The following is a 576,716-nucleotide window of genomic DNA, read 5'->3' as shown; positions in this document are numbered from 1 at the left end:
ATGAAGCCAACAGCATACATATGAATGAGGAAGGCTTGTACCCTGGCTTGGAGTTCATTTAGGAAACTGTTTACTATCTGAAAAGGGTGATAAGGAAACATTCAAGGACAGTGTAATGAAATCATACAAATCTGAAATTTGTCCTGGTGGGCTTGAATATGATTGCAGATAGGTATTGGCCCAGAAAATCTGGGCATTTTGGGACATCTCCTCCTCCTTGGATGAGCCCAAGTCAACAGACCAAACTGTCCACCGCCTTTCTCTGAAGCAAAGAGAAGCAGAGAAAGTAGGAGAAACTGCCAAATCAGCAACGTGGCAGCTTTTAGAATCATCCAATGAAGCAGAACGGCTGGCCCCATTGTCTGGAGGACAATGTGCTTCGGGAGGATGAGAAGGCAGGTTTTACTTTCCTTCTCTACTAGAGCTAAATTCATGTCAATGCATGAACCACAGTTTCTATGTGGCACAATGTGAGCATGAGCCTTCCTTGATAAATTGCCCTAGAAACAAAGCCTGAGCAGCAGAAGAAATGGCAATGCTGTGAAAAGGCTGATCCCAGCCCTCCAGAAGTCAGTGAAAGGCTCTGGGATTTCCAGGCTGTGGATCCACCTCCGTGTGAGCAGGCCTTCATTAAATTATCCAAGAACCTTGGCAGCTGCCTCATTAGCGCTGTTAAGAGAAAAGTTCATGGCTTTTACATTTTCTGTTGTTTTAGTTTTTGTCTGAGCTACACTAAATTTCAAGTATTAGCCATTTTCACTTCAGGCAGGAGTTTCAATATTTCTGCAAATGGAGGAGTGTACCTGAGCCAGCTGCTGGGAAAACAAAAGCTTGTGTTTAACAGCAACTGCAAAAAATCCAAAACCCGAAAGGTAAGAAAAAATTATAGTAAATGTCAATTGAGAGGTTAATATTTTGAAAGATATGAGTATATAGAAACAGGATTTGGCATGACACCTGTCCTATAGACAGCTGCCATGCCTACTCAGCTGCAGTAGACATAGCAAATACCTGGGTCGCTCATTGGTTGTCTTATGTTGGAGAAAAGATATCAACATTAGATTGCTGTTGCAAATCAGAAAATACTAGTCTAACATAAGTACAATCATTTTAATCTAGTTGTAACCTGCAGAGCCACATCCATGTGTGAGGTGACGAGAGTGGCTGTGCAGCTGCATGGTCACTGCCCACTCGTATCACATGGAGCACGTATTGCAGCAAGCAGGCACAACAGGGCTGGGGTGGAGGCCGTGGTCTTATTAAGCCCTTTCAAGACTGAAGTTATAGATAATTTTCTTGTAATTAGAAACAGAATCTGTCCTGTACCCAGACTGTATATTGCAATTGATTCAAATAGTTTATGAAGACACCTGCCGTCTCAACAATAAAGGCCTTCCAATATTTCTTTCTGGATAAACAATCGTGATGAAATATTTAAAATGGTACAAAGTCACATTTTTCAGAAATTGCATGCATTTATTATTTCCATTTTTGTTACAAGTCTAAGTAAATATTGTATTAGACCGTAAGTGCACACCTCAGGACTTGATATTTTAATTTTCATTGGGAAATGCAAAATCATTATTTTTACAACTGACCAGAGAGATACAGTACAATTATTACCTTTCAGGGAATGTCTTTGTAATGTTGATTTCCTTACTGAAATCACTGTAGCTATTTGTTTTGGGGCATTTTCAGACTTTTAATTGAAGCAGGTTAGCTTTGTGTGGTATAAAGCACTTGTTCTATAAACAGTATTTGCAGAAAACGCATAGCACGATGCGTGAAAATTTTGGAGGACTTTCAATTTTTGAACTAGGTTGACCATGTGAACTGCATGTGCAACTATTGACTATTTGTACTTTGTACGCTATATACTTTAAGAAACGTTAATTAAACTATTTTCTCCATCTATTGCAGTTTGCACTTTCAAATTTTGTGTGCACATGCAATCCAGTTGAACAGTTCGCAATAAAAGAATAAGTCAAGATGGCATATACATGCAGCATGGCATATGTTTTAAAATAACTTAAGGCTCTTAAAGAGTGGTTTTTTTCATTAAACAGTCATCCTTCCTGCTTTTGGACTCATTCACTGAGTGGTTAATGCTTTAGTGCCTCTCTACGTAGAAATATAGTACTGGCTACAGATATATTAACAAATATTGCTCTGTTGTGCCATAATTTTCCAGGTCATCAGGAGAATTTTCCTATCCTGTGGATGATGGAACACTACTACTACTGCTACTGCATCAGCGTGGAATGCCAGCTGGCATAGACTCTGCAAGTTACCTCTGGAGATAGAGGCAACTGAGGGCAATTCAGACTCCTGCTCTCACTCACCCTCTGAATAACATGCTTTGAATAACCTGAGATTCATGAAATAAAAGACCAATCCAGAAAGGTAAAAGGTGTGTATGTCAGGTCTCCATCACCAAAAGATATTGTGCAACCCAAACACATTGTGTCTTGGTGGTAAATGTGTCAACCAATGGAGCAAACAATAAAGATCAATAAAGGTCAAAGATGAACCAATCCTGAAGATCAAAGAAAAAAATCCTGAAAACATCTAAAGTGAAATCCAAGTCTTCATTCACTTTGAAAAGTCTGCTTAAGGTTTGAATACAGCCACTGGGACTGAGTTTGGGACTAGAAAGTGGCCATACCTTGACATTTTTGATCAGGTACTCAAGTACAGGAGGCCAATGGTGTGGATCGTCTTTCTGAAATATGAGGCTATTAACCTAGGGCAGGAATTATGTCTTTTGCCATGGCTGGTGGTGCCGGCAAGCAAGTACTTTCAAATCAAAAGCTGCATCTGAGTGAAAGCAGTGACCGCCAGAAAGAGCTGGGACAGATCTGACTGCATGTGTGCCTGGGACTTCAGAGATGCCTTCTCTGGAGCTTTTAGTCCAACCAGCTGCTTGCTCGAGTACGGCTACTTGAAAGCAATTCACATGAATTTGGTTTGAGAAGCACGCATTATCCCTGGTGCTAGGCAGAATAACACGTTCCTTACAGTCCTCTAGGACATGGATCCAAGTAGAAATTGGCTCGACATCCCCTCAGATCACATAATGAATTATGTTTTGAAACTGTATTTAAAAACAAGCAAAACTACTCTGAGGGTGGGAGTACTTACAGACTCATACTTTAATATATTAATTACATTCATTTGTCATCACTTGAACCTAAATACCCTTGGACTTCATTAAAGTTGCCAGAATCCCATTCCCCTCCCACAGCTGAATGTGCAGAAGTAATCTGTTTAAAGGAAAATGAAGTGAGAGGCTTTTGGAGTCCCACAAGATCCCAGGGCAACAAAGGTGAAGAGGGGGAGAGACTGCAGTAGGACTTTGATGCATGAAATTTCTGCAAGGCTGCAGAAATAGGAGCAGTAGAGTTAAGTTTAGATGCACTGTTAGTGCCTTTAGGAGAGGAGTGGCAGTCAGTGCCGTGAGACCATCAGCGCTAAACTGCCAGGCACCATGCATGGGACAACAGGTTCTTGCAAAGCTAAAACTGTTGCACAGAGCACACACACAAGATTCCTTGTCAGCTTTTATTCAAATCGTTTACCAGCAGACACACTGTCTATGTCTATTCTTTCTCTGATCCCAGTATTTTCCACTTTTAGCCCCGCAAAAGTGTCTGATACGGGGCTAACTTGCTGTGTGTGCAGAACTGGGGAAGCTACACTGCCACTTCCCTTTAGAGTGTGGAGAAATGCCCAGCAAAACCAGCAGGAGATGAAATGCAGGCAAACTACTGCTTTGCTGCTTAGTAAGTAAACCATCTGGTGTAAACCCTTTCCACAGCTTTATTAGGAAGCTCTCTGCCCATGTTTGCGTAAAAGGGTTTGGGGTGCAAACAAAGGGTCTGGCTGTGTGAGTGTGCATCTGTGTTTCCCTCCTCGCCCCTACCCCTGGCATACTGCTGGGAGGACCCTGCATGGGCTGCTTTGGGTGAGAGGCTGTCTCACTCCCAGTGACATCACCCTCCTCTCGCAGGCCACCTTGCTCTTCACCACCCCCAGAAATGTTCCCAGGGCAGATCCCTTCTCACGCCTCCATGGCTGCAGCCTGGAAAACTCATGTTCTTCCCTAAGTCCAACAGTGTGATACCCACCAAATTTTCTTAGCAATATTTATGGCTTTAGCATTGGCCTCAGGCACACAGATGGAGCTGGAAGGGCGCACCTCCTGCACTCCTGTGTGTTTTCTGTAGGACTGCAGCAAGGCTTTGCAGAAGGAATAGCTCTGATAAGTACCTTTGCATATTGCTGCCTCTTGCACACATTTGAACGTGCTGTATGTACATGAGCCTCAGGCTTACAGAGAAGCACCTTTCCAGCTCTTTCGTCGCTGTCCCTCTTTGTTCAGTCAAGTATCCAACAAAGAGTGTCCCATAAATAGGTCTGTTCACCATCACGTTGCTCAGGTCATATTTTACATATGTCATATTCATATTGCATATGTATCATCTTAATTGTTTCATAATGTTGTAAAAATTGGCCAGTATAATCAGCAATGCTGGATTGCATTAAGCAAAGTCTTTTTGAAATGTACTGAAATATTAGTTCCATATGATAAAATCCATAAAATACAATCTAGATGCCAATGAGATTAGGAAAATGGGCTCTTTTCCACTTACCTAAATACTGGAAAGATGCACAAGTTATTAGCTTCATATCAAACTAATGATCCCTTGAGGCTTTGGTGAAGGATTTAGGAAGTAGGTAAGAATGAATAAGTAGTATATAAAGAGACACAGTCTCACATCCCACCCTCACACTCTCCTGATTACACAAACACACACTCTGAAGAGCACTGAAACTTCTGAGGTCGAGGCACAAAAAGACCCCATGAAACTCACTGGGTGCATTAACGCTGTGGCTGTTCATCACAGCCCATGTGAAGTCTGCTCTGGCATCCCCAGCCCAGAGTGCTCCCAGATTCAGGAGATGCTCAGCTACACAGTTTTTCTGTATAATTCTGAAATTTCAAATATTCACCGAGGAGAGGGGTTGGAGGCAATGTGTAGGGGAACAGTGGCAAGAAAAGAATACCTTATTCCTAATGCATCTGGTCCTGATGAGATGAAACGCACCTGGCCAAAATAGGCCTAAAAGGCATGGGTATTGTTTAGTGCTGTCATTGCTCCTGATCCTCCCACGGGGCCAGGGGAAGAACAGGTTCATGCCTCCCATGCATATGGACCAAGAAGCAGATCTGGCTGGAAGGATTAAAAAGCATATGAGATACAGTGGCAAAAAGTGCCCTGCTCATTGACATGTTCCTGCACCTCCCAGGGTGGCAAAATGAACCCTACCACCAGAATTCTTCATTTCCTTCCATCCTGGGCAAGCACTCCTCTAGCCATTACATAAGTACACAACAAGATAAATAATTGAGGACTTTCTTTATGAATTATGATTGCTGAGTATTTCAGCTCTGGAACCCAAGGATCTTTCTGTGTCTCCCCTCTGAGAAAGCCAAAACTGATATTTCTTTAAAAGTTGTCTAAGCTGGCTTGGCCAGCAACAGAATTCCACAATTAGTTTTGTTGAAAAAGTGAGATATTAATAGGCTTGGGATTATAAATATAGACTTGTACAAGCAGCTTCCTCCTAGTGGAAGAGTGAGACTGAGAAAATTCAGCTGGTGAACAAAAGTTTTAAAAAGGAAGGCAGGGGAAAAGTTTGACTACTTGCAACAGAGATTTTTTGAGAAACATGTAAATTTCAGAAAACATTTTTAAAAAAATGAAGATTTTTCACTTCATTCAAAATAGATGATGCAGAAGAGAAATCTATTCCAGCCCCATCCCTCCAAGCTGCCCTGGCTCTCCCACAATGACAGGAGTAAAAAGCTATTTTTGTCCTCAGTCTGCAGAAATGAGTCAGTGCATTCAAGGAATAGCTCTGATGAGGAAGCCTGGTCCAGTTTTACATGGTTACGTCTTAGAGCAGAATTGATCGTTATTCAAATTACGTCTTAGAGCAGAATTGATCGTTATTCAAAAGTCACTATTATTCCAGTATTGAATAACTGAGATCATAGGTTCACCTTGAAGGAAAATTCAGTTAGGAGAAACTAAATGCCACTTTTTTCATTCTGGGCCATTTAGAGCAAATTGTCCAGTGCAAACGTTGCATCTTCAAGGGGTTCTCAGGTTCTAGAATACACTCAGGACCAACATCGATATTGACTCTTACACTGATATTTAAAAAGTATAAATACACATCAAATAGATTTCAAGTCCCTCCATTTTAGCGAAAATAATTTCTTTTTAGATGAAAAATATAATTAGTGTTGCTAGCCCAGCTGGGTTCTCAAAATAGAATATGAGCTGCATATAGATAATTCCATGAAAACACTACTTGAAATTCAAATACTTATCTAATCTTTAGGTCTGGCAACCTACACTACATTACTGATTGTTGGTACCAGTGAAGCATAGTATAGCTTTTACTTCCAAAGGAAATTAAGCCAAGAAAAAGAGTGCCATTTAGTTCAGAGGAAAGATGTTCATACATTTTTATACTTTAAATGACTCCATTTGAGAGCTTGGAAAATTAAAAGGGCACTTAGCCAAAAATAGCTCAATGTAATTCTACTGAATGCAGGCTAAATAAGGATCAGCCTTATCTAACTTCTCAGAGGTACATTAACCAGAGACACTGTATAAAGTTCCAAAACTATCATATGCCTAAAAGGGATTAGGGGATAACTAAAGTGAAGAAAACCAATTTATTCATAATGTGAAACAACAGGTCATAGAAACTAGCGCAAGATAGTTCCAAGAGAGAGAGCAAGAGCAAAACAAAAGTGGAGTCCATTTGTTTAAAGAAGGATGAAATAGCTTTATGTTGAATCACCGGACAAAATGCTCTGGTCTAAGCTGAAACTTTTTCCAGGTGTATAATTTATGTAGGGAAAGGAAATTCTAATAATCTGCTTTTAGTAAGGAAAAAAAAGGGAACTCTGATCTATTCCCTCACAACTAATAACCCGCCAAGAGGGGGAGCCAAACATCACAAACATTTGGCTGGAGAACTCAGCTGGGACGGGAGCCCACCAGGTCGTCCTCCTGCCTGCCCATTTCACTCTCACACCGGTGCCTCTGAATTGTCCTCTCTGCTCTTGCCTGCCATCTCAGCCCTGTAAGAGCAACTCGTTTGCCATCACTTGCCACAGGCTTCATAACTTAACTGATTCTTTATTAGTGGTTCCTCTTCTGGACAGAAGACAGCAAGGTATTTTGCTGAGCTGTGTAAAATTCAGCTTTGCATGTATGAGATTTTCCATGAAAAATAGCAGTTTCCATAATGCTTTCATGTCTACTGATTTAAGGTTCAATTTCCACCTGGAGGAAATGGTTACTTTGATATTGACAATGACAACATGCTACTGTTCTTATATTTTGTTTGTGAAAGCCATTTTTGCCCCAAAAGGAACAAGATTTCACTTGCTTGGGCTTTTAGACTGACCCATCCCTACACAAGAAAATGATCTGGTTTAACTGATAAAGAAATAATTAGGGAGCCATTTGCTGAGTTCCAACAAAATAGGAAAGCAAGGGAAGTGTGATAAGCATCACATTTCCTAATGCATAAACAGCACATTACTAAGTTTTACTTTGTGAAAGGTCAGATATCAAAACATAAAAGGATACTCTCTTGGCAAAAATGTTTATTTTATAGACAAAAAAGGGTCAAAATGAAGATTCAGAAACACTTTCACAAGGCATTACTGTACAGAATATGACTCCCAAGTATTGATGATGATTTATGTAGAAACAGTACGGAGTCACTAGGGTTATCTTTTCAACCATGTCTGCAGTATTTTTCCTCATCCCTGTAGCACTCTGTGTTCACAAAATGCTCATTAAGTATCCAATATGCCAGTTCTGTAAACTCAAAAAATTTGAAAACAGTTTATAAATTTTTCTTATACAATACATAGGTTGACAATCAAGAAAATAATTTATGCAATTTCTAATGATCAGAAATATAGCAAGAGTTGCACATGCAGCAGTGATTTTATTTAGAAAAAAACCTGCAAATTTTAAAAGCAGAAGAACCTTTAGTATTTAGTTGGATCTATGTGTGCATGTCTGAGAATTTCAAAGTATCATTTCAGAAAGCAGCAAAACCCTGGATACACAAAGGTGTATCTCTTATTAAGATGCTTTTATTTAAAGACCTTAAGACTAGAGAAAACCATCACATGCCTAGGTCAGTGGTAGTAATTCCTTATCATCCCTTTTTAAAAATGTCACTTTTTTCCTATGGTTGAGTGTGTTTCATCACATCTCCACTTGGCAGTTACAAACCATGTAGGTTCTTTGTTTAATCATGCCATGGTCACATTTGATTTTCTAGCTACAGCTCGTACGCAATGATTTACCTGATCCCTATTTATTTTTCACTCTATCAGTGAATATCATTGGACATCATTTAACAATAGCAGGCAACATGAAGTACAAACTATAAAGAGGAAGGAGTTTTTCTCCTTGGAATGCATGCGAGATCTTAATTTCTGAACAGAATAGGAGATTTGCCACTGATTTCAGTGAGGCAGGATTTAAATCAAACGTTTATACATAAGCAAACGAAAACAAGGCTGGGCTGCAGAGGAGAGCTCTATGAGTGAGGCTGGGCACACATTTGCTGGAATCAAATGGTTACAGCATTTGCCAACCATAGCAAATGCCATAACTGTGTGTTCCTTGTTATCCAAAGCCTTGGTGTTCTTTGTTAGCAGGGTGCAACTGAGTTACAGCAGTGAAGAAATAACTTAAGTTTTTGGTGACTCCCAAGTCCAGAAGACCAGTGAAGTCTGAACTGCAACCCTTTCAGACTATGGTGCTGTGATACACCCAAAAGGCTTGGAAGAACTTGGGGTTTTGATGCCAATGATGATACAAGCAGGCTTTGCTTGCTACGAAGTCATCTGAACACAAGATAGGTAGAGGCGATTGGGTTCTCATGGTTCTTCAACATATGACTAGAAATGTTCATAGGGCTGACAACCCCCCCCCAACTTTTTAGATAGTGGAATGTATTAGGAGTAAGTTACTTCCCCTGGAACAGTGACAACCAGTAATACTGAATCTGCAGTGACCCAAGATTTTTCCTGAGCCAAATCTACCTGTTCTTGGATCAGACAGGCAAACTGTGTAACCTTACAGACACTGCAATGTCCTCAATGTGTTCTACTAGATCATGAAACCTAAGGGCTCCAGTAATTTTCATTTTCATAAAAATGAAATTGAAATAATATTCTTCCAGAAATGTTTTCTGATTCTTTTCTAGTCTTCTCTAGGTCTAGGGACCTAAACTGGGTTGGGTGAATAATGTCCATTTGGCCTAGAGAATGGCAATTAAGGAGAAGAGGAAAGGACCAAAAATCATGCAGCCAGTCCCTGCCAAACCAAAGTGAAGCACACAGCAGGGAGGAGGACAGCAGTTGGCAAAGCTAATTGAAAAGAAAAAGCAGTCATCTGAGATTAACTTTAAATGCTTCCCTTGACTTCACTTGACTTCAAAAAGAAAGATTGACTTCTTTTTGAAATTGCAAAACCTGTTTTTAAAATCCTTTTAAACTTTTTTTAAAGGTGACATTTCAAATAGGAAATATTGTTCTGAAACCAAATGTTTCATTTCACAAATATTGCAACCAAATAAAACATTGCAATGTTCTCAGACCCACTCATCTCTTTTTTTTTATCCAACAGGAGCCACTCACAAAATTCAACCCAAATTCACAAATAGCTGAGTACCTTCATAATTTACTTTTCATCAAAAAATTGCTTCATTTTAACCCCAAATATTCTAGTGCCATGTAACAGGGAAGAAGGGGCCAATTGTTCTTCCCCCCTGCTCCACAGAGTGAAAGTGATTGCCAGCAAATAACCTGCTTTTGCTGTTCCAGGGCCTGTGAAAGAGAAGTCTTTTCTCACTCTGTATAAATAGGCTTTAACCCCTCCTGGGAGGCTGGACTTTGCAGGGGTTCATTAGTTTATTAGTTGTGACCATACTTCTGGCTGATTAGAATTTGGATGCAACTCTCTATCACCACTCACCACTCACTAGATACATCATTTACAGCGCAGATGAAAGACAAGCCAAGAATATTCCTTCCTGGCACTCTTGAATTTACACAGGGTTTTCTGTTAGGGGGAATAAAATTCCCTCCTCCTTTGGTGTCAGATCTCATATGGAGCAGCTGCCTTGGCAGAAACCCTCAGCCTCCCAGGCGACAGCAGGAGAGCGGTTGGAGACTCCAGGCAGGGAAGAGGAGGGAACTTCAACCACGGCCATGTAGGATCAGTGTCACGGGATAGAGAAGACCTACTAGGCCATCAAATCCAGCCCTTCATGAGGGCAAGATAGAGTCGCTTGCAGAGTGGACTCTAGAAGGTCTTCTTTGAGGTCTGCCTACCTCTGTAGCCCTCTTCTCCACACTGTCAGAGGAACAGCTGGATGAACAGAGGCCAAATTTGGGGGTAATCTGTAGGGAGAGTAAGTCAGTTCAATGCATGCTGTCTGGCTTTCTTCAACATATGTATTGAGCTAGCTCAGACTCCCTTTTGGTTTTCTTGTGTCGGTACAGGCTGTGGCCAAACATAACTTCCTCCAGCTCCAGGTGCCATGGGGGAAGATGTTGCCCTGCCAAGGTGCCCCTCATTGCTCACAAGCTGGTGGGTGCTGCCCCCCACATCTCTGCCAGTGGACAGGTTGGTTTGAAACCTGGGGCAAAAGCAATACTCCAGCGAGCTCTGTGCGAGGCAACCTGCCTGCTTTTCCCAGGTATGGGCATAAATGTTCTCCCTCAAGCTGTTCCCCTTCCCAAGAGCAGTGAGGAACAGCTGAGCAGCAGCAGCAGAGCCTCCAGTGAGCACCTGTCTACTGAGAGGACATCTGTCCATGACCAAAGAGATGCATGGACAGGTGTGATCCAGCAGGGAGCTGAGGGGGGCTGGTTTCTCTCCTCTTCCTCCCGATCAGCCTTGCTCCGCTCGATTCCTCCACTACTGAGTGACGTGGTCACTGTGCAGTGCCCAAAATCCCTCTCTGGTGCCACCACAGGCCTGCACAGCACCCTGTCACTTCTCAGGTCCCACCCTGCAGCTCTAAGCTGGAAAGAAAAGAGCCCTATTCTGCATTCCTGGCTGCACACACCTGTATTCCCCTCTGGGCTTCATGTACCTGTGATTAAGCCACAGGTATTATACCCAGCCCTATTATTACTTAAAATACTTACAATAGTACTCAAACATGTTAGGGCCACCGTGTGTCCTTTGTGAGTTTTGTCTAGTCGTCCTCCCTGGGCCCCACATAGCTGTCAGCTCTGGAAAGCTTTTAGGGACAAGCCAAAGCTGCATCAAGAAGTCAATATTCTTTAGGAAATTGTTCATTTCTGCAGAGATCCTGTGTACTCCTTGTGCTTGTGCCTGGAGCAGGAGTGGTACCAGCTGGGCACAGAGATGTTCCAGCCCCACTGGCTTGGCTGCCAGCATCTGATGAGAGACCAAGGGTCCAGTTGCAGTGATAAGTGGAAGTAACTGATGGGAAAAGGAGGTAAATGTGCAGAAACAGCTCCTTGCTATGCATGTCTCCATTTGAAATATCAAGTTGGATTTCAGTCTCTAATTAATTTTTTTTTCTGTGTCTTCAGTTTGAAATTGTCCTTATGGAGGAGTATGTGATAGTTCTTAAAACATACCCCAGATCAGAAATAGCTACGTCAGCTATGCAACCTGGTTCTCAGATCTCATTATATTAAATAAGTACTCCAAGAACGTAAAGCAACATGCTCAGACAACTGGCCTATCTGATAACCTGTGCAAGGGGAAGGGCTATCTTCTGCACTCAGCTGAGGGAAAGGGGAGGGGGAGGATGGAGAAAGAAAAGCCCACTCCATGCCAGTGGGAAAGGCTCTGCTTCACAGACTTGTTCTTATGTTACTTGTGTGGCAGGATAGCTTGTACTGCTGCTGAAGTAAAGAGGTTTTTGACAGGCAGAATGCAAGCTATGCCTGTGAAAGTGTGGTATCATGTATCTGTTCAGCACCGCAGCTAACGCCCACTGTGACAAAGACAGGGATCAAACCCTTGGCATTCAGGTGAGCTGAGGTGTCCCCTTCCCTTTTAAACTGGCAAAGAGATCAGGTACCAGCACAGAGATACAACAAAAGTTACCTCTTCCAGTCTTCAGTCACATCATGATGTACGGCTTTGGCATCTGATGGAGCTAGAGCTGGGGCACTTCTCTGCCTCCACTTTAGCACTGAGCTATCCATCATCAGGACTGCCCAGGGATTTTTATGGTATAGCTGAAAATCTTCAGTGTCAGAAGGACAATGGGGAAGGGAAAGCGGTAAACTGGATGTGATGAAAGTAATCACAAGGGATGAAGGTCTCTAAAAGCCAGTTGTCTCACTATTGAAGAGGTTGCACTGCACGGGGACATTTTCAGTAGAGTCAGTCTGAAAACTAGAGTCTTACCACTTTTGAAATGGAAAAATCCACCTTATATAGGTCTCTTGGTCTTCCTTGCCCTTGAGTTTCCACGGCTGTACGCATTCATAGTATCTGTCTCACAGCCAGTCACGCACAGACTCATGGCAATGCTTAGGAACGACTCTGACCGTGAAGGAGGTGCTTGGCACTGCAGAAGTCTGGATGCCAACCTGCAGGAGATTGACTTGCTGTTCTGGTGTCTCCATAGCTGCAAACCCTGTAAAAATACATGTCAGAGGGGGGAAGGCGAAAGCAACAGATCAAAATTCAGTACAAGACAGTTGCTGGTGGTCCCTGTGGTCCCTGCCGACATGAGGCTGAAAATGGCTTTCAGCAGGGGGTTTATTTTCTTAATGCTAGGAGGGCTACAGCTGAAAGCCACTACATTTAATGTTAACATTGAGGCTAGAGACTCCATATTGTAGTGATTAGTAGCAGGAACTTCAGAGACGGTAGCGTGCAAGCCAGAGGGAACATGCAGATTGGGTGTAAGGAGACTGCAAGGATCGCAGGTCAGCTCAAGTAATGGAATTTGTTTTTTATAAATGCATTTCCTCTCTGGTTAGTTTCTGAAATACAAACAAAATCTCACAGGATTTAGGCTCTTTCTTTCCTTGGGTTTTGGCTCACCAAAGTCTTTTGCCCTCCTTGACTGGTCTAAATCGGATTATATACAATACATAATCCAAAGTGGGAAGCAATGTCAACCACATTGATGTTTTGGTTTTGCTTGTTTAAAAATTGCATTTCCATTCTCAAGGTTCAGTTTACAGTCATCTCTCACGCAAGTTCCCCCTTGTCTCCAGGCAACTGTGTCTAAGTGAGGATGACACTTGAGAAAGCTTGTGGGACTGGTCCTCTAGTTGCTTAGGTTTCTTGAGGAAAGAAGGCAAAATCCTAAATATTTAGCAGAAAAATATTTTTTTTCTTGTAAAAGAAAAATAGACCAAAAGAAACATATCAGTCAAAGTAAATTTCAGTACTGATGTTTTATGCCAGAGCCAAACCCCAAGGAATCTGTGCAGAGAGAAGAGAAACAGACTAAAGACAGACACAGGACCAGACTCAGATATCCTTCTTTAGTCTATTAGTTCATATTTTGAATTAAAATTGTAGTTATTGAAAATTTTTTATAAGGCAGGCAACAATGGTAAGAGGACCAGGCATGATACCATGCCTATAAATTTCCCTAGAAATAGATTCAAATTTTGAAAATACGTCAGTTTCTAAAATTCTATAATGGATGGAACATATAATACAGACTTAGTTGAGACATTTTGGGGGTAGTAGTGATTGCCATTGCTCCATGTATCCCAACAGGGTATTTTTTCCAGTATTTTGTGGCTTCATGTAAGAAAGGAAAATTTGCCTCTAAATTGGAAATACATGGGTTTGATGGATGGACTGTGAGATCATAGAATCATAGAATCATTTAGGTTGGAAAAGACCTTTAAGATGATTGAGTCCAACCGTAAATGTAACACTGCCAAGTCCACCACTAAACCATGTCCCTAAGTGCCACATCTACACGTCTTTTAAACACCTAAAGGGATGGTGACTCAACCACGCATAAAGAATTGGCTGGATGGCCTTTTCCAAAGAGTTACAGTCAACGGCTCAATGTCCAAATGGAGATCGGTTACAAGTGTTGTCCCTCAGGGGTCTGTATTGGGACCAGTACTGTTTAATATCTTCATCAATGACATAGACAGTGGGATTGAGTGCACCCACATCAAGCTTGCAGATGGCACCAAGCTGAGTGGTGCAGTTGATACGCTTGAGGGACAGGAAGCCATCCAGAGGCACCCTGGCAGGCTTAAGAAGTAGGACCATGTGAATCTCATGAGGTTCAACAAGGCCAAGTGCACGGTCCTGTACCTGGGCTGAGACAATCCCCAGTATCATAGAGACTGGGGGATGAATAGATTGAGAGCAGCTCTGCAGGGACGGACTTGGGGTGTCCTAGTTTCAGCTGGGATAGAGTCAATTGTCTTCCTAGTAGCTGGTACAGTGCTATGTTTTGGGTTCAGTGTGAGAAAAATGTTGATAACACTGATGTTTTCAGTTGTTGCTAAGTAATGTTTAGTCTAAAGTCGAGGATTTTTCAGCTTCTCATGCCCAGCCAGCAAGAAGGCTGGAGGGGCACAAGAAGTTGGGAGGGGACACAGCCAGGGCAGCTGACCCAAACTGGCCAGAGGGGTATTCCATACTATGTGACGTCACATCTAGTATATAAACTAGGGGGAGTGGGGGTGGGGGGATCGCCACTTAGGGATTAAATGGGCATCGATCGACGGGTGGTGAGCAATGCATCATTTGTATATTCCAATCCTTTTATTATTACTGTTGTCATTTTATTAGTGTTATCATTATCATTATTAGTTTCTTCTTTTCTGTTCTATTAAACCGTTCTTATCTCAACCCATAAGTTTTACTTCTTTTCACAATTTTCTCCCCCATCCCATTGGGTGTGTGGGGGGAAGTGAGTGAGCGGCTGTGTGGTGCTTAGTTGCTGGCTGGGGTTAAACCACGACATGGGGGTACTGGTGGATGAAAAACTAGACACGAGCCAGCAATGTGCACTCACAGCCCAGAAAGCCAATCATACCCTGGGCTGCATCAAAAGAAGCATGGCCAGCAGGTCAAGGGAGGTGATTCTGCCCCTCTACTCAGCTCTGGTGAGACCCCACCTGGAGTACTGCATCCAGCTCTGGGGTCCCCAGCATAAGAAAGACATGGACCTGTTGGAGTGGGTCCAGAGGAGGGCCACAAAAAAGATCAGAGGGATGGAACACCTCTCCTATGAATAAAGGCTGAGAGAGTTGGAGTTGTGTGGCCTGGAAAAGAGAAGGCTCTGGGGATACCTTATTGCTGCCTTTCAATATATAAAGGGGCTTTAGAAGAAAGACTGAGAAAGACTTTTTACCAAGATCTGTATTGACAGGACAAGGGACAATGGTTTAAAATTAAAAAAAGGTAGATTTAAATTGGATATAAGGAAGACTTTTTTTACAATGAAGCTGGTGAGACACTGCAACAGGTTGCCCAGAGAAATTGTGGATGTCCCATCATTGGAAGAGTTCAAGGTCAGGTTGGATGGGGCTTTGAGCAACCTGATCTAGTGAAAGATGTCCCTGCCCACCGTTCTATGAGTCTATGAATCTATGATTCTATATTTCAGTAGGATGATGAGCCAAAATTGCTCAGCTGCTGCGTAGCCCTGGAGATGCCTGACATTCATACATGCCCTACTTGGAAAACCTCAGGTTCTCTAGGTGTCAAAACTTCCATTCCTATGAGTGCCCAGGGCTGCCCCGTTTGCCAGATCTGAGCAGATCATATGTAAATACCACCCCCAGGTTCCTTGGATGGTTCAAGCCACTTGACTGTCTCCTAATGCTCATTGACTGCGACAAAATCCTCAGAAAGGAGGACTCCCACTTCAAGCAGAGGAAAAGGAGCAGCAACTCTGTGAGACACCAGCCCTCAGAAAACCACCTGGGCTGCGGAAGAGCCACAGTGGGTAAGATCGAGGCATATCCAAGAGGCGTGGGAGCTGGAGAGGGACATGTACATCTGAGCTTCAGGAGCATGTCCTCAGATCCAGCGGCGAATGACATAATGGAGCAAGAGAAGAAACGTGACTCTGTGGCAGTGCTCTACCGCTTAGGGCTGTGTGCCTCGGTAGTGGTGTGGCATGGCCCACCTCCCTGTTTATTGACAGGAGAAAGGGACCCCTGCCAGCTCCGAAACAGAAGTTGCAACACCTTCTCACAGGAGACCCAGGATGGCAGCTAACTCCTCCTTACAGGCACACGAACAGGGCCAGATTTGTAACATGCCTCTACCCTTCATGTTTCCTCTTGGGCAACTCCTGGCAGTTATTTGCTGAGTGAGTAGATTTTAAAGCTGTTCCCTAAGCAGTGATCCTGGATCATACTGTGCAGCAGCCAGCTGTACACAGAGCCTAGAGGTGTAAGAGGGGCTGCATTTCATGCTGTGAATCAAGGGTATGAACCATCTTGTTGTAGAAAGAAGTCAGCAGCAGTATTAGTTTCTCCACAGATTGATGGAGTCTTTAAACAAGTGATCCTCTAAACTCATCAACACCACCAGCTAAGGTATTAGACTTAACACACTGATCCTTAGACTTAACAGTGCGGTAGGCTTTTTTGTTTTGACAAATGATATGCTTGAAAATTACTGTGTTTGAATTTAAGATGTTAGTGCGTAAGTGATCTGGTGGACAATTAACTGTCCCACCACACCTGATCTCTACAGATACAAGTTTAAACAGATTTGACCTTCCTTTTTAAATGCTTTGCCTAAAGTTATAAACTGCCTAAACCATCCTGTGCTTACCCCATTATCAGCTGTAGGGATTCTGTTTCAACATATAAACACCATAGGCTGTGTATGTTCATGTGAGTTCCTTGCAGGCATTGCTGGGAGATTAGTCACTCTAATGGACAATTGTTTTATAAGCCCAAATGTCAAATGTTGGTCTTGGATTTTTCTAACAAATTCAGAAAATCACAAATCTTTGTCAAATTACGGTTTGTACTGAATCTGAAGTGGTTTAATCAAGATGCCTTCATGGACTCAGCCACAAGCCACTTCAGGCCCCAGTTCTGGAGCTGGAGTTGTGGTTGTGGTCAGCAGGAGCTGGAGTCCCATTGGTATCAATTAAGCTGAAGTTGCCACAGGCAGGCATGTGCTCAGAGAAAGCGGGAGAGGAGAAAACTAGCTGAGCAGAGCTCTGATGCTCTCAGGGATTCCCCAACTACCTCAAATGGGACAGAAAGCAACCAAAAATACCCCCTCTCTCCCCTTTATCAAATGGAGGTCAGATGGACAATCTCCTTTAAGGTAATGTGCACAGCTAACTCAAGAAGAAGTGACTTTCTAAAACTAGCCACAGCAGGAATTCAATGAGGACCATCATGTATGGTAAAGCTTTATGAACACTTTTTAGTGACCAGGCTTGGACTTGTGCACTCTCACCCCAGCTCCTGAAAATGCAATACTCTGTGCAGAAATACCAAAAGCCCTTATGGCTTCAAAGGAGGTGGTATTTTCTACAAATGCCTAAGTTCTGAAATCAGGGGTGGTATAAGAATCTCGGTCCTTGCTTAGAGGAAATGCATAACATCAAAATGACAGAAAAATAATTTTAAAAGTGAATCACTGAAGCCTGCACACCAGAAAACCAAGCAAAACAAACTTCTTCTTTTTTTTTTTTCCAATCAGGCCAGTTTCATAACTGTTTGAGTTATATGCCTTGGCAAAGCTGCAACTCTGTTTACCCATGAGTATGCAGCTCCTGAGTTCAGCTGCAACCTTCCAGCTGAGGACATATCCCTTGGCCAGACGCATGACCGTGCTGGTGCCGAGGATGCCAGGATCCGGATCCCTGGTTACTGGAGGAGGTGAGTCAGCCGGAGCTGCTGCAGCCAACTGTGCAAGGGCTCCCCAAGACGAGGAGGTGCATTGAGCCCAGCCTCATGCAGAAACAAAATGTTGGAGACTGGTTCTCATCTCTCACTTGTGAATCACTTCTGGATTTCACCATGCCATAAGGCCTCTGAGGGACATGCTAGATCTCATGGGACTCTCTGCCATAAGAAAATTTGGGACATCGCTCCCATGAACAAGAAGGCTCTGGCAATAGTTAAAAAAGATCTATTCTCACTAAAGGCCAGACATGTTTGTAAAGATGAGGGGAACAGGAAGGGACCTGAAACTACTGTTTGAGCTTTCTTCATGCACCATAGTGGAAAAAGAAAATACAAAGGCAATCTATCCCCCTTCAAGGACATTTTAACAACTCCCCAGTGTAAGCACAGCTACCAGCTCTTTGCTAGTTTGCTGAGAACTTACTGCAAGTGCCCTTTCTAAGTTTGTCAGGGTTTTGTTAATGTTTACTGTGTTATCACAGTGCTCTCCATGACTTATACAGCTGTCATCTTACATTCTGCTGGCTTTTCAAGGTTTTTGTGATCTTTCTCCACTCTTAATACAGCAGTGACATATTATATGCAAATGACACTGCCATGTGTTCTGTGTATCTTTACTGTATACAACCCAGCCAACAGATGTTTTAAACCACAGTATACAATGTATATTCAATTCATGCAAAAGAACCCTGCAATCATCCTTTGTTTTGATTCAGAAGTTGCTAGTGTTTGAATTGTGTAATCACTGTTTTGGAAAGATCTCCCAGCTACTAAATAGCTGGTATTACTGTGGGCAAGTAGGAAATGCCTAGATTACCTTCTTAGAATAGATGGCTAACAGTGACAGCATTAAAATAAAGCAAGATCAATGGCACTGTAGACCAAGTATCTTGCAGTTGACATGATTAACTGTTCATGTAAGTAACCCATATTTGCATCCCACTTCCAAAATAATGACTAAGGTTTTTTTGCCCTGTAGTTATTCAAGACATAAGGAGACAAGAAAAGGCAAAGAGACCCTTCTTGGAAAGAAAGAAGGGAATCTAGCCAATGAGAAAGGAAAAACAACCTGAATCAAGCAGACACTTTGCCTGCTTCAAAGAAAGAAACAGAAAAGTTACAAACAGTGTCTGTAATGGAGAACTTGTGATCACTTTGGACTTGTGGATGCTATGAGCTTGAAAAAGCTGACCCTGCATGACCACTGAAGCACACCAGTGGTCCCTGCTCCCAAATGTCTGTCCAGCGGGTGCTGTAATTCCTGCAGAGGAGACTCCATACTCCTGCTTTGCTCCATATAGGTGTGTGTATATCCCATGTAGAGTGGGATATGCCTGTCAGAGGATAAACTCTGTCTGGGTTGCTGGCTGCTGAACTGTCCTGCACTCCCCAGGTTAGCCCTTTGCTAAAACCATCATGATTCAGTAGTTTAGAATCCCTGAAAGTGAGTAGAGAGAGGCATCCCTGAACAAAGTGTCCTGAATCATCCTGTAAAGGATTCATTGACTGTACATGTGGTTTGGGCATTAACTTCAGTGCTTAAGTTAGTAACAAGCACAGATTTGATGTCAGAAAGAAGAGGGCTCTCAGTCCTCCCTCCAGCCTCTTCATCAGCCCCCATGGGCTGGAGCATCCCCACTGGGTCTGTGCCAGGCACAGGCAAGTGTCTCCACTGTGGCGTGTTGCTGGGGCAGGGGCTGGGCTCCAGCTGTTGGTCAGGGACTGGAGAAGGAGGAGGAGGAGGACCTGCATCCACCTCATAATGCAGAACTTGCATGTGAGGAGGAACGGCTTCAGCCTCTCCACCTGCACCATGGCTGCATGGCACAAGAAAGGATTCCTTAGAAAAAGGTGTATGCAATAGTGTAGCCAAGGTTACTCAATATGTATGAGCGCAGGGCAGATTAACACTTCAGAAGCAACCTTAATTCTACTGTTTCCTAACTTTCAGATTCTTGACATTCCAGTTTTGATACTGCTCTTCTAAACTGTTTTACCTGCATTAACAGATACAGCAAAGACACAGCTTTTATCCACATGGATGTACATGATTCATTTGATAGAAGAATCAGTCTCAGGGCAGCATGAATTCTGGTCTAGCTGAATTAATAGCTGTTTTGCCTTGGGTTGCTTTAACCTGGGAACTTACTCTATAAGAGTTTGATATCCTATAAACATTTGTTCATAATTGTCTTTGAAAATGCATTTCTTTACTTCTGACTGCGTTCAGTTTTATTGCTGTAGGAAAAAAAAAGCTCAACACTTAGCACCAGTCAAACAGAATTCATTTTCCAGTAACTCAGAACGTTCTCTTTGAAGGTGAGCTTGCTTTGCCAAATCTTTGAAGTTTGCTATATGTACCAATCCTGCTGCCAAATGCGGTGATGTGATTACAGACACGCAGCTTTGGCAAATTTTCACTAAGACTTTGTCTTGATCAGAGATGTCTAAAGCTCGCCAGAAGCATGTAGAAACACGTAGACTGTTAATAGGTTGAGCTCCTAATAGGTGGACTGGGAATTATTTGAGAATACATATTTCCAAAGGAAGAAAAAGGATTCTTTTCATTTAGCCTTAAGTAGAAGAAGGCAACCCTGACAGAGCATGCTGATCCAGCATAACTAGATTCTCACATCTCTTCCTAAAGCTGGTTCTTCAGCATCGTCCTGTTGATGTAACAGCTTAAGCTGTGAAAACTAATTGTCCATGAGTCTGACTTATTTTGAGATAGAATTTGCTAATTAACCAACATTTACCTGAATAAAATCTGGCTAGTTGATTGCCTTGAAGCTGCTCCAAGGCAAAGGATAGGTGGACTGTCCTAGGACTGAGGACCCCTGGTGAAAAAGAAGCAACCTTCTCTAGCACTGGCCAAGTCTGCCCAGTTGAGCCATCAGTGTGTCTCTGAGCCTCCGTGCCAAGGGGTCCTGGTGTCTGCTGGTAAACTCCTGCCTGTGCCAGGCCATAAATAGATGACACCTGAGTTTGGGGGAATACCAGTCTGAAAACAGTGGCTGCAGTCTGCCCTGCCTCAATGTCCCTACCTGTAAATGAGACTGATGACACTTCTCAGGAGGCAGGGTGCTCAGTGTCCTCAATGATGGTATGATCTGCTGAGATATTTACACATGTGGTTAATTCTTTCATACCAGATCACACTTTAATACCAATGTCGATGAAAAGAAAAAGCTGTTAACTAGCAATTTCAATTAATCTGCATGGGGTGAAAGGGACTACATTTTGTTATTACTGTGCAGATGCCACGTGAAAGGAAGAAAACTGCTAGACTTTGTGCACAAGGCAAGTGGTAAATTCTGGCCTTGTATTTCTAGTGGCATCTCCTGTCCAGCACAAATATTTCTCTTCTCAGGCTGGCTTATCCACCTCCTCTCTTAATTCCCTGAGGGGAGAACAGCAAAATTTCTGCCACAAGGATTGTACCTCTCCTTGGCAGTCAAACCAGAGAAGAAAGCAACGTTTCTTCTGCCAATCTCCCCTCCTGCCTGGCAGGAAAATGAGGATGGATCCTGCCACCTGAGAGGTCCTGCAAGTGTGAGCACCAGCCTTGAGCAGCAAGTCACCCAAAGTGGCCAGCACACGTGCCAGATGGATGAGGCACAGCTTGAGTCATGGGCCTCGAGCTGAGGATTATTGCTCCAAAATAGGCATATGTCAGCAGTGTTCAAGAAACCCAGGCTCCGTTGTGACCTGCTTACCTTGGAGCTGACAGTCCTGATGTGCTGGATTATGGGAATTGCTGCTTATGACAGCTGGAGCCTGGCAGGAATGAAAACTCAGCAGGAATTGCAGGTGCCTGTGCAGAGCTGGGCCAGCTCACAGCAGCCCTGCAGAGCCACCAGCGGCAGCAAGGGCTGGCTCTGGTAGGAATCATCAATAATGCAATACATTTTGGAGTCTCTCTCTCCAGATCCTAAGAGGATAAAGAAAAAGCAGGTGACCCAGTGTGGACACAGGAAAATATTACTTTTACTGTGGTGGCTGGTTGTTTATTTCCAGCTAATGGCCATACAAATTTTTATATTTTCTCCAGTGCTACACTTCAAAAAGCTTGGACAGTTCTTAGGCCAGGTATGAGAAGTCAGGGCTGTTTCAGTCTTAGGTGGTGATCTCCAACAACAGCACAGTCCTGGGCTTGCCCTTCTTATTTGCTGGACATCTGAAGTCAGTGTGAGGTGCCTACTAAAGTCTTTTTTGGGGATGCAATTCATCTCTTTGAGTTCTGCCTTAAGTCCCATTCTCTGTGTCTATCCTTTTAAGGAGAGTGCTAAAAAGTGAATGGGCTTTGCTGCAAAATCCAGCCCAGACATTAATCCAGCCCAGAGTTTCTAGCTGGTGAGCTCCACATGAACAGTCCTTCTGGCACAGGCATCAGTCCCTCGTGTTGCCTCCCAGTGAAGCATCAGGAGATGCTGCACAGGCCATGGAGACCTTGCAGGGAATGCAAGGAGCTGTTTCTTAAGGCTGTCTGAACTGAGGGACTGAGGGACGAACACACCTCCTGACCCAGCAGGGTCCAGATGTGCCACCTGACTAGTTGTGCCACTGCCCCATTCTGCCTGTGCACCTGATTTTGTTTCTGCATCCTGAAGCTGAGGCACATCCAGTCTCGGACTGATACAGGGGTGGGACAGAGACAGGATCTACCTGGTCCACCAGTTAGACATGGCCTAATTTATCTTGGGGAACAGAAGTCAGGTGTGATACATACCGTTTTCGAGGATAAGCATCACTGTTAAGGAGAAGCTTTACATTTAAAGCAACAACAAGGTGTTTGATTAGATAGTGTTAATGGCTGAAAGCTGACACCCGCCGTTGATCGCTCTTTGCCTCTGGGAGCACAAGTGTGCACAAGAGGCAGGACCCTGAGCCTGTCAGCTCCCCAGTCCTCTGAAACGCAGAGATTTTCACTGGCCTGATCCTCACCCATTGCCACCCACGTGCTTCAGCAGCCCCCAAGTGACTCTTGGTACGTAAGCTTCTCCCCAGGCTCAGGTTTACCAATAAGACCATCTATGCTGAGAAGTTCATCTGCCATAAGGCTGCAAGAAAAAGCAGCACCAGAAGCAGAAACTGAATTTTTATCTTGCTGCTCTTCTCCTTCTCCTTTTGGGTGATTTTGGGGGACTTTTTATGTCTTCAAGAAAATAAGAGTGAATCAAAAAACTAGGTTCCACTCTTGACAGCTAACATTTCTTTTCTCTCAGAATTGTCCTTTCAAAAGCCGTCTAAATTACTCTCAAGCCAGTTTTCCCAGACATACTTTAGAGCTAAAAGGACAGAGAACAGTTCTTCCATTGCAAGCCTTATTTAGTCATTTGCATGTGAATTTTTAAATTGTTTTCCTTTCTTTTTCTATAGCATTAGTAAGAAATAGTTCACAGCGCTTGCTGTGGTGAAGGCAGACCGGCAATAGTTTGACACAGAACCCAAGACCATTTTTAACCATCTGACACTGTTTTAACCAGCTGACACTCAGCTGTTCAAAATGTGCAGCAGGATCCAGCGTAGTGTAGCAATGAACTCTGAAGTTTTGGGTCATACTGGGAAAATTCATCAAAGCAGATTATTTCAATACCAATTCTTCATATCAGACTGGGAGGGAAGACAGGATGGGAAGATAGATGAGAAAAGCAGAGGCCATGATCCAACCTAGGTTAGCTTGCCCCAGTCCATCCTGTTTCCCAAAATACCATCTGAAAAGTGGGAGGTAGCTGAAGACTTCCACGCTTCAGACATTACTCCTCTCCTTCTCCTCCCCGACTGATTCCTTTCATGGTGAGAGCAGGTCCAGGAGGGCACGGAACGTCGGAGGCAATCTTCAGCAGGGTCCCTGGGACATTTCAGGGGTACCTAAGGTACCTTACCTAAGGGTAAGAGGGCAGATCAGAGCCTGCACTCCCACAGCACACATTGTAACCCATCCTCCATGCTGGACTGGTATTTGGCTTTGGGGCCAATAAAACCCAATATCCTTAATCTAAGAATGAGGTAGAGGAATGAAGCTGATGCCTGAACAGCAACACAACACAAACTGGTTTCCAGCAGACATTTCCAAACTAATTTTCAGTCAGCTGAGCCTCAAAAAATGCTGCGTTTGTCTTTCTGTACATCCAGTCATTTGAAATATTATAATAGGAGACACTTTTGGATTACAGCTCCTTTTGGAAGCAAATCAAACCTCTTTGCTATTTAAAAATAAATGCTGAATTGTTTCAAAGACATAATAATATTATGTCCAGTGGAGATGTACTACACCTTTCAAGATGCCTAGTTTGTACTGACAACTGTTCAAATATATTTATGTTGTCCCATCAAAAACTCAGTAGTTTCGACTTTCAAGAAGATGTTTTTTAAACATCTTGGGTAAATGGAGAATTTGACTTTCTGCCCGGGACACCCTGAGAGCGACTCCTTACAAAAAAAGGAGAGAAAAAAAGCAACTAATAGGATAATAAATCCCAACATTTTTCTCTAAACAAGAGTTGTTTTAGTTAAACTAGCATTCACTTCATTTATAACAGTGCCCTACGTTTCTTTAGGCTATTGTATTTAATAAAAAACTCTGGCCTCATCCATCACTATGCACACTTTACAGATTTCACTTTAAACATCGCTGACTAAAACTTCCATTTATCAAGCCTGTTTTGCCTAGCAGTTGCAGGCTAATTTATTTTCACTTTGAAAGATTTGGTATCTTTTCATTGCAGTGAACACAGTGTTTGTCAGAGATTCACACTGCGGGGAACCAGCCCCGGTGAAATCAGCGTGTCCAACCACCACACGTGAACACAAATTGCCATCTCTGAGGAGCCACCAAAGGTGAAGGAGAGACCCTGGGTGGGCACTGGGCTGGAGGACAGATGATGCTCTGTGCTGTACCATGCTGCAGCAGCTGGGGGCAGAGGCAGGGTATGGCTCTCAGGGGAGACGGGAATGCACAGGGAGACAATTTGAGGGGATTCTCAAATCTGGCATACAAGGGTTGTAAGGAAGAAAAGCAAGCACAGGTAAGTATCAGAGGTTTGTAGTACATTTTGAACGTTGCCAGTCCCATGCAAAAAAAGAAATTCTAAAAGTATAAGCCAGACTTAGCTAACCAGGCCAGCAAAGAGTAAGGAGATGTCTTGCTAAACTCAGAGATCTTTTGGACTCCTTCTAGCCTGAAAGATGCTCTGCTTCTCCCATATGCATATGTGGGGTCATCCTCCACTTTCGTCTCTACAATGTGGTTTCTACAGCAGCAGACAACATAAACTCCAGTGAGAAAACACATGAAAGGGAGAAACTTCAGAAAACGTCCCTTAGGTTTGTTCCACCAAAAGCAGGACACAGACCAGAAAGAAATCCCTGCTTTTGGCAGCCCAGCAAGAAGAGCTCTGTGCTCCCTTCTCCCCACCACTCTGAGGAGAGAGCAAATTATGACCAAAACCACAGCTATACAGGGGTAGATGTAAGAGCAGGAACGGGGACTAGGCTGTACTACTGCAACAGAAAAAGGGGTTAGCTTGCTTTTCCCTAGTATACTGAAGAGGCTGTGATGTACATGTTCAGCCCTTACCAATCCAACCAGCAGCATCTTGTTGTGTAGCCTTTGCAAGTCCTCTACTGCAGGCTGAAAAAGTTTAGTAATTTCATTTGACCCAGCACTGTAAAGAAAGGCTACATTTTGCATAAAGACAGAATTGACCAGTTTATAATTCTGCATCACCCTAAAATTATTACTTTTCATAGGGTTTTCCCACACACACATTTGAATCAGGTTGACCAAACCATTTAAAACATCTTCTGAAAAACACAGGATGGTTGCATATGAGAGGAAACCAGCTCAGCATTAATCAGGCTCTGCAGCTCTGCTCCGTGGTTGGATTGCTGCATGTGATGGAGAGGAGGGGGGTTGCCAGAAATCCTTTGTTAAAAACAGTAATTCTTAGCAACACCAGCAGCCACTTATCAGGTTTCAAATGCACCACATTCCTCCAGAAGCTTGTTTTTCTTTTATTTTCTTTCATAAATTTCCAAGCTGACACTTGCAGGCACACTGAATGTCAAAAGGTAGTTATGAATATCCTATAAGTCTTAAGAAAAACCTGGCCAGTCTTGTAGTGCTGGTGTTTTCTTCTGGCTGTTGGAGTGGGGATTCCCCTGTACTACCCCTGGCTCTGACAGTGCCCCCACCAAGGCCTCAGGCACGTCACTTAACCTTGCTGTTCATCCATTTGTACAGCAGCGACTCTAACACAAGTGTAGCCCTCAGACCTGCCCTGCAGATCAGTGGCATAGGGTTTGGAACTCACATCAGAGGTATAAGGTACTCTGTGCAGGTCAGGTATTACTGGGTGCCCTTCTTCACCACTGTTGATTCAATAAAGCCAGGACAGCAGAGAACCCGGACCCAAATACCAGCTATTTTTGCAGAGCTCTAATTTTGCCTGTGTTTCATGCAGGTCTGAGGACAGAGACATCTTTTCTGAGCCAGCATAAGAGAGGTGAAGAGAATCATAGAATAGTTTGAGTTGGAAGGGATCTTTAAAGGTCATCTAGTCCAACCCCCCTCCCTTGCAATGAGCAGGTATGTCTTCAACTAGCTCAGGTTGCTCAGAGCTCCATCCAAACTGACCTGGAATGTTTCCAGAGATGGGGCATCTCCCACCTCTCTGGGCAACCTATTCCAGTGTTTCACCACCCTCATCATAAAAAATTTCTTCCTTATACCTAGTCTGAATCTACCCTCTTTTAATTTAAAACCATTACCCCCTGTCCTATCACATGAGGCCCTGCTAAAAAGTTTGTCCCATCTTTCTTATAAACCCCCTTTAAGCACTAAAAGGCTGCAATAATGTCTCCCTGGAGCCTTCTCTTCTCCAGGCTGAACAACCCCAACTCAGCCTTTCCTCATAGGAGAGATGTTCCATCCCTCTGATCGTTTTTGCGGCCCTCCTCTGGACCCACTCCAACAGGTCCATGTCTTTCTTATGCTGGGGACTACAGAGCTGGATGCAGGACTCCAGGTGGGGTCTCACCAGAGCTGAGTAGAGGAGCAGAATCACCTCCCTTGACCTGCTGGCCATGCTTCTTTTGATGCAGCCCAGGGTATGATTGGCTTTCTGGGCTGCAAGTGCATGTTGCTGGCTCATGTCTAGTTTTTCATCCACCAGCACCCCCAAGTCCTTCCCTGCAGGGCTGCTCTCAATCTATTCATCCCCCAGTCTCTATGATACTGGGGATTGTCTTGGCACAGGTACAGAACCGTGCACTTGGCCTTGTTGAACCTCATGAGATTTACATGGTCCTACTTCTTAAGCCTGCCAAGGTGCCTCTTGATGGCATCCCATCCCTCAAGTGTATCAACTGCACCACTCAGCTTGGTGTCCTCTGCAAGCTTGATGTGGGTGCACTCAATCCCACTATGTCATTGATGAAGATATTAAACAGTACTGGTCCCAATACAGACCCCTGAGGGACATATCTTGTCACTGATCTCCATCTGGACATTGAGCCATTGACCACTACCCTCTGGATGCAACCATCCAACCAATTCCTCATCCACTGAAGAGTCCATCCATGAAATCTATATTTCTCCAATTTAGAGGCAAAGATGTTGTGGGGGACCGTGTCAAAGGCCTTACAGAAATCCAGATAAACAACATCTGTAGCTCTTCCCTTGTCCAGTGATGTAGTCACTCCATCATAGAAGGCCACTAGGTTGGTCAGGCAAGACTTCCCCTTGGTGAAGCCATGCTGGCTGTCTCAAATGACCTCCCTGGCCTCCATGTGCCTTAGCGTAGCTTTTAGGAGGATCTGTTCCATGATCTTCCCAGGCACAGAGGTGAGGCTGACACACTGGTAGTTCCCAGGGTCCTCCTTTTGGTCCTTTTTAAGAATGGGTGCAATGTTTTCCTTTTTCCATTCTCCAGGGACTTCACCTGACGGCCATGACTTTTCAAATATCATGGAGAGTGGCTTGGTAACTGAGACAATTGCCTCAAGACTCTGGGATGCATATTGTCAGGTCCCACACACTTAGGTATGTTCAGGCTCCTTGGGTGGTCTCAAACCTGATCTTCTCTTACAGTGGGAGGGACTTTGCTCCCAAAGTCCCTGCCTTGAGGTCCATCCACTCGAGAGGTGTAGGAAGAGAGATTGCCAATGAAGACTGTTACGTTTGCCAGTCATGTTCATCACAGGGGGTACACTTTCTTTGACCTTCGTTTTCTCGCTGACATACATATAGAAGACCTTATTAATCTTTGCGTCCCTTGCCAAGTTTAGCTCCAGCTGCGCCTTGGCTTTCCTGACACCATCCCTACACAATCGTGCAGCATCCCTATACTCTTTCCAGGATACCTGTCCCTGCTTCCACTGCCTGTGCATTTCCTTCTTGCCCTTTAGTTTGACCAGCAGGTCTTGACTCATCCATGCTGGTCTCTTGCCTTCCTCTCCCGATTTCTTACACCTGGGGATTGAGAGCTCTTGCGCTCAGTGGAAAGTGTCCTTAAAGATCTGCCAGCTCTGTTCTGCTCCTCTGTCCCTGAGGGCAGTTTCCCAGGGGGTCCTACTGACTAACTGCTTGAACAGCTGGAAGTTTGATTTCCTAAAATTCATGGCCCTGACTTTACTCTTCACCTGATCCATATCACTCAGGACTGTGAACTGCACCAGTGCATGATCACTGCAGCCCAGTCTGCCTCCAATCTTGACATCATCGATTAGCTCACTTGCATTGATGACCAACAGGTCCAGGTATCGCATCCCCTCTGGTAGGGCTGTCTATTACCTGGTTTAAGAAGTTATCCTCAATGCACTCCAGGTGTCTTCTGGATTGCCTACAGCTTGCCATGCTACTTTTCCAGCAGATGTTGGGGTGGTTGAAGTCCCCCAGCAGGACGAGACCCTGCGAGCATGATGCCTGCTGTAGCTGGAGTAAGAAGGCTTTGCCAATAGGCTCCTATTGATCAGGAGGCCTGTAGTACACACCAACCACAAGGTTCCCTTTGTTGTCTTGGTCTCTGATTCTTACCCGTAAACTTTCAACTTCTTCGTGGCTATTCTTCAGAGACAGCTCTTCACACTCTATCCATTTCTTGATGTAGAGGGTGACACCTCTGCCCCTCCTTTGTCTGTCCCTTCTGAACAGCCTGTAACCATCAGTAGCCACACTCCAGTCAGGGGATTCATCCCACCAAGTTTCAGTAACAGCAACTAGGTTGTAGCTTTCTAGCAGCATGGTGGCTTCCAGCTCCTCCTGTTTGTTGCCCATGCTGTGTGCATTGGTGTAGAGGCACTTCAGCTGGGCTGTTGAACATGTCACCACAAGAGGGGCAATGTGGAGGAAGGTCAGTCTCTTTGTTCCAGTGCTTTTGGGGTTTAGGCATTTTTCCAAGGCTCATGGCTGCTTTTTGATGTAGGGAGGGAGCAGTTAAACAAACAGGCCAACAAATGTCTGTCTTCAGAGGATGTCACCCAGTACGGTTATTTTTCCCACCTAGTATTTTTACTTGGAAGTTTTCTCCATGGAGGAAGGAAGGCACACAGTAATTGCTGGATTTGAACAATCCAGCATTTTGTTATGCAGGTTGTTATGCAGCCTCTGATTAGCAGATTCTCATAGACAGATACACAGGACTGCAATTAGTGAGCATGGAAAAAAAACCCCAACAACAACTCTATTCCAAGGAAAAGAGTCTTTTCCCCTTCTCAGTCAGCAACTGGGATATGCACAGAAATATGAAGCCTGATGTTTCTATCACAGGAGTAAATCCAGTATTAAGCAGTTGATGTTATGCCAAGTATCTGTATCGATGTGTAATCTTTCATTTTTTTCAAATCCCACTAATTTTGTGGCCTTGTGGCAATGAGATCTAAAGGTTAAGGATGCACAGAATTAAAAAGCAAAGATTTAGCTGGCTTGCTTTTCAATATAATGTGGTAGTGCACAACTATTGATTTAACTTTTGGCAAGTTTCCCAGAGAACCCCTTTCTGTTTTGCTCAGTGACAAAAAAGGTAAATAGGGGTACCTGACTTTATTTTTTTCCCTCATCATCATCTACCTCTCTAGCAGGTCCCATTTTATTCTCTCTCTCTTTTTAATAACCAGATAGCCACAAACCTTTAAAATCTCTCTATTTTTTCTGTCTTCATTATTACTTTTGACTACATCAGCCACCTGGCAGAAGAAGGGGTTACCAGAAGTGAATGTGAAATCCTACACTCTTGGTTCAGTTATGTTCTAATACTTCAGCATTATTTACTATTACTTTCCTTCTGCATCCTAATGTTTTGTTTGGACTCTCCACCTGCCTGCTAAGCAGAGGTGTTCACTGAACTGTCCACAATTGTGCTAGGATTTTTTTTTTGAGTGGTTGCACTTGATTTAGGACCTTGTCATGGGTCTGAAAGTTTTAAGGTATTTGCCTCCAGTGTGTGTTGTTCTGCCTCTGTCTGCCTTGAGTTTTCATCTCCCAGTGAATTGACCAATGACTGAGCATTGCAGGTTCTCCCCAAATATCAGCCAACCTATATACAACAACTGTCAGTTGCCAAGTTTACCCTTTCACGTTTCCCCTTTTTCCAGGGCATTAATGAATCTGATAAATTGTATCAGCCCAGTTTGGCAAAGTGCTTAAATATATGCTTGTTTGCTCTGTTCAGAGGGATGCTTGAGTGCATGTCTGGCTCTGGGCCAATTCATACAATGGGACTTAAGCACATGCTTAAAGTTAAGCATGTGCTTAAGTGTTCTGCTGAACAGAAATGGGGTGGGCCTCCATAGCACAGACCCTTTTTGTTGTCCATCTTCCCAACATGTTAAAAACTTGTTCTTGTCTTTGTTTCACTGCTTCATATGCACTTCCACAGCAGTATCTGTGTTTTAATAGTAAAATTGCTAAATTTCCATAACAACAGCTTGTACCTGAAGTTTTCAACAATCTTCTCAAAGGACAGATCCTCTAATCTTTACTTTTTTCCTAATCATTTATTTCTAATCTTTATTTTCTCAGTGAGCCCAGAGAAATACAAAGCATTCAGAGGTGAGCCCACATGAAGCCACAAGAGACAAACCCAAACAACTGAGAACAGAAAAGTTTGTTATTCAAACTATTCATATTTTAAACGTTTTTAAAAGAGTGTTTTTCATTCCAGTTTCTAATGAATGAATTGTAAAATTTATATTGGTGTTTAAACTCCAGAAAGCAGTGCACATTTTTGGGAGAACTCCTGAGCATGCCAAGGCATCCCCAGATCTGCTACAGCAGACTCAGCTGATACCCCACAGCCCTTTCTAAGGTAAAATAACCAAGGAGATAGAAAAATTACCTCTTCAAGAGGGCTCTTTCTGTGTGTCTTTAGATTTCATAAAGCCCCACAATAGCCTAACTCCATTTTCTGTTTAATTCTTTGCCAACCAATGCACTTACTTATTGTTGAGAAGCTCAGGGATTTTTATTACCTTCTCACAGCATATCTGTGAGATTGCGGAGTTATTTCTTAAAAGACACCAGTGTAAAGGCAATGCTGTTGACTTCCTTCTCTCAAGAACACCCGACTCTGTGGTTCCTGTGCACACAAATGCTCCTAGTTAAGCTGGTAACAGCAGGCTCATCAGTGCCTAAGGTCAATAGCTCATGTAAGTCTTCTCTGCTAGATTGGTTTTGTCTGGTTTTCACCCTGTGATAGAATGACAGCAATGAAATAAAATGCTTGCGTGCTTTTAGCTAAATCCAAAAGGCAATGCTTACATGAGCCTTTTGGTCAAGGCTGGGAGGACTCTAGCTGGACCTGTTTATCATGCGTGTGACTTGGGTAGTTACACAATCATGACTGCGACACAGAAATGGCGATATTTTGGATATTGATTTTGTATGGGGGAATTCCTCCCGAAAACCAAAGAGTCATATTGAGGGGAGCTGCTCAGAAAAGAGAGATTTCTACATCTGGCAATATTGGATTTCATGTCTGTAAAGCAAAAATGATATTATGCACATAACAAAACATAAACACATTGTAAAATGCATTCAGCCCAGATTCCAAACACATTGAACACTGCATGATTTAATGATGGATAAACTCAGAAAAATATCCCAGTGGGGGGAACTACAGACTCCAAAATGACAGCTGCTATCATTCCAAAACAAGTAATTGTTTATAAATGAATATTTTTCATGATAAATTATTGAATTACATGAAAATCAGATGACTGCCTGCTGCCAAATTTGTTTTCAGTTTCACAAGACAGAATGGAATGTGCTGCAGACGGTGAGTGAAATTAAAAGCTGCTGGTCTTTTCCCACAAAGGGCTGATATTTTCCCTTAGACATTCCCAGTATCTCATAAACCTGCAAAATAGTGGTCCTGGGGAACGGCTATCTAGCTAGATATCCAAAATATTTTAGATATATAGGATTTCAGGGAATCTCTGCCTAATTTGAGCCAGTTGTAGTGTAAGTTGCCATTTCATATTCATCTTATGTTGATTTCTAGTTCAAACCCACAGAGCCCTAGTATCTGTGAGAACCACTAGCTCTTGCAGGGACACTCTCAAGATATTTTTAACTATTGCATTTCTCCTTTTTATTCTCTCTTGTTTGCCTTTGAATCATTTGAAAATACAGTTTTCTTTATATGTTTTGGTCTTGTTTGAGTTGGCAAGTCCTTCCCATGTTTTGAACAGGGGTGAAAATAACCTGAAGTGGCTGTTTCAGCTGAACCACATCTTGAAGTCCTTGCTGGAGTGAAGCTTCAACCACAGCTAGGCTGAGTTTTCTGGAAGAAAGACAGTCAAGACCGCAGAGTCCAGCTGATCTTCAACAGCATTTTCAATCTATAAAGTCCTTCCGTCAGTCAGCTGGTCCATGCACAGAGACTAGTTAACATTGATGGCACAAGATCTCTGATGGGAGCAAAATGCCATGCGTAATCTATCTTGTCCCAGAGAGCCACTGGGGCAGCTGAGCTAGGTCCTGTAATTGCAGCCTTGGCATCAGATCTGAATTTTAAAAGGCAGCACAACCGTATCACATTTCTTTACACAGCCTCACATAGCTTCCTGACTGATGCAGCATCTGGATCTTCATTGCATCCTGCTGTCAGGTAAGCCAAGTGACAATAAAGTCATGGGCACATCCTTGCTTCCCCAGCAGAGAAATGTAACTGGTCCCCATCCCAAAGTGGGCAATTGCAGGGGCAAGGCTATAACAACATGAAAGGATACAATCATAATTCCCCTGTTAAAACCTTTTAGTTGCTCTCAGACTGTGGCTCAGAGACCACCTAAACTGGAAATTGTACCTTTACTGTCAAAAATCCTTGATTAACTTTTCTGCCTCTTACTCTTCTAGCAATTGTTGAACCCGTTGGTACTTCTGGCCACTGTAGCATCTTATGGAAACAAGCTCCTTGCTTTAATTACATATTGTGTAAAGGAAAGGATGCTGTTTTCTTTAAACCTGGAAGCAGATGTCTGTGATTACACATATATATGTGTGTGATTTTATATATATACATATACATATACACATATACTCTCACAGTTTGTGTATCATATGTCTTTTAAAGTTAGCTTGTTTGTCTGTGGCATTTGCCAGAAAAATAACTGCCAAATTTAATCAAATTAAGGCAGCTTTAAGAAGAAAAGCTTCTTTGTTGTTTCCCCCATCTGACCTTTGCCTTCATGTCCTTCTGTACACTAAACTCTAGATTTACTTCCCCCTGCTGTATTTGAAAACAGTCTAAATCACTGTGGTTGCTACCACAGACAGCGTGATGAGGAACGCAAAACCAGATCAGGTAGTAATGAGAAATTAATGTAATAGCCACAAGCTTATTACAAGGAGATCAAAAATCCCCATCTGACATCTGACTGGCTGCCAATGCAAAAATCAAATGCATCAGAGGCTTTCAAATATACATGAGTGTGGATGCAGACTCCCTCTGGCTTTGAAGACCAAAAGCTGAGGTCTTTTGGCCACTTCTCTCCCCCTCCTTTTTCCCGTTTTTCTTCTTTTCTCCCCATTTTTTTCTACATTAAATTGCACTGAAGATTACTTTCTAGAGCATGTTCATGCTGTAAGTGAATTCTGATGTTATTATGTCAGACCCCGGTGATACAAATCTCTTCACAATTCAAGCATTCACCGCTTTAATAGTTTTTCCTTGGCAAAAGTTTGTATGTGATGACCTTACCTGTCAATTGCTTCTGGATATGGCATTCGGCTTCTTTTGATGTTTTTTTCTCAGAGCCATTTGGACAGATCACCTTGTGATGAGCTTCAGATTTAGGCAAACCCACTGGCTTTTACTGATGAAGGCAGCAGGCCCCAAGCAAACAGATTCCTGCCAGACTGTGCAGCATAGGGCTGGATAAAGAGGGCTTAGTTTCTCCATCCGGAAGGGAAGTGAAGCACAGAAGTGGAGTGAGGCTTTTAGTCATTCTGATCCATAGATAAGAGCCTCAAAAAGAAACAAAACCCATCTTCAGATCCAGAGATAATCAGTCCCAAGGATAACGTTAAAGCAAGTGATGACTAGAAGAAAGTCCTGTTATTAAACTGCAGTGGGCCAAGGGCTGAAGGAGTCGTACATTTGGCGGTCACGTTTTCACCTTTCCACGACTACACATGGTTCACTCAAACCAGGTTGTGGAATGTTAATTTGTGCCTCATCAATACTAATGGACCAGGAATTATGACATGTTTTATGTTATCATTCATTTAAAACAGATAGTTTAGATTTCAGCCACAAGCTAAAGTTTATATATATTATATTTATTACAAACAACAGTGAACACTTAAGAGCTATTATTTTAAATCTAAATGACATTGTGTTTAGTATCCATTTCCTCTGGCTCTGAAATGTGCAGCCTGTGGAATCTGTCATCTTTCCCTGGAGTTCTCCTGGATGTGAAGTGACAACTGCTCACAAGTTACCAGAAACAGGAGAAAATGCGGAGCCCCGCTCCAATGAGCTGTTTTACATTATGAGAATTTACAATGAGCATCTGACAGAAGAAAAGCAATGTAGCTTGAGAGGGGAATATCATGCAGTAAATCGTTGGCTATTATCAACGTTGACGAAATGGGCTGGGGAGGATGGTATTTAAACAGAAAACACAGGAGGAAACACATTGAATCAGTGAGTGAGCCCCTCATGTAACAAAACTGAATGGTGCTTCTGAAAATCCTGCCAATGTCCATTTTATAGACAATATTGCATCTGGAGACACAGCCTGTGCAAGGAGCAGTAGATGGCTGTGGCAGCAGAGGGAAGGAGCTGTGGTTCCTCCCCTGCTCCCATCAGCGTCCATGGCTAATCTCCAGGTAAGCCCGTACGGCAAGCAAGTGCTGCTGCTTCCCCAGCCTCTCCTGCACTGTGGCTGAGCGCGTGCAAGTGCGGAGGAGACCAAACCATCGCGTCCCCATGTGCAGGCAGGGAACCGTGTTTGCAGCCCTGGCACAGCCGCACCAGCTGGGGCCACCATCGGCCTCCACAAGGGAAGGCATGAAATGGGCCATTATGTCCCTGTCCCGTCCTCTCACTGTTATCTGCCTTTCCAATAACAGAAGACCTGGCTAAAAGCTTCCAGCTTACCCATTCCTCTTGCCCCCTTGCCAAAACCCAGCCAGGCTGCCCTCCACAGCCAATACTCTCTCCTCAAGGGCCATGGGTGCTAACAGGAGAGGCACAGGTTACCTACCTCCACCACGCAAATGCCTTACCAGTGAAACCAAAACCTGCCATTCTGAATTATTCTTGGTTTAATGACTTTTTTGAAGGAAGGCAGTAGCAGGTCGTCCCCACCCGTGTGGCAGAGCTGTTGTGCTAGGCAAGTCGGAGCAGTCCTTGCCCCCTCAGTGTTCACAACATGAAGAAGTGTAAATGAACTGCAATGCAATAGGTCTCAGTACACCGCTTCAAATGGAAATAAAGCAAGCAATTTAGAGAGTTTTCAGGTGCTTCATATTTTCATTTTCGTCTTTGTACACAAATAAAAAGGCTTAAACTATTATTCAGTCCCCACTCAGAGTATAATTTTGACATTCGGAAATCTGATTTTGTGATCAGAAACACATGTAGAATAGCATTTAGAAGTCAGCAAAGACTCCAAGCATGATTTTATTGGGAGCTTGGGTATGCCCTTCAGAGTAATTGGGATGTGGAATGTGGAAGTAGTTTTTACAGGAAAATAGGGATAAGGCCTCCTGTAGCCAGCCTCAGGCAACGGAGCAAGTAAAATATCAAGAAGAATTCACATTCAACTTGATAATAAGGTTTCCGAGCATGTTAATTAAATGAAGTCTCACGTCCCCAGCCCTGTTGTTTTAAACATTTTAAAGCATTAAGATTGCACAATAGAAACTTAATTTCCCCTCCCTCCAGATGCCTATATTCATTTGATTTTCCTAGCTGTTAGCTTTAAACTTTCTATGAACATGAAAACCTACCCTTTCATTCTTCCCTAATACTCATTTTGGGTACTAATTGGCAACAGTGGTTTTTAAAAATAAATTCTTCAAATGGGACAGCTTCGCTGTTTATCCTCTGCTGAGGCGCCGTATTCCACAGCCCGACTTTGAAGGAAAACAATGGGAAAATGGCATCCATTTGGTCCTGAGGGTCTGAGCCTTCCTGGCTAGCGTGGAGGAGATTTAGGGAATGAGGTACAACTAGAGGAAACCTCATAAATCACATTCCATCTTTCTGCTCTTTAAAGCACTGGTTTAACTGGGAGTAAGTTGCTAAAATCCCTTTGGGGGTGCAAGAGTGCGCATCTTCTTCCAGCAATGGAGCCCTGCGCAGCGACTCAGGTGTGGGCTGAGGGACGGTGACTGGCCAAGGGCAATTGGGTATACAGGGTGCAGGTATGCGTATCTGCTGGCAAAAAGCCCCCATACAAATGGAAGAACTGGAGCTGTGCTGTGGTTGTGTATCTACTGAGACAAAGCTCTGCAGCTGGTGGGGAAGACACCAAGTTCCCCTGTGCTCAGCCCATTTACTCAGGCATTTCTCCAAGACGTGGACAGGGAGAATATCTTGAAGATCAACGTCTGCAGGTTCAGGACTCATTTCAAAGCCAGCAGCTGAAAAGTCCCACTACCAGTTTACGGCCAGGAAAACCTTTTACACATTGAACAGTTTTGGAGACAAAGAAAAACCTTTCACTGGCAACCCCCACATCTTTGTTAAGTTAAAAAATATGATTTGAAGACTATAAGCATATATACTCTTCTCTCTTGACTAGTCCAGAGTGCCTTGGTTCTCTCACAGGAACAAGACCATGCTAGTAATGGACAGGCCAGGATCCCCATACTGGGTTTGGTTACAATAGAATTAATTTTCTTCATAATAGCTTGTATGGGGCTGGTTTGGATTTGTGATGAAAACAGTGGTGATAACACAGGTATGTTTTAGTTATTGCTGAGAAGTGCTTGCACAGCATCAAGGTGTTTCTTGTTTCTCACACTCCCCTGCCAGAGAGTAGGCTGGGGGTCCACAAGAAGCTGGGAGGGGACACAGCTGGGACAGCTGACCCCAGCTGACCAAAGGGACATCCCATACCATATGACACCATGCTTAGCAATAAAACTGGGAGGGTGGTGGTTGGCAGGGGCTGCTGTTGCTTGGGGACTGGCTGGGCATCCGTCAGTGGTGAAAAATTGCTTTCTTTTGCATCACTTGTTTTTCTCAGGTTTGGCGTTTGGGTTTTTCCCCCCTCTCTCTCTATGGGTTTTCTTCCTCCATTTTTTTTTATTATTAAACTGTCTTTATCTCAACCCATGAGTTTTCTCACTTTTACCCTTCTCCCCCCCATCCCACTGTGGGGGGGAGTGAGCAAGCAGCTGTGTGGTGCTTAGCTGCCTACCAGGGTTAAACCACAACAATCCCCAAATTTAAACTATATTAATAAAAGAAGCCAGAAACTTGACTATGAGCCATGCTGTTTAGTTATCTGCAGTCTTCAGTTGTTACCATTCTTCATAGTGCAGTTTTGGCCTATGCTACCCTGTTTCAGTGAAAAAGCATATTTCTGTACAGATGTGAGCCACCCACATGGGCTGACCTCAGAAGCAGAACCAGGTCCCCAAGCCATGCTACTTGTTTCTGTAGTTTTAGCTACAGATTCAGTCCCAGATTCATTCCCATTCCAGAGTGGTGGGATCCCAAAAACTTCATTGTCACCTCCAGTCCATGAATGCTTCTGGAGCTCACTTTTCCCTTAGCTCTCCAAGGAGCTGAGAAAAGAAACACTCAATAACTGAGATCAACGGTCCCTCTCTTCTAATTCTGTACTTTGTGCAGACAGCCTGGCCAAAGTTGCCCTCTAAGTGTTACACATGGCCTAACATGAACCAAACTCTACTCTGAACTGTCTGTCTGTCCATAACTCTTGATGGCTCTTGTGCAGGCTCAGGGTCTGAAGTGCCTGTGGTCTGGCACTAATTTGTTGTGGGACAAAAGTATTTTAGAGCATTAGCGCCATATCACTCTTCCAGACTGGTAATCTTAATTATAAGAGCCCTGTTTGCTTCATTTCTGAGCCAGCCCATACTGGAAGAACTACAGCACAGTTTTCATGGGGGAAGTTCTAGGAGCTTTTCAGGCATGCTTCAGATGAGATGCAGACATGTGTTATTCTGAATGCTAATATGGATAAGGTAGTTACACGGGACCCCCTGTTCTTTTCCCACTGAAGCCAAGGCTAAAATATTCTGTAATATGTAAGGATGCAGGTTTGATTTATACTTTATTCAGAAAGGCTGTGAAAGCAAGGCAGTGAAGTGATCTGTCTCATTTAAGAATCTGGGTAGCAAAACCCAGCCTCAGTCCCCCGGGTTTCAAATTTTTTCAATCCCCTCCTCAAACAGGCTTAGACTTTAATGGCCAGTCTGAAAGTGGTATGGGCTCACATGAATTTTTCCCAGTCTACGTAAACTCTTCAAAGAGAGCTCAGCAGCAAGAGAACACACTTGCAGCATTCAAAAGGGTACTGAGTTCAGGTGTAAGGCATGGAAAATCAGATTTCTGAGAGACTTGCTGGTACAATAAATTATAATGGGAAAATACAGTTAATGATAGTGTTGTCATTAGAGGGATTAGGGAGTTTCTCACACAGTACACAGTACTACAGGCATAACCTTATTAGCATTTTTAAACCCATAAATCTGCTTGGTCTCAGTGAAAGGAAGGAGGAAATTTCTTCCACTGTGGTGGTAATGTTTCATTAAATGGATTAGGAAAGCCAAAGCCCATCAACAGTTGGATCTGGTGAGGGATGTAATGGGCAGCAAGAAGGGTATCTACAGGCATATCAACAGCAAAAGGAAGACTAGGGAAAAGGTGGGCTCAGTGCTGAATGAGGTAGGGGACCTTGTGACAATGAACATGGAGAAAGCTGGGGTGTTCAATGCTTTCTTCACCTAGTCTTTACAGGTGAGACCACTCTTCAAGAATCCCAGGTTCCTGAGACCAGTAGGAAAGTCTGGAGCAAGGAAGACTTGCCCTCGGTGAAGGACAATCAAGTTAAGCAACACTTTAAGAAACTGAACATACACAGGGCTATGGGATCTGATGGGATGCATCTGTGTCTGGTGAGAGAGCTGGCTGACGTCTTTGCAAGGCCATTCTCAATTACCTTTGAAAGGTCACGGCATACAGGAGAAGTTCCTGCAGAGTGGAAGAGACTGAATGTCGCTCCTATATTGAAGAAGGGCAAGAAAGAGGATCTGGGGAATCACAGGCCAGTCATCCTCACCTCAGTCACTGGGAGGGTGATGGAGCAACTTATCCTGGAAACCATGTCCAAACATATGAAGGAAGAAGGTGACTTGGAGTCATCAACACAGATTTACAAAGAGGAAACCCTGCCTGACTGACCCAATAGCCTTTTATGAGTAGATGACTGGCTCAGTGGATAAAAGGAGAGCAACAGTTGTTGTTTGTCAACACTGTCTCCTGTAACATCCTTATAGACAAACAGATGAAGTACGAGCCTCATAAATGGTGGTGATTGAAAACTGGCTGAACTGTCGAGCTCAAAGGGTTGTGGTCAGCAGCATGAAGTCCAGCTGGAGGCCAGTCACTAGTGGTGTACCCCGGGATGGATACTGGGTCCCACGCTGTTAAATATTTTCATTAATGACCTGGGTGATGGGGCAGAGCGCACCTACAGAAAATTTTCAGATGATACAAAACTGGGAGGTGTGGCTGGTAAACCAGAGGGTTGTGCTGACATCTAGAGTCATCTGGATAGGCTTGAGAATTGGGCCAACAAGCATCTCACTGAGTTCAAGAAGGAGAAATGCAAAGTCCTGTACCCAGGATGGAATAACCCCCATGCACCAGGACACACTGGGGGTCGACCCACTGGAAAATATCTTTGCAGACAAGCCCCTGAGGGTCTGGATGGCCACCAAGTTGACCATGAGCTAGCAGTGGACCTTTGTGACAAAAAAAGGACAACAGCCTCCTGGGTGGCATTAGGAAGCATGTTGCCAACAGGCTGAGGAAGTTGATCCTTCCCTTCTGCTCAGTACTGGTGAGACACATCTAGGTGGCGTGCCCAGGTCTGGGGCTCCCCAGTATAAGAGAGACATGGACATATGGGAGCAAGGTCACTAAGGTGTTTCAGGAACTGAACCATTTGTCATACAACGTGAGGCTGAGAGAGCTGGGACTTTACCCTTGGGAATAGAAGGCTTGAGGGGAATCTCAACAAAGTGGCAGGACACAACAGAGCTTTTCTGTATTGCTTAAGTTTTCTCATCTGGCAGAGCATTGTATCATTTAGAACAAGCCCTATATCGTGGCTAGACTTTCTCTACTGAAGGGATACTGATTTCTGACAAGGAGTACTTTGATTGTAGGGGAGTCCATGTGTATCTTCCCTATAAGTGCTTCTTGATATATATTTTGAGACACAAAGCCTAAGAATACAGCACAGAATATGATAATGCAGAAGATGATAGAAAAAAGCTGTTGATTACCATTTGTATTTTTAGTCTCCTCATTTCAGGAGAATGCCAAAAGCAAACTTCAGCAGTCATATCCAACTGTGTTATTCCTCATGACAGTATAAAATAGTGAGGCAATTTCACAAACTAGATTAAAAATCATAGTTTATATTGCTGCATAAAATTAGTAAAATTGTATAGAAATCTGTATTGTGGATTATAAGTTAATGTAAAAACTCCAAGTCTTTTTTTTTTTTCACTTTGTCTGTTTAAGCTACTGGGCAAGTTGTTGCATGAATAAATATATTTTCTTCCTCTGAAACTGTGTAATGTTAAATGCTGTGTTGTTGGTATAAAATATAAGTTGATCAGACAGACAAAGATTGTTATTCTGACAACAACATACGCAAGGGTGTAGCTGTGCATTGAATTTCAGTGTGTAATATGGTATAATGGTAATATGGTAATATGTAACGGGCACAAACTGAAATACAGGAAATTCCATTTAAACATAAGACAAGAACCTATTTACTGTAAGGGTGGTTGAACACTGGCGCAGGTTGCCCAGAGAGTTTATGGAGTCTCTAACCCTGAAGATACTCAAAATCAAGGTGGACACAGCCCTAAGTAACCTGCTATATCGACCCTGCTTTGAGCACAGAGTTGGACTAGATAATCTCCAGAGGCTCCTTTCAACGTCAGCTATTTTGTGATTCCATGAAATGTTGTGGTTAGACTACAGCAACGTCTGAAGGAGGGAGAGGCTGCCTGCAAATCTTTGTGCTCCAGCCACCCAGAGCCAACTGTGTGTCATGACCCAGACTGCTTCCTTGGAACTGAGGAACCTCAAAGAGTTTCTGAACTGTTACGGCTGGAAGTGTCCAGCTGAGACCCAGGCACACATGCTGCCTTCTTTTCTGCAGAAAGGGACACAGGACACAGTGCAAAGATGAACCATGGCTTGACCCAGTGGGTGATCACCTGGAGTAATGAAAGGACCAGATCACTGGGGACATCATAGCAGAGTGCAGGTGCACCTACAGAGTCTTATCACATCCCTACAGCTCTGAAGGTCCCTTCTGGACTGCTACAATCACCTGTGTGCCATTCAGCATAGCCTTATTAGACTTGGGGTGAGAACTGAAGATCAGAGCGAGAACTGTGCAGTTCCCATTCCTGGAGACTTTCAACTGCCTCAGACTGGATAAAGCCTTGAGGAACCTGGTCTGACCTCAGTGTTGACCCTGCTTTGAGAAAAAAGTTGGTCTAGAGACCTCCTGAGGTCCCCTCCATCCTGAGTTACCCTGTAGTCCTATGAATGGGTCCCTCTCATGTTTCCCTGGGATGCTGGAGGAATTGCAGAGCTGCCCAGATTAGCATGGCTGTGTCCCCAGCTGATACCCTGAGAAATCAGCAGTACGTTCAAGCACCACGACACTGGCACTCACCTCTCAGGTTTTCCTCTGGGCTTTGGGGCATGCTGGCAGTGGCAGGGACAGTTACCCTGTGGGCAGCAAGACTGAAGGTGCAAGCACTAAACATTTCTTGCTTTTTAGGGGCACTGTTCCTATCAAACTGCTAATTACTCACTAGATTTGTGTTGCTTACCAAAGGGTGGGGGTGGGTGTAAGCCCCCATGCCAGGTCTGAGCACGGTGCTGCCCAGCAGGGTCCATCTCGAGGAACGTTTCACCAAAGTGGTTGTCTCCTGATGGCTTGTCTGGGCCTGTGAAGTGAGTCCTGCTGACCTGCTATTACTCATAAAGACCTCCCTGTGATTATTTTTTGCCTGGGAAAGTGACTTCCATTGTCTCAGCTTATTTATTTATTTATTTCTTCCAAATGAGTGTTTCACTTTCAGTTCTGGTCAGAAGTCAGAAAGAAAGCATTTTACCTTTTCCCACCAAAAATCTTGGGCTGCATTCCCTGGTGGAGGACAGTAGATGCCTTTCTAAAGATTTAAGCCATTTTAAATTAGTCAAATTAAAGTTATTATGTGAATCCTTCTCAGTCCACAGCCTGCTTCGTTCTTTTACACAGGCAGAGTGTCATGTGTTCAGAACAAGCCTCAGTAAAAGGTTTTATCAATATTATCATCATCCTTCCTCCTAGGACTTCACCAAGAGCCAGGGCTTATGTGGTTTTTCCTCATTCAGAATTCCTCCTTAAACCCTCAAGAGTTTTGTGTGAACAAAATCAAGTCCCAAAGATTCTTAAAAAAGTAGTTTCATTTCCACATGCTTGTGTGTGTGTGTAATCAGATCTTTTAAATTGGTTTGAGATACCAGACAAAATGTTCCTCACTAATAACTGGTCTTACACAGCAGAGGTTTCTTTTGAAGTACCAAGCATGGATACATGATCCTATTTAATGACAGCACTTTAAATTACAGGCTGGTTAATTCTATGTGAATTCTTCTCATCTGTTTCATATTTCTTGTACACATTACTGTAAAACAAGCTGTACCCATTTCTGTCAGTGAAACCACTGTCCTAATCTACCATTTTTCTTAGAATCTGATAATAATGGTTAACTTTACCTCAAGAGAAAAACCTACAGGCAAACATGTCACACATAGCACAGTTTGACTAAGAACAGATACATGCCACTGGTCATAAAGGGTAAACACTTAAGACATTTAACCCAGCTGAGCGGTACTAAATGGAAGGCAGTGGTCATCTGGCTTTTGAATCACCTAATTGACATGTCAGAAAATAAGCATTTTATTGACAGAAGGTGATTGCAGAGAAAAGTCATTTTTCATTTAAATAGCCAGATACTTCCCTTGCTCCTTCCCTTTGTATTTGCAGTGCGGGGGAACATTTTCTTGAGAAAGCAAAACCACAGTGCCCAGACCATTTGTTATATTATTTTTGCCCACGCAGCTACCTTCTGATAGTGATTTTCTTGACTGCAATCATCTGCAGAGGATTCCAGCATGGAATAGTTTCCAAATTATGTTTGCTCTCAACATTTCTAACTTTGGACGCCTTTTGAACTATGCTGGTATTCAACTATCCCTGCAGAAGCCACTCAGATCTCATGCAATGCAGTGGTAATTCTTGTGCAGAGAAATCACCTGGTCTTATCGCAGCTTAAACCAGGAGTAATTCCACTGGAGTTGCCCTCCCAGGTTCTCTTCGGTACCAATTGCTGCTGGGTGATGGGGAGAAGAGGGGTTCAACGCAGTAACTCTGTGATTCTTATGAAACCCCTGTCCCAAAAGCAGTTTCAGGAATATTCCAGTCTGAGGCTGTGAGTTTTGATTTGGGCTGTATGCACCACAGTTTCCTTCCTCAGCTCTCCTCAGCCATACCAATACCCTCCTATCGGGATAGAAGGTAGAAGAAAAAAATACCCAAGAGCTGCTATCAGCCCTGCCAGGGTCTCCTGCAAGGACCAGCTGCCAACGGCGGGGGGGTCATGTGCCAACACTGCAGCATCACAGATTCTCCCCAATGCCAAAAAGCCACTTGATCTTTAGACAGATTACCCTGAGGACTGGGAAGGATGAGTGCAAAGGGGGAAAAGCCATCACCATGTGTTGCACCACATCATCCTGGGCACTTAGCCCCATATCTGCTCAAAGAGACCATTAGGCAGGAGAATCTGGTCCGTGGGTCCACTGCTGAAAGGCAGGTGACCCTGTTGCTGTCTGCCATGGCACTGCCTCCCCCATCACCAGGGTCTAGGGCAGCATTGTATCTTACCAGGTCACCAGGCTTGCCAGATGTGGTCCCTGTTGCTTGCCCCACCACCACCGGCTTCCCTGCCAGATGTCCATGCCACATGGGAATCCTCCACCTGTGGTGGTGACAAGCATCCCTTGGAGGAGAGCTAGATCCAGGGTGAGCCAGACAAAGTTTTTTTGTGTCTCAGGAACCTTTGATGTGCATGGAGTGGCAACTACCATGGAAGAGGGCTGAAGGTGAGGACAGGGCGTGAGGGTGGTCTCAGAGAGGCACATCTTGCTTTTGCCTGGGTGGAAGGTAGCTGGGGACGCTGGGGCCGGGCAGCCCTCGGCAATCCAGGGAGCAGAGGCTGCCCAGCTGCAGTCCCCTGTGCAGCTCCTCTTCGCCGCAACAGCACAGCTCGAGCTGTTTATAAGCCCCTGTTTTTATGAGGTCGAAGGCACAGAGATTTAAGTTAATACCGCCTGGGAGAGCAGTGTTCAGTGCAGTCAGACTGGAGAGTCGCTCTCTGTGGAGATAAAGCACTGCTCCCTTGTACTCTGAGCCAAATTTTGCAGGTCTTGATCTGCATAGGGTCTTCCCTGAGCAGTACTGTTAAGAGTCTCTGCTGATAAGGAAAGGTAAACTGTATTTCATCCTTCAAATCTAGTCATGATGACCCAACACACCACCTCTACTTTTGGAAGAAGCAACAAAGATCAGCTAAAATGCTTTGCCACACCGTACAACAAGCCCTTTCATTCATGCTCTGCCCAGATTGGGTTTGTGGCATTCATAACCTTTCTTGCCCTTGAAGCTGCTAAGAGATCAAATCAACTTTGTTTTATTTTACTTTTACACCCAAGGAAGAGAAAAGAATTGAAGTCTACTCATGTTTATAAAGCCCTAACTCATCCTTCAACTCTATAGGAAAATATTCCTATAGATGAAATGTGAGATTTTTACATGTCTGGTATTGGACCACTGGTCCCGCATGCTTTGTTTAAAAGATGAACAGGAGTTGTTAGAGCCATCATCATTATCCCTGCTCCTTGCAAAGTCTGTTTTATAATGCGCTGACTCAGAAAGGCACTTAAATATGTGCTCAGTGGGAATCAAGTGAGACAGTAGCCATGCTGGCTTCAGCACAGCAACTTATTTTTAGGATTAGGGTATTGAGCATGAGTTTTATTTTCAGAAGAAACACCCAATAATAGAAATGGCTGTCATTTTTCTATTGCCTTCAAATTCATCTAGCAAAAGCAGAAACGTGATGAGTATCTGAGCCAATTTCTATTTTAAGAAGCACTTAAGGAGGTTTTTCGCCTAGACAAAATATGAGGTTCAAGTCAGCAATAAAGGAGTATGGACAGACAAACAAACAATCATTGCCAAGGTAAAATTTTACCATATTAATTAGAGGAAAAGCCCTTTAAACCATCATCCTACTATTCCTTACTAATATTCATTGTTATGAATACAACACAGTTCTGCTAGGTGATTTACTCAGCAAATATCTAGATGATCACCCTGCCCTGGAGAGCTTTGACTCTACACGCTCTCAAGGTTTCCTCTGGAAAAGATATATTTTCTGAACTGGACAGGGAGTTAGACCATTCATCCTCTTTCCACCCAACCATAATTCTTCTCCAAAGTATGTTATAGCCACTCATAAGGAGAAACTTAAGCAACAGGTATGTTGGACTGTCACCATAGCTATCTGTGTCCTGGAACAGGATCTCTCCTCAGGGCACTTCCTATGCAAATAGACATCTGAGCGAGCCCAGGGGGCTATAACGAGAGCTCTCAGAACAAAGATAAGTTGATTATGTGTTCCAGATTTGAAACCCCCCAATGACATCACGCCCCCACTTCCCGAGATCATTTGGTGTAACATCTGTGTGTAATGCTAGTGCGGTCTTGATAGTCACTGGAGCAAAATCTCAAGTAACATCTGTGGCCTCATTAAGAACCAGGCCTGTTTGCCTTCCTTTAAAAACTACTTTTGGCTTGTGTCACCCGCTGATTTGTGACTTGTGTCTGTACTTGCTCCATTCCCAGTGTTTTCAGCAAGTTGAAAAGTTTTCACCATCACCCAGCCCTGTAGATTCCTGCCCCATCTCTCATCTTTTCTGACCTGAGCAAAACTAGAAAGAAATGCTTACTGTCCCAAACCCAAAAGTGTGTGATTTCTGCAGTTGTTCTAGAATATCCCTGCTTGCATTTCAGTGCCTTATGTAGCGGGGAAAAACAGCCTTGGCAGTGTTTTCCTGGAACTAATTATACCAAATTCTCAGAGGCATCTGGGGATCTAATTCCCATTGATTTCCCCCGATGTCTAAAGCTCTTTGTGAATGTAGGTCTCTCAATCTAAGGATGAACATCTATTCTCATATTACTAGTCCTGGGAGAGATGGCCAACAGGAACCATAGGTTCTGCTTGCTTATGAACTGGCAAGCGTCAAGGCATCTAATTCGGTTTCACTCATTACTTTCAAATAAATCACACTTTTCTCAAAGCTGGCTCCATTCAAAGAGGTCTTGTGTCCAAACACCCAAATGGCTCATCCTTACCTTGTCTCCTATAAAATATTTCCACTGTATTTCCAGGAGACAGAGCTAGATGATTATGAGTCCATGTCATGGACTGTCCCCTCTCTTTCCACCTTTGCCTTCCCCACTACAGGCAACACACATCTCCAGCTCTCTCCCTGATGTTATGTCCTACACACCAGCCAAACACAGAATACGAAAACCCAAGCTTGTTAATAATTTTCCTGTATCTTCCCTCTCCCTCTCTTTCCCTTTTCCATCTGAGGACTGTTGGAGCTCCCAGTGTGGCCCATGCTTGGGGGCCTGGGATAGAAATAAATGCTGCTTGGGGAACTCCAGGGTGCCCAGCACCAGCCCCCTGGGTCCCACCAGAACAAAAGACATCTTAAATATCTATGCCTATGAAGGCTTCTGAAATGCCAGGGTTAAGCTTAGAAACTTCTCAAAACATGAATTCAGTGTACAGCTAGGAAGAGGTTTGTATCTGATACTACATGGCATAGCAGGATAGTATATTTGTGCATGTCATATAGACACAGATTTGGGCACAAATTCCTTATCTGAAGTATAATCATGTAGGGAGAGGAAAATATCTTTTATTAGAAGAATTGAAATTATCTAAAAGCAGGCATGTTTTCACCTACCCTCATGTTCAGACACTTCTGTTATCAGTTAACCACTGTTTCTGGAAGTTTATTTGAATCTCTCAGAGTATTTAAAACTACACCACACACACCACTGTACAGGGTCATGGGCAGCTCTTCCCCAAACTCCCTGGAAGGCAGATGGGGACATTAGTCTTCCCAAAAATGGGGTACAGGACTCAGGTGAGAGATGGAGCAGCAGTGGAGATGAGTTCTCCCTGTACCTCTGGTGTCAGCCAGAGGGAAACCAAGGCAGTGGACGGGGAAGGGAGGAGATATCCGTACTGCAGCATACAGTCAAGCAAAAACCCTCTGTCTCTTTCTTCCTTTCCACTCTCCGCCAGGGAAATCTGAGCCTGTATTGCAGGCTTGGCATGAAACCTGGGCCTGATTTTCAGTCTGTTAATAAGTAACACAGCCCTCTTGATACCTCACTGAAATCAAACAAGATGGTCATTTAGACAAGTTAGAATTGACCTATGGTGCAAGCAGGGAAAGCCTTTTAAAAACTATACATTTTGTGTTGTACATCCATATATATAGCTCACTGTCCAGCACTCCCAAATATGATCACCCTTGAAAAGAAAGGAAGCTCTGCAAAATACTGTCTGTATACACAACATAAGGAAAAAAAAGGGGTATTCTCTTAAACAGATAGTCTACCTCCACTGTAGCTGATCGTATGAAATCTGGAAACCAAGTGGAAGGCATGGTAGAAGTCTATTGGTAGATGTAGTCTTGTTAGTGAAAAAAATCCACCAAAGATAGAAAGCAACGTCAGAGGTAAATTCAAATTATTTGGAAATAAGCTATTTCAAATCCCATTGTGAGGAACAACTCCAGAAATGCTGCATTATTGCTGTTCCAACTTGGGTAATCACAATAAGCATTGTCAGTATATCAACAGCAAACAACTCCCCGTTTTCTTATTGCTCAGTATTAGTCCAGAGAGTCTGAGTAACATTATTGGAGGGGTTGGTATACATGGAAGGGGAAGAACTGGTCCAGCACGGAGCTTGTACTGGGTCCCCCCACAAGTAACACAACAGTGGGCGTTTGTGTGGCAGGCACCTGGCAGCTGACCCCAACTCCCTGAAACCAGGGCATCTGAGAATGGGTCAGTTCGGGGTTTGGTTTTGTAAAACAAGCCCAACACATTATTTTGACTCTCAACATGCCTGCCCTAAACTGACAACATCAGGCTTCGTAATCAGCTTTGTTAGCTGGATGGGAGAAGCACAGATTGGGATGGGGGACAGGGCTGGATTGGAAGCCAAATTAAGCAAAACAAGAAGGAGCTTCGTAATTTCTGGGAAAAATCCCATTAGACAATTTTTCCCACTTTTTGTGGAGCTAGTGCAGAATTCTCACTTCGTGTAATGAGTTATGAACTATACTAGTTTGGTGAGTGTGCTGGCACAGAGCTGCAGAATCAGCTAGTTTTTCACTTTTGAAGTGACTACTGATTAATTTCTAAAAATGTCCACTTGGAGCATGTAATAAGCACGTAGAAAGGAGTTCTTCTTTCCAGGCCCATGGAAATGTTTACTCTCCCTCTTCTGCCTAAAATAAAAATTATGGGGCAAGTTCCTGGCTGGTGAAGCTCAGTGTGACTCCTTTTAATTTCTTGGCATTTTTCCACCTTCTGCCAGCTGAGAACCAGGGCACCCTCAGCTTTTCAGGGAAGCCACCAGCGCAAGGAGGAGAAAGAGCATGGTTCCCGACTATCAACTGCAAACATATCTGCACTGCTCTTCTTAAAAAGCAAGCTGCCTTAAAAAGATTAAAAACAGGCTGTTACTTACAGCCTCAGCCTGCAAATAGGAGCATGTGACCACAAGAGTCCACACAGGAAAACTCAATTCTGAAATCTGGGCCTGATAATGCAATTAGTAAATACATAAATCTACAGTATACGGTTGGTCAAATTATCATTCCAGCAAAAAAGATATCAGAATTATAAAATTCCTCTCAAACTTCCAGTAACTACATATTCCTATATACACATGGATCTACTTGTGTAGAGTTTAGACAAATAAATACCTAGCATTTATAGTAATTAAACCCCAAACAGTTTAGACCTACACATTTCCAGGGAATAACAGACTCCCTATTAAAATAATATATTTCCTTACCTGTGGGACAGATGGAAACTAAAATTCTATGGCTATGCAATATACAGAGATATACACACATGCACGGGTGTGTTTGTCACACATCATCTTCTTAAGACATATTGTTTCATATATTGTATAAAGTTATGCACTAATTACACATGAAAGGAACATAATGCTGCAAAGCCAATGAGTTAAAGGTTAAGAAATGCTAGAATAAAGGACACCACTGTAAAAAAAATCACCCAGCACATAAATTTCAGTATTTCAGATATTCGTTACAGTTGGGGAAAAAAAAAAAAAAAAAAAATTCCTATCACTGGACTTCCCTGCCGGCTGGGAGTTCTGGCTTTTCATCAGCTTTTGCCAAAGGTTTCACTTGCCAGTGGGAGAGCATGCAAAAGCAAAAGCCAAAGGTCTAGAGAAAATAGGTGCTCTAGTGTGTAGGAGAGACTTCACCATCATCATCCTTCCTGTCTCTTGAGTCTGGGTCTGCTCCAGCCCTTGCTTCCCAACCACCCACCAGAATGAATTCTGTTCAGCTGCTCTTTCCCACTCTTCAACACCTTTATGTTCCTTGCTGCCTGTTTTGCAGCCTCTCCTGCACCCACTGGGGCATTACCTGGGAGGCACTGGGAACACGAGAGAGATGCTCTCTGCTTTCCATGCTGTGACTGGGTTAACAGCAAGCACCAGGACCTGAGGAAGAAGTTTCAGGAAAAGCCTTACTCAGTCCCTCCCTGCTTGAGCTGAGTTGTGCTCAGAGCAGGCAGAATATTTGGGATAAGAGCTGCCAAACTTTAGGCAAACCCTACTAAAATGTGGCAAACAGAACTTTTTCAGGAGCTCACAGCTTCATCGAATTTGACTACGTTTTCATGAGAACAGGAAAAGGCATCTTCTGAGGCCTTAAGTAATTTTAGACACAAGGGCCAAATACAATGGTGCTAGAATTCATCCAGGAAAGGGTTATAAAGCTCCTCTTGGTTTTAACATGAGCAAAGGCTGCTCTTTTTCTTTCTTACTTTCTTATTGATAAAAAAGTCCAGATCACTTAATCTAAATATTTTCCTAGCTAATTCAATGTGGCATGAGAATTTCAGCCCAAACATTTAGGTTCAGTTAAGTTATAAGTGTGTGGAAGATGAACTTATATGGGAAACCTCTAAGTGGAAATCACACTCACCAACCCTCCTAGAAAAACCTGTAAAATGTCCCCCACTACCACCTGAGAGAAAGAGACCGAGGAATGATTTAAGAAGAAATTTGTGATCAACTCTATGATATTTAGAAATAATAACAATAACAGTAACTGATAATAACTGACAATAACTGATAATGCCTCGAGAATGTAGGAAGGGCCCTAGTCTCTGCATCTGGTAATGCTTGTGCAAGTGCTCTTGAGTGACTTCTTGTGCTGCATCTATCAGCCTTCAGCCAAGACCTGGGTCACTAGTTTCTCCTTCCCACGTGGGGACTCAGCAGTCCTCCTCATCCAGCAGCACGACCCCATGCTCAGTGTGCCCCACATGGTCCCTACCTCTTCACGCCACCCACCTAACCCACCTCCCCTCTCTTGACCAGGGGAGAGTTGCTGTCAATTAGAAGGCAAAAAGAGCTGAGAATGAAAAAGATCCTCTTTTCTCCGTCACAGCATCTCAGTGCAGCAATGGCAAATGTGGAGAGAAAAGTCTCCTCTCACCAAAGCTGCAAATATTATGGGGCTCCCAGAGGATGCTACGGGTGTAAAGAGATTAAACCTTGCCCTTTGGGCATGGCCAGGCTATGTGATCTAGGTATGGTGCACCTTAACAAAAAAGAAAGCAGAAGAAAGAAGTATTTGAATTTTTCAGTCCAGGGGAACTTACCACAGTGCTCTCTGACTTTGTACCTCAGGTATTCTTGCAACCCCAAGGAGGTGCCCGTGGGAAGGGGGCATTTATTTGGGTGACAACAACTCTGAGAGGCATCACCAAGGTCTTTAGGAAAGAGTTTGGTTTGGATATTCAGCTGACGGACTTTGCTGTAGTGATGCACACGGAAGTCAGTGGGACAGTATCTGATTTACTGCAGCAAGGAGACAAGATCTTGCCTCAGGGGTTATAGGCTAATAGTGGTGATGGGGTGAGCTTCCATCTTACATCGTAAAAAGGAGGATCAAGAGAAGAGGAGCCATTACACTCCCTGAGTATGACCAAGCAAAGTCAGCTTCCAGCAGCAGCAGCAGGGTGAGAGACGCGTGATGGGAAAACAGCAGGGGCCGGTCATCGTGGAGGAGCCACCTCGGTGGAGATCCCAGCCTGAACAGTGCAATTGAAAAAGGCAAGAGGGGCTGGATCAGAAACAACAGCTGAAAACTGCAGGGTTTAACTACTGGTTTCTGCAGGAAGGGGGAAGAGGATGGCTGTGGTTATGGTTTGATGGTCTCGTAACAGCCTGCCACTTTCTCAAATAACATGGAGTGTGCTCCGTCAAGCAGGAGCCACCAAGCACCTGCTTACCCTGCGCCCTGCATCAGGAGGCTTGGCCAAACATAAACACGCAGGTGAAGAGGTTGAGATGATGAAAGACAATAGACCATTACCAGGGACTTAATGGTGTTGTAAAGGAGATAAATGTCTTTGAAGTAGCACCCTTAAAACATGTGACCTTTGGGCTGACCTTTCCTTTCAGATTATGGTATGCAGATTGTTTTATACTGGCCAGTGCAAACAAAGCAAGCAAAGCCAGCATCTCAGCCCCTGTGCTAGGAAAGTACTTGGACATCATATCCATCTAGATAGCCTGTTGTTTACTTTAGCTTACCAAAAGTAAAACTCTGCCACAATTACTGCCTTTCAAGACACATCTCTCACATTCCACATAAAGCAAGTTTATTATTTCCACCTGAATTCTATTAATAAGACCAAAACCTGAAGACCAAGAGCCAAATCCAAATCATCCCTCCAGTGAGCACAGAAAAGCACTGTTACGATTGTATGTAGCTCAAGCGGGACTGTCTGGAGGAGATAGGCACTACTAAATATTTTATTCACCAGCAAAGGACATGACTCAGATGGACCTGAAGGGATCACCACTGGAAACAGCACAGCACAGATGCTGGAAGCACAGTGTGTGAAGCAGTGATTGAGGCTATGAGAAGATAAGCAGAGCTTATCCATTTCTCTTTTTCCAGCTGGGAGTATGTTGGCATGAGTTAGCTCTTTTTTCTACGTACCATCACAGCACTGATTTATGCTATTTAGATGGCAAGCTCTTCTAGTCACTGGCAGTCTTTCTGTTCTGTGTTTGCATGGTGCTTGGTATAACGGTGCTCCAACCCACAACTGGAGCCAAACACATAATAAATAAGGGTAAGAAGAAAACTGCAAACGTTATTTGAAAGGTTGAATGCGCACAGTCTTTGCTCCTTTATACCACTTTGAGAAAAAAGAGAAAACTGGAGTTTTTCTGAAACCAGACGCAGGGAGCTATCTTAGGTCTGCAGAGGTGAAGATGGGTACTGCTGAGCAAAGAAAGGAGAACAACTACTGTCAAGCGAGGCTCCTCACCCCTTTTAGCACTCACATAAAACAACCGAGTCGGCCTTAAAGAAATAGGTCTGAAGGTCCAAGCCAGCCTAGAGCTGTCTACCTGGGCAGATGGGGCATCGCATGTGCAAGCAACTGTCGGGGCTTAGAGAAACAGGGCTGCTCTGTGCTGCCCCACGCACAGCTTGGGGGGCAATGCTGGGGACAGTGCCGGGGCAGGGGATGGAAAGGGGGTGCACGGTGGGCTGGGTGCGTGGTAGTGCACCTACGGCAGCCACAGAGCAGGCACCAACGGCACCTCTTGTAAACATCAGAAGTGTTGTGGAGGAGAACGGAGCTCGCAGCCCTGGGCAGCAAAGTCTGATCTGCTGCTATGCCTCTTGCCCTAGTTGTTGTCACATGTCCCACACGCAGGTCCCGGCTCCTCCGATCCCGCTCCTGGAGCTATGCGATGAGGCATGAACTCCTGCACCTATTTGCAGCCACATGAATGCAAAACTCGAGAACGCGCCCTGTGAGTAAGTGCCAGCCAAGCCAAGGAGCTTCCTGAAATAATACTCTGCATTGCTGTCCCACCTTCATGGCTGGGGCTGAGGACGTGTTGCAGCCCGCTCTGTCCAGCTGGCCTGGGGTCATGTAGGGCCCCGGGGCAGGGTAGCTCCCCAGGGGAGACTGAGGGTGTCTCTGTGTCTTTGCTGACTTTTATTCAGCCCTGATTTTGTGGTGACCCAACAGGCTGCAGAAGACCCTCAGCACCAGGGCAATTCTGGTTACCCCCTTTAGAAAAGCTCCTGTGTTTCCAGTTGTGTGAAGCAAAGCAAAGGTGATGGGTAGGGCCCCCACCTGGGTCCAACCTCAAATCCTTTTGGAGGGAGTAGAAAAGCAACTGTTTAATTACAAGTGGACTTTAGTGTTAAATTGGATGCTGATCTAAGTAAAGGAAATCTATCAGCTTTCTAAGAAACAAATGCAGATGCTACATGGATTTTTATGTCCCAAGGACTCAATCCGTAATAATTATGTGATTGGCATGGGGTTTTCCTAATCTAGATTTTATTTTCTCTAGCCTTGCCATTTAAATGTCTCCGAGCTGCAAATAGTCAGAGGTTAGGGGAGTGCTTGGAAGATGGCACCATGTCTTCTTCCCCATATTTATGCTGTTCCCTAAACAGATGCTTTGGGATATTGAGTTAGACAGATCTTTGACTTAGTGAGCTTGGCTGCCCTGGGGTACTTATAATACATCCTAAGTCTGAATGTCATGGATTTCAAATGTGTTTGGGTGGGATTTTGGTTTGGTTTGTGCTTTAACTAGCTTCAAACTTCAGTATGCAGCAAAGCCAGTGGTATTTGCCCATAATGCAGACTCCACCATCAGACAGAGCTTGTTGCTGTTTTTAACTTTCCCTATTGCCAGAAAGCTTGCTCTGTTTGTGCCATAGCTGGAATCAGAGGCAGGGTGAGGATGGGGGTGAGTGGGGTGCAGACAGGCATCCTTCAAGGAGGGCACCTGGGCTGGGGGATTTGCTCCTCCAGAACCCAAACAGAGCTCGGCACTGGCATGTTTTTGACTCCGTGCCACAAGCATTTGCTCTCCACAGCACTTTCTTAAATTGGCTAGATGGTATTTATCCCCTCCTTGGGAGAGACGGCTGAGACTGCAGGCAGTTTGATTTATGCCAGTTGTTCAATTTGTGACAACTGCTGTCAACAGTTGTTCATTTTAATTACTGTTCTTGGGCCCAGATGTCTCAAAGATGAGCTCAGTGCCACATAAATACAATAAATACAGATAATATTAGCAAGTCAGCTTCTTTTCTAGGGGAGGAGTGTGGAGCAACCGACTGCCCTTTCCTCCCAACATGTCCCCGCTGCCTGCCCGTCTTTGGCACAGCACTGGAGGGAGCGGCAGAAAGGGGAGGTGGATTACCTTTCCTTCCTCTTTGCTGGTGCACTGCTCATCACCCCTGCTTCCACACTAAAAATCACATCTTGACTTGTTCATAGTGTAGGTACGTATCACTTTGCCCAGACCACCCCAGCGCAAGCCCTCTGGCCTCCATGGCAGAGGTGCACTTGGTCCTCCAGGCTTTTGGTACAAATGGGAGGCAAGGCAGAGACAGCAGAGCTCTCTGCCCATCTCTCTTCTCCCCAATATTACTAGAGATCATTGTACCAAAAGGGAAACTACAATCCTAAGAACTTCTTAGCAGAATCACCTTCTCAAAGCCGCCATTCCCTAACTAAATATACAGCTTGCTATATGGAGAGGTTATTTCACAACAGCTTTAGTGCCTCCCTTGACCCCAGCTGGAGGAATATCACATGGGCTTGGAGAAGTGGCCTTGAGGTAATTATTAGTCCCAGGTCATGCCTCCCCCTGTCACCTGTGCTGGATGCCCCATCACTCCTAAGGGCAGTTCAGTGCTTTTTGGGAAAGGTCACAGGAATGGGGACTTTGGCAAAACTCAGGAGGGATAAGTACAACCCTACATCCCACCCCAGCTGTGAAAAGGCTCATCCCCCCTCTGCTTCCTCCAGGGTAATGGATGCTATTCACTATAATTTGTGTAAAACTGTATCAAAAGCCACAACTGGGATTCCAGTGCCTGGACATAATTAATAAGCAATATGGGTAATTTAATGTCTTTCTTCTAATTATCAGCTCAAAGTAGGAATCCTACCAAGAGCGTTAAGCCATGTAGGCAACATTAAATCCTCAGCAAATTATGAGCAAGGTTGTTTACCTTGTGAAACCTGTCGTGTGTTAATAGAGGGTCCTGTTTGTTCCTTGGCGTTTTCTTAATTTTCTGCCATTGACTTACGCTATTGAATTTTCCAGCGTAATTGCAGAAAGCGCTCCAGACAGCTCCTTCCTCTGGCTCTTTCCTCCTGCCTCCCCTTGCACGAGGAGGCACACGCTGTCCTCAGCCTGGCAGGAAGGGCTTTTCCCACGCATGGCTGCCAGCAGGGTCAGGGTCAGGCCTGGGCAGCCACGGCCAGCCTCCCGGGCAGCCTTTTGTGCACACAAAAGCTGCCGCATGGCTCATGCAGCACGGGGCAAATGCAAGCATGAAGAAGTCTGCGAACATCTGAAGAAATGTGGTTGCACCGGGAGCCCGAGCCCGTATTGACTCTGGGCACTTTTTGGCAAGGTTGGTGATGCTTCCCATCGTAGGTGGCTGGGGCTGGGCTGGGAGAGGGCCCGCTGCTCCCCGTGGGGGATAACCACCCCACACCCCTTCCCCGAGCCCTCCAGCCTCGCGCGCCACTGGCGCGCACATTCAGCGGATAAAACCTGGAATGCGACACCCTGGGGTCCGGGGCCAGCTGGAGGTGGGAGGACAGAGCCGGGAGCGCGTTACGATGCTTGTAATCGCGCTGGACACATACGGTTATATTTAAGTGCTGGATGTCTGCTGGCTGAGGAGGCTGAGGCAAGACTGGACTTGATTAGACGTAATGACAAAAATGGACCAACTGTTGCTGAGAAAGCCTCTGTAGCAAAGTATTAGCTCTTTGTTATTGAGATATTACTGTCTGAGGCTTCACTGCTTTCAACTCCCCATCGTTATCTTTACAGACTTCCACTGCACTTTAAATAGGTTTCCCAGTTCAGCTTTTTGCCCTCGGCCATAAATTTAACATATTAAATATTTTCATCTGCTGTAGAACGCACCACGCTGTGGAACTTGTTACTTTATGGAAAATAAATACAGCTTGAAAACAGGACACACTTCTGAAAATATTTTTTTTTAAAGTATAGCCCTTTTCACCCTAAAAATGTCAAAAATAGGCATTTTTGTTTTCCAGTGTCTGAGTTAATGTATATTTTTTGTGTCTTTGATTATACAATGAGTGCTGACTGTACCCCTCCATATCTAAACCTAATGGATAAAAAAATAACATGTTTAAATCAATATTCAAATATAGTTTTAATTTACTTATTTGCCACTAAAAGATAAAATAACTGTAATTATTTTTCAGGCTTCATTTAATATAATGGTTTTTTACATGGTTACATTTATCTGCCTGTGTTCATACGCAAATAATACATTAATGTCTTTTCTGTTGTGATTAAATACACTTTTATATTATCTCTAATATGCTAGAGTTATTTCTATTTGCTGAAAGGTAACAGAAAAAAGTGGATTTCTGTGCAGAATTTTATACAGAACTAAATAACCCTATGTTATACAGATTGCTATAATGTGTAATTTAGTTCTTTGATCAAATTAATGGAGCTTTTACTTAATTTAGAGTCTTGCCTTTACTGGCGACTGTAGTAGCTTTTAATCTTTATGCATTAGCTAAAAACCTGCTGAGGACTCTGAACCTCCACAGCTGAGCTTCCTTAGATTTATGGAGGCAGAGGTAGAACAGGCAAGAAGGAACATGCCTGTACCTAATGGCTAGGGGACTTCACTGAGGGATTTTACATGAAACAGTACCTGGATAAAAACCAGTGATAGAAACATAGAATCACAGAATAATTTAGCTTTGAAGATACCTCTGGAGGTCATCTAGTCCAACCCCCGCTCAAAGCAGGGCGAACTTCAAAGTGAAATCCAACCTCAAGTTGGATCAGGTAGTGCAGGGTCATAACCAGCTGAGGTATGAGTATCTCCACGGACGGAGATGCTCTGGGGTGTAGACACCAGGGCAGCCCTCGCCCAGCGGAGTACCCTACAAAAGTCACGCTTTTTGCTCAGTTTCCTACCAGCCCTGTGATTCCTGGCTGTGCAATTCTGCAGTTTCTACAGGGACCTACAGGCCAGAGAGAGATGAGGGTACTTGCCTGAAATGTGGGAATGTGGTTTAAAATTCCCTCAGGCAGAGGAAGCCTCAAACCCTTCCTTGAATGGTGGTCCATCTGCTGTGGCCAGAAATGCCGCCGACCACAGGCTTTCTTGTATTATTGATTCAAGTCCTGTGTCTGTTGCTAAAAGCATACGGATGCCGCTTCATCCCCTTCCAGCAGCTGTACCCCCTCAGGGAGCGCCCCAGCCCCAGCCCTGTCCCTGTCCCTGCATGGGGGCCAGTGCTGCTTCTCCCCGTGGGCTTTTCGCATTGCTTTGCCAGTGGGTCTCTCAGAGGGCTTGGTCCGGTGCGGGCAAGGCAAAAGGCACTCACTCAGAGGGGGCTAGTCCCCTCTATTTCTGAGTCAAAAGGGTGGCCCCCCTGGTTTTAATCACTGAGGAAGAGGGCTCAGCCAGCAGCGGGCATGCTTTGGGACAAAAGGGCTTTAGCTGCTGGGTTTGGGGATGGACTCCCCTGCTCGCGGTGCCCGCTGGGGAGAGTGCTACCCTCTGAGCAGCGGAGACAGCAGGGCCCTGCCGTGGCCCTCGGGCAGTGCTGGGGGACACCAGTGGTGTGGGCCCAGGGGGACCAGACGTCTCCTTACAATCCCCCCATCACCATCTACTCAGAGCAGGTCCCACGCCGGGGGTAAAGACCAACCAGTGGCTTCCACCCCTGCTCCAGCAACAGAGCTGGAGCAGCACTGCCAGCTCCTCAGCCCAGTCGACTTGAGCGGAAGCAGGTCTTTAATTAGAGGAGATGAAGCCGGAGTGAGTTTGGTCCTCCCAGCCATACTCCCAATACGCAACACTTACTGGGCCACCAGGGTAATCCCATTAACTTCAGGGAGTCTCCCCACATTTGTATGGGACTGATCCTGCTGTAAGCTCTGCTCCCATCATTGCTATACGGAGTTCAGCTTTCAGCATCTGGTGGGCCCAAATTGCTCCCGTCACCCTTGCTGCTAAGGCTAAAACAGCCTTAGGGCCACTGAACAGCCTCATAAGGTGGCCAAGGAGCCTCCATCCCTCTTGTCATGGCTGTGAGTGGAAGGTGCTGAACCCTGCACCAGGCGCACGCAAAAGATCATTATCCTTTGAAATGTTATTACACTGTAAAACATTATTTAACCGCAAGCTCTTAAAAAGGCTAGCACATTATATCACCTTTACTTTTACATGTTGCTTTGCTTAATTTACTACTTGTTTTAGAGAGCAAGTCTTTAAAAAAAAAATCACAGAAATAGCTTCCAAATGGCCCATGAAAAGATGTATCTGTTGCAATGGCACTCTTAAAATGCCCATTAATACCTTTCACTTGTCACTCAGGATCTCAGGGTCACACTTTTGGTATGAATACTGTTTAGAAACGAGTGGGATTACTGCTTACGCATTTTAAAAAAGAATTAGAGGACAGTCAATAGAGAAAACAGGTTCACTAAGATACTTGCAGAATGGGCAGAAAGCAAAATACTTATAGTGCACAAGCTTGAACACCACATAATTCTGCGCCTTACCCAGATCCCTGACGCTGGCAGTGGTGTTTGCTGGACTGACCTTCCCTCTACAGACCCCACAGCAGCCAAGTCTGGAGCACCAATGCAAGTCTTTTTTCCCCTACATTTTTCCCACATTTTCCACAAGGAGTGGTGGGACAACTGTCCCCACAATGACTCATACATGCCCAGCTGATATGGATCTTCCCAACTTCTGTAGCTCGTCTACACCACCTACCTCTGCAAGACGTAAAAGTCAGGTCTTGGCTTGGCCAGCGTGACACCTTTCCCTGCAGCTTGGGTTTTGTCCCATGGCATTTAATTAGTGCTTGAGCACAGAGCTCTGCAAAGGCACATCTGGGGCCAGGCCCATGTCCTCCTCTTGTGCAGCCACCCACTTTGGTTATCAGCACTATTATGATGGTGGTGGAGAACAAGACTCCAGGTAGGGAGAGACAAAGCAAGTGGTTCCCACAGCTGCCCCTAAGGTCAACAAGCATGACTGAACTTGCAGTGTGCTCCCTCCAAGGAGAGGGTCCCGCAGGGGTAATGTTTTGTAAGTGTTTTACAGGTATTAGGTACTAATATAGAGTTATACACCATATTATATATTATAATATATAATTATAATTTGATATGTTATTTATGTGTAAATATGCATTTATATAAATGTATGCCTGTATGCATATAAAGTATAATTGTTAAATAGCTAGTATTGTGTAGGTATGTAATATTACACATATTATTGTGGAGGTGACAGGGACTGAGCCAGGTCTCTCTGAACCTGACCCATATTCTTCTCATCATGCCTCAGCCCAGCAGGCCATGATCCTGCTGTTAGGAGTTGATCTACAGGGTTCACTCAGAAGAGAAAGCAGAGCCTTGCCAGGAAGGAACACCCTCCTGGGGCATGGAGCAGTGCCCTTCAGTTCCGCAGGATCATAGGCTAAAAGCCAGGCATTTTGTGCCTGGCTGCAGGGTAATGTTGCTGTGGGATACTTCAGAAAGTGCTTCGGTTGATCAGAGATGGGCAGATGTTCTTCTTGCCTCCTTGGGCATCATGGAACCTCCTGCTTTTTTTTTTACACCCTCTTGTGTGAAGATGTTGGGATTCTCCATAGGGAAGAAATTAGTGAAAGAGTGAGGGTTTTTCTGTGTATAACTTGTTTTATTTATGCTTTGACTTCAAACAGTGGTGGCTGAATTGGCATTGAGGCGGTCCCCATCTTGGGAGTTGGGGCCGGCAAGTCAGTGCTCAGTCCCAGGAGAGCTTGGCCTCAAGGTCTGTGCTGGACCAGGTAGGGACGAAGGGAGAGAGCAAACCACCCCAGCGCCCTCGTCCCACAGAGAAAGCCCACAACGTCCCTTCAAAGCTTGTGCAGTGGTCACACATGCACACAAATAGTGTGCACAATAGCACCATCTGGTGACTTTGGCCATCAGATTGTATTTCCATGGCACCATATTACCCCGGGGACAACTTCCTCTCCAGTGCCTGGACTGCTGTTCTCCGTGCTCTTTTCAGCCATAGAATCATAGAATCATTTAGGTTGGAAAAGACCTTCAAGATCATCGAGTCCAACCATCAACCATGCCCACTAAACCATGTCCTGAAGTACCCCGTCCACTCGCTTTTTTAATACCTCCAGGGATGATGATGCAACCACTTCCCTGGGCAGCCTATTCCAATGTTTGACAACCCTCTCAGTAAAAAAAATTTATCCTAATATCTAACCTAAATCTCCCTTGCCTCAACTTGAGGCCATTTCCTCTTGTCCTATCTCCAGCCACCTGACAGAAGAGACCAGCACCCACGATCACACCCTGATCATGCTCCACTGCTTCTTCCACTGCCACTAGCACAATATTTCCAGAGAAAATCTCCCACTCAAGATTAGGCTCTGTGGGAAGCCAATGACATTACCACCCTTCTTGGCTGGCACATATAAAAGGCTTGAAACAAGCACCAAGAAAGCAGAAACACAGCCCAGCATTACCATGAAGCACAGGTGCCCAAAGCATGTCCTGTTTCCTCTGCCTCACCTTTCTTTTCCTTGCTGCATGAGAAAACAAGCAGTGATAAGAAAGCACTTTTTCATACTTCAGAGAGGATTCCCAGGCTCTTGGTCAGTTTGAGTCAGCCCTGAGGTAAAGCATAAACACGTCAGCCCAGAAAACCTCCCTTGCTCCACACATTTCACTGTAACCAAAGAAGAGATTATATCTATGGATTCCTCTTCTCCAGCAGCTCAGACAGAGATGCTTGCTCACGGCACTCCCCACGACACCTGTTCCTCCTCAGCTCTCTGCCCGTGCCTGCACATCACACCACAGCCATCTCGGTGACGCTGGTGCCCCATGTGCTCCTTCCACCGCGCCCTGCAAACACCTCCTGACTTTTTGCCCTGAGACAACCAGCATGTGGCCACAGAGCTACTGGAGTCCCTAGCAAGATGCACCTTTCCCTGAGCAGTTCAAAGGCAGGTCAGCTCCATACTTTATGCAGCCTTGTGAGCTTTGGCCAGCTCTCTGTGCAGTTGGTCTGTGCCGTAGCAGCAAATTCATGGGCACCCCCACAGCAGTGTGTTCACTCTGTACCGACCTTGCAAACTCGTCTTACAAGGATGTATAATATTACAAAGTCATCATTATGATTAAATACATTACTGAGTACTTGCTAGGCTATTCTGAAACACCATCAGGCACAATTGAAATTGTGCTGTTTCCTTTGTAGATGAACAAAGCACGTTTTGAGATCTGTCTTCTCTGCTGTTTCTATCATTTATTTACTTAGAGTCTGATTCCCAGAGCAGAAGGATTTGCAGGGAATCAGCCAGCAATTAATACCAAGCTGCAGAGTTTCCCATCTGATTATATATACTGGATGCGGTCAAAGAGCAGGGGCATTATTCATGACCAGTTTGTTGCCTCTGGTTTTGGGATGCACTGATCCCCTGAAGACCTAACTCACTGCACGCGCAGTGCAGATCAGTGCCACCGATTCAGGGCTACTCTGGCCTCTTGCTGGGAGAAATCCTCAGATGGAAATCTGTGACTTCTTCCCACAGCTTTGATTTTGTCCCATGCTGAACCATCCCTGGACAAGTGGGCTACATCAGTTCTGGCCAACTAAGCAAGGCAGAGCTCCAGAACCAGCACATGGTGGTCCGTATCGGTCATTGTCAGCACAAGGCCAGCTGGGCCCCTCACCCTGCCCCAGGACTGGTAACTTTCCCCTCCTCTGACTGTGCTGTGAACAAGGGTAGCATTCACACAGTTTAATGTGAAAAGGGTATTTTTAAATTATGATGATTTTCATTTTGTGAACTTTAATTTTGAAGCAGTAAGAGCTTCACTGGACTTCATATAGGTGAGTGTCCAAATGCCTCCTCATTGCGTATTTTATTAAATAATTATTGACTGTAAGTGCCTCTAATCTAAGATGCAAGATGAAGTGTACATCCTTTCTGGCTATAGTAGAAGCAAGACTCAACTGCAGAAAAAATTCCCTGGGTGTCTGTTTTTCTCAACTTACGTTTTACAACTCATGAAACAAGCTTCACATTCATTGTTCATTAGTAGGTAAGGCAATCATTTTATAGTCTGTTGTGTTCAAATGCATTTATTTTCTTGTATAATATTTTATAATGAGATCACTTGTTTATTGTATTTTGCCTGTAAAATGAATGTTGCTTTGCAACATTTAAATGACCCATGCAGAATCGTACATAGCACCAGTAGTGTCAAACACCCTGTGCAAATTGCACTCCAGCAATGATTAATAAGGGCAATTATCTGACACCTCCATTTTGTGTAACATATTGAAAGACCCAGCAAAATCAACAGAAAGACTCATTTTGACTTCAGCCATGCTGCAGTTCTCTATACGGATCCTACTGCTGTGAGATCATGTGCCTCGCAGTGTTTTAATACCCCTATGCCCAAGTACTTTCTTGAGTTTGGTGGTGCTTTTATCTCCATCTCACTGACAATACTTGGACACATGACAGGGTTAAGGGCTAAGAGCTGAGACCCATAAAAACCCTTGTTTGATGCCAATATATCAAGCACAGCCCACCTAACTTTCAGGTTTTCTCTTCTTGAGGTGGAATGCAGAACCAGAAGCAGGTGCCCAGCCCAGTCCTCCGCAACATGTTGGGGAGGAAGGGCACTTCAGGGAAAGACCCCAAACCATCAGCACTTTCCACTGCAGTTGGCCAGTGGGGAAAACTGGATATAAAGCCCTCTCTTTAACCCCATTCTTCTCCCCACATAGGCATCGTACCTAGCTGCACCTTACTGGCACCCTCTCCTGCAGCAAGGACTTCTGAGTGGGCCAAGAAGGAAAACCTGGCTGTGAAATATTATCATAAGCATGATTTAGCCCCCCTGTATTTCCTAAGTGTGTGCTTTGTTTCAAAGTCTAAGGAAAAGCCAGCTTTTCACTCAGAAAAAAGCCTGAGAAAGTGCTCTTGTGATGGTGGTCAATAGACAGATCAATGATAAGATCTTTCCCCCAAATGCCTGCTGGCTTGGAGCTGCTCTCTGCCTGCAAGGATCGAACCCCAGCAGTTTCCAGAGAGGAAAGAGAAGCAACATCAGCCCCTCCTGCTGACACTGTTCCACTTGGCAAGGAGTTATTAAAGATCATTTGGACCACAGGGAGAGAGCGAGCAAGAGCACTCTCAACCTCTGAACTCAATCACTCACCCAGAGGGGGACTCCGGGGGTCTCATTCTTGCTCCAAGGTCTATTTGTATAGTTCCTGAAATGACTATTTAACATACAACAATTAACTGGCCATCAGAGCACCACTGCAATCCTTCTCTGGCCAAGCTCCTGCAGAGCACTACATCAGGCACAGGCAGAGCTGGCTTAATGCCCCCAGGGCCACATAGCTGGAACAACACCCAGTTTAGGACAGGTGCTGAGCTGTTGTAGGCTGCCAAAATGGAGGAGCCTCAACAGGTAGGTGCAGAGTTTCAGGTGCCTCAGGGTTAGGCAGCTGCCAAACAGAGGGGTCACAGTTTTGGACTTAGGCCAAGAGGTCCTTACACAGCGTTAACAATGCTCTGAGCTCCTTGGCACCAGGACTTCAAGCCCACGGCAGTGACTTAGGGAGGCAATGGAGCTCTCCTGACACAGTCAAGCACTGTACTGGCCACCAGTGCATGAGTGGTTCCATGGAGCCACAACAGTGCTGCTGTCTTCTCCCAAGCCTCTGCCTCACCTTGGTTTCTCAAGTGAAGCCTAGTCCCTCAACCTCAGGTCCCTCACCATTTCCATGCCCTGTTTGAAGAAGGCTGCAGAGCAATGACATGTCTGGAGGAAGCCCTAAGCAAGGTCCTCTGGCCTCATTCCCTACCTCTCCCCACATCTGGGGGATCTCTGTAAGCAGACTGCCCGTCCCACTCTTACTGCCTGAGTCCACCGTGGCAGCCAGGGAGGGATGTCCCACCTCTTCCAGCCCACGCTGAAGCTCAAGTCCAGGGGCCTCACTAGAAGAGGTCAGTGACCATACGGGTGCCTTTGGTAGCAATAGATGGACTCCCTACCCCAGATGGCAAATTTCACTGCATGGTGTCATTACCATAGTGTTGGTGCTATGGAAATCAAGACACAAAGTGTGCCTGCTAGGGCTGCCCAGTCACCAGCACCAGAGTTGCTAACGCATTGGTCTATGGAGGCTAATTCATGACATGATTCAAACAAGAGCTGAATACTTTATTAAATCTTGTCTGTCAATATAATGACTAAGGGTGTTTGTTCCTCTGCTGAAAAGTGGGTCTAATAAATGGAGCTTAAATGCATATTGTCTGCTATATTTTGGTCTGTCAGTTTTGATAGGTGTAGTGGGTTGACCTTGGCTGGACACCAAGTGCCCACCAAACCCTTCTATCACTCCCCCACCTCAGCTGGACAGGGGAGAGAAAATATAATGAAAGGCTCAAGAGTTGAGATAAGGACAGGGAGAGATCACTCACTGATTACTATGACGGGCAAAACAGACTTGACTTGGGGAGAATTAACTTAATTTATTACCAGTCGACCAGAGTAGGGTAATGAGAAATAAAACCAAAATCTTAAAACACCTTCCCCCCACCCCTTCCTTCTTCCCAGGCACAGCTTCACTCCCGAATTCTCTTCCTATCCGCCCCAGCAGCGCAGGGGGATGGGGAATGGGATTGCGGTCAGTTCATCACACATTATCTCTGCCACTCCTTCCTCATCAGGGGCAGGACTCCTCACACTCTTTCCCTGCTCCAGCATGGGGTCCCTCCTATGGGAGACAGTCCTTCATGAACTTCTCCAACATGGGTCCTTCCCACTGGCTGCAGTTCTTCACAAACTGCTCCAGCGTGGGTCCTTTCCACGGTGTGCAGTCCTTCAGGCACAGACTGCTCCAGCGTGGGTCCCCCACAGGGTCACAAGTCCTGCCAGAAAACCTGCTCCGTGGGCTCCTCTCTCCACAGATGCACAGGTCCTGCCAGGAGCCTGCTCCAGCGTGGGCTTCCCACAGGGTCACAGCCTCCTTTGGGCACCCACCTGCTCCAGCATGGGGTCCTCCATGGGCTGCAGGTGGATATCTGCTCCACCGTGGACCTCCCTGGGCTGCAGGGGGACAGCCTGCCTCACCATGGTCTTCACCACAGGCTGCAGGGGATTCTCTGCTCCGGCGCCTGGAGCACCTCCTCCCCCTCCTTCTTCACTGACCTTGGGGTCTGCAGGGTTGTTTCTCTCACATGTTCTCACTCCTCTCTCTGGCTGCAGTTTCTGTGCCCCAGCAACTTTTTTCCCTTCTTAAATCTGTTATCCCAGAGGCACTACCAGTGTCGCTGATGGGCTTGGCCTTCGCCACTGGCGGGTCTGTCTTGGAGCCGGCTGGTATTGGCTCTGTCAGACATAGAGGAAGCTTCTAGCAGCTTCTCACAGAAGCCTGTAACCCCCTGCTACTAAAACCTTGCCACACAAACTCAATACAATAGGACATTTCAGCAGTGATGGGGGATGACAGGGGGTGACATCAGTGGGTTCTAGTGCCCCAGACAGGCTAGAGCCCATCCCTGTGCCCACCAGGGCTCACTTTGACAAGTTCCCAGTCCTCAGCACACCATTATCCTCCTCTCCAGCCTCTCTTCTCCCTGATGCTTCCTTTCCTTCACAACCAGCCCCTGCCTTTCTGTCCTGCCCTTGGGCAGCAGAGACTCAACTGCTAAACACGAGTCAGTGAAACCCCTGTTCCAGGTCCTCTCATCATCTTGTCACCCCTTGTTTGTTATCTGCTTCACCTCCTGCAGGCCCTTAACATGGGGCTCACAGGGCTGCTGTGTTCCTGGCTTGGAGGAAATACAGTTTTTTGGAGGTTTTTTTGCTAAAGCATATTTGGTGGCATGGCTGTTTTGGAGGAAAGGGTGCAGAAGAGTCCATATTTGGCTGTGTGCTCTCTAGTCAGTTTTGTAAGTCTGAGAGAAGGAATATCTAAAAGGGACAGCAGAAACCAGGCATGAGAAGTAGAAGAAGATTCCAGGACAGCAGCAGAACAATTTTGAGGAGTGCTGGAAGGAAATGCAAGATGTAGATACCAAGATGACAGCTTTTTGGTGCAAGCAAGATGCTCCCCATTGTGGAATCACTGATGAATGTGTACAAGTGGTTCAACATGAGACACACGACTCCAGAAGCATATTCGCCTTCATACATTCCTTTGACCCTTTTCAAGAATTTTGAAAGCCAAGAATTGTCTCCCTCCCATCCCTGTGTGCCAGGAGAGCTGTGGCTCAGCTAAAAGCCCAGATGGAGGCTCAGCAGTCGAATCCTGTCTTGTCCTTTGATTTTGCTCTTAAACAAATGGATAAGCACAAGCTTGTTTCATGACGGGAAGCAGCTTCCAGCTCATTTGTTCTTGCATGCAGGACTGATGTGGGTAAGATGCTCCAGCCTAACTGCACCTTCTCCTTACCATGGCATACAGAACTGCTGTTCCCAGCACAACCGGTCCAGCCAGAGTCTAAGCAGGACCAAAAAGAAAGAGCTGTTGGCAGGACATTCCTGGTGGGGTTCTCAGTTTATGTAAATGCACACCTCCTCTAGAGCCAAAACAGGCAGATACATAGGCCTTGAAGGTGGGCAACAAGGCCCACCTCTTCCTTGGGATTTTGGCAGGGAGGATATGCTGCAGGTGCTGGGATGGTGGCATGCAGCAGGCAGGGCTTTGAGGGCAGCCTGACATCTCTGTGGCCTGGACCAGAGCAAGGGGTTGCCTCCTGCTGTTCAGCTTTTATTCTGGGAGGGGAGCTGATGGGTGTGTTCCTGCTGGTACACTGGGGCTGCATTTTTGGCATATGCCAAGGGCCTTGTGTAGCTCTGCTTTCTTTTCTTCTTTTGTTGTTTTTTTGTTTTGTTTTGGTTGCGGGGGGTGTCAGGGGGAGGGTTCTGTTCCCTTCCCTTCCTTTTCCTTCCCTTCCCTTCCCTTTTTCTCTTTTTCATGTATCTAAGCATAGAAAAAATTTTAGTCTTTCAAAAGAACTTGAAAACCGAAGCAGGGAAATGATGGAAAGGCAAAATTCCAAATTAAAATCAGGGTAATAATGAAGACTTGATTGAGTGAGAAACTGTGACTGAGTAAGGGATTTTATACATGAGTTACACCTGAGTTTTACCTCTGTAACAGTGGAAGTTTGTCTCAGGGAAGGGGGAAGCGTGGTTTCCCCAGCGAGGAGGCAGCAGCAGCATGGCTGGTGGAGATTCCCCACCAGCTGCAGTTGCAGCAGGGGCACAGCCACCTCTCCTGGCACTGGGTGTCCCCAGGGCCCAGCCCGTCCCCCCAGCAGCACTTCTGGGAGACCAGTGAGGCCGAGAGGTGCCTTCCCCAGGAGCAGGAATACCGGACACCCACCCACCCACCCCCAGGAGGGGAGCAAAGGAGCAGAGGAGAAAGGCTTGTCCATGAGAAGATCGAAACGGGTCACTTTTCCTTATGTGTCTGCTCCTGCAGGAGTATCTAGTGAAAAATACTGGGTTACACTAAGCACTCACCTTTTCTGTAACTAATAACAACAGAAAAAGCAGCTTCTTGGGGTTTTCTTATAAACCAAAGTGAGTTCTTTTATACTGCACAGTTTTGACAAGTCAGGAAAACATAGCTTTTATCTAATGAACACCCACTGCCCCCCTCGCCCCTCGCCCTGTACATACTTTCTGAATCCCAGACAACTCACAGATATCTGTACAAAGATGAAGGTAAAATAGTCATTACCTACATGGCTAGGGGGCATCTGATGTAAAGTGCATTCCCTGCCTTTTGGCTTATGGTTTGTAAAGGAGTGCAGAACACTTTCATCTCCCCTTTCAGCCCATCTGTGGCTTCATCTGACAGGACAAAATGTGGCACAACAGAGCCAGACAATAAACTATTGTACGGTGGAACAGGAAGCAACAGGCAATGTTTAGAGGAATTAAATTATTTTTGGATCTGATATTGATAATCAGTTTAGGTGAGGGGTATCCAGTGCAAATTTATCCAACATTTTTAAAAGACTGGGAGCACTCAAGAAACAGATAAGTTAAAGCGCAGTATAAATTAACCATTCATGAACTCCAAGACTTCCTTGCCTGCATACAAAGCACATGAGAGCAGACCTTGTTGCCTGTCATCCTGGACTTTTTTTAATTAACAGTTGTGAGCCATTCTTGTGCAGTATGTCTGATACTAGGGAGAGAGCTTTATGCGTTTTGCAGAGGAACAGAGAACATTAACATGAAATTCCTGGAAATACAGAAAAGTCCTGGATATCATTCCATCTTCAAATATCTGCATTTCATCCAAATGATAATGTGAAACCTTCACATGATATTCATCTATTAAAAACTGAGGCACTGGAGTTGGGCTGATGTACAGCTATTTAAAACAGCTGCTAGAGCAATGCTTATTTAATTAAGCTAAGCTTTGTGACATCCTAGATGTCTGTGGACTGGTTCCCATCCAAAGCCATGCCACTTTTCGAGAGTGGCCACTGTAGTGATCCAAACAAATATGGACCAGAGCTCCCATCACCTGTTCTAGGCAAAAAACGCTGGAATAACAGCGGTGTCGGTCAGTGCAGCTCTCTGCTCTCATAGTGTATGTTTACTTAGCAAATACCTGGGTCTGCAACCCTCTCTGCAGTTCTGCTTGGCAGGACCCCTCCTCTGCAAGGCTGTGCCGGGCACTGTCACCGGCCAGGCAGCCAGAGGGGAAACAGCGTTGATGCTTCCTTTCCAAGAGGGCAGGGGAGAAGAAAGAAAGCAGGCTCCCCCGTTATCTGGTAGAAGCAATAAAGTGCTTTCTACAGCTGTCAGGATGACCCAGGGAGATCTACCAGACAGCATCAGCTCGACCCTGTTTTCTGTCCCAAAGCCAAACAGTTGACACGTCAAAACCTTGCTGCCAATGCCTGCATCAGCCCAGGTCTCTGTGGGGGTTGATCCTGCAAGGTACTGAGCACCCCTGAGCAGAAGCCTAGAAACCTTTTTGTCCTGACAGCAAAATGCATTAGAAAGTATTATTTGCAGTCACTAGGGCACAAAATGAACTGTCATTTCCATTGCCTCTGTTTTCACTGTCGCTCTGTGGTGTTTGCATTTCATGTGTGTATATTTTCTATCGGGGGGGTGCTTGTCTGAGGTGCCCTGTCATCCACTCAAGGCAAAGCATTAACCTGGAACTATGTAACCAGACTTTAGCTGAGCGAGGGGCAGCTCCAGCATCTATTCCTCACATGGCTCCAAACGCTATCGCAAATAAGGGGAATATTTGTTTGTGTGTGTTGTTTTCAGTTGGCCTGCCCCTAAGATATTATCAGTACATGTATGTGGAGGAATTGTCAGAACTGAGCTTGTGGTGTTGGGGAACCTGAGAAATGAGGGGAGATCAAGAAGAAGTCTTAACAGATGCAGCCTGAAAACCAAGAGTGTTTTTTTAAAAGAATGCAGAGAAAAAAATCAATTATTTTCTGAGGATCTGTTGTGCCATGTCTGGAGACATCCAAGTGTAAAACAAAGAGTTTTAGTTCTACTTCAAGTGAAAATCTTGACTCAAACTTTAACATGGAGCTGCTACCAACATCTTCATTTTATAACATGTAAAGCATACATGCAACCACAGAGCTATTAATTTCCATGCACAGAAACTTTTGAAGGCACAACACCAGCTGCTTAAATATGTCTATAATTATTCACGCATTAACACCTACTGAATTAGCAGCATTAGCACCTACTGAATCATCTTGTATGCATTTAAATAAATTAAGGCTGGGATTCGGTGGCACTAGCCCAGGAGGCTGTTGTTGCTGGGGTTACAGATGCAGGGCTGCTTGACCTGCCAGGCCTGCAAAGCAGGTGAAAGATATTGGAAGTGCCTTTTTAAAAAAGGCTGCCCTCTAATTAGTGGCAGTGGTGTAACCCCTCAGACAACAGTGGCTGGCACTGGAATTTATTCCATCTGATTCCTTGTTTTTGTTTCAATAGAGGAAGATTCTTGTTGTGTGGTTTTTTTTTTTTTCTCCTGCACTCTTCTTACTAAGCCCCATTAGGAAACTCACATTTCTCCATCTGTCTCAGAGCTTATTTTATGTGGAAATATTTCAAAACTCACGCAGCTCTTGTTCAGCCCCATGCAATTGAAAGAAGTTCAAAGTTGGGCAGGGCACCAAGTCAGCAGACATTAATAACATTACCTTGCAACCATTCAAAACCTGTCATTTGTTAAGTCTGTCCCTCTCTCATTCCAGCAGGCATAAATCATGTGTATAAATGAGCTCCTACCCACAAAGGAGAGCTGATTTTAACATCTAAGGCTGCGCTGTCACCTTCAGGAATTCTTTTTTTTTTTTTTTACTGGTTTTATTTTTTAGTCCAAAACCAGAAGGGAGGCAATTCAATGCAAATACAACCCAGGAACGTTTGGGGAAAAGGAGATAAGCAATTTCTGCATGAAAACCTCAGCCCTCCCCAGCCCTTCCCACTTAGATCCCACATACACATCCAGTACGGCAGAAGCATCCTCCACATCCCACCATCAGCACCTGCATCAGCCAGGTGGGAAGAGGGGCTGCCCAAGGGAGGGCAACCAGAGAGGTTGTGGAGTCTCCATCCTTGGAGATACTCAAAGCCTGATGGGGCACAGGCCTCAGAAACCTGCTGCAGCTGACCTTGCTTGAGCAGAGGTTGGACCAGACAATCTCCAGAGATGCCTGCCAGCCTCAGTTATTTTGTCATACTGTGACTCTGTGACTGTGCCTCCCAGCTACCCTCAGCCACTGTATTCCTGCTGTGTGCCTCCCACCTCTAATGCAACATTTCGTCTCTAGTCCAAACCATCCTGCTGTGGCCAGAAAGTGTCCTCTACTGTACTGTGAGGCAACAGCCCTGAGAGTGCATTGCTCCCCGGGCAGGAGTGCCTGCTGTCCTGCAGGTCATGGGAAGAGAGGAGGCATCCTTCCCTTTTTATGCATTTGTGTATACACCAACTCCTTGCTCACCCCTGGTGCCCACAACTAGAGCCTGGAGACCAGGCACCGGGATGACCTGGTGCCCAGGGCTGTGCCCAGCTACAACCCTGCAGCACCACTGTTTTCCCACACAGCCTCTGACCTGCACATATGGCTACAGATGATTATGGCAAGTGCTGTCCTAACCACAGGCTTCCTGACACAAGAAATCATAGTGATTGGGAAACTGTAGCTTTCTGGGACAAACCATTGCAAAGCAGCTCTTTAGAGCCTGCTCAAGTCTTTCGTATACCGGTAGGTCTGAATCACCATGGCTGGTCACTTGAAAGCCACTTCAAAATGCCCTTTTTGTTCATACTCTCAGCCATGAATTTAGGGATTTGAATTTGATCTAATCTGCAAAAACATCTAAGGATGATTTTTGCTTCAGCAAGCATTGTGGAGTCTCCCTCCATAAAGATATTCTTTTTCATATCATTGGAGCAAGGCAAGCTGACTCCTCAGGGCTCTACGTTATAAATAATTTAAGAAAATGCTAAAACCCATCCTATTTATCACAGTAAAGTCCAGGTACTATATGACCACTGTGACCTCCAGCGTCCTTCTCAGAGCCATAACGCACCCTCTGGAGTCCTCGCTTCAGTCTGTTTCTGCTGACAAGTTTCAAACCAGTTACGAGTTTCATTCAGTTACAAGTTGTTTGGGGTCCTTTCTTTTAGTGGAAAATCTCCTGTGGAATATAACAACCAGGTTATCAAGAACCTCAGCAAAGCCTTTGCAGACTAAAATGATGCACCAGGGCAGCTTCTCAAAGGGGGGGTAATGCTTTGTAAATGCTGTCTTCAGCAATTTCCTATCTAAGGCTTGTCCCTTTGCCTTTTTGGGAAACTTCCAGACACTGCTCTCATTTTTTTGCAAAGCCTCCAGCTCATATTTTATGCCCTCTTTTAATTCATTCTCTGATGTTTCCAGCTGCTTCAACTCTTAATTCCAACTGCAAAGTCCACAGGTTTTGTTTTAGACCTTGCCTGTAATTTCTTCAGGTCTTTTCCTAACTCCAGTCAAGCCATTTTGATATCTCCATCATTTGGTTCTTCTCAGTTCAATGAGACCATCGGCTCACAACCCCTTTGCCAGGATTGCTTTTCTGCCTGACTCCGGGGTTATGCTTCCAACCCAGGCAGCAATGGGAGTTCTCCTGCTCGTTTCTGTTAAGAAAAGTAGATGTCAGAATCAGGGATTTAACTGATGTGATCCCGCTCAGTTACAAAAATAAAAAGAGAAAACATGTTCTACAAACACATTTGGACTGAAAGTAGCAGGATATGATTTCTTAGCTATTTCTATCCCCCATTCCCAGGCTGTACTCTACTCCAGTCTCTCAAAGGATCACATTACAAACGTTTCCCTCTGGCTGTCTTTAGCTGAATGCTGCCCTTTTTGCCTACTTTTCTGGTGATCTGGCTTAATTTTTCATGTCATGGTTCTACCACAAGTAACACCCGGCCACTGGTTACCTGCCCCCAGTGAAACTTCTCTGCCTGCACAGCTTCACTCCCACCAGACCTGCCCGCTGCCCACTGTTTCATCAATGGATTTTTTTTGGTTTGCTTGTTATATACCTACAATGTGCTTCACCATTTCTTCGAAGTAATGTATAGGATGATTCATGTTGTTTTGTGTTATGAATAAGCCTAGGAAGTGTCCCTGGGTGAGCAGTACCTTTGCCATCAAACAGCTGTACCCAACACGTCCTCTTTCCTACCACATCAAAAAGGGACAACTGGAGGATAGTCTTACCCAAAGGTAGCAGAGGTCTCACTGCCTTTTCTCAGCCATCCTGGCAGAGCTTCCACCCCCACTTCCTTTCTGAAGTTCTTGGGTCCCTGAAATGGAAATAATCTGTGGCCAGAAGTAACACGGATGAGGGATGGAGATACAGAGGAGAGGAGGTATGAGGATGAACTCACTGATCACCGTTTGTGGTGTCCATGCCAGCTTTCAAGGAAATCTTGTACGCAGGCCTTTGCAGTCACAGGCAGTGTTTGGACAGTCTGGGTCCAGCCAGTCCTGGGGCATGGCCGGGGGAAGAGCAATGAGGATGATGCTCACTTCTTAGGGGCAGACTGTCAGGTGATGGGATAACATGGGCACCTTCCACAACAAGCCACTTCTGCTCGGCCACCCTGTGCCCACCACGCTCAAGGGTCACCTAATGCTGCTTCTCCTCCTGACCTGCAGCACAGCTTGGGCTTGCTTGGGTTTACCTTGGGCAGCCACACCAGCTCCCAGCTCTTCACCCAGGCCATGTGCACACAATTCTGGAGTCTCAAATCAGGCACTGTCCTCCTCATCCTCCTACTGCCTCCCATCAAGGTGGGACCCCAAACCCATGTCCTATACTTGTCCCCATCACTACCCCTAAAAGGTAGGAGCACATATTCTCACGCCATCCTCACCCCTCACCTCCTGACTACTACACATTTTGCTTTAGCTTCTGAACTCAACCCATCCTTCTCCTCAGCCTGATATATAAATACCTGCAAAGGTCGATGCAGCAGCACCAGCTTTGGACTCTGTCAAGGCACCAGCTTTCACTGGAGATAAAAGACACCTGCCCCACAGCATCTGTAAAGCCCATATCAGAGCTAGCAGCATCCATTGCCCCTAGATTTAGATATGCTGCTTTGAAGTGCTTTGAGGTTAGTTAGGGACCCTCTGCTTCCCAGCAACCCATTTGCAAGTCTTTCAAAGATAAATAAATTCCCATAGCCAGATGTACATAGTTTTTACAATATCTGCATTTTTGCTTTACCCTATGCCCTGTTCCTACTATCCCAAAAGATTAAAAGTTGACTGCTACTGTCCTGGGAAACCAGAAGCTGACTGCAGACCAGTTAGAACCCAGTTTTTCTTTTCTTCTGAGCCATCAGCAACAAAGCATTGAGTTTTACATGGCTGCAAGAGTACCAGAAAAACAGTATCAGATGCATACAGATCTTAAACACCCCTCTTCCACCCACACAGGCACACACGTACACACCCAGAGAAGAGACCAGGAGGAACAATAAAAAGCTCTGTAGAAATATTTATTTTAAAATAGAAGCTATAGCTCAGCTTCACACTGACTTACGGACAGTTGCCTGTGTTGCTTCTCTGCAGGGGCCTGTGAAACTTTGCCTGTAGTGGCCAAGCAGGCTGATAAAACCCTGGCGGTTCCTGCAGGGTTGGAAGGACTCAGCACAGTGCTTCTCGCAGCCAGCCAGCACCACCATATTGACATTGGCAGGGCTGCATGGGTCCGTCAGAGGGAAACTGGTGACATCATGCAGCCTTCATCCTTCCACGGTGACCCACATCAAAGGCAATTTAATCACTGCCCAGAGGAACGGACATTCTGTAACACACAATGAATCACGTTTTGAAGTCCTTGGAGGTCAGACACAGCTCCTGGCAAATGCACAGGAGGAAGATGATGCAGATGACAACCCTTTACAGCAGATCCCAGAGAGGCCGTAACTCTGAACTAGCCCCCTCAAAGGTTTAGCCCTCGCATACCGTAATGGCTGGCTAACGTGGGGTTATCAGTAGCTCTGCAGGGACACTGATACACAACATCATGGTTATCCTAACTGTTAGAACAGCTCAATAAAGAAAATCTTCTTGTAAATATTCTTGGTCAGAAATTATTAGGACAGTTAAATCAGTTGAAGCTCCAAGTTGTCTGATTTAGCTGAGCACAGCTTAGTACCACAATGATGCTCTAGGCTGCCTTTCCAGTCCTATGAACCCATCTCTGCTGGGCAAAAGCATGATCCTTTAGCCATGCTTTCCACCAGCAGCCAGCTCCACTTGCTCTCCTTGCTTTAGCAGTACTTCTGTACCAGCAAGGGAATGATGGAGGACCATTACTTGCCCAGCCCCATCACACTGCAAAGATGAGACCTTGGAGGTTGTATGCTGCAATCAGTGCATATCTACACTGTTATCAGCATCTTGTATCAAGCCCACTTGGCAAGGCAAGAAGATTTGGCCTACTAGCTTTAAAAGAAGTAAGGAAACCGAAGACTTTGGGCAGATACAGCCCCAAAAGTTCATGACTTTTTCATGGTTTTGTTTACAAAGAACATGTGTCTGGAAGGTTATCTAGTACTCATCAAGTTAAAGGTTGCTCTAGAAGAACTGTGTAATGTCTATCTCAAGGTTAACTTGACGTTATACAGCCATTTAAATGTTGTTCATTGTTGACCACTTTTACATATATCAATTTTTACTTAAATGTTTACACACACGCTCATATATACATATACAGATAACGTATTCTTTATGGTTGGGTAGCAAAAATCTATAAATTAAAAAGTTATCAGACTCCCTTATATTTCTAGATCTGTAAAATATTAATTAAAAAATTGCAAAATGTCCAAAATACGCAGGGGAATATAGTATCCCTAAAGTTCAGTCTTATTACTCACTGCTACCTAGGCCTGTTCAGAAAACCAGGACTCTATTTCATGCGAAACATGAAGGTTATCATATTTCATTTCTCTGTAGAATGAAATGAAAATACAACATTCTCCATGAAAGTTTTCATGCAAAAACAGACTCACAAGACATCTGGTGGCCCCACAGGGTGACCTGGACTCTCTAGTTTGTCTGAGGGACTTGAATCTCAGCCTCTGACATCCCAGGCTCTCTCCAAGGAAAGGTGAAATTCCTTCTGGATGTGAGAAACTTACTCAGCAGCTTCATTTAGGTACTGCTGTGTTTTAGCAAAATGACCCACAATGATATTTTTTGATGAATCTGTGATTCTGTGAAGCATTTCACATTAAAAGCCTTGTTCAGCTGCACAGCAAATGCTTTATTCTGGTTAGTTGTTTAGATGAACTCATTGGAGTCGTGCCTTTTCTGTTCATGGGTACCACCTCCACCTCCACTTTAGTACATCTCTGGGAGGAAAGATCATAAACACAGGAGAGACGCAATGGGAGTTTCTGGATGTCTGAAATCAATTGAACGTGTGTGGGAACCTCGTAGGATCCAAGCGGATCGGCCTGCCAGTGCAGCTACCCCTCCAAAGTCCAACCTCTGCAAGGCCAAGGAGGTGGTTCATTGGCCATGTTACTGCCACCGTGGGCCTCCAGGCCCCACCAGCTGAAGGCACTCTGGATTCTCAGCATCTGACAAAATGTTAACTTGCAGGTACTTCAATATATTGAACATAGTAAAGAGCAGGACATTTGTGAACAGCTGCTTGGGGGACAGAGGTGAGTGGAGTCCTTTGTTTTTTCTTTTATGAGTATATTGCAGCTGCTGGCAGGTCTCTGTTCACAGTTGACAAGGAGCAGAGGAAAACAGAGGTTGTTGCTTACAGAAGGGAGGAGGCCTGTGTCTGCATCTGCAAGGGATTGGGAATCCAGAGATTATTCACCGCAGCTGCAAGCTTCATCATGGGCAACTTCAGCAGGAAGAGTTTTCCTACTTGCCAAAAAGATCATCTCAGAGTGTTTAGTTGTCCCTAGCTGTACTGAGCAAAGCAGAAATGTCATGATTTCTTTGATCAACAGTTCAAAGGAGTACTTGAAATGCTGAGGTTGTCTGCAGACTCATTTTCAGCTGAACCTAAAGAAGGTAAGGGCAGAGCTTGTTCAGAACTGATAGTTACCATGTGGTGATCTGCTCTCCTAACAAGCTTCCAGACAGAAAAGTGAGGATTTTCTCTAAAAACCTGCCAAGTAACAGGTCCCCTAAGTCAAGTGAGAGAGCTGCCATTTGCATAAACCTCTTTGGAAGTCCTTCTGTGTGTGAAGAGGGATTTTTCTGGTCTGAATCTGACCAAATCAGAGCATTGCAACTGCTCAGCAGACCCAGTCAAATTCCTCTGGCCATCACAAAGGCAAAGCTGTTGGTTTGAGAGGAGCTAGGGACAGATTTCCCATTGACATCACTTTCCCGGCTGTGACAGGAAACCACAATGTCTTTATTGTTCAGGTGTTTAATGCAGTCAGAGCAGCCAGTAATAAAAAATAATGACATTGTGTATGTATCGCAGACCAAAATCCAATGATATGCAATTCTGTGCAGTCCTCAGGCTCCCTCCATTCGCTGCTGTCAAAGTCGTGCACCTCTGCTGTGCAATTCTAAAATTTTTTTCTACGAAATGTAATTGCCTGTGGCTTTTCCTGAAGATGGTGAGAAGATTTCTCCTATTTACTGCAGGGTTCACCTCTCTAAGGACCTCCACAGAAAATGAACATTGCGAAACAAGAATCCAGGATTATGCTGCCTCCAGGGATTCCAAATCACACCTACCTGCTGCCTTCACTGAAGCACCTTCTCAGAGCTCATGTCTTTTACTACCACTGCTAGTGGGAATCCTCCCAACCTTTCTTCTTTGCTGTGGGATTTAGCCAGCTTTTTTAGAAAGGCAGGTTTGCAAACAGTTGTACTTCTGAGGGCGCGCCTGCACTCCTGGTTAGACCTAGACCCAGTCCTAAGGCCTGCAGACAATACTATCCATATTGCAAGACTGGGTCTACTGTGGGACTGGCCCAACAGTACATCTATCACTAACCACCCTGGCTGTGCCCTAGGCAATGATCAGCACTGTGCCAGGAAGCCCTCTGCAGTCCTGGAAAACCACCCCAGCTCCTCTTTCGGAGATATACTGAATAGGATGTATGTTCACTTTTTGACACAGTAAGTAGGATTTAATTGCCTCAGCATTGGTGTTTAGGGCTATTTGAGATGCGCCAGCCAGTCTCACCTGGTCCTGAGCAGCTGGAGAGCACAGTCTCCCACAAACCCTCTCCCCATCAACCACCAGCGATGTCCTCATGTGTCAGGACCTCTGAAATGGCACTAGACACCTGCAGTTGGGAAACTGCGCTGAGCTGGTTGGTGCCTTCACTAGGAAACTCCTAAGGCAGGGTTAGATCACACTTCTAAATGCTTAAATAGAGAGTCATGGTTTAAGGCTGAGCTACTCATTTTCTAAAATGGTTTGGAAGTGATTTTGTTGTCTGGCTTAATTTGTAAATACAGACAGTAGTGAGTGCATCAGCTTATGTATGTGAATGTATATTTTGTTCTCCATATGTGTGTCTGTCAGTGAGTGTGTGCATACCAGTCCCAGCACACAGATGACACTCAATAAGCACCAAAAGCAGATGGAGATAGTGCAGGTCTGGCTTGGCTCTAGATCTAGATCTAAATTCCTTCAAAGTCAGGAGGTGTTGGGATCTGAGGTTTTGCAGCAGATGGAGCCCTGCAAACCTCAGCTTCACCTGCTCCCTTCTGCTGCCTCCCACAGTAGGGTGGCAGAGGAAAGCAGGCAAAGCTGACTTTGCCAATTGGGCACAACCATGCATGAGGGGAAAATTCCTCCCTGGTCCCCGCAGGGGAGTTCGTGTGTATGCTGGTGCAAGAGGTCTACTTGCCTCGATCTTTGCTTGCCCAGCTCCAAGTGTAATTAATTGACATAAAATTATCCAGCCATTTTTCAAATCCTGACCCATTGTGTGAATCAGTGACCTCCTGTAGTACCAAATTCCATAGGTTGACTACATACTGTGTGAAGTAATATTTCTATCCATTTACTAGCCATTAATTTCTGGCCTTTGGGAAATCTAAAATATGTATGATCATATGAAGGATCTTGAGCCATTCATAGTTATGTGTTGTGCGAAACACATTTGCTCGTTTAACTAACTCCCAAGCTCATTTGGCCCTGACTTGAGCACCAAGCAAGACAAATCAGCCCAGAAAGCAAGAGGAATAGCAAGAAGCAAGCTGCCAGCTGTTAGATGAGTAAATGGGGAGCTACAGAGATTCCCAGAGCCAAGTTCTTATCTTATTTATGCTAGCATAAATCTAAAGTAACTGCACTGAATTATTCTGGATTTACCCTTCTGTAAAAGAGATCAGAATCTGACACTTGCTTTGGAAACTTCCTTCCTCTGATTTCCATTCTTCCTAGGAACAGAATGAGACACCATTGTGCCATAGCCTTTTCAAATATTTCTTCACAGAAAAGGATCAAATAAGCAACAGTTCTGGGGAAAAAAATCCCTTGCAAAACTTCCAATACTCAAAAGAAATCTCACAGTTTTACAAATCCAGAGGTTGCAATGCCAAGAGAACTAGCCAGAATTAAAGTTTTAAGTGTCGTTTGTCTCTTTGGTCCCTACAATTATCTGCTGTAAAGTCCAGTTGTGGGTCTCAGTCGATCCTAGCTGTGGAGCTGAATTTGATCAGTGTGAAACGCAAAGAGAGGGCGGGAACAGAGATGTTGCAGATGACAGGAAAAGAGTTGCAAGCAGCGTCGAATATGCACTATAAATTCAAGTGCTCACTTGTTCTTTGCTTTTTTCCCTCTTCTCATTGTCCCTTTCAATCGTACCACAAGGCTGCTGCAAGAGAGAAGCAGAACACAAATGTTGCAAAAGAAGTATCGAGCAGGCTGTAACTCTGAGTTATGTAATAACATGTTGTTACAAACCAGACTGTCCTGAAAAGAATATTACTGCTTCCCTCATTTCTAGTAAAGCCCCAGCTTCATTTTTCTAACACATACTATTTTATTGCCAGGGCGTTTTATGCAAGACGTGCCTGATTTGCAAAAGTAGTTCTGAAAAGTTTCTTGAATGGTTACCTTGCAAAACATTCTGGGACATTTAATTGAAATGGCATCACCCTGTTTTAAAACATTGTAGTGTTAAATAAACTTGACCTGTAGCACCAAAGCGCTCATTTTTCTCCAGCTACGTCATACCCTTGAAATGCATATGTACGTATATAACACCCTGACTTCTCCAGTTGAAAGACAAATGCAAGCCCCCATTTAAAAATAATGATGCTCCCACCTTTCCTCTTGTCACAGAGACTGATGGAGGAAGAGGGTCTAAGAAAGAAGTGGCTTGGTCTTAATTACCAATGGAAAATGAGATTGAACAAGACGGATATTTAAGCATACATTCGTGCTGTGAGTCCAGCTCCCACTTCTGCAGTTACAGAGCTCTGCCTGCAGCCCCTGGCTGGCAGTCAGCTCTGCCTGCGTGTGTGCACTGGGGAGAGGGAGGGCAGGAGTGGGGCAGGGGGGTCACGCCGGGGACGTGGGGGTCAGAGCATCCCTGTGCCGCAGGTCCATGGGCAGCAAGGGGAGAAGGCTCCCTGCAAGACGCGGGGCGAGCCAGGAGCGCTCACCATTGCGCAGCTAACGTGTGCATGGCCTCCACCTCACCCTGCCCCTAACTGGGGCTGCGGAGGTCTCCAGCTGCCTGCCAGGAGCTGTGTTATAGCCCTCGCAAACTCGGTAGGGCAGAGTCCCTCGTCCCTTCCCCCTCTGCAGACCCTGCTGGCCATCCTTCCTTGGGTGCGCTTTTTGGGGGTCAGAATTAAAGAAGAGGAAGGCACCGCTCAGCGCAGTTACCCAAATTGCATAACTGTGCTGTGAGGACCAATAAAACTATTAGCTGCTGGCATCAAGCCAAGAATCGCTTAATGACAGACTGGTGTCTCTCCAGGAATGTAAAATGTTTTACTAAATAAACATTAAAAGCAGGAAACATTCAACTTCTGTGACTAGGTGAAACTCCAGTGTGATTCTATCCCAAGGAGGGATAGCCAGGAGGTGAGCGAGAAAATTTTGTTTCACTGATAAAAAAACTATTTGGTACCAGGAGGAGCTGGTGAGATGTGTTTTATAGTGTCTTACAACACATGATGAATGAAGCTCAATGCTTTCATGGGATCAACACACTGACTATACGGAAAGGAAAGGAAGGCAGCGGTCTGTGCAGGCAGAAGGCTCTGTCATGCAGGATGATACTCAGAAATCATCTCACCAAATTTTGTACCCTTTTCCAGCTATACAAGCAGAATTGAGAATGCATGAAAGTAGAAAGTTTGCTAAAAGCCTGTTAAGCTGTTCTTTTCTTTTTTTCCTTTTTTTTTTTTTTTTTTTTATCTGGGGATCACTGCAGTGTGCTTGCACATGGGAAACATGATGAAAAAAATATACAAGTTAACATTCCCTTCCCCCAGCACATAAAATGTCCAATACCGGATGGCCCATATCAAGGTCCTCCCAGTGCTAATGTGTGAGATCTCCATTTGGGGACAGAAATTACTGTTCTTTAAGCCAGCTGTGTATTCTGGACCCCAAAGAATGTCCATGCCAAAGGCAAAGCACTGTGGCATCACTGTGCTCTAATTTGAGGTTTTCCAGTGAAAGAGACCTGAAAATTGGAAATATGGACATTTAAATTCCCACAGTTCACAAGGAGGCAACTTACTCCCACATAGCTGAGACACAGAAGGAATCCATCTCTTGGAATTCAGGAGGAAAAGAGAAAGCATGGTTAGATGGCTACTTTCTACAGGTTATGCCATTGGAAGGATTATGGTCTACAGCAGGTGGAATGCATGATAGATATTAATAAAAGTAAGGGGAGATTTAAATGGTGGGCAGCTAAAGAGAAAAAAACATGGCAAGAAACTTCAAAGACTATCAGTGGCAAGACACTTGTAAAAAAACCTGTGGCTCTTCTAATTCATGCAGAGCCAAAGTCATTGCAGGGAAGTTAAATATATATATTCTACCAGCTACAGCATTGCTTAGCGATAAAAGAACCCAAAGTGTATTGTGACAGCCAGTGTAAGCTGAAAGAGGATGGGATTTCTCACAGAAACTGAAGTCTGTGGTGGCAATACCAGGTGCAGTCTCAGTGCTGGCCCAGGGAGACCCAGCTCCAGGAGTCCCACCAGGTGCTTCATACCCTGCACAGCTCTGCCTCTGGAGAGCCTGTGGAGCAGAGTTTCTCTTGCCCTGCAGCCTGGGAGACAAGTGTCCGTTTGACAGCTGGTGCCCCAAATGAATGCACCCTCTTCCATCCAGGTCCACCCCAGAGAAGGGACCTCTTTGGTGAGTTCAGAGCCCCAAACTCTTAGATTCTCAGCCCAGATCTGAAACTACTCCTGCAGCCTTGACAAACTTTCTCATGTATCTGGTTTCCATTCTCTGTAGAATAAAAGTCTTCTAAATAATCTTTTCACACCAGATAGGGTCTTGGTCTTCCCATGCAAACCTGAAATTAGAGACTGCACAGAAATTGGTCTGAGGTTGAAGCAGGTGGATGTGGTCTCACCAGCAGGCTGTGTATGAAAGCCACCTGCAGCACACTTCCATCCAGCACCCAAAGCCAGCACAAGAGCCTGTCTGAGGAGTGGACTCAAGACACAAGAAAGCAGAAGGAGCTACTCTGCTAGGGGGGGAATGCAGCCTGCCATCCCCAAAGGCAGCTTGCTGCTGCCAGGGGCAAGGGGAGGAGCTGTTGCTTGAGCAGAGATTGAGAGGCAGTGGCTTGGGGGACTTGGGGGGCTATTTGCAAGGGGACAGGAGGAAAAAGATTCAGAGGGGGAGCAGCGCAGAGTCTAGATCAAGTCCTGTAGCCACTGAGATGGGACCATCCAGAACTACAAGGTGCAGATCACTTTGGTGCACTCTGGGCTAGAGGCAGGGGTTAGCTGAATGCTGACATTCGGTACTTGAAATTTTACTCCCCCATTTGCTTTCTGTTGGCTTTTACACAGGACATTCATCTGCACAGAGATGTACCAGTTGGCTTGACTACAGCTACATGTATGCGGGAAGAAAACGGTTTCGAGCCAGATACTCAGCTGCAGTAAATCAAGCAGCTGTGGACTCAGGCCAACAGAGACCATGCGTGAGATCTCCCAGTTTCTCCTCTCAAACTGTTATATTAAACTAAAGATTCGGTAGCTCCCTATCTTTGCCTTGTTTTTGCACTTTGACATTTTGTCCGACTTCACGTGCCAGGGTAAATACAAGAAAGATGATCACACCAGGATTGCATCCAAATTGTCAGTGACTCACCCACTCGGACAACTACCTCTGTAAGGAAATATGGGGATAGTTTTCACCTCTCACTGTTTTAGGAAAGCAGAAGCATAATCCATGTGGTCTTGCATAGATATCGTCCCTGGAAGATCTTTATCATTCTACACCCCAGGGTGTGGGATCTAAGAGCCAGCCCTGCAGGTACAAGGGGGTCTGGGCAGCCCTGCCCAGGGGCCATTTCTCTTGAAGCTCAGTGGTGAAGAGGTGCTGCTACCCCACAGAGCACGGCCCGCATGGGACCGCCTGATGCTAGGATGGGAAAGCCAAGACCCAGCACTCCCCCTCTTTCTGGGGCTTCTGCAGGACACCACCGCTCTCTGTGTCACCTCAAGACACCTGAAGGCTGATGTCACTTGTTCAATGAACTCAATGGGCTCTGTAAGGTGTTGGTAGGAGATGTGTTGCCTCTGCCCTTTCCACGAGCGCACCGGAGTGGAAGAGGCTGTTATACAGCTTGTTCCAGCAACACAAAAGGATCCCCTGGCACCACAAGCACTTTCCACTCATCAGGCAAGCCAAATAGCAAGGTGCTTTGCGTAAGTAGACACAAGCATCGAGTAGCCTTTGCAACATTGGCAGTCTCATACCTGGAAATCAGAGAGGAGCCATGAGTGCTCCAGCACACCATGAGCTGGGGCCGACCATGGCCACCCCGTGAGGGCACCCCTGTCACCTGCTGTGCCCAGGAGGGCACCCCGCACCCCAGCCCATTCCTCTGGGGCTGGTTAAACTGGGTTTGATGCTCTTTTGAGAAATTGTCAGGTGCATTGCATGAAAAACACCACCTCTATCAGGCCCCTTGGCTCAGATTCCTTCTGGACCCCTCCTTCAGTGAGGAAAGGGTTGTAGATGAAAAAGAAAAAGATTCTGGGTTTTTTTTCCCAACAGCTTACAAATGGTACAGAAGCATGTATTGTCCTGGACTTCCTAACTCCATAGAGATAATTCCTGCATACAGCCTGTCTAACAAATAGATGAGCAATGGCTGTGGCATCCGAAGGTGACTGGTGGCTTGCTGCTCCGCAGCACTCGAGGGAGTCTCTTTGGTTTTCACATCTGGGCCAAGCTGTTACATTTGTGTGACCTTTACAAATCAGGGGAACTTTCTGTGAAATACACAGGCAGCCAAATATTTAGGTCTGCAGAGTTACTGTGGGCCATTATTTACTTATCACAAACACATGGCTCAGGAGAGACAGAGCTGTCCAAAGTTTGGCTTGCATGTCAACTCTTGACATTCATGTACTTTGTCTACCATTAAAGAGCAATACTATTTTTCTCCAAGAGCTTAGTCAGAGCCCATTTTTGTTAGGAATAGATATCCAGCTTGGTCATCCTAAGGTATTGACCAGGGCTTTTATACAGAATCTACATGCCCTAATTCCAGATAGACCTCTCCCTACGAAAGCAGCTCTGATCCCTGTCACACCACTGAGCACTATTCCGCCATAAGGGTTACAGAAATCAAAGCTTGTGTTTCCTCACTGGGTCAGTAAGAGCACATTTTCTCTGTGCACCACACTTAATTCCCCACCTGGTGCAGGTGACATGACCCCCCCCCCCACAGTGGGCCACAGGAAGACTTGCCACTGATTGAGCCTCGCACAGACCTTCAGACAAGACTTGTCTGCTGGCCCTCACCACAACCATATGTTTCACCTCCTGGGAACCCTCCTCCAGGTGAAAGGTTTCATTCTTGGTGCTAAAAGGTTAAAATGGTTTAAGATCTCTTAAATTCATTAACCCCGAGGAACAAATCCAACGCTGGTTGATTTTTGGGACACTTGATTTTAAGGGAGTTTGACACACAACATGTTCTGAGCATCAGAGCTGCTAAAAACCATTTTTTAAAGTGTATTTCTAGCTGGGGACTCAGAAGTGGAAGACCCTAAAATTGCTTTTGTGCCTGGCCTCAGTTGCTCATGGTTGTGCATAGCTGCAAGCACTCAGAGTTAACCCTTTGCTGTGTAGTAGCCTTTGGACAGCTTCCAGCAGCCATTTTATTCCCAGGGTCACTTCACTGCCATGTGAGGGTAGATGCATACACCACGCTTTCCAACCAGGGTTGCTCTTCCTCAGCTGCTTTCCTCGCTTTCAAGCAGATGCTGTTTGCAGAGCTCAGACCCACTTCATTGATCCAGCACATAAGCCATCATCTTCACATGGAGCATCCGCCATCTCAGAGAAGTGACACGCTTGCCTCCTTCCAACTTCTCCCCACCCTGAATGGGCAGCAGAGAGATCCTCTGTAGGGTCAGGGGACCGGGGAGGGCCAGGAAAGGGACATGGCAATGAGCTCTTTGAACTCCCTCCCCCGGAGCAAGAGCTTCTCACGGTGACTGCACACACTGGAGAGCCATGACCACCTCCAGCAGCTACCCCAGGGCCCCCGCGGAGACCCCACGGGCATGGCCCAGGGGCACGACTGAGCCAAAACCTGAAGCAGAGTGTTCATTACACTTAATGACAAATGCTGTGCCTTTTCTGTTCACTCGGCATTTATGAGCAGCTCTGTCCCTCACACACCTCTGAGCACCATCACTGCTTTTGCATTTTCATTTGATCACAAATATCCATAACTGGGGATGTGCCGCCGAGCCACTGCTGCTCGCCTAAGTGACATGATATCCTCCCACATCCCAGACAAATGACAGTAAATCCAAAGCATGAGAACTTTGCAATTTGCTTTCTACCTGCTCTTTTTTATATCTTTTTAGATTTTATGTTTGATATTGTTAATAAAATTAACATTTTAAAATCTAATGTTTTTGTTGCCTGTGGAACCCAGACTTTGCCATACTTGTGCACAAAGGGGACAGGAATGTAACTGCATTGAATCTGTTGCAAATTGCAACATGCGATGACAGAAAACGTGTTGCAATTTCCACACTCTCCATGCAGGACAATGACTGTCTTTGTTTTGCTGTTTTCAGTCCTTATTGCAGTGTGAAAAACCTTTTAGAAATATTCAGTATAATTACAGTATTTGCTGCATCAAGATACATCACAAGCTATCTGCAAGAGGGAAACACCGAGCTGCTCCAGAGGTCTCTGCCACAGGAGCCACCTATGCCTGCCCTCAGGTCACGTACATATTTCTCCGCTTCCCACAGCCTTCTAGGAGGAATCTCTTTGAATCTGTAAAAACAAGGGATGGGTCGCACCGTGCAAGTTGTGTCAGGTTCGGTCAAGCAGGAGCCATCAGTGTGCTCAGAAAAAGCCAGCGTGGCCGAGGATGGTGCTTGGGTTTATTGCTCAGCCATGCCAGGAAGGTGTGCTCAGCGCGGGAAGGCGCAGTCCCTGCACCCAGGGCCACCATCACTTCCCGGGGAGCCCCACGGTGCACCAGGGACCACCAGCACATTTGCCTGCACCTGGTTACTGCGGTGCTGAGATGGCTGGGTCAGAGAGCATCCCCGCTGCCCCAGCAGCTCCTGCTGCAGAGGGGAACAGTCACTGATTTTGCAAAAAAAACAAAAAACCAAAACCACGCTGGGGTGAGGAGGGTTGCTAAGTGGCTGAGTTTTTAATGAAATGAAAATGCTCACTTTGTTTATAAAAAATCAATTCAAGTCTTTAGGGCTTTGTCTTTTCTTATTTTGCTTGGCACTTGGTATTGAAAAAATGGAGAAGGCAGACATGAAAAGTCACAGAAAGTGGTATTTTACATCCATCCTGGCAAAAGCTTCTTTAATACCAACAGTGAAAATTTTTCAGTGATGTTTTTCCCACATAAAAATCCCTTTTATTCTTCTCAGAAATCTGTCTTTTCCAGAAGGAGGGAAAAGCATCATAAAAATTGTAGCCATTTTTATGTAAAAATGAGAAAGCAAAAAAAGGCACTGGGGAAAACAGGTTTTTTGCACACCAGAGACAGCCTCCACCTTTGCTATCAGCATTTTACCAGGTTAGTCTGGGAGGCGCAGATTGAACTAGCAGGATTTTCAAGGGTACAGTGCTCATGTAGAAAATGCAATTTTTGTAGCTATGAGAGTGACAAGAGATTTGGGATCTGGGAGGAGGAAGGGGTGACTAACATGGAAAAAGCCAACTGGGAGAGGGAGAGGCAGGAGGAACAAGCAGATGCCATCGCCTCCAAGGGGGCTGAGGGACTGTGCCCTGAGAAACCGCAACATCCAGACTGGTAAGTGGCTGCACAAGGTCTTGAAAGTAAAACTAAGCGCAAAAGGAACAGAGGCTGCAAAAGAAAAAGCAGAGGGAAGGGTGTGAGAGGGGTGCGTTGTTAGCCTGAGCAAAGGAGAGGGATGGTTATTTACTAGCTGTACTTGGCTGGGACGGAGTGGAGCGATGTCAGAGCCTTGATGGGTGCAAGGGAGCAGAGCGGGTGATCAGCAGGCAGGGAACAGCAGTGTTGAAAAGGATGGATCACTCCAGGGCAATGGTTTATACTTGCTTCATTATTTAAAAGTAGGCCGAGACAGGTAATTACTCATGAGTCTGACCACGAGGTATTTAGCAGTTGAACCACAGAAGAAACTGCACGCACAGCCTACCTCTGCCTGGCAGGAGGCATAAGTTGATGATTAATACAGCTTAAGTGACTTACAGCTCACATCTCCATGGGCCTGTTTTCCTTGAGGAATAGGTCTGCTGCACACAGCTCGGTCCCCATCAGCTTAGGGATGCTGCGAAATGATGCCCGCACCTTGTGAGGCCATACGGGAGCCAGGCAGAAGTGCAGCCCCTCCACCCAAAGACACCCATCGCTCCCATCCGGCTGCTCACTGCAGTGTCCCAGCGAGGCTGAGCAAGATGTGGGCTGAGGGTGGGTGCTGGACCCTAAGGGATCCCTGGAGCCCATGAGTCGGGCTGGTGCCTGGAAGAAGTGCTGCGCCCTGAGGGGCTTCATTTCCCCCAGGGACAGGAAAGGAGAAGGCATGGCCATGCCAGCCCAAAGTCACAGCCGTGCAAAGTGGTCCGGCCTGTTTGCATGCGTTGGCTTCTCAACATGTACTTGGGGGTGCAGAGCTCAGCAATAGCTCTTTTTCAGTTGTACTTTGCCTGTTGTGACAACAGGAGGCTTAATTTTGAACAGCACTATGAAACCAGTGAGATAGATGTAAGTATTAGCTGATACTCAATACCAGGAATGACCTGTCTTTTATGTCCTCTCACTGTTCTGGTTGAAGCCTACCAGAATGCAGGACACGTGTTTTCCAACTCAATAGCAGGTATCCAGCTGGAGAAATGTGTTTCTCTGAATTATGGCCATATGCTATATATCCCACTTCAACATATCATATCATGTTCCATCTGCACAGAATTTGACACTGCATAAAACAATCTGCTTTGAATTTGAATGCATATACTTCCTCGCACAAAACAAGCCCCTCTTGCTAGGCTATGAGTCTAAATGCCCTGGAGTTTCTGGTGAAGCTTGTGCCACGAGCAGAAAAGACCAGAACCAAAGTTGTAGGGAGGAGAAGGCATTGCCACTGGGCTATGCCATCTGAAACAAATTCCACCTTCCCACCAAGGAGCCTGTCCTGGTGGTTGCTGAGAGTGGACAGAGCAGAACCTGGAGCAAGAAATATTAGCAGACATGCTAGGACTGCCAAGCTGTACAAATCGTGATATGTAGGAGTACATCATTCAGGCTTTCTCTAAGATGGTCTAGCCCTTTCACACCTCTGACAGTGCAATACTTAAAAGGCAGCTAGAGAGTAGGTGTCTCAGCAATTTCTAATGCTATAGCACTCAGAAGTATAGAAAAATTCAGAAAATTTTCATGTATGTTGAAGACAACTTCTCCTCACACAGACTAACTGCTATGACAAGTCAATCAGGCAACACAGAGTGGTTTTTGTTGTTTTTCAAGAAAATGTGAATGCTTTCAAATTGTTTGCCACACTTCTAATGGCACTAGGGTGATCCCATCTGCCTCACCCCCTCAGGCATTCATCCTCTCCTAAGGAGGCCCATTCCCCCTTAGTGAAGTCAGGAATACTCAGAAGTCCTTAAATGAGGAACACTTCTTCTTTATTTCCTCTTTCTCTCTCAAAACCTTTCAGCCAGTCTTGCTGTACCTGCTTTACATTTGATGGCTCTGCTACCTGTTTCGTCAGTGATGAATTTGCATTGCCTCCCAGCAGACCAGCCTTTGGCAGAGGTACATCCCAGGTTAAAAAGGTTTTTAGACTGTAGTCTAAAAGAACAAAAAGAAAGAGCTACTGAATGCTAGAGAAGGGTCAGTACAACTTCAGCCCTGTTAATGAAAAGAGTCTGCTCATAGGGTATTGACAAAAATGGACAGGAGTATGTTTTACAGAATTCCAGTTCTGGATGATGGCAGTCATTTATTTCACTCTAAAATAACAGAACAAAGCAACTAACATTCGAGAACCTGTGGCATACTAGATGCTGATCTTCCTCACTAGTGAAAGACGTACGTGAAGGGGTTGATTAGCATGCACGCTGAATTCAGTTCATGGCTGTGCCGTGGGCCTGCAGACACATCCAAGAACCACTTTCCCTTAGGTCTGCAGGGTTTCTGGTTAGAGACAGGCCAGAGCTTTCCATTGCTTTTATCTGGCTGATCACAGTAAGGTCCAAATCTCCTCTCCAGAGATCCTCATCCGAACCAATATGAATAGTAAATGACAAACAGAACAGCAATGCCAGATTAAAATTTTTGAGGGCACAAAACCCAGACTCTAAAAAGTATTTGGGAGTCAGCTGCAGGACACAGCAGTGCTGGGTGCAGAGTATCTGCTGCGAAGTGGAGATAACTGGTTTTAGGCAGATTGAGGTTTGGGACTTTTTTGGCCAGCATCAGCATCAACAGCAGATCGTGCCTGGTGAATTCACAGAAGCCCATCAAAACAGCACATTGTTGTCATGCCACGAGCCATTGTCTGGTTTATGATGGCAACAAGAGACTCTCATCCAGCGCAGGACTCCACCGGAGTGGGAGCGAACAAAGGGTCTCTCTCATTCTGAAGCATTCAGCTGGCTGTATTAAACAGAATGCCTTATATAAAGTTATGGGAGACATTTATTCCACTCTGCTCAGTACTAATGACATCCCAGCAGGAGTACTGTCCAGTTTAGGTGCCACAACACGCATCGCAATAAATCCCCCTTTTCCCATTTATGAGCAAAATTCAGGCCTGTATTTCTCAAGGGAGTTAATTGCAGATGAGTGCATAACAGTTTTTAGGAGTACCATGGCATCCAATTCTCCTCGGTCTCAGGCAGTTTATGATGAAAAGACCTCAGGCGGTGTGGCACTGCAGAGAGTGCTCCATGCACTGAGCCCCTGGGAGCTCCACTCCTTCCCCTTCTGAAGGCGAGGGACTGAGCAAGTCCCATCCTGGTAGACATATTTGAAAATATTTCTCAGAGCATAGAGAGAAAGAAGACAAAGAGAGCCTGGTCTGTGGACCACGAGCTGCCCAGTCTTACATACGTATCTGTCATGCCCAGATATATTTAGAACCCAGGCCCTGTTAGTCAGTCTGTGGTCAGCAGACCGCCAATGGTCCAGGAGGCATCAGAAAATGATCTGCAAGAGCATGATCCCTAAAACCGGACACAGAACTTTACCTGAGCCCTCATCAGTCCAAAGCACTATGGAGTATTTCTGACATCTAGTATCGCAGTTATTATATTCTGGAATATCCTGGGCAACAGCATCATTTGTTACCTCATATTCAGAATTCATTCCACTACAAAGCCCAGATCCTTTCTTGCAGAACCATTATCTAGCCAGATTTGCATCTTATGCTTGATGCATAATTCATGCATCAGGTGATGATTACACTTCCTTAAGTGTAATATTTTGCACTTGTTGCTATTACATTTCACTGTACTTATGTCAAACTGCCCCTTTAATGTAGCAAGATAATTTGGAAACCCACTTTCTTAGGTGCTTGAGTTACATTTCACTCTTATCAAAGAAGAATATTAGACTAGTTGGATATGATTTGTTCTGGATAAATTCATGTTGGATGTTTTTATCGTATTATCATTGTGCAGGTGCTATTATATGAAGCACTTGAATTTTTTGCAGTATTTCTCAAAGTATTTGAGATATCTGAGACAGGTTGGCTGATCTGTAATTCCTGGGACCTCTTAATTCTTCTGTGTATTCTTAAATACACTTGTTAGTTTTTCAGACATGACTACAGTTAGTTCTTTAATCATACCAGAGCAAACGTCCCCAGGACTTCCTGCTCTGAGTACATGCACTTTATTCAAATGTTCCTTCACTTCTTTTCTGTGGCCTGTGGCCTGCATTTCAATTCCCTTGCTAGTTCTAAGTGTGTTCGGCCTCATATCAGGTGTCCCCTACTTGCAAAGAAAGTGTTTCACACTTGAGCCCGCTCTGCCCTTTGTCCTTTGTTCACCACCCCTGAGAAGTGATAATCCTTTTCCTTCTTTTCTTCTCATTTCTTTTTCTGGTCCCTTTTGCATTCTTTATACTTCAGCCCTTCTCTTTTACTTTTCCTAGTACAATGTCTTTGCTCACTTTTTGTATGATGGGTTTTTGTTGTCAGATAACCAAGCGGCTCATGACGCAGCCCCCCCCTGATTTCTTCCAATGCTGTCCTTGCCAGCAGGATAGCTTCCTACGGGACCTTTAAATAAGGACTTCTTCCGAACTGCCTGTTTCCTTAAGCTCCCTTCTCCTTTCGGCTCCTCCCTGCAGAACCTTCCCTATCGAATCGCCAACATGAGGAAATCTGCCTTACAGGAGTCATTTGGTCTTGCTCCCCTCCTCTCAAGCCTCCTTTTCCACAGACACATGAGCTCCAATTGCCTTCTAGCAAGTTTCTCTTTATTAGTCATATCTATCATAGTTTATCTGGCCATGTCTCCTGTAACAGCCTCCACTCTTTGAAACAAAAAGTTGTCCCCACACATTCCAAAACTTTGAGGAACTGTCTGTGCTGTGCTGTTGGGTTTGGTTTTTTTTTTTTTTTCTTACAGCAGGTATCTGGTTAGATAAAGTCCTCGATTACCGCTACCTCATATCCTCAGGACACTCCCAGTAGTTGCTCTAAAAGCATGAGATCGACCTCCTCCTCCTCATTAAGTAATCTTTAGTAGTGCTTTAGAGTTCCTCTCTATTTTATCTCCAACAGCTCTGTCTCTCCCCTCTTTCTGGCCTTCTACACATTCCTAATATACCAGATAATACTATTCCCTTTTTTCCTGCCTGTCCTTCCTACACAAATTATACTCTCTCTGCTAGTATTGAAGCACTGCAATTTATTCCACTGAGCCTGTGTGATGCTGATTAAACTGTAGCCTTTGTTGTGTCCCAAGACTTCTAGTTCTTCCTGTTTATTCTCCATACTCTTAGCATTAGTGAAAAGACATCTCAGATGTTTGGCAGTTTGCCCTTCCATTATCCCTTTTGTTCTTCTATGGCCCTCCTGCAATTTCCCACTTCCACTGTAGAAATGAGTTGTCAACCAGACCTCCAGTTTTCTGATTCACCTGAGGTCTTCCCTGCCCACCCCGTTGAAAACTGGTGAGCTAGGAGTCTTCTCACTCATTCTTCTCTAGTAATAAAACTCTCACATTCTGAAAAGCAATGTTTTTTCACCGATTAAACAATGCTCCATAGGATGGAAATTCTCCTAAGGGTCTTCCTAAAAAATGGTGCAGAAAGTTATTAGTAGGAAAGTGGTCTTATGGGATAAAAGTCCCCAGTCCAATTTCAGACTTCTCAGTTCCAGAGAGAGGGTTGATGGCGTTCATAGTTTAAACCGACGCTAGTTTTGTCAAAATGCTAGCACATGGGTAAATATAGGGTCCCATACTCTGCGTCAGGCTGATGTTGTGCAAAGTTATCTCCAGTTAAAAGCTTGGGAGAACCCTTTCTAATTCCCAGCAGTACAATACACTAAATAGTAATGTATATTAACTAAGACAGTGGTACTTTTCAAGGCTGCAGTCATCAAGGAATAGGCAGATGATGAGCGTAGCAGGGATAGCATGTTGACTCTCCTCCCTCACAATCATGAACAGCTGGAACATCCTCAGTTTACAACAGGTCTGACACTGCAAAGAAACAAGAACAAATATTTGGAAATCTAATCGTATAATATAGCTGAACGCTGACAAGAGGACCCTGCTCTAGGGGGTCTGGCTGCTATGTGAGAGAACAAATTACATGCTATTGAAATCTGCTGTCCTGCTGCCCAGCCTCTGAATGACTGACAAGGGTGAAGTTCAGTCACTCGACTTTCTCTACAATTCAGATGTGCCTCTGAAGCAAAGATTAAGAGGTTATGAAGGAAGATGTTTCATACAATGTGATCAACTCTGTCCCTCAGCTAACATTTGAGGTTAAACATTGAGGTGTTTAAAAGAAACATGCTTATTTTATACATTTCAGTAAACAGACCAACCTCTCATCTAGGTGGAGATAACGCAGAGGAAGATTGGACCTATTCTTCATGGGGGGGTTCCAGCATTTCCCCACAAAAAGAACATTTTCAAAAATACACCCCTCCCATAAATCAATGTAAGAGGGAGTCTGTGGTCCAAAAAGGAGCAGTACTTACAAAGCAAGGGCTTAAGCCCCGCGCTATTTTTTTCATTCACGTCCTCAGAATTTAACTGTTCTGATGCATATCTATACTTGAAAAATGAGCCAGTGGTCTTCCTGTGTTTGAGCAAGACAGCCAATGCAATGGATGAATCGCATAACATCTACTGATACGTATCACACCACCAGCCAGACCGACTTCAGCTGTCTTCTGTCCGCTAGTGTCTATTCCCACTACTTCATAGATTCTGCTCCCTCTTCTGGCCAGCAACATAATAAAAGAAATCATTTCCCCCTTTTAAATATGATTTTGAGCATGGGGAGTTGAGAAATGGAAAAGAAAATTCATATTACTTTGGCAGGACAAAGAGATCTGAGCTGTGCATCTGCTGAATTTCCATATTTGGATTTCTCTGTAACAAAGGCTTGCAGTATTTGTGGTAAAAGCTGAAAAAATAATTACTGGTATTTTTGTTCAGTTTACCGGTTAGCTCTTGTGGGGAGGGTGGGAGAGAGGAAGGGAGGTGCAAGGAAGGAAAGACCACCGATCAGCTTTGCTGTATCTTTTCACTTCTCCTTCTCGGCACCATACTGCTCCTTCTCAGTTTTGTGCAAAAGAATATTGCAGCCCTAAAAAAGGAAATGAGCAGAGATCCCATCTTTAGGAATAGCAGACTTGCCAAAATGGGCTCAGATAATGTTATATTAGCTATAGCATCCAGAGCGCGTGCTCAGAAAGGCCAGTGTTTCCTCTCTTTCAGTAAGTAAAACCCAAAAGGTTTGACTGCTACAGCAGATTCTCACTATTTTTGCCTTTTTTCAGGTCCTCTCACTTCCCTTGGAGGTTAACAAGCACAGACCAGACCTTTGGGACAAAGGGCTTTCAAACCTTTTTCCAAACCATTAGAGATGTCACCAAAAATTCAGCTAACGTAGGAGAAGGTACAAACTGGTCTACACTGTACATCCAAGACAGCAAAATCTTCTCTGTTGCCTCTTTGAGGACTTCCTTTGAGGAGAGATTTCTTAGGCCTCCCACAGCTGAACTTTGTCTGATGAAGCTCCCCAAAGCCATGTCTGAGGCAGAGCAGAAAGGACAGCTCAGTGACAGTACAGCTTGCTACCAAGTGTGCAACAGAAGCCATACTGGTTTTTACAGGGAAAGGAAATTGCATTGAAAATCTCCGTGTATGGTTTTAGCCAAAGCATTGTCTCTACACGGGATAAATCATTTGCTCGACAGCAAAATAAAGAGATGATTCATTCAGCTTTCGCTATCTGTGAATTTTGTAAAATTTCCGATTTTTACATCATGTTCATTTCCAGTTGACAGCGTCTTACGTATCTCGATTATTTTTCCTCAGAGAGTATATTGCAGCCTGCAATTTGCCCATTGCTTTCCTCCATAAACAGAGCGGGAGCTTGATCCATAGCAGAAGACTGAACCGGTGTGGTCGGGAGCAGCAAGCGAAATTCAGACCAGTCAGAGCTGCAAACAGTGAACCTGGCTTTAAAACTAACGCTCTTTTTAAAGCTGCGATTTCTGAATCTACAATTAGTCATGAACTTGAAACACTATCAAGTAGTAAAAAGAAATATTCCTCCGGCAGTTGTACCAACTCTAAGGCTGGACTCTTCTACAGGTCTCTCAGCTGCTGCTATTCAAACACTCGGGCCCGATTCTGCAATCCTTTGTTCAAGCACCAGTCCGAGGGTGTGAAAGTTGGCCAGAGAAAAACGTGTATGATCAGATCTCATGATACGGTAAAAAAATTCCACTTTCCATGAAAAGAACCTTGTTTTCAAACACATTCCACAAGGTGAGCAGCTCTTTCAGCCCTTCTGCATGTAAGATGGGGCGCTTTTTTATTTTTTCCGAGAGTGGGGCTCACAGCCCCCACGCTGCCTGCACCACCTTCTCCGGGTGGGAGAAGGAGGGGAATCCTTCTCTTACTGAAACAGCTACTCATTGAATAGTTCTTCATTACCTAAGAGATAGCCAGGAAATATTTAATAAATATATTACCCATTGCATCAATATAAATATAATTTATAAAACATTCATTGTATTTCGCTCATCATCATCATACAGTGTATATAAATGTGCCCAGTACAGATGAGATTTACAAAGGTTTGCCTGAATTTTTCCCCTTAAATGCATTCTCCCACTTACAGTAATCATCGCGTAAAATGCATAAAAACATAAGGCAGCTTTATGCCACCGGCATATACCAAGGACGAAACTAAAGATCTTGCGAGAGTACAAAAAGTCTTCAGATAGGAGGAATGGCTGTAGGTACGTCTTGAAGTGGCACTTGCTCCAACTCAACTCTGCAGCATTTTAGAACTGGAGCCAATGTTTACTTGAGAACTCAGAATTACTTAACCAAATAATAGAACATATAAAAGCAAGCTGACTTTTTGGAAAAAAAAACGTTTAATAATACAGTAATAGTTGTAGTATTGTCCAGTAAAGGTGTATTGTAAAAATGTTCTGAATATTAATTTACCTCAGATAACTTTAGAGTTGTAAATACTTGCATTATAGTGAGGTAGACAGTAAAAAAAAAAAAAGTTCTTTTCTCCATTATTAGCACAGAATTTAAATCTTGTAATAATATCTTAAGGAAACGATAATGTTAAGTAAGGATGAAATATTTGATTAATGCTTAATTCTGTACAACTCAAATATAAACTTTTAAAAATATTAGAAATTATAACATTTCGAGTGCATATAATGTTTTGTACATTAAAAAAAGAAATGCATGTTGTTCATCTCCATTTTGCACTTTTCAGTCTGTTTAAATAAACAAATATTTACAACTTTTATATGAACAACAGTGCATCCAAAGCAAAATGTGCATTTTAAATTATTGCTCCTGGTCGAGTCTTTTTATTAGCATTTTATATTATTATTCTCTTCTCTTTTTTTTTTTTTTTTAATTTTTTTTCCACCAGTCTGTAGCTCCGCGAAACCAGATAAGCCAACAAGTCTAGAAATCAGTGGGGAAAAGCCTGAAACTACGAACATAACAGTTACATTAAGAAAGGGCTAGGCATGCTTCGAAGTGCATTTTCCCCAGGTGAAGCCGCAGCTGAGACCAAAGGCGGGAAAGAAACAGAAATCTTACACAAAACGCCTTTTCCAGCACAACATTTGCGTATAATACTGCTGCAGGTTGCGAGGGCTGCCGAGCTAGAGCTACCTACAGATCTGGCAATGGCATCCTTGCACCGTTCGTGAAATCCGAAGGAGTTTCCTTTCCAATCCACCCAGGTTGTGCTTTCTGTAACACTTCGCTTTTCACAGTTTTTCGTTGCTGTCTTAAAATAAAACCTAACTGGTAATTACAATCTCGAGCAATTTTTTTTTTTTTTAGTGTCCTTTTCTCTTTCATTTCTTCCTTTGGGGGGGGAGGGCGTAGGCTATTTCTGGCTGGTAAACTTGCAGGAATGTGAAAGAGAGAGGGCAGAAACGAAACAGCCCTCTGGAGAGCAACTTCAGAGAGAGGGTCACTCTGCTCCCCCTCCCTCCCCCGGCTCTTTCTGTACTTGGTGAATTGCCTTCACCTCTGGCGGGGGGGAGGACAGATCGCCCGATAAACCCCGGGGGGCGGGAAGGGAAGCGGGGCAGGGACGCGGCGGGGGCCTGGCCGCCCGCCCCGCCCGCTCCCGCCGTCCCCGCGCGGCAGCGGCGGGCAGGCGCTGCCCGAGCCCCCGCCGCCGCCGGCAGCCGCCGCCCCGCGCCGCCCGCCGGTGCCCGTCGCCCCAGCCGCGCTGCGGGCGGGCGCGGGCCGCCGCCGCCGCTCGCCGCTCGCCGCCGCATCTCCGCCGGACGCAGCCCCGGCTGGCGCCGAGGGGCGTCCCGCCCGCTACCTGCAGCCGCAGGACTCCACCACCATGTCCTCGTACTGCTTGTACACCACGTTGTTGCCCGCGTCGATGTAGAGGATGCTGATGGGAGTCAGTTTGGTGGGGACGCAGCAGCTGGGCGGCGTGGAGCCGGGGTCCATGGAGTTCATGAGGGTCTGGATGATGGCGTGGTTCGTGGGCTCCAGGTGGGAGCGCAGGGGGAAGTCGCAGACCCCCTCGCAGTGGTGGGCCTCGTACTCCAGCGGGGCGATAATCCAGTCGTCCCAGCCCAGCTCCTTGAAGTTGACGTGCAGCGGCTTCTTGCTGCAGCGCAGGCGGGACTTCTTGCCGTGCCGCTTGCCGTGCCGGCTGGCGAAGGCGGTGCGCCGCTGGCGCCGAGGCGGCGGGCGGCGGGCGGCGGGCGGCGGCGGCGGCGGCGCGCCCAGCTCGGCGCGCAGCTCCCCGAGGAGGCTCCGCCGCCGGGCGCGGGTGAAGACCACCAGCAGCGCCCGCTCCTGCGGCGGCCGCGTCCGGCGCCCGAAGCCCAGGCCCCGCAGGTCCAGCCAGCGCGGCGGCCCGCGGCCCGCCGAGGCCCGCAGCTCCAGGCACAGCCGCTTCCAGGGCCGCTGCTCCCGCAGGCCCTGCCGCACGTCGAAGACCTCCCAGCCGGCGGCCGGGGCCGCCCGCAGGTCCAGGGCGCGGGCGTCCAGCGGCCGCGGCGAGAGGCAGGGGAAGAGCTGCATGTGCAGCGGGGCGGCGGGCGGCGGGCGGCCGCGGGGGGCCCGGCGGAAGAGCCGCAGCTCGGCCCCCACCAGCTCCTCCGTCTCGGAGAGGGTCGACACATCAAACACATACTGCTGCCGCCTCAAGGGAGCGGGCGAGAGATCGTCTGCGAGATAAAAAATAATTACAGTCAGTTGCGCTCGGGGGCATCTGCCGAGAGGTCTCCGAGGCGGCGAAGGGCGGGCAGGGCCGCCGGCTGCCCGGCCAGGGCCGCGCCTGCCCGCCTCGCCCCCGTCCCCCAGCCGGGCCCGCCCCCGGACCGGAACCAGGGGCTCCGCCGGCAGCCGGGACCGAGCCGGGCCCGGGGGAGGGCGGGGGGAAGGAGGAGGAGGAGGAGGAGGAGGAGGAGAAGGAGGAGGAGGAGGAGGAGAAGGAGAAGGAGAAGGAGAAGGAGAAGGAGAAGGAGGAGAAGGAGCAGAAGGAAGAAAAAAGCAAAGAGAAAGAGGAGAAGAGAGAAGCAAAGCGAAGAGAAGAGAAAAAAGAAGAGGAGGAGGAAGAAGAGGAGGTATAGAAGGACCCTCACCAGACAGGAGGAGACAGCTCTCCCGCACCAGAGGCAGCCCCTGCTCCACGCACATCCTCTGCCCGTCAGCCCCACCAGCAATGTGGGACTGGCAGTGTTTCTGTGTTCATATACGTTACGCACGCATATATATATACATACATATTCTCCTTCAAGAGAAAAACCTGGACTTCTTTTTTGACACATTGGTGTACAAAGTGCAGTGCAGAAAGCAAACCAGATTCCCCCGAGCTGCTTTCCAATAAAATGTTTACAACCCAGCAAATACAAAAATTCCCAAAGCCCCTGGGTTTCCCCAGAAGCTAGTAAAGCTTGTGTAGATTTCAATAGTAAAAGTGTCACTGGAGCCTCTGTTCAGCAGCCCCTTGCCGCTTTTCCAAGCTCAGCCTGCTCCAGAGGTAGAAACGGAGACTAAAGAAACGCACAGCCCCCTGTTATTTATTGATATCAAAGGTCATTGCGATTCCTAGTCAGTGCATTTCACGACCTCGGCTCTACCTGACAGCTCCGGGGCAACCTCCTTGGGGGGCAGGAGGGACAAGGGGATGATTTATGCCAACCAAGACCTTCAGACGCGCCACGGCAAAGTAAAAATCAGTGCGGATTACCATGCAGTTAATCAGTGCAGATTAGCATACTCGAAAGTCGCCCTGCGCTGCTGTGTGTTCCCCCAGACGCCAACAGGGAGATGGAGCGTGGACTGAGAGTCCACTCCAGCCCACGGCGGAGCCTGCCCGCCGGCCGAGCTCATCCCTCTCGGGAGGGTGGCGGGGGGAGTCTGCAAAAAACACATACACAGCCCCAAAAATGTCGTCACAGCCCCAGGTGACGACAACAGCTGCTCTCGATCTGCTGGAAAGAAAAGTGAAATCCAGCGGGAGCTGCCTACGGGCGCTGGACGGTATCTGCAGCACTGCAAGGATGGAGCAGGGTTTGGCCCATGGGTCGCTTGTGGGTTTGGGGGTGTTTTTCCGTCCTTCACACGCTCGTGGCCGGGGGCTGAGGTGGCGGGACGAGGGTCTAGCAGCTCAGGAGAGTTCAAGGGCCATTGTCCCCTTCTTCAAGGGAGTCCCGGGCAGGACTGGGGGCTCCAGACAGAAGGGGATGTGCATCCCTCGGGCAAGAACGCGCGGGTCCCCTTCCTCCTTCTCCTCCTCCTCGCCTTTGGCTTTCCCTGCGCCCAAGGATCTGTCAGATGCCCGGGGATCCGGCACGGCGCAGATGGGTCTCCTGGCCCCGCCGAGCTGCCTCCCACCTTCCTCCAACGGTTCCAGCGACCGTCGAGAAAACCAGATCAACGCCTTCCCCTGCCCCTACCTCGGGGCTTTAGGGTGTGGGCAGAGCCGGGCCTGGGCACAGCTCCGCTTTTAACCCATCCCTCTGCCTGGGGGGGGGGGGGGGGGGATGTCAGGCTTGGTTTCAAAGGGAGATGCTCGCCCTGTTTGGTACTCCCTGTCGCGAAAGGGTGGAGGTGGGGGGAGCTCTGCCTCCAGCCCGCTGTCCCTCCGGAGCAGACACCCCCCCCCCCCCCCCGTTCTACTCCAGGCCAGTGCCCCCGCCCTGGGGTCTCCCGGAGCCCTACCGGGGTGCAGGAGCAGGGTACCACTGCCCGACCGCCCGGGCTTTAGGGGAAAGAGAGGGCAGCCCTTTCCCGGGGGATGGGGAGACACAGAGGTGACAGCGCGCTCCCCCTCCCCCGGGAACCCCCACGCAGGCAGGTGGCTGCGGCGCGGGGAAAAGGCCCCTTCGGGAGTGACATCCAGGCGTGCGGGTTAGACGGGAGGGAAGGGGGGAGAGGCTGAATTCCCCGCAGCCCCCCTCTGCTGAAAGCGGTTTATAAAGGGGCTGCAGACCCCTGTCATGTGGCGGGGCGGGGGGAAGCCAGCTCCGGTCCTGCGGGTGGGTCTCAGAGGCTTGCTCAGGGGGTGCGCCTACAACGCGCTCCCCAGCAGCTTCCTTTGAAGGTCCAGCTTGGCGGAGGTTGAACGCGTTGCACGGCCGCTCCGGCTGGCTCGGTGGCATGGCACGGTGGGGACACGGCCGAGTGGCAGAGAAATGTGTCCCCGGGCAAGCGGGTCTCCGAGCCGGGTTTAGGCAGCACCGACCCCGCGCTGGAAAACTCCCACTGGTTCCTGCAGCTGCCGGCTCCCGCTCCGCTCCCCGAAAGGGGCAGGGCTGCCGGTTGTTTCAAATAAGCAGCTTTGAATCCGATCAGATAAACGCTATTTATTCTCTCTTGTAACCTAATAATTCCAGATGAATACATAATCCTAAACCAGTATTGGCTCGCTCCCAGCGCAGTCGAGAGGGTGGGAAAAGGAGCCGAGGGCGGGGAGGGAAAGCGGTACCTCCGGAGCCTCCACAAACCGGGGAGAGACGGGTCTGGTTTGGGGACCCTTTGTTCCAGCGAAGCTGCCGCCTTCCCAGCACACAAAGAGCGGCAGCGGCGACGGCGTGGGGACACGCTGGCTGTCCCTCTCCCTCCGTGTGAGGAGCAGACACGGATCGGGGATTGTCCCCTTCAGTTTTTCCTTTAAACCCGAGCAGCGGCTGGGGTGAAATCCGGGGTTTCTAACAGCTAGGTCGAGATCTTGCCTTTTTCTCAGGCCAGTTGAGACTGTCATTACCGTTACTCCCGTTACCGAAATATTTGGGAAGAGCAGCAAAGTCATCTCACATCCAGCCGGGCTGGGGAAAGCCACATTGCAGAAAATGCACCGGAGAGGTGTGTTTATATTTGTAACGTTAATTTAGATGAATGTTAGTTACGCGGTAAGTATTAGTTTTATTTCGACTCTCCGTTGTTTATTTTTTCGGGCGAAGATAAAATATTGGGAGCGGGGAGGAGGGGGAGAAGAAGGGGGTAGACCTAGCTGGAATTTAAGCGTGTGCCAGCGGTGGGGGACGGCAGCAGCCCTGCTCCGCTCTGCTCTACCCAAAGCGCCCGGGCAGCCGGCGTGCCCCCTGCTCCCTCCCGCGGGCCGGGCCGGGCCGGGCCGGGCCGGGGGGGCTGCGCCGGGCCCCCGCCCGCCTCCTCCCCCGCTTTGCGGTGGCGGCGGTTTTATCATCTCCGAGGTTAAATGAATGACCGGGTTGGGACGTTTCCTTAAACTCCCTGTGTGAAGCCTCTCCCGCTTCCCGGGCTCGCTTTCTCGCCGGCAGCCTGGGCTTTGAGGCGAGCCGGGGGTTAACGAAGGCTACACAAAGTTTCCCTTTTCATGGCAGATCAGGTACTGGGCTCCCGGCCAATTCATCAGGGCTCAGATCTTAACTTTACATCACTGCAAATTATACCCAAACCACATTCAAGAAGAATTTTCCCATTCCCAAATTCTCTTTCAAGCCATATTTAAACTCGCAAACCAAAAGCACATTTGCAGTTTAAAGACCCTTTGCAGGCGCTCGCTCAACAATAATCTGGAAATTAAAACATATATCCCCCGTAATTGCGAGGGGCTGCCCACACGTTGTCTGCAGAGTCGCAAGGCTGACAGGTATTTCTTTCGGAGCATTACCCGAGCTGTGGAAACAAGGGGCTGACTCTCCATGTGTGGTATTTCTCCGGGTTTCAATTCCGCGTCTCCCAGCGCCTGCCTCGCCGTGGTTTTTTATTACACCGGGTGATTAGATTTAAATGTTTCGTTCGCTTTGCGATCGAGTAACCGGGAAAGACCACACCTTCCTCGGACGAGTTCCCAATCCTGCCAAAACCCCAGCGAGCTGATGGAGGGCTGTTTCCATTTTGGGTTTTTTTTGTTGTTTTTTTTTTTTGTTTTTTTTTTTTTTTACCCCGGAGTGGGGAGGCACCTGGCTGCGATATACCTTTGATCACCTCTTTACCGTACCTGCGCCGGGAAGGCTGCCTGCCCTCGCCCCACTCCCCGGCTCGCCGCTGCCACCGCCGCCTCCCCGGTTCCCACGAGCGACGCCCGGCCCTCGGGCGCAGAGGGACCGCCGCGACACCCGCGGGGCATCCCGCGGGGCTCCGGGCCCTTCGTCTGTCGTCATCGCCCCAAGAGATGCGCCGGGGCAGAGAGGGGCTTCCTTGGGGGGTTTCTACCTGCTGTAACAGACATTAACCGAGCGCCCTTCCCTTCCCCGTTTGCGGCGGTTTCGCTACCCGAAATACTTCGATCGAGGAGAAATCATTCTTCCCAAATTATCCGTGTTGAGAAAATCGGAATGCTTATTCCCAGCGCTTGGAGCTAAGAAATGGAGCGAGTGGACTCTTTGGAGGATATTTCTGAGCGATATATGTGGCAGCGCCGGGACACAGCAGCACAACATACAGATCTGGCCACAACTAGCACGGACTGAAACGTCCCCTTTCGCTCATAAACCAGACTTCAGGCACGGAAGGACGCCCAACCTCAGTTCCAGCCTGCCCCGAAATCGCAGGGAAAGGAGCATTTCTCCGATCGGCTGCTTTTTTTCTATAGGACTACGGAGCGAGGAGGAAAATGAGGGCGAGGCGCCCCGCTGCCGTGCCCAGCGCCGGGCTGGCTCCGGGCTGCGCCGGGTTTTCTTCCCGCGGGCCGCACGGTTCCCGGTTGGGGCCAGCCCAGGCTGCAGCACGGCATCGCCCCGCGGGCGGCGGAAACTAAGCAGCTCCGAAGCGGAGAGCTCGGTCCTACCGTCCTCAAAAAAAAAGGAAAAAAAAAAGAAAAAAAAAAAAAGAAAAAATTTAAACGCGGCCTCTTAGCAAGCCCCGCGGGGGGGGGGGCTTCTGGATTGCAAAATTAAAACTAAAAAATCAGAATCGGGTCCGAAAGGAGCCACCGGAATGGCTTGCTAGGCTTTAATTACTCCTTCCCGTTAGCAGAGCGGCTCCGCGGCCGCGCACCTCGCCGCCGGGCTACCTGCGCCGCGGAGCGGCCGCGGGGGCTGCGTCTCGCAGCGCTTGCGGGCTTTGCTTCCCGCAGACCGCCCTCCCCGTCCCGCCGCGCTGCTGTGCGCAAACCCCCGCGCCTTCGCAAAAGAAAACACGCAAACAAACTGTATAAATAGAAAAGAAACCCCCTCCGAAACCCCCGATTGTCAACGGGGAGAGACGAGCGGTGCGGCCGCGGCTTCCGAGGAGGGGACGTGCCGCTGGCCGCTCCGCCCGCGGCCCGGGCCCGCGCTCCGCTCCGCTCCCTCCCGCAGCCCCCGCAGTGCGGCGGGGGACGGCACCCACCAAACCCCTAAATATTCCCCAGGCGCAGGCAGCGCGGAGCCGCAGCCCGCTCCCCGCCCGCCCCCGCGCTGCCGGCTCCGAGGGAGCCGAGTGCCCGCCGCCGGGCCGAGCCGGGCCGGGCCGTGCCGGGCCGGGCCGTGCCGGGCCGCTCGCTCCTTCCCCGGGCGTACGGCGGGGATGAGAAGCGGCTGCTCGCTGCCGCGCTCCGGCCGTCTGGTCTGCATTAGTGTTTTTATAAGGGGCTCAAACAAATCGAATACAAGGTCACCAAATAATTAACAGTTGTGAATTCCCTCCTTCCCCATTAAAATACTTCCCTGCTTATATTTCATTTTCCTCCTGCCAACGACAACACTGCCTGGGCAAAGGCGCTGCACAGATTACACTATATTGCAGCTCTCGGTCCACCCAGAAACCCGCTGTTTTGCATAAACATGTTGCACTAGATGAACTTCGGGTGGGATTTACGCTCTTCTCTTCTGCCACATGCACAGCCGGGCCGTTTCCAGTTTCTGCACACGGGATCCCCCTTTCGTCCTGCCCCCTCTCCTCACCCCCTTCCCGACCCTAATGGCAAGAGCAAAATAACGATGGTCGGACCCCTGCCCATCTGAATCAGCTGCCTCTCAACTGGAACACGAAACTGCAAAAAGAAAACGGGAAGGGAAAAAGGAGGCGATCTCGACCCATTTCGATTTCCCCGTCCCTTAGGCGCGGAGCTCAACATTTCGTATGCGGGAGCCCGGCCGCGGTACCGCGGCTGCGGGCAGCTCTGCGGACACAAAAGGGAAAGGGGAGGCGAACCCACGGCAGCCGGCCCTTGTGGCATTCCCTTCCCACCGGAGATCCCTTTGAAAATCGCGCTCCCTCGCACCCCGGCTATTTCTTTTTTGTTTTCGGTCTGTTCCGAGCCGTGCAGCGTTTCTGGCTAGCTGTGGATTTGCTTGTTTATAGCTCCCTTCTCTAGCTCTCTCCCGCTCTCTCTTTTTTTTTTTTTTTTTTTTCCCCCTGCCTAGTGGAGTCCTTGCAGCTCCTAATTGTCCTGCCTTACTGTGGAGCTCCAATGCTGGGGGTCCTGAGGCCAGCGAGAGCACCATCTGCGTTTTAATGAGTTACTTCATGTGCCAACAGTAATTTTCCTACATTCAGCTAGGTCCTGTCTGATCTTGCGACCGTAACAAGGGGGAGCGAGTGGGGGGCGGGAGGGGGTGGAGAAGGGGGAGTCGCAAACCCTTTCCCCCCTTTCTGCGCTCTTTTTCTACAGATGGGGGGAAAAAATTATATATATATATATATATATATATATATATATAACGCAGTAGTGTGGCTTTCCTCCCTCTCGAGCTAGCCTGAAAGCGATCTTATTAGCTTCAAGCGGGAAGGGAAGAAAGAAGAGGGGAAGGTGAGCGGTTGTCGGTGTCGGCACCGAAGGGCTCTGCCCCTCTCAGCTGCGGAGGGCGGTGGGACGGGCTGGCTTCGGGGCTGCTGCCGCCGGGGGCTGCTGCAGGCAGGAGCCGACAGCCGAGCTGCCTTTCCCGCCGGACGTTCTCACGGACACGCAGGCAGAGCAGCCCACGCCGTGCGGGAACGGTATTTCTCGGCAGGACTAGAAGCTGCTTCGCGCTCCTCTCTGGGCTGCTGTGTCGTCCCCCCCCCCGAAATCCTGCCCTGAAGGATGCCGTGCGGGCAGGAGGAGGGACGGCCACCGCCGTGTCCCCCGGAGCTGCCGCTTAGGTAAAGAGCAGCCATTCTAATTGGGTCAATTTGGGCAGCTATATTGTCTGCAAATGAATTGACAGAAACTTCCACACACACACCCCCCTTCCCCGCTTTCCCTGAGCAAAGACTGTTCATCATCAGCACAACTCCAGCTCGCCAATTAACTGGGCTAGGAGCCCACGGGGAGGTGGGCAGTAAAATAGCTACCACTTCAGAGGAACGGAAGCTCTCTTGAAGTTTTTTGGTGATGTGCCATTGGCTGGTCCGCTTCATTATGGGAGACTAGACAATATTTGATATGTTATGACATGAACACTCAATTAGATCACTGAGTTGAAATACTCCAATCAGTGGCTTGATGCTAAGCAACCCTCAGAAGGTCCAGCAGAAGGTCACAGCCTGTGACACATCAAATCAAAATCAATGGGGAAAAGTGAGGCTTTTCCTTAATCAAACCAGGACTTCTGTTAGCAAATCACTTCCCCCGGAGTAGAATCTCCCATGCAGCGAGATGAGCTAAATTTGTTAAATTAACTGTCTTTCTTCTGGTTATCAAGAATAAGATGATCTTGAGCGCGGCTCTATTTCCCTGCGGCTCGCAGAATTAGCACCCCGTTTCCTCTCCGGCGGGGAAACCGGGCCAGCTCGTTTCTGAGGGCTGAGCTTTCGAAACCGTATTTCTAGAAAGCGAGTCCTCTTCCCCCTTCCCCCCCCTTTAACAGCGACGAAGAAAACAATCCCCATAAGGCGAAGGCGGAAAGCAAAACCCCGTGTCCCCTTTCCCCTCGGAAACGGCTGGGCGCTCCCGACCGCGGGGGGCACCCACTGTGGGCGCTTCCACGCACCCTCCCGAGCCCAGCGGGGCGCGACTGGCACCGGGGCGGGAGGGGAAGAGCCCCGCCGAGCTCCCTCCGCGGGGGAGGACCCCCCCCGAGCCGGGGGTGCCGATGGGGCAAGGGGCTGAGCCGTGGGGACCGGGGCGGGGAGGAGACGTTGCCGGCCCCGGGAGACGGCGGAGGGGGTTGGTCTTGGTTCGGTTTGGTTTGGGAAGCGAGCGGCTCCGGTAGCTCCAGGCAGCCGTGCGGTTTTCCCGGCGCTGCGTTTTGCCCTAAAACGGCGGGGAAGCGGGGAGGTCGGCGTGCTTCCCCGGCTCCCGGCAGCTGCCGGACGCCGCTGCCAGCCGCCGGCAGGTACACGGGCAGGGTCCCGCGGGGGTGGGACTGGGGGGGCGGACGGAAGGGAGGGTCTTCAAATCGGGGAGGTGGCGGGGGGAGAAGGAAAGAATGCACTACCTTCATTAAGAACCTGTTAATTAGTCTGTTCTTAATGGCTCACAAACCGGGGTAATGGGGGGGGGGGGAAGGAGGGGGGCGGGAGCGTCTTGAGGGAAGGGAAATTTCCCTCTAGGTCGCCGAGAAACCTCCTCCCGCTGCCCGGGTGCGAGCGATTAAACAACGCGAGAAAGCAAAGCAGGGCCCTGGCCGGGGCTGCAGGTCGCGGAGGGGTCCCGGCAGCCCCGCGGCACCGGCGCTGCGCGGGGAGAGCGGGGGCAAGGCCTGGGGCCCGGCTGGCCCCCGGCTTCGCCGCCCGCCCCGTCCTCTCCCCTCCTCCGCGCTCCCCGCCACGGAGCAGCCGAGGGCCCGGGGGAGCGGCCCCCGGCGCCGCTCCCGGCCCGGGGATGGGTGAGGACCAGCCCCGCGCACTTCAGGCTTAAAGGACGTAGGACGCGGCCCCGAAGCGGACGGCGAGTCCGGGTCGCCCCTCGCCGAGCCCCGGGGCCGGGAGTTACCTGGGCTTCGGGGTGCCTCCGCGCAAGCGGAGCCGGCTGCGACCCAGCCCCGGCGCTTTCAAGCGGGGCTGGTGCTCTTGCAGGTAACCCCGATAAAGCGACCCTAGGCGAGAGCAGCCTTAGGCAGCAAATGTTTGCCCTCGGTCAGTTTGAACTTTCTATTTGCCTTACAGCCGCAGCGATAAGAGCGATCCTTTCTCCGGCAGACGGAAAGAAACCAGAAGAGCGATTTTTTTTTTTTTTTTTTTTTTTTTTTTTTGTCAAGGTTGCCTTTACACCCAAAGTGCGCCTGCAAAGCTCGGGCGTGTTTCCCACCACCCCGTGACGATTCGGGGACGAACACGCGTATTTCTCGCACGCAGCATTTACGGCAGCGGCGGTCCGGGTTTAGCGCCGCGGGGCAGTTTGCTTTAAAATAAAACAACGCGATTCACAATTTACCGCAAGATCCACTTTTCTGCAACGCCGGGGGAGGGGGCAAACGCCGGTGACCGATGCAGCACGCTCCCCGCCTCCCCAGCGCCAGGCTCCGCGGGACGGCGGCCTCTCACCGGGGACCGCCATGGGAAGGGGCGCCCGCAGCCCCGGGGGGACGGTGAGGGGCGTGGGGGAGCGTGGGGGGGGGGGGGGGGGGGGGGCCAGAACTTACCTCGTCCCCTGTCTACAAAACTAGTGATGGTGTTGGCGGATTTGGACGACTGAAAAAAGCTGGCGTTGATGCCCAGTTTCTCCGCGATGGAGTACGTCCTGAACAGAGACAGCATGTACTCGTGCGGTTCCGCCCGTGGCAGCGCCCGGCCCACGGCGTGTCCCCCTTGCCGTGGGCGGTTCTCCCGAGGGGACCGCGGCACCCTGCGGCCCCGTCCGCCCCTGGAGGAGGCGGCGAGCTCTGAGGAGGCGGGGAGGGAAGCCGGGAGGCAGCAAGGTAAATCCCAGAGGAGGCTGGCGAGCAAGGCGGCGGAGAGCAGGGCCCGGCGTGCATTCATAGCGAGAGGCGGCGGCGGTGGGGAGGAAGAGGAGGGCGGCCCGACGTGCGGCTCCGGCGGCCCACGGAGCGGCGCGGGGACTGCGCGGCGGCGTGGCGCGGAGCGGGGACTGCACCCGGGCGGGCTCGGCCCGGAGCAGCCCGCCCCGCCCCGTGGGTACCGCCCCGCCGCGGACCGCCCCGTGGGGGCACCCAGCCCGCCCCCGCGGGGCGGTCCGCGGCAGGGCGGGACACCCCGCGGTCGGGTGCTTGGGGGTCCCTTTGCTCCCTCCTCGCTGTGGACTACACGCGGGAAGCGGACGCGAGGGCCGGGGAGAGATGCTGTGCGTCTCGCTGCCACCCGTCGGGTACCGCTTCTCATCAAATGACCAACGCTGTGGTGTGTTCAGGTGCCTTTGGGTGCTGCAGTTTCGGGTCTTGGGTGCTGGAGGTTCGGGTGTGGGCAGACTTGTGCGACGCTAATGATCTCGCTCCAGGCTCTCTGTATTCCCACGGCTATGTGCACGAGAGCTTGGCACAAAGCAGGGGTCTCTCAGGAAGGAGAATTTGGTGGAAAGTGGGAGTCTCACCTTGGGATGAGCCGGGGCCCACCTAGTGGGCAGCCTCGAGGCAGGCCCTGCCACCTGTCAGAGAGGGAAGGGAAAGCGCAGGCATGAAGACCCAGACACAGTTCTCCTTCTCTCAAAATCCGCACAGCCACCAAGAGGGGACCAGCCTGAGAGGAGCACGGTGCCAGGCTGGGGCCTGGGAAAATGCAGCGCAGGGCAGCCTGGGGCAGGCAGGATAGCCTTCTCAAAGCAGGGCACAGATCCTCCTTGCGCTCGTCATGCAGAAGACAGCAGTGGAGCAGAAGCAGGAGGATTCACCCACCCCTTTTCATCCAGTTTTTCAGTGGTGCATCCTCCAGTATAAGGCTTGTGTCAGGTCTCCAGATGGTTTCATCCCACGACCCACCTAGGGTTCACAGCCATAGACAAAGCATGGTAACAACCTTGTGCTACCCTACCTGTCCTGTTCCATCCTTGCTTCTTCCTGACCTCCTTCTCATCCTCCTGCCTGAACCATGGCACTGCTGCTGCTGCTGGCAGCCAGAAGACACCCTCCTCCGCTTCCCCATGCTGCTTTCCTTTACCCTATGCTGAGCTTCCCTCCTCTCCTCTCCTGATCTCCCATTCTCCACTTGTTCCTACCTCTCCTATCTGCCCCATCTCTGCCACTGGTGGATTTTCCTCTCATTCCACCAAACGATGCTGCAGCCTGAGGGTTGTGCAAGTTTAGCAGTGAAAGCTCAGTCCATAGCAAATAAAGGGAATCTGGCTTTCACCCCGCATTGAATCTGACATCTCTGACCATGCTCCTCCATCAGCAGCTGTTCTTCATGGGCCATGCAGTCGTAGCCTGGACTTTCTTCTCTTTTTCTTCCCCCTTCTCATTTTCCACCAAGAGAGGGCAAGTCATGCCTGGGGTTTTGGCACCGATCCCAGGGCAACACACGCATCAGTGGGATGAGGCAGACCCAGCCAGGGCATATGGAGCAGGCATCTAGCCTGGTAGGTCCCAGTTTGCCTGTAGGGAGCTCACTCCCACCGTGCTCCGCAGCTCTTGGGGAGAGATGCTAGGGGAGATGAGGATAGTGAGGAGGACATTCAAAGCAAGTGAGGGACTCAGTTTCCAAGTGATGCCAGCTGGATCTGCACTAGGGAAGAAGATAACTCCAAGGCAAGGGCTCATGAGCTGCCCTGCAACCCTCCGTACAAGGCTCAGCGAGCTCCCTGGTGTGGTTTTGGCCCATGCCAGCGCCCAGGCCTGTTACAAGTTATGGCTTGTGCCAGGGGCTGTCCCTCGATGGCCATTTGGATGTGACCATGTGGATGTGGGACACATCGTATAGCTTGGATTAGAGAACGGGGCCCATCATTGCCTTGGCTTCTTTTTAGTAGGATAGATGTACTGTGAGGTGCTGGCAGATGAACTGTGAAGGAACAGGGCTACAAAAGAGTATTGGTGACAGTGCAGAAATGAGGCAAGTGTTCTGCACAACCAATTCCCACATCTCCCCATCCCATTTTTTCAGTCCCTTTTATTTATTGTGCTTTCACTCCTCCTGCCTATCCCCTGGCTTCACAGCTGCCCTCCTGACCATTCCCCTCCCTTTTCATCAGCTGCTTTCTGCTCTGGGACTTTCCCCCACCTCCCATCCCTTCAGCTTCACTTTTCTGATGCCTCACTTTTGTTACTTCTGCTACCCTTTGCCGCTCCCATCCTTTCTGCTCTGTACTTAGCATTTTGGCTATTTTTTCTTGCCATGACCCAGTTCCTTCCGGAGCCTTATCATTGCTTTTTTGTTTCCTTCTGCCCCTTTTGTGCCCCCTTCACTTATTCCATGCTTCTGCCTGCTATCTACAATCAGCTGCCCAGCTCCAGTTTCTTCTCCGCCAACTTCTGCCCAACGCTAGTCCCCCAGGCTCTTTCTTTTCTCTCCTGCTGCATTTCATTGTCCTATTTTCCTTTTCTGATATTGTTTCCACTTCCCACATCCCCTCCTTGCGGTCCCCAGCACTGCTGCTGCATGGCTGCCCTTTCCCACTCCCACCCCGCTGGTTTCCAGGGTCCCCTCGCTGCTCCCGGAGTGTCTGTTCCCTTCCTGCCTTTGTCTCTCGGTCTGTCTCTCCTCTTCCCTCTTTGTTCTCGGCTTTTTCCTCCCTTGGCCTCCTCCTCTCCCAAGGGAAGGTGGTTTCATACTAATGCAAAGCTGCAAGGGTCGAGTGGTCTCGAGAGCAACTTCCATCAGCCCGATTTAATTTCTACCTGCTGCTTTTGCACATTTTAACGCATTCTCTAAAATTCACTCGGACGGCTGCTTTCCACCCTCGCTTCTTTATCGGGGGCCTGACTAGAAGCCCTCTGCAGCCAACGGGGGTCTTTTTCCCGGCTCCGGTGACCTTTCAGGCAGTGCAGAGGCTGGGGGAGGCACGCGCCCTGTTGTTATCACCCCGAGACAGAGATGCTTACCACATGATAGCATACACAGGTGGTAGTAACAGCTATAACGTAGGCAGTGTTGTTCTCCTGCCTGTTTCTCACAGCGTTAGGCCCAGTTGCTCAGGGTGTCCCCTTGCCATTTCGGAAGACAATGCCATTGTTCAATACAGCTAATTGCCAGGACAGTCACTTAAGGGAACGACAGAGCACAGGGAACTGAGAAGATGTAGCAGTCATGGTGCCTTATGCAGCTACACAGTCAGATCACTGCGAGGGACTTCAATATATCAAACCATCTTAAGAAGTTTTGGTTTTGTTTGGCATTGAGAAAACCGTGTGGAACTGGACCTGGGAAGCGCAGGCAGGGGCGGGCACCTCGCAGGACAGCGCGAGAATGAATCAGCGCCTGTGAAACACGTGGGATCCCAGCTTCGGAGCTCGACAAAGGGCGTAATAATGGCAGCAACAATAAAAAGAGTAAAATAATAGCAGCCACCAGAAAAAGAAGAATAGCATTTTTAAAAATTATTTCCTTTCCGGTTTTCTTAACAATAAAAGTTGGCCAGATTTCAGGTTATAATTGCATTAGAAATACTTTGTAACAATTTTTTTAATTTCAAATATGTTTCTCCAAACTAAAGCAATTTGGAGACTGCAAAACTGCAGTTTTAAAACCAGTTTAATTAATTTCCTTGCACTAGCACACACAGTTTTCACATCTTTCAAGTTTTTTCCTTTCTGTGAATTTGTCATTCTGGAGAAAAGAAAAATTATCAGAGGCAAATTTGAAAGCCAGGAGACAGCCAAAATAAAATGTAATTTTTTTCCCCTGGAATTTTAATGGAAATTTCTCTTGTTATAACCATCAAATGAGCAGCAATGTTAAGGAGTAGTGTCAGAGGTTAAAATTCATCCCTGCACAAGTGGTCAAGCCAAGGCCTAAGCATCACTCATTTCACCTCTGGTTTGTGGCCTTTCGGAAGACTTACTGTGGTGCATAAGTGGCATTAGTACAGAGCTGATCAGCTTGTAGACAGTCCTTCTTAAGAACCTTTATTTTTTTACAGCTAGGTTGTGGCTTGTTTTACCATGAATGATCCATTGTAGGGTTTTTATTTCTGCGAACCAAAATCATTCTCTATTAGAATGATTAGAAAATATATTCACTCAAAGTATGGGCTTCTGCCCCCTTTACCACAAAAAGCTCCAAAAAGGCTGTGGTCACACCACGTAATCAGGGGGTATGGATTCCTACTGGCAGAGCAGTTAGCACAACGTTTTCTGAAATGCCCGTGTAGTCCGTATGTGCTGGTTTTCAGCAAAACACCAGCCTCGGCTTTGAAAATAGGACTTGTCTTTCAAGGGCCCCAGATCTGAGGCAGTGAACTCCCATCCCTTTTAGCTTCAACATTTTTAGCACCTCTGCTTCCTTGCTGCAGGGCTCCTGAAAAGGTTGGGTTTCAGTGCTCCATAGTAGCAGGAATATTGGTTTTCAGAAGGTAGATTTTGACCCAGAACTTGCTTCCCCTTCCCGTGATGGGCTTTCCCTCGTGGGTAACATGCCAGCTCCCCTCCCTCCCAGCTGGGCTGCCCTGCTCTCGGCTGAGAGCATCCTCGGGAAGGGAGCACCAAGCTCCCTTCTCTGCTGCCTGCATCCTGGACCATCACATTAGCCAAATATATATATTTTTTGCTTAATACAGAAAACCATCACTTTTTTCTCAGCTTATTTGTTTCAGCCTGCCTGCTCTCCAAACTGTTAACATAAACGTCAAAACTCTAAGCGGAACAAGAATTTTAACTGTCAAAACTACGGCATGTGAACTAACAGGAGGAGAAGGAGTGTACTCAAATAAGTAGGGTTGCCTTAGGAGAGTCTGAACCAGCTCCCGCATTGTGGTCCTCTTTCGCTTTCCAAGCATCCCGCAAGGGATCCATGCCTCTCCCAGTGCGCCACGGCCCGCCGGGCTCTTCCAGGCTAGTCCCCGCGCCCCGGCTCTGCGGCGGCTTGTGCAGCCCCACAGCGTGGGGACGGGCTTTCCCATTTCTCTTTCTTTTGCTCCTGCTTTTGGTGGTTAGTCTTTTCACAAGAAAAGTCGGGAGAAGTAGCAGGGCTAACCCTACACACCACTGTTGCTTTTTACAGTGTTTTATTTTGCCACGAACCAGTGGCAATGTTGCTTCTCTGCAAGCTCTCTGCATTTTTGTCACTGTCTTAGATTAGAACCATATTGTCTCTCACTCACAGTTAAAAACTTAATATATGGGCATGAAGAGTGAAGCCACTCCTGCATTCTTGGTGCGTCAAAACACATCCTGACATCGGGGAAACAAACTGCAACATATAGAGCAGGAGAAAGGGGAGAGGTTTGCAAGAGCGGTTTGCTTTTGTTCGCTCTGGCGTAGAAAATTAAAATGATGTAGGAAATTGTCTTTCCTGTTTAGGATAGATTTGGTTTTGAAAAATTACTGCTAACTTTGTAAACATTAAAATAGAAGCAATAAAGATGTGAAATCTCACACAGGGGATCTACAATGTTTGTATAATTATAAGCATATGGTTACTTTACATGAGGTCTCTGTTATACTTTTATTTACTAGTGCTTGGGGAAAACAGAGGTTCTCAAATTCAGTGTTTATTTACATGTATAGGGAATGTCACAGTCCCCATTAACCTGTCATAATCTGTATTTCTGTCTCGGAGCTCCAGCTATATAAACCGAACCTCCAGTTATACTATAATTTCTAATTTGTTCAGCTACATTGCTAACTCAGACAATTTCTGTCTTTTCTAAATAATGTATATCCTGCTGCCGGTGGCAGGATGGGAACCACTTACCACCTCAGCGCCTGCTCATTTCAGCTCTTGGGGGGCTAAAAGCGAAAGGCTGTTGCTTCGATGCAGTTTTCTCTCTTCTGAGGAGTTTGGTGGCACTTTAATTTATTGTTTTCTTTTTAGTCTGACTTTCCACTAGGCTGTGAACCCAGCCCCGGAGGATACTCGGCATTTCTTCTTCAGTGCAGAGTATCCACAATTCCTAATTTTGTAGGACACAAAAGGACCTCAGCCCCAGCAGGATCCAGACCTCCATTTGTGGGCTGAATTATACTATTTGTTGTCTTTAATACTTAGTGGCCATATGTCTAGGGCTGCTCTTTGCTTCAATGCAGTGAGTGCAGGAGCTTATATATGCGTAGAAACTTCTGATCTTAGAAAACTTGTGGAATAATTTGCAGATATTTCTTGCACTTTTACATTTTCTATATAAGGATACTTACAGTTTTGGTAAGCTAGATTTAACTGTAGGTTTTGGTTTTTTTGGGGGGTGAGTACCTCAGCTTTGGCTTCACTCAGGCTGGTGCTGTGAAACGATGCTCACTGTCACGAATGATCACAACCACACGTTCTGCCTGGAGAGGAATAGAGACATACAGCAAATTCCTTTTTAGAAAAGATGAAGGAGTCTGTACAAAGTGCTGCATCATCACAGTTTGGGCTAACAGCACAAAGGAATTTATTTGCATCCTTTTATTTTACAATTCCTTTCTCACTCCTCTCATTTCCCTCGCTTCCCTCTCATCACTTCAGCACTGCATGGGCACTTTGAGCACGGCAGCCAGGTTTTCTCGCAGGCCCTGAAATGACTTTAAGGCATCTCAGTTACTGTCCTATTACCAGTGTCGGGATGCAGGTGAGCAGTTTACCTGAGACCCTGAAGATGTAGGTACCAATCTTATTCATACTCACACTACCTCAGGAGTTTCACTCCATCTCTCCTTGCTGCTGTTTCTGTCTCATTCCTTGTTTCAGCTGCAAACTCTTCAGGACAGGGGCTGCTTCCCACCATACCACTGCTATTTAATTTTTTTCTTGGTAGGGAAAATTTAATTTTTCCTTGTGTTTATTCAGGTCAAAGCACTCCGCCAGTGCTAGCTCTGCTGAGCCCACCGGGTGTTGTTTACTGTCTTCCTGGGCAAGGACCTGCAGCCGTTTCCCTAAAGAAACCCCTTTAGGAGCAGCGTAGGAGTCTCACCGCATGCAGACCCAAACCAGGGGGTGCCAACCGAGCAGCCTCTGGCAAAGGAAACCAGCTCCTGGGAAATACAAAATTCATGTTGACCCTTGTCAATGCTTTGGTGTCGGAAGGAGCCGTGCTGCAGCAGTCCCCAGGCTGGGGATATTCCCTCATCTGTGGAGGTTATGCCTGAAGACAGTGGCAGGGGAAGGGGAGGCACAGACTGAACCGTGTGATGGTGACAGCCGTCATGTTAATTCCACTTTTTTTCCCCTATTCTGTTTTTTGTTGGGTTTACTGTGGAGGGAGTGAAATGCATAGAGGGGAAGAGGCGGGTATCAAAGAAGAGGAGGAAAAGGCAGGCTGTCAGTGGTTTTATATCGAAAAGTTGGCTGTAGGCTGGGTCTTCTCTATTAAATAGAAGGGCACCCTCAGCGTGAATTCAACTCCATCTCAGAAAACATCCCCACATGCTGCAAGTGTTCCTTTCCCTTTGCATTTCCATTTTTGCATTTTAAAAACTCTGTAATTTTAAAAAGCCACTTTTCCTATCCGTGGTACAGAGTGAGAGACAGGCGCAGCAAGGGCAAGCTGCTGACTTTCCCCGGGGAAACAAAGTATTTCTCTAAGTGAGCAGTGCTAGGGCATACAGCGCTTCCCTGGCACCGGAGCCAGCCCTGGTGTCCACACCCTTTCTCGGTCCCAAATTAACTCAGTTATTTTGCTGAGTAAAAGATGATTAAACAAGCAGTAAGATGTTATCATTAGAGGCTTCCTATTAAACTACGACTATAAATACTGGCACAGGGAGGATAAAGCTTCCTCAAGCTAAGCATGTCAGCAGCTAATGTTTCCTTAAACATTGTCCACAAAATGCATTGGCTGACCAAAATGTTTATCAGTGCTACCTCTTAGGAAACCAAACTGGTTTATTTTCAGTTCCTCTGACTGCTTTATATTTAGTGCAGTAATGTGGTTACCTTTTACATAAAACTGCATCTTTAAACAGATTCCCCAAATGATTTTCAACACCACAAAGGCAAAAGACCAATACAAAAGAATGCCGAGGCTGAAAAAGAAGCATTCACCAGCCAGAGCACAGCAAAAACCTCTCACCCGTAGCACATTTTGATTCCTTTGCAGCTTAATCATAATTCTGGATTCCCTTATTTGAAACGCTAGTTCTGGGATTAATTAAATCAGCTGGTCCAATCCTTGAGCTATTGATGTGCACACTTACTCTTTCTTAATGTAGAGTGGGATTTTTTTCTATACACAGGAGCAGTGGTAGCAAGCCGGAGGAATGCCAGCGTGCCATAGCGAACAAAGAGCTCTAAAGCAGAAGTGAATGTTGGAGCATTGCTCCTCCCCACTGATGCCAACGCTGCCCTGGCACAGGGAATCATGCTCCTGCCCCTCCTGCCACCACACGTGCACGGCTGCTGGTGTGGGCAAATGCCAGCAAGGCAGGAGGGAACCAGGAGCGATGGCAGACTAAAAATATTAGCGCATTTAAAAGCAGAAAATGTGGGCATTGCCTTTATCCTGGGTATTTTATCTATGCCAACTGAGCAGCAAAAAAGTCCTTTAGGAAAGCCAAGCTGAAACTGTGCAAACAGTGTAGATAACAACCCTCCACGCTCGCTGCGGATGAAACAAAATAAATTTGCAATACTTCGGGAGGTGCTGGTTTGCTGCTGAATTTCCAAAGTCCGGAGAGATTTATTCATTTTGGGCCTGAGCCCAAAGCCATCGCAGGCAAGGGGAGTCTTGGCTGGGGCGGAGGGTCAACCTTTTTATGGCAGGGCTGGTCTACGGTGATCAGAAAAGAGCTGCTTCCGTTCAGCCGGCGTCTCCTTCGCATGGGGAAACGCGCAAATGTTGCTCTCACTGTCGTTAATGGGAATTATGGTTGCAGTTTAACTTCCTCACATGCCAAGGTATCCCACAGGTAACAGCCCGGGTGTGTGTATACAAATTAGTTCTTAAAGTTGCACGCATTTCCCCTCTTTATAAAAGAAGACCAGGCACTCTATAACTGCTGAGAACAGGCTGTCTGAAAGGTGTTTTATTAACTAAAGTTGGGGAAGAAAATGAAACTGAAAAGAATACGACTACATATTAAACTACATGAAGTGGTCATGACAACTGGGGATCTCGGTATCATAAAATTTTAACAGCTGGATGCAATCAATGGGGATTTTCCATTTTTCTTTTTTTTGTTAAGCTTAAGAAAGAGAGAGAGGAAGAAAAAAAAAAAGAAAAGCTTCATTTTACTCGAGCAAGCTCTTTATCCAGCTCAGCTTTCTTTGCTTAATATCAGAAGTTGTCTTTACTTCTCTATAAATCTCAGCACTGCCTGTGCTCAGCTGACGCTGTCCCTTTCCCGGGGCAGGGATTCCACAACAGGAGGTGTTCAATATCCCCAACAGCAGCACGACAAGGAATGGAAACCAGAGAAATGCACTTTATAAGGAGATTTCCCCAGCATGTATAAAATTTTCAGAACTTAAGAGTAATTAATTAACATCAAATTTTGCCTCAAAATTCATCAAGACTCATTTGTGCCTGAAACCCCACAGTAGTTCTTCAGCAAAAGGACTAAGTTCCAGTGTAAGTCAATAGAAACACTTTACCGTTTGGCTGGGCATCTTCCATTTCATCACATGTAATCACAGCCCCAGCTTTCCCTTATATACATTTCTCCTGCTCTAGCATTGCTTCCTTCTTGGTGATGTCAGCATTTGCTTTGAGGTGGCTGAAGGAATATTTCACAGACTGAGCTTTATCAGAGCTATAGAAAAGGAGAGCCTTGGCCAAAAATAATGTAATGGGCTTCTTACCAAAAAAATTAATGCATGTTTAGAAAACAAGTCCAGAATTGTATATAACTTACTGGAATCATGTTCCTTGATAGCTCCATCGAGGACTGCCTTATTCATTCAGGGAGCAATGGGATATTTTTCAGCACAAGTAAGTTTGATGGCGCTCAGTCTGACTCGTATGGCTTTGCTCAGGCAGCCTTACAAACAAGCATGTTTCCTCAGTTTGTTGTTATTTCTGTGTCTGTTAAAATGCAAACCAACTCCAAACTTCTGACTTCACCTTCCAATGGTTACACGTGAATGTTTGTTTATTAAAATAACTTCATTTTTCATTTACCAATGCCTCATGAAGCCTACAACAGCATCCACACAGCTGAAGAAAATCTGCTGCTCTCGCTGCATTTTCAGCCCATCCAAACCCCACTTGTCTCCGAAGTCACAGATTTTCCAGAGCAGAGGTTGGGCTCTGGATAAACTCCTAAGCCGCAGTTTAGAGAACTGCTGATGGCCTTTGCCTCTCCCGAGGGATTCGACGCTGCGTGCTCATGCTGGGGCTCAGAGCAAGGCAGTATGGAGCACTGAAGCTGCAAAAAGAGCAGATGTCAGTCTGGGGAGTTTTCACCTTCAGTCTCCCAATTCCTTCAATGGGTTGCCCTAAACCTTGTTTTCCATGTTTCTCCCACAAAAGTCATTTGGAAACACCCGTAGGCAGGCCAAAATAAACATCAGCAGATGGTGACTGGAAAATGTCATGGGCTGCCCTTTGCCCAGGTGCTTGGGAAGGGAGCGGAGCGCACCACAGGGAGACCTGGCAGTGCCCATAGCAGTGAGCTGTGAAGAAATCAACTGGTGGGCGACGAAATGCTGGCTGGACTTGGTGACTGCTGAGAGCTGGGATGGGGATCTGGTCTCTGAATTTGGGGGAATGTGTCCGGACTGTGACGGACTCCTGAATTGTGTGCTTGTTTCAATACCAAGTATCTGTGAATTAAAGTGAGCCATTGCTAAATGATATTGTGAAGCTGCTGCAAATGTCTTGGGCAGGGATGGGAGCTCAGAGCCACCAGCAGAGAATAAAATGATCAGAGGGAAGATCCAAGAAATGTGCTTGTCTATAGAAGACCAGTTCATAGGTGGACCGGACCACAGCGTTTGAACTACATGATGTATTTTAGAGGCTAGTAGGAGGCACTGGGCAGCGAGAAGGCTTTGTCTCCTATTCCAAGAGAAACTGCTACCTCAGAGGGTCCTCGGGAAAATCACCGACCCTTGCCATCCATCACCCAAAACGAACTAACAGAACCCAAGTGAAAAACCCGGGCAGCCTGCGAATAAACCCTCCGGGGGGATATGCTTGATTGAGAATGAGGATCACACTCGCACCTGATGTAAATCACCAGAGAGTCCCAGACATCAGTGGGGTGGACACGGAGTGCGCTGTGTGGGAACTGGCCCATAGGCTCCGAGCAGATTTTTTCCCTTAAGGCCAAGGCCCACCCCGCCGTGCACCGAGGGGTGCGCAGGCTGCGGGGAGCGGGGGGGGGCACGGTGTAAGGGCTCTCCTCTCCCGTTTCCTGACCTCTTCCTCTCACCTCCCGCTTACGGGAGAGCCCGGTGTGCTCCGACCCCTGCCGGGAAAGCGGCCAGAGGAGGCCAGGGCCGGCGCCTTCTTCCCCCGCCGCCGCCCGCTCCGGGGCAGCGTCGCTCCTTCCCCGCGCCCGGGGCCGGCCGCGGCGGGGGGAGGGCGGCCGGGCCCGGCCCGGGGCGACGGCGCCACCTGGCGGCCAGAGCCAGCCGCGCCGGGGCGCCGCTGCCGCCGGGTCCCGGTGCCGGTGCCGGTGCCGGGGCGGCGCGGGGCGGGGGGGACACACGGGCCCCGGAGGAGCCCCCGCCCTGCGCTGTGTGCGTTTTCCTTGTGGCGAGTCCGCTTCTGGCATACGGGCGCAGGCGCACACGCCCGCGTTATTCCGAGTGTCTCCTGAATGCCCCCGTGACCGTCACGCAGGTCTTTTCGAGGAGGGTTCGCTTAATTTTGTCCGCATTTCCTGGGGTGGGGCTGTACCGGTGCGGTGCCCCGACTTCACGGAAACGTCTGACCTCATTTCTGTGTGCATTTGTCCTGTATGCTCATTTCTGTGCCCGAAGATGCAGCCCGCAGACAGATTTTTTTCCGTATGATGCTCGCCTTGCGCGCTGCAAGCGTCAAACAGGGATGACAGCAGAGACACGAAGAAGCTACAGGGAGCATCCGAGGCGAGGAAACAAGAAGGTAAAGGTTGAAACAGCAGGCACCCAACCTGGAAATCACACAAGCCGTTCACAGCGCAGGGGAATGATTCTTTCACAGTAATGAAGAGGAGAGATGGAGGGCTATGAAAAATTGAAAGTTATTTTCCTACACCTAGCATAAGTCCTGACCTAGTGAAAAGTTTGGGGAAAAGCAGCTCGGTGTATGCTGGTCCATGGCCATTGTCAGCCTGATGGGTGCAACAGCTGCCCAAGGGACTCCTGTGCTCTTTGCTGCAGGTGCCCTTGCAGAGAATGCAAACTTTCTGAGGATTCGTGCTTTTTTGCATGTCCTCAAAGGACAGTTTATACACCCTGTGAGAACTTTGCCTGAGATTACAGGTTCACAAAGGTACGCTGCAAAATGATAAAGCCAGCATAAGCCTCAGGAGCAGTTCTGTAATGCATACGGACCTGAAACCCATGAGCACATATTCTCATGAGGCTGTGCTGGAGACAAAACCCTGACCTGTGTGTCAATCACCGGTGCCAGAAACACCACTTGTGTTTCCAGATTACTCTCTGCTGGTGGTGTAAAGTGCTAAACTCTAAATTGTGGCAGATGGAGTCATGGTATATTCAGTTTTGTCACCCCTGCTAGGTAGCGATGACTTTCAGCAAACTGCCAAGAGGCTGACACCTCAAACAGGCACAGTAATGGCTAACGGAGCTGGCTGTCTGCAGAAACCATGAGATATATAGGCTTAGCATCCTAATGGTCTGTGAGGTGACATGTATGGCTCTGCACCTCCGCTCATGCGGCCAGGACTCGGGTGCAGAAGTGAGGTTCCTCTGTGGCACCCGAGCCCTGCAGGTCCCTGTTTTCCACTCCTTGGAAAGATTTCTTCTTGATGTAGAATGGCCTTTTAACGATTTTTCTTTTCTAACATCCATGTACATTTTGTCCTTTCAACTTACTGACAAATGTAGCAGCCTGCTTTCCATTTTCACAATGTGTTTTGCCTATGAACTTAATCTTCTCATCAGATGTTGAGAGCTGCAGAGGCACTTGGAAAGCTCTCGGCTCACATGCGCTGCCCCAGACCACACCTTCTCCTTGAGGAATTCCCAGGCTTTCAACTTGAGACTGTGATCTCTGTAAACCCTTGTCTGTGATGTCTGAATATTTGTAATGCTTCTCATTGTTCGGGATTTAGCACCGTCCAAGTGCACGGGGTGGCTTGCCATTCACCGGCAGAAATGTGTCCGGCTTCCTCCAGCAAATCTTCCTCACCTCCCCAAGCTCTCCTGCGCACCCCAGCAGGCTGTCAAGGAGGGCCGGGGGCAGAAAATCACGGCCCCCTCAGCAGTCAATAGAAAAATTTCCACTGGCTTTTGCTAAGTCCCTGCTGTGCCTTCCATGTGGATGTCTCGCCCTGCTGTCCCCTGCAGCACTTGGGCAGCGTCCCAGCTTGGCCCCTGACAAGGACTTCTGCTTCTCCCTGTTGTAAGCTGCATCCTCGCGTGGCAGATGCTGCTGCGGCCAGACGGCGAGCGCGAACCTCGCTCGGTGCCGGTGTCCTGCTGTGTCAGCCACCGGCCACCTCCGTTAGATCCAAATTGCTGCATGGCTGTGGACCCCAAAGGCATTTGTGGGTGGGAGCAGAAAGGCACCGCTCTTAAACATACTCACTCTGGGCATGTGAAAGATCGAGTCTTCAAATTGTGCCTGGACTACGTGGTGCTTTGTAAGCTTTGGCGCAAGAAAAGGGAGAGCCTGGGAGTTCCAGTGAAAGAAAAAAGCCCACGGTACATAAATAAGATTTAAGACTAATGGAGCTGTAAGAACAATAATTGCAGAGCTACATGCTGGTAAATTTTTATCACACAATAATACATATGGCACCAGCAAAGAGAGTCTCTGATTTCTTTGCTTAAACATATAAAGTACCACACATTTATAAAAGCAACCATTCCTATTCTGTTATGCTGTTCGGAATATGTTTGAAAAGCACATTAAAGTGTGGGGAAGTGTCCAAAAAAGTTGGATCGGTCTGGTTTATGACTGACAGGAAAGGCCAAGCAATTATCTGAACTCCTGATGGGACAATTTTGTTCAGATGTATTTTGGGGTCAGGAGGCAAGGATTTCATCAGAGAGAGTTCTTCAGCTTATGAAACGTACAATGTGTCCAAAACAAGGTCTGAAGTTGATTAGACTTAAGTATTCAAAAGGAAATGATTTACATGACAGCCCTGGATGTATCGTCCTCTCAGTAAGATCTGACCCAGCAAGGCTGAGATAACTTACTTATGAAATAGGACTTGCGGACCCAGCTAGGCGATTTTTTTTTTTTTTTTCATTATAATGCTTTGCAGGGAATTAGTATATAAATCTTCATGAACCAGGTGAAAATATAGGAACAGTTCCTCAGCTGGTGTAAATCAGCATAACTCCACCAACTGTGCTGGTTTACATCAGCGCAAAACCAGGGCCATGGTTTCAAGATGGGCTGAAAGGCTTTGCTGCATTTGGATGCTATTTATCAGGTGCTTTGAAAGAGTTTTTTTGGGGCATTTTTACTCCATTTCTAAGTAACTACCATGGACAAATGACAGGTTCATGGATTTTAGTGGAGCTCCTGTAAAACGATGCCAGTGTGATTGTGTTCAGCATCCAGGCTGTCCAGGCAGTAGCGGGGTCTTTCCCTCCAATGCAGCACATGCCACACACCTGCACAGCTTTGTCACGGCCAGTGGGCCCATAGGGTCTGCTCAGGAACATGCCAAAGCCAAAAAAGTCGGCTCCTTTGTCACATGGGGTTTTGCCACGTTGAGCACATTGGGGGCACCGGCAGTTCGCACTGGTAGGCAACAAGAGGATGGGGGTTTTGTCTGGTGCAGCATTTTCCTCTTCTTTATCATCTGGAAGCCATATAGTCTGAGTGCCTTCATAGGGAAAGATCACATAGAAGGTATTAAAAAAACCTAGTTTTCCTGCATTTTCTCTTCTGCCTTCTTTTTCCTGGGTTGGTTTTTTTGTTTTTTTTTTTGGTATTGCAGTAGACAAAGCAGCCTATTTGCAAGTGTTTTATCCTTGGTGTGTTTAAACACTGTTGTTTATTTCTACACCTTTTGCATTTTTGTCTTCAAATTCTGTCATGCACGCAGAGTTTGCTGTGAAAGATGGAGAGTGGATATTTTAAAATTCAAACAGGTTCACTTTTGCAAGCATTCTTCTTACAGGTGAGATCCCTTTCTCACACCTTCTTAGAGGGCTTTGCAAAGGTCCCTCATGCTTTTAGCAAGACAGGCTTGATGTCTCCAGAAGATTTATTATGAGTCACAACCTAATCGAGGAACCAAGAAAGATTCATTTTTCATGCAACTTGTACAGCATCATCACCTGAGAGACTCAGCACTAGTAAATCTTGCTGGCATACTGTGAAGGGTGATCCCAAATTTTCAGAGACTCCCCAAATGCAAACTGAAGGGATACACTGCTTTATGTCTCTTTCCAAGCCAAAAAGAAATATGTTTGGGAAATAAGCCCTTTAGATGGTAATTTAATTTGGGGCAGATGTGCCCAACAGCTATGACATCATCCTAAAGCAGGTCTTTTCTCCTTCTTCGGTCCCCCCCCGCCCCAGCTTTACAGGAAAGATACGGAATGTGAAGGGATTTATCAGGTGTCTTATCATAAATGTGCTTTATATCCTGAAGTGCGTCTGTGAGCTGGTTCTCATAGGTAAAACCAGCTGTTAGCTCCGAATCAGGACAAATAAACAGAAAAAAAAAAGATTGTGCACAGGAAAGAAAGAATTTCCAGCAATCATGTATGTTGTGGGAAACAAGAATAAAATCAAATATACATCTCATTTGTCTTTAGGCATGTGATTTCTTTTGCTGTGTGAGCCATAGGTGAATTTGCTTTCATCCGAAAGTGAATTCAGCTCTGGATTTAGCAGCAAGCAGTTGCTGCTCACAGTGAACCTGGAGAGACCATCTTTGGCTGGTAAAACAGGCTCCATCCATTTAATCATTGGCAGCTCTGCCAAGGCAGCGAACGCAGATGTAAAGTAATGCTGCCTGTTGTGGTGGTTTCAGCTCTCTGAACACTCCTTCTCAAAACCTCCACCCTCCACCAAATTAATTTAACATCAGTTAGCAATTACCATCATGCCTGAGGGATGCATTGATGGCAGAAGTTAGGTGCCAGTGACCTGGGAAGTGCCCAATGAATGTAGGTACCTCCTGGGAGGAGACAACCCCGGAGACTAAATCATAGCCTAGGATCTAGGTGGATTTTCGAGTCTGAAGTCCCAATTTAGTTAAGTTTCAGGTGGCCTAGACCTTGCCCCTATTTCATACCAGAAGAGTTATATTAGAAGGAAGAAACGTCAGCCTTCAAGATGTAGCAGGCATAAAGGGATTTTGTAGCATGCTTTTGTAGGTGTAGCATGCAAGGGATTTTGTCTTCATTTTCCATAGGTGTATTGGGAAGTGTGGAAATCCCATAGTCTTTTCTCAGAAGCTTTTTTACTTTTTTTTTTTTTTTTTTTTTTTTTGTGAAGGTCTTTAGGTTTTCACAGAGCAGTAATGTCCAGCCTTTTGACAAAAATGCAGAGATCTTTTGGCATGGGGCAGCTTGTAAGGGGGAATGTGTAAGACGCCCCATCACTTCAGCCAGTGCTTATGCCCCACCATGCTGAACATGCTCCCATCACATGAGGGAAAACCCCTGTGCTTTCACCACCCAAACCCCATGGTTTGTTAGATAAGGGGGAAAAGTGCCTGCTCTGAGGAGAAAGGCTGCCAGGACAAGGAGTATTGCTCATCACTGCATGGTGCTTGCTGGGAGAACAAGATGGCCCATGCTACTGCTAAGAGGGCCAGGGGAAGCTCTTCATGACCATAAAAGCATAAATATCTGCTTAAATGAACAAAGAAGAAGGAAAAATGCTAAATGGAAAAAAAAAAGCTAACGGCGCTACTCGCTTTTTTTGCTCTTTAAATATCTGCAGCCAGCAATGCTCACAGTGAGCGCCAGGAATATGAAAAGGTTGATGAAGGGCGAGCGCCAGCAATATGAAAAGGTTGATGAAGGGCGAGCGCCAGCAGTCTCAGCCTTTTCACACTTGTTGCTGCTGAATCATACATAACTCCACATAACTCCACGTAGCCCTGTTTGGGGCTGTGCCAGTCATTGCCAAGATAGTGACATCTTCGGGCCAGCATAGACTTTCGGAGCATGGAAAGCTGCATTGACCTTTCTGAGGGAACTGGGGGGGCAGGATTTATCCAAACATGACAGAAATATGTGTATCTGGGAAAAAAAAAAAAAAAGAGTGATCAGGATAAAATTTTTACTGCAGCCATTTAGGTCTTGGCTTTGTGAAAACTGTTTCAAGCCACTGCCTTTCCTTAGGCGGGTCAGCGGGCCAAATCCAATGATAAATACAAAACTCTGAGATCATTATTCCCTTCTTGGATTTTAACTGATGAAAAGCTCCATTCTGTTTGGCTGGGCTGCAGTCCAAAGCCCAGTGACCACCCTGCTGCAGCAAAATGCTGAATTAGGGTATTCTCGAAAACCTAAAACATCACTTACGGTTTTCCTGATAGGAAACAGATAAAAGTCCAATGTGTCTCTATCTTTAATCATTCACACCCTCGCAATCGTCTTCCTCTAGGCTTGATAAAACCCTCTTGCAGTTGAAGGGTGTCGCAGCCGGGGCGTTTGGTGCCAGCGGAGATTTTTGTGCTGGGATTTCACTCCTTGAAGGCAGGGGAAGGCTGGCTGCTGGCCAGGCAGCGCGTGGGCATGGCTGCCCGCAGCCCAGCAGCGGGCTGAGGTTGTGCCACTGGCCGAGCAGTTACTAGGCCACCCATCTCTCTGCTTTTTGAAGGTGTCCACCAAAATCTGGGTTGAGAGCGTCGTCTCCACTGGTGTTAGCAATGTCGACTGGATCTTGGTTAAAGTAATGCTTTGCTTCTGCAGGTTTTAATCTGGGGCATGAGTTCAGTGCATTTTCTAAACAGCCTTAAACGCTGATTTCCAGCAGTCCTGTATGTTCAAGCTGGAATATTTTAATGTTAAATTCCACCTTACTTCTGATTTTAAGTGAGGATGAGCATTTCAGGACAAAAAGAAACCCAAGCCCCTTAAACCTATCCACCTCCACTGCAGTAGGTGAAACTTGCTTTCCACAAGAATTCCCAAGCATATTATGGCAAATTTCCCCAACCTTTCTGCAGCTGTGCTGGCAGAGGGCCAGCAGGCTAAAGGCAGTATCAAATTGAATGTAAAGGTGCAATATACATAGCCCAGAGCTACCAGCACAAAAGGCTCTGCCCCGGATCCCGTGGCTGCAGAGGCCACTGTGGCACCCAGTGCACACCCAGCCCCAGACAACGAAAATGCGTATTAAAAATTATTTGTCTTTTCCCTTATGATGAATAACAAAGTCCTGTCACTCCTGGAGCATCTTCTTCAAGCTTGTGCCTGAGGAGCACAGTCAGCCTTCTCCTGTGCTCTCCCAGGAGGATGTTTCTCCCCCCTCTGGTGGATCCTCCACCGAAGGAGGTTTCCCCAAGCTTTCCTTCCCTGTGGCAGTCGCCTTTCTTGGTCTGGGTAAAACAATGTCTCTCCATTTTCTGAACTCCCTGTGAGGGCTGCATGGAAACGTTAATCTTGTCTTGAATCAAAGAGAATGATTTTTACCTTGAAATGGCAACAGTATGACACGCCTCGGCCTTTCCGGGGCTGTGGGTGCTGCTGCTCTTGCTGCTGGCTACCGGTGGTGTTGGATTTTGGTTTGGAGGGAGCTGTGGATGAACACGGGTGCAGATGCAGGACGAGGGAAGGACCCTCAGGACAGGCTGCTGCCTGAGTGGGATGCTGCCTTGATCTCCTCCTTCCCTTCTCAGCTTTTTCCTTGGGTGCTTGGTAATAGCATTACAGACTCATGATCATTGCAGACTCCAGCATTTATCAGCAGTTAGAAACGCTGTATTTAACAATGCGTTTTTTTACAGTTTTAAAATAGCAATTGCCAAAAACTTCTCTGACCCCAATTGATGCTTTGCAACTGGTTGGGCAGGAGTCCTCCTCCTCACAGCCTGGCACGGCGTGGCCAAGGCAAATCTGATTCGGAAGAACAAGGATGTTTCCTCTCTCTTGGCGACAGGCAGGGAGCAGCTATACGTACATTGACTAGAGTGGGGCATTTCAATGTGTCCCCCATGACATTCTTATAAAGCCAGCTAAGGAAATACAGGCCAGATGAAATCATTAGTCTGTGGGTGCACAAGTGGTTGAAAAACATGCTGAACTTATCACGGTTCACCATCAAACTGAAAATTCATTTTTAATGGGGTCACCCAGGGTCTGTCCGGGGCCTGTTTCTGTTTGATATTTTCATTAGTAACTCGGATAATGGAATAAAGTATGCTTATAAAATTGGCCCATCACACTAAGCCAGGAGGATTGCGAGCATATTGGGGCCCAGGATTAAAATTCAAAACAGCTATGAAAAATTGGAGAGGTTTTCCAGAATCAACAAATGGAACCAAGGAGAGACACGTGCGAAGTGCAAGGAGGTCAAAAGGACTTGTATTGAAACAGAGGGTGATTGACCAGCTGGCAGAAGAGACCTGGGAGTAAGTACAGACTGGGTGACCACAGTGACACCCATGAGTGTACCCACAGTGATGGGAAAGCCAAGGGCTGGGTGGTAACTTCATGGTGCTGGGAACTTCTCAGCTCAAGTGTTGTGTCCAGCACTGGGCACCACCTTTTAAGAAAGATGTAAATGAAATAGAAAGCCCTGAGAGACCAACAGGGGTATTAAGAGGTTTATAAAACCTGACCTGTGAGAAGAGGTTGAAAGAGCTTGGGGTTGTTTGGTCTAGGGAAGAGAAGATGGATGGGTCTGGAGAGAGCAGGTAACAGCTTCAAAGATTACTGTAAAGGGGATGAAAACCTGTTGCCTTGATGTCCACTGAGAGTGGGACAAGGAGTAATAGGTTTAACTGGAAACAAGGGAGATTTAGATTAGATATTAGGCCAAACTTCCCAACTATAATCAAAGATAAGCTCAGGAGCAAGGTGGGGGACTGCAGTCATTAGAGGTTTTTAAGAACAGATTAGATGAACATCTGTCAGAGACAGTCAATTACAGCTCCTCTCACCTCAGCACCAAGGAATAAGCCACATGGCCCTACCTCACTGGGATTGCTTTATCTTTCCCTGCAGTAATTTGCTGGAGTTTTGCAGGAGCTGAGGGAGCTGTGTCAATAGCTCTTGGTCTGCCGCTCGGGAAGCAGAGCAGCTCCAGCAGGAGGAAAACCCACACATCTACCTGGGACATGAGTAACGTAAGCACGTGGTGGTTGGTACTTACACAGGCATTAGCCACAGCTGCATGTCTTTGCTTATAGAGCAAGACGTTGCAGAGCTCCACTTCGACTCAAACTGTCTTTGAGCTTCCTCGCTCAGTGGGATTCTTCCTTAACACATCTCCTAAGGCACCAGAAGGCAGAGATGGAGTTCTTCTCTCAAGCCTCATTTCTGATGTTTAAGCAGGTTTGGTACTTGGAGGCGGCTCTCACGGGAACCGTCTAACACCACAGTACCGAGGTTATAAATTGAGTCAATCTCCACGACACAGTTCCTAATTAAAGTGCTAATAAGTAAAACATCAAAGCTGCAAACGACAAAGGCAACCATACTGCTTTGTACAACAAACCAATTGTACACCAGTAACTCATTGTATTCCTATTTCCCTACCTTTTTGCAGTGTGATACAGCCTGTGATAAAACGTGCTTTAAAAAGCAGATGGTTAAACAAGATGTGCAATCTACTTACTATTATAGCTTCTGCTCCAAACTGTGAATCAGTGCCTCTTCACTGCGACAGTCCAGGATTATTTGAGCATATAGGTTTGTGTTCTAGGAAACAGTAAAAATTGTCTACTCAATGATAAATAATTGCTTCTTCTTTAGAAGCACTTGTTATCACCTCCTCGTGCTGAATATTTTTAGTACTAGCAAAGTATCTTCTTTTCCAGCTCCCTTGAGACATCTGCTCTCCATATGGCGGACTTGAGTCTGCTTCCACAGCCTGCTTCTGGGAAGGAGACTCCTGATATGACAAATTGGAATTATTTCCAGGTCTTCAAACACTTCACTGTTCCTGACTTATGTAATTGAGCCTAACAAATTCTGCCAACTGTACATGTTTTAATCCCTCTTGCCTACCTAATTTTTGTCATATTGCTTCTGCTGTCAGCAAGCTGCCCTTTAAACATCGATGTGAGATTGTCGGCGACAGCGAGCCACTTAGGAGCCAGCGCTGGTGCTAAGCCCACGTAGGGTACATCGACCCACCGAGCCGCCCTGCTTCTTGAACAAAAGCTGCTGGAAGCAGCACGGTCACCCCATCCCGGCCGTGACGGTGGGGCTGCTGGCACGGGAGCACAGCCCCTTTCAGCATCCATGCCAGCTCCTTAGCACCATGATTCATGCAAGAAAAATGGGGCTATCCCATCGCTATGGGCCACACTGTTTGCTTTCTGTGGTTTCTAAACCTCATTCTGTGGAGCAAAGACTCCTTCTGCAATCACACAGAAAGGGGACAGCATTTTTTTTTTTCTTTGGTTTGGCAGCAAATGCCAGAGGATGGATCAAGAGCTAAAAAATAATCATTCACATTTGTGTGTTGTGTGTATATCTATAGTTACCCTCTTATTCCCTATTGTAGCCTGTGGTGTATGTGTACTCTCTGACCTCACACTATAAAACACATGCACTATTCAAATATATTTCCTCATGCCTTACTATAGGAACTGTCAGTTTGAATTTTTCTAGAAGCTGTTACAGTAGAAAGAGACACAAAGCTCTGTCAAGTAGTTCATTCCGCACAACAACATGATATTGTAAGTAACAGCAGAGGAAAACCACACAGCTGATATTTTAAGGGCAAGACCTTCGCAGAGAATCAGTGGACAGCACTGAATATTGATACCTCTGACTCATAATGTTTGCATATTTCAATAACACTCAAAGCACCCGTTCTTCTTCCATGCTTACAGAAACCAGGGAAGTGCCACACCAACCGATGGGAAGAAAGCTGTGTGTGCGGGGAGGAGCAGCACTGATGCCCTGCTGAGCTGCAGAGAAGGGAGGACCACTCTGTATCAGCGGACCGCTCGTCACACTGACCCTCTTAGGTTATACTGAATGGCCTGCGATTTCATCTTGAAAATCTAATGCTTTAAACTATCCACATGGTATTTTTTCCAAGATCTATAGCTAGAACTCCAAGGATATAATATGCGGCCATGAGAAATACATCTAGCCATACTATCTTTTCTATGGTACATATGAAATCCTTCTTAATTAGAACTAAGAGAAGTCAATTGTTTTGGCAGCTGAGTGCCACAAAGTACCCGGAGAAAAGAAAAGTACTTCAGATCTCTACTGAAAATACTGGGGACAAAGTAAAAGCAGAGTAACCCAGGTGAAAAATAAAACCTGAGGAAAAAAACCTGATGTTTTTCTTAAATTTTTGGTTAGTGAGAAAATAACCTACCTGTCTTTTTATCCTTTAAGTAAGATAGATGAAACAAAGATTTTATTTCTTGCAAATTAAAATAATATGTGGACTTGCTCTTTTGAGATAGCTCAGAAATCTGTGTTTTATGGAGATGCAAATAGACTTTGCATACAAAGCAGCAGATAGGGCGCATTCAGCAAGCTTGTTGTCACTTAGCTTCTGCATGTAAGACCGTTTCTGCAGCTAAAGAATATTAAATGTTTTAGTAATTCATTGCATCATTAATTAAGGACCTAAAGGGCAAAGATGTGTCAAACCCAGTACGCTGCTTTGTCTCAACTTTTCCTACATCCAAGGTTACAGCAGGACAGTTCAGTGGCATGTTCCCAAACACTGAGCCACTGCCAACATTTTCTTAATGGGATTAAATTGTGCCTTGTTACTGTACAAAGACACATTTTAAGTATGCTTGGCCATTTATTTGATGTATGATTCTCTTTGGCTGAGTTATTATCCTGGATCTGTGAATAGTAAAGTCTTTATTTCATTACTTGCTGTAATTCTTCTCCTAAAATTTATCTAATTAGTGATAGAGATATTAATAGACTGGAGAAGCAAGATGGGTTATTTAGAAGTTTTTCCCTTCTGTTAGTATCTCTATCAATAATTGAATAAATGCTAGGAGAAGTACAGCATCTTAATGTATGTACAATTAAAAAAAAATATTGAATTGATAAACAACTGCCCAGAGGGACTATCCTGAGATGACACCCTGCCTTGCAGAACTAGAAGTAGGGGTTTACAGAGGGCGGCAATATTAGCCACAGCTAAAACAAGGCACAGGCTGGTCAGGGACAGGGCTCGGAGGCTGGGATGGGGATGGAGATGGGGAGGGGACTTCTGCCAAACTGGGCCTCTGGCATCTTTCTGCTGCAGGCAGCAGAGCAGCAGGGATCATCACTCCAAACGAAGTCATCCTTGGGCCACAATACAGGCAGTAGCCACAGTCACAGCAGATTCAATATGCTGAAAATATTTCTGGTTGCTGCAAATTCTAAATTAAATTGTAACCAAATGGCAGTTTTCCCTCCCTTGAAGCTGGCCAGACAAACATCTACAGCACGCTCAGGTTTATGAGGCTGCTCTCCTCCCAGCTCACCCCTCTGCCACGAAAGCAGCAGCTCAGCCTCCCAGCCTGGCGCAGCACAGGCTGGTTTCCCCTGCGCTCCTGAGCAGCCGGGCACCACAGCCCCGCGCCTTCTACCAGCACAGCAGAAACACATACTCTGCTGCAAAGATTGTTGCAAGGTCTCGGATGAAACAGTTTGTTGACTGCTGCTTTTGAGCCCTTGTAACAACAGTTTGCAGGCAGAGGGGACTGTTCCCTGCTCCACCACTCCGCTGCAGTAGCTCTGCGGTGGTACCTGGGCAGAAACACCCAGCCTGACGCGGGAGAGAGCGAGTCCCTGCGACGGGGGCAGTGGGGACTTCAGTCAGGCTAAGAAAATCACGCGAGTTGCAGAGGTGGGGAGTAAAGTCGAAAGCTGTAATTAGATGTATTATACGTAGATGTCATCTCCAGGCGGGTGACACGCATGCAGGACCCCAGCCAGCAGCGCTGGAGGCCTCCGCGGGCCTGCGGCGTGGCTTGCTAGATAGCAGCAGCGTGCTAAAGCCTTACAATAGCCACAATCTGTATTAACGCGGAACAAGTTCTTACTGCAGAGTTGTTAACCATTATAAAACGTGTTCTACAATAATTTTTGAGAACTCAACACTCACTACGAACATATCACGACCGGGACTCTACACTGCTTGGTTCCTGCAATTGTTCAGCAGTTGAAGTCCTTCACTCGCTTAAACATTGATTTATTAAAGACTTGATTCTGATCTTACTTCACAGCTATATAATTCCACTGCTATGACGTTATCCCAACTAACTTTAAAATACAATGCATAAATGTGGAAAAATTAGGAGGATTGCCAAAAGGCACACCGGCAGAAAATTCATATATTTGGTTTTGGTGCTGAAGACCATAAGCCTGATTCTCCCCTCTTGAAGACTGGTAGAAACCCGGACGAGTATATTGCAGTTACGCTGGTAAATAGGAGACGATAATGAAGACAATGACTTATATCACACATCAATGTTTTCTGTCTTTCGTTTTATTCTAAAAACCTTTCGGTTTCTGTGTATAATCACCAATGGTGAGCACTGGTGACTAACTGTGCTATATAAAGAAGCAAGGTCACTCAGCTCTGTCCCACAAAGGATCCGAGACAACACTACCAAGGTCTGCACCGCTAACAAGGGCTGCACCACTTCCAGCGCAAAAGCCACCATTGGTAGAAGTAAAACAAATTTATGGCAAAAATTAAAACATTTATATTTTAACATCTCCAGACTTTATTAGGTGTTCTTTATACAGTCATCTGGTATGTTTAAAGAGTGAGCAATCATATAAAAGGAAATATGGTCATAACTGATTGAAGTAATAAAACCCTGAAACTAAATAACATCTCATAACTCATTACACAGCATATATTAGATTTCATTACATCAGTATATGACTTAGTAGTAAATTCTCCTGTTGGTCATAAACCTCTAAAGTGTTGTCATCCTGAAAAATGAAATTAAAAAAGAGAAGAAGACAATGCCAGGACGCTCCGGCACTGCTCGTACTGTTACAGCACAGCCCCACCTGGCGTCGGGGTGAGCTGGCCTTGATGGGCGATGCTGGGCATGGCCAACGCGTTTCTCCCTGCTGCTGCCATCGTGTCCAGGACGAAACAGCCCCTTGACACTGGGGACTGGCATTGCCAGGGGTTCATTCTTGTGTAGCCGACCTGTTGCTGAGCTCGTTATCCCCGTGTGCCGACGAAGCCGCATCCGTCTCCGGCAGTGGGCAGCTCCCACGGGGGGCAACGGGCGAGCGCACCCTCCCGATCGGCACCCCGCTCCGCTGCTGCTCTGCGCCGGGGGTCAGCAACCCCGCTGGGCTCGCGCCGGTAAAGCAGCGATGTGCCGGGAACAGAAGCCAGAGCCGTGGGCCGGGTGCCCGTGTTCGCTCTGCTGAGCGTTAGCTGCTGGGACTGTCACTCAGTGCCTCGGGCAGGGCACACGGAGGGGTCGCTGCCCACCCGTCCCCTCGCCCTCTGCCAGAGGCCGTGCCACCGCGGCGGCACAGCCCTGCTTCTAATTGTCACCCGCCGCCATTCACAGCCTGGCGTACTGCTGCCGGACGGCGGATGCGAGCCGGTAGCTCTGCCACGCGCCCTGGGCTGTGGGGAGCCAGCCCAGCTGCCTCGCCACCCGGGGAGGGGGCAAGCGGCACGGTGAGGGTGGCGAGGCTGGATCCCAGCAGCGCCATGGGCTGGGGCTGTTGGAAGAGGTGTCGGAGAGCCAGCTCACCAACCCACGTTACCCCGCGGGAACACCAGCACAAGAGCTTTCCAAAATCCCTCCTGTTTCTGAGGCTGAAGCATCTCGCAACGGCTTGGGCTGCTGAGTCCCGAAGGCTCTTCAGGGCACTGGTGCCTTTCAGTGTCCTTCAAAGGGCTGAGCGGAGGGTCACTGGTGGCCTGAGTGCACCCACCCCCAGGGAGGAGAGGAGCTGGGGCTCATTCCTGACACAAGCTCACCAGGTTTCCTGTGCCCCACACCCACAGCTCCTCCTGTGCTCTGAAGAGAAAATGCTTCACAGAAACTGCACAAACCCACATTTTTGAGCTGGGGATGGACTCTGGTTAAGTGCTTGATCTGCCCCACTACAGCATCAGGGACCTGCTCCCCGTCTTCTTGCAGCCCCCAAAGTCCTGAACACTCACCGTGCTGCAGCACAGCACCGACACCTCATCTGAGGCTCCTTCCTCCAGCTGCAGAGCCCAGGTAGGAGCAGAGGACCAGCCCTGGGGCCGGGTAAGTTGTCTCCCCCCAGAGCCAGCAAGGCTCCAGCTTTTCCCCAGGTCCCCCTTCCTGTTTGAGTGTCAGGGCTGGCATCTCCTGCCTCAGGACCAGAAGGGCTTCCACTAGCGAGGTGGGAGGCAGGTCCCTCACCCCAGGCTGGAAGATGCTGCCAACATGATGTCTGAGCAGCCCTAGGATCACCCCACAGCAAGCTCTTTGCTGGGGGCTCATCCCCTCCATGCAGCACGCCAGAGCTCAGGCATCAGGTAGGCTCTGAGACACGTCCATGCCACTGGCCTGGCAAAGCCAGGCATAAGCAGAGGTTGTCGTGGCTCTGGGTGTCAGCTATGAACAGCGGATCTTCTGCTCAATTCCCCAAAAGTCTTTTATGTTTTTTTCTTTGAGAAGCAACCTCCCCTCCTCCATTTGACAGTTTATAATTACCCAGAGCAACCAATCGGCAACTGTGCCGTTTGCAACATCTGGGAGATCTTAAGGCAGATCCCAGTCCAAGCTGCACTGATGTAATTGTTTTGCTGGGTGAAGGATGATAACTCTCCCCACGTGTGTTTATACTCCTTCAAAATAATCCAATGGTTTTTTTGAAGCTCACTTATGTCAACACGCGCTTTATTGTGCCTTATGTGTTTTTAAAGTGCTGGGTGGAAGCAACGGGAGGAGAAGTCCCCTTTCAAAGCATACCTCCTCATGTTCTTTTTGAAGCAGCTTGTTGAATCACTATAAAGTATCAAGGCTTTAATGGCTGTTTTGGAGGCATCCAACCACACCACTGGGCTCGATATACATATGAAAAGCTAAGTATAAAAATTCATGAAAGAGATCCCCAAAGCTCCAGGGGTGGAGGTGGCTACACCCCTCCTTTCCATGAGAAAGAGCAAGAACCTGCGATCAGATAAGAACAAGGCTGTGCAAAGCCAGGCACTCCGTACCCCAAGCTCTGCACCAAGAACCAGCTCTGGGGAACAGCTGCAAACCTACAAGTTGTCCAGCAGAAGATGCTGCTCCCAGCAGAAGTTGTCCTCAAGACCTGGGCAACAGATGGGCTGGGTAACAATGCTCTTTGGGGTAAGCCAGGTGAACTTGGGCTACCATGTGCAAACATTAAACTACAGATCTAAACATCTAATCTGTCATAATTACATCACCAGTCTTATAATGGGAATAGCAGCCTCTCCACAAGACAGCTGTACTTCTGAAAGGAAATATGCTTTGTTACTTTTTCCCTGGAATTTCTTTTATTCTGGGTTTTGTTTTTTTGTTTGTTTGTTTTTTGTTTTTTTTTTTAAGAAAAAGAAAGCATCTCTGGCTGCTGCTAGTGCAGACCCAGGTCCCCGTGCTACAGCCTAAGTGCTCCTAGGTAGGGATGACTGCCTCCATAAAGCTCTGAAATGCTGATCTCACCCCTCCTCTGGTACGTCGGCTTTTGCAACGCGCAGAGCAGAGCTGAGCCAAACCTCACCTGGCAGCAGAATACATTTTGCTTTTTATCAGAGCCACCTCCACACTGCCGTGACAGTCTCGTGAGCTCCAGCAGGCAGGCTGGGCGCCGAGCATCGCTGGAGGCCTGCTTATACACTGATGGAAAATTAAAGGAGTTTTCTTCCGTCGTCTTCAGGGTGAGAGACTGCAGCTGAGAAACATTTAGGATTTGGAGAATTTTTAGTTAATTGAAGTAAACCAAACATATCTAGCTGTTTTTATGACTATTTCATAACAGTATCTTTTTAAGCTAATACTCCACCAGGGAACACAACTTGCAGACAAAAAAACCCTCCGAAGTGCCTTGAAGAGATCTGAGCTTTGGACTCTGAACTTTGCTGCTTATAAACAATCATTTCAATCTGCTGGGCCGCAGCGGGAGTATGAGGCTTCATAAAAGGGCTTAGGTGTTGTAATACTGAGCGCAGCAGCATTTAACTCCATGTCTCGCTATCCAGCCTCCCCATACAACCCAGAAGATTTAGACACAAAGAACCAGATCCGCACAGGCCCGCAGGGAACCGCTTTAGGAACCGCTGAGGAGAACACAGCCCAGCTGTGCTGAGGTACCTCTTTCTGATCGGGTTTCAAGCCCCAGATCCCTTCTCAGCGCAGGAACTGAAGCAGCACACTCTCATAAAACAGCAACAGCAATTCCAGCACTTGCTTAGGGTTTGCAAGAGAAAGATCCAGTGCTCCTCTTTCGCTGCAGAGATGCAAGCACGCCAAACCCAGACCTGCCCTGTAGCTGTCAGGGCATCCTCTTGAAGCGGTTCTGATTTTCACAGAAAGAAACAGATGAGGTTGAGCCAAAGGAGATGGGCACTTGTGGCATCCAGGCACTCTGGAGGCAGGACAAGGACTGCTTGGGCTCCACTCATGATCCTGCTCAATGGATGATGTTTAAATATTCTTTAGGGAAAACTTGAGTCTCAAGTTAGTGCCATGAACTTGGGGTTCCCAAAGTTAGGACACAGAGGCATCACCCTCTGCAGTGGCCTGCAAAGCACCTGGGCCTTTGCCAACCCCCCCCCCACCTCTCTTTCCTCACTGTCCTACTCAGTGGTTCCATTTCCCAAAACGTGTTCAACCACATGTTTTAATTTCTCCCCCTTCCCAGTGGCCATCTTTGGTCTGCACATAAATGCCCCAACCTCACCTCACCCTCTCCACATACCCTCAAAGGAAGCAAAGGGGACTGAGGTCAACTTATTTTCCCTGCACTTCTTCCAAATCTCTGCACATGGTTTCCTGACCTTGGGTCTACTCCAATCCCTCTCCCACCCTGTGTGCCTCGCTCAAGCCCTTGGCTTATCTCCTTGCTCCAGGTGCCAGGGCTGGCTCAGGGTTTGGGTACTGCAGGAGAGAGCTGAGCAGGGCAGAAGCCATGAGTGAAGACAATCAACTGGTGAGCAGTGATTGCAGGCAAGTGCCTCTAGGCAGGTGGAGTCAGGCATCGCCCTTATTTTGAAGCCACTTGTAAACCAGCCTAGAAAACAGCTCTAACCAATCTACTCAAGTCAGTCTCTCCTGGTGCAGTCAATTACACCTTTCAAAGCAGAACAGAGTCAGCCAAAGGGACTAACAGCCCCACTTGCACTCCAGAACAGATGTTAGAGAACTAAAGCATTTGCAGAGAAGGGAACTGTGAATCCACACCTTTTTGTGAAGAAGAAGGAATTGAGTCCACAGCCTGCCGGCATAAGCTAGCATTAAATCACCAGTGAGCAAAAGGCATTGAGGGCTCCATCTCCAGACAGGCCATAAGAATACCCACCTTGCCAGGGAAGCAGAATTGCACATGATTTCTGGCACCCTGGGGTGCCAGGTGAGCCTGTCACCTAGTCCCAGAACCACCAGAACTGAGGTGCTAGGCAAGCCAGGAACTGTTTGCCACTGAAGGATTTACAAAACTGCACCAAAGGAAGCTTGCAGCTCCGCATAGCCTGCAGAGGGGTTTGAGGAAACGGTTTTGGGATCAGGCCCAGTTCTTCAAGGGTACTTAGCTGCTAACCCAAACTGTTTACAGTGGAGACAGCCGCCTACAGATTTTTCAAGATCTTAGCCCTTTGGGCCTTAGACCAACTAGAAAAGGCTAAAAGAAGTGAAGTCACTCAAGGCATTCAGGTCAGCTGCGTACCAGGTGGGACACCAAGTTCCAGCCCTAGTCTCACCCTGGAGCAGCGGTGGCTCAGGTTGCCTTTGCCTGTTCTGCACCGCAAGGGCAGCCCTTACCCCGGCCAAAGTTCCAGTCCATGAAGACCAGCCGCAAGGGTGCAGCAGCACTGTGGGGAAATCCTGAAGGTAATCTTTGACCTTTGCTATCTAGAGAAAACGCTTCAAGTAGGAGCATGTTTACCATATTAATGCTAAAACAGTTCCATTACAATGACAAGCATGATGTTTCATCAAAATTCTTACAAGATTTATATCTGCTGTAGCTCTCCTTTGGATGAAAGTTGGATGTAAAACAAGCATGTGTTTCTTGTTACAGTGCTGCAAAAAATCCATTGTTTCTGGGTTGACCGATTAAAAATTTAAAGAAATCGGTCTGCCATAACAAACATGATCTTCAGCAATCAAAACATATTCTTATATTCCACTATGTATTTAATAAAAGAACTTCAAGTGAAGCACAGGTTCGCTTAAAAGTGATGAAAATTAATTCAAGCTAAAACTGTCATCAAACTGCAGGACTAGCAATACCAACTCAGACTCTCTCAATTTGAGATGCATAATTTCGATGTGCCAAAGATGTTGTGAACTCATACTACAAAAAGACCTCAGTAATTTATGGAATCTGTATAGAATTTATATCAACAAATCTACATTAATGAAGATGAAGGTTTCAAAGTCAAGAAATGCAAGATGCACCCTTGCCTTGTGCATTATGCTATGACCTTAAATTGCAGGTTCGCATTTTTGCCAGTAGGAACCACTCTCTCATTCAGGAATTCTTTTCAATCCTCTTCAGTGCACAGCTCAACCTTGCTTTCTGCACTCCATATAGGCCACAAATGTATCAGCTTCTTTGTAAGTATTTCTGCATTTACCATCAGAGGAATAAGGACTGTGTGGTCTTTTTCAAATCTGTGAAAATCCCTGAGAGATTTGCTCCTGGTATCACCACTTGTAGTATCCGTTGTGTGCATGGATGAATACCGAGACTTTCACCTAATATTTTCAGGACAGATCTACTGAACCTAGACATGGATGTGATTAGTCTGCACTTCTGCAGACATAGCCCCAAGCAGTATATAGTAAGCATTTAGCAAAATACTTAGTGAGTTTCTCTGAACCAAGTGTCTTGCTCAGTGTTACAGAAGAACCTCGTGACGGCAGCAGTAAGAAAACCCAGTTCTCCAATCCAGAGTGCTCTTTCCTTCATCATCAGAATATCTTTTCACCTCTGGCAATTTGACCCCCTTTACTATTATCAAGCTTTTCCTTAAAATGATCCTTTTGCAGAGAGCAACCTCATGGCTACACAGTCCTGGATCATTCACAGAGGAGCACACAGCCTGCACAAGGAATATGGCAGGATCCCAGAGAGCTGCGCAGGTGGGATGGAAGCTTTACAAAGAAATTACAGATCTCAAAATCCCTATTTTTTGCAAGTCCATTCCTTCCCATCCATTTTTAAGGATAAACACAAGGATTAAAAAAAATGGGAATCACACTGACCCTCCAACTTGTCACCAGCAGGATTCAGATCTTTCATACAGGAAAACTCCTGTTTCTTCTAGCTACAGATTAATGCTATAGTACCTCAGTGTGCACAGAGGGGAACACCAGAGGATGAAATACAAAATGTCTTCCAAGTTACTCATATATTAGCCAGGAGCACAACCATCCAAGCCTCACATCACATATTCTAGGTAAGAGTTTACGGTCTCTAACACAAAGCTTCTACAGCTCCTGGTTCCCAGGCAACAGATATCCCTCTTACACCCACCTCCTTCCTCTCTGTTTCTCACTATTTTTAGATTCTCCTAAACGTCTCTAGGAACACACACCCATCTCTGCAAAAACCAACAAATACATTTTCCTTACTAATATCATTCTAAGATACAACTAAACTGTATTCACTGAACTTTTTCAAAATACTTCAACAGGAGACTACCGCATATTACAGGAACTTAAAGTTAAAAATTATCAATCCAAGTCAGAAGCATCTGAAAACACATCTAAATGAAAGCTGTCAACCAACCTCAGCCTCAGTGAGTAGGCAAGCTCTTAACATGGCTTCCTTTTCTCTCCTCCCCTTGAACTGCTATAAAGGTCACTTGGAAAGACTCATCTATCAACTTCTACTACTCACCTATGACTCTTAAAATGTTAAATTTGAGTGTAAGGAGGTCAGTGATTTCAGGTGTGTTAGGTCAATTGGAGCATGGCTGCTTTGCACTCACCTCAAAAGTCAGCCTATTTTTAAGTGCCTGACACCAACAAAACCCTTTTCTCTAAACCAAGTAATTTCTGAGAGACTTTTGAACCACATTAATCTTAATCCAAACCTATGCTCAAGTAAGCAGATGCTGTCTTTCTACAAAATCCTAGCTTTTGTAGAAGTTTGATCAGCTATGTCTTTGAAGTGCTACTTCCATTAGATAATTAAGTCTTCTAATATTATTCTAACAGATAATGAAATAGTTCTAATTCCATTAAAAAAATTAAGTATTCTAATAATTCCATGAATAGAAGCATGAAACATCAGGCCCTATTTGTCTCTTGGAAGAAAACTAGAAAGTTCTCAAAAATATTTGAAATTATGTATGCTTCAATCACAAGATTTTACTATAGGAGATGAAAGAAACCTCAAATTCTTAGTATGATCTCCCCACAGACTTTTAAGGAATATAAGTGATGCAGATATTTTTGCAGCATTTTGTTTTACCACATCAGGCTGTGAAGTGTTAAAATAAAATATTTCACCCAGGGATAACTGTATCCATCCTACAGATGTAAGCAACTGAAACAAGCAGATGAAAGTTAACAACAGAGTGATGAGCAAAGCTAAAAGATGTTTTCAATTCTAACTTCTTATCCAGTATTGTATTTATCTGGTCATACCAACTCAAAGCTACAGACACGGTTTGCTCCATACTTATGTAATTCTGTTTTTTTTCTAAACTGCTCTAGCTTTTAGTCAATGGATTCTTGCATTTGGCAGAGAAGCATGCATAAAAAGAAAAAAACAAACCTTGGGACTATCACACAAGATTGTGTACTTCACACAGAGGTCTATATCATAGGCTTTGAATTTTGCATGTAATACCAAAAACTGTCTCAAATTAACACTACCATTAAACTATGGAAGACTAAACTCAAAGTCTTCAACCAGCAAGGGGTATTTTCCAGATACAACTGCCTTCCTTCTGTTTTTAAGCAGAGTCTGAGTTCCATGTGTATATCTCATGTCATTAACCCTGATAGTTTAAAATACTTGATACCAATCACTGTTAACAGCAGCATGCTTTAGGCCATGAAAAAAATATATGGGAAATTAATTATGCTGTTCAAAGTACATCAGCATACCACTCTTACCCTTTAAAAGGATAAAAAGTCTCAAGAAGCTGAAGTGAGACAGTCATTATGGTTTATATGAAAATAGTCTTTTAAGGATTAACAATGTATATGGTATAAAAAGCTAGTGAAACATCTCCTGATTTTGTGATTAAGAAAACATCTGTATTTTCATTACTGTAATATGTACGTGCTTAGATGCACAGAATATTACATTCTGCTGTCTCATGATGTCATTGTAACATCAACCACTGGCCCAGTATTATTGTTTCCAGAGAGAAGTGATGAAGGAAATAAGCAACCCCATTTTAATTTCACAGGGCAACTAGCACCAACAGCCTTGCATGTTTCTTACCTAACCCTAACAACTGCAGAAAACAGCTGTACTCTGAAAAGAGTAAGAATCAAAAAGCTGGAATGAAGACTGCATACCACCAAGCTAATATGTAATGTATATGCTCATAGGAAAGTTCTGAACATTAGCTTGTTAACATTTACAAAGAACTCTTCCAAGTAGATTTTATACTTTGACATGTTTATTTTAGTTGGATGAACAGATTCAATGAACAAACTGAAACAGTATTCCTCAGCCTCACATTTGCCTCCCTGTAGACTTCTGTAACCAAATGTTTAAAAATATCAGAAATATGTGGCTATTTGCATGAAGTAGTTCAATAGTTATTTCTTGTTCCATGCTTCTCTTTCAAGTCTTTCACGGATTACTTCTTTTAAGTACGGTTCAAGATAATGCTTATCCTGAAAAAGAAGAGAATATATTTAAACTTATAGGGAGGTCCAGAAACATCTCAAGCCATTCCTACAGATTACTTGTCTCTCATTCCGCTTCAGATTTGACTAAAACCCAACCTAACAAGAAAAAAAATAAAAAATAAATCAAACATGACTTACTCTAAAAAGGTAAACTTTGTATCTGCCAAGTCTGCAACGACAAGTTCTTTACTGCAGCAACCACTAATTCTTAATGCCTCGCCAACATTAACAAACAAAGTGATACTTCCAGCTATACCTTTAGAAAAAATGTTCTTCTGGCAGATACCCAAATGTACAAGATCCACTTTAATTAGTTCAAAGTCCAACTGTAATACTCTGGAGAATCTCATTTTGAGCTTAACTTCTAAACAGCACTGTAAACTTGGATTCGATGGAACACCTTGACTGTGTTTAACACTTACAAACCAAACTGCTGCTTAAGGAACCATGCAACCAATTATTCAGTGTAGCGATTACCTAAATATGACCAATACGACCACAAGAAACAGCCTCTGCCTGTACAGAGAAACATAATACCCTTATACTATCCTATAGTCAAAAGTTTAGTGATAAGATTCCTCTCTGCCTGGTAATTTGGCAGAAGCCGAGATGGACAGTAATGCAAAGTCTGTGAATCAATCAGCTACAAAAAAAAAAAACCCAAAAATTTAGTTACATCTGAAAAGGAAGTTGTAGTTTGCTTTTCAAGTTACACGATGACACTTATTTTAATGCAAGATTTCCCTTTAAATTGTTCTTCCTTGGCATCTTCATGAATAAGAGCTTTGGCTCAAGATTTTCTATAAAATTAAAGAAATTCATCAGAAAAGAAAGAGACCTTTTATAAGAATTTCCAAGCTAGTTACAGTGTATTTCTTTATCTGATAGCTTAGAAGAAATATTTTGTCTGAATACAAACAACATGCTATGGCTCTGAGCTGTGGTTTAAGCTTTTGTCACCTCGAGAAAAATTTTGTAATTTCCACTGAAAAATGGAGATTTTTAAACAGCGATCAAAAGCCATGTTTTCCACAGGTATCCTACGAGATACACACTCATTTACTCATTTTAAAGAACATGTAAGTATGTATCTCTTCAGAGACTGAAAATCCCAAAGACCAGTCATACAGTCCCATTTAAGAACTCCACCTTGGAAACACTCTGTACATACCTCTTCATACTTCACCCACTGGTCTTTTGGAAGGATCTGATGTTTCAGGCTTAAGTCAAGTGCTCGCTTTATGCGAAATATTCTTTCATTGTAAAGATGTTCTGGAAGTCTCTTCAGTGCTTCTTTTACATCATCATCTTCATATAACGTATCATCTCTCATTAATCCTGTACCAAGAAGATTTTACAATATCACTAAAAGTTAAGTAAGATTTAGGATTGACACAGGTGTTTCTACATAACATGGGCAAAATGCTTCCAATGCAAAATTATGAAGAAAACCCAAACCAATCCAGAAGAGAACCACTAACTGCTCACAGAGAACAAACTCTAAACACTGGCTTTCACATACTCTATTACTTGTTTTTACTCCTTTTCTTAAGGAGGAATACGGAAAATGGGTATTTAATTCAATGTGTTTCGTAAGCATATATATATACGGAACAATAACTATTCTGGATCTGAGGGGTGGACTTACACTCACCTAGTTTTCTATCTGTATTTAAGATGATTGATGATTGTCTAGTTAAAGGGTTTAAGAGCTCTGCATCCATTAGAGTCAGTCAACCACAGATGTGACTACTTCAGTACTGAAGAATTATCCTCTAAACTCCACTATACATAATGACTAGATAGATCTCCATTGACTATATTAAGCCAATTAAGCCATGGAAACCTGAAGCTAGATGTTTGTGTATGAGTTGCTTCCCTCCCACATTGCCCCAAATCAGAAGTTAAATCAGGGAGAAGTACCTAGTCTTCTCATAGACAAGAACACCGCTACACTATTTGTGGGACAAAAGATTCCTGAAACGCAACCAACCCTGCTTTAAGTTTCAGTATTAACAACACAGGACAAAACGTTACTTCCGTAACATTCCCAGATTAATGAAGATTACAAGAGGATACCAACTGACTTGTAGATATAGATTTTGATCTCATGTGACTGAGCTGGCAGTAGTCTCCCAATAAAACAGAAATTTCTTTTGAGCCACATATTCTTGAATTCAGTTTTGCAATTTATTTCAAAGGCACAGGGAGCACGGCTGCTAGTTTAATCACTAGATTAAATTCAGTGTTTCTCCTTAGTTTTAAGTCGCGTTCCCAGAAAAGCGGCAAAAAGTATTAACGCCTTCAAGAATTTCAGCAGACAGATATAAAAAGAATGGCTAAGCACTGCACCCCTGGAGGAAAGACCTACATTTATTCCTCTACAATTGTCTCACAATTTTTTTCTAACTTACCCAGGGCAGGTATGTTAACTTCCTTTAAATGATTTGCTCATATTGTGGTCAGCAGTAAACTACAGCCTCTGAATATTCAGATTCCCTTGTCATTCAAGAACAGTTCTGCCATCTAAATAGTTAAAACAAATTTGGTAACAACTCTGAACAAATTGAAGACAATACCATCAAGGCAACCTCCTCTACCTAAGGAAACACTATTTTTACACCTACTTCACCATTGTGCAGGCCTGAGACACACCAAGTGAAGTTACGGTGATACGAAGGGCAGAACTAACTACATCCTTTTCTGCACTTTGGATACCTTGCATAAACATCACAGACAGACTGACTGCTATCAGTGGGAACCTCTCCAGCTTCAAGGGCAGCCTTTGGGTTAGAAGATACTGGCCACCGAAAGTGACTTGGTGGGAAAAGATAAATAATCAAGCTTTCAAGACTGCTTTGTGAAAGTTTTTTCAATTGCTCCAGCTCAACCTTAGCTGTCATAACTTATTTCACTGAAAACAAGAGCAAACAGAGAAACAAGAGCAAACAGAGAAATAACAGAAAAGTCACTGATTCATTACTAGGTAGCAATCATGATGACTGAGGCCACTGCTAACTTTTTTCCCACAGAAGCAGTAGCTAATTTTGATCAAAAAAAACTTAGGCCAAACTGCACATACATACATCTGCTGTGAACCATAACTAGCTTGAGGACTGTTACATTTGCAAAGTTTTTAAAACTCAGCGAAACACTTACCGAGTTTGTTGAATCCAGCTGCATTATAATACCACTTGCGAATCCTGTCTAACAGGCGACCTCCTCCTGCAACTGAATGTGACCATTATCAGTTGCAGAGCAAGATAAAATTCAACATTTACACACTACTATGACAGTACACAAATATTTGCTGGCCTCCTTCACACACAGTAGTGCAACACTACATCAAGTTTGAACTTGGCCTCTCTGTTTTTCAGTATCCATTAACTGACACTGAACAGGTAGAATGACCGCTTGTTATGTACAATAATTTGACCTCTGTTTCACTAAATTTGAATATTAGACTGCTTTAAGACTTTGAACAATGCTAACAGTTCATTGTCAAAGACAGCAGCAACACTTTTAAGGCTCCATAACTCTTACTTGAACTAAAAACATAATGTTCTATACAAAGCAAACCCATTGTGCTTTTCAAACCATTTATCTAAGTTCCACAGCTCTCACTATGGGTTAATGCGATTTCAAGGCCAGCATATTATTTTGTTGTTAACCTTCTGCTCTCCTCTCCAGTTACTTAAATACTATTCCAGAGATTCCTTTTTTCAAAGAGCTGCCAAAGGCAACTGGAAAGTCAACATGGAAACCTCAAAAAAAAAATCATTGATTTTAAAAAGAAAAAATAAAGCACATCACTTGTAGAATTTTCATCTTAAATGTGATTTTGGATAGCAAAGGTGTTTTTACATGTAATCAAGCACAATGCAATACCAAATACCATTGAAGCAATTCAACAAGGGGTCTAGAAACCCAGAAACAGCATGACAGGGGCAAGGCAGCCAGGGCAAGCTATCCTTCATGACTTTAAGTGAGTTGTCTTACTAAGTCACTCCATAAACCCAGCACTACGTGCGATACCAGTATGCCATTAGCACACTACCTCATCGGGCCTTATTCCTTCGGACTTTAGGACTTGAGAACAAGCAACGTCAAACCAGCTAAGCCTGGAGTCAGTATCCGGGCAGGACAGCGATCCCCGAGTTCCCTCCGCAGCAGCCCAAGGGCTCCTCCGCTGCTCCCGAGCACCCTCTGCTCCCAGAAAACCTCAGCATCGGAGCCAGGCTCCCTCCGCTGAGGCCCAGACCGAGGGGCCGCCGCTCGGGAGCGACGGCGAGAAGACCCGCCCGCCAGGGCCGTACCAGCGGTACACGAGCTGCGGGCGCTGCCCCCGTCAAGGGCACAGGGCTCACACCACCCACCGGCTCCCCATCTCCCCGTCACGGCCCGGCCCGGCCCGGCCCGGCCCGGCCCGGCCCGCCTCGCCTCCCGGCGCGGGACAGGGCGAGCCCAGCGTCTCAAGCGCGACGGGCGCGGCCCCGCACGACCACCCCCGGCCGCCCACCGCCGCCTCACCGGACGCCCTCGCCGCCATCTTGACCTCCGAGCCGCGCGCTGCCTTCTGGGTAACCCGCCCGTCCCCGGGGGGCGGGGGCGGGTCCGCCAATGCCGCCTCAGCCCTGGCGCATGCGCCCCGGCGGGGCGGGGGCAAGAGGCGGCGCGGCCCGGTACCGGTAGCGCCCGACCCCCCCCCCACCCCCGCGGCTTTATCCCGGTGGGGGGGCGAGCATCTATCCCCAAGGACGGAGACTGCCCCATCGGCCTCCGCCGTGACGGCCTGTCCCTGCTTCGGCGTCCCGCGAGGCCGCCTTCTGGCGCGGGAGCTCTGCCGTAAGCGCCGCGGGGCGCCGGGCTGCTCTGAGGCACCTGCCCGCCAGCGACAAAGAGGAGGCCGAGGCGGGCACGGTCAAGCCCGTGACTGACGGTGGGTTTAAATAACGCTCACGGTGTTGGAGAATCGGTAATTAAGCCAAGATTAATCAACGCTTGCTCAGAACGAGGAACGTAATGTGGTCTCGTCCCAGCGCGCGTGCACCGCAGTGCCTCTGCAAACCGGCCGCGACTCAAACCCCCATATATTTTGCGACCGTAGTCCGAGCCGTCGCCTCTGCTGGCGCTGCCCCTGTTCTCACCCGCATGGCCACGGCTGCAGCTCAGAGCCTGGAGGGGTGATGTAAACAAGCACTGGCTTCAGTGCAAGGTAATCCAGCTGCCAATCAAAGCAGCCGAACTGGTGTAACTGGGTGCTGTGAACTCTTTAGACCAACAACTGCTAACTGAGGGGTAAAGGTGAGTATTAGCTAAAAGTAAGTTTATGTTTGTAAACGCAGTAAGCAAAGCACCGCATCAGTCACGAAAAGAAGCAGAAGCCTTTCTCTGCTCAGGTATGGCAGCTGCCAGGGGAGTGGCTCTGTCCTCTGAGGCACGGATCACTGCCTCTCCCCAGCAACGCCTTCAGAAACGGACCACTGCATTTTTAAAGAAATAAAATAAATATGTGGAATTATTCTGGAAATATTGCTACAGTAGACAAATTCAGTCAGAATAGCATCCAGCTGAATGCGATAGGCAAGCAAACAGCACAGCTCACACAGTGTGTCAACAGACCACAAAGGGTCTTTGTCACATTGTAGCCAGCAAGCCTCGATTAACCAACATGCTCAGTCAAAGGCTGCTAACCCTTATCAAGAACAGCAGACTACATACAATAAGTTTGGTAATTCTAGGCCAAACATTGCTTTTCAAGATTTTTTTCCATCTTAAAGCCAAAAAGCATTTGGCACAATCCTCAAAAAGTTCTATCCTCTCTCCTCTTTCCTTTTAGCACTCCCATAAAATCTTTTGCTTCCTTTCTTCATGGTATTTCTGGGAAGCTATTTTGGCATAAGCTCATGCCTTTAGCATTTCAAAGAAACTGGTTTAGCTCTGGCAGCAATCATTTTTACATTTAAAAATACTAAAGGAATTAAAAGCTGAGTTTGAGACATTCAAAATATACACATTCTATAATAATTTATATTAGAATGGTTTATCACATGGTAATATAGATCATGATAAGGACAGCGGAGTAAATCTGCAAAAGCAGTCTTTGGCATTATGAACCCACATACTTTCTATTAATTTTTACTACAAACATTAATTTTTACTAGCTGATTTGAAGATTATATTTGTTATTAGCATTTTAATACAGTCAAAATCTAAGTAAGCATACTGAATTAGATGTTTTTATTTAAAAGGAGGGAATGGGGAAAGTGTTTAGCCACCACTTTAGATGAAATTTGTTATGCATCTCCACCAAGAAGTCTACTTAATAGAAGATTTCAAGTGATCCTCCCAGGCCAATGGAGTGGGAAACATGAGAACAAAAGACAAAAGAGAGCATCTTAGATATATATTGCAGACAATGAATGTGGCTTTTTACTGTGTTTCAAGCAAATATGCCCCAGTAAATCATTTTGCACCCTGCTTGTTCTGACAACACTCCTTTTCTTGAGTGTTGTAATTCAAATTCCAAATTTTTATTTTGGATAGAAGACCCAAGTTGTAATCCAGAGATCACTACTATTCTCATTCTTTATATGTCTCTTTAACCTTACTTTGTTTCCCACCTATTACGGGAATTTAACCTTTTGAATTTTATTCTGCTATCTGCATACAAATTGGTATTTTAAGCTCCAACACTGAGCTTTTAAAACATTGAGGCTTTTTCATTAAATAAGCTTAAATCCAAATGAAAACATCTGGATTTCAGTTTTCTGAACTGTTTTAACAGAAAGAATGGAAACTTCTAAACAATAAACTATCAGACAGTTTGCATTTGGGTTTAATCAGTTTCTTCTCTTTGCCCAAATACACCGTGAAGCATTTGATAATTCTGTATTAATGCAATTTGTTTAGTGATAGGATTAAGTACTTTTAATACTCCCGCAATTCCTATCAGTTGTTATAACTGAGCAAGATAACTCGTCAACTAAGTATACACTACAGCCTCTTTTTGTGTAGTTACTTGTATGCTAAAGCCATACAAATCTCATTGGGGTGGGGAAAAACTGCTTCCGCCCTCAACAAGGGGAAGAGAAAAGTGACTTAAAATAAGCTCCTTCTAGATTTCAGGGATGGGTATTGTTTTATTTTCTTTCTGTAATTTGCCTAGATTCAGTTTGCTGATTTTCTTTGATATTTCAAACCAAGTTTCACTGCACAGCTTTTAGGATATTAACGTCAGCAGGCAGCTTCACAAAGAAACACCTTTGTAACCTGTTGAAAAATGCCTTTTTGTATGAGGAGCTTCACATATGTAACGGTGTACTACTTTCTACCATACAAGGAAAAGAAGAACACTATGAGCTCTTAAGATAAAAGCAGGTAAACACATCACTTCACTACTGCATTACCTTGTTATTCTAACTTTTGGGAGGGAGGGTGAGAGGAGAAGACAGGGGGCAAGACAGGGAATAAGTCACTAGCCAGTTTTTCCATCTCCCAAAACTCTGAAATTATTGAAAGCAAAAAAAAAAAAAAAAAAAAAAAAAAAAAAAGAAGAATCCACTTTAATTTACTTTTCTGTTAGTGTGCTGCATCATTCACTCTGAATTAAGTTAGCAATTAATTACATGGATTGCATATATTCACTCAATCCTTCTGAAATATATTTTTAAGTCACCATAAAGACTATTACTGTGAGCCTTTAAATCCTACAAATGTTTCATAAGCAACAACTTCTTAAACCAGTAATTAAGAATTTAAGAGACCATAAAGGCGAGTAGTTTTATAAAATATGTTTATTTCATAACTTCATTCTATTCCTTTTTACATGTGTTACTAATTAAAGTGTTTTTAAGAATTTTTCAAAGTCCTGTATAGAAGCTTTGGCAATCTCTGTACAAAACACCTCATCGGGCAAGGATACTAGCTGGTCCAGAGAGATGTAGCTGGGTTGCGCTGGGTCATACTGGGCTCTTCCCAAGAATGTAAGAAACATATGTCTCTCTTTGATTCGTAATAGCTTTGAGTTGAAAACCTAAGAAAGAAACAGAAGAATCTTTTAGGTTGTCTAAATTTCAGACTCTGATGAATCTATAACAAGAGCATTTTTTTGATGCTAACTGAAGATCTAGGAAGAAAACAAATAATTTGCATATTTTCTTCTCATTTATGTCAAACACCAGGTAGGTTACATTTATATACAAATTATCTAAATTCTAAATAAATGCTTCAATACAATATGCCAACGTACACATACAAGGGAAATCAGGGAGTGATACAACTCTCAAGCATGTTAGTTTTTTGTTTGTATAACTATATTACTTTTGTGTAATCACAGCCAAGAAAGCAGAGAGGAGACATTCAGGAACAGGGAGCAAGAATACCTAAGCATTTTCCCTATACTGTCAGAAGCATTTATTTATACAGCTAGATTCAGATGAGCATTGTTATATGGAAGAAATGACCAAGTGACCACGGGGTGCAATACAAACGAGTGAATTGCATAGTGGCAACGGAAAAGGTGAGTGGCTGCGCCTCCAGTCATAACACAGCCAAAAGGCACAGTGCAGTGGTTTAAAACAACCACTTGTCTTCTGCTGTAGAGCCATGCCTACCTTTGAAGATACTTGTCACAAAAAGAGTTCTAGACAAAGGCAAGAACAGTGGTAAGAGAAACATGAAATAAATCAGTGGAACATCTAAAAAGAGGGAGAAGTGGGGAAGATAAGAGATGCACACACAGTTAAGTCTTAAAAGCAGAGATCTAACTCTGCATTTCTGAGCAGTACAACTGAAGAGAGATGCTGCTTTAGAGAAGATGATGGTGAAAACATGAATGTTAGAACAATGAAAGCGAGCAGAGTTTTTACTAAAAAGGAGAGACTGCACTACTGAAGGAAGGATTTCATGAGGATGGAAACTAATTTGAACTAGGACAGAAAGCAAAACTACTGTTCCTCCTCTGCCTTCCTTGAATTTTAAGAGGGAGTCAGAAAACGGGAAAAAACCTTAACCACCAGTTATGGAGCTAGCTGACAGAAAGGATGGTTACAACAGCACCTGTAATATCAGAGATGATTTGACAAAAAAGTCCTGTATACCTCTTATTTTCAGCATTACTGTCATTCAGGATAGAAGCAAGAACAGATGGAGACAAGTATGCATTTGTGAATGCACAAGTTAATGGCCAGAATATATACAGAGAGAGTTGTATAATGGCCAGAATATATACAGAGAGAGTTGTATTAGCCATATCCTAGAACTCACAGTTTTTGAGGATAGAAGGGAAGAACAGGGAAGAGAGAGGGTGACTGCGCCAAGAACAAAGAATAGAAGAAACTCTCCACTTACCCTTCCAAACAAAGGGAAGGGACATAATGAGGTGAACCACCATGAAGCCAACAATAAGACAACTGAGAAGGAAGTGAGCAAGACTTGTGGTCACTTACAGGTCAAGGAGGGCAAAAGTGACACATGGATTGGAGTTACAGCAAGCATCCTTGTTAAATAAAGCTATATTAAATAACAAGATAAGTAATCAAAATCCTGGGGAGTAGTTTTATTTGCCCATATAATTTTGGCTTTTTAGCCAGTTAGGTTAGACAATTAGATACCCTACTACACTTGCTTTAGAAAGAAAATTACTGCAGTTCAGAAGCTGTAATTTGTGCTTTCTTTTTTACCTTTTAAGAAGCTAGTGTGACTGCATGTCGGCATTGGATGAAGTGACTAATGCTTTCAACTTTTAATTTGTGAGGAAATAACATTAATGAGGAGATAGAAAAAACCAAAAATAATCATCAAGAAACTAATCTATTTTCACTGTGATTTTTTAGCTATTGCTGCAGCAATAGGAAGATCAATGAGAATCCGATTGCCTAATGGGCAGAACTTCTTTTACCTTTAAACTACTTCTTTTACCTTTCAGATCCTAGAATCCATAAAATTTATTCTTTAACTAGACAAATCTGAAAGAAATGCTTATATATATATATATATATATATATGCTACCTAATGAACAGATCTTCTGCATGATCCATCTTCCCTTGTGTCTTACTAGGTAAGATTTCAGGACAAGGAATCCCTAAGCCAGGAGTAATGTCTCTTGCATGGTTCCAGAAGAGATGAGCATGACTACTTCTGTTTAAAACTTAAAAATTCACAAGACTGGGGGTGGTGGTGTCACATGTGCCAGAGGGAGAAGAAAGGCACTTCCACACTGGAATTCTCAATGGTTGGTGAATTGCTAATAAAAATTATCCCAATTAGAGTAAAAGCCACAGACAAGTTGAAGTATTCACATGTGTCCTGCATATGGTGAGGCTTCACCTTCAGCACCAAACTAGAGAAGCAGCTGTGCAAAGAGCACCTACGCTTTATTCCCAGATTAACAGCTCACCTGAGGAAAGCGAGTAAGCATGTGGTGGGGAATGCCCATTATGTTATGCAAGTAGTCAAATGTCTGTTTGAGTCTCTTTTTACTTGCAGTTAAAATCTTGGGGATTTTAAACACAATCTCTTGAATTTCATTACGTTGAAAACCAAGTTCAAGCTGACAGACCTGAAAAAGAGCACAATTTTATCTTCAAAAGTCAGCTATAGCAAACTTGGCTTATCTTAACATGCCACTGAAATAACATAATGCAAAATTCTTCTACCTTTTGTCACACAGCAACAAGAATGCAACCCACAATAATATCTGCCACTCCAGTTCTTCTCAAGTCAGACAGTGCAAATTATTTATCATTCTGGATTAAAGTGTAATTTGTTTATAGAGTATCCCTGAAGTAAAGATGACTTCTGTGAGTGCTATGTATTTTTCAGCTTGTCTGAGATATGAACAAAAAAGCTGTGTCTCAGTATACATGGCAGTTACAAGCATAAAAATTCTCCCCTAAGAGTCTTTCATCAGTTTCAATACCAAGCTGTCAAAAGAGAATGACTTTCTAGTTGTGGAGCTGTTGAGCTCTGTAAAACACAGCAATCAAATAGCTAGTGACTACTTTTGTTAATGTGTTATTTCTTCTGCTAATGTATCCAAGTTATATTTTTACATTAGGGAGTATAATTTTAGTCCTGAAGTCTGTTGAACCTGAAAGAGATGTGTACAACATGCGGTGTATTCAATTTATTTTACAGTTGGTTAATGTCTAAAGAAAGATGTCTTTTTTCGGAGACTGCCTTGACTTCAATTATGGTTTCCGAAAAGGAAAACAAAACACATTTTTTCAATAAAATCATGAGCACTCCTCCCAAAGTGCAGAATGGCAAGCAGTTCATTGAGTTGTTGAGAAAGGAATTCAGCATACAAGAGTTCTGGTAACTCAGCCATTTCTTCTATCCTCCAGTGACATTTACAAGCAGCTTGTTTTCAGTCATGAAGTGGGTGTGCTTGCCAGTCAACATAACCAGACTTTCAAATCCAACTCAGGTATGTCTTCAGTTGGCAAAAAGGTGGTGCTTTTTGTTTTTCCAGTTTGATGTGCCAAGACTGCAGCTCTTTTACAAAACTGCCTGGCCTGGCAAATACAAAGGGAAGGGTTTAGGATCTGGGTTTTGAAGCTACCTTAGGACTTCCAGACCCTTACAGGGAATTGTTTCTAGAGGTGACTATAATCAGGTCTTTCAACTCCTGGTTCTTCCTTATCTGCTTTATAAGTATTTGCAAGACAGCATTCAAGTATGAAGAGATGTGTTTGCAGTCTTCCATGGATCTGAGTTGGCAGGGGTAACTTACTGCATTAAGATACACAATTGAGAGTAAGACCTGACGTTGAATCAGTGGAGATGTATAGATTGCCCTGCTGTAGAGGTAATTGTGCAAGAATCTTGAGCTGTTCTTTTCTACTCTGTGAAATGGAACAGCTCTCTCTTGACACGAACAGTGAGCTCAAGTGTAAGTTGCTTTGACTGCACTCAGTTTGACAGCAAACATTTAACATTCAGTAACTCTCTAAAGCACATATGCTAATATCCTTACTGTGTAAGCCCCAGCAATAGTCAACATACTCTGTATGATTCCCACAACAGGCAGTGGTAATGCAAGCTTTCCAGTTTTACCCTGTCAATGAACCTGTAATTGTGCGTGATGAAACCTTCAGAGGATGGAACAAGCCGTCCTTCAGCTCATTTAGTCCATGACTGGTGTCTTTTGACAACCAGTATCAGCTGCTGCAGTTGTTTCTGAATAACAGCCCACTCAGATCGCTTCTGAACTGCTGGTACATGGTTTCACTTCCTGAGTACTGCCTGCCCACCACCAGCTTAGGACATTCAGGTCTGAACCCAGATTCTGAATCTGAGACATCCAACCTCCTGAAAGCCTGGAGCTTCTAAGTATTAGTAGATTCCAATAGTGAGGACCTAAAAATCCTTCCTCTCCCTCTAGAACATGTTAAAAATAAGGATGCTACACTATACACTTTTCAGTAGATAGACAAGATAGTCACATAGAACTGAGGATCTTAAAAATACATTCATTATAATATACTGAATCCCTAGCCTGTGGAAACAATGTTCATTAAAAAGAAAGCACTATTAATTGGAACAGTCTGTTACTTTCCAGTCTCCTCCCTTACCACACACACATTTCAGACTGCAAGATTCCCAGTATTTAATAGTTTCAGAGCAGTGAGTCTGTCTGAAAATTATATATTTTAATTCATAGTTATGCGTTATAGGATAATGGGATTTCTCAAATTGTTATACTACATCATGCTGTTTGGCCTAGATGGCTTTACAGCGCAATAATTAAACCAATACATAGTTACATTTTCAAAAGGGAAAGGAGTCCCTGTGGGTTTGAAGTTATTTACCCAACAGTTGTTAATAACGACCATCTGTTATCAGACAATAGGTGTCAAATGCACATTTTGGCAGACTAGCTACCTGCCAAGAGGAAAATAATCAACTGCACATTTCTTGCTCCTAAATCCTCATAAGCAATCCAAGTTAGCAAAAAAACATAATAATTAAGGAAAAAGAAAAAAAAAAAAAGAGGGAGCAGGCCCTATTTTTCACTCGTTGTAAAGAAATGGGTAACAATTTGTGTCAACAGATAGCAACTTTTGGCAGGAAGGGACCCAGATGAAGCTTCTAACCTACATCAGAGTAGAAGACAGAATAAGAAACTGCTCCACGTATGCTGTAAGCTTGCAAGCTATAGAGGAACAGAAATTGTTTGGAAAAGAAATTGTTTAACAAAATTCTCAGCTATTTTATATCTCCACTAAAATTATTTCATTAAATTCTTTCTGTGCAGGACTCTCCTCCAGGAATCTTATCTTCTGACAACTCTTAAACTATGTGGATACACAATATGCTTTTAATATCTACTAATAAGCTCACCTGAAGATTTTCTTTTACAGGCTCCAATTTGCCAGTCAGTAGCCTTGGAAGACGAATTACCAGATCCTTTGTCTACAATTAGGCAAAACACACAAAGGAAAGATTATTACTGAAAGCTTGTTTGTGAATCCATCTGTGAAAGAAAGAGATCTCATATAAACTTTTTTTTTCAGTTGGAAGAGGGATGCTCTTTTACTTGCATTGCATTTTATCTCTACCCCAAATATGAGTTTGCATGAAGCAGCAGTATATTAAGATGCAAAAAGTTACTCAAATTGTTCCTCTGGAAAACAAAAAAATAACATAGCTGTTGTAAAACAGACAGGAAAAGGGAGTAAAAGCATACCCCGAAAGCAGAAAGCATGGTCAAGTGCTCAATCTCTCTCAGTGCTCATGTTGTTTCTTCCCACCTTTTTAAAAAAAATAAACAAAACACTACCTGATAGAAGCTATAAAAGGATTTTTCAGCTGCAGTGGAATCTGTCTACCTCAGGATCTGGTTAGACCCTAGTATGATGGCAATACAAGAAATTACTCCACATCCCCTAAGACATGTGATTACTTGTAATCCACCGTGAGTACAAGGCAGTGACTAAACCCTTTTCCAGAGAGATCTCTTACCTCAAGCGTGGAAAGGCCAGCAACAGGCACTGTGACAGCTCTGACTGTTCAGCTAACAGAAGCCAATACAAGAACACCAGATTCCACTTGGAACTTGACATTTATTGTAATCCCCAGCTACTGCAGGAAACAACTAACACTGCCCACTTATTCCAAGGAAGTCCAGCTACTACCTCTGAAGATCCCGAAGCATGGTGCTAAATACCTGCTAAGCACATAATGTGGTAAGCACTCACAAGTGAACCCAGGGGTTACTCTCCATGAGCTGAGTGTATGATTTGGCATTTAGTTTGATACGATATTCGCAGATTAAGACTATTTTTCACTGATGAGTTAAGTATGTTACAGTATCTTGACGAGGTGAAGAGAGCCAATTAATTCTCTAGAAGTTAAAAAAGCTGCTTCCTGTTTCAGCAATGGATTCAGTCCTCTGACCCACTTCAGATAATAAAACTGGACACACACATGCTTGTTTGACAATAACCTGCAGTGGATCATCTTCAAGAACTGTACTTCAGGACCTTTGAACGTTAGGTATCCATATTACTTCTATAGACAGTTAAAATCATGTTATCCTCCTGTAACCCTCTGTGTATTACCATCGGCAATGTCACTAATGTTTGTGGATAACCTCCAAACACTTCAAGTATTCATGTTCCAAGGCCTTACAGCTGTCACTAGCAAAGTACCTAAAGACTTCAGTGTATAGTCTTTACCTTTTTTACACTGAGACCAAGTTCATTTTTGAAGAAACCCAGTCTGTTATCCAGTCTTTCCACTGAAAACAACAGCAAATATGGAGCTCTTGAGACCATCTGAGCAATTTCTGCCTTACCAAATTTTTTTGATTTTAGGTAAGCCACTCTAGAAAGAGAACAAAAACAAAATAAAATCCAGTGATGAAAATTTTATTGCCTCCATTTATTCAGTACTTGCTTAAATTCCTCAGTGATATCTTATAAACGGACAGATGTTCTAGCATTAACATGCAACCCTGCCAAAAATAATTAGGGGGAAATCTGCAGTTATCGTAAAAGCAAAATACCATCCCTTCCAATTAATTAGAAGTAAAATAAACCTCAGAGCAGAATGTCAATACTGAAGACGGATTTTAATTCCTTCCAGCTGTACTTAAGCAGATAACTATGTTAACCTACGTTTAACTACCAGCCTGTCTCCTAGATTGCAAACACATTAATAGATCATCATAGGGTATGGACAAGAAGATATATACAGCCTTTTGCTATTTTAATGAATTCCATTTCTACTGCTGAAAGAACAGAGTACTATACCTCATACATCCGTGTTTTGCCAATAGCATTGGAGTAGAAATATCATACAACAATGCTATCTGTAGAGACATTGTCCAAAAAGACATTTCTAAATCAGCTGAAGTTACTTTTGTTACAATAGGTCTCTACTTTTAGTCACTGGTCCAAGGATTTAGTTACAAAACATCTGGTTGTCAGAAAGGAGAAGGAGCTGACTAAAGTTTTTATGTTTAACAGAGCTTGCTTGCTTTCTTTCCAACTCAAAACTTTTTCCAAACTTTGTTGAATTTAGTGAAAGTTAAATCCTATTTCAAGCACTACTTGCAGTAGATTATTGCCACAGCTCCCAGAAAACGGAATGGGGTGGGGGGGAATACAGCACACAAAATAAAGAGAGACATGATTAACCCACGTGCCACCATTTACAAAAAAACTAAACTACAATTTGAAGAGGTTTCCTTTGGTTATAGATGAGCATATACAGAAGTATTTACTGTCAGATGAACTTAGAGCATACAAGAACTGACTTTATCTGGCAGTAATTAAGATACTAAATAGATTGCAGAATATTCTGCAGAAGCACATATTCAGCAAAAGATGGGCTGTGTGTTAAATCATGTCTTGTGGAGAGAAAAAAATAAAAATACCTTTCGCTCACTACAACCTCCCTCTCTTTCCACAAACCTTCAAAAATTAAGTCATCACAAGCCAAAAACATCTAGATGGAAGATCCAAGAACAAGCTCTAGAGGACCAATTCCTAACCGAGCAGGCACCCCAACACAGAAGGTAGCAGCCCACGCTCCAGACAATGCTGATGGAACTAGCTGCAGGAGGCTTAGAGACAAGGAGAGGTTAGGAGGAACAGAAATGCAGAACACAACAATAAACAATTGGCCCTTCAAAAATTATCCCATTATGTTTTGAATGCTGCATCTTGGCTACACTATACTTCTTCCATTCAATTTTTCAAGGGCACAACTGCCAAGCATCCTAGAAACATAGCTAAATGAGCAAATTAAAAATAAAACCTTTTGGTTGTCCTGACTCCCCTCCACTTGTGTTCTGTTAAAAAGTCATTAAGATTCACACCTGAAGCATTTCTTCGCATCCTGGAAAGGCAAGAAGCTTAAAAGAGGGATGGCAAGATGGTAATAACCTGACTCCAGAAACTGGTATATTAAAGAAGCAAAATCATCCAACCTGACCAAAGTTTGAGATAAATTTCTGAGTGGTGGCACCAAGGTTAGCTCTCGTTCTACTAGAGGGGTCAGCAGTTCTATGTAGCATGTTAACAGTTTTAAGTCATCATTAACAATACCATAAAACAAAGCATCTGGTGCAGCTGCAGTACAGACACTGATTTGCAACTGTCAGAATTGTTATGAATTATGGAATGTTTTGACTTTTACAGTGTTTATCTGAAGTCAAATGCCAAATCTATTGAAATTTGTGTTTTGTTTCCTGGCAACGTGGAATCCATAGCAATAAAACATTCCAGAGTGATGTAACCAATACCATGTCCATCTGCACCGAAGTGTTTATGCAAAGGTGATACTCAGCTTTCAAAAGACAGCTATCTGAGACACATTCACTTCACGGCCTGCCATACACCCTCTGCAGCACACTTACTTTAAAGCTTGCGGGAAAGCATTCATCAGTGCCAGATAAACTCACTGAAAAATCAAGCTGCAGAAAAGAAGAAATTGGATTGCCTTGTTCAGTCCCTACTTCACTAACGAGGCAGTGCCACAGGACAGTCACTGAAAAGCAAATCTGACTTCACAGGAGAGTTAGAAAGTTTATCATAGCAAAAAATACTCTCTTCAGAAGAGTATAAGCAACTCCGACATCCAGAGTCAAACTACTGCTGAAAAATGACACAGGTTCTTTTTGGATACTGGTTCTGAAAGGCTACTTACTGAAGAGGAAGATGGAAAAACAGAGGAGAAAGAAGAAAAGTCAGGTCTATGTTAGACATGAGTCTACTAATGTGCCTGTTTCCAAAAAGCCGTATCTTCAGATTTCTGTCTTGGACAGCTACTACGTGCAAAGGCCAAGCAGGCAGACTCTTTTCTGGAATTTTTAAATACGAAGATGTTTTGAGTTCATTACAAAGTGCGCACGCACACACATGAGTTGTTCTGTAAAAGAACTGTTGCATTAATGCAAGCCTGTCAAGTAATTTTAAGAATAAAAGTCCATTTTATGGACTGAGGAACAGTGTAGGGCCGTACAAGTGTGAACACACACAAAAAGTTCATTGTAGTCTTGTGCTCAGTTTGAGCTGGACAACGGGGCAGGGTGTGTCTGTGTGTGTGTGGAATCACCAGAACCTTCTGCTGCTATTAGATGTAAACACAGCAGAGATCTGGTCTCCTCCTTTTTCTGCAGAATTCACAAGGTATGAGTAGACATATCATCTAGAAGAGTGGTTTCAAAGCATGACTGAAGAGGTTAATATTGTTTTACAAATTTAGGTAAAGCCTCAGGGACTAACATTTTGGAATCTAAGCTGATGCAGGTAAAGCAATTGGCCTAGGAGGGCAAGCTGCTTCCTCTGTGGCAGAGAGACAGGGATGAGCAGTAAAATTTGTTAATGGTCAGTTTTCAGTTGGATCAGGGTGTTGACTCAACTTATGATACCACCACATGTTAATCCTGACTGATGGGAAGGCACAGGAACACCAAGCCAGGGATCGAGTGAGAAAGGAAGCAGCAGCAACACAGGTTCAGTCAAGGTTAAGCCAACTGGGAAACTAGATCATCAAGCCAAGGGGCTTGACACCCTGCTGCTATTTAAAAGGCTTACCTGGTTTCTAAAGCTTCCAGATCTTCAGCAAGGATGTATGGATTTTTGGTCAGGAATGGTCCCAGCTGATTGTCTTCTACACCCACATCCTTAAGAAACAGAAGTATTTTTCTTATATCTTTTTCAAAGTCCAAGGTCAGTAAGAGCTGACCTGCCTTTTGACGTTTCTCCACTTGGGATAAGTCAACTCCTACAACAAACAAAATTAGAAATTGCTTTAATTAAACACAGACCCTACTTCCTATAAATGTTTCATGACGACATGTTGAAATTTATAGGACTACTCCTTTTTTTCACTGATTTAGCATACTTTAATTGCTCAACACAGCAAGGTCACAACACCTTGTATGTTGTGGAAAGATTCCAGATAAAACAAGCAGTCGTTTTAGACGCTTTCGCTGAGTTTATTTTTTGAAGGAAGACATTTGCACTGAATCCTGCATGTGAGGAATCAAGTACACTAGCACATGCCACATGTAGAGACCTACTCTTGTTGCACGGAAGTACATGTGCAAGGAATTCCCAACTCCATTATAGAAAGGAAGGGGACAATTTTGCAGTGAAGTGCCTTTGGATACTGGCTCACACATAGCATTTTTTTACTACATGGGGCCAGATCTCCCCGTCTCAAGTATTTATTTCTCCAACCTTGTTCTAGTGTTCCTTGCATTTTTGGGAAACAAGGAGGTGGCCAGCAACCTTGATCTCAGCTATCCCTACACAGTCCAAGCGCTTTTTGGTGAGAAGTAAGGTTTTCTTCCACCCCTTCCTTCTTGCCTCTCCAGTTTACTGTGCCCCACTTCTAAGGTTCTGCACAGCAACTGCTCTCCGTCCTTCCTTCCAAGGATGGAGAGCTGCAATTTCTCATGCAGCAAATTAAAGCATCCTTAACCATCCCAAAAGAAGACCAATCAAGTTACATGAAGTGCTCCCCACCTCTGGAAGCTGTGGGAGATGCCTCCTTTTAGCATCCACAGCACTAAGGGACTAAAACTAGCCAGGTTGGTCTTCAAGTAATATGGCATTGCTAGTGAGTCATGCAGTCCCCTCTCTTTTTCTGGATAACATTCTGCTGCTTTTAGCCATTGATTACTGTTCCTATTTTCAAGTTTACAAGGCAACCAGTAAGATCAAAATGCAAATTATAGAATCTCCAAAGCTCCAGACATAGGCAAACCACATTAAAACAAACAAACCAAAACAAAAAAAAACCAAAACACACGTACCTAGGTGGACAAGTTTCGCCAGGGTTTCTGAGTGATCAACATAATCTCGGAGTGTGGAAGACTGAAGAGGAAGAAGCGGTTCTGCAATGATCTGTACAGCTTCTTCCTCAGAAATCTCCTCCAAAGCAGATGAAGGTGGGATGTCATCCCAGTCTAAGAAACAAACACAGGAGACCCAAATGCATTTTGTGAAAGACAAAGCTGCTCCCACCAAACACTATACAGCTCTCTAAAAATCCATTTCAAAATGCAAGAACACTGTGCATGAGATGAACAGGCAATCCATTATTATTTGAAAGCATATGAGAACATAGACTCTGCTCCCAGTTTTTGTCTCTGTTCCAACTCCTTGTCGCTGCCCATCAACTCTTGCTCATGTGGCCAAATCTGAGCACAGTACCCACAGAGCCTGCCTTCAGTCTGCTGCCTTGATCACTGCAGACAACAGATCACATCACCTTCTTGAAAAAGAATCTTCTTTCATGTCTTCACAAATGCATTCCTGCCTCATCATATCCAGATCAAAGGCTACTGCAAAGATTATTTTTCATAACCTGACAAGCCCACTACTTTGTGCCTCTTCTGAATCTGATGCCTGAACTGCAGTTGTTTTAACTTTCAAGGTATTTCACAGCCAACTGCAACCAAGCTATCAAGTCTTATCTATTACAGAATGGCTGCTGACTGCCACCACCTCTAACAGCTAAAGAAATCAAGGTCCATTTCCTACTCAGTCAGGTTTCCAAGTGAACATCATTATGCTTGTTTCTCCTTAAGTGCTCCAAGTCACAGAGCTCAGTGTCTTTATAAAAAAATATTTCTCTACACTGATCTATTTTTGCATTGATAGAAGCTCACAGCAGCTAGATCAAGATTACTGTTTGCAGGCTGCCTGCTAGCATCTACCTCAATTATCAGACTGATTACTGATCAACAGCCCTAATTATAAACTCTTCAGGATGAGGATTTTCTGTGCCCTGTACCTTTTCACAATGACTTCCTAGGGACTAGAGTAACACTTTTCCATGTCAAGAAAACAAAGCCACACCAGAACTACCAAGACAGGTTCCAAAGTAAGTAGGATGATTCTAAGGTTCCAGGAAGAGTTGCATAGACTAGCTCAATAGCTGTTGAAGGTCTTGCCACTTCTTTTTCTCAAAGCCTCAGAAACAAAAGCACAGTAAAACATTTCTAGCAACATTTACACCTTAAACAGTAATAAGAACTGTCTAGGAATCTATATGGATATAAAGTATTTTCTTTCAACTTGTTGAGGACTGAACCAATATACACTAAGTTCCATTCTGGAAGCATAGATGCTTTCTTTTTGCCACTTCAAGCTCTTTAGACCTCCTATCAGGAAACACACCTCAAGTTACAAAAAAAAAAAAAGTTAGCAATTATGTTTATTCCATTATATACACTGCCAACTGGGCAAAATGCTCCACACACACATACACAACAGTAAGTCTGCTGGCAGATAAAAATCTGGCACGTAGATAAACTGCACCGCAGGTGCAGACACATACGAGCTGGCTGACCTGTCAGTTCTGGTGCAGCACTGTTTCCAGAACCAGCTGCACAAACACACAGATCTCAGTTGCAGCTCTGAGCCACCCCAAAAATAAGCTTTGTAGGATCCAAATTGGCTGGGCTCAAAGCAGAATCTGAACATACAAGACTGCTTAGTAATCCAGAGAAAGTTTCCTCAGCATACTAGAATTATTTTCAGAGAGTGGTATTTTTTTTATCCTCACTTAGATATAAAAGTAGAGAAAAGTGAGGCAATTTCCTCAGGGCAATAACACCAAGGCGACCTTGTATCTATGTCCTTTCCTCAGGAGGCAGTTGGACAAGCATTTCTTATCAGGGCAGTGCTTAAGCAGGCTTCACACTCTGCTGCCTCCTGTTGTTCATCCATGATCATTCAAACGGCTGGGTTGTGCGAGCTGCTTCAGGGGTGGCCTCCCCCACCCTTAATCAAAAAAAAAAACCCCAAACAACCAAAACCAACAAACCCCTTTATTTTGTACCAGCACAACTATGAGGGAAAGGCAAATGCTCAGCTGCTGCAGATAGACTTATGAAAAGAAAAGCCCTTCAAACAGCAGCTCCAGACTGACATTTCTACCCAAAGCATTTTACCTTTATCTCGGCTTAAAGGTATTCTTTGTATGCTAGAGTGACCGCAGGAATTCCACGTTAACTATGGGGCTAAAACCAAGTGAAAGTCAGGAACTTCAGATAAGTATTTTAGATAAACAGGCCAAAAAAGGAGAACCAAGGGTAATGCTGAAAGCACGATTCGGAGATTTGGGAGAAATGATATCCCTGAGGGCTCTTACCTTCATACGGTATTTTTGCATTCAGATCAGGTAATGTTTCTGCTTTTGCTTGTTCCTGTTTTACTGGTGAAGGCAAGTTACTTTCAGGAGAAGAAAAGGATCCATCCTTTGCACTGCCAGGTGGAGAACAGCTCTCTACACATGCATGCCTGTACGCCTGCAATCTCCACGGAAGAATGTCACTTCTAGAGGGCAGCAGAGCCAGAGGGGCGAACCCTCGACACCCCTGTGCCGTGCTGCTGTGGCCGCGAGGACCGCGAGGACCTTCAGCAGCACGGGCCGTTCGCAGCAGGCAACGCCAGCGGGAGACCAGCCGAGCCCACGAAGCCATCTTCCAGCTCAGCACAGCATCCTGCTGGGAAAGAAAGGGCTGAGGAGTAACTCGGGCGCTGCCTCACCTGGCCCGCAGGGCTGGGAGTGTGAGCCTTAATTCCCTGAGCATTAATGCAGAAATTACTCCCTACAAAGCATTAAGTTGCTGCTTTGAGGCTTTAAACGCGTGACAAACGGAGGAGGCATAACTGAGGAGAGGAGCCGGCTCTGAACGCCACAGCTCGCTGCCCTGTACAACAGCCGTGCCTTTGGGAGCACGGGGGAGGCCCAGCCGGGGCCTAAACCCTCCCCGAGGGAAGGGGCCCTCCGCGCAGAGCCGTCACCTCACACCCCGCCGCAGGGCTGGGGCGGGGGGGGGGGCAGCCGGGCCGGGCCCCGCCGCGCTCACCGCCCCTTGCAGGCCTCCCCAGGCCGGCAGCCTCTGCCTACAGCCTGCGTGAGGGCGTGCCGCTCCGCACGCAGCGAGCCCGGCCGGCGGGAGGGCGAGCGCGGCCGCCGCGCCACGCAGCGCAGCCCCGGCCTAGCCTGGCCCTTGGGACCCGCCAAGGCCTCACCTGCCCCTCACATCGCTCCCGCGCGCGGCCCAGCCCATGTGCATGCCCGCCCCAACTCGGGTGAGACCATTCGGCAGCGGGGGGGGGGGGGGATGTCAGGCAGAAAAGTGTCCTTCCCACCGCTTACTCGAAGGGGGCGGTGTAGCTCCGCCTCACCTCCCCTCCCGCTCCGTCCCTCCCTTCCTCCGTCCCTCCCTTCCTCCGTCCCTCCCTTCCTCACTCGCGTGGGCGCGGCGGGGCGAGCTCCGCCCCTCGGCGAGGCGGGCGCGGCGCTTCTCTTCTCAGCGGCGTCGCCTCAGCGGGAGGCGGCGCGGGCGGCCGGGCTGGTTCGGGCCGCGCCGCGCCGCGGAGAACCCGAGCTGCGCTGAGGCGAGGGGAAGGGGGCGAGATGGCGTCGTGCGTGGGGAGCCGGACCCTGAGCAAGGACGACGTGAACTACCGCCTGCACTTCCGCATGATCAACGAGCAGCAGGTGGAGGACATCACGCTGGAGTTCTTCTACCGGCCGCACACCATCACGCTCCTCAGCTTCACCATCCTCAGCCTCATGGCCTTCGCCTTCACCAGGTGCGCGGCCCCCGGCGCCGCCGCGGGGGTCCCCCACCCCACCCCGCCCTGCCCCCTGGGTGCCGGCAGCGCCGCGGCCGCGCGTACCCGGCCCCGGGCCGGAGGGGGTTCCCGGGCCGGGGGATGGGGATGGGGAGGGGGCCGGGGCCGGGGCCGGTGCCCCGGGGGCGAGGACGGGCAGCGCGGTTCCGGCGGGCGGCGCTTTCCTCCTGGGGGCGGGTTAGCGGGAGACCTGGTGTCGGGCCGTGACTTGCTGTATGCTCTGCAGGCAGGGGTGTTGCATCGCTAGCTGGCTGGAGAGCACCCTGCTCGGGAGGCCCTCCGTTTGGAGAGCGGTTATCCTCCTCTGCTACGTTTCCTGGGAACTTGTTGGTCGTTTTGAGGCTGTCTGTTAAAGTCTTTACCAAAACGTGTGTTTCAAGCAGTTGCCGAAAATGGCTTTTATTAGATATCAAGAAGCCCAGCACTGACATCACACAAGCAGATGATTTACCAAGCCTTCAGTGGATGGGAGTGACTGTTTTGTGTCATCGTTTTTATACAACACACTTTGTGGCCAGTCACACGTTGGTTTAGGCCCTGGTACTGATATGCTTAGCCACATCCTTTCCCCACCACAGGAACAGCTCTGCGGACTTCGCCACTGCAGTCATTCATGGAAATACAGCTAAGAATGGATGCAATTATTTTCAGGAGCCTTATTTGTAAATAAAGGGTATAGCAGTGCAGTCTGAAGGGTATCTTGCAGTAGTTTTCTAAGTTGTGCATACTTTTTGTTGCCTCCTACTGAATAGGACTATGAAGATGATAACATAATCCTCCTTTAGGCTAAATCGTGCAGTCTCTGGGCAAAAAGTGAGTCCTGAGAGGTTTTGGCTGAGTTGTGCCTCATTTTTTGAGCTCACCTATACTTTTGTGGCATTGTATGTATGCAATCACAGATTTCAATGGCCTTGTTGATTAAACTCTGCATTTGACAGAACATCATCATTATTTGTCCCTAGGCTTGATATACAATTCAGTGTGTAATCTTCTACCTTATTCTACGAATCCCAATGTATAGTTTTTATCAGCTATGAAAATAATGGTCAAGCCTGGGTTGAGCTGAGAAAGCATAAGGAAACGTAAAATAGTGTAGCTGCAAATGGTTTGAGGTGTGCCTTTTCTTGTTTCAACTTGTGTATGGCCTCAAGGAAGATATTTTTGGTGAACAGATCCCTTGTTCTACTTAGGTAACAAGATCTAAGCTAAGGTAGAATATCCCAGGGATCCCTTCATAACTCTTAAATTGGAGACATGTTTCTGTGCTTTGATACAATGTTCAATTAGAGACCTTTGCTACAAGTTCTTGTCTTGTCCTGTTTCCCCCTGACCAGATCACTTTTCTCACTATAAGGCTAATTTAAGCAAACTTGTGAGTTACTAAGGGATTCTCATCCAGACATTGTTCTGATGGATTAACAGAATTGATCGCTCACCTTTGGGGGAGGAAAGGAATTTTGCCATTAACACTTTCAAGCAGAGGATGAGCCAAACAGCAATTTCAGAACTATGGAGTCTTCTGGGCCCAAAGAATATTGCTTCACTTCTGGGATGTTTGTTTGCATTTTTCCAAGAGGATTGCTAGCTTTCGAACTCCAACTTCTTCAGTTTCATTTTCTTCCCCCTGTCTGTCTCTGCTCTGCCTTACTTCCTGTGTTTAAATATCCACGGACTCCTCTTTAACTCTTCCCTGTTTCTCCTCTTCAGGGTGTGGAAACTACTCTGATTTTTTTTCTCCTCCACCCCTCCTGCTATTTCCAACTATCGCAGGAGTTTCCTAAATGTCCTGGGTGATACCAGAGTGCTGCCTCTGTTGCCTTATTTGGGCCACTACCCAAACCATAAGTACTCTTTGCGAAACTGGGGTAGAGGAGATAGTTCCCCATATGGTTACAGTACGTGCTTCCAGGTCTGGTCTTTCTATTCCCATCAGCTTACTGCATTGAGTCTCCAGTGACTGTGTTTCTGTTTCTACCTCCTGGGCACAAAGCACTGTAGACTTCCCAGTAAGCTGTGACAAGTGATTCTTTGCTTCCCCTGTGCTGTCAATTCTTCCATAGCTCTCCTGGTCAATTTATTAAGCAGGGGATTTTCTATGATATATTCATACTGATGTTGTTAAGTAAAATTTATTTTTTCAGGAACTTCAGCATAGGCAGAGGAAATTCTGCTTCCCTTAAAGTCTTTCTTGTCTCTTCTATAATTGTTTTATGTCTGAAATATGTGGGGGTTCGGATAAACCTAGGAAATGCTTTTCCCTTGGATGTACTAAGCCATAAAGTGGGTTCTCCCTTGGGATCACTGAAAGCAGCTGATAGTGTCTTTAAGCTGACAGATAAGGGTGAAGCTGAACTTCAAATAGCAGTAATCTTCAGGCAGCAATAATAATACTAATAATCCAGAAAAAGAAACGTGAGTGTGTTTAACTTTTCCACGTTAAAGTGGGGAGTAGAGGGTGTTCTGTTGTTTGAAGCACATCCTTATAGTGCTTCTGACAGTGGCTGCAGCTGCCTTGGTTATTTCCCGCTGAATGAGCCAGATACTGGCTCCTCTGCTTCCAGGCTGCTCCCTGGAGTGGAGGCATGGAGTGGCTCTAGCTTTCCCTGTCCTCTTCCTCCCTGAGAGAGGGATGTGGCCTTCTCTGAGCCCGGAGCCAACCAGCAGGAGGGCAGGTGGATGCTGGAGGGGATATTTTGGGGGCGCAACAACAGGACTGAGGAAGGTGACAGATTAGTAGCTTCTGGTGTGAAGTTTCAGGGCTTTATGGAAGCAAGAGTAAGACCTATGACAGTGTTGTCTTTTGCATCCCTTGATTAATGGAGTTGATTAAACTGGATTATTGTGCATTTAGGTTTGATTTGGGGAGTTTATGGAAGATTTTTTTTTCCCCAAACACACTCTAAATTTAGTGTCCTAACTATTTTTTCCTCAGTTGAGTATCCTCAGGTTTTTTTTTATTCATGATATAGTAACTTACAGTGGCACATTACAAAAATGTAAACGAGTAAGATAGTGCTTTAGAGCAAGGAGAAGAGCAGGAGAGAGAAAAAGGTTATGTGGTTGTTATATGCTTTGGGTTTTTTTTATTATTTCTTCTCCAACAAGCCACAGAATTGAAAAATGTGCTGTTAAAGTGGGTTTAAATTGAGAGAATTTTCATCTGTCCTCCCACACGAGCATTAGAAATCTTGTTTTTGCTGCATGAATGCTTATATTTCAAAGTTAGCATCAAAGTTCCTAAGGCTAAGTGAGGAGATGATTTAGCATGTTTTCCTGATTGCAGCTTGTTGTGATTGTGTCTTTCTTCAAACAGTTATTTTGCTTCCCGGTCTCTTTTGGTGTTCCCCAAAATAGTTTTTCCAGGCAAACACTATAATTCTTATCCTAACTAGTGCACAGTAGCAAGTCTCTTGCTCCCACCTGTTTTCACCTGCTTCTGGCAAGAAGATTGGATACCTATCCCTTTTGAAAGGTATCTGCAAGTCAAAATGAAATGCCTCTACCACTCACTTGGGATGAAATGCAGTTTAACACTGCATACAACATCTTTGTTGATTTTGGGGGGAAGTGGTGTCAATGTGAGTAGGACAGCTTTCCTGAAGCTGAGTAGTACTCAGAATCCTGATATGCAAAGGTGAGGACCCTTCAGCCCAGTTGGTGCGACAATTAAGTGATGTGATCACAGTGTCTTTCACTTCTTTTTTGGCTGAATTGTACAGTGTTGTCATTCTAGTAATCTGTTCTCTCTTCAAAAAAAGAAGAAATTTCCCCACTTGGTGGCACCCGTGACAGCATGCGTGTGTGTTATTTGCATATGTTAAAACAGGAATATGGCTTTGCTGTCTGAACCATCAGAGCCTGAGGCTCTGGCTGGGAAGTGCGCTGGATGGCATGAGGCTCTTGAGATTGCCAGGGGAGCCAGAGTTAAGCTCTGGAACTTGGGGTTCATAGCTGGTATAAAGTGTCATCTGTGCAGCATGCCTGCTGGAAAATGACTGGTAATTCTGGACTGAGCTGCTTTAAAAAAAAAAAAAAATGCTGTGGGGAGTCCCTGAGGCCTGCATAGAAACCATTGATATTTAATGTACTTTTTCCTACCATACAGTTAAACTAACACAGTGCCTCACAATGATGAAAGTCTGCTGTGGAGCTGTTAAGGTTCAATTTTGAGGGAAAGGGAAATAATGTGGCAAAGTGAGAAATATTTTATAACTGCAGCAAATAGCTAATGTGGAGTACATTTATGCTGCCACAGATTCTTTACTGAACCATCCAGAAATGTGACAGACACTCTGCCAGGAAGACCTTTATTCCTCTAAAGTTTGCTGGGAATTTTTTGGTATCATGGGTTAGGAATAAATAAAGGAACATATTTAAATAGATAAACTGATCCTAAGTACATGAAAATTACCCAGACAGTAAAACTTTAGTTTGAATTGTAGTAGGTGATACATTAGGAAATACTATCTGTGCATGTTATCATGGTCTGAAGTTTGTTTCCAATTATATTACTGAAGTACCCTAGAAGCTGACTGCTGGTTAGAAGACTTGGGTGGGCTTTTTTTTTTTTTTTTTTTTTTTTTTCTCTAATCTTGCTGCTGTACACTATATTCTACCTACACGAAAAGAAAGAAGAGCTCAGTCAAGTTTGCCTTGGCATTCCAAACTGAATTCTTAGGTGTGTCTTCTGGACATAATATGACAGTAGCATAAATAATACCTGGTATTTTATTCAGAGCTTTGGCTTAATAGATCTAAAAGCAAGTTGATATTTTTCCTTGTTTTTTTAAGTTTTGCCATCTCTCTGTTACACGTGGATTCTAAGCTGTGTAATCCCGATTTCCAAAGGCTGATTGTACTCATTATTTCTGCCCTCTCTGCACTCACCTCAGGCATTTGGCATTGGGAACAGGCCAAGGGAAGTGAAGGGGATTGCGACCAGCACCGAAACAGCAGAGGGAAACCAAGGAATTGCATCTAGGCCTCTAGAGTTTTTTGGTCTAGGTCTCTGCTGTGTAAAAGTACTTTTGATGATGTTTCTGTGAACATAAAAGCAGGAACATTTTTACGTTGTGTTAAACTTAGTCACTGCTTCTGCATTGACTTCTAACAATGCTTATGGCTCGCATGTATTGATTATATGTTTAACTCTCTTGTGAGAAAGGGATCCCCAGAAGTGCAGAGTGAAAATCTTTCAGTGCAGTTACTATCTTGACTTGTTATATAACCAGCATGCTTATTTTATACTTAATTTCCATGTAGTCTTTATTTAAATAATATGATATCTTCAGAGGCTTTTGACTTTATCCTTATAATGTACATTAACAATTTGATGTTGTCTGTCTCTTCAGGGATGATTCTGTCCCAGAGGATAATATTTGGAGGGGTATTCTCTCTGTGATTTTCTTCTTTCTAATCATCAGTGTTCTAGCTTTTCCTAATGGTGAGTAAGGTTTATACTTTTATACTTCACTTTGTAACATGTGACTTTTGCTTCATTGCCACTATATTTTGATTTTTATTAAAGTACCATTTTTTAAATTTTTTTTTTCTTTACTTTTTTGTCATTCCTTTATGTTAAGGAGCAGTCTAAAAATGGGTTGCAATCACACTGAGAGGAGATAACAGTAAAACGCAAGTTATTTATAGCTTGTCTGTATCTAACAAGGAAGTCGGGTTCTCAAAATCAGTGTCTCTATTTGCAGGTGCACAGTTGCAGCTCAGATTGCTAAGTAATGATGCTGCCAGATTTTTAAATAATGTTTAAAAGGAGTCTGCCTCAGTGTGTTTTAACAGAAGTGTCATTCTACAAATTCTCAGAGATATAACACCTTACGTAAATCACCTTACTGGAAGCTAGTGATAGTTAGAAATGGTCTAAGTCACATTACAATGTAAAAACACAGTTGCTCAGTAGAAGGTTAAGTTGGACAAAAGTTTTGGTAATTGTGTGAGGAGCAGAAAGTGCAAAAATGTAAAAACCCTTGCATGACACTTAATTCTGTGGAGGAAATGCTGTCTTCCTGTTGTGTTTGGGTTTGTTTATTATTTATTTCTTTTTAATTTTTACTTACAGCTGTCAGCAAAAGCATAATTCTTCAAGTCTAAACTGTCTCAGGATTGGCAGTGTTCAGGAAGAAACAGTGATTGTGATCAGGGCAGCTTTGTATTTCAGAGTTGGGATGTGTTTTTTTGACATTTTAAAAATCATTAATCCATACTTTTCACAAAGTTCTCCCTGAAAAACTGAATGCCAGAGGAAAATGAGCTCTATGTGTACAGTGGTGAAAGAGCAGTCTGCAGTGTGTGCTGAAAATATTTGTTCAGCCACTTCTTGCTACCTAAATGTATGATTCATGTTTAGAGGTTTTCCAGTTTCACCAGACTTACCTTCTCTGCTCTTCACATTAACTGAGAGGTTTTTAATCTAATAAAGTCAGTTTAGTCGCTGGCTCTAAAGTAAATAATATTGACACTGGTAAAGAGAAAAGGTATCTTACTTCTTGCCAGATACACGATACTCAGTTTGGAAGTTTTGGGAGGCCTGTTTGCTAACATTTCATGGTAGTCTGAAGGCTAAGCACCATGTTTCTTTGCTAACACACAGAAATTTGTATTTGATGACTTCATTGGGAGCAAGCCATGTGTGAGCTGTGGTCTAGAAACCAGATCAAGAGATCCTCAGGTGACACCTGAGATATGGTGTCTGCTGACTAAACAGCATACTAATGTTCTGGAAACAACTCCATAAAAATAATGAAAAATTTTGTCTGCATCCTACTAATTGGCAGTCTCCTTTTCCTCTCTGAAATCTGCTGTTACCATTTATTTTAATTTTTTTTTTTTTTTTTACATAGAGCCCCAGCTTTTGGCTATATTTGATGGAGAAGTGATCTGTGCTCATTGCAAATCCTCATATGCGATATACTCAAAAATAGATTATGTGGTTCTTATTGACTGTCTTCTAATAAGCTTTTTGTTTACTGTCCACAGGACCCTTTACGCGTCCCCACCCTGCAATATGGAGAATGGTTTTTGGTAAGTTTAAGTTATGTTTCTGACTTTTTCAGTGCTTCTGTAGGACTGGCCATTTTAACTTTCAGATGAATGGAATTGTCCTGAAACATAATTGTGCATCAAACTTGCGTGAATGTCACTTCCCTCCCACTTCTGAGCAGTTGCTTATGTAATCTGTTCTTAGTTATGTTTGGGAATGTCATTGTAGTTACTCTGTGTCAGGATGGTGTAAATTAAATCACCAGAAAGGGATCATTCATCCTGATACTGTTTTAACCTGGTTTGTGTTTGTGCTTCCTAATCTCCTTCCCCTACACCCTTCCTACTGCCATCTCTTCCCACCCCAAAAGTTTGGGTTTTTTACAGCTACTGCATATACTATCTGACTTCTACCAAAATCCGGTCTAGTAGGGTGCTTCTTTTCATTATTGGCAAAATGTGCTATTACTTTATATGTTTATTAAATTATATCATTCTATAGCTTAACATACGTTTATTAATATTCTTAACATGTATATATTCATGTTCTTAACTTATAATTTCAGCAAAAATACCTGTAAATATTAGTCGCATTCGTAGTTTGGAAAATAATTCTATTAACTACAGAACTAACTGAGTGAAATCCTGCTCCTTAAACATCTGAATTACATGGCAAAAACAGAAGGAATTTTATTTTGAAATAATTCAGAGTTCACAGAGCCTATCCTAGACTTTAAGCACATTTGCAGAGAATTACGCATATTTGATTTAAAAGCTGATCTGTTTCTTTTTGAGGGGACTGAATGTTTCTCTCTCCCACCACCTTATATAGCTAAAAATAAGTAGCGTCCCAAAGTAGCTGATTACTCATCTGCTGACATTGAGAGGATACTGCTGATTAGATAGTACTCGTTAAAGAATCCTGCTTCTTGTGAAGTTTGGGAAACACAGGTCCTACTGCTCATTTCAGGTTTCAGCAAATGTAAAGTAAAAGGTCATTTGCAATGTTGATACTGTCAGGGCTTGACCCCTTGTACTTCCAGGAAAAGGCTGCATGGAAAATCAAGAACAACATTTTTCCCCGTGTAATTCTGCTGCTTCTGGCATGGTTTGTTTAGCCACACTTGAGTTTCTCAGACCTGTTCAGTAGATGAAAGGCAGGAGTAGTGCGTCCTCAGCATTTCAGGATGTACCCTCGCCTGCAACCTGTACTTCTTGTAGTAGTGTGGCATCTGTTTACTTGATGTGTTTTTAGGATGTACTACAGAGGACAGTATATATACTTTCTGTTCGTGTGTGTACTTGAATGGCAGTTGTTCTCTAGTGTACATGGGGGATTAATAACATGTGAGTTCTGGTTATAGTTTAAAATATCTTTTTAGAATTTCTATAGTTTATTTTGTATGGTAGATACTAAGTTTATTCACATTAATCTTTCTGCCTTCCATGACATTGCTGCAGGATACAAGTAAGTTTGAGTGCTAGACTATGGAAATGGTGTTAGTGTTTATATGCCTCTTCCAAATGTGGTCTTAGATATCTGTGAACTTGTGAATAATGTAAAGATATGCTCCCAGCAGCAGCTTCGTCTACCCACAGATCTACTCTTAGGACTCTTAACTTCTTACAAGTTTTTCTTTTTTATAAAGATCCATATTCAGATGTTGGGAGGAGAGAGGCGGTAGTCCCAAATGCAATAGTGTTTCATAATTTATAATGGTGTGACAACAAATCATAATAATTTTTATCTTTAAAAGCTTCAAGCAGCAAATTTTCCAGCTCACAAAAGTAACTCAAACATACATTACTTTATATTTATAACTACTCTTTATTGCCAGCATAGCTCAGAATTGCCAGGTGGGTTTATTAAATTGTTCTTTGTGTTGAAATCTGCATAAAGGCTTAGGGACTTGCATTATTGAGACCAAGAATACTTAAAGCAAAGGGACAGAGCTAATCCAATCCTGGGGTCCTAATGTATCTCTTACTAAAGAGCTTCCTGATCACAGCCTTGTACTACTCATGACTAAACTGATTAGACTGATTTTGTTTTGATTGGGTTCATGCAGTCAAGCCTATATTATATCACTTGAAACAGGAGGTGTATATGAAGGGCTGAGTGCTCAGAGATTACCATCTGACTTGGGTCTGTTAAGCTTTTTTGCATGTAGCCACTGTATGTAGAAAACTCAATTTGTGCAAATGGGGCATGTATAGAGTAACAGTTTGGAAGTAGCTTTTTGGACTCTCAGTGTCTCAAGGAGTTTTGTGAGTGAACATGATTCTAAAGCTGAGTCTTTTTGCAGGTCTCAGTGTGCTCTATTTTCTGTTCCTGGTGTTCGTGCTCTTCCTTAATTTTGAGCAGGTAAAAGCAGTGATGTACTGGCTGGATCCTAATCTTCGATATGCCACAAGGGAAGCAGATATTATGGTATGTATTCATGGCACTTTACTGGACATTTTGACTACTTTAGATATGTTTTACATGGGTGGGAAGGGATAAACCTGAATTTGCTGGCATGAGCAGTGCAAGTTTGTGCCTACACTTGACAGAGTCAATGAGCCTTTTGTGTCAAATGCTGATTCTCTACATTGAAATCAATTGTTGTGAATTGTGGGTATGAGTAGTTGGGCACCAAGCAGAAGAAGGTTACTGCGTGGAGAGGCAAGAGTTGCCAGTCTTGTCCTCTTCATTGTTGCACCAAATTATTGCCCACCACCTGACCAGTGTGCTTCCTTGCCCTTGGGTTTGCGCATCTGCTCACCGTGGTCATCTGCTGTATAGTGGGTGCTGTTACTGGACTCATGCCTCAAGAGTAAGGAAATACACTGACTGTCTTTGGTCATAGCAATTATTGCACGTGCAAAGTACTGCACCACACCTAATCAGCAGTGGCTGCAAACTCCTGCCCTGTAGCATGTAAGAGGGAATGGAAAATTTTACAGTACAGTAAGCTTACATTAGTTGATTGATAGTGAGGGCTGCATACAGGCTCCTTACCTGGAAAGCTCTGGATGCTTCAGGTGTTGCACCTCAGCTGATCAGCAGTACATGTTGTGCAACTCCGGTGTCTAGAGCAGGGCTGTGACTTTCTGTTCTGCAGGAGATGTGTGGTGGTGGCAAGGCATGGGCAGCCTGCTATTAGGGTGGTGGGAGGACATGTTGCTAAATGGAGCATGAGCATGGGGGTTAGTGATGTTGCTGAGCAACAAAAGGGAGCTGAAACGAGGGGTCTGTTGGTAAGACAGATTCACCTGGCTCTCCTGTCATTTAAGTTAGAAATAAATAGATTCAAGTCAGGGGAGGACTAGTATTACTACTGGCACAGAACCACAGTGCAGCAGATTCCTTGACTGTAGCAGTCAGTGGAAACTTAGTCTATACTACTTTGCAATCTTGATACTGTCACTTAAAGTTGGAGTAAATTTTGAAAGTGCAACTGTAATGAAGGCTGCAGCTTGGTCTCTTGCACAGGGGTGACTAAGTTGCTTGACTGTAAAAGAAAGTTCAACACATTTCACTGTATGACTGGCAAAGCTGCAGCTGGAAAGATGATATGGGGGGGGAAGCCACAGTAAAAATAACAGCAAAAAAGTAAAAGCCCTGAAAAAAAGCTTACTTTTGGAGTAACCTCATTGTGTTCACTCATCATAGAGTTTCAGATATCATGGTGTAGCTAGGAGCCTGCAGCTTCCATTGTGCATTCCATGCTTCTCATGCTGGCAAATGAACCAGTTTCAGATCTCTTTGGGTACATGCACTAAAACTGCAGCTTTGCCATCCTTAGGACAGGTGGTGCACCTTTGTCTGAATGACCAGCAGCAGTGGCTTGTGCTAGAAGGAATACCATGTTTTCGCTTCAGGGAGCATCAGCAGTAAGGGTTACTTACAGTTTCATAGTGGGACTTAACTGCCTGCTAATAGAAGTATTTGTGTGAAATTGTATATTCTTCTCTTTATGGAGACCAGGATTTAAATCTTTCTCTGCCATCCCCTTTTCAACTTGATCATGGTTCATTTGTGCAGGATTAGCAATAGTTCTGGCCTGAAAGAGAATCCTTTCTTAATTTGACAGCACTGAGCAGTGCTGTGTTGTCACCTGCAGGTGGCAATGTATATTTTAGGAGGGTTGGAGAGCAGAGATTTTTTTAAATGTGTGTTTCCAGTTGGGAATAGTTAAGTTTGTGTCCAGTGACAAGACTGAACTCCAGATGCAGCCTCCTGATGGCATACAGATTTTTTTTTTTGTTGGGCAGTGATTTCTAGCACTTGCTGTACAACATGATGAGAGAACACATTTCCTTTGTTATTGATGACTAGAATATTAATTAATGTTTGTAAGGAATCTGCCACTCATCTGTGACAAAACAGTTGCAATTTCCCTTTGATTTTTTTTTTTAAATTCAGCCCTGTGACTGAACTTTCTCAATATGAATGTGGTCTGGGAAATTGCTTTTGTGAGGAAAATAAGACACAAAAGATACTCAAATGAACATTGAGATGAGTAACATAACATCACAAACTGGTGAGGATTAGCCACTGATGAGCACATCTGAACACTAGACAGCATGAAAATGGGGAAAGGTGGTTATTTCAAATCAAGACCCCAAAGAAAAGCAAATAACTATTTTCTGGAGTATTGTTTGCTGGTTTTATTATTATTGATTTTATTGCTCTTGCTGTTCCTCTGTCACATAACAAATACGTGCTCTTTCAGGCACCAAGGTCTATTCTATCTCCCTTTAAATTAGAGCTGTACTGTGATGACACTGAGTCTTAATACTGAATGTTTTCCTACAGACTTTAGAAGGACAAGAAAGCGAAATAATGCTTATTTTAATATCCTTATAATTTCAGGCTTGTTGCACTGGATAGAAAGAAGTTTCTTCATTCTAGTATTTCTGAAGTTGCCTGTTGATTGAGGTTTTTTGTTGTTTTTGTTTTTGTTTGTTTGGGTTTTTTTTTTCATTAACAGGAGTATGCTGTGAACTGTCATGTTATCACGTGGGAGAGGATCCTTAGCCACTTTGATATATTTGCTTTTGGGCATTTCTGGGGCTGGGCTATGAAGGCTTTGCTGATCCGGAGCTATGGGCTGTGCTGGACTATTAGCATCACCTGGGAGCTCACTGAAGTAGGCCACCCATTTATCTTAATTATAAGCAAATGTATGAGACTTGAATTGTTCTTGAGGGGCTGGAGGGGGATAGTGTGAATGTTACGTGAATGATGACTCACTAGTTCTCAGTATAGATTTACATTTTAAGCCTTATAACTCAGATGCTGAGCAATTGATGCATTTGCATTAGTGGACAACAGCAAACTGGGATTTAGGTAAGTGACTTCCTACTACTTGAGCAGGAGGGAAGTCTAGGCCAGCCTATTGGTGCCATCCATAATTTGTTTTTCTGCTGTTCTGGGAGTCAACGCTCATGCTACTTCAGATGTTGACTAATATTCTGTGATTCAGAGCAATTGTTCTCCTCTTTCACCTTGCAATATCTATGATCTACTGTCATGATCCCCTCAACCCAAATACAACAGTATTACACATTGTGTATAGTTGTGCATACTGTACAGTGAAATGGAGTTGAGGCATCCCTGAGGAAGATGTGAGGACCCATGAGAAGAAGTCTATATGTGATGGCAAGACACCATTTGGTGTGTTGTTTTCTGTCACGATGCCTGAATGCATAGACCTTCTTCTGTTAAATTGTACCCCACAAGCCTAATTTATTCATGTTCATTGACATTAAAATGTGATTTTTATTAGACCTGCACCATGGTTTGGAGGACCACTGACTTATTTTTGTTACCTAGTTTTACCACAGTTCTCCCAAGCACATGCTTAAGTCATTTGACTGTTGGCACTTTCAAATGTATTTTGGATTAAAAAAAAATACAGATACTTGACTTGATTCAGTCAATTGACTGTTGCTTGGACTGCTGGTTCTTATTGTTAGATCTGTTTTAAGAATTCAAGCTGATTAATTGCTACTCTAAATATTTTCATTTGCATGTAATCTAGAGCTTGATTAGTAGAATATGTGTCACCTAAAATCCAAGGATGCGTTTCTATAAAAATGAGTTTAATTTCATTGTATTCTTTGATTGGACAATTTAGAGGAAAAAAAAATCCAATTTTTATCAGCTTTTGGGACAGTATAGTCTAACCTGTCACACTTCAAATAGTGTAGATGTAAACACCTGAATTTAGTCTTTAAAATCATAGTTTTCTCTAGAGCTTGCTGTCTTGAGAATGCTTGGCTCATCTGACAAGGCATTTATAATTCAGAAACATAGATAAGGATTTAGTTGTCTAAAATTAAACTTCTGGGTTTGAAAATACTGGTGGCATGAGTTCCTTTTCAAAACATGTTTTTGTTCTGTGGCATTGAAGGATATGCTGTTTGAAATTGCTTAAGATTGGGATTTCACAAGTACCCATCCACAAAAAGCAACTTTGCTAGTTATTGTTTTCAGGTTTTTTCTCCAGAAAAGAATAAATTTGGATTTGTTTCACATGCACTCTTATTGTTCAGTTGATCATTACACAGCCATCATCGTCAATTTGACACCGCATAGGGTGTCTAGTATTCCCTGTTGTTGAAAGGCAGATTATTGGAACAGACAATGTGTTGCGTAAGGTTCAATATATAGAGAGGTTATCACCACTCAAATGGATTTTTAATGAATTAGTTAATTTAGGAGAGTCATTAGAAACCTATAGAAGTTATTGGGGCAGTTACACAGGGATTTAGCTGTGCATCTTCTATTAGCACTAACAGATTTCAGCTGGTTCCCTGTTTTGAACTGGGACACTTGGCTTATGCTCCTTACTATTGGATTAAAGTTGGGATGCAAGCAGACCTCATTCTCTCATTCTGAGAAGACAGCTAGCACCTTAGAGATGGTCTAGCTAACACCTGTGCTCTGGTTTTTGCTGCCTTACTATCTGTAACTTCTGGTGTCTTCGGCTGGATTACTGCAGATTGAGATTCCTAGCCCAGTGCCCTTTTCTGGTTAAAATAATTTAAAATATGAAAAGGAAACTGTAGCAGGATAATGAGCAACATTGTATAGCTTGGGTTCTGAAGAGAAATTCAAATTTTCTTTTCAGCAGGTTGAAATTCCCATAGCCTTGTCAAAGAAAAACTAGTTGCTTTGATATACTTTTGCAAGAGTTTTCAAAGGAACTGTCATTATCAATATCACTGTAACTTATTATAAATGGACCAGTATTCATTCTTGCTGTATACAGAGAACATTCTTCTTGTTCCTTTTCCCACATCTGATTTTTTTTCAATATTTTATTTATACATCTGTTAACAGAAGATACTTAATTACAAAATCAAACCATTAATCTTCCACAGACACAGTGTATGTACATTAACTGACAAAAATTGTACTGTTTTTGTAGAGGTAAGAATATTCTTTAGTTTGCTATGTGTTCTGTTGAGCATCTCCTTGAGTATTCCAAAGGGACTGCTTAACACATAGCTGTCTTGATTTCCAGTCCACAGCTTACTTTTTCAGTCTATTTTTTGGGTTGCTGGGATTTTTTTCTTGTAGAATAGAGAATACAATTATTTTCTCTTAAAGGAGAATGAGAGGCGCTGAATCCATTTCTAGCTCTCAGTAAATTATGTTTATATCTTGCCTTAACTCTGGCCAGTTGTTTTCCTTCACTCTATCAAAAGTGTAGAGTCACCAAATGTACCTGTAAATACGTTTAATTGCCTTGCTAATGTCTCATAGTGGTCTTCAGTTAATTTCAGTATTCAGAAAGGAACAGCTTGCTTCAGAGGTAAATGATTTGTGTACTTTCCAGGGGAAATCTTTAAGGGACTGAATATGTTTTTGTATATCCAGATGGTGTCAGCTTTTCAGTCTGATGTTGGTTTCTTTCTGGCCTATTTTCCAGTATCTTCATCATAAAAGTACCTTCATAATTAGCGCTTAGCAGAGACCAAGCAGGAAGAGCGAGTTGGAATATCCTCTTAACTTCTTGAACCATTCTGGATCAAGTATAGCAGCAAAGCTTGTAGTGTCTGAAATATTGGTGAAGTCTTAATCTTTTTACAGTCATTAAATTTCTTAAAAATAGTAAATGAAAGAAAGTTTTGAAACAGAACAAGTCTTAAGTCCTGAACTCCAGCATGCTTTAGTACTGACAGATGTTACAAATGCATCCATTCTACTTACTGCATCTTGTTGCTGGTTTAGAAAACATACTTCTTAAAACTATTTAGCAAAAACAAAACGAAGATTCTCTTCAATTTATTTTTTTTAAAGCACAAAACACTTTCTTTCCTCCAAGAAATGCAGTAGTTTTTCTTGTTTCATGCCTTTCTATGAATGTTCTGTGTATCATCTTTGAGAGGCCGAGGACTGCATGATATCCTTATATACAGCATAGCCCCAACAGGGAATGGTAAGAAGGAAACCTCTGATGTCTTGTGTCGTTCTATCCAAGGCCTTCTGAAGTTAATGGAAGGATGCCCATCAAATTTCAGTGGTTGTGGCTCATGTCCTTGGAAGTATGACATACTGAAAAGCTGATTTTTTGAATGTGTACTTAAAAAGTGAATTTAGATTAATTCTGTGCTGTTCCTCACCCAGAATCTTTTTGCTGTATTCTGTAGCTCTTCTTCATGCACCTTCTGCCTAATTTTGCTGAATGCTGGTGGGATCAAGTCATTTTGGACATCCTGCTTTGTAACGGGGGTGGCATCTGGTTGGGCATGGTAGTTTGTCGTTTCTTGGAGATGAGGACCTATCACTGGGCAAGCTTCAAGTAGGTCTAAATTAAAGCTTGATAAACATTATGTTTGATGTTATAATATTAAATTCATTTCCTTGGGAAATAGACCTTCTTTGCATACGTAAAACATGTAGTATAGAAATAGCACGCAATCTGCATGTGCTAACAATGCTGTAAATTTATTTTAAATGTTAAAAATCCTTCTCATAATAATGCTACTGTACAGCATATATTTGTAAATATGATTATGTATATATAATTTTCCTTTGCAATCTAAGTTACAAGCATTGATGTGAAATGAAAGTATAAAGTAGTAAAGCTATTTGCATTTTTAGTTTATTTTGTACAACTAAAACTTTGAGGAAGGCAGTGAACAAAAATTGTAATTGTTTTCTCATTATACAATGTTTTTTAACTAGATTTGGGCTCACCTTGATGAAGCATTAGTGTGGCAATCTGTCAGCACTAGTTGTAATTGCAGAAGAGGAATCAGGCTGATTGTACCTGTGCTGTGAATTGCCTTAGCCCATTTCTGACCCTCTAAAATAGATGGAGTAATTGCAAAATAAAGTAGCATATGTTGTGTAAAAGGGCAACAGCTTGTGGCCTAGTAAATGTCAGTTCCTAGCTGTCCAGGTATGGTTCCTTTCATAGTTTTTTGCACCTCTTCTGCCTTCTTCCCTGCCAGTTGGTGGCAAGCATCGTTATCTGCATGTTACCAATGGTATAGATGAAACGATCAAGTACAATGAATTGCCAAAGGATACTGCCTTGAGAGATGGAAAAGGAGCTCAAATCTTGACTTTCAAATTTGTACCCTACATGAACTTCTGTACTGCTTTCTTTTCTTACTCACAAATTTGTTAATTGCTCTGAGAACTATCCAGCCTTTTGTCCAAATTCAATTTTCCTGCATTTCAGTTCAGGAGGAATAATGAGCATTATAGAGTTGATGGTCCCTATGTTTTTAGAGAGTTCACTGAAAGTTAAAACAGCAGAATACCTATGGCAGGACTAGTCTTCACTGTCTTTGTGGAATAATTTTTTCCTCATGTTCTTTTAAATGCATGAGTAGATTTTTTTTGGACCTATACTGTGAAGATGAGCTGCATAGAATGAGAAGCCTTTGCCTGTGCCCTCTTGTTTTCTTTTTCTTTCTTCATTGAATAAATGCAGATCTTAAAGATTAGAAGGTTCCCCCTAACCTAAGATCCCACTAGCCTAAAAGAACACAAGTATCAGAAATGTCAAATCTGAATCTCCTTTTTTGTCCAGAAGGGCTAGGGAAATAACAGGGTGAAAACTGACTTCTAGCCTTGCTAGTCTTCCTTCAGAAAAGGAAACTCTGAGTTTTTCTTAGATTCCCTGTCCTTTGGATGCTGTTGCTCATCTGAATTAATGTTATCAAAAGCAAGAACCAGTAACACATCTGTCAGATGAACCTCTATTGGCATCCTCTTTCAAAATGGAATTTAATAGTCTTCTAGCTTTTAACAGTGCTATTGCATTTCTCCAGAAGATTTGCATGCATCTAATATCAGAACAGCAGGGGTTGTGTGTGCTGGAAGTGCAGTATTTTGAAGCCTGTGGAGCCAGCCCCTTATACAATTAATGAATGATGAATCTGACAGATTCTTGAAGGATTGATGTCAGTGAGCTCTAGAACAAGGAGTCTTTGCGATAAGAGCAGTGGCAGCATAGACTAGGAAGAAATATCCTCTAGATTTTCCAAGGGGGTTGCAGGATTGCAATCCTTGTTTCTTTCCTTCACGGAGAGAGTGATAGGTATGTTTTGTAGTTAGTTACTGACTGAGGGTAGAGGAGGGTGGACTTCCATAGCAGAATGCACCCTGACTGAAATGCTTAATAGATTATATTTCTTAATTCACCCTTGCCTGGTACACAGTTGTGTCTGTGAAGATCTCTGCTGTCCAGTGAAAAAGTGTGATTGTTCTGAAACAACAGTAACATGGCTATTGCTTTTTTTTTCTTGCATATTCCTTGTATTTACTTCAGCCATTCTCTTTTTCTAGGGACATTCACACAACCACAGGGAAAATCAAAAGAGCTGTATTACAGTTCACCCCAGCCAGCTGGACCTATGTCCGCTGGTTTGACCCTAAGTCTTCATTTCAAAGAGTGGCTGGAATCTACCTTTTCATGATCATTTGGCAGGTAGGAAATAAATTCTGTGAAATCAAAGCTGCTGTCAGCTCAGTTACTTATTGGCTGTGTTTGGCTAGAAGATATTCTAATGCAATGTATGTCCATCATTGAAATACACAGTTAAATGAATTGATAATACAGAATTGGTCAGGGCATTGTTCACAGGAGTTACATTATAGTTCAAGAGTGTAATTACAGAATCTGTCGAAAAACCCAAATGTTACAGATTGCTGTACTGGCCATCATATTGCTCTTTGCAATTGATACAGTTTTAAAAACTGCTAGACAGTGGGGTTTTGGAGTGGGTTTTCATTTGTTTTGGGTTTTTTGTGTGGGGTATTTTTGGTTTTGGGGTTTTTTTCTTTCCCATTGACTATTGGATGGATCACTAATACTCAGAATTCTGGCCTTGATCCAGCAAGACTCCATAACACATCCCAACTGCTTTGGTACTTCGTCATGCAAATGCTAGCAGACTTCACTAAAACTCCCCCAGCCCCCCCCCCTTTTTTTTTTTTTAATTTGCTGGATTTAGCTTTTAGAAGGAGAACCGGAAGCGTTTGAAGTACTTTTTCTTCATCTCTACCAAATTTGCCTCAGTCATTCTTACCTGATTCAGGATATGAAAGTTATCAGAAGACCTCTGCAGTGTGAATTACTGTCTGGTCCCTTAATGGGTTCCTGAAAGAGAGCAAATACTTTCATAGAGGTGTCTAGAGGACAATTCTTTGTTTTACTAGTATATTCCTTGCCTGTCCTAGAGCAGGAATCTCTGACTCTTTAAATCCTCAATCTAACCAGCAGGGCTGTGGTAGAGCATAGATAGTTTTCCTTCAGTGTTGCAGTTTCCACATTAATCTTTGCACATTTTCTGTAGTAACTCTTTAAAAGTTATGCAAGTTGAATGCTATTAACTAACTTTTTTTTTTCCTAGCTGACTGAGTTGAACACATTCTTTTTGAAACATATCTTTGTGTTCCAAGCAAGCCACCCTTTAAGCTGGGGGAGAATTCTCTTCATAGGAATCATTACAGCACCCACTGTAAGGTAATTTTGTTGCAATGGTGTTTTTTCTTTGGTTTAAAGTAGCTTGACTTCTAGGCACCCAAGAACTGCATAGAGTTTGTGAGTAAGTACAGCACCTTTCAAGAAATTTATGCTTTTGCCACCATGAAAAGCAAAACAATAATCACTTTTCAATAAAGTGTATTTTCTGACAAGTAAACTAATAAGGTAAGATGTATATAAACATCTGTGTTTCCATAGGGATGCAGAACCAGTCTGTTCCGTCTTCTGTTTGTGTAGCATCTCCCTGTTTTGTGAGTTAGCTGCATATGTTAGCCTTGAGGACTGCATGTGAAAGTATCCAAGTTGATGAGTCAGCTGCTCACAAAAGTGTAGATGAGGAAAAATAGAGATGTTGTTTCTTCTGAGCTCCTTATTATGTGTGTCTACAGAAAATATTAGCATTTTATAAGAAAAGATAGAGCATTACCATATTCAGAGTAACAGAACAGTACATGTGCAGTGTTAACAGCTGTGTAGAAACATTAACCTGCTTTTAGTCATGCACACTATTTCATGTTGTTAGCAGAGGCCCCTTAATTGTTTTTTTTTTTTTTTCCTTGGCAATAGATGGAGGTACACAGAATGCACACAGCTCTGAAGTTAGAGGCAGGGAATTTCCCATTCATGAGTAAAGTGATGTTACCTTGGACAGTTAAATGACAGCCATGCGTTGGTTTATTCCTAAAATACAGCTGTTAGTGTCTCAAGTTATGTGCAGTGATTTCATACTGTTAATTAAATCACCTTAAAAATCCTTATAAGCTCCTGTGTAGGTGAGCTTTTAAGTATTTTTATGGCACTTGCCAACCTGTAGAAGTCTTTATTCTTAACCAATCCTTGTATTGTTGGATTAATAACACTTGTCTTCCCCATCTGTAAGTGGAAATCAGAGACTGAGAAAAGGAACTTTGATTCCACTTCTTTGGAATTCCTCTCTCTAAACTCTCAAAATTTAGGAGCATAAAGAACAAAGCAGAAAGATCTCCACACTGTTTTCAAAATAGTGAGAAATTCTACTCTGTTCTTGAGGGGAAAACATGCCACTGGTTAGAACACTCTCCTAGGATATGGAATAGCCATGTTCGGTTTCTTTCAAGATTCAAACCCACATCTCTCAAGAAAATGCAATTGTTAATAAATTGAAGACAAACTGTGGAAAAAGTGGGGGATTCTCTAATTCTTTCAAAGCTGTTGCACTTTGCCTAAAAGAATTGGAGATTCAGTAGAGAGGCAGGAAGCAAATATGTAGCTTTGTTAGCCTACTGTTTGGGTACTTTCCCAGTCCTTGCTCTCAGGTTTGTTTTCTGTGTTGTTTCAAGCTATTCGATCTATGTGATAATCTGTCCTACTAGAATTGAAGCCATCTGGTACACATCCAGTGTGAATGCATGTGATTTTAACCATCAGCACTTCATTTTTGTTATAGATGTGTTTGTAACATAAACTTGTTTTCTAAATGTAAATACTCTGGGGAATTTCAATTTCACTGAAGAGTTTTCTTGTTTCACTTCTCAGACAATACTATGCGTACCTCACAGATACACAGTGCAAGAGGGTGGGAACTCAGTGCTGGGTGTTCGGGTAAGTGTTCTTGCTGCATTCTTGAAGCACTTGTCCAAGTGTTAAGTATGAGTCCAGCACAGGAACAGGCTTTGCATGAAACTAGTCCTTGTTTTGTGTTGGTTTTAGTATAAAGAACAGTATAGAGAGGTTTTCTTTTTTTCGCAAGTTCAGAGGAAAGGAAAATTCTGGATTTGGAGGTAGAACATGGGAAGTGATGGAATGAGTAAGGAGAAGAACAGAAGGAAGAACTAGAAACTGCTGGGTAAAGCTAGGCTTCTTCAAAGTAGCATTGGCCTTGCTGCCCATATTCTCAGTCAGGTGAGAAGGATAAAACTTTAGCCTCTACTGCTTCCGTGTCATAGGAGCAATGTTTACCTGGCCATCAAGGTGGGCATTGCTGCTGTTAGTGGAATCACAACAGAAGACAGTGAAACAAACCATGTTTATCAATGATTTCTATTCTGTTCTCAAAGAGGGAAAGGAATAACACTATGAATGATGGTTACCGTGGCTACAATCTCTTTCAACATGTCTCATGGAGGAGACGTTTAAGTGAAGAGTTTGCATGTTTGCTTCTGGTGAGAACTTCCTTCTCTAGATGGCTTGACTAAAATGTACTGTTCTGCAAACCTGAAGCATATGCTATTGTAGCATTGTAAAAGCTTTGTGTAATTAGGCAGCGTAGTAGTGTCCCTTTTGATTTATGACTTGGAAGCTTACAAATGGGAAAACATAAAAGATCCTTAATAATGTCTTAAAGAAAAAACATATAATATGTATTTTAAGAAACTATTCAAGAAGCTAATTTCTGATAGCAATGATTTTAAATTAAAACAGCCATTTCATTCTCTTTGTCAAGATTAATGTATGTCTTATTTCCAGAATTGTCTGAACCATTTTTGTGTTTAATAGAAGAACCTATTACTGTTTTAAATTGGAATAGCATTTCAATGAGCCATAAATACACAGATCTAATTTAGAGACAGTGCTTTGGCAAACTTACCTCACCCTTGCTATTAGTCTTAGGGGTGTTACAGAGTTTTAGGACCAGTGCTGGGCTGGAACATGTGTTTCCAAGGGCACTATACCACAATAAGGAATGCCTCTTCCTCAACATTTAATTGAGATGAGAGCAGAGCATGCTGCAATGTAATTGAAGGGATTTCTACTCTTGTTTTAAATGTACCCTGGAGAACATGACACATGTCTCCTTGGGTTTGGCTGGGCTTAAATGTTCACCTCTTTCACTGACTTATCACCTTCCTGGATGGATCTATTACTGTCTTCAACTCATGACCGTAACATCCAATGGACACACAAAAGGTAGTAACTCTGTTCTTGTTTAGTTTTAGTGGGGCTGAGTACAAATTGATAATATTTTCTGTAAGCCTAAACCTCCTTACTTAGGGAGGATCCCCCTCCTTGAAACATGCATTATGATTCCTAAAGAGAGTCTGTAACGTACACAGTCCTTAAAAAGGATTTTTTTAAATGATCATGGCAGAGTAACTTGTCTTTCTGGGTTTGGTACGGATGGTGCTTTAGTACTGAAGATAACTAATTAATCACACAGTTAATGTGACTACTTAATTTACAATTAGAATCAAATAACCTTGCTCTGTTTGTGCATAAACATCTTAGTAGTTACAGATCAACTATATTAGTATTTTGGAGATACACATTTGAATACAGACATGTTACTGAAATCTGTATTTAAATGATTTAGAAATTTATATGTTTATATGAAAAAGGACATTTTCTCAACTATAGATGGTAATTTTAGACTCTTATTAGACTCAATTTTATAATCTGGGGGTAAGAATTTTCAAGTTCTGCATTATGAAGAAAGAAAGATGAACTTCTCTTTCATCCAAGAGAAAGAATATATTCTTTTGCAAACCGAAGGGAAATATGATGCTGAATGTTTGCCTTGGCTCTGAAAAATTGTTAAGGATTACAGAAACCATCATCCTTGGTTCAAAGCTCTCACTGAACACATTAATATGTCAACATGTCAATATGTCAACACATATATGTCAATAAATAGATGCCCAAATATCTCTTTACGATCGCATAGCAAGAACTGCGATAGAATATTCATCTACAGTGTGATCTAATTATGGGAAACGTGCATGGAGTAAGTATTTTCCTTGATACTGCTTAGTTCTATAATCTGCTAGAAAAAACAGAGCACCACTAGGACTTCCTGTTGTTTGTTAGAAAAGCAGCACTCTTCCAGTAATTTAACTATCCAGAATATAATTTCTGAAGCAATTAAAAGCAAATATATAGAATATTCATATCTATGGTGATCAAGACACACTTCTAAAGGCACAAATTGAATTTGTAACAGCCTAACCATGGGAATAATTAAAATTAGTGCCTTGCGTTAGTATGAAACTGTGTTCTCTGTGACTTGACGTATACTGTAGAATCACTTTCAATAGATGGACAGAAAGTGATGTAAGGCATGAACAAGGCCAGTACAACAGCTCTGCTGGAAATTACACCATTTTCATTAAGGTGAAGCCTTTCAAAAAGGAATATCTGTTAAGATGTTACAAGACCATTTTGATTGAACAAAAACTTACAGTGTCTTTAGTTCTATTGAGTATTCTCATCACCCTTCAGCAGGACACTAATGCCTTTCACTGTTAGCATTCTTCTATCTTTTGATTTACCACTTCTTTAACTGTAATAGCTGTCCTATTTTACAATATGCTTAACCCAAGTGTTCTTGACAAAAATAATGGAAAGAATGTATAAATCCAGCACAAACAGCTGTATAATTTTTTTGAGTCCTTGTTGAAAATAGCCTATTGTTTTGTTTATACCTTTGAGTGTATCATACCCTCATATGTTTGTTTCCTGATGGTGGTCTTTCTGTTCTCACTGCTGTAGTTCAGTTTAGCTATTTTTTAATCTGTAGCTGGATCAGTGAGAATCATATAAAACTAAGAAAGATAAATAGTTGGTGACCCAACAGAGTAACACTTCTCTCAAGTTTTTACTAATACGCACCTTGTTAATTTGCAGTATTTATCAATTAGGTGTTACTTCCACAATTCTAAGTTTTGACCCCACTTATGCTGCAAGTCACATTAGATGGTACAGAGAAAGCTGTAATTTATTATTTGCACCAGGACCATCTCTGCAATACCAGTGGTTAAGTCACGCACACATCTTCCTCCCTCTTTCACAGAGGGAGCTGGGTCCTGTTTGCCAGCTTTACGCCTGAAAAGATGTAAACATCTGGTAATGGGGAGAGAGCTGGAGATGATACTTGTTTTGATTGTTATAATGCCAGAGAAGAAAGTAAATACTGCAATTTTTCCTCTCGCATTTCTCCTGAAATCCTCTGATACTGTAGTGTGGACCTGAGTTTACACACAAACCAGGGCAAATGCATGGATTCTCAGAATTTGAAATGCTGTTTCAAGTTAATTTTCTCATTAAAATCCATCTGAAGCAAGCAAAGTAGCCTATTTAGAATTGTAGTAAATTTACATCCAGTAGAGAAATACCCAAAGCACAGTTCTAGTTCACCCAACAGGGAGTCTGTTGGTTGTTCGGCATGGAAAAGAAATTTATATCTGGCGAGGGCTGAAGCACAATGGTAGGTATAAACCAAAATTCTCTGCCATTGGCACACACTCCTGCTTGTTCCCTGGACAAGCAGAGACTTGCGGAATTGTGAACTGCTAGTTGTTCACTTTTTGTGCTGTTTATGCTGAAGAAAAGTATAGAAAGAAAATTAATTTCTCAAAGAATTTCAGTTAATTGTGGTGTTGGGGAAGTGTGTGCTCACTAGAGAGTAATGCTTGTTTAGGCCAACAGTCTGGGGTCTGGGTTGTGAACATGTGAGTTAAAGATTTAGTGTTTGTAACCACTCCCCCCCCCTCCCCTTTTCATTTACCCACAGGGTTATTGCTTTCCTTGAAGCTATTGTGTGCATAAAGTTTGGACAGGATCTTTTTTCCAAAACACAAATACTGTATGTTGTGTTTTGGCTTCTCTGTGTGGTAAGTGAGATTTCTCATGTGAAACATAAAGCATGGCAAAACCATTGAAAGCATCTAAATAGCTTCCTCTCTGGAACACTGGCAGCAGGGAATCATTGTGGGGGAATGCTGGTAAGGAGCTTTGTGCACATTCTAGGAAAAGCAAATGCTAGATCATTTAGAACACACTTTGAAGGGACTAGAATAATTTTTTTCCTCATTTCTTGACAGAGCAGAATATAGCCACTTTACCAGTGCTTAACAATGAAACAAACACTAGTTATAGGGCATTTTATCTTTGAGAGAAAATGTCAGTTTGATTGAGGCTAACTTTAGTGGTGCTTGCTATAGTGCCCACTGAAAAGGAACAGGAGTTAATGAATAACATTAATAAGTAATGCATGTTGTTTCACACTGAAGTCTTATAACTATGTAAACAACACTGCTTTATCAGGCAAATCATTCTCACTCAGCCTGCAACTTTCTGTACTTAAGTGTGATTCCTGAAAATGCAGCATGAAATGCCTGTTTTCTAACAGTAAATGGATGTTTGTCTTGCCAGACTTGTAACTCCAATGCCAAACACATTTTTAATGGTCAGTGAAAAATAAGGCATTTGTAATGGGCTGACAGATAAATACTTCTCCCTTCTAGTTGGGAACACGGTTTGAACAGGTGATAGGCAGTCAGAATTTATTATTCTCTTATTTAGCATGATGATTTTATTCCTGAAGCTTCAGAGGAGAAAAGTATTTAATTGCTTCCCAGATCAGAGCACCACAAAACCAAACATGTAACCAAGACTGAAGCATGGGGCAGGGAGAAGGAGAATTTGTTTTTCTCCCAGACCGGTTGTTCCTGATAATATACCTACAAGTGCCTACCAGCTGCCTTTGTATGATGACTGTACAGGGTGACGACAAAAATCATACTGACAGTGTATCTGACATGTATGTGGGTGATCTCTATGTATTCTCATGCTCCCATTAAGAATTGGTCTGCATACCCCATGGTGGCAGAATGTGTGTGTACCTTAAAACTGAAACATGAGTCTTGCTCATACTGAAAAAAGATGCAGAGAGAAGCAGAGCATCAAAGTCTCTGAATGCGGAATCTCCAGCGACTCTGAGACTTTGAACCAGTAAGGAATTTGGAAAAAGTTTTACAGATTACTTTTTCTTTTTCTTCTCCTTCCTTGTTTAGGCCTTTACAACTTTCCTGTGTTTATATGGTATGGTTTGGTATGCAGAATACTATGGCCACCGAGAAAAGGTACTTTATTAAGAAGCCTGGTTTTGTTTTATACCAGAGTTAAAACTGCAAAACTCCTAGATATTAGAATTCTTTACCAGAGCTAGTATAAATGGGGATGAGGGGGGATGGTCCAGAGTCTAACTGAAGTCAATAGAAAGAACTCTGGATTCAAGGAGCCTTGGACAGTTCCCAAATTACACTGTGGTTTCTAAAGAATGCTGTCCTCTTAGTTACTCAAAATGAGGCTGTAATTTTAGCAAAGCATTCAGGGATGAATGGTTAGCTAATGTTCCCATTGTACAGGTGGAATGCTAGGGGAATATTAAGAATACTTGGTTACACAACAGACCACGTGGCAAGTGGTGAGTTCTTATTGTATCATCTATGTTGTACCTTCTAACTAAGAAGGGAAGAGTCTTAAGTACTGGCTGAATATTTTATGAGGACTTCTGCCACAGTTTAAATTTACAAGTCTAATTGCAAACAGGTGAAGTGCTGATCAAAAGAACCACCAGCATCCCAATGACATGTGTCCTTCTTGGTTTTACAGACCTTATCAGAAAGTGAAGACAGCCCATACAGTCCAGATGCTTCCTGGCTTCATTCTAAATTCAGCAGAGGTATTGGCACATTTGCAACTATATTCTCGAAGTATTAGCATTAAGGCTCAGCACTGGGAAACGAGACCCGAGAAACTTACCTTGGAGACAACTGGACTTAAATGTTCCTGCAGGAACTATGCAGATAAATCATCTGCAAAGCTATTTTGCTTTACTGCCTTTTTTCTTCTAACTCTTGGGAATGTATTTATTTTTTAATAAAGCAACTGAATTTTTCTGCCATTATTCCAGGCCATTTGTGTACGTTTAGGGCATTATGCATTGCATAACTGTTGTGGACAGGTTTTCTCTCTGAACATTGCATGTTTGATTTAAAACATATGAATGTGAATTGTGCTTTTATTCTTGCTTGTTAAGAAACAGTCAAGAATGTGCCCTGGAGCTTGTGTTCTTACTGACACTTGCCTAGTCAATGCAGTGCTGATGGTCATAAACAGCTTTCTCTGTCCTGAGCAAAGGCAGCCTCCTTCTCTGACTTTGTCCCTACCCTAGAGGTTAGTTATATTACTTGCCTCCTCCATTAACTCTTTAGTGTGGTCTTGCTTATTGAACAAATATCAAGATTCATACCTGGAAGTTATCTCTGTCAGAGTTTATGCTCCAGGTGTTTGTATCATTAAAAATATTTGTTATTTATCATATGCTTGAAAAGCACCTACAGCAGAGCTGCTTTATATTTCAAACATGATTTTTCTGGATGCTGATATTAATTTATTCTCAGTTTAGTAAATTTGTAGATTTTTATATTTTCTTGAGAAAAATTGCTTGCACTCAAAATGTTTTTCCCATACATATATGCTGGAGAAATCTGGCCAAGCAAATCTTTCTCTGACTTTGTTACTTCATTAATTACAAACTTCAGTCTCTTTCATGTTTTGCTCTTGAATTGTTGTTTCAGTCCCCATTGTCTCCCTCTGCTTTCTCAAGAGTCAAACATGGTCTGTCATGTAAAAGACTGAAAACAAGAAATATACTCTTACAAGGATCTGTGACCTCACTTCCATAGTTCTTAACTTCTGATAGTAGTACCTGCCAGTAATAAAAATGTGGAGGTTTAATTATTGGTGTCATTTAAAATGGAGGATGTTTCACCACTATATTCTGCTATAGCAAACTTCTGAATTTTTTTGGAGGAGGAGGAATTTTACAGAAGTCTTAAGAATTGCTTTTAAAAAAAAAAAATAGGCCACTAGATGGAGTAGAAGTATCAGCCAGTTTATATTAGCCTGAAATAATCCAAACTGTAAACACTGTAGCTCTAGAAAGCCTTACTGTCTTTTAGACAAGAGCTTGACAATGTCAAATATATATAGTCAAAAAATATTTATTTCTCAGCAGGTGCTGACAATAGTCCACCAAAACATTCAGTCAATAGTGAAAGCCATTCATCTAGAAGGAGGAATCGGCACTCCAAATCAAAAGTAACGAATGGAATCGGCAAGAAATAAGAATGGTCTCTGAAGATATCCTACAGTGTGACCAGAGGTGACAAAGAAAATCAGACCTGGCTCTGAATTTCCAAATGGAAGATTGATTTTTAAATTTAAAAGTTAAAAAAAGGAGGTGTTGAAGAAAAGGATGATCAAGATGGAGCCACCAGTGTAGTGCAAATCATTGCCTGCTGACACTTGCCATTCACTGATTTAAATCTAGTTTCTTCAGCATGTGGCACCAAAAGCTAATGAAGAGTATGCTGGAAAGAAAAGTAATTTTGTCATAGCAGATACACCCTGTTTTGTGTTCAGGTGTTGCAAGTGCATTTTTAATATCTTAGTTGAGGACTTGAACACAAAGGTTAGTAAACTGATAATCAGTTGGCATAGTTGGTTGGATTTTTTTGTTTTGTTTTACTGTGTTTTTGTTGTTTTCTAGAAGGGTATGCAATCCTTTGACTAAAAGCAACTCTGTCCTTCTTTCTCAGTCTCACAACTAAACTTTTCTATACAACAGTTAGTAAATATTTAAAATTTCCATACTTGTATCCAGCTGCTTCCTTTTATGTAAAGGCTCTTTAGACCTGGTGACAGGGTTTTACCAGTGAAGAAATGAATCCAGGTTTCTTGTAAAGGATTTGAAATTGACCTTCAAACATGGTTCTTTTGTTCTGCATTGTCCTTCGGCTTGATTGTTATGCACTTGATTTCTTTTAAGTTTTTTAAATACTTGTTTAAAAACCTGTTGCAAAGTAGAGGGCCATACCTCCTGCCCTTAGAGACAGATGTCATGTCATTTAGTTGTTTTTCCTCCTTTACTGCAGTGTGTTTTGCACCTTCAAGTGCAAATATGTCATGTTTTCAGCTGTGTCTCATTGTGTACAATGTTCCTTCCCACTCCTCTCTAATTTGCCTCTGCCTCAGCTGGAACCAGAAATCCCAGTCTCTTCAGACTGATATCGGAAACTGCTTTGAAGGCTCTGATGCCCTACTAAGCCTGGTGATAAGGCAGGTTTTTGCTGAAGCTGAGTTACTTACTACTTCCATAAACATAATTATTTGTGAAGGCTTGCTGTAGTCTTTGGTGTCTGAGAGGCAGCATGATATTACTGTGATATGCCCCATTGCTTTGGTATTTCCTGTCATCCAGTCAGGTACCCAACAGTGAAGTCACTCTTTCTTGCAGGTTTGGGGTTTTTTTTGTATGTGGGGTTTTTGGTAGGATTTGTTTATTTGTTTTTAAAATGTATTAATTCTGACATCTAGCAAAGTGGATAATTCTCCAGCAGTGAACGTAATGATTAAGTCAAGAGGTAAACAATCAAGAGCAATCAGTTCCTGTATTAAGTTATCAAAATGTTTTTGTGCCAATTAGATTTTTGGGATTCATGGGGTTCAGAGGGGTGGATAGATTAAGCAGGGATAAGTAATACCCATTAGTCACTTAGTCTTCATGAGAAAATGGGATTTCCTTTTTCTTTGAATAATGTTACTGTGATTTGCCACAGGCTAAGTACTAAAAAAAAAAAAATGCAGCAGAGACTTTATACAAGTGTATGATACTGTAAATAGAAAAAAGTATCCTGCGTAAGCCATTAATTCCTATGTGCCACAGATTATCAATGTTTTCAATGCACTTAAGTATTGCTGCTGAACTCCTCAGAGGCCCTTCATTTCCCACCCCCCTTTTCAATCAAACAAAGTGTACAACTTGGGAAGTAACATAGGAGAAGCTGCTATATCATCATTGCTACAGTGACGTTAAGTGTTACATGAGCAAAAATATTAGGAAGGCTTTCAGGCTTTCCTACAGCTGCTTGGTTTTCATTCGTAGTATAGCAATTCCATGTATTGCCTCCTTATTCGTAATGTACTATGTATTGATGAATGTATTTGTGGATAACTGAGACTTGTTACTTTTTTATTTTCTTGGTTAATAACTCAGTCTGTGTAAGACTGAAGAATGGCATTGTAAATTTTCTATCAATTCCATACCAAAGGAAGAGATTGGAAGTCTAATGGTTTAGATATATTAAGTACTGTGGTTTTCAAAGGCAAGAGCCTGTTTTGTACTTGCAAGTTGTACACACAACAGCTATGTATACAAAGCTTACATGTGTAAGCAGATGCTGAAGTACAATATCTACTTGCCTGTGGGGACAAGGACACTTTTGTAAATGCAGACCTGGTGCTCACAGTGCTGAACTGCACCCTAAAAATATTGGAAGGTCAAATATGAAGTATCATCTTGTTGGAAGCTGACTTCTGTACACTATTACAGCAGCTTGGCCTTGAAGAAATGTTGTCTGACAACACCTTTAAAAATATTTCCCATGAAGTCTTTTTACTTTAATTTTTTGTGTTTGGTTGGTTTGCTTTGTTTTGGTGGGTTTTTGTTTGTTTGGGTTTTTTGTTTGGGTTTTTTTACTACTTTAAAAGATGGATGGCTAGGGAGAGGGGAAACTTAAGTAAACTATTCAAGTGCTGCTTGGAAAATGGCACTTTGTGTCCTCTGTCAGCAGTTCTGGCAATGTGTTCTCACAAGTCCTTTATTGACTGACAACTGTATTTTCAGCCCATCATTTTGGTCGTGAGCTTTGCACTGGCAAGGATTGGAAAGGTGCTTTTGATCACTGCTGTAAAATTAGTGATCTCAATTTTGTCATTTACTGCGTTACTGCTGAATTCTGTATGTGTGTAACACCTACAATAACAAATCACTGAGCTGTTTAGCAACAAGCATCCATGTATGAGTTCTGCTGCTTGAACAGTATTTTGTAACAGTCATGGAATGCACTGTCCTGTTTTTTAACTACTTGTTCTGTCACAGCCTCTTATTACTACTTTCCTGCTTCTGATGTTCTTTCCTTTCTCTGTCCTCTAGTGATCTCCCCTGCTGCTAGGAGAGATCCGAACTGGCCCTCCAGAGGCTGTCCATCAGGGATGTCAGTCATTGAAGGGAGGCTAATTCGGGACAGCATGGTGTAAGCAGAGGGTAATGGCAAGAACTCTAAGTAGTGGATTAAATAAAAATGGAAAGTTCTAAAATGCAGGTATACAGTGAACCAGAGCTAGCCTTGAGTACTGGATTCCAGTATTAAAGTTGCTGCATAGATCATACACCATGTCTAATTAAATATTTGGAGTGTGATTTCAACCAGTGCTTTTGTTACTCTTCTGTGAAGATCATTATTTGATGTTCCAGCTGTTAAAACTTTAATATTTTTTACTTTGTTATCACAAGAGGACACAGATGTAACCATGTATTTAATAGTTTTTGAATAGAGTTGCTCTGTATTGATTGCAAAGTATTGTATTTTGCAATAACTCAGTAAATAAACCCATATCACCAGTTATGTGTGTTTGTCTGTACCTGCAAGGCATACGAAATGATTACATACTGCCTTTAGAAGCTATTACATTTTATTCTATGTAATTGCATGCTGACAAGTGCAGTGGTTCCTGAGCAGCCTACAGCGCACGCTAAGGTTTTGCTGTAATTTATTATTTCGGAGCAGCAGATCTGATAATATGAACAGTTACATTATGTCTTCTGAAGTTTTTCTAGTATACAGGGTAAGTCTTGTCTTAATTATTCTTTCTGGACTTGTTTTCCTATTGGATGGGAGAGCTGAGGTGCAAGATGGCCTCATGACAGACCCTCAAAGAAGGAATGAGACTTCCTGTAGAAGAATGGCAAGACAGGCTATTGGCAAGTAAACCTCTGCCAGTATAAAGGTGTCATTGAGTATCAGAAACGCTTTGCTTTGGCATCCACTGCTGCCATAGTTTCCACAACAGCAATTTCCAGTTGTTCTTATGCTAAAAACCTATCGTGAGCTGTTGATTGCTCCTCTGGTGTTGGCACTAGCTTGATGTCTAGTGTGTAAAGAAGCCTGGCTTTCCCTTTCTTCCTCAGTTCCTTCTCTCTACAGACATTGAATACCAGGACTTTCTGCCTTGCTGGGAAGGGCTATTCTTCAGTGTGACTTACCTTTTGGAATACTGATTTATAGAGAGTCCATAAATTCTAAGGTTGTAGTAAAATTTGGAATAGCCAGGACTTAAGCTTGTTCATCCTCTGGGAAGAACAGCTGAGGGGCAAGTGTTTAGTATAAAATCTCTTCTGAAGGGTTGGGAAGATACCTGATTAAACAATTTATAAGAGATACCTCTCTCTCAGCACACTGCATACTACACTGGAGAAGGCTTTTTTATGTCTTCTTTCTGATCAATTAAAGCATTAAAAATACCGGAAAAAACCCTGAAGCATTAGAATAAACTTCCTTTAAGAAGCAACACTTGAAAAATGTCCTCCTTTGTAAGCATGGGGCTCTGCTACTTTTGAAGGATTGCTCTTTATTTTGTCTTGGTAGTTGCTGTTGTGGGTAGAACTGTAATCAGCAGTGTCAGGGCAGGGTCAAGTGATCTGGACGGCTACATTTCTGCTCTGTTATCCTGTGGCAGAACTTACATGCTATTTTGATAACGTCATTTGGCACAGAATGGAAGCTAGAGCCAAAAGCTGGCATGGCACTGATTGAAATAGGTATTGGTGTTCATGCCTACTTGGATAGCTGCAGTTCATTCACTTTTTGTCACTGGTGTGGAAATTTACCCTGGAAGCACTAAACCAGTTCTCCCCTGTATGGTGTGCTTGAGGAACTGCTGCTTCAGCTTACTTTTTGCCTTGGAAAAGAGGGGAGCTCAGTGTGCTGCTTTTCAGATGTCTGAGTGCTCACATTCAACTACATCCTGATAACACGGCCCACAGGCCTAGGCACTACTGTCCCACCGCACTGTTTTCCCACTGGTATTTCTCCATCTGACCATGCTGGAGCACTAAGGACTACACAGTCATGGGCTGGGGTTTAACCAGAGGTTTCTGAGCTGATCTTAATCCCCATATGCTCAAAATACCTCCTGCAATAGTCTGTCTCCCTCTTCTCCAGGTCTGCTTTGCCTTCTTATCTACCTCTTGCCACTACATAGTTTTGTTCTCTAGAGCCCTGGCAGGGACTGGTCTGACTTTAACAAATTAAGGTAGTTCGTTAAAGGTGCAGTTTCACAATTGGATGGAAATGTGTTTTGGACAGACACCCCACATTATTCACTTTGCTTTTGCTTTTTGTGTGGCTGGTCAGGAATTGAGAACATACATTGTTATTCAAAGAAAGTGGGACTAGAAAGCCACACGCTCTTCATACACTGGGCTGAAAGCACAAGGACAACCAGACTGCTAGGTTATGCCTGACAAGCTGCATGGTCTGTTACCTGTATGCCTGCTCACTCATCTATCAGTGCTGTAGCTGCAGGTGTGCTTTGCAAAGGAGTAGTCCTGCTGCCCTCACCAGTCTAAATTATACTATGGTAAGACCAAGTGAGTTTTAAAGTCAATTCAGGAAAAAAAGGAAAGTCTGGGAAAGAATGTAAACTGTAAACATCGCATTCCTATGATCAGCAGCAACGTAAGTGCCAGACTATACTAAACATACACATGGGTTTAATTTCCATAGTTTTCATGAATCTCAGTTTGCAGATGATCATGAAATAACTGGATGGCTTATTTAATGGTTTTTAGAGTAGGGGAATTTACAGCAGTAGCATTCCTATGGCCGTGATCCAAAGTACGTTCTACAACTGTTCTCCCCTCCAGTTCAGTATTGTGATGGTTCTTGCTTAAAAAATGCATAAAATACTTGTGTGTATGTATATATACCTATAAATCTACCAGATGAACTTTCTCATCAAGATGCTCAGGGCCTGGTTGAGTGTAGTCTCTGTGACAATGACTGCTGTGCGCCTGGACATTTGGAAGCATCCAAGTCTGCATGTATCTCTATAACATCCAGGACAATAGGCATTAATCTCAGTTGCAGCCCCTAGGTGATGCTATAACACAAACATATGGAGAACGTGACCTGGATTTTCAAATGTTGCTTCTAAATTTGGGCTACTGGCTTCAGCCACCCTGGCTCGGTTTTAAAGACTTCATAACTCCCGTTGACTTTAATTACATGTGCTGTACACACAGGCCTGCAAAGTGCCCGTGTTGTCAAACTTGCTGCAGAACAACCAAAGCAAAGTAAAATCAAATTAGTAGCTTTGAGGAGGCTTTTAATTAAAATCTTAAATGATAGCTCTAGTCTGTGGAGAGCAAGAGCAGAAGACTTCTATTTTGGTTTCTACCAAACGCACAGACTACCAATTTGTTGTCTAAGTACCTTCCCTGTTTGAAGGGAGCACTACTCTCTCCAGAGGATCTTTGGGATGAAGCTCTGGGCAGGGTTCTTCTGGCTTTCCTCTTGTTCCCACTGCCCTTTGTGTAGGGCATCAGGGTGGGACAGGGTGACCGCTGTTTGAAAAGGTTGTTTGGTTTTTGCTCCCAGGAACTCAGCTGGAGCAGGCCACAGTCTCCAGTGCTGCACGCTCGCCTGGCTTTCTGGCTGTAGCAGCAAAGCTGTGAGTTCACCTGCTTGCTCAGACGAGCCTGTCCCTCATCCCTGCCATCCTGTCTGGAAAGGGAAGCCGCTGTGTGCGGATTATTATTCCTTCATGTCTTTATGTGGCTCAGGGTTTAGGATGGTTCGGTATGTTTCAGTAAGTGTTAAGAACTTCATACCATCTGCAAAGAATTCCCGTTTTTCCAATAAGAGCCACTGAGCATTTTTTTTTAAGATTTGGAAAATCCTGTTAGTCACAAACCTCAACAGGGCACCTGACCTGTACCAATTACTATGACTTCTATCTCTTAACACTGAGGTGTTCCTATTGGTTTAGGAAAAAAAAACCTCCAGATCATTGAACTTGTATGTCACCAGCTAAGAGAAGAAATTGCAGCCCTCATTCCTTGCAGGAGGAAACACGGTGTCCTTGTTCTTCTCAATCCAGTTCTGTACAGGGTCACCACCAGCAGAAACCTGTATTGGTTTTGTTGCAGCCTGACTTCAGTACTTGCTCTCATAAAACTACTCCTGGAGAGCAAAAAAAAAAAAAACCAAACAAAAAAACCAAAAAAAACCCCAGTGAAAAATACCACTAAAGGAAACCTATTTCCATTAATCAAATAAATAATCTGGAAGAAAACCAAGACCTTTTATTACATTAGCTGAGACATTTAGGTTTGGTTTTTTTCCCCTATGTATGTGCTGTAAGAGCAATAGGTGATGCATAACGATGCTTACAACTTTTAAAATATTCTTATTTCTGCCCAATTGCTGACTTTGCCATATTTGGATCCCAAATCTGGATCTGCGCATTCCATTTGCCCACATTTAAAATGCATTTGGAATAACAGGATGGAGATTGGGGCGGAGAAACCAGATAGAGCTGAATTGCAGTTTCCTGGTGACATGTTCTCTAAACATCCCAAAATATCTCAGGGTGAAGTGTTCCACTTGTTGACTTCAGGTTTCGGCAGCACACGCCATTCATTCAGTCCTGGTGCTTCTTGCAGGTATGGTAACGTGATTACCAGTAATGATCTTTCATGCTGTAGAGTTTTCTTCTTGTACTGCTTCCATGTTGAAGGAATTTCTTTGAAACAATGCATAGGACATTGCAAACTTTGATAGGGGGTGGCCAGTAAATTCATGTTAAAGATTAGAAATGGGGACAAAGGGTGACTTGTCTACACTTCCTCAGGAAGCTGAAGACAAAGAGAACAGTAAGATACCAGACTTTTGGTTCCTATGCTGTTACCAGAAAATTATAATGGGACTTGCTAAAAAAGGGCTTCTGTAGTAAATCCAAGAATGTTATCCGCATCTCTTAATCCCTAAAAATGAAAACATACTGTGTTATACAAAGAGGGAACAAGAGTGAGGTGACACCCTCCCTCCATTCACATATTCTGGTCTTCATTTTATTTTGCTGACTTACTTCAATTTACCTACCTTTTCCAATGAGCTTTCATGACCAATACCTCAGCTGTTGATTTAAAATTACTAATGGTAGGTCAAGACATGTAGGGCAAAATAGAAGATCTTTGCATTTCCAAGGTATGCTGAGGCACCGTGGCTCTGAACCAACCTAGCGGCTCTCTGCTTTTCTTGTTAGTGCTTGTAGTCCAATATGTTTGACTTCCCAAGGGATGAAACAGGCAGGCCATTTTGCTTTCTTCACAGTTCACCAAGTCTAGCGATCCTGGTTGAACCAGGGTTGCAGAAGAGAGAGCGGCCAGGGGTTGGGAGTGGGGTTCTCGTCCTGTGTTCGAATCAGAACTGATTTCAAAGGGAAATCTTAGTCCTTTGGAAGACTGTTCCCCCACGTATGTGAAAAAATAGCAGCTGGAACTCTTCTAAAATGAATAACATGGCAAACAGTGTTTTGATCTCATGGGCTCCTTGCTGCTTTTTTGGGCACATGGAGGTGCTGTACCCATTCTCCCTGCAGAGCCACACTCTCTGTTGAGATGCTCCACATATGTGTTGGGGTGTGATGTTATTTCAGACCTTTTGCTTCTCTTGGGTGTGTCCATTTCTCATGAGCCTGAATCAGTTTTGTCTCTCAGTTTACTGCAAGATTGTCCTTACTGCAGGCCTCCACAATGACCATCATTTGCTTCTTGCTTATCTGACCCCTAGCAAGTTTCCAGAGGACCTTTCTGAGAGAAACTGCTGTGATTAGCTGATACCACAGTCCTCCTGTGTCTCTCTCAACAGTGAATCTTTCAAATTTAGCTCTTACTGGCTTTGTTATGGAGATGGCTATGAATACTCCTCATGTGCCACTGACTGTTAGAACTGGCACGGGCCATGACTCCATGCCAAATAACCACGGTATTTCCAAGCAACTGCTGACTCAAATATACACTGCTATAAATCACTTGGAGCACCAAGCACTGAAACATCAGTTGCCTCTCTGAAGACCTTGATGTCTGCAGAGCCCAAAGCTGGGATAAGGTAGGAGTCTGGCCACCACATACATTTAGATTTTCTTTTTTTTCTTTTTTTTTTTTTTTTGATGAACAACTCCACATTGTTGCAGAGAAACCTGTTTGCTGTGGGTTTGTGTGCCCAGGCATGCATTGTCTTCTTGCACCTGCATGAGGAAACTGTAGAAGTGGGTGATTTGGCACAGTTCTGCCACTAATACCAAGCCCTTAAGGCCCTCATGGTTTTGGTTTTGCATTTATCAAAATTATTGGCTGAGCTGATCTCCTTTGCATCATGCTGTTTTCCCTGTTTTGTTATAGCAAGAGTAAAGGAGATGATGACCCCAGTGACTTTGTACCAGGCTAAAAATTTTCAATTTCTGCTATTTAAATACTGCTCTTGAACCTGTCCAGGCCCTGGTGTTTGCTTTCCTCAGCCATCCTCTTCTGCCTTGACAGGTCAGAGATCTTTCATCAAGGACTAATTACTTTTTAAACGTGATAGGAGGATGCCAACCATTTTAAAGTGAAAAGAAAGAGGAACCAAAATACACCTTTTGTTTCTGAGCTGGGTTCCTGGCTCATCTCTGTCCTTCCACCTAATGTGATCCCACAAGGCTTCAGCTTTCAGCGGGTGACAGAGGTTCAGTGTCGTTCAGCCTCTCTTCTGCTCCACTCACAATTATTTTTAACTCCTCTCCCTCAGCAGCCATATCACTTTCCCTTGCGCAGCGGCCAGCGTCTCCCCTTCCAGCAGCAGGACAGGATGCCTGGATTTGCCTCTACTTGAGACAATTGACGGAAGAGCCTAAATTAGGTGCAGAGTCCCTGTAGGCTTCCTTGCCAGTCAATAATATTCAGTAGGAACCTTCAAAGAGCAAGGGAGGTTGTAGATGGTTTATCACCCTCTGGAGTTGCAGGTGACCTCTGAAGGAGCCTCCACTGCCGGCAGCAGGCCTGTACCTACACCAGCCTTCTCATTGCAGCACCTCCTGGAAGCACCTAAATTAGAAGGGATGAGTTCAGGCCCTTGTCCCATGTTGCTCCATTGGTTTGAGCCATCCATCTCTTTTCCCTGTTGGTCCTCACAGTGTGATGCTGTTTTCCAAATGCAGAAAGACTGTACTCAGGCGATGGATAATTGCCATCTGATGGGATGAGATTTACTTGTCACCGCTCTTCCTGATGGTGTGCTTTTAGGATGTCGCTGATATTCTGAGCCTGTTACAGCGTCAAAAAGGAAATGAAGGGATCCATGCTGGAATGAACATGTTGTTCACCTGCTTTCTTACAGGACCTGCTACATTTGAGGCTGTTTTCCTACTAGTATGATAAGCGATATTCAGCATGGGAAAAGATAAGGGACAAACCTTCCTTTCTTTCTTCTCTCAACTCTCCCAAACTGTAATTCCTCTTCCCCAGCTTCTTTCTTTAGGAGCTAGCTGCAGCTGTTAGAAGAGGGTTAAACAATCTCACTAGGAAGCAGAGAACTTTATCATAGCTAAGGAGGATTAACGTACGCGTAATCCCTTTACAAAGCCACTTGCCTTCCAACTCCAGTGCATAAAAATAAAAAAAGGATTGGATCAATGTTATTTTTCTCATATCTAATTCGAGAACAATAGAGCACATTAAGTAATTAAAATGTTCACCTGTAAGATGCTTAAAAGCAAGGCTGCTGGCAGATATATAATTAGCTCCAGTTAGCTGCTTGCTTGTTTACTTCAGTTAATTTACCTAGTGTGGGGTCTTTGGGCTTGGAGCTTTATTTAGAAAACATTTTGTTGTTGCATAAGGTAATGCAGTGGATAGGCAGGGACCAAAGTCAGAAAAACAGAAAAAAGATAATTTACTGAGCCAACATACATGCTAATATAGGGCATTTCAGGTCCTCTTTGTTATGCCATCTGCAGATGCTGGTAATTTATCTTTTGTCAGAACCATAGTTCTTAATAGATTGGTTAAAATCACTCCGAACATTACTATTTTTCTTGTGTTGTTTTTCTTCCGAGAGCAGTCTACTCTGCCTGTCTCTGCACATAACATACAAAGTTGTGAGTTTTCAACTTTCTTTAATGGAAGGATGACTTAGAAAGATGCAGAGCTGTGCATGCCCAGACCTCGTGGGCATTTTGAAAACATATCAGGGCTACTACTTGCACCACCAGATAAAAACCAGCCTTAAATTATGAGGGTTCACTTAACTATTCATGTTTGGTCCCATTTTGTTTGCACGCATGCACGGGGATGCGTGTGAAGGGGTGAAGAGCAGGGTGTTCGCCTGGTTTCACATGCCACCTCTGCCAGCCCGCTGGCTGCCCGAAAGCCAGAGGGTGCAGGTCGACAAACTGTGGCAGGACAGACAGACAGAGACCCAAGCAGACGGAAGGGGAGAGGAGAGAACGGCAGATACAGACTGCAGTTAACAGCTCCCTCGGCATGAGCTATAGGCATTGCTGCCCATGGGTCAGGACCATTCATTTAACTTGGTTTTTATAAAGTGTCTTAAAAAAATCTGACAGCACCGCGAAAACAAACCTTGGGAATGATTTGCAGTTATTTATTGTTCAGACGTTACATGTGAATGGGTGACTCTGCAGAAGAGCCCACGAACGGTTAGCATTTATGATCTGGAAAAGACATATGGGAGGCTGGAGGATAATGACTGGCACCGGGGAGGAGGGGGAAATATTATTATACTGATGTTGTGTGAGCACTGTAGAGGAAGTGAGCCTTTAAAGTGTGAAGCCTCCAGCACTTGAAATGATAAGCAGTGCCTACAGAAATCAGCTTGTGGGATCTGTTTTTCTTGCTAAGCTGCTTTTGAAGGTTGGGGGGCTGTTTTGCTTTCAGTTCCCCCGGGAAAGTTTTCCTGCCTTTCTAGTCTTGCCCGCTGATCGGAGCTACACCCCCGGATCTGTAAGCGTCTGTATTCCCGTGGCAGGCTATGATAAAGCCCAGTGTTTTTTTGCACAGTATAAATGATTGTACTTCCCTGTAGGTCTCGAGTTCAACAGCCACAGGAGACTGAGCCTGTCAGCAAATGAGCCCTTCACGGCTTCTGCTTTTTTAGTGAAGTGTTGGTTTCATGGCTCCTGACAAGTGCATCTCAATAAAAAAATCATGTGTGCAAGCTGACTTTTTTCCCCCTTTTTTTTTCCTGTGGAAAACTTTTCTTTGCCTTCTCGTATTTACTCTCTTGCTTAGGGACTGAGGACTAAACACCCGCCTGCCAGCTCCCCTGCTGAGCCCAGGGCTCCCCCTTCCCTCCAGGAACTGTATGTACTTTCAGCAACCCGTTGATGTTCAAGGGGCCTTGGACAGACAGAAGATCCTGAGAAGCTCTTCCATCACAGCCTGCTTCAGCCTTTCCTGCTGTCACTGAGCTGGAATGAGATGCGGGCGGCTGCCGATCTAGGATAAGATCACCAAAGCTGGGAGAGTTTTACCAGAGATGGATCCATCCGCCCATTTAAGTGAATCTAAGGCCAAGTTACTCAGGTTACCTATTTACGCCCATGATTTACTAGGTTGGATTCAAACAATGAACTACAGCATTGCCTTATACTGCAGACAGTCTGGGTACCCAACTCTTTTAAACCCCAATTGCTCACTGGGGGCGAGTTGCTTAAAGCAAGGCTGGCACCTGGCCCCCGTGACGCTCGACCAATATCACAGCTCAGTATCTCCAGCAACTTCAAACCTACCAGCTCAACAGGAATGACTGTATCAGCTGCCCCAGCCTACAGCCACATAAATGCCTTTTCCTTGCAGAGCTGCCACTGCCTTCCTGAGCCGGGAGCTCAGGAGCCAGCCGTACCAGGAAAGCACGGGTCCTGCTCTTCCCGCGCTGCCATGGAGCTTGCACACCGCCGGCACGGCGCTGCGGGATGTCACAGCCCAGCTGCTCCTCCTGCTCTCAGCTGGCAGCCAGGCACACGTACAGAGTCTTGAAACTCAACTCAGGCAAGATGCACAGGGGTGGAAAGAGGACAAATCCCAGATATATGTCATTGCCCCTCTTTTCTATCCCCTAATCTTTCCTCTGGCAGCCTGTGTTTGACCGCTAGCGAGTCCGCATGAGCTAATCACCTCTCACGGTGTGCCCTGAGTATCTCCAGCTGGTCCTCGCCACGTGGTGAAGGAAGTTGCGGAGCATGGACCTCATCAGAGAGAGCCCTGGGCTCCATCACAAGGGGACGGAGGCAGCAAGCGGCATGCTCAACCACTGTCGCAGGCAGACAGGCTCTCCCCAGCCCAACACACACAGCACCACTTCAGCGATGGGAAGTCCTACCAGGGAGTCCCAAACCAGTCTTCAGTTATTCTCCAAGCCTGCCAGAGGCTGCAGGAAAGAAACAGGGTCTTGTGTCCACCAAGCACAGAGCCAGCTGCCTCCAGGCGTGGGCAGTGATGCTGTGAGTGCTGGATAAGTTCAGCTAAGAGCAGCCAAAGAGGACATCAGCTCCATCAGAAACACCTGTGTCCCCTAAAGTCGGGTTAGAGCAGGAACTTGAAGCCACATCTCCAGAGGAGAAACAACAGACCTTGAGAGACTGACTCGGAAATGGGACAAAAGGTAGCAATTGTTTTTGTTTATCATTGTAAAGATCTGCCTCACCCTCTGACTTCACCCTTCCTGTTTCAGATGGGTCACCCTGACCTAATTTTCAGACAATATTTTTGGATTTCACAGAGCCAGAATGAAGTCTGGATAAATAAGAGCACAGAGGGCTTTCCTGGTAGGTTTGCAAATGCAGGCGGGCTTGGATTCAGGTCTGGAGAACAATGTGGTGGAAAAAGTCCTCAGCTGTATTTCTTTCCCCTGGTCCTGAAGTACGGCGCTTTTGCTTACAAACCTGTCCGTTACGGAGGTGGCTGGTGGCAGGTTGCAGTGGTGTGACCAAAAGGGCCAGTACGGGGGTGCGTGGGGCTACGGCTGGAGAAATCTGACCTGGGGTTTCCCATTTAAGTTAAATCTCCTCCTCCCCAGCAGGGATAAAGGTTAACTCAGCTGTGCAAACTAATTTGTATTCAGCCACACGTGGCTGTAAATTGTACTTTTTGTTCCTGACAAATATGAATATGGTATTTGCTCTGAAAATTCACCGTTTCTCATGCAAAATCTTTCCCCTCGCCATTTGTTTCCAAGACGTTGAATTTTGCTTGGCAGATGGACAGTGCAGGAGGGTGGCCAGTCTGTGTGGGAAAGAGTGATTGCCCGGGATGCGGGGTATCCTCTTTTCCTTTGAACTCTTGTGTAAGTTTTACTCATTTAATATGGTGAAATGTAAATGGAAAAAAAAATGTTCTTCCAAATTGTTGAGTGCAAAGGGAAGACATCATCCAGTGAGAGGATGGACAGGACAGTGGTGGATACAGCCCATGACAGAAGAGTTGTTTGAAGTCCTTTTCCAGCTTGGAGACTGTATTTAAATAAGGGAGCTGTCAGGACTCAGAGCTGTTATTCAAAGGCGTAGTGTATTTTTTCAGCTGCCCTCCCTGTGTTGCCGTGTCTTTGCTCTGGATGTAAAGGCCTGGCATACAGACTTTCCTAACCAGAAGGAAGCACCCAGCTTCCCTCCACTGATGATTGTTACCAAAGAGCATCCATCATGACCAGCATGTCACAGGACTCATCATACAAATTTTGGTAGCCTTAAGGGAGGTGTATCAGACACATCACTTAGTTACTCAGCCAGCTTTGCCACTGCCTCAGTCTGGAAGCCACTCCATGAAGAATTTTTCAAGGATTTGAAAATTTAATTTTTAAATGCTTCCCACTCTCTCCCAAAATCGACAGGCGCTGGCACCCTCTTTTTCTGGAATTACCATCTCTATCCTGTAAAAACTATGAAATGACCTACGTAATGTCAGTCAGACAAACTGTTCTAAGAAATTTCTGCTTGAGCTTGGGAAATAACAGAAAAACTCTCAACGTGAATAATTTATGTTGCAATGTCAGAAAATGCATATATATATATGTGTGTGTGTGTGTGTGTGTGTATACATATATATATGAACATTTGCAAATCATTTCCTTTGCTCTGTGAGCTGGGAAAATAATGAAGAAAAATTATTAGATAATATTATGCTGTTGGCCACAGAGCTGTTTCAAGGTTATTATCCAGCTTGTTACCCTCAGTACAGAAGAGCTGACTTTACATTCTGCCTGTTCCCAAACCCGTCACGTTAAACACAGGACTAAACCACAGGCGCAGAACTGAGGAGCATGGGAGAAATGGAAAAGCTATTCAAGAAGCTGGCAGTTGACAATGGGATCTTGAAAAATGATTTCCTTGGATTCGACAGAATTTCTTCTTCCTCCGCTCCAGACAGGGGTCTGCTAGGAGACAGCTTGGGCCACTGTGGTTGAACCAGCTGTTGAAATCCCAGCCAGCTCCTGAGCGAGCAAAAAACTAATCAGAAACTGCCTTCAGCAATCTCTGCTTTCCTGAGCACCACTGCCTCCTTGCTCAGGCAATGTGCTGGCCATCACCAAATCAACTGGCAACTTATTCCTGCTCAGGCCTCGAGCAGGTGCCTCTGTCTCCTGGCCCCATGCTATGCCCTGATTGCAAGACCCCATGGTACTCATTTAGCAGCACACACGTGCCTCCAAGTGTCGTTGTCGCTTAGCATGGGGATCTTACCATGCTGGCAGAATCACACCTACGAGTTTGATGAGATGATCGAGGGATGTTGGGGTGTTGGTGGGGGGTGTTGTATCAGCATTTTGAGACTCCAGCAGGTCAACCCTTGAGGCTCAGTTGCAGCAGAGCATCTTTAGGATGCATGTTAGGGCTAGGGCACCATTTTCAAAACCACCACAGGCATGAGGAGCTCAGCTGAAAAGCTGGGGAAGAAGTCTAATCTGAGAGTGTCTCTCCAGGGGTACCTTTATTCAGCCAGGGAAGCTCTCCTGATATTGGTACAGCTCTATAGGAAAAGCTCGGTGGTCTACTAGGCTAGTAACATGAACATGAGCCAAATCAGCTACACCAGGGAAAATTTTCTGATGTTTCTTGGTTTACCCACTAGCTTTCTGCCACCACAACACTATTGACCTAGGACCAGGGCTGTTTGCAGACCTGGCTGACAGTCATGGCTGACTGACATCTTTGACCAAAAGACCAAGGGGCCAGGGGGCAGAGCCATTTGCTCCAGGCTTTGATTTGATGACGGGTAGTGTATTGCCTGGGTGAGGAGGCGGCGGTGCTCAGGAAAGCAGAGCTTGCTGAAGGCAGTTTCTGATTAGTTTTTAGCTCATTTAAGAGCTGGCTGGGATTTCAACAGTAGGTTACAAAAGCTATTGGGAAGACCTCCATTCTGCCTGCTCCTTCGCCTTAGTGTTAAGTACAGCTCCGCACCCCAAACACGAGTGCCAGCCCCAAGGCAGCCCTGGGTTCAAAGGCTGAGGCAGAATTCAGGTTCTTGAAGTACAGGCCTTCACTCCCGTTAGCAGTTTCTGGCAATCCCATCCCCACACCCTCACCTTTAATCAAATAGAGGACACTTCAAAGCAGAGGGACGACAATGCATGTCCCCTCTCTGTGCCATTGCTTGCAAGATCAATCTGGATTAAAAAGGACCAGTGTTTTCCTGGTCGGCTGCCCGCCCTGGCTCGCTGCACGGGTGTCCCTGCCGTGGCAGAGCAGGGCACTGCGAAGCCACTCTGTCTTTTCCAGCTGCACAAAGAGCCGAGCTCAAGCTTGCCCTGCCATATGGCTCTGCTGCTAATCCTGTGGAAAAGGCAGGGATGCGGAGGCTGGACGCAAGGTTGTAGCAGTTTAAACATAAGCCCAGCTAGGGCTTACGCTGAAGTCCTGGCCCTGACACAGCAGTCGACACAAGGACACCTGCGGCTGGCACACTTGGGGTGCCTGTGCCACAGAGGCAGCCCCAGCTGCAGCCCTCCAGCGGTCCTTCTTGCTCACATGTGCTGCAAACTCTTCTCCAATGATAAGATAAGAGGAATTGCCCATTTACTTTCATTTCAGTTGCGCGTGACTGGATCAAAGGATGTACGCTCTCTTTGCTTCAATTACGCATTTTGGTCTAATGTAGTCCAGATGGCTATTTCATCTCAGCCTTTATATTTATTCATGGCCTTTCTATTTAACTTTCCTAAAACAAATACTCACTCGTAGGCGTATATTAATTCAGGGACAAGAACTGCCTCAATCAATATGTTGAGGTTAAGTTTCTATACCACAATAGGTCCTATGTACATAATTTCTGTTTTTATTACCCCACTGCTAGCCTCAAATATATGAGCAATTTCTTTAAAGAGTTTACTTTGGCTTTTTCCTAAATTTAAACGAATTACAGCTCTCCTGATTATTAGATGTACAATATGCAGATATTCTTTCATTGACCTTTCAGTTAAACCCTTCTGCAAACTTCAGCTGAATATTAGTAAATTTGCAAAAATACCAAGGAGCCCAAATGTTTGACAACATGGTATTGCACCACCTCTGACCGTGGCTTGGGTGTCCAGCAGAGGATAAAATTTGTTGTCAAATGTAAGTGCGATCCTGCAACCAACGTGTGAACGCAAAGAGTGGAAAAGCTCCAGAGACCGACGAGACAAGATACCGAGACTTTTCAGTTTACATCTACATTGCCTTTCAGACTGGAGCTGAAAGCTGGGTGCTGTGAACTGACTTAGGTGCTGCTGGTGGAGACCTGAAGGCAGCACCCGGCAGGAGGTGTCCAAGGAGGGGCAGCGCCCGGCTCCCAGCTCAGCGGCGAGAGGGGCACGCGTAGTGGAGGGGACGCGGGAAGTCACTGTTTAATCTGCCTGGCATTTGATTTGGGCTTTTGGTCCTTGTTTGGATAACGGGATTGCAATTCCTCTCGGTACACTTACAATAAGAACATCTGAAACTCGGCTGCAGCCAGGCAACAGACTTTTATTTCGGGTAATCTTATTTTAGCTTCGGTGATTAGCTGCTCCGTTGTCAATGGCCAAATCTAATTGTCATTGTAGTTTCTCTTCTGGAGCGAATACGTGCTAATGTCTTACGAGCCAGGTTTTGCTTCATGCCTTCTCTTCTCAAGTGATGTCTCCCAAGGCATCTGCAAACAGAGAGGAGGTGATTTCAGAGCTAAGCGTGAGGAAGCTGGTAGCAATCACTGGTCAGTTTTTCTGTTGCATAAAATGGACGCAGTGAGACACTTTAACATTCTGGGCATTCATACTGGCCTGAAAATCTTTATATATATATATACAAAAATCTCTCTCTCTCTCTAGCATTCCTAATATAAACATACTTTTCATGACATACATTAGTTGAAGTTTCCCAGAACCAGATTCTCTGCAGCATTTTACACCTATATTTTTATGTGTGTGAGTGACTGCTCCAGAAATCAGTGCGAAACTGGGACTAGATGGGTCTCCAAGTTCCATTGGAGATTATTTTTTGTTTGTAAAACAGTTTCCTCCAGAGTTTGTTTGATTAAAAAAAAAAAAAAAAGGATGGGGAAACAATTTATGACAGCTTTTCCCTCCCCTGCCAACCCTGTTAAATCAAAAAGCCACTTAGAAATGTAGAGTTAACTTAAATACAAATCCTTAACCTGGGAGGAAAAGGAGACAGCAACGACAGTATCAGGACAAATTTCTTCTAATGCCACTTTCCTTTTGGTTGGACTTCTGCACCAAACGAAGCTTTAGGTTTAGATCCATAGCCCAGCTTCCAGGCCCACCGGCTGCTCCTGGGAGAAACTATTCCAGTCTTTTCCTTGGCTAAAAGCAGAAATAGAATGCTGTGATGGCTTGGAAAGGCAGATGAAAGACAGCCTGCTCTGTTGCGTGTGGTGGGATAGCATTGCTAACACCACATGTGTATAAAACAGCATCCGTACAGTGCCGTTCAACAGCCTTTGGACTCTCCGCCCATGGAACTCCCCTTGGGAAACCCTTAAAAGCCAGTTAAAAGTCACCCCTGGTCCATGCTTCAAAGAAAACTCCAAAAAACCACACGTGAGAAAACAAGCGCTTTCCAATGAAGTGACCTCAGACTAACTGGAAAAGCGGGAACAATACGCAATCACCCTCAATACAGCAACATAAGAGTTTGCCTGCACAAATTAAAGTCCATCCATCTGTCAATATTTCTCCAATTTCTAGGCCACCGGTGTGCTTGCTTATCCCCAGCTCTGAGCCACGCCAGCAGCCGCCGGCGAGCGCACGCCGTCTGTGACTACTGAGATGGACGGAGGCAGGACCTGCTGGGCTGGGCACCATCCCCACCAGCCCGCTGAAGTTTCTAGGTGGCTAAATCACTCCTACCCCACTGCTAACAAACCTGAACAAGGCTTCTTGTTTGTTTATAATGGCATGGGTAAGGCTGGGGCTGGCCTCAGGTTCTTGGACCTGGGCAATATTTTCCCCATCAGCTGGGGACTGCTCCATTCACTCCCATCGGTCCCCTGTCAGCACTGGCTGCCACAGGCAAGGGATCACCAGTCTTGGTGGCAGCATGTGCAGAGACAGTGTGGAAACAAGAAGGAAAAGAGGAGAGGATATGGGATTTTGAGGGCTTATGAGATAGTCTTTCCAAAGGAAGGATGGGGAGGTAGTTTCACTCAAAAAACCCCATTGGCAAAGGACTCGGCGAAGAGCCTTAGCTAGAAATGCAAACTGTAGCTTCAGAGTCACTGTGCATATCCTGGGCAGTACAAATACTTTCAGTTGCTGTGGCTATAAGAAGAACTGTTAATTAGTCAATTTTCTGGGTAAACAATAAATACACATGTTATGATAAAATCCTACCACAAATTTGCTGGTTAGAATTTCTGTCCCTTAAATAACATCTTTGTGGACATGTTTTCCAGATCCCTTCCCAGACTTGCCCCACGCCAAACCACCGGTACTTTGGAGGGCGTAGGCTCATGTGGGGCCAGCAGTGCGGGAAGACAGCACAGCATTTTGGGTTACTCTCACCAGTCCCTGTATTAACAGCTGAAACTTTCTGCAAGAACTTGGATTACAATTCTTTGATGTATCCTGCACATACACCTGTAATGATGGCATAGAAATTTAATAACTGTTAATGGTGTTGAAAAGAGGAGCCAGGTTTCTTACTGTTTGCTGTTATGCATATTATCTTGGATTCACTTTCCTTTATTGCTGTCATTTTCTTTCCTCTGTTTTAACTTGGCCCCACGGGCCATCTTTAGCCAGATTACTGACAACTGATTTAATTGGTGTTATAGGGATGAACTCTGAGAGGATCTGATGGCATAGCGTGAGCTGCCTGGAGCTGGCAACCAGTTGTAACATACCCTGCTTAATTTTCCTGTTCTATTTATTTTCGTAGTGTTGAGTGATGATGCTCTTCTTCATAAGTGGATTGGTTTTGGACAGCAACAGGATGCTACACAGTTTTGAGAGTGTGTTATTGTTTTTAATAAACGTCACTGTAGTGCCGGATGGGAATTTAACTCATGGTTGGAAATCAAGAGGCCATCAGTCCTACACGCAGCTTGGCTGGACAGGCTGAGTCAATTCTTCTTTGGGGTACCTCTATGTGGAATAAGACAGTGCAAGCGCAGCACTAAGGAAAGGGAGGGCAAAGCAGGTCATTAAAAGCCATGTGTAGGGTGCTGGGGAATGGACTCTGTGCCAGGCCAGGTTGCACCCAAGGGCAGGTTTGACTCCTTCTGGCAAGGTGTTGGCTGGGGAGAGCGATGTATGCGGGTGGTGCTGAGTCAGTGGTGTTACCAGCCCTTTTGGCATGAGATCAGTATCTAGGAAGCATTAATTTTAGCAACAGAAAGTGACTTTGTGTTAAGGGGAAGTACACAGAGAACTCTGAGTAAAAGGCACATGACTACAAAGGAGGGTGATTACTTCCGAACTGTGACATAAATGAAAGTGGCTTGTATATTGTCTTTCTTTGGTAGTACTTATAGACAGCAGTTGTACAGCAGAACTTGAGTTTCCTCTCTGGAAATACACTGTAGACCACAGGAAATTGCTAAGTCTAAGTAAACGGGCTTATTAACTAAGTAGGAAAGCTACCAAGTCTGGACTCTTGTGATCACATTTCCCATTACATTCTGGTAACTGAAACTCAGGCAAAAATCCTGAAACTCCAAGTAGCTGGAGCCACGTCGACTGTCCCTGACTTCAGCACAGCTGCACAAGGATGTGAAGAAGGACTAAAGCATTGAGTCATGCAGCCTTAGTAATAGATATCTCACCCAACCTTCCCAGCGTGGGATCTCAGCTAGCTCTGACTACCCGAAATTTTGGATTGCAAGTCTCCCATTTCCTTGCCATTTTCTCACTTCCCTTACCTTGTTATGGAGGCTAACTCACACTACGGAGCTAATTGCTGCTGGCAAGTCAGAATGTGGTACTTGTCATGTGCCAGAAATTGCTGCAGCTGAGCATGCCTGCTTCTGCGATCCCACCGAAATGACTTGACTCACCTTGGAAACACTACAGGTAATGGCAGGAGTATATTAAATTAATACTGCCATGAGGGGAAAAACGAATCCCAGGGAGGCAGACACAAGAGGCTGGTAATAGCAACTGCTGCCCACAAGACATCTTGGAAAAACATCATGCTGAAAAAAAGTTGTTTTAAAGCCATTTGATTCATTGGTTTCCTCCTTGGAAATACAAAAAAGTGGAGAAAAATACCCTAGAAATAGAAGAGAACTAGGCAATACTCATGTTCAGGAATAAGAAGGAACCTTTTGCTGCCATAGTGTGGGCAATGATCGACTAAATGCCATCATCAAAGGTTAGTATCTGAAAACAGTACTGGCCAGCATTTCTGTAGCTCTGCACAATACTCCAGGAGTCGGCTGTTTGATGCTGCCAGCGGTCCTCTGGAAGCACAGCTGGTACTATATGGGCAGAAAAACAAAGAGCCTATAGCTTCCTAGGAACTTGGGGGTCCCAAGTCACTGACAAGTGGTCCAATAACTCAATAAAGTCCTTTACTAAATGGCTCAAGCTCCATCTTAAAACTCATCAGCTTCTTTTGCCCCTACTGCCCTGACTAGGAAGCTGACTCACAGCATCCATGTCCTTGGATGGCTAGAAAAGGACTTACAGACAGCAGATGCCCAGGCCTTGCTTTGGTAGGCTGGAGGAGCCAGCCCCATGCAGTCCTGTCTAGTAAAAGGAGACTGGGGCAGCCAGAAAGCCAGAAGGGTGGGAATGCTCTTCAGGAAGCTCTTGAGGTGTCGTTCCCCTCATTACCCAGGTCAAGGAGCTTCCCAGCTGTGCTGCATCTCCCCTGACTGTGCTCCGGGGTTTCATTCCTCTGCAGGGACAGGAGGGGTGCGTGCTGCCAGCCCCTGCCTTGCTGCGGGTCGGGATGCGCCTGGCACATGCACTGAGGCCCAGGAGCTGGAGTCCTGGTCTGGACAAGTTAGACGTGGCCTGCTGCTCCTTCCTTGCACTTTTTCCAGGATTAGTTCATCCTTTCTGGCTGCTGGTCACCAGAATTGAACACATACTTCTGGGTTACATCTTACCACTGGCTTGAAAAATAATATAGACAATTCCCGTTTCTATTGGAAATGTCTCACTACTTACTGCACTGTCACATTGCATTGGTGATTTATAGCCTGGCAATAACTGAGGCACCTACATCTTTCCCTTGCTCTATTCCTTTGAAATCCTGGTTTATTGTAGGAGTCCTCATTTTTTATCCTTGAAATCCTGAATTCCCACTTTTCATTCCACTTTAAGTTCCATCCGTTACCTGTGCCTTCAGAATAGTCACCTTCTTTGCCCCATCCAATATCCCATTCCAACCTGGCAATATTCTAGAACTCTATGTCACAATCAGACTTTTTTAAGCTACTGCTGTGTTTTGTGTCAGGACCATTTGTGAAGATGTTAAAAAAAAAAAAAATCAGTTCTCGGTCTAAACTCTCAATTCACCATTCGTACTTTACTATTACCTATTTCCTTTTCTTTCTCATTGAGATTGAGAATTCTAATCTCTCAATTCACCATTCGTACTTTACTATTACCTATTTCCTTTTCTTTCTCCTCTTCCCCATTTCAACAAATAATTCCCCTTGTGTCCTCCCATCAGTTGGTTCACTGAAGTCCAGACAGATGAGATCTGTGATCCGTAAAATTTCCATCATCCATACGATTAGCTCCTTATTAAAGAAAACCTCTATATCTAACATTTTATCCCATTTTCCAGTTACCTCCATGATTGCAAATACCTTTCCTCACAAAATGTATTTTAAATTGTGCAGAGCCTTCCAGAACTGGACTTTATGGGGGTTAGGGAAATAGTCTGGGGATTACCTAGATTGTTTTCCTCTCTGCTCCCTTTTTAAATGTAAGGCTTTCATTCTCTTAATTCTCAAGCTGTCCGGTGCTGTTCCTGATGTGAGGGATTTACTACAACTCATCACTATCAAATCTTCACTTTCACAGAGCAGGTCTTCAAGGAAAACTTGAGCAGACTGAGCTCTCCAAGTATTGCTTCTCTCCTGATACATTGCTAACATGGGTGGCTAAATGATGCAAAAGGTGGATTGACTGAGCATCTTGGAGGGGATGTCTACACCCTGCAGGGAAACGACAAGGCACAGAGTGGGTGGGAAAGGGCATGGCTCTGTCAGGATGACAGGGGGCCAGCTGAGAGACTGCCCCAGGTCGCCTTCAAGCATCCACCGCTTCTGCTCGTCGTCCTGGGCTGGGCTGTGCTGGAGACCGACGCGCCCAGCTTTGTACCGTCCCATGCAGCACATAGCCATGGAGGGCAGAGCCGAGCCCTGTGTTGCCAAACGAGAGCAAGTCTCTGGCTCTGCCAGGGAGGAAATGAGTTCAGGCATAACAGACAACAGTAGCAGGTCACTCTTCCTTCGTGGAAAGGAGCTTTGATGCGCAGCTGTCTCTCTGTCCAATTAAGAAGCGAGGCTAATGAGGGCTGTCCTGCCGGAAGGCTGCTGGCCATCGCTTAAGCTGCTGCACAGCCCAGAACCACAGCTCTGGGGATGAACCCGATGGGACTTGGCTGACATTCACCTAAACACCCTGCAAACCCCTCCGGAGTCAGCCTCTCCAACAACTTTTTAAAGAGCTGGATCTTGACATTGATTTCAAAGGGGTTTGAATCACTTGCAATTTTGTATTAAAGCCACGTTATGCTTGAAGGCAGAAGTGTCCACGGAGGTTGTTCAAATGCTATTTTTGCTTCTGCAAACAAAGAAGCCCTTGATACCAAATGAGTGACTATATCCCCCAAGAATGCTGGCCCGTCTAAATATGGAGATATTAGTAAGCATTTATTTTCATTGTCCGAAAAAGGAGGAATTACTGTTTCCTTTTTTTTTTTTTTTTTTTTAATTTTAATGGGGAGAGGAAAAAAAGCCTTTTGGACAAGGACACTTTTTTATTTTCCCAAGAAAAAGTACTTCTCTGTGTCCAATATTGGCCTTGCTTCTGCAACAAAAATATTCTTTCAGGATATTTTGATTATGTCCCTTGGGGGGACATCATCATCAGCTGTTTTCCAGATGTTTTAGTCTTTCTTAATCATACTTTCTCACTAGCCACGAGATCTGATTCAAAGCCAAAGAACGTCATTTCATCCGGCACAGCTCTTTTGAGTCCCCAGGAAGTGTTTGGTTTTTGCAGCTTACAGACATGAATTTAATTAGAAGATAAACTGAAATAAATCTATTTACAGTGTAGTAATACATACGACATGCCATTGGCAGTCTAGATCTACCACCATTGCCACTAGGAGATACATGCTCAGGAGTTTCTCTCATGTGTTTTATGCATCACGTTGAACTTTATAACTCCGCCCTGGGGAATGCAGGGTGCCTTGCTATCCTGAATACTTGCTGTCATCAGAAAATGTTCTCACCTTGCTGCCCACCTCTTTGTCTAGGTCATTTGCAGGTCTATTGAACAGCAGGTCCCAGCACAAATTGCAAAAGTCTCTGGTGACCTTCCCCCGTTGCAAAAAGTTATGTTTGTTTCCTCTCTTGTAACCAAGCCTGCAGTTTCCCCAGGGCTCTGGTGAGGAGTTTTGTCAGCAGCCTTTGGTCAAGGAGCCCTGGCAAGGCGGTCTGATTCTCTGCATCTGCCAGGAGTCAGCGCGCAGCAGTTCCTCCACCAGCTCCGCGCTGCAGGGATCTGCCTTTACCCCAAACACCAGACTTCGGCTTTCAGACTGAAGTTCTTCATCAGAAAGACTGTTTTCCCCATTGGCCCACTCTCTGCATAGTCATTTATTCCTGCACGTAATAGAGGTAAACTGCTCCTTAATCAAAACCGTACCCTCTGCGTCCATTTCCTATCGTATAATAATAACGACTCATTGTATACTTCTGCTCTTGCAAGTAAATTGGTTGTGCGTGTCTCAGGGAGTTTACAGAGGGCCTTGTTCAGTGGAGTCCAAGCTGTGAATGAGGCCTCTGGGATCCCCCTGAAAGCCTAATATGCAGATGATAGCCCTTCTGTGTGACTCAGATTGTGTCTGCTGCACACATTGCCATCCTGACATTTTCCTTGCTCTATCAAGGGATGTAGTCCCCAACTAGCAAACCAAAATGTAGGAAATTTTTTTTAAAAATTAAGCTCTGACTATTTCTAGAAAAGCAGGTTGGGGATTTTTTGGAAAAGTTGGTTTTTTCCATTACTTTCTGTAAAAATTGAAATATTTTCTTCTCATTGTTCTTAATTATTCCTCCAGGAACCTTTGTTTTGAGGCATGTTGGGTTCAATGAATTTCTCGTTTTCATTCATAAAGGACCAAGTCCTACAAACACCTGAGCGTGGCAGAGCTTTATGGGAAGCGGACACATACAGCTTTGTATGCACTCTCACCTTCTGTTAGCTTCCTAGAAACATATCAGCCAATATTTTTTTTCTTTCAGAAAGGAGGAAAAAAAAAGATCCTGTTTATGCAGATGTTGAAAATAAATATTTTTTAAATGGATGCCAAATGTTAGGCTAACAACCTTGAGAGCTTGGTCACGCCTCCTAAAAATGCAGATGAAGGGAAAAACCTCTAAGAAGTTTCTCCATGTTTTACTCTGGATTTTCTCAGTTATCAGACTCCTGGGATTTGCAGTTTTGGGAAGAAGGATGTGGTGTGGCCCCGTGGCTTCACAGAGCCTGAGAGCGCACGAGGTGTCCTTTTGCAAGACCTACCACCTCCTTCCCACTGCCCCATCCCCTTCGCTGGGCAGAGCACAGCAAAGCGATCACAAGTCAGGCTGAGGTCACGATGCCACCAGCATCCCAGGATGAGCCGAGAAACCCTGGCACTGACCGCAAGTATCCGCATGCCTGGGCTGGGGAACTGGCTGGGAAATGTCGTCCTGCTGGGCTGGTCTCTGCTGGTGTGGTTGCTCACATTTCTCTTCTTTTCCTCCGCCATATGTAGACACATGCAAATGAATACCTTCCCAAAGCTCATTACTAGCCTCTTCTGAGCACACACATTGTCAAGGTTTCATCCTCCCCAGCCACCTCATTGTTTCTTTCTCTTCAAAGACATGTTGCCAGCGAGCTGGGATAGCTGGTCTTATTTGTTTCTGTGTCCATACCTCGGCATTTTGCTACTGCACTGGGGTTGTGACCCCATCCATTCTTGCCTTCCTCACAACAGAATCAGAAAGGAGAAAAGAGCCCAAACATCAAGATTCTCAAAAATATAAGGTAGAATAATTATTCTTCTGCCATTTATTTTTGTCTCCAGTCTACCACTGCCATGGGAGGAGAAGCCCGCAGAAGTAGATGGCAGAGTAGGTGGGTTATGTGATGCAGTTCCCGTTACCACCGACCTACCTCCCAGGGCTGCAGAGTCCCACAGAGTCGGAAAGGGAGGTTTTCCTGATGTGGGGATGCCTGAAATTGTTTGGGCACCTGCTCACATACTTCCATGAGTCTTGGTTAGGGGGAGAAAACCACAAACCACTGGAAGAAAACATATACGTTGGAATGTAAAAATTGCTGGAGGTTTTTTTTTTGCTTTTGCAAAGAAAGCAGATGCAGGTAAGTGAAGAAAGAAATGCAGTTTCTAATTTCTTGACGTTTGATTTTTCAAGTGCATAAGAGTTACAGCAAAAAACTAACGTGCAGCTTGGCAGAGTACAATACCATTATCCCACAGGAAGCAGAGATGATTTATTTCAGTGCTATCTCTTTCTGATTTATAACTCCCATGTAAACTCTATGCAGACTTCATAGAGCAGGACTGTGGCAGGTTCAAGGATTAAGGTCTTTACTGTACATTTACATTAAAACACACCTTGTATTTGCCAGGGGCAGCCTCCACTTTGTTTTCGTATAAAGGAAGTGCAGTGAACTTCCTCATGGAGACTTCACTTACCATCTTCCTCATTTTATTTCCCCTTCATCTTAAAATAGACCTTTTAGGCTGAAAGTTGATGGTTCCACTTTGTACATGGATAGCATAACAGAACAGTGTGAGATGAAATGTAGGAGCTAGTCCAGAATGACGCAAGGAAGAAAACAGCTTCAGCTGCAAATGCTGAACCAGTCAGGATGTGAAAATCATTTCTCTCCTTCAAGCTGAAACAAAAATGTAACTGAAAATATCATTTCTGGGCAGCACGAGCAATAGTCCCCGGATCAGCTGTAAAAAAAAGGAAATTGTTTAAATATATGAAGTTTGTGTTAGAAGCTGTTGGAGGGCAGACAAGAAGAAAGTATTTGCTAATTGTGCCATACATTTTAGAGGTTGTCCTCATTTATTCTAGTCACATACATATGCACGGATTCTTTTACTATGAAGAGCTATTTAGCCCACAGAGAACGACATTTCAATGTGCATGCATTGTAAAACCACTAAGAGAAGAGTGTTTAGTGAACAGTTAATGACTTCCTTAAAAGGATAATACAGTTAACAGTTGAGAGGATGTACAGCTAAATATGGCCCTTATAAAACTTAGCAGATTCCATTAAAAAACAGACGTGCAGGAAGTGTCTAGTTCCTATTAGAACTGATTGTACACAGTTGCATGGGAAGAAATAAATTTAGTGTACAGAATTTTACATCACATCCTTTGAAAGCACTGAAATTCTCTGGGGTCCACAAATCTGTACATCTGGTCCACATACTCACACAAACAATTAACTGGCATGCAATTACTTTAAAGGAAAACGTGCATCTAAAAGTCAGAGCCTATACATCCTGAAATGAATGACTATGTCCTACTGACTGCAGCAGTCTTGGGTTTGGTTGCATCCAAATCTGAAAGTTAGGTTCTCCTCTTATTGATACTGCACTCACCCTGGGGGACTCCATGTCTGTGCAAAGGAGGGGGAAATCTGTTCCTGTAATTGCTGTGTTAGAAAAGTCATTCCATTCTCTTCTTTGATCTAATTTTCTATTTTGGAAATTAAAAAAGAGCTAATGCTAAAATTTCCTTCATTAGATCGATCATTTATTATGAACAGCAGCTATGCATTCAGTCTTACTAAAGTTAACTGTTTTTATGGGATTCTGCATGTTTATTTTCAAGGTATTTTCAAGAAAAAGATCTGGAGCCAGAATCATCTAGCATTGAAAGGTGGCTGTTCACAGGAGCCTGAAAATCCTTTCTCAACTGTATTTGAAATGATTTTTTTAATTCATTTGCAGGACATCAGAGAATCAATTTGCCTCTAGCCACAGTCCTGATGCCGGCAGGTAAAGCCAAGGAAACGACCCAGAGAGCATCAAGACAAATCCCTGATGAAATCCAAGCAAAATTGCTTACCAAAAGCCTAAAGAACTGGACTCAGAGGATATTCATGGACCCAAACCCAGGTTTTTGATTCCCCAAAGAAGACTCACTTCCCATCAACACCCAGTGAAGCTTCAAGACTGTGCTGGAGGATGCCCCAGCTGGGTTCAGGACCTTAGGATGAGGGAGGTTTCAGGCATTTGGGCTGCCTGTGGACAGTGCGGGCTCTCACCTTTGAGTGGTCGCTTGGGCTGCTCTGCAGTCCACAGTGGGGACAAGAGCCGTGTGGGGGCTTCCTTGCTCCTCATGGTGCCCTGTGGCCTGGGAGCCCAGGAGTCATCAAGGAAAGAAATATTCAAAACCAAATATCCTTGAAAACTCTTACTCTGCAGCACCCCAAAATAACCCCCTTCCTTTAGTGCCCAGTCCATCATAAAGAGAGAAGTTAAAAATTCAGATTGACAGAAGAAAGCAGCAGCCATTGTACCATGGAAAAGTCCTTCTTTGGCAGGTTGATAACAACATATCTCCAGTAGTGAATTTTTTTCTTTTTTTTTCCTAAGAAGAAAATTAAACCAGTGTGGCAGACCCATCTGGGCTCGCAGTACCAGTTAGAAAGAGGGAAGTGAAGAGTATCACTACTGAGAAGAAGAAGGTTTAAAAAATGAAAAGAAGAGGACTTTTTCATTGTGAGGTCTGGGTTTTATGTTGTATTTTTATTACTACAGATGGTTTTGTGTGGAATATGATGGCTATCCTGCTGTGTTGGAAGAATTATGTTCAGTTTAAACGCCTGAATTTTCAGTCTACAGGTTTTGTAGGACATAAATAAACAGTTTCACACAGGAAATGAGCAGAAGTCTCTCTGCAGCACACAGCATTTACAAATCATTGATTTGTCATCTGATATTTAATGGACTACCTTGCATCAAGAATATGGAGACAAAAAGTGAAATTAAGTGAATGACACTGTCCAGTACCTGCTACCAGGACAGAATTAGTCTTTGCTCTGGCCAAAGGTGCCTGTTCCAGCCATGTCTTGGCAGTTCCAAAGTCCATTAGCTGGCATATGGGGTTGTTTCCATTGGCATCTGCTGGCTTTGGCACAAGCCCACACAGCAAAGCCTCCATCCATGGCACTAGGAGGCATTTCTTTAAAATGATGTTCCTTCAAAGCTCTGGGAGCATGCTATGTTATGAGAATTCAAAGCAGCAGAAGAATATTATTGAACGGCATGCCTAACTCATTTGCTATTATTTACCATGTGGTAATTGTTAAATATTATTAATCAATACTATTATTTACTGTGGGTTTCAAGAGCCCCTGAAAACCACAGGAAAAGAGCTTCAGCCAGTTTTTTTATGTTCTTCATAACTGTTTCTTTACAAAGCCTAAACAATTCTCCTGTTCAATACTACCCAAGCAACACAAATGTTCAGTAACAGGAATATGTATAATTTTGTACACTGTTACTTAGACAGTTCCTCAGTTGAATTTATCAGGCAAGAACAGGATGTTGCCATGTTAGAAGTATGAACTCCCTACATCATCTAACCTGTGTTGCTTCTTGGGACATCAGTAGATTGGAAAGAATTTTTAGTTTTACCCATTAACAGCAGCATCAAGCTTTTAATGAACAAGCTTGTCTTCACAAACAGCACCTACAAACAGCTTCCTAAGAGCCTGTGCAAAATGAGTGGAGTCCCCAGCATCTCTTGTCACATCCCTTTTCCAACTCTGTTGAAGCACTGGGGCTAACAGCCACTCTACCTGTGACTTTTGCACAGTTTGTCCCGAGTTGGAGTGATACATTTATGTACTGACATGTATAAAAATACAGGCACGTTGTAGAAGTGTTGCTTAGAAACCTCTTTTACCAACAGAATTGGCAAAGATCTGATTCTGAGCCTGAGTTGTAACTACTTAACAAGGGCTAACACGAGCCGCTACACAAGACAGCAACTAGCTCTGGCGTGACTCATACGGCTGTCACCAACCTCTTCCTTGCCCTTCCCAGCCTAAGCAAAAGGCCACTAACATTGCTGTTAGTACAACAGAAGTCCTAGCACATATGAAAAAAAACCTATAATTTGGCATATTTGCCCAAGATGTCAGTGCAGGCTCAGGAATTTCTTGCCTCTTCCTCACCAGCATTGGCATTTCTGGTGTGATTCAGGCTCCTGGTCCAAGGGCAGACAGCAGCTGCCCCAGTCCTGTGGCAGTGTTGCTGTCTTCCACAGTCCTCTGTCATGGCTTGGACCTGCGAGGTTTCCCTGGTGTCACTGGGGAGGGAGTTCATTAAGCTCAGTTCTGTAACGTCTCATGGCATCATGTTCCCAGGCACAAGGACACCAGTGGCCACAGCTGCCTCTGAAGCCTTCTCAGGCAGAGTGGCTGTCTCAGCAGCATTTGCTCCCCCTCTCGGGCTCTGGAGAAGTTGACACTTTGCCCACCCAAGGTGGCATCCTCGTACAGTCTGAGCAAGGTCCCCCAAGCACTTTCTCCATCTTCAGTGCAGGAGATGTCAATCTTCTTTCTAGCTGATGGTTTGTTCATCCCGTCTTGCATCACTCTCTGTTGCTTCAAGCCAGCAGCCCTGTGAGCAGACACACAACAGGCACCCTCCAGGCTCATGTTATGATCTTCACAATGCCCTTAGATCTGTGGAGAACCTGTGGTGTCCCTTCTGTTTCCTACAGCTCCGTGTAGGGCAATGTCGCTTTTCCCAGCATATACCGTTTGGTGCCATTTCTGTGCGCAAACCCTGTTCAGGCTCCCCAGGCTTTTCTGCCTGATGCCTCTTTTCCGACAGAGCCATGGGGGTGCCTACTCTGGCTGCAGGACCAGGGCAATGCCTGTCCTCTCTTAAGTCAGTTCTGCATTGAATGATTTCCTTTGCCTGACAGGTTAAACCTGGGGTTTCCAGCTCCCTATTACAAACATCTTCAAGGCACAGGTCCTCTCAGTAAAGATGAAGATCAGAAAAAGCCGGGAGAGGTATGTTTTATCTTTATAGCAAGGACTGAAGGAAGAAATTATAATTGTCAGAGCTGAAGTGGTTTTTTCTTACAGCCATTTTTATACACTAATGCAGTGACATGTTGAGACCCATGTAGCTACACCACCACACTATTGCATTAACACCACCAAAGAGCCATCAGCCCACGGTCTTCTCTGTAGCAGTGGTGGATCAGGAGGAGGGTCAGTCCTTCAGGAGATGCCCATGTTACCTGCTGACAGCAGGAGCTGGGGGAGGCAGCCTGGCAACTCACATTGTCCCTTAAGAGCAAACCATTGGGCTGACTGCCTGAATAACCCTTAGGCAAGGTTTAGGATGACCCAAGTGATGTAATCCTAGGAAAATCTCAAGTATATCTTCAGGGGAAGGGTATTCTCCAGTAGCCTCAGCAGACAGTGTGGGTGCCTGTTACTATCCCAGACTAATCCACCAAGATTTTCCCGACTCTCACCACAATTCACCTGAGGCCACTACCCTCTATCTTTAGCATGCTACTACTGTTAGCAGGACTCTTCTACCTATGGAGATGGGCTATACCTTCTCAGTTATTGATTTGGCAAAGCTGTGGGACCACAAAACACCTTCTAGAGGGCTGTTTTCCTAAGAAAGGCTCCAGCAAAGGAAGGATACAGGACATGTATGCCTGGCTGGGAGGTGCTAGGTGGTAGGCAGGCCTGAGAGATCACACAGAGTGCTTGTAATGGTGCCTGTGACCTCCTTGGAACTAGCCACAGTGGGTGAAGATGTTGACTAAAGCAGTTATTGCAAAGCCAACATAAAGCAAACTGCCCATCTGAGAACACCTGTGAAATGGGATGAGTAGTAGAAGGTGCTGGCTGCTGGTGGTGGTCTGTACCCAGCAGCCCAGGCTCCAGGGCTTGGCTAAGGAGGGGTTGGTACTGAACCAGAGCCTTGCTCTGTTCCCTAAGGAGCTCCAGGAGGATGAGAGGAGCAATGCCTGAGGTCTCCCCCAGAGACAGTATCCAAGAACCAGACCTACATGCCACCACGAGTCTCCACTGGCAGTTTAGGTGAGAAGGAGGTTGGAAACATGGTGCAGCAATAGACCCTGACTCTGATGGCAGATATGTTGACTGTGCATAAAGTGCAGTCATCTCTTCTGTCTTCATCTTACTTTTATATTCACTCTCTCTTCCTTATAATCCCTGAAGAGACCCAACCTTTGCTAGACTAGGAATACAAACACGTATTTTTATGCATATAAATTCAAGCCAAAGCATGCGGCCATGAAATTGGAGACAAACTGTCGCAAGCAAAGAGACGGGACGCCCACTCAACTCCTCAGAGGCCACTGGCTCCCAAGGGAACTAACCAAGAGGGAGGTGGTGCATCCTTCCAGCCACCCTCTGGACGTGCCCCCGGACCAGCAGCATCATCAGCCCTCACCCCAGGGTGGTCAGGGCTTCTCTCTTTGCAGCAGTCACCCGGCCTCCTTGTCCTCAGCCCCAGGTGCCCAGCTCCTTGTACCCAAGAGTGGGCAGCAGGAGCAGCACTTCGCCTTCACACTTCAGAGCCCGAACACACACCGGGCGTTGAGGGTCTCCCTTAGGGAACTGTTGACAACAGTAACTGGTGCCTCCAAGTGGAAAATAGCTGCAGCAATGCAAATTAGAGGTGGATCAGCCACTCAGATACTGCAGCAGCACCTCTGCAGCTTGTCACCCACACCAAGTCCCCAGGGAGCACATCAGGTACAGTCCTGGCTAATTACTGGTGACATCTGCACTTAACATGGGTCAAGACCTAGCCCTGCCTTTCTCAAAACAGACTTAATAATTATTAACTTCAGGCTGGATGAGGAGAAAACAAACGTTAACTAATAACCTTGATTTCTCAGTATACACAAAACCATTTATTTTTTAATGTTGGCTCCGCTTGACTTTCTATTTGCCTGGGAAACACCAATCTGACGCTTTGCCCCTTTCCTGCAGTTTTATACCAAGGGAAGGACAGAAGATCTGGAGTGATGAATCAACAATGCAAAGTGAAGTCAGAGACATGCCCGAGTCAGCGGGTATGCAGCTACACCGATGAAACCAGGGCTTCTTTTCTTCCCCTTACCTTATGAATTAATTTGCCATCATGTCAGTTCAATTGTAACTAAACCGGCTTCTTTTCTTTTTTTTTTTTTTTTTTTATGATGCACTCTGCAGTGCTTCATGTAGCCTGAGGGTCTTGAATGGCATGTAAATGGATATTGCCCTGCAAGCTGCATTCTGCCATACAATCGCCATCGTCTCCTAAGTCTTAAAAGCCAGAGCACGATGTGAATTATAGGCTTTTCTTCTCCATGTGGGGCTCACAGCTTATAGTCCTAAATTACATTTTGTCAGCCTGTTAACAAAGCAAGATAGAAGACCATTAAAAATAAGCTGCGGTTATGTAAGTGTTCATGAGTGTCTAAATATTAATGTCAGGACTCTGCATAATGGAAGTGCTCTAAATAATCCTTTTTAGCCTTTGTAGTTTAATCTTTATTCATATTTTATCCATTAGTTACCTTCAAATAGCATGGTTCTTTTGATAAATAAGAGGCTGTGAATAACATTCACTGAAATTTCAACATTCTTGTCTTTCACTGCCGCAGTCGCAAATGACTCTATTCCTGGGGCCGCTTGGTCTTTGGTATTTTAATCACAAATGAACTACACAACCTGCAGCAGTTTAAACAACAAAAAACCCCCAAACAGACAAAAAACCAAATACCCCAGTGCCCATCTCCTGTCTCTATCTACTGTCTGCAGAGGTATTTGAAATCTCAGCCCACTCGCATTATCAGCACTTAAGTCGTACCACTTTTCTACATGGTGTTATTTACTGGCTTCCGAAGCTTACCAATAAAACGCTGCCTCAATGATGTCAAGGTGATGAGAAAAATGATAAAAGGCAGGAATTAGAAGCTTTCACACTGTGCCTAACTAGCTGCCAGTGTCCACAACTGATCTATTGTGTCAGTGAATTGCCAGGCTTGGCTGGAGACCCCGGCGGTGGGTACCACGTACACTGTAGCATCCAGCTGTGGAAGAGGAGGGTTTAATTTATTTTATGTGCTCTCGATATGGTACAATCCCTACCCTACCAGGGCTCTCATCTAAAAAAAAAACAAAACATGAGCAATACCTGAGTGCAAGAGGTGTCATATTTGCACATTGAAAAAAGGACCAGAGGTGGTAATTCACCATGTCATGGTAGCAGCCTGGACCTTGTGCATGGGCAGCCAAAGCACCTGCTGGAGCCCAACAGATCCTTCTCCTCCCATCCTCCTTACCTGTCAGCACATCAATTTACTGTATGGTAGCTGCTCTGCCATGACGGGGGGCACGCACAGGCTTCATCCTGCTGCATGGGCAAAGCACGTGGCCAGCAAAGAGCGTTTCCCCCTGCCCACCACCCGGTGCTCTCCACCATGGCACCCAGAGTCGTGTCAAGAGCCCCACTGCTACATGAGGGTTTCTGGCTGGAGGCTTGGCAAGGGAGATGTGCAGGAAGGAGCAGAGGCAGGACCTGGATGTGGCCAGGGGATGGGTCTATGGGAGAAGAGCTGAATTTGGCTCACGGCCCCATTTGCAGCTCTTGCTCGCAGCCTCACATGGAGAGGACAGAGTCTGTAGGGCAGCGCTGCGAGCAACTGGAATTAAGTACTCATGGTTTTGGTGAGAAAACAAGAAATTCCATGAATGTCCTAGCCCTCCATTTCTCAACAAATGCAGCGAGAATCTCATTGCTTCATTATTTTGTAAATGACTGACTATATCAGCTGGTTATAAAGTTTTGAAATCTGTTTCCATAATGCTCAGTAATTTGTTTGTTAATTTAGATTACACTTACTTAAATAAAAATAGCCAACCAAGAGGGATTGAAAAACAACAAGAAGACTTCCAGTGGGAGAACTGATACCATTTAACTCACTCCATCGTCGTTGTTGGGACCATAGCCTTTCTTGTGTACCCCCAGCGCCATGGGAATGCCACGTAGCCAGCTGAGAAATAGCTGTCGTTAAGGAATTCCTCACCATGAGATTTATGGACGGGGATATTTTCTAGGTTGAGACGCAGTGTCCTGTCTGAAGATCCTACTGCTTTGCCATTGCAGTTGGGTGTCTAAGGAAGTTGTGACAACAATATGTGCTGATAAGAAAGCACTACACGCTGGTGCCGAATGATTCACGGTGTCACGCTGGAGCCTGTTGCAGAAATAGCTACTGGTAGCAGAGAGCATCCCAAAGTCTGGCCTACAAAGCAGATCCTACAGCGTGAATCACGTGGGAGTGATTCTCTCTCGTTACTTCCAGCTGCTCAATTGCTTAAAAGGTTGCTAAAAATATGACTGTTGCTTAATATTACCCTTATATGTAGTCTTTCTGCAATACCATCTTGCAAGCTGTATGGGGAAATCCTCCCACCCATGTGAAAAAAATATTTGGTAACTCTTCAGAATCTAAATTTTCCAGTGGAGGCATTCACTTTCCCTATTTTAAACACTTCCTTCCTAGTTTGGTCAAATGAATGTGATCATTAGATCATCAACGAGGTGAAAGAGAACCTTCAAAAGAAAACACACCCAAACTCTCACTTTTTTGTTAGCCCTGAAACTCACTGATGTGGGGAGGACTTGCAGGGAGGACTTGCTGCCAAGCTTTGCTTTTTCACAGCCTCGAAATCCTGCTGGACACAGGAGCTGCCCAGCCCTTGGTGGGAAGAGCTATGGAGCAGTGAGGGGACACGGTGGATTGCTGCCCTGCCCCAAAATGCCTGGGATCACCATCACCCTTTTTTGGAGATATCCATGTGGATAGCTGTTTTTATGTCATATCAAGGCTTCTGTTGATGGTAATAACTTTAAATGACAACATAATTTTCCACTTTTTTTTATCCAGGCTCTCTACAGCACCCCAACATCCTGAATTACAGCAGAAATAATTAGGTACCATTGCAGTGTCTAAACGTTACTTGATTTTGAACACCGACTTTAAGGAAATCAATGACAAAAATTCAGCTCTCTGATTTTTTCTGCTGCGGATTTTGGGCTGCTAACAGAACACTAAATCAAGGCAGCATTCAGAGATTCTGTACCACAATGGATGACACTAAACATTTCTTCAAACTTTGCAAACGGGTTGCAAAATAATGCATTTTCACAGTAGAAGCCTGGAAACCATTCATGCATACAGTATTTGCACAAGGTTAATATTTTCTTTTTTTATTTGTGCACCCGCACATGTCCCTACACAAATATGCACACACAAGGCTAGTTGGTAAAAGAAATCTACATTTTTAATGTATTTTTTAATACCCTGGGTTCAGTTTGCTACAAAAGATGGAATTATCTCAGTGACGTTTTGACAGTATTTAGACCACTGTCGGTGCCTACAAAAATCCCGTGAAAGTTTGATGAACTGTAGAAGAAATGTGTCTTTGCAGCAGAACGGCATTGTTTTCTGTATGCCATTCTCACCTCTTCTCTTTAAAATACTTCAGCCATCTAATCCAGGATCAGAAATGACACCGTGTCACTTAAATTGCCAATCGCACAAAACAAGTCCTGAATAGGGAGCGGCTAAAACAAAAAAAGGTTGTGCACAACCCGTAATCTGCAAATCATCTGTCCAAGAAATTTAGTGACCACTTTTGAATAAAAAACACATTTGAAGAAATAGGTAGGGGCTCATAAACTGACCTGCTAACCAGCATCCAGGATGAAGTATCCACAGCCTGCAGCAACAAGTACTTTATTATCATGGAAAAATCAGAGTGTGGTACCTAGGAAATACTTCTAGGGGAGTCTGCAGTGACCTTTCTGGGTTGCCAAATTTTTTGCATGGGGTAAGGTTTTTGCGGTTATATCTCCTGTGAAGCTCTGATACCTCCCTGATGAGCCCCTTCCTTGGGGAGCAGGGCTGTGGGAGAGAGGATGGCCAGCCACCACGTGCTTCAGCACAGCTGAAAGCAGAGGAGGGACGATGCTCGTCCTGAGCTTTTGGATGTTTCCAGCACTGGGCATGAAGTTTTGCTGGGAAATGCTGGCAAAAGATACCAGAGACGTTTGCAGGGGGCACAGGGAGGGATGGTGAGGGAGGAGGGATGCAGGGAGAGGGTCAGCGGCGCGGGCATGCGAGTGAGAGCTATCACCCAAGCAAGGGCTGAGGCACTGTGTCTTCCATGTGGCTCTAACCCAAACCCCAGGGCAAGGAAACTGCTCCCTTTCTTATCATCATGTCTTATACACGGCCTGCAAAAAGCATACATGAAGAAGCATGGAGTAGTTATATTTTTCATCAATTGCTGTATGCATGCCAGAAATAGGCTTTAGTTCTTTCCTGGCTTCCAGTTCATGTTAACAAAATACAGTGAAAGCGATTGCTGAGCAAAGGCAGAACCGGAGCGAACCACAGAGGGCTGAGAGACTGTGAAAAATGAATGGCATCCCTGCCCTGCTACCCAGCAGGAGTGTGGGCTGCACGGTACCGCTGGGATCCTACCAAGTACAATCACTGATCAAGCATCACATATTTTCCACATCCCTAAAAAAAAAAAAAAAAAAAAAAAAAATTGCTATTTTCTCTTTGAAATCCTTGGAAACTCTGCTAGAATAAACTCTCTAATCCTGTTTGAACAAGTGTGATTTTATATTCTCAGTGTTTGCTTTGCGTTGCATTACAAACCCCCATAGCCACTCACTTGGAAAAATGCTTGTGGCTCAAATACATTGAATAGCTAAAAACAAAGAATGTTTACTCTTCCGATTGAATTAAAAGCAATTTTTTTAAAGTGTTTATAAAATCTTCTACATGTAATAGGAATTCACTGCAAAGTCGGAACAGTGCTTTTAGGACTTTTTGAAATCATTGCCGAGTAATCATGGTAATTTGATTATGTTAGCAAGACTGTTTAAAAATTCAGGAAATTGGGTCTCTATTCAGTAAAATGAAAGTAGGTTGTAGGGAAGAGCTACTTGGGCATTAAACGCTACAAGACGTTCTGCTGTAAATTGATGTTCCCATGCGGCGTACTGAACATAGTACAGTTTTGATTGAAACGCTTTGATTGAGGATTGCAACACACTGTATGGAGTCATCAAACCGCCCTCAGGCAATGGGATGAAACTCCTCATACCCCACTGGAATTATCCAGTGCAGCAAGTTCCCGTAATCTCCTGGCTCAGTGCATGGAAGTGGCTCACACAACCGACTCAGTGCACACGTTGAGAGTTTGTCACTTTGGGTTTCATCAGCCTGTGCATGTGCTTGGCAACAGGTACCAGTTCTGGACAAACACTTCTCATTCAAAGTCTTGTTTTTGTGACTGCATGTCCTGTGCCTTGAGTTCACCTTGTGTACCTGTCCTGCCTGCATGCAGGAGCCGTCTAAAATAAAAATTGCTGTGAAATAAGTCCTGAGGAATTTGGCTTTTTATTGCATTTTTCCCACTTGGGGTTGTAAAACTGCAGTGGAAATTCATCAGCTGGTAGCAACCGTACAACCACGTTATGTAGGCAATTCTCAGGCACAGCAGCTCCGGTGGCTCTGGATGTCTATTTCAGCTTGTTTAACGGTCAGAAACAATTTTGGTGACATCGCTGGGGTTACACATTCACTCTTCTTTTTTTAAGGAATGCCATGGGATTGATCTCTGACCTGGAGGGCAACACAGAGGTGACCTCCACCTCTGACCTCCCTCCCTCCAAAGGACCCAGCTAAGTGATAGAGCAGCAGCCTGCCAGCCCTGGGCTGCTCTGCAAGTGCCACCCTCAAGCACAGAATAGCCTGTGATCTTGAAGCAAATTTTCCCACTTGCCCATGTTTCAGTTTTAGTAGCAGGTATACTGAGACCCCAGCTGTCTGGCAGGGTTGTATTGCTAGAGGAGCAACAGGAGGATTTTTATGCAATAGGCACAGCTGGAGAAGATACCCCTGCACTGTGCTCACGTGGTTTTGGTCCCATTTCCAGCTGGGATAATTAACAGAGCTTCTGGGATTGCTCTGCACTTGTGTGGTGTCTGGAGGGGCAGCACCAAGGGCAGGGGAATGCCCAAGAGGAGAGGTGCGGTGGTTTCAGTTGCTCTCTTGAAGATACTCAGGGTCTGGTTTTGGTACTAGAGAGCAAGTGAGGACTCTCTGAGCTGGAACACCACCGAAATCCAGAAATCACTAAGAAAAGGTCATTATTCCCTGGGATGGCTGTGGTCATGGGCTGCCCGGGTCTCCTTTGAATCCTCCTTGCTGGTGCCCATTTCCACAGGAAGCTGAACCTTTCCCACCCCCCAGGTGAGGAGAAACCCCAGGTGTACAGATTTCAGGTACCTCTGCAGGAAAACCTCCAGTTTCCCTTAAGTCAGCGTGCCATCACTCGTACCTTCCCCATGTCTGTCAGGGTGTGAGCAGGCTTTTCTGGCTCCAAATGATGCTCGCCCAGTCTCTCTAATCTCAGTTTCTACCTATTTATCCCTCACTTTTGGGAAACTTATTGTGAAGCTGATACAGATGTGAACCTCCACCCACTAGGTCATAACTCTGATGAAAATTCCTATATCATTTATACCTCTCAAGGGTTTTTCTTTAAGCACTCTTGTCAGCAGCACATTTAGGATCAATTTCAGATTTTCATTAAAAAGGCATACTCCTTATCTGTTATATTGTCACTACTCAGTACATCTTTCTAATGCTCTTCAAAGAGCGAGTCCAGAATAGAAATATGTGATTTTTGTAGTATGTAGAATACCCTTTAACAGTTTCACCATGGAGTTGTATCATGATGGGGTTACTTTTCTTTATTCCTTTTTGTTGCTGCTGTGACCATAAACTCCAGCAAACTCTTGTGAGAGGTATGCAGGCAGGGAGGGAACCCCAGAAGAGCAGGCTGGCAGTGATGGGCAGGAGGCCCAGTCTCCATGGTTGTTCTCATATTGTGCTGCACCATGGACCATGCAATGCCTGGGCATCAAAAGTGCAGTTACAGAGGCAGCAAAATACAGCAAGAATTTACAAAAACATGAGTGTAGCTGCACGTTGCTATCACAGAGACCTGGGGGTGCGGGGAGCTGCTCTCAGACGTTGATGTGGAGGAAAGCATCATCGTGTGGTGTTCGTGGAGTTCATCTGTCCCCTCTCCTGCCATTGACACCAACCATTCAGCAGATACAAATTCAGGGTTTGTCAGTCTTTTTAGACAGAAAGGACCCATAGTAGCCTGTAGTGGAGAAGGACTCCCTGCAGGGGCTTGCCTGGCCATTGCACGTCAAGTCAGATCCTCAGCCAGCTACAGGCGGAGGGACCAAGTCCATCTTGGTCTCCCTCCTTTCTTGTAGCCTAAAACCAACATTGATCCTGGCAGCAGCTCATTCTGTGCAAAGCTCTTCAGCTGCCAGTACATGAGGAGGTTTGAAATCAGGCTAAATGTGCTCATTCAGCCTTGTCTTCTCCAGGCAGGACTGACTGCAGGGGTTGGAGTCGTGCACTGCCGCTGCCCAACACCACGACATTAAGAACTTGGCACTTTACAAAGCCCCTTGAAGGCATCTGTTATATGGTGCCCCTCGGGCACAGAGTGATGTGCACACAGCTTCTTATTGATGTGATACTGGAACACCAAGAGACAGCAAATTGAATTTAGCCTCTTAATAGCATTTATTTAGATTTGCTTTAGTAATGGGCAAGAATAAGGGCCTAAGAGCCCAGGAGACTATAATCCTTTTAGACACTCAAGCTCCCGAGCAGAGTGAGGTGAATCTCCAAGTGTCATGTAAAAGACATGAGTGACTCAGGACTGTTCCCCCCACCACGGGAAATGCAGGGAATCCTGTTGCCTCTGAAAGAGGCAAGCAGATGATGGCTTAGGTGTTTTCTCTCCTGGCTTTTGGGTACTATTGGGCTTAAGAACAGGGTTCATAAAGACAGGGACTGAACTGGCATGAAAATTAATTTTCTACATTTCATAAAGATAGGGACTGAACTGGCATGAGAATTAACTTTCTACATATCTACAACAAGCTGTCTCTCTTTTCCAAAACTTTTGTGAGAAGCAAGGGAGGTTTTGCAAAATCCACACCTTGACTATCAAGGCTCAAAGACACAGTGCTCTAAGCTGCTGAAAAAGTGTCAAATCCTTCAGCAATGGGTTTATCAAAATGCTTAAGTGAACTCTTCATAATGTGAAGAAGTGGAGCTAGTATCCTTGATAATATGGTTTCTTACCAAGTTAAATAATAACATAGGATTTTTGAAGCAAATCAACTCTTGGAGCCTACTACTGTCACTGTGCTTTTTCATCTCAGGAAATTCTGGGCACTATAACTGGTGAAGATTTATTTCACTGTGTACTTCTGAAGAAAAATCCATGTTAGAAAACAAGGGCTGGAGCTGTGGCAGATGGTGCTTTTCTGGAGAAGACATTAGTGTTTAATAAAGATTGTAATAGTGTGAACCAGATGTTCATCTCACATTTTATCTTTGAAAAGATTTGGAAGGATGCCAGATAGATACATATGTGAATCACAGATCTTGAAAAAATACACAACTGGATCCCCAGGGGCTCATTAAGGGAGGAGTAACTTTCTGCGCGCCATCAAACTCAACTGAAAAAGCAAGATCTGTTTAAGCTGTGACTAAGTATCTCCTAGGAACTCCCTTTCACCTTTCACATGGACAGAGCAACACTCCAGAAGAATAAGGGTAGCACTAATCTGTTTTTCTAAGGAAAATGGTGACTCTAGTTTCATCAAGTATTTTGGAAAATAATCCTTAACTTATCAGGATTTGTCTAGCTCTCCACTGGGATGCAGATGTGAGTCCCTAGCTATACAGGACATTTTCAAGTGCCCTACGTATTGGGCCTTCCTGCAAAGCACAGCTATATTTATTGTGTCGGAATTGCTCCTGCTACGTGACAGCCTCCCAGTCTTCAGTGAGCTGTCCCAATTTCTTCCAGTGCAGTGGAGAAGTGCTCCCACCCCTCCTCTCTCCACCTGCAGCTGAGCCACCCGAAGGCTCAGCCTCATACTAGGTGCTCCTGGCAGAGCAGAGGCGTGAGGTCAGAGCTCCCAGTCTGGTGCTGAGGACTTGTGACAAGATTATTTGTGTGCCTGTCACTCCCCTGCCTGTGCTGTGCACACTCTCCCGGCGTGACGCTTCGCCTCGGCTGCCTGCGAGCAGCGCAACTGTGCCTGTGCTTCTACACAGGTACGAGACCCTCCCTCCATCCGTCCCCCAGGGCTGGCTGGCGTCAGAGTGACTTGACTGGACGTGGCTGTAGAAGATCAGTTATCTTGACCTTGTTTCCCTTTTGCACTTACAGAAAACAAGTCCTTGATTCTAACCAAGATGTCCTGCCTTACTACCTTCACTTAGCAAAAACACACCTTGCTGTAGAAAAAGAGCTCTGGGTGGATAAATGCCTACAAATGCCTTTCCACGCTGTGACTGAGCCGCTTGCAGTCCCAAGCCAATGAAGCTGCCATTGGTGTCTCTAGGAGTCGGATGCAATACCTTTATTTTCAGGTGGAGGGTTATTCCCAAAAGAGAATGTGCTGTAAGTACCGATGATGGCAGCCATGTTACTGCAGTTAGAGCAGGTGCCCATCATAGGACATAGCATTTATTATCAGCTCCTGTTGTTACTGTAAAAGCTGTAAGTTCTACATGTATCTGTGAAAGGTGAGGCTAATCAATGACCTGTAAGGTGGTTATTTAGCATTATCATCTCTGTGTGTGTACATGTGTCTATCCATCTGGGAAAAATCCAATTAAAAATGCAGGTGGCAAATATTTCAGCTGCAGCGCAGCCTTGCAGCACCGGCAGCTCCCCGCAGTGCTGGGAGCAGCGTCCTGGGAGCAGGCAGCGCCGGGACAGAGGCACCCATGCACCCTCTGAAGCAAAGTTGCTCCTTTGGTTGGGCTGCAGACCTGGCTCCTGGCTCCTCCTGGGGTGGGGACAATTCAGGGGTGTTGTCCTGTGTCGGGGGCCCGGGAGCACCCGTGGCTGCTGACCTGGGAGCGGGGGGGGGCAGCCAGGAGCCCTGTGGGAAGAGGCTGCTCCTCCAGCAGCGTCTGCCAACCTGCTTCGGTCCTTCCTGCTGCAGCAGCAAGAGCTGTTCTGCATTCCCAGTTTTTTGAACAAGGATTTTGTCATAGCACTAAAATAATGAGCAAGGGACTGTGCATTTTAGTTAGGCCTGCTGTGATTTCGGGTCTCTTTCCTGCAAGCCAACAGGGAGACCAAGTGGGTATGTGCAAGAGGGTCTCCATTATATTGAGGGAGAGCCTCTGAGTTCCTGCTGCCCTCCTTTAGCACGCCTCTGCAAGCCTGCCTCGGCATCCAAACAAACTCAGCAAGCAAGAATGCTCAAATTATGTGAGGCACGTTGGAGAAGCACGTGGGAAATTGTCTTACCTTAAGTCCACGGTGGACATAATTGCCAGGATCTTTTTTCTGGGCATGGCATTTGTACTTCTGCGTATTGCTGGGGCATTCAACGCCATGACCATTTTTCCTGTTAGAGCTCAAGGTGTACTATCTGAAGAACTTTGCAGTATGTTTTGTATAAACACAAAACCTGCATTAATTAATAGGATTTTAATTAAGAGGATGAGCTACATCATGCACACTTAAATTGCTTTAGAACTGATTTACATCAATTTCTTTGCTATTAGTCAGTTGTAAATCAATTAAATATGTCCACACAGAGGACCTGACTGGTATAAAATGCAAGAATGATTCACAGATTGCTTGTACTTACATTCCAGTTCAAGGTCTCCTCGCAGTGGGGCCAGACACTATCCTATAAACAACACGCTTATCTTTTCCAGCTTATTGTTTTCTTGTGGCTCAGATACAAAACTGAACTACTGTCATTCAGTTGTGGAGGAAATGCTTTAGCTTAAAAAACTCTCCCATCAGAGTTCATGCTGAGTTGCCTCACCTCACGATTAGAGCAGGTGAGGAATGCGCATAGATGACTATTGACATCTCTGGGAGCTCAGCTGATACAAGGTTAGTTACTTAACCCAGCTGTCTGCTGGAGCCCTTGAACTAAAATAAAGGTTATTCTCACTGACAGCATCTTTTGTGCATGCAAAAGCACAGGAGAACTCATTAAGGACTTTATTCTTTGAAATTCTTAAGAGTCACACCAAAACCCCAAGGCTGCTAAGTGTGTCCTTCCAGAGTTGGAAGTTAATGAATTTAAAATGTCCTTCATTACAGAAAAGAAGAAAGAGGGAAAAATCATAAGTGTCATCATCTAACATTAGTGAAGAATTTGGAAGGGAAATAAAGATTTTTTTTTTTTTCAATGTGAAGATATTTGCAAGGTTTTCCAGCTTTCCTGTGCTACTACAGAAGCATTGCAGCTTGTACTGTCAAGCCAATCCTACTTCTGTGAAGAATTTCATAAGAATATTAGAGTAAAAGCAGCTGTGATCTCTGAAGTGACGTTCACTTGAGAGAGAGCACACCAATATTCAGACCCCTCCAGCACAGCTTGGGAACACCAGCTCATTGCTGACCAAGGCACAGCTAGCATTACACCTGAAAATCAGCAACATCATCTACCTAAACCATCTGCATATCTCTAAGGCTTAAAAAGAACAATGTGATTCTCCTTCTTTGTGCCCATTGCTAACTGTTAACATGGGAAAGTCATACTGAATTTAAACTAACTGTTCAGAACTGTAGAGACATCCTTCTCTGCTTGTTCTTGCCAGTTGCAGTTGTCCATTTATCCGTGATCCTTGCTCACGTGCCATCTAAACAGAGAGCCTTGTGGGACAAGCAACAATTTTCCTTGTGCCTAAAGAGCTATTGTAGCATTTCAGGCAATGTCTAAGCAGATAATTTGAATAGCACATGTGTTTATGATTTTCTCTGCCACAGAAGACCTCTTCTTCACCTTTGTCCCAGGTTTTGTCCTGAAGGACTCCAACACTGTCCAGTGTCCATTGCACATTAATGCGCTGGCAGGGCCAGCTAGTGCAAGCCAGCGTGCAGAGGAAGTCACTCACAGAGCAATCCCAATGGCACACACCTGGCAATATTCAAGGGATTTCTGTTAGTCATATGGGTTGCCATTAACAAAACTGGGCCTTTATGATAATGTTTATGACTGTGCCTACTGCCCCACGTAAAGAAAGAGGGGAAGGAAGAAAGGACCCACCGCCTTTGTCAAGGTGCAGGAGATAATTCCCACTCTAGTGCATGTTACTCTTTTTTCTCCCCACTGCTTGCAGCCTTCTCCCTCCCTCCTATCCTCCCATTTCCTTCCGCCACTACAAAGCCCTTCAAAGATCAAAGTCATCATTGACCATGAGTTTGCACAATGTTTCTGCTTTGACACTGGCTGGGAGCCAGCTGGCATGTGTTAAAAACCATCATCAGAATCTGTTTAATTACTGTTCCCAATGCAGTATTTTAACAAAACACTGGAACGGACACAGTTCCAGCAAGCTGATGCCCGGTGATGGGACACTGCAGCAGTGCAGCCATGACTTTGATGTTGGCTGTTTTAATTCTTTTTTATTTCGTACTATTAATCCATTTTTTGGCCCACTTTGAAAAGATGCCTTTGCAAACACAGTAAAAGGAGATCTCTAAGATTTTCCCTGATTTAGTATAAATTTATTACTAAAAGAGGTCCCATGTAGATTTGGATTCAAAATATGTCACTCACAAAAAAAGACGGTCTTTCTGCGAGGGGTCTCCCCGTCTGTGACCTGTTGCTGTACAAGGACACTCTCCTGGCTAGCCTTGGAGCTGAGGGTTAGCACAATGATTGGCTGCTCCAGGCAACGCTTGCAATTAATCCACCTATTAAATTAAACCCATTGTGTTTGCTTCTAAGCCTTTTCCTGACCTTTGATATACGTCTTGACTTCTGGTCCTGCCTAGAACCATTGGGAGGTTCCTCTGGCTCACACCTTCTCCGGGTTCTTCCCTGATCCATGACCACGTACATATTCTTGCTGCCTCCGGGGGGCTCACACAGAGCACAGGGCAGGTCAGATGTGCCCCAGGTAGCCAGCGGCTACCTACATTGAAGGACCTCATGCTGTGCATCTCTCTAGCCAATGGCATACACTTCCCTGCCACCCATGGTCTCAACCCCCTGCAGCCAGCCAGCCTGGGCACGTGCCACCCCAGTGAGCAACACAGTCTGGCACAGGGGTGCTCACAGCTAGCGCTACCATTGCAACAGGACAACCAAAACCTCTGCCTTCCTCAAACTGTGCAGCTGGACACCCTCCAGGTCATTCTCCCTTTTATGCCTGAGGCTTTGCACCTCTGTTGTCACACTCACTTGATCTCCTTGGCTGGAGGAGGAAAGATCCAAAAAATCTGCGGGTGTACCATCTGCACTATTGCCCAGAATTATACCAGAGTATTGACAGCCACAAGACTCCAGCCAAGTGCAGCCAAATCATGGAAATGCTAAGACTACATGGGGCAGGAGAAGTCTGAACTATCTGGTAGCAGAAGAGCATCCAGCCCAATGTGCAAGGGAAAGGTGACAGCCTCGCTGTGCCACTCAAGCTGGAAATTACATCTGTGAGGGTGCAGTACCGTCCACTGAGAGACATAATGGGGGCAGTCCCTGGCCGATGCACAAGTCGTCCCTGTTTTGAGGAGTGAGGCTGTGTTATCACAAGCACTTTGACCATGGCTAGGTACCTGTTATTCTTGTCACTCGGGGAATCTGAACTGCAGGTGCCTAAGGCTGCATGGGGATGACAAGGCAAGTCCTGCAGCCGAGGACATTGCTGTCCTGGCAGATGCATCCTGCAGCCAAGGCCATTGCTGTCCCGGCAGCCGCATCCTCCCATGAGCCAGGGAACCACTCCTGCTGCTCTGCAGTGGATGGCTTCTTTGGCAGCTCAAGGGACTGTGAATAATTCTTTTGAGCTCCTGCCACCAGTGCCAAAGTGTGATCAGTACGCAATGACGCCAGTGACATAGTCTGAACCTTCTCCTGCTTCGAGTGGCTGGGTTTGAACAACAGCGACAAGAGGGAGCCGGGATGTAGGGGACATTCAAAAGGACTCCTTCACACAGACCCTGTGACAGGAACGCAGTCACCCCATCAGATCACAGGACAGTGTTGCACACAGGTCATGTGTTAGGGACATATTGTCCTGGCATCCCCATCTTGCCCCGGCTCATGTGACGGGCGCATCTTCTTGTTGTGCTTCCCTCATGCCATCGCACAGCCAGATGCGGACCTCAGCCTCGAGCAGGCTGACTCCCAGCATCTTGCCGCAGGGCTTTTGCCCATGCCCAAAGCAAAAGGCAGTTGGGGCAATTACTCACCCTGGTCATCACTACTGGGGTGATGCCTGGGGCAAAAATGTGCCTTCAAGATGTCCATAGTGCTGGACCGGGAGCCTCAGCAGCCGGGGTCCCCCAGCAGGACATGGCATGTGTGGTGGCTGGGGCACGCAGCACTGTCCCCTGTGACGTGGCCACGTTTTCACTTCTCACCAATAACTCCTTTGCTGTTCTTTCTTGTATATTAATAAGCTTCATCTCCTCCGTGGTGGATTTAATGGAGGGTTAACTGCTTGGTGCTTTTGTTCAAAAAGACATCAGAAGCTTCAAATACTTGATCACTCTATCTCAGCAACTGGGGTCTGCAAAACTGTCTGGGGATTATCCTGAGGATGAGGGTAAAATCTTGCCCTTGGAGAGGTCAAATGAGAATTTTACCATAGATTTTATCATATCCCTGGAGCTGTGATTTTCCCCACTGAGATTACTAGCACTTCAACTGGGTGCTCAGTTAGAAAGACCGCACATGACGCTGTCTGACTGGTGTTTAGCTTTTCTGCTTCCAAGTCTGGCTTGACCTAGGACGAGAGCTGGGAGTGGAGGGGAGGAAGGGGAGACAGGCTGGGCAGGAAACAGCGTCCAGTGAACTTTTACAAACCTTAAACAACTGCAGTTGGCTGGGATTCAGTGTGTGAGATGGACCAAGGTTCAGGGTGATTTATTTTATCTGGAATTGTTTCACGTCTCTGGATGTAATGTGTGGGGTTGGCTCCCCCACCGAAAGAAAGTAGGCCTTCCAAAGAAGGCTTTCAAAACGATCATCCATTTATCTGTAGTGCAGCATTCGCCTTCTCTGCATTCACAAATTTGGAACTAATTCCCTGTACGACACAGCATTTAATGAGTTTGTCTCCTGAGTTCTGCAAAGCATTTAAAATCCTTTTGATGGCATTTTCTCTTTAGTAATTAATGTCTTATCAGTGAGTTTTGCAGAGAACAATGGTCTGATTCTCCTCCGATGCCATTTTACATCTCTGTAGCTTCACTGACTACAAATGAGTTACTCCTGCTTTGCATAGTGGGAGAGGAGAATTAAGACCTTAAGCCTACCACTATTTAATCACATTCTTTGAACTCATCTTCTCTCATTCAGAATTTGTCCTTTGCTCGCAGCCCTGCATAATTCCCATTTTACTATCATTAGAAAGCTGGTCATTATTGAGAATATGTGTACTACCCTTTGATTTCAGAAACCCCACATGAGGGATGCTCCAGCCAGGGGAAGCCCCCCACCGCATTGCCTCATGGCGGTAGGTGGTGGCTCTTCTCCTCATCTGGGTGTCAGCCTTCCCTCAGGGACTGCTCCACAACCGCTGAGGGACACTGGTCATTATTTCACTTCACCCCTAATAAGCAGCTTCTTCTACATACCTGATGAATTTGCAATTACACTCAAAAAAAGAAAAGTTTGTAAGACAAAACCGAAGCTTTTTCTCTAGCATGAAAAGTCCAGCTGCATTTTCTCATAGAAACAGTCAGACCATAGACTCTCCTTGTACTGCAGACTAATTTGTTTTGATGCTCACAGGATGTATATCCTGAGGTTGGAATAAATATGCTGAAACATGTACGACCTGGACACATCTTTATTTTATTCTTTTGGCTCTGGATCCAGTTCCATCCTGAGAAGGTAAAAACAACACCAACAGAGAGAGAAACAGAAATGCGAAAAACCCAAATAGCTGTGATAAGGCTTGACATAGACACATGCTCACTTGTTGTCGGAATATATGTTTATTTTAAATATATTTATTTATTTATATCTGAACAATAAAGTATGAGCTGGCAAGAGGTAGCAGATACAGTTTTAAAATGCTTTCATCAATTATACACAAATCTGGACTAACTTTAGCATGCTCAGTGTATTATATGGGCAAGTCCTGCAGTATCTGTTTACTCCTATAAGTTAGGAGGCAGTAAGTGGTGCAACTAAGTCCAGTGATTTTTTCATGTGTGCAAGCATTACTCATATGGGTACAGATTTCCAGGGCCAGACAACAGAAATTAGTTAACACAAGTGTAACATGTTGTGCATTATATTTTAACAGTAACATTAAGAGAACCTTTGCTATAAAAACATTTAAGCTATAAAGCAAAGTGCTTGGAGTTGAGAAACATCAGAATTAAGGTTGTCCTTGCAGCTAATGCCTTATGATACCATCTTTAATTACAGCCGTCTTTGTCATTGTCTCCGTAGCTTTCAACTTCTGCAACAAAACGCTGCACGGATCTTACTGACAACATTATCTCTCACTACACAGCCTATTATTTATGCTGATCAGCCAATGCAGAGTGTTGGGGCAGACAGACATCTTCCCATTGCTATTTGCTGACAGCAGAGGAACGTGGAGCCTTACGTCCGGTGGTGGTAATTTCGAGGTCTGGAGGAGAACGCGGTTGCCCAATGATGGGCAGTTATCATCTTGTCTTTGGCAGGACCGCCTCCCTCCCCTTCTTCTCCTGGCCACCCTGGGCACTGCATTGCCCTGCTTTCCTCCCTCGCTGCCCCTGCAGGTATCGCCTACCGTGGATCTGATGCCCTGGCACTCACCCCTCTGTGCCAACGCCTTCCTCCGCCCTCGCTCTTGTCCTTCTCCCACCGTGCGGCTGCCTCTCCATATCCCCCCTCTTCCTCCTCTCTCTCCAACTCTTACAACCACTGCCCCTCTTTTTATTCCTCCACGAGTAAATCAAATTCCCTTCTCTTCCCCCTCGCTGCGCAGGCACACACAGCAGACCTTGTCTCGCAAGTGCTGAGAGGAAATCTACAGACAGTCCTTTTATTTGGAGACCAACCGCAGAGAGATTTCTGTGGCTCTGAGCTGGAACATGCCCGACCTAGACGGGATTTTTAGATGTCAGAATTTAACAAGTCTCTACCAAGCATGCACAAACTGCAAAGACAGTAATGCTTAGACATGGTCCAAATTTGGGAAAAATTCCCCAAATGTGTTGAAAAGCAAATTTCTGGTGTTTGGTTGACTCCTTTTGCCAAATTTTTGCTCTTTGCTTCCATGCATGGAGGTAAAATGTCTTCTCAGAGAAATGTTTGAAGGAACTTGGCTTGCCATAGACAAAATAACATACTTTCTCCTAACCTTGCTCTTGGATACAGATGCACCATTCTTGATAAAACTTGCAAAACAAAAGTAAAAAGAAACAAATAAAGTCAGCCGGAGGCTGATACCCAGCATAGGAAATTTCAGCTTGATGCATTAAACTTTGGCAAATGTATAAGCAACTGACAACAAGATATAATAATGAAAAAGTGTTGGGCAATCTCTGCACCTATAATTCATAACTCCTACACGTTTTAAGATAATGGAAATTACTCATGTTCATCAGGAATTGAATAGATGCCTCTGTTATTACTTGTATTATTCAGTTAGCAACAGCAGCCAAATGTGTGTCTAACTGACTTTCATTAACTTCAGCAGTATACCTGGCAGAATTAAAATCTATCTCAATTCAACCTTTCCGTATTTTTCTCCTGATGTACTGCATACAAACCTTAACCACGATATCATCTTTTGGGATAATAAACTAAATCAACAATGCATTTCATTTGCAGGGATCATCACGTATGAGACACTTGCAGGTATGCAAATGTCTCAGGCAAATATTGAACCACGGCTCTAAATGAAACTTTCAGCGATAAAGAATTATCTTTTCTATTTTAAAGGTACATTTTCTCCTAATAAAAAAAAAAGAAAGTGTAATAGCCTTGGCTAGAATGGCAGAATGGTAAATTTTACCTGTTCAGGAGGCCAGCACGAAGTGACACTGAATTTCTTATGGCAGTTAACATCCAGAGCCAAAGCTGGGAATATAATGTTTCTTCGGCCAAGCTTCATAATTTTTTGGTGGTCCTAGCTGTCAGTATTGTGTCATTCGCTTTGCTTATGGTGCTTGGTAGGCATCTCTCCCGGAAAAGAGACCCTCAAATCAGCAAGGCACGTATTTTACATTTAAAAGCTTCAGCGACTTGCTGAATAGCAGAGAATGTGACCTGCTCTAGGAGCGCTGCCAAAGCCGGGCTTTAATGCCAGGTGTTAAGGCCATGTTTGAATCTGGATGAGTGACTGGTTGAGATGTCCCCCTCCAGGCAGGGTTCACGGCATTCTGAACGTAACTCTTCTGGAAAGCCAGATAATGCCGTTCCCACCGAGCAGCAGATAACTCCAGATCCCTCCTTGCCTACAGCATCCCCCTCTGCAGCCATTGCTGGAGCGGAGCCCCCAGCCTAGGTCTGTCTCTGTGTCCTTTTGCCTCAGTACTCCTTTTGTTCCACAATGACAAAGACAAACCAGCTTCATTTCCAGGCTTTGCCTGGCCCGCTCCACCCTGCCCACCATCTCTTAGGAGGTTGCTGTCGTGCTTTGCCTGTAATGCCAGCCCTTCTCTTCCGTTTTATTTTCTTCCAGACCACTCCTTATGCAGGGGAGGAACTTGGGGTCTTCACCATCCTTCACCTCCCTCCCTCCCACTATTCTTTTCCACAGAAAATGAACAAAAATATTTTGTTTGCTGAAAGTTTTCTGTTGTCAGTTGTTGCCCAGCTAAGTTGTGGGCCAAGCTCAGACGTTCTGTTGCATGCATATAAAGGCTGGCATTATAAACCACCTTATAAACCACATACAGTCCAGCTGTATGGCCCCGGCAGTGCCACAGAAGACACAACAAGCACTGGTTGCTTAATGGTGCCCTTAGCTCCTGCCATGCTGCTGTTTCAGCTATCAGGGAGCACCCAGTTCTGTGCAGACATATTTTGTATTTCATATCTAACCAAAATAAACAGATAGATGGAATAAAAAATAAATAACCTGCGTAAGTCTATGATTCAGAAGCTGCATAGCAGAAGAAGCCTTTGAATCAAAAAGAAACAAAGATGTCTCAGGGTATTTTGGGGATGCTTAGAAGAGGTATCCTTGGAACAAGAGCCTATGGAAGAGGGATGCATGTTCATGTAATTACACTGTTAAGAACTGATGCAGAAAAGAACCATTCAGTGACCTGTTACCAAAATTTGCTGCCACATCTCCTGTGGTTCAATGGTCCCATGAGCATCAGTCCCATCCTACCACATCCCTGAATTCAGATTATAATACAGAAATGAACTCGACTGCACTTGCAAATATTTAGTGAGACATTTTTATAGAGGAAGAGATGGGTAGTTCTGTTGTTCTTAAATTAGAAGCACAAAATTTGGGAGTAATAAATCTCACTCTGAAGTGTCCTACCAACATATTTTAGCAAGTTTATTTCAGATCATTGCCGGCATGGGTTCAAACAGATTTAATGTCAGCTGCTTTCTTCCTTTTCACAGGTTCTGCTCCTCTTTGAATAAGTTATTTGGGAAAATTTGCCACCTCTTATGACCTTTGAATGTGATGCCAAGGCTATTCCATCCTGGGCACAAATACAGCCACTGATCATTTATACAACAAACATCAGCTCCAGCCAACGCCACCTCATCACCCACTTGACTGCAGCGTGCGGCTCAGGGTTTTGCTGTGCTCGCTCGTGCTTTGGGCCAAGTGTTCTCAATCACGCCTTGTATTATCGGCCAAATCCTAATGGAGAAATGGCATTATTAGGAGCTCTCCTCCCCATGTAGATCTCTTTCCTTAGCCCTGCTGGTTGTGGAAGTCACCTGGAGGACTTGGCTAGGCAGAAATGAATGCTTGGGAAGCACTCGGGAACTTGTTAAGCACACTTATCCTTAACGGTGCCTTGGCAGCCATAGGCTGGAAATCTTTTTCCCAAGATTTCCAAACTTGCTTTTTGCACAGCTCCCATCTCTTTCTAACCATGACTCTTCCCTAAAACACCAGTAACTCCATGGCAAATCCCACTAAAAGCATCCTGCAAAGCCCCATCTGTGCTCTGAGGTACTCCTAGCTTTGGAAATATTTGCGTTTGTGTGAAGTCACTTGGTGGTTTGACTGCACAGTGCAAATGAGCCAGAGCTGGGAACACAGGCTACAAATCCAGAAGGTTTATTTCCCCCTAGGGGAGACCCAGAGCTGAATTTTCAAATTTGGTGGACATTTGGGTTATAGCTGGGGCTTTTCTGTAGTTGATAACTACATTGCACATGCTACACATGAGGTCCTCTCACATCCTTCCAGCATATGACACATTTTGTAAAAAAAAAAAGGCCTTCGGTGAAGTTTGTCCCTTAATCCCAGTCCAGCCTGGTTTGACTCGATGTTGGGGTTGTGATCGGGTGGCTGGTGCCCACTGGAGGCCTGGGGGGAGTCGGGGTGGCACAAAGGCAGCGCGGTGATCGCTGCCTGACAGTCTGCATCAGAAACGCCCAGGCCTGCAGCTTTCTCTTGGCAGCTCTGTCTCATCGCCTGGCTTCCATTACCCTCTCATTGCAGTTCTTATTACATAATTCCTTTGGGTTAAAAACACTTGGTTTCAGCTTCATGCTGGGCTTTCCACTTGCCTCTGTCCCTATAAAATCAGGGTGACAAGAGGAGCCAGTGCTGGAGCACTTGGCTATGAGCCAAGGTAAGCACAGCTGTTCTCCATGGGACCAGGCGTGGAAATGCTCCTACCACAGTATGGTGCTCCTAGCTGGAGGGCTCAGGAGTGTGGGGAGGCAGCAAGTGGATCCCAAGACAATCTTCTGTTATTTCTGTGACCTACAAGGGTTATTTCTTTTCTCGTCTTTCCTCCTCACGCTCATTTCTATCTTTCCAAATCATCTGTCTGGCTTCTGGTCTTCAGTTCTGCTCCTTCTAGTGTTAGTGCGTATGCTTAGCTTCATGCCTGCCATCAGAGATTGCCCCTGCACAGATTTAAGGATGAGTGTAGGCATTTGGCGGTTTTGCAGGTCTTAGCCCCGAGTCCTTCATGGGCGCTGCCCATATGGATACTCGTGGTCCATGAGGAGCCCATTAGCTGCTATTGTCTTTGCCTGAGGAAGGCCTTCCCTTTGCTGGTTGCAGATGATATTTTGGTCTTTGATATAGATTCTACCAAGTACGTAAATCCCTGATAATCATGGATTGTAACATGAAAGAAAATGTGAGCTTGTTTATTTGTTAAAGACATGCCTGAAAGGTCTGAACGCTAAAAAAACACCCTACTGTAGTAAATCACCTGCCCCTTGGTGTCTGACAACCCTTAGGATGCTTCCTGTACTCAGCTTCTCTGTCTTCACATTCATTCTTTTATGTTATTTGTTTCTAATGTGGCGTTCTGTTTTCCTGCTGTTAAGGATCCCGCCAGCATAAGGAATGCTATTTCTGGTTTCCGCTTTGACTTAGGACAAGTTGCAACCTCTTTATCTCTCCCATCCCTGCAGACGGGGGTGCCTTTAAGACCCCGTGCCTATGTGAGGTCCTACAGATTTGGCCGAACCGGAGTTTTCCTCCCTTTGCTTCACTGCACTTCACTCACCCACATCAAACAGCGCTGAAATTGTTGGTTAGTTGGATTGCAATCCCACCCCTAGGAAGGGGATACACAGAATCGTGTCCTAAGTATTTGCAACATACTTTGAAGGAGAAGGATTATATTGAACAATCTGTTTAATATAAGGAATATATTATACAATCTGTGCGTGACACCCACGAGGAGCAGACCACTGAAAATCTGATAAGATTTCAGTGGGGAACGCAGCCTAAAAATCAATGACACAGCACGTCCGGAAGGTGGATCTAGAAATAGCAAGCACGTTAACTGTTGAGAGGTGTCACGTTCCTGGGACTGGGTGGCATGCAGCGAGAGCACTCCAGGCATTGCCACCTACCCCACTGGGGACAAGGGTCCTGCCACTTCCCAGCACAGAGCCAGCTGCTGCACCCACACTGCACAGGGATCTCCAGGGATGCGTGTTTGCCTGGGAGGGGCTGGGAAAGTGATGAGTGGGGTGAGAGATTGCTTGTGCCAAATTCACTTTATTTTCCTACATGGCATTCCTGTTTTGATAGGAAAGCAACCAGAGCGGGAACTGAAGACGGTTGTGATCTCAACACCACCCATCAGCTGAAGCACTCACAGAGCACAGGGCAAGCAAGGCGAGGGGCATGGAAGAACATCTGCCCAGAGAATCTCCCTGGGCTCTTCTTGCCCCCTCCAGGGCCGGGGTCCTCTAAAGAGGGATAGGTTTTGCTAAAGCAAAAGAGACCATTACGGTCCTTGTGACCATTTGACTTGGGCTATAAAACGCTGCCTGCAGCCTTCTGAATTAAACCACAAGTGGTAATTTGTAAGAGAGACTGATATGTTTTGCTTTCTTGGTTATTGCTCCTTTTCCGTGTCCAATGACTGATGTAATATACGGACACGTTCAGCGGTGGAAACATGCTGGCATAGGCAAGCGGATCGGGCTGAGGCTCCTAAGCTCTGCAATACCACCATTTTCCCCAGTTGAGAAATACCATGGACTAGTCATAGCAAGACTTCTTGTTTTGGCTTCTGGAGCACACATTCCTGGTGCTGTCAATTCCTGCAATATTTATTTTGAAGACATAGCTCCTGGATCCATTCAACTAGGTGCAAATCGCAGCTGCCTCTTACTCGCCACCCCCTCACCCCTAAAAGTTTCTAGTCTTCCTGTTGAGGGAGAAAAGTCCAAAAAAAAGAAATCTTGGGGCAGAAAGCCAAGTGGGGATCCAAACGGGCTGGCATTTTGGGGCAACCCCCCCTCCCCGTGATTTTTAACCCCTCCGTCCCGTTTTTTCCGACACTTGACGCTGCCTCCCAGGCTAACTCGGGAGGGCGGCGCGGAGCAGCGATGCGAAATCCGGCGGCAGAGCGCTAAAAACACGCGGCAGCGGCCAGATTTCCCTTGAAAAGAGGGAGCCTTTCCACGTCCCCGCTTTTATGCCGGGCCAGCCCTCGCTCCGTCGACCCGCGGCGCTGCTCATGTTTTCCACTGGGGGGGAGGACGAGAGAGGGGAGACCGAGGCGGAGGAGGAGGAGGAGGAGGAGGAGGCGGAGGAGGAGGCGGGGGGGAGGAGTGGGGGGAAAGTTGCTTGAATTTGCGAGGGGCGAGAGCCGGCGGCGGCGGCGCGCCGCCTCCTTCCACTGGCTGGGGGAGCTGCCAATCTGTGTTGTAATCCTGCAGGAATTTCTGCGGGGTTTAACTGGGAGCCGCGCCGCCGCCGCCGCGCACTCGGGGCGGAGGGAGGGCGGCGGAGCCGGCAGCGCGCAGCCTGCAGCCCGGGCGCCCCAGCGCCGCGCAGCATCGGGCCCGCCGGGCAGCGGCGGAGCGGAGCGGAGCGCGGAGAGGAGCGGAAGGAGCGCGGCGGTGCGGAGGGCGCCCGCGGCCCTGCCCCGCGCCCCCCCGGGCGCTGCCGAGCGCCGCCGCCGCCCCCCCCCCGCCCCGGTTTCTCCTTTGTGCCCGGCCCCAGGCGGCCGCCGCGCCGGCTCCGCGGGAATAATGCGGGGCGTGTGGCTAGCGCTCACCGTCAGCTTCGTGGCCTGCGCCTCCGGGCAGCCGGTGAGTGCCGCGCTGGGCGGAGGGGAGCGGGGACGCGGGGGACGGGGGGGCGGCAGCCCCGCGGGGCGCGGCGGGACGGGACGGGACTGGACGGGACGGGGGCGGCCGCCTCGGCTCCGTCTGCCGAGCGCGGGGCGCGCAGCCCCGGCCCCGCCCCGCGGCATCGCCGCCCGCCGGGACGGCGGACCGGTTCGCGGGGGCATCTGTTGATAGCTGAGCGCTCTGCAAACAGGAGACACCCCCCCTCCAAAAAAAAAAAAAAGAGACCCCCCCCAAAAAAACCCGAAGCACCCTGCCGCCCTCCAGCGAGCCTCATCCCAAGTTTGCCGCGACGACCCAGCCGCCTGCCGGCCCCGGAGCCCCCCCCGGTGCCTCTTTCCCTGCCGTCCCGGAGGAGGGGGGGGCTGCGCGGCGGCGCGGGGTTGGGTCCGGGAGCCCTCGGGGCGCTGCGTCCCGCGGGGCTTTGTAGCCGTCCCGGCCCAGCACCGGGAGCCGCCGGGCCGCACCGCGGGCGGCGAGGCGGGAGCGTCTCCTTGCAAAGTCACCCCTTCCCGGCCGGTTGCTACAAAGAGGAAGAAAAAAAAGCAGTAACTGCCGTCGGCTGCGCGGCTCAGGACTCCCCAGAACCTTCGGGTACGCCGCGCTGCTGCGCCTCTCCTTGCGCGGGCGCGCAGCGCTGCGCGCCTCCCGGCCAGCCGCCGGTCCCGGCCCCGGAGGCGCCGGTGCCGGCTCCGCAGAGCCCGAGCCTGCCGCTCGCCCCCGCCAGCCCTTCCCCGACGGGCTTGCTGCGAGATGCTCGGGATAATGCCGCTGTTTACACTTTTTCCGAGCCACAAGTGTATTTGCTGACCGGGGACCTCTGCTTAATGCAATTAACTCGGTTGCCGGGATTTGTACCTCTGGAAAGCCACTCTCCGGCGAAGCGCTCCCACCCTTTCATGTCACGGAGCCCGTGAAGGCCGGCGAGAGGGTTTTAGTCTTTACCGTCGGTGGATCTGAGATTGTCTTGAGGGAAGGGGGCATGCGGGTGACACTGTTGCAGTGTTTGGGCAAATAGTAGGAAATAATAAATTGAGGTTTCAGTATGAAATTAAAAAACCATGACAATTTAATCCAATTAAAATGAGCCGCTCCACTGAACTAAATATGTCACTAGCTTGGGTTAACTTTTGAAGTTGTCTAGCTATTGTATAAATTAGCCCAGTCACAGCCTTCCTGAAATCTGGCTCATCATTAGGGATTTCTAAGGATACAATGGCAAAACACTTTTCTTAAGGACTAATTAAAAAAGGGTAGCGAAGAACACAGACTCCTGTTTCCGCTAAGCGTAACTGCACTGCAGAAACACCCTTGGCTAATGAGGTACAATACACTTTAATTTTATAGAAATGCTGTTATTACGAAGTTCTCTGATGGTGTAGTAACTATTAAACTGCCACAGTAATTAGTATAGTATTAAGTTTTATGGGTTTTTGCCTTAGGATGAGCACGCTGCGGCAGCGTGAGGCGGATTGTCGGGGCGTACCGGGGCAGCGTGGTTCGGGGGGCAGGAGGGAGAGCGAGGCGGGGGGAGCCTGCCTGGCTCTGGTGCAGCGCCCTTGCTGCTGCCAGAAAGTTGTGGAGAGATTGGAAAAGTAAAGGGAGGGTGTTTTTTTTCTTTTCTATTTTTTTTTCCCTCCTCTTTTTTTTTTTTTTTTTTTTTCTTTCACTATGTCTGGCAGCAGCTACATGGTCCCTTAAGGTAGGATTTTGTAGACGCATCTCTGGGAAAAGATAGATGCCAAATCTGTTGTCTCTGCAGAAGGCTGTCCTGGTCATAAGAGGAATTTTATATGGATGCTTAAAAAACCCCTGCTAGCTCTGCAGAGCACTGTCAAGTGGGTTTAGCTCTGAATTTCTTCCCCTTTGTTTGATTCTGCTGTTTATTATTTAGGCAAAGCTGTAAGGTAAAAATCTCGTTTCTGATGAAGTAAATTATCCAGGAGTTTTTTGGGCAGTGGGAGGGGAAGACAGCAGGAGATTTTGTTTCCTAAAGCAACGAGTTCCCCGTGTTTGCGTCATATAACCAACAAACCTCTTTATTGGTGTGGGCCAAGTAGATGTCAGAGCCATGTTAAAAATGTACTGGAAATGAGACCTGCCACTGAACCTGGGAGCAGTTTGTCCATGCTGGCTGCACGCTTTGTGTGCCCTGACACGGGCTGTCGCGCCGCAGATGGGCTCTGCTCTGCCGTGCCAGCTCCCCTGGGGGAGCAGCCCTTTGGGGACACGGGTGGGATGCAGGGGGGTGAGGGGGAGCCCAACCTGTTCATGCCAACCTGTGCGCGGTGGCAGGCGTTGCCCACATCAAAGCTGGTGGATCACAGCCAGGGCTTGTGGGGTGGTTTGCTGCCATCAGCGCAGCGCCCGGTGAGACGTCAGATTAGAGCGGGGTCCGGTAACCCCGGCGGGCATGGAGGATTCACCCAGGCTTGGCTGAATGGCAAAAAGTGTGCTTTTTAGCTACCTTGAAAGTTTCCTGGTTTGCTTTCAGGAGAGGGAAAGAGAGCGACATGAAACCCCTGGAAAGAAAAGGCAAACTCTGTAAGTGAAAGGCCTGATGTGCCTTTTAAAAGGTTGGGTCCGGTCCTGATGATAGCGGGAGTCGGCTCTTGCTGATTTTAATAGCAGCAGAGAGCAGCGCCAAGTATCCAGCTGTACTTGTCAGCTCCCATTCGGAAGAGGCTGATAAACCTTTCCGTTTCATCCTGGTTCGCAGCAGTGGGACGACTGGTTTTCCAGAGCTTGTGTGATGGTCTAATCCTCTCTGCAAGCCCAAGCGCCTTTTGGGAAACTTTGCTGGCTAGCAGGTTGTGCTGTGTACCGTAGCGTTATAGTGCTGCTCTCCTAACAGAAGGTTAATTGCAGCTCTCCTTGTGAGGTTTCTGGAGTCTGGAGACTTTGCTTCACATCAGCAATGCCTGTGCGTGGCGTTGGTTTTTAGGCTTTTAGTAAAATAGAGGACTGGGGCATCAACATCAACTGGGTGGTCTTTCTGTTTCTTCTGTACGCATCTAAGCACTGATTTGTTGGCATAAATGTAGTTATTGAAGGATGATCCAAGGGTAATATTTGGTATATTTTTTCAGAAGTATTTAGTATTTTAGAAAAATGATGCTGTAATTTTCCTGCATTTGTTTCTAATGGTTACTTTGCTTTTGGAATTTGGAAAATTGATAGTGTGTTGGAGAGGAGGAATGTTGTTTTATTTTGAAAAAGGCAGCGAGGCTTTGGAGATAGTAATTAGAGGCGAAGAGGGAAGAAGGGCTGAAGAGATAGGTGGCGTTTCAGATTTATATGCTGTGCATGTCTCTCCTAAGCGTGTTAAATCTGCATTGCCAAGTAAGTTCCAAAGAAAGGTAGGAAGCTTTTTTAGTCTTGATTTATTTCCACCCTTCCCCAACTCACGTGAGCTTTTTCTTCTCACTGTAGAATTAATAAATGTTCGTCCATTGCTTTTTGTGGCTTGGCAGCCCCTGGAATCAGCCAGCAGCATCTGCCACGGCTGCTTCCCTTGCTCTGGCTGAACATCTGGGTGCTCCCATCCAACAGCTGCCTGCACTGCCGTGCACTGGAAATTCGGGGGAGCTCTGGGTTTTGCCACTAGTCTCAGGTATTATGATTCTGGTGCTGCAATGAAGCTGCCCCTTACCTGGATGTTCTTGGGAGCCATTTTCTGGGAACAGGTTTCCCTCCCAGGTTAGCTTATCTTTCAAAAATTAAAGAACGGATGATTCTTGACCCGAGATCAAACACTGAAGCAGTTTCTCTTTTTAATATCTTAGCCCCGAGGTCTGCACTGGAACTGAATTAATACTCAGGCCTAAAGTGCAGAGATGTTTTCTCTGCATTTTTTTCTAGATCCTTATCGAAGAAATAGATGAGAGCCTTGTCTTCAGGAACAAGTCGGGACAAATATCTCGGGGTTTGAAGTCGGGTACGGGGATTGTGGTTCTTGGGCAGATGATACCTCTGTGGTAGGTTTGAAGCAATTGCTGCAGCTAATGGGATAAAGATGGTGGACTTTAGAGAATGAGCCGTAAGCCTTGGGTTTGTTTGAAGTTTTGATGGATCTAAACTCTGTGGTCCTAATCTTAAATGCAATCTCAGGATGACCAGATCAAGGCCTAATTCCTTGGCTAGCAGAGGTGCGAGTTATGAAAAGCCCCACGTCAAACACACAGCCATGACCTAATGCCTCCAGGGAGGATGGTGGAGAGCTACCTGCCATTCTCGGTGGGGAACGTGGCGTTTTGGCAGGGAGTCCTGAGCCTGGAGAAGAGCTCATCCCTGCCTGCAGCAGCTGAGCTCCCTGCGGAGCAGCCAGTCGTTTGCAGAGCTCTCCGTTTGCCCTGTTCTTCATGGCCAATTGTCTTTATAAAACATCAAGGAGAGGCATATGGATGGCATTTATTAATTACATTATCTCACCAGATTGACTTTTGCCATTGACCAGTTTAAACATTTTCCTTATGGCAAAGAATTACAGGCTTTAGTAAGGCTCAACGACTGAACAAAGGGCTCTTGTCTAGTTACGGAAAAGTGCTCTTTTGTCTTCTGAATAGATTTGACTGAGTATGATTTTTAACAGAAATGTTGTGTTTGAGACTGGCAAGCTTATTTGAGGCCCCATGTAAGAGCCTACTTGAATGTAAGTCATAAAGATGCCCTCTGTGCTGCCGCATTTGAGAGAGGACGCACAAGTCATGAACAAGCCTTTTGGTCTGCATTCAAGTTGCTTTGCTCTCCGTGTTATAGCAAGCATGAGAGAATTACTGTAGGCTGTTCTGCGAATGGCTTGTTGTTTGGTTATCTTCAGTTCATGCTTACAAGATGATAATAAACTGCTATCTATAATCTTTTCAGGACTAGTAATTTATTCATAGGTTACATGGCACTATTCAGTGATTTGGGAACAAGATTTCTCTTGCTCACGTTGAAGTATAATTTGCAATCTCTCGAGTAAAGACTGCATTAGTGTTTGACCCTGTAATAATGACAGTTCTCTGTACGTATGTTGTTTTCTTGATTAGCTCAGCCCTGAGGGATGCTTTCAAAGCATACTAGATATTTGGGCAGAAATACAAAATACATGTAATCCTCAAAAGTATTGGAAAACTGCAGTAGGAGAAAACACAGCATTTAACAACCGTTTGCAACAAGTACTTTTGCGCTGAACAAATGATTTTTCTTGATGCCTCAAGTAGGGGGTTCATTTAAAGTGAAGTAATGACTAATAGGGCGGTGATGAATCTGCAGAACTTGGCCTTGTCTGTAGATCAGCTATTAGTGTGTCACGTAAGCTGTGCTCAGCTAAAGCCTGAGCTGGACACTCCATCTGAAATCACTATTTTTAGTTTATATATAAACAACTTCTTCAGAAATCTCCCCTCTAAGCTAAATTTTTTGTTCCAAAGGTGAATTGATTTAGGAAAGTTCAAATAAAAACCTGTTTGGCTGTGTTTGAGTTGTGAGCATGAAGATAAATACATACTTTGTACTCTTATTAATGGTAAGGAGACAAAGGGACTTGCAGAAGGTCGAACAGCCTGTGGTATACACAGGAACTGAATTGAAATGTTCAGAAAACAGCATTGTGATTAACAATGAGAATGTATTGTCTGTATTTAAATATTATGTTGTCAGACATGTTTTGTTCCTGCTTGATTAACCATAATAAAGAGTAATTTTCTCTAGAGGTGCTTCCACACTAATGGAGGTCACTTGTCACCTTTCAGATCAGTGTGAAGTGGCCCATCCTTATTTTTTGAAGTGTATTTCAGAAGTGTGACTGTAATGGTCTCGCAGAGCTGTAGGAAACAGTGCTGCTAAAGTAATACAGCCTAGGAGGTGAAGTACTTCCCAGGGAGCAGTTGGGTACATGGCCGGCGTGGCCTCAAGACTAAGGATGTTTCGAGAGAGAAGAAAAAAATGTAATGTACGTGCTGCCACATGAATGAATAACCTAACTAGGTCTTCCATCTCTCCTACGTTCCCCAGGATCATCTCTGGTATGTCTGCTTCTGTCCCTCCATTAGTTATACAAGTAGAAGAAAGCTTTCCTCTTTCTCTGGGCTGAGCTGCATTAATTCCAGCTGTGGTGACTCTGCAGTATCTGTAGGAACAGCTGGCTGGACACAGCAGCTGGAGGGCGCAGCTGTGACCAGCCAAGCCCTGTGCGCTTGATCTCTTTTGGCTTTAAGAGCTGAGTCTTGTTTGCTTTTTGGATGGGGGTCTGCAGGGGAAGGCTAATAATGGGTTTGAATACATGGCGTATCTTGCAGGCTGCGGAGAGGAGAGGTGTCCAGGAGGCAGATTCCTCCTTTGCTGCATTGTTTATCCATGCTTGCTTGGTTGTGGAGATCCCAGAATCACTGTGTCACTTAAACTGATTACTAGGTGAAAGCCTCCACAAAGCCTTTCCCTTTGAATCCCTTTCAAGTGTTGTGCAGTTCTGCGTTCAAATATGCAGGCGCGGAGACATGACATTGATGGTGTTCTTGTTATTTAAAATGAAAACCTGCAAGGGAAGCAAAGTGGAAAGGTGAAGCTGGTTCAAAGTAATGGAAACGCACCATCATTGGGACATCTGAAAATTGAGCTTCCGTTGAATATAAATTTGTGACATTGCATAAATAAAAATAGGTATGGCTTAGCCCTATAAATAACAGTGTATAATTCCTGCAGCAAGGATGTGCATAGAATAACGTTGCTGAGAAACCAGGTTCTGAGTTTTCTGTGGAAGGGGGGTTGCAGAACATCCAGGTCCTGTCCTGGCTGTGGGACTGCATCTCCTTCCAGTCGGGAGCTCAGGGGCACTCGGTACTTGCCACTGGTGGCAGTGCAAGCACAGTAAATGTAAGTGCTTGTGCAGCAAGGAGAAGGAGCATCCACGAACAGAGTGTGTGACTTTTGGTTATGTTAGTAACTGGCTTGTGTCTCATTGTAAGAAGGTGAAAAGTTCTCAAGAACTGCTGTGGCAGCATACAATGTTAGAAGATTAATGCTTTACGATCATTAGTAACTTAAGCATCTGTAGCATGTGGAACTCACAAATCTCTTTCTCCATGGTAGAACAAGAAAGATGACTAGTCCTGGAGGTAGATAGGAAAAGTCACTAAAGTGCCATGTATATCTTCTAAATTCTTGTCTTTGGTGGAGTTGCTTATAATTTTCCAGTCATGTGCTCTTTGATTATTTCTCATCTGTGAAGGCTGATTTTTTTGAATGTAACATCTAAAATGGTATGAAACGAAACTTTTTGGAGTATGTTTGAAATTAAGTGCCCATACAAACTGTCTTCCACAGAGCATACAGTGCTGAGCTCTCTGCAGCTGTTGCAGTTCTAGCTTGGAAGGTCTTTGAAACTTTGCGTGTATATGTGTATTTTACATAGATCTTTATTCTACACAGATCTCTATTTTACATATATTTTTATTTTATGTACTTTTGTGTGTATGTCTTTTACGAAAGGCAGTATGTCTTTCAAGTGTCAGGAGGAGAAATGCCCCGCAGAACATGAGAAGGACTCCCGGTTAAATAGACAGAACAAATTTGCTCTCAAAATTGTCTTAATAATTCTCTTGGCCTGAATTAGGGTGGGAGGAGCAGCTTCTCTGACCTTACCAGGAAAAAAAGCCTTAAACAGAAGGTGGTCTTTACAAACGGTTTTCTTCTTGTTTCTTCACTTGTGATTTAATACAAAAATTTCATAACAGTTTTCCTCCATAAGGATGATTTGATCCGCCGGAGCTCCCACAGGTGCTTGTGGTTTGATTCTCCAACACAGCTTTCCCTCTGCCCTCAAAGCTGTGGTAAGGGGACAGGCATGGTCGTCGCTGCGAAATGTGAATGAGTTGGAAAAATTTTGTTCTGAAGAGAAAAACTGGGAATAGTGGTTAGCATAGGTCTGTACCTGACCTGGCCAGAGCTGTTGTGACCCAAATGGACTCTGGGCTCAGCTGAAATTGTCTGTCCATGTTGCAGCTTGAGCCAATTGAATTTTCCTTTTCCTCCCTTTTGACCAAAACTCTTTGGTGGACATGTCTGTCTGCTGCGTGAAAATGTGGCAGAGGTCTCCAGAAGTTTCCAGAGAGTTTGGCAGTGAGCATGAGGTAGGTGAGGAAACCCTGTGGCAAACCACGAGATGGTTTGTGCTCTTCTGGTAGGAGCTGTGGTCCTTCTTGCGGAGCAGCATAGAGCATCTGGTGGCATGTAGAGGGGAGGGATGACATGAGGGCATTGAAGAAGTGGCAACTCTGAAAACTTGACTATAAAAAGATATACTGATACCATTTAACAGCCTTGTCTCCAACCTATTGAATAATGTTTGGATACCTCATTGCTGCTTAATGGCCTGACTGTGTAGGGTTTGAGGGTGAGGAAAGTAGGTACTATGGCCACCTGTTAAAAACGACTTAACTCCTTAAAGCACACAGGTGCTGGAGGAGACAGGGCGTTAAAAGTTGTGTATGACTGGCTGTCTCCAGTCGTGCTGCCTATTGGAAATGCTTTTCTCTCTGGTGGCGTTTAGCCCGAGCAGCCATGCCCTGTTGAAGAGCAGGGCTGTCTTCTGCAAGGGGGCATCTCTTTGCCTTTGGCGAGGCCCAGGCTCAGTAATAAATAGTGTTTCTGCTGGGGTGGGGAGGCAGAGGTGTGCCCGTGCCACAGTGCTGGGGCTCGCTGGATTCAGGGAAATTCTGAGCTCCTGATAACGCAAGAGCATTTGGTCTAAAATGGTTTGAGACAGTACTCTTAATAGTATTGCTGTGCTCGAAATGCCACTTCTTGTCTGTTTTGTAACTGTAGGGCATTAGAAAGGGGAAATGACCTTTGTTTCCTTTTGTTCCTGTTCTTACTGTGATTCACAACCTGAAAAGCTTATTCTACCCTTGGCTAGTTTGGAGTTTTGTGCTTTCACTAATGCTGCTTTCTTGACTGTATCTCTCCCACTTTACCAAGAGCTGGTGACTTGGCATCTTGATGTAGGTCTCTTCTGGTGGACACCTGTAATTGGTTTTCTGCCTGGTGGCATCACTTGTCATATACCAAAAGCCAGATAAACTTAATAGTGATGAAGGTTTCCTGATACTTTTTTTGAGAACCATGAATCTTGTCTGTGGGTTAAAAAAGTCTTCTGGGCTTGTGAATATTTAGTAATGCTACTGAGGTCATGTGCCAATCATTTAATTTTTTATTTTTCTGACCTTCTCTATCTGCACTGGAAGAATTAGGCAGCTTTGGGTTATGACAGAAAAATATACAGGTAGGAGGCTCTGTGGTACTTCTTCACCATGCTACTTCTTGCTGTTTCACATAACATCTGAGGATCTTATCTCCACTGGTTTAAATGTGTAAATGTATTTGACTTGAGGAACCTGAGGAGGACTGAGGAGAAAACTTCTTCTGGCAGACGCTTTCAGTCTCAAAAAAAGTAGGTAGGCTCCCTTGTCAAGAAGATTGTGGCTGTACAGACAGTCAGAGCTGGCACGGTTCCCATGTAGTAGAGTAGCTCGCACGGCATTTCTGTATTTGTGATCAGAGATGAAGGGGTCCTAAGGGAGGATTAGCAAGAGTATTTTTGGGGATTTCTCTGTGGCTTCCTAGAGATGCACAGAAAAAGCTAATCTCTTTCTCTCTCTCGTTATTTAATTCAGCTAACCTAATTGGAAAACCTCCTTAGAGCAGACTCTGGCAGCTAGCTGTAGCAGCTGTACAATTAGTAGTGTCACCTAACAGGAGAGCAAAACAAGGAGCGGTAGGAAACTGGAGGTGGATGTTTCTGTATATCTTAACAACCCTCCCAACAGCCAAGCTTGCTAGAATGAACTCAGCTGTGAATTTTAAAGGCTTAAAAAAAAAAAAAAAGGAAAAGTCTGAGTTTTTACCAACTTAAATTTTGAATGCCTCGATTTTCTTACCACCAGTCTTGTTAAGCTGTTAAGCTCCACAAAAGGTGTATTTGACCCCAGCGTTACTGTTTTGGCTATATAACCCCCTCTTACTCATTGAAGTAGTTTGGGGGTTTGGGCATTGTTGTAGTTTATTTACAGATTAATTTAATAACGAAATTTTACACAAACCTGACTGGACGTGGAGGCTCCTGGGTTCTATTGCCCATTCCTTGGGGTGTGAGCAGTAAAGCTGAGCGGGGAAGAGGTGTATAGTTAACTGCTTTATATATCTGGGGACAGTTCTTTGGCCTCTGCCCTCCCAGCTTGGCTACTGGAGTAGGCTTTATTTGGGGATAGCCCTGAAGCCCATTAAGAGCAGCAGCTGGTGTGGAGGAGAGCATCAGCCCCGGGGCTGACTGTTCTGCAGCAGGGCAGGAGGTGACGGAGTCAGTGGCAGTGATGCTCCCTGGCCCCACGGTTCAGAGCTGTACGTGGGCACCAGAGGGCAAAGACAGGTTTGCATTTGAATTGCCAACTTGACACTTTACAACTTCACATCATTAATTACCGTGATGCTAATGTCATCTAGCCATACATGTATATTCAGGGAGCATTTACTTAAGAGTATCTGTGGGGCAAGTCTTAATTTCCCAATCTGTGTGGAGCTATCTGGTCATCATATTTGAAATGTGTGACCCATGGTTATAAAGGATGGGTTTTAGAAGTGCTATTAACTGAGTGGCATGTGTCAGGGACTGGAAAATGTAGGCTATTTATAATTATCCACAGGTGGAGAGGGAGGCAGCAATGCAGAGTACCAGTAATAATTATCAGCAGTGTAGAAGTTCATCTCTTAAGCCGTTGGGTCTAATGCACTAAAAAGTATTTGATCTGAAGTCTGGCACAGCCTTCAGATGGAACTGTTCAAAGGCATCCTGACCTAATTTTGCTGCGGAAGTGTGCGAGCCTTCCTCATTCCCCTAATTTGTTGCAGAAGGTTTCAATGATAAAGTCTTCATCCCCTACACGTGCATATATTTTACTGCAGAGCATTTGAATAAAAGCAGCCATTACAAGCCAGGTGGTAAATATAGCATGCAGCTTAACAGAAAAGACCTTCAATTACGCAGAGGCGGGCCCTTCTCTTGCACTTTGCAGTTGTCAATTAGCTTTCCTTAAGTCTTTTTTTTATTTGCTAGGTCTTTTTGTGACTAATTGCAAAGCCCGAAGTGCAGTGCTGGCTCTGTGTGTATGAGTAAAGACTTCAGGTTACGCTGAACTCCTATTTCAGTGAACAGCTCTAAAACATGAAGCAGCTTATAAATAAATGTTTGCTTTCTTTTCCAGGGAAATAAATCATTAATTTATAAAACATTGTCCACAGAGCTATGCAAATTTATCAGTTAAAGCTTATAGCGTAAGTGCTTTGACTTTCCTTTGGATAAATCAAAGCAGATGTAATGACATTATGTCATAATGGACTTTTGTCTTCAAAAGAAAATGGGGAAAAAAGAAGTCTGTTTTTCACCGGTGGTACGATAGACCGTACTACAGAGATGGGTAGTGCTCCGTGTTATTGTCTGTGTAGGTGTAGGCTGTTTTTATCAGAAGACAAAAACAAACAAAGCAACCTGAACTGAAAGCTTTTAAATTCTGTCTAACCTGTCACTTGTCTGTTTTCTCTTGCCATTATCACCGCTGTGGTCGTGTAAGACTACCAGTTTCCTACCAGAAATGTCGCTTTTTGTTCAGTGTGGGTTTTTTGACTTGTGCTAACAGTATTTCTGAGCAAAACTGCGCAGTACATGGTAACTATAGTGCACTTAATTGTAATTTGTATCTTAAGCTCTTTATGCTCTTTTTCTCTGCCATCTCTTGTGCTTCCAACCTCATTAGACTGATTTTTTTTTTTCCCCCTCCCTGCTGCTTTTGTGCTGTCAGGCAAGGCAGGTAACTTACTTAGCATTGGCACCACTCTTCAGTCTCATGTTGCAAGTACAAGATCCAAGAGCAGAAGAAAAGGTTGATGAAGAACTGGGCCTGCTCTGGTCCTTTGCCTACCCTCAGGAATCCTTCTGCTCACTCAGCTTGCAGCAGTGAAGAAGAGGGAGCGGGGAGGAGGCAGTGGAGTGACTGAAGTACTGGCAGAGCTCTTGGCGGGGAGTGGATGCTGGACTGCTGACATGTCTTGGCCAGACCATAATTCAAGGAAAAACCTGGAGGTGACTGATCTGGGGTGGAAAAGAGTCACTGTATCAGGGATACTAGCTTCATCTTTGACTTGTCAGGTGTGTCTGTTTGACAGCACTGGAGCACGTGAACCAAGTGTTTAAGCAGATGTGGATGATTTGAGCACTGCATCCCTCATCCCCTTTGCTTTTTGGAAAGTGTGTGGAGCCAAACTTTGCAGCTTGGCATTTCTCCCTGCTCTTCAGGTTTTCTTGCAAGCCTTTGTATTCTCGTCTGGGACTGGGGAGGGATGGGAATGGTGGGTGTGAGGTGCTGATGAAGCCAGTGCTCCTCCTCTGACCTACAGCATCAATTCAAAACTTATTTTTGTGCAAATCACCATTTGACTGTTTAAGTGATCAGTAACTGTGCTTGCTCAAATGGAGGGGGAGCCGGCTGAAGTTAGGACTAGTTGGAGAAGTATCAGGTTACTGAGGGCACTATAATCAAGGTGACAGCTGCTTTCCTTATGCTATACTGAAACAAAATATCCCAAACTGCTCGACAGAGCCTCACCAAATACATTAACCTCAGTGATTTTACTCTTTCCACAAGTTGGTGGAATACTTAGCACTGTTGGCTAATGAAATATTGGAGTGCTAATCTCTTTCCATGGATACCGGAGGGGAAAATGTTGAGTATTGCTACCCCAAGAGTGCAAGCGTATGCATGCGCTAATGAACTCTTTCAAGGCAAGCAGTGCAGGGAGCAAAGCGGTTTCTCCCTGGGGTGCTTGTGCACCCGCTGTAGGTGCTGAGTGTGGCACGGGGGGAAAGAGGAAAAGTGGGCTCCAGCGCGCCCAGGGGGGATTAGCTGTGGCTCAGCAGCTGCTGTCTGGATGCTCGCTTCTCCATACTCTGCATGGTGAGCAACCTGTTAACAGAAACTTGTCTCCCTCCCACTCCTATCAAGGTATTTACACTTGCCCTTAAGTAACCATTTCTTTCTTTGGCTACTTAAGCTGACATACGTTGAGATACTCAGGAGTGAAAAATGGGAGGTGCTACTTGATATAGCCTTGATGTGCTGCTCGGGAGAAGCGTGTTTGAGGAGCAGGCTATGAGAGTCCTCTCTGAGCTCTATACCTCCCTTCTAATAATACCAGTTGATTTTATTTTATTTTATTTTAAACAAAAACTCCTGTGGGTGTCTTAGCCACAGAAAAACGCAAAAATACCTTGCTGGGTTTTGGGTGCAGTTTGTTTCCAGCGATGAAGGGCAAGCATGTGTGGGGAAGAGGTTTATGTGAAAGAATAAGATAAATGGAGACCACGAGAAATTACTAGTCCTGGACTTCATTGTGGGACTGTGAATAAAGTTTTAGGAATGGTCCTCTGGTACAAAGCCTTAACAGGCTTAGATAAAACTAGTCTTGGGCTTAGTTTTTGGATTGCCAGAGGCTTGTTCCCAGAGCAGTCAGAGGACTGAAAGCCCTGGTTTCCTTCAAGGCAGAGGGACCTTTTCCCAGGCCCCTGCGGAAGGGTCTGCTGCAACAGATGGCATCGGAAAAAGGGAGGTTGAACTGGGGAGCCTGAATCTGTAAAGACAGACTTAAAAATTGCAGGGGCGAAAGGCAAGAGTAATCTTCTAATTGCTGAGCCTCACTGTATGGAAAGTGTAGCTTTAGCGGTTACGTGCCGACTGCCACATCCCCTTTCTGGTTAGGAAAGGCAAGAACAAGGAGTAAAAGGACTCAGAAAATCATCTGGATTAACCTTGACTCACACAGGTCTGATAAAAGGCACCAGGAGTTTCACTGAGTGCATTTTAAGAGCTGGCTGTAAAAGCCTGAGGCAGGTGGAGCTGCAGCAGGAGGGAAGGTGGGCAGGCTCCAGCTGCAGGATTTGCCGGGGGCTCCTTCCCCACCACGAACTCCCTCCCCGCAGCCCTCCTGTTCCACCAGGCTGCCAGCGCAACTGGAAACCTCCCCTTTCCCCGGCCAAAGAGCCTTCTCCAGCTTATGGAAAAGCACGTCTCTATCACTTCATTTGTGGTCAATGACGTGAAATGTTTCCAGAGTTGAGAGTACATGTGGAGCAGTGCTGATACTCCTGTCAGGGCAAAGAAACGGGGTGAGAGTTAAGGTATTGGTAGAGCACAAACTCTGTATTTCCTGGCTTGCAGTTGCTTGGTTATTTCAAAGCACCTAGTTTATCCTTTTGTCTTTTCTCGGTTGCACCTAACTGGGGCGAAGCCTGTGCTGCGAGGAGACCATGTTGGAAGACGCGCATTTTGAAGCAAAGAAACTGCTCAATAGTGAGGAAGGACGAATACCTGACAAACAGCTTTTGTACCTCATGATTTTTACTCGTTAGAAGGTTTGGAGCACGAGGTGCCCCAATAACAAATCTCCCATGAGCAGACGACTAAGCCACGATAGTCACAGTTGCATCCAGGCTTTCCCAGGGGGACTAGTTAACCTGAACCCTTGCAGGAGGATGGATGGGGTGTGCCAGGTCCCCAGTCATGCAGCAGAGATCCCTTGCACCTCTGTTTTCAAAATTCTTGAGGTTTTTTTTTCCTTACAATGCAAGTAGAGCCTGAAACTGTAAGGCTGACCTCTTGCATGAGGTGACAGCTTCTTCCAAAGGAGAAGGAACAAGCACCAAGGAAATTAAAGGGAGAGTTGTTCCAATAAGGATTTTTTAGGGCTGTTTTGTTTTCTTTTTCCATAATTATTTGTAATCCTCTACTGCTGGCAGCATAAGAGGCATCAGAAGAAGGCAGTGTGTTCATTAGGTGTGGTGCAGGACTTGTGAAGCCTGACCAAAATGAGTAGGCTTCACTGGATGGGCACTGAGTACATGCTCTGGAAATAACTCCTTCATTTTCTCTTGGGGTTTGGGAGATGAAGGGCGACTTTCTTTCAGCCCTCCTACTTATTTAAAATAATATGCTGGCATGCCAAGCAGAGCAGGATTTATTTTTAATAATGCTGGGAGAAGAAGCTCATGATTAAGAAACTGGCGGTTTGTGACTCTTAGTTTGTTTTCTTGTATTTTTGATGCTGGTGTTTGTATGCTAAGGTGTTCATAAAAGCATAAGAAAGTGTATTTTCAGGAAAGTTGTGAAATGGATGACAATCTCTGAAAGGACAGTGTGTCTCTTCTGGCAGCATCATGGTCAAACAAGTAAATATGTATTTTGGTAAGGAACCTAATTTTGAAAACATCTATGGATCTGTCCCATCGTACCCTCCTTAATGTGTTTGTAATTCCGGGCAGTCTTGGAAACACCACAGATGTCAAATCCAAGTATTTTCTATTTTATATTTCAGGAATTTAAGATTACTTTTTAATTCTGTGATAATGGTCTGGATTGCTGCACAGTAAATACACTGGATTTATAGTATAATTAGCACAAGTTAGGGATGAAGTAGCCCAGAACTCCAGTAGTGGTGTCTCAGCACTTTCTGTGGAGGAAGAGGTAGCTGAGTACCAACTTCTGTTCATTTTTTACCTCTCAGCTGAAACTGTTGCTAACAGACCTTATTTGGGTGTTTGTATTTCGGATGTGGAGGGGTCTGCCCTCAACTAATGAAAAATGTCAAACTTTCCTCTGCTGAAAATTTGGTAGAGGGGATGGAGTAATGCTGTGCTGCTGCTGCTGCTGCTGATCTCCTGTGGGTACAGAGGGCATCGAGAAAGTCAGACGGAGAGAGACAGGGAAAGAGGAGAGAAGAGCCACAGTGTGACTTTACATGCTGAAAATCATCCTGTGACTGCTCACAACCAGCTAACACCATTCCACAAAATTATGCATGCTTTGGAAGTGGCTGCAGCAACAGATGGGAGAGAGGCAGCCTTCCCTGAAAAGGAGGAAAAACCCTCAAGAAAACCCACTTGCTGTAACTTTTGTTTCCTTCTACTTTTGTTTTTGTTGGTTTTTGGTTTTCTTTCGTTATATGGAGGATGTGACTACAATCAGTTCCTCGCTGTACTCTGCCCAAGAGTCAAGCGAAGCACTGATGGAGCGTGAGTGGGTACCCAGCACCGTCACTGGCAGCAGAGGTGCCAGGAGGTGAAGGCATTGCCTGGTCTCACCAGTCCCTGAGCTGCTCACCTCCTTCAAACCGGTGCTTTGTCAAGGAAGCAAGTTTTGCAAGTAATGTTGTGAGAGGTGAGGGCAAAGGTGATTTATTTGTGGGACTCCAAAAAGACGATCCGGGAAAGTGGAGGTGTGTCTGCTACTATAGCTGCTTTTGTGAAAGCAGAGGACCGCTTCCACTATGAGAAGCAGGGCAGAGTGGCAGGTTGGAGCTGACTATTTGGGTAGAAAAAACTCAAATACCCCTTGTGGTATTTCACATCTGAACTGATGTGAAAATACACAAACCAATACGGCTGTTATGTCAATAATTCAGCGTAACGTAAGAAATATCTAGCTCCTACTGCAACACCAGCAAATCAGTTACTGCTTTGTTACGCTCATGTATGAAGTAAAGTACCTGTATTTTATCAGTTTATCTTTGGAAATCCCTATGATTCAGGGCTTTCAGCATATGAATTAACCCAGTTAAAGGTTATGCGTTGCAGTGCATATGGTTATAGCGTTCCTACTTATATGATGAAAATTAGCTAATATTTTATATAAGCTATTAAAATTTATTTAGCTTTTACCTAATAAATATTTATTAGGTGCTAAATATCAGTCATTCATGCCTGATAAATGAGGTTCTCCAGGAGGCAGCTTCAGCTGGGAAGTCATCTCCTGTCCTGTCTGCACAGTTCTACATTAAGCTATGTTTCCCACCTGCTGCTTTTTGGCCACGGTTGGAATGTCCCTTTTCAGTGCCTGTCACCCAGTCTGGATGGAGATGTGGGTATCCTGCACTTCCTAGCACTCAGAAAGGGGCCAATTCTCCAGGACAAATCCTCTTAGAGATGTGAGTTCATTTACTTCGCAGGGAGGATTGAAATGGATCATCTACTCATGCGATGCTGTGATTTCTCCTTGGGAATTTAGGTGGATATTATGCATGTCACACAGCTGAGCTTCTGAACACATTCTTCTTTTTAAAATAGGCTTTTAACTGTCAATATACTCATCTGTGAAGCTTAAGCATCCAGAATTGACAGGTGTCTTTTTAGGACTAGACAGTCTTTGCGGAGAGGCAAGTGGGAAGGCAGTAGTAAAATAAAGCATTAGACTATTTGGGATTGCTGGTTCAGCTTTAGTATCAGGGATGACAAGTCTGGGTGTACTACGGATGCCATTTTCCAGGACAGCGTGGGCCATGCTAATGCATTTAGAGTTTGGGTTGGAGGGGGCAAGATTTTCTACAGAACAGGAAAACAATAATTCATCTGTATGCATTATGGCTGTTTGGTGGCAAGGGCAAAACACCATTTATATATGAAAGGATCATATGTTACAAGGGAGAAAAAAGGCAGGACAGGGGGGAGCTAAAAAGAATTGGCCAGAATTGTATTGGTTTGTTAAAAAACAACAGACTAGGTAAAAACTCACCAAAAAAAAAGATCCACCCCAAAGTCTAACTGATTTTACCATGATCAGCTATGGCCTACCAGGCTAGCCTCAAACAGCAGCTTGGGATATGCTGCTGGCTCTTTTAAAAATAAATGATTGGTAAGTGGTATTTTGCTGATGCATTAAGTGGTGGTTTGCTGCAGGATTGCCTTGGGGAATCAAAACAAGTTAGAGACTTTACTGTTTCAAATGTAAAGTTTCTATTGCCAAGCAGTTCAGGGATTTCCATGCATCAGCATGATCTGCATGGATTATGGAGCCAGATTTAGTTAAATGCTTTTACCATTTAAAAAAGTCAACACTTCCTAGCAATCTTGTATAAGGAACACTAGATACTGTATTAATTTCCTTTTCAGTCAGTGTGTCCTGCAAGAGGTTTTATTTTTTTTTTTTTAAAGAGACCATAGCATATAAAACTTTGAGGATTAAAAGTAACTTTCAAGGGTGTAATTACAACGCAGTTCTCCGCTGCAAACACTTGTTTTGTAAACTGTCTCTGTGCAGCCGGACTTGCCCTTTGAATGAAGCCTTATGTACCACCAGAGTTAATATTTAAACCAAAACACCCCCTTAAAATTGGCTACCCATTACCCCAGTTACATTATATTAGAAACTCTGGTAACAAAGTGAAAAGGTTCTTGTTTTATAGCATGAGCCGCTTTCCCACCCTCAGGCAGCAAACTTGCTCTGAAGAAAATGGAGTTCAGTCCTCCAGCTGCACATGGCCATCTCAGTGCCACGAAAATAGAGACCGGTGCTATCCCAAATGCATAATTCATCCTGTGGCTAGCAGGCATTCATGCAATACAGTAAATGGTGATGGCTCCTTTGAGCGTGCCGCGGGTGAACAGCAGCGCTGGGGCTGCGGTGCCTGCGCTCGCGTGCCCGTTCCCGGCTCAGACTCTTCTGTCCTGTGCCCGGTGGGAAAGGTGCCCTAAGAATGACGTGGGCAGCCTTGCTGGGGCATGCAGGGACCCCTCTGTTTTTGGTGAAGTAAAGGCTGACCTTGCAGCCACTTAAGTTATGGGGAAACTTAACCTGATATTGTCTTGGTTGAATGTAAAGCAAAGAGTTGTAGAAGTTAACAGAGCTCAACTTTGCTGGTATCCTTTGGATGAAAATATATTGCTCTATGGAACGTGATTATGTTCTGCATTTGTATAGGAAAAAACAGTTTTGTAAGCTGTATAAATGCTGTGTTGTATTTTTCTTCCTTCCCTCTTTCCCACAAACCAGTATTTGTTTCTTCCCCTCCATCACATCAGTGTTACTAGTTACTGCCACCAAAAACAGAGAGTTGGGATCAAGATGGTGTTCACTGTTGAATATTTGAGAAGCACAGCATAAAGTAGCTCATTAATAGCATCCTTTTCCTCGTCTACTTCTGAGCAAAATTTTCTGAGCATTTCTTAATTTCCACTAAGAAATTTGAGATACTCTTGCTTTTACTCTTGGTTCTGAGCAAATGCCATCAACGTGAGTGAAGTTTGTGTTGTAGTAGTTTGAGATCTTACTCCAGCATACAAAAAAAAAGCTGTAGCTTTGGAGACACTGAAGGATGGAATAATCTCAGGTAGAAAGGGAATACAGAAAGGTGTTGGGTTTTTTACAGAGTGAACGCATGACAAAGATAGCTGACCTGTTACTTGTTTTGATAATAGATACATACACATCTGTTTCTCTACTGCTTTGATTTATGGAGGAATAAACATTGAGCAATGAAAGTAAATATGGCATGTCAGAGAAAGGTAGAAGTTTAGGTGGCTTCTCAGCAAAGAGAGGAAATGCTTTGAAGTCTGTCCTGTATGGGTGCAGAGTTACAAGCACGCAAAACTTTTCATTCATTACGATGCCTTTCAAAAGAGATCTTTTTTAATAGGCTTCACCAAAATGATTCTTAAAAAAAAATTAAAAAAAAATAGTAGTTCCTTACTTGCTTGCAGCTCTCTTCACCCCTCTTTTAAGATGTTTTGTTGCTGTATCTCTGTGTCCACGTAGGATGTAGATTTGGCAGAACTTCATTTATTTAGGAAGGGAAAGTGCGTGCTTTGGTTACACTAGATATCCATCAGTGACTCTGATGGATGCAGAGAAGTGTTGACTGTTTCATGGTTATGGCTTAAGGAAATTAATCCCCAAATTAAGTGGATGCTTGAACCAGCGGGAGAAGACCATTCAGAGAAGTGTGGCCATCTTAATTTCCCAGGTACGTCCCTAGTGCCAGCAGTGGGGTGGGCAGCCCTCCTGCCTGAGCCCCACCGCCAGCTCCCCCTGGGGCTGGTGCCCCAAGCCCCCCGTGGCACCTCTGCAGAGGTGGAGGGGGGCTGGCATGGCTTGGAGGCTCCCCAGCTGTGCTGCCAGCTGTGTCCTTGCTGAGGAGCAGGTGGGCTGGGCACACGTCTGGGAGCCCCATGCTGCCCCATGGTCCTGGCTTGGTTGCCTCACTGACCCTTTCCTCCTCCCATGACGAAGGGTCTGGCTGCCCTGCCGTGGGCGTGTGATGGCCACATGGGACGAGTACTGCCTGGGGTCTGCCTATGGGCCAGGGGCCATGGCTTGGCCACGTGGCCTCAGTAGCTGAAGCCAAGCTAAATCAGAAGGCTCGGGGATTTCAGTCATCAAGGGAGAGAGGTCAAGCTGGCAGCGATTCCTTGTTGCAGGAGTCCACATCTGTTAGTGCATGTGCTTTGCTCTGCTGGATGATGGCCTTTATTTTGCTGGAATTTAGGACAACCCCAGTCTCTACTTAGATGTGTTTTGGTTGTATAACGCTAAACAGTGGCTGATCCATCGCCTCACTTTGCTCTCTTCAGCTTCTGGTGATTGTCGACCTTTAAATAAAACTGTGTGCAACTGTGATAGAGTTTGTGTTGTGGGCAAGCTCTAGTCCAAAAGTGGTAGCAGGGCAGTGGGCCAAAACTGACCCAGTGTGTTCCTTGGAGGGTTTGTTGACTCTGTTAAAATGCTCCATGAAGTGGTTTCACTGTTTTGGATTGATCCAAGACAGGCCAAAGCATGCTTTTGTCTGCTGGAGATCTGTTTATTTATTTAGGAACTTACAAAATAATGTGGTCAATTCTAGTGCTCTGGAGGGAGAAGGGAATGGTACAAAATTCAGTATAAGCACCGAATGGCATGAACCCTTAGACTAACACTGCACAGGTTGCTTTATTCAGTACCATATCTCAGGGAAAAGTCTGTGAAGGGAGCAAAACCCACCAAGTGTTGCACTGGGAGGAGCAGCCTGTGTAGCCTGGGCTGAGCATGAGGAGCTGACAAATGCAGAGAAGAGGCAGCTGGCTGCCTTGCAAGTTTGTCCTAGGAACTGTTGCTTCTTTTAAAAAATAAAAAATGAATCAAATTATGTATACCGAAGGCAGTTTATATGCTGTGTTTGGCAATTAAAGTTAGGAATGCAGCTGAGAGGGGGAATGCAAATCACTGCAGACAAGCATGGAATTGTCTCAGTGGAAAAGATGAGTAACTTCAGAAGAGAGTCCTGTACAAGTGGCTCACTTATTTTGGTCAGCCCTTCAGAGAGGCAACTGAAAGAAGTCTGTGAGTCTTGACAAGTTTCCACTATGCTAACTGGAAGAAAGGATGTTTCTTCTGTGCCTCACGTGAAGGAAACCAGTGGTTGTCATTGCCTGGTAATTCTGTTACCTGTTGTTCCTAAGTGTGACTGAAGCACAATACGTGTGCCATGTCCCCGTTTTGGTTAAGTAATATTTTCCATCCCAAGCTCTTCTTGCAGCCTTGTTTGTGAAGGACTCTTGTTTTCTTACATGATAACTGTCAGTTGCCTGCTCTTCTCCCAAATCCGCCCCCCCGTCCCAAACTCAAACTACTAAGCAGTGTAGGCCTAAACCCATGGCATCTTGCCTGTCTCTGGAGCTGCAGCCCAGGCCTGGCTGCAGCCCGGGCTGTTGGATGGCCACTGCCTTGCTCCTGCTTGAGGATACTCTGCATGGCACAAGCAGTGCATGTTTGCAAGGGCGGGAATCGCACTGTAGCACCTGGGAACCTGCAGCTGTAGCCTTTGGCCTAGCATTGAGTTGGCCAACTCGTACAAGGTGTAGGTATGGGTCTAGCAGTGCAGAGGTTGTGCATATGAACCTCAGCGACGTTGCAGAGTTGAGTCCTCCAAAGTTGATGCCACATGTGACACATGGACTGAAGCCTTAATTCTGTTCTTATATACACACGATCCCTGGAAGTCACTTATAGTTCTGATTCTGTTCTTTGTTTCCTGCCAGAGAAGCTTTGGTGGTGTGTCCCATATAGATCAGGCACAGATGAGGTCTAGTTTGTTGGGGTGGAGTACTTCACTTGAAACTGTACTTACTCCTGTGTTCCTCCGAAGCTAGTTGCTCTGCCCCTGGACTGGGGAGCTGGCAGGATTTGTAGGCACGTACCCTGTGGTGAGTGCAGTAAGGTTGTACCTCCAAAGCCTGTAGTCAGTTCTGCTTCGCTCCAGAGGATTTGGCAAACCCAAATCCTTCCTGCTGTGCCGTTAGGCCTGGCAGATGAATGTGATTAAAAATAAATCTGGCAGCTAACTGTTTGAATTCCCAGGTGGCTGAATTTCTATGTAATAGGACTTTCACCATAATTTATCCGCTTGGGGTGTATTAGTGATGAAAAGCTGCCTTTCTGCAATCACAGTTTTATTCATCATGTTTTGTTTCTGCAGTTGCTCGGTCTTTATGTCACTCATCTTTGCTACTAGGTGGCTTTTGCTACTGTAAAATTTGAGGTACTTTATGAAGGAGAAGCTATACCAGGAAATTACAGCTTTATTACACCTGCCCTAGTTTATCCTTTCCTTCCTTTCTTTCTCTCTCTGTTTTTCTCATACCACTTCAGCCTCAGAGCTCAGGTGATGAGACCTCCTTTGCTCTTTGTTAGTGAGGCCTTCCTCCTGTTTGAGGAGTAGCCGTCAGGCAGCGACCTGCACCTGGATGCTCACATGTGGCATGGCAAACCGTCGCCTGGGCATGCAAAGTGCTCGCTGTGGTACCTCCTTCTCCTGTGGGCAGGTCTGTCCTTGGTGATGGGGGGCTGGTCTCCTCCTGAGGCTGCCTCGCCAGCAGAAGAGGGAGGGTGGTGTCTTGGAAAGTAGAACAAACTGGGTGGGCTACATGGCAACGTGGTTTTTCTTTTTGGCAGCTGTTTTACTTGACTGAAATTCCAGCAGCCGTGCTTCGTGCATGACTCTTGGGGGAGCAGGTTTCCAAATCGTATTGGTGCAGTGACTTGGCTGGTGCCAGCAGTCGATATGACCTGTATTTGTCCCTCAAGGTGTGTGACACCTGCTTGTGTAATGTTGATAAAAGCAAAATATGCAGAGGAATTTTTTCCCCTCCCCTTTTCCAAGTGAAGGTTCAGCTTTGGACCTCTCTCTTCTCAGATGTGCCAAGGGAGTTCACCTCAAAAAAGGTGTTGTGTGAGTTTGAAAGCACAGTGTAATCTGCAGTGTGGGATTTCTGCTAGCATGTCACCTTACCCTGCTTCACTGGCCTTTTGAAGAACTTGGCAAGGAAAGTAGAATTCATAGTTTATGACATGTTTATATGGGAACAACAGTAATTTACCATAGACCCATAGTTTTTACTCTCTTCCCATAGTTCACCTTAAACTGCTCAGTTTTAGAAAGTGTGTGCATTATAAAGTTATTTTTTCTGGTTTTATATCCTTTACAGATATTCTGTGGGAAGTTTTTATAAAAGATACTTTTTTTTATGTCATTAACTTCCTATGTCATTTTCTTCAGTGTTGTATGATACTGAATGAGCATTCCTCCTGTTTCTTGAAGCATCTTGCCTTTGTTAGTGTATAATGTTTCTGCAATTCATTAAGCTTTATAAGAGTTTCTTTGCAGTGAAAGAAAAGAATTGCAGGTATTTCAGGAATCTATGAATAGCTATTTCATAAAAAAAGGCTAATAAGAGGGGAGCATTTTTTTCTTGGTAAGCTGAGTTTCAAGAGAGGTGAGTACTAAGAGCTCAGTGTTATGGCCTCCTTGCTAAAACTTGATACTTCAGCTGTGTAAAAGCAAGCTGTAGTCTTCAATGAGATTGTGGAGAGATAAAAATACAGATCCACACTATGTCAGAGTATTTCTCGCCACAGCACTGAGTGAGCACTGAGGTCTCTTTATCTAAACCAAAAGTGACAGCAGTGTTGCCTTCAGCATGGCCAAGAGCTAAGGTAGAAGGAGGGGGACTGGATAACAAGTCCCATTTGAGCGCCTGTAAAAAGTAAATAACTAAATTACTTGCAAATTCTATAGTATGCTACAAGTCCGTCTCTAGTAAGGAGCGTTAAATTATTCTGATTTGGAAAGACATCTCGGGATGACCATTTTACCTTTTAGAAAAGTAATTCTGCTAGATTTGCTTTGCTCTATATAGTGAACTGCGGTAGTTGCTGTGAGAGCCCTTCAACCTTAATGCCTTCCTTTTAGGAAGTGGTATTGCTAATGGGAAGTTGTACAGATTAGGTTATATCAGTGCCTGGTTTCTATCAAACAGCTTGGCAGGAATTGCTGCATTCTCTGCTAATAGATTCAGTCCTCTAATGGTGTATCTTTCTAAACACAATCTCAAATGAGATGCTGTAGTACGACTTTTGTTTCATGACTGTACTTAAGAGTATTGCCTTTAAATCATGGAGGCTTATTGTGCTTCAGTTTACTTATGTTTAATTTTTAAGCAGGGATTCCCTTGAGCTAGGTACTCAGTTTTACTTAAGGCACATAATAAGGTAAGTATCAGATGTGGATGATTGTTTAATGGCCATGGATTTTCACAGTGTAATTAAGGTTAATGTTTTCCTAAACTTATTTGGTTTTCTATCTTTTTCGGTTAGTGTCCAATATAAATGATAGATTCATAGGCTACCTCTGCTCTAATTTCTTTTTAATTTTTCTAATGTGATTTAATTATTTCTGAGGGGGGGGGGGGAAATCCTCTCTGGTTTGGCTTCAGCATTTCAGCAACCTATAACCTTAGAGAAATATGCTAAAGCCTGAATTTAGCTAAACTTTTCTTTTTCCTCTCTCATCAGTAACGACTAGAAACAGGTTTCCATAATTGAAGGCTGCTTCTTCCAAGGGCAGTAATATTACCTGTGCTGTGTGTTCAACCCACACAAGGTGGGTTTCATTACAGATGCTGAAGAGCAGTTCCATCTCTGTTAGCAGTTCCAACAAAATAAAGGGTTTTTTTTCCTGTTGTCAGAAGCAGCCTTAGGATTTTGCTATTGGGCAAAGTTACCCCCAAATAAGTAAGTCTAAATTTATGCATAGTACTTATGCTGTATCAATTTTGAAAATAATGCTCATTCCTTCCTAAAGTAAAAGACATTTGATTCAATGCTACTGGTTCAAGGCAGTATCAGCAAGACACAGATAAATCTTGCCTGTGTGTTTGAAAGCAGGAGAAACATTGAGATGTTGTCTCGCTTCACACAGAAAAAATTTTAGGCCCAGATAATAGAGCTTATTGAGCAAGTTTAAACTGGGAATATGTTTTCTGCCTTGAAAGGATAGAACATACATAGAGTATGCAGCTTGCTGATGAGTTCTAGTTATATGTGACTGTTGTTATTGCAGCAACTATGCTTCATGTGAAAATCAAGGAAATTCAGAAGTATATGCAAGTTTTCTAAACCAGATAAAGATTAAAAAAATTCCCTCTGTCCCCCACAGCCCGTGTTGTGATCCTCAAGCTGTTGTGAGGAGTTTGTGTATTGTTTTCTGTTCCTCATAAGAGGTACTTGTATTTAAAAGAAATTAAAAGCCCCTGTGGGAATGCCTGTTCTGTAGGAAGCTGTCAAGGCTTTCCAGTTGTATATGCAGTAAAGCTTACGTGTTACTTGCACAGAAGTTAATTGCTCCTATGTTTAACTTAATCACAGACCTCAGGCATATAAAGGAATTAAAATCTGGGACTTGTCCTTCCTTGGTGGTGGCTGGATTTTGGGAGGGGTTTTTTTTTGTGTGTGTGTGTGTGTTATGTATAGAGTTGTTTGGTTTTTTTCTAAAATTGTCCTTTTATCCCCTTTAGAATTATTGCAGTAAAGCAAAATGCCTATTTTTAATAGAAGTGAGTGCAGTATGGAGTACAGTCATGCATTTTTTTTTTTTTTTTGACTGCCCGTACAAATTACATTCTACATACTCTGCTGCAGTGTCTTAGTAGGCAGTCTGATTTATGGTTGAAGACAAATACCTTTGCTACTGTTTTTGAGAGCCTGGGAAGGAAGGAAATAGGTAGTCTTCCTGGTTAGCTTTTAGTGGAGTGCTCTGAAATGCTTGGCCTTTAGTCAAGAGAACAAAAGCCCTCTTGTTGGTTTATGAGGTTTTGGGGTGTGCCTACACCCTAAACATGTCGTAGTAGCATCTATTTTGGAAGCTTTATTTGGAGCTTTCATCAATGATGAGGAAGGGAGAGCTACTATCAACTCCTCTGCCTGGCCAATTTCTGGCTTAATCCAGCCAAGAGGGAAACATCAGTAATAATGCATCAGCCTTGGCAAATCCTGCCTGGACCGGTCTTTCTGGCCTTGCAGAAAGAATGAGATGTTAAGCAAGATTTTCTGCTAATCTCTGTATAAATATGGCTGGTGATATGTACAGTGAGAAACTCTGGAAGTAAAAGATCAACAGGTGTTTTAACACAGGCAGGTGGTAATGCTTCACTCTGCTGTCTTCAACTGCCCATCTAAGATCCAGTTCAGGATTTCAGCCTGCAAGTCCTTTATAATCTCCTCTGAAGACTTGCCTTGGTTTTGCAAAGGGACCATGTGGCTGAGAACTGCTGAAAAGCTACATGTAAATCTGTGCAAATCACCTCATAGCTATGTACACTGAAATGATAGTAAAGCTTGCTCCAAATCAGAATATTTTCTCCAGCTCTTATGCTGTAGGTACAACTAAGTGACATCTTCTAATCCCATGCCTGTGTCTACAGGGATAAGACTGAAAATGGTTTTCTGTGTAGCTGTGGAGCCCAGGGCTGATGAAAATGCTGATCTCCCACTGCAGAGCCAGGACAGCACAAGCCTGGTGAGAAGGGTGCCCTCCTCTTTCTCACCATGCCCTTGTCAGCATTTCACCATGGCAAAAGGGGTTGAGGATTGTTCCTTCCACAAGAAGCCGTGGCTGCTGCAGCAGCCTGCTCTCCCACAGCCTCCAACATGGATGTGTCAGAGGCGGCAGGGGATGCGTGGAGCTTAGTAATCTGTAGGAGAGCTCAACAGGGTGCTGCACAGCTTAGATGTGCCCCTTCACTGGTGCAGGAGCTATTGCTGGTTCTCAGGGTCTTTCCCACAGCAGCAAGGGGAACCAGTTTAAGCAACGCTTCAGTTGTGGTGAGGAAGGCAAAGATTGGAGTTCTTGGTTTTCTATTTATTAGAAAAATTGTCTAATAGATTTGTGTTACAAAGATGTTAGTGTTCTTCTCACTTCTACAAGGAACAGGTTATTTAAATTAGCTTTGAAGGTTTGGAAACTCTTTTTCTGTGCTTGGCATTTTTAAAAAGGGCAACCTGAGAGAAAAAATTCTTGAGTGTAGTTCTTGTATCCGGTGTAATTGTCTTGCACACATGGGATACAGAAATCTGTGTTGACATCTGACGTTGTGAGAAGCATCTGGAGGTTTAGCGTGGACCTCGTCATCCTAGGAGTTTCTAGGTGGTGTAAGTGGACTCTAGAAGACCTGTTGGGTGACACCCTGGAGCTGTCTCCAAAGCTTGCCCCGCTGTGCAGGAGTTGCTGTCACTGAAGGGTGATAAGCCAGGCTTCGTTCATGTTATATTCAATACCTGTGTATAGGGAGTGTGTGCTGAGGTTACAAAGCTGAGCGTTTCAGAAGTTTCAGACACCTGCACAACCTTCATTCAGGGTCCTTTGTCTTGTATGCCACAGACCAGTCCCTGATTTGTAGACAGCCTCCTTCTGCCTGCAGCTCCTGCCCTCCCACCATGGGACAGAAGAAAAAAATCTTACCTTTTTGTGCCATTTGAGATACCTTCCAGCACTGGGAAGTTCGCACAGTCCTGGAAGGTGCAACGGGGCCTGCAGGAGGCACACGTCCATCTGGAGCAGGAGCTGGGGACAAGGCAGGGTGCCTGAGGCATCCCAAGCAGTGCTACGAGTCTGTGTTTAGGAAGCTCAACAGGGCCCCCCTGGCTGCATTGACTAGATTTCCACTGATTAAAATAGGATTTTGGACCCGGAGCAAAAGGCAAACGCCTGCCTAAAAGTAGGTGTCTTTGGAGCTGAATCCCTTGCTTTAAGCCTGGCCCTCTGGGTAGCTGGGCCTCTCCAGGAATGGGTTTTAAATTTTCCATGCTTGTTTGTGCTTTTTCTCTTTTCCTTTTCCCCTATTGCTGACGAACAGCGATCGTACTTCAGCTTGGGGCCAGGAAGCACACCGATATCCTGTAACTGCCTCTCAGATGTTAGCTGTGAAGTTGCTTTTGTATAATTGTCTTGTTTTGTTCTCAGCTTGTTTGTTCCCACAGCCTCCTATTACATTAGGACAGTATGTCCCTCTCGGAAGGTTTTCTAAGACACTGTAAGGTAATTTCATCTTGCTGACCAGGACACCATTGACTGTAAGTGCATTATATGCAGGTATCCTTAGGGGGTTTTCATACTGTATGGGCATTTATCAATAGCCTGGCTCGAAAGAGAAGAAGGTGACACAGGAATAGGAACTGGAGTGCTGTCTTATGCTGAGGGAATAGGTCCTTATTGTTTGTAGGTAGAATAGGTGTATAATTACCAGCAATTTCAAGCACTTTTTAACATAAGCACATCTCACATCTACATGTTGGCCTTAGGTCAATTTTTCTGCTATTCTGTAATTGATAGGTATACAATGCTCTTTTACATAGAAAAGAACAGTGAATTTTGAACTGGTTTGACTGGTTTCTGTCTCATTGCATGATAGATATGGGATGTTTAATTTTAAGCCTTAATAGATTACACTTCATTCTCATTGTGCATGAGAAAATGAAGTAAAATACATAGTCTGCAGGTTTTACAAATCATTACGTCCTTCCGAGATAGCACAAGTTTGAATAGTTGTGTATCTTGTGGATTTTGGTTACTGTATCATAATGCAGCTACTCCTTTGGTTTCCATTTCTCAAAGTTGCACATGGAAAATCTTATTTCTAAAGCATTATGTTCAGCATGCATTCTCCTCTACACCCTGGATGGTATCGAGAAAGGATCTGATGATATATGTTACCATTCATTTAATGACTGTCCAGGGTAGAATTAACAACTGGAAGAGAGTTGCAGTGCTCCAAGCGTGGAACAATCTAACTTTCATAGCAGTCATCAAGCGACTATAAGCAGCATAAGAGGAAAAAAGTTTACCTGGAAGAATTTTTTTGGCACATAGTACTGTGCTAATTAGACAGCAGAAGTGGTTTTCTATACAGCCAGGTCCGCACATTTAGTTGCATGACGGTGATGTCTGGCTGCTTATATACTTCAGAGCTGAAATAGCTGCTGTTGTACATGGCCAGAGAAATACAGCTGCTTCTTGCTGAAAGAACTCTGCAATCAGGAATTATGCTGCGTTTGATTTTTTTTCCTCCTTTGTAAAGCATCCAGAGAAATGAGTCCCGGCTGTCCCAGTCAAGGGGACGAGTCACCTACTTGGTTGGGTTATACGGTGTCATTACAAATAAACAGAGGTCTCTTACTGGAACAGTCAGCTGCAAAAATATGGGTCTGCAGCCTGAATTCGTAGGGTTTGGGTTTTTTTCAGCGCATCTTATGGCAGCACTGAGATACTGAGGTTTCTTTCTGAGTCTCGTAAATGTGCTGTTGTCACAGTAATTGTTCCCTTGGAAAATGCAGAGGATCTGCTGGCTTTGCAATGTGCCTCTCTACTGTTTTATTCCAAAACTCATTCAGACCTACTGGAACCTGACATTATAGGTGCCATTTCAGTTAGAGATTGACTCCCTTGCTTAACATGTGTTGGAAGGACTGTTCAGCTGTTAACTGTTAACTGAGGAGTCTGAATTCAGACATAAAATCAGGACTGTGAACAGCCCTCTGGAGGAGTATACCTCTCTCCATTGATCTGTAGAAGGACCTTTTGGTCCTAAATTTAGCTACTCTGAATTGAAGTAAAGTTAGGTGCTTGAAATACACAGTGACTTTCTGTCTCTCCATCATCTTAGTCTCATCTGAGAGTGCTGCTGTATTAAAGCCCTGAATTGGATAATCCAGCATGAGGCCAGTGTTTTCAAAATTACAAGTGAAGTCTATTTGTAGTGATTATGCTAATTGTACAGATATTGAGAGGGAAAGGAATGTGCATATGACTCTTTGGGGACTCACTTTGATCCTTTGCCTCCCTGTGCCAAGTGGAGAGGGACACAGAGAGTAGGAGTAGGTGCAGATAACGTTTGAAAAATACTTTACGTTTCATCTGAGGCTGATGTTACATTTTAGGCTGCGGCACTTTTCACCAGGCCAGCTGAAACCCCCAGGCCATGCAGGAGGCACCATCGAGGTTGGGTGGCTGCAGTCAGCAGCAGAGCTGAGCACCAGCGCTGCGAGGAGCAGTGCGCTTCTGCTGGGCTCCTTGTCCTGACCAGCTGCCATGCTGGGCCCTTGCTGGAAGCTCAGAATATATTGATGAATAAATAGCTGCCTTTAAACTAGTTGTCGGCTGAGAGGTGTGAAGTCAGTGACTGATATCCCTGTTATGGAGAACTGATTTCACTTTTGCCACGTCTAAATTGAATTATGTAACTTGTGCATTTGTGGGACAACCTGTCCGCCCACTCCAGATAAAGCAAGGGGCTCTCCCACGTGAAATCCTGGCTTTTGGGAGGGGATGAAGGGGCGAGCAGGTGATGGATGTTAGTTATATGCTTTATATACCATGTTAGAGAGCACTGTGCAACAACCTATGCATGGCAGAATAAAGGAACATGAAAAGGTTCATCATTAATCCACTCTGGAAGCCATCTCTCATGTAAGAAAGATGGCCTGGGCCTGTTGACGTCCCACTGGGGAAGTGGGGTAATCCGGGTGTGACCCTGTTGCAAGGGAGAGCTACCTGTCTTTAGCTCTGGCCTCGCTCCAACCTGAATCCCATGCCTGGGCTAGAGTGCCCAAGTCTCCTTCTTGGTCTTCCCCCGCTTAAATGGAAACACCTTTAGTTTTCTTGAGTAGGGACATCAGCTGCTGGCATGCATAGCTTTTGCTGGCAGGGTCTGTGTAGCTCTGAGAGCGAGGGATACTTACATCTTAACCAAAACGTGTCAACACAGATTACGTTGTTAAAAGAAGTAAGCCTTTGAATCCCCAACACGGCGGTCGTAATCCCACAGTCATTACAACATCAAGCAACAAGTCTGAAAAAGATGTCGAGTTTGATGCTGTTGCTTGGGATGGCTTCAAGCCAAAGCAGCCAAGCTCCATGGGCAGCACGGGACCACAGCTGCGTCCTGCGCTTTCTTCTGAGGTGCTGAGGTTTCAAAGAGTGGGAGGATGAGGGCTCTGGTGGGATACTCTGCTTTGCTTTGGCAAGCCCTCAGGGTATTTACTGCAATAATGCGTTCAGAGGGGAAGTAACATGGCAAATAGCTGCCATAACTGGAGGTTTCACGGTATCTTCTGTGCTTTGCTTGAAAATGCAAGCCTGAGACTTGACGTGTGCCAGGATCACTGTGAATACAAACTGAATCTATGTTTAATTCCTCTTTAGCATTGGGGTGTAAACAAGGAGTATGTGCCCTGGAAATTTTTCCAGCTGCTTGCAGAGAAGCAGTAATGGAAGCTCAGTGTTGAGATTGATTGATTACTCACAGATTATAGAGCAGCAATTGCAGACAGTTTTACTGTTTAAACACTGCCTGGTATTAAACCACTTTTATAGCAGACTAGAAAGGCAGATGTCCATTTTATCTGTTTGGCTCCTTCAGTGCTGCATAACGTCATGAATGACAACCTTCTCCGGCAAAACAGAAACCTTCAGCTGCGCACGATCCAGCGGAGTAGGCTTGGAAGTGAGGGAGAAGCTTGCTCCTCTTAGTGACTCCTTTGGTGAACGTGAGTTTTAACTTTCAAATGATAGGGCTGATTATAAATTGCTAATAGGATAAGATATATCTTAGGATATATAGGATACTGTATATCCTGGTTATAAATCAATAATAGGATATTAAGTTGATTTCCTAAGATAGTATAAAGTGGAGGGGTGGTGTGAGGTATCCTAAACTATCCCTTTATTTGAATCTCATGTATTGGTTTAAAAAAGAAAAGTCAAAAAAAGCAGTACTATTGCAGCCTGTCCCTCAGTGAGGTTTTGTGGTCAAATCTTTAAAAGTGCCACTTTTATACTTTGCTTCAGCAAATGCTGACGGACTGCAGTTGGCTGTTACAAACCCAAGCGCTTTCCATTTTGTGTTACCTCTGAATTGTGGCTGTAATGAGCACAGAGAGGGGAACAGCACAACCCCCTTTCATCCTCACAAAATGGGGTTTCGAAAAACCAGGCCCCGTTGGCTGGTCAGTGCTAGCTGGACTTGCTGTGGAGCTGGTACAAAGCAGGCTGGGAGGAGTTAACGTCCAGCGGGTGCGTGCCCGGGGACAGCTCACTGGAAACTTCTCCTCAGCTTTCCGATGACAAAATGAGGTTTTTCACTCTGAATGCAAATGGTGTGCCACTTCAAACCGGCCCTACTGGGAAAGTAATGAAGAAAACGCTGCATTGTCTGTAAAGGCAGGCCGCGACTTGCCTGCAGGGTCGCCTTTGGCTCCCGGCACCGTTTGCTGCCTGCCCGAAGCCGGCGGCCGCCGAGCCGGTCCGTGTGAGGAGCGGCAGCGTCCCCGGGCCCTGATGGCTGCCGGTGCCCTGGGCCGCGGGGCAGGTGGGACAGACCCTTCCCTCTCCCTCCTGCTCCATGGCCTGCTGCAGAAGATGGAGTGACCTCCAAAGCAGATTTCAATAACATTAGACTTGCAGAGCATGGCCTGGTCTTTCTTTTCAAAATTGTAAACAGGCTCATGGAGGACATAGTGTTTGAGCAGAAAATAAAGAGTGAGTCCTGGCTTTCCGTCAGGCTTTGTGGCAGGTGGGGCTGTCGGCAGAGCCTCCTGACTCTGCCCTCACCCCGGTAATTGAAAACTGAGGCATTATCCCACAGCTTTGCGCTGTGTTTTGGGGGGTTTATGTCACTTTTTTGGCGTTCTTCTTCATAACTGTTCATTTTTCCCCCTTCAATCTAATTTTAAAAGAATGAAATGGAGGCTTGTTAAACCTTTCGGTTGCATAACGTGCTGTATCTGAGCCGTAAGCCAGTAGTAATCTGCTCTCCCAGCCCATCAGAGGCTTCCCTGGGGGACTGCAGCACGGGCCTATGTGTGCGCACACGTAATTAATGGAGGAAGGACAGCCCCTGCCAGGAGCTGGACCGGGGCCTTCGGTTTCTGTCAGCTGTTAAGCGAGCAGTTTCAGCACAGCAAACTCTTGGGGTGCCAGTTTATCTTGGTAAGCCAATTTTTCTACAAGTGAAGTGCAGCTACGTGTTTCACTGGATGAGTATCATTAGTTTTCGTGGGATGTGTCCAGTATGGACTCATTTTTTAAAAGAAATGAAATGAGGTGATGACTCTGCTTTATCAAAATGACAGTAGCTGTTGCGTTCTTCTGCCTAATGGTCTTTGTTTATCCTGTCGTTATGAAGTCGAATGAACTTCTGAGTGAATTTTAAGAAGAGGCATCAGCTACAGACATGAATTGAGTTTTCAGCAGGAATGATCTTCACCTTCTCAGTTCTCAAATGCTTCCTGGTCGTTGTCTGCCTTCATTCAATTATTTTCCCTGAAAATGGCATATGAAAGTATCTTTCTGATCTCTTCTGTCTGGTCAAAGCAAGTAAACAAATACTGCTTGCCGTGATGTACCATGTTGTAATTGTCTGCTTATAGCTGTCTTCCCCAGCATGCCATAAAAAGCTGCCTCCATTTGTATTATTTGCAGAATGGTATTTATCGACAAGTTCTTGATCTAATTTGCTCATGTACGTTTGTAAGAAAACCTGATTTACACATGTCATGCCCTGCCCTGTGAGGAGAGGTTTATTCTTGATCAAAATGTCTGATTTGAGAACTTAAATACAATATTATTACATGATAGAAAACTCCTCTGCGCTTTCTAGTAAAGCCACATTACAGGTGCATTCTTCTATCTACCTGTATAGATGCATGTGTTAAAATGTCGCTTCACGTTGCATTCCTCTCATTTGAAACAGTCCTTGGCCGCTCTTTTTTCTTAGATATACATACGCAAGTGTACTAGTAATGTTGCAAAACTATTCTGTGTTGTCTTGCTGTGGCAGATCTAAATGTCTTGCCGTATGGTCTCCCTAAGCCGAGTCTTTACACCTCCCCTCTTTGTCCTCGGATTTTTTTTTTAAGCTCCCAGGACCCAGGGAGGTGAGCAGGTTTGTGCGAGGTCAGGTCTATTAAGCAGCCAACATTTGTAACACTTAGGCTGATGAAACCCCTTTTTGCTTGTTCCATTTCTGAGTGCCAAGTGACCCTTTTACTGAAGCAAACAGAAACAGGAACTAAGCAGCTTTCTAATGCCATCAGTGCAGCAACCTTTTTTATTGCTTCCAGAGAAAAACCTGTGGTTTGAATTAAACTTTTGTTATTAATCTGGGGAAAGCCTTGTAAAGTGCAATTGCTTTGGACATATCTGCAATGAAACTTTAAGAAAATGTGTCCATTTGATTGACGGCTGTATGGAGCAGATTATGTGCTGTATTTTTGAAGCAGAACTGTCAGAAATAAGGTGCAGATAATTGGAATACATTTGTGCTTTATCTAGAATAACTCAGGGTTGACAGGTTACTTATCTATTGTGTCCACTATTTTTGCCAACACTTAACCATGTTAAGTAGCATAAAGCTGCCAGTGCTCAATTAGTTGCTTCTGTAAGACATTGCTTAGAAGGTGGTTTTGTGGTATTTGCAAACTTTACTGAATTGATGACTTTAGAAAACATCTGTTCTTTCTATTCACTCTGCAAGGTGCAGGTTTAACAAGGAAATAGGAAAGTTGATCCAACATCCAGAAATAAAATATCACTAGCAGAGATTTTGTGGACTCAATTTGTATCAGTTTAAATCTCTTTCTTTTACCCTTCTCCCTGGGCACCTTCCTCTGTATGTCTTGGCCCTCAGCTGAGAGTCTAGTTATCAAGTGTGATACAGAAGTTGGTATCAAATCTAAATCTCTCTGTGCCTGTGTGGGGAGTCAGTTGAGTGCATTTTATAGTGTGCCCTTGGATTAAAACAGGGTAGGTCTTAGTCATTCTGATGACACCAAGGAGTAGTATGGGTCACTGGCCACACAACCTTTCAGAATATGAAACTTCAAAGTAAAAGGATGTGCAAGAATTGCTTCCCCAAAATGGATCACCCTGTAAATATTTTTGATCAGTAAGAAAGTAGAAGCAGCATGGATCTGGCTGCTCGACTGTGGCTATTCATAAGTTACAATCCAAGGAAGACTGCTGCGCTAGCGCTGGCCTTCTCGGTTGATACCTCCAGGCATGAGCCTGCAGAAGACCATGAGATTGCTTTTTGATGTGTGCTGATATGTGTTGAGTTGAGGTTTTCTTTTCCTACCATGCCACAGAAATATGGTCCTCAAGCTGGAGACCTTTATCTGATACGGGACTTAAGAATAAAGCAGAGTGTTTGGGTTTTGAGTTTGAAGTATGAGAAATTTACCTTTCTTTTTCTTTTTCCCTTCCTCACCTCCTAAGCCAGGTAATGTGTTTTCTTACTTAGTAGGTAAATACACTTGCTAGTTTCTGTTTCTCTATGAGAGAGAGCAAAAGAAAGTGTGCAAGTTAAATTGCATGGTCCGGAAAATATGTGGCTTTGGTCAATTTTGTCTGCTGTGCATTCACATTGCCCCCTCTCAGGAGGTGGCTTAGGTGCGTAGCCAGATTCCTGGCAGCAGGGCAGTGATCTACAGGATATTAGAAGCATATCAGGAGAGTGGAGAAAAAAAGAAATGAAAAGGGAACTTGACAGTCCCCTTTCTCGTTTCTGCTTCGTACCGCCCCGTTTTGTGCTGTATTGTAAGCAGTGCTTTAGCAATAATACAGACAAAGCCTAACAAAGAGACTTGCTTGCTGGCAGAAAGTTGCTTAAAATAACTTACTGAGGATAAAGAGGCTGCCCAGGTCAATAATACTGTGAAATCCTCAATGCGTAACAGCTCCAGGAGGTTTTGTAGGCATATGGATTTTTAAAAGCTTTAGACTGTTGATAAGGCAGTAAAGATTGTAGCGGGCTGCTAACCTTGTATTGATGGTGCTGGGACAGTTTTATGAAGATGTGGAGTTTGGCTATAGAAATACTGAAATCTTTGTTCCCTTCAGCAGAACTCTGATTTAAAGTATGAATGCTAGAAAGAAAGGGTTGTTCTTTGTTAACAGATATTTAATACCATTAGGAGTCTTTGTTGTATTTTACTCTTCAGTCAGATCTATGACTGTTAAAAATGCTGTAAAACAACTTACCTGGCTTGCTATCTTCAAATCAAGGGAAGTTATCAAATAGAGTGTAATTTATACCTTCATTATGAATGTAATTATTCTGATTCTAGTTTTATGTAGCATTATTTTTAAAACATCAGCTGAAGGTAATCAATATGAAGCTTATTTCAGCCAGTTTTCATTAAAGGTAGCCAATTGTGATAACTGGGAGAGATTATGTTACCAGTTCACTAATCCTTCAGTTAAAGCAGCAGCTTTTTGACCATGCTTTAAACCAAAAAATTGTAATGTGCTGTTTGAAGATGGTCCCTTATGTAATTCCAGTTGAAACTTTTTATTTTGAGAAATTCCTATATGTTCCTCTTCAGAGTTGTTTGATCCATGTTCTGCCACATCCACATGCACAGCTCATAAGGAGGGAGTAGCACAGGGGAAAGGGGCAGGAGCTGGGGTTCTGGTGAGGAGGGGAACCTCTGTAGAAAATCAGGTGTCAGCCTTTCCACTGCTTGTGGAGTAACTCTTTTAGTTTAGTGTACCTTATATTATACGATTTCAGGTTGATGCTTTCTATGTACTTTTGTGGGTATTTTTAAGAGCAGACATGTGTCAGATGGTTCTTCTCAGGAATATGAATGCATGTTAATCATTATGGTGTGCGGAAGTGTCCTAGAGCAGGTATGGAGGCTCACAGCAGACTGCCTCACCGAGGCTCTGCCTCGTTTTCTCTTGCTGTGCAGTTGATATGGGTGGGGTCAGGCAGCTGCAAAACCGTGTGGGGAGAAATTCCTAACAATGTAGTTCAAATCCTCTTTTAGTGGTTCTGCTCAGTATATCCATCTAGTTTCCAAATGCAACCCTGGGCTGTATTTGCCTTGAGAAGAAATCGTCCCCTTGGTTCCCTTGCCCAGTATGATGCTGCACTGCAAGCCCCAGGGAGCCGCCAGGAGAGTCAAAGATGGAGGGAGGGGAGGGCAGGAGGGAAAACCCTTCCTTCTTACCTCAGCCCCACCTGGCTAGGAAGTTGGCTGGTGCCGCAGGCAGAGTGCCATGCCCCCCGCCCCAGCCCAACCTGTCTGTTGTCTTTGGCTGGGGTCAGGTGGGCTTGCGTCGGTGATGCACCAGTTCCTTCTCCCTGGTGGAAGGAGGGGAGTCGTGCCTGAAGGGCAGCATACCAGACAGAAGACTGCTCCTGAAGCCATGTAGCCTGTACAAGCCGCTGTGTCTCTGATTTCACTCAGCTGCTTTTATAGTAGAAGTTATTAGAGTGATGTTTTATCCCATCTGAAGTAAACTCATTTCTTATCTTTGTATGCATCAAAGAGGATATGAACACCAAGCCTTTGTAGCAAAAATTCAGTTAAGTAAGTAAGACGAGATCAGAGTGCCGAATCCAACAACTTAATCTTGTAGACCAGTGAGATGAGTGGGAGTTGGCACCTGGCAACAGCAATAAAGTCATCTTTGTTGTCTTACTGTTTGGGGATCTGGGATACGAAGAGGTATCTCACAAGGATGTACCTGGTCTCTCAGTGCTTTCTGTGTTTGCTGTCTCTGTCTGAGAAGACTACACCGGTGGAAAGAGTAGCAGTGGTACCATTTATCCTTTTGGCCTCAGAGATTATGGCTTTTGCCCTAATTTAACCAAGTTTTGGATTTACTAGTGCTTTTCCTGCCAGAGAACAAACTGATCCCCTAGCTCTGTGCTTCCAGCCACCACCCAACAAGTTGGAAGTAGTTACCTGAAAGTAGTTACCTGAATAAATGAGTCTTCTGACTGCAGGTGGCAAGCAGAAGTGTCCACCGAGAGATTCGCAGACCTTGTTGTTCAGTAAGTCCCTATTGAATAACAGATTATGCATTCAAGAATTGGAAATGCTCACTCCTTGAGCTGTAAAGTCTGATTCGTCCTCATCTTTGAGAAACTTCAGTTGCCATACATAAACTTTGCTAGTAATATTTAATTGGTGCTAAATGTAACTTTAATAATACACTTGTTTTATATGTAATTTCCCTGCTTATGCAAAAGGAATGTAATTGACTGAGACAGTTTACTGCCAATTCTTGCTACTAATGGCAAAAATATCTTAATTTAAATGATTTCACATTAGTTGATTCTGGGTTCCTCACATGGGGTTATTTTGTTGAAATCCACGGACTGGAAAGGAATCAATATGGGGCTTTTGAAACTGGTGGAGGTTTGCAGTGCTCCCACTACGATTGATTACAGCTGCTTTTGTAGGGCTTTAAAAAGAACAATCTGTATTAAAAACATCATTCTTTGGTATGAGCTCGAACAGCTCCAAATAGGTTTCCATGGGGGCTGCCCTGCAATTTGACCACTTCAAGGGATTGCAGTAATCACCAGTGGGCCAGGGCAGCGAGGCAGAGGAAAGGCTATTAGGTGGGGAGTTATTGGCATGCATGCCAAAGAGGTTACCCTGGCAGCTTTAATCATTCATCCACATTCTCAAGAGGAGGGAGGAAAATATAAGTGTTAGTTCTTCTGATTGATTAGGAAAAAGGATCAGTAAAGCATGAAAGGAGAGGGGAGGTGTGCATAGAAGAGCCAGTGAGCGTTAGATTTAAAAGCACTGACTGGGGCAGGTACATGTAGTTATGACCTCTATACCAAAAGCTACCTGCTTCTTCCGTTACTGTCAGATTTGTGACTGGCGATTCAAAGACAGGCTAACCTCTTCATTCAGCATTTTCAAAGGAGTACATTTAACTTCTTGGTCACGGCTATGCCTTAAATTTAACCTGTCTGCACATGGGCTGATGTGTCCTTAAAAAACTGATTAGCATTTTGAGCTGTGACAACGATTTGCATGGTGGTTTTGATCCTATTTTTGGTGAAACCAATGGCTGCTTTTTGGAAAACGTGCAGAAAATTGCTATGCTAATTGAGATAAATCAATCCGTGATGCACATTGCTGGCTGCTGGCTTCTGATGCTGTTTCGCCTGCACATTGCCCTTTAATATTTCAATCTGGAGTAGCGCTTCGGAAGCTGATTCAGCTGTAGCCATTCTAAAATAGTTTCCCTGTTGTATCGTGCCTACGTCAAAGGCAGAGTTGAAGAATAAACTGTTCTTTGAATCAATTGATGGCTTGGCATGAAAGCTGAAAGGGCTTTGAATCTTTTAATTTTGGGATTCCCGGAGAAGCTTTGGTATTAAACTTCTGCTTTTACGTGGGAAATGAGAATTGCTGTGTACTGTACCTTGAGTGTTAAGCAGTCTTGAGGTTTTCAAGGTAAAGGAGACAACTAAACTGCAGCGTTCAGTTCTGGGTTTCATGTACAAGGAGAGAAAGACCTGTTGGTGCCGAGTGAGGGAATGTGATACAGTGTCAAATCAGGGGGTCCATGTAAACAGCACAGCAGTACTGTTTCCTTGGGTTGGCATATCAGATTTGCCCTGCCCCTCTATCATTCCTAAGTAACCATTTTTAAGTTGGAGTAAGTTTATGTGGTCACTGAATTAGGAAGATCTCCTGGTCCTAACCGGTAGCCTGTGTGGAGGTGATCTGACCACGCAGGTCCTCAGCTGTACGTCTGGGGAAGGACCAACAGGTCTGGTCCTCTCTTGAGAGTGGGCTTTCAGCACGAACTGCTGCAGGAAACTTTTATTGCTGGAGAAAGAAAATAAAATGCTGTAGTTGCATATCCTATGATCCAGGTAGCTTTTACTTGCTGAGTTGCGAGATGAGGCTGTGGGACTTCTTCTGAGGAGACTCTGCCCAGGTGAAGAACTGCTCTTCACTGGGGTATAGTGGTGGCAGAGATCCACAGAGGTAAAGGTTTGTTTTTTCAGAAAATTCTGCATAACTGAATGAAGATGTAGGCATCTTCTGCAGGGTAGATGATGAAGGCATCTTTTGTAGGGGCAGACCCAACTATGGTCTCGCTCAGCTAGCAGTCCTTTAATACTACTTCACGTGGGCTTGAGCCTAGCTGGATAGCCTAGGAGGCCTAGGAGGGCTGTTGGGTAATTGATGAGGATCTCTTTTTGTTCATTTACTAAATATCTGTTGTAGCTGGAGAGCATTGAACAAGTTGTTTGGTCTGTCCTTCATCACAAATAGTGCTGTTGATACTTGTGCGTAAGGATAGAAAGCTCTGGCTGATCTTGCTGCCTTGCTTGCTCGCCTCCCTCCTGCATCTTCATACAGCAACCTTTGTCCCACCCTGGGCAACACAGTTTCTGGACAAGGGATTAGATTAATAGACTAAAGTTTGGTCTCTGCGTGCATCTAGTAGATAAATGATGCACAAGTGGAAATTTTCACAGACTGTGAAAAGAAGTGGAAAGATAGAAGCTTCTTCCATTGGAATTTACCTCAAATAGGCCAGAACTTTAGAGGACGTTTATCTTTCTCCTCAAGGCAGGACAAGCCTCAGCTCCAAAGCTGTAAGCAGGCCAAAGACCCACTACACGGATCTGTGAGCCTTTATAATGGGAAGAAAAACATTTTCAATTAAGCTTGAACAAGTTCTCCTGTTATCGTTTTAAGTTCTGTTATCACATAATGTACCATACGGCATGTAATTACACATTAGGGAATATTTCTAAAGGCACAGATCACTGTTAGAAAACAGGCACATGAGTTTCTATGACTTTGTGAAGAGTGCGAACTTAAATCTATCAACTGCAGCACTGTAATTTCTTTGGTGCGTGGCCGTAAGTGAACAGTAACTGACGTGGTGGTGGCTTATTGGTGTCTCCTTACCCCGGGGGGCTCTTTGCCTTGGAGCATTTCCCTGTGAGCACCATGGATGCCGTGTATTTTCTTTAGTGCAAGCCATGACACAGACTGCTGAAATGCCTGACACCAGCAAGAGCTGTTTTATTAATGCCGTCCCTGTCAAATACGCCTCTGTTTTGGTAATTAGTCTGGCGTAACAGACTGTGCGCATCTTAAAAGCCAGCATATTTTGACTCTTGGCTCTGACATGAGGCAATCTCTGTAAATCAGCTCTTTTGGTAGACTCCTCTATTGTTGAATGCTAGCGGTAGTAGAAGCAGTTTGCAGTACTTGTGTTTATTTTGGGCTCTCCGCCTTTCCTCGGCAGCCACGAGCGGTCAAACCCTTTCTTTATCTGTCGTGAGGGATTGGAGGCCTAAAGCTATAGTTTTGTGCAGCATCAGGAAGTTCTTCTGCATGAGGTACAAGGAGCGTGAATAATCTTTCTGGCATGTGCTCCAGCCGCGGTAGTGGCTCTGCACTGCACCAGACAGGATCTCAGCCTGCTGCGCCGCTGCTGGCACCGGCGCTGTCCCCACGGGCAAACACCCGATTTACAACAGCACTAGTAGGGTCACCCGTACAAAGCTGATTTACTCTTCCACCCTTACCTGAAGAAGGGCAGCAATCATCCTCTACGATTTTAAAAATACCTTTGGAAACAAGCTCTCTGGAATGAGTCACCACGATCAAAGCTTGTTATTTAATTGGCCAAAGCCAGCGGTGGGGGAGGCGGTGGCTTTTGCAAATTTGGTCCAGACAGTTCCCATCGTGAGGCTGGTTTTTGCATTGGGCACGTGCATGAGCAGGAGGACTGGCACGGAAAGGCGGCAGCCTTGGAGAGTGCTTGGAGGGTTTTAAGCTGTTCCGAGGTAAAACTGGGAGATGGTAACCATGTCAAAATGATTCGGGGGAAATGAGCAATGCAGATGTTGGCTTCTATATGAAACCCTTGCTCTCAAACTTGGAAAATTCAATCTGGGGCCTGTTGTTATGGAAATAATATTTTTGCTGTGATCACAGTTACCCAGACCATGGTGTAGTGCAGCTTTCCTGCAGCTAGTACCCACTCCACTGACATCACCATTGTGCAGGCAGTACGGTTTCTCCAAGGAAGAAAATGGGGAGTGCTTAGAAGGTTATACTTAAATTACATTACTAATTATTAGCATCTTATTTCTCAAAAAATCCCACAACTGCCCACCACTGTGCCTCCCACCGCCACTTCTGCTGAAGGCCCCACCACAGTTGGCACAGTGCACTGAGGTGGGGTTTGCCGGGAAGACTTTGGCCTGCTAGTCCTTAAAAATGGCCACCACCACCTTGAAAGGAAATAATGGGGACTACTCTCCTTTTCTTCTGTGCCCAGCTGTAGGGCATGTCAGTGAAAGGAAAGAAAGGCATCTGTACTAAGACAATTAGTGGCAAACATGCTTTGTAAAGTAAAATCCTCCTGCAGAATTACGTGGTTGTAGCAGGGTACACGTGGGCAGCATAGGGATGTGCCAGCTGAAGGAGGCTGATGAGTGCTGTCAGAGCCAGAAGAGGCTCGTCTCTGAGAACCAGTAATACGATGAGAAATGGAAGGTGAATGCTCTTCTGGTTAGCACGTTTCTCTGCAAAAACCTGGTGCTTTGGGGTGTAAATCTGATTTTCAATTTGGCGCTGTAGAATTTTTTTGTTTAAAATCATAACTCTTATTCCTGGACAAGGTTAACGAATTCTTAATGGGAGAGTCTCACCAGCAGAATAGTTTTCCTCGTGTGATGAGGTAAAGCAAAGAAATGGTGAACAATGATAGGAAGATACCTGCCAGCTTCGAGGCTGGCAATGCTGAAGTCTGTTAGGACTAACTCCTGTTGGGTGGCAGATCGTAGTTCCTTTTGCAGGAAGCCTAGAGGGAAATACAGCTTCTCCATCACACAACTGCCTTTTCTCCAGCCTTCAATGGGAGTCTGCAATGGCCCTCGGGCTTTAGGTGAATGCATTCAGGTAGTTAGCTTTCCAAAAATGTAGTGTATATGAAGAATGCATCACTTCAGTGAACTCAGACTGACCAGCTGAGCATGCTTTTATACAAGCATGTATAGAACAGCACTATCTGTTAATAGGAGAGGAAAATCAGTTTTCTTTCTCCTTCTTACATATCGGTTCACTGCCTAATCAACAGCTGTAATGCTTGCAAATTTTCAGAGCCTTCTGGCTTAGATATTTGTGATCTAACATCACTTTTAAAATATTAGTCTCTGGTTCTGTGCATACTAAACGGGTTACATCTAAAAGACTTCCATCTGGGGAAAGAGGGAGGCAATGTACCATTAATAACCCAGCTGCAAACCTCAAATTCTCTGTCCCATACATATACCCAAAAAGGCAGAGAACAGAAATTTGAGTGCATCTGTAAGTAATAAAATGTTTCCTTCCATATGTCAGTTACTCATTGCTCTTCTGTCTGAGTTTCAAACAGCCACGACAGCCATGGTAGACATTACTTCTCCACTGCTCCTCACACCAGCTTTCTTGGCTTCATCCACATGGCACAAAAGTCTTTAATGTCTTACTCCTAAATCATCCCCACGTAATGGGAAGACTGACTGTAACAGCAGCACTGGAAAAGGGAATGGCTATGACAGGGCACTTTGTACTTTTTTTTTTTTTTAATGAAGTGTGCCATCCTTTCCCAACCTTCCTATTGTCTGAAGATTGTTTTCAATTTTTTGCCATTGTAATTTTGATGAATGATTTATGCCTTTCATGAGATGATGAGTCAGAAAAAGCTTTTTTGCTTTTTTTTTCTCTCTCATTTAGTGTCAGAATGAGGGGTGTTTTTTAAGTATGTCCTGGATGATCTAAATTAATTGAATTAAAAAATAATTTAAAATGTAAGTTTTAGTAAAATAAAGACATTGAGATTTCAAATTCAACATATTACTGGTATGGGAGTATCTTTTATCTAGTACTTAATGGGTGCTAATCTACACTACATCCATGAGATTTAGATTTCTGCCAGTGTAGTCAATAACCAGACAGGAATCAGTGATCATTGGCATGTAGCATGTGAAGTATTTAGGTCACAGGATTTTGCAGCATTATATTCTTGGAATAAAAACGTAAGTGGGATAACAATGATGGATGAGAATGCAATCTCTGTCAAGAGGTAACGAGCAGTTTTTGTGGCTTCAGGGCCAGATTAAAGGCCTGATAACAGAGACATCCTTGCCTGGTGTTCCTGCCGTTTTAATAGATCTGAAAATAAGGCTGTTACATAAAAGTGACATGAGGGCCCTCATTTCGATTGTTAGCCATAGGAAATAGCCCCTTAAATATTTGGCCTTCATAATAACTAAAAATAGATCTATGGAGTTGGAATTTGCAAACTTTTTTATTTTTCCTCCTAAGCATATTGAAGCGCTAGTACAGACCTTTCTCTGTCCAAGCCTACTGACAACAGACTTGTTTTTCCAACTTGTCTTTTGTGAACACCCTGGAAGTAGTCCACAGGCCCCCATGGATTCCCAGCTGACAAGCGAGAAAATGTTTCTAGAGCAAATATTAAGTCAAATTTATTTTTACTTAGCATAAAATTGCAAAGCTCGGCTTCAGTGCTTGATACTTACTTAAGCACCATGAAGCTTTCTTTTATTTCCATTAACCGTCTCTCATTTTTCTAAGCTTAATCTTCACAGAATTATTTTTAACGGCTGTGCATTTCTTGTTGACTGTTGGGCTTTTCTTTTTATTTTTAACCTTAAGGCAGTTTTCATTCCAAGTGGCCTAAGGCAGCTACATGTTTCTGAGCAACTGGGAAAAGAGATGCAAGCTGTGAGTGTACAGGGGGTGCCCCTACCCCAAGTGTATTAGCCAGCTTGCAAAAGAGTCTCTTTAGGGACAGTGCAGTGCATTTATCTATGCAAATGCTTGGGGATTTTTAAGCTTGAGTATGCTTCTTTGTGCCTTTGGTTTGAGAGGGTGCTCCTGTCCTGCCTGAGTTCTACTAGACGAGAATCATTCATACTAGAAACAGGCTGAAGCAGGGGGCCCTGGCCAGAGAAGCTGCAGAGCATCTTACTCAGGTGGAGCTTGATGTCTGATCTGAATGCATTTGGAGTTCACTGTATCATATATTTCTCCCTACAGTAAATATTGTACTGGATCTGTAAGACTGTGGGGAATAGTTTTCTCATTCTGATGGAGTTGTGCCATCCACAATACTAGATATTAAATAATTTTTCACATTGTATCCTTTGCATCCCCAGAATAAAATACAATGGATGCTCAAATTGCTGCTGAAAACTACCCAGGCTTTTCTTCCATTTCTGTTCCTCTGTTTTCAGCTGGTTTAAATCTTGAGAACATCTCAGCATAGCTAGAAATGAAAGCTTTTGGCAGCTGAAAAGCCATAATTCATCGAAAGAAAGGGAGTGGATATGATGGTGGGGAGCCTGGCTGACTAGGCGCTTGCAGCTTGGGCTGGGTTGGGTTAGCTGCTCAGCTGTCTTACAAAAACTGAATCTTTAGAAGAACTGTCAGGGATCATTTGTGTCTTCTCTGAGTCCTTTGAGGCTCGAAAGAGCAAGAAAACAGGATTGTTTGTTTTGGAGCGGGGGGATATTTTGGATTTTTGTTTGTTTTTTGAATTCTGCTAAGTTTGCTTCTGATATAGACAGATGTGGGAAATGGCCTAGGGAATAAATTGATTTGTAAGTTCATATGTTTATTCAGCACTAAAAATTCTAGGCATGGACGTGTGAAACTTCTGTTCTCATGCAGACTAGTTTTCATTCACTAACATTTGCAAACTCAGGCTGTTTCTCAGCTGTTGCCACATGCTATTGGCAATTTCCATTGTTAGGAAATTTCTCCAGGTAGGTCTTCAAATTTTTTTCCCAGCTTGGCATTGGGTAACATTTACTGCCTCTGATATCCTTTGAGTATTGTATGCCTTTTCTATACTCATGGTCAGCGACCTGCATTTCCTTTTAAGTATGTTTTGTTTTTTCCTGCCTGATATTGAGGAGTGGGCTGTTTTGTACCACAATTGTGGCTGAAAGTAAAATGGTGTGAAGGGGTTTGGTCCATTGTGACAGTCTGATCAACAGTAGGATATTTGTCCTGTGACAGGGAGTTGTTTTCCTATACGGAAACAGTCTCAGCTGCGTCTTAATTACAATACCATCTATACACCTACCGAGTTACTTCAGGCCTTCCTTTGGAGACATCTTTTAAAGGAATTAAGTCATTTGATGGTGACCAGACATCGTCTTGAATTTCTGCTTTGAACTGCAGCCAGTTCCAGGCAGACCGTGTGAACTAGCAGCAGCAGATGAGAGCAGGCTTTTTGTAAACCTATCTTAAACACAGGGCTTTTATTCCCCCACATACCCCACAGGTAAAAGCTGCCATAGCAAGAGTAGACTGTGACCAGGTATTGTGTTGTTTTTCTTTTCCTCTGTGGAAGAAAAACACCGTAACACCGTTTTAGTTCAGAGCTGTTCAGAGAAGTGTTAGGTACCTCCAGTGCAAAGGTTTTTTACCCTGAAATACTCAGGATGGCCTTTCTGCTTTCCATGAAGAATAATTTTTTATTGTAGATCAAACTGAAGAGCGGTTTTCTGCCGTGAAGAAGCTTAGAACAGGAATCTGTTGACAAAAACCTCCTAAAAAAAAAAAAAGGCACAGATGTCTTCAACAATATTTTTTAGACCTCTGGGAAAAAATTTGCCTCAGAAAGTCAGATGTGGCTCTTTCCATACAGGAGTTACCCCTTTCACAGTTTGGTACCGCTTTAGGAAAGCTACAGTGAATGTTGGGTAGCATAAAATGTGCAATCAATGCCATACAGTAAGAAGTAAGATGGAAACCCTTAGGACACAGAGCAGCAGGTTTGGGTGCTTATATGAGATACAGAACAGATATATTTTGGTATAGCATTTTGATATTTGGCTTTTTGACTTAAAACTCCATTTGCAACTGCCATACTTTTTCAACAAGTCGTGGCAAATGGGCATTCACAGAAATGCTGGTAAAAGTAATAGTAGTAATAGCAGCAGGTACCTTCTCAGTCATCAATACATGGCTCCCATAAGGAAGTCCTGGTTTTGGCTGGAATAAAGTTCATTTTCTTCTTAGTAGCTCGTATAGTGCTATGTTTTGGATTTAGGATGAGAATAATGTTCATTTAGGAACTGGAGCATCTTGCCTGACAAGAATTTTGGAGGTATGCTGTCTGACCTGGCAGGAAATGTCATAATCCTTAATCAACAGCACTGTCTTGGAAACATTTGTATTCTGTAGTCCCAGTTGTTCATTCTAACTTGTAAAGAGTTTCGTGAGGTTTGGCTCGATATACCTCTGAGATGGTTTTTGATGCGTGCTCTTGTTGCTTCCCGTTTGAGATCAAATGACAGACCTCACGTGACAGCCTATAGATATGTGTATGTGAGATCCTGACAGAGGGCTTCAATCCTGGGATTTGCTTCTTTCTTGTTACAAGAGCTCTGCAGAGTATATTGCAAATCCCATTTATTCATTCATGCATTTAATGAGATGAAGAGTGATTTGAAGGGGGCTTGCTTCCTAAAGATTGGGTGGTTTCTTAGTTTTCATTGTGCAGCCTTTGATTTTTTTTTTATGCTGTAATTTTTACAAATTTCTTTAACATCTTAGACAAATGCATTGCATAAACTGGAAGTATAAACTGTTCAGTGTGCCATCATCAACTTTGGAAATAGGAGAGAAGATTGAGAGATTGTTACGCTGGAGAACTGTTATCTTTTTAACCATTCCCTCTTATCTGTTTTCCAGAGAGCAGATTTGACCTCTGATAAAGATTTATACCTTGACAACAGTTCTGTCGAAGAAGCATCAGGCGTCTATCCAATTGATGATGATGATTATTCATCTGGGTCAGGTTCAGGTGAGACAACATGTCACAATTTTATTTTAAAAAGTGTAAGAAGTAATGCAATTATTTGAGGAAAAGCTGTGCAGTTTTCCTTTATAAGTTGGAGATGACACTTTCAGTGCGTACCATGAGTGCTTGGCTCTCTATTTACAGAGCACTGAGCATCCCTATGGACTGAGTTTTAAATATCAACTTTCTGCTCTTTTCTCTTACTCCTTAGTTGCATCATTTCACTGCACTATTTTCTCTCTGCTGTCCCTCTGGTTTCTGTGTAGATGTCTCTGGAGTTTAGAAATAAGGATTAGAGGAGGCTTAGTTCTCCCATAGCATAAAGCTAATTTAGTAGTCTGTAAGAAAACATAGTGGCAGCAAACTTGTTTTCTCTTATATGCATTCAGGTTGACGTAAACATGGTGTCCACTTCTTTTTTGTTGTAGTTCTTTTAAATTTGGAAGTCTAGATACTGCCAAAAGCACGACAGTTTTCTCTGAGGTAACTACGTCCATATAGTGAATAAAGAAATTCATAAACATAACGTACTGATTTCTCAGACTTAAACACCATTAGAGGCATGTAGCTAGCTCATCATTTTTCAAAAAACTGTCAGTGAAACCTCATTAATAATTTCTTTTAGAAAGCCTCTTTGTGGAGTGTCTTCTAGACTAGCTGGGAGGCTCCAGCCATTAAAAGTTAAGTGCAGGATTTTATGCTAGTTCTGGAAGAGAAATTTCCTTATTGTTGTGAGCATTTGCTGAGCTGTTGTGGAAATCCCATTTATTTTCCAAGTGTGTTACTTATTTTTTTGTTATTGCACTTTTTATAATCTGTCTTTGATATTTATATATACTTGTAAATTTTTGAAGGGTAAGCTCTTCTTGTAGCACCTTGTCTTTGTTACTGTTGGGAGCCACAATTGAGATTTTTTGGATGGATTTTTGTTTTTCCTTTCTTTTGGAGTTTCAAAGATATGTTAAAATGAAGACTGCAGAGATCTGATTGTGCTGCCAGGCAAATTCAGGCCCATCAGTCACTGGCACCTGGGTAATACCCTGTGTTTTGGGAGTCCTCCATAGGGGGAATTTGACGTTCCATTGTGATCAATGGCTTCATCAGGCCTTCTTGCTGTAGGCTTCTTTGAGGGGAAATTTAACTTCATTTGAAAAAAAAAAACAAACCAACAAACAACCGCTCAACCTAACTACTCAGTGATTTCATCCAGTTACCAGGACTGTCTAAGGAAATTTCTCACCTCTGAGAAAATTGCCCTTTCAGTTAGCATCTCATTCTGTCATGTCTTCATGTGACTTTGTAAGCTTCAGGAAAGGAGATAGGCTGACAATAAATAGCAGTATGGAGAATGGTCTGTTTTGGTTTTATTTCCTCCCTCTGTGGAGTTTGGCTGTTTCTAATATGGATGATTCAAAATGCAACCCTGCTTTTGAAGTGGAAAGGACTATACAAGAACTGGCTTCAGATTTTATTAAACCATCTCAGTGGTAAAAGTGGAGCCAGAAGGACAGAAACTACATCCAGACTTCACCAAAAGTAACACCCTGGCTTTCTCTTCTCTCTTTTCCTGTGCTCAGCCTTGAGCCATGGGTGGAAGATGGAGTGTGTAACACACACTCATGCTACCTCTGACAATCTCTTTCCTGCAAGAAAGCAGGAAAAGTCTCACTGTAGACTGGGACTAGTTGAATGCCCCTCCAGAGGGCTCATGTGACAGTACCAAAATCTAAATCTTTTGAACAAAGGAAGAACTCTTCAGTTCAAATAATCTTCCGAGCAATCTCTGAGCCTAGTTTTTTTCACATAAGAAAAAAACTCAAAAGGGAAGCAAATTAGCATCCCCTCTGCCCTGCTCATTCTATACTTACTTCTATCTCTATTTTATGAAGTAGAAAGTGTCCTGCAGATGTACCAATGATCAGTTTTCCTCATATTATGTTGAATGTGTCACTCTTCAGTGATGTAGTGTTCTAGCAGGAGGAGCCTTCCCACACAAGAGTGGTTTTCTTGCTATGTAATTCCACTCCAAGCAAACAGATCCAAGATGACAACATGCTGACTCCTTTCCTTGGTATGAAAATTGTTAGCTGCCACCAGGCCTTTGGAGATAAACAGGAATTGTCAGCACCACCATTAATGCCCTTGCAGGTCTACAAGCAGCATTAACATGGACAAATGTCACTGTAAGCATGACACATTTCAAACTAGAAATTTGCTGAGGGCTTTTTGCAAGGAGGAAAAAAGGTGATGGTGTTCTGATTTTTTCTTTTCTTTCCTTTCATAGCCTCTTTATTCTTCATGTACATTCAGCTACTGTTGTGCATTTGCCCAAGTGTTCAGTCTGAATCCATTGGTCAAGTTTCCAAAGGAACCATGCCTGCTTCCTGATTGTCCTGTACCAAAAGCAGAAAGTCTGTAGTGAATTTGTTAGTCCATGATTTCCTTCTTGCAGTCTCCATCTCTGAGGAGATGCCTCAGTCTCATCACTCCTTTTAGTGTAAGTGTTCGTATATAGCATAATAATAAAAGAGTAAAAATAGTTTTCCTGCCTGTATAAAACTTGAAATGCTTTTATAACTACTGTTGCTTTTTCCTCTGGCATAAAAGATCTTAACTGAGCCTTGGTCTTGCAGGTACCTGGAAGTAGCTGCTAAGCAGCGTGACTACCCTTATGTTAAGGAAAGGTACCATCTCTATTAGATTTATCTACAAGTTCTTTGGAAAACTATCTGTCTGGTTCTTGTGTCTTCTCTTAACTTACTTCTGGCAGGCAAGTCTCTGCAATATATATATCAGAATCTCATGCAGATTTTTCCTTCCCCTTCTTCTATTCCCCAGCCTAATACTTCTCAGTCAATAGCAGCTCAAGTTGAGAAGTTTAGCTCGGGATGAACTAGGCCTAGACGGATATTGTGACTGGGGACTCTTCCTGGAGGAAAGTACGGTGGTGGGGTTGGAACTCCTCCAAGAAACACAAGAGCAGATCTGCTTTGGCTCTTGACCTAAGGGGAAGCCAAAGTTATGCTCCAAGGCCGGAAGGCAGTTTCAGAGTCCAGTGGCAGTGTGGCATGAGGCTGGGTGACAGGTGGTGGCATGGCTGGGGGGCCATGGTTCGGGGGGGGGGGGGGGGGGGGGAGGCATGGACGCTGTCCCAGGTGCTGATCAGGAGGCAGCGCGGGGCCATGGCTGACACTGGATGCTCCTGGCCCTGGTGGCAGTGTGCCCAGCAGGAACTCCAGGTGGGTGACACACCCCCTCCTGGTGTGCTTCCCCTCCCGTGGTGCAGGCAACACAGCAAGTATTCATTTCCCATTTCCTAATGTTCCACTTGTAAGTGCCTTTCAGATTGGCTTGGAGCAAGAGCTTCTTCTGTCCATCTGCTACAGCAGCCCCAAGTATGCTTCATGGCATTGACTGCCTGGTTCTCGAGGCCCTTTAACGTATAAACCTACTCTGATACTGTATGAGAGTGTGTTTTTGTTGTGCTGGACAGAATCTAATACTTCAGTGCAGTTAGGACTCTTCCTTTTATTCTTTCTTCAAGTTTAGCTGGGGTTTTTTCCCTCCTCAGGTGAGAATTATCAGAGACATGACATCCTTGCACTGTCCACATTTAGTTCAGCTGCCCTGATAAGGCACTAGTCTTATGTTTACAGTGTCATCTCTGGTTGCCTAACACTATGTTGATTAAGGGTTGCGCTGGGGACTTTTCATGTGAATGGGGGTGAGATAAGCCAGCTAAAAATGTGTCATTCTGGTATGTGTTGCATTGATGATAGAGATGGAAGATGTGAAAGAGATGGTGGGTATGTGTGCACCCACCTTATGACAAGTTTGCTTGTGGTGGTAGTACTCCCAGAGTGTGATGTGCAACAGCAAACAAACATGACGCCAAAAGATAGGGTGAAATGATTGGATTTGTTTGGTAGGAAGAGTTAATCACTCACTACTTTGCAAGTAAGAGTGCTAACTACTGTGGGCTTTTTTGTAGTGTACAATAATTTAAGCTGGCAGAGTCTTGATTTCCTGACAAGTTTCCTCAAGCATCAAAAGTGTGAAGGAGCATTTGCATTCCCATCATCCAAGGAGCAGCTAATAGACACATCACTGAGGGCTATACTAGATATTTCCAATACTACAGCACAATCTGGAGCTATTTTGACCACTATGAAGATAGCAGTTGGGCAACCTGAAGAAGTTGCAGTGGATAAAAGACAGTGTGTGGTGGTCGAGAGCTCCCAATTCTATATCACAGAGATGGCTATGGGTTTAATTACTGCAGGGTTCTTGCGGTGCCCTCACTAAGAGGGCAATATCTACTTGTAGAGTGACTCAAGGCAGTTAATACCCAGCACCATCACCCAAACTGGCCAATTCCAGAAGCCTTCTAAAGAGACAGAGATATTTTCAAAAGGAAGAAGTAAGCTCTCATACTCCAACCATTTCACAGTATTCCTCTTAAGAACCTAGCTGGAAATTACGCTCATGACACTCTGTAGGTTTTTTCTTTCCTGTCCTATTTAGATTCAAGGAGGAGAGTGGTTCTCTTTTTTTTACCTTTTAGGGAACATGATACTATATAAAATGCTAATGCTATGTTCTGGAGAGCATTAGGGAGGTTTTTTTGATCCTTCAGTCCTATTTATGGGTTATTCTGAGAATACTACTCTGTTTAGCAAAGGAAATGCCTTCCCCTTGTTTAGACCTACTCCAAGCCAAGCAGAGACCTGTCTAGATAAAGCTAATTAGAAAGCAGGAACCATAGGGATGTGTCTGAGCCAGTACCTGAGTCAGGCCTAAACGATAGGTGCCCAGGTGTTTTGGGGATTGTCAGGACTCACCTGAGGCCATGTGGAAGAGGAGTTGGGTACCTTTGGTGCAAATCTAGCAACTAGTCCAGGAGCTAGATTAGTCACCCAGTTGTTGAGAGACTGGAGATCTGCATCCTCCATAGCGAGAGAGGTTCAGACCTTTAATGCTCACCATTTTATCTGGCAGACACAACCATGGCCTAAAGCGAAAGTGGCATTTAAGGATTTGGAGGAGCAGTTGTGATTAAATGGGACTTATCATTTCATAAAAAGAAGAAAATAAAGTTCTGTACTCTCAAAGTGTGTTTCATCAGATCTCTAATCTGATCATCAATTTTAATTTCCTTGGCTGTGAAAGTCTTGTGTAATTTGGAGGAACTTTGGAAGGTAAAGCAGGCCGAGCTATCCTTTGGGCCCTTATTTCTCAAAGAAAACTCTTGAGGCAAAGCCAGAAAATTTTTCCTGTTGGATGCTTTTCCTCACCTCTGTTTTGAAGAAGGATGTTGTTTTTTTGATCTTTGAGTAGCATTTCAGGAAAATACCTAATTCTTGTTGTGAGGTCTTTATTCTGGAGGTTGCACTGTAATTTTGGTATCTCTGAAGGTTTTTCCAGTATTATTATGTGCCGGTAGCTTTAATGTAGTACTTTTTTTAATGATTCCAAATATTCTTTTCTACAGTACAGAAATTGTTTTAGTTATTGTCTTGTTAACACCCTTCCTTTCAATGCCAAACGTATATAATTCTTGACTGTGAGTTCAAAACTTTGCTATTGCGCTCGTATTTTCAGCCTGTTTTCTTTCACTACAAAAATAAGATAAAAGGTGAGTTTGGAATGAGTGAGTCATACCATTCTGCTGTTAGAGGATATATTTTTATTTGTTAGGAATTACTCTTATGGACATTTGCTGGATTTATTGCCCAATGGTTACTTGGGTAACCGGTGGCTGTAATGAGCAGAACACATTGAGATTCGTAAGGAGTGGTCCAAGAAGAGGTTGATTCTTTTTCTCTTTCAGGTCTTGCAATAATTTAGTCTCTTGTCTGTGTCTTCTTCCTTCCAGTATCACTAAAGGATATTTATTAGACATGTCCATTATCTTATTCTAAAGGAGCCTTCATACTCCAGCAGGGCTTTGAATGTGGAGGAAATTAAATTTAAGGTCATCTTTAGGGAGTTTTCTATCCTCTTACTCTTTATTTCAAAAGAAAAAGGCTTCTGAATTATGTGGAGTTTAAAAACATGTGAATTCCTAGTGACTGAAACATAAAATAATAGCAGTCTTCCTGTGGGTAGAAACTACTTGTTTTTTTATGTTTGAGGATTTAACAGATTTGCTGCATAGGAGAGATTTTGTTGTTGAAGCAGTGTGTTACAGGGAAAAACTGTTCAGTTCATGTAGTTTAAGTCAAGTGAGGATTAAAGAAGTTCTTTGATTGATTTGTTTATGACATGTAATTATCTGGTGATCATTGAACTATAGTTTGGGGCTCAATATCAGCAATACAACAGATAACCACAATGCCAGTCACTTACAAAATGGTCATATGCAACTACAAGTTTCCAACCCCCCTTCTGTAACTGATCCCAACATGTGCCACAGGCACACAAAGACTTGTGTGCACACACACATCCCTCTCGCAGGCGTGGGGTGTGCAAGCTCCCCTCCTCTGGGTGTGCAGGACCCCCTGCCCACAGTCCTCCGCTGTGGGGGATGTGGGTGCCCCCAGCCCCATGTGATCCCGGGGCCCCACCACCTCCTGCCACCCCCAGGAGGTGACCCTGTGCCCCCAGGGTGCAGGTCCCGGGGGTGCCCCTGTGGAGAGCTAGAGGTGGCTGCTGGGAGCAGCCATGAGGTTGGGGAGTGGCACTGCCAAGCCCTGGCAGAGCCCCCGCTGCCACGGGGCCATGTCAGATAGTCACACCAGCCCTGACAGCGGCTGCCTTAGCTCCAGGGTCTCTCCCCCGTTACAAGTGTTTATGCTTTTTTCAAACTTCTTTTCAGGCTGGTTCCTTCTGTTTCAAAAATATCATGGTAATTTCCTGGTTACTGCTTAATCCAGCTGGTGGCCTCCCTTCCTCTTTCATGGGATCACTTGGGGCAAATATCTCCCTGACAGTTTGGGGCACTCTGTTTGCACTCGCATCATTATCTTAGCAGGCATTGTCATCTAGGCCATTTGCCTTGGGTGGGCTGTGCAAGCACCCCTACCTTAGTGTCATAATAAAAAATGTAATTGGTCTGGAAGAATTTCACAGGGCAGTGAAATGTCACCTTTTTTGTCTCCAGGTGCCGAAGAAGATGAGGATAGTTCAGTGATAACAACATCCAGAACACTTCCAAAATTACCGACAACTAGTGATGCATCTAGGGCTGAGACCACCACGGTGAAAATGCAGACCAAGGTGCCTGCACAAACAAAGGTGCGTGTCTGGAGAGCAACACCATTTAAAATGGTTCCACTGTACCCCTTTGATAGCTTGATGTTAACTTTGTTTGATTTATATGGATTAAATGCCCCCACAAACTTTACTTAATGCTACTGCAGCCTTTTAAATGAATACAGAGCTGCTCGGTTTCATTCCTACTAGAAAGTCTCTATAGGGCTGTCTGGATTTCACATGAAAGAAGAGATGCAAAAAAGAATATCTCATGATACACAAGAGTTTCTCATGACACCTTTGGGTCTGAGCTGTACCTTTTTTGCATCTCTCAAGGAGTTATTAAAAAATTCTGCATGAAACTTCCCTTCTCAGAGGAGAATGTTGTGTGGTTGGCTGTAGTTTGAACACTTGCCAGGTTCCATTTACTATTTCAGTATTCCCTTCTACTACCATAGGTAATGTTGTCTAAGTTACCCTCAAAGGCATTCTGAATATAACATACCTGATGTGTTAATTTCAGAATTGTTATTTCATTCAGAGGCTGTTATTCTGATAAACACAGGCAATATTTAGCAGCTGTTTGCTAAATATACTTTTGGGGGTTTTAAACTTGTGGATAGTGTTTTTCATTCTGACATCATGACGACAAATAGATCCAGTTACAATGTCTGGCACAGCTTTCTGTGATCAAAAAACTTCCCGTGTGTTGTGTTTGTCAGTATTGTGGAGTACGTGTGTAGAGCCACAGCTTCATGGCTGCCCATGACGGGCAGTGACTGTGCTGACTTGTGGTGTGCCCTGTCTGTAAACGATGCTCTGTTTTCCTTTTTGTGCCACAGTCACCTGAAGAAATTGATAAAGAGGAAAGGCCTGAGACAGATGCCAAGAAAAAGAGTGATGAGCCAGGGGATGACACTGACGTGTTCACTGAGAAGCATTCAGAAAACCTCTTCCAGAGAACAGAAGTTCTGGCAGGTGAGGCGGCATTTGCCAAGGTCTATCTCACCAGAAATGCCACAGAAAACAGAGGGAATCCATATCAAATAATGCAAACTCAACATTAGTGTTTTATTGGTAGATTCTTAAACATGTTCATAGCGGGTAGCCAGTGGTTGATTTGATGAGAATGAGACGGGCATCTTCTGGAGTTAATTAATAGTGAAGTCTGTTGCTAATTGATTTGTCGCCCACAAGTTAAATACTGCCTGCTTAATATCTGGAGCTTCCACAGCTCAGAAAGGGAGTTGCAATTTGGATTGATGCTTGCAGTGTAGAAATGTATTTCTCACTCACACTACCAAGAGCACATTGCTGTCTGGTGCATCTGGTGCAGATGGACACGGCCTGGGAGGAGCTCATGGCAGGGGTGGGTGGATGGAGAGGGATGGAGGAGCACGGTCCTTAGGATACAGAGGGTCTATTTCCATGCATAACCCAGGGAGGCACAGGCTGGCCACCAATGCTTTCACTGCATGGGAGGTTTTTGTGGCATAAGAACAGTGTTTACAGGTATACTTTTCCCCCATGTCCTCAGAGGGGGTGTTGGGACCCATGAAAGTCACACAGGTTTGGACAACATCTTCCTATGAGCATCCAAATGTGAAATAGCCTTAATACCCACATCAATGGAAGCATGTAGGTTTGCTCTTGAAGTCTAGTTAGAGTTGATACTTTCTACACACTCGCTAGTGCATGATGAATGCAATGCCTCTGTTCCTACAGGTACATGAAATGTTCTCTCCTATTACTCATCAACGGGAAATTCATTTCAGTCTAGAGTCAGAGTGAAAACTGATGGAGAAAAGGGAAATCCCATTTCTTGGCTAGTGTAACAAAATAGTTCTTTTAAGGCTGAAAATGTTAACTGTTGAAAAATGAGTTTGAAAAAAATGTTATTATTATAAATTAAGACAACTTTATGCTCTGGCAGTATTGGCGGCTTTCTTAATTGAGGTTTTGGAAAATTTTTGATAACCTTTTTAGTACTGTGGGTTGTTGGATGTTGACTTGTAGGTGCAATGTCCTTTTAAATGATTGCCTTCATAAACACAGACAGGCTTTCTGAGAATATATTTCAGGATACTAATAATCAAGACAGTTGCATAATGGGAGCCCTTTTCTGCAATTTGAAAATAATGGCAAACTCATTGTGTGAGATGAAAAAGAAACATGGTGTTAAACTTGTTTTTCTGGCATATTGTGAATCTTTGTTTCTTTGATTACAGCTGTTATTGCTGGTGGAGTTATCGGTTTTCTTTTCGCAATCTTCCTTATCCTGCTGCTGGTATATCGCATGAGAAAGAAGGATGAAGGCAGTTACGACCTTGGTGAACGTAAACCATCCTGTGCTGCCTATCAAAAGGCACCTACTAAGGAGTTTTATGCGTAAAATTCCTATTTAGTGTCTCTATTTATGAGATCACTGAACTTTTTTAAATAAAGCTTTTGCATAGAATAATGAAGATTTTTTTTTTTTTTTCATTAAAGAGCCATTATGGCACCTTTATGATAAAATCCCATTGTATTTAAAACTTTTCATGTATTCCTTTAAAAATGTAAAATTAAAACTTAACATTTGCAGTGTTCTGTGAATAACAGTGGCAAAGCATTATTTTATAAAACCATTGATGTTCACTGAATCATTTTTAAAACTTTATGCATAAATATAAAATAATGAAAATTATTGTTTTATCCTATGGTTCAATGAAAGTTGTTTAATTTTTGTCGGCATGTCTCAGATTGATCTTACAAGTTAGATTTTATTTCATTAATTTATCTGTTTCCAAAAAAATGCCTTTTTGTAGTTGTCATGGTGCAATTTGTCTTCAGATAATTCAGATAACAGTAACTTTTAGTGTAAATGTAATTTTTCAGCTACGTAAACTTTAACCTCCACTTTGTATAAATTTAAGTGTCAGAATATCAATTTTACACTTTGCATTGTTTCTCAGCGTACCTGTAGCTTCAGTGAGATTTGTAACAGCAAATTAATGTGTAAAATTGGATTATTACTACAAACTGTATAGTCGTGTTCTTACTAAACAAATCTCCTGTAAGGAAGATTTGGAGTAAGCTACTGACAAATCTAAGCAAACCCAAAGACTCTAACAGTATTTTGAGAAGTTGCTGCAGATTTCTATGGCCACTGTATTTGTTAATTATTTGCAATTTGAAGGTACAAGTAGGGGTTTAAATTTTTGTTCTTTAAAAATGCATTTAAGTTGTAAAAGTCTTTTAAAGCCTTTGAAGTGCCTATGATTATATGTAACTCGTCGCAGACTGGTGTTAATGAGTATATAACAGTAAAAGAAAATGTTGGTATTTTATAAGCACAGACAATTCTAATGGTAACTTTTGTAGTCTTACATGGGTAGACATAATTGTAATTTGGGAACATAAACACTACTGAATAAATCATGTGGCCTAATACTGAGAATTCCATTGTGATATACTTTTGTACGCTTTTCATTTTATGTCTGCTTGCTTATGTTTTAATGTCACAGACTACATCTAGTAGATCTTAAAAACCCAGACCAAAAAAAAAAGGCTGTTGATCAGGCTGATCCTCAGACCAGATGCATTGCACAAGTGACAGAGAAAAGCGGGAATGTTTCTGTCTTGCATCTGGTGTGTGAGTTACGAGTCATTCAACCTTTGCATTATATTTAATGGCAGTATTGACACAGACCTGTTCTTCCTGCAAATGTTGTTTTCCATACTGTAAAATTCAAAGAAGTGCCCGGGTTCATTTATTGTGTATATCAGGTTTTGATTTGTTGTTCAGGTTTGTTTTTTGCCTGGCCTTTTGGAAAACTTTGGTTTATTCTGCTCGGACTCCAGCAGAAGAGTTGAGACAAGTGGAGTATCTTCATAAGAGAAGAAAGAAATATTCTCAGTAGAAGAGAAAAGGCTCTGTTGCTTAGACCTCAGATAGGTGTTGGATAGAGGGACACGTGGAGAAGATGATAGTCTGCCTCCTTATATTATGCTTTGTAACAGACAAATGGCTTCGTCTTCTGCTCTGTTAACCTCCTCATTTTTTATTTTCGAGATTTCCAAAATATAGGTGTCCAGGACGTCAAGCCGAACTGCTTCTCAGAAATGGCAATGTATTGTAAATAAGATCTGGTAGCTCTTCAGATAAGAGTTGCCTAACTTGTATTTGTTGCTGTCCCAAGTTCAGTGGTCATTTAGGAACAAACGAATGCTATCCTGTGCTAAAATATTTAATATATTGCTTTTTAAATTACTTATACTTACTGGCAAGTTTTTCAAAGCCATACAAGTTCAACAAGTAAAAACAGGGTAAGAATTTAACAGGTATATCTTATTGTGCAATATTTAGTGAAATTCAATTAGTAAAATAACTGCTTGAAATAACTGTGCCAAGAAAAGAAATTTTCTGGCAAATGCTGTGCCACTGCTGTAAAATAAAGCATTTGTTCAAGTGCCAAAATAAAGTCTACCATGCCTAAACTAATACTTTATTTGTATAGTCTGACATCCAGTTTTTTGAAGCCTACTTTGCTTAAGGTAGTAGATCTGAATTTTCTTTAAGGGTGCAATGAATATCGCTGTAAGTATAGCTATAAATATGAAACACCAGATGAATTGTCTCCTCCTTCATAAGCAAATTGATATTGAGAAGCTATTTGCTTTTTATTTATATATGTTAGACTCTGCCTCTATACCTTATGTAGAGGACACTTTATCCAATGCAGACATCTGTTGTAATTATGCAGGCTACCAAATATTATGCTTGTCTGGTTCCTCCCGCGTCTGCTTACAAGCAGAAGCAATGGTAAAGTTTCAGCTCTATTTCACCACTCGCCTTTTTTCCCCCTACACATCCATTATCCACTCTGTTATATGCAGAAGAGGTTTAATGTTTCAGCTATGTACACGGACTTAAAGTATCGCAGTCCTCCCACCCTCCCTAACAAAAACCCGAAACTTTAACATGCAGTAGGCATGATAGTAGCATTTATCATCTCACGATCTCTTTGCCTTTCTGTTTTCAGTGCCAAACCGTACTATTAGGGAAAATTTCAAACAGAGCTATCATCTCAATTATAAACATCAGTTCAGTTTTCATCAGTTCAAAAACCAGGCTGATGCAGGCACCCGGCTTCCAGCAACACTGTTCAGAAGAAATCGGCAGCTGAATGTGCATCTCTCACACTGAGGCTTCCTACCATGAGTTGGTCTTTGGTTTTGCTTCCCTTTTGTTCTCCCCTTCCTGGATGTGTTTCTAGCAATACTCTGGCTACTCATGGATGTTGCTGGGCAGCTGGGAGTCCCGGTGCCAGGCTGTGGATGCTGCGCCGCCTGCCCGCAGCTAGCAGCGGCATCTGTACCTCTGGGATGGCTTTTCCTGGAGACCCTTGGCTCTTCTCTGCTGGAGCCGCTGTAGCAGCTCTGAAATTCCTCAGCAACCTGATGAGGTGTCTCCTGTGATTGATAGGCTCTAGTGTTCATCAAAATGCCATTTTGCTTTGATTTACCCTGGGTTATAAATGGTTACTTCCTCTTAGATTCTTTGCAAATGAAGCCCAATGCAAGTAATGTAAAGGTTTTGTTAAAAGAAGTCTCTGGCCTTTGCTTTATTCATGGAAAAATAACTTCAGAAGTTGAGTTCCTGGTTCCTCTGCTTGCCAGCTTTACGAGTGAATTGTAGCTCATGTTTACAGGCCGCATAGCTAGCTTTTTCTTCACTTTGGGCTTTGCACTTCATTGAAATAGGATAAATTAAAACCAAAATTGTCCTCTTGTATCTCCTAACAGGAGAATAGCGTATTTGTAACTTTGGCTAGTTGTTGCTCTTTTTTTCCCTTGGAGCTATGTATTGAAATGATGGTGGAGTGCAGTCTTAAATGATAGATACTATTTTTAAGCAACATACGGAATACAGGAAACTTTTGTAAGAAAGAAGTATCCAGGTAAACATTAAACAAAAACTATTGGTGTGAAGGAGAGGATGATAGTGTGCTGAGTATTATATTCCTTGCTCAAAAAAGCAAACAAGGAGAAGGGAAAAGGAATCTGAGGGGAAAAAGATCTCTCGGGAAACTATTATTCTTACAGATTGAAATAATATAGCAATTTTTTTAAAACTTGCAATCAGTTATATTTGTTACTTAGTGCTTACTTAATCAGACTGGCATCATTGCCTTTAACGAATTTGCAATAAGTTGTCTATTTTTCATGAGCTTTAATATTATTTTTGTTACATTTAAGCTCTTGCCTGTGCGTCACAGAGCTCTGAACCTTGGTGTGAAAACTCTGTGCTGTGAACTTCTAGAGCATTGCCTTTCCAAAACTTTCTTCAGGTTTGGGAAGCATGACTTTGCTGTACAGTTTGTCTGAGAAAAGATATAGCAAGTATCCCTCTCCTTGGCACACCTTCTGGTCCCGGGATGGTTCGTGGCTGGAGCAGAAGAGCGGTTTTGCTAAGGAACTGGAGCGGGAGAGCGGGGAGGCTGACATGTGCATTTCATTTCCTCCTGAGTCTTGGGCTGACCAGGCGCTGGGTTCAGCTGTGTGGGTGGGAGTGGGGGAGCTGTAACCCAACCCTGCCAGTGGAAAAGATGCTTTGCCAAGATTTCTTCCTCTGTGAAGTAAAGTAAGTTGTATGTTTTTTGCTTTGAAAACAAACAAATGATAAATCTTAAGCTCAGTAGAGCTAGAAATGGAAACGTGGGCTCCTGCCCTGACCCCTGTGAACCAATTTCACATGTGCATCGGATGTGCAGAGTAGCTCCTCGCGTGGGTGGAAATCTGAAAAACCCTCTGTGTGTTTGCAGTATCTGAGCTTAGTTTCTAGCAGGGATGGGGGAGGAGGGATAGGGCCCTATGCAGAACTACAGACATTAATTTGGGGTGAGTGGAAAGAAGGCAGGAAGAGAAGCTGTCCTGACAGCCCACATTTTCCACTGGAACTTAAAAGGCATTTTGTTTTCTTGAGTTGTTGCTGTCACACTGAATTTGCTCTTAACAGAGAGAATCTGTAGGCAGGAGAGTGGGCAGGTGTTGGTGTCATACGCTGAGAGACGCTCTTGGTTGCACACAGCTTCCCAGCACATCGGAGGTCTGTGCTACCTGTTGCAGATGTTGCCAGTCGCAGCTTCTGCTGGCTGCTCACCCCCCTGATTTGCAGAGAACTACTACAGCAAAACGGGTGGAGGACCTGCAGCGTTGAGCCCACACAACTTCTGCTGCCCACAGGAGGTGCTGGGAGTGTGGCAGGAGGCAACGATTGGGGTGCTGCATTGCACTTGGAAGGGTCTGGCTTGTCTTTTGTCCATGGGAGTTGGGAAGAAACGGATGAGACATGCAACCGGGGCTTTGCAGTTGAGATGTGCTGTTGTGTATTGAAGCAACTTTCCGTTTCTTTTCTGTGCTTGGGAGATGTCAAGCTTTCACTCCCCCTAACTCCTTCAATATCAAATGTGTTCATGGCATAGCCTGCAGAGCTCTTGACTTTTTTAATTCATGTTGCAGCTTAAAAACTGTGCTGTAGTTGGGCTGGGCCTGAGGGCCGCTGTCTCTCATGGCTGAAGGTCAGGTCCAAAGAATTTCTCCAGCCTGGCAGTTCAGCCCCGGCCCAGAGTCAGAAGAAGTAGGAATGCTTGTGAAAAACTTCCAGAAAAATATTGCAAAACCTGTAAGAGTTTGTTGAAAACAAACAGAGCCCAAGTTCTCTGTAGGGGGTGACTTAAATTCATTTAGATTTCTTCTGGGGCATTATGCAATTTTTTTCCCATGGATCTTTTGTTGATTTGTTGAATGCAGAGGAAGCTTCTGATTTTTTTCTATTTTTAATCCAAGGACTGACGTCTAAGGAACAGTAATTCCACCAGACAAGCTACTTGAAGCTTATCTAGTGGTGGGAAACTAAGCTCAGTGGAGGAAGAAGTTCTGTGTCCTAGTTACCCACCCACCTTGTATGGCCATATGTAGTCCTAGAGTCTAAACAAAGTTTGGTGCCCATTTTCCTGAGCTCCTGCGGTAGAACAGGAGCTTTCTCTAAACACTGCAGCTCCCCAGAGGATACCAAAGAGAAATGGGAACAGTCTTACTTTCTTATGTTTTTGTGTCATAACCTATAATACTAGCACTCATCTCCTTCCTACTCCCCTTTCTAAATATAGTGGCAGGGGAGAAGTCAACAACCATCACACTAAACAGTACTGAAAGAATGTAAAACAGCCCAAAGTTCAGTTTTCATCATTCATCCCTATAATTTTCGTTACCGCAGAGCTAACAGAAGAGTCTCTTGTGAAAGGAAGAGAAGTGGAGCATGTGCTTCCTTCTGGACCAGCTCACAGTGCCAGCTGAGTTAATGCTGACTTGGGGAAAAACCTCTTCTTGGGAAGGAACAGCTTCTGGGGCCAAGTCTCGGATGGCTGAGGGCACAGCTTAACTCCTGCTGAGACCAAAAAGCTTGAATGAAGGACCCTGCCTTGACCTGGTGCCTCACTGCCAGGCTAGCAGAGGTGCCACCTTCATGCAGGTGAGGCAAGGCTTCAGGAACAGTTCTAGTAAATCTTCATTATCTGAGCTCTATCCCATAGGAAAACCTTCCCTGAGAATCACAGACAGCTTATATCATTGACTACAATCAAAGCAGCAGCAAGAAACCTTTCTTTAAATCATCAGCTTTCACCTTGTTTTGCATGTGCTCAGGTATTTTCCTAAAGAAAATTGGTTTTCACTGGCTGGTAAACAAGGCAACTTGTTAACTTGTAATTTAATTTAATCTTTACAGTAAATTTTGTACTTCTTTTTGCTCTGCAGGAGCACACACTATTTACATATTTATGCTATTACAAAGCTTAACTTCCATTTTTATATTCTAGTTTTTCCATTCTGTTATGTTAGAAATGGTAAATAAATATTTATTTACCAGCTGATTCAGTTTATAGCTTTTATTTGTTTCAACTTGCTTTTCAATGGAAATTGAGACTTCATTAAGAATGCACAAAATTACCGCTTCTTATAAAGTAAAATATACTAAGCACATCAGAACAAAGATTAGCAAAAACATTTTGACTTCAAAGCATATGTAATTATTGGAAGTAACTTATTTACTAGGCAAAAGCATTTTTGCTAGTTACTGAATTGAATTGAGTAATTCCAATCACAATGTCTGTTAAGACTTTAAAACCAGTAGGTCTCAATCTTTCTTCTTTTTTCCCATAGGTTGGAAGAGTACAAGCTTTCCTGCTTTTTCAGCTTCTAAGTGTTTTTTTAAAAAAAAAGCCTGAAAATGAAAAAAAAAAAAAAGAGAGAATTTTATACCTACAGAAGAGCTGTCAAAGAGTCTAAAGTTTTCTTTTATCATCTCAAAAACTGGTTACAGGTGCTCAGCCATGTGACTTTTCTCCCAATTCATGGTTTGATTTTTGTAACAGCTCTGGCAGTAGAAATCATCAATTTTTCTCTGCCAGTCTGTGCTTTTGATAACACACATTCAATGACTAAAAGCTAAGTGGAATTTTACTTCAGCCTTTGCTGATGGGACTTTTAATGCAGATTCTGAAACTCTGTAGACTTGTTCAGCTCTGGCTCTTCTAGATTCTAAGAAATACTGTACCTGTCCTTAAATAAGCAATATATTCTTTTACACAAGCTCTTAGTATATCAGCTTTTCACTTTCCAGCATGTGTATCAAAGCTTTCAAACTGTGATCAGACAGAATTTGCAAATTTGAGTAAGAATCATGCCATCTTCTAAATATATACCGTAGAGGATCAGAAAAGGACTCCAAAACTTTAGTTAGTTTTAATAGTAACACATTGACTCTCTTGCAGAATCACATTTTTTTGAAGTTTAAATTATTAATGCTGTATTATCTCTGCTTGACTTCAGCAGCCTGTTCAGAGTCTTGCAGTTAAACCTAGAATGAGATATTGGTGAAGCTGGGTCTCAGAGCATGCATCTACACAGAGTGGGGAGTTGTGTCTGTTTGCATTCAAAACCTACCACTAAATAAAACACCTCTCACTTTTGGGCCTGTTCAGCTGGTAACAAGCTATTTTGGCACTCAGTTTCTGTCCATCTGTCTAGTATCCGACACTCCAAGAACACTCCCCTTCCCAATACAGTACAATGGCTGGCTGAAGCATCATTATCCAGAGAAGTCACACTCCTGCTCAGCCTCCCATCTGCCTCTGTTAGATGGATGTTTTCTTGGCTCATCCTGTACAAAGACAGTCTGTAACGTTTTCAACACAGTTCAACCCAGCCCAAGCTGTGCCCAGGGAGTAACTGTGTTTTCATGCAGGGCAGTGGGGTTGCACTGGATGTCCTTTAGCATCATAGAATCGTTTAGTTTGGAAAAGACATTTAAGATCATGGAGTCCAACCGCCAACCCAAGACCACCATGCCTGCGGGAGCATAATCATGGACTCAACGACAGATCAATATGATCATAGTTGAAGACCCTTTACTAGAGCATCAGACATCATTTTATACATTGGTTACATCCGTACATGCGTTTAGCTATTTTACTATTGGTTACACACATTATTCACGCACTGTCCACGCGCCTAGTTACACTTAATGATTGGTTATATCAACACTGTACACGCACATAAACATAAGACATAATTGGTTATACTAACTAAAACATGCGAGACTTGTCTCAGTCTAATTGGTCAAGATAAACTGCCGAATTGAGGCTCTTTGTGCCAAGTTCCCTTTATCGTGGAATGGGCACCTGTGTTCTTCTAATTGGTATCTTTCTTATTTTTGTCTTCTTGTTTATTCTGTTCAAGGCCTTCTAAAGGCATCTGGAATGCTCTTGTGACCGTTAGCTAAATATGTTCCCACACCATGCCCACTAAAACATGTCTTGAAGTGCCTTGTCTACGTGTTTTTTGAATACCTCCAGGGATGGTGACACCACCACTTCCCTGGGCAGCCTGTTCCAATGCCTGACAAGCCTTTCAGTAGAGAAATTTTTCCTAATATCCAATCTAAACCTCCCCTGGCACAACTTGAGGCCATTTCCTCTCATCCTATCTCCAGCCACCTGACAGAAGAGACCAGCAGCCAGCTCACTACAACCTCCTTTCAGGTAGTTGTAGAGAGCAATAAGGTCTCCCCTCAGCCTCCTTTTCTCCAGACTAAACAACCCCAGTTCCCTCAGTCGCTCCTTGTAAGACTTGTGCTCCAGGCCCCTCACCAGCTTCGTTGCCCTTCTCTGGACAAGCTCCAGCACCTCAATGTCTTTCCTGTAGTGAGGGGCCTTTGAACTTGGAACTCACCGTTACAGTCGGTGTGTTACGAAAAAAGGGCTGCTTTGGTACACAGCAGGGTAGAGGATTCCCTTTACTCTAAGTCCATATATCCAGAAATAAAAGATGTATTATTTTATCTGTGTTTTTAAAAGTATCTATGGATTTAAACTTGTTTGGGAAAAATATGTGTTGAATAAGTTGAACCTGGATTTTATCCTCACAAAAATATTGAGATGAATAAAGGTACCTAGCTGTAGTGGAGAGAGTTGCTGAAAGAAACTATAATTTAATTCCTTCATCATAAGAAAAGTTATTTAGACCAGTATTTAATGTATTTTTAATGCAAATATATGATAATTGATGTTAGGCATCCAAATGCCTTTGGTTTGTAAACACAGGAATGGAAGAAGACTCACGTATATTGCTGGACCATTTGCTACCCGGAGACTGGAGATCCACAGGAATGCAGAGAGAGGGCTCCTTGCACCTCTGGTTTTACATCAGGTGCCCATGCTCTGCTCTCTACACATGGCAGCATAAGTCACACAGTTTATAAGGACATTCAAGTGGAAACACTTTCCACCAATGCTTAACAAAACCCTTTCTGTGGCATGGCAAACCCATTGCCCCTGTAAGTAAACCTGTAGTAATCTGCAGGAGAAATTACTCTGCCAGGCTATGTCTTATTGGCAAGTTTTGCTGCCAGAACTTCAGTGGGGTCACGAGTTGCTGACATTTTTATGTCCCTGGAGCATGTGTGTTCATCACTGCTTTTTTGAGGTGCTGCATGCCCTTACTGCAAGAGGCCGTAACAGCAGAAGGGCTGCTGCACACCGAGTAAGGACCCAGGGCTTGCAGCTGCCAACATCGCTATGTTCTTGGAGCATGTATACAGTGGCATTTTGCTAGTGGCTATATGTTGGCTTGTGTTCTTCAGAAAGGAGATTTCACCTTGTCAGGAGAGGCTGAATTTTGTTGGCTTACATCAACTTAGTATGAGAATGCATAGAAACTCAGGGCAACCAATGCTGACTTCTGACTGTAAACCTGTATAGCACTGGACAGGCCCCAGCTAAGATGTGTCCCAAGCAAGCACACCCTACCAACCCACTGCAGGCAGACGTTCTCCTCTCAGCTGATGCTGCTCTTGATACCCGAAAAAAACAAGTCTCTGACACAGCAGCAGAAAAGCTAGCAGAATTGTGTGGACGAGTACATGCCATGAGGTGCTTGCTGTTTTTCTTTCACAATATCCCTATCTTTTTCCCCATTCTATCCACTATTAGGATATATTTATTTGCTGCCAGGCTGCATAAGTGGAAAGACATACAAGTCAGGGTGAAGCTTGAACACTTCTTCCTAGGAAGAACTGAAAAACAGTGCTTCTTGGAAACTTAGGAATATTTCTTTTCAGCTCCTTTAACTGAAAAAGAAGAGGAAATAAAAGCTGAAGTTTGCATTGATTAGCAGTCCATATCTACCTGCCTACAGTGCAAGACAACAAAGAAAAATTTTTAAATGAAGAAAACACCTTCTAGTGGTACTGAAATACAATGTGGACCTAGAGGAGACTTTTGGGAGACTGAGTCAAAACACAGAAAATGCTTTGGTAAAGTAAATAAGTGTCATAAAATGAAAATTGAGATCATGTTTCTAAACAAGGGTAGCTGGTACATTGGTAATTCCTTCAGGCTGGTACAGTGTGCTCCCACTTCAAACACCTTTTGTGTTTGGACCTGTGCTGGCAGCTTTTCAAAGGAATCTTGTACTTTCTTCCCTCTCCCTCACCACTTTGCATAATAATTAGTATGTGAATATGCTTGTGATTTCTTCTTGTTATTTTAACACAGTCAAATTTTAGAGACTTCAATAAAGTTCGGAGCTCCACTGAAGCAGTCCTTGCTCCAGAAGCCATGCAGCCTAAATGGACTAGAAAAACAAAGCACAGTGAAATAGCATCATCCATCATCCCCATTCTGTGGAGGGAGAAGCATGGTACCAAGTGACTGTCCTATCAGAAGAGATTCAGGATCCATTCAGGCAGTATCCTGTGCCTAACAGCACACTCCACCAGTTGCTTCACATACTGTATAACAGAAGGTGAAAAAGATCCAGCAGTAAGAAGTGTCATCTGTCCTCACATTAGATTTCATTCCCCTTTCCAGCAGTTAGATACCGGCTTATTCCCTGAAGCACCAAGTTACAATCAGATAATTCTGATTATTTTTGACATTCATATACATCCAATCCCTTTCTTGAGTATTAAGTTCTTGACTCTGACACTGTTCCTACCAGCGTAATCACAGCAATCTTGTAAAGATACATCCATATGGGGACCTTCAAGCACCTGAATAGCCTTAATGAGTTCAGAAGTATGCAAGATGGATCACATGGTGATTTCTGGATGCGGGGGGGGGGCTAGGATTTTGCCCAGCATAGTAGCTTATAAAGTCTGGGAAACTGAGCACAGGTCTCCTCAGCTCCAGCCTCTCCCTGATTTACAATTACAATCCTGAGGAGGGAAGAATAGCAATCTGAAAGTCCTGAAGCTGCAAACTAAAGGTAAACAAAAATATGCATTTAGTGAATAATGCAAAATATGAGAAAATAATGTAAGAGATGGGTGTGATGGAAATACCTTTCCTGAGGCTAAGTCGGTATTGATGTGTTTCAAACCCATAAACAGATATATGCATGTTGCTGGCTAAAGAGGCTTGGGGGGTGGAGCTCTAAGTTTTGTTGTTACGTCTCCACTTGCTCTTACTTATTGCTTCTCAAGGCAAGGACATGAGCAGCGTGCTCTTTTCCCTCTAACCTGGGATTAATGACAGCCTTGACAAGATTTCTCCATCCTTCTGACTATTTGATGACGGGGAAAAAAGATGGTTTATTATCACTTGTCCTTCCGACTCCTTGGCTGTGGAGGATAAACAAAGGAAGCTAATTCAGGAAAAATTAATGGGAAACAAGTTTTGAAAAGTGATTTAATTGTAAAAGGAGCAAATGAAGAGAGAAGGAATCACTTCCAGGAATGAACCACAATCCTAAATTCAAATACTGCAAGTACAGTTTTACATGAGCTTGTTCATGCAGACCTGTCCCGTGTTCTCTCTCTCACTGGAAGCAAAAAGGAAAGCCATACATTGGCAGTTAAGTTCAAGATGTTGTGGGTGCAGCAGCCACGAAACTTTGAGGACGGAATATTTTCTTGCTTCACTTACAGCGACACATTTATAACTATTTAATCACTGTGTACAATCTCTTTCCAGAGATACAGTCCCAGATGGACACTTATAGCTTACATGGCACCGTATGTGAAGAATATACAGCATGCACAGGCAGATCTCTAACAGCCATTTCCTTGTGCAACATTTTTATTGAAACAGTTATTTTGTTACCCTCAAGGAACAGGACTCTCAAGGTCTGCCGCAGTTTGTGAAAGGTATTGTTGCATCCCACTGCCATGCTCCATGATCTGTGTAGCAAAGGACACAGCCCCAGCTGCAAAAATGTACCATCCAGACTGTGCACTGAAAAATGCAAGTGAAAAAATACAAATGAGTCACCTCAAATAAACAGGTGGAGGAGTCAGGTTGGCAGGGACAGCCATTATCTTATAATAAAGTGTGTTTCGAATCCCTCCTGAAGGTACATGCCCATGAAGCTCATTAGTATTACAGTCTTTTCACGCAGGTAGGAAGTTCATGAATATTGGAATACTGTGTTGAATATTAGAGGGAAATTATTCACCGTCTGCCTGCTACAGCAGCTTTTTGGAAATGCACCAAGGGCTTTGATCCTAAAAACACTTACCTATAAGCACCTGGGTAGTCCCATTGACTTAAGTAGAACCAGTCGAGAGCTTCAATTCAAGTGTTTGCAGATTAAGACCCACGTTTGCATTTTAAGACCTTATTTACAGAAGAATTTGCACTCATTTACCTAAGTGTTTTTTTAAACACTTTATTTAAACGAGTGCAGTGCTGTGCAGGAGGCCACCACGCGAGAAGCGGTGGCCCTACCTCGGTTGCCAGCAGTGTGAAGGCAGCGACGGCTCTCAGCGTGCTGGAAACCACCAAGGAACGACGCGTCCTGCCACGTTGTGAAGTACCCAGGCAGGAGGCCGCTGCCACCGTGCAGGCAGCGGGAAATCCTCCTCACGCCTCGCCTGTTGGCTGTATGTCCTCGCCCCACTAACGCACCCGCCCTACAAAAACGCCACCCCGTGGAGCAGGCAGCCCCCTCGCACCGAGGGGGCTTCTCCCTGGGAAGGGCGGCTGGTCGTGGTGCACGGGTGGGAGTTTGTAGGCCTCACCGAGAGGCCGGGATCGGGCGGGAGGGCCCGGGACGGGCCTGCCTCGCCTCGCCTCAGAGGGGCCGACGAGGCGCCACGGCCTGACACGCCGGCAAGCGGGGGGACGCCCGGCCTCACCCGCAACGCAACGCAGCGGCGGCCCCGAGGCGGCTTCCACGCGGCTTCAGGCGGCCTCGGCGCAACCGGCACCAGCCGGGCCCGGGCGGCGGCCCGCCCCCTTCCAGCCCTCGCCGCGGCTCCTCCTCCCCCCGGTCCCCAGCCGGCCGGCCGGGCGGAGGCGGTGCGGGCGCCGCGGCTGCCGCCCGATCTGCACGGGGAAGGTGCGTGTTTGCTCTGCTCCCCTCCTTCTCCTCCTTTTCCGCCTCCTCCTCCTCCTCCTCACAGGGGGCCGGGGGCCCTCGCGCGGGAAGCGCTCGCCCGGGCTGCTCTGCCCGCCGCGGGCGCGGGGCTGGCGGCGCCCCTCGCCCGGCTGCAGCGCTCTCCCCGGGCCGCGCTCCTCGCGGGGGATCCGGCTCCGGCTCCGGCTCCGGCTCGGTCGCCTGTTTGGGGTCGAGGAGGGGCACGCAGGCCGCCATCACCGGCGCCTCGGCGGGGCTCAGCCCCGTCTCCTCCTCTTGCCGAGGCCTTGCTTTAAAGCGCTGCCAGCATGCGCTGGGGTGTCATCCCCCCCCGAAATGGGGCCTTCACCCTCGGGCGCTGCCCTGGGTCGGTGGGCCGGAGTCCCCCGGCCTGGCAGCGGGGCGTCGGGCCCACCTCGGGCCTGTCCTCCCGCCCTTCTCTGGAGGGGGAAAAACACCGGCTTGGTTGCCCTTCAGCAACACGGGCGCTCCATCGCGTGAGAAGAAATGCCTGCTTACCCTCTGCTTCCTCTTAATTTTTAATTATTTATTTAATAATTAAACAATTAATTTAGAAATAGTTTAATAATTAAACAAATATCGGCCCGCAGTTGGAGCTGGCCGCCGTGCACGTGCTTGGGGGACGCGTGGCCGGCATTAGGCGAGGCACGGTGCCCTGCCGTGATCTTGAAACCAGCAGAGTTGACAGCAGTCACTGACTGAAAGCTAAGCTGCTGCAAATGGGTAAAACCCATAAATACCAGATGGGTGCATTAGATATTTAATTACGTTTTATGGCAGACTTCATAGTGAAGAGGTCCCAGCATGTAAAGTGGTTTAGTGCTTCTGAGTAGGAAATCCTAGTAACTAGTACCCATTAGATTTGTTTTGACAGGACTTTATTCTTCAAAGACTACCTTTTTCAAATGCATGCAAAAGGGAAAAGTATGAGAGGCATTTTTATATATGTATATACATTTTTTATATATGTGTATATGCATATACATATTTTATAGAAGTACTAAAATATATATGAGGGAGAGAAAAGTGACATATAAAAAAAATGAAAAAAAATGTAACTTTTGCAAGCTGAACCAGATTTTACTAAGGAAGCACTAGATAACAGAGGAGCCTTTTGAATCTAGTGGTTATGTCTGACAGGTTACAAGTCTGCTCAGAACTACTGAAGAGAAAATTCAAAATACAAGCACCAGATTTCTGTTTCCTTGTTGATTACTTGTTTCTTCCTTCAAACTGCAGAATTTTTGGGACCTGACTTTCCTAAGTGCTGCATGAGCATCCAAAGCACCTGCTCAGAGAGGGCCATACACGTGCAACACCTGAAATCCTGATTTCTTGTTTTGTAAGCCTTAGTTTTCAAAATTTTGCCTGTCTGGTTTTCACTCTGTTCAAAATTAGATTAATTTTTGCTGTTTCTAGAGATAGTTCCACATCTGCTCGCCCTTTTGTATCAAAAGACTGTAAGAGTGTTGTAATCTGTCGATGAAGGGGAAGCGTGTGGGTGTTTCTTCTTATAAAGCAAGACTTGGTATGACTGTAGAACAGATTCCCTGTGTGGGAATGGAAGAATTGCTCACATCTACGTCTGTCTAGAATGTATCTCTCTATTTTAGCTTGAGAAATTCATAAGATTTAAGCTAGGGTGACAAAAGTTGGCCTTGATTTTGCTCTGGTTATTTTTCTGCGAGGATGAAAGCTGTTATTAAAAGTCTTTCTCACGCTTACCTACAATCACTTCTTAAAATCACCTTCCAGTCTTGTCTGGTGCTCCCTCTGTTAGATTATTACTTTAAATAAAATCTCAAACACTTCTTTCCCCAAAGAAGCCCTACAAAGCCTGCCATATCCCTGAGAGTTCTTATGTCTCTTGTTTCCTTGTAAATTTTGACTCGTTTCTTTAGACTTATCCACTCTATCATCTTGAATAGCATCTATCAATTGTGCTTACAATCAGTTTTACTTTACCCAAACTTCAATCTTTCAGATGAAGTCTGTGCGGATAAACTTGGATCAGAGCCACTGCAGCTTTAGAGATTCATACAAAGCCTTTGTCTTAACCAATCTTGTTTCTTGGTGTTTTAAATATATATAATTCTTTTGAACAGCAGAACAATGAGATAGTAAATCAGATAAGAACAGATTGCAAATCTGGGCTGGGGAAGAACAACCTGGCATTGACCCCTGTTGGGAGACATCTGTCAGTAAAAGCTCATATAAATTCTTATTTGTTTTATAACATGGTTTTGCAAATGCCTGCATGTCTTTTATGCCAAATCAGGAAAGGAAGCAACTTACACAGTCTCTTATTGTTGATATAATTGCATGAACTCATAATGCACATGGGATTCTTTTATCTATTCCTGCTATAGTGTATAAAACTTTCTTGTTTTAAGATTGAAAACTTTGTCCTGTCATTTCTTCGTTCCTTTCCAGTTGTGTGTGGATGAAGGATGACAGTACATCTAAGAGATAGCAGCTGCAGGGGTGAAATATTTTGCTTAAAAAAGTACTTTGTGTGTAGAAATGTACAAAACGATTACAATCTTGAAGCTCTACAGTTCTTTCTGTTCTGTCTCGTCAGGAAATATTATCTGTCAGAAACTGCATTGCAGTAATCTTTCACATTTTTGTTACCAAATGTCTGCAATAATCTCAAAGTAGTGAAATAAATGTAAGTTCTTTCTTCAGTTGACCCCCAGTCACTTACATTTTCACTGTGATGCCAATAGTGAATTTTTAGCTCTGATTTGCTGATCTCGTAAATGCCAATTACTTGATTAAGTCAGTATTTCTGACAGAATCTGTGGAGAATGCTCTGCTCTTTTTTGTTTCAATTTTACAATAGGAGAAAAAATTGTATGTCAGCTTGAGAAAAATATTGACATTGTTAGCCTGTAGTTTTAAGAAATGGTAATTTGGGTGCCTTGATCTTACAAGAGCCTTGATTTCTGTTTTTGAAACAGAGAGAATGGACCAATGGTGGTGGTAGCGGGGTATTTATTTATTTATTTATGTTTTTTTTGTTTGTTTGTTTGTTTGTTTTTTAAATGGAGGGCATTCAGACACCCAGCTCCTTTGGATTCTTTTTTCTGTCCTGGTATTAATAATAGTAATATTTTCTCAGAGTCTTTTAAATCTAATTAACATAGACCTGTTTGATGAATTTTCTCCTCAGTGGGTGAGAGAAAAACATGAAAATCCCTTTGGTGCTGTTGCTGCCAAGAGGGAGTTGATAGAAGTATCTAATGAACAGACATACGGATTAAAATGCATCTCTAAGAAGTCATGTATTTTGGCAAAATGTTTCTCTCTACTACCCATTGCAATCAGAGGTGTAGAAAAAAACCTATGATCTTAAAACCTGACTTTAAAAAGAGACTAATGCTGTTTTAGAAAAGAAGAATTCCAGTCAAGTTTATCTCCATTTTCTAAGATAAAGTTAAATCAATGTTTTTTGTGTTATAGTGAGAGGAGGTTAATCTCAGGTCACCTCTCATAGACATTTCTTACATCATAGGATATATAAACAACTAAGATTTACTTTAAACTTGCCTGAGTGACCATCCTGCATTCAGTACAACAGTGACGGTTTCCACCAGCTCAGGATTTGACCAAGCCTGTTTTGTGACCCCACAGATGCAGCATCTTGTGCAACTGAGAATTGTTGTCACCCTTGTGAAGCCTGTTTTAGTACTGATGTGAGAAAACAGTTCTGGTTTTAAGTATATGTGTGTTGGGGGTTTTTTTTGCTTTCTTTTTCTCCAGTTGCTGGTTGTGGTGTCTGATCTTTTACTTAAATGTAGTGATAGTACATTTCCTGCTAGAAGTCTCTGTATGAAAGGGAATGAGATCACTCTTCCACCCTCCCACAATTTTTCTAGCTTTCATCTGCTACATGTATATTGATATCCTGTGCCTTTAACTTTTGTGTTAGTTTTTTTCAGAGGCACTTGACTGTGAATTTACATAAGACGAGTGAGTCAAAAGTAATTTTGTGTTTCAAGTAGCCCTGCAAAAGGGGCTTATGTAATATTATGCATGTGCCAATAGACATTTGAGAAAGAAATGTGCTTTTTTGAGGCCTTAAAATGAGATCTGAGCCAATAGACTCTGTTGGGAAAGCATCCACTTTTTTATCTGTAACTTTTGAAGACAGAAGCATAAATTTGATTTATCTGTAATGGTTTCCCTTCTACTCTCCACAGGTTTTGAGATTAGCATTTCTGATCTTGTTGATTTTTACTGTTCTGAATCACAGGGCTCACCTTCTAGTGCTCTCTCTGGTCATGTTCTCCATACAAAACACGAGTGCTCTTCCGTGGCAGACTGTGTAAACACTTCTTGGAGTTTTAGTTTAATGAAATTCTTTATTGCTTTGGAAGCAGAAAGAATTGGAAGTTACTAATTTCTTTAAGATTGATCATATACTGCAGTGGACTATTAATATTTTCTCTTATGACAACTAGATAAGGCAGAAAAGTACATTACTAATCTCAGGTAATGTATTCAGTGCTGCCGAAAAATACACAGAGCAGACAATTTCTACCTCGGTGATGCACTGTGAGATACCCTAGAAGGAAAACAAAGTCAACTTGATTTTAATTACTTCTTCAGTTTGATTGTCTTGAAATAGTTGTTGAGTAAGTAATCTCTAGAGGGTTTTCAGAAGCAAAAAAGTCTCAGGAATAGGCTTGGAAAATTCTGTGCAAGCTCTGAGTTACTGCCCTTGTCTAATTTACCTGCAGCTGCTGCAGAGGCTTCCATCTCAGCCACCCACCTATCCCTTGGTCAGCGATTCTCACCCAGGTAGCAGAGGTGGTGGAAAGAACAGAGCTGTCTGCTCTTCAGGCTGCAGGGACTGCCACAGTCCAATCTTCCTTCAAGTAGTATATACCCATTTTCTTTTGGCAGTAACCTACTGGTACTAATGCTCATGATTAATATCTGCAAACAAAGAATAAATGTTTTTCAGTGGACTGGTTCTCAGAACCACCTTGCTGCCTGAGCATATGGATGAGGTTCTGGTGCAAGTGAATGACAGTTTGGAGGGCAGAGCCACTGTAGCTGGGACCTAGATGGACTTAAGCCACAACTGATCAAAATCTTCTGTTGCCCAGTCCATAGGCTGGTAAAGTACACCTACACTGATTTTAACATACAGTACTACTGCAGCTAAGGTCTGTGATTCATGCTTCATTTTGGACTTAACCTCTTATAGCTGAAGAGAAAACTTGCAGAAAGGGTGGTAGTGAGTTCGAATATCTCCGAGTAACTGAATGTGGACAGATGTGCTTGTTTCCAGCAAGTGATGCTGCCCAAGTCAGCAGATACATCTTGCTTTGCAGTGCTATCTGGTGTACACTATAGTCGTGATTATTGAAAAGGCATGGCATAGCCAAACACAGCATATCCAATACGAGTGGATCATATGGGGCTTTTTGGTAGTTGTCTGATTTTGGACTGTTCTGGCAAATGTGGTGTTGAGACAGGAGAAGGTGGTCAAACTGGAAGAAACTTGGAGACAACAGCTTATGCTGAATGTCAAAACATCTCTTAAAAGTTTTCTGTGCTCGTAGCAGGTGACAACCTGCTGTCTCTAGTCTCACATCTGAATTTTGACTGGGACAATGAATTTTTTGTTTCATTGGAAAAAGAGGGTGTCAGAATAGTATGATTATCTTTCTGTGTTTACATCTGGCAGTAGGTGAGCTGAAAACTCATTCACAAATCTTTTTCCCTAGAGGAAAAGGTATTTCCCAGTGCTAAGTGGTGTTTCTGTTAGCAGTCCTCTCATTGCTCAAAGTAGGTCTGATTTTTTGGCCCAGAATATTGGTTTTGAGTAAAAATAATCCTTTTGACACAACAACATGAGTTATTTTGTGTTTGTAAGCGAACAAGTCTTTATGCTTTCTCTAGTATTTTGGCATGGCTAGAAATGATATTTTTTTTCCCGCACATCATACTCTCCCATCTGACGTTATTTGTGAAACAAATTTATGAAAATTGCTTTATGGTTTAAGCTTTTGGGCTGGAAGAAGCCAATGCGTGGTTTAAGCTTTATTTGAAGAGCTGTCATTATGAATAGTGATATATCCTATGTTTCTTCGATCCAGGTCATATGGCAAGTTTTATTTAAAGTAGAAGCATTAAAAAAACCCATACAAAGTGAATCCTGTTTTGCTGACCCTCACTTTAAGTCAGGAGATGAACCCAGCAGTTAAAAACCACATATGTGTCTATAAAGCATATCTGATGTTTATATGCTTGTTTTTGTTTGTTTGTTTGTTTTTTAAACCAGTGCCATTTTCTTGTGATTATGGTGCAGCCCTCTCAGTTATCTCATCATTGCATTACACACCACACTCTTGTCAGTCCCACTGTCATGCATTTACAGGTCTCAAGGGTTTACCAAAGTCAGAGCAGTTATATTTTGGGGGAGTAGCAGTCAAATTTTCTAATTTTTTTCTATCCTTTCACATGCTGCTGTATCTCCTTTGGCTTTTCCTTATTGTTGTAATGCTGGAAGATATGGCACTTCTCTGTTGCTTCTGTTCTCAGTGCGTTGGTATTAGAATTAAATTTATTCACACAGGAGGGTTCAGGTTGTTCAGCCTGGAGAAGAGAAGGCTCCGGGGAGAGCTTATTGCAGCCTTTCAGTACTTAAAGGGGGCCTACAAGAAAGATGGAGAGAGACTTTTCAGCAGGCCCTGTTGCAACAGGACAAGGGTTAATGGCTTTAAACTAAAAGAGGGTAGATTCAGACTAGGTATAAGGAAGAAATTTTTTATGATGAGGGTGGTGAAACACTGGAACAGGTTGCCTGGAGAGGTGGTAGAGGCCCCATCCCTGGAAACATTCAAGGTCAGGTTGGATGGGGCTCTAAGCAACCTGATCTGGTTGAAGATGTCCCTGCTCATTGCAGGGGAGTTGGACTAGATGACCTTCAAAGGTCTGTTCCAACCCAAACTGTTCTATGATTCTATGAAGACTGTTTTCTGAAAATCCAGAACACGCAGCCTGGTTGAACAGCTTGCAGACAGGAATGGGAGCATGGGAAAGTTCCTTTGAAGAATGTTATATAAAAATAACTATTGGGAACTTATCAGTACGTGAACTGTATATAAAAAACCAGATGCATACTGGATAAATAATAATTAGAGTAGGCATCTGTCTAATGCAACCTCCCAAAATTATCAAAATGAAACATGCTGTCTAACATCTCCTGTCCCTACAGACGAGTGGTATAGGAAGGATGAAAGTCAGCTAATACTAGCTTTTTTTCCTGGAAAACATTTTCAGCTGTGGTGAAGTAACAGCTGGGCTGTTAGCTGCAAGCATCACTGCAACTGTGGGTGGTGGTCTGTGCAAACTCAGCTGCTCTTCTGAAAGCAAAAGGTAACTTTGCTGTAGAAAAAGCCTTAATCTAGGAATTAAATGGGATAGTAAACTTAAGAAATGCAGGCTTCTTGCTGACCTTGCGTGTTCTTCAGGTGTTTATATCTAAGTACTTCGTACTCAACAAGTAGGGCTTGTTGGTAAACATGGAATAAGGGATGTAGGATTAGTGTTGCCTTCAGATTTGTTTCAATGGATAACTGGGAAGTCGTCATCATTGGGGAGCAGGTTTGATACGTAATTCATTGCCCAAAGCACTGTTTATACCCCAGCCTGGCTTTGAAATGGTTTCAAAGAAGAGCTTTCTAAGGAGTGACCCTAATATGGAAATCATGGAAGTGTGGACACATGCGGCGAGACCATCATCCTGAAAGGATCAGCACTTCATTGACAAGTCAAAGATGACTTTTTGGCTGCTTCTGAGTGAAGAAGCAGTTGTAACTTTATGTGAATTCTACCTCATCAAGTGCCCCTGCTAGCAAGCTGATATATGTGATAACATCGAAACCAAGTATAAGCAATCCTCTAATACCAGTTTCATTTTAATTTGGAATTGCATTTAATTCATGAAAAGACTGACATTTGCAACATCTGGATTCTCTGAAGGAGGCAGAGGCTCCATTTTTTCCTCATACTAGTAACACCAGAGCCACACATGTTAAATAGTCTCTCTACTCATGCTATGGATAAAGCCCTATGAATTTTATGCAATTATGACAAGGCAAATGTGAGGGTTTGAAAAATCACCATTTATAGCTAAATCAAAATAAAGTGCTCTAAGTGGGTTGTTCCTGCAAGCTTTTGTCTCCTTAATGATTGGTCTTGTGACTAGAAACGCTTAAAAGCAGCGTTCCTAAAGCTGTGCTTGCAGAGGGCTGCTTAGCAGGTAGGATAAAAGCCAGAGGTGTCCTAATACCCAGGGTCCCTGCCCAGTTTGGTAACACTGTATCTAAATAGCAATTTAAAGAGTGTTTAAATAGGTTCACTTTTTATTGTGTTCCAGGTGTAACTCCTCCAGCAGACCCAGAAGGAGCTGCTGGCTGTCACCTGCAATAGCAGAAGGATAGCATGAGCAACTGGGGTCTCGAAATGGAGCTGTGGGCTATCTGGGCTGTGCTTGGCTGTGTGCTTCCCAAGCTCAGGTGCAGTCACTCACCTGGGCCTGGTGAGTTCTTGGCAGTGGTGGTGAGCTGGTTTTCTCAAAGATGGCCAGTGTAAAAACTTCTCTGGAGCTTGGGAGCTGACACCCGCATTGCCTTATACAATCTGAACTGTGCAGAAGTATTTAAGACCTAGGAGAAAACTTCTGGCTGTTTTGTTTCCTCCTGTACTTTCTTAGCATAATTTAATCTCTGTGTATTATTGGTCAGGTGCAGTGTCAGAATCATGTCAATGCAAAGACAGGGAGATATCTTAACATAATATTTGCAGAGAGAGGGTTGATCACATTCTGTCTTTGATAGTGTTGCAGATGTAGGAAAATGTGTGCCGGAAAATGACATATATGTATACCTAGTCAACTTATGTTTGCCAAAGTCAGTATCTTCTCTTGACACTGAAGTACAGTATCAGCTTTTGTAGTGTCACATTCAAGACCCTACTAAGCACCTGGATCAACCAAATGGTACCACAGATAGTTTGGCAGCTAGAACAAAGAACCCGTGAGGACTTTAAATGATAGATCTCTATTTGTTTTTCTAATACCATGAGATTCAAACAATAATTGTGTTGAGAAAAGGGAGTTTCATAGTTCATTAAACTACCTTCCTTCTCACAAATATTTTTTTGCCATTTTGGAAAGCTATCTCCAGTGTAGCTCCTGAATATGTTTTGGCAGTGGTACTTCTTTTATTTATTCTGAAGCTACTGTTGGTATTTGTGCATGTTTGTTCTATGGTATCTCTGCAGGTACAGCTGTGCAAGAATAAGGCATTTATTTTTGCTTGGACAGTTATCTGTATTAACAACAACATCTAAAATCTATTCTATTCTATTCTATTTTGATATTTTTCTAAAGACTTTCCCTGATGAAAAACTTAAAAAAAAAACTGAAACAACTGGAAACTTTCTGGAAACTGTTGGCTTCAGGTCTCTTGAAAAATGCTGATCAAGGCCAATGGCTAATACTCCTGAACCTGAAAACTATACTGTAGGCATATTCTATGCTTAGCTTTATAGATAATTCACTGTGTAAGTGTCTTACTAAATAGAAAACGTAGTTTATAATGCTGTTAGTCCAATGCTACTGCACTCAATTAAATATTTTAATTTGAGCACGTGGGTGGGATTTGAACATATAAATTGCTAATACAGCTACTTTTCCTGGTGTTAATTCTGTGTACTGAGAAGTCAACACAGTCCTCTAAAAGGTGTTTTAGACTCTTGATTCCACTTTGAACATCTGCTCAGGTTTATGTTGTCACTTTTTGGCTGCTTCAGAGACAAGTTTCTTCTGTTTCAGCCATCTGCTTAGAATCGTAATTCATCAAAAGACATTAAGAAATTAGTGTTCATTCAGGTGTCAGTTATTCTTTGGTTCTGAGCAGTGTATTCCTCTCTTTCATGTTAAAAAACCAAAGGACCTGTAGCTGGCAGTAGCAAGATGCATGTTTGAGAACTAAATATTCAAAATGAACTTTAAATTTTGCATTGAGGTACTTTCACGTGAAAATTTTATACATCTGGGCTTCCCTGTCCGTATTTGCCGATGTTCAAATTTTGTCTACACAGAAAATTGTCAATACTTACCTAAGATTCGCTAACCTATAGCAGCTCAGTGTAAGCTATTTCACAGGTTACCTGCATGATGGATCTATGGATCTTCTGAGTCACTGCATGAGAATTCTGGAGAGAAACATGCCAGCTGAGTTAGTGTGTGAACAACAATAGAGAACAGACATTTTCAGATATTTATTACTAGTATACCAGATACAGTAATTGTTTACATTTATAGCTGTTTTGCTATGCTCTATTAAAAAAATACCAACACAACTTAAACACATCTTTAAAAATTCACTTTTGGAAGTAGAATTGCATGGCTCAGAAAAATAGGAATTGTCTTACCCAGACTCACTGGTGTCAGCATTTGTCACTGCTCTCTCTATATAATTGGTGTGTTTACTCTTTGGTATGTTCTTTGGGTGGTTTTTTTGTTGTTGTTTTTGTTTTGTTTTTTTTTTTTCCACTTCAATTTCCTGTTGACTTTTTGTAATATGACCATTTGCTTCACTGCAGTGAGCTTTTGACTGGCTCGTCTTGGTAGTGTCAGGAGAAAGGGGCTGAGTGGTCATGCTAATTGAAATGTCTTTCATGTGCAACTGAATCACTTGGAGGTGTCACTTCTGGGTCCCTCCTCTTCCACTTGTTTGTCCATTTTGTATGTCTGTAGTTGTAAGGCCCTAAAGGCATGTTTGTCTCTGTGCAGTGGGTAGCACTATGGACCCTGATCTTGACTGGGACTGTTGAATGCCATTTGAAATAAAAAAAAATTAATACTGATAGATGTCGGCTGCCATAACTGACTTTTTTTGTTCTCTGGTAGCAAAATTGTTTGATAATTTTTTGTCTCTAAAATGGCAATAAAAAGTAATTAGAAGTTAAATACAGAATCAGAACCACGTTATGCACGGTAGCTGTAGTACTCCATGATCAAATGTGTGCTGCAATGGAGAGTAGCTTTGATGAAGAAATGTTGTTGGAGCTTTCCTCAACATCAGAAAGAGGTCTGGTTTTGCTAATTTATTTCTCAAAATTGGCTGAAAACCAGTTTTCTATCAAGCTCTTTAAGTAAAGGGTATTCATCTTGTTTACAGCCTGTTCTTTGCCTTGTTTCTTTACATTTAAACTTTTTAAGCTTGCTTTTCTTTGTATGTTGCAGTGCAGTCTGTGGTGGGATGGTGGCCCCAATTGTACATTGCCACTGAACTATAGCAGTTTGTTTCTGATGTTGATATGTGGGAATACAGCATGATATTTGAGTACCAGTATTATGCCCTAGTGAACATGATGAAATCGTAAATGACATACTTCATAACATACCTCATTGAAATTAATATCCTTTCCCACCCTTAATATAAGTAAAGAAATGTGTGCATCATAAAGATCATTTTTCTGTCAATTGTAATGAGAAATCTTCATGCTGTGCCTTTTTCATATAGTTGTATTTACAAATTCATCTTTTGTTGCTTTGGAAAGGGAAGGCACGGTGGGCATATCCTAGAGTAAGGAGGCAAAAGACTAGAATATCAGTTTTCTTAACAAATCTAGCAATATGTTCACCAGATTTCTCAGCTTCACAAAACCACTTGAATGTTGTTACTATAGCAGGAGGAGGAACATACCTTTTCTTGTGACTGTAGAGAAAGACTGTATGAACAAACTAACTAATAAAGATGTTCAGAAAAGTTACAGTTATTTTAATCTGGAAATTTTATTTATTAATATTCTTAAATATCTCATCATATTCGGCAATGTTGAATAATGATTGACTTAATTTGGGATTGTGGTGCTACTTAGAGTCCGTAAAATGAGATTGTAGGTATATGGAGTAAAATAGCTAAAATGGTTGGATACTTTTGAAAATGTTGGTCTTGCCTTTTTTTGCTCTTTTTCTTTAAATTGTTTAATAATGTGCCTAACTTTTCTCTGAACTTGTTGACTTAAAATGAAAAATTTTGTTCCATATACAAAGCAAAAAATGCTTTGTAGGTGTGTGGTCATAGAGGAATATTATTCTTGTCATGTATGGAATCGCTAAGAATTTAACTTAAGAGTTTATAATTCTAGAGTGGTATATAATGTATGTAGGTGAGATTATCATCCGGCGTAATTTTTGTTAAGGCCAGACAGGTTGCTTCATCAGAAAACTTGGCCTGTTGCACTCCATTACATAATTAGTAACTAAGGTTGCTTATTTTGGTGGTTCATTTTGGCAAATATCCCGACCCTTAGTAGTCTATAGTCACCTTTAAAACTGAGATTTAATCGCTGGAAGGAGATACTCAAAGTATTTGTATTTTCTGGCCAAAATCTGGAGCAACTTAAAACATACGTGTTCTGTAGGACTGAACAGCCTTCTGCTGGAATGCTGCTTGGAGGAGCACCAGAAGTGCCTGCGAGCGCCAGATAGCAATTTGATTCCTTTTGGCTTTCATAGGGGTGGCAGACCAACTTGTGACAGTAACAGCCCTGCACTGACTGTCGTTAATGGAACTTGGTTTGCTCCTATTACAATGTCTGTCCATCAACTTTAGCAGTTTTGCTTTCTAGAGATATAGATTGATCACTTGCTCATAGCTCATACCTTCTGTTTTAGGCTTTCCCCTGGTATGAAGATAGGTTTCATCCTTTGGCTGGATACAGTCTGCTAGTCTTTCAATAAAAACTTGGAAAGAAAATATTTAGCATCAGAGTTGTGGGAATAATTTAACTAAATACAGGATATAAGTTGTCTTGTTGAATGTGTTTTAAAAAAGAAACTTAGTTTAGCATTTTGACAGATGTTTAAGTATGGAGCCTTGCTGGCAATTCTTGTCTTTGCTGCCCCTTAGTTGGTGGCGTCTTGTTTCTCTCTCTTGGGTACTTCATTCTTTTCCATAGCCTAATTCATGTCCTCAGATAAGAAAATACAGAAAATACAGAAGAGGTTGTAAGAGAAGATTTCTGTGGTTATATTGCCTCAATAAAAAGGGAATGCTTTTCTCCTGTAGGAAAGGCTGAAAGAAAAATACGCAGTTCTGTGTCTCAATTATATATGAATTTTGTGAAAAGATACAAGATATGTGTCTATCCCAAGGGCCTTTACAATCAAGAAAGGTTTCCTAAATTAGTAAGAGGCCACTAATGTTTTGTCTCAGAATGGGTGTCTGTGAATACTTTTTTCATAAGCCAGTCTTTCTGTGTCTGAAGGCAACCTGTCTTGTTTTTTACACTAGAGCAATAGTTGCGGACTTTAAGGAATTGTCACCAAAGTTGAGCATCAAAATACCAGGTAATATAATTGCAGCTCTATTTTGTTATGTTTTGATTTAATTGTCCAAAATCATCTTTCCCACCCTCCTCCCCAGTTGTCTTTCAATGCCATCAGCTGGCATTAGCTGTGTACTTTGGCATTCATTGTAATATGAAAAACATTGTGTATTTCGGTGTCATTGTTTCCTAACTGCCTTCCTTTCATTAAGTATTTCTGTTCTATTCAGTTGTTCTCATCTAAAAATCCCACTGAATTCCTGTCTTTTGCCTCTGAAAAAATAATGCGCTCCCTTTTGAGAACTGTTTGCATTTTGAATGCTCGTTAAGAATAATATCAGCTGCTATGTGGCCTAAGCATTGTTTGGTGGTTATATTGTCTTTTTTAATTTTTTTTTTTTTAAACTGAATTTTTGTCTTGTTTATCACTGCTTCTTAGGGAGGTAGCAGACTGATAATTTCTGTAGCTTTGCTGATACAGTACTCTGCACATGGATTACAGTGTGGTTCTTCAGGATTACTGCCATCCGTTTTAGCAGCAGCTAGTGAATAAGATTATATCAAGGTAGCCTGTTACTATTCTGAGGCTTGCAGGTGAAGAAAGAGTTAAGTATCGTTCCCTTTACTGCTTCCTTCCTCTGTTAAGCTGTAGTACTTCCACCATACGCAGTATAAATGGGGTATGAACTTTTTCTTTTGCCAAATGGGGAGCTATGACTGCAGTGTCTCTTGGCACATTTGTAGTTTCTCTGTTTTAATCCTTAGCCTTCTTTAAACATTTCACTTCCTATTCTGTCCACATAAGTCAGTATCACTACCTGGGCATATATGGTCATACACTACTAGGTCGCACTTATCTTTTCAAGGATTTCAGGACATATCTTGAGTTGTAGCAAATCAAGGTAGTTCTTCTGAAGTGGATAAAGGTAAAACTACTCATGATTTGGTGTTTCCTTTGGAGTTTTAGACTTAAGATTTCGTAGTGTATTCAAAGTCTTGTATCCATATTGTGTTGTACCTTTCCTTTTCTTAGCTTTGGATGTAAAAAGGCTCATTTTAAGGACTTTGTAATATAAATGTAACTTTGACTGTGAGTGTTCCCAAAGCCAAGATTTTCCAACTGATTAAATGTTCTCCAAGATGAGGAATCTTGACAATTCTGGAAAAGCAGTCTTTGAGGAATGTCTGCTTTTTTACTTCACTCTTCACGATCATAAAGCTTCTCCCCTCTTATCTTTCTAAGTGGTGGAAGAACTCTATGACTTATTTTTAGGCAGAAATTTCCTCCTCATTTTTCAAGTCCACCTAGCCTTCCAGCCATCCTACTCCACAGCTGTCACAACAAACTTTCTTTCAGATGCTATTAAATGTATCAGACATCACTCGGCAGTACGTGAGTTTGTTACCCTGGGGCATTTCAGTCCATTCTCATGTTATCAAAACCACTGTGTGATTTCAAGGTTTCCTACATTCCTTGGAGGAAAATCAAATGGTACATGGTTAGAAAACTGATAGATACTCTGCAGATTTAGCAGATCTCTAGCAATTAAGTGGTTAATATCCTCAATTTATTGTTTTCTTTCCTCATTTCCCATAACCATGACTCTTGTGAACTCTCTGTATCCTTTTGTCTGTATTTTCAACTGGGATTTTGGGAAAACTTTGCCACACTGGAGAAGAAGCATTGCTCTGGCTTTGTTTATCCTATTTCTGTTCCCTCTGCTCCTCTTTCAGTTATCTGTTTGCTGTAGAGAGTGTTCTCATCTGAGAGGTTTTTTTTATCCTCTTTCTCTCATTGTTTTCCATCTGTTACATTTAAGTAATTTGTATTGTAATAATTTTAATGGTGGTAAGACCAGTTAGCCTGGTTACAGATTGAGTGTGCTGAAGCTCTTTTATATAAGGGCACCATAAAAGATGAAGATCCCAGTGATCTTGCCCTTTAGCGTCAAAGACAGTAGTTAGTTAGCAACAGACAAATGGATCAGACAATAGGTGGAAGCATCCTTAAAGTAGCTACTTAGCTACTATTAAACATATCTTCTTATGGGACTGTCTGCACTACCAACTAGCATTGTGCTGTACATTTCATTCTCTTTCATACTCATTGGAGCTGAAAAAGACTTACTTCTTGCCTTTAATTTCTCTTTTTCTTCTGCATACCTAGCACCTTTCTCCCTTGATTTTTTTAAATCCTTTCAGCTTGTGTTTATGCCTTCCTTTCATATTCTGAATCACAGATTTAGGTTGGAGAGCATCTTCTGAGCTCATCTAGTCCAAACCTTCTGTTTAAGCAGGGTCAGCTGCAGCAGGTTGCCCAGGCCCACGCACAGTCAGGTTTGGAATATCTCCCCCTATGGACACTTCACAACCTCTCTGGGCAAGCTGTTACAGTGTTTGACGACCCTCACAGTAAAAAAGTGCAATCTTGTGTTCAGATGGAATTTCATATGTTTCAGTTTGTGCCCATTGCCTCTAGTTCTGTTGGTGGGCACCATTGAAAAGAGCCTGGCTCTGTCATCTTCCTTCCCTCCCATCAGGTATTTATACCCATTGATGAAACCCCTCCTGGGTCTTGTCTTCTGCTGGCTTTGAACAGTCCCAGCTCTCTCAGCCTCCTCTCGTAGGATAGATACTCCAGTCCCTTAATCATCTTCATGGCCCTTTGTTGGACTCTCTCCAGTATGTTCATGTCTCTCTTGTACTGGGGAGCCCAGAAATGGACAAATACTCTAGGTGTGGCCTCACCAGAGCTGAGTAGAGGGGAAGGATCACCTCTTTCTCGCTGCTGGCAGCACTTCTCCTAATGTGCAGCCCACCAGGCTGTTGGTCTTTGCCATGAGGTTGCATTGCTGACTCATGCTCAGCTTGTCCCCCAGGACTCCACGGCATTTCTCTGCCAAGCTGCTTTCCAGATGGATGGCCCCAGCTTGTCTTGGTGCATGGGGGTTAGTCCTCCCCAAATACAGGACTTTTTCATTTCCTGAAAATGGAACATAAGGTTCCTGCCTGCCTATTTCTCCATTCACTCTGAGTGGCAGGACAACCATCGTGTACATTAGCCACTCCTCCTAACTTCCTATCATCTGCAAGTCTGTTGAGGCTGTATTCTGTTCAAGCATCCAGATCATTAATGGAGATGTTGAAGAGTACCGGACCAAGTATTGACTTCTAGGAGATACCACTAGTTAACTCGCCACCAGCTAGATGCTGTATGAATAATGAAAACCCTCTGAGCTTGGTTGTTCAGCTGGTTTTCAGTCCACCTCACTGTCTGCTCATCCAGCCCATACTTCATCAGCTTCCCTAAGACCTTATGGGAGACAGTGTCAAATGTCTTACTAATGTCAAGGCAAACAACATCCACTGCTCTCCCCTCAACTACCAAGCCAGTAATTTGTCCTAGAAGGCTGTCAGGTTGATCAAGCATGATTTCCCCATGGTAAATCCATGCTAACTATTCTGAGTCACTGTCTTGTCCTTCATATGTTTGAAAATAATTTCCAGGAGGATTTTCTCCTGTTACCTTGCCAGGGATTGAGGTGAGGCTGACTGGCCTGTAATTCCCTACTCTTACTTCTTGCAATTCTTGAAGATAGGACTGACATGACCTTTCAAAGATAATTGAGAGTGGTCTCACAATGACATCAGCCAGCTCTCTCAGCATTTGTGGGTGCAACCCATCAGGCCCCATGGATTTACGTATGTCTAGTTTGTTTAAGTGCTGGCTAACCTGGTCTTCCTCCACTGGGGGTGTGTCTTCCTTGCTCCAGATTTTCCCTTTGAAATGTTCTGCTAGGATTTTGCAAGAAGAAATCTCTTTCTTCTATGGACTATGTTCAGACCAAATCCTTCCTTCTGTATATGGATCCAGGTACTGCCATGGCTGGATGCCCCCTATCCACTTCACCTGAAGCTAAAAGAACTGGAACTGTTCTACATTACTGCCTTTTAGCTTTGTACTCATTTTGGACCACAGAGTTTCCATGGTCCTTAAGTGTAGTCTTTCATCCTGGGAAGTTGAGAGCCTGCATAACCCTTTAAGCTGGAGATGATTAAGCCCTGAGCCCTGCTGAAGTTTCTGAAGAGACCAAATTCATCTGACATAAACATGCAGTGTCTAATATGTGAATGGCTTTCAGTTCTACTCAAAATGGGAAGAGGAGCAATGGTGACTCCCACTTTCTTGCTTGTTATGTCAGTGATTAGAAGTCCCTTTCAAGAAGTGAAAGGTAGGGATTGTCGGTTTTATATGGTATTGAGAGCTTCACTTTTTAGGAGAATACCCTAACCATGAGGCTGCAGGTAAGGCTGGCACCAGGACCATTCTGTGTCCTTTCCATGCATGGAAGATTTACAGGGTCAGAGAAATAAAGTAGTGGGATTGTAACCCTCTAATGAGCATCCTTGCTTCCTGGAAGGGCAAGGGCAATCCCAGATTCTTATCCCTAGTTTAGAAAACGGTTATTTTGTATTAAAGAGACGTGGAATGAGATGCATTAATAGGACTGGGAGAAAAGACTGTACTTCCTGAAAGTGTGTTTTCTTCTCATCTCGTTTTGCTCTAAACTTCTACTGAAGAAATTCAGTGAATAAATAAATGCATTGAACAATTGTGACTGTCTTTCTTTTTTAATTCAGCTGGCACTGTGGTGTTCATTTGCTGAGTCTAAGTAGTGAGATGTGCAAAAATCAGTAGTCTCTTTTCCCAGGTGATTCACTGGGGTGATAAACTTAATGTTGCAGAGACTGGGACAACAGATGTGCTGTTCTTTCCCTGAATTAGCAGTGGAGTGATTCCTGTATTGGAGTCCAAGTGAGTATTACATTATTTTACCTAGCACGGAATTATTTCTGAACGGTGCTAGCTTTTGGACACATTATGCTGGACTATTCAAGGAAAGCACAATAAATTACATTCCCATTCTTGTGTCCTTGCTCAGGGTTTGAATTCAGTTACACTCCTTTTACAATGCAGTGACAGGTAGTGAAACGTTGTACGTGGCAGGAGTATGTTACATCCACAAAAGCTGTGGAGACATCTCTGTTCTCAGTGTTCAGTGGGAAATTCCTGGAAAAAGTGTGGCTTTTAAATGCAGCTCCTCTGGGGCAGCCTTTGGAGTGAGGATGCTGCTGGTTTTGAATGTGGCCAGAAAGAGCAAAGGCAGCATTTCTTAGTTAAGGGAAACGTGATAACTGTGGTTTCATTTCTCCATTGAAAAAATGCACGAAGTTGGTAGCTGGGGGCTATGGCCAATGCTGATTAAACAATCCCCCTGTGTTTTCTGTTTAACAACTAAATGTATCAGCTTTGGTAGATTTTACAAACCCTTAAACAAACAAAACCCCAAACTAAGTTTTTGAAACTAACTCTACAAAGTTGTTGTCTTCCTCCACTCAGCAAGAATTTATCTTATGGCAGAAATCAGATTATCTTGCTTGCTTCTTTGTGGATGATGATCTTGGCAAAAATCAGGGAATGTGTATGGTCATCCTGAGAAAATTACTGATGTCTCTAGCAGAGGATGTCTATAAGCATGTAATTAACTGGTCCAAAGGGAAGGAACATGGGGAAAGTACAGAGCGTAGCAATAAAAATACACCAATACCCTCTGTATAGTATAACCACAAATAAACAGTAACTGAGACTATAAAAGACATTTTGCATTTCTCTGTTGGTGTCCTGAGATAACCCGAGTCTTCTGCTCCTGGTTGTGTAAGACCTTTGCCCTGTCTGTCTTGCAGAGAGGGAGGAAATCTGTGTGATAGATTTATCATTCATAGATGAAATCACAGATTATTTTTGTTGTTCTTTTGGGCAAATGACACTTCACTGTGAAGAATTTATTACTGCCTTGATCTCAAGTTTAGGGGACATTTGAAGAGTTAAGGAGAATAGCTTAATATTCTTCTATTGCTAAAGCTATTGTTTAACTTGCTGTTTATGAAAAGACCCATAAAGACCTATGCAAGGCTGGCAATTTGTGCTGGTTATCATATGAGCTAGGCTTGGTGACTCCAAAAAGTTTGTGTGTGTGGTTTTTTGGGGGGGTTGGTTTTTTTGTCTTTTGGTGGTTAATGGATCCTAGAAATGTGGTTTAATCCTTTCACTCTTTCTGTGTCTTAATTCTGCATTGCACAGCCGGTGTTTCAGATGGCATCTTATGAATGCATGCCTGGTGGGTCATCCTCCCTTCTTGGTAGCTGATCAGACAGCTCTTACAAAAATGTTGTGGGTTGTCTCTTCTGTTTCCATTGATGAATACGTGCTTCTAAGTGCCTGTACACTAATATACACAATGTCAGGAATAAATATGAGGAGTTAGAGATCTGTGTGCAGTTGCAGGGCTGTGATCTTGTTGGGACCATGGAGCTGTGGAGGGATAGCTCACATGACTGGATTGCTGCAATGAATGGGTATATGCTCTTTAGGAAGGACAGGCTGGGAAGAAAAGGAGGTGGAATTGCCCTTTATGTGAGAGGACAGCTGGAGTGCTTGGAGTTCTGCCTGGGGATGGATGATGAGCCAACTGAGAGCTTATGCATAAGGATTAAAGAGCAGACCAATACGGGTGATGTTGTAGTAGCTGTCTGCTGTAGGCTACCTGATCAGCAAAAACAAGTAGATGAGGCCTTGACAGCTGAAAGTAGCTTCTCATTCACAGGCCCGGATGCTCGTGGTGGTCTTTAACCATCCCATTATCTTCTGGAGGGTCAGCACAGCAGGTTATAAGCAATCCAGGAGGTTCCTGACACAGGTAATAGAGAAGCGAGCAAGGAAAGGTACTCTGCTGGACCTCATACAAGCAAGGGAGGGCTGGTTGTGGTATGATGGTCAAAAGCAGCCTTGGCTGCAGTGACTGTGACATAATGGAGTTCAGGATCCTAAGAGCAGGGCAAAAAGCAAGACCACAGCGCTGGACTTCAGGAAAGAAGACTTCGACGTCTTCAAAGATCTGCTTGATAAAAGTCCTGTGGGATAAGGCCCTGAAAGAGGGAAGAGGATCCCAAGAAAGCTTGTTAATATTCAAGCATCACCTACTCCAAGCTCAAGAACAGTCCATCTCAACAAGCAGGAGGACAAGCAAAGATGCCAGGAGGCCTGCATGGATGAATGAGGAGCTCCTGGCAGAATGCAGACATAAAAAGGAAGTGTACAGAAGGTGGAAGCAGGGACAGGTGACCGCGGAGGAATACAGAGATGCTGTGTGAGCAGGCAGGGATATGGGTTTAGGAAAGCCAAAGCCCACCTGGAGCTGAATCTGACAAGGAATGTGAAGGGCAACAAGACGGCCTTCCATAAGGACATAAGCAGCAAATGAGAGACTAGGGGAAAGGTGGGCCTGCTGCTGAATGGGGCAGGGGAGCTGATGATGACACAAGACATGGAAAAAGTTGGGGAACTGAATACCTTCTTCATGTCAGTTTTTATTAGTATGACCAGCGTTCAGAAATCCCAGGTCCTGGAGACCAGGGGGAAAGTTTGGAACAAGGAAGTGTTACCCTTGGTGAAGAGGGTCAGGTCAGGGAATACTTAAGAAAACTAGATATCCATAGGTCCATGGGCCTTGGTGGAATGCACCCACGAGTGCTGGGGGAGCTGGCTGATGTCATTGCAAGACCATTCTCGATAGTCTTTGGAAGATCATGGCAATCAGCAGAGGTACCTGAGGACCGGAAGAGAGAAAACATCATGCCTATCTTCAAAAAGCACGGGAAGGAGGACCCAGAGAACTACAGGCTGGGCAGCCTCACCTCAATCATGAAGATACAGAACAACTCATCCTGGAAATAATTTCCAGGCACAGGAAGGACAAGATGGTGACTGGGAGTAGTCAGCATGGGTTTACCAAGGGGGAGGTCATGCTTGACCAACCTGATAAACTTCTATGATGAAATGCCTGGCTTAGTAAATGAGGGGAGAACAATGGATATTGTCTACCTTGACATTAGTAAGGCTTTTGACACTGTCTCCCATAAGATCTTGGAGAAGGTGATGAAGTATGGGCTGGATGAGCAGACAGTGAAGTGGATTGAAAACTGGCTCAACAACCGAGCTGAGAGGGTTGTGATTATTGGCACGAAGTCTGGTTGGCAGCCAGTAACTAGAGGTGTCCTCCAGAAGCCAATATTTGGTCCAGTACTCTTCAACGTCTTCTTTAATGATCTGGATGCTTGGACAGAGGGCACCCCCAGCAAGTTTGCAGACGATACAAAGTTAGGAAGAGTGGCTGGTACAGCAGATGGTTTTGCTGACATTCAGAGGGATGTCAACAGGCTGGAAAAATGAGCTGACAGGAGCCTCATGAAGTTCAACAAGGGGAGGTGAAAAGTCCTGCACCTGATGAGGAACAACCCCATGCACCAAGACACTCTGGGGGCTGCCCAGCTAGAAAGCAGCTTTGCAGAAAAGGATCTGGGTGTCCCAGTGGGTACAAAGTTGAACGAGCTGGCAGTATACTTTTGTAGCAAAGGCCTACAGCCTGGTGGACTGCATTAGGAGGAATGTTGCAAGCAGTTTGAGAGACGTGATGCTTCCTCTCTGCTCAGCTGTGGTGAGGCCACACGTGGAGTGTTGTGTCCAGTTCTGGGCTCCCCAGTATAAGAGAGAGATGGTTAGAGATGGTTAAGGGATTGGAGCATCTTCCATATGAGGAGTGGCTGAGGGAGCTGGGACTGTTGAGCCCAGAGAAGAGAAGGCTCAGAGGGATCTCATCAGTGGGTATAAATACCGAATGGGAGGGTACAAAGAGGATGGAACCAGGCTCTTTACGGTGATGCCCAGTGACAAGATCAGAGGCAGTGGGCACAAACTGAAACACAGGAGGTTCTGTCTGAACATCAGGAAACATTTTTTACAGTGGTGGTGACTGAGCACTGGTACAGGTTGCCCAGAGAGGTTGTGGAGTCTCCCTCCTTGGAGACATTCAAAAGCCATGTGGACATGGTCTGGGCAGCCTGCTCTAGATGGCTCTGCTTGAGCAGGGGGGCTGGACAAGATGAGTTCCAGAGGCTTATTTTTATTTATTTATTTTTAGCAAATGCTGGAAAATGGTCCAGAATGAACATCTTGACAAAATGAGTTCATCTATTTGTGGTTCATTGTAACAAACATAAGTGGAAAGGTGGTTTCTTAGCTTAGATCATTCAGAATGGAGCTTGCAGAAGCTTCAAATACAACTGTGGTATGTGCTCCCAGAGGCACAAAACTGGTGTAACCTCACCTTTACTCTTTCAGGAATTGGCTCAACTGCTGGTTTGCTGTGTGGCATCTGGTGGTGGGAGTTAATTCAGGAATATCCTGCATTCAGTGTTCTGTGGTGGTCAGATGAGGTAGATACTCTGGTCCCTTCTGGCATTATGATTTAAAAAGCTATTTGGTTATTGTGAAATTTGCCTGCTCCATAAAATGACTGAGAATTAATGCTCAATTAAAGGTCCTGTAGTGTGCAATTTTCTGAAAATAAAGGAGGATTTTTTTGTATTTTGCATGTGAATATCATGTGTGGATATAATGTATACAAATACACGTGTGTATACACACACACACATACTCATATCCTCCCCCCTACCTTTGTACTGGCTCTCTTTATGCATATAACATCATGAACCAAAAATGCAAGATAAGTATATTGTCATGATTCCTCAGGTCAGTGATTATAAAATGAAGAGTATAACTCTCCAGAAATACTGAATAAATACAAACAGGGAAGAAGGGTAATGTGGAAATCTTAACAGCAAAAGCTTTTAGTAATATTTCTGCCATGCAGGTCTGATTTACCCATATTTTATCCCTATTAGCCAACTAATTAGTCCTTTGCTATTTGTAGAACAATTGTTATTTTGTAGAGTAGAGGCTAACATTTGCCTTTAGTGTTACTGGTTTTTAAGGCAAATTACATTTTTTTTCAAAAATACTGATATTCCCATGAAAGTCCATGGCAAAAAGTGCTGAATCAAAATCTTTTTGGCCTAGTAGTAATTGCCCCTTCACTTGGCTGTGACTAATTACTATTTTTTTAAGTCTCATAATAGCTGCAGCTGTAGAGCTGATTTAAAGGCCTTATTTCTTATTGCCAATTTTTATCATTCAGATTGCAGCCTGATTTGAATTAAAAGGAAAATGAAACAATTACATTTCCTTTAGTGTGTATCAATAAAGACCTTTATATTTTGGGTTTGGATAATCATAATTCCTATATTATAAGAGCTTTGCAACTACTTCAACTGATTCCAGAGGTTTTTTTTGTCAGTTCAGTTAATAGTACGGACAAACTGTTGCTTTTATGGGACTGAAAATTTGCAAGATCTTAAAAATGAGAACTTTTAATGCTGAGTTGGATAAACTATTAAGCGTTAACAAAGATAACTCTTGATATTCAACACAGGATCAGCACCCCTGGCACTGCATCTCTCTACAGTGCTGGTGAAGTCAGGCCTTAAAAGATACACCAGTTAATGAGAAATTGCGTTTCTCTGGTAGTCACAGATTTATGCAGTGAAGAAATTCATACTTCCTTCCTGGGGGCATTGGATCTAAATTGCTCTGACATCTTTCTTGTGCAATAGAAAGTGCCTTCCTGATTATGAAGATAGAGATTAAAAAGCACATTTATTCATGAATGGTTTAAGAAATGTTTTCATCCAGGTATTTTGTGTGAAGACATGTGATTTGGCACTTCTGGCAAATTCTGCTCCTAACAGAAAGGAGAGGTAAAGCGCCTCCTGGACGGGAGCAGCCCTGGGTTTTGATTCAGTGAAGGATGTGATTATTTAAATAATGCAGCATTCCAAGGATGTTTCTGAAGACCACAACAAAGATTATGTCCAGTGGTCTAAGTATCTTTTTCATTTGCTTTCAATAATTGTGTCTCCAAGTTGAGTTTACTTTCCTGCCAGTTCTGATCAAAGCATTTTCATGATAAACTGATTACTTTTTATTTTGGTCTGTCTGCCAATCCAAATAACAAAAAGTATTGCTGATAGCTGTATGATTTTTTTTAATATTCTTTCTTTTTTTCTTTTTGTCTCTCCAACAGGCCATCTGTGGAAAAGAAAAAGAAAAAATGAAGTATGTATTCTTAATACTTTTCATTAATTTATTACCACAGTATGCTGGGAAGTCTTTGAGAAGAGATGATAGATACCCGAAAACGTTTGAAGACATTAAAAATGAGATAGCTGGCTATACTGATATTGCTAAAGCTATTATTGACCTTGCTGTTCACGGAAAAGCTCAGAACAGATCGTATGAAAGATTAGCAGTTTTTGCCGATACCATAGGACCTAGACTCAGTGGTTCAAAAAATCTAGATGCAGCCATCAAGTATATGTTCAGTGCCCTGCAGGAAGATGAGCTGGAAAATGTGCATCTGGAGCCTGTGAAAGTACCACACTGGGAAAGAGGAGAAGAGTTTGCAATGATGCTGGAACCAAGGAATCACAGCATTGCTATTTTGGGACTTGGGAGCAGTGTTGCAACTCCTCCAGAAGGTAACTCTTCCTTTTGGAATTAAGTATCACTTGCTTTTCAACACCAAACTGTATTATACGCCTAACAACTTCCTCTCTCAATGGTCAAACTGAAGTTTTCTGCCTGCTATAATAGTTCTGCAAGACGAGATGCTACTTTTCTGTGCGACATGGTTGTAAATGATGCGGTTTGGTTTAACTCAGTTTGGTTGAACCGGCTTGTAAAATTAAAGTTTTTTCTCCATTAAATCTATACCCTGTTGTTTAACACTGCTAAACCTCGTTTGCAAAGATTCTGCTCCTCCATTGAGTTTGGTGGAAAACTTGTTCTTGTGATCTGGGGCTTTCCAGCCCCTCTTTTTAATTTTGGCCAGAGAAGTTCTCTATGGACTGTTGAGTTGACACATGATTTCTCCTCTTCTTGCTGTGCGCTATCCTGCCAAGCTCAGCACTTCACTCTGGCAAAAAACAAGACAGCAGGAAGAGGAGGAGAGTCTCGTGCTGAGCTTGGAAAGTGCCAGCCCCTCGCTAAGTGTGGCAACTGGTATCTATGTGTCCTTTCCTCCCCCTGTCTCATGCTCACCTTGGAAAAGTCTTTGGCACTTACCTCTTACTGAACTATGCATTGCCTTTTAGTGGATCATGTGATATGTTACTTCGGGAACAAGAATGATCGTTAGCTCGGCTCAGCAAAATTCAGATGTTTTGAGCCCCAAATATTAGCTCACTTGCAAATGAAATGATTTATAAGATACTCCTTTTGTACATATTGATGTAGGGCAGGAGTGCTATTTAAAGGCCAGATGACAACCTTCTTCTGTGACTGCTCTGCATAAATAACAATAGACTTATTCCTAGACCACTTCAAAAGCAGTCTTATTCCTTTATGAGAAAATAACTTTAGTTTAGGAAATAAAAGGTAACATGATACTTATAATTTTTTTTTTAATTGTAGATTTTTGTAATAGTGAGCTTTCTGTTTGAAACAAATCATGTATAAAAGCTGTTTTGTTTAGAAAAATTATATAGCCCTTCAAAACACAACAAAGTGAAAGTGGGTAATTTAAGATATGTTTGGAATAAATCTTACTTGGTTTGGGAAACTGCAACTGTAAATTTTGTCTGAGGTATTTCTGTCATATCGAGGTAAGCACATGCCTAAAATGCAAAACAACTAAAGCCTTTGATAATATCTGTTTATTCCATGATATGTCTAAGGCTTAGTGCTTTGGTAAGAGAATATTTACAGCAAAGGTTAAACCTACAAGTTATTTTCTATCCTTTCCAGTCCTATTCCAAGATTCCTAAAAAGGAAGCTAAAATTAAAATGGTGGTTTTGGCGTTGAGCAAGTGTTACTGAACCTGCAAAGAGAACCTGGAATTTAATCTTGGCAAACATCTTCACATCCTGAGAAGTGATCACATCCCGCTTCCCTTTCTTAGCTGTGTAGTTATTTGCACTTGGCTGGTCTTACTCCTAGGTTTGCCTTTTTTCATTTAGAGAGATACTGAATTTACATCTTTAAAATTGCTCACAGAGGCTAATCACGTCCTACTTTTTCATCTGATCTCATTATACTGATGACTGAATGGTCTGGCTGGTACCTGTGGCTGGTGATATCTTGGAAGATAACATTGTATTATCCAGTGCTGGTTTATACTGAGTAATGTTCAAAACCTCCACATTATTCTTCCTCACCTTTTTACTTTCCTCTGACATCTGCCATGTTTCTGAAGAGGTGTATGTGTTGGTGCTCAAAGACTGCATGGCAATGAGATCTCTCACAGGAGAGTGGGCAGTTCCTCACACTTGGTGGAATAATTTTGATTAAATTACTTACCTTCTGACTTAAAATCTGTCCTACTGTTTGTGGCTGTTACAATTTCTGCTGGTCTCATCTTACTCTCTGCAAGCTGTGACAGCTTTTCGTGCTTGAGGAGGTTATGCGGGGTAGCTGGTCCCTGATGAGCTCTTGGCTGTCGTTCTTCCGATCGCTGGACCAGCCGCCTGGCTGACGGAAATGCCTGGTGAAAGCCACTCATCATCAGCCTCTCCAGGCAAAAGAATTGCAAGGTGTGCTGCTCAGAAAAGCGCCTGTCCTAAAACTCACACTCATCCCAAGCATGGAAAAAAAATAGTGTGGTTAAACTATTAAAATCACCACCTCATCACTTCTGAGGAATTCATTCTCAGATCCGCTCCCTCTACTCTAACCAGCAATTGTCACCGTGCCCTATTCCTGAAAAAAAAGGATAGGCAACTGAATCACATCAGAAATATTTGAACAATTTCCCTCAGTGAGGGAATACCGGCAGTTCTGATTTGTCTTGTTTTAGCCAAGAAGCTGTGGAAGTGTGTGAGTCATCCTGTAATCAAAATAATGCAATTCAATATTTCATCAATATAAGATGCTTGATGCTGATTCTCCTGGTATTGTGCTGCTGTTGCTGCATGGGATCAAACCAGGGAGATCTACCGCTGCTGTGCCATGCTTTGCCAGAGGAACGCGTTAAAGGCTGAGGACTGGCGTTCAGACGTCGGCTCCATGTTCTGGCCATTGGCGCCTGGGTTCTGCCCAGGGGCAGAGACACCCTTCAGAGCTGCCTCTAAAGTGGATGTGCAGGTGACCCCTGAAGGTGTTTGATGTTAGCTTGATAGTTATTGTGCATTTTAAATCATTCCTATCAGGATATGTTTCAGACCCCTCAGTTTACAAACCACTGTCTGTAGAGCCCTGACAGATCCCTTCCTTGACACTCCTGGTGCCTACTTAGAGCCAGAGGACAGCACTGGCTCAACTTTTTGTCTTTTAAGGTCTGGGATGGGGTTAAGATGAGAGGGGGTGACTCCCCCATTCCAGCAGGAGGTACAGGACAGCATTTCTTGCTTTCTCATCCTCTCAGTTATGTCCTGTATTCCTCTCTTCCCATTAAGTGCCTGTAGGCTTCAGACCTGATGAGCTAAGAAAATAGGAAGTATTGGCAGAAACTTAAAACGTTGCTTCTCTCTGGATGTGCTTAGTGCTTCATGCTGGACATGGTGGCCCCCGCTGCCCTCAGAGCTCCTCCTGGAGCTCAGGTCCCCAGGCTAGTGCTCTGAAGGGCTCTTTATTAACATAGCAATAGCCTAACAGTGGTTAGAAACCTGGCTTTGCATGTTGGAAATTCAGGGTTTATTTTCCCTTCTGTCCATGGAAATTCAAACCAGTGTTTCCTAAGAGTGACCCAATGACCAGAGCACACGCTGAGGCTGCTCACTTTCCATTTTGGCACACGCCATGCAAATATGGAAAAAAATCTGCGATCCTTTGGGGCAGGAACAGGAAGCCCTAAATAGTAGCAGTATTTTAGCCATGGAGCCTGAGCCAGCATTGACTACAGGATACAAGGAGTGTCTCTTCCTCCAGGTCTTCTATCTAACCCATGCCTATGGGGTTGAAAACCTTAGGGGATGTGGACAGAACTTTGCCTGTTTATTGGATTTGCTGGGATTTGCCTACTTTGGCTCAGATATGAGTTTGGCATATCGAGGGTTGGCTCACTCGAGGTTGAAACAGTTCTGATCATGTGCAGGAGGCTTTTTGGTACCTTGTGATCTTATGGATAAAATCCGCATTTCCCTATTTTCTTCTTTAGGACTGGGCAACATGCCAGGATGTCAAGTTTCCAGATTCAGTCTGATTTACACAGCAAAAAGGCGCAGCACAGAAAAGGTTAGATTTTTTTTTTTTATTGAAGAGGAAAAAAAACATTTTCTCTTTCAGTGTATCCCAAGATTTGAAAATGTTGGGTCAAAAAGAAAGTTTTCGCTTCCTTTGATCTCCTTACAAGGAGGGAGTAGCTTTCATGCCTGTCTTAGCAACAGAGAGAGGAGAAACATGAAACGCAGAATGACTTGGATTTCCAGAAGTCAGCAGAGATTGAAAATGGTCACCACCTTGAAGAAATGGATTCCTAGGTAACAAACAGGATTGAACGTTAGAAAGCCCTCAGTTTAGGGAGCTGGCAAACTGGAGGTTTACCATATTTAGTCAATGTCCGTGTCTCATTTCCAGTGTTTCAACATTGGCAAAACATAGAGATATATGTAGAGAGACTGTGTTGATTTCTGGTAGTACTGATTATATCCCCCAAATTCTGAGGAAAATAGACATAATTGTTGCTTTGAGAATCCCATAATTAAAGGAAAGTAGTAGTTTAGCAGATGTTTGACCATAAAGTATCAAAGAATTCATATTTTCTGCATGTGTTTTAAAATGCACTTTTTTCTTTTGCTGATGGGTGACCCTGCCCTTTCATTTTAAAGGAATACTGACAAGTAGAACCAGCCCTAGAATGCAGCCTGCCCGAAATGTCGCCTCAAAAAAGGAACAGTCTCTAGTTTCTATGTACTGTTTGTTGCAGTGAAACTGAAATAACATAAATCTGAAGATGATGTATTGGCAGACTTTTTCCTAGTTTTTGTGTTCGAGTTGTGGGTTTTTTTGTTTAACTATCAACAACATTTGTCCAGTCTTGCTCTTATAGAAGGTGGTGGGAGTTTTGCCATTTAGATAATATGAAAATAGTTCCAGCCTGTTATTTATAAAATGGGGATTATATGTGTCTCGAAGCTGTTGAAGGCGTGTGCTGTTGCTGTAAGCTCACAGTCTTTTTAAGCCAGGGATGCTGCTGAAAGAAGTGGTCTGGCCCCAGTCCTGGCTGATGTATTTTTCCCCAGTGTTGACCCTCCTTTTTTGTTTCTTAGTGGTGGATTAGGGAATTCAGCTAGATTAACAAAAGGCCAACAAAAAAGTTAATTTTAATGTGATTCAGAGGATTTACCCTTGAGTTGCCAGCATCTCGGATGACCACTGACCTACTGGGAGAAGAGATCCTTCTGGAGGGGCTTGGGTACCCCCTTTGATGAGGGGTTCAGTGCTGAGAACAGGGGTTGGAGAGATTCGTAGGTATGAGAGCACACTGCACAGCAAAGCCCTCCTTCTGTCTTCACTGGATCCCTCTTTTTCTATGCGTGAGGAGCTATTGATTCATATCTTGAGACCATGAGCCTCAGTATTGGGTGCCTGGATTGTTTATTATTACTTAGAGCAGTGCTGCTTGCGGTATGATAATTATGCTACTGTTTTTCTTGGAATGTAAAAGATGATGTCCATGAAGGACCTCAGACGCTGTGGTGTTCAGTGGCACAGCGTCTGGGCCAAAAGTTAGTGCAGTTGCATTTCAAAGATTTAGAGAGTAGGAGTAGCTGTGTGGCTTTGATGTGGACATGCTGTGTGGGAGGGACATGGGTTCCGATTGCTGCTTTAATGAATGGTCAAGTGAACTATACGGATTGGCAACAGCAAAAAAATTGAATATCAGGCCTTGGCCCTTTTCAGTGTTGCTGAGTTTGAGGGTGGTTACCTCAAGGATGGTAAACCCAGGCTGAAGCTCCTGCCTCACACTAATGGAGGCAGGATTTGAACATGGTTTCCTGCATGCGTGAGGAGTGCATGCACAGCTGGGTGGCACTGTCACCTTCCCTCCCAGGGGATGGCCTGCAGTGACTGGCATCTTGACTCGCTAAGGAGGGAATAGTTGCCCTCTGTACCTCCTGCCTTGGGCACCTGTGTGCTCCGAAACTGGCTTTTCTGGATCCCATTCTTGGATGCCTGATTCTTCCCAGACACTGCATAGCAAGCCTGTGCCCTGTGCAGGGCTGCTCCTGGGAGAACCAGGACCGTTGCCCTGCTCTTTCGGCATCCAAGGCTTTGTGCTGGAGGTTGGGTCCAACCCTCTTGCTGCTAGGATTTACTGCTACACAGTAAGCTACATGTTATTGAAACCAAACTGTTCTAATGAGATCCAGTACTTGCTGGAAATTGTAAGTCATATTTGTAAAAAATATGACTATTATATAGTGGTGTTTTTTCTCTGTGTTCTTCTTAAAGAATGGAGTAATAGGTTTAGTCTCTGTGCTATGCATCAGAGCTGAATAGCCTCATATCCTTTTGGATAACTCTCCTATGTAATTCTAGTTTCATGAAGTAATTCTCTTTACTGTTCCACAGAGTAGGTGAGGTCACATTTTCCAGAAGTGTATTCAGATTTTACAAAATCTTTCTTCCTGATAAAAGCCTCCTTCTTCGTTTCACAGTTCCCCTGAAATAGTTAATCTTTTCTTCATATTATAATTCTTATATCAATACATATTGATACGTGTTGATAGAGCAAATGTGTTTCCAGGTGTTAAAGTATTTTAAATTTTCAGTACATGTTAATAATTTTTGAGGGAGAAAAAAATAAGTGATGATAAGAATCTTTCACTTGCTTCAGCCTGACACCAAGCCTTAATTTGATGAGTCCATTATGGACCCAGAATTTGGGTTTGTTTTTCTGAAAATCTTGTTGAATTATGTGGGGCATTGGGGGAAAGCTGAACTAATTCCTGGAGAGAGCTGAAAAGCAACATGTTTTTAAAAAAGGCAAGGTAGAGGTTGAGGGGAAAAATGTTTTCTGGCCTGATTTTAGAGGATGCTGAATCTAAGTAGGATATAACGCCACGTCCCTAATGTTACTTAGCTTTCAAGAATATATTTGCCTTTTCCCTCTACTCCCCAAAACCTTCTTTTCTTTGACCTGTCCCAACAACTACCTTTCTTCCCTATCTCCAGGCATATATATCTAATTTTTCACTGTTGTATGCTTCATCTTCTTACATCCTCATCCAGGAGTATTGATCCTGGCATGTGGTCCGGTTCTGTGCAGGATGATGTGGCATCCAGGGTCCAAGACTGCTATTTTTACAGGAGCATTGCACATCCCAGCTGCTGCATTATAACTTTGTATGTGCAGCTCTTTCCTGTGACCCATGCAAAAAATTTTCTAGGTTTTCTGTAACTCTGTGAAAGAAGCTACCTTGCAAGTAGGCACAAGACAGTGCATGTGGGCCATTTCTGAAAGAAGCAGGGGCATGGTACTTTTATCCAAGGGAGATGGTCAAGTCTGAAGGACAACTGAATTAGCCAGGCTAAGGTCAGAAAAGCTTGGGTTTACCACCTGCATGTGCTTAGGGTCGGCATGGAATACAGTATACCTTGGTGCAGCAGCCTCCAGGCTAAATTAGCTTTGTGGGAGAGCTGAGGTGGAAATGGAAAAATCTGAGAAGTGGCAGCCATCTAGCAGACATGAAAAAAGGGTGGTTTGATGTCTCTGGTCTGCAAGGTAGGGCTGTGATGATCAGGTAGGCTTCATGCACTGCTCTTGTGGTGTGTTGCTGCTCCTACTCTGTCTTCTTCCTACCATGAAGTGTCTTGATTTCCTGGTCCTGGTGTCCTAATGCCTGGTTCTGATGAATGGGGAGGTAGCACTCTGTCTGCCTCTTGCTCTCATGGCTGCAGAGGCCAGGATGTGTTTCAGATACATTCTTCCCCACTTTCAAAATCTCCACCAGTACCAGAACAATTAGATGTGTTGTTGACTTTTTGTGTTGATATTTCAGGCAGTATTCTATGCTTAGGATGCAAAAATTTTAAATATATAACACACAGGGAAGTTTAGCGGAGACTTAATTGATGTAGTTTCCAGCTTTGTTGTGTCTAGATCTAAAAATGCCATATTTTAATTTTTTTAAGCAAAAATTGCGTTGCCTATCAGATTATTTATTTGACAGTGGCAGCTTCAGTGCATGTGGATTAGCAGCATCGCTGTTTCATAGTGTGATTTGTAAGAGAAATCATAATTCTTATGTTAACACAGTGTGAAGTAAATGAAGTTTGGAAGGTACATAGGGGTGAGTTGTTCACTTGCTGTTACTGAAAAAATTTATTGTCAAGTTAATGATGGCTGCATTTGGCTTTGTAACTAGATCTCCAGGGGACTGTTGCTGTTAAATGGATGACAAAAATGAGACTGGGGGGAAAAAAGGAAGAGAGTAATGCTGTAATTGAGGAATGAGGAAATTAGTATCCAGTAAGATTAAGCAGTATGCAAATGATATTTCTTTCTGGCTTTGCTAAATCCTCCTTTTAATACAGCAATTGACTGTAACTAACTAGGCTGAATTTCTGTGTGTTTGAGTTGAGTGTTTCTAGGATAGTAATAAAAACCAATGGAGACTGGGTTCCTAAATCTCAGGAATTCCTGATACTTGATATGGTAAAGTCTTGCCATGTCTTGCCCTGGTGTGGCCAAGAACAGTAACAATATTCTGTATGAAGTTTCCTTGATGTTTTAGTAGAGATTCTTCAGTTTTTAAAATTTGATAATAGGGTGGATTTTCCTTTTTTTTCTTACTCTTCTTGAAACCTGTTACTAACACAAACAGATGGATAGCTCCAGATAATAAAATGGCTTAAATATTCACTGCATTTAATCTTGGGGAGAATAAGTAATCTTGTGAGGAATTCCCTTTGAACTAATCTACTTCTGGCATGATTGCTGGCAGGTAAGCAAGGTGCTAGGAGGTGACTCTCCAGACAGAATTCTTCATGCCAAGAATCAGACTTCTGATGTATGGCAATGTTGTAGACAGCTGATTTACAGGTGCTTTTATATATACCAATGTCTATATGTATATATATATATGATTGGACATATATATATATATGGACTATCTGTAGCTAATAAAGGGTAACTGTAATGAGTCTTGCCTTCTTCCTGCCTGTGACGGATTTTAGACTTTGCTAATGCATACCATGCCATTTATTTCAGCTGGCAGTGTGATCATCAAAGTTGTGGCATATCCAAGTGTTTAGATAGAAATGTACATTTCTGTGTACAGAGTACTTTGAAATCCATAATTTTGTAGGTAATTGAAAGTTGCCTGCTTGTTCCCACCATTAACACCCTTCCTGTACCTTAATTCTCAGAAATGACAGGATACAATTTACTGTTTAATATGAGAAATGAGAGGAGATCCATAGTACTACATAGATTCTTTTGCTCACTGGCCCAACCCAACGATATGTGTAATGTTTCACATGGTAAGAACAAATAAATAATCTTCATCTTCATACAGTCAGCCAAGTTCATCACGTTCATAATTCTGTCTTCTACACTTCATGCTCTTTACTTAGCTAATTCCCCAAATGCTCTGTATTCATCTTTTGGACTGTGTGGGTTATATTCTTTATATCTTGCTTAAGTAAGCAGGCAATCTGGCTCCCTCCTTACATGGGTTTTCTGAAGACTTCTATTTAATAACACACAGCCAAGCTCTGGATCAAATAACGAAAGGAGTAAGAAAGAGATAGAACAGCTTTTAACATGGGATGCAGAGCCATAAGGCACTGAATTGGCAGGAGATGCTAGGGGTAGAGTTTTGTTAATTTGCTTAAAGGCTAAGTAAGTTGAGGCATTTCCCATTTTTAAAAGAAGTAACTCATTCCCCTTAAACTGATAAATTGTTGGGTTTTTTGTTTCATTTCTCCCCTTGCACAGGAGGTCTTAGGGTGGTTTGTGTATGTGTGTCCACATCTGTATTTAAGATAAACATTGCTCTTGTCACTTCAATAGATGAGACTGAAATGTTATAATATGGGATTAAAATGCAAATGAGTTGTTGACTTAGTCAGAAGTTACACAGGAGTGAAGTTTTACTTTGTTACAGAATGCACTGCAATTGATGCTTTTAGTATACTGTGCTGCCATTAAGTTAAACTTGCAGAAAGAACCTTTGTTTTGTTTTGTCAAAGGATGGCTTTATTTAGGTTTTTTGGGAACATTCAAAAGTAGAGATACTGGGCTGGAGTTTGCAGCTATGTGTTCTTTCCCTTAGCTTTAATTCCCACAAAGCTCACTGTACAAACCACTGATGCCTGTCATCTAGGGAGGGCCATAAATGTACTTCTCCATGATATTTCTTAGGGATTATAGATGGTTACTAGCTGTCTGTAGTGTTCTTTAAAAACCATCCAGGGTTGGTGTTTGTTCATTAATGCAGTAATGCCAAGAAGAGTTACAGTCCTTGCTTCCCTTGACGAGCAGTTAGTAATACAACATGTGCCCTTCCAGTGCCTGCTGAATGATCCAAGTGCAGCATTGGGGAGAGCTAATAGGAAATACAGATTGCAGTATCAACCTACTGAGACCATGACTTTTCTTGTGGAAAACGAAATTTTGCAGATACCTGGCTTTACTTCCAGTGGCACGGTTCCATACCCGGAATGATCCTGTCACAGGGATGCTCCTTAGGTAGGCAGCTGAACCTGCAGTTCATTAGAAGCAGCTGGAGTCTGTTAACACGGTCACCTACCTGCCAACAACAACTAGTAAAATTTGAAGGTGATTCTCTGGTTTGGCGCTCTGCCTCCTTCTGTAAAGCTAAGAATCTGAATAGTTATTTAAAATTTTTACACCTCTCACACTAGGTTAGTTCTGTAGCTAAAACTCATGGGCTTTTGCTGTAGCAGTAGATGTCTTTTGCCCTCTTAGTGGTGCACTCTTAAGAAACCAAACTTTTTTGTGTGATACAGTTACTTTAAGGTTTTGAAGTGTACTACAGTTTGATCTTAAAGAAGCCATGAGCCTGGATGCACTGGTGCTGGAAGAGATGATCTTCCTATTTTTCTATCAGTTCTTCTCATGTGTTACAGTCTCAACTACAAGCCTTTGAAATCTTTTCCAAATAATTCTTACACTACAAAAAAAACCAAAAAAAAAAGAAAAAGAAGAAAGAGGACTTTCAAGGAGAAATATTTTCTTCTTAAAAACATGATAGTTTGACTTCTTCAACAAATCCTTGCTAGACATTTGTTATTGGTTTTAATTTTCACTGACATATTCTGTGGCTTTTAGGTGAAATGTACAACACTAAAATTTCAAGCATCCATTAACTTCTATATTTAGAAGGAAAGTACCAGCCCATGCTGTTAAGCAGTTTCTACTTATCTCTGTAACCAATCAACAAAATTGGATTTTAAGCATAGTGGTCATTGTAATGAATTACTTCTTAAATGCTGTGAAATATAGTTCCTCAATTAATGTTCTAAAAAGTTAGAAGGATTCTCTGGCTTTGGGAAAAACTACTTATCTATAAAATCCTTTGTTTTTTCAAGCAAGATAATATAGTAATTTAAAATGATTCCAACTATTACAAACAAAGAGCTGAGTGGGTTCTAACTTACCATGTGTGAATAGTTCTGCAGAAATACCTGCCTATGTTCTCTGTATAATAACTGGGAAAGATAGGCTCCTGGAAAAGCTCCCAGAAGGAGATCCAGTAGAACTGTGGTATTCTCCTGAATTAGATAGGAAGATATTTTTTTTTATTTATAAACATACTGCAAAATCTGGTGAAACTGCAGAGCTTTAATTTAATTTCATTTATGGATTAAATAATTTTATAAGTGTTTCATTCTAAAAATATGTGCTTCCAGTTGTCTTATGTTAAGCTAAGTTGTTTAGCAACATATCAAAACAATTCCATGAAAGGATTACTATCTTGTTTTATTAATCCCATAGGCAGCTTTTGCAAATGTTTTTGTACTATAGATGATTGCAGTGAGGCATTAAAGCACATGCAGAGAACAGAATACCCCTCATGTATCCTTCTTGTCCTTCAAGTTATGTTTTAATACCAATCTGATAGCATAGTTTACAGAACTGTGTGTACTTGGTTCAGGGTGCTATTACAGCTATTTACTACCAATCCCTGATGAAGAATTTCATGTAGTCTTCCTTTTCCAGTAAGAAGTTAAATCTGATTTCTTGTGTTCTGCACAGTCCATGCTTTTCTGTCTGTTAAAACTGGTTGTAGGGAAGTTACAGGAAAGCAATGTTAAAGCCACTGTAATACTTTCTTTCAGGAATTACGGCCGAAGTCATAGTGGTAGCCTCTTTTGATGAACTGCACAAAAGAGCTCAGGAGGCCAAGGGGAAGATTGTTGTCTACAATGAACCTTTCATCAGTTATGGTGAAACTGTGCGATACAGATCACAGGGAGCAGTGGAAGCTGCTAAAGTTGGAGCAGTGGCATCCCTCATTAGATCCATTGCTTCTTTTTCTATTCACAGGTAAGCATTTTTCTCTTTTCTCCCTGTGACTCACATTTCAGTCTTTAGTTCACATGTCATTTCTGGGCAGGCATTTTTGTTCTCCATGACTTAAACCTTGCCAGTGACGAGTGGGTGTTCGGTTTTGAAACTATTGGCTGCACAATAGTTCTTTTCCCCTGTGCTTTGTCATTCTTTTGAAATGTTTTCATTTTTTGTTACCGATCCAAATTTTGTATGATACTTTTTTAAAAGAAGTTCCTGCATTCTCAAGGCTGCCATAAATATTCTGAGATCAACCAAAATCAAATGCCTTTGGTGACAACATGTACCAGACTGTCAGTGATGATATGAACTGGTCATTCTGTATATTTGACTAGAATGTAAGTGTACAGTTTTTATTGTCATTTTCCTAGCATGAGGCTGACTTGTACTAGATGAAGGAGTAGTCTGCTTTGAACAGAATTATTTAGAAAACTTCAGCAGTAAGGTTTGTAATTCTCACGCTGCTTTTAAGTAAGGTAAGTTGAAATAATGATTTTTTTAAAGTATTTTTAGATGTCTTAGTACATTACTTATTTATCATATATAGTGTTACATTACTGAAATGAGCTTTTTTAGTTTTCTTCTGGTTGGTAACAGAATTCCTTATTTTATCTGGTGATTTTTTCCAACTCTGAAAGCTTACACTTAAAATGCTCATCTATTGTGAAAAAGACTAGTTGAGGCATAGAGAGGAAATGGAGAAGAGTCCAGCCATAAAGTAAAAGGGTGACAGATACACGCTGTCTTTTAACATAGTATTTTAAAAATTTTACACAATTATTGGTGAACTTAATGCCTGCAGTGAGCCTTGTGTAGTAGCCTGCTGGTTGCTACGTGAGTTCTGGTCACGCAGGCTCAGACAGCAGAGCTGGACTGAGGACTGCAGACGGGACAGACCCATCTCCCTGCCCAGCCTCCTGAACCTGAGCTGCAGCCTGAGCAGGAGTGGCAGGGGCTTTAAGTGATGCCAGACACAAAGCTTGACTACTTAAACTGTAGAGCTGTGTTAATAAAACCACTTAAGACAGCATGGAAGAGAGACATGCAGTTTATACAAGAGGTGCTGTATTTTGTAATGTTGTTCTTTTTTTGGCAAATACATTTTTAGAACAGTACAGGCCATTTACTCCTTCCCCTAGTTGCCCAGTAACTCTTTACCCACTGAGGAGTCATTGGCAGTGGCTAACCTGACCCTGAACGTGTGCCACATCATAAACTGGAATTGTGTTCTGTTTAGATAACACCATGGTTTCTTTTTGATCTCTGCTCCTAGGTTTTCTTTCTACACAAGTCTAGACTGAAGGTGGGAAGGGATGGTATGGCTTTGGGTCTTGCTTGAGGCTGGGACTGGGAAGTGGCTGGGACAAGCACTTGGAAGCATGCTTGATTCCACCATTTTGGACAGAACATAAGTGGTCACATCTCAGCAGTATGAGAAGTGTGCAAGTGTCACCATTTGTGATGCTTCATAATGTCTGAGAAATGCAGTAATGCCAACTAACTGTATTGGATCATGTGCAGAGGACAGCTCTGCTGCCAGTGTAGTTGCTTGATAGCATTTTTATATGCTCTATGTTCCCTTAAAGAAGCCAACATTACCTATTTAAAATGCTTTCTCAAAAATAAAGTACTTAGATACTATCCAAACTATACTAGTGTATTTCTTGATCCCCAACAAATGGGATGTTTACGATATATTTTCTAACACTTTCAATTTTCTCGTAAAGTTCATAATAATGAACAGATAGTAGAATATGTTTCAAAAACAGTTTTATGAAGAATTACATGGTTTCAAAATAGTCTTATTTGATATCATCAGAGAATATTGCAATCTATAATCTGTTGACTATCTGAAAACCAGAATATGATCTATCCTGTCCTTAGTTCTGGTGCCCTGGAGAGGTATCCATTTGAAAGCAACTCTTTGTATCTTCTGTTTGCCAGACTATTTATGGAAGTGCATTTTAACATGTAACGGAAATTTTAGAGATGAGGAACAGAGGTGGAGACTGAAGGTAGTAAAGCCTGTTTATTAGGTCTGGGTACTGGCATTACACCTATTTCAGAATTGAATGAAAAGAGAAGAGAAACAGATGCTAAATGCATGTTTGTTTAGAAGTATTGAATCCTTAATTGAGGCTGGGAGCTGAGGTGTCATTCCCAAAAGCAATTTCAAATTTAGATGCTGCCAGGAAGCATTTTTTCATTAAATGTACTTTCTGTCCTTTCTTCATTTACCTTCACTTACGGTTTTTTTTGGGTGTGGGAGGGATTGGTTAATCTATTTTTTCCTATAATAAGGGAAGTATTCAGGTCCAGTCCGTCACTTCTGCCACTCCGTGATGCCTAGATCTGTTTGTCTTGTTTCTAACAGAAAATAGGTATTGCTGTAGGCAGGATGGATTTTCTTATCTCCATGCCTTCTCCTATGTTTTCTCTTAATCACCAGCTGTGTGTCTCCTTACTGATGTGCTGTGCTGGATGGACGCTGTGCTGGATGTGGTGCTTGCCAATCAGTGTCTGGGGCACTGTTTGTTCAAGTCGCTTGCCTTTTTGATTGACTGATGGGAAATACTGCATTGCTGCAGGGAGTAGCGTGTTAGAAGGGTGAGAGATGGAAGGTAAAAAGCCGATAAAAGACTTCTAAGTGTTGTGAAAGAAAGTCTTGCATTCTTGCAATTTGTATACTGCTGCTTTGTTGACCAGAACCTTTTCTTCTTGGGCCTGTGTGTTTACGTGTGCACCTATAATATGAATATAATATAATATGGCAGTTCTCCAAAACATCCTGGAAACATCTTAGAAGAAAGTATCCTCCTTCTGATACTGCACTATCCCACTTTCCTCAGGAAAATGAAGGGTGGAACTTCACAATTTTCCCTAAATTATATCAGCTTTGGTGTGGTTGGTTTGGTTTTTTTTTTAAGATTTGAACCCCTTTTCGGCAGGGGGTTGCTTATGTGATTGTTCTATTTGCAATGAATTAAGGTGGCTGGAACAATGGAAGGCACTTTGTGGTGTGATTTCTAGGTGACCTTGCAATGCAAATAATATTGATAGGTTAATACTAGGTACTTTCTAGTAGATTAACGTTTTAGGCTTATTAGGGCTGATTATTAAAGCTTACTGACAAGATAGAATTGGTAAAATCACAACATGAATTAAATCAGTGTTCTCTTGCTGACAGCTTGGTGGCTGTTCCTTGTTGCAGAGATGGCAAGCGACTGCCACATTGTCAAGAGCAAAGTTTGAAGGGAACCTTTGAGCAGGGATTATGTGGGCAGCTTATTTTTCTTTACAGTATGGTGATATAGCTATGGAGTGAATGAAACCACCTGGAGACTCAGTCATCCCAACACTGAATAAGGGCAAGAAGAAATGAACCTGAATATACTCAGAAAAACTCATTGCTCTGTTTATATTGGGGGTCATGCCAACTTACCAGTGACAGTGAAGGACTGGAAGGATTTGTTGTTGATTTTCAAGGAGTGAATTTATTTATTTAGGGCAGAAATGGTAAGTGAATAGGAAATAAAATGAGCAACAGCATCTCCCTTGGCCTATGAAGAGATGACAGTAGTTAGGTGGTTGATATTACCATGTTGCGTGGCAGTTGTGTCTCGTGGCATTGTCCCCATGTTGTGTTAGAGTCAAATAATTCTCTTGCGACTTTATAGGTATCATATAAGAGTGGGTTTTGTTACTTAGGAGAAAGTCACTGTAACAGGTAGGTAATTTTCCCTGCCCTCCCCCCAAATGTTGTGTTTATGACAGCCTTTTTCCCAGTAACAATTTCCTGAAGCACTGGCAATTTGGTGGTGAAAACATTTAAGCATGGATATTAGGAGTTAAGAGTAACAGAACTATTTTTAATGAACCTTCTCAAATAACACATATTACTGTAATCAGTCAACAGAATCCATAGTATTCAGCTTTGTGGAGAAATCCAGGTGTTGACTTTTTTTGCTCTAATAGCTTGGCTGTGCTGTGATTAACTGTCTTGTACAAGTTAAAGTAATACATACGTTTACTGTTGTATATAATAAATTGATGAGTATTTCCCAGTTTGTAGTGGATGTTTTTACAGTAAGAATACTCAATTTACAAGGCATGGTTAAAAATGTGGTTGTAATAAGCTAGCCATAAGTATGGTTTTTTGCTTCCTAGTTGTACATTTTCACAACATTTTATAGATAAAAGGTATCCTTTAGCTATTGAAATGGTCCAGTATTTATCCTGTGGTGAATACTCTTATGAATCTAAAACTCTAAGTAAATCCTTCTGTTCCTCAAGAACCACAGATTAGATAAAGTCGTAACACTGTGTCTTGTAATAATAACCCCTTTAAGGGCTCTAGAAAGAAGCAAATTTGAGTGTTTTTCAAGAACTCAGAAAGAAAGTTCCCCAGAAATCTCAGAGATAAATGCCAAGAGCCCAATTATTATTTTTTTAAATGCCGCAGAACAATCTTTCCAGTATATAAGAAATCCAACAGGGAACATGTTACAAGGCCAAAGTAGACCACGGAGTACTTTGACCCAGTCTGAAGACTGTTAACAAGGACACATACTTGGTCAAGTTCTTCTCTTTTTTGACTGAATTCAGCATCTTATACTTATCTGAAGTAAGTAATTTCCTTCACTTTCTTTCCCCTTCTTCAGGCTGCAGGTGGCCAAGACACAATGTCTGCTTGCGAAGCTCTAGGAACTCTAATCAAAAGCTGTTTCTCGATGAAAGCTGAATTCATGAGTGGCATGGTGCAACTCAAGGTTTATGGCAGAGGTTGCATGGATAGCCCAAGTGAATGCATATGACACAATTAAGTGCGGGCATGCCAGGGCTGGAATATAATTTCATGTAATATATGTGAATTTGAAAACTTGCTTTTCCTTTATCTTAGTTTTCCCTTTTTGTCACCTCACTTGGTTTATTTTCTTCTACCATGTATAGTCATGTATACCTTTTTGTAAATACATTGTACTCTCAAAGTGTATTTTCTTTTCCTCTCCTGTTTTCCCTTTTATTCTTCACTGCTTTGTAAACAATTTATTCCCTTCTCCATCTCGCTGGCAATGCATGTGAGTTAGTGTCATTTTTCAGCTTTTGGGTGTTAGCACAGTGATTCCTTATGACATCACCTCTTCCTAATGGTTGGCCTGCTGCCTTTGGTTCCAGATGTGAGCCTTGCTTGCTAAGGAGAGCTTCCTCCTTTCCCTAAAATTCCATGTCTAAGGAAAGTAAGGGCTTATTCACATCAGTGGTGGCAGAGACACTCAACTTCTGCTCCTTCTGGCAAGTTTTCTGAAGTCTGAGGTGGTACAGTAGTATTGGTAGTGTTTCTTTAGCTTTTATTTGTCTTTTGTAGCAAAGAGATGCATTGGTGGTCTTTAAAACTGATGTTTTATCTTTGAAAGGCTGTATCCTCTGGTTGTGTCATGAGCCCTGAAAGCTCCTTTTCCTCCTGTTCTGCCCTCCTTCCACAATGAATGCCAGTATATCTAATTTTTTGCTACCATCTTAGGAGCCTTTCTTCCTATGACCCGTTCTGCTGTTTGTAGAGGGGGAGCCGTGCCATGTCCATGTGGTATTGTATTTCAGCTGGTAAGCGCTGGCTAAGACTTGTGTGTGAGCGTGAGGGCAGTTCTCTGTTAATATGGCACTTGCCATGGCCTGAGCCCAGCCTGCTCATGAGCTGTAAGTCAGGTCCCTAAGCACCTCTATTGCTCTGTGAGCATGCGGTCTAGCTAAGCAGACCTATATTCCCTTCCATGTATCATAGGCTGGGAGTCAAGCAGGTGAGACAGGTCACTTTGCCCTAGAAAGCTGCCCCTGTTGCCCATTAAATGGCCTGGACCACCAGCTGTTATTTTCAGCCAAAAAATCTTGACCTGTTTGTAAATTTCTAAAACTTAACCTGCATCCTAAAATAATTTCAGGAGCTCTTCAGCTAACCGCTTCATTTTTATTGTCTTCTTTCATTTTTGTTATTTAATAAACAAAACATTTGCTGTGAACAAGCAAGCCTATGGTAGCACAAAACATGAGTTAGGTTTGTCATCACTTTTTCTTCACTCACACTGTCTGTTGTAGCATGGGACTGGTCATCCAGATTGCTGCTCAACTAAAAAAAATTAGCTTTCCTCAGGCATTTGAGTTTAACTAAGATTGTTCACTGCCACTGGCACCTGTTGAAAGGAAAAGAATGAAATTGGTTTATATGTATGAAATGAAGTAGGAGTTTTTGTATTATTAGTTTTTGTAAGTTTTTGCTTCACTTCGCTCTTTTTGCTCAACACTCATACACACCTTTTTCTGATCTGCCTATAGCACCCTGGTGACTAAGAGATTTTCTGGGCTGCTGAAGCCATGCAGCCTCAGTGGCATATCTGGCCATGTTCAGGGGCCAGCCTGGCTGATGCTCACAGGATGCGTAGCTGGAGAGAAGCCGACAGGTAACATCTCTGGCCGGGTGTACAGGCTTAGTGTGCGTGAGCTGCCAGTGCCTTGGGTATATTTGAATTTTGGTCCCCCTCTCCAAGTCCTGTGTCAGTTCAGGAATTTGTGGTTACTCTGGCTTTTGGCCTGTTAGCGCATGTGGTATGTGAGTTAATTTCCTGCAGTTCTGTTCAGTCCTCAATTTTTTCTTGCTTCTAATTAAGCTAGCCTTGGGCTCTCAAGTCTGCAGGGGTGGGATGTATTTTAGTCCATCTGTAAACCCGCTTCTTTGGTTTTTGGTTAATGAAATAATCTTGTGTCTTGTTCTGTTGGGATTAGGGAAAATATTTTACTGGTTGTCCAAACTTTTTCCTCTTCTAACTGCAAATAATTTTTACATGTTTCAAAACAAAAATCCTTGTGTTGCAATGGAGTTTTTCTGTCTGTTGATATAATTAAGTTAAAAATCACTTTTTTTAAAAAGTAAAGTAAAGCTGCAATTAACGATTTAGGTGCAACAGCTGAGACTGAGCATGTGTTAGTGGTTGGGCTGTGCTAGGTGCACTTATTGAGTGCATCTTCTGGTTTAGTTTCATCTGAAAGGAATCCAACACTGGTGCTCAGAGACTGCTCGGTGATCGGGCAGCCAAGAATTTTGGGAGGTTCACTTCAAAAGCTCATTCTTTATTCAAACTAAAAGGCTAATATGGACATACCATGTGAGACCTTTAAGAAAGTCACATCATCTATATAATAATTTAAACTTTTTATGGTGTAATTTCTATTGTTGTGGCCAGAGATGTGTCCTCTGTGATACTAAGATTCACTTAATCAGTGCAGGTTGTGGATCTTGATTATCAAATGGCAATTCCAAGAGGGAGTGCAGGGACAGAGACGAACGAGGTTTTCTGTAAGTCAGGGAAGACAAACTTAGGGATATTCACTGCATGTCAGCCAAGTAGGTCTCCTTGATGCTGATATGTACGTAAAATCAAACATTATTATTATTGAAAACTTTTTCATAGAAATGGATAAACCAGATTGCCTTTTTGTCAAGAAAAAACACTGAGAAAGATCTGTTTTAGAAGGGGGAAAGTTACTGGGTTAAGTTTCCAGAAATAATGTTTTTCAAAGGATGTCTGGGGCACAAGACATTTATCTGAGTATAAAAGTAAACTATTTCTGTATTCCTTGAGTAAAAAAATCTACTATTTTTACCTCTTTTTTCCATTTCATGTGACAGTGCTAAGCTGGAATCTGGAATTCTCCTTGACTGCTTGTAATGCTATGTTCTTTGGTTCTGGTGCATGCTATTATCAGCAGTGCCACCACTTCTACTTCCAGGGAGCTAGTTCTTGTTGGAAGTACTGAAAATAAAGAGTTTGCCTGTGTTATGTGTGGATCTGATGCCTTTGTTTATTTACTCAAGAAACTTCCTTTGCTCATTGCCATCTTCCAGTGACAAGAGTAACTGTTCTTATTATTGCCTTGTGGTTTTTAAGTGGTTTTTTTCTTCCCTAGCACGTGACTTTTATGCGCACAGGGTGAAGTGGTGAATGTGTGTGTTGAAGAGTTATTGTGTTTCAGTGGGGAGGAGAATGCAGTTGTGGTCAAGGCAGTTTAGAATTGATCTCTGAGGGAATTGGAAAACTGATGAACCTCATTCTCCTTGGCTTGATATTGTGCGTGCTCGCTTTTGAGACTGCAGAATTGTTATAAAAATAGTCTCTTTCCGAGTAGGGAGCACCTTCTGTCTGCTTTGCGCAGGTTTGGGGAATGCACGAGGCATAAGGGCAGCAGGAAGCTGGGTGATAAGTGTAGAGATGTAACAGTAATGCTGTAGCATGACTGAAGAAATTGGGAAGCACCACTGATTATTTCTGAACACTCTTCAGTTATGGGATTAGTATAGTGGCAGGAATTGTTCACAGGAAACATCTCAATGAGAGACCATCCTAAGGCAATATCCTGTGGCAATAGGATACAGCAATATTGTGTTCTGTTCTACTAAGGGACCAGGAAACAAAGATAAACCCCTTGTTTGTGGTGTAACAAGAGGAAATAAGAGCAGACCATGTTTTATAAGTCTCTGGTGAGCTTGTGGAAGATTCTAGTTATGTTTCATAGCACTGTGCATGTTGTCTTGCTGCCCTTAGAGATATGAATTGTTGGTGTGCTGTGGGATTTATTTTCTTGCCCTGCACTTAGGGGCTTTCCCTCCAGGATGTCTGTATATGTTGTTGACTGACAATTCATTAATTTTTACTTTGCTTCCTATGTTCCCTGAAGGCCAACATGCCAGACTGCATTCTGCAGTGCAGTCTTTGTGCTCACTTTTGGGCAAATCCTGTCAGCAAGAGAACTTGGATGTCCTTAGAAGAAATGGAGCCTGTGCTTTAGGAGATCATCATGTTGCACAGTGGATTCTTGCTATTTGAGCAGTGATTAAGGAGTCAAATTTCAGGCAACTTCATAAGAGTGAGAAATCTCTAGATGATGTTTCTTAAGTCCCGATCTCTCTGGCTTTTGCCAAACTTTTTGCCTCTTTTTGCTTTGAACTGCATAACTCTGTTTCTTCCAGTAGACAGGGCTTGATATGACATCTGAAACCTCTGGGTAATTTCATACGTCTGGCAGATTTGTTTTCTTACAAAGTCAGTAAAATGCTGATGAGACTAACAAGGGCTTTCTCTACCTCCTAGTTTTGGCTACTCCTGTTCAGGAATATGTAATTGGAAAGAGTTTCATCCATTTAGTGTCTAGTAATATAAGCAGTGTCCTGTAACTTTGATAAAGGCAGGTAAAGGGCTAGTAAAATCTTTGTCGGTAGACTCTGTTATCCAGAAAGATGCTGTAAGGATAATGGGCCTTTTGAAATCCTCGCTTCTTCACCAATAGCTTCCCAAGGCAAACCTTTATCAATGTAGTATTCAAGGTGTTTTTTTCTTCTCTTCTGGCCCACCCACTCTCCTAACATTACTGACTCATAAATTTTCTTGGTGGCTAGATGGCCCATACCATGAATAACATGTGTTAACTCTGGTCTTATTTGGGTACCAAGAGCACCCACTGATGAGATTTGGTCATATTCTGGACTTAGAAAAATTTAAAAGAACCATTTTGTTCTGCCTTTGCAGTACTGGTTCATGTATATAAAGATGTTGAGCATATAAAACTGCCAAGTCCTGGGTTTCTTGTACTGATCTTTAAGGAGTTACAGCTGTGCTTGCTGTGGGTTGAGCACTGGGAACTTTAGCAGTTTTCTGTGATTTCCTGTTTCTCCCTAATCAGCTCCGGCTTTCTTCAGTGCTGCCAGTCCCTTCTGAGTCTGTATGAGTTGCTGTGCCTACAAAAGCCCTGTTAGCAAGTTCAGAACCATCTGACATGATTGTAATGTCTTGATCCATCAATTGCAGATTCTGTTTTAATGTTCTCACAATATTCAGTTTTCTTGATTACACTGACAAGTGTCTCACTAGTATGTGGCGACCATAAATGTCGAGGATTGTAGGAAAACCTGACAACAAAAATGCAGATAAACATTACAGAGAGGGATCTGAAGAATACAATGCCAATGAATTATTTTCACAAGGGGTATATTTATTTTCAGCTGCTGATAAGATCTGAGAAGTATGTGGACTGTCATTTCATTTCTCTGTAACTCTCTGTTTTTTCTCTGCAAGTACAGCACTGAGGACTTTATCTGGAGTGTTCATCTCCAGAGCACGTGAGCACATGGGTCTGGACAACTGGAAGAGATTAAACAGTACTTAGTTGTGCCAGAATGGTACAGAATTGGTGTTTGGGGTATCCTAGCCTAATACTCTCCTTTTTTCATTTAAAAAAAAAAAAAAAAGGAAAAGAAAAAAAAAAAAGAGAGTAAAGGCTCTGTTTATTGATGTATTCTAGGATTAACTCCATTAATTTCAAGTTACACAGCAACTCACTTTTTGATTTTGGTCTAAGCAGTGCTGAAACAGCTTGTACAGAGGTCTACTGTATAGATTCACCTGCTTATGCAATTTTATTATTTTCATGTCTTATAATTGGTTTTCCAGTTTGTACTTTCCACTGAGTATTGTTTCTACTTCCTGTACTACTCGAGATACTTTTTCAGAATCTATCTGGTATTGTTCTTAACCTGATGATGTTACTAAAAATGATCTACATATTACAGAACAGTTTTAGCATGTATATATTAAAGTTTTATTTATGAAAAATATTGTATCTGCTGTAAAACATCTGAAGTATTCTTTTCAAGGTTTACTGCTGATTTCCAATAGTGAACACAGGTTTATGTAGGGACTCTGGCTAGATTTGTGTGCTTCAGAATCTGTCTCATGCATACAACAAAATGTTTTATTTTGATATGTAACCTTTTACTTATGTCATGTAGAACAAACAGGCTGACAAATATAGATGCCATTTTTAAAATATACTTAATGTACTAGTCAACTGTTAATATTCACAATCTCTGGTTTATGCCCCAGGCATGCAGAGGATTTGGAAATGCTAATTCCTCATTTTTTTTGCCTTGTTTGCTTAAACATGTGAGCAAACGTGTATGGTTTGCTCCGACATACTATGATTTCTCTTTACAAGAATGCTTGCATTGTTTTTCAGGGGGTAGGGGGCCTCTTGTTTTTGCTGGTTCTTCCATTTCCCACAGTCTTGCTTGTGGCTTGTCCATATGGTAAGGTATTTCTGTGTTATTTCATTAAAGGTTGTCTTCACATAGGATGGCCTCACCCTGCTGCGTTAGGCCTGCTATGATCTGTGTCAGGCGTTTAACTATGATAAGCTAGTCCTGTTTGTATGATGAAACCCTTTATTTATGGCACACAAATTTTGACTTGTGTTTTTAGGAAGTCAGAGCCAATTATTCTACAGTTGTTGTTTAGAATTGTTTTCTAAATGTAGCCTGATGTTGGCGGCCAACAGTAATAATGGGCTCTTCCCTGTAGAAGTAATGTCTTGTGCCTTGTAAGTGTAACTATTTCAATTACTTTAATCCTTTTCTCCAGCTTTGTTTTCCCCTTCAAATCCAATCAGTCACCTGAGCCTCTCTCTTATCGTGTCCATCTTGTTGCATCAAATACTAATCCTTTGGTCTTGCCTGCAGGGTAGGGCTAAATGGTGAAAATCCTTCTCCATCTGGTTTATTAAATGAGAGTTGCCAACTCCTGTTTCTGCTCTGCCAGTGATGCCAGGTTTGATTACTTGCCTGTTGTCCTCTCCTTCAGGCACCTTATACTTTCTCTCATTTTGTTTCTATATTTGGGAGGATGGTGCAAACCTAAAGCCATAACTTTGTTCTCTTCCAACTTTCCTTTTTAAATCTGACCTTTGGTTTTGTATTTATAGATTGTTCCCATATGTCATTAGCTGGGTAGGTGACTAGGGTCTGTGACTTCTGCTAAACTGCGTCACCGTTACCTTGCTTTCCTAGTCACTGTCCGCAGTACTTCTGCATTGGCTGTCTAATACAAATATTGCAAATGCTCTGTGAAACAGGTTGAGATAAGAACAGTTTAATAACTAAAAAAAACCCCAACCCAATAATAATAATAATAACACAAATATAATAGCAATAATAATCATTGTGATGAAAAGGAATATAACAAAAAGAGAGAAATTAGACCCAAGAAAAGACAAGTGATGCACAATGCAGTTGCTCACCACCCGCTGACTGATGCTTGAGCAGCGATCTGCCCCTCCTGGCCAACTCCCCCCAGTTTATATACTGAGCATGACGTTCTATGGTATGGAATATCCCTTTGGCTAGTTTGGGTCAGCTGTCCTGGCCATGCTCCCTGCCAGCTTCTTGTACACCTGCTTGCTGGCAGAGCTTGGGAAACTAAAAAATACTTAACTTGGGATAAGCACTACTTAGCAACAACTAAAACATCGGTATTATCAACATTATTCACACACTAAATCCAAAACACACTGTACCAGTTACTAGGAAGAGAATTAACTCTATCCCAGCCAAAACCAGGACAGAATGTTAACTTAGTGTAACATTTGCACATTGTTTACTGTAAAGAAGACAATATTAAAAGACAGCTCTTCTAAACTGTGATTAGTTAGCCAATAGTAGATTCTGCAATAATTTGCCTATGCCAAAACCAAGTAATGGCTGTATTATTACATAACATTGGCTGACTACTGCTGATAAGTAATCCATTATATAACCATGGGGTTTTATGATAAAATAAAATGTAGTGTGTTTGATTGTGAACTTCTGCTAGATTGAGATTTCAGGTTGACCTAACAGACATCTGTAGGAAGGCTCTGGCAGGAGGCGAATGACAGAGAATACAGGTCATTTCCTTGGCGTATCGTATTTTCAAATGTAAATATTTAAAAGCAATTGGTTCGCTGTAGCTCAAAGGATTTGGATTTTGAGTTCAATTCAGTAACAACTCACCATGAGAGTGTTGAAGCCACTGGAAAGAGCATGAAGGAGCTGGAATTTCCTAAAAGTACAAGGCTTTTTCCTAGTAACAGCTCTTTGTAATCAAGAACAACATGAACTTTAGAAATCAGGTCCTGGGATTCAAACGTGATTTTGCCAAAAGTCTGAGGTTTGGAAAGAATGAGCTTACAGGTGGGATGTGATGGAGGTTTTAGCTGTTGTATAATCTTTGTAGTGCTTGCACCTTTTCAGGGAGTAGACTGTGATCCTTCTTTGAGGAGAGTCTGTGTGTCCCTCTAAGTTTCTCTCCCTGCAGTCTCCAAAGAAGGAAACGACTTTCAGGGCTCCCAGTTTCAGGCTCTGAGAAGGCTGCAGTTGTTGCTGGAGGGACATGGGAGAGCTAGAAAGAGTGTGCAGGGACCAGACAGCTTGAGTGCACACTCTGTATCTCCAGAAAGGGCATTAGAGGGATCTGTTTGTGCTGAAGCCCAAAGAGGTGTAGCAGGGATTCAACACTGTTCGGATGAGAGAGCATCCAAGGCTGTAACTATGTGGGTTTTTTCCCTCTTCCTTTACTTAGTTTATAAAGCTGACAATCTAGGAAAACACAAATGGTGTGCTGCAGTGTCTGAGAGAATTCTAACATTTCAGTCTTGCCAGAAATGCGATGTGGAGAGGCATACCCATGAGAAAACTTTAGAAGAGCTACTTGGAATAGTAAGTGCAGCTGCAATTTATGATTTTAGAAGCGTAACTGTTTTTCAGTGCCTAAAATTAGGTTTCAGTCATGTAAATCTTTGTATGGTACTTCTCAGTGACAATCAGTGATGGATTCCTTTAACCCTTTCCCATATAGAGCAGTACCTTTTATTTCACGGATATTTCAATGTTACTTAGTGGAATGACTTAAGAGTTAGTGAAAAGATGGCAAGTGTGAAAAGATGACAAGGAATTGGAGAACACCATTGTAAAGCATCAAACTTCCAGGTAATGCTTGTCCGTAGAAGTTTCCTGAGAAAGGAAAGGAGAATGCTGTTCATTCCTCTGATGGTCTCCTCCATAAGGTGTCTAAGTTGAAGCAACTAGTGTAATTGGTCATACTTTTAATACAAAATTTTAAAAAAGAACAATTTTAAATGCTTAGATCAGTGTCAGCTCATCATGTGATGTGCTTGGCTGTGTATCTGTATAAACAGAAGATGTATAGAAAGAGGATGTTGTTACTCTTAAGTCAGTTAAAGCCAATTAAAGAAAATGTAATGAAATTTCAAAGTGCTCAGGTCAGTTTGGTATGCTTGGGTAACTGTTGGGTATTAGAGAAAGTATCTGTGAGGCTTGAAGGGGTTTTTAGTCCAAGTATGTTTGTGGCTGAGAAATTCTAACCACAAATACACTACTTTTTTTCACCTCCACCTGAGTTTTTCAGAAGGACATTACAGGGTTAACAGGGAGCAGAGCTCATGAGCTGGACAGCCTGGCTGTCAGGGTTTTAGAAGGGTGCTCCAAGATGGGTCTGTCTCCCCCAAATGTTTGACAAATCACGAATTTCCAAGGAAGAATATTTTTTATCAGCATTTTTGCAGCCAGGCCACTCAATAGTTTCATAGCTCTGGCAGCAAGAAGTGAGAACTGTGTGATTTGCAGTGTACCATGGGTCATGTCAACCATCAACTGTTCACTGCAGGTGAACAGTTCAGGGGTTAAGTCGTGGATTAAGCACTGTCCTGTTAAACCCAGATTTTTGTTAATACTGGTATTAATCAGTGTATGGGCTACATCACAAGATTCACGTGCAGGTCAGTGAACCTTTATCTTCATGTAGATGAAACTATTGAAAGCCCTCTTTGAGGGCTGGGTGTACAAAGGCTTTGCAAGCTGCAAGTGATCTTTGGGCTGCACTTACAGAACAACTGCTGTAAACTATGCAATAAATAGTTATGAACTGCACACATTCAGAGTTGTTCTGTAGAATTCAATATCTGTTTATAGACAAGCTCGATTTGAAACAAGTACCATTTCCAGTGCATAATTTAAGTAACTCCACTAAGCTTACACAGAAGTGAGGTACAGAGTATTTTACAGAAACAAATTTTTGCTTGACAGCTGCAAGTCAATTCAGCCTGTGCATATGAGCTTGTAAAATACAGTTCTACTTCTAAAATTATATGATATACTTCTTTCTAAGTAGATACAGTTTTTTAAAAGATTTTCTATTTATATTATTGATGAACTTACATATGTGGTCTCAGTGTTAACATTAATCATTAACAATCAGTAAGATAATTTTCCTGCATAGTGTTCTTCAGGGTGAAAAATCATTCCTACTTAGCATTTGAACACTGGGAAGAAAATTCCCACTTTTTATTCTGTTACTGTCTTGCAGTGTGGCACTAGTTGGCCTTCAGTGTTTTCATATCTTGAGCTCTAAGGCTGTGGTGTGTGCACAAGTCTTTGAATGCAGGTGACTCACTGCATGCCCTTCCTCGTGCAGTCTGTCTGAGCAGAAGAGTGACACCCAGGACAGATGGGTGAGGAGGAAGCGGGGAAGCCCATGGTCCCCCTGATACCCCTCTTCTCCTGGAGCTACCAGAGGTGAGCTCAGAGAGCTGCAGCATTCCCATGGCTGTCAGTTTTCAGGTAGTCTGGAATCTCGTCATGTCCCTAAACCCAATGCACCTTCACCACCACCACAGTTCATCTGATCTGACTGGCTGTGTGCCTGTATCTCTTGGTTAAGGTCCAAAAGCATTTGTGTATTTAAATTTATGTACAGACTATAAAAGTCATGATCATTATTGTACATTCCAACAAAAGCCTCCAGCCTGCTACCTGTTTTCCAACAACATTTTCCTCAGCAACATGGATCAGCTAATGAAAAGGAAAGAAAATTGTATTGTTTCAGACAGTCTCTATTCCAGCAGAGACTCTCCTAGGCACTCTTTATTAGATATTAAAGGAATCCATAAAATGTAAGAGAGTGGGACTGAGAATAATCTTTTCTCTCCCCTTCGGCAGATGACAAAAGAATCAGCGTATCTCCAGGATTAAATAGGAAAAGCACAAACCTTCAAACAATAAGCAAAATACTATGAGTACATAGTATGTAATGAAGAGCACGACAAACTTGATATCTAAAATAAAACAGTGAGAAAGCATTGCCATTTGGCAGCATTTTCTCTTTTCCTTTTGAGGAAGGAAAATTACTTGAATTCTCAAGACTTAACTATTTTCTTGGGAAACCCCTACATTCATTTCCTCATGGTAGCTGCTGTGTAGCGGGTGTTCTTCCTGCGTGCTCCCAAAGAAACCAGCAGCACAGGAAGATCTCCAGAACTGATTCAGTCATTCTCCCAACCATGGTTTGCATTGGAAAAATTTTTTTTTTCAGCCTGGCACTCTTCATTTCCCAGACGCAACACTAATTGCCAGGAAAGAAGCCGTTCAGAGGAAACATGTACCTATTGGGACATTTTGTATTTCATCTGATGTAGATTATGAGGCTTTTGGAAGAATCTGCCCCAGTCAACAAATACAGCTGGGGAAAGAATGCTCATGCTTGGCATGACATTTTGCTGTGCTGCTCAATATTTAGTCCTAGTTCACAGGATTTGTTATAATGTTAAAATAAGCTTTAAAAATATATACTGTTGCTAGAAGGAACTTTTCTGTTTACAGTGGATTTCAAGTTTCAGGGTGTATCTGTAACTTTGGAGCAACAGGCAAGACTTGCCTGAGTTTTGAAAATAAAGACATACCATTTTGTTGGAGAATGAGTTTATCAAATCAGTGTAATACACTATTAGATAAAGTGTCCTTATCATTTAAGCATTTACATTGCATTTTACATTGTGTGAGTGTCGTATAATATGTGAAATAGATAGGCAAATATAATGAACATGTGATGTTAAAATAGTTCCTTTCACGTGGCACTACTAAAATCTCTCAATTGAGGGGGAAAAATAAGTGGTACCCCCCCTGTATTATTTTTACTTATATAGGTTTTATTGTCTTGACCTGAAGTTACTTTTTTTTACCTGAACAGCAAAAGTGTTGGGTTGTTTAATAGAACATCAAAAAGGAGTTTAATATTCCATAGAAATTAGATCTGTGGGAGTAAAAGAAGCATTTATGTAGTGAAGATGTTTCAGAGTTTCAGTTTTCTTTGGAAAATACAGGGTCTCACCCAGACAAGTGTCTTGCAGTGGCTTTTAGTTTGCTCACTGCTTGAGACAGAATTCTGCGAGGCCCTTTGCTCTTTCTTCTCATATGCAGTCAGTTTTTAAATCCTTTCCCCCTGCTCCTCACCTTCTATTGAAGTTAATGGAAGATTTGCCACTGATTTTCAGTGGAAACAGGGTTATACTCACAAACAGCAGAAAAGGTGTCTAGATTTCTCCATTTCCTCTCTTCTGTTTCACTTCTGGGATTTACTTCCATGCTATCTATGGTGATAATACCTAAGTTATTCTACTGTCTATTTTTTTTAGTTTTAGAAGCTCTCCCCTTTTATTCATTTACATAGTTGCTGTTGGTGCTTCCCCTCTGTCATTCCCATTCCTAACTTGTGTTTTTTTTCTAGACTGCCCTGGTATTCCTGTTAATCCTTAAGTGTTACTTTTTACACTTTAAAAACGTATCTCCATAAGGCTTTGTTTGCATTGCCCTATTACCCCAACCTATTGCAGGGAAAAGCTATTCCTAAATATGCTTAAGTTAGGTTTGTATTTCAGTTTTTTTATGGAGGACAGTGTCCGAAGAGGGTACTGCTCTGAATGGTGTGTAGTGTGGAGAAGGGAGGGAAGAAGAAAAGTGCCATCCACGCCCTCTTCTGTGAGTTTGAAACTTTCCCCTGCCTCCTTTCAGACCTTGCTCCCCTCTATTTACCTCTGTGCTTAGCTGATTAAAAGGAAGAAGTTTTATGGTGGGTGAGACCAGTATCCTCCATCTCTAGCCTTTTCCTTCAGTTCACTGAAAGTGTCCGCTGCGTATTGCCCTTTACCATGACCATCTTTCAAAAGGAGGAGGAACCTCGCCATACTGTCCCGTAATATATTGTATTCAATGCCAGAGGAGGCTCAAGTTTCTGGTGTGACTTAACGTATATACCTGAGTATGGAAGAGCTTGAGCTTCCCTGCTACTTATTGTCTGCAGTGAAGCAGAGTCTTGGAAGCACTGATACGGTGATTGATCCTACCCTGAAAGCTCTGATGCCTCTTCACACCTGTTTATGTCTGATAATTTTAATGTAAGAATTCATTATCAGTAATAACAAACGTCATTAAATGGAGGAGGTACGAAGGCCAGATCAGTATTCTAGACAGCTAGCTGTTAGTTTGATTATGCATTGCTAGCCCTGTGATGCCTCTTTGTCTGATTCTCCGCTTTCCAAATAAAGAAAATTTTTTATTGTTGTTGTTTTGGTTTTCATTTTTTTGTTTGGATTTATTTATATCCTTCCTGTAGGTATAAAATATAACATCTGTTTCCAGTGAGGTTTTTTTTAATTTGTCCTGTGTGCTCACTAGTCTCTGGTGATAGAGGGGTCACTGAAGACATAAATATGGCTTCTGCTCAAGGCTGAGAAGCCAGGAGTTCAACAAAAAATAAAAAGAAACTGCATGAAGCCAGAAGCCTTGCAGCTGCTGGCAATTAGGATTGTCATTGGCGTTCCCTCCAGGAGCCCTCTGCTAACATACCTATGGTAGCGTGCAACAGGCAGCTGCATTCTCACAGCGCGGCGATGTAAACACAGGAGGAGGGAGCTTGGTTGTTCATGTTGAGCCGAAGGAGGCCAAACAGGTGTATGACTTAAATGGTTCCCTCAAGGTATTGTCAGCTGCTGGAGAGTCATCCTCATCTCTGTAAGATGCAGAAAGTTTCTTTTTCAGTTGAAAAGCAGCTGATGCAAGCCTCCATTTCTTACAGACTTTTGGAAAGCATTGTGCCGACTTTTCAACTTTCCCAGCAGTTGCATAGTCCCGGGGTGGAATTCATTGGACTTGCTTCATTTGATCATTTTACCATTCACAGTTGTTTTCTGCTCCTTGTTTGACAAACCATATCTAATCCACACTATTTTTTAAAATCTTCTGTGGTTATCATAGAATTCCCTTGGTGCGTGTGGTACTGAATATTATAATGAAATAGAAACATATACATGTTAGTTGCCTTCTGTAGCCTGGCACATATGTAATTATGTCAAAGCTGTTATGCTTGTTTGGTAAAGCCTAATTTTAATGAGTGCCTAGCACTGATTAGATGCAGTTTTCTAAATGTTAATTTAAATGGAGTCCATGTGGTAACAGAGTAATGCTGTACTCTTTTTCAAAGGGAGTTTTCCTTTGTAAGGCCAATAGTTTCTGGAGTCTCTCTTACACTTCATTACACTTGTGCAGATGCTACATCAATTAAAGGTTGGTGCAAAGTAATCTGGAAGAGACTGTATAGCTAGACTCCAAATATTCTATCCGCAACAGACTGCTATATTATTTAATTTCATATTTGTACTACATTGTATTTTTGCTCCTTAGTTTCTTAAAATTCTCTGTGCATATTCTTATTTTGTTTCAAAGTTAGCAGTCTTGCTATTATTTCAATTTACTGTAAACCAACAAATCAAATCCTACAAAGCCAATATAATAAGCAAACGAAGCAAGAGAATCTTGGGACAAATGATGACAGAAACACAAAATTAGGCTGCATCTATTTCTTTTATATTTTGCCAAGTGGCTGTAAATGGGCAATAGTCTTGATTTTATTTTTAAAGACCTAATTCTTCTGAGACGATTAATGATACTTTTGACATTTTGACTAATTCTGTTACAGTTTGGACTCTCTATCCAGATAATGGTGAGAATCTTGAAGGAATGTACACAGTCTGAGTGCACACAAGGACAAGTTTTGTTTTGTAAGGACTTTATGGTGCTGGAAAAGGGGATTCACTTGAATGGAGTTCAGCCCTTGCCATACTGCTCTCAATGAAGAGAAAGATACAGGAGTGAGGCACTCATGAGTAGCTATTCTCTGTAGCTAAGCATGAGATCAAGATGTACAGTTTTCCTTCTGTTTTGCTACAGTGTTCTATCACTCCTTTAAAGTGTAAAGCTTTGTATGTGAGGGTGTTTTCTGTGATATGTAGAATATACAAGTGAAAAAACAGAGCCAAAGTAGGAGGAGGATGTGAGCCTATTACCGAGAGTTAAGGCTGCGATCTTGCTATGGGTATAGCTATTGATTAATATAGTCATGGTTCCATTCAGGAATGTATTTCATGATTTAAGTCAATAATAACAAACTAGCTGACCTGATACGAATATTTAGTTTATATGTGGTTGGTACAGTGAATATGGCATGGGTCCTGTAGAAAATAGGTGGTCATGTATGTAATTAGAGTCTCACAATGTGTTTGTATGAGTGAGTAAACTAAAGCTACTTAGACAACATTCATTTTGTATTTCCCAACCCTAGATTGCTTTATGAGGTTGGTGTGAAGAATTGTGCATTGGCGGGGAGTGTATACACATTATGGCTGAAACAGGTCTTTGTAAGCTTTCGTATAATCAAGTTTTGGTTTTTTTTTTTTTTTCCTTTTAGTCATGTTAGAGTTCTTGAAATGTCATGCTTACTTCTCCCTTTAGCAGATTTGCTATCTTTGCCTGAGGTTTCAACTTGAGATGTGTTTTCCATCAGAGCATCCAGTTTAGCTTGAAGCACTGGTTCTTACACAGTTCATTTGCCCTTGGGCATTTTAGCTTATCTTAGAGATAAGAGTTGGTAGTCCAAGCATGAAGACTGTGAGGTCAGCTACCACAGTAACAAGAGTTAGAACTGACCTGACACCAGCAGCACATCTTTTCATCCACACCGGTTAGTTTCTCCACATTTGATTATTTTACTCAGAAGAGAAACTAACTAGCTGCCTCTTGACTTTTTTACTCTTCCTTTACACTTTTCTGTAAGATGTAATCTGTTTCTTACTAGTCATTTGATGTGCACTTCTAACAGAGAAAATGCTTTATTTTTTGGAGCCTTTCCTCTGCTTTGTTATTTATACTGTGATATTTCTCTTAAATACTTTCCAAGATGTGTAAATCTAGGAGTTTATCAAAAGCAAAACCCAACCACTTTATTTACCTGAATCTTGTCAGCTGTTGGAACAGGAATGTCAAGACCGAATGATGATGAGTTTTTATTAACATTAATAGGTTTATAAAGGATTAATCTAGCTAGATGTGTTCAATTTTTTAAATAGTTTAAGTATGGAGATGAGGTGATCCAGTAGATCTGAAATCAGAAGAACAGGTGCTTTTGTTAAATAAATTTAAAAAAAAAAAAAAAAAAAAAAAAGAACTGCCCACCCCCCTCTCCTCTACTAAACACCAAACTATGGTATTGGACTATGAGTGTGTTAGATGTTAAATGGCCTAATTGCCATTAAAGTTTTGCAAAATGAATTCAGGCTTTGCAGGATGACAACATTTTCAGAGAGAGTGTGGGTTTGAAGCAGCAAAAGTGGACATCACTCCCAGGTGTTAGTAGGAAATACCAGAGGTGCACCTTGCTTGCCTGTAGGTACCAACATTGCAAAGGTGAATGGTGATTCTGAGTCAGGGTTGCTTTGTGATCTCCCTAGCTGGTTTTATGTGATCCTTTTCTTTCTTTTCTTTTTCAAGGGACAGGAAATGGTAAATGCAAGTCAGATTTTTTTTTTTTTTTTAGTAAAATCCTTTTTCTTTAGAAAGAATAGCCACAAAGTCATGTTTGTTCAGACTCAGTGAAAAAAAGACTTCCTTGCCCACCAGTACCAAAATTCTTTCTCCTGAACTGCATCCTCTTCACCCTGTTCTGAGGCAAACTCAGGACTGCTTCTCTCCATCTTCATCTGTTGACACACAAAGTCTGCTAATAACTTTTTAATTTTGTTTAGTTAATTTTTGCTCAGGTCTTGCCATATGGTCAGCAGCCTTTCCATTTTTTGGTTATCTCTGCATAAAAGGGGCTAAATTTACTTAGAATTTTTTTGATGTACTCTTTGACACTTTAAGCAATTTATTATGTAGATATACTTAACACAGGGCGTATTTTGCATGCATGTAAACTTTAATCAGGTATATCCCAGGATGCTTACTGTTTGCCGCAAATGTTTTCTATCCGAGTTCATCTTGTAACATTAAGAATATACAGTACCGTGATATTTGCCCTGTGCCTTTGTACTGGTAATGCTTAGGGTCCATTTCCCTTTTTGTAGCAATCATTTGGACAGTCATCCATTCCCTTCAGGTCCTGGTATCTTCTGAACAGTTGCTGGCTCTGCCTGCCTGTGCCAAAACATCTTAATTTGGGTTATTGGGTTTGCCTTTATAATCTTGGAAAAATAGTAGTTTGAGCAGAAAAATGCAAGACTACCAAGTGACTTTAAGGTTTATTTTTTGGAGTAGCTGGGGTAAATTTTGTACCTGCAAGTTCATTTGGGGCGTGTAAGCACGTGTGCATCTCAGTGGGTTGTCAGAAGCTTTATTCACAGTTGTGGTGGGGCGTCAGGATTGAGCATCCGAAAGAAATGTAATTGCTACTTATATTGGAGAAACAATACAGTTTTAGGGGTTTCTTTTGTTGAGCATCTCGGGAAATAACAAGGAGAGTGAAATCAATACAGGTGGTGATAAAACTTGAATTACTACAGTTCAGTGTACACAGCATGTTAGTAATAAGACATAATCTTGCCAGAAGACACAGGTGAATGGCTTCATTTAAAATGAGCAGAAACTGTTTGTTTCTGCTCAGTTGTTGAATGTAGGGGTTTTTTGAACATTAATACATGAAATTGTCATCTCTCTTTTTTTCCAGTGTGTTCTTTATTTTATGTTTTTTGGAAAGTCTCCTGGTTAACATGCTGGGTATATCTCCAAACACTCAAAGAAATATTAAACATGTGCAGCAAATTGTCGTAGCTTAAAGTGGGGTTGAGGGGGGGCTTTTTTTTTAACAAGGACAAAGGGAAAAAAAGAAAAAAGATCTGAATTTACAAGTCTATATGAGTTTATCCCACTAAGGGAGGATTATGTGGCACAAGAGATTCTGAGTACCCGGGTAACTCCGTTATTTCAAATGTGAGCTACTGGTTACCTGACCTGCAAAGCTGATGAGGAGAAGGGGCACCGGCCTTCGTATGAGGTTCAGCTGTAAACAACTGGGAGCAGTAGCTTCCTAAGCTATTGCCACCTAATAAACAGATCTGCCTACACTCTGAAGCAGCTCCTGTAAGACCTCTGTGACTGATTTTTAGTATTTTCTTTTCAAATAAATGTTTATACATATCTACTCTGCAAGGTAAGTTATTGATTACAATATGACTTGTTATTGTTGAGAAGGATTTATTCTTCTAAACAAATAGAACTGAATAATCTCTCACATTTTACCTAATCTATATCCTTACAAAGTAGATTTCTCCCTTTCTCCTCACCACATCTCCTCCAGGAATTAAGCGGGTTTTTTCCAGTTTAGAAGCCTTAAAAATCCCTCAAATTTTTAAAAAATTTTGTTTAAATGTATAAACAGTCTGCTACTGTAAGCAGGCTCATAGGTGAAGATTTTCATGTATTGGACATGGTTCTGGGCAACCAACTTGGGGTGACTCTGCTTCAGCAGGGGAGTTGGACCAGATGACATCCAGAGGTCCCTGCCAAACTCAACCATTCTGCAATTCTGTTACTAATATATGGATAAATAGTATTAAAATTTGTAACAGCTGATGTGAAGAATGTCTGTAATCTGGTTTGAAAGCTTCCAACTCTAGCCCTTCTTCATAGGGTGACATGTAGGTAAAGATATGATTTAGCTTTAGATATTTCCTTCGGAAACATAATTCACTGGCATTTCACTGATGAAGTCAGAATTTAGTAACTGAGACAAATAGACAAATAGCATATTCATAAGAATATTGAAGAAGCCTCTAGAGGGCTGAATATTTTATTTATTTTTAAAACACCTCTGGAGTAGTGACTGAAACATGAGAATTACAAAGTAGACCTGAAATAAAGGGTTGCAGATGTATTATTTCAGCTTACAGATTTACTGCAGAGGATGGCCAGTACTGGAGAGCTGCTTATTCAGTTTTACCCTAATATTTCAACGTGCAGTTCTAAGCTTATTTTAGGATTTAGGACATGTAATTGTATACCCATCGATTTCTGATCATTATTGTGGTATCAGAATGGTTCTCAAGTGTTCATTGAGTCTGTCTTCTTGAAACAAAGAGTATTTTTATTTCCTTTTTTTTCCTGTCTGTGAAACAAAGAGTATTTTTATTCCCATTTTACAAGTGGGAAATGAAGGCAATGAATGATTTAATGTCGGGCGTATTTGCGAATTTGGGCGTACATCTAGATCCTGATTTCTCTTGTTTCCCACACATGTTTTTTCTGCTGTATCTGGCTTTATATAAAACTTCACTTCAAAAGCGTTGACTTCAGCTGCAGCTGTAATGCTCAGTACTTCTGCAAGTCAGATCCAAAGATCTCAACAGAAGCACCACAAAATGAGAAATATGTAAATAATGGCCAAATGTGAAAAAACATTGAAGGAACTTGCTAAGGAACTTGTCCATTACCTTTTAGCGATCCTGTGATGTCAGATGTGGAATCGCTCAGTTCAGTTAGCTCTGCATACAGCAGTGGTAGAAGGAGCCTCTGGAAGGGAAATAATTGCTTTAAATAGTCATGAAACCATCTGCAGCTTTCTGAGAGGAAAGAAGTCACTCCATATCGCACTGTGAATGTCAGAGGAACTTTGTGATTATTTTTAGGGGTTTATTTTTTTTCCCCTTTTTTATTTCCACAAGGCATAGCTATTCCTAAATGGGAGACACTGAAGCCTTACATCTAGTGGTGCATATTTTTCTTCTTCTTTGTGTAATTTGTGTAAAGTTAGTTGTTGTGGGCTATTTGTTTTTGTTTTTTTTTTTAATTCTCTTTCATCTACAGGTAGTGGTTGAAACCTTGAGTGTACTGAGAACAAATAAATGTGCTTTTTTTTTTTTTATGGTCTCATTGTCTTATTTTTCCTGAAGTCTCTCATATTAGTGCTCTTCAAAATAGATCTCCAGTCTGATGTTGAAATAGTTGAAGTAGTGAATTTAATTTCATTACTTCTCACAGGGAAAAAAATGCACTTCTTACAAACTGTTCACTTACCAGCTTTTCATTGCTTTTCTTCCTGATAAAGCACTGAAGGAAGTGTGGTATCAGAGCATTTACTACTGTAATGTCAAAGCTTGGTAATGACCTAAATAGAGCCAACACAGAATAGCTTTTAGACATACAGAATGCTAACAGTCAGATATTCTGATTAGTACAAAAACACTTGATGTATTTTATCAAAAGGTTTATTTAAAAACAGTAAATATATCCTTTTTGAGAGTCTGCTGGGGATGGTAGTGAAAGTGGTCTTTTTAATAATTCTATAATAATGATACAGAGCTAAGTCATTAACACTGTGTTTTTATTTTTCTTTTCACAGCCCACATACTGGGTGGCAGAATTACCAGCCTGATGTGCCCCAGATTCCCACTGCTTGCATCTCTGTGGAAGATGCTGAAATGATGTCACGAATGTCTTTCCGGGGCACTAAGATTGTTGTGCACCTGAAGATGGGGGCTAAAACCTATCCAGACTCTCCTTCCTTTAACACTGTGGCAGAGATAGTTGGAAGCAAGTACCCAGAGCAGGTGAGTGAGAATATACAAAAAGAAACTTAATAACTTATTTTGTTCTTTAAAAATATGAAAAAACAAACCCAAAGAACAGCCCTTCCTCAGAAATCCCTCAAGCGAGTAACTCATTCACCTGTTCTTCTACGTTTCAGACATATCGGCTTTGCAGTCTTTTTCAGGTAGCAGGTTTGAAACCACCAGGCTCAGTTCTAATGTACTAGGATATATTTTAGAAAACTATAAGAATTACTGTGTTCTAAGAACAGGAAGTTCAACTAAACTGTACACAATTTAACCTCCTCCTTTTTGTTTCTCTGCATAGGCTTACAAAGAAGCGTGTATGTAAGCAGAAGGGAGATCCTAGCACTGTAACGAATACAGTTATTTTTTTAAATAACAAGTAGTAAGTTAAGGTTGCCATAATGATCTGTGCTTGGGGTTTGCTTATTGTTCTGTTAATAATCTTCAAGTGGTTTCTTGATCAGGCAAATAAGCCAGGTTCTGCTGTCCAGAAATAAAATTGTTTGCCTGAGTTTTTCCTCAAATGAAAAGTGAATGCAGGATGTCAGTTTAACTTTTTTGAAGATGGTTTTTCTTATGCAAATCATTGCTGCATTTAGCAGGAGTTTTATGTGTGTTAGTTTGGAGGAATAAACCATCTGCACTAAAAAGTATTGCAAATTCTGTTTGAACACTAGTTAATCCTAAATTGTTGGTTTCCATTTTAAGACTTTTCTTCTTGCTTTCTCTTTCTTCCAACTTCTTAGCCAAAAATCATGCAAACTAAATTTGTGGTGCTGAAGGATTTGTGCCTGGTATGAGGTCTTCCATGTCAGCTTACAACATGGAATGATTTTTCTGGCAGTATGGTGTATTGTGAAAATGCTGATGCAACCTCAGTTACAGCAGCACTAGAAATTGCTGCTAGAGTACATCTACTGAGCCATGATTCTTTTTTAAACATTGTAGTTTTCTAACCTCAATGGAAAACAAGAATGACTATCTCTGTCCTTTAAACCAGGCATAGCTCTTAAAAGATTTTATGTTTTCTGAGATGGTAGTTCTGTAGCTCTGGCTTGTGATGTCTAGAGATCCTCAGTGTTAGCATGAATGTACTGTTTCAGAAGCTTGATCACTGGGCAGGGAAAAAGTAACTACCCTTATGGCTGGTTGGTTTACATACCATCACCTATGAGTCTAGCTTCATGAAACACGTATTTACCAAGTTAAAGACAATGCCCCAACTTCTAAACTAGGGTACAGTTAATTTAATTTTATGTCATCTGAATTTTTAGCCATGCTTCTGACCAACTAATAGGCTATCTTTCCTGAATTATGTTTGGTGTATTCAAAATTTGATGTTTCAATTTAGGTTATGAAGTGTCCAAATGTAACCTTCAAAGATGTGTTAAGGTGCTAGCCTGTACTTGATTTTCTCTTTGCTGTTCTGCTCTTTCTTTAAGTAATGAAATGGACTGGGATCTCTTCACTTCTTCCACTGAGAAGCTCAGTTTTTTGAAACACTGGGTAAAGACTTATTTACAAGCCCCCTGCTGATGTTAATGGGAGTGGTAGTGGACACACTTTGAAAATGTAACCAAGAAACAGAAAAATAAAACAAGTGAATGTTTAGGTTTTTTAGTACTCAGTTCCTCTTGGAGCCTTAATGGGTGCTTCACCACTCTCATTCCACTGTGTTACTCTGGTAAAAATGGGAACCATCTAGCTATTTAGGCAATAAAATACATTGCAGACCCAAACTCTTACAATGCCTTTTATACCAAAGTGTTTCAAAATGCAGTGCAAATCCAGAGGAATAGAAAGGTGCCATTTCCACGGGCCAAAATTTCAATTTAAGTTTTGAATTGAAACAAAAGCAAATCTCTGAACTCTGGGTGAGAAATCAGCAGCGGGTGGTATCGCTCTTACAAAGGTCTAAAGCAAAACAGTTTGAAATTAGGCTGAAGCCTGTGAAACATAACTGGTCACAGGTATTGGAGCAAATTATAGCTTAAAAACCTGGAATTTAATTGAAAATGAGGGTCATTGTAGGATACCGAAGATGTCTGGTGAGATGTGATACAGTTCTAGATGTAACTGCACGGTAGGCATGTTTGTGTTCATCTATATATTGACCAGAATTTAATGTACTGCTTGATTTATAAATAATTCATTAATTCCTCCTATGAGGTTTTAGCATGTTTATTAAATATAATCACCAAGAACTGAAATAATATTTGTCTGAAAATTTTATGTTACAAGCAATGTTGAATATTATTATTAGAATCCTTTAAAGGAGAAAACAATTTATTGCTTTTTCTTAACCTGTTTTTTTTTTCTTTGTTTGACCACTCTTGTAGAGTGTCCAGTTCAGTTCCTCCTTTTTAAGTCATTTTTCCAAGTGTTTTGTGTGGATTCTTGCATATAGCAGTGAAGGGGGGAAAAAGTAAAACTAGAAAAATGTTAAGGAAAACAGAAAAAAATCCTAGTTGAAATATTTCTGACATATTTTTCTAAAAGTTTGCAGTATTTTAAACTTAGTGTTCTTAAAATCTTGAAATACATGCTTTGTTTTGCTGTTGCTAGAAATGTTTGATATCATAAAAATTAATACTCAGAATTGTCAAACTTGCAAATCTTTGTTTAGGCACCTATGCTTAACCAACACATTTACATTCCTGAATAACTTAAAGCTGTAAAAGAAATGTAATTACTGCTTTGTGAAGCATCAAGCTCTCAGGGATGCATTCATCTTCAGAAGCGATGATGTGACATGGGTGCAGATGTCCTGTTGCTTTTTGAGGCAGCTCTGCACCCAAAGCATGCAGGTGCTTTTAAGAAATTCACCCACTGATACTTCAGGTTTCTGTTCTGCTTTATCCTTTCTGTTTGGCCAGCCAGTAGCAGTAAGCAAATGCCTTAGCATCAATTGCTCCAACGAAGGAAAATGTACTTTGAAACCTGCTGTAAGTTGCAACTTTGCACTACCAAGTTTTCAGGTGGTGTGGAAAGCACCTGAACAGAAAAAGGAAATGGATTTTGTCATGCTGTCAGTAAAGTTCAGTGTCTCACGAATGTCTCTGGTCTGTTTATCTTTGTATTATCCCTCCTAAGTTAGGGAAGGGCTGCTTTCCCAACACAGGACCCTTGCTACTGTCAGAGTGGGCATGACTGTTCATGTTCTGAGCAGAGACATCCACCATCCTCGCCGTCAGTCCTGGGGTCCTTGTTTAGTGCCTGCTGAGGCCTGAATACCTGTAGGTGCCCAAAGGAGGTGAGCCTGTGCCTATAAGATAATGAGTTCAAGATCAAGCTTTTCTTCATACAAACAGATTGGAAGCAGTGGGACCAAACATGCTATGACTTGATGCCCTGGAAGCCTTTCTGAGCTTGGGATCCCATTCTCACAGTGCTTAGGACAGCGGTGAGAGTGGAAAACCTGTGGGTTGTGGGACTTAACATATTTAAGCCTTTATGACTGCTGACAGTTGAGCCAAAGAGTTTGTGAAATGAGAAAGGTATGGTAGCAGAACCTGCTGAGGTCCAGGCTATTGCAGGTTAGAGACATTTGCAGTCCATTCCTGACTTTTATCTTGGAGAAGGAGTTTTTGAAGCACACTGTTGAACCTGGGACCATGCTGTTAGCATCCTTTTGTACTGTATTGTGTATTGGTGAGATGTTTTATTTAAACTATGTAAGTTGACACTGGAGACTGACTGAGAAATTCACAAGTTAACTAATGTGGTTTTCATTTGAAATTCAGGCAGAGCTGGCAGTAAAACATGTTTGTCTTCTCATTTTAATACAGATGTAACATGATTGGTCTTAAAGTGCAGAAGCAACCATCCCCATCTCTGGGGAAATGCTATAAATAGCAGCTGTTTCTTGTTAGTCTGGCTTCAATGTACCTAATGTGCCAAACACGGAACCACAAAATACTTGATTAACTGAAAAGGTATCAAAGTGGATAAAGATATAACTCTTCTATAATCCTGACTTTCAGCATCTTTCTGTACTACATATTTCTTGATGTGCAGTGCTGTTTTACTTATCTTACAGTTACTAAGTGATGGGAAAACTGTTTCCTAAGTGCCCTACAAAGTACATAAATTTAATCGTTGCTCATTATTGTGTGATCTAGCATAAATACTGTAGAGCAGAAACAGAGGAGCTCATAAGTGGCTTTTTTTGAATCCTGAAGAGCTGTTCCAGGAATTCACTCTACACAGCTTTTTTGCCTCCTGTTTTTATGGAGTGCCATATCTACAAAATGTACCATTTGAAAAGTGACTCTATTTTGAACACCACAGGCATAAAAGACCATTGAAGAATGTACTGTAGCTCTGAGCCAAGTTTGGACAGCACTTTGAAAGTAGCAGTCCCAGGAATGACCTGAGAAACAGAGATGCTAAGGTAATAGATTGTGAAGTTCTCTACCAATCTGTGATTGATGTAACAGAACCTGTTCTACAAAGGAAATGGCAGCTTATTTATTTTTTCATTCTTCTTCCTTTCCCTGTTTCAAAAATCAGCCCTCTCTCGGAATTTGTGATACTGGGCAAAGCTCCAGGGAACAAGAGAACATGAAAATTGTCCAGGCTTCTGAGCCTGTTAGGCATTCATGCACATAAGGGAAGAAATAATTTGTAGACCAAAAAAAACCCCCAACCCCAGGAAAAAAAAAAAAAAAAGACTTCTCTGAAGATGTGTAATACTCAGTACAATGTTGTTTTATGGCCTGGCATCAGTTCTACATATGTTAACAAAATGTCTATCCATTAGCCCTTTGATGTGGCTTCCAGATATCCCTATGCTCAAACTAAATCATGCATACAATAGAGCTTTGAGTAGAAATGTTTTAAGAGCCTGGTGCCATCACGTTATGGCTCCATTATCACATTTTCTCCATGTGGATTGTTTTGCTATTCATTCCAAAATGTTGAAGGGTTTGTAAGTGCACTTCTGTAAGCCTCTCTCCTGTGACTGTAAGCTGATGCCTGTCGCTGCTAGAATTTAAGAGATGATCATGGAGATTGGGTTTTGAGAGTGCCAGCCCATTACTTCGTGATAGTGAACTGATGGGAAAGAAGATGACGAAAGAGAGATGGTGAAAAAGAAACAAGAGAAAGGCTGAAGAAGGAACACTGGCATTGTTAGGAAATGTTGTATTTTCTTTGAAGTTTTTGTATCAATATTTGCTGAAAGAAGTAGTACCCTCTGTGTGTGTGTTTGTTTTATTAGTAACAGGACTTTGTACTATGAATTGGGGCGGTTGTTTTTGATAGTGTGCCTTGTGGGAGTGGCAATATTGCCGTCATTTGTTCTTAAACAGAGGTCTTGTCATGATGAAAATAGTCAAATTAATAGGAAACTGATATGGAGGAAAATTTTTCTTTGTAACTTGACCATTTTAAGAATGTATTGGGGTTTTTTTACTGCCAGAAGGCCTAGCAAATTTTAAGACTAAAGTGCATGCTAAGTTTTGTGGTGTAGAGCTTGGCAAATCTTCTAAAACTTGAATTGCCCATCTAAAACCCAAAAGCTGAAAGCATCTAATTCTGCTAGGGAGAACTTGGCAAGAGTTTGCCTTCTGGCTCTGAATGACCGATGCGCCCTAAAGTAGGCATGTTTTTTGGAAACCTCAATATCTGGGTATGCAACAAATACATCTTAAAAGTAATTTGTACATATGTGGTTCATGTCGTTAAGGGGCAACAGTTAAAAAGCATTGTACTACTTAGAGTGTGTGTCTGAAATATTGGTGGAACAAGTGAATGTGTATATGTGGAAGAAAGATTCAAAACAACTTAGATCTTTTTAAAAATTATTTTCCTGATATAATTTTGCTGGAAGGCATTAGGTCAGATTCACCAGTGTAATGTGACCTTTGTAATGTTCAGTTCTTTTCAAAATGACTAGACCGCATCTATGAATGGGCAGCTGAGAGTGGGGGGGATAGGGCCGTGGTAGTAGCAGTCTCTGCTGATCTTGGAGACACCTGAAGTTGCTGTGTGTCTCAGCTTGGGGATGCCAGAGCAGAACCAAGAGATGTTCTCTCCACTGGGTGCAGGCAAGCCAGCAGCTCTTTGAAAGGGTCCTCCTTTTGCCAGCTGAGGCACAGTAACCATCACTGCATACGAGCTATTGCAATATGAAGGAAAAATGTATCAGCTTTAGTTGCCATTGACACCTGGTCTCCAGATGGACCAGAGTGTGCTAACTCAACTCGCTGGCACACAACTGGAGAAGAGAAGGCTCCAGGGAGACCTTATAGCAGCCTTCCTGTGCCTAAAGGGAGCCTACAAGAAAGCTGGAGAGGGACTTTTTACAAGGGCATGTAGTCGTAGGACAAGAGGTAATGGCTTTAATCTGAAAGAGGGTGGATTGAGATTAGATGTAAGGAAGAAGTTCTTCACTGTGAGGGTGGTGAGACACTGGAACAGGTTGCCCAGAGAAGTTGTGGGTGCCCCATCCCTGGAAGTGTTCAAGGCCAGGTTGGATGGGGTTTGAGCAACCTGGTCTAGTGGAAGGTGTGCCAGGGCTGTTGGAACTAGATGATCTTTAACGTCCCTTCCAACCCAGACCATTCTATGATTCTATGATGATTCTATGATATCCTAGATTACTGCAGCACCAGGGTGACAGTGACAAGGGATGAGGTGGCCTTCCTCACTGGAGTCAAGTGGAGTTTGGAGCAATTGAGTGCTGCTGTCATCCTGCTATACATGTTCTGTTTAGATTCTCTTGAGGTAAGCTCAGACAGTGTGCTTTCTTCCTTCCACCTGAGCTTGGGTGTAGATATCACCGTATACGTGACAGCTGGCTGCCTACCCCAGCCCCTTTCTTTTTTTGAATCCAGGCTGGTACCTGCCCAAAGCTACTTGCTAGACCTTTGCTCTGTGTGCTACTCTTCAGATCGTATGGTTGGGTTTTAAATCCTCTACTTCCTAAACTGCAACCAAATAAATTGTGGGACTAGAAATTAAAAAGTAACATTTAGGGTGCTTGTTCTATTGGACAGCAAATTTATCTGAGCATGCAGTTTTGTAGTCCTTTTGATGATGTGAGTATAAGCAGATACACTTTTCTTCCCACCCATTCCTTTGTCTCTACTCCCACACAGCAGTTTAAAGAATTACTGTGGGATTTTATTTCAGTAATAATTTACAAATACACATAGGGTTTACAGAATGGTTGTGAAAGCTTTTTTTCTCCACATTGACAAAGTTATCTTCTAAAATTACACTGCATCCTTCTTGCATTCTGAAATGCAAGAGTTTCTGAAGGGTAGTCCTGGGTTTGGCAGATGTGATACTTGCCTGAGGCATGAAGTAAGAAGCCACAATATTGCGGAGGAAGGAGGAAAGAAACTATATTGTACTTTTCATTATGAACAAGTAGGTGCCAGAAATGCTAGTGTCGAGCATCAAGGATTAGTTTTAAAACAACTGTTCACTACAGAAGTAGTCAAATATCTGCAGCAGTATGTTTGTATTTGTTAGGTGCAGACTATAGTATTTGTTAAGTGCAGACTGTATGTTTGACCTTGTACAACAGAAGGAGGACTACCAAGATAGTTCTTGTCCTAGTGAGTCTGCGGTCCAGAAGATGAGTAGAGTGCTAAAACAATACATCTTTTCCATGCAAGTCTAACGGGAAACTGCATGTCTAAGAGTGTGTGGGTTGGATGTAGAGCGCTGTTCAACACAGATTCAGAGGTTCCCACACACAGGACCAATGTGGAGGAAGATCGACAATGAGATTTTAGACAGTGGATGGAGTTAACATTGTTAATGGAGTGGAGGGGAAATGCTAAAAGCAGTGAAGTCTAAAATGGTCAGGTTGGGGCTGAAGTGAAAGGGGGAAAGAACTTGGTCTGCTCAGTCACACTGAGATGCTGACAGTACAGGTGTTATTCTAAGAAACGTGTGGTTGCAGCAGCTGAGAGATGGTTACTCAATGATTTAGCAGAGTATCTAGCAGAGTTCGTAGTTTTGGTGGGCAGAGAGACAGTATTCTTGAGAAACACTGAACCAGCTGCAGAATTGTGAGTAGACTTGTTAAGGTTTCATGCATCACATTGCTGCTTTGTGAGAGCAAGGAGTGGGGAGAGATGGTGAAAACAGTAAACTGACCACAGTTGGCATGGTCTTTAAGAAAATTAGTCTCAAGACCTTGGTTTGCTTCATTAGTATGTGCTTAAAAATGTTGATATAATTCGTTCTTTTTTTTTTTTATACCATTGTTATATAGTTTTTTATACAGTTCATTGGCCTAGAAGGATTCCTCTAGGCTTCTGAGACCTTTAAGGCCTTGCACTTTGCCACTGTAGTTTTATTGTAAATGTAGTCACAATGATGCAAAAGTATTTATTATGGTTTGGCAAAGCAAAATACACTGTAAAGCACATTATGCCAGTAAAGTTTGTCCAAAATTATTATTAATAAAATGTTAAAGATCTTGTGAGGCTGGCAGGCATAAATCTTAATTAAATCAAAGAATAAATTTTGTTCATAGAGTTTCTCAAGTATTATCGGTACTTATACCAACAATATATCATGATGTAATATGTAAGTTATCTAGAGTTTCATTGTGCACATATATAATTCTAATTAATTGTAACAGGTAAATGGAAAGTTTGGACAAATTCCTGATTTACACGGTGGACTCTTTTCAATAGTACTTGTCAGAAAAGTAAACTGGTTTATGTGTTTAGGATTGAGATCCCATTTCTTCTTTACTGAAGTTGTAAAGAAAAAAAAGGACATGTTACAGGGTCTTTAACAGAAAATGTATTTTGTACTACAGGTTCTGTAGGTTTGCTTCTTAATAACATGCCGAAAAATATGTTCCTCACAGTCTGCATCTGCTTTTCCCACTAGTTTTTATTCTGCCATTTATTCCATAGACTGGTTTACAAATTTGAACAAAAAGAAACTAAAATGCATATTCTTCTGGTAGTTACATAGTCCCTTGACATCTGATTTCTATCACAGTGTTTGAATTTACAACCATCATTCTGAAATATTAGTCTCAAGAACAGTGTACAATGTCCTGGTATAAATTACTCAGAAAAAAACCCTCTATGTCCCATTTCATGTAATCATACATAAATTATCATATAGAGGGTGGAGAATGGAATAATATCATGATGTAAGATGAAATAGTCTGTAAACCATACTGCCTTAGCAATTGCACCAAATCAGTGTTTTTTCCTAGAGTGCATATAAGCAAATAGAAATAGGATTTTCCTTGTATTTTAAATATTTCAACTCAGCGGGGAAGGATATTAATGCTGTCTCAGTACTTCTGTATCACTTAAAATTCTGAGATTTATTTTTTAATTGTGTGCCTGGTCTAATGATCATTGTGCTTAGTTTCTACTTTCGGTGATGTCAACTGGACAAAGATTTTTCTAATCCTCTCCGTGTGCCAAGTTTAATGTGCTGCTCATGGGAGAAGGTATTTCATGAAATAATATTCCTTCACTGTAATGGAATTTGTTGCTGTAAGCTATATATATGATAGTTTTAGGACACCATCTTCTGTGGCGTGCTGCTCAGCAGAGTAGAGCATATTCTACCATTCCAAATGGGAAATGTCTGTCATCCAGCTTCTTGCCAGGAGAGTGATTACTGAGCTGTAAAACGTGATGTCCTCTGTCCTCTTCTTCCCACTTTCAAATAATCAGGAAGAGGACCTGAGGTCACATTATTCTTTGTGAAGGAAAGGGAAAACAAGATCTTGAACTGTTGACAAGTATGTTCCTCTCTGTCTTATCTTACAAGCAGGTACTACAGCTCATGGTCTGTTCTGCTTGTGTGATTTTGTTTCTTGGCATTGTAAACCTCAAGTCTTGGATTTATGTTCTCCACTTCTACTTGAAGTCCACTGACCTCCGTTTATATGCTAAAGTGCTCCAGGGATCTGTTCACTTAGCTGGAATTAATGTTCAGATGATACTTTGTTTGACTGTCTCTTAACACGTTCTGCAAGTTCTGCAAGTCTTTCTGGATGACTGCAGCTGTGTATGTAAACAGGCTATAGTTAATAAGCCTATTTATAGCAAGCCCAAGTCTGATGATTTTTTTTCATTCATTAGAGTTTCTGACCTTCAAAGAAGTTCAACAAAATAATTGGGTTGCACCCTTACCCACTAAGTATGGTGCATTTACTTTTTCATTGATTAATTTGGTAGTTTAATTTAAAATTGCCTAGACAAATTTAAATGCTGAGTTTCAGGAAAGAGATATAGCTAAGTATAAAGAACTATAAATAAGCTGGCTTTAATACGTTGGTTAAATTTCAACAAAATTCATAAGGATATTCTAGATTATATGAAAATATATAAACTTTATATTCTTTTATCTGTGGACTTTGTTACACACACAATTTCCTGCTAGAGATCAATGTAACAGCCCTTGCTGCCCCTGCAAAATACTCAGCAAGTCTTTCAGAGTGCTTGAGATTATTCGTTGCACAAAGTCAGCAATGGCTAACACTCAAATTACTTGCATTTTCATTTATCTGTGACAGGTTTTTCTGTGAATTATAAAGAACTCAGGGGATGTTCACAGTTGCACTTCAGTGTGACCTTCTGAATCTGCTGGTGACTGGACCAGGGTAAGGGAGTGAAAAATGTGATTGCAAGTGTTGTCAGGGTCACAAAGATAAAGTACTAAATACTCTGGAGGAGAGAACAACAATTCAGAATAATCTTGGCAAATTCATAGGAACCATCAATACTCAGGATGAAATGTGATCTGCTTTTCTTTAGGAAGCAGAAATTGAATGTACAATGTGCTGTGGCAGGGTGGCTTATACAGGGTCCTTGCTGTATTCACTGAGAACAGTTGTAAGGTACTTAGGACTTACCAGGCGTGGTACAAATTGTGGCATAAAAGTAATGAGATGACATCCAACTTTTCTGTGGAAGAGCTGTCCTGCTCTGTGAGCAAGCGTGTTTTAGACAGATCCACAAGTTTGGGGGCTGAAGGGTCACACTTGAAGAACGTGTTTGTACAGAGATGAATGAAGGCATCTAGACAATCTTTCATGAGTGCAAAAAGCTCAGGCTCCTGAGAGAGCATCTGATCATTCGGCATGCTGTAATTGCTGCAGTTTGTTTTAAAAGCCTCTGCGCTAAAGAAATTACTTTGTTTTTCTAATTATCTATGTAGCACATTTAAAGCTCTTTTAGTGACCTTTCTGCATAGGATTCTGCAATATCACAAAGCATGAATGTTAGCTATTTAAGATCTACCCAATAATGTATAGATGGGAAAATACATAATTTGCATGTCTGTCAAATTAAATCGCTGCTAAATTCAATTTTGTTAAAGGATAAAGGAATCCAAGTTTGTGTTGAAAGCACAAAGAAATTTCATTTTTGTTTTCTAATAGTCAACTTTTCCCTAATTGGGAAAGGCTGTGTATATTTAAAGGAAAAACAACAAAAAATTCCAACCAAACCTTTCCCTGCTTAACAGAGAATCACTTAATGTATTTAATTAAGGTGACCTTTGAAAGCTACTATGAAAGTGAAGAAGGAGCAGCTAGCTTGCAGTAATTTTAGCTTTTTAAATGTAGTGGCACTGAAACTGTTTAAATTGCTGTAAATACAGTTTTAGTGGTTTGAAAGAATCTTCTTTGTCTATAATTGAATTTTCATTTAAATGTATATCTTTTAGGAATAGATAAGGGTTTCTTCTCTCAGGGTGGTGTAAAAAGATACTAGCATATTTTCAATAATTTCATTTTGCTTCTTTGAGCGCTTTAAAATCTCTTGTTGAATCTTTGAAGCAGAGAACTGATCTTTTTTTTTTTTTCCCTTATCTGAAACCACATATTTAATTGTAATGTGAATTGTAATTGCTAATACCAATTTAAAGCTGGTATGTTGAACCAAGCAGAACCAGAGATGAAGAGATTATCCACACTGTGTTGAATAAATACAGCATCTTGCTGTATGGATGCAACACTGACCTGGGATATAAGTGTAATGACAGTAGGCAATGTGGTGTCTTTCCCATCGTATAACTCAAAACGTCCATCTCTTGTAGTGTAGAATGAGACATCTTTTTCCCTGTCTTCCTTGGTGAACCAGTTGCAATTATAAACTCTATCAGATGATAATCCACAGAAATTATTTATCTGAAACAATTAGCATAATGCTGTGCAATTGCTCTAAAGCTGACCTACTGAATTAGTAATTAAGAAACCTTAGTTTATCTGAGGTTCTCTAGGCAGTCCTGTGAAAAGCTTCCATTTTTTTCAGAGCTCTCTTCATTTTGTCTGCAGAGTCTCAGATTTAACCAAACCTTTGCCTCTAGAAGAAAATAAAATGATTTTCTGGGACAGGTTTAACAAACATGCATCTTTAACAATTTTGTTCTGCAGGTGAAATTGGAATTGGTTGGATGTGTGTATCAATACATAAGATCAATATTTTAACAAGTGATAAATCTAAACTGTTTATCACAATCTTCTTTGAACCTTGGAAGAGGGATCTGAAAGTAACTAGCCTTTTTTTCAGAGTTTTTTACACTATTTTTTTTAATGTTTCTTGAAAATAATAAAAATGAAGGAAAAATGGTAGCATAGATAGATAGCAAAATTGACTCAAACTGTGAGCAAAGGAATTAAATAATTTTGCGTCACTTTTTCACAAGCATAGTAAATGGCACAAAAATATTTAATTGTGATGAATAAAAACACTCTTTAGGTAACCCACCTATCACAAATTTACAAAACCAAAGGAAAAGTGAATTCAAGATATCATGATGTGACTCTCTGTTTCAATCTGGGACCCGGAGGTACAACCTTCACCACTGGAACACTACCCACACAACAGGTAATGCACTGCAGTGCTAAGTTTGCATTGGTGGGGATGCCAAATTTTCTAGCTCCCTTCCCCTCACATCCTATTGTCACAAACCAGCAGCCTTTACCCAGATGTAATCCCCACCGTCTGGCTTACTGCAGTCCCTTTTTGAAGTCGTGTGGATAGTCTTTCCTCCTTCTCCCATTTGTTTGAAATTAAGTGCAGGAAGAATTGTTTAGCTGTGTGCTACAGCCAGATTCTTGCACTGTGGCCTGCAGAGTACCAAATGATGGAAACGGTTTTGGTGGTCGACAAAATGAGTCAGCTGGTAGTCAGGCTGCAGTTTTGGGAAGAGGAAGGAAGTGCTGTGCAGGTCTCAAGCCCGTGTCCTCTGTGGCTCTTTGGCTCAGCCATGAACGGGCTGTCATTTTGTGGGCCAGCAGCACGTTTTTGAATGAAGAGCTATATTGAAATACCCATTGCTGTCAACCTTATTTAATTTTGTGACGCTTTAACTGTGCATCTGCTCTGCCATTCCCCTGCTGAGTGCCTGCAAACGTGGTGAATGCGCCTTCCCCAGCATTGCTGGTTTGGGCTGGGGAGTGCTGACTCTGCAAGGGCAAGTCCTGGGGAAAAATGAAGGCAGTCGGAGGTTGGGGGTTGCCACCGATTGTTTCTAAAGAGATTTTTCCTCTTCAGTTGACCACTCGATGTAACCCAAGCAGTGCTAGGCATATAAGGCACATTTATTTCAGTTACAAATTTGTAGTAACTGCTCTCTGAGTTCAAGGTGACCTACAGAGGGTTGCCTTTCCTACCCAGTATTGTTACCTCATTTCTGATTTATGTGTTGAATGGAAATGGGAGCAAGAAGTATTCAGAGAGTAGTTTCTCCTTCAGGTATTTATGCGTTAAAGCAACTCCAAAGAAACTGAATGTGCCAGCTGCTGTTCTGTCCTGAACCTCTCATTCCCAAGCAAAACCACAGAGCGACTACTCAAAGACTATTAGAAGCTCATCTGACAGAACTTAACCTAGAATTGGCATGGTTGGTGTCCAGGCCGGAAGATGAGCCACCTGTGTTGCAATGTTAATGGTTAAAAGAGAGACAACATTCATGGCTTCCTGAGGTCTCTGCTAAAATGCTTCGAGTCCTTCCTGAAGCAGTCCCCATGAGTGGTGATGAAACTCCTATTGTTCAGTTCTCTCTTCCTGCTTTTCAACAATCTCAGAGAATTGTGGAGTGAATGAACTGTTAAGACGACATGGACTCAAGCACCAATAACACGTGGATGAGACAAGCCTACATATTCTTTCTTCCTTACCACGTATTTCTATAGTAATAGGACCAAGATTGTATTGATCTTGTGCTTAGGTGAGATCAGTTCATGAATGAAGAACAGTTAGGTGAAGGTGAACTTGACAGAGGAGAGTTCTGATGGGACAAAAACACTTTCTGAAGAATCTGCAAACCTGGTACTTCTGTCTTCTACTGAAGATATGTACCCTATACTGATAAATTAGTTGTATTCAAGATATTGATCCTTCTCTACTGCTCTTCAATTTTATGGCCCTATGCTATCTAAAAACACAGGATGAAAACTGTAAACTCAGTAGGTATGCTCCTCTTGTATGAGGGGCCACATTCTGACAAAGCTGTTGTAGATGTTACTTCTCAAAGTTGGTCCAAGCCTGTAGAATTAAATTCCTCAGGAAATAAGGGGTTTTACTGACCTTCTGTTCCAGACAAAGGCAGCTTCCTTTGACCTCACTTTCTCTGCCATAGACATACAGCACCATGTACATCTGCAAACACTGTTCCTCCAGCAAAAATAAACAAAACTTTTTAGAAGACATTCCAATATATGTTTTGCTCCCCTTGGAATAGGTTAAAGGACAAACAGTATATGACAGATACTCATCCTGCAGAATGATACACTGCCAGTGGGTGTTTAACATGTACTCATTACAGAGATTAATACATAGCCAGGGCTACTCTGATACTACAGGTACAAATAAAGAACTTTTTATCTATTTAGTTTTTTAAAAAACAGCTAAGGGTGGGTTTAGTATTAGATTTTAGTCCGTTAGTTTATGTCTTAAATGACAGGGAAAGATCAGGCTTTGGGAGTAGGGGGTTCTACCTGATTAAGGGGCACCAATCCCATGAAAATCTGTACCAAAAATTTAGGGCCTCCACCCAGTAGATAGGCCGGTAGGTGAATACAGGATAAGAAGCAGGAAAATGGCATCTGGCTGAAGCTTTCTCAATTTGTATCTGGGCTACAGAAGCATTTGAGGAGACATTGTCTTCTTCCTGCCAGTAGCATCTGGACAGATCAAGTACTTGGAAATAAAATTATCATTGGGGAGTAGTCTGGCATTTATATTTCCTCCTGTAGAGAAATGTATGTCCATGGTGGTATACAGCCCCGAGCAGCCATCCCTGTGAGGGTTCACACATGGGAGCCATCAAGTAAAAGGAACCCAAGTCCCCTGTCCAAGTGTGCAAATTCTGCTCTTGGATGAAGTCATTCCTTTGCCTGGGGTTTCTCTTGGATTTTGTAGTCCTTTCAGATGCCCAAATATTCGTGATGCTAGTAAACACTGGCTTAAGCTTAGTTTGCCAAAAGATGCAGTAGGCCAGATCCATGACTCATGATGATCTGTATCTTTTTTTTTTTCTTTCATTATTTTGCTGGAAATTAAGCAGCTTTTCAAAGACTCAGCAAATACCAAATAACAGCAGCCTGTGTGCTGAGCTCCCATCCCAGTGTTCTGCTGACTTCAGTAGTTTTCTGCTGAATGCAGAAGCAAGATCTGATGTTAGTACCTCAATTTTAATGCTCTACACGACTCTGCTGTCCATTTTTAAATGTACTCTTCAAAATCTCTACAGTTTGTCTGCCAGTGGACAGGTGGGAGACAACTGCCAGGGGAAATGAATATAGATGATGAAGTGGATTCTCCCAAGGAAAAAAATCAGACTTCATATCCATTTATTAGAATTTTAACTTTCCCTTCTGCTTGCATCCTCCTTGTCCCAGCCAAGCATGTCTGAGTGAATAAGGTTGTTTCTTTACTTACAGTCTCAGGAAGAGGGCTAGAAAGAAGAGACTTCTATTTTTACATTCATGGGAATATGTTAGTACAACGATGAGGGGGATCTTAAGTATCAAGGAAAATGTATTCTTAATTTATTTTTATTAAAAAAAAAAAAGCGGTATGTGCTGAATCCTCTTTTTGGTTGCTGAAAGTTTTGTGTTGCACAGCCTGGCTTGCATACTTTTGAGAAGAATCTTTGGCTGGAAATGCATGTTATACACTGAAATAGGAATATTTTTGTTCATTTAAACGTGCTTATTCCAAGAAGAGTTGAAAAACTTCGGGAGAAATTTTTGCTGTGTAAGATGCTTTGTTTCTGGGTGTGATGGCACACAAATAATATATATCTGACATGCTTGGCTATAGAGTTACATTGTTCTTGGCGATCTAATCAGGAAGATATTTAGTGAATGTTGTCAGAGCTGGGAATGGACCAGAGCAAGTATTTATAAAACAATAACTTAAGAGCAATTCACTTTTCCTTGAAATTCTAATCTGGCTGAGTTTCTTATAGAGATTTTTATTTAAATTATGTCTAATAACGAAAATTATATCTGCAAACTCCATTTTGATTAAGGCTTATACAGCTATTTATTTAAGAGGCTGTGTGGAGGACAAGGTGCAATGACTAAATTCAACAGATTCACTTGCTGGTTTTGGGGGCATATTTTTTTCTCCCTTACCTCCACCACTGGGAACCCATGCAGTGTCTTTTCCGCATTATTCTATATTAACTAAACATACTCTGAATATTTAACTGTATAGAGACGTCTTTTGAAACCTGTGACGCTGTTTTTGACTTTTTGCTGTGTCTTATAAGAATGAAAAATACTGCAGCTGAAAGTAGATGTGGTACTTTTGATTTACTGTCTTGTTCGAAAGTGTATGTGAAAGAGGTTCCCAGTGATGCTGCGCTCAGGAACTATAACTCTTCTGAAGATAAAAGAAAGTGTTATAATCCTTTCACTGGCTAATTTCTGCATGCTGTAAATGGATTGCTGTGTATCCAGGGAAAATTGCTCAAGGGAAAAAGAGTTTGTGACTTTCATTTAGTGCATTTTGTGCAGCAGTTACTAGGCTAGACAGAATGATTAATAAATTACTGGTTTAGTAACTTGGAACGAATCACTTTTGCTGTAACTGAATTACTAAAAAAATCATGCAACAACAATAAAAGGTTTCTACAGTGAAATTAAATATTTTGAACAGTGCTTTCTGTACTTGACAAGCTAATGTACCCTTTTTATGGAATAAATCACTTTACTGTGGCTTAGGAGGGGGAGATTTATTAAGATGCTACAAGCGATTGTGCTGGAGAAATGCATCCCCTTCTTTCTTTTTCAATGTGGTTTTAGTACTGGAATTGCCTTAGTATGCTCTTGCCCACCCTGCCATACTGTGACAGCAAGTCAGCAGGATCAACTCTGAAGTTGAAGCTGCACTCTGTGAAGCTGACCAGTGCGGGGAATGAGGCCAAGTGGAGATGCATCAGGACCCAGTTGCACCAATATAGTCATATTCAGTCTGCTCCAGTTTTAGTTCGTAGAAGTCCACAGCACTGGCAGTGTCTCCATCAGGTTGGGAGAACTGAGGTAAATGCTCAGGAAGCAGCAGTTAGGTGACTCCATGACAGACATGTACTGTCTTATACCTGAAGCATCAGACTGGTTTTGAAGAGTCTTTTGATCCTTATCTATTTTTCCTCCCTAAAATAAAGTGTAGAGTTTCTCAGACAAGGATATAGGTCAAGTGTTTCAAGGTTCCTACGAAGTGCCTAATCCAGAATGGCTTTTCTGCCTGTGTTTTCCAGGCAGAGCAACCAGAGGCATTCTGAGATTCAATTTCCTGACTTGGTTCATGTCCTTTGTGTTGATCCCATTTCCTCTAAACTTTTAGCAATCTCAGCTGAAGTTCCTTTGTATGTACAGAATACTTAACGTTTGTCACATGGAACATTTTTTATGTATATGCTTGTTGTTTAGGGGGTTTTTGAGCATGTTTTTGCCAGTAGAAAGCAGACTTAATCATGAGCTGTGCTTTTTGTGATACTTTGAGCGAGCAAACAGGGTGCATACAGTTTACTTCTGTGTTCAGCAGTTCCGGCAGAGAAACCAAACAGCCGTATCTGTTTAGACTGCCTCCATTCTGCCGAGCCTTTGTAGCTCTGCCAAAGTTCTCCACATCACTGAGCCTCCCCATGAAAACCAGAGACCACTTCACTTTGTTCACGGGGCTGAAAGCTGCTCACAGTGTGGGATTTGGGGAGTGAAATTCTTTCAAGAATGAATTACACTCAACCAGTTAGAATTGTCAGAGGAGTAAATCAAAGGGATTATTTGTTTTGACTCGTGCCTGATTTGTTTTTAACAATATTATGCTCAGTCAGAAAATTAAAAAAAGCCCCTTAATTAAGTGTGATATTTTTATAAGCAAGAAACAGGCAGAAGAATCTGGCTTAGCTTTCACTGTGCCCTCCGAGTAAGAACTTTATCATCAGAACCGTACTGGCTTCTTTCTATTATGTCTTATAATGGACAACAATCACACTTTAAAAATTGGGTGAGAGGATTGTTGTTTGTATAATATAATGCTTAAGCAGGGGGCAAAAGATTGTACCTATATCTAAAAATTTGTTCATGGGAACTGCTCTGCTTCTATAAATTGTTCATGAAGAATTAAAAACAAAGTGACAGAAATGCAGATGCCATGATATGATGTGGGCAAAGCAGAATTATTTTAGGGAAAAAAAACCCCAAACTTCTTTTGTTTTTCAGTTTTCCAAACATTTGAAAGCAACTTTGATGGAATATAACTTCAGACTGCAGAATTATTAGCAAATATCCTTACAAATAACCACTGAGGAAACTACTTCTCATCCCAATACTATTTCCAGCAGGTTGTGCTTGTAAACTACTTTGGAGACTTAAGGAAAGAGAATAGGAATGAACTGTTTCTTTCAACATTGTTAAAGTATGTTAAAAATTATGCTGAAATAGTCAATGTTATTAGCTCAGAATTCTCATTGCTCAGCTACAAAAGTAATTAATTCTTTGATTATGAACTTAAGAAAGGTTTAGTTGAACTAGTTAAATAGGCTATATAATGGCAAGTGAAATTTATGAGGAACTGCCTCTGTATAATGTTTGGTAAAGAGATTTCAGGAGATAAAACAGGTAGGTGTCTTTGTCATTTTATCATTAATACCAGATCAGTTGCACATGCAGTGGACCTGTAAGGAAACCTATGTAATCAGTATTAATGAATAGCATTTTGACACTATTGACTTAAATTGTAGTGTTTATAGCTGGAAAATATTAGTACCATGAGTCCTGTAGGATTCAAAACAGGTTTAAACAGTTAACATAACTTTATTAGATGGGATAAAATGTTCTTGAGAAGACATTTGAAAATTTGATATTTACGCAACAGCAGGGCTGAAGGAGGGGGTGGGAAAAATTTGCAACTTTAAAGATGTGATGGATGCCACCTCTGAATCTAGACATAAGATGTAACTGTATCTAGGTGAAATTACCATGTTCATTCATTCAAAATTGTGTCTTTTGGAAATTCAATTGGCAATGAATATTTTTTAGCTTATGCAAATTTTTATCAGAACAGAAAATGTTTTGGACAGTTGCTAGTAGATGATGTTTAGAGCTGCATTATTTGACTATTTGTTATGATAAATGTTTATAGTGCATTAGTTACAGTAGTTAATAATAAAAAGCTTTGTATCCATTGCTACTTTAAAATCAGATGTGGGGACCAAAACGGCTTTGCATTCGCTGAAAGTATTTTTTCTGAAAGTGGTCCTGTTAACTTGGGCAACCTTCAGTCTTATTAAAGGGGATAGAAGTTAGTTGTATTTTAACCAGTACCATGTAAGCATTCCATCACGCTGAATGTTGGTGGTGATGACATCTGTGACCTCGACTGTTCTCTTGTGTCCTGTGCTACACCAGTTGCAGCTGTCTCACAGCAGTGCCTGCCAGCTTTGTGTCATCCTTGCCGGTTTTTAGGTTCAGGTCACTGAGCATCTTGCAATAAGGACTGACAGTCTGAAGCTGAGTAGATGTTCTAGAGGAATGAATGAAATAGGTTTATTGTTTTGGCTTTAGTCCATGTTGCTGAAGAGGTACCACCTGTGCTGGTAGAAGGGTGGAATTTCACAGGCACTGAAAAATCTGGGGTCAGTTATCCAAATCTTGCAACCCAGAGACCGTTATCCACGTGCAGTTACCCTCTGTGGAAATATTTGGTACTTGCTAAACTTATGGTCCAGTAATAAGAAAAGGAGACTGAGCGGTGTTCTCATCTAGAACAAATAATATGATTGCCCTCCTAATTTTGCTATATTCAGATACTGTAGTTGTGTCCATAGTATCCCATGTTTTCAGGACACTTAAACAGAATAACAAGGTAGTTAGCCTCCCAAAGATTTTACAGTTGAATCTGGGGATGAGGGAAGAGTTAAGTGGATGACACATAGGGAGCAATTAAAATACTGTTTTGTAGAAAGTTTGGAAGTAAAGATTTTGAAATAAAAGTTCCAGAAGTTAAGAGCAAGTACAGAAAGCTGTTTGACAGAAGTGGGGGAAGCTCAGGGATTAAACTCACTAAGAGGATTTTGAGGCATGGGGAGTGACATGGTTGGGCAGTAGAAAGAGAAATCCTTTTACTCTGTCATGTTTAACTGAGGAATTAGGAATGTCAGAGAAAAGGAGGTTACAAAGGGGAGGTAATGAAAAAGGATGGAGAGAGGTGTGAATCACAGTATGTGCACAGGGAATTAAACCAAGAACGACTTCAGAAGATAGTGAGAGAGAGGAGACCCAAGTTTTTTAAATCCTGACAGAGAGAGAGAAATGAGAAATGGCAGATAATAAATTTGAGAGTCTCTAACTACTCAGCTCTTCTGAAACCAAAGTCTGTTCTCATAGCCAGCATTTCTTGCAGGCTCATGTAGGTCCTAGAGGTGTCTGCCAGTTTGCCTTCTTGTGCTTTTACAAACTCTCCTCTTCAGATATTCTGTTCTTGATGGTTGCATGTAGATTTAAATTCTCTCTCTATAGTATTTTTTCAGCCCTTTCTATGACTAATACTTTCAAGAACAGTAATTCCTTTTATTCACTTTTATCCCAGGTAATACAGAGGTTTTCTGAAATAGAATTTCCTGGAGCTGCCACGCCACCACATAATTCAATTGCAAGGATTTGTTGCACTTTAGGTATCTTAGATGGGACTTCATCTGGAAGTCCATCTTTCGCTTTCAATTTTCAGTCCTGCAAAGGAATAATATTGATTACTTTAAAGGAATTCAGTGCAAAGAACACAAAATGTAGGCACAGGATGGGGAATGACAGGTAAGAATGACTGTAGAATAATTATGTATTTTTGAAGTGAGTGGGTTGGTGGGGGAGGAGGACAAAATGTCTGGGCATAGTGTGAATAATTGCTTGAGATAAACTAAGCAGGAACTATTTAGATGGAATATCATGAAAAGCTTCCTGAGAGAGGTCTTTAGCTGTCTACAGAATGGCCGATCACTTAGCTCCCTGAGTTTCCTCCGTTCGTGTTTTAAATGTTTCAAATGCTGCAAAATACTGACAAGGAGGAAAGTTTGCTGTCACATTGCATCTCTTCTGCCTCTAGTTTTTAGTCTGTTTTTGTTAGTTCCACTATCTTATTAAACAAACGTCTACTTAAAAAGCAAAATAAATTCCAATGTATGAATAAATACACTTTGCTCAGCTGTCTTCTTGCTGGAGAGGCCTTGGGATATGCCCAGTTCAAAGAGGAGAAAGTGCTACAGGATTGTGGGCTGTCGTATCCAAATCTTCAGGCTTGCAGTTGGGAACTGTTGCTTGTGCTCAAAGCTGAGTTTTCTTTTTTCCTTACTCCCAAAGGTTTTGGTTTATCTCCAGTCAGTGAACATGACAGAAGCATGTCAGAACTAGTGAGGGAGGTTTTCATTTATTTAATGTGGGATTGTTTCCATTACCTGGAAAGTCTGGGAGAAAAGCACAAAGGAGAAACAAAGGAGTTTCTAAAATATCTGCATGTGCAGCCTGCAAAAGAGTGATGATTTTCATCAGATAATTGCCCATCCATGCAGTAAATAGTGAATGAGCCAAAGGTAGCAGTGACAGAAATTACACAGCTGTTGGGAGAAGACTCCATTCCAGTTGTCTTTACAATATTACAAGACACTTCTGGAACTGGCTGAACTTCTGCTGGCCTTGCACTTACAGCGTTGTACACCTTTGATGCTGCTTTGGTATTCATAATGTGTAGTTAGTATGTTTTCCTCTTGCTCATCCAATCCTTCAGTCTCTTCTGTTTTGATGGAAATTGAAACTAGCCTGGCCTCTTTTCAGCAGCTTTCTGGAGATGATGTCTTCCACCTTCTGAAATAATCCATCTTCTCCCAATATACATTTTGGTGAACTGTTTTTAGGGCTCCCTCAGATGCTTCATGGTGTAGTGAAATCCAACTCTCAAGGGAAGTTATTCTGCATTTTAGGGCGATGTTAACAGTGACTTGTCCAAACTGGACGCAGTTTGCTGAGTTGCGTGAAAGCTGCAACAAAATTCTTTTAAAGACAGTTTGTCCAACTTGGGGATAAAGTGGGATCTAGCTGTATTTACATCTGAGTGTCTCATGGAAAAGAGAGATGAATTGACTATCTGCTGTCTAAGAAGTGTTACATCATGAGGATACTGGAAATTTGGCGACATTTGCTTCACATTGGTCCTAGTTGCTGGCTATTTACATGGAAAGTTAATGCATAGAGCATGTTATATAAACCAAAAGAAATAACAAATACTGTAAACATTGCTTGGTTCAGATGTATGCAGCCAGACTAATCAAAACTATATTTAAACTGCGTTAGCTGTAAGTGTTTAGACAAGATCCAACAAATTGTTTCTTGGCTGCTGTAGAGAAGGCTTATATCCAGCTTCAAAGGCTTTTACACAGGGTCAGAGTTTCCTTCTGCTTCCCTTCTATAAAAGCCGTGAGAAAAAAGCTGTGTCCTTCTCTGCTTTCCCGCTCTGTTGATATGAATGTTATTACTTGCACTGATGTCCTGAATGCATTGTTCACTAGTTGTCTTATGCATCATGCATCCCCCTTCATAAAAATTAAGGGGCTCCCACCCTCAGCCATACTAGTTCAGAGAAAAATGGTTTAGGTTACTGTAAATCTTTTACTCAAAATTTAATTTTGTAATCTGTTAGCACTGTCCACTGCTTCCTTTGTGCTTTTATTTGTTTATTTTTTTAAATCTCTCAAAATTTACATTTTCTTGTTTTGGTGTAGGAGGTATATTTAACATGCCATCTATTACACAATTTAGGTATGTGGCTAGTGCTCAATTGCTCCAAATAGTGTATGAGAAGCATCTTTCCAGCAAGCACTGGGAGAGGAGAAACTTCAGACCAAACCGCCAGGCATACACAATGGCTTCTTTGTGCCTGTGGTTAACATGTTCCAACTAATAAACCTAACTAGTACTTTCATTCATAAAGGATGCACTGCCAAAACCGTTGACACTGAAAACTGTAATTTTTTTCAGTAAATATATACAAACAATAAAAAAAAAATGCAACCTAATCAGTAAAATGTGACCCTTGCAGAAAAAAACCCCATCCTTGTTTACTAATGTGCTGCCCACAGAATATTGCTTGGAGTCATGCTATGTAGAGACTCATGCTTCTCTGGCAAAACTTGTAGTCTGTCATGGTAGATATCTTCATTTTGAGAGAAATGAGCATATTGTCTGTATATGCAGAGAACAGCTTTCTCGGGAATCAGTCAAACTCCATACTGCACCAAATCCAATCATTGTCCTCTGCAGATGTAAAGCACACATCTTTTGCACTGCCTGAAATCAGTGTAACATATACAAACAGTGCTATTTAATCAACAAGTGATTTCTCACTGTGATAAGAAGAGGGAGGGAATATACAGGGATGCTGGACACATCACTAAACACCGTAGAAGTTATTCAGATGTTGTGATGGATTCTGAGAAACTCTGTGAAATACAATAGTCCTTGGTTGTAGGTTCAATTAGAGAAAAAAATTTTAAACAAAACAAACTCAGAATACAGTCTAGACCCTGCAGATCATGTGGAAGGGAGAATTGGGAGTAACATATTTTTAGCTCGCATATTAATTTCTTTGAATGTCTCTGACATCATGTGTTGTCTGGATTAAAAACATTTGTGTTCAAAAGGTCTTCTGTCTCCTATATCTAAACAAAACCCAGGTATATGTTCACTGGAATTTCAACTACTGGTCATATGGTCACCTTTAAATATTCCTAATGTGATAGTGATATACTTAGTAATTTCCCTTCTGTTGAGAGCCTTAGAAAAGTAGTTTTTTTGCTACGGCTGATTGGCATGAAGAAAATGCCTTTAAAAATATATAATACTAGTCTAGAGTCAAGAAATATGATTTAATACCTAGTAAATTGTGGGTTTATGAAAAATTGTGTATAAGGTCCTGGATTTAGGGAGAAGGCAAACACTTTGCAAAAACAAAGTGCAGAAGCACTGAGGGCAGATTCTTTGTTTTACTTTAACATATTGTTATTACTGGCCTAGATAATCTCACCATCAGTATTTCCCCTCAAGTATAAGAAAATGTATTTCTCTGGTTTTGGTATAATTCTGGGTTCCGCAATGTTACTTCAGAAAAGGAATTTGCTACAAATGTCATGCTAAATGAACTTTAATCTTGTAACACTCTATTGTATTTTGTATGTGCATGCACTTTCTCATATTGAAAAACATGTGCATCTCATTTTATATATAAACTGTTGTTGATTTAAGTCTTTGATGATCTGAGATTAGATTCTGAAAACTAAAAATTTAATAAATTGGGGGACATTTAAGGGTACATGAAATGTTACATGTTCTGGTTAGAATGCATACACACATCATATCTGAAGATGTATGGCCCGTTACGAAATTCTGGAGATGAATGGTGCTTTATGAAATGTTTTCTGGTTTTCTTTTCTGTGTCCTGCATGGTGGTCAAGCTGTCAATAAATAGGCTCTCAGGGCTGAATTAATTGAGAGGAAATTGGAGTTGAATATTGGGGAGGCAGGAGAAAAGACTGAAATTGGATGATAAAGTAGCTTTCCAGGAATGTGATAAAATGCCGCATGTCTCATTTTCACCATCTCTGGTTGCTGAATGGAGGTTGCCCTCTCCTCTCCGTCCTTACTATGAGGATTCATTTTCCTGTCTTTCAGATAAAGTTGCTCTGATTCAGCCTGAATTAGGCAGTGGGAGAGGAGAGGAATATCTTGAGGAGAGAAGTGCTCTCTCTTTTCATTTGCCTGGTAGCCACAGTGACCTACTGAAAGTGGCTGACCCCTCATACCTGTGAGGAAAACCCTGTCAGGTGTGCTTGGGTCGAGATTCCACCCTGAAGTTTATAAAATGGGAGTGGGGAGGATGGGAGGGAGAGTTTAGTTACAACCTGATACTTAAGCTTTTCTTGCTCATGAAAACCAGTGTGGACTTACAGGTGTGACTGCTGATCAAGATGGTCTGGAGAGCAAGCAAAGGAAGGTCTCCCGATGCTGTTATGGCAATTATGGTGAAGGTGGTGTGTGGGGATGCCAAGACAGCCCTGTGATGGAAAATCATTGGCATCTCTAGCACAACTTTTGTTATTACAGAAACCCCCTGTTTAACACCCATCCTTTGCCAGTGCAGTTCCTGCTCAATGTACCTTGAGCTTTTATTGTGCTTTGTCCTTCTTCCCAGAGGAAACTCAGGTCTCTCATAACCACTTAAAAGCTTTCCTGTAATACATTTACAGCCTGATTTTCAGTCCTGGTTTTGTTCTTCAGTGTTCCCTTGGGGTAATTTGGAGAGGTTGTGTCCTTAGTACAAGAATCTGCTGTAGCCCAATAGAAAGAGCTCACTATTGAGGCAACCTAGCACACTTTTTTGTATATGTTTGTGTTTTCTGAACTTCTGGTACTCAATTGTGCTTTCACTGGTGACATGCTGTCATGGTTTAACCCCAGCCAGCAACTAAGCACCACGCAGCCGCTCACTCACTCCCCCCCCACCCAGTGGGATGGGGGAGAAAATCGGGAAAAAGAAGCAAAACCCACGGGTTGAGATAAGAACAGTTTAACAGAACAGAAAAGAAGAAACTAATAATGATAATGATAACACTAATAAAATGACAACAGCAATAATGAAAGGATTGGAATGTACAAATGATGCACAGTGCAATCGCTCACCACCTGCCGACCGACACCCAGCCAGTCCCTGAGCGGTGATTCCCTGCCCCCACTTCCCAGTTCCTATACTAGATGGGACGTCACACGGTATGGAATACCCTGTTGGCCAGTTTGGGTCAGCTGCCCTGGCTGTGTCCTGTGCCAACTTCTTGTGTCCCTCCAGCTTTCTTGCTGGCTGGCCATGAGAAGCTGAAAAATCCTTGACATTAGTCTAAACACTACTAGCAGCAACTGAAAACATCAGTGTTATCAACATTCTTCACATACTGAACTCAAAACATAGCACCGTACCAGCTGCTAGGAAGACAGTTAACTCTATCCCAGCTGAAACTAGGACACATGCTCAGAGCAAAGGACACGTTACAACACTACCAGCTAATATCTTTTCCCAGGCAGCAGTTTATATAAATTTCTTCCCCTTAAACCTATGCTGATTTGATGATACTGGCAACAAGTCATGGGCAATTCTGGTGACATACTTGAATTGGAGTCAACCCTTTCTACAGAATTGCAGAAACTTTTTATCTGCAGCTTTCTCTTTACCTCATTTGACTTCTTTACTGTTTCTACTAACTTCTTTCCTCGTGTCTTTTTAAAGAAGTAAAACATTAGCTAGCTTTTTTTGGAAAGGCATGTTTACTGGAGAATGCAGAATAACTCTGAATTGATTGTGGAATAGAAAGTAACTGTAAGGTTGCTTATTAGATTGCAAAGTTTGTAGGCAAAATCCTAGAAATATTTCAGTTCTGTGTCTTTTTGTCGTATATATGGCTCAGTTACAATTATAATGGTGTAATTATGGTAGCAGTGTTAGTATTGAATATCCTGCAGCCAGGAAGAGTAAATGTTAGTTACTAGAGTGAGATCTGCAACTACATTCTGGGTTATGTGAATGTAGGTGGTTTCAGAAAATGAATATGCAGCTTACTTGGTTTAGGGATATATGCATTGCAGAGGACCTGTTCTTTGGAGCAGCTTTTTCCAAGAGGGTGTCTGACCCATGTTGTTCAAGTAAGTTATCCTGCCAAGCTGAGGGGTTTCAGTATGACAGGAGTAGCAGCGCACTAGCAGAGTAGTTTTGCCTTTTTTGCTCTTAGTAATAGAACAAGTTAATTTGCATTTTGTTTCATTTCTAACATGCAAAATCCAGGTGAATACTTTTGCCTACTGTTGTTCAGGAAGACCAGTCTAATAAATATTCAAGTTTCCTGCCTGTCCTGACCTTATTTTGCAATCAACAGTTTTCAAAGCCATAATTAAGATGTCCTCCAATGTTACCACCTTTGAACCAACCGGTGGCTCCTATTCCTTTTGGTCTGTCCCTGCCATATATGGACAAAAAAGGAACTGTCTGCATAAAAGCTTCAGTCTCTTGAGAAGAACGTGGTGGACAGAAGAAATGCTGGCCAACCTTTGAGCATCTTTTCTTCTTTCAACAGGAATGAAGCATCCAAGAATGGCTTGGAAAGTCAGTAGTAAATTTTATAAGACATCAGTGGGAGGAGAAGAGTTTAGAGAGAACTACAGATTCCTATCAGTTATTCTGAAATTGTTGTGTTATTAAATCCACTAACGTGGGAATAAAATTGCTGAATGCACTCAAATGAGAAACATATGAACCAGATTTTTCATGCAGTTAGGTCTGATAACAAGGACTGGAGTGGATGCATTGGGAGAATCTTGTTCCCCATGCCCCTAATTCTCTGTGTGCAATCTTGTTAGAAGTTTATTTAAAGGCTAGAATAAGTTTCTTTTAACACTCAACCACTAAAATATTTAAGTAGGTACAGCCCTGATATAATCTTAACTAAACATGCCTTTCAAGCTTATTAATCCAGGACATGTAATCAGTTTTGTGTACTACTGTGATAACCATTGTGTTTAATTTTGAAAGTTAAAGGCACAAATCCTAATAAAATTAGAACAGGAGCCTCTGAGAACAATGCCTGAAGGAGAAATTAAATTCATTTCAACACAAACAGATATGAAATGAAGTACAAATAGAACAGCAGTAATAATTTTAGTATGACACAAGGTTTCATTAAAAAATCCAACAACCTTTATTGCATCCAGTGTAAGGGTTGTGGAAGCTGAATGAATATAGGGTCTTTTTAATGCATATTTTGGAGGTGATTGAAGACTGATGTCTAATAGCAGTCAGTGGTGCTTGCCAGCTGGTTAGCCAGTACTATATAGATGTCAGAATTTCTGTGAGCATACTTTCCTCTGTCATGTGTGAAATTGGGAGGTGCTGGGAAAGTTAACTAAAGAAGTTATTTCAACTTGTAGAGAAACTAGAGGGAGATGGCATTAGCAATGAGACACAACCTTTCAGATGAAGGTCAGGGATTCAGATCTGAGGTGAAGTGACAGGGAGTATTAGCACTGACAGATTTTGAGTGGCCTAGGGACATAAATTTGATGTTAAGTCCAAGTAGACAGAAACCTACATCACACAAACCCATCTGTATAATCTGTACCTAGCTGGCATTTCTGGTTTTTTTCTTTCTGCTTTCCTCTCTGTTGCTGGACATAGGGAAGAAAAATTCTGCTGTGAACATTTTCACAAGCTCAAAAGTTTCCCATGCTATGGAGGATGTGAAGAAATTTGTGCCCGTGAATATGTCAGAGATGATACCAACCTGCAGCCATTCCATAGGTGCTTGATAGAGGGGAGATGGAGACCCATGTACAAAAGCACGACTCGGCTTGATTCCAGAGTGTGGCCATGAGGACACCTCTACCACTTTTGGGATGAGTGCTGTAATCACTTTGCTTGTCCCTTCCAATAAATATTGAAATGTTTCACACAAGCTGGACCAGTTCCAAATGAGATAACTTCCATTTTCTGGTACCCCACCTGTGGTAGTCACACCATGATTTTAGAAAGAGGCAGGACAAGGGACTTGTGTATCTTCTCCCTTTCCCTTACTGCAGTTGACTTGTTTTTCACCTTTCTCCAGGGTTTGTCCAGAGCTATGAGTTATCCATCTGCTCTCTGATCTGTGCAAGGGAAGCACTGGTTTGTGCCTGGCATAGAATCACAGAATCATGGAATCATAGAATCATTTAGGTTGGAAAAGACCTTTAAGATCATCAAGTACAAGTGTTAACCTAACACTGCCAAGTCCACCACTAAACCATGTCCTAAAGTGCCTTGTCTATGTGTTTTTTGAATACCTCCAGGGATGGTGACACCACCACTTCCCTGGGCAGCCTGTTCCAATGCCTGACAACCCTTTTGGTAAAGAAATTTTTCCTAATATCCAATCTAAACCTCCCCTGGCACAACTTGAGGCCATTTCCTCTTCTCCTATCACTAGTTACTTGGGAGAAGAGACCAGTACCCACCTGGCTACAACCTCCTTTCAGGTAGTTGTAGAGAGCGATAAGGTCTCCCCTCAGCCTCCTTTTCTCCAGACTAAACAACCCCAGTTCCCTCAGCTGCTCCTCATAAGACTTGTGCTCTAGACCCTTCAGCAGCTTCATTGTCCTTCTTTGGACACACATGTGCATGTATTAAAAGATGGCAACAGGCAGTAGCCATACAGTGCCCAGATGACTCATGTGCTTGAACTACTTTCCAGCCTTGTGGTATGCCAAACGTCTTGAAGTCCGTGCTGCCACTGTTTTTTCCTGCTTTGCCACAGCTGTACTTTGCCCCAGGTTTTCCAAAGTCCCCTGCACTCCAAATGCATTCCAGAGCCCTTGCATTACTGGTTCCAATAAACCAAATCTTTGACTTTGAGCAGAAATTCCACCCTGGGAATCATCCTGACAACAGTTGTCTCATCTGGTCTTTTACAGAAATTGTTTGAGTTTGAAAAATCAGCCCTCTTTTGGTGAAAACTTGTGTCAAACTATTTAAGTTTCACAATAGTATGTAAACAAAGAAATTAAGAACAGATAAACATGAAGGGTGAGCTATCACTGTATCAAAACTCTGGGTTTTTGAGACACACTAAAGGGAATTGAGTAGGGAAATCTGTCAGTGTTACGTGCAAGTACTTAGCTGTGTGTCTGTGAATAGGAATCTTTGGCTTCTGTGGGGTTGTGGACAGGTACTAGAAGTTGTTGACTGACTTTTTGTTTGTGTAAGGAGATACAGCTCCAGTAATTTCAACATAAGTCAGGGGCTTTGAGTCTCCACTTCTTAGTATTTTCCATGAATGCGGTCATAAATATAGGAATAACTGTTAACTTCACTGTATCCCTACATAATAAACAGTTGTTTAGTCCCATTTTACTGATGAAGAGATCAATATAATATAATTAACTAACTTGAATTTTGAAATGAGAAATTAATGTTTTTCTATGTCCACATTTAAGCCCCAATAGAAGTGCTGTTTTAATTATCAGAAACTAAAAGAAACCAGAGACTGTAATTGGTGAAAGAAGACTTGTAATCTGAAAGTGATGTTGAGACTTTGAAGACGTCTCATACAGTATGTAAAGCAATTCTTTTAGGGTCAGTGTAACATAAAGACTTTTCTTCATGTTGTAAGCCAAGTTATGTCCTGTTTCTGTGGGTTCTTGCAGCATTTCATAAAACTATTAGACAAAAATTGCAAATGATTCCATAAAATGGATTTCATACCAACTTTAATTTTCACTATGATTTTGACTGCCCTAAGTAGAAGACAGGTCTTTTATCTTGTGCCAGTAAAATACTATATTGAAGATTGCACTTGTACTTTAGCTGTCTGGATATTGAAGGACATACTTGCATTTGGTAGAACTGATTTCCAAGTTGTGTTCTGCTTTTGTGTCTCTTAAATGAAATTTTCAGAGCCAAAATAAATGTGGATTATTTATAGAGCCAGGAGAAAATATGTATTATTCATTCTGGAATCAGTGTCATAATTACAACAAGAGACCTCTGGAGATCATGTAGTCTGACCCTGTGCTCAAAGCCAGGTCAACTAGAGCAGGTTGTGTAGGGCTTGGATTTTGAATATCTCCAAGGATGGAGACCCCACAGCCTCTCTGGGTAGCAGTTCCAATGTTCTACAACCCTTGTAGTAAAAAAGGTTTTTTCTTATTTTTAAATTGAATTTCTTCTATTTCAGTTTGTGCCTGATGCCTCTTGTTCTGTCAGTGGGCACTACTGAGAAGAGCCTGGCTCCATCTTCTTTACATCCCCAATCAAGTATTTATACACATTGATGAGATCCCCCAAGCCTTCTCTCCTCCAGTCCCAGCTCTGTCAGACGCTCCAGTCCCTTCAACATCTCTGTGGCCCTTGGTTGGACTTATTCCAGTATATTCATGTCTTGTTCTGGGGAGCTTAGAGCTGGACACAGCACCCAGATGTGTCTCTGCAGTGCTGAGTAGAGGGGAAGGATCACCTCCCTTGACCTGCTGGCAACACTCTGCCTGATGCAGCCCAGATGCTGTTGGCCTTGTTTATGGCACAGGCACATTGCTGGCTCATGGTCAACTAGTTGTCCACCAGGACCCCAAGCTACTTCTCTGCCAAACTGCTTTCCAGCTGGTCAGCCCCAGCATGATCCTTGAAAATCAGCCAGCTCTCCTGGGCCCTTTTTCTCGCCAGCTCTGCGTCCCATAGGATTCTTACAAGCAGGTCCTTGAACGGGCTAAACTCTACTTTCCTGAAGTCCAAGGCTGAAATCCTGCCATTTGCCTTGCTCCTTCTTCTCAGGATCCTGAACTCCGCCATCTTATGTTCACTGCAGACCTTCACATCCCCAATCAGTTCTTCCTTGTTTGTAAGTATGAGGTCCAGCAGAGCATCTCCCTCATGGGTTCTTCGATCACTTCTGTGAGGAAGTTATCATCTGTGTACTCCAGAGACCTCCTGGATTGCTTGTGCCCTGCTGTGTTTTCCCTTCAGCAGATGTTGGGTTGGTTAAAGAGCACCATGAGAACCAGGGCCTGCAAATGTGGGGCTTCTTGCATATGTCTGAAGAAGGTCTCATCTGTGTCTTCCTCTTCAGGCTATCTGTAGCAGACGCACTGCAGTGTCACCCACATCTGTCTGCCTGCTAATGCTGACCCACAAGTTCCCAGCTGGCTTATCATCCGGCCCCAGGCAAAGCTCCAGGAGATCCCACTGCTCTCACACAAAGGGCAACTCCCTCTCATCACCCTACCAGCCTGTCCTTCCTAAAGAGCCTGCACCCATTATTTGCAGCCCTCTGGTCATTCGAGCCATCCCACCATGCCTCTGGGCCCCCTAGGAGATGGCAGCCCTGCATCTGCACACAGACCTCCATTCTTCCTGCCCATTCCCCATGCTGCATGTGCTGGTGTTTCAGTTATCACTTTGTACTAACTTCCTACCCCCACAGTGGGTTGCTGCACTTCTGGAAATGTGTGAAGTTAGCACTGCATTGAGTTTATTATTCAGTTTAAGAGAGAAACAATGTGTGTGGGAAAAAGAACTAAAAATGTTACATACACATTAAAAAAATCAGTAAGAAATAGTAAGAATCTTAAAAAAATCTGTGACAAATAAAAGGATAACCTTAGCAAAATTCTGAGAAAACTTGTGCAGGTGCCAGGAATGTAGGATAACTCATCGAAATAAAAAAGGGTTACAGTAATCAAATGAAAGACTAATTTAGTGTTTTAGCATACTATACAATGAAATCCTTTAAGTGGCAGAGGAAGAAATGGCAAGAACCTGGCCTGCGCGTGGATTTGTGGAGTAAGAGGGCAGCATCAGAAGAGCCTCCATCATAGGCTGGAGTTGCAGCTGTGAACACAGGCCTGTGAATCTGTGACCATGAGAGGAGGAAGTTTTTGCCATCACAGCAGAAAGGCTGTGACCTCCCACTATAGAGTAGCGAGGACAAGAGGCATCACCAGTTCTGGTAGATCATTGTGACTATAGAAGTGGGATGATGAGACAGTTTCGGGAGAACTGATTAGGTGATCAGCACTCCTTTTAGTATGTATAATGGTGAGGGACAATGGTGTGGTAAAAGGCAAGAATTTAATTTCCATTGTGTTCAGCTGGTGGTGATGAATTAAGTAAAAGTTTCTGGACTTGTAAAACTACAAGGCAGGCTTGTGAGCTGACAGTATTCAAAATCCAGTTTGGCTTTTGAATGCTGCAGTGAGGGCCCAGTAGGGCACATTTTAAAAAAGCTTGTGTTATAATAGGTATTAGAAAAAATATTTTCCTAAGAGCAAACATTGAAACACTTTGTCCAGAGAGGTTGTGGCATCTCCATCTTTGGAAATTTTCAGAACTCAGCTGGGCAAAACGCTAAGTGATCAGATCTAAGTTGAGCTTAGTTGAGCTGTGAGCAGGGTGTGGAAGTTGATGAGCACCCAGAGGTCCCTTCCAACCTCAAGTATTCTCTGATGCTCGGTCTCTGGCACTGGAATGTAAGTGTTATGTTTTGAAGCCTCCTCTCTTGTAGTTCTCTGCTGTTATTACAGCCACCTGAGGGTTGTTTTGACTTGCTTCCATCAGCAATCTTCTTGGAGTATTTGTAAGATGAAGTCTATTTTCTGGAGGACAGTTCAGAGTTGGCTACTCAAGATGGCTTTCAGGACATATTAGGTCATCAGAATGCTCTAAGGCAGTGCTAGCGGGGCATGGGTCTGACTTAAGGGGTCCTCTAGTGTTCTTGAGATGAAACAATAGTTTTGTAATTTTTTGGAGAAAAATCTACAATTTTTACAGTTTTGGAAAGGGGTGTTCACCAGTAGTGCGTATTATCACAGTGTACAAATAGGACAGTTTTTGTAAATGCTTCTATGAAAGAAGTAGCACTAGGCATTAGTGTTTATTTTAGCTGAGATTAATTTTGATATCTGATAAAAGAAATTTTGAAGATAAAACATTTGGGAATGTTGCTAGATCTGTAGTAATGTGGAATCGTATATATCCCTGAAGTGAAAAATATATAAATACAAAGACTCTAGATTATAAAATAATCCCATTCTTCATACACAAATCACCTACTACATGTGTAAGGGAAGTCTTCCTTTGGTAAGTGTAGAAAAAGGATTGTTTCTCTCTGCACATCAGGTCAGACGCCATTTCAGCTTTCATACAGGGGTACTGCAGAGATTCTTTGCTAATCTTTGAACTAGAAAAATAGCAGCTACAACATCGTCTTTGTGCAAGGGTAAGTGAAATTTCAGTGACACCTAGTTTTGTTTAGAGTTAGTTATTGTTATGATTTTTCCTCTTAAAACCTCTAGAGGCGGGCTGAAATATATAAATTAAAATCCTTATTTTTGAAATACAGTATTACGAAGAGTGGTATTATTTCTGAAATATTACAGCTCAGGAAATAGGAAATAAAAGATTCTAGGGAACTTAAATATGGAAATGATAAGTCTTAAAATCCAACATTTAATATGAAATGGTAGTAATTTCAATACTTGGTTATCTTTGAATGCTCATACAGTTTCTATGTCTCGTTACCTTTAGTACAAATCCCTTATCAGTAATAATTTATTTTCAGACTAATTTTCTTCTTCACTGTTCTATATGCCATAAATGATATCAGCCCATGCTATTTAACTACTCAGTGGTTTTGAGATTCACTTCAAACAGGGAGGTTTGGTTGCAATACTTTTCGAGAACACTTTATTTTCAATCACTTTTACAAAGTAGAGATTCAGCTTTAAAGAGTTTATTGTATTTTGTGACACAGAGGCTCTTTGAAGGTTAATCAGCTTTTTAGCAGTGATAGGGTTGGATTCTTGTGTGACTAAGTGAGTCACTTCTGTTTCATGTGCAGATCTATCATTTAATCGGAAGCCTGGAAGTTAAGACTTACTACACTGCATAGTAAGTAGAAAAGACAGTTTTTGTTTTAATCATTTTTTTCTTTCTGAACTTCACTGTCTCTTTAGGACTGTAAATTAGTTGAGACAGCTAGACTGATTATTTAAGAACCATTCCTAATGTGCGTGAAATCTAATAAAAGGAGCTGTACAGTGAAGTCATATTATTTGGACACCAAAGCTAAAAACTAATTTGAAGAAATATTCTTATATATACCAAATAAAATTCACTAAATGTGGTAATGTTCCTGATTTACATTTAGGGCATGATTTAATCCAATTGCAGTTTAACTGGAGGCAGTTAGTGTTTTCTTAAAGGCAAGTGCAGAAACTTCACAAATCTTTTTTCACATATTTGTAGCCCAAAACAACTACTTGGGAAATGGTCAGGGAAGACTTTCACAAAGAGTTTTTACAAAGTAAGTGTTTTTTAAAACTGATTATCTCTGATACAGCTCCACGCTTGAATGTTGCTGTTGAAGTTGATGGAATTACACACAATAGCGTAGACCTGTGATTAAACATAACTGGACAAAGTATTTTTTTCTGGTAGTAATGAACCACACATTTGTAAATACAGGAGAGTTTATATTCAAATATATATACATAGAATCACAGAGTCATAGAATGGTTTGGGTTGGAAGGGACCTTAAAGATCACCTAGTTCCAACCCCCCTGCCATGGGCAGGGACACCTTCCACTAGATCAGGTTGCTCAAAGCCCCATCCAACCTGGCCTTGAACACTTCCAGGGATGGGGCATCCACAGCTTCTCTGGGCAACCTGTTCCAGTGCCTCACCACCCTCACAGTGAAGAAATATTATATATATATATCTAACCTTGCATGTAAGTCCAATTCTAATCCCATGCCATATAGTGCTATGTTGCTGATGGGCACTCAACTTCTTGTCAGTTTTGTCTTCCCCAAACGTTGAGATGCTGAGCTTGAAATAATGGTAGTATAGATTCAAAATGCAGTGTCTCTGCAAGAACTATTTAAATGGTTATCTTTATTATGCAGTGCTTAAGAAGTTTCCTTCAAGTCTCTATCCTGTGGTTGGAATAGCTGGGCTGGATTCCAGAAAGGAAGATGATGTCTGATGCATTTGCTGCAGTCTGTGGGCTGCTACAGTACATAGGATTACAAGTTCTGATTAGAGTTCAGAAGGCCTTTGATGGAAAAGCCAAGGGACTTATTTACAGAATCTTACTGCATGATACAAATAAATAACTATTGTAAATAATTTAAAACTTAAGGAATGTTGGTTTGTATACAGGAATGTGGTTCTGGACACAAAGTATCAAGTAGGAAGAGTTGATAACTCTTAATTTGTTATTGGTTTTGCAGTGTGAGTTGAAGAGAGAAAGGTTTGAGCTGAAATAGGGAAGAGAATGGGTCAGGGCAAAAAACCTAATTACACACCAGCATTTCATGCCATTAAGATGACAAAACTTTTTCCTAAAAAAGGAGAAAGAGAATACAGTCTGCAAACTAAGAATTACTTTAAAAGAGGAAGGTTGCTGTGGACACTAGTGCCAGCTTTGCTTTGTGGGTAAGCAGTAGAAAAACATATTGCTTGGTGTTGCCATTTTCCAGAACATATTTGCGAGCACTACTGCAGATGATGCTAATACGTCCTAAAATTGCTGCGCCAGATTTACTACTCCTAATTTGCAAAGCTGTGTATATGAAGACTTTATTTAATCATAGTTTTGAAGGCAGGTTAAGAACGATGGGCTTAAATTTAGTCCTGACGGCTGTTTTATTAGCCCACTAGTTAGGTACATGATATGCTGCCTTTCCCTTTTCCCTTATTCTCATGCTGTTAACACAGTGAAATGAAGAAAATCTTTAGATGCTTATAAACTGAAGCCACCTGGCAGTTCATAGTTGTCATGCTATCTAAATAGGAAGATTACTCAAAATGTACTCCCTATGCTTAGGAGGACAGGCCTGAATTTGGTGCTGGGTTCCTCTGTCTGAGAAGCTGGGATTAAGAGTTTTTCAGTCATGGTTTAGTTAGTATTAGAAATTTTGTTTGGGACTGGGGAAAATAGGAAATTGTGAAGTGAGAGAGTGCATGTGTGAGTAAAAAGAGTAATGAGTATCTGAGGAAGGAGAGAATTTATAGGCAATTTTTTGATTGGATTGAATTGGGGATCCTGATTCTTGTCTGACTTGTCCTCTAATTTTGGTCCAAACACAAATCAACTGTATGTGGTGTTCATATGTGTAAGTTAAGTACTGTACAAATATCCCATGCACTGGGAGCGGATTCATGCAGAAAAAATACCCAGTCAAATAATCTAAGACCTTATTGTGGTACCTAGAGCTTAAGATGGACCTATTCAGAAGCAAACTGGAGAAAAAAGAACCACAAAAATTTAAATAAATAGGAATGCTTTTCATGAGTTTCCAGGTAATTGGGAACCGGGCTGCAACACTGTAGACCTGTGCTGCCTGAGCAAATGACTAACTCGTGGCAGTATTTGGCTGAAAATGTGGACAAGCAGTTGAAAAGAATTCAAGTTACAGTTTAGAGCACTTCACTGTTTTAGCTTGAAATTTTGGCATACAGACACTTGGAGTTTGTGTCTTGGCTAAAGATGCTTGGTCTGGTTCTAATATCCTGTTTAGTTTTTGGTCATCCCATTCTCTGTGTCTGTGATCCTTGTTTAAGTTTTCTGTCCTCTCCATGCAAGTTAAGGTGCTCCTTATCTTCCCTTTCTGCTGGAGGAAGACGTAAGGAAAAATACCTTTCAGTGGTTTGGATAATGAAAAGTATTACTAAGCTTTTCTAAGAGAATGTGTTGATAGCCAGATTCCATCAATAAAGGTCCTACTTTGTGGACCCTAACCTCCATCCATAAAGTCGTCTTCATCCATGAAGGGCAAAGATGAATGACGACTTCATTACTCTTCCATTACCGTCTACCTTAGTGACATGAAATAACTTTGCATGCTGGTTTTCACAACTTGATACAAATGTTATTCTAGCTTAAATTCTGTGATTGAAAACGTTACTTACAGCTCTTTCCTAATGTTTATGATTTATGATCTCTAATGTTGCGTAGAAAGAAGCCTTTGCCTTGTACCTCTACAGGAGGAAGTAAGGTTGTGGAGACTAACTAGAAGTGGAATAGACTTTTCTTTAAATTCTCTCTAACCAAGCAGAAGGTAGTTCACCTACATTTTATGAGGTTACTGCGTGACAAATGCAATAGGCATGTGTGACTATGTATGGAACGGGAGATTATTTTTTAGTGGCAAAACCCATCCTGCTTAGAAAAGGATAACTCCATGATGTATGCAAATGTATGTGAACATGTGGTTCCTCTTCCTAATCTTCTTGGGTTTAAAATATAAAATATATATTTATATAAATATATAAAATATAATATAAATTTCAAAATATTTCAATATGCTTGATTGAAATGCTGGGCAGGACTTAAAGGCATCCAACAGAGGTCATAATGCTGGTGCAGAAGGAAATAGAAGAACTCATCTTCTATTTGAAATGTTTCCTGCAGTTTCACTTCTGTTGTATTGTCTCAGGACTGTGTCTAGAGTAACATTTCTTAGCTGTGTCACTGCAGAAAAGCCAAATCTTAAGTTGTCGTGTTGCATGCAAGCTGTCTTATCCTAAATTTATTTTTGGTCAATTTGGCAAATGTGTATTGCTGTATTTGTACTGGCCTATACCATTGCTTGTGGTTTCTCTGTATATTTAAAACAAATACTTATACTTACATATAGTTACACTGCTTTGCAGTGCTTACATTCTGTTGGCATGTGCTGACATTTCTATAGGGAAGTTTGTGCAAATATAAGTGACTAGTCTATGTGTAGGTTTGGAGCTGAGAACCACGTAACAGATTTGAAAGCAATGTGGAAAATGCAATAATCATATGTCCTTGATAGCGTTAACTGCCTTTGTTATTAACCCACCTGTACAAAGAACTATAATACTATTATTTTATAATATTATTTTAAATAATATAGTGGTTTAGAGTGAATTTCAGAAATATTTCCATTCATTGCCCAGACACATTATATCTACTTAAAGACGAAGATAAACATAGGTTTTTTGTTATTTTATGACTGTGTCTTATTTTAAGAATGTCTATGGCTAGCTATCAACAGAATCACTGAAACATTCATTTTAGCAGCTGCTACAAAAGCATGACAGTTTAAAAAAACAACTGTTCTGAAAAAACTTTCACATAGAAGTACATTGGTTGTATTTATGTAATTGCTTTTGGCATCAGCTTAAGTAAATTTAAGTAAAAGTTCATCCATAAAATTATCTGACTTTCTCAATCCACTTGAACCTTGATCTGTTTTGGCGTAATGTTCTGGACTTGGTAAAGATGCTTTATGATTGGCATCTGGAACCCCAAATGGGATTACACCACTGTCTTCTGGTTCAGAATTTCCTGCTGTTGCAATGTGTGTTGTTTCACAGAAATGAGGAGTAATTCCCTCTCAGATGCTCATGTTGAGATTGCTGCCAGGGAACAGCATTAGTGAGGTCTTCTTTCACTGCTAAAGACAAGGCATCACTTCTATTGTAAACTTGGTTCTCTCTCAGTGTGTTTACAAACTTGTTCTAAATAATTCACTTCAGCTTGAAACTCTGTTTCCCAGGAAAGTGAATAGTTATCTTCTTAAAACCAATTTTTGCTTTAAGAACAAATAAACTACATGGTAATTTTCAATTTATGGAATAGACGTCCTTTATACCACAGACAGTTGTGCTTTCACTCAGAGCCTTTTCTGTTCTTTTTAAATTATTATTTGCAAATTCCTTATTGAGTGGACAGTAATGAGTCTGCATCAGTCGACTGCAAAGTGTAGTGGTGTTTGAGCTCTGTCCTCAATAGACAGGTTGCAGTGGGGCTGCATGGGCATCCCAAGCTCTCAAAGCAGAGTTCATTCATGCATTGCCCTCACCACCTGCAAGCGTGTGTGTGTGTGTGCTTAGTCCTCCCTTACAAGAAAACAAAACTAGCAAGGAGTACCACAGTGAGCACTTCCTTTCTGCTCTCATTTCAGAAAGGTTTCTACCTCCAAAGCTGGCATAACTTTTCTTAGATTATCTGGTTTCAAGCTATGTTGCTGTTGTAGCAGAGGGCTGCTGCAGATTAAGTACTTCTACTGCAGGGCAGCATCCCTGGAAAACGTGCTGTTTGCAGTCTTTCATGCCGGGCCTGGGAGGATCATGACATTAAATTGCAGGAATACCTCCTGAGTAAATCTGAGGCTTTTACAGAGGGGCCTGCCATCCAAATTTAAGCTCTTTTGAAGGAGGGGAGGTTTTGGAATAAGGGCTGCAGCATGTCTGTCTACTACCAAGAAAATCAGCCTGTGCTGGAAAGTAAGCACATGTTGAGTTAAGGCTGCATCAGCAGAAAAGAGAGTTGAAACATCTGAGAAGGAAAGAGTAAGCTGCTCTTCAGAGTTTGATCACAAGCTTTTCCAGCTTCTAAGGCATGACACTTCTGGTTTTTGTAATACATACATTTATAAACATTTCATAGTGTATTTTTTTAAATTTAAAGGGGTTTGGTGCATTCTGCTTGGGCATATGGCAATACAATGGATATGACTGCTAATTCATCATGGCCCATGTTTAATACAAAGGGGCCTATTAGTTGTTACCTGACTTTGTATTTGGTTGGATAAAAAACATGGTTGGTTGATGAGCACTTAATGCTTTTTGTCTTGCTGTGATCTGTTTGTCTGTTATTTTTAATAACCAGTGAAAATGTACTAAGATTTCTTTCATGCAAAGGGGAAAATAGAGATCTTTGTGCTTGAGCCCCAAGTTAGTTCCTTGCGACGTTAGCTGCGCACTTGACAGCACAGGCTGTCACCCTCCAGGGGTGATAATAGGAAAACCTCATTATGTTCACATTTTCAGTGCTAGAGTAGTTGTCCTGTGATGAATGAAAGCTGAGATGATATACCAGGAGATCCTCATCCCTTAGGGAGAAGAAGGTGGCAGGAGGAATGAGTATTTTTCCCCTTTTTTCTGGATCCCACAACTCTGAGACCTGTTTGACATCAGCTGACCAGAGAGTGGGAAGCATCCCTTCATGTGTGGCCAGTTCTGGGCAGGACACAGGCAGATGCTCCAGGGTCTCCTTCAGTTTTCCCTTAGTGCTGAGCTGTATAGGTTGGACGCTTCCACTTGCACCTTATCCCAAGGGTGCTTTTTATTGGTACTAGTTCTTCAAAGATTCCTTGAGGACTGCAGCGGCTCCCTGCTCTTGTTTTTGTCCTATTGCATCATTTAACCACACTGCCTGCTCAGTTCAGAGTTCTTGTCCCTCCTTGACCTCTCCATTGCAATCATAGATCCATCAGCCCTTCAGCTTCAGGTCCAGTTAGGGAACTGTCTCACTTCTGGTATTGGTCTGATGCTGTTTGTTGACATATGAAGAGTTTGGATCTGAAAGTGGGTGTTTCTGGAGATAGGTATACTACTATACTCTACTGTAGCCACAAAACTTTCTTTGCAGAAGACCCATCTGGGACTTGCTGCCATGTTGTTTTTAATTTAAAATATCCTTATGACTAATGGAGCTATAAAATACTTTGTCATTGTTGTAGCACATATGGGATCCAATAATAAATTAGAGGTCCTCTGTGACAAGTACCGTAGATATATAATAAAACAACAACCTCTGTCTGGGAACACTTCAGTCTGAATTCATATTTCTCCAACATAGGGTTAATCGAATTTTATGCCTAAGATCTTAAACAGCTGGAATATGAAAGCAATTTTCACCATTCTGCAATGTAGTAGTCCTGTATCTCTGGAAAGTATGCACTTTGTTAATGTACAAGACAAAGCCTTTCATTTAAACATTTATTACAGCGTATCTAGTTTGATTTAGGCAGTGGTTTGAAGCAGTAGGATGCATTTGGTCATCCCAGATTTATATTCAGTGACTAGAGAACAAGGTTTTAATTTTATTTGAAATGTTTCCTTCCTCCAATTCTAAACTAAAAAGCCGAATTTATGACAAAATCATTAAAATGCTTTAATGCTGAACTGACTTTTCTGATTCAGTGTTTTTATGTAGGTATGTTTTCTCATAATTGCTTTTCCAGATTGTATTGGTCAGTGGACATCTGGACAGCTGGGACGTTGGGCAGGGAGCTATGGATGATGGTGGTGGAGCATTTATATCATGGGAAGCATTATCACTCATTAAGGATCTGGGTAAATATTTAATTTTAAAGTATTTTTAATGCATTACATTTCGAGGACATTTTGTATTCTGTGTAAACTGGATTTTCTATTTTATCCATTCCTCTGAGCACAAATTTTCATACTTAGTATAAATATTTTGCAAGTTTGTCTGTTAAACTCCTTTCATCACAGGGATCATCCAAAAGCAACACCATCAGTCAACGATCTAGAAAGTGCTTTGAGCTTGCATGGTCACCATCATTATAGAATGAAAGTTCAGTGTAAGATACGATATCTAGGTACCTTAGAAGAAAGCCACTCCTTTTCATTTTGTCTTCATTAGTTCCTCCCTATTAATGAAGATGAAGCTTCATGAAGCCACAGATAGCCTTCTGATATTGTTCTCTGCCTTTTAAGCAAACACTGTGTGGTGGGTTGACCCTGGCTGGATGCCAGGTGCCCACCAAAGCCGTCCTATCACTCCCCCCACCTCAGCTGGGCAGGGGCGAGAAAATATAACAAAGGGCTCGTGGGTCGACATAAGGACAGGAGAGATCATCACCAATTACCGTCACGGGCAAAACAGACTCAACTTGGGGAAAATTAACTCAATTTATTACCCATCAACCAGAGTAGGGTAATGAGAAATAAAACCAAATCTCAAAACACCTTCCCTCCACCCCTCCCTTCTTCCCGGGCACAACTTCACTCCGGGATTCTCTACCTACCCCCCGCAGAGGTGCAGGGGGATGGGGAATGGGGTTTACGGTCAGTTCATCACACGTTATCTCTGCCGCTTCATCCTCTTCAGGGGCAGGACTCATCACACTCTTCCCCTGCTCCAGTGTGGGGTCCCTCCCACGGGAGACAGTCCTCCATGAACTTCTCCAATGTGGGTCCTTCCCACGGGTTGCAGTTCTTCATGAACTTCTCCAGCATGGGTCCCTTCCATGGTGTGTAGTCCTTCAGGCACAGACTGCTCCAGCATGGGTCCCCCACGGGGTCACAAGTCCTGCCAGAAAACCTGCTCCATGGGCTCCTCTCTCCACAGATCCACAGGTCCTGCCAGGAACCTGCTCCAGCGCGGGGTTCCCACGGGGTCACAGCCTCCTTCGGGCACCCACCTGCTCTGGCGTGGGGTCCTCTACAGGCTGCAGGTGGATATCTGCTCCACCGTGGACCTCTGTGGGCTGCAGGGGGACAGCCTGCCTCACCATGGTCTTGCCCACGGGCTGCAGGGGAATCTCTGCTCCAGTGCCTGGAGCACCTCCTCCCCCTCCTTCTTCACTGACCTGGGGGTCTGCAGGGCTGTTTCTCTCACATGTTCTCACTCCTCTCTCCAGTTGCTGTTTCTGTGTGCCCCACAACTTTTTTTCCTTCTTAAATATGTTATCAAAGAGGCGCTACCACTATTGCTGATTGCCTTGGCTGGTGGCGGGTCTGTCTTGGAGCCGGCTGGTATTGGCTCTGTCGGACATGGGGGAAGCTTCCAGCAGCTTCTCACAGAAGCCACTCCTGTAACCACCTCCGCTACCAAAACCTTGCCACACAAACCCAATACAATTGTCATTCAACACATTCCTAAGTCTTTCGCTGTCCTACGTGTTGCTTTTACAGCAGCTACTCAGTTAATTCAATTCCCAACCCCTTACCTCACTCTTGACAACTTCTCAAGACAATTTCACCTAAGTCTCTCTCAAGACCATGTAACTAGGACTGGATCCAGGCAATGTTCGTGCCTCTGGTCTTTCTTCTTTCATCTACATGTAAAGATATTCAGCAAAAATGATTTTAAACGTCACAGAAGCTCATATTTCCCATGTATATATTTCAGTGGTTTTGTTTTTCCCTTGAGTGTTCTTCCTAAATAAATTTATATCCTGCCTGGACTTGTTCCACCAAATATTGATAGATACATCTATACCATCAAACTGGTGCGTTCTCAGCTTTGCACTTGAGGGCTGATTTCCTGATTATGCTGCTTTTATGTTGCTGTGTGCTTGAGCTCTGCTTTGGACTGTGACAGCTGATTTCCTTGGCAAAGGTAGTCCTGGTCAGACGAAGTACACACTTGAGTCTCATCACTACAAGGATACACTTCTGTCAAATTTGGCTTAACCATGGTGACCTGCCAAATGTTGTGGGCTCATAGGTCTCATCAAGCAACATTTGACACTGAGGCCTTGCACACTGTAGTATCCTGCTACAATAGGTTTGTTGGGATGCAGAGCAATGTTGTTTCCAGGGATCACTTCTTTGAATCATTCTTGGTAATCAGCAGGGTGACAAGGTGAGTGGGGTCTGGAATTTGGTCTGTAGATCTGCTGGACGCTTCTGGAATTGATATTCTAGCACACAGGCTGTCAGCCCTGGACTTGCTGGTCTCCCTCCTCCAGAATTTCTGCTCAGCAGAAGTATACGTAGAACTAAACCTCCATGCTGTCATTGCTAAATGTAGATAAAGAGGGAGAGAAAGAGGAAAAGGCAGCTTCTAGCCTGGATTTGTCTGTTCCGGTAGTGCTATGGATAAAATGCCAGTGTGGACTTGCGCAGCCTACTGCCTTCTGGTTTGCATAGCCCCCCGTGTGGGATCTGAAAGGCCAATTTCTTCTACTCATGGGCTTCACCTGACTTGTGGGTAGAAGTGGGCTGCACACAGCATGTTATTGTAGAAGGGCATTGTCTACATATGCCTACATAGGGTGTGTTTGGTGGGAGAGATGGTCCACAAGGTAAGATGAGATAGGGCCAGTGTATGTGCAAGAGGGAGCTATGGTTGCACAGTCATCCGCCTGTGTTCTCCAGACACCCGGCCTCTCAAAGTTTGGTCTGGTGTCCTGCTGTCCCCAGTCTTCTGTGGCCTAGTCTGATTTCTGGTCTCCAAACTGCAAATTCCAGTCTTACTACTTGATCTGTAGTTTTTTGCTGGTTTTACTTACATACAGGCTTTTGTCGCTATACCCCTCAAAGCTAGTTCAAAACAGACTTCTTAGATTGTCAAGTTGATATCCAAGGATGCTTTTCCCCCTTCATCAGATGGAATTATTTTTCCTCATTATTCCCTTTTTCCAGAACTGTATCCTGTGGTCAAGAGGAATGCACCATGCATTCATTAAAAACTAAAATCAGCTGCTGCTCCTCCTGATAGCTCTGGCAGAGCTTAAATAATAAACTAGCTTTCCCTGCTTCTGATCAGAAAGGTTTGTGCACATGAACGATCTCAGTGTTTCTTGAAAAGCTCTTTGTAGACAAGCTCTGTTATGTGATTAGCCACTCTCATATTGCAGTGGTGAACATCAGACATCCCTGTGAATTCCTATTCCTTTATTTTGCATTATTTGAACCTCTTATCTTTCATTTTCCCAGCCTCGGAATGATTGGAATATCAGTCTGTGATGGAAAACAAAGTGCATCTGTTTTAATTTTTTTTTTGTCTTTTAAAACTAAAGAGGATTCTTCTGTAGAAGCCTACTTCTTCTTTTAGCGTTTTTTAATCTTTCTTTTATGATTCTTGGAAAATTGTCTATGCTCCCTCCACCTTCAGGAAAAAAAAATTATGCTTCTGTGTTTGCTGACTCTATTCCATTCAGAATAAACTGTTTTGTGTCTCTCTTAAGGGCAAGTTCATGGTGGCATTGTATAATTCTTATTCACTGGGTTTCCCTTCACGCGTGACTGAAATGCATCACTCTCTGCTTGTTCAAATATTTGATTTCCTCTGGTAGTAGCCTGTGTGTTTGCTGTATGACCTGTGGTGAAATGCTGTTTTCTCAGCTGGGAAATGCCAAAGCCTTTGCTGATGCTGTCTGTTCTGGCCAGCTGTTGTGTTCAGCTTTCCTTGTTATACCACTGTTCTTGCAGGAACGTGAGGCTGGGAGAAGACTTCTGGGTCATCGCATCAAACCTGTAGATAACCATGGGGGATAGGGCCTTTCACAAACTGTCTTCCATAGCAGATTGGTTAATGCAGATTTTATATCTTAAGATGCACATAAAATCTGACAAAAAGGACAGCAAAATAACAGATGTGCAGATTGTGTGAAAAATCAATTAATGAGTTTTATTAAAAATCAATTCCATAGATTGTGTTTTGAGTGAGCATTATGTTTTGAACTGTGGAGACTTGGTTTAATATTCTTTTGGACCCTCATAAATTCAGTGTCAGACTAGTCCACCAAATATGTTTGACCTGGGGATAAGCCAACTCAACTAGTTTGTCCACAAGCACGTGTAGAATTTTTTTACTGTGTACTGGGAGTCTTAAAGCCACGGTGCTTTGTGTAGCCATAAAAACTGTGTCTGCGTTTACGAGAGCATAAGTGATCTTACAGCTATGGTGATATGATCTTAAATCTGAAGAGAGCATTCTGAAATATGAATTCTAGCATATGAAGTTTGTGTCGTTTAGTGAGAAATACTGCCACTACTTCTGCCATGGTCCATTGGTTCAATGAAAGCAAGATATTACCATGCTATTTAAGTGGTTTTTTTCAGTGATGATCTAATAGCACTTCATCATTATATCACTGTGACCCTTGGATGTGGCTGGTGGACACAAGTTATGCCTGTTAATTAGGATTTTGATAATTCCATGTAGTACTTAACGAATGATTATACTTTAAACACCATTCCATACTTTCAACATAACCTCCTTCCCAAACCATTTAATAGCTATTGGCTTAGGACCAAATACATGAAATTCATTGAAAAAGCATTAAAATTATAGTTTAAGATGGTCATAATTTATTTTAAGCAGTGCAGTTTGTTTTCTTGCCTCAAGTAAAATTTTTTAACAGTTTTTGCTTTTATTTCTAAGTAAATCAGTTACTTAATGCGTTAGCCTTTATATTTCCTGAATCTTCAGTGTTAGCTTTTATTTTTTTAATTGAGCTGGCAGTTTCTGTACCATACTGATATCTTTTTTTCTTTCTGGTGCTTTTGTAGATTTTCAGACACTATAATAGTTACATGTTCCCTACAAGGACACGTAACAGTAGCACAATCTGAAGTAGTTTTACACAGTCTTCAAAACGTCAAACTTTTGGTAGGATTTTTTTTTTCCATTTCACTTTTTGACTTCACATGAATGCTATTTCTTTTTGAGAAAAAGGGAACTACATGAAGACCAGATTGAACTGAACTAATTTTGTATTATATTACCAGAGAGTGGAATAAAAAGATTTATTTCATGTAAAATCCCATGTATACATTTCAAAAGAGTAGTACCTTAAAAACATAGGGCCAGATTGTGAACTACTGTAGGTTTTGAATACTGTTTAGAGCTATAACAATTCAGTTAGACCTGGAAAGCAGAATTGCTAAAAAGTGGAAAGTTTCAAGTTTGTCTGAATACTTTGCTTCTAATAGCTGTAATGTCTCTCTGCCCATCTTCCACACTGGGATGACGGGAAGGGGGCACCTGCTGGAGGTGCCATTCCCTCTCCTCCTCCTCCAGGGAGGAAGCACAGGCAGCAAATTCAGAGCAAATGCCAACATTTAGATGGTTACATTTCAGCAAGGCGAATCTTGCTCCAAGTGGCTTTTCCACAGCCACCCTGTGCAGAAAATTGAGCCCTGTCTCTTCTCTTCTGTGCGGCTGCAGCTTCACTCTCAAAACACCCCTTTCAGCAACATACAGTTAAATGTCAGCACCGACTTGTGCACCTGTTGGTACCAGCACTGGTTGTAGACATCTCCTGACCGGAGTAAACAGAAGTGTTTTCCTTAGTGCACCCATATCAAGTTCTCCATACCAACTATGCTCTCACAGCTGCTTGCTTTGCCGGTAGCTAATCTCAGAAAAATTCACCAACTAGTGGCCATATTGACTAATGTTATCCAAAGGGGTCTTTTCTCCTGGTGAACACTGAAGTTTAATGAAGCACAAAGGAAAGAAAAACAGTATTTTTTTTCCTGGAACTCTTGAAGCCTAGATATGCCGCTGATTGGCAAGATTTGTGGTGAGCTGCTTCATGGCTTATGTGCTTAAAAAATGAAAAACTGGAAGTGTTTCCGCAGAAGTTGTTTATGTGAAGAAAGATGAAAGTTTCAGCTAGTTACTGGTCTTTATTCCTTTTTCTGGGAATAAAGACGTCTTCAGAGGCACTGAGGCAGTTTGTGAGCTGGTCTGAACTGGTAAACTCCCTTTCTTTCAGTGGTGCTGGGGCTGTTGTGATTAGCTGAGGATTTCTGATGCTTAAGAAATTACCCTTCATAACTGCACGCAGGGTGTCCAAGGCAGTAAGCCTGTGCAATCTGCAGTTTGCTTGCAGCTGTGTCTGGCAGCTGCTGCCCTCCCCAGCCCGCTGCAGTTTTTAACCTTTTGATCAATTTTAACTAAATTTGATAGAGGCATAGGAATATTTAGAATGTGAAGTTCTGATACGTTCTTTGCAGATGGGTGATTGAGGAGAGATGGGGGAGTGCATTATGTGCCAACTAAGGGAGAGGCAGGAAGAAACTCAGCTTTTATCCTTTCCCTATGATGACAAATGCCTGGTTAATCAGCACACGTGTAGCTTTGGTGTAAGCACCAGAGCCTCTTTATTTTTAATCTGTCTGCAAACCCAGTGTGATAGGTAGCAAGTGTTGCTAAGGCAGCAGTGAGAATGTTCCTTGGGGTAATTTAGAGATGATGGGAAGGCACTGGGGGTGTTTTAGGGAGGAAGGGCTGCGGGGTTCCCATCTTTAAGCCAAGGGAATCCAAGCGGTGTTGCATGAGCTGTGATGTGGTGTGAGGGCATTTGGAAGCTGTAGGAGAGACAGCACTCAAGCAAATTGGGGTTTTCTACGTTTGCAGAGCAGCTGTGTTGCTAATTACAGTCTAGAAACCTCAAAACCAACTTGTTTTCAGTTTGCATTTATAATTCTCAAATTTTATGTTTGGTAGTTTGTGTGCAAAAAAGAGCATCTCTGGAGTGGCCAGTACCATTTGCCTCAGCAGTTTCATGTTAGTCTGGTTAATGCTCTGGTGTCATTTGAAACACAATTTCTCTTGTCCCTGTGTCACATGAGGTTTACAAAAGAAGCTGCCTTTCCAGGTGAGGTGAAAGACTAGTTAAGCAGCTACTCATAAAAAATCACCATAAAATTACACCAAATTTATTTTGGTGCCATATTTTGCCTGGGTTGGCTATACAGGTTGGACCGACAGCCTGTGGGACTTGACCCTGCTCTGGATGTTGGTTGCCAGTTTCTGTGAAGGAGGTATTTGTGTTCACCTCCCACCACTTCAAGCCTGCAGCTGCCACTGTGCTGGTCTTGCTCAGGACTAATACTTCTGTATGATGTATTTGAGCAAGAAGCAGGTAGTATGTATCTGATGATTTCTGAGCTTTAGCCAGTGCTGTCTGTTTGCTCCTAATCCAGCTGTGTTCCTGCATCACTTGGCTGAGGGACATTTCCCAGCCAAGGCCACAGGCTCTCTGCCCTGCTCCCACCCGGGGGAGTGCCTGGCCAAAGCCACCTCATGCTCCAGCGCTAGAAAATATGGGACTTTTACCCTTGAAGGGAGCTTGAGGGAACTGAATAATGACAATAACAGTAAAAGGTCTTTAGAAGGTGGTCGTATGGCAGTGTCAGCTTTCCCAGCTTAATATTTTAAGCCTCCTAACTGCAGTAGAGAGCCCAGTGGAGTTAGAGATGCAGTTGATTTTGATGGATGAATTTCACTGCTTTCTTCTGAAAAACTTCAGACATGATAACTGTTGTGTCTCTTTTTAATTAAAACAGCTGGAGCCAATTTTTTTTTTCCTGTTGAGAAGGGAAGCTGATGGGGTCTGCTACTTGACACTACAGTCTAGTTTATTTTCAGAGTCTCATCTCTGCTAGCACAGGAGGAATCAAATAGTCAACAGGTCCTTTGTTCACATCCCAAGTTACTTTCAGCAACATTTACCCACAAGCTCTCTCTCCTTGTTCAGAAATATGTTTTATACCTTTCCCTGGCTGTGTTTGGGTCTCGCTTGCTCCATCGCTTGTCAACTGTCGGTGCCCTGCCAAGCCCAGAGCTGCACACGTGTCCGCCAGCTACTGCCCAGTCTGTGTGTTTACGGGTTGCATCTTCAGAAGAAGCCCAATGGCTGTCCTGTGAATTTGCCAAATCACAAACTTATCCTCTTTCCCTTCAATTTCCTGAACTGCAGCAGTGTGAGGCATTGACAGTTACTGCTATCTGAACTCCTGCCTGTGTTGAAGTAGTCAGTATAGACTTCAGGAAAGGCTGCACTCCAAAGACCACTATAGTGATGGATTGTGGTACAGAGTAAATGTTTCCCCACTTTTGCTGTTGTCTCATGCACTGAGCTCATGTTCAGTCATGTCTGTGTGCCACATTAGACCAGGAAGTCTCCTGCTTGGACTGTGCCTCCAAGTGCTTCTGGGAATCCTGGTTCTTCCATGTAAAAAAATATTTGCTATGGGGAGCTGCCAGAGCCAGTGAATAACAGGAGTTAAGTAGATGAACGGGGCACATTTTCCTCTTCCGCACCCAGGGCAGGATGCCTGATGCTATTGCTGCTAGAGCAGCCTGATGAAGGAAGGATGATTGTTGACAAAGTCTAATGCCAGCCATCACACCTTTTACATGGCTTTCCTACATTCCTAGACGATGATCTATACACACATGAGGAAGGGAGAAACGTATGGTGGTAGGTTCTATGCGTAGTTTCCCCTCTTCCTCTCTTTGCCAGCATTACGGGGAAATGGAGTTTCATGAGTCAACTTTCCTATAGATGTAGACATGGATCTGGCACAACCAAATTTCTTTGTCATAGGAGAAAGGCACAGAAAACTCCAGAGATGTTTTTAAAACAATGCACGTAAGAATTTTTAAGGTACTACCTGAATTACATTTTATGTAACTCATAAGGAGTTGATTAGACAGTTTTTTCCCCTTAAAACTTATTTAAGGTTGAAATTGTAACTCTCATCTAAATTATACCCGTGACTAATGTGACTGGAAAACCGTAAGACAGATTTTTATGCAGTTCACTGTAGTCTTTGTATGAAGTTACATTTCTCAGGTCCAAATTCACTGGCTAATATATGAGGACTAAAGATATGTTTTATTAAAAAAATGATCACTGAAGTAATTCCTTTTCTGCTAGTTTAATTGAAGTCATATAACTGCAATTTTAACCTACTTGCCAAAAATTTTGTTAAACATTTTTCTGAATTTCCTATAGCTGTGGTCGTGTAGTTGTTTGCCATCTAGTAGATATTTTGTGAAACATGATTAAATGACTGCTTTTACTGTAGGGTGGTTTTTTTTTTTTTCTTTAAATTAAATATACCTGATATTAACTCCTTGTTCTTACATTCTTTCTACTTCCCCAAAGTTGCATATTTTATTCTGACCTTCACCTTTTGCAAATCTATTAAATCTACTTGGTATGAAATACCTGCATATGCAGATGCATTTATTCCTTCATTTCAACATTTGGTTGAATACATATTTGGCAAATACTTAAATCTTCAATTTCCATACTGGATTGGCATAGCAGAAGGGTGACTGTAGACATACAAAGTTGTTAATGTGGTGGTAAATTTAGGCATACAGCCCTCCATAACAATGTTGCCCTATGTCCTGTGGACTGCTGCTTCTTTGCAAGCTTCAATTTACCCAGGAAATTCAAGATAAAATGTGTGCTTTGTTTATCTATAAAAATCTTAAAAACCTGGTGACAGAGGCTATTGTGATTTTTTTTCAAATCTGTAACGTGGCTGACATGGTGAAATGCTGAAATCCTTCTCAGCGGCATCTTGTCCTTACTGTCAGGTTTTTTTAAGGTATATATTTTCAATAAGGAGAGACAAGTGTGGCTGATGTATTTTCTGACTCATCACCTCTGAGGACAGTCTAACAGATTTGGGGTTTTTCTGATCCAAAGAGCGGGGCAGCAGAGGCAGAAGGCAGAGCCACCACTCAGTAAGATCAAACCATGGTTGATGCTTATAATTCAGAGAGTGCAGGAGCGGAGCCCTGCATTGCCTTTTCTGCTTCACAATTTGATGAGACCTCCAAATACCTTTAAGGAAGAAGGTGCTCCTAAAGAGGAAGAAGGTGCGTTTTAAAGGTGGACAGCGTCCTCTTCCTTTTGTGGGACTTGGAGAACATGGCAGCAGTATCAGAGCAGGGCAGGGGGTGGAGGAGTCCTCTGCTGACTTGGTGCTTTGCTGTTTTACACAGGCAAGTAGCGGGTTTCCTTTTCTTTTTTTTGTAGACATGACTTGTATTGACTTTATGACACTACACTAACCGGTTCTTTGTTTAAAACCCCACGTGCAGAAGAGCACATTTGTCAGCACTTCTCGTCTGGGCTCTGCCTGAGCCGTGCTGCCGGGTGGCAAGGAGATGGCCGCCAGAGAAACCCTCGCTCTGGCAGCGTTGCTGCCTGGCTCAGTTGCAGCCCATCGCGCCAGGCTCTGGGCTTGGCTTCCCTCTTCTCTCCCATCTCCCCACTCAAAAGGAGTGTTATATATAAATAATCCTTATTATTTTTGTTACTAGATTTGCAAATCATTCACAGCTTTCCCCTCCAGTCTTGTATACCCAGCTCTTTCCTTGACATTTCCTCTTGGATATTCCATCGCTTTCTTAAAATAAACCTACCTCAGGTCTCTCACGTTTCCCACCTCCCCTCTTCTGTAAATCTGCCCTTCCTATTCTGTTGTAAACTCCTCAGCGTCTGTAAAAACAAGAAAAAAAAATTGTTTGGATTAACCTCAGTGTCTCGCTGCACTGCCATCGATGCTGCTGTCCCGCCAGTGGAGCTCTGCGAGCCCCAGTCCTTCCCTCGCCCAGCTCACCTCAGGCCTCGCCGTCTCCCTGCGCCCAGCGGTCTGTCCAAGAAGCTGCTCCCGCTTGCGGCTGTGGCAGAGTCGTGTCCTCTTACCCCCCAAAACATGACTCTGAGCATGCTGCCAGCCTCAGGCGAGATTAAGCTGCAGTGCCCAGCTTGGCTCCTGCCTCCGCTTTCATTTCCCACTCTCCAGCCCCTGACCTGCCCGTTTGTTGTCTTTTTCCTGTGATGCCATGTCTCCTCTCCAGGAGACCTCATTTCCCTTTACTGCAGACCTTCAAGACTCAGAGTTTTACTCACTTCCCAGCGCTATCCTGTGCAAGCACTTCATCCTCAGTGCTGCAAGCAGAACCCCTATCAACAGAGAAAAATCAAGCAGATTGCATTGCATTAGACTATTTTAAGAAAAAAACAAAGGCAGTTTCCCAAGCAAAAAGCTGTTTCCTCTGTATAAATTGAGCTTCAGTAGGGAATTAGCAGTATATCATAGTCAGGGCTTAAGTAATACTGAAAGGGTTTTTTTGAGGTGTGTTTTGCCTTACTTTTTGAAGCTTATGACTTTAATAGCCTTAGATTATCTCTGTTAAATTATTATTTTTCACTCATTATTTATTTTTTCAAATAAAAAACATTTCTTCTTAAATAAATGTCTAACTAGACAGACACTTTTCTGCACAAATAGTGAGATTGGTTGTCTGAATCATAGAGGATTGTATTTCTAATAACAGAATGAATGCCAGAATCCTGCTGGTTTAGAATGGACACTCATTCTTGGTCTTCAGAGGAAAAAGTCTGGACATCCTCAATTAATTGCATTATTACTGTCATCTTATACATTGCAGTTTAGTGCTATATGTATATTCTTTGAAATTAGCCAGAGAAACGGCATGCTAGGGGTCAGAGCTTTTTTCTCTAAACAGTGCTTGCCCATGCCACAGAAAACATAAATTAAGTAATAGTCTCTAAAATACTTGGGAGTATTGAAATCTCCCTGTTTTCTATTTCAAAAGCTATCAAAACCCTGTCAGAAAAGCAATATAATTGGGTAGCAAATGTTAGGAATTTATGCATCCTCACTTTATTGGGACCTTAGCTTACTGGGACTTCTAGGAGAGGCCAAAACTGCAGACTAAGTGTGGGTTTTGCTCTGGACATACTATGTAGAAGAAGGCTGCGACACCAAAACTGTGTACAGTCTATTAGACAAAAAGAAAAAGGGCTTAAAAAGTTATTGTGGCTTGATGAAAGTGACCTTATTTGATAGTTCACTTGAGGTCTAGACCAGAATAGGGAATATTAAAACTAAAAATATCAGTGATATAAAAAATAGGCAGTTTAATGAGAATGCAATGAGACCTAAAATATGTAACTTGCTGTGAAGCCCAGCAGTTTAATTAAACTGGCAAATAGAGCATTTGCTGAGATTCTGGAAAGTTCAGAAAATCTCCTGTTTCCCAATCTGTTAAGGAGCGAAACTGTTTCCACTTTAGCACATCAAATCTAAAAGAAAATGAAAAAAACCCTCTGAATATTTGACCAGATTTAAAAAAAATTAACAGAGCATTGCTAGTTTGGAGAGGATTTTAATGTTGCATAAAGGGACTGCTAGTGTGTTGTATGCAAAACAGAGCAATTAAGAATTACTATTGATATGGCTAATTTGACCCTAAAATATGCACCAGAAATTGCGTTTGTTCTTTTTTTTTTGCAGAAGGCTGCTAGTAAAGTCACAAGAGGCTTGGGAAATTTCCATGAAAACTGTGCAACAAAGAAGACATGGCAGGAGAGAGGATGGGGAAAACAGGAGACATAGCATGGAGGAAACTTAAAGACTGAGACACAGTTTCCTAAGATACTGTTTTCAGACAAACTCAGTTGATACTGCAATAAATTAAGAAGGATGAGGACAAGCTAGTAATCAAGAAAAGTGTAAGTGCCTCATTAAAAAGGGTAGTAGTCATGTGTTTGTCAGTGCTGTTCCAACTTCAAACTCTAAACCTGCAGCTCGTCATCAGAGGAGTCCTTTTAAACCGGAATGCCATCACGTGAACAAGCCATGGGTGACTGGTGTATTAGGTGTGTATCAGGGCCCTCTATGAATTATTCAGGGAATAATTTCTAAGATAAATTTGTGGCACAAAGTATCAAGTGAGAGTCTCAATGTTTTGTAGCAGGCCTGGGAGAAAATTAACAGTGTCCAGCTAAAACTTTCAGCTCCAAAAAGCAGTGCATGGGACATGGACAATAATCTGCTGTTGTTAAAAGCACAGAGTTTGAGCTTGGTAAGGTCATTGTCTTGCTTGAGTAATTTCAGCTGGTACGAAGCACATTACACAAGTAGAATATTGCTATTGTAACGTAGCTGAAGGAAGAGAAGTGTTCCACATCATTGATATTACATCAAGGACTTAACAGAGATCTTATTAAATATAACATTTCATTCTTGTTTACAGAAAACTATGCTGATACTTGAAATGGAAGCAGATTGTACCACTGTGTTTGATGATGAATTCTTGTCTTCTTTAGCAAAATGTGGAGTACTGGTTTTATTTTTATTTTATGCTGTGGCAGAGGTTTTAGAAATTCCAGGCATTTTATGAGAAGTGCTTGCGTGATAGAAATGTCCCAACTAATGTCACACAGTAAATCCCCTATGTCTAAGCAACTGCAAACCTGAAAAAGGTAGGGAGTGCATTAGGAATTTAATGATTGTCAGCACTGTCATCATGTATCTTACTACTTTTTGTTTAAATACCCTTTTAAAGAAATTCCAGGCCACAGGGTAATAATGCAGAAAAATGTGTCACTCATGATGTTAAATGCAGCAGTGGACAAGACTTGAGGATGATGCATCTGTATATCCCTCTCCCTAGTAGCTCCTAAAGCAAATACATAAGTGGCTTAGGCAGTATTAGAGAGTAAGGGATCCGGTAGTGCAATTTGTTCTACTTTGATGCTCAGTTCAAGGCTTTGCTGGGCCATTTATGCAGGGCTTGGGAGGGTGAAGCTGACAAAGCTCTAAGAAACCTCATGGTTTTCACAGTGTAAAAGCACATGGTGGGGGGCTACAGTTATTTTCCTTTTTATTAGATACAGATGATCTTCAACCCCATCTTTGTACTGCTTAGGAGCTTCTCGTCTCTTCAGCTAATGCAACTTCTTATGCATGTTCTTAATAATTAGGAGGGGTGGGAAATAAATACAGCTGTCAGACTGAAAAAATAGAAATAGACTTTAGAAATTAAAACCAAGAAGATAGTCTTTTACCACTGAATACTATAAATGCTAGTTAAAATACTTTACCTGTTAATCTACTCACATCCGTTTGCAGTTTGCTTATAGGCCCCATGTAAACTGAACAGCTATTTGATTTGCTTGTGGGTAATTCCAGTGCCTTGGCTTGCAGGCGAAAATATCCTTTTTCACAAAGGTGGAATGCTTTTCATATTTTCAAGAGCTAATCAGTCTTATAACAACATGATGACTTCTCTTGAAGAAGTCTGATTTGCCATCTATACGCTGTCTTTTTAGTAAATCCTGTATCTTTGTACTTAATCCTCCCCATCAGTAAGGATTTATGTTTATGAAGTGGGAAAAATATTTACTGAAGGAAATGTAGTATTTACACTACCAATCTCTATTTTGATTAAAAAAAAGACACAATTCAAATTCTCCCTCCTGGCTTATGTACTATCATCTTGAGGGTGAAGCAAGTTTATTTTTTTACATTACATGTGACAGATGAGCTTAATTTGTCTGTGCTTGTACCAAACTGTACATTTCAGTTTCGCTGTGTGGGAATGTCTCAGTTCTATCAAGCATGAGCAAGATATGTAGGACATAAAATTCAGGTCTTGTATAGCATCCTGGTAAGTATCTGTCACAAGGACATCATCCACGTGTGTAAGAACATGTGTGGATTTAGTAAACGCTGTCACATCTAGAAAATATCCATTTTAGATTTACAAAGAATGTAAAATGTGTATATATAAATATATATGTGCATGTGTGTGTAACACCTCCATGTTATTTGCTGACAATTATCTTTTAAATAAGTTATGAAAGAAAAGCTTTTGGCAAAATACTTCGTTGTAGTTGAGGTTGAAGTCAAACTGATTAGTTAATACCACTTAGTTACAAATCTTTTTTTCTCAAGCATTTAGTATTTTGGCTAATCTAGGCTTGCTGCTGACATCTGCAAGTGTGAGCACTCTGTGATGGTTTAAAAGAAAATAGAGTCAATATGAGCTGCATCTTAGTGTGACTAAAGTGTTTGTGGTACCCAAGGACAGCAAAAGAGCTAGCAGCCACTCCAGCACAGAGGGACTATAATACAGCAAGTGTCCTGCTGTACTTACTACACACGTTTTCTTAGTCATAGATTGACCATATCAATCTTTTTTATTTCATTCTTTAACTTAGGAGCCCAGGTGCCCTGTAGTATTTTTTATGCTTGGGGTAAACCATAAGGATGTAGAGGTTGATCAGTAAAATGCACCTTTGTGGTAAACTATGATTATGTTTCCCAGTTAAGGGTAAGATAGAGGGGAAAAAAAAAGCTACTTCATGTTTCTAAAACATTGGAGATTTGTAAATTAATCTGTAGCTGGAGGAGGATCTATAGTTGTTTTGGTTTTGGTTTTAGTTACGTGAGCATGGAAAGAACAATTTATTTGAGTAACAGCTATCACTTTTTCAATGTTGTCCTCCTGTAAATCCCTACTATTCTCTTTATGAAGATGCAGCAGTAGGATGGAAACTGGGAATTCAGTGTTTTTTTGAGCAGGTGCTGAGTTCTGCAACTTTCATTTGAGTTACATAATCTCAGATCCCAGTGACCCAGGGAGGACACGGTAGGATCCCTGCACTGATGCATCAGTGAATGCTGTTATAACCTGCTACACTTTGCCAAAATGATCTATTTAAATGGTCTGGGTAACTTGACAATTTTTTTTCCTGCTGATATCCTCTTTTTTTTAGACTACGTAATATGTCATTTATATAGATAAAAAGGAAAGAGGCACTATTTTATCTGTGAAACAGTTTTCCTTCATTTTATAATTTGCTACCTACCCCTCTACATGGTACCCCAATCACAGAACGTATTTTTCTAGTCCAAGTGCTATTTTATCATGCCTTTTCAATACATATTTGGGCTGTGATCTGCAAGACTTTTGATTTTGCGGAGATGATACCTTGCCTAGGAACCAGTAGTTTTTAAGAAGCAAGCCAAAATAGTTAAAATACATTAAAAAAAAAATTGTAACTTAAGTACAGTGCTTCATATTTTTTAATAAAAACGTGCATTGAGAATATTCTTAGCAATTTTACTTGTGAATATTGGATTTGTCTGATGTTCTTTGCTCAGAATAGCTGTGTTTTTAATAACAGGTAGATAAATACTTATCGCTTTCAGATTAAGATAATGAGGAAATTAAATTTTCCTCTGTAGACTTTGTTTTGTATTTAAAATAACTGCCTCCATAGCTTATATATATATATTTTTTTTTTAACTTGCCCATTTAATTTCAGTAGAACACACAAGTGAATCTGCTGACAGAAATCTGTGAGATTGGAAGAGCCGATACACCACCTCCAGGACTGGAAAGACAAAGCTCAGCAGGGCTTTTTTATTTCCCCAGCTTTAATGGACAGAGGCAATGATGGGCTAGGAGGGGGCCATAAGAATCTCAAACTTCTTCCCCACAAGTGACCTGAGACTTTCTCAAGCTTCTGCAGAGCAGGAGAGACTGGCTGGGCTTACAGCCCATCTGAGCCCAACACAATGTCCCTGATCACTGACCCGAGTCCCCCTTAGGGCAGCAGTGGCAGACTAAAGCATCTCTGGTTTTGCCTGGGAGGAGGCAGGAGATGCTGCTCCCCTGTCTCAAGCATCTCCTACCAAAGCTGCTTTCACAGCCTTCGTGTGGTGGGCTGGAGACTGGGCTTCAGTGCTTTGTATTTTGTGATACAACAAACACACCTCTTGTTTTCCACTTAAACTGCAGTGCCATTGGAACCGTGGCACAGGACCGGCTGCTCTATTCTTTATACCCAGCACCTTTTTCTTCTTTAGAGCCACCTCTTACAACCAAGCCGCTAACACATTTGTGGATATTTTGGGTCTAAAATCTTTCTAACTTCAACCCTATCACTATTTTATTATCTTAATTTTATCTTATTGGCCATCTGGCTGACTTGAAAAGTGAAGGAGGCTAATCCTGTTCTGTCATGATTTAGGAGAAGAGCAGGGAATCCTGCTGCTTGTCTTTAAAATAATGAGGTTTGGCAACCTTTCTGTTTACAGTCAGCAGATCAATATTTAGAAAATACACCTTTAAACAACTTGTTTGCACTTCCTTCATTATGAAATATTGGAAAATCCAAGGTGTTTTCTTCAGATTTTGAGTATACCTTGTATACTCTGCCTTCAGTTATGAGGATTGCTAGCACATAGTTTCAAGAAAGAAATCTTCAGTTGATTTTCATTGTGTCAAGAAAAAAAATAATGAAGGTCAGGTCTATTTGTAAACTTCATCCATTTCACCTAGGAAATGAAGTAAGTTTTGACACTGATACTGATATTACTTCTCCTCAGCACAGAAGTGTGTGTGGTAATTTATGCTTTATCACTTGATATAGTCTTCTCACTGGTTTTTCTTTTCTTTTTTTATTTTTTTTTATAATTTGGGGGGCTTTATTTTTGCTTGAACATAATTAGCATTACACTGCACAGCGAACACTATTTCTTCTTGATCTGTTTGCTCTTCCATGCTCTCAGGTTTGATGTCTCAAATGTATTCGTTTATGAATAGCATCAATCAAATAAATAAAGGGCAACAACTTCTATCTGTTCAGTTCTGCCATGGCAGAAATGGTTTCAAAATTTATCTGAGAACTTACCTTTTTTACTTAGCTACCACAGCAAAAAAGAAAATGGCCTGTGTTTGCCTTGTTTTAAAAAGCTGTGCATACATCCAGCAGCCAATTGTATTTCAGATTCCAAAGTACAGATTGTTGCTTTTAATTTCTCTGATAAAAAGCAAAATAATATTGCAGAGCCCCTCAGTTCTTGAAATGCGTAAACATTTCTCATAAAAATCCAGCAGCTCATTTTCAATTAATTGTAATAAATTAACCATGGCAAAGCAATGGTAATTCTCATGAAAATTTGATTTGGATCTGCTGAAAGTGGACACACATTACTTACTGCAGGTCACCACAATGACAGCAGCATATGTCTCAGAAAAATATCAAGGTAGTTATTTTATGTTATAGTTTTCAGACACCTACAGTACGTCCCCAAAATGTACTTCTTTTGTGCTACTGCAACTGGTAGCAGCACCACAATGGCCCACTCCTTCCTCGCATGGGCTCTTTCCCCACACCCCAGTCCTTCCCCACAAACAAGCAAAAAGTATACTTGACAACAAAACCCACACATGAAATAGGTTGCGTTTGGTGAAGGTAGAGATGACTGAATGGAAACCCAAGCTTTTCATGCATTGGAGAGTGGAGACCAATGCAAAAAATGCTCAAATATATGGCTATTTAGTACTAAAAACAATATTTAAAATTATGTTTTAGGACTTCGCCCAAAAAGGACTCTGCGCTTGGTGCTGTGGACAGCAGAAGAGCAAGGAGGAATAGGTGCCAAGCAATACTATCAGTTGCACAAGGTAAATGATGTCTTCAAATGATTTGCTTGACAGCACTTTTCTCCCTAGTCTTGTGACTTGCATATTATTTTTGTCAAAATGTTCGGCTTAATATCTAACCGAAAGTAGTGATTCCGGTTCTGCCTGAAAGTATATTTTCTGGTTTTAATCATAAATATGAACTTCATTTTACATTTAACAGAAAGTGATGCGACCACACATAGACATGTTCCACTTGACCTAAGATACTCTGTCACAAAACTGTTCTGAAACAGATATTTCATGATGATATCTGCCATAGCTTTCAAACATAGCTAACTTTCTGAGAATGAATGACTAATGGTCTACATGTGTTGGCAATATAAATAAATTCTGTTTGCCTTATATATTTCTGCTTGGTTGCATTTTCCCATAATATTTTACAATGTAAACCATAAAATAATACAAAGAAAAATCTTTGCTATCTTATCTTAATAGTGTGTAATCTAAAATACTCTTTGCCAGTCATTAGTTTTATGGGATCTGGAACATTTTAAATGGTTGATTTCTGATGAGGCAAGGAACACACAAAGTCTATGACCGGTTATCAGGATAAAAATACTGTGTATTGTCACATCTGTCTCTCCTGCCAACAACTGCCTTTTCAAAGTACATCATGACATAAAGGGCAGTTGCATAAAACTATTTTGGAGATAAGTCTTTGGAATATGTGTGTGGGGTTTTTCCCAGAAAAATTATGCTGTGCCCGTATAACTAAGCTAAAGTAGTTATCTTTTATTCTTTTCCCTAATTTAGTAGTATTACTCTCAGCAATGGTTAATATATCCAAGGCAGAGACAAGATGAATGCAAATGTGTTTAGGAAGTCACCTGCTGTACAATAGTATGAAAGCATGCTTACAAGCAATTCCTAAAAGTATGTTTTTAATGGTAAGCAACCTATCAGAACAAATAAATGGAAATTTCACTTTGAATCAAATTCATTGTGATGAACAAAACTAAATCAATTTGCATCTGCAGTAGGGTTGTCAGAGATAGCATTACTGTGGTTATGGTTTTCTGGCTAATTGAGGAACGGTGAATTATTTCCCACTAACTTTAACATTACGAAGAGGTGTATGTAACTACCTATATATAATGTAGTTCCTCCTTATATCTCCAAATTATAGGGATAGCTCAGCTTTCTCATTTCGAGGAGGTACCTAAGAGCTTGCTTTCTCAGCTTCAGGGAGGTGACAGGTTGTGGTTTAGTATGTATTAAGGCCTCTGGATTTACCACTGGTACTCTGGTGTTCAGCAGGATTAAACTAGAATGAAATGTTCTGGAATATGTAGCACAGGAAAGAGAGGCTTCTCATGTACAGAAGTGCATTTTGGAAGAGCTGGAGGGATGCTCTGTGCCTAGTGCACACCACTCATGAGAAATGTATCATCGCCTCTTTAGATTTCCATGTTGGACAATAGGCTCCATCCTATGGTGACGTTGTCAGCAACACATGAAATTGTCTCATGCACGTCTCATCTTTTGCCAAAATGTCTGCATTTCACTGTTGTCTCTGGGATTTATATTCAGAAGTAATATCAAAAAGCAGGCTTAAGGATCAAACAGGGAAATATAAAGCAGGCTGGGTGTTGTTTGAAAGACATTTGATTACTTTGCTTTTAAAAAAATTGAGACAAAGATGTGTCTCAATTTTTGCTCTGCTGATGCGATTCCATCTGGATGTTGTGCTCTGTCAAGAAAGCCCAGTCTAACTTAAAAAGAGTTTGTAATTTACATGGAGAATTTAAGCAGAAATGACATCCGTCTGTTGTTTGTTGTTCTTGTTTCCCCCCTGCCATGTGATCTGGCATAATTATAAATTAATATGACTATAGGACATCACATTACTCATAATAACAAAATAAAGCAGATTAATACTTTACATTATATTTAGTATGAAAAATAACTTAACCTTTTAATGATTTACTTGCACAAATTTCTGGCAATTAGGATAGTATGGCACAAAAATTGCTTGCTGATGGTAATGAGTACAAGTCAACTAAGAGTGGTATTTAAAGATGCCTTGTTAAATGAAAGATGGCCTGTATGACTCATCTACATAGCTGGGCTTATTATGACTTTAGTTCGCTACAAACAAGTAGAAATATGAATGCAGTAATTCAGCACAGGCAGACATGGATTTCCTTGACATGGTAAATTACCTCCTCATGTCAGTGGAAATGTGGCAAGGGAGAAGAAATGAAGACAATATAGTACTGGACAAGTACAAATACTCTTACTTTTGTAGCTTATTTATTATTTCTTTCAATTTAATTTCAGGTCGTTCTTCCTCATCCGTCATTATAGGTTGCCACTGCTAGAAAGTGGCTAAGTTACAGCAGAAATAACTGAGATAGCAGCAGCATAGTGGCTTTACTATGGTGCCAATAATGAACTCATATCCCTGCATAATAGCATTATTTGTATCACTCAAGTATTTCTGTAGAGCCCAGTATTATAGTTTCTGATTATTAAAACTAGTGATAGGGTATATTGGTTGTTCAGAGCTTTATGAGAATGTAAGAGCTGCCATATTGGGTTGACCAAAAGCTCAGTCTAGAACTGTCTCCTGTTTCTGATAGCATCCGGTAAATAGATGTTTAGGAATAGAATATTTGCCCAGCTGCAGTCACAATAACTCAGACACACAGATTACCCATGCACCTGTGCTTTAATTTTATCAGATATTTTTCTGGAGAGCATCTCATGGTCCTCATCCTTTGTTTCCTTTGTATGTTTTTTCTAAGACACTTCCAAGAGTTGAAAGCCGAGTATCGTCCAGCAGTTTCAGTGCCCCCATTAGTGCAGGGGTACCTGCCACCCACCAGTACATTGCAGAGCACCTGCTCAGTTTTGACCATGGGGGAGATGCCTCCCAAGGGAATCACCTGCACCTTTGTTCCCAAAGGAGATACCTGCTGAAGTGCTCACTGCTTTTAACTGTTAGCCAATAATTAGATTTAATCCCAGACTGGAAAAAGTCTTGATTTTCCTTTACAGTAAAGACTCCTTATCTTGATGAAGGGTGTCCTGGTTTCAGCTGGGATAGAGTTAACTGTCTTCCTAGTAGCTGGTACGGTGCTATGTTTTGAGTTCAGTATGTGAAGAATGTTGATGACACACTGATGTTTTCAGTTGTTGCTAAGTAATGTTTAGACTAAAGTCAAGGATTTTTCAGCTTCTCATGCCCAGCCAGCGAGAAAGCTGGAGGGGCACAAGAAGTTGGCACAGGACACAGCCAGGGCAGCTGACCCAAACTGGCCAACGGGGTATTCCATACCGTGGGACGTCCCATCTAGTATAGGAACTGGGGATCGCGGCTCAGGGACTAACTGGGTGTCGATCGGCAGGTGGTGAGCAATTGCACTGCGCATCATTTGTACATTCCAATCCTATTATTATTACTGTTGTAATTTTATTAGTGTTATCATTATCATTATTAGTTTCTTCTTTTCTGTTCTATTAAACCATTCCTATCTCAACCCACGAGTTTTACTTCTTTTCACGATTTTCTCCCCCATCCCACTGGGTGTGTGGGGGGAAGTGAGTGAGCGGCTGCGTGGTGCTTAGTTGCTGGCTGGGGTTAAACCACGACAAGGGTAATGAAATTAAAGGATCTAAATGTAAATCAGGCTCTAGATCTTGGGGTTTGACACTACATCTGAAGTCTTTGCCCAGTGCTTGGTGTTGTGTGGCCCAGCTGCTGAGTAGGGTTCTTACATACAGACAATAGACTAAATAACTTAAAAAATGTGAAACATTGCAACTGCTGCTTTCCTATCCAAGTTGAATGGAAGAAGCAGGAGGAACATGGTTTAGTAATTCTGGAGGACCTCATGTTGCAGCTATTCAGTACAGATTCTCCTACAACCTTTAACAACGGTACCTGAGTGCCCTCCAGTAGGGTTTTTAATTTTTTTTTATGTTTACTGCTAGGCTATCTTCATGAGAGGAGAAAGAAGCATATGTAATTAAGTGTCTGGCCTCCTTTTCGTTGCTTCAGACTAGTTTCTGTGAAAGATCTGTGTACCATGAAGACAAGGTTACAGTTATTTACCCAGCTGAATTAAGGGACTATGAATGGCTGATAATATTTATTTTGGAATAGAAGTATTGCATACAATCTCCTGGGAAAGCAAATACATTTTGTAATTAGAAGACTAAGAGATCCTAGGCCACATTCAGATTTACTTTAGTAACTCTGTTGTGATCATTGGAGGCATTAATGTGTTATGAATTTAATTCAAACTGCGTTAGAGAAAGCATTCTTAAAATATTACTGCATGCTTTTATTCCTACCTTAATGATGTTTACAGTACTTACCTAAATTTCTGGTGCAAACACCATACACTGTTTTAACTTTTTAGTAAAGGTTTAACTTCATGACAAATATCAATCACCAGTGTTTACTATGGTTTCCTTTTTGTGTTTATTACCAAGAAGATTTGATATTTTGCCCAAAGTGGGTCTGCATGGAAACAGGACTTTCTGAAATGCTGGTATCTTGTTGTTGCTGACTTAAGTACTCTTTGTTGATGCTCATATGAGGTTTCTACTGTGATTTGCTAATGAGTTACTTTCCCTAAGAAGCAAATATCCCAAAAATTTCCTGTTGCTTTCAGGTGAAATGATTCTTCCCGAGAAAATATTGGCTCCTCAAAACCAGGTTTTTCAGAAAACTTGTGTATTTCAAAAATCTGTTTGTTTCCCAAGGTACCAAGTACTCTGGTGAAATGTGAGACATGGATTTGTGTCTGATTTGAACCAAACATATCAAGGACTTTAATGTGGGTTCTTTTATCCCAGTGAAATATGTTGACCATTTGCCTGTTGACTGTTCTCAGGAAATATTCTCTGTAATCAAAAGTTCTGTAAGATTTCTGCTGGCTGTTTTGACCACTGCTGTCCTGTTGATCCCTTTCATTGAGAAATGAAAGAAATGCATAAAGAGAGAAATGTTCAGTTAGAAAACTACAAAAAGAAAATAATTGCAATGTATTCTCCAGAATCACAGTTAACAAGCAGTAGCACCCTCGATTGTATCAAGCACAGTAAAGCTAGCATAATTATACAGTTATATTTTACATTGGTTCTAGGTCAGTAAGAACGCATAATTCTTAATATTGAAGTGTCACATTCCTAGCGAAAGCTGCAGAGAAAGCCAGATTTTGCTAAAACAGAAGAACAGGTTGATTCCTTACCCTGTCTGAAGCAGAGAAGACCCAGAATCAGTCATGACAGTGTGTCTCCTGGCCGCTTAGTCTTCGTTCCATGGGGGCAAATTTCATGCACGTCTAGTGTTAGGAGAACTTTTGTCTTTGCATCTTTCCTCCCTTTCCCTCATGTGAGTAGCAGAGCTGCTGTCTGAAACGTGCACTGGTGGAGACATCTTCTAAGGATAGCTGCTCTGCTTTCATACTCCAGGCAGATTCAGCCAACCACAGGTCCTTGGTGTTTTGGGATGTTCTGCTGTAAGAAAGCTGGGCTCCTTCTATCCCAACTCCCCGCAGCTGTGCAAGACACAGAAAATTGTTGCCTCTTGTTGACTCACCATGATGAACTTTCTCCTCATTGACTTTTTTTAATCTTAACATTTCACCTCTTACCCAGATGAGAACCTAAAAGCATTCTGCATAAAAACAGCAAATATTAACAATGTGTGTGCTGTGATAATTTCTAAGGTGTTGCCAATTTATTTTCATCTATCTTTTATTGAAAGTTACAAAAGTACTCATTTGCTTACTGAAAGAGTAAAAATCATCTTTGGTTGAAAGACATGAAACCACAATTTTTAATTTTGGCAGTGTTGCCTATTTTCAAATGAAAACCTAAAACCTTTCAAAAAAAGGACAGTGGTGGGACAGTCACTCAGAATCACAGACAGTGTTTTGATACCCTTGTATTTGAGCAGTAAAAGGGCTTAAGTTATGGAACGTTTTCCAGGAAGAGTGCTTCTTTTTGATATGCCTCTTTGTCAAAGGAAAAACCTCCCAAGACAAGGCTTCAGGTAATCTGATGCATACCTTACTTAGCCTGCTGCTGTCTTCAGAGCTGTCTGCTTTTTCTTGTCTATCATCCCAGAGAACTTACAATACTGAATGGTCATCTCTGTGAGTGCTGGCAAGTGGTTGCAGAGGAAACAGTAGTGGTATTGTACAAGGCAAGACATGCTAGTAGTATGTTTTTACTAAGTGAAATGCTAATAGGTACATGACCAAATCCTGCTCCAGGGCTGTTGAAGTTACTAGGACTTTTGTCCTTGGCTTCTTGGAGGTCAGAACTCCGTAACTCTGATAGAGAACAAGCCATAAAATCTGTGGACTTTTTTACAGATTGCGTTCCCGCAAAATGTGGCAGAAAAATATTTCATCTTTTAACAAAAGTATGAGCCTTATTCATACCTTGTCATCTATCAAAAATTGTGCCAATCTTCAGCTTTACAGCAGCTTTCTCCCATATAATGATGGGGTAATTTACAAAAATTTATAACTCACAGTGTTGCTGATTTTCCCTGTCTTCATTCGAAAAGAGTGTGAGTGGTATGATCACACTTGCGGCTGGGTTATTATGCCTTGATGCTGGCACATCTCTGCTTCCTAACAGCTGTTCTGGTGTTTTTTCTCTGGTTTCCATTTATGCTGGTTTGCTTCATTAAATAATCTTGATCCTAAACAGCAACTCAAAATTATACTACACCATGTTTATATATTATTAAATACTTAGAGGGTATTATTTATTTTGGTTTTTTCTTTTCCAGCTGTCACATGCACTTAGGTGTTTCTGGTGTTTTCTCTTGTGGTATCTGTAGTCTTAGTTGCCAACCTAACAAAGCTGGGCTTTGATTTAAACACACTTTTAGTACTTCAAGTGGGATGACCGTCATTACACCGTAAGTTCTGCAACACAGTTTTCGCCATGCTATACTTGGATCCCAACTGCTCTGAGTCAAATACTGGAATACAAGAATACAAGTGTTGCTGTTTCCTAAAGTTAAGTGTAAATCAATAACAGAAAGCTGAAAATGCAGTCGGATTAACTGATGTCCCTTATTACTGGAACAAATTAACCATTAGTCAAAGACAGTGCTTTGCCATTACAGACTTCAGTATTTTCCCTTTAAGGTGGTGATTTTTCTCAGTGGAATGAAAAAGCAAATCAGTAAGTGAGCTATTGGACAAGTAATAACACTCTATTTTAAATAGCCCCAAATTACTAAAGGCTTTTAGGACAGCTGTTCCCTCCCTTATCCTTTCAGGTATCTCACTGCTTTAGCTGGGTGAGAGGAATTGCCATCAGTGACTTGGTAGATTAGTCATGAGATGTTGGAGTCTAGTTTAATATTTGGTGAAAATTAAGAATTGGGATTTTGACTGAATAAGTAGCTACCTGTAAGGTATACCTGCTTGGGATTGCCAGTGTCTATGCTAGATGGGACACATTTCCTACCAATAGAAGTACCAGTCACGCATACGACAAGGGTTTGTTTTCTTAATTGAAAAGATTTGACTGTAATTACATGTTTTCAAGTGTTTGCCTTAGACATGAGAAGCACTTTTTTTAAAGTTCTGCTTAACAGAGATAAAAATAGATTGTTTATAGAGAAAACAGAAATAAAATGAATTAAAATAAAGAAATTAAAAATAGGAGAAGTATTGGCAAGGATCATGCCTATGTTTCATTTAAAAATCAGTTGAAGAGCTAAACATGATAAGTTAAAGAGAGGTGACCTCTTCTGTGACCAAGTCATAGGAAGATAAAGGATAAAAGTCTATTTTGATGTTCAGAGAATTAGGCAGCAGGTTACACCCAAGAAAATTTAATTTTCTGGTATGTGCTAAGAGAAGTGGCACAGTATCAAGATGCAGCAAATGGGATTACTTTCTGAAAAAATTGCGTACTGAGTTTAAAATGCTTATTTAAATGTTACCTTCCCTATGAGCAAAAATGAAGGAAACAGCTGAGCCTGCAGTTATTTTATAAAATCTTACCGCTTTCTTGTGCTGTTCCCTTAAATTAGTCAAGGGAGCAATGTACAGTCTCACCCTGCTTTGCTAAGTGGCAGTTATCCCTGCACCATAGAGGGCAAAGGACAATGGAGCATCTTCCCTATAGCGTTTTTCCCAGCACATATTTCTTTCTGTATAAGTAGAAATACCAGTATATGTGTAGAAAAGTGGGTATGGTGAAACCAAACCAACCCCCTTTTTTTAAGATTGCAACTTTTGAACTCCACAGTGAATAGTTTTGTAATTAAGCCTATCTTCTAGTGGACAAAATAGGGAAAAAACTTTCTCAGGGACACATAGTACTTCAAGTAGTTGTGACCTGTTTCTTTTTTGTCCTCCAATGAGTCTAGTTTCTCTCCCCAGGGTGTCCTGTTTTCATGCCACGCCAGCACGTTCTAAGAACTGAACAGCTTTCCTACAGAGCAAGGATATGGTGTAATGTATTGTGGGTGGTTTGTTTTCTCAGTTTCATATTAAAAACACATGCAAACTTTTATATGAAAAAACACAACTGAAGACTGCAGTAATGCTGCTATAGTAGTGGTTTATGAAGTTTTGGAACTTAGGAATTCTGTTCTTTGGAGTGGTAGGTGAGATTTCTTCTCAGTGTCTGCACTGTTCCCATGCTCGCTCTTCTCTTCACCTCACTGCCCTGAATAGTCCCTTTCACTTACCTTATTGCTCCTACTCATTGCAGCTTCTCTAAAAATGAGCAGAAGTCCTGCTTTGAAGACTCAGCCAAAGAGTCCATTCTGAATGATTTCTATCATGGTATTTATACAGAGCTCACTATAATTAAGTTAGCTTTTGTTGGCAATTAACCAGCAACCTGAAATGTGTATTGTCTTCCCTAAGTCTTGCTCCTTGGGCTTGTGATATAAAGAAGATTTACATTTTGAGACATTCTTTCTGTTGTACCTGTGACTTTGGAGCATCATTGGTCCCTTTTACCATGCAGTGTGCTTTTCTTGGCTTGCTTCTCTCCCACTGTGTTCAGAGGGTCTGTGAATCATGATCTCATGTTGAGGCTCATGACCTGTAATACTGCATTTGATAGGCCTAGACACCACATGTATCCTAATTCTTTACATTTAATCTTTTATAAACTGAAGATTTCTTTCCTTGTATGAAAATAGTGATTGCCAATTTGGTGACAATGTTGGGTATTTCCACCTTGATTTCCAGTAGCTGCATGGGTGGATAGGTAGATCGGTTATTTTAAGGTACTATAACATTTACAGTTACTTCATCATATGCAGAGATTTTTTATTAATTTTTTTAACCACTGGATATATTTCTCAGTTAGAAATGAATACGTTTGCTACGTCAGAACTTGTTTCACTTAAAAGAGAAAAGTTTTGGGAAAATAGAATGTAAAATGCAGTTCTTGGCAAATTCTATACAGAATTTCTGAAAACTTATGTGAATATCACATTCACAGCCACCTGTAGTTCATATTTGGTTTTATATCCAGAAAAATGTGAAAGAATACTTTACTGAATTGTAGGCTTATGTAAGCTGTTAATGACATGGATCTGTTACTCACCGCTATCACATATCTCTTGTAACGATTTTCTTGTAATAACCCATGACAGCCATAAAATTCTGGAATGAGATCTGGGCATAGGAGTAAAACCTGCAGTAAGTTCTCTTAGTCACATTCAAGATAGTCTGAAGTATAGCTTTTTTCTGCCTGACCTGTCCATAAACTGTTTTATTTTGCAAAAAAAGTTACATGCCTCACAGAAAGATTGAGACCTTCCTTCATGTGAAGTCCCTAAGTATTTTATTCCAATTAAACCTTTGTGACTGAGCATTCTGAGTGTATGGGAAGCAAATAAATGGCTCTGGATGCTAATTTTTGTTCTTTTAGCTAAAAAGAAACTTCCAAGTGCACACAAAAAGCAAATGTTATTATACCATTTACACACAAAATCTTAAAATTTTATGGTTCCTGTAAGGACTTACCTTGCAAGCACAAACTTCCCTTAAAACAGACATTATTGCTTCAAGTCAGGAGGAACCTTGGCATTTCAGTACTCCAACCAAAGTCAGAATTGACTGCATGGTATATTGAAAATATTGTGTTTCTGAAGAAGCAGCAGCTGGTTTTTTTTTAAATGGGATGTCCTTCACAGTCTAAGCAAGCTCTGAATGCACCTACTTTTAAAGCCAACCAGACTGCGTACCCTCCCCGCTGCAACAGAATTTCTGAGTTTCAGGTCTGAGAAGAAGGCGAGAGCTGCAAGTGAGAACTGAAGTATGGTGGTAATGGCTTACCTTTCTAGGTGGCACTTCAGAATTCTTAAAGCAAATATTTGGGGACAGTGGGCCAGTCATGTTGTGGCTCCTACAGGATATTGATGCCTCAGAACTGAACTTGAACTGTTTCTGCGTTTTCATACAGAAAGATTAGGTCCCTACATTTATGCTTATATACACATGATCACAGGAAGCATTTCTCTGCTTCTTGAACAAATTTGTTATGGTATGCTCACACTGACATCTAGAATCCAGTATCTGGTGCCAGTTAAAATAGCAATCATAAACCAGTACCTTCTTTCCTTACATGTTTAGGAAAATATCTCCAACTTCGATATCGTCATGGAGTCTGATGAGGGCACCTTCCAGCCATCTGGACTGGGTTTTACTGGCAATGCTAAAGCTCGGGACATCGTGAAAGAGATCATGACTCTGCTGCAGCCCATCAATGTTACGGATGTTTATGACAACGCAGATGGAACAGACATCGATTACTGGATGAGAGACGGGGTGCCTGGTGAGCATGCTTTACAGGTGACACCACTCCTCCCGTGCAGTGGCACGTCAGATGGGTGGTCTGGTGTTTTGAAAATAGTGAGAAATGCTTTCTCTCAAGGAGTAAAATTTACTGTAGGTAAAATATGGAAATGTTAAAAGGTGACCAAGAGAAATAGGACATAAAGTGCATTTGAGCTACAGTTTAATAATGGTATAGATTATACGTAGCATAACATGCCTAAAATCTTCTTTTCGGCTTTAAGGATTTTAATAATTAATCCCAGACTGGTGGTTTATAAATAGTAAACTAAGGCAGAGGGGAATTCTCCAATGCAGAACAAATAATTTTTCTATTATTATTATTTTGACTTTGAAATACAGGGCTTTTTCTCCCTGTTTTATATGCTGAAGAAACAATGTTTTTGAGATGTGACATTTAAAAGGTTATGGGGCATTAAGGTGTGCTAAAGGAATAAATTCTTCTAAGTCTGAAGTGGTTTAGGGGTTTCTTTGGAGTATTATATCTGGGTCCCAGTGAGGAGCAGCTTGTTGGCAAAGAGGCTTGCAAGCTGTGAGAGAGATCCACCGCTGGCAGCTCCCCCATGCAGGAGACCCCACACTAGCATGGGGGCTTACAGGGCACAAGTGTCCCAATTACAGGCCAGCCTGGGTGAAGCCTTAGTGAATTTCCATGGTAGTTTCCACACTTGAATAATAGTAGAAAGAAAAGTTTCATAACACTGATATTTAAAAAATTATGATTGGTTTTAAAATTTTAAGGTTCTTTTTCTCCGGTGTTTTATGACTGAAGTAGGCTGGCGCATTTCTCATGCTAGTTTTACTAGTAGCTACTATATGCTTAGAATCTCTTAATATTTTATTAACTGCCTTGTTTTTTACCTGGTCTTGTGGAAGATGCAGTGGGTCATGGAATATATGCTTCTTATTTATGGTCAGAACACTTCACTTGTCACTCACCTGGGATGGACAAAGATACCATAAAGTTGACTGCTTCAATAAATGTATGGATGTCTAATTTTCAAAGCAAAATACCTATGCTGGGCAAGAAGTATGGATGAATGGATATTGTTAAACAGCTAGGGATTCATCTTCAGCTGGTGTGCTGCTTTCCAGGTGAGGTGCAAGCTGTTTGGAGCAACATCATACAGCTGTGACATTGGTGTGCACTCGCGTTCCTAGTCTCTGCGGGTGCATCTTACCTGAGTGTTAGGACCACGTGCTGAGTTGAGAGACCGTAAGCACTGCTGAGAGGCTGTAGCCATGCACTGTCCTCCACAGCCTGCAAGCACCCGTGCAAAGATGTCTGGTCCAGAATTTCAGACCAACATGTCTGTGTTGTAGCTGGAGTATGAGAATTCACCAATCAGCCTGTGTTTAGAAAATGCAAGTGTTTCAGAATTTTTTCCTAGGTAAGGTGTTGGGAGCATTACAGATGGTCCTCAGGGACTTGCATTGTGATTCCCATCTGAGTGCAACAGATTATGGAAGAAGAGAGAAAAAATTAACAATCAAATGCCGGGTATTCCGTTGATAATGTGAATGGTGCTTGTGATGGCAGTGTGTATTGAGCTCTTCTACACGACTTTTTGTCAGCTGAGGTGCACCTGGAGCATAAACAGCTACAATTGCCACGGTCCTCTTGATTGGTCACCTGGGCTACATGTGTAAAGTACACTGAGCAGGGCAGAAACAGGAGCCCTCTCCCACAGTCATCTGTATTCCTCAGAAAGCATAAACTATGAAAAATATCATAAACTATAAGCTCAACCTTGGGAAAACATAAATACACCAGAACTGAGACCTCAGTTTTTAAATAAATCTGATTTACTTTCCTATTAAAAATTTGGCACATTAATTGATGGTGGGGTTTTTTGCTGTCTGAAGCTTTGATTCATTTAACTTCCCATTAAGCAAATAACAAAGTGTTCTTGCAGCATAAAGGAACACTGATTCTTTTTTTCCCCCATCAAGCCCCAGTGGGAAGGAATTAGCTCCACTAAAAGAATTTCGGCTGCTTTAGATTGTATTTCATACTGTACCAGGGAGAAGTCTAAGACATCTTGTAATCTTCACGCCTTGTCTGCAGTATTCTCACTGCTCGAATGAGCCCTTATGGTATATAATAACATTGGAACAAATTGAACACACTGTAACAGCTTTTATAATTTTGTCCAATTTAAACAAGCAGTCAAGTGTTGACACTTCATCAATTTTATTTAAATATTTTCTTGAAAATACACTTGGTGGCTTTGTTTCTGCAACAGTGAGAGAAAATATAGTGTACTTGAACAGTAAGCAAGGTTTCTGACATAATTTCTCTAGACTTTTTCCTCCTTTTCGGTGTTAAATAGATTCTGGGATTTACCTTTTTAGATGCTATTAAAATTCTGCTCCTCCTGCTCCTTTTGGTCTGAAAGATCCACAGAGGGCAACAGTACGTGTGTTTTTCAGAGCTGTTCATAGCTGCTTCTGAGACAGGCAAAGTGACTCTGGCTCCTTAGTCTCTGCTATTTCCAGCATGTTTATTTTTAATGGGCATGCAGTGAAATGTTATTTGTAATGTTACTTAAACGTATTTGCAAGAAAACAGCAGTGGCTATTCTGAAATTTTAGGATGAGAGAGGCCAGGAGAGTTCAGAGTGCTTTTCAAACCATAGGCTGAAGCTTAACTAATACTGCTAAAGCACAAGCAAGGTGATCTGCACCAAACACAGCAGTTTAATGCTTTGTGATTGCAGAATATTAGAAATATTTCTGTCAGTGGCCTTTACATTAGGATTATTTTGAGAACAGTTCAGCCCAGCAATGAGGAATGTCTGTAGCTGTGTTTTTCTAGTGATAGCCAGTTTCCAGCTACTGAAAATATTTGTATAACATTTGTTTTGCTTTTTCATGAAGGATAAATCAAATGAAATGGGGTTTTTGTGGTGTCCTATTTTACACTGTGGTTTTACAGTTTGAGGTGACCATTGGTCCTAAGACTGCTCCTTTATTAATTATGCAATTATCTTCCTCAGCTTTCTTTTTAAGGATTCAGTTACGTATTTATTTTTAGTTAGGGATACATCTAAATTGTGGCACGTAAAGGTGCTCCTTTCCAACACTAAGTCCTAATCAAGTTTGGCCAGAATTTGCAAACATAGGTGGGGAGATGGGTTGGTTGGGTTTATTTGTTTGGTTTCTTTGCGTGCTTTTTCACAACAGGCTTCTTCAGTGTCTGAAAGGGTTAAAAAAACATTAAGCAAGCCCTGCTAGACCAGCGCTCAGGTATTTTTGTTGAAAAAGCAAGGTATCTGATGATCACAAGGATGCTTCGAACATGATTTAGACCAGTTCCTAAGTAATGGGACCGGGGCTGCATCAGCCTTCCCTGCAAACTTTCAGAAACTGAGAAGGGGGAATGACGTGATTATATTTGTATTATGGTATCCGGTGAACATTAGTTCAGCTTTAGGTGTTAGGGGAGAGGAAAACAGGTGCTCTCCTATTTTTGCAGAGGGAAGGCTGTTGTGACACAGTGTTCCCAGGAGAGCTGGTTCAAGGATGCTCTTTGCTGCCGGGCCCATCAGGGAGGTTATCTGTTGCTGCAGTGCTTACGATGGGAACACTTGTCTGTTAGGAACTGAGCTGTATTTGAGATCGAGCTGACCCAGGACATCAAGCAACTCCCCAAAGACATGTGGCAACTCTTCTATTTAAAATTCAACCAGTGACCTAAAGGTAAAACTCCTTTTTACAATGTCACTCTGAACCTTGATGTTTGTTTGTGTCTCTCTGTCTCCACAGTGACAGCGTCTCGCTTTTTCGTTACATTACACAAGAGGAGGAATTATTCTTCCAGAAACTAATAAACCAGTAGTTCATCTAACTTTAATGTTTCTTCTCAAATCAAAAATTCATTGCTAACCCAACCTATTAGTCATTTTCTTGGAGGTGGCAAACAAGTAGTATCATATATCATTTCTCTCATTTTTATATCTTCGTAGTACTTCTTTATTAGCTTCATCTAAAATAAGATGTATTGTGGCTTTAGACAACAGACTTTGACATGCACGATTTCCTTTCTTATTATCTAAGAGGTTAAATCCTTCAGTTCCACCCCTTTTCTAGAGCATGCTGCCCCGTCATCCCCCAGTCCCCACCATCCCTTGTAGCACCAAACTCCAGTGTGAGCCTGCCGGCGTGCTTAAGCCAAGCCTGCTCCTCTGCTCTATGTCAGCCAGGGGCATGTTTGAGAAAGTGGTGTAATGGGAAAACTCCCTGACTTGAGGTTGCCAGCTGGGCATGAAGAATTGGATAAACTCTCTATTTCCCAAATTGTAAGCGGGTAACCTGTGTTCACTCTCACCTACATCACTGTTTGGAAGTGATACTCCACTGTGATGCATGAAGCACTGCCCCTCAGTGTACCTGTTTTATACTGCCCGCAGACTTGGGCAGACTCTTTGGATCCACTTTCTAAGCTTCTTTTTATTGCCAAAAGAATAAAAACTGCAAAGAAAAAGAGGAAAAATCAGATTTACATGCTCTAGGACTTCATAGGCCAATGCTGAAAAGCCTTTGGCTTGCTTGTGCACAGGTGAGGGATGTTGCACTTGACAAAGACCTTCCTACAGGATGAGGGAAAAACGTTTCCTTAAAAATAGACATTAAACTTAACTTCCTCACTTTCATACGTAGCGTTTAAGTGATTCATGATCTGAGACGTTTATCATGTGGAGACCTCCAGTTATCTGACCAAGTGACTAACACAAATGAAATGTCTCCTGCTCACTCATGGAGCAAAAAGTTGGACAAAACTCCTGAACGCTACCTGCAGAACCAGATTTATGCATAGTATTATAAGTACTTAGATAATTTTAGTTCCTCCACAGGTGCTACATTTTTGTACTTGCCGAGTTCCCACTGCTCTGGACAAGTGTTAAAGCACACCACCAACACCAGCCACTATGGGCCTGATTTATTTTTTTGTGGAAATGAGTGTTAAGGGGCTTATGGTGTACACCTATGTCTTGTCTGAGTCTTGATCTCAGTAAGTCTGAGATATACCAGCACTGTTGTGTGATAATTAGCAATACTGTATTGCTTTTTCCAGGTCATTCCTCTCCTTTTAAATATCTTACTTTATCATTCCAAAAGGAAATATGGTGAATGAGTGTTTTCTTGCAGAAGTCAAATTTTCTGCAACTTGGGAGGTATTAAATTAAACCAATATGCTAAGAGAACAATTATAATTGCTTGGCACTTAAAGAACCTACTATAAGTGCTACAGCTATTAGAACCATTTAAAATCTTGATCGCAGAAAGAACTGTGTGTATTAATCTGTAAAATAATTCATCTATGCTCTAATTTATCATTGTTCCATAAAATAGGCGTTTGAAATTAGAAATTACTCTAGAGTAATTAAACAAATTTAATATGCTGCAACTTTTTATGAAGGTGGATACCTTAAAAGGCTCATAGTTTAACATAATATCTCAGTTATATTAGCCTTTCATATGACCTTTTCCTGCTTTTAATAAAGTTAATAAGGTCTTTGAGACTAATCATTTAATGAAAGGACTAGTCTGTAAATTATGGTATGTTTTCTTATTAGTTGTGCTATTTGACTACCAGACAAGCTTGACCATACTTTATATAGAATTCTTTCCACCTTTGTTCTGCTTGGGCTAGAGTCTTGTTTTGGCATATTGGAGTATTGGGCTACTTCTAATAATTAACAGGAAGCATCAGAATGGCAAGGTTTTTTGTTTCACGTAGATTAGACACAGACCATGCAAATATTCAGCTGGGATAGTACTGCTGGAGAGAAGGATGGAGTTGGGTGATTAGGCACAGTGCCTGAATGCAGATTTTAGTGGTAGTTTTAAGAGGGCTTCTTTAATATATTTCTCATTAGAGCATGTACATTTCTAATGTGAGGGCACAGGGTGGTCATGTCAAGTCAAAAATAATGTGTCATCTTTGGGGCAAAATAATTCATGATTGTAGCAAATGCTTGCAAACTGCTCATTCACACTTATTTTGACAAAAATGAAGATTACTTCTGAATGAACTTGCTGAAGTCTACCTTAACTATGAACTCCAACTCTTCAGTAATGTTTTAAGAGTATTTTATTAGAGACTGATAGAAATACTAAGAAGAGAAAGGTTGACACAATCAAGGGTGAATGCTGCAATTGCTAGCAGGTAGTACTAAGTGGTTTTACTTCACTCAATATTAGTGACATTTTAGTAAGAGCAAGATCACAAAAGAACTGCAGGAATACTTGAAAGTCTAGAAATCCTACCTTAGTGAGAAACAGGAGACCTTAAATCTCTCTCCATTTATGCAAAACTATATTAAGTGATGACTCAACTACAGCATACATATTAGGCTGGGAAGTGATTTGTCTAATTACAGTGCCTTTCTCCCTTGTTTTAAAAAATAGTCTGTTAGCAATTCAGTCTATCTGAGTCTAAACAAATTCAAAGTGGAAGAAAACAAACACCTTCTTCCAATAAGGTTAGAGAGCTACAGAAGCACCTTGCAGAGTTGGTGAATTCTCCATCATTTTGAATGTGTAAAACAAGACTTGGCTGTCCTTCAAAAAGTAAAGGGTAATTCAATCAGGAGGAATGGGCTTGATGCAGCAGATACAAGGTGAGGTTCTTTGCCATGTGTTATTTGGAAGGTGTGATTATATGGTAATGGGTCTTGCTGGCCTTAAAAAATCTGTGAATCTGCCAGTAAATCTTACAAGCATTTTCTATAACTAAATACCTCCTTCCCCATTTAAGCCTCACCCATTTCAAACAGACTAGCTTTTTGAATGTCAAAAGCTTTTGTCTGATTTGTACAATATTTAGGTAATCCTGATTACAATTAAAAAAATAGAACTATTGTTAACTTGCCAATCCCAGAGGAAATTTGAACCATGAAACCAAAAATATTTGCAAAACTATCATACATTGCTGAACAGCTTGAATTTCTTATTTTATTTCTAGTTATTCTCTTTTCTTCAGTATCTGTGATGCAGTTTATTTGATGAAGTTTTCTTGGTGATCACAAGCTAAGAATTACAGCACGTGGGTTAAGCAGCTGATATTACATAGCATTTACATTTATCTTTCAAAAAACTGAGGCAAGACAACTTTAAAATAATCTTTTATGAATATTACAATAAATTAGTTTGAAACACTGACATTCTGATTGGCTTTTAGAATCCTAGAAGTAAAAATATTCCAGTGCATTCAACACTGTACAAATATTAAACAAGCTCATTAATCTAGTAATGAAAACTTAAATTAAGGTGTTTCAAATAAAATCGTAAATTCTAATGGTTCTTGTACTTTTTGGCTAGTGGACTTCTTTCTCTTATTTTGTCACTGTTCCTTCCGTGAATATCAGTAAGGTTGAATTTTTTCCTTACTTTTAGATGCTTGCTCTTCAAAAAATTACATGAGGTGGATTGGTGTAAAAGACCCTGTTATAAATAGTTTCCTTCTGTAAGCACACAAAATTTCTAAATATTTCAAAAACCGTCAATAAATTTGCTCCTGCCACTCACCTTGTTAGTAAGAGAATACGCTCTGTCTCAGAAAAGAAACACTGAAAATATCTAACTGAGAATCTCATTTGGATTTGGGGTGTGGTTGGTTTTATTCTGGCTGTGCCTCTGAGAGGCATATTAATTCTCTATTGTTTGCTGCGTAGGAAAGCTGAATTCTGTTTCTGTGGGTGGGAATATTCTTTTCATATGGAAGTATTTGCCATTTGTTGATCCTAAAATAACAAGTGTCCTACATTAACACAGAGACCTCAGTGTTAACATGCTAAATATGCAGTTTGGAAGTACAAGTTAGTTAAGCGTTATTCCTAGAACTGTCCCCTACTTCACTGAAGCTCATGCAAATAATGAAGTAAATAGAAAAAAAAGGCGTGTGTGTGTGTGTGTGTGTGTGTGTAATTTGTGTTCTGTAAGGAAGTTGGAGGTGGAAAGTGTTTGCCAATGGAAAAGTGTGAAAGTTAAATGTGATTCTCTCCTTTTTTTTTTTTTTTTACCTTTTTAGAATTTGACTGTATGAAAAATAAGACAGATTGGAAATGTTGGGAGATTTCTCACCAAATGTGTAATGATCCAGAATAGCTGTTAGAAACAACAGCAGAAATGTCTGTGGATTCGTGGATTTCATTCCTGGAAAACAAACTGTAATGGCATCAGTATTGAAAACTGAATAAAAAATAAACCTTTCAGTAGCATTCCAAGAAGACCATGCATAAGCTGCCTTTGATGGGATGGACACAGGTTAAAAGGATTAAGATTTGGCTTGCAGGTCTCCAAGTAGTTTCCTATATGAAGTCATATGATGAGTGTTTCTAATAGGATTCTTCAGGGCTTGGTACATCCTCAACTATTCAGAGTTTCCACTGGTGGTTTGGAATCAAGTTTAAAATTACAACAAAACACAGCTGATGTAATTGCTATTGGAATGATAAAGAATGATGAGAACAAGCTGATCATCCAGCCAGGGTGATTATGTAAGTTTGAGTCCTCTCTGTCCACATGGTTCACACCATTCTTGTACTGGAGTCCCAAAAGAAGATACAATATTTAGAAAAAAACACTTCCTTGGACCTGTTGGCTACCCTATTGGTGATGTAGCCCATCCGTTCCCTTCTTTGCCACGAGGTTTCACTGGTGCCTCTTGTGCAGCAGGTCCTGCAGGTCCTGTTCTGCAGAGCTGCTACCCTGCTAGCGCACCTCCAGCCTGTACTGTTCCAGTGGGTTGTCCTGTTCCAGTACAGGACTTCGGTTTTGTCTTTGCTGAATTTTCTGAGGTCCTTGTAGGGCCACTCCTGGATTTTGAGCTCTCTGAACAGCAGCTCTGCCTTCCAGCATGCACAACTGCTCTTTCCACAAATTTAATGAAGATGTGGGCCATCCCTGTCATCTGGGTGGTTTCTGAAGATGCAAAGGGTACTGGCCTGGTATTGACCCTTGAGGGTGACACCACTCATAACCAGCCACCAGTTAGACCTCAAACTCTTGATGGCTACCCTTTGAGCCCAGTGATCTGGTGAGTTTTCCACCCACCTTTATTCTACCACTCCAGTCCATAATGTTCCTGGGAACTGAGGTTAGTTTGTCTGGCTTATAGGTCTCTGGATCCTGCTGCTTTTTGTTTTTTTAAATGGGCATAACATTTGCCTTTTTTCAGTCATTGGGGACTTCCCCTGATTGTCACTTTTCCGAGATGATAGAAAGCAACCTCTCAGTGGCATTGGCTGGCTCCCTCATGCAGCCCATCCAGTACCATTTATTTATATTTGCCCCGTTTACTTAAACAATGCCTAACTTCATCTTCCTGTACCATAAGTAGTACCTGTTCCCCCTTCTCCCCAACTCTGCTGCCAGGCAGAGACCTGAGAGTTACTTTAAAGTTTAAACCACAGCGATTACTTTCTTATTATTCTTCTGTTACTCATTATAGCCAATATAGCAAATAATATAGCACTTCCACAGCATTTTTTTCCCAAGCAATCTAAAAGTTTTATGTGGAAAGGAGGCTGTAAAAACATCTTGACTGGCTGTGCAGGGCACATTGGAGGTTTGAACCAAGTATGTTTTTGATCCAGGATCAGAAAGCTTTTCAGTGACAGAGCTTTAGATATTACTCAGAAAACTTGTCCCTTCCTTAAGCAGCAAACACATCACGCTTTCATTTGCAGGTGACATTTTAGGTGTAAATGTCTGAGGCTTCTGAAGAATACTTTTGATAGTAGACCTAGCTGAACAAATACAAAGCTCAGGAATCATTTATAGAGACATCTTCCTTAAAGGAGCAAGTTCAAAATTATTTCAGTGGCAGTCCCTCCAGGACATTGTTAACATTTATGTACTTCAGAATGGGAACTTTCTAACTGTTTGTCTTCAAAACTGATTCGACAGATTTGGTCTACAGTGCTACTGAATTTCAGAAGAGCAGAATTTATTGAGCACCAATTTTTTTCCTGGATATCTCTCTTTCCAGTGACATTATATGTGTTTTCATGCAACAATTCCTGTCAATTCAGTCATGGAATAGACCACAGAAAAACACTTACGTGTGAAAGGTACTGAATATACATTTGTATTTTGCAGTGGCAAATCCTCAAGAAAAGATTGTGGGCTGTGTAGGAATGCAAGAGAGAAGGTGTTCTGGCTCTGACATCAGCTGCCATCATCACTGAACAATATATGCTGCCTCAGGTTCCCTAATGATAACAGTTACCAGAGGTGTGCTGAGGAGCTTTTTTTGTCTGTAATGTACAATAAAGAGGAAAGAGTCTTCAATACCTTCCTAATTAAGCTGGTCCATCTTCTGCTGGAATCATCAGACCTTGCATTTATTTAGCACAAGAGCAGCTTTACCTGATCAAATGTTGTGGATGCGTGTAAATTAAATAGCAGCGTATGTGGAAAGAACTTCCTACAAATGTATTCTGGGGACACGTAAACAAATCTGTCTGCAAGAACAAAGCATGCACCTCAACATGAGCAGCAGTTTATTCAAATTCTCCATCCAAAGAGCCAGAAAACCTTATTAAGAATTATTACCCATCAGGGCCAGTCTGCCCACAGCTCTCGACTGTTTGCAGGGCCCGTGACAGAGTGCTGTCTCAATCACCATGTAAGGCTTGGAAATCCACCAAAGAAAATGGGCACTTTTCCTGTTGCTTAGCTGGCTAAACTGGATTTTAAAACAGTTCAGTTCTATTAACTATATTAAACCTGAGCAATGACCTTCTGGGACAGCAGAATTTTTGTAGTTGTTGCTGCTGTTTTTAAAAAAAGCTAAAGTAAAGAAATAGCTGAAAGCAGGGATTTTCAGACTCTGGTCTCCAGACTCCTGAGGGATTGTGGATTACTCCTAAAAATGTACAACTTCATCTGCTACTAAGAAGAGAGCAAGTTTGTTGTCAGTGGTCTTGATTATCCATCTGTTGTCGGCTGGGATCATCCATGTGCTAGAAGATGTTTATGGGTTTTAAAATTGGAAGCAGTTGAAAACTGTTAATGTGGCATTGTGGAGGGGAAAGAAGTTGAGCAGCTTGGTTTCTCAAACGGTAGATTCTCCATCCTTACAAGCTGAGACATGAGGGTTTAGAGTATTGGCATTTTACAGCTATCCCAAATTCCCTTGGGGATGTGTAACATGCAAACACGTCACCAGCTGGAAGCTACTGGAAGTAACTTACAAAAGTAAATTAGAGATATGATACAGAAAAATTAAATTATCTGAGGACAGAGGTTATTGTGAAGAATCCTAAAGTAAAGTGGTTTTACCTAAACAAGGGTTGTCTGGATTGCCTGCCTGCTTCCCCCCCTCCCCAAATCCAAACCCACAGCAACAACAACCAAAGCACAGTGGAAGGTGCTGGGAGCAGGCTGAGAAACGTCAGTGCTCAGTTGCTCATCTCTGAGCACCAGTGAAGTCACAGAAGTGATTTTCAAAAACTTTTATGACTTGTACTCCATAAACTCGAGGAAAGACTTTTAGAACAGTTTTCCACACACATGTGCATTGCAGTTCATGTGAAACCCTTAGGAGTGGGATATTTTTCTGATGTAAAGTTCTTATTTCTAGACCGTTTGTAAAATGCAACAAGGTTACTCCAGAAGTTTGATGTCTAGTTTAATGCTGCATGCAAAGTTCACTTGGAGTAGTGATCCTGAATTTCCCTCTGCCTTGCAGGCCAAACTTGGCCATAGCTATGGGTCAAGTCAAGTGCCAGAGAAAGAAGATCTGTAGTCTGTTAAGGAGCTAATTCAGAAATGCATACAAACAGATGAGATTTCAAAGAACCACAGAGCTGGCAAGAAGGTCTCTAGAGAGCCTCTAAACATCCTCCGTTCCAACACGGTCTCGCCAATGCCTGTGTCATTTCTTTCATGTTTGTTTATGCTGTTCTTGAAGACTTACTATAATGGAAACATTATAGACCAGCTGGTATGTCCCAGTTCTATTCTAAGTGCTTAGGGAGGTTTTTCTAGTATCTAGCCTAAGTCTTGCCTGCTGCAATTTAAGTGCATTAGCTCTCTTTTCTTTCCATTATGAAGCCAGAGACATGGTTATTTCTTTCATCTTGCAGCAGGTTTTTATGTGAAGTTGATTTTTTCCTTTCTTGGTGTAGTAGTTTATACTTGCCCCTTCTGATCTTCATCCTGGATTTTTTTTCAAGTGTCTCGTTAGTGAAGATCATGTAACAAATTCTCATCATGCTCTCAGTGTCCCTGCTATACGTCATCTTTTAGCATAGGAAGACTCTACTCCATTGTTTTTGTCTATAATGAAAGTACCAAATAGCCTCAGACCCCTGTGATGCCCCAGTCTATATCTCCTTCCATGTTTTACTCCCCGAGTACACTGACCATCCAGTTTGGATCAACCTTATAATATACATTTTCTTTGTCTCTTCTGGTGTCCTTAGTGATTAACATAACTTTGAACTTTTATACATTGTTTATAGGATCAGAAAGTTAGTTCAAAGGGAGCCATCGTGAGGACATAGACTGAGGTGCTGGACCATACTATGTTCTGGTAGCATCTGGAGATCACAGTGCTTTTGTGTCTGACATTAAAAACATAGATCCTAGGTGTATGTTTTGGGGTTTCTTCAGAGTTAGAATGCATTGCAGAACTAGTTTCTGTAGGTAGATTAGCTCTTTAAGTCTTAAGGAAAGAAAGAAATGTTGATCTGTATAAACAAGATCTCTTTTGATGAGATTAGAATGGAAAATAACAGAATGGTGAGTTCCACTAAGAATAAACATTTAGTTAAAATTTAGAGCAATGATAGAAACTAATTTTTTAAGGTTTTTATTTCACATATGTAGTAAGTCAAGAAAATGTGCATGACTGGGCTATTTGGGTTTTACTGTTTTATTTCACTTTGTGAGAAAAGTTTGGGGTGCCTTTTATTTTCATTTGAGTTGGGAAAAGAGAAAAGCAGAATTGTGTCATTTGCTACAAAATGAAAAACCCAGCTTTTCCCAGCTCTGCCTTTCCTTGTCTGCCTGTCTTAAGGATTCCATGAAACTGCAGTTCTTTGCATCATGTATTACTGCAGCAAGGTAATATGGGTTACAAATTATTAGTTTAATCAAAGCAAACCAGTCTTTATACTGTACAAGCTACTCTTTGGAATTTGATGCAGACACAAGGGAGGCTAGTTCCAGGTTTTATCAGATTGTCCTGTCATGACTTAAGGTGGAAGCCACCAACAAAACTATCATCATCTCTGGAAAGAAAAATGAAAAGTACATGAGAGACATGTATGAACAGCACAGAAAAGATGAATAGTTATCCTCTGTAATATTACATTATAGATAGTGCTCTATTATATTATAGAGAATAACAATTCACCTTTTATAATCTAACCAGAGGATCAGAGCATCAACACTAACCAGAGAACAGACTTAAGACAGAAAGTCACACTTCTCTGGACAATGGATAATTGAATGGAGGACATCAGTACCATAAGACGTTTTGGAGGCCAGAATCAAACGTAAATTTAAAAAGGATGGACTACTGCATGGGAGAAAGGTCCAGCAAAGGCTGTCCAACACCGTGATATGAGTGCAAGTTCCTATTCAGAAAATCCTTAATCTGCTGATGGCTGGACAGGTATGCTGAAGGAAGAGACCCTGTTTCTCCCATTCTTTCTCACAATGTTGGCTGCTACCAGAGAGTGGGTAGCAGGCTGGCTGAACCTTTGGGGTTTTTCCCAGTTCATCTGGTTTTATTTTCTAAGTAGTGCTAGTCTGCATATAGTCTAAATAGTGTTAAATAATCCAGGTACTCTTTACAGTCAGTGGCCTTTTAGATGCAGGAATGTTCTGTGTGTTATTTAAAGTGTTAGATGTAAATTATGATGCAGTCTTTCCTTTGAGCCTTTGTCTCTGTATAATTTAAATCCAAGGCCCTCGTCCTGCAGCCCGGTGCCTGCAGCTTCCCGCTGCAGCACTTGGCCTGAGCTGAAAGGCAGTGTAACGCAGATAGGAAGGGAAAGGGGAGAGGGAAGGTGAAGTGGCTGGGGTAGAGCTGTGTAGAGTCTTAGGCTTTCAGCTTTCTAGGCTAGCTACTCTCAAATGAAATCATCTTTTAGTTGGTTTCCAGATTTAGGCCAGACATAATCAGGAAATGTTAATGGTACCAACGATTGTTATTGACGCCTTGTGTATTACTTCTGTTCTGTGCTTTAAAAATGATAACTGAATCTGCAAGCAGATGAGATGTTGCAGCAGCAGCCCTTTGCTTCCAAATTACAGAGACCCCGAAATAAGCTGAATGGGTTTGAAATAAAAAAAAAAAAGTTATAAAGTATCTTTTCATTTGTATTTCAGAGCAGAATTAAGGCCCTGTGTACACGCTACAAATATCACCAAAAGAAGTCTTTAGAAAAACACTGCTGAAGGCTGGGCAGTTGTTTTTCTTGCACTCGGGCTTTAACCAGTGCATCTTGCAGACTGACCTGGGCCTTTGCATTAATAGTAATCCCTGGAGAAACAGGCAGCAGTCTTGTAGGCTGCAGTTTGCCTCTACACAGTCTATACTGGTTTTGGGCAAGCCATAGTGCATTCTCATTTTGTTGTCTCTGTTCACAGCCTGTACACAGAAAGCTGCAGAAATAGATGGCCACCAATAGCTAAAATCCCTAGTTTTGGCAAAGCCTAGATTAATTCTTGGGGTGGTTTTTTCCCCATGCAAAAGGGTGAGGGAGGTTCCTAAGCTGTTTGCACAGAACTGCCACTGCCAGCCTTGAAAATTGTTATTAGGTCTCCAGCCACCATTACTCTCGAGCTCGTAACTGCCAGCAGCATGGAGATCGGGTCTGACAGGGCAGCTCTCACTCTCTCGCTGTGCTGAAGTGTGAGAACCACAGGCTGAACGTGTCAGGGCTTCAACACTCCGCTGCAGCAGCTTGTTTTCTTGGCCTGAACAATTTTAGCCCTTCTAAGTTCTAGCTAAGAAACAGATTTCATTGTGCAGCTAATCGACGAGTTTTAGATATCTTAATCTTGAAAACATCCCAAGTTGTACACTTTTTTAATTTTAAATCCCTAAGATGTGCTAAATGGGAAGCATTGAGGAAATTTAATTAGACTGCCTGCCTCTTCCTTTAGTTCCTAAGTACTATGGGTACTTTTCTTGTCCACCAAAACCTGCTGGCTAGATTTTGGGGCAGATGTTCATGTGCAGTCATGATTAAAAGCACGTGCATTGGATGCTGTTGAAGCCTCTAAGCACTCTGCATTTATGTCTTTTGTTTCAGGATGCTTGGGGAAAAGAAGGGATCATCACACAGTTAAAAATGTCATCTGCTTGCTTTCTTCTTTTCCATGCAGCTCCTCTCTTTCGGTCAGACAAGTAGCTGCCAGGAAATCTATTACTGGTAAAATGATTTTGATACATGGTGCAATGTTTTTGAGAACATTATCTTGTTATCTTTAAAAACTTTTTCACTCGGTATACTCAACCTAGTGACAATTTCATTTCACTATCCCTTGGCCCAAGTAATGACTTCAGGTTTCTAATTAGAGAACAAGAGGGAAGGGACTGCGGGTGGTCCCTGGGGCCTGAGCTAAGAGTGCTAAGAAACACTCCTGTAATAATTTAACAGGCATGAGAGCTCCTGCCGGCCGAGCCAGCTCGGTCGGTCCTCCCCAGCCAGCCATGTTTTGGCTTCACCTCCCTGAGCTGTGCGAGTCGTGGTTTGGGCCCCTCTCTCAGCCCTCCTTATGGTTTACCTGGGCAAAACCAGCTGCCTCCCTCTTTTAGGTGCAGAGCATCCTTTCTGCGGCAAATTAATCAGGCAATATTGAATAAATGTCCCTGTCGTGGATAGTGTTATTCCATGCCTTTTGCTGCTTTCCTCTGGTTGTTCTCTTTCTTTTTGGTTTGCAGTATATTTTAAATTCATTGAGACAGGAAAAAGTGTGATTGCTCTTCCACTGTTTCAAGAACAGGATATTTGGCTGCTCCATTCACTGAAATAGATAGCTGTAAAGGCACTCTGGGTGCCTCATCTAATTCCAGATAAGCCTTGAGCTCTCAATATGCAGCACAAGACAGAATCTAATTATTGAAGTAATTATTATTGCTTTCTCTGCTATACCGTGTTTTTCCAAACCCAGAGCCACCTTTGGAGTCACAGCTGTGGACCCTGCTGGCAGCAGTGGGACGTGATGGCAGTCTGTCAGCCTGGGAATGATTTGACTGTACTTACCTGGAATGAGTTACTTATTTAAAGTCTCACTTGTCTATTTTTTGACCCTGAAAAGAATATGTGATGGGGGAAAGTTTTCCCTTCGTCACTCAATGCATTCTGATTTCAATGGCTGCATTTCTGAAAAGGTGGTGCTTTTTTTTTCACCTCTTCTGAGGAATCTGATACTAGCTAAGGCTACGGTTGGGCTACCCAGGGCTAATGAGACCGGCCGGTTTTTCTTCTTCTGTGTCAGTCTTTGCAGGAGTGGGAAGTGGAAACTATTCAATCAATAATCATGCAACACTATTTTGCAACAATGGATCTTAAAGAGACAAAAATCATCCTCTTTTTCTTTTGTTACTATCAAATGCCTGTGAGTTTTAAAGTGAGGATGTAAAAGTGAAATAAATATTGGCCAGACTGTAAAAATTTTTCATTCAGATGTTATTTTTAGGTAAGACCTGTAATTCCAGTTTGACTGAGTAGTCATTGCAGTCCTTTGAGTTTATACCATGCCATTCTATTTAGCAAGTGCGCATTTGGTTCCTGAAAGGTTTTAAATTATGTGTGGGTTGGTGTATGTGTGTGTATATGTATATGTTTGCTGTGTAAAAAAAGTCTTCAATTTGTGTATTTGAAAGGAACCAATGGTCATATCTACTCTTTTCCAATGAAACCTGAGTATTTTGAACTTTTTGATAGACTGTAAGGTTTATCTATATTCTCAGACTTCTCTTAATGATGAACATAGTATAGGAAACATTTTAATTGATTTGAGAAGTGTGTATTAGTGCAGTAATTAAAAGGAAGGCAGGTTGATGAGGGTGGATATCTAATTCCATCTAATCTGGGTTTAATGCCCTGAGTGCCTGTCGAATGGGATTCTGATTATGAAAACTTGCATTTGGGGAGCATATCTTTCTCCTACGAAAGGTAAGCATACCAATGCAGAGATTAAGATTTTTTTTGAAAGAATGTATTAAATTCTATCTTCTCTATATTAAAATAATTATAATCATTTGGTAATAATCTTGCTCTAGGCTGCTAACAATCATCATCATTGGCTCTTTTTCCCCTTTGCATTAGTCTATAGGTGGTGTTTGAATGTGGCACCATAAACAGCTTTACAAGAGAGTGCTTGCACTTGATTTCTTTGACTAAATCCAAATCAAAATGGCTTCAATTTATACAGCTGTAAACACTGCTCTAAGTTTTAGCATGGGCACAATATATCAGAAGGATGGTAGAATCATAGAATCATTTAGACTGGAAAATACCTTTAAGATCATCGAGTCCAACCGTCAACAATGCCCACTAAACCATGTCCTCATGTGCCTTGTTGACGCGCTTTTTGAATACCTCCAGGGACGGTAACTCAACCCCTTCCCTGGGCAGCCTGTCCCAATGCCTGACAACCCTTAGTAGGGAGTGTTTCAACTAATAGAGGTTTGTTTACTTTGTATTGCGTAGAGTCTGGTCACTGTTATCAAATTATCCACGTTTGTTGCATCATACGTAGAACGTTGTGCCATTTGTAGCTGCTCATGAAATTTCTGTAAAAGCTGCACTGAGAAACACGAGCATATAATTTAAAGTGAGGCCTTGGACATTTTTATTCCCAAATGGTGAAAAATTTGTATTGGTCCTTGATATGTGCAGAAATATGATTGTGATGGAGATAGTCAGATGGCATCTGGAGGAGGATTTTCAAAGCTACACCCACAGCTTGGCATTCAGGGCAGCTGGTCGTGCTGGTGCCTTGTTCTGCTTCTGTAAAGTTTCACCCAACCAGTCTTTGTTTTCCATGTTTTAAATGGGGCCTTCGCCCATATAGATTTAATTTGAATGAAAACAAAAACCTCTCAGATTTGTAAGAAAACAGCATGTTCTGTGCATGGTAATACAGAGAATGCAGTAAGCCTATCTTTAAGGCAAATGCTATTTGCACTTACTGGTAGGACTGAGGCTCTGTCGCTGAAAGCAAGCAGGTTAACCTTTCAACTTAAAATTAATTGTCAGCTTCTCTTAGTGTTCTTTCTAAGCTTGTATGACTTCTGTTTCACTCTTAATATATTTGCATTTTGACAAGTCACTGTGTATGCACTGTGGTAAAATAGCTATCACAGCAACTCAAATTTACAGGTTGGAAGAATCATGCTAGTTAGGGACATTGCTTTATTTACTCTGTCTTCTTCTAGGATTAGTTCTGTTCTGTGGATTAGCCAGGGCCTACATACAGTTAGTGATACACTGTAGAGTCAGAGCAGGTGTGAGGAATTTCTGTCCTTCCCTCCCTCAAAGGACAGAAATCCTTTAATTTCCCCTTTTGTTTTCCAAATGGGGCCCCATGTAATTTCATGAAACATTAAAACAGAGAAAGATTTTGAGATTGCGGACAACAGTGTTGCAGCTGGTGTCCTCACTGTACCTTAATTCTTTCTTTTCTTTTTTTTTTGTTAAAGTATCTTGTTTCTTTGCAGCTTTGCTGACAAAAATATGCAATTTATTGCTTAAGAACATTGAATCGTTAGAATTGCTTATTTCCCTTCCTGCTGCTTTGTGTTCACAGCCTGTGGGACAACGTGATCTGTAGACCAGAATGGGGAGGATTACTACAGCTTTGTTTCAGAAATGACTCAAAACTCCCAGATCTGAACAGCCCTGAACTTTGCAATAAGATCAGATCTAAACTTTGTTTCAAGTGCCTCTCTATTTTTCTCTTCATAATGAACTAGCTAAATATATACTAGTCTGTAGATCAAAGAGGTATTTCATCACCAATACCTGGAGCATCTAACTTTTATTAGGAAATAACTTATATTGGTATAAAACTCAAGTATGCATTAATCAAAGTAACCACAGATATTTTGCAGGATACTTTATTGTCGTAGCCATAGTATTCTTCCAGCCTTGTCTAATGGTCCTACATCTAAAATCCACCATGACCTTGAAGAGTTTTATAGTCTCAATGGGGTATGACAGAAAAGAGACAGTAAAAACCCTTGCTTGTCCTGTTGTTGCGGTTGTATAAATGCAGTTGCTGTTTATGTGATATAAAATATAACAGACTTGTAATGTGCTTAGGTTGTGTTTTACTTAAAGTAGGGTGACCATTTGTTTTTTTCATAACTAGTTAAGCACCAGAGTGGTCATTAACAGGCTTTGTTCACCATCTGGGCAGAAGAGAGCTCTGCTTAGTTGGGTCCCATGAACGTTGGCATTTCTAGGAGTTGGCTACTCGGTGGGGAGGGCCCTACAGGTACTTTGTGATTAAACATCCAGTTGTGATCATATCTAGGAGGGGAGGTTAGAGCTTGCAGGGAACTTCAGTGGAATCTTGCATGTTTCCTCTCAATCTCCAGCGTCCTCTGGGAAAGCAGACCTAACGGCTTGCATTAAATTGGATTGCAAGTTTGGCTTAGGAAATAGCTCCTTTGTTTGTAAAATACAAGGAAGCTTCTTGAATGGATTGAAAATGTAAATGAATGCAAACAGTTACTGCAAACAGAAATGCTGCTCAAACCCCCACTAAGTGGGTCATTTTCATGGTTCCTGCTCCCCACATCCGAACTTCAAACCATCCAGGGGGTGCCTGTTTCCACTGAATTTCTGGGGTGGTTTGGAAGCTGTTGGCACAGGGTGGAGCAATGGTCTACCCCTGGGCTTTAGAGGGAAGCTTTTTGGCTAGTGGAGGAAGGTGAAGAAAGCACTTCAGTATGCTGGGTTTCTGAGCAGGTTTATAACATCAGCTACATGGTGCAGTTATACAGAGAGTATAGAGACAAACAGAAATACATTTGATTAGGAAACATGGTTTACATGGGTCCCAGTCTTCACTTGACCCTTGTGTGTGACATTTAAAGCTTAATGGCATTAAAATAAATCACATGCTCAAACTTTAACTGCTTTGCTGAGCTGAGGCATAAACAAAAACATGAAAAAGAATTCTAAATTAGAGAAATTGCTGATTTTGCAACGACTTTCATCCCTCTTACATGGTGTTTAAAAGAGAATGCAAAATGTAAAGGATTTATAACTCCAACAACCAATTTTAACACTATCAACTTTGTTAAGTAGTCTCTACATAATATAAGTAGCCATATACCTCATTTTAAAGAAAGCACAAATGAAATAAAATATATTAAAATATACATAATATACACATACATATACAGACATCTGCTACAGGTATATAACCCTTCTAAATTGAAATGCCCTAAGTAGGGAATCCCATAAAGAGGGATCTGTGAATCACTGAACCAGGGTGGCCACAGAGCCAAGAGATGGGCTTCAAAGACAGAAAATACGAAAGTAATGGAAGAGTCTGTGTAGCTTTTGAAGAAAGAAGTCATGCCTCACCAATCTAGCAGGGCTTTTTCAGAGAAGTTTATAACCATTTTTGTAGCTGGATCTGGTCAGCAAAGTACAGTTGAGTCTTCAAAACCTCCTGCATCAAAGACCTTTAAAGAAATAAGCTACTGTGAGATAAAAGGTATTTTCCTCTTGCAGAGTAATACCTGATTAAAAGAAGGTAGAAATAAATTGTCTTCTTCATAATGGAGAAGGGCTTTATTAGGCTGCCCAGCCCCCTTTTTTTGGCACTTTGGATGTTCACAAAACTCCATGCTAGCTGCAAATGGAGTGAATAGCAAGACTAGCAAGTTGGCAAAGTTTGCTGATAACTACTTCAAATATTTCATATCAGAACTGATGCTGTGAAAATGTGACAGTAATCTTATAGTAGAAAATGCCTAAGCAATACAACAGCCAGTGACATTTTTGTGTCAATAAATGCAGAGTAATGCAGTTTATGTGCTATGCATACACGACAACAGGATCCATTCAAGAAGAAAGATCTGGGAATCACTGTGGATAATTGTCTGAAATTGTCAACTCAGTGCCCAGGGATGGTAAAAAGCACAGTGTTTTGTGCAGCTGGGGAAGGAAGAGAGAAGAAACAGAAAGTTTTCATAGGTAACGTGTTGCGGTATGCTGCAGTCATGAGTCCATTCACAGGCTGGTGTTTGCAGGCAGTATTAGGCTTCTCATCTCAGGAATGGTGAAACACCATTAGAAAAGGGGGAAGAAGAGTCACCAGCAGCCTGCAATCTCAGAGATATTAAATAGTTTCTGTATGAGGAGGACTATTCAGCTTGGGAAAAAGCTGCTGAGTTAGGGTGTGATAGAATCGTATTAAGCCATCAATGGTATGAAGATGGTGAACGAAGAGAGGCAGGGTGCTACTACTGCAGCTCATGAAGCGAGAATTGTAGCATGCCCACATGAAATGCTCAGGCACACCCTGCATTGCCACGGAGCTGTGGTGGGCAGAGGTGTAAATAGGTTCAAAAATGGGATTAGTAAGCCTGTAGAGCATTTCTCCATCCCAGGTAGCCAGCCTGCAAGTGTGGGGTCATGTTTGGGCAGTGCCAGCTAGGAATACTCAACCTTTTATTTTCTTCTTTTAAAAAAGCCTTGCTGATTTAAGGCAGAGGGTGGATGAGTGGAGGAAGAGCTTCCAGTGAGTGCCTTTTACTGTTGAAGCTTCATCTGTTTGTGTTTTTTTTCCAGTCAAGCACTGTTTAGGATACTATTTTAAAGTCTAGTCAACCTGTGCTCTATGGAGTAGAACTGTTTCCTTCCCTGAGACCTCATTTCACAGGATTTCATGGAAGTTTAGATTAAATCCCCAGCTGTCACTGGTCCTCTGCCGCAATGAGTGAAAGGTTAATGCGTTGCAAAAGTAACTGTGATAATCCTGAGCTGTAGTTTAGTCTGTTTAGTGTATCCAGAGGATTAATTCTCAAATGCATTAAGCAAAACAGGAAATAATGCACACTTCATATTGTCTCCCTTACACTGTAGTCTCATTTAATTAGCCACTGAAACAACCAACTGAAAGCTTTCCCTCTGCCTTGTTGTTTGAATCATGAATTTTAAAGACTTTTGAGAGAATGACTCAGGAGGTGAAACAGCAGGACTTCTGATGTTATTTATAAGCTCTGTACTGGAAACTATTTCAGTGTCTGTAGCCATGAAACTCAAGCAACTTAGTCTGTAATTTCATCATTTGAGACTAAATGACAGGAGAACTAATGCAGTCAGCGCCCCACTAAACAGCATTAGCATTCTCTATTGCCTCTGCTTACTTGAAAAATGGATAATGAAATAATTGGCATTAAAGCCAGCCGTCAACAAAGGTTATCCCACGAAAGAAGAGGTTAATATGTGCACCAAAATACGTGCAATACATGTCTGCAATAATTGGGTTTTCATTACAGTAATAGTTCCAAACACTGTGATTAAGCGATGGCAGCTCACAAAACATCTGTGCATCACCTAGCACAAGCAGCCAAGCGCTCCACGGGGCTTGCAGCAATGGGGATGCTGTGGCACGGGGGGAGCCTTCCAGCCAACCCATCCCAAACAGAACTACCATTGCAGCAGGCTTACTCCCTGACCACTTAAGATTTGTGACTTTGCTGGGTTTTAGAAAGACACAAAATGAAAATAAAAAATAAGAAATTATGTTCCTGTTCATATCTTTCATCTGTTTTTTCTTTGGTAGCTCTTTGACACACATCCTTTGAAGGAAAAATCATGTGTCTCCCCACCTCTGCAGTCTTGACCTTTTAAAATGTCTGAGGCAGCAGTGCTCCAGCTATGAGAAGTGAGAGGCTATTGATTCTGTTACTGTATGGACATATGTGTACCTCCACACCCCCATTTCATAGGGTGTGTAGGAGCACAAAGCTGAGTTAGCACTCTGGTGTGAGGAGAATGCTCTTCAGTATTTATGCTTTCCTGGTACATAGCAGTTTTTAACTGCATAGAAGATTGCGGTGTATCCCTTTGCCTCTTTTTTTCCTAATTCTAAGCACTCGACGTGAAGGAAAAAGACATATATTTCATCAGGTCTTGCTTTATTTCCAAGGCATTGTAGTTTTTTAGTACAATCCTGCATAGTGTCATTGGCATTAAAAAGGTCCAAGATTGGAATAAACTTGATAATGAAGTAAAGGAATTTTTCTTGTTTCTTAAGGAAAAAGCAGGAAACAAAAGCAATCTTTAATAGATGGGGGAAAAAAGGAATCTGTCTTTTGTAGCCAGGAAAATCACTGCAGAAATAAAAATAAGGTTTCAGATCAGGTCTTTGTGTTGACATCTTAATACAAGCAGTACCTTTGATAGTATGGAGATTTGTCTTCACAGGGAGATGAAGCTTGAACACATAGGTACTTGGAAGATGCAAGAGTTACATACATGTTATCTTGCAAAGCCTTTCTTTTAGCTTCATAAACTTTGGAAACATTGAGCAAAACGTCCGTTGTTAAGGCATTTGCAGCTTTGCTGTTAGGAGGTAGTACAGCTTGCTCAACAGGGCACTGGCCTAGGCTCAGATGTCTGGCATCTATTTCTTTCTCAGCTGCTGTGAGAAAATGAATGTGCCATCTCATCTCTGCATGCCTCTCTCATCCTGCAGTCCCTCTTGTCTGTTTAGAGTGTATGTTCTTCTGAGCTGGAGTCTCTTTTATTTGGAGACGTATATATACTGTGTAAAATGGAGTGGCAATTCTGCAGCTCCTCTAGGGACTACTGTAAAATGAAACCTAAAAAAGTTACACATTGCTGTAATTCATTAGCATATTAACTTCACTATATATGGCAATGTACACATAGAGGTCAGTATCCCAAAGATCTAAGTGTAATATTGAAGACCCAGCACACCTGAGAGAGGTTATACAAACACTGGGGAATTTCCTATTGTATTTGAAAGTTTCATGGAATGGTTGTGTTGTGAAGTTTACTTGAAAGCAAATACAACTGGGAAGCCATTGATAGGGCTGTACGGGAAATGTGTACTGACTTCCAGACTCACATTTGGCTTCCTTTGGCAATTAAATGCTATTTGGGTTATAAAAAAGAAAAGAAACAAAATGTACGACAGAATGTAATGCAGAATGTTTTACACTGGAAAAATACTCTGGAGTTACTATATGCTTTCCCCCTTGAAGACATCTGTGTTTTATGAAAACTGCCTTTGTAATCATTCTGATAATCAATAACTAATTTCCCAGTCATTGTTTACAGCAATGACAATAATTTTAATGCTTAAATATCTGGCAATAGAGTTTTATTCTAATGGTGACTTATCACAGCAGTGCATATGAAGGTAGTAGTGCCTGACAGTGACTGACAAGAAGCAGTGGTCATCATTGACATGTTCATCATTCGTTTTGTGGTTCATTCATCCTTCTACCTCAATAGCAGCATCACATCTTCTTAAGTTGGCAAGAAAAAAATGTGGCAGACAGTTTATTAATGTGTGAAAAATAAGTGTTTAATGTGGACATGTTGTAAGGCAGGTAAATATTCTGGTCATCAGCTAATTAACATTCACATTGTGCATTTCATGCTGAGGTCAGAAGCTAGAAGGGATGAGCAGTTTTTCAGAATTCCTCAATGTGTGCGTGTGGATTTTCATCAAGATACTCTTACACAGCTGATTACTGAAAATACATTGTCAGTATCCATTACCAAAGCAGCTGCTTTTACTTGCCTTGTGCAGTGCATCAAACCACGTGTGAAATATAGCTGGTTATGCAGAGACTCATGAAATGAAGACATGAATGAGCTTGAATTGAAGAATTTGTTTATGGTGTGTCAGTTATAAGAGATGTCTGAATGAGCCAAGGAAATGGCACCATGGGTTAGAGAATCCCACAGAATGGTTGAGGTTGGCAGGCACCTCTTGGGCTCATCTAGTCCAGCCCCCCTGCTCAAGCAGGGTCAGCTGCAGCAGGTTGCCCAGGACCATGTCCACTCAGGTTTTGAATATCTCCAAGGATGGAGACTCCACAGCCAATCTGGGCAACCTGTCCCCATGTTTGACCACCCTCTCAGTAAAAAAGTGTTTTCTGGCATTCAGATGGGATTTCATGTGGTTTGATTTGTGGTGATTGTCTCTTGTCCTGTCAGTGGGACTGACAGGAGCCTGGCTCCCTCTTCTTCGTTCCCTCCCATCTGGTATTTATACAGATCTCTTCTCCAGGCTGAACAGCCCCAGCTCTCTCAGCCTTTCTTCATATGAAGGATGCCCCAGTCCATTAATTGTCTTAGTGGCCCTGTGCTGGACTCCAGTAAGGAGCTCCAGATGGGTAGATGGAGAGATGCCATTTCTGGAGATGGTGGCCCTGGTACAGTGGCACAGGAGGTGGTGTATCTTACTCCAGCTCCATGAGGTAGCCACCATCTGGGGCTAGGAAACAAGGTCCTGACGGCATGTTTGGGCAAGTCACAAACAGGGCAAACGGAGAGGATGGCAGGGTTGGCAACAGTAGCAGCAGAAGGTTGACAAACAACAGTCGTTAGGTTTGGTTGTTGCTTCTGGGAATTCACATTAATAAAACAAAAAGCAATGGACTGCTTTGGTGCAGTTTTATACCGTTCCCTTATTTTTCTCACAACTGCATGACAGTGAATTGGCACATGAGCAAACACTTGCGCTTGGTGGCAAAGCTTGGAAGATGGCAAGTCTTAAAAGAAGTTGCAGCACTTGGGGAACGGAGAAGGGGTAAATAATGTCTATATCTGAGAGACTGGTTGAACTGTGTGTAGCAGACCTGCAATACCTAGGATCAATATGTTTCCTAGGAGCTGGATTTGATCACAGGACACCTGCCTGCTGTGCTAAGGGTACCCCTGTGATTAATGATTTTGTCAGCTCAGATGACACCAGTATCACCCCAAACCCCCCAGTGCAATTTGGGTTGATCACACAAGAGCATTTGCTGGTTGCATATGTTTTTAAAAGTATTACATTTATGGAGTAAGTTGATCTGTTTGGCAAGCGCTGCCCTGCTCTACAACCTAAGGACAAAATTGGTTTCATCTGCAGCCTGCTGAGCATGCAGACTCACTAATCAGTCAAGTATAAGGAAATGAGCTCAGAAGGAGTCAAAAGCAGAAAAACAAAACAAAATAAAAACCCGCAACCTCCACAACAAAGAAACCAGAAAGCCCAGCCTGAGAAGTTAGAGGCATTACTGAGCATTTGCCTCTGACCTTACTTACGCCACTGTTTCCCACAAAGGGCAAGTAAGGTGGTGCCTCGCTGCTTTAAGTTCCCAAAATACACATGTTGTGCTACTGAATGGTGGACTGCTTGGCCCTGGCAGCTGGGCCAAACATGAGATATATCTTCTCTGGTCCCTCCATCAGACCCATGTCAACAGGTCCCACCAGGCACCTGGGGGATCACCAGTGGCACTAGGTAGCTGCCATTAGGTAACTGAACTGCACCGCTGTACTAAAGGGGGGTTTTAAATGGAACTATGAATTATCTATATATTATCTTACCTAAGCTGTAAATTATTAATTATTTTCAGTTTTTTATTTTCAGTATTTTTGATGCATTCAAATAGTAAGTACAGCATTTTTGGCAGCGGTTTTTAACATACCCTGTTTTCATGCCACAACACCTACTACATCCAGCTAGAAGCAGTTTCTCACTGATTTCCTTATTGGCCAGCAGTGTTCCTCATGTGATTCGCATCACTGTAAATGTGAACAGACTGAAAAAGGACAATTAAAGAGGGTTGTTTGGCAAACATCCCTCTTTGCTTTATGGGTGTTCTTGCTCTGCCAACACAGGAAAGCAGCAAAGTGCATAAAACGTGACAGTGGAGCACCCAGCCCGTCGCTTGTTTTTCTGTTTGAGTATTTGTTCCACCTGGAAATCAGAATTAAATATGAGATACTTACCTACATAATACCTCCCATCTGAGGATTTTTAAGTACTTAATTAGACCTTTCAGACTCTTGTAAGTCTGTATACTATCCCCTTTCTAGGTGGCTAGCATGGAGATGGGTGAATAATTTATAGGTCTATGAGACTTGGCTACTCATCTGTTTTACTTGACTGCTAGCTTATGTAGCTGGCAAAAATAAACTTCCATTTGTTACTGGCTGTTGTTCCTGAGGGAAATGTTACATAATAACAACAAAAAAAACCATTATATCGATTGTAGGTGAAAGAACAAAATGGTTAGCAACTGGAGTTTTAAAACTTGTATCTAGGTGAATTTTTCCAGTTTCCTTCAAGCTTCTGGAAGTGGCATGCTTGGCTTTCAGGCAGGTTTTATTTGAGAAGGGTTAATAATTCAGTGGCTATCAAGGATACAGTACAGTCAGCCAGCTGATGTGCTTTGAAACCTCACTGTTTGAAGCGTTATGCAGAATTCTTCTGTCCCTGCCCCTGCCTTCTGTAGGATGGCGCTTGTGCTCACAGCATTGCTTCTTCTGTTAGTTTTTTAGAAAAGGGGCTGTAGGATCCCATGGACTTTATTTAGGTAACCCAACATGACTGCAGTCTGCAGAGCCCCGCAGAACTTCCCTCTTCATGGTCATCTGCAGGGGTTGATCTCAGTCCTGGATGCATTTACTGGCAAAAGGGCACTATTCAGTGTCTTACCGTAGCCCAGTGACCTCTGGAAGCCATAAATATCTCCGGGCAGCTAACATCAACATGGAGGAGTCTCAAGTTTGGAGCAGAAGACATGAAAATTGCTTGCAGTCATATCTGTGCCCCAGGGGGTTTCATGTCTAGAGGCTTGCGTGAGGCCCTCGGCTGTAAACTGTTCTTCTGCTCAAAGCCAAGAACACGGATTTTCACTTTTGTTTCTAATTACGTAGGATAAAACTGCTTTCTTTAGGGTCTTTTCCTTAGTCTCACAAGATGTTTGCAGGTCACTGACTTCAATGCTAGCCCAAGAGATGAAAGAAACAGCACAGCCAGTTTAGGAACCCTTCCATATTCTCTCTACTTGCACACTCTGATGTTTCTTGCACAGTAATTTCTTGATGTCAAAGTCAGATCATTTTCTGATTTTTAAAATCAATTTAGAGAAACAAATCTGTTTCAGCATTTCAGGGAGTTAAACATTACAAAGCAATGGGTGTTTATCCTTGTTCCATTCACAGAGATGAAATGCTACTCTGTAAATCCATAGTTACTGTGATTAGTGAGATGTCTATGACAAATTCCAGGCATTAAATTTTTGTCTTGAGCCTTACAAAAGTGTTCAAAAATTGTAATGGGTTTGCCTGAGTGGCTTAACTTTAATGTGTGTGTAGTGCAGAAGTCCATCAGTTAATGAATTTATCATTGTTCAACCCTTTTATGGTTGTATATATTTAAAAGAATTCAGAATCAAATTTTAAAAGTGAATATGACTTGGCATAAATTCAATGCTAAAATTAGTGGAACATGATTCAGCACCTGTAACCTACCCAGTGACTTCTGTGGGATTGCATTGCTTCAAGTCAGTAGCAAACAAGTCTCTTAAGAGCAAGAAGAGCCTCTTAAAATCAATCACAATACCGTATAACCGTATGCTACAGCATTTGGTCTTTCTGCGTATCATCTCTCTTATGAAGGGATCTTCACCTTGGATGGAATTATAAAATGCATTATCTTTCTATTCCTTCTCTCTAAAATAGCAGTGAAACAAGCAGTCCAAGTCAGTCCCCATTACAGCAATAGAGGCATGCCTGTTAACCACAGTGAGAGCTGGACTCTGTCCTGAATGACTATACAAGTGATCAAAAGATATGTATTATAGGAATGTACAGTTATGCTGTGAGAATTTTTGCTTTCATTCTCTTCAAAGGCTTCAAGCATCTCAGGGAAACCAGGAAAAATCATAACAGTAAGTCTTATGAGCACACATGAGTTTATCAAAGCCCTCATCATCTGATACTGATTTCCACTGCGTCTAAATAAATATATGAATAATTTATTTAGTTCATCTTTATAATCAAACAATCCTGGTTTTTTTCCTGTCTTACTTGGCATGGTAGGAGTAGCCTCAGTCTGTGTTTCTGCCTGGGGCCCATAGCTCTTACTTGTGAATTCACATCAGTGCTTGTTCTCTGGGTTTGATGACCAAGCCCGGAGGAGGTCCTGTCGTGCTAGGTGGATCCTACCCTGGGAGCTGTGCACCTCCTAGCCTGATGAGCGGGCAGGCCCAGGGAATCAACGCAAAGGAATTGCAAGCAGTGAATCAGTGTGGTGGGGGTAAATATCACATTTGCTTACTTTCAAAATTTGGCATGGAATTCTGTTAATGGTGGAAGGGTTGTTGAGATTAAAACAAAGCATAAAACCAGAGAACAGGAGGCAGAGGTAATGAAGGGGGAGAGAAGAAATTGCAAGGGGACAAGGGGTCAGAGAGGGTCAGTGGGGACTGGACCAGGCAGAGAATGGCCAGGGTGAAAATCCACTGCCGGCATCTCTGCTGCAGCACCCGGTGTGGTGGCAGCTTCTCCTGCTCCTCTTGGCTTTGGTCTGCCTTGGGGCCTTGCGTGATGCCTCACTGGCATTATTTGTGCTCCCCGAGCCCACCTGGCCTGGGGAAGAGTAGTCCTTTCCCTGCCCATGTGCCCTCAGAGGAAGTCAGTTGTTCCTGAATGGGAAGAACTGTGGTTTCACCCAACTTGCTTCTGCCCCAGCTGATGAGGACTCCTGACTGAGAGGGTAATGTAGTCCTGGGCTATCTAGGTTACCCCAGGTTATATGGAAAACTGCTCTGAAACAGCATATCCTTGCGATGAACAAAGTCTCAAAAGCAAAAGCAAATTCCAAAGCGTTCCCCAACACAAATAACAGCAAGGAGAGGATCCATCACTCAGTCGTAACTCATCATCAGAGCAGTGGGATGAAGAATGGAGGAAGCGCCGCCGCATGTGAGGTTCCTGTAGGGATTTTCCTACTTGGACTCTGGTAGTCTTCAAGGAAAATGGATGTATACTGTTGCTGAGGAAACGAGTCTCCCAGGGGAAGGTCGGCTTTTCCCCGGTGTGAATTTTTGCTGCCTCACGCTCACTCAAGTCAATTAACCTAAAACCTACAAACTGCACATGCCATGGCTCTGTGCAGTTATTATATGGAACTTTATACAGTTGCATGTGGATTTAATCATAAACATCCCAGGAATGGATTCAAGTTTATATTCCTCTTTAAATATTTGTATTCCTATAATGGAATATTGCCCATTTTTCTCTGTAGGTGCCAGCTTGCATGATGACCTCAGTAAATACTTCTGGTTTCATCATTCTCAAGGGGACACGATGACAGTTCAGGATCCAAACCAGATGAATCTCTGTGCTGCTGTTTGGACTGTTGTCTCCTATGTGATTGCTGACATGGAGGAGATGTTGCCAAGGTAATAAAACACCAAGAAAGAGGATTTCTGTTCTTCAGTAAAGATTGTGAGTCCACTAATGCATGTGGTCTACAGCTGTGGGAAATTCTGTTTTTCACCCTAATTTTGTGCATTATTATGTCTGTTTTTCTCAAAGGACATGCTCTTTTACACATTCCTGTTTCTTTTTGCCGTTTTGATGTCTTCCATTTGTGATTTTCACTTAAAATTTCTTCTTTTAAGTACTTTTTAAATTTCTGATGAACCTATGATACCTCTTTGATTATGATATAATAACCATTTGTATGCAAAGTGATTCTATGCAGCAGGAAAAATATACCAAATAAATTTGTTGCATCAGAATAATTAATGTATTGAGTTAGTGTACACATTTATGGGTTTGTTTTTGGTCTTTTGCTCTATGCATTAGAGTGATGTACTCTTAATAAAACAGCCCCTTTTTTTTACTCTAAGATAATAGTGTAGTTTAAGGTTATAGGACAAATTAATCTTGGCTGTTTTAATGGTAATGTATGGTAAAATGGTCAAATAATGGTCAAAATGCTAAAATAATATGGCTTTTAATAGTTCATTCAGCTCCTGCTGTTAAATCTTACTAAAGGTTGTTTCATGCAAGACTCAGATAAACCAGGACATAGAGGATAGAAAGCCAACCACAGGACTCCCAGATCTCCTGTGTTTCTTTGGGCACCTCCCTGTGGAAAGCTGTGTGTGTCCTTTTCTTTCTGATGGAATACTTGCCGTAGCGACATGCAGAGAATTTCATATGGCAGTTTTTCTCTGAAATGCCATGATGTTTCAGAAACAACATCATAGCTGTAATTTGTGACCTTCACTACCTGCCAGCTGATATCCAAACGAAGTGTAAAAGCAGATTTTAATTCAGTCTCCTGAAGCCATTCCCAGCTGCCCCTCTCTTGCGGTGATCCTCTCCCCTGCTGGAAGCCAGGCGAGAGGATGCTGGGACATATGCACTTTGATGAAGGAATTAATCTGGGAATTTGATTCTTGTATACTTTATTGGGTTTTGGTTTTGGGTTTTTTTCCTGCTCAAAGATTATGAATATTCAGATGAGTTTCAGGGGTATCTGTAGAGAAGATGTAACTGGTGTTGGGGAATATTTTAAGGCATATGATTTCTGCTTATTTCTTTGTGACATGATCCTTGTTTGTGCTTTTAAATTTTACAACAAGCAAACTTACTGATGTGAATAACTGCTGCAATATAATCAACGCCAGACAACTAATGTAACGAACAACACGGAGTATTAAACCAAATGGCAGGCAGTCCCTGGTGCTGTTAATCACCTCTGTAGCTGAGCAATAGCTGAGTGATGAGCCATTCATTTTTATAGTATTAATAACCATGATATCTGTTTACCATGATAATAGCGGGTTTACATCAAATTTATTAAATATTTAAATTTTCCCTCCAAATAATTTCAGGAACATAAAAGCTGCCTGGAGATACTCTGCTCTTTCTTTTTAAAGAAACAGTATTGAAATAAAGTTAGCAAAAATTTCCTCTGCTTTCAAGGCATGATGCCTGTGCTTCTTTTTTCTGATTTGCTTGACAAGAGCATAGCCGGTGGTGCTCACCACTGACAGATCCTCAGCTGTCTCTAAATCCAGCGTTTTGATCTTCACAGAATATTACTGACTGTTTCCTGAACTGCGTTCCACATCTTTTTCCCTCAAGGTGTGCCACTTTGTACATCAGAGACTCAGAAGGGTTTTCTATGAAGTTACATTTATTGTTACAAAACTTAACCTGTGCTTACTTGGAAACAGGGTTTATTTGTGTTTTTCTCCATTGCCTCAAGTCAAATGGAGAATCTCTGGAGTCAAGAATACTCTCTGCGGAGAAGAACGCTGCGGGATGCACATTGCGCCACAGCGCATCCCAAGATGTGCTTGTTGGCTCCTAGGCTACGTAGGATAGGCCATAAAAATTAAGACTGTGATGCCCCTGAAGAAAATTTAACCTTCATGTCAACTTCAGATACATAGTTCTAGAGAGAAGCTTTGCAGAGTGGATTTTGAAAAAAATGTTCAAAAATCAAAATTGCCATCTTATTTGTATAAAAATAGTGACATTAAAAATATTTTCCTTCTCAAATTGAAAAACAAATATTTTTTTATATGTGAAAACAGATTTCATTAAAATAAGACATTGTCTTTTTGAATCACCAGTTCTTTTTTGTCTGATCTGTAATGGTTCTCAGATCTAAAAGTTCAGCTGTTCACGGTGCTGTCCTGATAACCTGCCTGTTCAGATGTACCTCTCTCAAAAATTTCCATCAACGAAGAGATGCTAATAAATTTCTTTCCTTTCCCAGTGGGATTTTGTACCTTCTGTGCAATAGCTCATCTTTATCCCTGCTCAGTGTAGCAATTATTCTGTTTCAATTGGTGGCAATTAAACTTATATCGGCTGATCGATTTTCAGTTCAAGAGCTCTTCTGAAGTGATCCAGGTAAGCCAACATAACTTTGCTTTCCACTGGCATGACACCTTTGATTTTTGAGATTTTTCTCAACTTCAGTTGAAAAGTAATAGCTGAGGATATTATTTATATTGCTATTATTGTCAGGGTCAGCTGCCATAAATCTGTGTTTTTCATAAGTATTTTGGTGACATTCTAAGATAAAGGGGCCATGTGTACATTTCCCTCTGATAAAATAAAACACTATCAGCTTTGGACTAGGTTGCTTTTTGCCTGCAAAGATCTGTGAGCTAAGAGTTGAAAAAACGGCAGTAGTATTTAAATATATGTCAAAAATTTAAATTTCAAATAAACATTTTCCTCAAGGTATTACATATCTCTTGCATCTGCTGAGAAGGGAGGCCCCTGGGTAGCCTTCCTTTCTGCTACAATTCAAAGCTTTCAGACATAGTTACAGAGGGACGAGGCCAATACATAATTCATTTACCCGACTAGACTATAGCACAAATGCTGATGAAAAGTCTCTTTTCAATACTGCATAATGTAACATAGGTAATTTTGCCAGTAATAAAAGAAGAATTGCAGGATAGGAAACCGAGTTGGTGCTTTTGTCCTTCATGTGTCAAGACATTATTGGAGTTTCACTGCCTCTTTGAATGATTCAGTTCTATGTGATCCCACAAGATTTTTACCTCCCTTAAAATAATTAAAAACAAAGAAAGAGAGCTATTTCCTGGAACAAGAGATGAAGCAGTGCTTCTGCCACCGCTACACTGCAAACATCTCTGGCTGTATATTTAGTTAGTATGCTTCCCCCATAACGATTTGAGACACTTCCATTTACCATGAGTAAATATCAAACTGATCTTGATATCTATATCTGTCTCATGAAATATACACACCATCTAAATGTGCCCAAATGATTAATTTACTGCTGTGTAATGATTAGCATAAAAATCTCATCACTGCACAGGATAGAAATGTTACCACTAATTGCTGGTTGAAGTGAACAATGTTTTCTGCATAGAAATTAATGATGCATGCATCGCAGCTCTTCAATGGGAAAATTCAAGACTTTCTGGAAGAGAAGCTGCTGCTTTTTTTTTTCCTTTCTGCTGAACGATAGGAAAGCCTGATCACATATAATAGAAAGGAATATTATTTTGTGCACAGTCCATTTTATCTTTGCACCACACTTATGGAAATGTTTTAACTTAGACCTTTTGTAATCTTCTGTCTACAGCAAATGCATGTAAGCACTGTCGACATGCACACCGTAGTCTTTCATGGTCAATACTTCTGGAAGCTCCAGCCCTTTTGCACAAAAGTTTGGCCAGCTATGGAGCTGTGATTTGTAGTTACAGTTGTTTAATAAATGCATTGTGCTAGCACCTGATCAAGGCTTTTAGGCGCTTCTCTTCTTAGTAATCCTCTTTGCCCTTGGAGGAGGGACCTCAATGACAACTTTATATCCAGCTCTGTGTTTAGCTTGCAGTTTGATTTCACTTCAGGACAGATGAACCTCCTTTAGTTTATGTAAAGTTTCTATTTTCTCGGGTTTTTTTGGTCTTTCACTCCATCTTTCTCATCATCTGTACTGTGATATGGATAATAGGAATGACTAACCAACTGAAAAAATCTGTGTATTTTGTGCCTTGGGGCTCAGGAACTGCAAGACGTGATTGAGATGATTCTGAAGAGCAACACGTAGCACATGGGTGAGAGCTCCATCCAGGCCACCACTTGCCTTTATCACTAGCCTATGTTACTGCCAGACAGAGCTTTGTGATCAATATGTAATGAGTTTTCATCACCAGTCGTGATTTTCTACATAACTATGTGAAAATCAGGTTTATGGAAACCAAAGAGGGAAGTGCTGGAGGAGGGACCACAAGAATTAGAGCAAGGTAACACTGAGGCAGGGAGTGTGGCTTCAAGTACCAATGTTTTACTCTGCTTTGCTGGTTGAGTTGGGGAACACTACCTAAACCTACTTCAGTTTCACTGTTAAATGTTGGTAGTGGTGTTTGGTGTAGCCTGATTTAGCAACACTGTGTTAAAATACATGATGCATGTAAAATGTAAGTTCATAGCAGAGGTGATGTTCAATTGGAGGAGAGGAATAAGAAGTTAACACCTTTTAGCTGCATGAGAATTTATCTGTAAAATGTGTCTTTTAGTAATTACTGTTTGCATTTACATTACTTGCATTATTCGCATTTGCATTACTACTTGCATTTACTATTTGTCATGACAAACAAAAAGAAATAGTCCTCCACCAGATACTGCCATTTCAAGATAGAATTTGGACATTAGGCGTATCCATTTTAAACTATGGTACAGTACTTTGCATCCAGGAATTATGTGGGACAATTATGTATGCGAAATAGTCGCACACAATGCCATCTATATATATCATTTCACAGCTTTGGACCATCACACATATGCTAAGTCTCTTTCACAAAGTCAGTGGCCATACAGTGGGGCAAGATGGGAAAAGAGAATACGTCAAATGGTTTTCCAAAAGCCATGCAGCCAGTCAGTCCTGAAGTGAAGTTTAGGATACAGAAGTTCCTACCTCAGCCAAGCTGTGCTGCCCATAAATGAGTTGCTACTTTCTTTGTATACCACTGAGATAATTTTGAAGCTGAAGTGTACAATTTTGTGCAAAAGTGACATTTTTGACTGATCATATGCAACACACTGGACTGCAAATTCAAGGGAGAGAAATGAGAAAATAATTTTTGTGTTTTCTCTCAGCTAACCAAGTTAGTGATTTCTGGAAGGAAAACAAATAGGCTTATGCCATTTATGTTAACCTTAAAACAAATTAATGCATGCCTGCACACATTTCCCTCTCTATACATAACACAGAAAAGCTTTCTTACCTTGGAGATAACTTCATTTCTGCTTTTTATCAAAGCATGTACTTTATAAGCAGAAGTTGCCAAAAAAATTCTGGATTTACAGAGTGGCAACTATATTCTTTAGCCTTAGTAGGAATTGAGATAATAGTGCTGCATGCATCTTGATAAAACTGATGTCCTGTGCATGGACCGAATCTTTGGGAATGTCTTCGAAACTCTGATTTCACTGAGGTTCTTTGTGACTCGTGTTATAATCTCTGGAATATTTTGACTTCACCTTTGTGAATGTGATTATTCAGTATGTTACTTATCCTAAATTATCTATACCTTTTGCTTTTTCCAGGGATATTATGTCAGTGATACAGCTGCAGAGAATTCATATCATTGCCTGTACTTAAAAGCAACTTTCCCAGTTCTTTTTCACTTCAAGTCATCATTTTTTATTTTACTTTAAATTTCTATCACTAGGACAGAAAGGTATCACAGCTTTTAATACGATACACAATGTAGAGGCTAAAGATTGTTCAAAAGCAGATAACAAAACATCCACATTTAAAAATAAAATTGCTGTGCTGTTCTTTCTGTGGCTATTATCAAGCTTTAGCTCATCAGTAAGATGAGTTTAATAAAAGGAATTACTAGAAAGTGAGTCATGAGACATTTAACCATGGACAGTTTAACAGGCATAAATCACTGCATAGTTTCTGAATGGAAATAAAATGTTGACAGCTTTACCCCTCCAAATTGCTCATCATAGAAGCAGAGAAAGCTATAAATATCTACAAGAAAATGCATGCTTCTCTTCAGCAGTGATTCCCAATGCTGAGTTCTGCGTTGTAGTTATTTTAAGCCTTTATAATGTAGCCTGAACCTGTAACATGAAACGTCGAGAAGAAAATATACACTAGTTGTGAATTCCTATATGCCCTTTTTGCAATGGTAAGCAGAATACAGCTCTATTGGGAACTCAGTCTAGCTTTAGTATTGCTGTCCCTCCAAGCAGGAGTCCCTTCTGGCTATATGGTGAGCTTATTGGAAGGATAAGTATGAGCAGTAGAAGAATTTACTTAAAAATTTGGTCTTGTTAGATCTTCATAAAATGATGAAATTGTGGTTTTGGGGGGGGGGGTTGTTTTTTTTTTATTTTTATTTTTTTTAATGCAGAAATACCTTTAGCTTGTTAAATAGCTGAACTTAAGTTTTGGCATGTGCAGTTGTCGAAACCTCTTTTCATTCCTCTCATAAACAGTAGTGTCTCTGTAGGTATGAGAAGATAATAAATGAAATAATTCAGTAAACTCTGTATAAGTATCACATGTATTAAACAACAACCTAAGTTACAAAAAATGAATCCATTTATCAACAGGAACAAATTTTTAAACATGAAGAGAGGATTAATTTCCAAGTTGTTAGAAGGAAGCAGACATGATAGAAGTGTAGACTTTTACTTTCGATTGAGCAAAATCTCGTTTCAGGTGTTTGACATCGTGTGTTCACTTGAACTCAAAGGAGAAGTTAGAGAAAATATACATATCCTTCTCTGTTGAGCAAAATCCCAACAGTGCTTGCTGGTATCAGCAGAGGCTGCTCCACAGGAGGTTCTCTGGTTAGGGGGTTCTCCATCCCCTATGCATTTGATAACATGCTGGGTGTTCTGTATTCCCAGGACTATGTAAGCTTGAATTTATGGGGTGAAGACCAGAAGCATTTGTTGGGAATGTTCTGCAAGAAGTGTGTGACACAGCTGTTCTTGACACCACGTCTTCATGTGACAAACAAATAATAAATGAGCCATGGGTAGCTCAGCCACTCACCTCAGCCCGAGTGGTTGCCCTGTGGTCCTGTGGAAAGGGTGATCACTCCAGGCTTCATCTAGAGAAAAGAGAACTGAGGATCACTGACCAGAGTCCAGGTGTTGACCTCTTTCTATACAACTAAAGTTGGATTGCCATGGAGAATCTTTCTGCTCATCCACTGGGTGCAGAGGTCCTTTGCATCCATACTCCCATAGAACTAGAATGACAGGAGAGTTTTCATGCTTGGTGACCATGTGGAGGTGAGTACTTTTTTTTGCACTCCAAATGCTAGAAGTTCAGGAAGAGATCAGGGTCACAGACTCTATTTTCCTCCCAAATAGCCTGAATTATAGCTCAAACTGCAGTACTTGTATGTCTTTTAGACTTGGATTTGCAATGGATTTGTAATATATAACATTGTCATCACACTGTGAAATCACTGAAGTCTAATACTTTTCATGTTCCATATCTCTGCATTTTAGAGCTGTGTCTAAACAAGCAGGAACAGTAATGGCTGTCAGCGGAGCACTTGACAGTATCTTCAAAGCAGAAGAACTAAGTAAACATTTGCTGTGTGTGCTCTATTAGGTGTCAACGAAAATTTTATCCCTCCCTCCCTCATCTGTGAAGTGATGAATGGGGAAAACATTACTGCTCTGTGTTTGTGCAGCAGTTAGTCTCAGAGCTGCTGCTACAATACTTCTAAATCGGTTTGAGGTGTAAGATTATATGAGACATCAGGATTTGGCAAACTTCAGAGAAGTTGCAAATGTAGCAATGTTGTTTATTGCACAGTGTTTATTCACACAGTAATGGGTGATCCTTTAAAACAGAAGTATAGGAGTTTTGCAGTATTTGCAGAAACAGTTTGCTGACCAGCTAAAGACCTCCGTTACTTTATTGTTGTAAACTAACAAAGTAAAATTAATACCTGTTTTTTTAACTTATCACTTTTAGATTTCTCTATGGAAAAAAATGATCAGCCCAGTTTAAAATAACTGTAGGAAGATCTCCCAGAGTTCCTTTGATTTACACTGGCTTAAAATATGAAGAAACAAAGACTGCAGCTTCAGATAAGAATTAGTCAAGTCAGTAGGAATTTCTTTAAAAACATTTGCAAATGTGGGCTGATGGCGTCGGGTGTTCTGCACTGTAGCAGAGCAAGCAGTTACATTAGACTCTTTCTTTTCCCAAAAGTTATCCTGATTTTTACAAAAATCCTCCTGTTGCCATTAATCTCCAACATTCTAACAAGCTCTAAATTTACTACCATGCTGTAAAAGTTTACTTTTTGGCCACTTTTTTTTCACCTTAGAATAAGCTCAGTCTAGTGGTTTTAACTTAAGACAATAAACCAGGAACTCCCAAGTTCTAATTCTGCCTCGGTAACCATCTTGCTGGGTGGTCTTGGCACACCCTAAAGGTATGCCTTCTGTGCAGATTTAATTTGTTAAAAATGAAAAAAAAAAAGGTCTATTTCCTAGTGTGGATACGGACAGAGGTGTGGGACACTGTTTGTTCTAATGAGGTATCTTTTAGCTTCAGTCATAACCTGAAAACAACTGAGGTTTGGGCATCTTCTAGTTTATGCTCCGTAGGTGAGTTAACCTTGCAGCTAAATAATATTCCAGCTTGGCTGAAATCTGAATACCATTGCAGTCCATCTTCACTGTGGCTGATGCACAGTTTGGAATGGAAAAGACATCAGAATTTGGTGGGTTTTTGACCTCAAAACAGATGAAATCTTGGAGATGTGGAGTATTTTCTTATGGTTAAAAAATTGGACCCTCTGCATGTGAAATTGTAAAAGCTTCTCTTCAAAGTTCTGCACAGAGACTTCTAGAAAATAACATCGAGGGCAAAGTACAAAAACCATCGTGCATAGTAATACCATGAGCCTGGAAAGGGAATATATTCCAAATTTGAAGTGTTGGGGTTTTTTTTTTTCAAGAATAAGAGTTAGGATAATAAAACTGCAGAGTAAGTTTAATAAAGTGTCTTAATTTATTCTTAATCCAAAGTCATTTTCTTATGGCTCAGGAAATAAGTCCTACTGGAGTCAATTCAGGGAAAATTCAGCAAACAGAACTAGGTCCTGCCCTTCTTCACTATCCTGAACAGAAATCTACGTGAATCTCACATATTCTGCTTCTGTTCCTGGTGCTTACTGAGCCTTTAGTACAACTAATTAGGAGTCATCCCTCATAAAGCACTTACAAGTTAGTGAAATGTCAGAGGATTTCCCTCTATGTTTGGTTTTATTACAAACTCATCTACTATCCTCTCAATTTTCTTAGTAGATACAATTAAGGACACTGAAGACTTCTCAGGGTATAAATTAAAGTCAAAATTTGAAGTAATGCCAGTGGCTTAAGAAGACAGTTTACTGATAACTAAGTCTTCAAACTCCCTAATACATCAATTACTTGCTTTTTCACCTGCTGACCCCAGCTCTAGTTTTGGTACATGGTATTAACTGCATCTCTATGCTAAAGGAAATCACAACAGAACTTATTTTTATAAAAACATTCTTCTTTGTACTCTAAGGAGAAACTAAAACTGTCTTTAAAATACTCATTGCCCTCAAATATTTTTTCCAGCTACTTTTTTTAAAAGTCAGTTTCAATTTCTGTCACTAGTGATATGCATCTTCACAATTTACAAAGCCAAAAGCAAGCAGCGCAGGGAGGACTTATTCTTCTTGCAGGCACTAACGTAATTAAACAGTAGTGGTTAAAAAAGTAGAACCACCGATTACATACAATAAGTCTGAGATGCTGCCATTTGAGGAATGAAAAACTTTCTTGTCTTTTATTTAGGGTGGAAGAAAACTAAACATCTTTAGGGAAATGGGATGTATAAGTTAAAATATCAAGAAGTGCAAATGGGAGGATGAGAAATTCTTGTGCCCAAGTGAGGTAATGTAGCAGCAAGTTACCCGAAGCACTCAACTATTCTGGTAGCTGGAAAAAAGAAGGAAGAAACTGAAGAGCAAAAATGCCTATATTCAGTGCAACTATATAAAAAGTAAGGAATTTATAATCCAGGAAACTGCCTCAGATGTTGTTACAGAACCAAGAGTTGGGCCAGGCTGATGGCAGGCTTGGAAGTTTAAAGCAGCTTTAAGCAAACCTGAGCCAGCTGGGTGGAAGAAATGTATAACTTATGGGTTCATTATCCTTCGTCACCCAAGCAGGTGAAAATTGGCTGATCTCAATGCACTTACTAATATTAGAATTTTGGTTCAAGGGAAATTTGGAACAACAGTCCCCGATGCCAAAAGAATTGTTGTATGAAGCTGTGGTTGGAAACTGCAGTGTGTAACACTGCTGCAGCAGGGCTTTTCATCTTTCTTTTTCCTTTTGCCGAGGATTGTTTCATGCAGTCAATGCTGAGTCTTTTGTCAAGGTTTACTTTAAAGTTTGAAATTGATGGACTTCCCACGATTTCCCCTGAGCAAGTTTTCTTTGCAGTGAATCTTCCCTACAAACTTCTTCGGAGCTTGTAACTTACCAGTGAGATAATGCTGGTGTTCAACGTGCTTGCACAATTTTCAGGCACAAAATCCCTGCCCTTTAATTTGTCTTCTAGGAGAAAATTATGTTCATGTGACTGCAGATGTTGATGATTTATTTATATTACATGCAGTGATTCTTAACTGAAGAAAGAGAGAAAGCAAAACCCAACTGTTTCGCTGCTTCTCCAGCCTTTTGAGGTTGATGCCTTTGTGGAACTGCAGCAGCAGCCTGGGAATAACAGGTGAAAAGAAAACTGCTGCATGGAGAGTGTAGGCAGGGCTTGGCGGTCATCCGATTGCTGTGCTATTTGCCTTCACCATGTCACTACAAATTCAATATCTCAACATCACATCCAGAGAAGGTTTACAAAATCCAAAGGGCATTTTTGCCTCACCTTTTTTTATAAAGGATGTTCTGAAATGTCCAGATTTGCCTCCCTTCGCCGCAAAGGGTTTTAGTGAGGTTGCTATTTAATACTATAGGTTGCTATCTAATGCGTTAATGTAAACAACAGGAATAAAAGTCCACCAAAGATTGTTTTTACATTTTAATCTTTAGCAAAAATGACTGCACATTTTTGCACATGATTGAAGCAAAAGATACTGCGCAGATGAAGCGAGACATTTCCCGGCAGGAGAAAGGTGTGGTTCTGTGAGATAAAAGGAAGGTGTATGTTTTCTCACTACTGAATTTGTCTGAAGTTATATCTTATAACAAATTTCCCCTTAATGTGAGAATCCATAAATTCAGGTCAAATTAAATAGCCAGCCAATCTGCATTTTAAATAATGGTGTCGCTAATAAATAGAAAGAAGATCAGAGAGCTATGATGTGGCAAGTCCTCTGAAAGTCTCTTAATGGCAGTTAATAAAGAGAACTTCAGAATCAATACATGACTTTCCTGGAAGCCAATGTAAAGTCATTAAATCAGGAGTAATATAATGTAAGCTTATATGCCTGCAAGAATTCAAGCATTCATGTCCCGGCCACTTTGTGTCTAGGGAAAAAGATGATCAAAACTTCTGTGAAGCAAACCAATGTGTTACAACACTCTAATTTCTGCAAAACAAGAGCTTTCACAAGAAATTGAAAATCATTCCCTCAAAGTAACTGTATCCTTGGCACTGTTTCACAAAAAGTTGCATTCTCTCCCTGACTGGCTGCAGAGGGACAGACCGTTTGATTTGGTCTTGAGAAAAAACCACTACTGTCTTTCCTTTGTAATACGTGAAATGAAAGGACTGTGCCTGGCACAAAGACAAGCCCTCCTGTGAATGCTACAGATTGTTTTTCATTGTATTGTTAAAAGTATTTTATTTCCAACCCCTCCCCATTTCCTAGACCTGGCTACCAAAGCCCAACAAGACCTCAAACCAAACAAGCATTTAACACAACAACAAAAGCCCAACTGTATTTTAAGACTTTAAAATATTTTTCTTTCCTCATTCAAACAGCTATATCTATTTACTTTCAAACACAGGCAGTCTCTGTGGTTCAAGTTGTTTATATCAAGAGACTCCTCTCCATCCCCATCTTCCAGTAAAGTCTTCTGAACACTTGATATTAACCATAACATATTTATGCAGCTTTGTGGTGTTTTGTTCTGGTGCAACATAGCATGGTTTCACTAGCAACTGGCAAAGCTCTTGAAGGTTCCTTTTACAGAGTTTTTCTACAATTTTTTCTCCTCCATGTTGATTCCTTTGGGCTTGAGTGGTGACACCCTGCAAACATCCCTTTAATCTTGACTGTGTCTTAGGAAAAAAAAAATTAAACATGAAAAATAAAAAAAAACAAAACAAAGAAGAGCCTGTCCCTTGAGATTTCCCTATAGACGAGTGTGCTGTTTCTCTTGGCTTCATAGAGAAGATATGGTGGAAAAACTAAGTTCCTCAGTGAATGTAGGCTGTTGCTATATATAGACCTAGTTTCATGTAAAGGCATAGGAAGCTTGGGAAACCTGCTAATGAAATATATGTTAAGGCACAAAGCCAGTTACATTCAATATGATTTCAGGTTTTATTGAGAAGACCCTATAATGTATTTTATGGAGTGCATAAAGCTGACAATGTAATAAAACCAGACATAGATCTTGAATACACACAGGTAGGCTAGCTCCACTCATTCCCGAATTCAAATACACACCCTATTAGATCTTCACACAAGATCTTGCACTGATGTGGTGTAACACTCAAAGTTACACTGACTTATAGAATGTGGTGCAAAATCATACTAACATCTCTGAAATCAAAACCTAAGTGAGTTGTATCAGCTTACACCACTGAAAGCAGCCACTCGTAACTGAAATCAGTATTTACCCAAGATTTTGCACTTGCTTGCAAAGCAAAGTTAAGTGGTGCAACTTTCTGTTGTGATAAGCCCTAAGGTTGCCCGCTGCTGGTATGCTCATGGTGTGTGGCACTGGCTGCCCATTTGTGGGTGGGAGTGCTTGTGTTTGATCTGCAGACACTCTTTGATAAGGTTGAAACAGCTATACTATGGGCAAAAAGCATTCCAAAACTGTCCCTGGCAGCACTGAGAGAAGACCGCCGGCGTGGGCGCCTGTGACCTGGGTCGTTTCTGAAACAAGAGATGTTGATTCCAACATTATTTCTCCACCCAATTCATCTAACCTCCATCCCAACAAACAAAGTAGCAGTTGGCAAGAGGGGATCATATTTCCAAGTGTGTTGTCTGGGAATTCCGGACATCAACAGCATCCAAGTGACTTGTTCAATGGTACAGCTGTGGTGAAGCAGGGCCTTGGCATTTACGCTCTCCTGCTTGCGGTGCCTGGGCAGTGCTGGAAGAGGAACCCCTCCGAAGAGCCCACAGAGAGCGTGCAAATGCTGTTTGCCACCGAGGGCCGACCCCCGTAACGCACAAGGGCTGCTCAATATGAGTTTACGGGCTTCTGGCCAAGGGACTTGTTTTCCAGCAAGCAAGCTGCTGCTGCTGCTGCTGCTTTGGCTCCACATGAGGGTGTAGTGACAGCAGTCGGTCCTTCCCCTAGTCCTGAGATGACCTGTGTCACCACTGTGACAGATCAGCTGGTAAAGTGTTTGTGTAAAGTACACTCGTGAGAGACCGCACCGATCTACCCGTTCATAATCTGAAAACTATTCCTTGACATCGTTTCTTCTCCAGCATTGGTAGGGGACTCTGCCCTGTGCAGTTTTGTACACAGAGGAATGGAAGCAAGTTGAAATGGTTACTTCAGGTTAATCTTTGTTTACTGTTTCGCTTTTTTAATAGAAAAACAGGTTCACATGGTCTTCAGGAACAACTTTCGTGATATTAAAGCAAATAAAGCTTATCTGCCACCAGAATAAAAAGACCTGGATGTGAAAGCATTTCACAGTCATACTGGCCTGGGAGAAGACGCAGTTAGTGAGAGCCACATAGAGGGAAACCTGTTTAGCTCTGTTACTTCAGTGTTAATGAAGTATATAGCAAAGTATAAAAGTATTCTGTATTTGTAAGATAATGTAAAATGCGGGTTTGTTATATCAGACATACTAAATGGAAAACACAGATTCTGCTTGCAAATGAATATTACAAAGATTACCATGTTTTTAATCCTGTGATAAAAGTCATTATATGTGCAAAGGAGATATCTGGAGGCACATTCCTTCCTTACTGGTACATATATAGAGGGGACGTGAAGTCTAAGAAAAATCAGATCATACAATTCTAGAAATTACTAATTGCAGAACTTGCTTTAATTTAAATGCATTCAAACCCCAGTTTTTTGTTAGCACATCAAAATAGGGTTACCCTTTTTTTAATGTATAGGAAAGAAGTAGTTAAAGGTCTAAAGTAAACAGGTAGCAGCTGTTTCAATTGACCTAGTAAACTTTTTTCCATGTGTAAAAGGCAGCGTAGAAAACAGAGAAGTTCTTGGAAGAGGCAACTAGTGGGGACAAGCATTGGGACAAGGAGTCTAAACAGGGAGACAGAACTGAGTTCATTTGTCTAGTTCATTTAGTTCCTCCAAGCCACAGACTCCTGGTTTCGTGTAAATAGAGCTGTGCTTTAGGAGCCTTTCTGTCTTTGTTGCTCCTCATGTGAGCAGGAAAGAGCCACAGAGCATGGCAGAGCCTTCAGCAGCATGGCAGAGCCTTCAGCAGCATCCCTGTGTTCAGTTGGACCAGCACCATGTTTCGGCGGTTTTTCACATACAGATACAAAGGAGAGAATTTTCTTTCCACCTTCTGTGTTTGGCTTTTTCTCATATCAGAGTCATTAAGGGACATATAACCATCAGCTTGAAGGACAGTTGGTCACTGCCAGCAAAAAGAAAACCAGGCTGCAATGAGAGCTGATTGCTGTGTTTAATAAAAGTAACTCCACAACTTTTCATTCTTATTGTACTTGCTCCTAAAAGATGTGGGGAAAATTGCAGGATTTTGACTTCTTTCAGTTTCTTTTGCAGCACTTCAGAGAAGGAACAGAGCAGACCCCTCCAATGCAGCTTTGTTGCCTTTCACTGAGAGAGGCCTAAATCTCACTGCGTCATCTAAGAATTATTGCACTGTCAGCAATTAATAATGATTCTCAAGCACAGAAGTTTTCCTTAATGAAATCTCCTACAATTCAGGTTGTCTCAAAATCAAAGATTTTTCTCAGTTTTTGGATTGCCTACACATTTAAAAACAATTCTGAGGTTTTAATTTATTTGAGAAGTCACTGAACGTACAGCAAAACTTTTCTTGACCTGTGTAGCAGTTGGAAATATAGGCAGATCTTATGGGAGATGTATAAAACAGGTGAAGTTTTACATGCGCACCCAAATCTAGGCACTAAATGCCAAATGAATGATAAATTCTTTAAAGAAGGAACAAGCAGTATTAATTATGATTAAGTAACTGGACCCAGAGTGTGTTAATTATTGCTGAACGTTAAAAATTAGCTGGAATCTAGTGTACAGAGTGAATATTTTTGGTTGACTGGCTATGGCTTATTTTGTAGACAGGAATGCCAAGCAACTGACCTGGTAGAGCTTCCTCTCCCCACTCACCCTGTCCAACTTCTGACAACATTTTTTGTTTGTTTGTTTATTTTTCACAGCTCTAACACATTAATTGCATTAGGGAGGGTATTAAAAATCTTGGCAGAATTACCCCAGTCTTGTCTTTTCATACCACTCCTACTAAAATGCATTGAAAGCTAAAGAAATTTGAAACAATAAACTTTCATCTGCTTCCCACATCTGCACTCAAAGAGTAGATCTACAGGTCCTAATTATAGTAATAAGCTGTAATTCATGTAGATACCTGTGAGTCACCAGTAAAGCTTTGAGTTCTCTGGTACAGTAAGTCTGTGTATGTATGTGTGTATAAATGCCATGCAGAAAATCCAGCACTAGCAGTATTAAAGTTGCAAAAGCAAGAAAACACCCTTTAAACTCAAATGATCATCCTGGACCTGTGCTTTGTGTGCTTGCTGTATTAGGCAACCCCCTGTCCAAACAGGAATTGCCTATATTATTGGCCATACGTGTAAGTAAGCAGATGTGATATAAGCTAAGCACCTGGCCTCCAGAGCTAGCCCTGGGTTTTTTACTTAGACAAACATTTCTATAACTTCAGTGGGACCTTAGCCCAACCTTAGCATCAGGCCTTGGGTTTTAGAACTTAAACTCTGTAATTAAACATATAGTTAAACATCCACTAACTGTTTTGTTGTTTGGTTTTTTTTTTAACTAACACACAAGGAATACTGATTAGAAATCTAAAATGCCATCGATTTGAACACTGTTTTGGGAATGATGAGTGGAAAAAAATTGCAGTGCAAGCTTCACACTGTGTACTTCCTGACTTGCACAGTACATGCCTATAAAGAGAAATTGCTGTGGAATGACTTTCCTGCAAAATAGCTCCATTTTCATGCATTGTAGAGGTTCATCATCTCCTCTTCCTGGGCTGTGTTACTTTCCACCCATATGAATCCTTTTCAGTTTGTAATTTCAGCGGGATCTCCATAACCAGTTCTGGTTTTATTTGTCAAGATACTCTTTTTTTAAAAATGGCCTGTTAGTGAAATATCCCTACAAGATGGTGTAAAATAAATTAATCTGGTATCAGCTCATATTCTTGTATGTGAATGGCTAAGTTCCAGGTTGCATACTCTGTATGACATAAATATCCATAAATGGATGTAAGAATGCATTTTGCTTAGATACCACTTCTAATAGCAAAGATGTTACAACTGGAACCGGTGGCAATTTTCTGTACGAATCATTTTCTTTTCTTCCCCAAAGAAGGAGTGACATTTATGAAAATAATTATTTCCTTCTAAAGTTTGGGAGGGAAGGGAAATCCCCCAAAGCAGACATTTAGGTATTTCCAAATTTGAGGCTTAAATGGTTCTTATTCTTTCCTTTTTTCCCCCATCTTTCTCCTGTCATTAAATGTGACAGAGTTAATCTTTGGGCTGTGAGATTCTGCTCGCTTTTATTCCCTTCTCACTAACTTTTCAAACAATGAGGATGTAGAAGAGAAAGTTGAAAGGTAAAACTCCTCTGATGTTATCTATTCTAATGCATTCAGGAGATAACTCACAAATTTGTTTTCAATCTTTTTTTTTTATATTGGTGTGTGGTGTTTTCTTTTTAGATGTTACATTTCTTTGAAATGTTCCACTATGTTGGTTTTTTCCTTTATTCAACTCACCCTTTTGACAGTGTCTTGAAATATTGAAAAATAGCCTAGCATTAAATTACATTACGGTAAAATTACAAATATAATACAGCACATTACCAGTGCATTTAGAGTTACAGCAAATCTCTGAATTTTAAACTACATTTCAATCATATTTACAGCTGTGATTTGAGTTGCTTCTGATAGGCTATACTTTTCCCTGTTTGTCATCTTGCACTGCTTGTTTGCAGCCTATAATTACAAGGTATGTTACTGTCTGCCTCGCTGAGCTGTGGAGTGGTTCTGAGGACAGTGCAATGGGAGCTGATGGCTGGTTCTCCAGTGCCTGAGCAGCCACAAATTCCAAGCTATTCCTGCTAACTTTGCTCGGTATCCAATTGATCATCTATCATGACCGGATGAAAAACACCCCAAAACGCTTTCAAAACCCTCTGCACAGCCTCTCCTCCTCTCTCCCTGGGACTCCCTTTCTGTGCAAGCACTGGGGGAGAGCCCTGCACTCTCCTGCACTGTCCTGGGACTAAACACCTGCACCCTCAGGTCGGACCAAAACCACGCTGGCACAAACCAATTCAAGAATTTTTATTTTTTTTTTTTACAAGAATCTGTGCCCTTTGCACACAGCACAGTGTATTTCCATAGATCTCCATTGCAGCTTATTAATTTCTGGTATAAGCGTAGCCTTGGTTTTCCCTTTTCAGTTTAACTTGGGGAAACAACCCACAGTCAAGGCTGTGTAAATTCCTTCAGAAATACCAGTGGGTCAAGTGAAAAGCCAGAGTGTTGTTTTATCATACGGGAGAAACAGGGAAGGGACACAAGCTGCCTTCCCATCCCCTGCAGCGGCGCTGGGCACAACCTCTCTGCCCCCGAAGGGCTAGTCTTACCACCACTGCCAGCAGCAGAGGCAAAGCCTTCAGCCGCAGCTGCTCCGAGAAGTGGATGTCTTGTATCCAACTACTAGAGGAAGCTGAGGAAGAAATTTATGAGCAGGGATCGTGCCTAGAGGACTGAGCTAGACCATACCCAAATGAGGGCGTGCCATGTCCACACTGCCCCTTCTGGGTACCATCAAGCCCCCAGCCTCCCTGCAAAGCCCTTCTCCTCAGCGCTCCCCTTCCCAGGTCTCTCTTGGCACAGGGAGTGGAAGCAGGACCTCAGCAACACACACCTCTAGTTGGACCTTAAAGGCAGTTGTTAGTCCTGTCTCAGCCAACAGCTTCTTCACGACTCTCCTTGTCGCTGTCTACACTTACGCTCATGTTCCTGCAGGTTTGCCTAATTGTCTGCACTGTACAAAATGCCCCGGCACTCCTCCTGTGCAAAGGAAAGGCACTCACATCAGCCCTGGGAGAGCAGCAGCCAGCCAAATGCGAGAGGTAATGGCCACCAGAAGGTCCCAAGGTCCTCAGGGCCACCATGCTCTCCCACAGTCCTTTTGGGTCTTCCAGGTTGGTTTCCAAATATACGAATTCCCAACCGATAGAAACACCCCAAATAAAAGCACATCCAAAGCACACCTTAGGGCTTGTAGGGAAGTCCCTTGCCTCTGCCTATACCCCAAAGTGTTTCATTGCTTGGGTTCCTGGGATCTTGTGAGAGTTTTCCGCTGAGGTTTGTCTTATGGCCGGTCTAAGGCAGGGCCCGACGGGCTCAGTCATCCCTAAGACCTTCAGTTTCCACTGACTGACCAAAGACAATGCTCAAGGCTTTAGCCCTCACCACTCTCCAGCCAGCAGCAGGCCACAAGGAGATGGAAGAAGCTTCCCTCTCCTCAGTGTGATGGCTTCACCAGTGGTCAGTCACAGGAGGGCTGGAAAAGGAGACCTGTAGAGCAAGGGCATGCTAAATGTCCAGAAACTACTGCCACCCACAAAGGCCATTCTGTCCACCAGAGAGGAGCAAATGTGGCATTTTGAGATGAGACCACCTGTTCTGAACTGAATTTCTAACTTGTACTGAAGACCAGGCTAACCAGTGCCTGGTTTTGAGATAAGGCAGCACTTTTTGTTTGTTATATGGGATCATATACCTACACACCACTGCAGTTTATCAGCATTTGAGTTGGTCAAAGGAATGGGGAGGGGAGGCCAGGGTGTATCAATAGGAGTCAGGGACACCAGTACAGCCAGAAGGATGGTCCATATGCAAACCTTGCTGCTGTTGGAGTACTTCTGCATGCTGTCTTCTGGTTAACCAAGATCAAAAATAAGAGATGATGGGCAGTCTTGCAGAGCTGGCCAGTTCCAGCATTTTCTGGTTTGCAGACATAACTCCACTGAGGTAGCTCACACATCGCTTCTGTGGAGCAAGCATCACCTGGGCCTCCTGTAAGGTGGTGGAGGGGACATTTTTCTTGCAGGCATTAGGCAAAGGGGAGGCCAAAGGGCAGACTCTGTCATGACACGCTCAAGAGTGTGGTGAAGACAATGTGTTGGGTCCTCCGGGGCACTGTGAGGGCACCCTTACAGCACAGCCACAGCAAAGCTGGGTCAGGGTGTGGGATGTGGCTTTCGTGTAGGGTGGGGAACACTTGAAGTGACGGGTGGGATACATCATGGGTTGGAAAGAAGCTATGCAAGTGAGGAATGAGAGCCTTGTGCCTTTTCAGGATTGTTACAGGTGCTGCAGAAGGTGAGCTCCTTTGAAAGCCATCTTCCACTAAAATGCTGATGAAGTATTTCAGAAGCAAGCTAAGCCAAAACCTATTGGGAACTAGGAGATCCTTATGGACAGATTACATTTTTATTTCACTGACTGCTTTAGTACCCAGATATCTCACATTTTCTTGACAGATGGATAGTGGGATATGGATGAGCCACTGGAGGTGGAGGGAGATGCAGGTGGGGAGCTCAGCCAGGTGGCCAGCAGAGCCCTGCTCACATCTGCTCTATCCTCTCCTGTGTGGCCATGGGCAGGCGGTTAACCTCGATTCCCTCCTCCCTCAGCTGGGGACAGCTCACAGCAGCGTTATCAGGCTCAAGTATTTCCCAGTTGTAGAATTGCAAACTATTTTTATTTCATGTCTGTAGGATGCCAGGAACCTTCACTGCTCTGTGAACAATACTAATGGTGGCTACGTCGGGCTGCCTGAAAGGTGGGTTGATCGTTAACCACCAGCAGCGTTTATGAGTGATTTGCAACTTTGAGAAGAGCTGAGCATAAAGTTAATCATAATTTATCCTCCTAGTTCTTCTTTGGTATAATATGTAGTTGTTTGTTGCTATTTAAAGATTTCTTTCAGTAAAATTATTGGTGCAGTGGATTCAGCTTAAAACATAGGCAGTTGCTGTTGAGGGCAAGCCATGAAGGGGAAAGCCAGTAGTTTGCCCGTCATCCCAGTGCTGTCCTTAGGAGGCAGCTTGACAGAGGAGCTCCCCTTTCCCCAGCACAGCCTGATGCAGTAGGTGATCTCCTCACATCAGACCTTTACTTGTGCTTTTCTGGAGGCACTTCGGCCTTTGCCACAAACTTGCTGCTGATGTGTCTCCTGGGGCATGGAGGGGAGGGGACCCTGCTCTCCTGAGCATCCCGTAAACTGGTGGGGAAGGCAGTGGACCCTTCCCTCTGGGTTTTGCCAGGACCTGCAGCATGGTGGTGCCCAGCCCGGAGTCCAGGGTCCCACTTTGGACTCCCAGGGGGGTTTCTGGCAACAAGCAGGGCTATTAAGGTCCTGGCCAGCTGCCTGGCCTGGGCTGCTCTCTGCTCCGCTCCATGCCATGCACCATGCAGCGGGGCTGGGGCTAGCAGGGGACATCTCTGCTCAGTGCCTGTGACAGTTACCTGCCTCTTGCTGAGTGGATTCATTTCTGTGGTGTGACATGATCCCTATCCATCACACAGGGGCCATTATTAGCAACGTAGCAATTAATCCTCTTTCATAGATGGGAATAGACACCTGGATGAGGCCAGGAGGCTGCAAAATGCTTCTGAGCATCTTCAAGACAAAAAAATGTTAAAGCAGTGGCTGTTACCTGCTGGTAACGGGTAAGAGGACAGAGAGGGAACATAAAACAGGGAAGGCAGGTAAAAATTACACTGGAGTCAGCTTCAAACACATGAGGAAATGGATGCAGTGTTATTAATAGGACAGATGCACCAGGGAGTCCAAAACCTAAAAATCCCTTCATTATCTAGTTAAAGGCTCCAAAAAGCTGTGGCTAAAATGTGAGATATCAGCCTAACAGGTCTGTTTATACAGACTTCTCTAAACAGTTCTCCAGTCAGATCTTTTGCTCTGCAAAATCTTTCTTTTTCCCTTGTGTTTTGATTCCTTTCATCTTAAAGGACACCCTGCCATTTCCCAATCTGTAAATAAAACTCACTATGATAAAGGTCATGAGCTCAGTCTCTGGGAAGAATTACCCCACAATGAAAGGTAAAGCCAATTTGGGGCCTGCCAGTACTGCCCTTTGCATCCACTGCTGCCAAGGCCTGATGAACATTGCCCAGCTCCTTGCATCTACCGAACTTGCATGAATATCAGCTCTTCCCCTTGCAATTATCCTGTGCTGCAAAACCAGGATTTTTGAGATTTACTAAAGAGTCAGGAGAGACTGTCATGGTGGGCAGAGCTGAAGAGCACCACTGAACCTAAGTTTTGGCCAGTGTGATGGAAAAGATCCCTCGCTGGTTGGGTGTGGGATTTGCTTGCTGTGCATGGTGCGAGTGTGTATACTCAAATGCTTCGGTCCCTCCACTCGAAAGCCAGCTCCGTTGGCAACTCCTGCCTGAATTCCACAGGAAAATATTTGGCAAATCACATGCTGACATGTTTATCTTGTTAGCTGTCAGGATGAGTAAGTGTGCACGCTGAACGCTATCATTCAGCTTGAATGGAGCAATAGCTACCACTCATGAAATCTGACAGAATAAATATATTTTCAAACATGATTTTTGTCAGATTCATATTAATCCTTTGTTCAGTTCCTGTCCTAAGTGACCTTACATAGACCTGTGCTCACTGCAACCCCAAACGCCAGCTTAGGGCTCACACAGTGACCCTACGCAATCCAGAGATGACAAAGTGACACTGTTGCCTGTTCATAAGCGACGGATTGAGTTAGCTTCTGCTCTGGCATATATACATTTACATGTCTTCCAACATCTAATTACACTGAAGCATCCCACAGAAAGCTCGTATTTGGGCTTTTAATGCTAATCCAATAAAAAAGCAATGCAACCATTTCAAGATAATTATGGCATCAGCAACCCCCTGCCTGCTTTCAGGCAGGCATTCATGGGAACCCCTCGTGGGTGTTCAAACAGTGTGAGAAAATAGCGAGTGCATTGAATCTCATTTCTATGGCACAAATATTTCAGTGTGTTAGAGTACCTCAGAGCTAAGAAATCTCTGAAACATCAACATTTGGTTTCCTGCTTGATCTAAGCTGGCCTCGCCTGAGGCAAGGGTCGATAACATACTGCTCCGTTGTTTGCCAGAATTAAGAATAGCGGAGCTTGTCTGATCAGCTCCCTCTTCGGCGATATCAAAGTGCTTCATTCACATTAAAAAGCATCAAGCTTTGGCCCATTTCCCTTCTGATATTGGCAGAAGGGCAAGCGGGAGGGAGGAACTGGTAGATTGATGGTTTCCCCATCCCTGATTTGTTTAGCTCTTTGCTTCAGCTTGACCGAGAGGTGCAGGCGTACCCAGGTCCACAGGGGCAGTTTGTAAAGGGATGGCTTGAACAGTTCAGTGCAACACTTGTGCATGAAGGAATGAGGCACTTACTTAAAAGCCCTGGCAACTCTTTTAGGGCTGCTAGTATCAAGCAGGTAAGGACAGGATTAAGTCAGAGGTCTGTGCAATACGATAAGATCTGAAAATCAGTACAAGCTCTGGGAAGACACAGTAGAGTCACACAGCTCAGAAAGAAAAATGTGGCACACTGATGTGAAATGGCAGAGTGATGAAATCAGGGCTTTTAGCAGCGCTATGCTCTATTTTAGCAGTGACAAAGACATGCCAGAGATAACTTTTTTTCCCCAGAACCAACCACATTTCACATTTGAGGCACTTTAAGGGCATGAGACAGGCACCTGAAGTGAGGAAAAGCCAGAAGATGGTACCGGGACCTGCAGCTCCTCCCCTTCCACACCTGCAGCATCCTCGGTGCATTACTGCCACGACCACGGACTACCTCTCCTTTGGGTCCCTGCCTCCTTTGCTGGGCAGGATGAATAATGCTGCCTGAAAGAGCAGCTGTTCAATATTTATTTTTATCTGCAGAGTTCAGCGTGTGGCCTTGAGTGGCTGTACCGCACAGCGATGGAACTCCGCGGTCCCCGGCTTCTGCAGCAAATGCAGCAGGGGGGCAGCAGCTCCCTTTGCACGTTGTGCCTTGGCCCATGCTGTGTGCTGAAGGAGATAGAAGGGAAGGATGTTCGTCCTTGTTGTTTAAAGACCTTGCCCTTTTAAAATATCATTTGGTGAGGGGAGAGGCATTTGTTTTGGGAGGGGGGATTTGCTGGGTTTGTTTGGAGGGGTTTTGTACTGAGTGGTACATCATGGGAAAGGGAAGGGTCCTCCATGCTGTCCCAAGGAGGGCATCCACATGAAGCAGAGTGTTATAGGAAGCTCTGAGAGGCTTTCCATGCTAACCCACTTCAGTAAATCAAAGACATCAGTGTGATTTAAATTAGGGTAAAGTCCTGTGTAACATTGCTGCAGTAGATGACACCACAATTACCTCTTGTCCCCTTTTTCTCTCTGTTCGCAGCAAAAGGCAGTAAAACTGTTCAGCTCAGTTTATGAATTGCAGGACGAAGCAGCACCTGTAATTTCACATTGTTCAAACCAGCTTTTATCTCTTTTGACACAAATGCCAGACCCTTGTGTGCCACTGAACGGGCTGCCGGCAAGAAACTGTGGCTGAGTGAGTTATGCCAGTAATCCTGAAGTCTGTCAGCCAGCACGGGCTTCCAGGGAAAGAGCAGGTTATGCTGGGACAGGAGGGCAAATCTGATGTGACAATCTATTTTTTAAGCTGAACGGGCATTGGTTAACGTGGCTGCCCAAGCCCAGGTCAATGCTCACTCCAGATTCAAGGTTTTACCTGGAATAAACCAGAAAGCAATAAAGCCTATTATTTCAGAAAGGACTTCTATGACTAACACATTCATTCTCCTCTTTCAGTTGGAATGACCTATATTTGCTTTTGATATGAAATTTTTCATAAGGAAAAATTTCCCCTTCAGTTGTGTTTTACTTGCATTCGTCACATGCATTTTACTGGCGGAAAAGTCTTTTAAAGTGCACCTTTTCTCTCTCTTTCTGTTTTCATTACTCATTCAGAAAGCTCAGAAAATCTTTCTAGAAGTAGTCAGCTCACTGGCATTTGAAGAATGAGCATCTTCCCAGGCAACGTAACATCTACATTTTTGTTTGTAATTTAAGCCAGAAAAACCAGTCAGTTTTAAAATGCAGCTCTGTGTGTTGTTTTACTGTTCCATGGTTAAGCCAACCCCGAGCCTTGGCCCAGTAAATCTTGTACCTATGTACTGCAGCTCATTCGAACAGCACCAGAGGCACCTGATCCCTGAGGCAGACCGGCCCCTCAGAGCACACCAGGAGAGGACAGTTCCTTTCTGGCCATTTCAGCAAACACCTGGAGAACATAACCAGGCTACCATCACTTCTCTGGCGTGACTGGGGCTTCTTCAAAATCCTACAGCGTAGCTCTTCCAGCTTAAAGGAAGGATGCAGGGGAAATCCCAACTCATTCAACAGTTATTTTCCTAGTTTACTCCAAGCTCTGCAGATGCATGGTTCAGAATTAATCCCAGAGGCGGGCGTGCATTACTGTTTCTTGTTCATAAATATTGATAACTAAAGGACTATGTAACTAAAAAGGACCTTCAGTGCAGAAAGAGGAAGAAGGATGTTCTGCTGGTGGGGAGAAGCTCTACCTCTGTTATCATCCTTTTAATGATATTGAGTCAGTCTTTTCAGCTGTCCCTTCCTGCCTGTGCCCTTTTGAGGAGAAACCCAGAGTCAAAGGAGGTTTCTGAAGGACAGAGAACTTATCTGGGACAGCCAGGGCAGGCCTGGTATGCCAGGGCTGTCCATCTTCCCTACAGGTGAGCGCTTTGCTCTCTGCAAAGGTGTAATCCAAATCCAGGCCTCCTGCCCCAAATTGTCCAGGCATCTCTAAGCTTTGAGTCTTTTGTGCTCAAAATGCAGTTTCTCTCTAAAAGAAACAAGTCTGTGGACCAGCAGAATGAATGCATCCATTGGGGTAAGGGCTGCCTCTCTCCATGTGTGCTTACAGCGTAATTGGTGGCAGCCTCAGCTGTGGTCTCTAACAACATCCTGGCGGGCGGACAGGTTAAAAAAAGTCATCTTTATGTCCCAACTAATTTCTCCCACCAAAAGAAAGAGGTCCATTTGAAGCTTGTCAGGCCTTTCAGGAAAAACGTAGCCATGTCAAGCAGAGCTTTTGGAGACACAGAGGGAAGGAGCTGGAGCAGCCAGGCATTGCCATTAATATCCTCAGACACCCATGGCTTCGAGTCACCTCCCACTTCTTTGAACTGTTTTGCTGGTGCTGAAGCTGCATCTGCCCAAGATAAACTGTGAAGCCCTGATCTAGCTGTGGGGTCTGGCAAACTTCAGAGAGAAGCCATTGTCACGCTCTGTCACATTAATCTGGCTAGCAAGTCGATGCTGCTGCCAAAAGTCCTTGTAAAATATACTCTAATTAGGCAATTTTACAAAGCTTACAAATGGTATGGGGAGGGGGGGTGCTTGCTTTTTTTTTTAAACCTGCTGGATTATAATGTCTCCTAACAGGGTAGTTATGGTTTAGTGTTACAGTCTTGCTTAGTTTGCTGAATCTGGCCTTTGGGTTAATCCATCAGCTGCCATTAATTTATGCGACCTGTGCAACTGAAATATATGGGACTTTTTCATAGAAAATCCTAAGCAAGGGGAAATTATCAGTTTAATATACATTTGGTGCTCTCCAAACTGACCACTGTTTTCACAAGTAATCCCTGGTGTGAAGTGCCAAGGCTTGTACAAATGTGCTCTTGTACAAATCTAGGGAGAGCCAAGACACAATGAAATCCCAAGCAGCTGAGCTCAGCCAAGGCTCTCAGAGCTTCCCCCTACAGCTGTTCCAAAAAAGAGGCTCGAGAACATGTGTCCTGCTGCCACGATCATCAACAACATCATGCAGGCACATCCTTAGCGCTTAGCCACTGCAGGGATCTTAATGCCTTTGCTCTTCATGTTGTCATTTTTTTATAGCAGCTCATGGAGGTGTGCTTGAGATCACTTTTGGCCCTTTGCTGCCCCGGGTGCCAGGAGCAAAGCCACCACGCAGGGGGAGATGAAACCTGCCACCTGCTTACACTGCAGGTTCACAGTGTGCCACCTCTAAGGAGCTGCCAAGCACGACCAGAGCACTTCGTGGAGCTGTGCAGTAACCAGACTTTGGCTTTGAGCTTTTTTTTTTTTGCTTGTTTTTAATAGTTTGCTGAGGTCAGTGTAATCTGAAACAAGAGTCTCCCACTGTTTGCCCACACTGGACTATCACCCGCAGCAATGGGCTGAAGTCCTGCTGTGCCAGTAAGGCGTCACTGAAACGCTTGCAGAAACTGCAGCCCAGCCCAGTTCTCACTACCATGGGTTTCAAACAAGTGCAGCACCGCTGGATTCAGTGCAATAAATCTTCGTCCTTCACAGTGTGAGGGACAGATGTTCACTGAGCTGCTGTGGGTGTAGCATAACTGTACTTGCTCTTCCTATCCATCTGCTGATAAGAATTACCCCGTGTTTGTCTGTCCTCATCTACATCTGCCTTGTGACCTCCCTACTATCCCAGCACTGCTTGGGTTTGTTTTTGGTGGTGAAAGAGACCATTGTGCCCCAAGCAAGGGGAGAGCTGGAGGCAGCTCTGACCTGGGCTGGGATTTCTCATAGCAACCCAGTGCCCACAGCCCTCCGTAACTCTTCATGACCATAGTATGGATGGATTTGCTAAGCTATTTCCTCTCTCCTTGTTGCCCTTCCGTAAAACTGCAAAATCATTAACATGTTAATCATTTTGTAAATTGGCAAGGACATTTTAATTGAATTTGCTCTCCAAGTGGATATGGAGAAGGAGAACAGTATTAAAGCAGTTAGGAATGAAATAAGTCTATTAGGTCTTGCTTTTCCCTCTGGGACACTCACTAAATATAAAATTGGATTCCACTTGCTGGTAGATTGGTGGCCATAGAGAAGACAGCAATATGTGTTTTCTGTTGCCTTCACAGGCCACTAGCTTCATTGCAATGAAGATCTCAGACACCCATTGAACAAACTGGAGGAGAGTCAGCAGTAAGTGAAATAAAATTATCTCCACAGACGATGGTCCTGGAGCCCTCTGTTTGGGAACTACTGGCCTTGTGCCCTTGGTCCTCCCAAGAATAAGCAATGGTGGTCTCCTGGCGGTCTCCTGGCCCTGACAATGAGGCTTGAGTCTGAATTAGGTCTGAGGCGGAGCGCAGGTCTCGGAAAGCTGCAGTTGTCCCCAGTGCTGCAGCTACGGGCCTTGGTGTGAGGCTGGGCATGGGCTCCCTGCATCACGGCTTTACAGCATCCCTGTCCCCATGGCCTCCCTGTGCGGCTGGCCTGAGCGCTATGCTGATGGGAAGGAGCTGTCAGTTTACTTTATTATTTCCATGAGCAACTATTAATCATCCTGTTTCTCTTAATTCTGTTATTTTCAGAGGCGCAAAAGGAACATTAAACAAATAATAAACTTCTTACAACTAAGGAGGATTAGAGTCAAATGCTCAAACAAAGGACAGCAGGGATTTAAGGAAAATTGTATTTTCCATTTGTCTTTCTTCCACACCAAACCCCAGGGCAACAATCTCAGACAGCACATTTTGCAACTTTAAAGGAGCCTCAGCAGTTTTATCTCATCTCAAGCGCGGTACAAGGAAAACTTGTGAACAGGGACCCAGACAAAGCCATTGAAGTTCAGTTCAATCACGTGCTTTGGAGGAAAGCTGTGTGATATAAAAGGAAACATTTTCAAAATCATCTAAAAAATGACGCTGGAGTCCAACACCATGCTGGGGACCTGTCCTTTACAGCCACTTTGTGGCTTTTGGAAATGTTAACAATATAATTTTGTGTGGATATTTCTCCATCACTCAAGACTAGGAGATATTAAAGGAAAAGTGAGAAGATTGCCCTCACAAAGCTCCCCTGAAGACGGACACAGCATTAGAGCCAGCAGGGGGGAAGTGGGAGGCAGCAAAGGAAATGCCTTTGCTCCTAGAAAGGGGCAACATCTCACCCAAAACCGAACCAAAACAGACCGCCTACAAACATGCCCTTTCAGCAAAAGTCAGTCTGCACCTTATTCTCAAAGGAATCCAGCTGGTACCAGAAATGCCATATGTCAGCACAGGCAGGGCATTCTTAAATAAATGTCTTTTTTAAATTTTTTAATAACTTCCAGCTTCAGCTGGTTACTGGTGGTGGATTGATATATTATTATGCCTCCATAGCTGAGGAGTTTTAAGTTATCACACATATGTCAACAGAAGGAGTAACAACTATGAATTATACATGATGGGGGTGAATGGAGGATGATCTGAGATAACAATGAGTTGACAAAATGAGAACACTATGGAAGTTTTGAAATGGGCATTCACACACCTTTGTTTACTGCTGCCAGGTCTGTTTGTTGCCATTCGTTACCCCGCCCCAAGTCTTTTCCTTGCGTGATCCTGCCCAGCCAAGAGAATTTCAAGGGCAACTGCTTAATGGCACAAAAGAAAGTGAAAGAAGTGGAGAAAGAGTTTGAATATGTCCGATCCTGCCAAAAGGACGAGCTGTGTTTTGGAAAAAGAGGTGCGGGATCACCAGCAAAAGAAAGAGACGGAGGAGATGCCTTCCTTATCCTTTTGGCATACAGGCTGCCTTAGTGCTTTCCTCCCTGCCTTTGCATAATGGCACCGGAAGCCTGTAACGTATTTATTACTGTTGGAAATGCTGAGCCTGAACATGGGAGACGTGTGGGACAATGGAGACACTACAGAGCAGAAGCTGTGAATGCTGACACCAAGCAAGTTGCCAAAGCTTGCCATGAATAATGTAAGAATAGCTCCAGTCCTTTTCCTGCCCACACGGGGAGGTTTGAATGAATTCAGTGCTAATGTGCTCTCTGAGAATGTACGCTGCCAACTCTATTTTCATGGGGTAGAGTGGGAAAACTTAAAATCAGCCATCAAAGTTAAACTGCTTCCCATTTCTCTGTAAGATGGTTACTGCTGAGCATAAATATGCATACGATAAAAATGTCCCTTTTTCTGGGCAGAATGGCTGCAGGTAACTTACAATCAGTGTCGGATGCTGATACTGCAATGAGAAGTTCCTCTACATCTCCCCCGCTGGCACAGCTCAATAGAGACGGTATTCAAACCCACTGTTGCAAACAAATGGCTGTAGCTCCGTGAGCAGCACTTCTGCTGGTGCACAGAGTGCTGCATGGCGTACGCACAGCTCTGCAACAGCACACTGACTATTACACTCTACCCTGCTTCACTGCAGGGGAAAGAAGTGGAAAATGACACAGAATGGAGGAAGACTAAGGAAGGTAGCCCAGGCATCATCATCAGTGACTTTGGCAGAACAATGTTTGGGTTAACTGCTGTCACGATAATTGGCCAAGTGCTCCCAGACTGAAGTACCCACGTTCTGGCTATGCAGAGGATCAACCATATTCATGTCATGAAACCCTGCAATGCTGCCTTCAGGGGTGTGCTGCAATGGTACGTGTAGGGAAGATTAAGACAGGAGGAGAAAGGTGCTGCTCTTCCTCATGGTCCCATGGATGCATTAGAAACTCTTATTTCTGAGTGTTCATCAGCTGGGTTACCCAGACAAATTGAGGAGGATTTGAAGAAATTCAGCTCATTGTTCCACTCACTGACTAAACACTATAGCAAATCCCCATCAGTTCACACAGTTTAGGCCAAATCAAGGTTGAAGTGGTGTATTGATTCATTAACATTGTGTAATGAACTGCCAATCATTGAAAAATACATTCAGGATCGATATCAGCCATGCAACACATAACCACAATACCAGTCACAAGTGGTAACATGCAACTACAGATTTGTAAAGCACCTTCTGTAACTGATCCCAACGTGTGCCACATGCACACAGATTTGTGTGCACACACACATCCCCCTCCCAGGCTGTGGGGTTCGCACACAACCTTCCTCGTTTGGGCGTGCAGGCCCCCCTGCCCGCACACCCCTGCTGTGGGAGGTGTGGGTGCCCCAGCTCTGTGCAATCCTGCCCTGTTGCACACCCCTGCCACCCCAGATGTGGGTGAGTACCCCACCCCGGGAAGTATGTTCCTGTGGTACACTCGTTCTGGAGGGGACAATTCAGGATCCCCAGGACACCTCCTCTGCCAACGTTCATTTTGCAGTATGGACCTGTGATGGTAGAGGTAAGATCACTCTTTTGCATGGCATCATGCAAAATGATTTCCTAGTTGGCACAAGTACCCAGCCACTAAGAAAGCCCAGAACCACTTTGGATTTGGGCCCTTGAGCATTGCAATAGAAGTGGAAGGGTTTACCAAATGATCTGCTGAGGAATAACTCCAAGGGCTGCTTTGTGCACATGCAACAACCCCTCCCAGACTCAGAGGGAAGACCTCTCCCTGATGTCTAGTCTTTGTGGGTTTTTTTTTTCTTTTGTTTGGATTCTACCCTTAAAGTAGTCTCTCTTTCCATGAGACGTGTTACACAAACTTACTGCTAAAGTGAAAAATGTATCTCTGCCTGAACTTCAAATCCTGTTATTGCAATATGACAAGCTGGAAGGAGTTTGCTCATCAAGAACATTGTGTAGGGCAATAGATAGTTGTGTGTTAACATGTGTTGTGACTGTTTTGCTGGGTGTTGGTATAACAGGCTTCTGTGAAGTCATCTTTTTAATGCTCTGTAACAGTCTTAAGAAAGTATTAGAGTCTTACTCTAAGGGGGTAAAGAAGCAGAGCCCTCACCTACTCACGGAGGTGAGGACGTTGCAGTTTGAGAGACTGTGAACGGATCTGAGCCATATAAGTAAAATACCTTTCATCATTCATCTGTCATCTTTACGGATCCCTCCTTTCTGCTAATAAGTGTGTTTTCAGATCCCAAGTTATATATTATCAGCTTTTAAGCTCTGAAACCAAGATATATTTTAACAGCTTTTAAGCTATAATATCTGATTCTTCAGGGAGCCCAGAATCAGAAAGTAAAACAAACAAGAGCACAGTCCTTTCTGCAAAGACCTTGGGTTGTGGTTAATGGAAACAGCATTACATGTATACTGTCTTGGCCAAGTTCTGCATTTTGTTGCAGTCAGTGGTGATAGGGAAAAATCATCTGATCTCTAGAAAGCTTCAGCTCTGCTGTTCAGGTTTTTTTTTAGAAACACTTGCAGAAGTCAGCTCAACACTATTTAGTATCAAGGTCTCCATCTTATTACTTGAATGAAGAATAAGAGGATAGTGAATTTTGGAACAAAACTAAATTTTACAGCATGAGAACTCATGCTGGAATAAAAGCTTGAATAAGCACTCCCTTTTCCATGAGCGTTAGGTGGATGGGAAACAACTTCTGCTCTGTCATTTTTCAGAAAGGAGAAGGGTCGGTGAAGACTGAGGTCTACTTCTGTATGCAAACCACATTTTACAAGAACAGGTAATTAATTAAATTTAATTTTAAAATTGTAATTCATTAAATCCTGGTTTTGATCCCAAGAAGGCAGGGGAGAGAAAACTAATTTTGTTTGTCTTTTTTCACTTTGGCTCCCGTGGGCTAATTGCATTGGGGGGTCTGAAGTAATTCCAGTAGTACCAGGAGCACAGTGGGTGAAGACCATCATATTTCACAGACAAGAAGGAAGAAATTCACTCTAGGCTTGAGCCTTGAGGGTGGAAAACCAGCAGAAATGCACAGCAGCCGCTCCACTGTAAACATCCTGACTTATTTCTGTGCAGTGATAGATGTTACTGCTTTTACAAATAGATACTAAAATTGAAAATGTCCTTCCTTGCGTTTAGAATAAAGTACTTGTTCTCTAATACAAATGAACTAAAGCAAACAAAGTATGTTTTAATGAAGAGCTAAGTCCGCAGTGCTATTAAACCATTTGAGATTTGTACCTAGTCCTAGTGTGGGATTTAAGTAAATAATGTGGTCCACAGGAGCTGTTAATCTGAAGTCAAAGTGTGTACAGATGAAGCATTGCTTTACTTTTTAAGGAAAAGATCCTATGTTATAAAAGATTTGTTGACTCTTATTTGAATACTTTTGTAAAGTTTTGTAAAGGCTGAAAGTGGCTGTCCAAGGAGAACATGTAGTGTCCTGGTGTCAGACAGTGCTAGATTTGTAATAAAACCAACGTATAATAGTAAAAGGAAAATAACAAAAAATTGGTTAAAGCATAGCACTTGTCTTTAAAATATTGCTGCTTTCTTTTTATTCCACTGGCAGCAGCAAAACCACATTTAATATGCTCGCTGCTTGGAAGCCAGTATCTCTAACTGTCCTAAAAGATAATCTGATGTACTTTAAAATCCTGTGCCTTGTTTCTGCACCAAAATTTGATCGACTGTACTTGGTCAAGATTTCTGTCATCCTAACGTGTAAATGACTGTTTAATCAGAAACACTTTACAAAAGGGTTTTGGTACAAAGTTCAGATTACCTTTGGGGTCTCCCATGCAATAAATATAGAGACTTTCTGGTGATGTTAAATATACATCATTGCAGCTGAGTTTACTGGGCAGGTAGCAAAAGCTTTTGAGTTTCTGTCTCTATCGAATGTGACCTCTTTAGAATGAAGCAGGCCCTGACCCCAAACATGATCTGAGCATCTGTGACATCTTTACTTCAGGCTTAAGCTTCTTGTAAGTCCTCCTCATAGGTCTTGGTAGGACAGCTAACATCTGCCTGTATTAGTTCTATACATCTTCTATAGACTGAAATGCCACCAAGCAAGAAAAACATCTTTGTGCTTTATCACTTGCACTTCTCTTCACTATGAAGCCCTTGAGTGATGCTTGGCTTTTGGGTGTGGTTGAAAAGATGGTGTTCAGAATTTGTGAGGCACATGAAGGGATGCTCTTGTGAATTCTCAGTCTGCTAACATTAATCTTGGACAAGTTGGTAGACTAACATCTTGATCAACAGACACAAACCCTGGAAATTGTGGGGATGCTATTCATTCCAAAATTCAAACTGGAATTTCTAGCAAAAGGATTTCTAGGATGGACTCACATCTAATTTAAAGTGAGCAGGCTGGTGACTGTAAATATTCTAATGGTACACAGCTGATGAATGACCAAGCAAGCATACTGTGGTCTCTTTATTTATCAAGTAAACTCAGTACTCTAACTTCTGACTACACAAAGAGCAGTCCTATCCCTCAGCATCATACTACCTGATCATATACTTAACTGAAGGAAAGAGCTGATAGAAGTCCTCATCTCTCAATGATCCAAATATCCTATTTCTCAAATGTTCCAAATACCTTCCTTCCTCCACAGCTTCAGTAATACTGGGATTTATTTGCAAACGGAATCCTAGTAATAAGCCTTACCACCAAACGCTATTTCCAGCAAAGTAAATATCTGTAATAGAGTGTAGAGAACTAACAAAATTCTAAAAGGGAATAAAATTTATTTCAGGAGTTAAAAATAGCTACTTTATGGAGTTCAGATTTATCTGGGGATGTAAATCAATTTCACTTAGGAGTATGTGGCAGAAATATAGCCTGATACATCTATGCTTACCAAATGATGATACTTACTGAAGAACTAATCTTTTGTTAATTTTCCTGATGTGTATTAACAAATTCTGTATTTTTGCGAGATATTTCTGGTATACTTTCGTATGTAGTATACTGCATAATTAAAACCTCAACCTTTCTCTTGAGCTAGCTACTTATTTATTTCTGGTGATGAAACAACAGAACACCAGCAGCAATATAGATAGATGGTGACATATTTCTCTAAATAGTGAAAATCAAAGTGTATCATTCACAGCAAAGAAAAACCTTTGTTTATGGTCTTTCCTTATTAAAAACAATTACATGTGTTTGCTTTATTGATGCTTTCCTGAGAGACAACTGTTTGAAAGGGCACGTCTAGACTGCTCAGTGATGTTTGGTGACAGCAGGTACTCCCCTGCAAAGGAGCAGTGCCCATGCTGGAATCGTCCTTGTGCCCAATTCCACCTCTCTGCTACAAAACCTACGTGGCATTTCCAGGAACTGCAAATCGCATGTGTCAGCCTGAGTGTTCGTGTCCCAGATCAGTGATTAAAGGCTAGCTGCGTGTGCCAGGAAATGGAAATCTTCTATTATCCGTCTCAGCTGAAGAAGTTGTGTTGGTGTCTACTAAAAGGGATCGGCGAGTTCTGCCCAGGTTGAAAAGTAACTTACAAAGCAGCTGGATGCAGTGGCTGAGCAGGAGGAGGAATAACGTGCTCCCCCATAGGGATGTGAGCACCACGGTAACCCATACAGAAAGCTGTAACAAGATTTTAGAAAAGTGATGTTTCTTTCAATTAAGAGCCGAATCTGAGGGTTCTGAGACTGGAGAGGGACCCAGTAGACATGGTTTTTGTCTGTTCTGGTTATGAGAAACAACTTAATCTAATGGCATGGGTAAAGCTGACAGGGATCCAGGACTCCTGCGGTTATAAATCCGACTCCATCTCTGAGCCGGTTGACACAGGTAGCTTTCTGACTCTGCCACGTAATGTTAAGATTGAAGTAGGAACAGCAATATAGATAGGGCTTGGGCAAATGTATTCACAGTGATTAAATAGCCCATCATTTGCAGTCTATTGGTTGTCCTTTGGCAGCTGTTCACTCTGGAGTCTGTCAGCCAAGCTGAATTCCCCTGGTGAGACTTATCAGTGGCTTCCAGTTGCTATCTGTAATGGTGGGGCACACCCCTACCCGTAACAGGTCGGTGAGTACTTGGGGAGACAGTGGTGGATTCCAGGAGCAAACTTGCACTTCCTCAAGTTGCTGTGCAGCCTGCTTGGTGCTCCCCTTCCTTTCCCCTGCCCATGAGCAGAGTGAAGCTTGCAAGGTGATATGAAGCCCACAGAGAGGTCCTCTCCTCTTGCATCAGGAAGGGATCTTGGGGTACATCCCGGGGCAGTGCTGCCTTTGAGACGTCATCCTGGAGTTACCATACAGGAGAGGGCACTCCCTTGCTGGGTCTGACCACTCTAAGGCGTTTTGTCAGTCCTAAATAGCAATGTGGATGGACTGTTAAATGCTGACTCCACCTGCCATGCCAAGCAGCCACTCCAGTCCTGCCTGCCTCACCAGAGCTGCCTGCAAGGACTAGCTGAGGGTCTGGCAGCCTGGCTCTGTGGGCAGAAAGGTGGCTGTTATCTAGCAGTGCTAGAAGTAGACACTTGCCTCCTACGTGGGATGTGACAGCTTTACACCATGCTTGCAGAACAGCAATGGGATGATGCATCAGCTCTGCTTTACCTGGCTTTTTGCTTCAGTGTCAGCCAAGCTGGTGGGATTACTCAATAGCTGCATGGAAACCTTCACCCTCCTCCTTGGGTCTTAAAAGGATGATGCCTTCTAGGTGGTTAGATACCTGCTGACACGTTGCCCTCTGCTACTTGGTTAGGTTTTTACTCTGCAGTAATATGGGCAATAATCAGTAACACTGTTGCTTTGCAGCTTTAATCTTTCCCCACTTATCTTCCCCCAGCAAAACAATTTTTGCTCACTGATTTCCCCAAACTTGCCTGAAAGCCTTATCTGTGTTAAGTCAATACATAACAATATGAAAATTTAAACAGAAAGCCACTTTCTTTGCTATTTAATTTGAGGAAGGGGAAAGGAGGGTTAATAGGTAATTTACAGGACCCAGATTGGAGGGGGAATCAATTCTTGATATAACTCCACGGTTCAGCAGCCATGGATGAATTCTGCCTAGTGACAGGCAAAAAAGTTGATAAAGCTGAAAAGTCAGTGGGAGGGTAGTGATGGGTTTCAAGGCATGAGGAGAAATCACTGGCCAGTTGCTAGGTGATACGTGTCTAGCAGACCACTCTTCTGAAAAGGTGAGTGTGGTTTTCTTTTGTTTTAGCAAATGTGATTACATCTAGGAAATCACATACATGCACATACACACAGCTCTTTCTCTTCTCCTGCTTCTCCTGACTGATGGATTGATTTTTTTTTTTTTTTTTTAATAACCCATGCTTGTCTTTCTGCACTATTCTCTACAGTTAATGAAATCTAAGCGAGAACCTTGTAGCGGCTGGAGAGGAAGTTTCATGTGAGCTATGGAGACTAGGTCACAAAATAAGCCATATTCTTCCCACCGAGCCAGGCTCTGAAGAAACAGAAACTGCCCTCTCTGCTGCCCTCTCTGTTATTCTCTCTCAAGATGCAGGAATGCCTGATGCTAGTAATTTGATCTCAGCTGGAGCTTAATTGGCATTATTCCTGTTGTTCGAAACCACAGCCAGTCTTCAGCATAATATATATGTATTTACACTTTGTATATTTGCTCCTACTTCCCTCACTTGCAGGTAGGACTGAACATCAGTCCTGAGCTGCTTGGGCATCTAGCAATAATAGGTTAAACCCCATAGTATTTCACTGAGTGGTCATTTAACTGTTACAGCATCCTAAATCTATTCATTTGTTCATTATTAAGTAAGGCCTTAACCATGGGGCAGTTCAACATTGACTTGATTAGTGTAGTTGTAGTAATTCAAAACTTCTGATAGGGAGTAAGGAACATGAACAAAAACAAGGCATATGCTCCAGTTTCTTATCAGTGTGCTTGGCTTTCTCCGTGTGGTCACGGGACACAGTGCACTGTATCTGTCTCTTCCCAAGGGTGTTCTTTGGGAGATAATGTCTATAAGGGCTGCTTTTGGCAGATAACTTCAGATGTCTCCTGGATTCGCCTGGGAATTAACCCAGAAGTGGAATGAGTCTGGACAATTCCTGAAAATGACTTGTCTACCTCTCTTGAGTGGTTATCCATCATTTCAGGCTTCCTAGTTTGGGCGCTGCTTATTATAATCTAAGCTTCACCAACCAGGTCTGGCCAGGTCCTACGAGCCCCACAAAGTTAATTTAAAATTCAGCCATCAAGTTTGTTAGGAGCGTTGTCCTGCCCGCCTCTGTGAACAGCAGAGCAGCAGCAGTTTGGGAGAGCGGGGTGCTCACACATACAGCACAGCCACCGATGGATTTCGTAACGCCTCACAACACCTTGCTAGCTTTGCTCATGTTGAATTATGTGCTCTTCAAATGCTCTGCTCCGTGTCAACAGTGCCTGTTTTCCCTGTCCTTGTTATTTCTAAATCTGGATTTCCTTTGGTTCTCTTGGTTTTAATTCCTTAAGGAATGAGATACTGAACCCTTTTTAAAAAGGTAACCCACAGCAAAAGTTCAGAAGATGGCTGTGACATACCTGTGTCCAGCACCTCATGTGATTTGCCTCCCAGGTCAGGCAACTATGCTTTCAGCAGAGCTTTCCTGGCACCTCCTTGAGATTTAATCCAAAAGCAGTATTTGACTTTCTAAACTACTAAGCGTTATTATCTCTTCTTACAAAAAGGCAGTTTTTCCTGTGCATGCTCATAGTTTAATGCGGAAAATGTAACATGGCAAAGAGCAGCAATATGCTGAGACCTCTCCTTAGGATAGCATATGCCTTAAAATTCCTTTTATGTTCTTTGAAAGTACAAGTGTGTCTTGATATTGCTATGATATTGAACCCACTTCTGGCTTTTTGTTCTGGAGCTCATCCCCACAAATAGCCTCCTTCTGTTTCAGGCTAAGGTTCACAACATCGCTGGAAACAACCCACTAATATGGTAGAGCACTATCCATCAGAGCTGAAAAGCATTGCGTCACTTCTCATACAGCAGCTGTGGCAAACTCCTCGATGATGTGCATAGTTGCCAATGATATGCAAACATCCATGCAACGTGGCCTGCTCACCCACCCCAAAATGGTTGGCTGTTGCTCTGGAGTTTGAGTCAGAAGCTCAGATGGCTGTGGAGCACATGGTTTTTGCCTGCTGTTGTGGGCGGTAATGGGGTGGGCTAAAGGTCTATGTATGAAGGAGCACAGGGACAGCCCTGGGACGGATCGTCTCCTCATGCTGTACCCATTGCTCTAACCCTTTCCTTAGCAACAGGAGCAAAATGGCTTTGCAATTGTATGTAGGACTAACTTTTGCTGCGTGTGTCTCCATTACATGCACCACCCTCTGCTTCCCCAGCAGCTGCATACTCCTTTGACCTCTCTCTTGCCCCTCTCCCAGCCTTGTCCCAGCTCTCCGCACAGGTCAGCAGCTGCTTTAATGACTCCAGCCCTGCAATAAGGCAAAATCCCACCCAACTAAGGGACACAGCTGCCACCTTAGGAGGGACAAAGGGAGGGAGGATACATCTATGCTCTGTTTGGAGTGTATTTGCTAATATCCAAGGCTTACGGCCCAGTGTTGTTTGTTTAGGAAGCTTCATTTTTGCTGTCATTACTGTGTGGACAGGGCAGCCATCAGTGTCCCCAGCCTCCACCATATATTCTGTGTTCCTAGCCCCAGCTGCACTGGCCAGACAGGTCCTAGGAGTGTTCCAGAGCTGTATGCTGGGCCCAGGCAGTGCACACACTGCCAGAGACCAGCCCAGCATCCCACATCCAGCAAGGCAGATGCACTGCCTGGGTCACATTTACTTGCTCATGCTCCAGAGGATCAGCAGGAAAAACTATCCTTGTAGGAAAGCAAATGTGTTAGAGGCTTAAGGGGGCATTTTGTTAAAAGTCAGCTCATTTGAACGGTGTTACTCAGGAAACCTACAGGTCAGTTTTGTGTAATTTCAGCATCCCATCATGTCTCATAGCATCTTTTCTACTGCAGTCCTCAGGCTCATAGGCTACGTCGCTCCTTCTAAACAGAATGTCTGGATCCAATCGGTAGCCCTGCAGCCAGGGAGTAGGGCACTGCTCGTTAGCATGAGTGAGCTCTACCTCCTCTACCCCATGACAGGGACATTTTGGCAGTAGTCCTTGGCATGCACTATCGCCTGAGCCATGACTGGGCAGGGGCCAGGAAAGTGCCCATTGGTTAGCATGGCCAAAACTGGCGCTGGGGAGCGTGCTGAGAGTTAAGAGTATGGACAGCTACAGGGGAGCGCTCTGTGCAAGCCCAGCCCAAGTTCTCCTCTGGTTTTATGAATTAGTCTAGGTGTTCCTTCTTTGCAGCTACTATGGCTTCCACCTAGAGCTGGCTGAAATTTCTTGTAATGAAATCTTTCCTAATTAAACTAACCCACATTTTTTTTTTCTCACTGGAAGATGTTAATTCAGGTTAAAATGTTTAGATTATCTATGGAAAATTTTGAAAACAATAGCTTAATTTTAAACATTTACAGCATTGAGCATTTCCAGCTCAGGAGAAAAAAAGAAAAGAAGCCCTTACACTTGAAATATTTTTTCCCCCATTTGAATTCATTCTTCATCTCCTGAAGAAAAAAGAGATGCTTCATTTGACATTTTTCACTTTACATTTCCACTGAGAGAACCTCAGTTTTCCAAATAGCTTTGGTTTTTCTTCTGAGAAATTGTCAGATGTAACTTACAACTTACATTAAACTCTCATCTTCAACAGATGTGATATAAGCTCCTTTACCTGTGAAAGAGGAATTGGTTTTGCCTGAATTACAAATATATTAAAACCACTTCTCTCTTGCTTGTGAATCCAGTACTTTATTTCTTATTCAGGAAACAAATATCCTGCTCACATAACAGAGGCAGGGCTGGCATAGTAACATCATTATTTAGAGTTGAGATCACCAAATGGGATCAATTTTAAGTAATCAATGTCCAGACGGAGCTGATAACTGTTGAAAGTGCTTCTAACAACTTAAGAAATCAGAATTTTTATTATTTTTCATGCAAAAAGTATGTGACTATGTTTCAGCTCTAAGACTTCTTTCCCTGAATGTCCTGGTTGTAGCAAAACCAACAGACCTTTAGTATGAATTCTGTGTGCCTTAGGTCACCCTGTGCCTTTGATGAATATAACCAAGTCCTATGACTTCGCTTCATTTACAGTAGAGATTCTTAGTACCCACTGTTCTCTTTCCGCTCCAGCTGAAGCTATAATCAGTGGTTGTGGAGACCAAGACTTTTATTAGTGTAAATTAGACTGGTGTATTGCTCTGGGTTTTTTTGTCAAGGGATTGACAAACTTTTCCTCAATTCCCTTTTCCACTAATGAGCTCAGAGCAGCAGGAAAAAAAAACCCAAAGGCATGGAGACCAGCCACACTCCTGGGACTATCATTTCCATGCAGATACACAGGGATCTAGAAATGCCAATCTATCAACACCAGGAATGTTTTAACCATCTAACATGCTGGAACCAGTTTCAGCCTCCTGTAATTCCCTCTGCTTAAGTGGAATTACTCCAGGGGTGAATGTGGCTCCCGATGCTATGTGCAAAACAAGCCGGCTGGGTTCTAATGTGTACAGACTCTGGAAAAAATAATAAAGAAAAAGACCTTAGAGGAAGATGACGTATATTGTGGCAGCTAGTCTGGCTCAGGAAAAATACCCTAATTTATCAAAATTAATGAGTTTATCTAAGATTACTGTATCCTAAAATTCTAGAATGAGAATTACCTAATCATTTTTTTAAATAACAAGGCCACCGATTTATGGAAAAGTTCACGTGGCCTGTAAGACTGCAGTTCCTTTCTGGAAGGAGGAGAGACGACGTAGATATATGGCCAACATGCATAATTAAGAAAGAAAAAATCCAACGGCACAATAAAACATGCCTTCAGGAAAGGGAAGGGGTGCTTCTGAGCATGGGACATTTGCAGGAGAGGGAAATTAAGAGTCTACCACAGCAGAGGCACTGCTCTTCTGCTTGCCCAAGAGGAAATGGCAGGTTTCCTGAGATAGGTTTGTATTCAGACACCAAACAAGCTGAAAGGGACCCTGTGAGCAGTCTGGGTCATCCTCCCCTGCTGGAAATGCACATCTCTGCTGGCAGCTCCCTGGGTCATTTCTCCCCAAGAGAGCAGGCAGTCCTGACATCCCAGAGGGTCTCTGAAAAAGTAGTGGCTTTGCCTTGAAGCCTGGTCCTGGTAGGATCTCTGGTGGAGCTTTTAAAGCCTCTCCCCTTTCCCTGCTGGCATTGGAAGGGGTTGTCCTCCAAGGATGGCAATTACACAGGCTCCCCAGTGAGCAAGGGGCATTCAGGGATACGTTCCTGGAAGAGCAGGAATTATGAACACCTTCAACCCACCACAGCAACAGCTCAATCCCAACCCATCTGCAGGCAGATTTTTCCGCCGTTGGGGATCTTATGATAGCTTATGCCTGCAGCATTACATCACTGAGCTGAATCCGGCCCGGGGCCAAAGCACTCATGGTTTGATGTAATGAGACATTACCCTTTTGGCTACAGCAGAGCGATGACCTTGAATGATGGCAGGAGTACTAATCTGCAGAGCATTTATGTGTAGTTCTAAATCAGATTAACATTTGCTGTGTATTCGGTTGTTTGGTAATGATCTATCATTTCACTTTCCAAAAGGGAACAGCAATGGCCAGGGTGATTTTCTAAAGAGCATGCAAAGTGATAAACCCAGAGATGGTGCAAGATACCTGCAGAGAACCCGCTGCCCCAGAAACACTGTACTTTTTTGTGTCAAATCCCTTGTTCCCTGGGTTTTGAAAGCAGGCTTCAAAATTTTTGGTGTACCAGATGTATCACAAAGACAAGGGACTCAGTCCACAATAGATACCATACACAGCATAAAATATTTGGTCAATCTGCCATCAGTAATAACTGACATTGTTGTGAAAAGCAGCGGTTGTGCTTAATTGTTTAGGTTACAAAACCTTCAGCTTGACTCGTCTCTTGAGAATTTTTTTTCTTTTAAAGGAAACCTACCTGGCAATTCTCTGGCCATAGCTGGAGGATTGCCTTTCAATGGCCAAAACAAGAGGGTGTCTGACCTGCTAGTTTCACTGAGCATTGCTCAGTTCTCAAGACTTAAAAGACCAATAATAGTATTTTGCTACTTACAATGTGATGTGCTATACCACTGTATGCAGCAATATGTCAGAATGAGAGAACACCCATATAGCTGATGTCCATTAACAGTAAAAGGCCATGTATAGCAACCCCACAAGTGATACTTGCATTTCCCTTGGGAATTGGGTAGATGGTTTGATAAGCTGTTCTGCAAAGCAGCCTAAAGCTTTCTGACAACAGGAAAAGATCATGTTTAATTTTTGCAGTAATTTTATGGTCTCAGGAAATGATAGTCGTAGTGAACTGAAGTGATGGGGAGCTTTAATCTCGCTGCTGTGTAAACAGTTCAGGGAGGTGTTGTTAGGAGCACTGGTAGTCATTGCCACTGCCTGGGGTGGCATCACGATGCACCAGCTTGGAAGTAATGGCATCACATTTGAATTATGGGTGCAGCGAAGACCTCCGGGAGGTGGTACATGGGCCTCTTCCAGTTGGTGCCATAGCACTGTATGAGCCGCTGACTGCCTGAAAATGGCACCTTCTCATAGGAAATGATGAAAAGGCAGACACTCATGTTTGAGTGCTTCAGTTACATTGGTTGCAAGCCTTCTACTTTGTATTTATAATGGTGGGAAAAGTGCAACACTTGGAAAAGATCAGCCTGAACTTGAGGCTGGGAATACACATTCTTCCATGTCTTCTGCTTCTCATGGCTAGGAAAATGCCTTTTTTTCCTTGAAAAGATGTAAGAGGGATGGTTACCCCTCTTATCTCTACCATTCCCACTCTTTGCACCTTGCCACCGGACAATCAGAGCACCCTGGCTCCCAGCTCGCTAGAGAGGGCAACACTTCTCTGATACGGAACAAGCTCCTGGGGCAATGGGAACTGCTCTGCCTAGCCTCTGGGTCTGCTAAGCAGAAGCATCTGGATTTGCTTCTCTATGTCTCATGAGTTAGGCACTTTTCAAAAGTTTCTTGCTGCTGCTGCTGTATGATTTTTTAAAATTAAAAAAACATGTGGGGTATCAGACAAAATTGCCTGTGTCTTAGTGTTGCATTTGGTCATGCATGACCAGTAGTGGCTCAGGCCTTTGTCTTCTTTCTCTGCCTTACACCACCTCTTCTATATGTACCTTTTCAGTGACAGTAACTTTTAGATATGTTTTAGTACCAAAATTGCTACCCAAGAGTTTTGTGAGAAGAAGATCTGAAGATGAAAAATCTCACTGAATAATGTGCTAAAAACATTTCCTATGAAGTTCTTAACCATCTTCCAGCAGCTCTTGGCATAACTACTTCAGTTCCTGGGAATTTTTTGTTGCCTAAATGAATGGTAAACAGGACACAGGAAAGGGAATGACCTGAGGAAGATTGATTTCTATGTTGGAGGAAGGATATATATATATACCCTTCCTTCACTCACATGGTCTTGAGAAAGTGTGATGAACATGGAGAGAGGGACAGATCTGGGAGGTATTTCTTCTTGCAATGTTACATGGGTCACATATTGCTTTCTTCTAACACAAAGCAAGAAACATCATTAGCTTAGAGAAAACAGTGCTGCCAACCCTTTTTCCTGCATTGATGCCTTCTGTTTCCATGCAAGACTCCTTAAATTTTTAATTTTTTTTTTGTCTTTCCTACCTGGTCTCCTACCTTAGTTTTAAAGGGGGAAAATATATATCCTACTAGTTCTAAAATGTAAACAATAGGCAGAATACAGGACAACCAAGATACAGTGGTAGAGAAACCTTTCTGTTTCTGGGTGATCAAAGATCTGCATGATTAAACTCAAACTAGGTAACATACTGCTTTCACAGACTACTTTGTTTCTCCCTTGCTGCCTTTAACAGCCTTTGGACTCTTCAGCCTTTCACATGCAACTCTGACTCTATTTCTTAAAACAAATGCTGACACCTGCTTCAACAACAGTATCTCCTGGGCCACATAAAGACTGAAAGCTCAGTAACCCTAAAGCAATTTCAGATTCTTGGCTCGAAGGCAATGTTAAACGTAAGCCAAAGACCCCAGTCATAACCAAGGTGCTACAGTTTAGCTTGCCATATTTCTATTGCACTCCAGTCTTGCAGTTTTCATTTCAGAGCATGCTTGCTTTTCCCCTCATACTCCACATTTTAAAACAAAACCAGAGGTTTGTTGTTACAACATGATAGCAACAGGGATATTTTTCTCAAGCATAAAAAATCCTGCTGCTGGCCCCTTCCTGAGCAGGGTAATTCAGAGGCAAATTTAGAATACCTTTCTCAGTTCATTCTAGGCTCTGTGGTCATTTCAAGGGTCTTTAGGAGGATGCATGAGCTTGCGTAAGACCTGCAGCACCATTCCTGAGCTTGAAGCTCTTCAGAGAATCCACCTAGGGAGAGGGTGTTTAACAACTCACAACCATCCCGGTTGGCTTCTGTCGGGCTTCAGTGTCTTTCTGGCTCTGTTTACAAAAGAACAAAATCCCCAGTTTCCAATTTGAATGCCACTAGCCATGTGTAACCTTAGAAAACACAGTGTAGCCAAACATGAAATTTGCTCCTTTTTCATTTCCACTCCACCACCACCCTCTTCCTCTCTCCTTTGAACTGTTCTCACTGCTTGCCAGTGTAGTAGAGCTTGTTAACTGGCTGCCACTCTGATTTTTCACAAGTTTGCCACGTTGCAGTGACAAGACCATGTCGGGGCCCAGATGCTTCAGAGTAAATAAATAGCACATCTGGGATTTGGAAATGGGCCGGCTCTATATTATGGAAAAAGCTGGTGTGGAAACACATCCAAAGAATACACAGCTGGAAACTGTTAACTCTGGAAAGAAAGGAAAAAAAAAAAAAAGAAAAAGGAGGCAAAAACTCAGGAATTACTACTGCTTGAGATCTTGTGCATTATAATTGCTGAGAAACAGAAACTCAGTTTACACAGCAGTCAAATTAATGGCATTCCTGAAAAATTGATAGTTTATAATAATTGACCTCAAGCTACATAAAGGCAGCACAGGGTGGGAGGCTTGACTCCTCGCTGTCTGGCTTTCTTGGATGTGTTTGGTAACATCCCAGCTATTTGAATTTGCAGGCAAGCTGGTGGGAGGATGTTGGTGGTAGAGCGATGCGACTGCCCTTCTGGAGCCACGCTGCTGAGAACCGCTGCAGTTTCCCAGGCCCCCGCGCAGCCTGTGTCACTCAGGGTGTGCCGGCCCCAGAAGCACAGAGTGGAAGGAGACCGAAACGGAGGCGGCCGCACTCATTGCATCAGTCTCGCTGCCAGAGGAGCAGCACCCCTGGTAGATGATTCAGGAGGGTGAATCAGCAGCAGCTATGGAGGGGGCTGCTCCCACCCACTCTCTGAGCCAAAACCGTGTGCTGCTTCCACTGAGGGCAAGGCACCATTTCAGCAAGGTAAAACCAGGACAGGGGAGGCAAGAAGGAACCCAAAATAGAGTGAAATTGTATCTTTGGACTTTTTTTTTTTTGGACAAGGATCCCCTCATTAAAAAAAAAAAAGAAAAAAGAAAAAAAAAAAGAAAAACAAGCCAAAGTAACAAAGCCCTCAGACAGGGAAATGACTGTGAGCAATTATTTTAAGCATTCTCCAAGAGAGGCATGCATCATGCAGAAGAGCTCCTACTTTTCATATGGGCACCAGTCCTAGTGTAGAGCTATCAATGGAGGGCAACACGCTGCTACAGTCCCCACGCTCAGAAAGCGTCTCTCCTTCCAGACTCCAGTAACTCTTTAATAGCTCTGAATGATCCTGCTTTTCCCAGATGAGATAACCATTGATTGCAGCTCAGAGCAGGCAAGTGAATGCACCAGGTATCCTCTGTCCAAACCCAATGCAGCAGCCTGTGCTTCTGCAATAGGTGCATCACACATCAGAGAGGACAAAACATTTTTTCACTTACTTTTTTCCTCTCTTGTTTGCCAGACTTCCTTTCTCTGGTACACATTAATTTGGATTTCTCATTGCATCAATAGAAAATGTAGTAATGGAGCAAACCCAGATTTCTAGATCAAAATATGCCTATTTGGGCTGCTTTGGGTCTGTTGCCTATGTATAAAATAGGGCTAATTAGCAGTGGAGGTAGGTGATGCTATAGATGCTTTACTGTAGTTTTGTATGTCTAAGAAACCCTTTATTATGTCAAGATATGCCATTTCATTTTCTGCATGCCTCATAGTGATGCCTGAGTATTTCCTAGCATTTATTTTATTTACCCTAAGAACATTCTCCTTCCATTTATGGTTAAGAAGTAGGATGTTTTGGCAAAATCCTTAAAAGATTTTGAGCAGAAGAACCTAAGGACTGTCTCTGAAAGCTTCCTGCACCACAGACATAGGGGTGTGGAGTGAAGACACCCATGTTTTGTGCCTCTGTCCCTTAGACAGAGCATGGGAGGGACAGATGGCTCCAGAGCCAGGAAAAGCCAAGTGTGATTTTGCCTTCTATCTGAGGAAGACCAAACCAATTCTTCCGTCTCCGAGGAGTTGCCCTTCCCACTCAGACTGTCGTGCTGGCCGCTGAGGCAGCCCCCTTGCACACACACCCACCTGCGTTTCTGCCATGCCCTCATTTATCCCTTATTTAGCCCTATGCCCTTATTACCTTATTACCTTATATAGGTTAGGCTGAAGGCAAGTGCTTAGTTCTGCGCGTGGAGAAGAAACCTAAAGCCTGAGGCTAAGAGCATGATATTTCGGGGGAGTCAGAGTTAGATCAAGCAAACCATATTGAGCATGCCCATGTCAGCAAACCAGGAGTGTTTGCTTGCCCTGCTGCAGGGTGTTCTCTGCTTTATCTGTGTATTACTAACGGTGCCAGCAGCAGTTACAACCTTTACTATAGTCGTTTCTTGAATCCCCATGAAGGATTGGACATTAGCTGCTCTACAGATGCAGTAAGTTATACGTCAGGTTATTGGGTTCATTTGTGTTATTATGAATTAAGTGAAAGAAATTGTATGGCCTGGGCAATGCAGGAAATACATAACATAAAACAAATTTGCAGGAATTTCTGAAGCTGTGTTCATCCAAACAAAATAAAATATCCCACAGAAGGCTGGAGGCAAGTCCTGGCTTCCCAACCACCCAGCTCTCTCTTCCCCAGAGCTGTTTTGAAAGCAACCCTGCTCACTTTTTTTGAAGAAAGGCCTGGGGTACCCACCCTCAGGAGAGGATGCAGAGTGGAAGAGATGTCTCCTTGCAGTGCTGCCTATGTCCATTTGATCTTACTGCAGCATCATGGTTTCTATTGACTCAGCACCATGTTTTTTATGGACCCACTTCAGAGGGACTGGGCCCTCCCTGGGGGAATCCAAACCTGAGTTCCCCATCACAAATGGTGTAAGTTTTCATTACCCAAGATTCTCTGAAAGAGAGTGCTCTGACTCCTGGCACCAGGAGGATGCTCCTGCTCCACCTGCAGGTCTGCAGCTACAGAGTAGCTCAGTCCCTGGTAACAGAGGAGCTGGGAGCTGTGTTGGGGAGGAGCAGACAGATCCTGTGGGTCAACAACTGGTTGCACAGCTGGTGTTGACTACATGGATTTGTTTTCTACAAGGTCTTTGAGAATCAGGGACTTTGAGAATCAGTCAACAGGCTGGCCAACCCAGTGAGGAGTGCTTTAAACTAGGAGCAATGTGGAGGGAGATGATGACCCACAGCCATCTGAGGAGGGGGTGGACCAGGCTGGCAAGCAGAGGATGTAGGGTGATGTGGACAAGAGAGACCTCACAAACAACAAAACAAGGGTGAAGGGAGCCCACCACTGGGCCCTCCCCTCCCATGGCTGGTTAGAGCAGTGCAACTCTGGGCACACATGACATGGCAGGCATGGTCTTGCTACAGTTGTGCCAGGCACTGCAAGTCAAGTGCATGGCACTGCAGACCATGATGGGCTATAGTGGAGCTGCTGGCTTTTAGTCTGTCTTTTAAAGTCTCCCCTTATGTAGTCACCTGTCTGCATGCTCATGCTGCCTCGCTCCTGTAGACAGTCATGGCAAAGCTGAAGCAAGGAGTCTAGCCACATGACCCAGAGTAACAGGGCATGTGTAGCACCATGCTGGGATTAGGATTTTGTGGAAGCTCTGGAAGAAGAGCAAGGAGTTACAGAAGATCTGGGCAGTGTGTGTGACCTCTAGGCTGGTCATCCTATCCATGAATGTTTTATGGAGATCAACAAGAGTCTGCAAGATGATGGAGGTGATATAGCCATAAAAGCCACGTGGACACAATGTGAGGATGTGAATCCTGTTAGAGTCACCACTTCCCAGCAAGGGAATTGCCTCTGATCCCTTCAGGGGGTTAGTATGACAGCTGTGCAGGGGACCTGCAAGATGGCATCATTGTCTACTGCCCCATAGCAAATTATTTGTCCAAAATGGCTGGGGGCTGCTGAGTTGAAAGGGTCATGAACACCTCCCTCTTGGTGGGTAGAGGTGCCCAGAAGGCAGCATGCTGGCCCTGGATGGCAGGTTACACCTTGAACCAGTGTGAGTGAACGTGGACACCATCAGTCACTTGCCAGTTGCTCGGCCGCTGGCCTGCTAGGCCCAAGCTCTGCTCTCAGAGAAGAGGAGCCTGTCCACGCTGTGCCCTGGCTCAGTGCCAAAGACCTCAGGCATTTCTTGTCCTACAGATCCTGCAGCATAATCTCCTCCAAACTGGGAAGAGCAGCCTACCAGATGTCCTCTCCCCAACCCAGAGGAGGAGGCTGGCCTGGTGACGGGCATCATGGGAGCCAGGGGACAGGCAGCAGCGGGAGCAAGGGCATGGTGGAAGGGAGCACGTTGTCACAGCTAGCGCCAGGAGTGCTTCAGAGCTGTATGGACAATGCATGGGGCTGATGAGTGCTAGAAATGCCTGTTGTTGCAAAAGGCTGCAGAGGAGATGTTGCACATGATGTGCTCTGTGCAGCATTGGGGTACCTGCTCTGTGCTGGAGGGTCCTAATCTTGACTATTATGTACTCAGGCAGCTCTGCAAAGATCTCAGTGAAATTCAGTGTCGTCATCACAAAAGCCAAGAATGGTTTTGATTTGCCAAGCAATTAATTTTAGAGAGTAGAACTTCTTCTTCAGTCAAATCCTAAATATAAATATAAATAAAAAGAGTAAACTACTCTTAGACGTTAACGGACTTGATTTTTTTTTTCTCTGTGAATCCTTACATAGTGACAGTAAAAATAGTTTTACTCAGTACAGCTAAGTGTAAACAAATGAATAAAAGCCCAAATACAAAAATCTGTGACTTTGGTAGTGCTAGAGTTCTGCTCAGCCATGTAGAAATTTCAGGGCTGGTTTTGCATTGGTGATGCTTCTTCCAGATGCTGACTGTTTGCAGAGGTTGTCCACACTGCATGGGTCTGCATTCGTTTCACAAGCTGAACTATGGCTTTCTAGTGGAAGCTTGGGTTTTGGAGCAGAGTTTGCAGCTAGTTAAACTACTGAAGAAGAACAAAAAGCTAAAGTCACCAAGCAATGATATAGTGCCTCTCGGTCTGAATTTTCTTGTGCTTATTTGAAAATATGCCTTCGGCCCGTCTGGCTTTGTAAGTTTGTTTGTTTGTTTGTTTCTTGGGCTTTTCTTGTTGTTGCAGCCCATTTGTTGCTTTTTAAGGATTAATGTGGCTTTAGAATTAGTACATAATGGAAAATGTTATGTCAAGCATTTCATTGCGCTTTCAGTTTAATCTGTTAAAGATGACTTACTGATACACTGAGTGTTTCTATTAACAAGGGAGAGGTCCCTATTTCTAAATTTCTCTAGAATTCTACTTTGTTTATTTAAAAGTCCAGTATAATGATGCTGGCTGAGCAGTCTTTTGAAGTATCACTATTTTTTTTTTAACTATAGTGGTTTGAGTGTATTTTTTTTAAATAGGATAGATAGGTTAGGACTTGGGCCGTGTGAAACACTGACAGCCTAGTTCTGGATAACAAACATCAGGTTTTCCTCAGACTTGTTTCCATCCTATCCTCTCAAGACTGTCAGCACAAAGGCCTCTCCATCCCTGAACTTCGCTTCAGAGGGAGCACGTTGCCTCTGAACAGGCAGGTAGCTGAAGAGCTTGGAAGAGGGGTCAGTGGAGGGCTGGGATGGTCGCCCGTGCTCCCCTCTGGAGGCTGCTGAGAGCAACCCCTGGCCGGCTCAGGACACGGCTGGTACTTCACAGCCTGAGAGCATCCTGCAGAAATGCGGACTTGCAAAATCAGAGTGCCTGTCAGAAGTACCGAGCATTGTAGGCCCACGGCTTTGGGGCAATTTTCGCATGACCATTTTGACAGGTCACGTCAATCCATCTCCGGCACGCTCGAACAACTGGGACTATGTCTGTCCCCAGAGGTTGACCAGACGCTCTCTTGGCCAAATAAAATTGTTGTCCTTGCCAGGTTTTGAGTACATTATGTGGCTGTATTATTCCCATCTACAGTCCCCTATTCATTAGCATATGGTGAGTGCCAGTGTTAATTGCTTTCTCATCCCATGCCTGTGTGGTAGGAGAGCTTGTCGCTGTCTGTGGGGTGGTCTGCAGCTCTTGTCTGGGTTCCTACCAGGGCCTTTTTTGGGTTTCAGGAATGTACATTTCCCAGAGAGCCTTCTTGTGAAGGTTGTGTAGGTCAGAACAGTACATGAGTTTCCTCAGTTGGGTAATTAATTTCTGGGTTTAGGATTAATCTTTTCTCTTGTTGCTCTTTTCTTGTACTAGACATCTGAAAGTGTCTTGGATCAAGACAAAGCCTCCTACTAGCATTGCATGTAAATTCACAGAGATGTATCTGCACCTGCATTTTCTATTAGTCTATTATATTTAATTTTTACCTTGTCTTTTGTAGCTTTTGAGGCACATTTTTCCCTCTGTTGACAGCCTGACCCTACTACTGAATGGCTTTATGATAGTGATCCAGCTTCACAGTGAACTAGCAACTTCACAGGCATGCAGTTCTTAGAGATTATATTTGCTGGCTCTTTTTCTTCAAGTTACATATTTAAAAACCTGGTAGGAACATTCAGCTAAAGCTATATGAATATTTTTTTTTTTTTAGTTTCATGCTCAAAATAAGAAAAAGAAAACAAGACAAATATTGTACTTGAGTTGAACCAAACCCATGTTTTGGGGGATGACTGGTGAAACTAATTGAAATATCTGCTTATGTTACCAAATTTTCTAATTTTGCTTAATCCTTTAACTTAGGTTAGTTTCTTTTCATATTTCATAATACAAGCTGAAAAGTTTCATTAGGAAAACAGCTGTGTGAAACATTATAGCAGTTCCAAAAGTAAACACTTCATGTCAAAATAGTTCTGCATTAACAGCTTTATTCCCTCCTCAAGACTTCTTCGCTTAAAAACCTTTCACCAGACTAACTCAACCCAAAATCAGAATCACTGTGAGTTCAACTGATATTCCAGTTTTGGTATATTCACTACTAACTTTTTTATGTAGCATCTCTGATATATATGAAGCATCTCTGATATAAATATAGCATCCCTGTACCAAGCATCTTGGTACAGAAAGTCTTTTCCTTTAAGTTTTTCTGCATCTGCTAGTATTAATTCCTTGGTAGGTGTTAGAAACCTTTCTTCCACTGCTGAAATCTTGCACTGAGCCCACGATGTTTTCCCACAAAGTATTCAGAGTACTGCTTTTTGTGATTAGCACTGTTTTGCATGTACATTTCCCAGAGTGCTAATCAAAACAGATGCAAATACTAGACAAAACCACTGCCACTAAGGCACAGAAAAATCTGCTCCTACATCTCTCCCATTCTGCACAGGAACGAACTTCTGTTTTAAGCAGTAAGTGGTGCACCAGGCAACTCTCCATCACCACCTCGCTGCTGTCACCAGGGTATTGTCAGCCATGTTTTGAACACTAATTCCATTCCTTCTGATGTTCCTTTTCAAAGGGAATACTTGTCTCTGGGCATTTTATTTTATTTACTGTGTCTTAACTGTCTTCTTTTTAATGCTTATTAGTCCATGCTTGCTTTACTTTCTTCTTTCAAAAAACTCCTCTTTTTGATCTTCTGGGTTTTTTGTAGTCAGATATTCATATCTGAACCAGAATGGACAACCCTATGCAGTTGTATAGTGGTGGTTCACTCTTTTTGCAATCTACTGACGGCAAAGCAGTTAAGAAAGTATTTCTGGAGGCTACAGGATTTCTTTCAACAGGAGAAGAGTCCTTTCTTCTTTATAAAAATAAAGAAGGAACTAGAAAAAGCTAAGAAGAAAGAAGGAAAAGATTTTCTTTCCTGCTAAGCCTATATATATGTGTGTGTGTGTGTGTGTGTGTGTGTGTGTGTGTGTGTGTGTGTATATATTCCAATATAATCTGACATTTTTCAAGTATTTCTGTGCTCCTGGAAAAGCATCTTACAAAAACAGTTTCCAAAGTTAGTGTCCTCTCAGGATGTACTGAATTCTCTGTGTTGTATCTCCCCTTTTGAAGGACAAACTAGCAATGTGTTGAGATGCAAACTCAGTCACCAGGATCTCATTTCCATATCTGGCAGTGACAATACCTTATTTTCCTCTCCCTGATACACTGATAAATAGTCAAGATAAACAGAATTATATTCTGGAGAGTCATTCCCTGACAAAAAACACAGTGTTTTGGATCCCAAACCACTCCCTGCTTAAATCCTTTCTCCCCTTTTAATTTATCTATATCCTCAAGCCCTGAAAATTTAATTAAAATAGCTCAGTACTCTGAACCTTTCACTGGTCTTCCTGTACCACTGAAGGGGATGTTGGATGTTTAAAGAAACACTGCTCTGACTTACCATGTGTAGTGATACTAATGGGAAACAATGAATAAGTTATTTATTGAAAATCATGCTCATTTTTTCTCTGTTGACAATATTAATACCTTTAGCTCTGGGCACCATAGGGAAAAATACGGTAGAATATGTTGTAGGGGCACTGCTAGCAGCAGGAATAGAATATGACTGAAAACCACAATTCCAGCCTCCACCTCTAAAACATGGGCAAACTTTTGGAGCCACAGGACCAGGCTTGCTGGTGTGTTCCCCTCTGGCCACCTTCTTCTCCTTTTGCAAAGACTGGCACTATGGGCAAGGACAGTTGCGCGTGTTTCCACCCGTCGCTCCTCGTTACCCATTTCGGCTACCTCCTTTCCTTTGGCAGCTTACTTCCCCTTCCATCAGCTTTGTCACTTTTTGTAAGGAAAAGTAGACGCATGAAGATGTAAAATTATGTCATTTGTTAGGTTGTCTGTGAACATCTGGAGAAGGCGGTGTGTGTGCAATATCTTCCTGAGACAGTCCAACAGACCAAAAATTACTGATTTACTATCCTTTGGCCTGCAGCAGGGCAATCTTTACAGACCCACAATTCCCTTATCTTGCCTCTCCTTTTGTTTGTCCCCTGGGTACCAGTGGTGATGTCTGACACCATTGCCAGGTGTCTCCCCAGATCCTGCTGGGAGTGCCGGACACCATGGTCAGGCTATAGGAGGAGGAGAGGAGGCCCACAATACTTATCTAGCACAAATTTGATGGGGACAGATTTCAGTCTGTGCAAAGCAGGTTCAGTTCAGGCTTACAAGCAGAGATTTGAGTCACCAAAGAAGGAAAACAAAACCAGTTTGAAATGCAGTTTTTCCACCCCCCCCCCCCCCCCCCCCCGCCCCGGTTTTCTTGTTCCCCAGCCCAAGGGCTAGGTAGGACTCAGCTGTTCAATGAGTGCCAGGCAGGAGCCACATCTCCATCCACAGCTTTGCAGTTCACTGGGGAATCTTCTCTTTTCCAAGGCACATGTTCCCCAAACCAAGGTACCGGTCCCAAACAATGTCTTGGACCATTCTGGCTGCAAGAAAAAAAACTTTCAGAAAATGTACTGATGTGGGGCAATGTGCCACACTCCACAAGGATGCTAAAACAATAACTTCAAGACTTAGGATCTGCCCTGTAAGTGTCATGGGACATTAGCCCAAAACCTTCACTGAGATTGCAATACATACCTTGCTGAAAAAGGAAAACACAGTGAGAGGCAAAAACTAATATAACAAAATAAATTCAATAAGCTGTTGTTCTGAGCTGATTATACACCTTCATGACTAAGTCATTAAAAGCTATGGTTACTGTAGCTGGCTTTTCTGAAATCAGTGAAATGGACACTCCTGCACACACATCCATGTACAACCTTGTATTTTTTGCTGTATGCTGCATCTCTTTGCAGCACTGTGAGATAAATACGGGGGAAAAAAAGATGTAATGAGTAAAAAATTACTCCCAAATCATTCTCTGTCATTCATGAAGTTACTTGTACACTTTCAGTCACAAAAGAAGCTACACCTTGCTCTGCCAGCTCAGAAAGTCTAGAGCTGTCAAAGTAATGGAAGATGGGAATTGGCATATAGCATGTTTGATTTCTCACCCCTAAAACACTGTTGCTATATACTAAATAGGGTACTCATAAGATTGAAATACAGGCTTTTGACATGGTTACTTTCTCACATAGCTTTCTGCCTTTCTGGAGATGGAAGCATAAGCAGACTTAATCTACATTTGTTCAAAAGGAAAGCATTTATTCTTGTCAGAAAAATCAGAGAAAAGAAGACCTGAAGAAATATTAAAGTTGTAAAAAGGTTTGATCAACTGGAATAAGATAAACTCTTTAGTCTGATGAGAAGTCTGGAAAAACAAGAGACTCAGTCTAAAAACTAGGAAATTAAGAGCGAAAGGGGAATTCAGGCACAGCTATTTCAATCAAAAAGTAATAAGCATGTGGAATAAATTATTGCTAGGTGAAGCTATTGAAGCAAATAACAGGAATGAATTTAAAAGACAGCTAGACATCTTTATGGAGAGAGCAGAAACTTCACATTTTTCCTACTTATATGCTTTGGGTTAGATCCAGTAAAGGACTTAGTGTCTAAAAAAGGACTTAGGAGGACTTTAACTGCTTAAATTCAGAAATACATCCAAAAAATCCCAACTGACTACTGCAGATGCTGGAAGCACCTGGGTTACACAGTGCCAAGCATGCTGAGACCTAGGACAGGGTCTCCATGTCCTCCAGGGCTGTGTTGGTCCCAGCAGCATGGTGCTGCCTCCCACCCCAGTCCAGATTTGAGCTGGTGTCCACCAGGGACCTGCTGCAAAAAACATTTTTGAACCATGCCTAATGCAAGGCAGGGGACCAGGTCCCCCACAAAATACAGTAGCAGCTGCCACTTAATTCTAAAATTATGAGATAGCTAGTGCTAGTCTGTGCCGTCTTTGATATAGTGCTTTGATAATAACATCACAGGATGTGGAGGACCCTGATGATTTTCTGTTGGGTGGGACTGAAATCTAAACATCCGATGTGCTAGGAAAGGGTGAATCCCCTTTCCTGAATGAGTTTGATTATGCAGAAGGGCATTTCAGACTCACTAAATCAGAGAAAAAGTGAGGATTTGCATGAGTATATCCTACTAGGTAGGCAGACAGGGAAAATCCCAGTACCTGGTTGCTCTTTCCCAGGACTGTTGCTGTCTTTTGTTTCACATAGTCTTTTTATTGTTACTGAATAGCAGTGACAGTTACAAAATTTTTATTGTTATTCTGGGACACTTCTACCATGGCTGATAAAAGACTTTTATTGGACTTACAAGTTTTCAAAAATACTCATTTCATTATCTGTTGAGCAGCTTGAAGCTGCCAGTGGAGAGCACCACGGGAAGACTGTGAGGTAGCTGTGGTTTGCTATCTGGAAGACATGAGTTAACTGGGCAATGTAAGCCTCAGATCATAAATACATGCTGGGCTCTGACTAACATTTACAAGAGCCAAAGAGATACTGCAGGCTCAATTTCAGAAAGTTTTAGGACATTTCAAGCTGTCTGCAAGATGTCCTCTTCTCTCCCCCCCTGCTCCCCACCCACCTAAATTACAATCACATGTTATCAGAGTGACTCTGAACCAGCTACGATGAAAAACCATCTTGTTTTTCATTTAGGCTGAGTCATGCACCGCTGAGCTGTTGGGATAGATTTTCCTATGGGTGCTGTGCATCTGAAGCTGAGCTGGAGGCAGATGAAGAAAGGCAGGAGGGACTGTGTGCAGCTCTGCAGGGCTGCCTGGGCAGGACCAGGGGTCCCAGGGATACCCTCCCTCCCACTGGGCAGCCCCAGGGAGGCAGCACCCCAGTCATGCCAGGTCTGGGCTTCCTAAGGACTCCCTGTAACTCAGATTGCACTGCGTAATCTCCACAAGCCCACACGCTTAAAGATCAGTGTGCAACTCGAGCTATTTTGCAATGAGTCCCAGGTGTTACGGGAGTTAAACCTCTCTAAGGTTTACACTGATTTACACCCCCCTTGCTTTAATGCTAAAAAAAAAAATCCACCTTGACATTTGTACTGATAAGAAACTATCCTGTTAAATTTGTACTGATAAACACACTGAACTGATTTTTCTGAATTAACTCTCTGCATGACCCAAACAAAACGTGCTCAGTGATATAATTATATCGTGCTTGGATCTCTCTGATAAGACTTTCTTCTTTACATCTAGTTCAGGGGGCAAGTGAACACACTTAATGCTGGGGAAAACAGGGCAGGGAGTAATGTTGGAATAGGGTTGACATCTGGCTAGGAAGGTGACTGGGTCATCATCTCGAAGCAGGCCTTGGGATTGGTTGACTGAAGAAAAAAGCAGAGGCTGTTGAGAAACAAAGAGACTCCTCTTGCAAAGCAGGTGGGCAAGCTTTCTTGCCAAACTGCAAAACACAGCGGGCTGCTATTTTAAAAGCACAGAGGGTAGTTATAATTTGGAGGAAAGGTGAGAAATGACTTCTGAAACATCCAACTTCTCTTTTTTTTTCCCTTAAAGAATTTGTTATGCTTCTATATCTGAATTTCTGTTAAACTACAGCAAGTGATTGCTCGTATGAAGGTCATGGGTTAAGTAGGGAACGCAGAGGCAAAAATCTGCTCATATCTAATCCTTACTCTGAGACTGATTCAAGCTTTGACCTTGAGCACATCACCTAACCTCAAAGGAATAACTTGAGGATTCATTAGCTGGTCCTTTCAGAGTGCTTTGAAGATGAAAAGGGCTTTATAAGTGGCAAATATTATTATGTGTTCTGGGACCTGGAAATTTTCAATGTTTGTATATATAATAATTTTTACAGAGGATTTGCTACATAAAAGAAACAGTAAATTTTGCTAGAAATTGCTGGAGTGCAGATAAGAACTGCCTTTTCCAACCGAGAGGATTTTACATTGAAATCTTTCTCTCCCTTTCTGTAGAGCCTTTACAACATGAGCCAGGGACGACCGTTGTGCTCAGCTGCTTCTCTGTGGGCTTGTTTTAAAGGGAGCAGTTGCATTGCTCACTCGTTGGCCAACGAGTCCGAGGGTGAGAGAGAAGGTTTACTGCAAAGATGCTCCTGAGCTATATGGCATAGAAGCCCATGGCGTGGGCTTGTCTCCAGCCAGGAGGTTAAACAGGCTGTGTGAGGTGTGTTCCACAGAGACCCTGTGCAAGAGGAATGCAAATCAGCAATCACCAAAGCTTCAGTACCCTGTTGACAGCAGATATTAAAGTAAGCAAGAGCATGGAAGCACTGACTGTAAGGAGGTGGTTGGCTCCATAGGCTTCAAAGGAAGATTATGCGTTAGCATCATATTAAGATTTCTCCTTTGAATGAGCTTTCAAAGAGGAAGGCAGCTGCACAGGGCTGTATATTATAAGACAGATTTTGGTACATTTATGAACAGGATTAGGTGGCACGATGTCTCAACAAAATGGGATTGAACTCTAATTCAGGAGGTGTCTCACCTTCATAGGTCCTTGCCTTTCCCTACATCATTCAAATTTGTGACAGTGCTATTGACAGCAGCAGCGTGAAGTTTGTGTGCTGATAAAAGGGAAGAAACGTCGTGAAAGGGATGCTTATTTAGGGGTATCCTAACCCAGCAGTGAGCTGGGCGAGAGCATGGTATTGATTACCTAGCTGAGCCTGCATCCTGCTGACAAGAAAGATTGCGATGCTCTCAGAGGCAGAACTTCCTTGTGCAGCTTTTAAAGATCTATCAAAGACAAATCTGCTTCTGGACCATGTACTCTTATCGAATTTATATTTGTGTTGATACAGCATGCATGATGCCTACAGGCTGTGAGTGTCCAATGGACATGTGCTTGCTGCTTCTATATCAATCAATTTCAGGCATGTTTTCCCCTTATCTGGGTGAAATTGGCCGACTCAAACCCTGTAGTCTCCACTTAATCGAATTGCTTATTGAAATCAATGGAGATTCTGGCTGAGTAAGGACTGCCTTGTTTGTCCCATTGCCTCTGCAATGGTCATGCGCATTTGTATGTGTGAAATAAAGAAAGGCATAGTGTAACGAAATGGAGATTACACAGGGATGCTTAAGCACACAAGGAACAAAAATAACTGAAACTGTATATCCTAAAGGTGAGGGTGCTGAACCCTCTCAATCTCAAAGAGATTTTTTCACTGTTTTGCTTGGCTGATAGTAGCTGATTTGCTATGAGCGCAAGAAACATAGGGGGAAGAAAAGAGAGAAATTTTTACATTCCAGAATAAAATGCTGTCGTGAACAGGTAAGGTTTTTGTTTCTCACACAGGTGCAAGTCCCTCCTGCCTCCAGAGAACCCACACAGAGCTGGAAAACCAGGAGCTTCCAGTAAACAGTTATTTGGGGATCATGCTGGAAATGCAAATCTGCAGTTAAGACAAAGTAGACATGCTCATGTTTGAATCTAAAGCAAACCTAAATTGCTGCACAAAATGGAAAAAGTATCTGGAAACTCCTCCTGAGGTTCTCCTGTTCTCTTTCATCTAACAGTGTTTTCTCACTGGCCAGCACCAGGAAAAACATCCCACTGCAAAGGCATCTTTATCTGCTCCCCATATCGTCTGGAAGACTTGCTGTTTCACACTAGGCACAGTTACCAACACTAGGATAAGTGTTTGGGCTCTGTATATCCCTTTTCTCATCCCCACTCCCCAAATATCTAAAGGCTATGAAGTGCTCTGCTGAGGAATGCTCTCAAGCAGGTACCTGCTCTTCATTTGTGCAGCACCCAGCACAGTGGGACTCTCGACTTCTCCCAGGGATACATCTTACTGAATAAAAAGTACAGAGACTCATAACAGCGGTGAGGTTATCTCAGCTCACCTCATCACAAATGGGAATTTGTAGGAGAATCATATTGTGCACAGCAGGATTTGGGATTAATCCAGCATCTGGCACAAGCAAACATTAATTACCTGATCTGGTTGGAGAGAGAACCGAAGCATGGAGAACATTTAATTATCCGTACTATCTTTAGCACGTCCAAAGTATTTTTGTACTTCCTATTACCTCTGTAGCAAAGACTTCATTTTTCCACGTAAAAGATTTTAATTACATAAAATGCTCAATTAGAACCTTAATTTCCATTTTAGAAAATAAATACACCATGCAAATCACTGACTTGCTCTTAATTTCTCTAACAGTCCTCTCAAACTTTTCAACAGATGCTTCCAGTTCTCTTCCCATTAACAATGTCTGTGGGGATCCCGAACAACAGGCATTACTGCTGCTCTCTGCAGCTTTATTTAAGGGAGAAAAACCTAGATCCTGTGCCAGGCCTTCCTTCCCTCGCCTTCTCCCTCAAATATCTCTCCTGCAGACAGCCTGGAGGACAGCCAGACTGCTGGTTGGAAAGGTCTGTGCTATAGGAACTGATTTTGGCACTCAGCAACTGGACATGTTGTAGTGAAGTTTGTATTAGACCAAATCTAGTATAAAAGGAAAACACCCGCACTGGACAAAGATGAGATTGTGTGAAGCAACCAAGATTACTAAGGGTGGGATGAGCAAAATTTGGCTTTGTGGAGGCAGGGAAGTGAATTGGGAAAGGAGAGGGGTCGGTAAGGTAGAGAGCTGGAGGGGAACGTGATGGCTTTGGGGGCAGAGGGAGAGAGGATAGGGCAGGAGGGGCTCTGGGGACTGCCAGCGTGGAGATGAGTGCGGTGGGGAGAAGAGCCAAGAGGGCTCCCAGGGGCTTGGGGGTGTGAAATGTGTTTGGAGGATGTGGCTACCGCTCCTTCCTGTGAGGTAGAGAAGTCTCTCCATTTTCCTGAAAGGGGACTGAAGTATGGGACAGGCTAAATGACTTGGTGAGAGGATTGAGCATCCACTGATGTATTTTTACATAGAAAACTGTGGTTTGACCACAGAGATGCTATCTTTTTTCAGCAGATCTGGAATCTTGACTTGCAAGACCATACTCACACTCTCCCAATCACTTCTGGTTGACAATTTTCAATGGAGAAAAAAATAGAAACCCCTCTTCCCCCATCTTCCCCCAGCTCTTGTACTGTAGCTATAGTCACTCTAGAAATCTGTGGCCACGCTACACACCAGCTGAATGCCCTCTTCCTCTGGCTGTCCTTAGTGCTCCAACATGGGCAGAAACCTATTCATGACATACCGATGTACTCCAGCAGAAGAAGGAATCACTCCAGCACTTTACACCAGTCCATGCAGCATCATGCATCAGCATACAGAGAAACCTGAACATGCCTTGGGCCATCTTGCAGAGGCTCTTGAAGGAATGCTGCCATTTTTGCAGCACCTTTGCCTTGGCTCCAGCATCCCACCTCTCTGCAGAGCTCATCAACCTGGGCAGAGGTGCAGATGTCTCTGCACGGTGCTGCATTGGGCCCCACAGATGTACCCTCCCTGCAGACAAAAGGGTCATCTCAAGCTGCAGAGGCCAGCAGCATTGCATTGCTATAGGTGTCTGTGTCCAGCTGCCAGCAGGGGTGGTCATAACAGCCAGGGACATTGATGGAGAAGATGCCAGAGGTGACATGCAGCACCTGAACACGTATGATGGGCTCAGCAAGGCCGGGGTGCAGCTTAATGGGGTGAGCAGCCATAACAGAGAATGGCTGAAAATAGAAAGTTCTCTTTGTGAATGAATATATGGCATGTGTGGAAAAGTTCAAGGAAACATATGACAAGTAATGAATCCCAGCTAAAGCTCTAGGCATTATCATGACACCATGTGTTACACTATTGCAAGCCTCTTGCTGTTCAAATCAGAGAGCAGTAGGCATCAGTCTGTTTGGGGATGAAATTATAAATAAGCAGATAGCCAGTACATTGAACAAAACAAAGTGAAACCAACCTGCATATCAAAGGAATCTGTGACAAGTGACACACTTTCACATGGTTGATTGAAATGGGAAAAAGAAAAATGAAAAGTGGAATTGAAGTACAAATGAATGAGAACTGGTGGGAAAAAGAAAAAAAAAGAAAGCCAAAGAAATTTAAAATAACAAGATGTCAGGCAAGCTAGAGTTGACTGCAGTAGGATAAAACACTTCCTTGATGTAATATCACTGCCTTTCCAGGACTTACACCAGAGACTGACTTGGCCCTCTTATTTAATTACATGCTGATACACCATCATGAGACCTCATGGGAAATCTTGCAAGATCTTGTGACAGATATTAAATTAGCATTTGCCTTCACCGTAAATATAATCTGATCAAAAACATTTCATGTGTGCAAGGAAGCCAAGTTTGAAAAAGAATGATTCAGCTATAAAAAGAAACAGCATCTATAAAAACAGCCGTTGTGGAAGAGAAGTAGTAAGTGATCAGGTATTTTTTTCTTTGAATATGCAACACAGAAGGGGTCATATGCATGATTTCAGATGTAGACACAACCCCTACACTACACACAGAGTCTGATCAAAATGTGGCTGCAGTTTCTCCATTGTTTTAATGGAAGCTACCATCCAAAGAAGTGAGTGATGTTTTCTGGTCCGCTACAGCAAGCCAGTTGTTTCCACCTAGTCCCCTCTGCCTGCCCTTGGGTCTGCACAGCCAGAGCTGATCTAGCTCAAAGCACATCCTCTTTCTCAAGTATTTTCTGAGCAGGACCCATTTGCACAGCTGACTCCCTGCATGGAGGCAGGAGAAAAGACATCACACGTGTCAGGGTCCCATGGTGGAGAACCAGAAGAGTAAACAGACTTTTACCTGGAGAACTGTAAGACAGAGAGAATGATTTAAGAGAAAAAATGTGAAATCGGGACAAATAGGAGCTTCCAAGAGTTTCTCCTCTGCAGTCTACCCATTAGCAGCATGAAAGGTCCCTAGACCTGTCCTCTGCCAAGCTCCCTGCTCCTTCCTTGCAAACCTTGGCAAGGCAAGGCAGCAGAGGGCACATAAGGCTGTGTTGTCTCAGAGCTGCTGACAAGCACGTCTAAGTCTAGCCCTGAGTCCTAAACAGATCCCCCCACCCTGCAAAGCCCTCCCCTTAGCAGAGGTAAAAAGGCCAGAGGGAGAGGAACATGTGCTCTATGGTAGTGTTGCTGGTGAAGCCCATGACTAGCAGGGGAAGGACAGAAGGTATCACCCTTTAGACATTTCTCTTCATTTTTTTGTTTTCTGGGAGTTTAATATTGGGCAAATGCTAAACACTTCAGTGTTTATCCAAACTAGACATTCTACCCTTTCAAGTTTTGCTCATCAGTGGGAATATAAAGTCTACTAATGGGGATATAATGTTTACTTAGCTTCACCACCAACAAACGCATAAAATAAATAAAGGTTCTGGTGAGTTTCAATTACAGCCTGGCCAGTTCCAGGTAGAAGGGGAGGCAAGTTTTTTCACAGAGTGAGCAGTGAACCAAAGGAACACAATTTTTTTGGATGCATCATATGACTATATGAATACATTTATTCTTATTGGAACTGCTTGTAAACAGAAGAAAAGCAAACAGGAAAAATTTGGACTCCTAAAAGGCAGTGACCTCAGAAAATAAATGGTAAATGTTTTTAAGACAGAAAAGAAAGGAATAAATACTAGCAAGACTATTAAACAAGTAGTTTCATACCTTAGCATCAAGCTCTCTTAAATGAGCCTGTCTTTTTTTTTTTCTATTTATATGTTTTTATGATACTTCTTGTCATGCTGTAGTAGTTACGAAGTATGTTTAATTAGACTTCCTAAAGACAGTGATTACATTTCCTTTCTGAGTGGTACCAGAAGTTGTGCCCTATGAGAAAGAAGATCCTTACGACCTAAGTACATAGACCTCACATTGCTTCCGGATGGAACAAGAAGTGAGGACTCCAAAGGGGAGAGCTGGGTTAAAGTTTGGGAGAAAGCTAAGTCTTTGTTTTCTCTCCACACTTACAGCAACCATACAGATTTTTCTCCAGGATTTAGTTCTCTGTAAGATAGAAAGTTGCCCATAATCCCCGTTTTCCCATAAACTGGAGAAGAGAGATCAGAAATCTAGGATGATTGCTGTGTCTGGTAAAAGAGGTGCTTTACAGCAGCTCAGTAGCTCCAATGAAAGGTAAATAAGGTGGTTTTATTAATCGCACGTATGCTGCCTTAGTGGTATAAATCACTGAACGGGGGCTGACTGCCCTGATTTGGAATTCTGCAGGCAAGAGCCTCAGCTGCAAGTCCAGAATATCTGATGGGAGGCAGAAAACATCTTTCCCTTAAATCATCTTAATATCTGCATATTCCTTGAGTTAATGCTGAGGTTTGGCACATTTTAGAGAAACCTCTGGGTTTCTCTAAATGCCAGTCAGTTTTGTATGCTCCCAGAGGTCATGCCAGGTGGAGGATCTCTGAGGCTTTGGGACATCCAGGTCATGCTTCTTCTCTTCTATGTGGGAATTTGGAAGGGCACAGTTCAAAGCTCCCAAGCTTTATACACCACCTGGAAATCACTGTGCCACAGCTTTGCTTTCAACATGTAGGTCTCATGTCACCTCTTCTAGGATGAAGGACAGCACAAGGACAGACAAAGGGCAGCCAGTTTCCCAGCATTCGTCCTCCAAGATTACAGTGTTATTTTCTCTGTTATGTGATGTTTGAGGTCTGGCCGAGCTGACACTACAAATAGGTACCTTATCTGATTGAAAAAGGGAGGCTGAATTTGCTTTCAGTAGTTTGTGTCAATCTTTTCTTGAGCTGTGCTGCATGGTTTATCTCCTGGGAGATGCCGTGAAAGCCATGTTGGGCTGCTCGGGGAGGAGCTCCTTGAAGGGAATGTGAACCAGGGAAAGGTTTTCTCTAAAGAAAATGAAGACTTAGAGAATATCTTTCAGTTTTTAGATATGACCGGCCACATAAGATAGTATCGACCTTTGCCCCATCTGGATCTCAGGATAAGGTGATGGGACAGCACAACACGACTGCTGGGAAAGAGATGTCTTTGTGAAGAGATCTGAGCTGGCCTGATCACGGTGGGTACCACGTGTTCCCCCTTCCTTACCGGCCCGAGGCTGCCCACAGAAAGACAGTGCCCACGTGCCAGTGCTGCGGCACCCACCCAGCCACCACCGCACCCGCACGTGTCAGCTCAGCCCTCATCACGGGACACAAAATGTGTCCCCCTGAGACACACGCTTGGGATGCTAGCCACCAAACATGCAGATTCAGAGTGGGAGGGGTCAGTGAAAAGTGCAGCAATAGGATTTCTTCTGTGGCTCTCACAGGTGTTTTCTTGGCAGTGAGCGTGAGGAAACATCTGTCAGGTAAGATGGTGTTCAGGCATCTTTCACTATTCCCAGAAAAAAATTCAGGCCAACATTTTAGTAGTCTTTTTACATAGTCTTTCATACTTCTTTCCTGCACTTTGCCTTTGAAATTAATTTTCCTGATATAGTTTTCATTGTCATGATTTGTATACTCACTTACGGCTTTGCCATCTGCAAACAATTTTGCTACCCAAAGCTTGCCACACCTTTTTGCCACATGTATTCTTATCATATAAGCAGTAAATTGCTCTATCCTTTGAAGGCCTTGACCTATCATTAATAGTTTTGGTTTATAAGTGCAATTTAAAAATCAGGACATTCTTTGTGCACTTACTTACCACACAGGACCCTAGTCCTTGAGTCTATACACAGGAGAAACACCAGAGTGTTTGAAAGAGTAATTTTCTTTAACAAAACATATAGAGTGATCTTTCAGTTTTTCTGCTTTGAGAAGGGTTTGCTTTGAAATCCTGAACATGTACTAAGACAGGACTGGAGTGTACCACACTGTTTTGAAGTTCCGCAAAAAACTATATTTAATAAATAAGAGAATTTGCATTTTGTTACGGGGTTTGAATTTGGGCTAGAATGACACAAAGGCAGAATATTAGAATTTTAGATATGATTTTAAACCCATTTTTAGAGAAGGAAAATTAAGAAGCTGACAAAGAAATTTCTAGGTCAATAAGTCATTGTAAATTGTGTGTGAGCATTAGCACTGCTGACAGAGTGCAACATGTATGTCCTTGTGTCATACGATGTGTCAGATTATGGCTGCACCCTCTTTGCTGGGTGCATGTTAAGGGTTAACCAGTAAGGGCAAAATTCTATGATCTAAGCTAATTGAAAAAGAAGCAAGAAAGTTAATGACCAATGACATCCATCAAAAGAGAGAATACACTGTTGAATAATTAAATTAAGAGTCTCCATAATGCCATTAATTATAAAAAATATTGAACAAATTCAGCTTTGAAAAAGTGCTTTGGCAAATGGCATGACTACTTTTTGCAATAATATATGTTACAGAAACAGTATATTCTAGAAACATTGCTATCAAACATAGCAATACACACACTGTATGAATTTCACTCCCATCCAGAGGACCTCCCAAAGGTCAGTGTACCATTTAAACCCTGTGAGTGAAATCATAGCCCCATTGCAGTCATAGGAATTTTAACACTGACTTCAGTGGAAACATGCTTCCCCCCGTATATTTTGAGAGGTAATTGAGCCTAACATAATGAATAGACCATCTGTACAGTCATGAATCTTAGCCACAGAAAACATTCAAAACTAATAGAAAAGGAAGGTGTAGGACCTCTTTGAACCAGGCTCCAAAGGGCTGGTATTTCACTGTCACAGGTAATAAGAGAGGACTTGTGATATCTAGAAAAGACAGATACGTTTAATAAAGAAAGTTGAAAAATATTTCATCCTTCCTAGAAAGACTCAAAACACTGGTGAAGGAGGAGCTTGATTCCATCCTAATAAAGTGCTTTTAAAATACATGTGTGTGTCTGTGTAGTTTGGCATGAATTATTGCAAGTCTTTTCCTAAGCAAATTCCAGATCTGGAAAAGAATCCCCATTTTTCACAATTCTGAAACAACAGATTATTTATCAACCATATAAATAAAGGTGATTCAACACAATATCAAGATGCAGATATCTGTATTTTTTCTTCTGTCATTAACTTCTTAATTTTATTTTCTTAATTATAAGCATAATATTTAAACATTTATTTGACTTATGATAGTATCTTCCTCCTACAAGGTGCTTGTATTTCTAAGGGTATTACTTTAGAACGGAATTTGGCTTGTGCCCATTTGGGGGAGGAACTTGTAGTAGGGCGATACTATTTTTCAGCCATGTTAAATATTAATCCAACCAGCACATAGTTTATGTTATCCCGAAATAGAGCTTCCTGAAGGGAACCACTACAGTTTCTTCAGAAAGCATGCGTTTTTTCTGACTTCCTGCAGTAAGGAAGAAAATGTCATGTGAGCATATTTTTCTAAAGCTGCCCATGCTCATAATCTTTTCCTTGCCATGCCTTGTGTTTTTGTCCATCCTGAATAGTTATTGAGTTATTAAATAATATTGTTAACACTTTTTTCCTTCCTCTATGCATGCAGACAAGCTAGTTGTAGTTAGGAAAAGATGAGTCTGCTTCTCTTTCATGTCAAGACCCTTCGTGCCATTGTGGTGGGGCAATGGGCTCTCGGCTGCGTCTCTGGAGGAAAGCAGGGTGAGTACCCGGGCGGCTGCGGGAGAAGAGACCTCCAGAGCAGGGGCAGCACAGAGGTGGCCATGGGCTTTATAAACCCCCACCGCAAGGAGGGGATTATCTCAGACTGCAGCTGAAGAACATCTGCTAGGGAAAGCAGCTGTAGAAGACAAAAAAGGCTAAAATGCCAGCAGGGAGGAATCGGGAACTTCGCTGACTATTGCATTAGTAAGCACTAAGGGGAGCACAGAATGGCAGCAAAATGTCAAAGATCTAGAAACATCCCCAAAGTGGCTGAAGGACCCCTGGGGTGTGGGAGGAGAGGGCCTGAAGCTTGGGAGCAGCAGGGAGGAAAGAGGGCACCCGATGCCTCCTTCTGCGACTGGGAAAGAGACCCAACACTGCCTTCACCATCCGCGCAGGGAAGGGGTGTCACCGGGCAGTGCTGGCTCTGTGCCAGGTCAAGGCAAGTGCTGGGGCCGGTCATGCCGCCAGCACCCTCACATGGCCTGCGATGCACTTCTGCGTGGTGCTGCCGCGTGCCATCTCCTCGCAGCTCCTGATCCAGGGATTGCTACTGGGTCGTCTTAAAGCAGGGAGTGCACTTGCATTCAAAGGCGCGTACTTTGTCTCCCGGCTTGTGTCAGGCAGTGGTGGAGTTGGGTGTTGTAGGATTGGTTCTGCCTGGGAGTAACGCTGGGGACAAGGCTCAGCGGCTGCTCCATCCCCTTCTGCTGCCAAACCTCCGGTCCATCAAACCACGGCTGCACGCAGTGTTGCGCTGTACTGTGGGGAGCTCTAAATGTTTTCTTCCTTGTGGCTTCTGCCTCGCATGTGCCCCATGAAAAAACAAAATAAAATCACCGTAAAACCCATCCTGCCATAAGGCATCCCTTCCTCCTAGTAGGGTCCACCTATCCTGCTGGAGAAGGTGGTTACAATATGTTTAGTAACCCTGAAGCGGATAATATTAAAGGGATATATTACCCTGTAGTTTTGCAACCTTATTTTTTGGTAGATTAAGTCTGAATGTTGTCAGTTGCGGCGTATTTTTCTGCAAACCTGCTATGTTCGCATATGGAGCTAGTAATTTAGAGAGTGGAGTAGATGTTTAGCAGGGCAGGGAAATACTCATATAACTGACACCTGCTTTATACAAACCTCCCGCTCTGTATACAGGCAAAGTTACAAGGGAGGCATTTGTTGAGATCTTTGTTTTTATTACATAAACCCGCTTGACAGGAGAAAAACCTGCCTTGATAGGCCGATTTGAAAATATTTTTAAATATCCTGCACGCATATAAATTTTGGAAACTCCACAGCAAATAGCAGCTTCCATATTAAACATACAGGAATTGCTCTGTTTAAAAAACATGAAGGCTGTGATACATATCAGCATGTGTCAGGAAGTTAAAAGTTAGGACAGTGCTAAATCCTCCATTTCAGCTTTGGTCTTGGTTGCTCAACACAATGCAGAGTACAACCCCGACTACGTCAAAGACGGTCGCCCAACAATGGATTTCCCCTCGGTGTTTCTTTCTACCATGGAAGTTTATGCCACAGCTTCAAAGTTATATAAGCAGCTATCTCTTTGTTTATGTCTGTAAAATTTATGCTAATATTTAAGTGGAGGTAATATTTGGTGGTAGTATGTATGGAGGTATGTCATAAAAAGGTGGTATATTGGTCACTTCTTGCAGTAGCTAATTCAGCCTCTTTGAACTTTTTGTAAACAGATATTTGAATGCACCACGGAGCTGCTGTGGCTGAAATCCTACTGTAAATATTGTTTTCTCACTGGAGAACATTGCTAGGTTTGTAGTCACTGCTAAGATTTTACTTGGCAGTAAAATCATCATCTGAATTACAATCCGATGTCATTATATCATCTGGAACATCTGTAGTCAGGATATATTTGGCATTTCAAGATTGGGAGGAGGGAGAAAGCATCCTCAGTAACCCAGCAGTGCCGGGGCTTGGAAAGAGCCACAGGGGAATTAGGTTGCCTCCCAACACAATGCTGCTTTCAAATGCTTATTGTGTGGTGGGGAACGGCCTCTGGAAACTATTATTTTAGAAACAACAACACAAAACATCACTGTTTTAGGGAAACTTAGAACAGTCAACTGTAATTGCAGGGTCCACAGAGGAGCACAAATAGCAAATCATAATGATAATGCTGTGAGCAAGGGAGCAATGGTTTCAGGTCATGCACTGCAAGCAAACAGGACTTCAAAGACCCTTCAGGACAGAACTGGGATCACCTGGGCAGGAGGGTGGTTGTAGAAGAAGAGGCTGTGCCTATATTAGACAAAAACAAAAAGCCCCAGCTGATTCATCTTTTGGTCTTCTGCCTCTGCACAGGCTACTTGCTCCCATCCTACAGCTGAATCAAAGGACGTAACTAAGAGCCTGGTCCTGTTCCTTTGGATTTATTGCTGCAGTGGGATTTCTTCCTTCTGTGGTTGGAGATAAGATTTTATTTTTGCTTGAGGCTCTTCGATCATAAGGTTGGCTTTGTGCTCATCGTTCTGTGTCATGCACGCCTGTTGCTCTCCCCATCCTAATAAATAACAAGGAAAAGAGAGTGACTCGTAAGCCTAAACCCACCCCTGTGACCATTCCTGGGTAGTGATTGCTATTAAGGTGTATAGAGCTTCTCTCTTGACTAGATAAAAACAATTATTACCGTGCTGTTTACTTCATTTTCCTGATGTCTGTTTTGAGTGGCAACTGCAATATACATTTTATAAGGCTCACTTCATTTCTGACCACTATTAGCAAAAGCAGAATAGCAGAGCATGTACAGAGAATAGGGGGGGGAGGAATGAGCTGTCAGAGAGAGAAGATGAGAGAGTCTCCCCAGTCCTCAGCCATGCTGTTGTCAAGCAAGAGCCTGATATATTGCAGATTTTTTTCAGGAATTCATCTATAACCCTTGGGGTAGAACATCCCTGCAAGCAGCTTGAGTCACCTAATCCACTTATGTTATGCTCTTAGTTTTCCAGGCATACCAGAATTAAAAGCATATTTTATACATATTTTCTACTGAGCCCATTTTTTTCCTTATGATGCTGCTTGGAAGACCCAAGCCTTCCAAAGCTGAGACAGCCAGCAAAACATACCTACAGAGGTGCAAGGATGTTAGAGCATGAAGCAGAGAAAATGAGGCTTTGACATAATAGATAGGGGGGGGAAAGAAGATGTTCCTTTCAATTAAGCATGTTTTTCAAAGAATATTTAATGATTTGCTGCTGGGTAAAATAGCTTAATTATTTCTGATGCTCGTTAACCGCTGCAGAAGTGGATGAATGGAGAACACTCTGCTTTCTCAATGATGCCCAGTTAAAAAGAAGAGAAGAAACAGTGATAGCTCCATGCTTCGGAAATATATTTTTTAGCTGAAATATCAGGCTCTGGAGTATAAAACAAAAGCAAGCTTGTTAGTTATGAAAAAGGTAACTAAGAGCATTTTGTCACTAATTTTTTTTAATGAACAGCCATTAAGACTCACTTCCACACTAGCCATGAAGCTTCAAGGACCTCGCCAGCCCCGGCTGCTTAGAACAGCCCCCTTCTCCCAGCGTTCAGCTGCACAATGTTCAGCCTTACTTAGCAAGTAAGAGTTAGAGCAAAACTCCCAAGTAATTGAAATATTAAATGGGCAGAAGAGGATAGGCCTGGGAAGGCCCCTGGGTGGTAATGCAGTTGATTTATTCCCAAAGCAGAACCACCTTTATCTATATTATTTTGAGTAAGTGCTTCTCTAGGCCCTATGTAAGGAGGGTCGGGGATGGAGATTTCACAACTGGCTTACTGCAAAGCAGATTTTCCTAAGTCACTTCTGTGGTAACTCAGTCACATTGCTTCCTTTCCACTCCCAGTTAATTCCTTCACTCTTCAAATCAACTTTTTATACATCTAGAGACTCTTAGCAAGCTCCCCTCATGCTTCGCTTTTTCAGACTAAATTTTGCCCGGTAAGTCCTGAAGCGAATGGCTGGCCCTTCACGTTGCTCTCTGCCAGCTCTTCCTCTCCGAGGGTGTCTTGCACTGTGGTATCTGACACCCGTCCTGGTAACAAGTCCAGCAAGGAGACCCGCTTTCCTAAGAGCTGTCACTCCGCTCTGTTCTTTACCCTTCTGCAAAGAGGAAAGTAGGTGTTTAATATCTCTGTCCCGCATCTCTCTTTTCCTCCAGACTCTGGAGTACATTAGCATGCCCACATTACTTTTGCTGAAGTCAGGGCTGAGGCAATGTATATGGCACAGAGGGGTGCACGTGCAGAGAAGGTGGTCTGACTGCTACAGTCGGGGCTAATCCATCACACACCTCTTTCACCTGCACTCACCAGCCTCATCGAGAGGGACCCTTTCTTTGTGAGCCCGTCGGTGACGGTGCTGCGAGGGACGGAGCTGCCTGGCTTGCGGGGAGGTCCTGGCTGCGGAGCACTGGTACGCAGCCCTGCTGCCTGTGAGCAGCCGTGGCAATCATCTCCGGGGTGAGATTAGGCATAATGTTGCTGCCAGCCGTTGTCCCAGCACAACAGGGTCTTGGCAATTCTGCCCACAGAGATGCATCGTTTCCTCGATAATGGTGTAATGCAGCCTTGATCGCCATTGGCATGTATGAAGTCACAGAAACCAGGGAATTAAGATAGGCATGGATGTTATTTCATATATGCATGTGTCTACGTGGTATTTGCATATTTCTTTCAATTTAGGGAGCTTAGTGTCTTAAATGAGACTTAACTGTACTACAAATGAGTTGTGTTCTTAAACAGACAGTAACTGGTTTTTAAACCGAAGCTCCTTTATACCTATCACATTCCCTTGTTCTGATACCTTAGCAAATTAAAAATAAGAAGGAAAGATGGAAGTAGATATTTGAAATGCATTACATTGAGTGTAGCTTTTTCTCTGTGCAATTTTTCACAAGTATGGCTGTGAAGGTACACAGGGGAGCCAATAAGTTGAAGGGCTGCTTTAAGTAGGATTTGATGTTTATGGGATTGTCAGAAATAGGCACTGGTTCATAATGAAAAGACTCAGATTTTGAACTGCATTACAACCAGATGAATGGCCTCAAATGAAAAACAGTGCTGTGAAGCTGTGCAGTGTTGAGGATGGATTAAGTTCTATATACCTATAGTTCCATAATTACCATGCTTTTTTAAGACTAGCTATAGTAACATATGTAATGATCTGGTATCTTTTCTGAATCATACATCCAGTATAACTGAATTAAAGCTGGATTTCTATTTGCTATGTGTATGACATATTTTTAAAATAATTGTAATCATGAGAGCTCAGTAATTTCATAATTATTATCTCTAGTGAACACAATATTTCTGTTAATAGGATTTCATTTTCTCAAATTCATCCAACGTCTTCAAGCATTCAGTGTGTGCTTTTCTTACATTTTAATTCTATAAATGGACTTCTATTCTCTCAGCATGCTCAATATTTTGAATTTTCAAATAAAGTCAGATAAATTGTATTGTAGTGAGCCTCTTTCCTGCTAATATAAGTATGTAACTATTTCTGCATGAAGATTTTTTTGAGAGATTTCATATTTGGTATATATTCTTATGAGCCTTTGAAATCCATTTCCTCCATGCACATGCCTAAATGCAGATGTAATAGTACAGTTATACATATAATATATATAATATATATATAAAATATAAAATTGAGTAACATATGTAGGAAATACTGCACACTCAAAGGTATGTTGAGCTTCAGAGTTATTTACAGCAACATTTTTTTCCATTGTCACCCCATAAATCTTGAGACCATTTGCTGATGGAGAGCAGGCAGGAAGCAGAGGAGCAGCATACTTTTCTCTTTGGGGTACTTTGGGGTGTTGCTGGCTGGCTGGACATCATTGGCAAATTCTGGAGTCGGGGCCGGGCAACGCTAGCACAAGGCTGAGGCAGGGAAAAGGCTCCACTCAGCCTCTCTGACCTGTGTCTGTGCCAAAGGGGTCAGGACAGGAGGTACCAGTGGAGGCAAGCACAAGTGATGGGTCTCCAGGGTCAACAACAGCACAGCCTCCAGCAGAGTGCATTTTTTGCTAACTCATTAAGTTTTCATGATCACTTATGCTGGAGTTTTCACTATTATCATGGAGTTTTCATTAATAGTCCTTTTCTTCTGTAGCCACTTATTTTAAGGGCAGAAGGATTTTTCCCCGGTGCCAGCAGAAGGTAACTTACTTGCAGAGCTACGACAACAGGACCTGCATTAAGAAAGTTTTTGAGCACCCCCGCTTCACAGCAATCATTTTCACTCGTGAGCTCTAATCACTCCTAAAACTCACCTGCACTTTCACTACTGCCTGTTTTGCTGGTGGATCTGAGTTAGGAGCCGAGATCCTTGGGCAGAGCATCAGGAGGTCCTGCACACCTCAGGACTGAATGTCCTTGTGCAGCTGCCTGTCCACACTGGCTGCAGAGGCAGCCCCCAGGAGCTCAGCTCCAAAATCAGTTAAGTCAAGTCATCAAGTGAAGCTCTTGAATCTGGGCCTATGGATCTTAGAACTTGTCTTTGCCAGGCAATGGACCATGATACTCCAAGTTGCTGGGACCTCAGTACTGTGCCAAAGCTGAAGGACAGAGTCTGTTATTTCAGGTTCAGTGCTTATAAACAGCTATACTGCTTTGGAGAGCCAAAACTGCATTTTCTTCACAGTCTCATGCTTTGGTGTGTTTTGTGTCTGTTCAAGGTTTGGTCAGTGCAGTGTTGGGGTTCTGTGAGGTTACGTTTGTAGATATGCCCTAAAGAGGTAAACGTGCAGTCCTCTTCCCTTTGCACGTATCTTTTTGAGTCTTCTTCCTTTCAGCCTGGCAGACAGAGCCATCAAAAAATCCAGGTTTACCATCTCATTTGACTATGTTCAACTTGCAAAGGTATCTGTGCATTCACAGCAGCAGTCAGTGAAGGCCAGTAAATAATGGAAAACCGGTGCATCTGGATCAGCCCACTCCAGGTGTCTGGGATGTCAGAGGTAGGCAAGCACCTACTGAGGCCTTTCTGGAGGTGGCCTGAAGAGCCTGGAGGAGGCAGGATGTGTTTCAGCGTGGCTTTTGTTTCTGTTCTCTGGAATTTGCAGCCCCTGTGGACTCCCCCAGTTCTTGCCAGGACAGACGGCTCACTTCAGTACAGACAGTGCAGAAAAGGACACAGAACTGATAACATCAACAGCAGTGGGGAGCATCAGGCAAGCCATGCCAGCACAAGCAACTTCACTGCAAATATATAGTCTCTTTGGAGCCTCCTGCTCCAGCAGGCAACTGCCACAGCTCTTCAGGAGCTCTCCTTAGGACTGCAAAGACCATAAGGAGTAGCACTGCTCTGCTTCCAAAGTCACTTGCCCAGCACGTCTATGATGGCTCTATTCTTCAGCACGTGGAGTATGGGATGCCTTCACCTTACTCCATAAATGGTGGGAGCTGGAAACAGAAGGCTATGTTACCAAAGACCTGCTGTGTCTGATGAGGTGCATAAGCAAGAGCATCTGGAACTCCACGCTCAGCGTGTAATTTCAAACAGAAGTTAATACGCTGTAGGAAAATGTCACAGAAAACTCCTCCCCTGAAGAAACAGCCACATGAATGATCTCCCGCTCCCCTCTCCCTGGGACCAGGTCCAGAGTCAAAAACCCAATTCTCCACCCTTGAGAGGATCACAGCTTTCTGTCATGGCTCCTCCCTGCGCAGTTATTCACCTTCTTGATTTTCTTCCATGAACACGTCATCCACTGGTAGCCTCCCTTCGGCAGGTTCCCAGTATTCCTGCAGGCATCTTTCCTTTCCTCATCTAGCATCCTCTTTCCAGGCATTGGCTTTGGGTATAGTGTCCTGACATGGGATTTTCTGTGGAAGTAGCAAGCCCGTCTGTGCTCCTTGGGTATTTCTGTCCCTTGCCTAGCAGCTCTGAGGTGTGAACTGGCACTGCTGACCATGCCAGAGCTGGGACCGGTGGTCCTTGCTAAGTCTAAACCTTTTTTCCAGAGTGCTCATGTTCCTTATTTTGCAATGTCAGACTGCAGTTTCAGCTGTGTCCGAGTGCAAAATGCTTGCTCTACAATAGTCAGTCCTGACAGTCACAGATTATGTTGCAAAGTGGCAGCACACTGAGCAGAAAAGCAAAGTACGGCCATGGCTATGGACAGGGTACCTTGCTGCTTTCACATTTTACTGCCTGCCTTCTGAGTCACAGCACTCTGCTTAAATGGAAATAAAAAGCACTAACAGGAGTCAAGCCAGCAGAGGCAGGATGGCTGCAGCACAGCTCACTGTGTTCGGCACTGCCTCACGTACCAACAAAAGCACCAGAGGAACTCCAGCTGCAGATGCTTCGCTGTTATCAATGAAGTGCAAAGCAAGGAGTGCTTTATTTAATTTTCCAGATGCAGGGATGAATTGGCATTTAGCAAAGCGCTTTGCCTGGTCGGATGGAGTACTCCGGAGGTGGAGAGTATGGAAGGGGAATAAATACAAAACACCAAGTTGTTTTTCTTAACGGGGTCACTTTTCTGACCACAACCACACAGACTCCTTTATGGGTGACTGTCAGTTTGGCAAGGCGAATGCATTCCTCTCTGCCACACTCTCCCTTTGCTTTGTCCCTGCTAAGCATCTGGTGCAGACAGCAGACCATAAACCATCCTGCGTCTGCTGGAATTTGGATGCCTCAGCCTAGCGACTGGTGCAGAAAATGGAATGAGCACCTTGTAGCTCACAGGCATTCGGGGTCAGCAAGCTGCCGACTCGCTGCCTTTGGAAAGCAGAACGCCACGGTCGCCTGGTGGGGAGGAGCAGAAGTAATTGCAGGAAGTCAACTAATCCATGCAAAATGAAGCTAATCATTAATGGTGGGGTACACAGCCATTCTTCTGCAGTGCTGAACAATTACTTCTAAGTCATGTTTCAAGGCTAACATGTAATGAGCATGCGGTTGAGTAGATGGAGCAGAAAGTGTCTCACTGGGTGAGTCAGTTTCTGTTCCCTCCTTTTCCCCTGCTCCTTCAGCTGGAGCAAGTCTCTGCTTCTCAGGCTGCTGGGACAGTGTCATCGGTTACTGATAAATACATTGCTATTAAAAGCATAAAGTCAAAGGATCAAATCCGGCTAGGGTTTCCGCTCACTAGACATTATTGCAGTTCAACTCCTTTGTGCCCATGTTTGTCCTTGAGAGAGAGAAACCCAGAGACCTGGCTCTAAACAGGGACATGACTACCCAGACCACAGTTGTCTCTATTCCTGTTATGAGTGATAACGATGCAGAAAAAGAGTATACCTGAAAGGTGGGAGATGCAGAGGATGATCTAGCTTTGCCGCACAACTTTTCAGTTCTGCTTTAGCTCCTACTTCACATCTTCAAGTAAAGTGTTGCAGGCACAGTTCAGTGCAGGTTGCTGCTGGATGGGAAAGACGGATGTTTCCTTGTGACTAATTCCTATTTAAACGGCATGGGACAGTGGTAAGAAGAAGAGCTTGGCAGAAGAAGAGAGCAAAGAACAAAACAGCCCTGGGCAAGCAGGTTCTCAGTGAGGGGGCAGTGAATGACAGGGAGAAACAGGAATATGAAGAGGGATAAGGTTTGGACACTTACACAAAGATGAAACCTTTGTATTTGGTCTCAGCGTCTCAACATCCCACATGCTACTATAAGCAGCTCAGCTCTACGTAGGTGTTTGTGTGTGTGTATGAAGTTTCAGTCACCAGGAAGCAAAATAGTAATTGTTTGGGTTTTAATGGGTTTTCAGTCTTCTTTCATGAGGAAAAACAAATCCTAAAATTAAATCTTCACTTGGCACTTAAAACTGCAATTTTTAAGTTGCATTAGCAAGCACCTGGCACTAACACAACAAATATGCAGAAAGACACTGATATTTAAGTCACTAACAGGCACGACATGACAGTGTCTTTCTGCTGGGTGCCTTATTTATACAACCATGCAAATACTTCCTGGAAAATAAATTACCCAGCCAATTTCCTCTATTTTCCTGTTTGTAAATTGCTTCTGAGTAGCTCCTGTTTCTCTTGAATGTGCTTTTAGTAAATACATCAGGCTATGGACAAGCAGCTTATTGTGACTGCTCGGTGTTTAAAAGTCAAGTTGGTTTCGTTCATTTTAATTTTATACAAAAGCTATTTCTATTTTCTGGATGGATGAAAGTCCCACAGAGACTGGTTTCTGGTGTGAACACTCATTCTTAGAACTCAACATTTTATTTGTGTGTGACTATTTCATACTTTTCATTTAAAATTATTTCTTCTATAAAATAATTCTTTCTCAGGGAGCTCAGCAACCCCAGCTTAAAGGCTGTGCAAGCTCCAGTAAGCAGGAGATGCAACTCCCTTGGGGATTCAGGAATGGCTGTTTACTGCCAAATCTGTACATTGATCTTCACGGCATCTTTGGGGCCACTTTGGAGCTCAGTGTAGCTCCCAGGAGCCTCAGTCCAAAACGTGAATGACACCAGGCTGGAATGGACTGAAGGCTGGGACACTGGTCACACATCTCTGTATGTGGGAAGAGGGCAGGGAGGGGGTAATTCCCATGGAGATGGCTAAACAAGACCTTTCCCATTCACAAACTATCCCAGTCCACAGAGAATCTTTGCTGTGCTATTTGGAAAGGATCACACAAAGCAGCCACTGCTTGCAGTAAGACCTGACCCATGCAGGCTCATGGCAGAGCCCCTCCTGTATTTCTATCCAAGGTATTTATAGCATAGATCAATAAGGGTATATCCTCAGCTCGCTCCTGCAGAGTTTGTTTTCTCTTCCTTACCTTTCTAAGCAGACAAAGCAACAGCTTCAGCTGCCCCCAGGTGCCTGTGGACACTCTGGTCTCCCAGAAGAGACTAGATGGAGCTCCTTCAGGCAGGCCTATGGCTGAATATGAAGACCACAAATGTTCCCTTTAAAATGTATCACGTGTGGTGGAGGTGCCCTTTCGCCGTACAGCTCTTCCTCCTCCACAAACATCAGACAGGCATTACAGTACAAAAAGAGCCTGCTAATTAGGAGACACTGCAGATGCAAGTGCTCCTCTGGTTGCCTTTGCTGACATGGTTCATTTACTCACAGAGCACGTTTAACATCACCGACAACAGCTACCCCAGCAAGAGGTGCCAGGTCCTTCTACACTGGCGGGCGCTATCCAGTGATGTGCCTGCTCCCTTGTCCTACGGAGGTCACTTATGACAGCACTGCAATATGGAGTTTGGGACTTCAAACCAGCCATGTGGGGTAGGGGATAATTTTCTCTTTTGTTTGTATGAGAGGAGGTGTAACTACAGCAGTTGGATATAAACCGATCTGCAGCCTCAGATTTTACCCGGTGTTTTTGGTGCTATTTTGCCAATAAGCATCTGAAATGTTGAAATTTTTGATCTTTCACATAGCTGTTTGAAAAGCAACTTTTTTATATTCTTGAAAAATATACAAGTTCTAACTATTTCTAATCCAGTCATCCCCAAAAGTTGTTAAATGCAGTAACCAACGTTCAAGAATATTTTAACAAGAATATAAGAAGAATATTCCTTTGAATAAAAAATGAAGACTGGCTTTATTGCTATTCATTAAGCCACTCAGCTGCATTACACAAACACTTGTGTTTACCAGAATGCTTGTAAAAAGAAAAAATGTTGTAAACAGTCAAGTGAATGTGGATTTATACAAAAACTTTTGCCCTCAGAATATTAAAGTAGCTGCCTTAAAATGTCTCTCTTGATTTGGGAGGGATCTGGTGAGAGAATAGAAATACTGTATAACACTAATCATTAGTGGTAAAAAAATCTAAATAACTCCTTTGTCGTTGGTGTACTGGATTTATAGACATAGGCTGAAACCAGATCCGAGCTTTTATTTTTACAGACCTTTATTTTTTTATCTCAAATGGCTTTCAGGGAAATACTTTGAATCAAGTTCTGTCATGTTTGTTTGTTCTGTGCTTTATAAAACTGTTAAGAATGATTTAATCTGTGCATGATCGTGGGACTGAAGATAATGTAATGATAAGACTTACTAATAAGACTTACTAAAATCACATCAGAGAAAATTATGCTATATTGTGAGGTCGGGAAAATGCTACTTTATCTCTGCAAATGTCTCGTTTTCAGTGAAGTTTGCCAGAAGAACGGCAGGTATAGACTGCTGTGGTGTATTGACTTTCATTATCTGCAGCCTCAGCACATGTCCCTGTACTTCTTCTATGGGACCTCGGGGCACCCTATGGCCACTGACCTCTGGGTCACCCTACTTTCACCTTATTGTGATCCTTTCCAGACCAGGTCAACTGTCTGGAAACCTTACATCATCCAGGAGCTGTAGCTGCAGGACATCTCAGCATTGCTAACTTCCTCAAAAAATTGAGACATATTTTCTAGCCTCTAAGGTATGAAACTGAGATGGCAAAATCTCTGCAAGCCAAAGTTCTCACAGTAGCAAAAAGATCTACCCAAGACAGCAGGGAGCCACAGAAACTATTGCATTCTTTGTGTGTTATCTAGTCATCCTTGTGGCAAGGAATCAGCAGTCCAAAAAGCCCTGGGAGAACAAACTCAATCTGCCAGTGACTGACCTGGACTGGATGGGGCTCCCTCAACTGATCCAAACTCCTGGGGAACAGCAGGAGAGCCCTTGGAAATGGAAGCACAGACCAGGAATCCTTAGGAGGAAGACATCTCCATTTCTTTAATGACATATGGACCAAATATTTCCAGAACAATGAGCATCTGAAACACTTGTTCCACAGGGAATTTAGAAATTTCTCAGGACATTTTTTCCTGATTTGGAATAGAGTTCTTTCAGCTGGCAGAGTTTCCTATTAAATGTGTGTGTATCAGTTTGAATCAAAATATTCCTTTAACAAACATTTCTAAAAGACAATACCCGCCCTCTCTTCTTTCCCCCAAATTTCCTTACTCTTGTCTATGACCACAGATAAAATGGTTAATGTTATGCCTCTGCTCCACTACTAATTTTGCTGTGTCTCCTTGTGATGGTGGTGTATCATGATGTGAAGAAGGGATTTTTGTGGCAGATTCAGAGATTTTGGCATGAGACCTTCAACTGGCTTTGCAGCACCTTGAGGAAAGTAGCATAGAAGCCTGACTGCAGCGAGCAAGTTTTTTTCAGGTGACGCACTACAGATTCCAGCTTCCTCCATGAGAACTGAGAGCATTTGGCCATGAAGAGTACAGAATTGCCACAAGTGTTAAATTTGCTTAGTTTTGTAGGCCTGGAAATTTGTATGCAGGCTGAGGTGTAACACTTAACCCGGACCCCTTTTCTGAGTAGCAGAGAGGAACTGTGGCAGGAAATCTGGAAGGATTTTCTTGTCTAAATGCTGGGAGCAGAGGGATTGCTCAAATCAGTCATCTTTTGAGGGCTGCAGCATGTGCCTAGGCTGTTGCTGGTCAGCTGTACTGTCTGGTCCATGAAGATGCCAAATCCAGAGCTTGTCTTCTACATTTCAGGTATGTGGACCATCAAGGGAGGTGTTGAAGGAATGGACTCTCTGATCCCAAGGACCAGGAGCTGGATTAATTCACTGCAGTTTGTTTTCCATCTGGCCACTAGAGAAACAGGTTTGAGTTGGACCTAAATTATCTACCTGTATTTCCTGCACTGGTCATTGACGTTGCTGTTGAAAAGACAATAATTATTGAGATTCAGTAGCCACAGCAAGAGAAAGCTACAAAACAGGGCTCTGCAAGAATTTCTTTCCTCAAGTTACAGACTTTCAGTCCCTTTACCAAAGCACTTGCAATTCTTCTTTCAAAGTCATGGAAATAATAACTAATATTGAGTAAAAATAACGAGATATGTTTAATCAAAAGTTAGAAAATGTGGTGAATAGCCACTGGCAATGACATTTCTGATTACCTGACTGCCAGAACAGGCCATTCACAAAACAGAGCTACCACTCCAGAGATTTCAGTTTCCCAGGTGAAAACCGTAGCAAATACAAAATGGGTCAATGAATAGTGCATTATTAAATTTCTTTGGCGAACTTTTAAATAAGACCAGGTGCCATGTGACTGCATCTATACATTCTTTAGTGACCAGGACATGCAGTCAGGAGGCTAACAAATCCTTAACCTCAAGCTATTAAGAGCTGGTTGATGAACTGAATCATGAGGGCTGGTTGTGCTTTGGTGAGCTGAAAACAAAACCCCTTGTATAAATATTCACTTAGATAAGAAGTAAATTCACTGTGGCTGCATTTCTTCTACTTCCTCCCACTCACATGTGTGCTCTAGCCACTGCATTTTAGGGACACCTAACATGAATATTAAACTAGAAAATAAATGTCATCACACAGACAACAAGCAGTCATCTTTGTAAAAGTATCATTCTATCTGACCAAAAATCTGGTGAAAACTAATCAACAGGTATGGTGTGTCATGATACGGAAACTTCAGTAAATTTTTTGTATGACAATTTACGGAGAGTTTGTCTATGTGGAAACAGTGCTCAGCAAACCAATCCTAACTGCACTGTATCACCATCGTGTCCATGCACATGACGTCTATGGGCAAACCATGCCGGGAAGTCTGAGCAAGGTGACCAATGAAGCAGCAGCAGATGCTATTGATGAGAGAATAGAAATGATCTTCTGTTTTGCTGGTAGTCAGCTATTTCTGATAGAAATCCTGGTAGGACCAAAGCTGCTTAGAAGATTTGGCTACAGAGAGTGGAAGATGCTTCTCAGCATCTCTGGGAAGGAGTAGTCTGCATGGAAGGAACCACAGAGATGCGTATAAGACTGTTCTCATAGATTAAAAACATTAACCTAAGCAGAGGTTTACATTCAGACCACTGCAGTACATTTTGCACACTAGCTAAACAATGCGTAAGAATGACCAACAGCACTGGGAAGAGGAGAGCATCCCATCCTGGGTCTAGTCATCTGCACATTGTATATGCTAGGAATAGTTTGGGATCAAGAACTATCGGCCTGCTCCTGCTCCTTCTACACATTCAATGCTTTGATTTCCTAATGGGATTAGGAAGGCCACATCTGTCAGCTAAGATGTGGGGTTTTGTCTTTGAATTTCCTACCTACTCCTTTTTAACAGTATCTTGAACTACTCTTGCTTTCAATGGAAAAAATAAGTTACTTGCCAAGATAAGGAAGCAAGACTGAGAGTTAAAAAAAAACCAACCACCTTCATATACATATTTCTACTGGTTATTTGCATTACTATAACATAAAAGGAGAGGAAAAAAGGAAGAAATGGCTGGTTTAATCTAGGCTCCCCACTTACATCATAGCAAGGTTAATCAAAAGATCTCAGTAGGGATTCCTTCCACAGTCTGCTCGTGTTACCATTTTAGGGTTACTCTGCAGGAGTTTTGCTGTGTTTTTCATCTTCACTCAGAGGCAGCAGTTTTTTCTGTCCCTACGTACAGTACCACTTAATAGATTGAGGATGTAAGGAGTTTCCTGGCATGTAAACATAATAATGCAGTGGAGACAGTAGATTTTTACTTTTAATACATTTCCACTAAATGCATCTCAATTCTTAGAGCATTTTGATTTCACTCACAATTTCCTCTCTGTTAATTCCTGATGGTGTCCTTTCCCATTTCATTATTTTCTCCTATTTCTTTCATTTTTCTTTTGACCTTTCATTCCCCCTTGCCTCCTTTGTCTTTCACTTGTATGCCATGATTTTCTTCTGCCTCTATCTCCTTTTATTCCACTTTCTTTTATTAGCTTTTGCCTCTGTTTCTTTCTTCGTGTTGTCCTCTTCTTTGCCCTGACATCCTTCACTTTCTAGCAAATTGCCACATTGGCATGAATTACTGGGGAAAGATTGGAGATATACATCCTTTGAGGACAGAAGAATTTATCAACAATCAGGTCTATGAATGAAAGCCAGTTTCTATTTCAGAAGAAAATCTAAAACGTTAGGAGAGAGGGAATTATTAGGAGAGAGGGAAGGCCGCAGCTGGAAGTCAGTTTAGGAGTCAAGGTGATAGGCTCTACTTTGGCTATACTGCAGGCTTGATGTGTGACCTTGAGTAAATTACTCAACCTTTATGTGCCAGGATGAGCAATTTACCTACCTGTTAAAATTACCATAACAATATATCTGTCTTAGGAGTGCTGCAAAGTTTAATTAAGCTTGGTAAGCACTCGGACATTCTTCATTTAGTATAATTACCATCATTATGCATTAACCCACCATGACATTTTTCAGGCAGTAGTTGTCTTAACTACTCCATTCTAGACTTAAACGTGACAGCGTCCTTCAACTACATTTAGCCAATAATTAAACTGTTTTGGAAAATATATTAGTTACAGCTGGAATTACAGTGATTGGTTGAAATCTCTAAAAGACCTCTGCATATCACAAAAGCCCTGAACAAACATGCAACTGCTGAACTCACCCATCTCCTCTGTGTAACACAGGCCCAAACTCCCCAGCTAACTGCATGTGTCTGCTTTCACGTGCCTCCACCTGCCTTTCCTTAGCTTAGGACAAGCCTTTTCAAGTGGCTCAGATGTTACTCGATTGCTTATATCAATAAATTCAGGGACTTCCTGTGGAAAAGGCTGCTCTGACACAAACTTCTCCCTTCAACTCCAAAAACACCTTCAAACTTGATGACATGCTTCAGCTTCTACGGCAGACCAGAGCCACCAGCTCCCTTATTCGTGGTGGAGTTTCATCCCAGGGTCAACACGGCAGCCAGCAGCCTGCAACACTCGCTAAAGAGGGCACGGTGGCGGGGCTGCAGGGCTCTGTGTCACCCAGGCAGCGGGGGCTGCAGGGCTGTGTGTCACCCAGGCAGCGGGGGCTGCAGGGCTGTGTGTTATCCAGTCTGCCTGAGGTGGCTGGGAACCCCTGGCTCTGGCTGTGTAGCCAGTAAAATATATCCTTTGGCTTCATGGGAGAGCCGGGAGAGCGGCAGCGCTTTGGAATTAGGCTTGATTTCAGCACTCTGTCTTGTATAAGCACCTCTTCAGCGTAATTCAGTTATACACATCAGAGAGAGGACTAGATTTTAACACAGCTTTGCACAAGGATTTTGCACAAATGAAATCTGGGTAATTCTTTTTATCAGAAGTGGATAAGCCTCTTTTGATTTATTTCTGATAAAAATGCAGGCTGACATTTTGTTCATAACTCTAAACCACTCCCTTCAAGATATTTCCAAGTCACTTCTTTCCACAAAGATCTGGATAAGATTTCATTTCTGAGACGCTCAGCTGACATGGCTTTCATATGAATTCCTCTTCCCTGACAAGGGAAGCTAAAACCTACTTCTCCCATGCATCTCAAAGTGAAATTCAGTACCTTTTTGTCTGACTGTTTATCATTTCTTGCAAATACTCAAATCCATTTCCTTTGGAAAAGGTTTGTCTTTGTATGACAGGCATACAAATAGGTTTTATTATAGTACTCTATTCACTGGTGCAGCTTAGCCTGGAGATAAAAAGGAATTCATTTTCTAGATTTTCCCCAAATGTCAGCTTTACATTATCAGAGTTCTTAACTCATGAAGAATGGGCAAAAGAAAAAAAAAAATGAACCAATATATTGTGTGTGACTTCATGCTAGTGACCAAGAGCCCAAACTTCCCCCCCAGTGAATTGAATCAAAGTAGAATCAAGAGTGCAAGATTAGGCAGAAAAGCACCGAGTCATCTGAATTTCAATAATGGTAACTTAGACAGTGCAATCTCTTAAATATTAATGGCGAACTCTGCTCACTGACTTAACTATACTGCTGTGTATGCCCTAAAGGTGAGAAAAATTGGATTTTCTTTTGCCTCTTTTTTTTTTTCTTGACAGTCTTTGACATGTATATCTAGGCTTCTTTCTAAAAACAAAAACAAAACCAAAAAATTACCATACTATCACAGTAGGACACTTCTGGCCCTGTAAAGCAAAGCAGCCTATCATGACAGTAAAGAATCAGTAGATTATTATCTTGCCTATTTTTTTTTTCTGCTGAGACTTGAAGGAAACCAGTACAGGAGCCTCTTCAGGCATGTTTGCTGTAACTGCTCTTGCCACCCTGGCCATTAAGTGTCAATGTGCAGTTTGGTTTTGCAGGACTATTATTCAGCGCTGTCCAGTTAGGGCCAGAACCCAGCTGACGGCTGGTTTCACGGGTGGTAGCTGTGACGGCCCCTCCTGCTGATCGGTGGGTATTCCTGCCACGGGAAACTTATCCCCACTTTCCAAACGCCTCCTTGCAGTAGTTTGCCCGTGGCTCAAGATATTTCTGCATGTTGTGCTGACTGGGAGGTATTCCAGCAGTATGATTTGTGGCACCCAGAGTGATTTAGATGTGTCAGCTACTGCAGAGGTTGTGCTGACTATCAGAGAAATATAGAAGATGGGTAGAAAGCTTCACGTAGTCTATCATAGTCAAGGTAAATATGTTTGGAAACAGAGTAGCAAAAATAAAGCAAAAACCCCACTACCTGGAGATCCATACTGCCTGCCTCCTCCCAGTGTCTCCTCCTCAAGAGCTGGACTGCTGAAGCAAGGAGTAGCTCCAGCCTCAGTGAAAAGTCCGTGGCCCCGCAAGCATGTTGGTCCAGGCATGGGCTCGCTGCACGATTATGCAGGCTGGGCACAAGCCCTGTTCTCAAAGGGAATCGTAGCTCTTATCTTGTTAAACCACTATATGTATTGCTATCCCTTTAGCGCAAAGGAGATATAAAATGACGCTCCCAGGAGCCCCCTTTTTTTCATCTCACTGCTGAACTCCGGAGAAATTCCTTGAACTACAAGTGTAAGCTTAACTGTAATTGACCTACAAGGAAGACACAAAACTCATACTCATCAAATTGTGGTGAAGCAGATTGAGCAGTGTTGCTCTGACTGGTTTGGGTACTGCCTGTCATGCTGCTGCTTTCTCTCACTCATTCATTGCTTCCTAAATTCACCTGCTGCCTGATTCAGACAGGCTCAATGGCAGCCATGTATTACGAATCATATAAAATTACTTAAGAAATTAAAATTAAGCCAAAAGCTTCATCACAGAACAAACGTTAGCATGGCAATAGCATTTTATAAACACCAATCATGAGCTGGAGGCACAGTATATAAATGTTCAGACTGCCTCAGTTTGCAGCCTAGTCCCTTTCCTACTGCTAAGATGTCTGGTAAAGGCAATAAATCTGTGGTCTAACGTGCTTTTGGAATAAATCTCTTTGGGTCAGCTAGCACCATTTCCTGACTCAAACTAGGAAAAAGTTGATTACAAACCAAATAGAATGATTTTTTTTTTTACTGAAGTTTGCCTATTTTCATGTTTAGTGAGCCAGAAGCAGTTTTATCAAATGTTCTTTGTTTTCTAACAAAGAATACACAGAAATTTGCGTTAAAAAAGTGCATTTTGTAGAGTTGGCTCTGTTGTTTCTGTTCTTCATTAGAATGGGAGTCTTTTTGATTTCGTTGTGAGGAAGCAATGGCATCTTACATGGTCTTTAAGCCATTTGTGTCCTTTAGCTTCTCTTTCCTCTAAGGATCAAACAGGAATTAGGAAGCACTGACCTCAGGGGCTCACAGGTCTGGATGGAGGCCCATCCCACACAGGCACTCTCCTGCTTTGCAAGATCCTGATGACATGGTGGCCCTGGAAAGAGAGCAGAAGATGCCTCCAGATGCTCAGACAGATCACTAAACAGGCTGAAAGAACCTGAGAACATCTCTCAGGCCTGCCCCCAAGAAACCTGAAATCCAGGCAACCTGGGACTTTGGGTCATAATGGTGATCTTTGTTTTCTTTAACCATGCTGAAGCTGGTGAATAAGGCAGTGCTGATGACGACTGAGCTAGGCTGAGTGGCATTGCCTGCTGAGTGTCTTTCTTTTATAAACATCACCGTCTGAAAAATGGTAACACTTCAGATACATGGCAATACTCTGGTAGAAGACTTTTATGCAAGCCTTTGAATATATGTGTGTATATACACATGGAGATAAGGGAGGTAGAGAAAGAGGCTTTTAAATATATTCTCTGTCATTCTCACTCTTCTTGTTATAAAATCTAATTTGTAAAGGATCATTGAACTCTAAGTCATTGCTATAACAAAGTTATGGAATTTTGATCTAGAAGGAGTGATCCATGAATATCTTCAAGACTAATTTGTGGCTTTGAAAATTTTACTGACTGTTAAAAACTAGGTAAAACTTTTTTCCCCTGAAAAATCCCCAGAAAGTATCACCATTTTTATCAGGTCTACTTGTAAGTAAAAATAAATGTCTCCACTATTTATTCTTAATGCAGTGCTTGTGATCGAAACATAAACATATGGACTTAGATTCTGCAGTAAATGTAAAACTCCAGAAGTTAGGCATGATTTTGAAGGCTCAGTGGATCCTATTAGGCATTTAATTCTGCCCTGAGCTGTACAGGAAACCCAAGTACTAACCTGAATTGTGCATTTCAGTAGATTACAGTATCTAAAAGTGCCTGACTCCCTGTTGTGAATCCATCCAGCTAAGGACAGAAAAACTTTGAAAAAGCTCTTCATTGCATATGATAGAATCTATCTGCCTCATAATTGTAGTGCTCGTTCTATAAAGAGACCCCCAGCAGTTGCTAATTGCATCCAGAAACCTCATTACATTATACCAATTGGATTTTTAATTAGAAATGCAGATGGTAACTCATTTATTACTGTTGTAAGATCCAACTGGGAAAGAAATCTCAATTCCGTTTTGGATGCATTCACCTTTTGGATGCTGGAAAAGAATGAGGAATGAGAATGGTGAAACTGTGACTCATGTTATGACTTCCAATAAAGATGTATTATTGCAACAAAGCTGAAGGTCACAAGAAGTAAAAGGAAGGAGAAGCATCTATGAAGCCAGTTTCAGAAAAATAAAGAGCCCTGCAAAGAGCTCTGCTGGGGTAGCCAGCTGGGAAGTTGAGAAGTGAAAAGCTAGCCAAAATGATTTTGTGGAGTTATTAATCTACCCTTCTCCATTCTTCTGAATAGGGAGAAGGAAGGTAAGCATCTCAACCTACTACTGAAATTCACTTGTGTCTGTAAATCCTTTTCTCACTGTACAGAAGAGAAGACCTGTCGTGGTTTAACCCCAGCCAGCAACTAAGCACCACGCAGCCGCTCACTCACTCCCCCCCACCCAGTGGGATGGGGGAGAAAATCGGGAAAAAGAAGCAAAACCCACAGGTTGAGATAAGAACAGTTTAATAGAACAGAAAAGAAGAAACGAATAATGATAATGATAACACTAATAAAATGACAACAGCAATAATGAAAGGATTGGAATGTACAAATGATGCGCAGTGCAATCACTCACTACCCGCCGACCGGCACCCAGCTAGTCCCCGAGCGGCGATTCCCCACCTCCACTTCCCAGTTCCTATACTAGATGGGACGTCACACGGTATGGAATACCCTGTTGGCCAGTTCGGGTCAGGTGCCCTGGCTGTGTCCTGTGCCAACTTCTTGTGCCCCTCCAGCTTTCTCGCTGGCTGGGCATGAGAAGCTGAAAAATCCTTGACATTAGTCTAAACACTACTAGCAGCAACTGAAAACATCAGTGTTATCAACATTCTTCTCATACTGAACTCAAAACATAGCACCGTACCAGCTACTAGGAAGACAGTTAACTCTATTCCAGCTGAAACTAGGACAAGACCATAAGTGTCCTGCCTTACGCTGACAGCGGTATACAGTCTGTTAAGTCTGTATCGCTGCGAGCTGACGTGCTCGGCGCCAATTCAGATCCCGCACCTGATGGCGGCCATGGCAGGACCCAGCAGTCTCTTGATTACACAACAGATGAGGTTACAGCCTTGCACCTTCAGGGACTGGCAATGACAACTCAGACTGTCATTTTTCTCTGTTTGCCTTGTCCTTTTGGATTGTAAATTCTTTGGGAAAGTGTCTTGCACTTACTATATGTTTCTGCAGCCTGGAACAAAGCAGTTCTTGACTCAGAGCGAACAGACAGCAAGCTCAAGCGCTACTGCCTAGCTCTTCTGTCTGAAGATGTAAAGGGTGGGTGGGAGCTTATGTGCCGTGTTTCTGCCCC

At 42.9% G+C, this 576,716-nt stretch overlaps 6 protein-coding genes and 3 long non-coding RNA genes across 20 annotated transcripts; 5 read left to right on the top strand and 4 right to left on the bottom strand.

The window, feature by feature from the left end:
• Positions 1-98,444: 98,444 nt before the first annotated feature.
• Positions 98,445-109,602, bottom strand: GDF6 (growth differentiation factor 6). The gene is made up of 2 exons (XM_030012671.1): positions 109,178-109,602; positions 98,445-99,427 (listed from the first exon to the last, which is right to left on the bottom strand). The coding sequence occupies exons 1-2, from the start codon at positions 109,512-109,514 to the stop codon at positions 98,559-98,561; spliced, it is 1,206 nt and encodes a 401-aa protein (XP_029868531.1). The 5' UTR covers positions 109,515-109,602; the 3' UTR covers positions 98,445-98,558.
• A 143-nt stretch (positions 109,603-109,745) lies between these two features.
• LOC121233248 lies at positions 109,746-120,829 on the top strand. 2 transcript variants are annotated; one of them, XR_005932222.1, is made up of 4 exons: positions 109,746-109,902; positions 116,406-119,124; positions 119,429-119,484; positions 119,689-120,829. It is a non-coding gene; the product is annotated as an uncharacterized LOC121233248 (long non-coding RNA). The 2 variants fall into 2 exon arrangements; XR_005932221.1 differs by lacking the exon at positions 119,429-119,484.
• A 22,738-nt stretch (positions 120,830-143,567) lies between these two features.
• On the bottom strand, positions 143,568-148,466 carry LOC115340273 (cytochrome b-c1 complex subunit 7). The gene is made up of 4 exons (XM_030011619.2): positions 148,355-148,466; positions 146,984-147,055; positions 144,996-145,162; positions 143,568-143,809 (listed from the first exon to the last, which is right to left on the bottom strand). Exons 1-4 carry the CDS (start codon positions 148,371-148,373, stop codon positions 143,732-143,734), a joined length of 336 nt encoding a protein of 111 aa, XP_029867479.1. The 5' UTR covers positions 148,374-148,466; the 3' UTR covers positions 143,568-143,731.
• A 122-nt stretch (positions 148,467-148,588) lies between these two features.
• Positions 148,589-158,699, top strand: LOC115340274. Of its 3 annotated transcripts, XR_005932205.1 has the most exons (4): positions 148,589-149,128; positions 152,163-154,059; positions 155,174-155,256; positions 157,087-158,699. It is a non-coding gene; the product is annotated as an uncharacterized LOC115340274 (long non-coding RNA). The 3 variants fall into 3 exon arrangements; XR_005932204.1 differs by lacking the exon at positions 148,589-149,128 and having other exon boundaries at positions 151,858-154,059; positions 157,193-158,699; XR_003923001.2 differs by lacking the exon at positions 148,589-149,128 and having other exon boundaries at positions 151,858-154,059.
• On the bottom strand, positions 151,603-166,472 carry MTERF3 (mitochondrial transcription termination factor 3). Of its 2 annotated transcripts, none has more exons than XM_030011617.2 (8): positions 166,334-166,472; positions 165,447-165,801; positions 163,102-163,254; positions 161,876-162,065; positions 158,510-158,657; positions 157,173-157,244; positions 154,225-154,386; positions 151,603-151,859 (listed from the first exon to the last, which is right to left on the bottom strand). In XM_030011617.2, exons 2-8 carry the CDS (start codon positions 165,775-165,777, stop codon positions 151,665-151,667), a joined length of 1,251 nt encoding a protein of 416 aa, XP_029867477.1. In that variant the 5' UTR covers positions 165,778-165,801; positions 166,334-166,472; the 3' UTR covers positions 151,603-151,664. The 2 variants fall into 2 exon arrangements, with proteins under 2 accessions (XP_029867477.1, XP_029867478.1); XM_030011618.2 differs by having other exon boundaries at positions 165,447-165,798.
• A 109-nt stretch (positions 166,473-166,581) lies between these two features.
• Positions 166,582-198,160, top strand: PTDSS1 (phosphatidylserine synthase 1). Of its 2 annotated transcripts, none has more exons than XM_030012235.2 (13): positions 166,582-166,900; positions 172,294-172,385; positions 173,936-173,980; positions 176,245-176,369; positions 178,915-179,073; positions 182,585-182,736; positions 184,737-184,878; positions 185,804-185,916; positions 187,453-187,518; positions 191,423-191,522; positions 192,705-192,773; positions 193,306-193,375; positions 194,714-198,160. In XM_030012235.2, the coding sequence occupies exons 1-13, from the start codon at positions 166,722-166,724 to the stop codon at positions 194,821-194,823; spliced, it is 1,422 nt and encodes a 473-aa protein (XP_029868095.1). In that variant the 5' UTR covers positions 166,582-166,721; the 3' UTR covers positions 194,824-198,160. The 2 variants fall into 2 exon arrangements, with proteins under 2 accessions (XP_029868095.1, XP_029868094.1); XM_030012234.2 differs by having other exon boundaries at positions 194,711-198,160.
• A 14,418-nt stretch (positions 198,161-212,578) lies between these two features.
• On the bottom strand, positions 212,579-213,670 carry LOC115340512. Its single transcript, XR_003923081.2, has 2 exons — positions 213,266-213,670; positions 212,579-212,764 (listed from the first exon to the last, which is right to left on the bottom strand). It is a non-coding gene; the product is annotated as an uncharacterized LOC115340512 (long non-coding RNA).
• Positions 213,671-251,813: 38,143 nt separating this feature from the next.
• Positions 251,814-311,746, top strand: SDC2 (syndecan 2). The gene is made up of 5 exons (XM_030012271.2): positions 251,814-252,198; positions 299,961-300,072; positions 307,172-307,305; positions 308,106-308,241; positions 309,492-311,746. Exons 1-5 carry the CDS (start codon positions 252,139-252,141, stop codon positions 309,653-309,655), a joined length of 606 nt encoding a protein of 201 aa, XP_029868131.1. The 5' UTR covers positions 251,814-252,138; the 3' UTR covers positions 309,656-311,746.
• An 11,164-nt stretch (positions 311,747-322,910) lies between these two features.
• CPQ (carboxypeptidase Q) lies at positions 322,911-489,051 on the top strand. 7 transcript variants are annotated; one of them, XM_030012613.2, is made up of 9 exons: positions 322,911-323,145; positions 345,785-345,879; positions 347,586-348,039; positions 359,808-360,015; positions 385,410-385,617; positions 427,698-427,809; positions 446,169-446,260; positions 456,865-457,066; positions 487,372-489,051. In XM_030012613.2, the coding sequence occupies exons 3-9, from the start codon at positions 347,613-347,615 to the stop codon at positions 487,530-487,532; spliced, it is 1,410 nt and encodes a 469-aa protein (XP_029868473.1). In that variant the 5' UTR covers positions 322,911-323,145; positions 345,785-345,879; positions 347,586-347,612; the 3' UTR covers positions 487,533-489,051. The 7 variants fall into 7 exon arrangements, with proteins under 7 accessions (XP_029868473.1, XP_029868472.1, XP_040979125.1 ...); XM_030012612.2 differs by lacking the exon at positions 345,785-345,879; XM_041123191.1 differs by lacking the exons at positions 322,911-323,145; positions 345,785-345,879 and adding an exon at positions 324,445-324,526.
• The last annotated feature ends 87,665 nt before the right edge of the window (positions 489,052-576,716 follow it).

Source organism: Aquila chrysaetos, chromosome 4 (genome assembly GCF_900496995.4).
Source record: "Aquila chrysaetos chrysaetos chromosome 4, bAquChr1.4, whole genome shotgun sequence".
Taxonomy (NCBI): domain Eukaryota; kingdom Metazoa; phylum Chordata; class Aves; order Accipitriformes; family Accipitridae; genus Aquila; species Aquila chrysaetos.
This window is presented reverse-complemented; position numbering and strand designations above follow the sequence as displayed.

Coding starts and splice junctions, on each gene's coding strand:
- GDF6 (XM_030012671.1), bottom strand. CDS start 109,514: ATGAATGCACGCCGGGCCCTGCTCTCCGCCGCCTTGCTCGCCAGCCTC. Junction 99,428..109,177: donor TTTTGTAGACAGGGGACGAG/GTAAGTTCTGGC, acceptor TTTATCTCGCAG/ACGATCTCTCGCCCGCTCCC.
- LOC115340273 (XM_030011619.2), bottom strand. Junction 145,163..146,983: donor AGCTGGATTCAACAAACTCG/GTAAGTGTTTCG, acceptor TTCTTGGTACAG/GATTAATGAGAGATGATACG. Junction 143,810..144,995: donor AGTGGGTGAAGTATGAAGAG/GTATGTACAGAG, acceptor CTTCTTTTTCAG/GATAAGCATTATCTTGAACC.
- MTERF3 (XM_030011617.2), bottom strand. CDS start 165,777: ATGGCTTCGTGGGCTCGGCTGGTCTCCCGCTGGCGTTGCCTGCTGCGA. Junction 163,255..165,446: donor TGCAAAAATACCGTATGAAG/GTAAGAGCCCTC, acceptor TTTGTTTCTTAG/ACTGGGATGACATCCCACCT. Junction 154,387..157,172: donor CTGTAAAAGAAAATCTTCAG/GTGAGCTTATTA, acceptor GCTCTTTTTCAG/GTCTGTCAGCTTGAACTTGG.
- PTDSS1 (XM_030012234.2), top strand. CDS start 166,722: ATGGCGTCGTGCGTGGGGAGCCGGACCCTGAGCAAGGACGACGTGAAC. Junction 179,074..182,584: donor TCACCTGGGAGCTCACTGAA/GTAGGCCACCCA, acceptor TGTATTCTGTAG/CTCTTCTTCATGCACCTTCT. Junction 193,376..194,710: donor TCATTCTAAATTCAGCAGAG/GTATTGGCACAT, acceptor TTTATTTCTCAG/CAGGTGCTGACAATAGTCCA.
- SDC2 (XM_030012271.2), top strand. CDS start 252,139: ATGCGGGGCGTGTGGCTAGCGCTCACCGTCAGCTTCGTGGCCTGCGCC. Junction 252,199..299,960: donor CCTGCGCCTCCGGGCAGCCG/GTGAGTGCCGCG, acceptor TCTGTTTTCCAG/AGAGCAGATTTGACCTCTGA. Junction 307,306..308,105: donor AGGTGCCTGCACAAACAAAG/GTGCGTGTCTGG, acceptor TTTGTGCCACAG/TCACCTGAAGAAATTGATAA.
- CPQ (XM_030012612.2), top strand. CDS start 347,613: ATGAAGTATGTATTCTTAATACTTTTCATTAATTTATTACCACAGTAT. Junction 360,016..385,409: donor GCTTCTTTTTCTATTCACAG/GTAAGCATTTTT, acceptor TTCTTTTCACAG/CCCACATACTGGGTGGCAGA. Junction 457,067..487,371: donor GATGAGAGACGGGGTGCCTG/GTGAGCATGCTT, acceptor TTTTCTCTGTAG/GTGCCAGCTTGCATGATGAC.